The sequence below is a fragment of the Bos taurus genome, chromosome X (genome assembly GCF_002263795.3).
Source record: "Bos taurus isolate L1 Dominette 01449 registration number 42190680 breed Hereford chromosome X, ARS-UCD2.0, whole genome shotgun sequence".
NCBI lineage: Eukaryota > Metazoa > Chordata > Mammalia > Artiodactyla > Bovidae > Bos > Bos taurus.
Genome location: NC_037357.1, coordinates 65564801 through 66134565, shown reverse-complemented (window position 1 = coordinate 66134565; position 569765 = coordinate 65564801). Strand labels below are relative to the sequence as shown.

Sequence of the window (569765 nt, the reverse complement as noted above, 5' to 3'; positions counted from 1 at the left end):
CATGAACATTTTTATGCCTCCATATCTTCATTCAAATAGTTTTCTCTCACTGAAAATAATTTGCTTTTCCTATCTTTGCTGTGAAAGTCACATTTCCTTCAGAATCCCTCTCAGGTGCCATCCATTTTATGCAAGCTTTATTGATCTCCCAAACTGGGTGATACAGCTTTTTATTTTTAAGCCCTGTATTATTCAGGACTATTTTAGTTGCAAGTGACAGAATCCTAACTCAGACTAGTTCAAGCAAAAAGTGAATTTATTTGTTCACGTAAGTGGGATATCCAAGGGATAGAGATGATTTAACCATGACTGGATCCTGAGGCTCAAACAATGTCATAAGCTGTTTCTCTCTCTCTCTCTTCTCTACCTCCATATATAAAAGAAGACTCTGACTGTTCCTATTTACCAGGGTCCCAGCAGGAATTGAGGACACACTCAACCTGTACAATTTGTTGCCAGAGTTTTGGGAAATCTGCAAAGAATTCTGCAGCAATTACAACTGAGAAAAGCTGTTATCCTCTCTGGACCAGAAGAGATAAGGGATGGGCAGAGTTAACTGAGCCCAGAGAGGGGAACTATACAAAGGTCACCTGGCATGTGCTGTGACTTCAGTAGAGGGATGTAGCCAATTGCACAGCAACCTTGCAAAGGAAAAAAATACAGGAACAAATACCTTGGATGGCCTCATTTTCCTCCCTTGTATTAATTTATTAAAGCTCCTCATTGTCTAAACCCAACAAGAAAATAGAGGACAAAGAAGTCCATTAATATATTTGATAAAGGTCAGCCTTCTGGGGTTTAGAGTAGGATATAAAAAGGTAGATAATAGATCTGAAGAGAGGAAGGGAAAATATTTCAGACACCTGACTTTATCATGCCCCCATATATAGGCCTATGGCACAGGTCAGGCTAGTCAGGTTGACCAGCTAGTGTCACATGGTCACCCTGGGGGAAGAGGACTGAGGTGGGGGCAAGGTGACACAATAATGAACAGAATCATCAGAACCATAGATTGGTATGAGGTAGTACCCCAAATGTTATTGGATGAAAAATATGTCTAGTGCAAACCCAATTCTGCTTTAGACTATTTTTGAGGGCAATTAATTTCAGTCTTAAGTTATAGTTAGTTCTGATTTTTCCTATCCTACCAATCAGATTAAAAGTACCTAGAGAACACAGCTTATGTATTTTTATAATCATCTTTGAGTCCACTGCAGTACTCATTGCAATACATGGAACAATTCTTAAATAAAATTAATGAGTAATATTAATGAATATTCAGTTGGAAAATCTTTTGTTTATATGTTTTGAGAACAATTAATGGAAATATAAATAAAGCTTTTATCTTCGTTCTATTTTGAGACATTTCATATGTTCCAAGTTGGCTCGGAGATGTCTTTTATAAATGCCTGGAAATGAATGATTTGTAATTATATCAGAGCTTGCATCATTGGCAAAGATGCCCTTATCTAAGAGTGACATGAGGTTAGGATTTACAATCTGTCAGATTTTCTCAGCTAGAAATCCTGCCCTCAAGGCACATTTCCTGCACAAACATGGATGCTTTGCTCATATATTTATGTCTGTCTGTTTCTGGACATTTAGACCTACTAAAAAGTTGGTTTGACCTTTGCCATAGATGTTAAATAGTAATGAAGTTGGGAGAGATTAAAAGTACTATATGTCATGTGTTATTTCTCCTAATAGAACTCTAAAATGTTTATATTACATAAACTTATGTGAAAAAAAGTATTTGTTAGTGAAATGAAATAGTTATATCTTTATTATCTAAGAGGTACACATTGATTTTAATAAAATGACAGAGCAGTGCAAATTTCATAGAAGTAGCAGGACTTGACTTGCCAAAGTGCAGTGTTGACAAAATTTTTCATATAATCTAATAAATATTAGTTTAATATTGCCAAAAAAGGCATTAATCTTTGAAACTAAAATTGTAAATTTGTCTTCATCTTTTTCTTTACAAACTGCCTGGCTCCATTAGGACCTAGTCTTAGAATAAGAAATGTTGTCAAGGCAGTTGAAGTATGACTAATGTGGGAAATGTTGTGACCACAATAATACATAATACAGTTGTGAAAATATGTGCAAACATGAATATAAAATGATCCTAACTTTGGATTTGCTATAATTTCTTTGCAAAAAGAAATACTTTAGTTTATAAATGCTATCAAAATTATCCTTTCTTCTTATTTATTCTCAATTTCACACATTCACTTACTTGTATTTTCTGTTGTGAGTCTTTTTATCTAAAGAAACCATCAAACAGCTTCTACAAAAATATATTTTTTTGTTTACTTTTTTTGTTTTTTTATTTTTTATTTTTATTTATTTATTTTTAAATTTTATTTTTTAACTTTACAATATTGTATTGGTTTTGCCATAGATCAACATGAATCCGCCACAGGTATACATGTGTTCCTACTTTTGTATGAGAGTATAGCCAACTAACAAGGTTGTAATAGTTTCAGGTGAACAGCAAAGGAATTCAGCCACAGATATACATGTTTCATTGGAAGGACTGATGCTGAAACTGAAGCTCTAGCACTTTGGCCACCTGATGCGAAGAGCCAATGCATTGAAAAAGACCCTGATTCTGGAAAAGATTGAGGGCAAGAGGAGAAGGGGATGATAGAGGATAAGAAGGTTGGATGGCATAACCAACTCAATGGACATGAGTTTGAACAAACTTTGGGAGATAGTGAAGGACATGGGAAATTGGTGTCATGCAGTTTATGGGGTTGCAAAGAGCCAGACACAACTTAGCAACTGAACAAGAACAACAAAATAATATAAGCCTGCCTAATAAAGATCTATTCATTCTACCAAGAAGGATGGGAGAAGACACACAGGAGATGGTAACAGTAAGGTAAGCCTTAAGGAATGAATATAATTTAAATAGATGGAAATGAATTAAAAAGACATTAGAAAGAAGAGAGAACATGATCTGAAATACGGTGGCAGCAAAATCCATGAGGTTTGAGGAAGAGAATAGACCTATTTGGTTGTAGTATGGAACACAGGGAAGAATTGGTTAAAAATGAGGTTTTAAAAGTAGGTTATACTGAGGTCCAACTCTTAGCGACCTCATGGACTGCACTCTACCAGGCTCCTCCATCCATGGGATTTTCCAGCAGCAGCATACTGAGGTCATGATAGACTTTGAATGACAGGGTAAGAATTGTGGACTTTACAGCAAACTGGAAGCACTGTGAGCTTTTCGTACAAGGAAAGGTATAATTATATCCTTAGAAGAAAATTCTGCTTATGGTATGAAGGATATAGTGGAAAATAGGAGGTAGATTACTTAGGAAACTATTGCAACAATTGACAAAAGGAAAATGAGTAATGAAACGAGGGCAATGACAGTGAGAATGGAATGAGAATGAATTTAGGAGACTTATTAGTAACAATGACATACCAGTCAATATGTTGTGGAGTGGATGTGAGGAGAAGCAGTAAGCCAAACTCGACCCTAGATGATTGGAGAATGGCAATGAAACCAAAGAATATTTTATCAAGGCTACCACGTTGCCCAGTTCTAGGAGGAACTTATGACCAACCTAGATAGCATATTGAAAAGCAGAGACATTACTTTGCCAACAAAGGTTCATCTGGTCAAGGCTATGGTTTTTCCAGTGGTCATATATGGATGTGAGAGTTGGACTGTGAAGAAAGCTGAGCACCGAAGAATTGATTCTTTTGAACTGTGGTGTTGGAGAAGACTCTTGAGAGTCCCTTGGACTGCAAGGAAATCCAACCAGTCCATTCTGAAGGAGATCAGCCTTGGGATTTCTTTGGAAGGAATGATGCTAAAGCTGAAACTCCAGTACTTTGGCCACCACATGCGAAGAGTTGACTCATTGGAAAAGACTCTGATGCTGGGAGGGATTGGGGGCAGGAGGAGAAGGGGGTGACAGAGGATGAGATGGCTGGATGGCATCACTGACTTGATGGATGTGAGTCTGAGTGAACTCCGGGAGTTGGTGATGGACAGGGAGGCCTGGTGTGCTGCAATTCATGGGGTCGCAAAGAGTCGGACACAACTGAGCGACTGAACTGACTGAATCACTCCCTCAAAAGTCCATACTCTTTAACTATCACCCTCTTTTCCCTTTTGATACCTTCCTCCACTTCTCAGCTCCTGGCAGCCACTAACCCACTAACCTACTATTTCTATAAATGTTCCTGTTCTGGAAATTTTACATGAATAGAATAATACAATAAGTGGTCTTTTGTGTCTGGCTTCTTTCATAATACATGTTTTCAAGGTTTACTCTTGCTTGAAAACATGCATTCTTTTTTATTGCTGAATAATATTCCATTGTACAAATACACCACAGTTTGTTCACTCATCAGTTGATGGACATTTGGATTGTTTCTACCTTTTGGCTATTATGAGTAATGCTAGAACTAAAGAGCCTCTTGATGAAAGTGAAAGTGGAGAGTGAAAAAGTTGGCTTAAAGCTCAACATTCAGAAAACTAAGATCATGGCATCTGGTCCCATCACTTCATGGCAAATAGATTGGGAAACAGTGAAAATAGTAGCTGACTTCATTTTGGGGGGCTCAAAAATCACTGCAGATGGTGATTGCAGCCATGAAATTAAAAGACACTTACTCCTTGGAAGGAAAATTATGACCAACCTAGACAGCATATTAAAAAGCAGAGACTACTTTGTCAACAAAGGTCTGTCTAGTCAAGGCTATGGTTTTTCCCGTGGTCATGTATGGATGTGAGAGTTGGACTATAAAGAAAGCTGAGCACCAAAGAATTGATGCTTTTGAACTGTGGTGTTGGAGAAGACTCTTGAGAGTCCCTTGGACTGCAAGGAGGTCCAACCAGTCCATCTTAAAGGAGATCAGTCCTGGGTGTTCCTTGGAAGGACTCATGTTGAAGCTGAAACTCCAATACTTTGGCCACCTGATGCGCAGAGCTGACTCATTGGAAAAGACCCTGATGCTGGGAAAGATTGAAGGCAGGAGGAGAAGGGGACGACGGAGGATGAGATGGTTGGATGGCATCACCGACTCAATGGACATGGGTTTGGGTGAACTCCAGGAGTTGGTGATGGACAGGGAGGCCTGGTGTGCTGCAGTTCATGGGATCACAAAAAGTCAATCAGGACTGAGTGACTGAACTGAACCATAAACATTTGTGTATAAGTTTTATTTTATTTATATTTATTTTTGGCTGTGCTGGGTCTTCACTGTGGTGTGCGGGCTTCACATTGCAGTGGCCTCTCTTGTGGAGCACCGGCTCTAGGTGCACAGCCTTTAGTAGCTGTGGTGTGAGGGCTCAGTAGTTGCAGTTCCTGGGCTCTAGAGCAGGCTCAATAGTTGTGGTGCAGGGGCTTAGTTGCTTTGTATCATATGGAATCTTCCTGGATCAGGGATTGAATGCATGTCTCCTGCATTAGCAGGTGGATTCTTTACCACTGAGCTAACGTGTACAAGTTTTTGAATGAACATTTGTTTTTGTTTCTTTTAGGTGTATAGCTAGTAGTGGGATTATTGAATCACGCCTGTGAAGACTGTTTTCCAAAGTGACTGCACCATTTTCCTTTCCCACCTGCATTATATCAGGGTTCTGATTCTCCAAATCTTTGCTAACACTTCTCATTATCTGACTTTTTAATGGTAGCCATGCTAGTAAAAATGAAATAGCATCTCATTATGGTTTTTATTTGCATTTCCCTAATTGTTTGGGAGCTAAGTGCAGACCTTCAAATTAATATCCTCACATTTAGGATAATGAAAAGGTTATTTTAAAATCTTGACAACAGTTTACTTAAGAAGATGTATACCTATGGCTGATTCATGTTTAGGTTTGACATAAAACAACAAAATCACAATTATCCTTCAATCAAATAATAAATAAATTTTTTAAAAAGTATATTTACATCATTTATTTGAGTGTGTAAATTAGAAAGAATTGAAAAATGTTAAAATTAAAAGATATATTGAGTAGACCTACTAGGTATAACATATCAGCAGTATATATAAAAGGTGAATAAGAAGTAGACAGATCCTTCTTTGAGAAAATAGACAAGAAATGGCTTATAATACCAGACATTAGATGATAAGTGCCATTATAAAGGAATAAACAGAATGGCATGTACATGCAAAGGAAGGAATTCTTCTGCTATGGGGACTGGTAGAAATCCTTAATGAGTTTGAAGCATTAAAGTAAAGGTATGTTTGAAGAACTAGGAAGAGGTCTGTCATACTGTAGCTAAATAAACCTGTCAGAACTTATTTTTTCACATAAAGATTTTTTTAGATAATAAAATATGTATTCTGGATGTTTCTATAATTGTTAGGTAAAATAGCCAGTTTCTTCCCGTGATGCAATCAATATATGAATTCTTACATTGTCCATTAAACATTTATGCTGATTAGGACAGTGTGTGGGATCAATCTGACCAGAGATTGAAACCATGCCCCCTGCAGTGGAGGCACAGTTTTTAACCACTGGACTGCCAGGGAAGTCCCATATTACATTTAGTTTTAAAGCTCAATATACATTGTTCAAAATTACACATTACTCTTCCATTTAAAACACTACCAATAGCCCATATATTGTAAAGGAACTCATTTCAAACTATATTTGTCAATGTCCTAATCAGCATAAATGTTTAATGGACAACGTAAGAATTCATATATTGATTGCATCAAGGGAAGAAACTAGCTATAATAAAAATTAATAAATAATGGTTTCAACCTCTGATCAGGAAGCTAAGATTCCGCATGCCATGTGGCATGGCCAAAATACATATATTAAAAAAGCTTCGTGCAATGAGGTAATAATAATACTTGCCGTCATTTATTATGGGGCTGCTGTGCCAGACGCTCTGTTAAGTATTTTAAACACATTATCTCTAATCCTTTGGGCAACTTTACAAGTTAGATATTTTCATCTTCATTTTACAGATTGAATAGCTGAAGTTTGGAGAGATACAAAGACATTTGAGACATAATTCCTATATTGAACTCTCTCATACATAACTAACTTTTCAAACTCTTTTATTGGGCTACATACCCCATTTGTAAAATGTGACTATAATCTGGCCTCGCACAAACCTTGACACAAAACTTGACTCCTTCACTGACTTTCACAAGTATTCCAATCATATTGAACATATCGTTATTTGTCTTTGCTCTTTTGTTTTCAGTTTTACTGAAAATCTGTGGGTACACAGGAACACACTGTATGTTGCATAGAATTTAATGATGAAAATCCTCTTAAGTTTCTCTAGTTGCATCATCAATGTGTGTGTGTGTGTGTGCTGAGCAGGGAGGGAGCAGTGATTCTCCCATTCTCTCCTTCCTTTTTACTTGCCATCTTTCTCCTTACTGTCCAGTCTTTTTGACTTGGATATACTTTGATCTAAGATCTTTCCCCTGGACCTTTAAATCTTGTTCCTTTATTCAGCAGCACTGTTCAAGCTTACCTCAGCTCTTCAAAACTCATGCAGCAGATATAAATTTTCTATCTCAAAAGTCAGATATGAAGCAATAGAACTTCTATTTTACTGTAATTCACAAATCCCATTTTCACAAATGGCAGAAAACTTGAACTTGTGATTGCAGTGTAACTTGGTCACCTCTAGTTGTAAATGTGGTCAGTGTAGGATTTGAAATTATCACTTCCTCTTTCTCCTTTTATCTTCAAAACTGGTTCCATCAGCACTGTCTTTATCTCTTCTTGGGGCTCTGGAGCACATAGTTGCTTTACAGGCACCACGTTGAGGTAGGCATGATGTATGCAGGCTGCCCTGAGGTATATCTACCTAAACACCTCCCACCACTGTTGCTCATCTACTGTAAAGGTACATCCCTAGGAGACTTTTAGTTTTTAGTACACTACACCTTGAGAAGCTGGACAATGGTGTGTCATGGTCTGCTTTCCACAGTCCAAAAAAACAAATGCATAAAAAAAGTCTTGTTTAGTGGCTGATAATAATACAAACTCCATGTTCTCAGCTTTGGTTTTATATATAAATTTTTAAATTCCAGGAACATTTTTATTTACCAACTATACTTAGATCTTACAAATCAAAATAATTTGCCTTTTAAATTATAATGTTTGTTATAACTTTTAAAATCCAATTAGCAATGCAACTGACATTTTTGTTTTAAGACAGGCTCATCCTGCAAGCAAAGGCAGGGCATATTGAAAGCTATCTCTGTTGCCCCATTAGTGGGAAAGGATAATGGATACAAGAAATAGAGGCAATGGAGATAAAATATCTCAAAATATTAGCTCACAATAGTTCACATACACACCCACAGGAGCTCAACAAACAAAGGTCCATAAATTTACCACTATTCACACACCCTAAAAAGCAGTGGAAAATTAGAAAAATATAATAATCATTTCTGTTACATAACAATATAGTATTAATGTACAGACGTAATTTTAATACTTACTTACTAGAGAAGAGGAAGAAAAAATGACATGCTGAAAAATATTACACTTCCATACATGTTCCATTGAAACTGTTTTTGTCAACTTTTGTGAACAAGGACCTAAGAAGCATTACTATAAATTGTGTTGCCTACACTGTTATTTTAGGACAGCAAGCTCCATGAGGTCAGATATATTGTCTGTTTTGTGTATTTATTTTATCCTTGGTGATTAGCATAAGGTCTGGAATATAATAGTAGGAGCTCAATAAATATTTGTCACAGAAATGAATGCTGGAATTTGTTTGGCAAGCACAGTGTTGACAATAAGAGAATATTTGCCAGTATTAAAAAATTGGATTATTTCTTGTGAAAATACAGGTTTTGAGGCTATCTTGAAAATTCAAAGGATATGGCAATACTGGATCTATATTCCCACAGGACAACTGAATTGAATAGCATATTTGGTTTTCCAGTTCACCACAATCTCCACTGGTTCTTTGTCTCAGATAGCCACTTCCTTCATTCAGATTACCTGCCTTATCTGTGTAGATACTTGAGTTTGTGATCCTTAAAGTTATTACTTCAATCTACACACATACACATGCATATGTACCACAAATTAAATAACTATGTTGAGATATCTACTATTTGAATGAAAAAAGTAGCCCATGAGGAAATGTACATTTAATCCATTTTCTGATTTGTTATTTTTGAAATTTTGAGGTATAAAACATTTCAAAAAATTAAATATAAGCTTCTCATATAAGGTTTTTTAAATAAAATTTATTTATTTTTAATTTAAGGATAATGCTTTACATTATTGCATTGGTTTCTGCCAAACATCAACATGAATCAGCCATATCTCATATAAGGTTTTAAAAATACACAGAAACTTTCTCCTTTATTTACCAATAGAACTTCTTAATCATTTGTAACTTCTTAATACACTTCCCAAATAGTGTAGCTTCTGAATTCTTCAAGAAAAAGAACAGGATATCCACTGGTTCCCCTACAGTTTTCCTTGAAGAGTTGTTTTTCACCTGCTCCCAGTTTCTTTTGGTTCCTAAATCTGTCAGCTTATTTGTTCAGCTTGTTCTGTGGAGGCATTTTAAATTGTTCTACATACTTTATTGAGTGCCCTTGAAGTTTTCTTGACTCTTCCTTCAGAACATTATGGTGCATGGGGTAGATACAAACTCACAACTACTCCTCACGGACTTCATGATGATATATTTCTATCAGACAGAAAATCAAATTCAGATTGCCTCAAGTTAAAAGTATTTATTGACTTGTATAACTGAATATCAAGGAGTATGGTCCAAACCATGTCACTAGAACTCCAGTGGACTCCATTTTTCAGCTTTACCTTCTGCTGTATGTCACTCCTTTCTCAGAGTGTGGTGGCCCTCCAGTGGCTTTAGGCTTTCCTTTTCTAGTGGCAAGATCCTCTTAGATAAACACATTTCCGATAGGGAAGATAATTTGCTTTTCTTTTAATTAATTCAGTTAAAATCTCATTAGCTCCAACTTGGCCATGTGCCCATCTCGGACCCAATCATTGTGGAAATATGATGTTCTCCATGGCAAGGATCAAGTGACATAGGTAGATTCCCTTAAAGCTTGGGATGGACTCAGTTCCACCCTAAGCACATAAACTGAATAGAAGAGAGAGAGTTCTGAGGAAATTATGATACATTTTGTCACAAACTGTATAGTGAATATCAGTTCAGTTCAGTTCAGTCGCTCAGTCGTGTCCGACTCTTTGCGACCCCATGAATCGCAGCACGCCAGGCCTCCCTGTCCATCACCAACTCCCGGGTTTCACTCAGACTCACGTCCATCGAGTCAGTGATGCCATCCAGCCATCTCATCCTCTGTCGTCCCCTTCTCCTCCTGCCCCCAATCCTTCCCAGCATCAGAGTCTTTTCCAATGAGTCAACTCTTCGCATGAGGTGGCCAAAGTACTGGAGTTTCAGCTTTAGCATCATTCCTTCCAAAGAAATCCCAGGGCTGATCTTCAGAATGGATTGCAGTCCAAGGGACTCTTAAGAGTCTTCTCCAATACCACAGTTCAAAAGCATCAATTCTTTGGCACTCAGCCTTCTTCACAGTCCAACTCTCACATCCACACATGACCACAGGAAAAACCATAGCCTTGACTAGACGGACCTTTGTTGGCAAAGTAATGTCTCTGCTTTTGAATATGCTGTCTAGGTTAGATATAACTTTCCTTCCAAGGAGGAAGCGTCTTTTAATTTCATGGCTGCAGTCACCATCTACAGTGATTTTGGAGCCCAAAAAAATAAAGTCTGACACTGTTTCCACTGTTTCCCCATCTATTTCCCAGGAAGTGATGGGACTGGATGCCATCATCTTCATTTTCTGAATGTTGAGCTTTAAGCCAACTTTTTCACTCTCCACGTTCACTTTCATCAAGAGGCTTTTTAGTTCCTCTTCACTTTCTGCCATAAGGGTGGTGTTATCTGCATATGTGAGGTTATTGATATAACCAAATAATGAATACCCTCAGGGACAAAAGTAATAGACATCTCCTACAAAAAAAAAACAATGAGTAGGAAAATACACTGGGCTACATTTAAAATTTTTACTGACATTTTATTTTTTTTTAATTTTATTTTATTTTTGAACTTTACATAATTGTATTAGTTTTGCAAATATCAAAATGAATCCATCACAGGTATACATGTGCTCCCCATCCTGAACCCTCCTAACTCCTCCTTCCCCATACCATCCCTCTGGGTCGTCCCAGTGCACTAGCCCCAAGCATCCAGTATCGTGCATTGAACCTGGACTGGCATCTCGTTTCATACATGATATTTTACATGTTTCAATGCCATTCTCCCAAATCTTCCCACCCTCTCCCTCTCCCACAGAGTCCATAAGACTGTTCCATACATCAGCGTCACTTTTGCTGTCTCGTACACAGGGTTATTGTTATCATCTTTCTAAATTCCATATATATGCGTTAGTATACTGTATTGGTGTTTTTCCTTCTGGCTTACTTCACTCTGTATAATAGGCTCCAGTTTCATCCACCTCATTAGAACTGATTCAAATGTATTCTTTTTAATGGCTGAGTAATACTCCATTGTGTATATGTACCACAGCTTGCTTATCCATTCATCTGCTGATGGACATCTAGGTTGCTTCCATGTCCTGGCTATTATAAACAGTGCTGCGATGAACATTGGGGTACACGTGTCTCTTTCCCTTCTGGTTTCCTCAGTGTGTATGCCCAGCAGTGGGATTGCTGGATCATAAGGCAGTTCTATTTCCAGTTTTTTAAGGAATCTCCACACTGTTCTCCATAGTGGCTGTACTAGTTTGCATTCCCACCAACAGTGTAAGAGGGTTCCCTTTTCTCCACACCCTCTCCAACATTTATTATTTGTAGACTTTTGGATCGCAGCCATTCTGACTGGTGTGAAATGGTACCTCATAGTGGTCTTGATTTGCATTTCTCTGATAATGAGTGATGTTGAGCATCTTTTCATGTGTTTGTTAGCCATCTGTATGTCTTCTTTGGAGAAATGTCTATTTAGTTCTTTGGCCCATTTTTTGATTGGGTCATTTATTTTTCTGGAGTTGAGCTGGAGGAGTTGCTTGTATATTTTTGAGATTAGTTGTTTGTCAGTTGCTTCATTTGCTATTATTTTCTCCCATTCTGAAGGCTGCCTTTTCACCTTGCTGATAGTTTCCTTTGATGTGCAGAAGCTTTTAAGGTTAATTAGGTCCCATTTGTTTATTTTTGCTTTTATTTCCAATATTCTGGGAGGTGGGTCATAGAGGATCCTGCTGTGATGTATGTCAGAGAGTGTTTTGCCTATGTTCTCCTCTAGGAGTTTTATAGTTTCTGATCTTATGTTTAGATCTTTAATCCATTTTGAGTTTATTTTTGTGTATGGTGTTAGAAAGTGTTCTAGTTTCATTCTTTTACAAGTGGTTGACCAGTTTTCCCAGCACCACTTGTTAAAGAGATTGTCTTTTCTCCATTGTATATTCTTGCCTCCTTTGTCAAAGATAAGGTGTCCATATGTGTGTGGATTTATCTCTGGGCTTTCTATTTTGTTCCATTGATCTATATTTCTGTCTTTGTGCCAGTACCATACTGTCTTGATAACTGTGGCTTTGTAGTAGAGCCTGAAGTCAGGTAGGTTGATTCCTCCAGTTCCATTCTTCTTTCTCAAGATCACTTTGGCTATTCGAGGTTTTTTGCATTTTCATACAAATTGTGAAATTATTTGTTCTAGCTCTGTGAAGAATACTGAAAAATTGAAAGCATTTCCTCCAAAGTCAGGAACAAGACAAGGGTGCCCACTTTCACCATTACTATTCAACATAGTTTTGGAAATTTTGGCCACAGCAATCAGAGCAGAAAAAGAAATAAAAGGAATCCAAATTGGAAAAGAAGAAGTAAAACTCTCACTATTTGCAGATGACATGATCCTCTACATAGAAAACCCTAAAGACTCCACCAGAAAATTACTAGAACTAATCAATGACTATAGTAAAGTTGCAGGATATAAAATCAACACACAGAAATCCCTTGCATTCCTATACACTAATAATGAGAAAACAGAAAGAGAAATTAAGGAAACAATTCCATTCACCATTGCAACGTAAAGAATAAAATACTTAGGAATATATCTACCTAAAGAAACTAAAGACCTATATATAGAAAACTATAAAACACTGGTGAAAGAAATCAAAGAGGACACTAATAGATGGAGAAATATACCATGTTCATGGATTGGAAGAATCAATATAGTGAAAATGAGTACACTACGCAAAGCAATTTATAGATTCAATGCAATCCCTATCAAGCTACCAACAGTATTCTTCACAGAGCTAGAACAAATAACTTCACAATTTGTATGGAAATGACATTTTAAATGTACATGTAATTCAGTTTCTTTTAGATCCTGTTAATTTCTTTAACATCACAGAATTCAAGTGTGTGTGCATGCTAAGTCAGTTCAGTCATGTTCAACTCTTTGCTACCCTAGGGGCTGTAACCCTCCAGGCTCCTCTGTCCACAGGATTCTCCAGGCAAGAATACTGGAATGGATTGCCATGCTCTCTTCCAGGGGAGCTTCCCAATCCAATGATCAAACTCATGTCTCTTACTGTCTCCTGCCTTGGCAGGTGGGTTCTTTACCACTAGTGCCACCTGGAAAGCCCCAGAATTCAAGGTCTCTACTAATTTACATTATTGTTTGTAGTTCCTGGCTATTTAAAATATAAGGTTTACTTTTTTTAGTGATTTATATTCATACATCCTGCTAGTATACATTCTATATTTCTGTGGTAGACCTGGACAGGATAGAGGAAGAAGCCTCTGGGAAGTGCCTTTTCTGAGAAGTCCTAGGAGTTAATGCTTAAATAATATATATCTTGATGATCCTGTTTGTGATATCAATTGTCTTGCTGTTTACACTATTCACACTGTCCACTGAACCCGGGGTAGGCAAGGCACGAGTTAAGAGGCTGGAAGAAGACTCGAGGTGCTGTAAGAGCAGCAGACATATTTATTCTCTCCTGGCTGGCATGGCAGCCATAACACAGCCTCTCTCCTGGCTGATGCAGCAGCTGTAGGAACAGCCATAACAACCATAAAAGCCATGAAGGAGCCATAATATAATCTTATATAACATAATCTCATATAATAACATAACCATGACGCCGCCCAAGTGTAGCCCCATGCAACAGCAACCAGGGCCTTCATGGTGAAGCTCATACAGGCATACCACACACAACCCCCAGGACTTTTCCAGGTGGAGCTTATATAACAAAAGTAGCCTGTGTCCAAGCAAGTACCCCGTGACGTGCATATGCAGTGCTATAAGTGACCTCAGCTCTTACATAATTATTATTTACAAAACATGGGGCAAGAGTGAGAGGCCATGGGGCAAGAGAGCCTGACAATGCCATCTTGGCTAATTTGCTCTTTCTCTACAATATGACAACTAAGAAAGTAATTATTGGAGAATGTGCATGCATACTAAGTCACTTCAGTTGTGTCTGACTCTTTGTGACCCTATGGACCATAGTCTGCCAGGCTCCTCTGTTCATGGAATTTTCCAGATAAGAATACTGAAGTGGGTTGCCATGCCCTCTTCCAGGGGGTCTTCCCGACCCAGGGATCGAACCTGTGTAGCTTCATTATATTTTAATCTCTCTATAGCTGCCTTAGAGCACAATTTGTAAACCTATATTTTGTTTTAGAGACTCTCAAAACTAAAATCATGCCTAAAATCACCATTTCATATGGTTTTTGAGAAAAGGCTTCCCTGGTGGCTCAGAGGGTAAAGCGTCTGCCTGGATTGCAGGAGACCCAGGTTCAATCCCTGGGTTGGGAAGATCCTCTGGAGGAGGAAATGGCAACCCACTCCAGTATTCTTGCCTGGAGAATCCCATGGACAGAGGAGCCTGGTGGGCTTCAGTCCATAGGGTCACAAAGAGTCAAACACGACTGAGTGACTTCACTTTCACTATATGGAAAGAGCAAATTAACCAAGATGGCAGTGGTCAGGCTCTCTCACCCCACACCCTTTTGCTGTAACTCCACGTTTTGTCAATACATGATTATGTAACAGCTGAGATCACTGACAGCACTGCACATGCAGATCACAATGCATCCATTTGGCCAAGGGCCACTTTTGTTCTGTAAGCATACATAAGCTCCACCTGAAAAGCCCTTGAATCTGTGTCATGACTGCATTATGGCTGTGTATTCTGGGTCAACCACGAGAGAACACAGCATATCTGCTGTGTGGCTGCTGTACCAGCCCTGGGAGAATAAACATGTCTGCAGTTCCTACAGTTCCTCAAGTTTTCTTCTCTGTTCATGCCTTGTGTACCTGGGGTTCAGTGAACAGTGTGGATAGAAAGATAGGTACAAAACCAAAAAAAAAAAAATACTGTCATGTTTGTCACTTTTTCTAGATATTTGAGCAAAGAGATAAAATCTGTGGTGTCTAGGTTAAAAGCTACTAGAAAAAAAGAGCTACAACTGGTATAGGAAGACTAACATTACAGTCCTGGTTATGTGTAACTGGTTCCATTTCAGTTGGCATCTTTGTCTAATTTTTAAAGGTTCTATTTGTAGTTTAGGTCAAGACATTAGTAGTCCCTTCAGAGAAGTGGATTAAGATTCACTGAAAGGGGTAGACACTAAGGTAAACTGATTGAAATTACATGTGGATGTAGGAGAGAAAGGTTGCAGCTGGCTGAAAATGCAGGTGCTTGTGGCGCCTGCCTCAGGACTACAGAATATTGGATTAAGGCAAAAGTTCTCCAGCTTGAGTATCAGAATCACCTGGAAGATTTAAAACACAGATTCTGCCACTCATTACATAAGTTCTTGATTAGATAGATAGGTCTGGAGTGGGGACTGAGAATTTGCCTAGCAATTTTGTAGCAAGCTCTCATGTAATAATAATGCTGCTGCTCTTGGGACTTAGAGAACTACTGGATTATAGCAACAACACTAATTACAGACTTTCATCTTCTGGTAGAAATAGAGCTTCTTGTAAAATTCCAGACCTTCTCATACTGTCCATGGGATGGTGGTGCTGGAGAAGACTCTTGAGAGTCCCTTGGATAGCAAGGAGATCAAACCAGTCAATGCTAAAGGAAATCAACCCTGAATATTCATTGAAACGACTAATGCTAAAGCTCCAATACTTTGGCCACCTGATGCAAAGAGCCGACTCATTGGAAAAACTCTGATGCTGGGAAAGATTGAGGACAGGAGGAGAAGAGGGCGTCAGATGATGAGATGGTTAGATAGCATAACTGACTCAACAGACATGAATCTGAGCAATCTGAGATAGTGAAGGACAGGGAAGCCTAGCATGCTACAGTCCATGGGGTCGCAAAGAGTCAGATGTGACCTAGAAATTGAACAACAACAAAATGCCAGGCTTGTCAAGCATTGTTTTAGGAGATATTGAAACCTTTAAACTGTAGATTTAATATCTAAATTTTGATAGGATAGAGTAAGTGGGGACTGACATCTCCCTGGGAGTGATATGCTGGAGCTGTTCATATCTCTTCCTAGCTCCAAAGCGTGTGTGGCTCAAAATTAGCCTTCTTTGGAAATATACACCACACATATTTAAGAGCTCATCTCTGCCTACAAGTGATATTGCCTGCTGGTATGTGATAAGGTTAGATATTCTATAGACACCAAAACTCCACAGACACTGTTTTTAAGAATTTATATTCCAAATACAATTATAGATATATCATTAAAATTGTGCAGTATTATTCATTCAACAAGCACTTATTGAACTTTTGCCATGTGTCAAAAACTGTGACAAATGCTGAGGATCCAGCAATGAGTCAGAAAAACAAAGTCCTTAACTTCTTGGAGCTTACACAATTCTATGAGAAAAGAAATAATTGTAATGTGAGTGATTTAGCTTAAGTAATTCATTGTTCAGTAACTGCTGAAAGCACGTTAGCAACAAAGAGCAAAAACTGTTCAAAAAACTCAAAATAGTGAAGAAAGTTCCTAATCATTATCTTTACAAGCTCTGAAACCCAGTGGAATATTGTAATTATGAAACTTATTTGTATCTTTTGACATTTACTACATATCCAATATACTTACTGAAAGTGTAGATGTGATTACTGTCTCTCTCCAATACCAAATGTGTTCAAATTTAGAAACACTGTGGGTACTTACTGCTTCTTACGTAAATGTTTCCTCATTTCTGGACACAGAGTTCATTACCTTCACTCTCTGTGTGTCATTTTTTAAAACCATCTGTGAGAAAAGAGTTGAAGGAAAGAGGCTTAAAGATGCTTACAATATTTACATTTTTGCCAAAAGGGTCAATACATGTTAATTTCAAGAAGAAAGTTTTTTTAAACATGGCTTACTTTTATCAGTTCTCTTGGTTTCTATTATACAAAGTGACATTTTAAAGAAGTAATTATTTAATGTGTGTCAGGCATAATAGGTGAATTTCTGGAGTAGGTAATGCAGAACAGGATAGTAGGAATTTAAGAAAGAGCTGAAATGAATATCAATGTTGCCTTCAGGTGTATCCAAGGCACGCCTCAATCTATACTCTCTTGCCTGCTAAAACTTGGCAGGCTCCAACAGGGGTATCAGAATGGGCAAGAACCTGCACTTTTTGGTTGGTAGATGAGTGAGGACATGGAAAAAGTAATACCATTTTACTCCCATCTCATGGTCTCACTTATATTTTTCAATTGCATAATTAACATTACTTTCTCTACAGTCTTGACATTATATTCTGAGGCTACTCAAAGTGAGGTCCTTTGACCAGTACCTGTCCCCAGATTGTCACTGTCCTAGGATAAGTACAGAAATTGAGGGTAAAGATTAAGAAATATTTATAGGAATTAACAGTAATTTTATGTATGTTGAATATAATAATTAGGTTTGTATTTTAGGCCTTTCATTTTTCTGGTAATTGTATTTTACAAGGTATCAGTCTGTAATTGATTTGCAAATTTCCTAAAAAGTTACTTCACAACAGATAGTTTGAGAAACACTGGCCTAACCAAGTTTTAGGTCAATGTATAGTTATTACATTTAAAAATGTTGGTAAGGTGATACTTTGGAGACAGATTTCAAGGGTGAGCAACCACTTTACCCTACTCCTTCTCTAGCCATACCTCTCCTTTGAGGCATTAATAGGGTGGTAAGAGTCCAGAGAGTATGAGGATGGTAATTGCTTACAAATACTTGTTCTCATGCCATTCATCACACACCTCTCATACTGACTGATACCCATGGCCCACTGAATACTCACAGCTAGAATACCTCAGCTATGCTGGTTGTGTAGCAAGGTTCAGTTTATGAAAACTAAGTCCAATATTTCAGACAGACTGAATAAAGTTTAGTTGCTTAAAAAAGAACCTTGTTGAATTGGGGGGAAACTGCCACAGAGTGGGGAAAAAAATAATCTGAAGAACTCTGCACTTAGATTTATTAACACAAAGATCTTTAAGGCTTTTGTCTTATTTTAAAGAAATAAATTGAGATAGTAACTGACTATAAAGAACTTGAATCAGATGTGTGCTCAAAGAAAAAGCCGTGGCTTCTACAACAAAAGACTGTCAAATTAATGAATGTTTATATTATTTACATTTCCACAAAATGTTTTAGTAGGTATGTCATGTCTTTCACTAATTTTTTAATAGTAACCTCAAAAGTATGGTTCCTAATTACCATTTAAGAGGCATCTACACTACTCACTTGTGTTTGACACTTTGCGACCTCATGGACTATACAGTCCTTGGAATTCTCTAGGCCAGAACACTGGAGTGAGTGGCCGTTCTCTTCTGCAGGGGATCTTCCCAATGCAGGGATCGAACCCAGGTCTCCCACATTGCAGGGGAATTTGTTACCGTCTGAGCCACCAGGGCCAAATTTGCCTGTTACTCCAGGTGTTCCTTGACTTCCTACTTTTCCTACAAATTTGGCCTTGGAATACAGAATGAAGCAGGGCAAAGACTAATAGAGTTTTGCCAAGAAAATGCACTGGTCATAGCAAACACCCTCTTCCAACAACACAAGAGAAGACTCTACACATGGACATCACCAGAGGGTCAACACCGAAATCAGACTGGTTATATTCGTTGCAGCCAAAGATGGAGAAGCTCTATACAGTCAACAAAAACAAGACTTGGAGCTCACTGTGGCTCAGATCATGAACTCCTTATTGCCAAATTCAGACTTAAATTGAAGAAAGTAGGGAAAACCACTAGACCATTCAGGTATGACCTAAATCAAATCCCTTATGATTATACAGTGGAAGTGAGAAGTAGATTTAAGGGACTAGATCTGATAGATAGAGTGCCTGATGAACTATGAACGTAGGTTCGTGACATTGTACAGGAGATAGGGATCAAGACCATCCCCATGGAAAAGAAATGCAAAAAAGCAAAATGGCTGTCTGGGGAGGCCTTACTAATGGCTGTGAAAAGAAGAGAAGTGAAAAGCAAAGGAGAAAAGCAAAGATATAAGCATCTGAATGCAGAGTTCCAAAGAATAGCAAGAGATAAGAAAAGCTTCCTTAGCAATCAATGCAAAGAAATAGAGGAAAACAACAGAATGGGAAAGACTCGAGATCTCTTCAAGAAAATTAGAGATACCAAGGGAACATTTCATGCCACGATGGGCTTGATAAAGGACAGAAATGGTATGGACCTAACAGAAGCAGAAGATATTAAGAAGAGATGGCAAGAATACAGAGAAGAACTGTACAAAAAAGATTTTCAAGACCAAGATAATCATGATGGAGTGATCACTCACCTAGAGCCAGACATCCTGGAATGTGAAGTCAAGTGGGCCTTAGAAAGCATCACTATGAACAAAGCTAGTGGAAGTGATGGAATTCCAGTGGAGCTATTTCAAATCCTGAAAGATGATGCTGTGAAAGTGCTGCACTCAATATGCCAGCAAATTTGGAAAACTCAGCAGTGGCCACAGGACTGGAAAAGGTCAGTTTTCATTCCAATCCCAAAGAAAGGCAATGCCAAAGAATGCTTAAACTACCACACAATTGCACTCATCTCACACGCTAGTAAAGTAATGCTCAAAATTCTCCAAGCCAGGCTTGAGCAATATGTGAACTGTGAACTTCCAGATGTTCAAGCTGGTTTTAGAAAAGGCAGAGGAACCAGAGATCAGACTGCCAACATCTGCTGGATCATCGAAAAAGCAAGAGAGTTCTAGAAAAAACATCTATTTCTGCTTTATTGACTATGCCAAAGCCTTTGACTGCGTGGATCCCAAAAAACTGTGGAAAGTTGTTAAAGAGATGGGAATACCAGACCACCTGACCTGCCTCTTGAGAAACCTATACGCAGGTCAGGAAGCAACAGTTAGAACTGGACATGGAACAACAGACTGGTTCCAAATAGGAAAGGAGTACGTCAAGGCTGTATATTGTCACCCTGCTTATTTAACTTATATGCAGAGTACATCATGAGAAACACTGGGCTGGAAGAAGCACAAGCTGGAATCAAGATTGTCAGGAGAAATATCAGTAACCTCAGATATGCAGATGACACCACCCTTATGGCAGAAAGTGAAGAGGAACTAAAAAGCCTCTTGATGAAAGTGAAAGAAGAGAGTGAAAAAGTTGGCTTAAAGCTCAACATTCAGCAAATGAAGATCATGGCATCTGGTCCTATCACTTCATGGGAAATAGATGGGGAGACAGTGGAAACAGTGTCAGACTTTATTTTTCTGGGCTCAAAAATCACTGAAGATGGTGACAGCAGCCATGAAATTGAAAGACACTTACTCCTTGGAAGAAAAGTTATGACGAACCTAGACAGCATATTCAAAAGCAGAGACATTACTTTGCCAACAAAGGTCCGTCTACTCAAGGCTATGGTTTTTCCAGTGGTCATGTATGGATGTGAGAATTGGACTGTGAAGAAAGCTGAACGCTGAGGAATTGATGATTTTGAACTGTGGTGTTGGAGAAGACACTTGAGAGTCCCTTGGACTGCAAGGAGATTCAACCAGTCCATTCTGAAGGAGATCAGCCCTGGGATTTCTTTGGAAGGAATGATGCTAAAGCTGAAACTCCAGTACTTTGGCCACCTCATGTGAAGAGTTGAATCATTGGAAAAGACTCTGATACTAGGAGGGATTGGGGGCAGGAGGAGAAGGGGACGACAGAAGATGAGATGGCTGGATGGCATCACTGACTCAATGGATGTGAGTCTGAGTGAACTCCGGGAGTTGGTGATGGACAGGGAGGCCTGGCGTGCTGTGATTCGTAGGGTCGTAAAGAGTCGGACATGACTGAGCCACTGAACTGAGCTGAACTGAGCCACCAGGGAAGCCCTTTATATTATTTATATTTCCATAAAATGTTTTAGATATGTCACATTTTTCATTAATTTTTTAAATAGTAACCTCAAAAATATGGTTCCTAATTACATCGTTTAAGAGGGCATCTACATTGCTCAGAAGTTACACAAATCAAAACTTTATTGACTGTCTGAAATGCGAAAGCAAAAGATATATGCTCATAAAGTCACATTATCTAACCCATCAAAGATCAAGTAGTAAGGAATCTATATTAAGGCTATCTTTTTAACAGACCAACAATGTCTCAACTAACAACTAAATTGACCTGATTATCTACCATTTCCTAAAAGCTAGTGAAGGGTTCTTTTTTCTTTTTTTTTACTTTAGTGCACCAAAATAATGAAAACCTGTTTTATCAGTTTGGTTCTTGTTGCCTTAACATCTATGTTCAGATTCCAGCATTTAAATTCAGAATGATCTTAATGCTCTATTAAGACCAGTTTCGTAATTTGTTTTGTCATTTCAAAAATAAAAAGAGGGCATCTGCAACATGGACAAAGGTATAATAAAGGGATTATTTTGTACTGGAATATCAGGTATTACATCATAGAGTATTGGAGAGACCTTGAAAGATGGGCAATATTGATAAATAGTTCAGGTAAAACTGTAGGAGAAGAAGGGTAAAGACAGGAAGGCGTGAGCATATTTCTGAAGAGTATAGTGGGGCTGGGTCAAGTTTGGACAATGGTTCAGGATCATAGACTCTTAGATCAGCTAAAATAAATTCTATAACCTCAGAGCAGCCATTCTAGTTGAGGGCTCTCAGTTGTGCTCGGGTTCAGGTGCTTTCAAGCTTTTGGGGGGTCACAACCCAGAGTAAGATTCTATTGAAACTACATATGTAGAAAATTTAAAGAGCATCATCAGGGAGAGAAAGGACCAGTAAACAGGAGAAAGAAAAGCGTATTGACAGGAGTCTGGAGGAATCTTTTAATTCTGATATGAAAGAAAACCAATCGGTTTTTTTTTTTTTTTCCTTCTCTGGCTATGCTGGGTATTTGTTGCCTCATGTGGGCTTTCTTTAGTTGTGTGGAGGCTTCTCTAATTTCGAGCACTGGCTTAGTTGCCCCATGGTTTGTGGGATCTTAGTTCCTGGACCAGGGATTAAATCCAAATCCCCTGCACTGGAATGTGGATTCTTAGCCACTGGACCACCAGGAAACTCTCTCAATCTGGGTTCTTTATCTAAAGTTTAAGAGTTTCTACAATTCCTTTAGAGTTTTCAAACCAAGCATACTACTTTTTTTTCTGAATATTAAAAAGGAGCATTTCATGTCCATCATATTATAGGCATATAAGCATATTTGTGTTTTTGCAGAAAGAAATTGAGGCTGAGGAAAAAGACTTCTACATAGCATCACAGTACACACATGATGTACTAGAGACTATGTGATCTGTTATTTTCTATTCAATTCAATTTCATTAAAAAATGCTGGTTTGGTGTCCACTAAACTGAATTCAGTACGCAGTAACGGATATGCTTCAGCTGAAAAGTGCTGTCTGGGGAACTGGTTCTCAGTGGGAGGTGGTTTTGCTCCCCAGAGAACACTTGGCAATGTTTACAAACACTTTTTGTTCTCACAATTGCAGGCGTTGGTGAAGGTAGGAGAGTAGCTACTAGCATCTGTTTCCCAGTTTCTGTGGGTTAACAATACTTCCTGTGGGGCTCTCACGAGGTTGAAATCAAGCTTTGGTTGTGGCTGCAGCAATCTCAAAGCTTCCCCGAGAAGTGGATGTTTGTCTAGATTCACTCCTGTGACTGCTGACAGGCCTCAGAAGATTCACTTTAAACTTCACTCATGTGGGTAGAGGCCATGGATGCTAAACCTCCTAAAATTCACAGGAAAGTCTCTGCCTCTTCTCCACCAACCAAGAATTACCCAACTCCAATTGTCAATAAGCACAGGTTGAAAAACTCTGCTATAGAGAAATCATTACTAGTATGTGAGAATTTGCTCAAGAGATTTTCATTTTCCCTAAGCAACTGAGACTTGGGTGGTTCCTTTATTGCTTTTGTGATGAGAAGTCACTCTTTTCTTTTCTATTGCTAGACCCCCTTAGCTCTCTTTCAGGGCACAATTATACAGAGACAAGAGGATCCACTCCTTTGGTATACTTTGAAATATATGCTAAGATAGTTAAGATGTCACTACCCAAATTCTAAATTTCATGAACTGACTGTAGAATGGTTAGCTAGGTGCAGTTTATAATATTTCATTCCACACTGGTATTCTATCTAGATGGTTTTGCACATGCCAGTGTGCTTTTCCTGAGGCCATATCATCAAATATACTGGTGGTTTTGTGGTTTAGTTGCTAAATCGTGTCCAACTCTTTCTGACCCCATGGACTGTAGCCTGCCTGGCTCCTCTGTCCATGGGATTTCCCAGTCAGGAATACTGGAGTGGGTTGCCATTTTATTCTCCATGAGATCTTCCTGACCCAGGGATTGGACATGGGCTATAAATGCAGACACCATAGAAACATCAAGTTTACATTGCAGGATCAATAGAGGAGATGTGTTATAAAGAAAGGGCATGATTTCTTACATGAATTTTGAAGGCCAGTGAGGACCTATCTCCTGACAATAGCCACATGAGTGAAGTTTAAAGTGGATCTTCTGAGGCCTGTCAGCAGTCACAGGAGTGAATTTAGACAAACATCCACCTCTCAGGGAAACTTTGAGATGGCTGCAGCCACAACCAAAGCTTGATTTCAACCTTGTGAGAGCCCCACAGAAAGTACTGTCAACCCACAGAAACGGGAAAATAGATGTTTGCTCTTTTAAGTCAATATGCTTTGAGTTTAATATTTGCAAGGTGTATACATCCTTTTGCTTTCAGCCCATGATTTTTAACTGAAGGTATATCTATTTTCCCTACAGAAGTATGGACAGAGGTTTGTGACATTGTACAGATGGCAGTGATCAATACCATACCCAAGACAAAGAAATGTAAAAAGGCAAAATAATTGTCTGAGGAGGATTTAGAAATAGCTGAGAAAAGAAGAGAGGCTAAAAGCAAAGGAGAAAAGGAAAGATATACCCATTTGAATGCAGAGTTCCAAAGAATAGCAAGGAGAGATAAGAAAGCCTTCCTCAGTGATCAGTGCAAAGAAATAGAGGAAAACAATAGAATGGGAAAGACTAGAGCTGTCTTCAAGAATATTAGAAATACAAAGGGAACATTTCATGAAAAGATGGACACAATAAAGAACAGAGATTGTATGGACCTAACAGAAGCAGAAGATATTAAGAAGAGGTAGAAAGAATACACAGAAGAACTACACAAAAAAGATCTTCATTACCCAGATAACCACGATGGTGTGATCACTCACCTAGATCCAGACATCCTAGAATGCGAAGTCAAGTGGGACTTAGGAAGCATCACTATGAATAAAGCTAGTGGAGGTGATGGAATTCCAGTTGAGCTATTTCAAATCCTAAAAGATGATGCTGTGAAAGTGTTACCCTCAATATGCCAACAAATTTGGAAAACTCAGCAGTGGCCACAGGACTGGAAAAGGTCATTTTTAATTCCAATTGCAAAGAAAGGCAATGCCAAAAATGGTTCAAACTACTGCACAATTGCACTCATCTCATGTGCTAGCAAAGTAATGCTCAAAATTCTCCAAGCCAGGCTTCAATAGTATGTGAACCGTGAACTTCCAGATGTTCAAGCTGGTTTTAGAAAAGGCAGAGGAACCAGAGATCAAATTGCCAACATCTGCTGGATCATTGAAAAAGCAAGAGATTTCCAGAAAAACATCTATTTCTGCTTTATGTACTATGCCAAATCCTTTGACTGTGTGGATCACAATAAACTGTGGAAAATTCTTCAAGAGATGGGGATACCAGACCACCTTACCTGCCTCCAGAGAAATCTGTATGCAGCTCAAGAAACAACAGTTAGAACCTGACATGAAACAATGTATTGGCTCCAAATTGGGAAAGGAGTATGTCAAAGCTGTATATTGTCACCCTGCTTATTTAACTTATATGCAGAGTACATCATGAGAAATGCTGGGCTGGATGTAGCACAAACCAGAATCTAGATTTCCAGCAGAAATGTCAATAACCTCAGATGTGCAGAAGATACCACCCTTATGCCAGAAAGCGAAGAAGACTGAAGAGCCTCTTGATGAAAATGAAAAGAGGAGAGTGAAAAAGCTGACTTAAAACTCAACATTCAAAGAGCTAAGATCATGGCATCGGTCCCACCACTTCATGGGAAATAGATGGGGAAACAATGGAAAGAGTGACAGACTTTATTTTCTTGGGCTCCAAAATCACTGCAGATGGTGACTGCAGCCATGAAATTAAAAGATGCTTGCTTTTGGAAGGAAAGTTGACCAACCTAGATAGCATATTCAAAAGCAGAGACATTACTTTGCCAACAAAGGTCTGTCTAATCAAGGCTATGGTTTTTCCAGTAGTGATGTATGGATGTGAGAGTTGGACCATAAAGAAGGACGAGCACCAAAGAATTAATGCTTTTGAACTGTGGTGTTGGAGAAGTCTCTTGCGAGTCCCTTGGACTGCAAGGAGATCCAACCAGTCCATCCTAAAGGAAATCAGTCCTGAATATTCATTGGATGGACTGATGCTGAAACTCCAATACTTTGGCCATCTAATGGGAAGAACTGACTCATTGGAAAAGACCCTGATGCTGGGAAAGATTGAAGGCAGGAGGAGAAGGGGACGACGGAGGATGAGATTGTTGGCATCATCAACTTGATGGACATGAGTTTGAGCAAGCTCTGGGAGTTGGTGATGGACAGGAAGGCTTGGCATGCTGCAGTCCATGGGGTCGCAAGGAGTCGGACATGACTGAGCAACTGAACTGAACTGATATCTCTTTTAGACAACATATAGCTGAGTCTTGTTTTCTTTTTACCATTTTCAGTAATTTCTACCTTTACTAGACATATTTAGTTCAGTAGTTTTTAATGTAATTATTGACACATACGTGATTCTACCAATTGCATTTGTTTTCAACTTACATCCTCTTTTTTTTCCCCCTCCTTTCTTGCCTTTTATCAAATTGATTTTTTTTTTAGAATTCTATTTTTTGATGAATATTTAGCTATAATTATTTGCATTTTATTTTTTTGTGATTTTTTAATCCTTAAATTCTATAGTTCTTTTATAGTTAATAATATCCTTTCTGCTATAGTTGTTATATATACTATATTTATATACATTCTAATGACCAAAAAACAATACTATTTTTCTTTAGTTAAGTGATTTGTAAAGCAATTAAGAACAAAAGGGCAAAAACAAAGTCACATTTTCATTCACCTAGATATTTGCCATTCTAATGCTCTTTATTTTTTTCTAATGGTCTAAGTTTCCATTTGGTATTATTTTCTTTAGCATGTTTTGTCATGCATATACAACAGTGATGGAATTATCTTTGTTTTTCTGAAAATGTCTATATTTCCACTTCATTTTAGAGGAATATTTTTGTTGAATATAAAGTAATGGGTTAACAATTTTCTTTGTTTCACCATTAAATTATTTTCTGCATTCTTTTCTAGCCTCGTTCTTTTCTTATGAAGTCAGGTGTTAATTGAGCTATTGTTCCCCACTACCACTGCTAATATTGTCTTACTCTTGCTGCTTTCAAGATTGGCTATCTTTGTCTTTCAGTACTTTGCCTTGTCTTTGATGTCCCTTGGCATGAGAATCGTTTTGTTTATTTTCCATGATGTTCACTGAATCTTCATATTTCTGACTTTCATCAAGCTTGGGAAAATTTAAGCTATTATCTCTTCAAAATTTTTTCTACCCCATTCTGTTTCTCCTCATCTGCTGGTATTGCATTTTCAAACATGTCAAATCACTTGATATCACCTAATGGTTCCCTGACTCTTGCCTATTATTTTTCCATCTTTTTGCTCTATGGTGTTCAGTTGCTCAGTTGTGTCTGACTTTTTGTGACCCTATGGACTGCAGCACGCCAGGCTTCCCTATCTTTCACCATCTCCTGGAGCTTGCTCAACCTTGTGTCCATAGAGTCAGTGATGCCATTCATCAATTTCATCCTCTGTTGTTCCCTTCTCCTCCTGCCTTCAATCTTTCCCAGATCATGGTCTTTTTCTAATGAGTCAGCTCTTTGCATCAGGTGGCCAAAGTATTGGAGCTTCAGCTTCAGCATCAGAATCAGTCCTTCCAATTAATATTCAGGGTTGATTGCCTTTAGGACTGACTGGTTTGATCTCCTTGCAGTCCAAAGGACTCTCAATAGTCTCCAATACCACAATTCAAATGCATCAATTCTTTGGCACTCAGCCTTCTTTATGGTCCAACTCTCACATCCATACATGTCTACAGGAAAAACCACAGCTTTGACTATACAGGCTTTTGTTGGTGCAATAATGTCTCTGCTTTGTAATATGCTGTCTAGCTTTGTCATAGCTTTTATTCCAAGGAATAAGCATCTTTTAATTTCATGGCTGAGGTCACCATCTGCAGTGATTTTAGAGCCCAAGAAAATCTAATGTACTTCACATTAGATAATTTTAATCAGTCTTCAAATTCACTTACTCATTCCTCTGTCATTTCCATTTGGCTGTTCAGACTACTCTGAACTTTTAATTTCAGAAAGTGTATTTTTCTCAGTTGTAAGATTTCCATTTACTTCTCATTTATTGTTTCTCCTTCCCTGATGAAATTTTTATTTATTCAAACATATTTTGTTTACTTCTTTGAGGATGATTATTATAGCCACTTTAAAATTGTTGTATATTAATCCAACAACTGATTCATCTTGCAGTCAGATCCAATTGATTTATTTTTCCTCTTTCTGATATGTTCCATTTTCTTGGTTCTTCATATGCTTCATAATTTTCTAATATATCCTAGATACTTTGAATTTAAGTTGTGGAGATTTTGGATTCCCTTATTTTCCCATGATGAGTATTGTATTCTTTAAGAAGGTGACTTTTTTTTTTTTTGTAGGTGAGCCTGGGTTGAACTTCTAACTCAGTTGAGACTGGATTTAGATGTGTCAATGTTCAGGAATTACCCATGAGTTATCAGCTTACAATCTCTTGTCTAGCATTACATGGTCTTTAGTTGAGATGCTTTTAATCTGTTTTATACATGCCTAATTCAGAGGTGAGTCAGAAATGTGGATGGACAGAGTTTGGGGGAATCTACTCTTGGGGTCTTTCCTTTGCAGAATTCCTCCATTCTCATCAGCATCCAGAGTTTTCTGAATTCAATGTTCTTATTTCACAGACCAGAGTCAGATTCTGTGCTTCGTTGTTGTTGTTATTGCTGTTTTTCTACATTAATCCCAGCCAGATGTGGACTGCAGTTAGCCTCAGGCTAAAAACTGAAGATAGGGATATATTTGTCTTCCTTCCCTCAAATGAACTTGGCCTGTCAACCTAGTAGACACTTCTGTTCACTCTCCAATATGTTCAGTTATTTTCTTTTTGTTTTATGCACAGGTTTTATAGTTATTTTATGCAGTGGGGTAGGGGTGGAGAGTTGTCACATAGGATTTTAGTCTATCATACCTGGAAGCTGAACTCTATGCAGTTTTAATTTTTTTAATGAAAATTTCAAACAAAAAAAATAGAAAGTAGTAGTACAATGGATCTCCTTATACCTATCACCAGACTTGGTCACTATCAAGATTTACTTCACTTGTTTTTTCTGTCTCTTTTCTACTTTTTCTCATTTTTCTTAAGTACTTAAGGCAAATACTTGATGGCATTATTTTACCTCTATGTAATTCTATATATATATATATATCTAAAAATTATAGATACTATCTTATATAACTACAATGTCATTCCATTCAGTTCAGTCGCTCAGTCGTGTCGGACTCTTTGCGACCCCATGAATTGCAGCATGCCAGGCCTTCCTGTCTGTAACCAACTTCTGGAGTTTACCCAAACTCATGTCCATCGAGTCGATAATGCCATCCAACAATCTGATCCTCTGTAGTCCCCTTCTCCTCCTGCTCCCAATCCCTCCCAGCATCAGAGTCTTTTCCAATGAGTCAACTCTTCACGTGAGGTGGCCAAAGTACTGGAGTTTCACCTTTAGCATCAGTCCTTCCCAGTAACACCCAGGACTGATCTCCTTTAGAATGGACTGGTTGGATCTCATTGCAGTCCAAGGGACTCTCAAGAGTCTTCTCCAACACCACAGTTTAAAAGCATCAATTCTTTGGCACTCAGCCTTCTTCACAGTCCAACTCTCACATACATACATGACTACTGGAAAAACCCATAGTTTTGACTAGACGGACCTTTGTTGGCAAAGTAATGTCTCTGCTTTTGAATATGCTGTCCAGGTTGGTCATAACTTTCCTTCCAAGGAGTAAGTGTCTTTTAATTTCATGGCTGCAGTCACCATCTGCAGTGATTTTGGAGCCCAAAAAGATAAAGTCTGATACTTTCCACTGTTTCCCCATCTATTTCCCAGGAAGTGATGGGACCAGATGCCACGATCTTTGTTTTCTGAATGTTGAGCTTTAAGCCAACTTTTTTCACTCTCCTCTTGCACTTTCATCAAGAGGCTTTATAGTTCCTCTTTACTTTCTGTCATAAGGGTGGTGTCATCTGCATTTCTGAGGTTACTGATATTTCTTCTGGCAATCTTGATTCCAGCTTGTGCTTCTTCCAGCCCAGTGTTTCTCATGATGTACTCTGCATATAAGTTAAATAAGCAGGGTGACAATATATAGCCTTGATGTACTTATTTTCTTTTTTGGAACCAGTCTGTTGTTCCATGTCCAGTTCTAACTGTTGCTTCCTGACCTGCGTATAGGTTTCTCAAGAGGCAGGTCAGGTGGTCTGGTATTCCCATCTTTTTAACAATTTTCCACAGTTTATTGGGATCCACGCAGTCAAAGGCTTTGGCATAGTCAATAAAGCAGAAATAGATGTTTTTCTGGAACTCTCTTGCTTTTTCGATGATCCAGTGTATGTTGGCAATTGATCTCTGGTTCCTCTGCCTTTTCTAAAACCAGCTTGAACATCTAAAAGTTCACGGTTCACATATTGCTCAAGCCTGGCTTGGAGAATTTTGAGCATTACTTTACTAGCGTGTGAGATGAGTGCAATTGTGCACTCTTTGGCATTGCCTTTCTTTGGGATTGGAATGAAAACTGACTTTTTCCAGTCCTGTGGCACTGCTGAGTTTTCGAAATTTGCTGGCATATTGAGTGCAGCACGTTCACAGCATCATCTTTCAGGATTTGAAATAGCTCCACTGGAATTCCATCACCTCCACTAGCTTTGTTCGTAGTGATGCTTTCTAAGGCCCACTTGACTTCACATTCCAGGATGTCTGGCTCTAGGTGAGTGATCACTCCATCGTGATTATCTTGGTCTTGAGGATCATTTTTGTACAGTTTTTCTGTGTATTCTTGCCACCTCTTCTTAATATCTTCTGCTTCTGTTAGGTCCATACCATTTCTGTCCTTTATCGATCCCATCTTTGCATGAAATGTTCCCTTGGTATCTCTAATTTTCTTGAAGAGATCTCTAGTTTTTCCCATTCTGTTGTTTTCCTCTATTTCTTTGCAATGATTGCTGAAGAAGACCCATTATCATGCCTTAAAAAATAACAGTATTTTTAGTATTATTTAATATATAATCCATAAACAAATGTTCCTGCTTGTTTAAGCATTCATATTCAATTTAGAATTCAAATAAGATCCACAATTGCATTTGACTGATATGCCTGTTTGGTCTCCACCTTCATATTCACTGCCATTGAAAGTGAAACTGTTAGTTGCTCAGTCATGTCTGATGCTTTGCGACCCCATGGTTGTTCATATGGAATAGTCCACATTCCAGATTTGTCTGTCTCCTTCCTTGTGGTGTCATTTTACTTGCTCCTCTGTCCTTTATGTTTCTGTAAATGAGAGCTAATTCTAGAGATTTAATTAGGTTCAAGATCAATTTCTTGGCAAGAGTACTTCACACATGGTGCTGTGTGCCTGACATCACAGAAACTGGGTAGCCTAACAATTTTTATATTTTGCTATAAACCAGAAGTCACAAACTAATGACAACACATGGACAAATCTTGCACATTGACATATTTTGAATCCAATTTTTAATTGTTATTTCTTGTTTTGCTTGCATTGTTGTTTTTCCTACAGTAAAAGAAAGGAAAATAAACCAAACAGCTTAGCTATATGTCATGAAATGTAGGATAATGGAAGACCATGATTGATTTCTATTTCAAGACAATTATTCTTGTACCAGAGTACTTCATTCATTTATATTCCTGCCAGGTGCTTGTAAACACATGAGTCTGTGACTGCTGCTATATGTATTCTCCAACCCATCACAGAAGGTACACCAAAACTCTCATCACAAGTGTTGAACCCACTCTCAAGAGTCAACTCACATTTATCAAAATTGCATACAATAATTTTGGGTATACTAAAAGCTCTGTGTCACTGTAGAGCTAGCTAAACTCCAATTTGAAGCTTACATTGTCTGTGCTTTTTAAGAAATGGGAAAATTAGGGAATTTAAAAGAAAATATAACCCTCCTATAACCCTGAAACATAAAATTATACACAACCAAAACATAAAATCCTTCATAATCCCCCAAATTTTGAAACTGACTAAACTCTTTTGAACTTTACTGTACAGTTCATCACAAAATTAAGAGAGTTTAATGTGGTTCTTTGCTGCTGAGTCGCTTCAGTCGTGTCTGACTCTGTGTGACCCCGCAGATGGCAGCCCACCATGCTCTGCTGTCCCTCGGATTCTCCAGGCAAGAACACTGGAGTGGGTTGCCATTTCCTTCTCCAATGCATGAAGGTAAAAAATGAAACTGAAGTCGCTCCGTAAGTGTCCAACTCTTCATGACCCCATGGACTACAGCCTACCAGGCTCCTCCATCCATGGGATTTTCCAGGCAAGAGTACTGTAGTGGGTTGCCCTTGCCTTCTCCGAATGTGGTTCTTTACATCAGCTAAATCACTGATGTCTGTCATATGCAATGTCTTACCTTAAACTCTTAAAAAAAGAAACCATAAACAAAAGGCCATAAAAACATCATATGAAATGAATTCTTACAAACTCAGATTTTTTGAAGACACTTACTTTACACTCACAGGGATATAAACAAATATGAAACTTTAGTATCCACAACATGCAAGCTACAAAGTTGAAAAACACGTTACAAGTTAAGCAGAATGTTTCCAGTTCTTTCAGGAACAATATATTTATATAGTGTATAAATTGAGACAAAGGAAGTCAGAAAGAGGAGGGAATTACCAGTGTGTTATAAGTATTCTCCTTGAGGTTTTTTGAAAGACTTACAAAACTGGGTGTGTAAGTTAAAGCTGCTTTTAGCATTTCCTTGACAACTCACCTTAGATTTTGCTAAACTTGGCAGCCTGATAGGGGTCATATTTTAATATGAATACACTCTTCCTGAACAGGATGTATGAATGACAGAAACAGAACAGAACATAATGACAGAAACAAGTTTTTCTTTCATGCCAGGCATTTGTGTGTCTGCTTTCCATAACAAACAACAAGACAAAACTCATCATTCTGGATTCACTCCCAATATTTCCTTTAGCTATGAAAACAAGATTTTTATTTCATGGTTTGGAAGCATGCCTTTTAAAAGTTAACTCTTTAAGAGAACACAAAATTTTCTCTCAATAATTTTATCTTTTATGATTTGAATTTTGTTCTCATTTCTTTAGATATCCCAAAGTCTATCCTCACATCACCTAAGTAATGGAGATGTTCTCATAACTTAGCCTTTTTTTCTCTCCCACATAATTTAGCTGCTGCTGCTGCTGCTAAATTGCTTCAGTCATGTCTGACTCTGTGCAACCCCATAGACTGCAGCCCACCAGGCTCCTCTGTCCCTGAGATTCTCCAGGCAAGAATACTGGAGTGGGTTGCCATTTCCTTCTCCAACATTATTTAGCATTTTATTGTAATTCTTATTTGCATGATTTTCTGTCTCAGATACCAAGTCTGGGCTCCATAATCAGACTGGGACCAGCATTTGTTTTGTTTCTAGGTTCTTGGACAGAATCTACAAGGGTTCCAAATTGCCAGAGATTTTGTCTAAAATAGGCTGTTTTTCAAGATTTTGGCTGTTTTCATACTCTATCTTTCATGGTAAATAGAATCTGTCTCAAAAAAGGACAAAGAATTATGGTAGGTTAGGAACTTAAGTAAGAAGAAAAACTTGCCAAGCTATAACAAAAATATATGTTCAAATATACCATAAGCCTAACTCCAGTAGTTCCAAAGCCAGCATGCCATGCTGCCAGTATTCTGCCTTCCAAAGAAGTCAAAGCATCCAGTGAAAACTTTGACGCTAAAAGAATGATTTTTCAGTTCTTCATTCTGAAGCAGGTTATTAGAAGGAGACTGGCAAGAAGACCTATTATTATTATTATTTTTTTTTGCTTTTTCCATTATTTATTCCCAATTACTCATTTCTTTATATGTTATATCCATCTTTTCTTTTCTTTTTTTCTTTTAAATTTTATTTTATTTTTAAACTTTACATAATTTTATTAGTTTTGCCAAATATCAAAATGAATCCGCCACAGGCATACATGTGTTCCCCATGCTGAACCCTCCTCCCTCCTCCCTCCCCACACCATCCCTCTGAGTCGTCCCAGTGCACCAGCCCCAAGCATCCAGTATCGCGCATCAAACCTGGACTGGCAACTCGTTTCTTACATGATATTCTACATGTTTCAATGTCATTCTCCCAAATCTTCCCACCCTCTCCCTCTCCCACAGAGTCCATAAGACTGTTCTATACATCAGTGTCTCTTTTGCTATCTCGTACACCAGGTTATTGTTACCATCTTTCTGAATTCCATATATATGTGTTAGTATACTGTATTTATGTTTTTCCTTCTGGCTTACTTCACTCTGTATAATAGGCTCCATTTTCATCCACCTCATTAGAACTGATTCAAATGTATTCTTTTTAATGGCTGAGTAATACTCCATTGTGTATATGTACCACAGCTTGCTTATCCATTCATCTGCTGATGGACATCTAGGTTGCTTCCATGTCCTGGCTATTATAAACAGTGCTGCGATGAACATTGGGGTACACGTGTCTCTTTCCCTTCTGGTTTCCTCAGTGTGTATGCCCAGCAGTGGGATTGCTGGATCATAAGGCAGTTCTATTTCCAGTTCTTTAAGGAATCTCCACACTGTTCTCCATAGTGGCTGTACTAGTTTGCATTCCCACCAAGAGTGTAAGAGGGTTCCCTTTTCTCCACACCCTCTCCAGCATTTATTATTTGTAGACTTTTGGATCTCAGCCATTCTGACTGGTGTGAAATGGTACCTCATAGTGGTTTTGATTTGCATTTCTCTGATAATGAGTGATGTTGAGCATCTTTTCATGTGTTTGTTAGCCATCTGTATGTCTTCTTTGGAGAAATGTCTATTTAGTTCTTTGGCCCATTTTTTGATTGGGTCATTTATTTTTCTGGAGTTGAGCTGGAGGAGTTGCTTGTATATTTTTGAGATTAGTTGTTTGTCAGTTGCTTCATTTGCAATTATTTTCTCCCATTCTGAAGGCTGTCTTTTCACCTTGCTAATAGTTTCCTTTGATGTGCAGAAGCTCTTAAGGTTAATTAGGTCCCATTTGTTTATTTTTGCTTTTATTTCCAATATTCTGGGAGGTGGGTCATAGAGAATCCTGCTGTGATGTATGTCAGAGGGTGTTTTGCCTATGTTCTCCTCTAGGAGTTTTATAGTTTCTGGTCTTATGTTTAGATCTTTAATCCATTTTGAGTTTATTTTTGTGTATGGTGTTAGAAAGTGTTCTAGTTTCATTCTTTTACAAGTGGTTGACCAGATTTCCCAGCACCACTTGTTAAAGAGATTGTCTTTAATCCATTGTATATTCTTGCCTCCTTTGTCAAAGATAAGGTGTCCATATGTGTGTGGATTTATCTCTGGGCTTTCTATTTTGTTCCATTGATCTATATTTCTGTCTTTGTGCCAGTACCATACTCTCTTGATAACTGTGGCTTTGTAGTAGAGCCTGAAGTCAGGTAGGTTGATTCCTCCAGTTCCATTCTTCTTTCTCAAGATCGCTTTGGCTATTCGAGGTTTTTTGTATTTCCATACAAATTGTGAAATTATTTGTTCTAGCTCTGTGAAGAATACTGTTGGTAGCTTGATAGGGATTGCGTTGAATCTATAAATTGCTTTGGGTAGTATACTCATTTTCACTATATTGATTCTTCCAATCCATGAACATGGTATATTTCTCCATCTATTAGTGTCCTCTTTGATATCTTTCACCAGTGTATTATAGTTTTCTATATATAGGTCTTTAGTTTCTTTAGGTAGATATATTCCTAAGTATTTTATTCTTTCCGTTGCAATGGTGAATGGAATTGTTTCCTTAATTTCTCTTTCTGTTTTCTCATTATTAGTGTATAGGAATGCAAGGGATTTCTGTGTGTTGATTTTATATCCTGCAACTTTACTATAGTCATTGATTATTTCTAGTAATTTTCTGGTTGAATCTTTAGGGTTTTCTATGTAGAGGATCATGTCATCTGCAAATAGTGAGAGTTTTACTTCTTCTTTTCCTATTTGGATTCCTTTTATTTCTTTTTCTGCTCTGATTGCTGTGGCCAGAACTTCCAAAACTATGTTGAATAGTAATGGTGTAAGTGGGCACCCTTGTCTTGTTCCTGACTTTAGAGGAAATGCTTCCAGTTTTTCACCATTGAGGATAATGTTTGCTGTGGGTTTGTCATATATAGCTTTTATTATGTTGAGGTATGTTCCTTCTATTCCTGCTTTCTGGAGAATTTTTATCATAAATGAGTGTTGAATTTTGTCAAAGGCTTTCTCTGCATCTATTGAGATAATCATATGGTTTTTATTTTTCAATTTGTTAATGTGGTTTATTACATTGATTGATTTGCGGATATTGAAGAATCCTTGCATCCCTGGGATAAAGCCCACTTGATCATGGTGTATGATCTTTTTAATGTGTTGTTGGATTCTGATTGCTAGAATTTTGTTAAGGATTTTTGCATCTATGTTCATCAGTGATATTGGCCTGTAGTTTTCTTTTTTTGTGGCATCTTTGTCAGGTTTTGGTATTAGGGTGATGGTGGCCTCATAGAATGAGTTTGGAAGTTTACCTTCCTCTGCAATTTTTTGGAAGAGTTTGAGCAGGATAGGTGTCAGCTCTTCTCTAAATTTTTGGTAGAATTCAGCTGTGAAGCCGTCTGGACCGGGGCTTTTGTTTGCTGGAAGATTTTTGATTACAGTTTCAATTTCCTTGCTTGTGATGGGTCTGTTAAGATTTTCTATTTCTTCCTGGTCGAGTTTTGGAAAGTTGTACTGTTCTAAGAATTTGTCCATTTCTTCCACGTTGTCCATTTTATTGGCATATAATTGTTGATAGTAGTCTCTTATGATCCTTTGTATTTCTGTGTTGTCTGTTGTGATCTCTCCATTTTCGTTTCTAATTTTGTTGATTTGATTTTTCTCCCTTTGTTTCTTGATGAGTCTGGCTAATGGTTTGTCAATTTTATTTATCCTTTCAAAGAACCAGCTTTTGGCTTTGTTGATTTTTGCTATGGTCTCTTTTGTTTCTTTTGCATTTATTTCTGCTCTAATTTTTAAGATTTCTTTCCTTCTACTAACCCTGGGGTTCTTCATTTCTTCCTTTTCTAGTTGCTTTAGGTGTAGAGTTAGGTTATTTATTGGACTTTTTTCTTGTTCCTTGAGGTGTGCCTGTATTGCTATGAACTTTCCCCTTAGGACTGCTTTTACCGTGTCCCACAGGTTTTGGGTTGTTGTGTTTTCATTTTCATTCATTTCTATGCAAATTTTGATTTCATTTTTGATTTCTTTTTTGATTTCTTCTGTGATTTGTTGGTTATTCAGCAGCATGTTGTTCAGCCTCCATATGTTGGATTTTTTAATAGTTTTTCTCCTGTAATTGAGATCTAATCTTATTGCATTGTGATCAGAAAAAATGCTTGGGATGATTTCTATTTTTTTGAATTTACCAAGGCTAGCTTTATGGCCCAGGATGTGATCTATCCTGGAGAAGGTTCCATGTGCGCTTGAGAAAAAGGTGAAATTCATTGTTTTGGGATGAAATGTCCTATAGATATCAATTAGGTCTAACTGGTCTATTGTATCGTTTAAAGTTTGTGTTTCCTTGTTAATTTTCTGTTTAGTTGATCTATCCATAGGTGTAAGTGGGGTATTAAAGTCTCCCACTATTATTGTGTTATTGTTAATTTCTCCTTTCATACTTGTTAGCATTTGTCTTACGTACTGTGGTGCTCCCATGTTGGGTGCATATATATTTATAATTGTTATATCTTCTTCTTGGATTGATCCTTTGATCATTATGTAGTGACCTTCTTTGTCTCTTTTCACAGCCTTTGTTTTAAAGTCTATTTTATCTGATATGAGTATTGCTACTCCTGTTTTCTTTTGGTCCCTATTTGCATGGAAAACCTTTTCCCAGCCCTTCACTTTCAGTCTGTATGTGTCCCCTGTTTTGAGGTGGGTCTCCTGTAGACAACATATGTAGGGGTCTTATTTTTGTATCCATTCAGCCAGTCTTTGTCTTTTGGTTGGGGCATTCAACCCATTTACGTTTAAGGTAATTACTGATAAGTATGATCCCGTTGCCATTTACTTTATTGTTTTGGGTTCGAGTTTATACACCGTTTTTGTGTTTCCTGTCTAGAGAATATCCTTTAGTATTTGTTGGAGAGCTGGTTTGGTGGTACAGAATTCTCTCAGCTTTTGCTTGTCTGAAAAGCTTTTGATTTCTCCTTCATACTTGAATGAGATCCTTGCTGGGTACAATAGTCTGGGCTGTACTTTATTTTCTTTCATCATTTTAAGTACGTCTTGCCATTCCCTCCTGGCTTGAAGAGTTTCTATTGAAAGATCAGCTGTTATCCTTATGGGAATTCCCTTGTGTGTTATTTCTTGTTTTTCCCTTGCTGCTTTTAATATTTGTTCTTTGTGTTTGGTCTTTGTTAATTTGATTAATATGTGTCTTGGGGTGTTTCTCCTTGGGTTTATCCTGTTTGGGACTCTCTGGGTTTCTTGGACTTGGGTGATTATTTCCTTCCCCATTTTAGGGAAGTTTTCCACTATTATCTCCTCAAGTATTTTCTCATGGTCTTTCTTTTTGTCTTCTTCTTCTGGAACCCCTATTATTCGAATGTTGTAGCATTTAATATTGTCCTGGACGTCTCTGAGATTGTCCTCATTTCTTTTAATTCGTTTTTCTTTTATCCTCTCTGATTCATTTATTTCTACCATTCTATCTTCTAATTCACTAATCCTATCTTCTGCCTCTGTTATTCTACTATTTGTTGCCTCCTGAGTGTTTTTAATTTCATTTATTGCATTATTCATTATATATTGACTCTTTTTTATTTCTTCTAGGTCCTTGTTAAACCTTTCTTGCATCTTCTCAATCCTTGTCTCCAGGCTATTTATCTGTGATTCCATTTTAGTTTCAAGATTTTGGATCAATTTCACTATCATTATTCGGAATTCTTTATCAGGTAGATTCCCTATCTCTTCCTCTTTTGTTTGGTTTGGTGGGCATTTAACCTGTTCCTTTATCTGCTGGGTATTCCTCTGTCTCTTCATCTTGTTTAAATTGCTGAGTTTGGGGTGTCCTTTCTGTATTCTGGCAGTTTGTGGAGTTCTCTTTATTGTGGCGTTTCCTCGCTGTGTGTGGGTTACAGGTGGCTTGTCAAGGTTTCCTGGTTAGGGAAGCTTGTGTCGGTGTTCTGGTGGTTGGAGCTGTATTTCTTCTCTCTGGAGTGCAATGAAATGTCCAGTAGTGAGTTATGAGATGTCTATAGTTTTGGGGTGACTTTGGGCAGCCTGTATCTTGAAGCTCAGGGCTGTGTTCCTTTGTTGCTGGAGAATTTGCTTGGTATGTCTTGCCCTGGAACTTATTGGCCCTTGTGTGGTGCTTGGTTTCAGTGTCGGTATGGAGGCATTTGATGAGCTCCTGTCAATTAATGTTCCTTGGAGTCAGGAGTTCCCTGGAGTCAGGGTTTGGACTTAAGTCTCCTGCTTCCGGTTATCGGTCTTATTTTTACAGTAGTTTCAAAACTTCTCCTTCTATACAGCACCATTGATAAAACATCTACATTAAAGATGAAAAGTTTCTCTACGATGAGGGTCACTCAGAGAGGTTCACAGGGTTACATGGAGAAGAGAAGAGGGAGGAGGGAGTTAGAGATGACCCAAATGAGATGAGGTGAATCAATAATGGAGAGAGTGGGCTAGCCAGTAGTCACTTCCTTATGTGCACTCCACAACTGGACCACTCAGAGATGTTCACGGAGTTATACAGAGAAGAGAAGGAGGAGGAAGGTGACAGAGGTGGCCAGAAGGATAAAAGGGGGGAATGAAAAGGAGGGAGACAGATCCAGCCAGTTATCAGTTCCCTAAGTGTTCTCCACCGTCTGGAACACACAGAAATTCCCAGAGTTGGGTAGAGTAGAGGGGTTAGGGAGGAGACACAGGTGACCTGGTGGAGAAAAAGGAGCGTCTAAAGGGAGAGAGAGCAGTCAAGCCAGTATTCTTGCTCCCTAGTGAAAAATGGGTCCTGAAGATTGGGTTCTTTAAGGTACAAAATTGGTAACAATTACATAAAAGCAAAAATTAAAAATCTAGAGTAGAGTTTGGAATTTCAAAAATACGATGTTGAAGAAAAGAAGAAGGAAAAGAAAGAGAGAAAAAACGAACAAACAAAAACAAACAAGGTCACGAAAATTGTAAAGAAAGTACAGGTACAAAATTGATAACTAATACCAAAAAGCAAAAATTAAAAATCTAGAGTAGAGTTTGGAATTTCAAAAATACAATGTTAAAAAAAAAAGAAGAAGAAGAAAAATAAAGAGAGAAAACAGACAAACAAAAACAAAAAATGTCACAAAAATTATAAAGAAAATACAGGTACAAAATTGATATTATTCAGATATACAATGTTATATAGAAGAAGAAGAGAAAGAAACAGAGAAGAAGAAAAAAAGAAGTCACAGAAATTATATAAAAAAAAAACTATAGGTACAAAATTGATAACAAATACCAAAAAGCGAAAATTAAAAATCTAGAGTAGAGTTTGGAATTTCAAAAATACAATGTTAAAGAAAAGAAGAAGAAAAAAAAAAAAAAGGTCAAAAAATTATAAAATATATATATATGAAGTTTGCTGAAGAAGAAAAAAATAGGGTCTTTTTTTTGGCAAAGTAATAGGTTATAAAAGTGAAAATTAAAGGAACAATAGAGGACTTAAAAAAATTTTTTTTAATTAAAAAAAGAAAGAATGATCGTAAAAATAATAAAAATATATCTAGGACTTTCTTGGTGTTGTTGTGGGTTCAGTTCATTTTTGGCTCGTTCCTTGGTCAGACTTATATTTCTCAAGATCTATAGGCCCCTTCCTATGTAGTCCGTAGTAACCACAGGGTTTTGGTCTATTGCCTGTAGCTTCCAAGGCATTTCCCTCTGTTATATCTTCTTCTGTTTGCTAGTCTCTTCAGTATCTGGTTTCCGCCCTGACACAAAGGGGAAGGTGGAGGACACTTTTTTTTTTTTTTTAGGCTTACTTGTTCAGTCGCGCTGTGGGGAGGGAGGGAGGAATGCTGCAAACAAATAACACTGGGGTGGGCTCGCAGTGCCTCAGCCACCCTGGGTCTGTCCCCGCTCACGGCACATGTAGCCACCCTGCCCACACTGCTCGGCCTCTAGGTTGTTCCGCTGGGAACAATCCGAGGCCGCCCCTGGGTTGCATGCACCTCCCAGGTCCAAGCCGCTCAGGTTCAGGCACTCGGGTAGTCCTCAGAGGCGCAGGCTCAGTTGGGCCTGCGTTTTGTGCTCTTCCCAGGTCCGAGCAGCTCAGGTGATGAGGTGTTTGGCGAGCGCCAATGCTGCGACTTAACGCCTCCCCGCCACTCGGTTATCTGGGTGTAAAACCGGGGCACCTTCTCAGGCAGATTTTGACCGTCCAGACCCCCAAGAAGTTTTAGTTAGCAAAGAAGCCTGCTTACAGTTTTATAGATAATGTCTCTCTGGGGCTGCGATTGCCCCCTTCCGGCTCTGGCTGCCTGTCACCGGAGGGGGAAGGTCTGCAGCCGGCTATCTCTGTTCAGTCCTTTGTTCCATGCACGGGCCTGGCGGTCTTAGGTTAAGACTGGCTTTTCGCGTGGTAGATATCCCACAGTCTGGTTTGCTAGCCCAAATTATTTCGCTCAGATAACGCTCAGGGTATTCAGGCCAGATTCTTACTCTAAGCGATGCAGCCCGCGCTTCGCCTCCCTGCCCAGCCCCCGCTTGCTAATGGCGCGTGCAGGCGTCTGCGCTGCTTCTCCGCTGGGGGAATTACTGTAGGGCTCTCAATCTGCGAGTTTTAATTGTTAATTTATTTTTTCTCCCTGTTATGTTGCCCTCTGTGCTTCCAAAGCTCGGCACAGATTCGGCAGTGAGAAGGTTTCCTGGTGTTTGGAAACTTCTCTCTTTTTAAGATTCCCTTCCCGGGACAGAGCTCCGTCCCTCCCTCTTTTGTCTCTTTTTTTTTTGTCTTTAATATTTTTTCCTACCTCCTTCCGAAGAGTTGGGTTGCTTTTCTGGGTGCCTGATGTCCTCTGCCGGCATTCAGAAGTTGTTTTGTGGAATTTACTCGATGTTTAAATGCTCTTTTGATGAATTTGTGGGGGAGAAAGTGTTCTCCCCGTCCTACTCCTCCGCCATCTTGGCTCCTCCCCCTCAAGAAGACCTATTATTAAATGATTACATTCCTTCTTGGAAGAGAAAGAAATGTGATTTTTTAAATTTGTAATAGAAAATGAATTAAAATAAATATTTTGGCTGAATATGATTGTGTTATAATAAACATCATTATCTTTGTGAGCCTAAGTTAATTTTCACCTTAATTTTTACAATCATGCTTTTATTTTAAAAATTTGCTTTCTTTAGCTTCCGAACTGTCCAGAGATGTTATTATCATCTTTTTCAATTCATAGGCCTACATTATTCATTATTCAAATACAATATAAAACTAGAAGAGTTATTTTGTGCTGAAATCAATTTTGCCATTTTTTCTAGGAGGAAAAATTAACCTTCTTATAGACAGAAAACTGATATACAGAGATATTAGTTGATTTCATAGTTCATAGGAGTGCTAATTATGCATGAAATGAGATATTAGAAAACATTAATATATGTATTATTCTATGTGACTTCAAATCTCATTACTAAACTTATGAAAGATCATTTAGAGCATTGGTGAACTAGATACAAGTCAGATGCTGAAATCAAGAGAAGGATAAATGAGTTCTTACATAGTGGTTGGTAAAAGCACTGTAAAAAATTTTTATATCAATGCAATATGAGTTGAAATTTATTTTTAGTCTCTTTTTCTTGATGTTCAATATAGTCATTATTAAAAAAAAAAAAAAAAGATTACACTTCATTAACTGGGCTTTGTTGGAGAAGGCAAGGGCATCCCACTCCAGTACTCTTGCCTGGAAAATCCCATGGATGGAGGAGCTTGGTGGGCTGCAGTCCATGGGGTCGTGAAGAGTCGGACATGACTGAGCGACTTCACTTTCACTTTTCACTTTCATGCATTGGAGAAGGAAATGGCAACCCACTCCAGTGTTCTTGCCTGGAGAGTCCTAGGGACGGGGGAGCCTGGTGGGCTGTCATCTATGGGGTTGCACAAAGTCGCACACGACTGAAGAGACTTAGCAGCAGCAGCAGCAGCAGCAGCAACTGGGATTTGTTAGCATTTGGAAATATGCATGCCTGTGTGTGTAGCTTTTAATTTTTAGTTTGAATACAAAACTGAACTTTGCTGCACATCTGTAAAATCCCTGAATTTCCTAGGCCATTCCAGCTGGAGGATGAAAGTTATATCATCAGAAGAACAATAAAACAATTTTTATGACACTTTTCATTTGACTATTGCAAGAGTTTATGAAGAAGAAGGAGTAGTGTATCTTAATTAGCAATGTCCTTCCTCTCAGTTTATGTCTTAGCTAACTCCTGCCCACCATTTTGAATTAGATGACCTGACTCTGTACATCCATAAAATCTCATGCCTAACTTTATCCTGCTTTTCAGTGTTGATTATGAAATTGTAATCACTGATTTACATACATGAAGCCCTATTTCTTTTCTATCATCTCATTCTTCTTCTTTTTCTTCTCCTCTTTTTCTCACTCCCAAATGACCACACATACAGAAGTCTATCAGCTCCTCACTGGTAGGGACTATGCTTTGTTGAGCTTTGTACTTCTAGTACTTAGAATAATATCTGGCACATACAATGACTAAGCAGTATTTATTGAGTGAATGTGTATGAGTGAGTGAATGCTTACAAGCTAGTCATATCAGCTATCACCATTTTCTTTGTTTCCTCCAGTTCGATAGCATAACGTATCCTATTGCTGCTAATGTCTGCTGTATTAGTGATGCTGATGATAAAATGCTACAGACTGGGTGGCTTAGATAACAGAAATATTGTTTTTCATAGTTCTGGAGACTAGAAGTCTGAGATCAAGATGTCATCAGGGTTGGCTCCTTCTGAGGGCCATGGACAAAGGATTTGTTCTAGGTTTCCCTCCTTGGCTTATAAATGGCCATCTTCCTGTGTCCTCACATGTTTTTCCTCTGTACACATCTGTGTCTAAATATACTCTTCTTATAAGATATAATGATAATGGTCATTTTGGATTAAGTTCCAACCTAATGACATCATTTAACTTAATTAGTCCTTTAAAAAACCTTTCTGAAAATAAAATCACATTCTGAGTTGAATTTTGGGACACACACAATTCAGCTCATAAAAGCAATGGTTGCTGCTACTAGTAATAACCATGTTGTTAAGCAGTCATTTTCTGAGCATATATTTTGTGTCAGAAATTGTGCTAAGTAGTTTATATGCACATCTGTGATACATAAGGTTAACCCAGTGCCTACAGCAGGCACCCATACCAACTGAAGCTCATCAATATTTTGTCCATTCTGTGGTTTAGTAGTAAACCCCACTAGAGTAAGTAACCATAACATCTACTAGTGTGATATACTCCTAAGGAGGGTACAGAGAAGCACTGCTCAGCTCTCCAAAGGACTTAAAGAAATAATCCTTTTCCTTTTTATTCTTTTATTGCACTCTCCATATATATCACCTGTGCCATGGATTCCCAGGGGACCATGCAGAATTAGAACCCTGGAGATATACTCAGAATTGTACCTCTCCATCCATTCTTCTGTACTGTCTTTATGTGCTTTGAGTCCCTCTTCTTTTACTTTGAATTTTGCCCCAGGAATTACATGTAATAGATCTGTAGCCACTCCACTTCTCTTATACCTCCAGGTATGCCTGATTCCTAGAAAATACATAAACTAAATTCTCAATTGGATATCCCAACTAAATCTAGCTGAAAATTTAATCTCACAATGAGTCTCTAAAGTGTTTTACCTGTGGAGTTGTTTTTCCACTTTAAATATATTGTGAAAGGTAGTGTAGGCGTAACTTTCTTAAATATGTAAGCATTAGTATTTTGTTATGAGGATTGAGGAAGTTTGGGCAGAACTGGAAACTGAGGGAACTTGAGTGTTTTGGGGAAGAAACAGACTGTAGTGTAAAGAGAACTAACCTTTGGATTTCATGTAACCTGTCATTTTTGAGCTAGATTATACAAATGCCTGACTTCCCTGGTGGCTCAGATGGTAAAGAATCTGCCTAAAATGCAGGAGACCTGGGCTCGATCCCCAGATTGGGAAGATCCCCTGGAGAAGGCAATGGCAACCCACTCCAGTATTCTTGTCTGGAGAATTCCATTGACAGAAGATCCGGGCAGGCTACAGTCAATGGAGCTACAAAGAGTTGGACACAACTGAGCCACTAACACAACACTACACTATACAAATGCCTATATGATAGGCACTAAGAACATAATTAACTTCTACATTTTTCCTTTTCACGAGAAAAAGTTCATATAGAGGTAGTGGGGGAAAAAAAGGAGTTGAGAGAATGTCTCACAAGATGGCAGAATAGAAGGACACTTACCCTTCTTATGAAAACACTAGAAAACGTTGAATGTGCATGCATGCAGGGTAAGTTGCTCCAGTCGTGTCTGACTCTTTGTGACTCTATGGACTGTAGCCTGCCAGGCTCCTTGTCCATAGGATTTTCCAGGCATGAATACTAGAGTGGGGAGTGGTCCTAAGATGGCAGAGGACTAGGATGGGGAAACCACTTTCTTCCCCACAAATTCATTGAAAGATCATTTTAACGCTGAGCAAATACCACAAAACAACCTCTGAACACTAGTGGAGGACACCAGGCACCCAGAAAGGCAGCCCATTGTCTTCAAAAGGAGGTAGGACAAAATATAAAAGATAAAAAGAGAGACAAAAGAGTTAGGGATGGAGACCCAACCCAGGGAAGGAGTTGTAAAAGAGAAGTTTCCAAACACCAGGAAACCCTCTCACAGGCGGGTCTGCAGGGAGTTTTGGAATCTCAGAGTGCAACATAACTGGGAGGAAAAATAAATAAATGAAACCCACAGATTACATGCCTAACTTCAACTCCCAGTGGAGAAGTAGCCCATATTCTCACGTCCTCCAACAGCAAGCGGGGGCTGAACAGGGAGGTGTGGCTTGCATTGCTTAGGGTAAGGACTGGGCCTGAATGCCCTGAGGGCAATCTGAGGGAGCTAATGTGATATAGCAACTCAAACCATGGGATAGCCAAAGGGAGGGAAAAGAGAGAGAGAGAAAAAGAACTTTCCCGTGAAAAGCTCTAACCTAAGGCACCGCCAGGCTGCCATAGAACAAAGGACTGAGTGAATACCAGAGGAGAGCTAGCCGGCTATGGACTGGCCCATCCCCCACCAGAGGCAGGTAGGAGACAGCCAGAACCGGAAGGCAAGGGGCAAACATGGACGCAGAGATGGCATCCTCTACCAAACTGTGAGCAAGCTCCCAGTTGCTAACAAAGACTTCCTGGGATCCTGGACTGTTGACATCCACCAGGAGAGCTGCAGCCGGAGATCAGCTCCCAGGAGGAGACACACTGAACACCTGAGACAGTGCTCCTGCTGTGCACCCAGGAAACCGAGCAGCTGGGACAGATGAGGTGATAAGATGCACTGCCCCACCTGAGGAGTGTGTGCTCACCAAACAACTGGTCGCCTGAGCTGCTCAGACCTGGGAAGGACACAAAACGCCAGCCCAACCGAGTCTGTGCTTTTGTGGAGTACCAAGAACCTGAATCTGAGTGGCTTAGACCTGGGAAGTGCATGCAACCCAGGGCCTGCTTTAGACAGTGCCCCTGCAGAGCAACCTGGAGCCTGAGCACTGTTAACTGGGAAAGCACACATGCCATGAACGGGGGCAAACCCAGTGTGGCCCAGACACTGTGAGCACTCCCCAGGCATGCCAGTGATATTTATTTGCAGTGTTCCTCCATCCCTGCAGTAGAATTGAACAAGTGAGCCTAAATGAATGACCACCTTTGCCCCCTAGTGTCAGGGCAGAAGTTAGATACTGAAGAGACTTGCAAACAGAGGAAGCCAAAATAAAAGAAGAGGGAACCGCTTTGGAAGTGACAGGTGCAACAGATTAAAATCCTGTAGTTAGCATTGGCTAAATTGGAAGGGACCTATAGACCTTGAGAAGAAGTATAAGCTGGAATAAGGAAATATCTGAAAATGAACTGACCCCACACTGCCCTCAACAACTTCAGAGAAATTCTGAGATGTATTTTACTATTATCAATTTTAATTTTTTTAAATTTTAAGTTTTTTATTACTGCTTTAATTTTCACTTTTAAAACCTACTATTACCTTGCAAAAAAGACCCTATTTTTAAAGCAAATTTCATATATATATATTTTTTCATAACTTTTGCAATTTTTTAAAAAAATATTGTATTTTTGAGAGTCTAACCTCTACTCTAGATTTTTAATCTCTGCTTTTTGGTAATTGTTATCAGTTTTGTACCTTTAAGAATCCAATCTTCAGTACCCATTTTTACTTAGGAGTGTGATTGATGGCTTGATTGCTCTCTCCCCTTTTGACTCTCCTTTTTCTCCCCCAGGTCACCTCTATCTCCTCCCTCCCCCTTCTCTTCTCTACTTAACTCTGTGAAACTCTTTGAGTGTTCTGGGCTGTGGAGAACACTTAGGGAACTGATCACAGGCTAGATTGCTCTCTCTCCTTTGAATCCCCCTCCTCTCCTCCTGGTCACCTCTATCTCCTTCCTCCCTGTTCTCTTCTCTATGGAACTCCGTGAACCTCTATGAGTGTCCCAGACAGTGGAGAGCAAATAGGGAATTGATTACTGGGTAGATTGCTCTTTCCTCTTTTTTTTTATTCCCCCTCTTCTCCTCCTGGTCACCTCTATCTCCCTCCTCCCTCTTCTCCGTGTAAATCTTTGAACCTCTCTGGGTGTCCCTGACTGTGGTGAATCTGTTCACCATTAACCTGCATGTTTTATCATCTGTGCTGTATGGATGGAGAAGTCTTGAGGCTACAGTAAGAATAAGACTGAAAACCAGAGGCAGGAGGCTTAAAACCAAAACTTGAGAACACCAGAAAACTCCTGACTCCAGGGAACATTAATCAACAAGAGCTCATCCAAAAGCCTCTATACCTACACTGAAACCAAGCACCACCCAAGAGCCGACAAGTTTAAGAGCAAGACACACCATGAAAATTCTCCAACAACGCAGGAACATAACCCTGAGCACAAAAATACAGGCGGCCAAAAGTCACACCAAACCCATAGACACCTCAAAATTCACTACTGGACACTTCATTGCACTCCAGAGAGAAAAGATCCAGCTCCATCCACCAGAACACCGACACCAGCTTCCCTAATCAGGAAACCTTGACAAGTCACTCGTCCAACCCCACCCATAGAGGGGGAACCTCCACAATAATGAGGAATCACAAACTTTCAGCATACCGAAAGGCCATCCCAAACACAGCAACCTAAACAAGATGAAAAGGCAGAGAAATATTCAGCAGGTAAAGGATCATGATAAAAGCCCACCAAACCAAACAAAAGAGGAGGAGATAGGGAGTCTACTTGAAAAAGAATTCAGAATAATGATAGTGAAAATGATCCAAAATCTTCAAAACAAAATGGAGTTACAGGTAAACAGTCTGGAGACAAGGATTGAGAAGATGCAAGAAAAGCTTAACAAGGACCTAGAAGAAATAATAGAGTCAATCAATAATGAATAATACAATAACTGAGATCAAAAGCATGCTGGAGGGAACCAGCAGTAGAATAACTGAGGTAGAAGAGAGAATAAGTGAGGTGGAACTTAGAATGGTATAAATAAATGAAGCAGAGAGGAAAAAGAAAAAAGAATGAAAAGAAATGAGGAAAACCTCAGAGACCCATGGGACAACATTAAATGCCCCAACATTTGAATCACAGGAGTCCCAGAAGAAGAAGACAAAAAAAAAAAAAAAAAAGGCCATGAGAAAATACCTAAGAAGATAATAGTTAAAAATAGTTAAAAATAGTTAAAAATAGTTAAAAACTTCCCCAAATGTCCAAGAAACCCAGAGAGTCCGAAGGTGAAACAACCCAAGAAACATATTAATCATATTAACAAAGATCAAACACAAAGAACAAATATTAAAAGCAACAAGGGAAAAGTGACAAATAACACACAAGGGGATTCCCATAAGGATAATAGCTGATCTTTCAATAGAAACTCTTCAGGCCAGAAGGGAAAGCCATGGCATAGTTAAATCAATGAAAGAGAAAATCCTACAGCCCAGATTACTGTACCCAGCAAGGATCTCATTCAAATATGAAGGAGATACCAAAAGCTTTACAGACAAGCAAGCTGAGAGAATTCAGCACCACCAAACCAGTTCTTCAACAAATGCTAAAGGATCTTCTCTAGACAGGAAACATAGACAGGGTGTATAAACTCGAACCCAAACAACAAAGTAAAGGGCAATGGGATCACACTTGTCAATAATTACCTTAAATGTAAATGGGTTGAATGCCCCAACCAGAAGACAAAGACTGGCTGAATAGATACAAAAATAAGACCCCTAAATATGCTGCCTACAACAGACCCACCTCAAAACAAGGCACACATACAGACTGAAAGTGAAGGGCTGGAAAAAGATATTTCACACAAATGGAGACCAAAAGAAAGCAGGAGTAGCAATACTCATATCAGATAAAATAGACTTTAAAACAAAGTCTGTGGAAAGAGACAAGGACACTACATAATGAACACAGGATCAATTCAAGAAGAAGATATAACAATTATAAATATATATGCACCCAAAATAGGCGCACCACAATATGTAAGGCAAATGCTAACGACTATGAAAGGGGAAATTAACAGTAACACAATAATATTGGGAGAATTTTATACACCACTCACACCTATGGATAGATCAACTAAACAGAAAATTAGCAAGGAAACACAAATATTAAATGATACAATGGAAAACTTAGACCTAATTGTTATCTATAGGACATTTCACCATAAAACAATGAATTTCACTTTTTTCTCAAGTGCTCACAGAATCTTCTCCAGGATAGATCACATCCTGGGCCATAAATCTAACCTTGGTAAATTCAAAACTGTTGAAATCACCTCAAGTATTTTTTCTTATCGCAATGGGGTGAAATTAGATGTCAACTACAGGAAAAAAAAAAAAACTATTAAAAATACAAACACACGGGGGCTAAAAAACACACTTCTGAATAATCAACAAATCACAAAAGAAATTTAAAAAAAAGAAATCAAAATATGCATAGAAACGAATGGAAATGAAAACACAACAACCCAAAACCTATGGAATTCAGGGAAAGCGGTGCTAAGGGGAAGGTTCAGAGCAACACAAGCTTACCTTAAGAAACATAAGATAAATCAAGTAAATAATCTAACTCTACACCTAAAGCAACTAGAAAAAAGAAGAAATGAAGCACCCCAGGGTTAGTAGAAGGAAAGAAATATTAAAAATTAGGGCAGGAATAAATGCAAAAGAAACAAAGGACACCATTTCCAAAATCAACAAAGCTAAAAGCTCATTCTTTGATAGGACAAATAAAATAGTCAAACCATTAGCCAAACCCATCAAGAAAAAAAGGGAGAAGAATCAAATCAACAAAATTAGAAATGAAAATGGATAAATCACAACAGACACACAGAAATATAAAAGATCAAAGAAAATACTATCAGCAACTATATGCCAATAAAACGGACAACCTGGAAGAAATGGACGAATTCTTAGAAAACTATAACTTTCCAAAAGTGAACCAGGAAGAAATAGAAAATCTTAACAGACTCATCACAAGCACAGAAACTGAAACTATAATCAGAAATCTTCCAACAAACAAAAGCCCAGGACCAGATGGCTTCACAGCAGAAATCCACCAAAAATTTAGAGAAGAGATAACACCTATCCTACTTAAACTCTTCCAGAAAACTGCAGAGGAGGGTAAACTTACAAACTCATTCTATGAGGCCACAATCAACCTAACACCAAAACCAGACAATGATGCCACAAAAAGAAAACTACAGGCCAATATCACTGATGAATATAGATAAAAAATCCTTTACAGGATTCTAGCAAACAGAATCCAACAACATATTAAAAAGATCATACATCATGACCAAGTGGGCTTTATCCCAAGGATGCAAGGATTCTTCAATATCCACAAATCAATCAATGTAATACACCACATTAACAAATTGAAACATAAAAAACATATGATTATCTCAATAGATGCAGAGAAAGCCTTTGACAAAATTTAACATCCATTTATGATAAAAACCCTCCAGAAAGCAGGTATAAGAGGAACATATCTCAACATAATAAAAGCTATATATGACAAACACACAGCAAACATTATGCTCAAAGGTGAAACATTGGAAGCATTTCCCCTAAAGTCAGGAACAAGACAAGGGTGTCCACTCTCACCACTACAATTCAACATAGTTTTGGAAATTTTGGCCACAGTGATCAGAGCAGAAAAAGAAATAAAAAGAATCCAGATCAGAAAAGAAGAAGTAAAATTCTCACTGTTTGCAGATGACATGATCCTCTACACAGAAAACCCTTAAAAATCCACCAGAAAATTACTAGAGCTAATCAATGAATATAGTAAAGTTGCAGGGTATAAAATTAACAGACAGAAATCCCTTGCATTCCCATACACTAACAATGAGAAAACAGAAAGAGAAATTAAGGAAACAATTTCATTCACCACTGCAACAAAAATAATTAAATACTTAAGAATATATCTACCTACAGAAACAAAATACCTATATATAGAAAACTATAAAACACTGATGAAAGAAATCAAAGAAGAGACAAAAATGGAGAAATATACCATGTTCATGGATTGGAAGAATCGATATAGTCAAAATGAGTATGCTACGCAAAGCAATCTATAGATTCAATGCAATCCCTATCAAGCGACCAATGGTATTTTTCACAGAACTAGAATAATTTCACAATTTGTATGGAAATACAAAAAAAAAAAAAAAAAAACCTCCAATAGCCAAAGCAATCTTCAGAAAGAAAAATGGAACTGTATTAATCAACCTGCCTGACTTCAGGCTCCATTACAAAGCCACAATCATCAAGACAGTATGGAACTGGCACAGAAACAGAAATACAGATTGATGGAACAAAATAGAAAGCCCAGAGATAAATCCACGCACCTATGGACACCTTATTTTTGACAAAGGAGGCAAGAATATACAATGGAGAAAAGACAATCTCTTTAACAAGTGGTGCTGGGAAAACTGGTCAACCACTTGTAAAAGAATGAACCTAGAACACTTTCTAACACCATACACAAAAATAAACTCAAAATGAATTAAAGATCTAAACATAAGACCAGAAACTGTAAAATCCTGGAGGAAAACATAGGCAAAACACTCTCCGACATAAATCACAGCAGGATCCTCTATGACCCACCTCCCAGAATATTGGAAATAAAAGCAAAAATAAACAAATGGGACCTAATTAAACTTAAAAGCTTTTGCACAACAAAGGAAGCTATAAGAAAGGTGAAAAGACAGCCTTCAGAATGGGAGAAAATAATATCAAACGAAGCAACTGACAGAGAATTAATCTCACAAATATACAAGCAACTCCTGCAGCTAAATTCCAGAAAAACAAACGTCCCAATCAAAAAATGGGCCAAAGAACTAAACAGACATTTCTCCAAAGAAGACATAGAGATGGCTAACAAACACATGAAAAGATGCTCAGTATCACTCATTATCAGAGAAATGCAAATCAAAACCACAATGAGGTACCATTTCACACAAGTCAGAATAGCAGTGATCCAAAAGTCTACAAGCAATAAGTGCTGGAGAGGATGTGCAGAAAACAGAACCCTTTTGGTTTTGGGAATGCAAACTAGTACAGCCATTTGGGAATGCAAACTAGTACAGCCACTATGGAGAACAGTGTGGGGATTCCTTAAAAAAACTGGAAATAGAACTGCCATATGACCCAGAAATCCCACTGCTGGGCATACACAATGAGGAAACCAGAATCAAAAGAGACACATGTACCCAAATGTTCAATGCAGCACTGTTTACAATAGCCAGGACATGGAAGCAACCTAGTTGTCCATCAGCAGATGAATGGATAAGAAAGCTATGGTGCATATACACAATGGAATATTACTCAGCTATTAAAAAGAATGCAATTGAATCAGTTCTAATGAGGTGAATGAAAGTGGAGCCTATTATACAGAGTTAAGTAAGTCAGAAAAACACCAATACAGTATATTAATGCATATATATGGAATTTAGAAAGATGTTAACAATGACCCTATATGCGAGGCAGCAAAAGAGACACAGATGTAAAGAACAGACTTTTGGACTCTGTGGGAGAAGGTGAAGGTGGGGTGATTTGAAAGAATAGCATTGAAACGTGTATATTATAATATGTGAAATAGATCAGGATAATGATAGTGAAGATTATCCAGGATCTCAGAAAAAGAATGGAGGCAAGGATTAAGAAGACATGTGGAATGTTTAACAAATATCTAAAAGAACTAAAGAACAAATTAACAGAGATGAACAATACAATAACTGAAATGAAAAACAAACTACAAAGGATCAATAGCAGAATAACTGAGGCAGAAGAATGGATAAATGACCTGGAAGATGGAATGGTGAAAGTCACTGCTTTGGAATAGAATAAGGAAAAACAGGATGAAAATAAATGTAAACAGCCTAACAGATCTCTGGGAGACACACCAACATTCACTATATAGGGGTCTCACAGAGAAAGGACATGAGAAAATATTTGAAGAGATAATAACTGAAAACTTCACAAACATGGTAAAAGAAATAGCCACCCAACTCCAGGAAGTACAGTGAATCCCAGGCAGGATAAAAACAGGAAGGAACATGACAAGACACATGGTAATCAAACTGAAAGAAATTAGAGACAAAGAAAAAAATGGAAAAACCAACAAGAGAATAACAACAAATAACATACAAGGGAACTCTGATAAAGTTATTAGCTGATTTTCTTAGCAAAAACTGTGAAGGCAAGAAGGAAGTGGCAAAATATGTTTAAAGTGATAAAGGGAAACAAACTACAACCTAGAATACTGTTCTCAGCAAAGCTGTCATTCAAATTTGAAGGATAAATTAAAGTTTTACAGGCAAATAAAAGTAATGCTTAAAATTCACCAAGCCAGGCTTCAGCAATACGTGAACCGTGAAATTCCAGATGTTCAAGCTGGTTTTAGAAAAGGCAGAGGAACCAGAGATCAAACTGCCAACATCTGCTGGATCATCGAAAAAGCAAGAGAGTTCCAGAAAAACATCTATTTCTGCTTTATTGACTATGCCAAAGCCTTTGACTGTGTGGATCACCATAAACTGTGGAAAATTCTGAAAGAGATGGGAATACCAGACCACCTGACCTGCCTCTTGAGAAATTTGTATGCAGGTCAGGAAGCAACAGTTAGAACTAGACATGGAACAACAGACTGGTTCCAAATAGGAAAATAAGTACATCAAGGCTGCATATTGTCACCCTGCTTATTTAACTTATATGCAGAGTACATCATGAAAAACTCTGGGCTAGAGGAAGCACAGGTTGAAATCAAGATTGCTGGGAGAAATATCAATAACCTCAGATATGCAGATGACACCACCCTTATGGCAGAAAGTAAAGAAGAACTAAAGAGCCTCTTGATGAAAGTGAAAGAGGAGAGTGAAAAAGTTGGCTTAAAGCTCAACATTCAGAAAACGAAAACCATGGCATCCAGTCCCATCACTTCATGGGAAATAGATGGAGAAACAGTGGAAACAGTGTCAGACTTTATTTTGGGGGGCTCCAAAATCACTGCAGATGGTGACTGCAGCCATGAAAATTAAAAGATGCTTACTCATTGGAAGGAAAGTTATGACCAACCTAGATAACATATTGAAAAGCAGAGATATTACTTTGCCAACAAAGGTCCGTCTAGTCAAGGCTATGGTTTTTCCAGTGGTCATGTATGGATGTGAGAGTTGGACTGTGAAGAAAGCTGAGTGTCGAAGAATTGATGCTTTTGAACTGTGGTGTTGTAGAAGACTATTGAGAGTCCCTTGGACTGCAAGGAGATCCAACCAGTCCATCCTAAAGGAGATCAGTCCTGAGTGTTCATTGGAAGGACTGATGTTGAAGCTGAAACTCCAATACTTTGGTCATCTGATGCAAAGAGCTGACTCATTTGAAAAGACCTTGATGCTGGGAAAGAGGATGAGAATGTTGGATGGCATCAGCGACTCAATGGACATGAGTTTGGGTAAACTCCAGGAGTTGGTGATGGACAGGGAGGCCTGGCATGCTGCGGTTCATCGGGTCACAAAGAGTCAGACATGACTGAGTGACTGAACTGAACTGAAACTTCTGAAACCATTACACAAAAATTGTAGAGGAGTAATACTCCTTAACTCATTATTGAGGCCACCATCACTCGGATACTAAAACCAGACAAAGGTATCAGGAAAAAAAAAAATTACCAGCCAATATCACTGATGAACATAGACACAAAAATCCTCAATAAAATGCTAGCAATTGAAATCCAACAATACATTAAAAGTATTATATACCTTGATGAAGTGAAATTTATTCCAGGGATGAAAGAGTTTTTCAGCATCCACAATGTGTACTATACCACATCAAAAAATTGAAGAGCAGAAACAATATGATTATCCCAATAGATACAGAAAAAATTTTGACAAAATTTGGCACACGTTCAAAATTCAGAAAGTGAGCGTGGAAGGAATACATGTCAACATAATAAAAGTCATAGATGACAAACCTACAATTCACATCATGCTCAATGGTGGAAAGCTGGATTTCCTCTAAGATCAAGAACAAGACAAGAATGTCCACTCTTGTCATTTTTAATCAATGTAGTTTTGGAAGTCCTAGCTACAGCAATCAGAGAAGAAAAAGAAATATAAGGAATCCAAATTGGAAGTAAGAAGTAAAATTGCCAGTGTTTGCAGACGAGATGATACTATAGATAGAAAATCTTATAGATGCTGTCAGAAAACTATTTGAGCTCATCAAAGAACTTGGTGAGATGGCAGAATACAAAATTAATACACAAAAATCTTTTGCATTTCTATACACTAGCAATGAAAAATCAGAAAGACAAATTAAAGAAACAATCCCACTTACCATCGCATTAAATACTCTGAAAACTGTAAGATGCTGATAAAAGAGATTGAAACCAACACAAAGAGATGGAAAACTATGCCAAGTTTTTGGGATGGAAAATTCAATACTGTCAAAATACCTATGCTGCCCAATGCAATCTACAGATTCAGTGCAATCCCTAGCAAATTACCAATGGCAGCTTTCATACATTAGAATGAAAAAATCTTGAAATTTTTATTGAGACACAAAGACCCTGGATAGCCAAAGCAATAACTGAGAAAGAAAAATGGAGCTGGAGGAATCAGGTTCCCTGGGAGTGTGGTTCTAAATGGTGGAGGAATAGGATGGGGAGACCACTTTCTCCCCCAAAAATTCACTGAAAGAACATTTGAACGCTGAGCAAATTCCACAAAACAACTTCTGAATGCTGGCAGAGGACATCAGACACCCAGAAAGGCAGCCCATTGTCTTCAAAAGGAGGTAGGACAAAATAGAAAAGATAAAAAGAGAGACAAAAGAGGTAGGAATGGAGATCCATCCCAGGAAGGGAGTTTTAAAAAAGAGAGAAGTTTCCAAACACGAAACACTCTCACTGGCAGGTCTGCAGCGAGCCTTGGAATGTCAGAGGGCAACATAACCAGGAGGAAAACTAACTAACTAAATAAATAAATAATTAAAACCCACAGATTACATGCCTAATGCAACTCCTAACAGGGAAGCAGCCCAGATGCTCGCTTCCACCGCTACCAAGCATGGGCTTGACAGGGAGGCGCAGGCTGCATTGCTTAATGTAAGGACCAGGCCTGAATGCCCTGAGGGCAATCTGAGGGAACTAACTTCAGGTAGCAACCTAGGCTGTGGGATAGCTATACCGCTAAAAGCCCTAACCTAAGACACTGCCAGGCCCGCTCACAGAACAAAGAACTGAGCAGAGCTAGCCCGCTGTGGACTGGCCCATCCCCCACCAGAAACAGGCACACAAGGTGAGCCAGAGCCAGAAGTGGCCAATTGGAGCCCCAGTGAGGCCTCCTCTACCAAACCGCAAGCAGGCTTTGTTGCTAACCAAGACTTCTTGGGATGCTGGATGGTTGACATCTGCTGGGAGGGTTGCAGCCAGAGATCAGCTCCCCAGAAGAGACACATGGCACACCTGAGAAGGTGTGTCCATTGTACAATCAGAAAACTGAGTGGCTGGGATGGGGGAGGTGATAAGATGCACTGCCCACCTGGGGGTGACTCTGCTCACCAAGCACCTGGTCACCTGAGCTGCTCAGACCTGGAAAGGGCACAAAACGCAGGCCCAACCGAGTCTGCCCCTTTGTGGAATACCTGAGAACCTGAACCTGAGTGGTTTAGACCTGGGAAGTGCACGCAACCCAGAGCTCACCTCAAACAGTTCCTGGCAAAGCAACCTAGAGCTTGAGAAGTGTAGACCATGAAAGCACACATGCTGTGAGCAGGGGCAAACCCAGTGGGGCTGAAACACTGTGAGCACTCCCCACACATGCCAGTGATATTTGTTTGCAGTGTTCCTCCCTCCCCACGGCACAACTGAACAAGTGAGTCTAACAAAGTGACCACCACTGCCCCCTGGTATCAGGGCAGAAATTAGAGACTGAAGAGATCAACAAACAGAAGAAGCTAAAATCAACAGAGGGAACTGCTTTGGAAGTGACAGGTGCAATAGATTAAAACCCTGGAGTTAGCACCGACTATATAGGAAGGGGCCTATCTTGAGAAGTATAAGCCTGATCAAGCAACTATCTGAAACTGAACTGATCCTACACTGTCCGCAACAGCTCCAGAGAAAGTCCTAGATGTATTTTTACTATTACCATTTTTTAAATTAAATTTTTTTTAATTTTTACATCCTCTATTACTCCTTTAAGTTTCATTTTTATAATCTACTATTACCTTGCAAAAAAAGGACACTATTTTTAAAACAAACTTCATATATATATATATTTTATAATTTTTGTGACTTTGTTTTGTTTTTTTAATGTTGTATTTTTGAGAATCTAACCTCTACTCTAGATTTTTAATCTTTGTTTTTTGGTATTTGTTATCAATTTTGCACCTTTAAGAACCCAATCTTCAGTACCCATTTTTACTTGGAAGCGAGATTACTGGCTTGATTGCTCTCTCCCCCTTTTGACTTTCCTTTTTCTCCACCAGGTCACCTCTATCTCCTCCCTCCCCCTACTCTCTCTACCCAACTCTGTGAATCTCTTTGTGTGTTCCAGGAGAACACTTAAGGAACTGACTACTGGCTGGATCTGTCTCTCTCCTTTTGATACCCCCTTTTATCCTCCTGGCCATTTCTGTCACCTTCCATCCCCTTCTCTTCTCTGTGTAACTCTGTGAACATCTCTAAGGTGTTCAGACTGCAGAGAGCACATAGGGAATTGATTACTGACTAGCTTGCTCTGGCCCATTTTGATTCCCCCTCTTCTCCTCCTGGACACCTCTATCTCCCTCCTCCCTCTCCTTTTCTCCATGTAACTCAGTGTACCTCTCCAGGAGTCCCTCACTGTGGAGAAACTTCTCATCATTAACCTAGATGTTTTATCATCGGTGCTGTATAGATGGAGAAGTCTTGAGGCTACTGTAAGAATAAGACTGAAAACCAGAGGCAGGAGGCTTAAGTCCAAAACCTGAGAACACCAGAGAACTCCTGACTCCAGGGAACATTAATCAATAAGAGCTGATCACAAGCCTCCATACTTAGACTGAAACCAAGCACCACCCAAGAGCCAACAAGTTGCAAAGCAAGACATACCACAAAAATTGTCCAGAAACACAGGAACATGACCCTCAGCTTCAATATACAGGCTGCTCTAGTCACACCAAAGCCAATGACACCTCAAAACTCACTACTGGACACTTCATTGCACTCAAGAGAGAAGAAATCCATCTCCACCAACCAGAATATGGACACAAGCTTCCCTAACCAGGAAACCTTGACAAGCAATCCACCAAACCCCACCCACAGTGAAGAACTCCCCACAATAAAGAGGAACTACAACTGCCAGAATACAGAAAGTCCACCCCAAACAGAGCAATATAAACAAAATAAAAAGGCAGAGAAATACCCAGCAGGTAATAGAACAGGATAAATGCCCACCAAACCAAACAGAAGAGGAAGAGATAGGGAATCTACCTGATAGAGAATTCTGAATAATGATAGTAAAAAGAATCCAAAATCTTGAAAACAAAATGGAGTTACAGGTAAATAGCCTGGAGACAAGGATTGATAAGATGCAAGAAAGGTTTAACAAGGACTAGAAGAAATAAAGAGTCAATATATAATGAATAATGCAATAAATGAGATAAAAAATACTCTGGGGGGAACCAAAAGTAGGATAATGGAGGGAGAAGATAGGATAAGTGAGGTAGAAGATAGAATGGTAGAAGTAAATGAAGCAGAGAGGAAAAAAGAAAAAAGAATTAAAAGAAATGAGGACAACTACAGAGACCTCTGGGACAATGTTAAACACTGCAACATTCGAATCATAGGAGTCCCAGAAGAAGAAGACAAAAAGAAAGACCATGAGAAAATACTTGAGGACATAATAGTTGAAAACTTCCCTAAAATGGGGAAGGATATAGTCACTCAAGTCCAAGAAATCCAGAGAGTCCCAAACAGGATAAACCCAAGGTGAAACACCCCAAGACACATATTAATCAGGTTAACAAAGATCAAACACAAAGAACAAATATTAAAAGCAGCAAGGGAAAAACAACAAATAACACCATAGGGGATTCCCATAAGGAAAACAGCTGATCTTTCAATAGAAACTTTTCAGGCCAGAAGGGAATGTCAGGACATACTTAAAGTGATGAAAGAGAAAAACCTACAGTCCAGTTTACTGTACCCAGCAAGGATCTCATTTAAATATGAAGGAGAAATCAAAAGCTGTACAGACAAGCAAAAGTTGAGAGAATTCAACACCACCAAAGCAGCTCTCCAACAAATGCTAAAAGATCTTCTCTAGACGGGAAACACAGAAAGGGTTTATAAACTTGAACCCAAAACAATAAAGTAAATGGCAATGGGATCATAATAATTAATCAGTTCGTTTCAGTTGCTCAGTCGTGTCTGACTCTTTGCGACCCCATGAATCACATTATGCCAGGCCTCCCTGTCCATCACCAACTCCCGGAGTTCACTCAGACTCAGTTCCATCGAGTCAGTGACGCTATCCAGCCATCTCATCCTCTGTCGTCCCCTTCTCCTCCTGTCCCCAATCCCTCCCAGCATCAGAATCTTCTCCAATGAGTCAACTCTTCTCATGAGGTGGCCAAAGTACTGGAGTTTCAGCTGTAGCAACATTCCTTCCAAAGAAATCCCAGGGCTGATCTCCTTCAGAATGGACTGGTTGGATCTCCTCGCAGTCCAAGGGACTCTCAAGAGTCTTCTCCAACACCACAGCTCAAAAGCATCAGTACTTCAGAGCTCAGCTTTCTTCACAGTCCAAATTTCACATTCATACATGACCACTGGAAAAACCATAGCTTTGACTAGACGGACCTTTGTTGGCAAAGTAATGTCTCTGCTTTTCAATATGCCATCTAGGTTGGTCATAACTTTCCTTGCAAGGAGTAAGCGTCTTTTAATTTCATGGCTGCAGTCACCATCTGCAGTGATTTTTGAGTCCCCAAAAATAAAGTCTGACACTGTTTTCACTGTTTCCCCATCTATTTCCCATGAAGTGATGGGACCAGATGCCATGATCTTCATTTTCTGAATATTGAGCTTTAAGCCAACGTTTTCACTCTCCTCTTTCACTTTCATCAAGAGGCTTTTGAGTTCCTCTTCACTGTCTGCCATAAGGGTAGTGTCATCTGTATATCTGAGGTTATTGATATTTCTCCTGGCAATCTTGATTCCAGCTTGTGCTTCTTCCAGCCCAGTGTTTCTCATGATGTACTCTGCATTTAAGTTAAATAAGCAGGGTGACAATGTACAGCCTTGATGTACTTATTTTCCTATTTGGAACCAGTCTGTTGTTCCATGTGAGTTCTAACTGTTGCTTCCTGACCTGCATATAGGTTTCTCAAGAGGCAGGTTAGGTGGTCTGGTATTCCCATCTATTTCAGAATTTTCTGCAGTTTATTGTGATCCACACAGTCAAAGGCTCTGGCATAGTCAATAAAGCAGAAATAGATGTTTTTTTCTGGAACTCTCTGGCTTTTTTTGATAATCCAGCAGATGCTGGCATTATCTCTGGTTCCTCTGCCTTTTCTAAAACCAGCCTGAACACCTGGAAGTTCACGTTCACATATTGCTCAAGCCTGGCTTGGAGAATTTTGAGCATTACTTTACTAGCATGTGAGATGAGTGCAATTGTGCAGTAGTTTGAGCATTCTTTGGCATTGCCTTTCTTTGGGATTGGAATGAAAACTGACCTTTTCCAGTCCTGTGGCCACTGCTGCGTTTTCCAAATTTGCTGGCATATTGAGTGCAGGATGTTCACAGCATCATCTTTCAGGATTTGAAATAGCTCAACTGGAATTCTACCACCTCCACTAGTTTTATTCGTAGCCATGTTTTCTAAGGCCCACTTGACTTCACATTCCAGGATGTCTGGCTCTAGGTGAGTGATCACACCATCGTGATTATCTTGGTCATGAAGATCTTTTTTGTGCAGTTTTTCTGTGTATTCCTGCCATCTCTTCTTAATATCTTCTGCTTCTGTTAGGTCCATACCATTTCTGTGCTTTATCGGGCCCATCTTTGCATGAAATGTTCCCTTGGTATCTCTAATTTTCTTGAAGAGATCTCTAGTCTTTCCCATTCTGTTGTTTTCCTCTATTTCTTTGCATTGGTTGCTGGGAAGGCTTTCTTATCTCTTCTTGCTATTCTTTTGAACTCTGCATTCCGATGCTTATATCTTTCCTTTTCTCCTTTGCTTTTCGCTTCTCTTCTTTTCACAGCTATTTGTAAGGCCTCCTCAGTCAGCCATTTTGCTTTTTTGCATTTCTTTTCCATGGGGATGTTCTTGATCCCTGCCTCCTGTACAATGTCACGAACCTCTGTCCATAGTTCATTGGGCACTCTATCTATCAGATCTAGTCCTTTAAATCTATTTCTCACTTCCACTGTATAATCATAAGGGATTTGATTCAGGTCATACCTGAATGGTGTAGTGGTTTTCCCTACTTTTGTTCAATTTAAGTCTTACCTTGACAATAAGGAGTTCATGATTTGAGCCACAGTCAGCTCCTGGTCTTGTTTTTGCTGACTGTATAGAGCTTATCCATCTTTGGTTTCAGAGAATATAATCAGTCTGATATCTGTATTGACCATCTGGTGATGTCCATGTGTAGAGTCTTCTCTTGTGTTGTTGGAAGAGGGTGTTTGCTATGACCAGTGCATTTTCTTGGCAAAACTCTATTATTCTTTGCCCTGCTTCATTCTGCACTCCAAGGCAAAATTTGCCTGTAACTCCAGGTGTTTCTTGCCTTCCTACTTTTGCATTCCAGTCCCTATAATGAAAAGGACATCTTTTTTGGGGGGGTGTTAGTTCTAAAAGGTCTTGTAGAAGCAGTCAACTTCAGCTTCTTCAGCGTTACTGGATTACCCTAGTGTGTTATTTGCTGTTTTTCCCTTGCTGCTTTTAATATTTGTTCTTTGTTTTTTATCTTTGTTAATTTGGTTAATATGTGTCTTGGGGTGTTTTGCCTTGGCTTTATCCAGTTTGGGACTCTCTGGGTTTCTTGGACTTGGATGATTATTTCCTTCCCCATTTTAGGGAAGTTTTCAACTATTAGCTCCTCAAGTATTTTCTCATGGTCTTTCTTTTTGTCTTCTTCTTCTGGGACTCCTATGATTCGAATGTTGGGGCGTTTAACATTGTCCCAGAAGTCTCTGATACTGTCCTCATTTTTAAAATTCTTTTTTCTTTTTTCCTCTCTGCTTCATTTATTTCTACCATTCTATCTTCTACCTCACTTATCCTATCTTCTCCCTCTGTTATTCTACTGTTGGTTCCCTCCAGAGTGTTTTTAATCTCATTTATTGCATTATTCATTATATATTGACTTTATGTTATTTCTTCTAGGTCCTTGTTAAACCTTTCTTGCATATTATCAGTCCTTGTTTCCAGGCTATTTATCTGTGATTCCATTTTGTTTTTAAGATTTTCGATCATTTTCGCTATCATTATTCAGAATTCTTTATCAGGTAGATTCCCTATCTCTTCCTCTTTTGTTTGATTTGATGGACATTTATCCTGTTTCTTTACCTGCTGGGTATTCCTTTGTCTCTTCATCTTGTTTAATGTTGCTGTGTTTGGGGTGGTCTTTCTGTATTCTGGCAGTTTGTGGAGTTCTCTTTATTGTGGAGTTTCCTCGCTGTGTATGGGGTTGTATGGGTGGCTTGTCAAGGTTTCCTGGTTAGGAAAGCTTCCTGGTTAGGGAAGCTTGTGTCTATGTTCTGGTGGGTGGAGCTGGATTCTTCTTTCTGGAGTGCAATGGAGTGTCCAGTAATGAGTTTTGAGATATCAAAGGGTTTGTAGTGACTTTGGGCAGCCAGTATCTTGAAGCTCAGGGCTGTGTTCCTGTGTTGCTGGAGAATTTGCATGGTATGTCTTGCTCTGGAACTTGTTGGCCCTTGGGTGGTGCTTGGTTTCAGTGTAGGTATGGAGGCTTGTGATCAGCTCTTATCTATTAATGTTCCCTGGAGTCAGGAGTTCTCTGGTGTTCTCAGGACTTGGACTTAAGCCTCCTGCATCTGGTTTTCAGTCTTATTCTTACAGTAGCCTCAAGACTTCTCCATCTATACAGCACCGTTGATAAAACGTCTAGGTTAAAGATGAAAAGTTCCTCCACCGTGAGGGACACCCAGAGAGGTTCACAGAGTTATACGGAGAAGAGAAGAGGGAGGAAGGAGACAAAGGTGGTCAGGAGGATAAAGGGGGGAATCAAAAGGAGAGAGACAGATCCAGCCAGTAATCAGTTCCCTGAGTGTTCTCCACCGTCCGGAACACACAAAAAGATTTACAGAGTTGGGTAGAGAAGAGAAGAGGGAAGGAGGAGCTAGAGGCCACCTGGTGGAGAAAAAGGAGAGTCCAAAGTGTGTGTGTGGGGGGGTGGGGGTTGGGGGTGGGGGAGCAGTCAAGCTCCCAAGTAAAAATGGGTAGTGAAGATTCGGTTCTTAAAGGTACAAAATTAATAACAATACCAATAAGCACAGACTAAAAATGTAGAATAGAGGTTGGATTTTCAAAAATACAATATTAAAGAAAAAAAACACAAAAATACAAAGTCACAAAAATTATAAAATATATATACATGAAGTTTGCTTTAAAAAATAGGTATTTTTTTTTGCAAAGTAAGAGTAGGTTATAAAAATGAAAATTTAAGGAGTAATAAATGATTTAAAAATAAAAAAAATGAAATAAAAATTAGAGAATGATAGTAAAAATAGTAAAAATATATCTAGGACTTTCTCTGGTGTTGTTTTGGGCAGTGTGGGGTCAGTTCATTTTCAGATAGTTCCTTGATCTGGCTTATATATCTCAAGATCTATAGGCCCCTTCCTATGTAGTTGGTACTAACTACAGGGATTTAATCTATTGTACCTGTCACTTTCAAGGCGGTTCCCTCTGTTTTAGCTTCTTGTGTTTGCTGGTCTCTTCAGTGTCTAATTTCCGCTCTGGCACAAGGGGGTGGTGGTGGACACTTTTTTAGGCTCACTTTTTCAGTCATGCTATGGGGATGGAGGGACACTGCAAACAAATAACACTGGTGTGTGCTCGCAGTGTCTCAGCCACAGTGGGTTTGCCCCTGCTCATGGCGTGTGTGCTTTCCCTGTCTACACTGCTTAGACTCTAGTTTCCTCTGCCAGGAACTGTCTGAAGCTGGCCCTGGGTTGTATGCACTTCCCAGGTCATAACTGCTCAGTTTCAGATACTCAGGTAGTCCTCAGAGGTGCAGACTTAGTTGGGCCTGCGTTTTGTGCCCTTCTCAGGTCTGAGCAGCTCAGGTGACCAGGTGTTTGGTGAGTACAGTCACTGCAACTTATTGCTTCCCCTGTCCCTGCCGCTCAGTTTTCTGGGTGTACAACTAGCACACCTTCTCAAGCGAATGTTGACTGTCCAGAATCCCAAGAAGTCTTGGTTAGCAATGAAGCCTGCTTGCAGTTTGGTAGATAATGCCTCTCTGGGTCCATGATTGCCCCCTTCCGGCTCTGGCTACCCTCACCTGCCTGTCACCAGAGGGGGATGGCCGGTCTGCAGCTGGCTAGCTCTGCTCAGTCCTTTATTCTGAGAGCAGGCCTGAAGGTGTCTTAGGTTAGGGCTTTTTGCGTAGCTCTAGTCAGTCCTTTGTTCTGTGAGCGGGCCTGGCAGTGTTGTAGGTTAGGGCTTTTGGCTTGGTAGTTATCCCACAGTCTGGTTTGCTATCCCAAGTTAGTTCCCTCAGATTGCCCTCGGGGCATTCAGGCCTGGTCCTTATCCTAAACAATGCAGCCCATGTCTCACTGCCCAGCCCCTGCTTGCTAGTGGCGGATACAGGTGCTGCTTCTCTGCTGGGGGAGTTACCATTGGGCACATAATCTGTGGGTTTTAATTATTTATTTATTTTTCCTCCCGGTTATGTTGCCCTCTGTGGTTCCAAGGCTTGCCACAGACTTGGCAGTGAGAGTGTTTCCTGGTGTTTGGAAACTTCTCTCTTTTTTAAGACTCCCTTCCTGGGACAAAGCTCCATAACTACCTCTTTTGTCTCTATTTTTATCTTTTATATTGTTTCCTACCTCTTTTTGAACACAATGGGCTGCTTTTTTGGGTGCCTGATGTCCTCTGCCAACACTCAGAAGTTGTTTTGTGAAATTTTCTCAGCATTAAAATATTCTTTTGAAGAATTTGTGGGGGAGAAAGTGGTCTCCCTGTCCTATTCCTCTGCCATCTTAGGCCTGCCTCCCCTCATTTCTTTTAATTCTTTTTTTTCTTTTTTCCTCTCTGCTTCATTTATTTCTACCATTCTATCTTCTACCTCACTTATCTTATCTTCTCCCTCTGTTATTCTACTGTTGGTTCCCTCCAGAGTGTTTTTGATCTCATTTATTGCATTATTCATTATATATTGATTCTTTTTTATTTCTTCTAGGTCTTTGTTAAACATTTCTTGCATCTTCTCAATCCTTGTCTCCAGGCAGTTTATCTGTAACTCCATTTGGTTTTCAAGATTTTGGATCATTTTCACTATCATTATCCTGAATTCTTTTTCAGGTAGATTCCCTATCTGTTCCTCCTTTGTTTAGTTTGGTGGGTATTTTCCTGTTCCTTTACCTGCTGAGTATTTCTCTGCCTTTTCGTCTTGTTTATATTTCTATGTTTGGGGTGGCATTTCTGTATTCTGGCATTTTGTGATATCTCTTTATTGTGGATTCTTCACTGTGAGTGGGGATTGATGTGTGGCTTGTCGGGGTTTCCTGGTTAGGAGAGCTTGTGTCGGGGTTCTGATGGGTGGAGCTGGATTTCTTCTCTCTGGAGTGCAATGAAGTGTCCAGTAGTGAGTTTTGAGGTGGGTTTGGTGTGACTTTGGGCAGCCTGTATGTTGAAGCTCAGGGGTATGTTCCTGTATTGCTGGAGAATTTGCAAGATATGTCTTGCTATGGGAGTTGGCTCTTGGGTGGTGCTTGGTTTCAGTTTAGGTATGGAGACTATTGGATGTGCTCTTATCGATTAATGTTCCCTGGAGTCAGGAGTTCTCTGGTGTTCTCTCGTTTTGGACTTAAGCCTTCTGCCTCTGGTTTTCAGTATTAGTCTTAGAGTAACCTAAAGACTTCTCCATCTATATAGCACCAATGATAAAACATCTAGGTTAATGATGAAAAGTTTCTCCACAGTGAGGGACACCCGGAGAGGTTCACAGAGTTACATGGAGAAGAGAAGAGGGAGGAGGGAGATAAAGGTGACCAGGAGGAGAAGAGGGGGAATCAAAAGGGGAGAGAGCAAGCTAGTTAGTAATCAATTCCCTATGTGCTCTCCACAGTCTGGACTCCTCAAAGATGTTCACAGAGTTACATAGAGAAGAGAAGAGGGAGGAAGGAGACAGAGGTGACCAGTAGGATAAAAGGGGGAATCAAAGGAGAGAGACAGATCCAGCCAGTAATCAGTTCCTTAAGTGTTCTCCACAGCCCAGAATACACAAAGAGATTCACAGAGTTGGGTAGAGAAGAGAAGGGGGAGGGAGGAAAATAGAGGTGACTTGGTGGAGAAAAAGGAGAGTCAAAAGGGGGAGAGAGCAGTCAAGACAGTAATCATACCCCCAAGTAAAAATGGGTACTGAAGATTGGGTTCTTAAAGGTACAAAATTGATAACAAATACCAAAAAGCAAAGATTAAAAATCTGGAGTAGAGGTTAGACTCTGAAAAATACAATATTTAAAAAACAAAACAAAAATCACAAAAATTATAAAATATATATATGAAGTTTGCTTTAAAAATATGGTCTTTTTTTGCAAGGTAATAGTAGGTTATAAAAATGAAAATTAAAGGAGTAATAGAGGACTTATAAGTAAAAAAATTGAAAAATTTAAAAAGTGATAATAGTGTAAATATATCTAGGACTTTCTCTGGAGCTGTTGTGGACAGTGTAGGGTCATTTCAGTTTCAGATAGTTCCTTGATCAAGCTTATACTTCTCAAGATCTATAGGCCCTTTCCAATGTAGTCAGTGCTAACTACAGGGTTTTAATTTGTTGCACCTGTCACTTCCAAAGCAGTTCCTCTGTTGATTTTAACTTCTTCTGTTTGCTGGTCTCCTCAGTGTCTAATTTCTGCCCTGACACAAGGGGGAGGTGATGGTCACTTTTTAAGGCTCACTTGTTCAATTTTGTTGTGGGGAGGGAGGAACACTGCAAACAAATATCACTGGCGTGTGTGGGGAGTGCTTGCAGTGTTTCAAATGCATTGGGCTTAGCCCTGCTCACGGCGTATGTGCTTTCATATTCTACACTTCTCAGGCTCTAGGTTGCTATGGCGGGAACTGTCTGAAGCAGACCCTGGGTTGCGTGTACTTCCCAGGTCTAAGCAGCTCAGGTTCATGTTCTCAGGTACTCCACAAAGGTACAGACTTGGTTGGGCCTGCATTTTGTGCCCTTCCCAGGTCCAAGCAGCTCAGGTGACCAGGTGCTTGGTGAGCGCAGTCACCCCCAGGTTGGGGGTGCATCTTATCACCTTCTCCATCCCAGCTGCTCAGTTTTCTGTGTGTACAATGGGCACTCCATTTCAGCTTCTGGGAAGCTGATCTCTGGCTACAACTCTCCTGGCAGATGTCAACCGTCCAGCATCCCAAGAAGTCTTGATTAGCAATGAAGCCTCTTTGCAGTTTGGTGGAAGAGGCCTCTCTGGGGCAGTGATTGTCCCCTTCCATCTCTGGCTGCCCCCCGCCTGCTTGTCTCTGGCTGGAGATGGGCCGGTCCACAGCCTGCTAGCTGTCCCCTGGTATTTTCTCAGTCCTTTGTTCTGTGAGCGGGCCTGGTAGTGTCTCAGGTTAGCGCTTTTTGCGGGATAGTTCTCTCTCTCTCTCTCTCTTCTTTCTCTCTCTCTGGCTTTCCCACAGTTTGGGTTGCTATCTCACCTTGATTCCCTCAGATTGCCCTCAGGGCATTCGGTCCTGGTCCTTACGCTAAGCAATGCCTCCTGGGGACTCTCTGTTCAGCCCCTGCTTACTTGTGGCGGCTGTGAGCACTGGAAGTTGCAGTTAGGCAAGTAATCTGTGGGTTTTAATTATTTATTTATTTATTTATTTTTCCTCCTGGTTATGTGGCCCTCTGAGATTTCAAGACTCCCCATTGATCCGCCAGTGAGAATGTTTCCTTGTGTTTGGAAACTTCTCTTTTAAGACTCCCTTCCCAGGCTGGATGTTTGTCCCTACCTTTTTTGTCTCTCTTTTTATCTTTTATATTTTGTCCTACCTCCTTTCAAAGACACTGGGCTGCCTTTCTGGGTACCTCATGTCCTCTGCCAGCATTCAGAAGTTGTTTTGTGAAATTTGCTCAGCATTCAAATGTCCTTTTAATAAATTTGTAGGGGAGAAAGTGATCTCCCTGTCCTATTCCTCCGCCATCTTAGGGCCACCTTGACTTTTAAAATTATATTCACTTTCTACTTTAAAATAATTATCAGACTCACCTGAGGAGTCAATTAAAGTGCAGATTACTGGAAGCTTAGACTTATTAGTACACAGGGAAGACTCTGCATTTTAAATAAACATCCTAATTCTGAGAAACACATCAGTGTAGCTCTTTTTTGTTTGTTCCAAATATAATTTTTTTTTTAAATTTTATTTTATTTTTAAACTTTACATAATTGTATTAGTTTTGCCAAATATCAAAATGAATCCACCACAGGTATACATGTGTTCCAAATATAAATTTTTAAAAATGCACTTTTGGAGGTTTTACATTTTTCTTCTAGTTTTATAGTTGTTATTCTTTCCTTGGCTTCAGTCTTCCTAATAGTGTATAAATGTGCCATTTAAAAATATTGAGTGTGTTTATTTTTCTATCCTCCTTATTATCCCTCATTTTGTAATCTGAGCTCATCTGAAAGTTCTCTGTAAGGTCACATCATCTTTAGATTCACTCTCCTTTTCTTGTACTTGGGAATTATTTTTAGTTACATAGTGAGATTTTCATTTTTTAGGACTTCCCACTGTCTTGGTACAGTTTTTCTTTTAGGATCTAAGTCAATGAGTTAAGGTCAAAATTTTCTCTGAGCTTAATTGCTTCAGGTTATTTAGACAATCAGAGTTGCCTGAGTTTAAATTTGTTGTCTTTGTCTTAAATTTAAGAAATGCCTCTCTCTAATTCTTGCCTTATGAGGCCACAGGATACAATAATATAAGGTTTTACTGTTTTTCCAGACGCTACAACAAAATTTCCCACTCCAATGTTTACACATGGCAGGTTTCCCTCTGATGGATTACTGTAGCCTAACCCCTGACCTACATGCTGATTTTAAAATAAAAAATGCTCAGTGAATTCAAAACATGTATTTTAAATTGGAAGCAATATATCTAGCTCATAATTGAATAAACTAACATGAATATTTGGAGAAATAAATCTTTTATTTAATGAATGTCCTTTAAATTTCTATTATAACTTTCTCTTGGACGATTTCTGGATCCCTGAAAATAAACTTTTTTTTTATATCGATCTAACTAAAGCAAATGTTGCTTCTTTTGATTCCTATTGCTATATTAATATCTAAGGAAATTTTACCCCCCTTTTTTAAAAATTTGAGATTCCTATAATACAGATGAAGCAATGACCACTTAAGCCATCAAGCTGAGAAAATATGCTTCTTATGTTTGAGATAGTGCTTGTTCAATTTAATCATTTTAGTGCCATATTAATTTTCACATTAATCATAAAAGATTTTGGACTTTTCTAATGTTGAAACCATTGCATAATTCCTATCACATTCTTTATTTGAATATATTAAAGCATAGTTATATAATATCCAGGATATACCACAGGTGCTCATTAACTATTTCTCAACTTAGATTGTGTTTTTGGGGTAAAATCATGAATATGAAAACAGAGAAAGATGAACAGGAATGAAGCCTATTTTATATTGCTTTGAGTATTTTACATGATGCAAGTAGATTGTCTTTTAAGTAAAGAAAATAAATTTTTTAATTCTCATATAACCTAATTTAAATGGCATTGTAATTCAAAATCATTTAAAATATAATCCAACCACAAACCAAATATTCACATTAATTAGTAGATGTCTATTTCTAAGGCATCAACTGATTTTAATCCTTGCATTCCTAATATTAGGACTCAGTTATATTACTATCACTTTTCTTGAATTCAATATTAAATTATGAAAGAACTAAGCCTCAGATATCTACTGTTACTTTTGCTTTCCTTTTTAGCCCAGATGGAGAAATGGTTATATCAAACACATTTAATATGACCTCTATAACTTTTTACAAGATATAGATTAATGAGACTTTGTGCAGTGACTCTGGGAAATGAAAAGTGGTTGCTAACCTAGAGACCCAGAACCTACCCATTCATATTTAAGGGTTTTCCTTACTGTCAGAGACAAAAGAACTGGCCTAAGCACCCCAGCACTTCTTCAACTGGATGAAGTGATTAAATTACCCATTTGGGGTGGTCAGTATGCATGGAAAACATTGTTATCTTGTTTTTATGAAAAAGTGAACTAAATAAAAATATTATATATAATCCTTTGTGTTTTAAAATCAGGTAGGATGATGTTAAAGTAAGCACTATTTGACACTAAATACTAGTTCTTTATAAAATGTGGACATTATCTGGAATTTACCATCTGTAGTTAATAGGGCTGAATTTGATTGTTAAGAGGTCTGAAGAGAAATCCTGCAGTATCTCTGTGTTTCCTAGTTTAAACAATAGGTCACTTTCCAGATTGAGGTTACCATGTGTGTGACTCTGAAAAATAATAGTAGGGCACTGTTTAAAAAAAAAAAAAAAAAAAAACTTTGTTACTCCTACACGGCTAGATTTTACAGATATATTTAGTATAATTTATTTAATAACTTATTTCTTAAAGAATTCTAAAATATTTTGACCAAATGTTAACACTTTTTTTTCCTTCAAGGCAATATTTGTGTAGATATGAATGAGAGGAAATCATCTGGGACAACATCTCAGGAACCTACACACAAAGAAACTTCTCAAGATAAGAGCTACAGATGTAAGCAAGTTCTATAAAAATAGCAAATTATTATTATTGAAAACAACTTATAAGTCAATAAAAAGAAATATTATTTCAGCATAGAATTTCAATAAGTTTAAAATGCAAAGAAATACATATAAGTATAGTTTACATTTTCATCACAAATTAAAATGTTAACATGCTAGAGACATGGGGGAAATCCAATTTATTTGAAAACAAAAATAATTACCTTCATATAGAGTCAAATGATACAGTGGCAGCTATATTGTAGAATGAAGAGTTTTTATATTTAATATATACTTACATATTTAATTTTACATTTATATATACAATATATAGTTATATTTTATATTTATATTTCAGTCTTTATACTTATTTTCTCATTTATTTCCTTTTTCTTTTACTTTTTAAAATCTTAGGCAATTTAGTTTTGAAAAATAAAAGGATTAAATACCCCTACTTGTCACTAGATGGTGGTAACTCCAGGATGGGCCTCTTGCAGTAAAGCAGTGAAATGGAAAGTTTTGTTTGATTGCACCAAAGATAAAGGTATGTGAGGTAGTTATCCATGATTAAGATTTTAGTGGTAGTGGTAGAATGAGTGTCTGTGGGAGAAAGGAAGATGGAGGTGGGGTGTGTGTGTGTGTGTGTGTGAATGTTTTTGTGTTAAAGACATTGCCCATGGCTTATAAGAGAATTGCAACCCTGTTTTAGCTTACTTTCTTGCATATATATGATATGAAAACCAAATAAAGAATTAGAAAAAGATAAAAATTTCATATGATAAAATATAGGACATTTTCATACATTACCTTTTTACATAGACATTTAATATTTATATTCCAAACAGGATGATTTACAAGTCATTGTTAATGTTGATAGCAGGACATCATTTTTATTTATTTTTTTTAATTTTTATTTTATATTGGGACATAGTTGATTAAGAACACTATGTTGTTTTAGATGCACAGCAAAATGATTCAGTCACACACACACATATCTCTTGCTTTTCTGATCCTTTTCCTATTAGGTCACTACAGACTATTGAGCAAGAGTTCCCCTGCTAAACAGTAGGTCCTTGTTGGTCATCTATTTCAAATACAGAAGTGTGTACATGTCAGTCTTAAACTCCCAATCTACCTCCACCTCTCCCACACCCTCCTCACTGGCAAACAAAATCTCCTCAAAGTCTGTGAGTCTGTTTCTGTTTTGCAAGTAAGCTCAACTGTATATTTTCTTAAATTCCACATACAAGTGGCATATGACATTTCTCTTTCTCTGCCTGACTTACTTAGCATGACAATCTCCAGGGTCATCCATGCCACTGTAAACGGCATTATAGGACATCATTTTTATATAAGAGCAGGTCATATCTTCCACTTGACATTTTCTGTCTTTTCAGACATTTTGGACTCAAAATGCATCCATTTGGCTCTATATTTTAGGTAGAGAGTTTAGGTAAATTATTTGAATATACATTTTTAACTCAGTTTTAAATGAATTTTTGAGACTCTTTGTGATAAGTGCTAACAATGCAAATTTATACTTTGTATGAAGAGACACCCCAGGACAATAGAGACAAGTGTGATTTGCCATAGAATGGCCTCATGCTGAGAAATTTTAGTGAGTAGCATGATGAACAACAGTTCATCCTTAGAACAAAACTTTCCAGAAGTCAGTACCCAGATAGGATACAAACATCAGTTTACATTAAAAGGGCATTTGGTTCTTTCATCAACCATCAGTTATCAGTGAAAAATTTCCTTTGGGGGCACTCAAATTTCCTACTCCAGCCATAAAATTACATTGTGACTTGATATCCTGACAGTTGGAAACAGTTGCATAGAATGTGGAATGTGACATGTTCAAAGAAGAGAAGAGATCAAATTCCTTACTGGAGAAAATCAAAGGCTGATTAGCTCTTACAAAGCAAGGTGAAACCTGTTGAAGCTTCCGACAGAAGAAAAAGAATTTCAAACATAGCAGAACTTTGTATTCTTTTAAGCTGTTTTTGCACAACTGTTGCTGTTTTTAAACCTGTCAGACTTGGAGGAAAAGTTTGAAAATTAATGTCGCTTTTATTTTTTATGCTTGTGAAGTTATAGTTTTCTAGATAATCTGAAGGGCTCACCCCTATATTTCATCACTCTCACACACTCCTATCCTCCAGCCATATTTACTCTTATCTTCATGCCTCTGATTAACATGCCTTGCCCCATCCTTTACCTACTTTTTTCAACTAGTTAACTTCAAGTGGTTTTTCATAGTGGCTCAAGTATCAGCTCACCTGAGAAGTCTTCCCTGATTCCCCCTATGTAAGGGTTGCCATATTTAGCAAATAATGATATTGGAAACATAACTAATTTTGAATTTAAAATCAGAAATCAGTGATGAACAATGTTTTTGTATAGGTATGTCCCAAATATTGCTTCCTGTATTTTTCCTTGCTAAATCTGGCAATCTTACTTTAGTTAAGAGATTTTTGTCATTTACAAAATGTGAGGTTTCATTGACTTTGTCAAATAATGCCATATGAGAATTCCTTTATTGTTATTTGCCTTCGATACTAACAAAGTACAAGAGTATGGCTTTTGTGAAAAGACTAATTACAAAGTGTTAAAAAGTGGACTTCAATACAAAATTCTCCATTGTTCATTTCTGGCCTGACTAAACTATGTTTTAAACTGATTAAGCTATGAGAGTTGGACCATAAAGAAAGCTGAGCACCGAAGAATTGATGCTTTTGAACTCTGGTATTGGAGAAGACTCTTGAGAGTTCCTTGGGCTGCAAGGAGATCAAACCTGTCAATCCTAAAGGAAATCAGTCCTGAATATTCATTGGAAGGACTGATGCTGAAGCTGAAGCTCCAATAATTTGGCGGCCTGATGTGAAAAACCGACTCATTGGAAAAGACTCTGATGCTGGAAAACACTGAAGGCAGGAGGAGAAGAGGACGACAGAGGATGAAATAGTTGGATGGCATCACCAACTCAATAAACATGAGTTTGAACAAGCTCCAGGAGTTGGTGATGGACAGGGAAGCCTAGCGTGCTGCAGTCCATGGAGTCGCGAGGAGTCAGACACGACTGAGTGACTGAACTGAACTGAAACTATGTTTATAGTTTGTAGTCTGCACTCAGCAATATCTTAGAAGGGCAGAGGAATAGCCTACCACTGCTAATTGATAAGCTTTCAATGTGATAGAACAACATAACAAGAGTTCCTCAATTTATTTCAACAGAGTTTATGCCTGAGTATTGTTGCTCATAATTGATTAAAATGTAGTTATTGTAGGAAGTATAAATGCCTTTATTAGACCTTTATGAAGATACCACCATAAATGCCAATCATTAAAAACATCTCTGGTAACTCCTTTTACTTAACAAGGGGTATTCTGTCTTTAAAACATTAAAAACAAATGTCAATGAATTACTTCACTGCTGATATATATAATAGAAATGACACACTAATTTAATGAAGGATAAATATACTGATTATTTATTATGGCTGACAATAAAATTATGAAAACATGCAATTGCAATCAGTGATAATCATTATTTATTGATTTTACATTATGCACACATTGAAACAATGCACTTAATTACACAGAAGAAAGGTTCATTTTCCTGTCCATATACAGACATCTGAATTTATCAGTTTTTATTTAAAAACAACAAAAAAAATATTTGAGTAATAAAGGTTGATCTAAACTGAAATAAGAATGTACTTGTGATATTAATATCAAACCAACTCTGTCTCCTTTAAAAGGATGCCTAAGAAATGTGAGGTTTTAAGCAAGATTACATTAATTTTGATATGCTGCTCAATAATATATCTCTGAGATCACCAATGATTCATAACTTCTTAGAACTGTGCAGTTTTCAGCACTTAAACACACACCCTGCACATTGCCTAAAAGAATATCTTGTGTACAGTATAGGACTGCAACAAATATTTGCTGTCTAAATGTTGATCTTGAAAAAAAATGTTAGAAATTTTTATGATGGAAATGTATTCTAAAGCTTTTTGAAGAAAGTAGTATCACCTTTGCCTGTGGCAGTCAGGGAAGACTTTAAAACAGACCAAATATTGATACTTTGCAAGATAGATCTTCATAAGCTGAGATAATTTTAGGCAGAGTAATAGCATACACAAAGGCTTGAAGATATAAAAGAGAAATGTAGGCTTAGAGGATATTGACTACAACAGTTTGACTTGTAGGAGAGTAGTGAGAACAAGTGTGATGATTCACAGGGTCCAGGTTAGGGAGTAGGATAAGGTAAGCAGGGTGTCTGGAAGAGGGGAGTTCATAGTGGAAACAAATTCCATTACTTAGCATTGCTATCCTGATAATTGTTCTTCTCTCTTCCCATAGGCCACAAGTAGTCCCTTGGCTTGGTGTCTTGGCTCAATCTAATATTGTATGTATAAATGAAATATAAAAGCAAATTATTCTATTTGGTGTAGGTCTTCGGAGACAGCAGGGGGATTTATTTATTTATTTATTTTACAGTGTAAGATAGTATTTCTCCTACCTTTAAGATTTATATGAAACTGAGTTTGATTTCAGTAATACTAGTAAAGCCAAAACTATGGTGAAACTGCTCCTAATACCATCACCTGAATTCCACACCACAAACCATAGCTGTCTTTTTAGTTCTGAGAGGAAATTATTTTCATAATCATTTTCAGAAAAAGAAAATGGATGATTCTAAGTGTAAACAAAGGAGAAATCAGCATTCTAGTTGGCAAAAGGGTGTTGGAGAATTACAATCTCTCTTTCCTATATTTGTCTCCACTTCTTTCTGGGGATATAACTCACTTAATTGTAAAGGTGTACTGTTTGGGTTTCCATTACTTGAATAAGCTTCTTTCTGGAAGCCTATTTCCTGTTAGTTTTTCCATATCTCTTATAACCTACATAAATTACTGTTCACAGAAACTTAGAACATGTATGCATTTATAGAAATTTCTAGAGAAGAACATTGAGTATATATGTTCAGGGTCTCCTTGGCTTTCCTGTCCACTGTCAATATTATCAGTTCTGCTTTAGCACAGGACAAGTTGAGACACTGAACAATATTCCATGTTCTACATCTAACTTGAAAATTAACTGAGAATTGAGTTATTTTATGGACCAGGCATATATGTAGCTTTTTTGTTTATACAAAAAGATTTATGCACTTGATGAAGATTATTGCAGTAATGGAAATAGACTAAGAAGAAGCAGGATTATAGGCAAAAGTTCTCTGACAAATATGTCTCCTGTCTCCTTTGCCTGCATCATGGGTGTCCCAAAGTTAGACTTGGATTACTGTGATGCTGAATGGTTTGCCTTGGAAACGAATTGAGATCATTCTGTTGTTTTTGAGACTGCAGTGAGACACTGCATGTCAGATTTTTTTTTTTTTTTATTATGAGGGCTACTTCATTTCTTCTAAGGGATTGTTGCCCACAGTAGTAGACATAATGGTCATCTAAATTAAATTCTCCCATTCCAGTTCATTTCAGTTTGCCTATTTCATAAAATGTTGATGTTCAGTCTTGATCACTTCTAATTTACCTTGGTTCATGGACCTAAATTTACCTTGGTTTATGGCACGGAGAAGGCGATGGCACCCCACTCCAGTACTCTTGCCTGGAAAATCCCACGGACGGAGGAGCCTGGTGGGCTATAGTCCATGGGGTCGTTAAGAGTCGGACATGACTGAGCGACTTCACTTCCACTTTTCACTTTCATGCATTGGAGAAGGAAATGACAACCACTCCAGTGTTCTTGCCTGGAGAATCTCAGGGATGGGGGAGCCTGGTGGGCTGCCATTTATGGGCTCACACAGAGTTGGACACGACTGGAGTGACTTAGACAATGGACCTAAAATTCCAGGTTCCTATACAATATTGTCATTTACAGCATTGGACTTTATTTTCACCACCAGATACACCCACAACTGGGGATCACTTCCGCTTTGCCTTAGCCTCTTCATTCTTTTTGGAGCTATTTCCCTGATCTTCTCTAGGGGCATTCAATTCAATTCAATTCAGTCGCTCAGTCATGTCTGACTCTTTGCGACCCCATGTATCACAACACCCCAGGCCTCCCTGTCCATCACTAACTCCCAGAGTTCACTCAGACTCACATCCATCGAGTCAGTGATGCCATCCAGCCATCTCATCCTCTGTCGTCCCCTTCTCCTCCTGCCCCCAATCCCTCCCAGCATCAGAGTCTTTTCCAATGAGTCAACTCTTCGCATGAGGTGGCCAAAGTACTGGAGTTTCAGCTTTAGCATCATTCCTTCCAAAGAAATCCCAAGGCTGATCTCCTTCAGAATGGACTGGTTGGATCTCCTTGCAGTCAAAGGGACTCTCAATAGTCTTCTCCAACACCACAGTTCAAAAGCATCAATTCTTCGGTGCTCAGCTTTCTTCACAGTCCAACTCTCACATCCATACATGACCACTGGAAAAACCATAGCCTTGACTAGACGGACCTTTGTTGGCAAAGTAATGTCTCTGCTTTTCAATATGCTGTCTAGGTTGGTCATAACTTTTCTTTCAAGGAGTAAGTGTCTTTTAATTTCATAGCTAGGGGCATATTGGACATCTATTGTCCTGGGGGGTTCATCTATCTGTGTCATATCTTTTTGCCTTTTCATACTGTTCATGGGGTTTTCAAGGCAATGCTGAAGTGGTTTGCCATTCCCTTCTCCAGTGGGCGATTGGCATATTGAGTGCAGCACTTTAACAGCATCATCTTTTAGGATTTGAAATAGCTCAGCAGAAGCTCCATCACCTTCACTAGCTTTGTTTATATTACTGCCTGACTTCACACTCCAGGATGTCTGGCTCAGCCAAAAATGATTCAGTCATCTTTGTCTGAATTGTTCTAGCAAAACCTAAGGAAGGCCTTAGCTATATTTTCAATAACACCACACTTAGATTTTTTGCTTTCTTTACTCATCTTTTGCAGAGGAAACATAACAACAACAAAAGGTAGTAATTGCCTTCTGAGGCCTCTGGGAGTATAAACGCCCTCATGTTTACATTTTCCTCACATCAGAGAAAGGTACCTATTTCTATCCTATGCAAGATAAAGAGGGGTAGAGTCTTTCTTTTTATCTCTCAAGCCAGAGCTTGTTATTTTACATACAATAGTACATTTACATTAGCTTTGTATTTCTAACATTTTTCAGCAATGATTAGCAATAGTTATTTCAATGGCATACTTCCTTAGTTTAAGTCGGTACCCTTACATAAAACAAAATATGTAGAATAAAAAATTTAATAAGGTTTCAGAGACTTAAATGTTTTATTACACAAATATGTAAATTAAATATATTTTATTATATTTATTTTGTTTTATATTCATTGCACATGTATAACAGATTCTTTAGGGTTCATAGAAGCAAACATAACACAATGTAAATTTATCATATTTAAAAAAGATTTTGTGATGAAATTAGTGCTTAGATAAATAAAAATTGAAGTAATTCTTAAGAAATCTGAGAACTTAGCCATCACTAAAATGATCCAGAAACTATTGATACTAATAAACAAATCATTTTTTAACAAGAATATATCTTTAATGCACATCAAACTCTTAGACTCTGCTTCAGAATTGGTAAAATTTATGTAATTTAATAGCTTATGGATGATTATCACCTATCATTCATTTAATAAATGTTTGGGCATCTACAATGAGCCAGGCATTGTGATTGGCAGTCCTATGCAATATTCCATTTCAAAAGCCAACCACAATGCCTAGAGGGGAGGTATGGGAGAGAGGAAGTCAGCTTAAGAGGGAGGGGATATATATAATTATGGCTGATTTGTGTTATAGTATGGCAGAAACCAACACAACATTCCAAACCAATTATACTCCAATTAAAAAAGAAATGGCATATTGGTTAGAAACATGTGACCCCTAACCTGACCGAGCCTTATTCTATGAGAGAACCTAATACAAAAGACTGTAATACAAGGCAGCATGTTTTAGCTGCACTAAGAGAGGCACAATGTGATATGCTAGTTCAGAGGGAGCTCATTTCTGGCTGAGAAAAAAAATGGAGCTCTTTATGAAGGTCACTTGGAGTAAAGTCTTAAAGGAGGTGAGGTGGTATGCAGCAACATATTCCATGTGGAAAGAATGACACAAGCATTAGTACCAGGATGGGAGGGTACAAGGGGTTTGAGAATTGTAGAAAGTAATACCCATTTACCAGTGCACAGGCAACATGTCAAGAGTATGAGAGGAAAGTATGTAAAGTAACTCAATAAAGTTAAATGTCACTCTTTAAAGTTTGGAATTTATCTCATGGCCAGAGAGCTAATAATAAAGATATTTGAATAGTAGTTGAAACTGTAGAAAAAAGAACCTGATACACTCACTAGATTGGAGAAGGAAGTACCTGAAAGTACGTAGGTAAGAGGTAATTGTAATGGTAGAAGCAACAAACAATAGACAAAACTAAGTTGGCAACATTGAGAATGGAAAAGAATGGAAAAAGATATTGCTGAAAGGGAAGTCATGAAACATAGTGACTGATTCGGTGAGGGAATAATGGATACAGAGAAATCAAAAGTTTCTTCCAAGTTTCTTTATCAGGTGACTAGCTACATGGAGAAAACATTAAGAAGTACTAGAAGTGAAAAACAAAGAACAGATTTGAAGGAAATAGGTAATTAATCAATTTGAGGTATGCTGAGTTTGAGCTGACCATGGGACATCCAAGTGGAAATGCCCAATTTCCCAGCAGAGTTTTAACAAAGCTGGAAGTAAGACTTGGGGTAATTTGTAAAGTGGTGGTTGTTGAAGCTGTATAAAGTTAATTAAATTGCCACAAATAAGAGTATAGACATTAGGCATTTTAGCATTTAGTGTCAACAGCAAGGACATGAAAAGGAAAAGGAGAGTAAGGAAGAAGAGGAACAGATTATTGGAGAGCCATGAAAGCCAAGGGCTAGGTGTTCGAGAATGATGTCGGTAGTGTAAAAAGCTGTAGAATCTCAAAGGATTAGGATTTTGAAAATGACTTTGAATTTGGCATTTAGGAGATCAATGATTACCTCTGTGAAAGTATTTACTTTCAGTCAAGTAGTGAGCAGAAATCAAATTAAGCATGAAAAAGGTTAAGGCACGAAAGTTTGGTAAGGAAGAAGAGAAACAATTATAGATTTCCAATAAGTGTGTGAAAGGTTGACAACTTCAAGGCAAGTGGATCTCAAACTTTTACAGGCTTTGGAATCATCAGGGTTTCTTACAATGCAGATTACTGGGCCTCACTCCCAGAGTTTCACATTTGATTGGTCTGGGGTCAGGCCAGACAATTAATGCTGATTCTAGTGGTCCAGAGAGTTCCAGAAAAACATCTATTTCTGCTTTATTGACTATGCCAAAGCCTTTGACTGTGTAGATCAAAATGAAATGTGGAAAATTCTGAAAGAGATGGGAATACCAGACCACTTGACCTGCCTCTTGAGAAACCTATATTCAGGTCAGGAAGCAACAGTTAGAACTGGACATGGAACAACAGACTGGTTCCAAATAGGAAAAGGAGTACATCAAGGTTGTATATTGTCTCCCTGCTTATTTAACTTATATGCAGAGTACATCATGAGAAACGCTGGGCTGGAAGAAGCACAATCTGAAATCAAGATTGCCAGGAGAAATATCAGTAATCTCAGATATGCAGATGACACCACCCTTATGATAGAAAGTGAGGAGGAACTAAAAAGCCTCTTGATGAAACTGAAAGAGGAGAGTGAAAAAGTTGGCTTAAAGCTCAACATTCAGAAAACGAAGATCATGGCATCTGGTCCCATCACTTCATGGGACATAGACGGGGAAACAGTGGAAACATTGTCAGACTTTATTTTATGGGGCTCCAAAATCACTGCAGATAGTGATTGCAATCATGAAATTAAAAGACACTTATTCCTTGAAAGGGAAGTTATGACCAACCTAGATAGCATATTCAAAAGCAGAGACATTACTTTGCCAACAAAGGTCCATCTAGTCAAGGCTATGGTTTTTCCAGTGGTCATGTGTGGATGTGACAGTTGGACTGTGAAGAAGGCTGAGCGCTCAAGAATTGATGCTTTTGAACTGTGGTGTTGGAGAAGACTCTTGAGAGTCCTTTGGACTGCAAGGAGGTCCAACCAATCCATCCTAAAGGAGATCAGCCCTGGGATTTCTTTGGAAGGAATGATGCTGAAGCTGAAACTCCAATACTTTGGCCACCTCATGCAACGAGTTGACTCATTGGAAAAGACTCTGATGCTGGGAGGGATTGGGGGCAGGAGGAGAAGGGGACGACAGAGGATGAGATGGCTGGATGGCATTACCGACTCTATGCACATGAGTTTGAGTGAACTCCAGGAGTTGGTGATGGACAGGGAGGCCTGGCATGCTGTGAATCATGGGGTCGCAAAGAGTCGGACACGACTGAGCGACTGAACTGAACTAAACTGAACTGAGTGGTCCAAAGACCACACTCTGAGAGGCACTGGTTGAAGCTGAGGAAAGTTTTACCTGTCTTAAGGATTCCAGCCTTCAACATTTTTAATAATAAAAGGGGAAAGATCAAGTAGAGAGGGAGATATTGGAGATGCCAAAGAGAGTGATGGGGATACATTTGGTAGACTAGTGACTTCGAGGAGAAGGGGGTCATGAAAATCAGTTAAGGTGGTAGAGAAGACTTATTTTCTGAGGAATGAGGGAGGGAGTAGAAGATAAGAGAGAATACAGACAAAGCTTTTTAGAGGAAGAGAGAGGTTGAGGGAGTTCCTTTTGAATAACTTTGTGGTAAAATCATAGAGAAGTAGGAGGCAATAGTTGAAAAGAAGGAGGGAGGAGGGTTATTTGCAGAGTAGAAAAGGGTTGGAGTTGCTGCTGCAGGAAATTGAACAGGGAGGTAACAAAATGAATAAAAGGATACTAAGTAGCAGTGGGAGTCCAGCTGAAGTTAGAATGGCTTGAATTTGAACAGTAAAAAGCAAAAGATTTAAAAATAAACAATACATAGAGAGACAGAGATGGAATTAAAGTCGACATATCTTCTTTCCTAAAAAAGTGCAGGTTGGGGCATGATATGTTGAAAGTTGACAAGTGCTTATACTTTCTGCGGTGCTTTGAGAGTTTCTTTTTATATTTCAGTTAGTAAATGTTCATTTTTTTTTTCCTTTGAGCATCTGATTTTAAGTGTTACTCCTTACGTTTTGACCAGTTTTCTTCTTGCTCCAGTGGTCCCCCTTCTCCATCTTTGCCTCCCTTGGAACTCATATTCAATTTAATTTTGAACTGAGTGAAAAAAAGAATTTATATTGTAGAAGGTCATTTTACAGCTAGTTTCCTAGGAAACCATATATTCCTTTGAGTGGGGTATACCTATAGGCCCTAGCTTGTTAAACTCTTGATTATATGAATGCTTTAATTTCACATTTATTGCCTTGCCCAGTCAACTTCCTTTTATTGTTTGCTTGAAAATGAACCTTAGAGGGCTCCTGAGAGGTTCTGATTAGAGGCCATATTAGAGCCCACAAACCCTCAGTGGGCTGAAGGTTTCAAATAATACCATTCATTACCTTGGGTTTTGTTTGAGTGCCCATTGTAAAAGCCACCCCCTTCAAATGGTTCTGGACATTTCCTAATCCTGCATTAGACTGCCAATGTATTTATTTATTTTTAATCAAAATAGTACCTGCTTTCACTGACAATGTGGAACAAAGTGGAATGTTTTGCTTAAAGTCACAAATGAGCTCCTCCTCCAAACTGAGCATGAATTAGGAGTAAATGTCAATTGCTAATTAAATCTCAGAAGATTACAGCATTTCAGTTTATGAGAAGCTACATTTAGGCCCAAATCATTCCACTAAATAGTGGCATCTAGAACTTTTTGTTCTGATAAGATATGATATCTGTTCATATTAATTTTGTTCTTAGTTGCTGGAGTGTCTGGAATTCACACACTTTGAGTATTTCCATAGTTTTGTTAGTGCCTCTCTCCATAGACGGAGAAGGCAAAGGCACCCCACTCCAGTATTCTTGCCTGGAAAATCCCATGGAAGGAGGAGCCTGATAGGCTGCAGTCCATGGGGTCGCGAAGAGTCAGACACGGCTGAGCAACTTAACTTTCACTTTTCACTTTCATGCATTGGAGAAGGAAATGGCAACCCACTCCAGTGTTCTTGCCTGGAGAATCCCAGGGACGTTGGAGCCTGGTGGGCTGCCGTCTATGGGGTCGCACAGAGTCTGACACTACTGAAGCTACTTAGCAGCAGCAGCAGCAGCAGCAGCTCTCCATAGAGAATCATCTGCCAAGGGTTTTCCATTTACTGGAACCTTTATGATTTTATACTGTTTCATGCAATTCCAGCTTATTGGGTGTTGACATGCAAGGCTTCCTCTGGCCTTGTAGAAACCCAGCCCTAAAAATAAAAGAAACCCAGCCTTATTTAGAAATCTGTTTGGTTTATGGAAGACATTATAGTCAGAAAGGGATGAAAACAAACTCTCCATGTGGAATTTGATTGTCTCAATCTCAAAATCTAGATAATAATAAAAGAAGAAATAGAGTAATCAAAATATTAAGAAAACCCAGAGACAACACATGGCCTATTAGATCTAACTGACTAAATCTTTAAATTACAAGTATCTCTTATGAAAATTACCAAGTTTATTTTCTATAAGGCTGCAGATAGGAGGGGATTCAAATAATGAAGTGAAGTATCTTTTGTGTATTTCAAGCATTCAAGGGACATTAACCCTTCAATGATCAAATGACCAATTTTAGTCTCCAGTATTTCTACTAGAATTTGAACATTAATCTCTGGTCATAATTAAAATACAACTACATATCTGATATATCACATTGAGTATACGACACATTGAGTATATGACATATCTAGTTTGAGCCTGTTCAAAAGTTGTTCACATGTTTGTTTTTCAGCATTACAAATAGTGCTTGCAACCTGACTTCTAATTTTCTTTTTGATATATCATAATTTAAATTTGAAACATCAAAACATCTCTGCAACATCCTATTCCTGAAAACTTCAAACCACTGTGTGAATAAAAAAGATTTGATAATTTAAGTACAGCAATACACAAGAGAGCAGCTTGGCCTTGGGATTTTTAATGCAGTTAGAGAAATTTCTTAAAAAAAACAAAAAACAAACTCAAAACCAAAACCACTTCCCTTTTAAAGTCAAACTTATTCATCTTGAAACTTCAATCACAATCAGTTATCAAAGTTATTTCAGCACACAGCTTAATAGACATTTCTAAATCAAAAAACTTGTTGAACACAATTTGGATTTATCTTTAAAAAAACTTGTAAACACCAACATTTCTGTTAGTGCTTTTCTATTCTTTTTTGAAAACCTCCACTTTTTGTGGAAGTTTTTTCTGCCTGTACTTGTCTTTTTCAATTGTCTCTTTTTGCTCCTTCTTTTCTTTCCACAACAGTAGCAAACTAGCAAGACCAATTCAATGTCTTTTACAAGTATTTTGTGGCTGCACCCATTCCAGCCTATTATGTTAGAGTCACTTTTCACAGTATTCCAAAAAGAATCATCATAACATCTTACCATTTTGACTCCATACAATTAAAAATGAAACTTTAAAGTGACTCAAGGGACAATTCTTATTACTTGGTTGATGAAAAGACAAAAGGAGAAAATGTATTGAAGAGAGAGGCTGATAAATCTAATTTAGGACATTTATGTATTATTAAGAGCTGACTCATTGGAAAACACTCTGATGCTGGGAGGGATTGGGGGCAGGAGGAGAAGGGGACGACAGAGGATGAGATGGCTGGATGGCATCTCTGACTCGATGGACGTGAGTCTCAGTGAACTCTGGGAGTTGGTGATGGACAGGGAGGCCTGGCGTGTTGCGATTCATGGGGTCGCAGGGAGTCGGACACGACTGAGCGACTGAACTGAACTGAACTGAAGGGCGTCCCTGATGGCTCAGTAGACACCGGTTGGATCCCTGGGTGGGAAAGACCCCCTGGGTCGGGAAGATTACTATTTTTTTTTTCCCCCTGGAGAAGGAAATGGCAACCCACTCCAGTATTCTTGCCTGGGAAATCCCATGGACAGAGGAGCTTGGCGGTTTACAGTCCCTGAGGTTGCAAGAGAGTCCAACTTAGCAACTCATTGGGGGAAAGCCCGCTTATTCCAACTCTTTGACACTGTTAAGTACAAGGAGATAGGAATAAAATTCAGTAAGTTCCTAAAATTATTTACATTCTGTAAGAGTATTGGAGAAGTCGTCTTAGTTGTATCATTGATAAGGAAATGAAAGCATTTCCTTTTGTTTTTTAAGTTTTGTAAGGAAAGGAAAGCATGGCTTTCACTTTCCAAATAACAGCCTCTAGAGGAGAGGACTACAGGAGAAGAAATGGCTTGATATCAAAGAACTGAAAGGTCAACAAGGAGTCTTTAAACAACTTTGCTACAGTGATCTAACCACCATGTGACTGTGGAAAAGACCCCTGCCTTTGCCCTGGAACGTACCTTGTCTAGACATTTTGCTCATTATGAGCTCTACAGTGCGTTTAGGGACACTTGACAAGTAGGGGAGGAGAAATTTTGAACTACAGTTCAGGACGTGGAGCTCTAATCACTGAACCATCCAAGCCCACGGACGAAGGAAGAAAATGCAGTATTAAAGAGCACAAACCCTCGCTCTGCTCTCATATTCTGTAGTGACTGTCTTGAGTCATAAAGGAACTTTTCTTATCAGTTTTAGCCGAGAATGGGACGCGACAATCTTGAAATTAAGGGATGGCTACGCAGAAAGCCGAGTCTGTTCAGGACACCGTGGCGGAAGTTCTGTAGAAAGAGGTGTCCGTCCGCCACCCAAATACCAAGTCTGCTGTTTTCCAAAATGTTCACAAGCTCTCTGCGCCTCCTGATTGTCAGAGCGTAGGAGCGTATTAAAAACCCGCAACTGTGATTTGAGTGCGGTATTGGACGCTAGTTTCTTTGTGCACTGGTTGTGGGAGAACTTACACCAAGCGCGCCAGGTGGGCAGGAGAAGGCTGTTTACTTTGGAACTCACTGGATTCTTCCCCTTGCAAGTTGGGCAAAGCCGTTTCTTAGCCCCTGCTGAGTTTAAGAACAATGTGCAAATGAATTGGAGCTGGCATCTCCCTTTCCTTGATTGAACCCGGGTGCGGGGTGGCAGCAGATTGGGGCGAGGAACAGTCTGGAATTCCTCTTTGTGTTCCCACCTCGACACTCTTGGGGCGCCAAGGGGAGCAGTTCGGTGTCCGAGGCCACTTTGGGAGCTCTGCATAACAACTCGATGTTCTCTATCAGACTGCTAGGCTTGAAGCTGAGGAAATACACTGCCCCCTTCTCCGGCTCCATCCTCATTCACCGGCTGGCCCCTAACTGCCTCAGGTAGTCCGGAGGCTGGCCAGGGAGTCTCCACCTACTCACGGGCGTCAGCCATTCGGCGCGCTCGGGAGCCTACGGGTTGGAACCCATTGGCTGGGGGGCGCTGCCAGTCTCGGGAGGGGGTGTGGTGGGGGTGGGGTTTCGGGCCGCAGCAGGTCCAGGCAGCTCACAGTTTGCAGGGTGGTGAGTGAGCTCAAGCGTAGCGTGAGCTCCGCTACCGTAGACTTGCAAACAGTTCGGAGCGAGCGTAAGCGAGCCAGAGAGAGTGAGAGAGAGGGAGAGGGTAGTAGGGGACCTAGAGGAGACTGAGCGAGAAAGCAAAGGCCTGAAGACCAAAGATTTGAGACTGAATGACCATGGCTGTCTCCGCACCTCCAGTAATCTCTGCAACTTCCAGCGGCGCAGGCGTCCCGGGGGGCTTGTTTCGGGCGGAACCTCTGTACTCGACGCCTGGAGAGCCCCCTCGTCTCACCCCCAGTATGATCAACAGTTTCATGGCCAATAACCACGGCGGCAGCGCCGGGGGTGGAGGGGTCGGTAGTACCAGCGCAGGCAGCGGCAATACCAACACCAACGAGTGCCGGATGGTCGACATGCATGGGGTAAAGGTGGCTTCCTTCCTGATGGACGGCCAGGAACTGATTTGCCTGCCTCAAGTCTTTGATCTCTTCCTCAAACACCTGGTGGGAGGGTTGCATACGGTGTACACCAAGCTGAAGAGACTGGACATATCCCCGGTGGTGTGTACTGTTGAGCAGGTCCGGATCCTCCGCGGGCTGGGGGCCATCCAGCCCGGGGTCAACCGCTGCAAACTCATCACCAGGAAAGACTTCGAAACTTTGTTCATCGATTGTACCAATGCCAGGTGAGATTCTCGTTTCTTAGCTTTCTCTTCCCCCTTTGCCCTCTTCTGCGTGTCTCATCCTCTTCCAACTTTGTAGAGTGAGTTTTAACTAGCTTGCTCTACTCTTTAGGCTCTAAGTCGGTGGGAAAAAGAGGACTGGAAAAACTCATTAATTTCCTGTCGCTTCTAGTCCGAGCTCAGGGGCAGGGCTTGGGTCTAAGAAAGTCTCGTACAAACTTCAGTTTGCGGTCCTGTACTGAAAGTTTCCAGCCTTTCGCCCTTATCTTGCATGGCGTTCTGGCTGCTTGTGATTATTTGTTAATTTCTCTATTTGGTTTTCTTTCCTGCTCATTTGTGGCCATACGGGTCTGATAGATTTTTCTCCTGAACACGGACACCAAGGGCTTTCCGGAGTAGAGGGCTGGCTTAGCTGTAAACTGTGCTCCTAAGCTAGCAATCCAGAACACAGCATTTGGGGGATGCAGAGGGTCGGAAGTCTAGAATCCATCCCAGAGGATGATTCGTTCCCCAACCTGTATGTTTGTTGTGAGAATGCGTTGGTGTGTGATGGTGGTAGTGGTGGTGGTGGTGTGTGTGTCTGTCTGTGAAAGAGAGCCAGAACGAGCTCATAAAGATGAGTGCTCATGCCTGCTGCGCAAAGCTTCCCCGTACACGATACAGGAAAGTCGATGGAGCCTTTTTTTTTTTTTTTTTTAAAGAACGATGGCAAGTGTAACTTTCCTGGGATCGACCCTTTGGGTAATCTGCAGAGGGCAATGTGGGGCATGAGTGGCGGGGCCGGGACCGGGTGGGGAGTGCAATAAAAATTGGTAGGTTTTCTGGAGAAGATGCTTTCAGCTCTTCCCCCAGGCAAATAATTGGAAGGATCCCATTCCCCCAAAGAGAGGATTCCCTAAATGATGATGGTCAGCTTCTCTGGTTGTAAATGCACCTCCTTCGTAGCACAGCTTAGAATTACATTGTAGAACAAATATTTATTTGCATATGTCCATAAGCAAATTTTATTCAATGTTTGAGTTTTAAGAAAGTAAAGTATATTCAAGATCATTTAATTTTAGAGGGTGGGATAATTAGGGAAAATGGCATTGAAACATGTATAATATTTTAAAGACTTTTAAATTAGTTTTCTTAGTATTTATTCCATCTCTAGTATAATAATATCTGTTAGGAAAGTGCACATTTGGTAGATGTGATTAGCATATAAACCAAACCACCATCACCAAGCTAAAGGGGGCAAACGGTTTTGTTGTGAAACAGCACTGCTGTTTATCATTTTGCATAAAACATCTGCAGAGGTAGATTTTCTCACAATGCAACTTTAAATCATAAGATCTCTGGGTTTATGAACCAAAACTGACCCAATTGACACATCTGCTGTAAAATCCAAATTACTATGCATAGTCGAAGTATACTGGCAACTTGTAGACAAACTGTTGCTGACTGCTACAATAAGATAATGCTACAGAACTTACAAGGGAACCCTTTGTTTTTCTTCTTTTCTCTTTGAGCAGTGTTCTCCTGGGTTCTAGCAATTAAGCAGAAACCTATTCATATAAGAACTCCTACCTGAATCATATCTGGGGCTTAAAAACCTGGCTTATTAGACCACATTTTCTTAAGGAAGATAGATTGCTTTAAAACACAAAGGATACCTGTTCCCTCAATAAAAGAAGCAATTATAGGTTTTAAGAGTAGAAAGGATATTTTATTTTGACCACAAAGCACTTTATTAATACCTAAACTCAGAGGATTACCAGGGACTTCAGATGAGGGTCATCTAGTTTATTTGTTGTCATTTGAAAAGACTTGAACAATTGTAGACCTGAAAACCTATCTTCTGTCCTCCTCCTTTCTCCTTTCCCTGGTTTCTCTTGCAAATGCCCACTCTTAAAGATAAATGAACAATTATTACACATAGGAAATTATACTTTCTTTAATAAATAATTTACACACCTTTGAGCAAAATCTATAATTTTCATTAAAAAAATAAATAGATTAACACTTTAATGTGATTTTGATGCTTCCCTCTGTAAATAGAAACTTTAATTTTTATTAGAGCTACTTACTAAAGGAAAAAATAATAAATTTCCCTGTATCCAGAGTCAAGTGTTCTTATGCTATTTTTGAACCCTGTTATATGATGTGTTTTAGGTTATTATTTCTATTGTTATGTTTTACTTATTCCTTATCAAGCATTTATAGTGCCAACTTTTTTGAGGGCTTAGATTGCTTTTGTGTATGTGCACATGTAAAAGTGATAGATAAATATTAAAAATATAAGAGGAAACATATCTGGAATATGATGAATGTGCTTCCTACTGCAGTTTTTCTTTATGAGTATTTTATTACATACATATTCTATAAGTGTGTTACAAGTGTTGCAATATGTAATTGAAAAAATTTATGAAATATATTCTATGAATTCAATCTATAAATAAAGATGAGGAAAACTACTAGAAACCCCTATGTTGCAATTTCTAGACAGTAAAAAAAATGCTCAAAATTTCTGGAAAAAATCTAATTAACATTACCACATTTTGTCCTCATAATCATATAGTTAAAAAACTACAAAATATGATAATGCTTATAATGGATGCCTTATGACTTGAGGTAACATTATTTACAGATGTGTGTACCTTAAATCATTCCTTCCATCTGTGAAATTAGTATTTAAGTAAACATTACTTCCATGACTTTTCTATTCAGTGAAAAGAAAGGTGAAGGATGTAAATAAGAATGAGGCCCAAGAGAGACAACATAAAGTAGATGAGATGGAGACAGTAAGAGAAAAGAGATATAGGATATGAGCAGAATGATGTCATAAAATGGAGTGAAAGATGGATCAGAGGAGCTTATAGAGATGCCCAAAGAAGATGAGCAATATACCAGTGGAGACTTGGCTAAAGAGAATTGTCATTTAGGACTCATGATTTCCTAGCACTTTAAGCTAAAAGAGGGGAGAAGTGCAAGGAACACCTACATACTACTGTTCTTATTTGAAAAAAGCGATTCACCTTCATCTCCTAATGGATCAATCTCCAAACTGTATTGTTGAATGGAAGGCCTATCTGTAATGGTGTTGTTGGCAATTTTCTTTTCCTACATAATAAACATTTCTGCCCTTCTTTGTCAGATAACTATGGAAGGATACAAGGCCTAATATAGGATATTTTAATTTGGAATGCTTCCTACACTATTCCAGAACAAACAAAATAGACCACTTTAAAACTGGTCATTTTCAGAGACCTTGAGGTGTTGCCACTGAAAATCAATGAGTAAAATACTTAAATAATTATTTCTTTGATAGTACTGAAAGTCACAAAAATAGCTAAATCAGTGCCTTATATTAACAACTTTTATTAACTAATTATTAAAATATTCACAGTTCTCTTCCCAGAAAAGTCGTTGGAGAATAATACTTGCCTCAGCTACTAGAGAATGGAAAGACTGAAACTCTTGAATATTCATTGTTCTATTAAATGTCAGGCTTTATATCGCTGCATTTGAAAATGGCTATCCAGGTATTTTTCCTTGATGCCCCTTAGCTTCAGAAATTAATTGTAAATAAGATTATTTTGAGGGTTATTAAGAAAATGACGATTAAAAATACCCAAACCAAATAGGAAAACTTGTTATCTTGTTTTAGATCTTTGTTTTTGCAGATGAAGCACTGTGATTATTTTCCATTTCTTGTCCAAGAGAACTTAGAGTTTTAATATTATAGAGTCCGGGCCGATTCAGAAAGCAAATGTCTAAAGTATCTCACTCTTATGCAATGGATTTTCCTTACTGAATTCTTCAAAGTTTAATATAGCAGTAAAATATTAAATTAAAAATTGTTATTCAGTAAATATGAAAAAGCAACCAAAACATTTTATTGTTATCTCTGTTTATCTACCTATCTCTATAAAAGTAACATTGTCAGATTTCATAATCAGCATTTAATTTCATTTGAGGACCAACTGATTAAATGTTATTCAGTTATTTACATATAGTTAAATGGATGCTTAGACCACAATGTATGACTAAGAAAATATTTTAATGCATTTTGAGACATTCAACATATATTCAAATTAATATAATTCAGTTTTTAATTAAAAATTTAATTAAGTCATGGTTTATTGTTATTCTGACTGTGTGTGAACAGAACATAAATGGGCTTCCATGTTAGAATAACTTTTTGTGACTTATAGTGACTTTTACAACAATTTAAAACTACTACTTTCAAATACTACAAATATTTTAAAATAGTCAAAGAGTTTGGCTTTGTATTCACACTTGATGAATATAGTTCATAATCCACAAAGCATAACAACTTTGAAAATAGATGTTTTCATTCATTGTAAAGTTAAGCAAAATCAAATTTTTGAAGAACTTGCATCACTTTCCTAGGCTAATATTTTGTATGACTTACATTTTCAGAAATGATCAAAAGGTTTTAGAAATTAATCTTGGCAATAAATGCAGACATTTTAATTCATGGGATAATGAGGGGGATAGTCATGTCTGTTAACTGACTATAGTCAGTCACATAGTCAACAATGCACTGTCTTTTATTAGAGAATGATGTCAATATTATAAGTAAGGCAGTCTACTCATGTGCCAGTCCACAGAACTTCCACATGTACATTCATTTAAAAAGTACACTTCTGCATAAATAACAACTGTTGTATTTATCTAATACTTTTGCTGGATTTCATATTTGCCCTAAAACTCATTATTAGGTAATGGGTATTACATTAAAGAAATGATGCATGGTATGATAGAGAATATCTTTGGATATTTATGTATGATTTTAATCTCAGTGTGTATAGTACATGAATGCTAATAAGTCATTAGGAAGTGATCGTCTTCAGACATTAATGTTTAGGTGTTTTCATACAGGAATTCTCTAATACTTGTATAAAATAGCAAGTCTGAGTTGTTTGATGCATTATTAAGTAAACTTATTTTGTCTTAATGAAGTCTCTGCTAAGCTGCTAAGTCGCTTCATTCGTGTCCGACTCTTCGCGACCCCATAGACTGCAGCCCACCAGGCTCCTCCGTCCATGGGATTTTCCAGGCAAGAGTACTGGAGTGGGGTGCCATCGCTTTCTCCGAATGAACTCTCTAGATGTTTTAAAAGTGCTTCCAGCAGGCAAATGTAATTGTGAGACACTCTAATCATAATACATTATATTTCAGTTGGTAACCTATATCTACAGTGACGCTTTATCTGATGCATTTCAAGAAAAAAATGATTTAAATTTATCCACTCTATACATTTCAGATATACATTAAAACTGCCCTAATTGACAAAAACTGAAAATATCATGTTTTCAGAGGAAGGACATCAAACCTTTTTCCCAAAAGAAAAACAATTAGGTATTAATGATATTCTTGTTGCATAATCAAAAGGTCTTTGGTAGCATTTTTTTCTTCCCTTTCACCATCTCAACCTGCAAAACTCTTCACTGTCACTTAAGATCACACAATTCTAAAAAGAATAAAACAACATTTAAACACATTTGCTTTGCTAGGGAAATTGAACATTTGCACCCGATAAGCCTGATTGTGGAACTGCATGCAAATTGTGTTTTGATTTATCTCTTTTACACTTTTTTCCATTTGAATTGATCTTGCATTAATTTCACCAAGCAGCTCTGTGAGGCTGCAGATGTTGCCTTGTGTTTAATAAATCAATGAGACAGATCTGAATGAATCACTTTAGATGGATTCTCTGCTCGGTTTGATGTCTAGATGTTATTCTTAGCTTGTTATCATGACAGATGCATTAATGTTCCCATATACTGCCAGCAATGTAAGAGAGATCGAAGCTTTTAAAGTGGTGGCATCCCTTTTTCCATTTTCTACTTTAGAACAACTAAATTTATTTTATTTTATTTAGGAATCAAAGAAAAATATCTAACCAATCATAAGTTTCTTCATGGGAAAGATTCTTAATTTTCATGCTATATTAACTCTTCCAAAATGGTGGAAATCAATATCTTAAAACCTAAATATAGGGTATCTGCTTAATAAATAGTGCCTCCACATTAATATTTAATCATGGTCGGAAAAATGAGAATAAGTAATATATGATTGGAATACATTGAAAGTATCACTATAAATAGAATAATGCAGTATCTAAATTGATTACAGAAGGGTGTTAGCTTTTAAATCCTTACTAATAAGCTTCTTGTTGGCTTAATGCAGCTGTAATATACTCTTACCAAAAGATTTAGAACTTCAGGATTTAATATTTCTCTTTAGTAGTAAGGACACAGCTTGTCCATTGTGTATTCATCATTTCCTCACTTTAGAGTGCTGAAAATCTTAGAAAAGTTTATTTTATTTTAGTATATCGCAGCTGTTTATAGTTTGGGTAATTGTAAATTAAAAATCATTCAGTAACAATAAATGCTACTTTTATAATTTACTTTCTTAAACTATAGAAACACATATGCACACTGAAAGGCTCTTTGTATAACTCTAGTGAACTTTATTACCTACCTGCATTTACTATCATCACTATCATGTTTTATTTCATTTCATCCATGGCATCATTGCCTTGGATTTTGGAGAGAAACAATTGTGTTAATTGTTGGAAATATTTTGAGTTTAATGTTGTCATTGTTACAACTTTTAAAGTTAATCTCTGATGCTTGAAAATACAAATTTTAGAAAGGATATTCAATTTTTTTTCTTCTTCAACTTTCTGAAGAATGTATATTTTTAAAAATCAACTCTCAGAGGTAGTTCTCTTTGCACGCCTTTACAGTATTCTTCCATCAAATTTTTACTGTTAGCTTTATTAGAATAGGAAAACAGGAAACTATTAACTGATACTGTTGAGGTCTCAAATTCTTCAGGATATTTTTATCTGCAGTGTGAGGCTAATCTTGGAAGCTTAGGATACATGTTATGATTTGCAGTATAATTTAAAAAGAAGTTTATAAGTAAGTTGAATAAGTTATGGACAAGAGTTAGCTTTTTTTTTTCTATTTTGCTTAAACTGTGGGAATGTCTTCATTGTGAGGTCTTGCCACATCCTTCTTTAAAGATAAATTTATATATTACAATTGGTAAAATTATTATATTGAAAATGTAAGATGTGGTATACATTGATTTATGCAAAATTGAATATAACATAGCTAAATAGCAAATGGATACATTTATCACTATCTAAAATGATATCCCTAAAATAAAACTGAATTTGTTACATAAAACAAAACCTTGGATTTTTAATAATAATTTCTGAGGAGTTATCTTTAACTTCAGTAATATTTATAGTAAAATTTTAATAAGCCTGATATCATATACATTTAGGCACCTAATTCACATTTGTTTAATGAATACAGTCATGTACACATACACATTTATTCTTCTCATTAGAATTCTTTGCACAAATTGCTGTGCTTAAAAAAAACCTAAGTAGTTACATAAAATGTACAATTATAAAAAGACACTAATCCTAAAAATTTAATTCCATTATAAAACCATTTCTAATCATGGCATAACATTTTCACATGTACATTAAAGCTATACAAATCTATTATATGAAATTAGAATGTTTAAATGAAATGTATCTGTAAAGAAAGTATGACTTCTTGATATTTTCTTTTAGTGAAAACCCATAGGAGATGTTCTAATACTACTATAAAATGATTCTCAACGATTTAGATTTATACTACTTGATACCAGCACTTGAACCAGGCAGTTGACTTTTGATATTTTTTCAAAGTGTTTATAAAAAATGGGTTGGTAAGAAGAGGGTTTTCCTCCATTCTATCTATAGTTTGTGAATAGAAAGAGGAATATAGTGATTTATTTTCTTCTTGAATAATCTCAGGACCCATTCATTGCAATACAAATTTGCATGAAGTGTCTGCCCCCCCCCCACCTCCATTTAAAGGAATAGCTTAACTTTTTCAGGTGTAATTAATTTTGAAGAGTAACATTTCCTTTCATCTAAGACCCCTGAGGTTGAAACTACTCATATGCAGGTACTATTCTAACTCATTACAATTATTTAGTTTATTAGATCAAATCGTGGTGGAAACTTTGTAATTAAACTGCTGGAGTTTAAAAAATAATGAACCATGGTATTTTTATTGCTAAATAACCTTTTTTATTTTTAAACAAGTTGCTTAATAGTGTATGATGTAGTGTGTATATTAAGGTATAAAACATTCAATTGTAACTGTGTCCGATGATCTTATCAGATTGCTGGCAACTGCTAGCTGGTAACAGCATTTAGTCTACATTTAGTCTATCTGCTATTTATGTGATGTTAAAAAGAAAAAAGTAATATTGATCTGTCTCCAGATTAAAGTTTGAAATGGGCAACAGCCTGAATACAAAGGGCTTTTTTTTTTTTTATGATTTCTCAGCTTGCTATTGATCTCCTAGTTTTATTGCATTCATTATTTATTTAAAGAATTTGCAAGCTAAACATAACGTTAAGCTAGTTTGCACACAGGGACCGCACTTAGGAAATTGAATGGAAATTGCATTAGAGATGAACATCTGTGCTATTTTTCCACTCATGTGTTTATGGGTTTGTATAAAAGGTGTATTGGATTAACAGTTATAACCATTATAGCTTACAGCAATATGATTTGGAGCTTTTAGTTATTTTGGAAGAAGTTTGTCTCTTACTTGCTTATTTAAGAAATATAGTAATATCTAAATGATATTTAGATAAATTTATTTTATAGCACATTTGTTAATGCATTATTTACACTATACATCAATTGTGAGGCTCCCTGTTTTATTGCAATAAAAACATTAAAAAAATCAGACTTAATTATCATGTAAGACTATACTATCTCTTAATGGCTTTTGACAGTAGGATACGTAGGTGCTATTTACACAGTACCTATTTTAAGAATGTTGAGTTTAATGCCATATTAAAGCACATCAAATTCACATAAATGGCATAAAAATTGCAATGTGACCATCCATAAAATGTGATTATATATGTATGTTAGGCCTTGATCCTTCTGAAAGGATAATAAACATTCAGACACTGAGGGCTTGCTTTATATAACACTATAGACAATATGGTGGGATGCTTTATGATATGGTTTCCCCCTTGAATTCAATCCAAGGAATTTTAATTACAAAATCTCAAGGGGAATTCACCTGAAATAGTTCTCTGGAGGACATAAGTTAGACCCTAGTGTGAGTATCTTTATTGAAATATTTTCTTTAATCTGTAGACATTTGGAAAACGTATTTTGTCCACTTAATTATTAGAATTTAAATAAATAAAAATATCTTCATGATAATTTTTATCTCTCATGATTAGATTTGTCATAATGGAGTGTGTGTTTGTGTGTGTATACAGTATATTCTTTGGTGCCAGGCAGTGTTCTAGGTGAAGAGAGTGAACACCACAGTCTCTTCTCTCATGGAGCTTATATTCTGGAATCATGCTGTCTTTAGCTTAGGGTATATAAAGTCTATATCCCCCTTTTATATTTGTTAAATTGTGAAATCTTTGAGATTACAAATTTTTGCCTTATCCATTGTTGAATAATCCTTAAATATCTTGTATCTGCCTGTGTGCTATATCAGTAACACTAGAATTTTTTCAGTCTTTAGAATTATACCAGAAAGGTCAAACTAAAAATAGTTATTAATATATGAAATATTTTAGTTTTATGTTTTACTTATGATATAACTATATAAAATACTCATCAAGAGGAACTGGGAATAAAATATGTATTTCCATTTAAGAATGGCTGCAGTTAATTCACTTTAGTATCTTTTCTCTGACATATAGTATTTTTGCAAGGGGTATGAGTCCTTAAAAATTCATAAAATTAGTTATTCTATGAGTTTTTATTTTGGACAATAAAATTTTTACAGTAGTGGACAATACAAGTTTTTATAGTAGAATGTATAACTGTGGATTAGAAAAACATGGTTTTTTTTTTTTCCCATGTAAAAAAGCTTGCCTTCGTTTATGTTAGTTTTAAATAGATTCTCAAGTTTAAAAGTTTAATATGCTTTTACATGTAGTCCTATACAATATTATGTGCCAAAAATTAAAACAGAGATGAGAAAAAATTATTTGTTTTTATTTTTTCAGAGTACATTGACCCTTGCATGTATTACATTTAAACATAAATAACTCTGGAAAATTATAAACATCTATAACTAAATGTCAATATTAAACTTTCTGCCTTGAAAATAGCCTACGATCTGCTAAACTTCTAAATGTATTTTGTAAAAAAGTTTATGAGTACCCTCTGGGTTTTTACTTGAGGAAGACAAAAGGGGAGTTCATTCATACAAAGAAATTTCATGCATAGTACATTTTATGCACAGTACACAAATTTTTGCTCTCATTTTATAACTCAATTAGAATATTCAATTTGAATATACATATACATACAATATATATAGTGTATATATGTATATGTCATATGTATATATTATATATTTCCAGTTCAACCCATTTGTCACTTCACTTCAACAAATATTAAATAAGTTCCTACTATTAGTCTGTACCGGGCTACTTATCAAGGAGAGAGGAGTGATCTTAAGAATTATCCAAATTCTTCATCTCATCTCCAGATTACCTAGGTAGAATTTTATTGTTATATGGTTGACTCTCAGCTAACCTACATTAATGCAAGGAACAGTAAATGATGTATGCAATTCAAAATTGTGGAAAATTAACATAACATTAATTAGGCTTTGTAGTACATTATGCAATGTTTATGGTACCTGTCTAAATTTATCTTGCTTATTCTACTATTAAATTGTATTTACATTTTATAAATATTCGCTGGTGGGAAGGAGAGATAGACCAGAAACATACTAAGGTTGAATCCAATGCTTCATGTAGAAAATACCTGAAATGAACAAAGCATAAACAGACATTGAGCTTATATGTCATAGCTAACAGCTGTGTACTGGATCATGTTAGTGCTTAACTAAATTAGTATATTTTGTTTGAATTTATTCTTATATTCTCTATGTAAACATTTATCCATTTAAAGGATGCAGTACTCATTATAGTTATTAGCAGATCAAAACCTGGAAAACTGCATGAGTTCAGTTGTTGTCTTTAATCTTGTTTCCTGTGCTTAGGACCCCTAAACAACCATCTACCATTTAATAGGGGCTTCCCTTGTGGCTCAGCTGGTAAAGAACCTACCTGCAATGTGGGAGACATGGATTCAATCCCTGGGATAGGAAAATCCCCTGGAGAAGGGAAAGGCTACCCACTTCAGTATTCTGGCCTGGAGAATTCCATGGACTGTATAGTCCATGGGGTCGCAAAGAGTTGGACACGACTGAGTGACTTTCACTATAAGTTAAATAAACATGTGTTGACATCAGAGGAATCATGGCTTTTGAGTTAAAACACACTGATGAGTATAGTGCTAAATCAATTTTTTGTGAAGTGTTTCTACTCTATGATTGGAATAATTAATTGACATTCCACTTGCAGTTTCAAAAATGGAATGCTGATCATGTCCTGCAAGAGTGGCCATTTTGATGATGGGTACAAGTTGAGTACTGTGGTCTCTGAAGAGAGTAGTAACTGTTCCAGAGCTTAACTGATACAAGTACTGTAGGATCACCGCTTTCTTGCATTTGTTTTGGATTGGTCCTTGTCATACTAGAAGACTGACAGATTTTTGTTATTTTAGGGCGATATTCTTTTTCATGAGGTTGTATGTTTACATAATCTCCATTCTGCCCGAGTCTAAAGCTTTTCTTATTCTTTTCAGTTTAGCCCCAGTGAATTGAATAACTGCTCTTCTGTGTATTGTTTCATATTTTTTTTCCCCAAGCGGGCTTTCAGTTTTTAAATGTAAATACAATTCAAGAAATTCAGATTTTTAGGTCTTTTTCTGTATTAGTGGAAAAAATGTAAAAGTGTCCATCAAAGAAGGGGCCATGGAGCTCAAGACTTTCAAGTTTTCTGTCCAATTAGGAGGACTCTTGATTTTAAACATAGGAGAACTATATACTTTGGGTCATGCTAGCATTGATGTTGGAGAAGGTGATGGCACCCCACTCCAGTACTCTTGCCTGGAAAATCCCATGAATGGAGGAGCCTGGTAGGCTGCAGTCCATGGGGTCGCAAAGAGTCAGACACGACTGAGCAACTTCACTTTCACTTTTCACTTTCATGCATTGGAGAAGGAAATGGCAACCCACTCCAGTGTTCTTGCCTGGGGAATCCCAGGGACGGCAGAGTCTGGTGGGCTGCCATCTATGGGGTTGCACAGAGTCAGAGACTACTGAAGTGACTTAGCAGCAGCAGCATTGATGTAGTACCATTTAGGCATGAACAAAGGAATGAAGATAAATAAGAGTGAAGAAAACTTGAGAAAATATTTCTCATGGAAATATTGAATGGATCAGGAATTATTAATATTTAGATGACAGATGAGAAGTAGGTAGCATAATGTGGACTGAGGAAGGCCTTTCCACAGATCTGTTGAATGAATTATTTCCTTTAATTGCATTCATTTTATTCTAGTGGTTAGTTTAAGCAGATTCATGAATAGGAACAGAAAGTATAAAAATATTAGCTGTGAGGAAAAATAAAAATACTAAAGGCAAAATGTGGAAATGTTATTCTATTTGAGGTGAGCTAGTAGTATTTGAAACCATGACAGAATATTTGCATGTGTGTTGACACTAAAATAATATTCCTTTACTATACTAGTAAATGTTACATTAATTTCTAAAATATTTTATGCAGTGTCCAACTATATTTCCTCTGTAAGTTGCCTTACTATTGGTCTATTAACCTGATTCTAGCTTGCCATAGCACATTTTTGAAACACATGTTGAGTATGAATTTATTAAAAAGGGTTACATTTTGCCTTTGGGTATGTGTGTGAAGTTTTTATGGTATTCAATTAAGTTTGCATTTTAGGGAGTAATTTGAACCACTGCATTCAATGTTATTTAATGAACATTAAAATTTGAATTAAAGAACATCAAAGTGGCATTTATATAGTTAATAAGTACAATAAAGTTTAAATATTTCCTTCATGCCTTCTCCCTGAAAATATATCTGGAAGTTTAAAATTACTAGCTAGGTGTAATAGTAAAAACTTTACATGTATGTACTGATTTACAGTTTATATAGTGATTTCATATACATTAGCTCATTTAATCTAATCCTTAATTTATTTTTATAATTTTGTTGTGAAATTTCTAAATTTTTAATAAACAGATGGCTGATCACTGTACAACATGATACTTCTGGGCATCACTTAATGTCATTTAGACTCTTTTTCCTCTCAATGCTAAATCAGCATCATCCATAGTTATAATGAAGCTTATAGTGCTTCTAGGCAATAATAGTGACTTAAATTTGTGCAGTTCACAGGCTGCAAAGCTTAATCATACACTCTCTGCATTTATCCTCACAGCAATTCTACAAAGCATGTCATCTGATTGTGAATTTAGGAGAGAAAATTGAAATATAGGTAAAGAAAATGAATTGCTTAAGGCCATAGAATCTAGTACAGGCAGATACAGTCCTTGAACCTAAGCTTCTGTTTTATCTCCTCTGGTACATTATGCTCTCTATATTGTCTCTGAAGTATTAAGTCTTGAGAGACAAATTTGAAAAAAAAGTTTTGTTTGGGGGTGGATTGTTGCAGATAGTCAGGAAATTATGGAAAAACTAGTGGTGGGAGATAGAGATAAACTAGTAAGAAAGAGAGGCACTAGGAGCTTCCCTAGAATGTCTTCAGGGTGCATGCTTGATGGGACATACTGATTTTTAATGATGATGTTTTCAGAAATGTAGTAACTGAACTCCCTCTGTGGAGATTCAGTTCCATATACATGTACAGAAAGATTTTGGGAATCAACAAAAACTTAACATTTTGAATGGAAAAGTGAAAGGAATAGTAATTCAAGAAAGTGTGTAGGAATGTCAGTAGTTCATCAAAGCATAATATTGAAAGAATATATGATGGTGGGATCTATTAATAGTTACTAAAATACGAATTGTCTCTTGTGTCTGAAATATTATGCTAGCATTGGTTGGTAAGTTCAGAGAGATTTAAATCTTACTGTAGAGACAAGGCATAAACACATAAAAAAGATTACTAGTTGTTCATTCATTCATCAGAAAGCTGTTGAGTGACTATTCTGTCAAGCATTCTTCTAGGTGCTTGGGATATATTTGTTAAAAATAAAGATTCTTGTCCCTGAGAAGAGGATTATATTCTAGGGTATGGTGATATGGATGCGTGTGGGTGGCTCAGTCGCTAAGTTGTGTCTGACTCTTTGCGACTGCATGGACTGTAGCCTTCCAGTCTCCTCTGTCCATGGGATTCTCCAGGCAAGAATACTGGAGTGGGTTGCCATTCCCTTCTCCAGGGGATCTTTTCGACCCAGGGATCGAACCCATGTCTCCTGCATTGGCAGGTGGATTCTTTACACTGAGCCACCTGGTAGTATGGATGAGGAAGACAATAAACAGTATGCATAATAAATAAGTAAATAATACTGTATGTTAGAAGGTGGTAAGTGCTATGGAAACTATAGAGCAAATAGAGCAAAGTAAGGGTATGGCAGGCACTGGAGTTGGTTGCAGTTTTAAATAGAATGGATACTATAGGCCTCATTGAGAACATGAGCTTTGTTCACAGAGGGGTGTTAGCCTAGCCAAATCTGAGGAAAGTGTTTCAGGCTGAGAAAACAGTTTGACCAAAACTTATCCAGCCAAAAGCCCAAAAACATGGCTTTGGCTAGTAGCATAGCTAGTAGGTTTGAGGAATAGTAAGGAGGCTAGTTTGGCTGGAGTGAAGTGATTGAGGGGAATAGTAAGAACAAGATCTAAATGGTAATGTTGGGAGGGGATTATATAGGACCTTTAGGACATTTTAAGGACTTTGAATGAAATAGGGAGTCACTGCAGAGTTTTGAGCATGACTATCACATGATTTGACCTAGGTTTCTAAATGATGACTGGCTACTAGATTGAGAACAGGTTTCAAATGGGGGCAATGTAGAAGCAGTTATGATGCTACTGCGGTGAACAAGGAGAGAGATGGTGGTGGCTTAGACCATTGTGACAGAGTATGCTGCTGCTGCTAAGTCGCTTCAGTCATATCTGATTCTGTGCAACCCCATAGACGGCAGTCCACCAGGCTCCTCCGTCCCTGGGATTCTCCAGTCAAGAACACTGGAGTGGGTTGCCATTTCCTTCTCCAATGCATGAAAGTGAAAAGTGAAAGTGAAGTCATTCAGTTGTGTCTGACTCTTAGCGACCCCATGGACTGCAGCCTACCAGGCTCCTCCAACCATGGGCTTTTCCAGGCAAGAGTACTGGAGTGGTGTGCCATTGCCTTCTCTGGTGATAGAGTATAGATAGTAAGAATTGGTCAGATTCTGGATAAGTTTTGAAAATAAAACCAACAGAATTTTCTGACTGAGCTAGGAACTAGATACTGAGTGTGAGCAAAAGAAGAGTCACAGAAAACTCCCAAGATTTTGGTCTGAGCAACTGGAAAGATGAGTTTTCCATCATTTGTGAAGGAGAAGGCTGTATGTGGAGCAGGTTTGGGGAGAAAGTTTAAGTGTTCAGTTTTATATGTGTTAGTTTTTAGATACATTTTAGCCTTTTCAGCCTTTTATAGTAGTCATTGGATGGTGTTTGAAAGAAATATCTAAACAGGAAATACAAATTTTGGACAGGAGTGACCATACATAGAAAAAAGAAGAGTTTTAAGTACTAAGTTCTGGGTCTCACCAAGATAAAGAGATTAGGGAAAAGAGAAACTAACAAAAGCCTAAGGAACATGCAGTGAAGTAGGAGGAATACCAAGGGAGAATGATGTTCTTGAAAGCTAAGTGCAAAAAATGTATCAAAAAGGAGGCAGTAATCAACCATATCAAATGCTGTTGATAAGCCAAAAGCCATGACTGAACATTGGCCATTAGATATAAAAGTGGAAGTCATTAGTGAGCTTTATGAGAGCAGTTTTAGTAGAATAATAAAAATGAAAAGTCTAAGTGATGTGTTTAAGAGAGATCAAGAGGAGGTGAATTGGAAGCAGAGTGTATAGATAATTGTTTCCAGGTGGGAGGGAGTAGCCTGAGAGTAGGGGAGAATGAAATAAGAGTGGAGTAGGAAATGGCAACCCACCCCAGTATTGTTGCCTGGAAAAGGCTGTGGACAGAGGAGCCTGGCAGGCTACAGCTCATGGGGTCACAAAGAGTCGACACAACTGAGCAGCAGAGCACAAACACAGGCCCACCTTAATCCAGATTGATCTCCTCTCAAAATCCACAATCACGTGTACAAAGATTGTTTTTCCAAATCAGGTCCTCTTTGTAGGTTCTGGGGGTTACAACTTGGGCATACCCTTGGGGCTGCTATTAAACCTGCGAAAAATGATGTTGTAGTATTGCTGAAGTGATATTCTTTTTTAAAAAGGGAATATTTATTAATTTTATTTTTGGCTGCATTGGGTCTTTGTTACTTTGCTTGGGCTTTCTCTAGTTGCCTCGAGTGGGGGCTACTCTGTAATTGTGGTGCAGGCTTCTCATTGAGATAGCTTCTCCTATTGCAGAGCACGGGCTTTAGGGCATGCTGGCTTCAGTAGTTGCGGTGAGTGGGCTCCAGAGCATGAAGGATTCAGTGATGCACGGGCTTGGTTGCCCTGCAGCATGTGAGATTTTCCCAGACCAGGGATCCAACTTGTGTCCCCGGCCTTGGCAGGCAGATTCTTAACCACTGGATCACCAGAGAAGTCCCTGAAGTGATATTCTTGAATAGGAGAGAGCAGATAGGATCTAGTGCACAAGCAGAGGCATTGGGTTTAGGTAGGAGCAAGGTTAGTGTATTTTCATTAACAGATGGTGGAGATTTTGGTTGCTCTGGTTTAAGGACTCCATGCAAGACCTTTTCTGATTGTTTCAACTTTCCCAGTGGAGTGGGTAACAAGTCATTTGTTAAGAATGAGGACTGGAAAGGAAGTTTTGGAGATTTGAGGAGAAAGGCAAAATGTGAAATAGCCATCTATATGAGTAGGAGAGTAAACTACTTAAAAGTTTAGTATGATTGCCAGGCCATATTAAATGCCCACTGAGGTTTTTGATCATAAATTCAAAATGGTCAGTATGGTTGTGTATTTTATTTCCACCATATAGAACTGCATCAGTTTTGCTGCAAAGGCAAATAATTGAATTTAATAAGAACTGTGGTTTTGCTAAGTCCTATGAGTATAGCAAAACCAGAGGGTGCAAGGGAGTTGAGGCTTTATGCAAAAAGTGATTATAATGAGTGAGAACAAGTTTTAAACTGGTAAGGAAAAAAAGGAATTCAAGAAAGTGAGATACAGTAAAAAGCTGGTAATATCAATGAATTGGAGGTTCCAAAAAGAGGTCAAATAATTTTTGGAATTGGAGTACTAGAAGGAGTGAAGCAGAAGTAGTTGTGGTCAGAGGGTAGGATGCCTGAAATTAAGAATACGGAGGAGTTGAAATTCCTGGTAATTACGGAACTTAGGGTTCCGTATGTCATGAGCATGAATGACAGAGTAAAGAGAACAAGATCTTTGAAGGAGAGGAGTGTTGGTCATGTCATCAAAACTGAAAGACTAGAGTGTTGGTCATGTCGTCTATGTATATACATTGTTCACTGAAATTGCTAAGGATTAAGAGAGGAGTCTTGATGTATTTCAAATTTTGTAGTACATATAGTAATGCTATTAGAGTATGCTTTGTTAAAAACTATTTAACTTTCTAAAAAATTTAAAATTAAGTTACTGGAATTAAGAACTCAGGGAGCTCAATTTGACAAATGCATTCTTTAGAAATAACCACATTCACTATATTATGAAGGTACGAATACTTAATAATTCCTGTTTTGCCATGGGTGTGCTATGTTTCAGTTAAGCTTGAAGAATATGGTGAAAAATAATATTTTCTGAATAATTGAAATAATGTTTGGTTTATTTCATTTGTAATTAACATTATTCTATAATAGGTGATATACTTCATTTTATTATGAACTGACTTTATACCAGAAGCATCCTTGGTCCTAGGCTGTGTGTTTGTTGATCTTATTAGTATGTCATATACTCAGAAAGAATGCATTAAGTTCCTACTTTCATTTCAACACACTAGTATTTTCTAAGCAGAGTACTACAAAGCTTCTAGGCATGGTCCAGAACTAGGAAATTGTCATGGTTCTTTACTTATAGAGTGTTTATAATGCTTTCAAAGTGGCAGAAACCCAATCACTGTATGTTTAACACCTGCTGTTCTCTGATTCATGCATTATTAACCTCACATGGAATCTAAATACTTAAACAGCTTCTTCTGTAGTCACTACTTCTCCTCACTACTCTTTGACTACTCTTGGGATTTCTGTGACCTTGGAGGTTTAATGATTAAGAAATAGTTAAGCTTTAAACATGAGGTTCTCATGTGAAATCATAGCAGAGCAAAGCTAAGAAGTTGGTGATCCCAATCTTAATTCCTTATTAATTACCTAGGAAACAAAGTTTCTCTGATGGGGTATGCCCAGACATTCACCTGGTATGTTAATAGAGTGGTTGGGAAGAAGAGTTTGGTCAGCATTTGCAAACTAATAGATTCTGTCACTGATTCTGAGTTTTAATTTCTGCAGCTGGAGAAGAGCAAGGGAAGCCATATGTAGTAACAACTGCTATTAAGACTCTTGTTTAGGGGAAAAATGCAGTTCCATTGTTAAAATTTGATTTTAGCCCATTGGGTTGATTAAAAAAAACTTGTTTCCCTTCTTTATATAGCACTGAAAAGAGACATGTGCATACACTATACTTTGGGTTATCTCAGTCAGAATAGTCTGTGCAAAGTGTTGTGGAAAGACTATTTTAGGCATTAGTACCCTAATATGTATTCGACAAAAGGAACAAGTGATTACTCATCCTGCCCCATATTTCAAATTTGATGAGATTAGAACTTCAAATGAATATTTTATTCAAGCATAAATCATTGGCAGATTTGTTAAAACTGAATGAAAGTGAACTGAAGTATGTAAACTGTCACGGGTGTACACGTGTTCCCAATACTGAACCCCCCTCCCACCTCCCTCACCATACCATCCCTCTGGGTCATCCCAGTACACCAGCCCCAAGCATCCTCTATACTGCATCAAACCTGGACTGGCGATTCATTTCTTATATGATATTATACATGTTTCAATGCCATTCTCCCAAATCATTCCCCCCTCCCTCTCCCACAGAGTCCAAAAGACTGTTCTATACATCTGTGTCTCCTTTGCTGTCTCGCATACAGGGTTATTGTTACCATCTTTTTAAATTCCATATATAGGCATTAGTATACTATATTGGTGTTTTTCTTTCTGGCTTACTTCACTTTGTATAATCGGCTCCAGTTTCATCCACCTCATGAGAACTGATTCAAATGTGTTCTTTTTTTTTTTTTAAACTTTACAATATTGTATTAGTTTTGCCAAATATCGAAATGAATCTGCCACAGGTATACCCGCATTCCCCATCCTGAACCCTCCTCCCTCCTCCCTCCCCTCCCCTCCCTCTGGGTTGTCCCAGTGCACCAGCCCCAAGCATCCAGTACCGTGCATCGAACCTGGACTGGCGACTCGTTTCATACATGATATTATACATGTTTCAATGCTATTCTCCCAAATCTCCCCACCCTCTCCCTCTCCCACAGAGTCCATAAGACTGATCTATACATTGGTGTCTCTTTTGCTGTCTCGTACACAGGGTTATTGTTACCATCTTTCTAAATTCCATATATATGTGTTAGTATACTGTATTGGTGTTTTTCTTTCTGGCTTACTTCACTCTGTATAATAGGTTCCAGTTTCATCCACCTCATTAGAACTGATTCAAATGTATTCTTTTTAATGGCTGAGTAATACTCCATTGTGTATATGTACCATAGCTTTCTTATCCATTCATCTGCTGATGGGCATCTAGGTTGCTTCCATGTCCTGGCTATTATAAACAGTGCTGTGATGAACAGTGGGGTACACGTGTCTCTTTCAATTCTGGTTTCCTCGGTGTGTATGCCCAGCAGTGGGATTGCTGGGTCGTATGGCAGTTCTATTTCCAGTTTTTTAAGGAATCTCCACATTGTTCTCCATAGTGGCTGTACTAGTTTGCATTCCCTCCAATAGTGTAAGAGGGTTCCGTTTTCTACACATCCTCTCCAACATTTATTGCTTTTAGACTGTTGGATAGCAGCCATTCTGACTGGCGTGAAATGGTACCTCATTGTGGTTTTGATTTGCATTTCTCTGATAATGAGTGATGTTGAGCATTTTTTCATGTGTTTTTTAGCCATCTGTATGTCTTCTTTGGAGAAATGTCTATTTAGTTCTTTGGCCCATTTTTTGATTGGGTCTTTTATTTTTCTGGAATTGAGCTGCAGGAGTTGTTTGTATATTTTTGAGATTAGTTGTTTGTCAATTGCTTCATTTGCTATTATTTTCTCCCATTCTGAAGGCTGTCTTTTCACCTTGCTTATAGTTTCTTTTGTTGTGCAGAAGCTTTTAATTTTAATTAGATCCCAATTGTTTATTTTTGCTTTTATTTCCAATATTGTGGAAGGTGGGTCATAGAGGATCCTGCTGTGATTTATGTTGGAGAGTGTTTTGCCTATGTTCTCCTCTAAGAGTTTTATAGTTTCTTGTCTTATGTTTAGATCTTTAATCCATTTTGTGTTTATTTTTGTGTATGGTGTTAGACAGTGTTCCAGTTTCATTCTTTTACAAGTGGTTGACCAGTTTTCCCAGCACCACTTGTTAAAGAGATTGTCTTTTCTCCATTGTATATTCTGGCCTTCTCTGTCAAAGATAAGGTGTCCATAGCTTTTCTTCTTATTTCCTCTCCTCCTCCTTTCTCTTCCCCTTCCCCTTCTCCACCTCCTCCTCCTGCTCTTCCTTCTCATTTTATAAATTGTTTTAAGCTGCATGTGTTTTCTCCCTCCCCAAATAGCTTCCAAATTCCTCAACTTCAAGAATAATCTGATGTGTTGTTTTATCATTCATAGTGCCTAATGTGGTACATGGATGTAAGTACTCAAAATGTATTCAGTTTGTTGCTTTGATAGTGTAACTATGATTTATTATAATTTAATGTATTTACTTAGTGAAACTGTTCATATTTTAAGGAAATTTATTGTTATACCAAAGAGGTGTATTTTTCTGATTCTGATTGATAGCTCCTCTTGAACAACGAAAGCCTAGGGAATTATTATTCTGTCTTAGATAGCCACATTTTTTCTAACACTTTCTAGATGTACGATCATTTAAGCCTCAGCTTTTTCATCTAAAATGGGGATACTATTAGTTACATAACTTATGGGGTTAATAAGTTTAATTAAGATAATGTACACAAAATGCTTAGCATATAATAAGAGCTCAGTAAATATTAGCTTTTATTAGTGAAAGTGGTATCACAGTAATATGTGTGAACATACACATATACATTCATACAGAACACAAGAAAAAGAGCAAATCCCAGAATAATATTAACCAGTTTTCAGAAGCTTTTGCTACTAGTAGTAATTAACTGGTTGACTGCGAGTGACACTGTATGCACTTCATTTTCTAGGAAATTCTTGTCTGTTGGCTTACTAGGCTGATATGGAAGCTGGTAGGCCACTTATTACTAGTTCTATTTTGGTGCAAAATTCAGCCTTGTGTGTCATTTAGAGTTTGTGACACATGTACTCTCCCAAGGCTTAATGAGTTGTCTACAGATGGGCTGTTATTTATTACAGTCATGTAGAATAAAATGGATTGTCTTCTGAAATTAATTTTTCATTTGCCTCTAGCCTTGCTTTAATAGAGGACACACAGTTGCCTGTTTGCAGATATACTGTTTAATCACATTAATGTCTAAGCGCCCCCAGGCTGAGGAAGATAATTGTACAAACGAACAGCAAAATCTGTATCTTTAACTTCAATTTATGATTAAGTTATGCAAATGACTTATCCCCTGCCCTTCCAAGAACTAATCATCTAATTAGGAATGATGTGGTAAAGGGATGTTTTTGAATCAGGAGGATGAATGCTGGAAGCAGAAAATGGGAGCTGACAGCAAAACCATTGAAGGTACAATAATGTGTAGTAGATGAATCTACATATATGGTACAAAAAGAGATGGGAAGGCTCATACATATTATCCATAGATCTGACATGTGTTCTCCTTTGGCAGAAAATATAGTTCCTTATCTATGATGATATCTTTTTTTGAGATTAAACTCTTAGTAAGGCACTTGTTAAATTTCCTGTGTTCTTGAACACTCGAGAGATCTGGGAGTTTTATTATCTCACCCAATGAAGTAATTGACTTGTTCTTTTAATCCACAGAATTTAATCTGCAGCAAAGAAATGGGACTATACATTGATTCTGAACATACACTAGGTTTTTCAGATTGCTACTTTATCAAAATAGTTCCCTTTTCCTTGAAAAATAAAACCAAATCAGGACATACAAACCTAGGAAAAATATGGTCCTCCTATTAGGGAACTTAGGGATAAATTCCAAGTAGCATTCAAGATATACATTTGCAAGATCTTACCTTTTAAGTTTTGTGCTTCTGCTTCTAGACATTGATTGTGAAGAGATTTTAGCACAATCATTCTATTAGTTGTGGCCATAATTATTCTATACAATATAGAGATTATCTCCTTATCAATAATACTTATTATGTTAACAGTTAATAACTATAATAGTAAAAAATAGTATTACTGATGTTGTTTAGTCAATACCATGTCAAATATTATATGTTAACATAGTTCTTATAATAATGTAAAACAAAACATAATAAATCAGACTATACCAATAAAATTACTGTGAGTATTTTAGAGTCTCCTAAAAGTCTTTCTTATAGGTACATTTGTGGGAGTCAGAAATCATAACATTTATGTCCTTTTAATATAGTCTTTTATTGATTTGATTTCTATGCTGGTTATTACAGTGAACTCCAGGGTATTTTATTTATATAATGTAAACCATTTCCCAACATATGTGAGAACAAAATCTCAAGAAGTATATCCTAAATAGAATAAAATTTTTTTGTACCAAATTTGTACCAAATAAATTTTCTCAAGTTCTTGAAATGAGTGCGATCATTCTATTTGTCACTGAGCTTATTCTTTTGCCTGTGCTGGTTCAGTTCACTGAGAAGACCCCATTGATCACCAGGAGCTGCTATTTATTGGAGTGTTGTAGGTCCTTACTATATTGATGCCAAGTGGATACAAGCATTTATTTAACATTTTTTCTTGTTAAGAGTAGGCATCAAACTATAGTTTATCTGCTTTTATTGAGGAAAACTGTTTAAGCTATTTATTTGGACAATTGAAGCCAATGAGTCTAACTTATTGGATCTTCCAAGGTTGACACTTTTGAACTTTGTGATGGAGATTTGACATACATTCCTGTAGAGGACAGACATTTATAGATTTGTACAATGAAGAGACCACTGCCTCCAGGATTGCACTAAATTCAGAAGGGCTAAGTTCTGAATAGGAAAAGGAGTACGTCAAGGCTGTATATTGTCACCCTGCTTATTTAACTTATATGCAGAGTACATCATGAGAAATGCTGGGCTGAAAGAAGCACAAGCAGGAATCAAGATTGCCGGGAGAAATATCAATAACCTCAGATATGCAGATGACACCACCCTATGGCAGAAAGTGAAGAGGAACTCAAAAGCCTCTTGATGAAAGTGAAAGAGGAGAGTGAAAAAGTTGGCTTAAAGCTCAACATTCAGAAAACGAAGATCATGGCATCTGGTCCCATCACTTCATGGGAAATAGATGGGGAAACAGTGGGAAACAATGTCAGACTTTATCTTTTTGGGCTCCAAAATCACTGCAGATGGTGACTGCAGCCATGAAATTAAAAGACGCTTACTCCTTGGAAGAAAAGTTATGACCAACCTAGATAGCATATTGAAAAGCAGAGACATTACTTTGCCAACAAAGGTCCATCTAGTCAAGGCTATGGTTTTTCCTGTGATCATGTATGGATGTGAGAGTTGGACTGTGAAGAAGACTGAGCCCCAAAGAATTGATGCTTTTGAACTGTGGTGTTGGAGCAGATTCTTGAGAGTCCCTTGGACTGCAAGGAGATCCAACCAGTCCATTCTAAAGGAGATCAGCCCTGGGTGTTCTTTGGAAGGAATGATGCTGCAGCTGAAACTCCAGTACTTTGGCCACCTCATGCTAAGAGTTGACTCATTTGAAAAGACTCTGATGCTGGGAGGGATTGGGGGCAGGAGGAGAAGGGGACGACAGAGGATGAGATGGCTGGATGGCATCACCAACTCAATGGACGTGAGTTTGAGTGAACTCCGGGAGATGGTGATGGACAGGGAGGCCTGGCGTGCTGCGATTCATGGGGTCGCAAAGAGTTAGACACGACTGAGCAACTGAACTGAACTGAACTGAAGGTTAGTTTGTGGAAATAAAGAGTGAGTCCTTTATACCACTGCATTTCCATCCTATGATGCTTTATCTCTCTTTTCCCTTCAAAAACTAACATGATTATTACATTTCTCAACTCCCTAACCCCTGGAAAGTTGGGCATTACCATATCATATGATAGAAAACAGTGAACTAAATATGTCCCTATTAATACATTCTTTTTTGAGATTGAGTTAATTCTTAACCACTATTGTGATTTTAAAATGAGTCTAAGTTTAACAGACATTCCCTTGGTTTTAAAGGAGCCAAAAAAGGATGATTTGAACATCAGGAATAGTAGTAAGCAATTTTATAATCCCTGGCTTCTAGTAAGTTTTCTACATGTCATTTGTACATGATGATAGAATTGTGATATTCAATCTCATTTTTGTTGTTATAATAAAAATATATATTTATGACTTATCATTTGGTTCTTTACATAGAAGATTAACAGGAGATCTACTTTAGTTGATTAAGAAACTCAGTCACACTATCAAGTGCTACCCGTATCTCCTGGGCTCTTAAAACACCTTCATAGAACCCTAGAATTATGAGAAACAGATTTTAAAACAGAGTTTGGAGCAATTAAATACTTTTTATGTATTATCAAGAAAGTTGGAAAGCAGTTTGAATCTAAAACTCCACTAATTTTTCTTCATTCAAGGGCTGGAATAAGGAATGCATAAAACAAGCTAACTATCCAAATGAGAGTCTAGTTACCCTCTACAGGAAGCTTATCTTCTCTGAGAATTGAAAAAAAAAAAAAAAAAAAAAAAAACTCAGAGAAGTTTATCATATGCTGTTATATTATAGCCACAATAATGGGATCACTGTCTTAAAATTCCAAACTATAAGTAGTTGGGTTTGTAATATACCTCAGGAGGACTCAAGAAATGGAAGATTAATGTGTTACAACCTTATTTTTCCTCTTCTTCAATTATTGGGAATGGTGAGTGATCTTTGGAAAACCTGAGATGGCCATACATCTGCAGAGACTTGGTTTCAGTCAAACCTTAGAAAAACATCTGGTGGTGAGGAATATATGCCTCTGGTGAACCCTACCTGTAAGAGACAACTTTCTATATTCCCTCAGAATATAGGGAAGCACCATCAATAGTTTTACTCAGTGTTCCTCTCATTCATGTGACTATTTATTTTCTCCTGTTGTTTATACTGTGTAGTGGTAGGGAATCTTAATGAGATGGGACAGGACTTAACTTCAGGCTATAATTTCTAGATAATTAGTTTAAGAGGCTGAGGCAGAGGAAGAACATGTCTTTTAGTTTGCTACAGGGCCTGATTTCTTATCCAGTGCATACTTAACCTTCTGGCATGCCTGATTCTCCAGAATCTTGCCCTTGGTTGATACCAGTTTTGTGGTAGTGATTAATTTCTCTATTTTTTGTAGTTGCTTTTGAAGTTTACTCATTTTCTCAGTTGTAATAAACCATTCAGAGTGATATTTATTCAGTGTAGAACATCATATAGCTTTCTTTCATATCCTCTCTCTCTCTCTCTCTTTCTATATATATATATATATATATATATATATATATATATATATATATATATATGTTGGTGATGGACAAGGAGGCCTGGCGTGCTGTGATTCATGGGGTTGCAAAGAGTTGGACATGACTGAGCGACTGACCTGAACTGATATATATATATATATATATGAGAGAGATTATTAAATAAATTTTGAGTAACTTTTGAGTAACTTCTAACTTCTAATAACATTAGTTTCAAAACATGATTTACTAAATGACATTCATTACCACATATCTGTACCCAAACAGACATGGCTGCTGCACTATAATTTAATGAAAATTTGTAGATTGAAGTTCCTAGAAAAAATAAGCCTGTAATCTTTTTATAGGATTTGAAGTTATAATAATAATTTCCATTTACTGAGCATCATATATGAGGCAGACACAGTGCTTGGGACTTTCCATTCGTTACCCAATTTAATCCTCACAACCACCATACAAGTTTGCCATTGCTAGTCTTTTTTTACAGTTGAGAAAGCTGAAGCTAAGGAAAATTAGGTAAAAGAGCTAGTCAATGCAGAGCCAGGAATTCTCTGACACCAAACCTATGCTCTTTTTGACTGTTCTATTCTGTACTAACTAAAATAATACATTAATTAAACATCGGCAAATTGAGCCACCAACTGGATCAGACTTGAGGAAAAGATACTTGAAATAATGACAGAAAATTGAAATGATTTATATTTGATTGCTTAGAATAGAGAACACATCTTAATCATTGATACATTAGCACATTTTTGAAGGGTATTGGCAAATGCTAGTTTTCTTCAGATATGTTCTCATCAGGCTCTGATTATAAATGGAATAGAGATTGTTATCTTTATAATGAATATCTATTTATTTTGATGTCATTTATTCATTGAACTTATCAGTAAGCATTCCAAATGCTGAAAAATATATTTCAAGAGGAAATAGCGTCATTGAGCCCATCATTGTTCTGTTTCTCTTGTCTACTGCCTTTAAATGATAAAATGTTGTTTAGAAGACAAGTAGCAACAATCCTTAAAAAATAATTCAGTCTGTTGAGTGTTAAGTAGGCTGTTTATAGGGAGCTATAAACTGGAAAAAGTCGTACATTTCTACTGTGCAGGATTTAATTATGCTATTTGTTGAAACTTCAAGGAGAAGGAGAGATAACATTTCATTCGACACAAATAAAGCATATTGGGGAAAAGAATAGTGAGAATCCATACAAATTGGGTTCCAGATGCCAGGTTGGGTTATAGGATATGTAAGTGAATTAACACTTTCTTAATGATAGTGGAGATCTAAATTGTAGGGCATATATGGAATTCCTTCTTCATGCATATATTTTCTTGACACTTTGTCAAGTTAGTACTATCTCATTTTGTGAATAGAAAAACAAAGTCTTAAAGGGACTGTGTCCTATCAAAGCTGGACTGGCAATGGTGATGGTAGAAAATAAATTGCAATGTACTTAGAGTTCTCTAGTCACTGGGCAATATTTTCTATAATATTTTCTTTGCCATATAGCTCAATGTACTTAAGGATTTTGGAATAGCTTATTAACAGTAGTTAGTGAAGTATTACAGTTATATAGGATGACAACAAAATTTAATGAGGGGTATTTCATTAGAGCAGAGTGAGATATCTGACTAGATATTGTGAAAACCTAGTCAGAGGTATCAACTACCTCGAGATTATAATTGATGCCATCAGAGGAAAATGTCTCCTAAATCTTTGGCATGGCATAAACTACTATGGGCTTCCCTGGTGGCTCAGCTGGTAAAGAATCTGCCTGCAATGTGGGAGACCTGGGATAGGAAGATCCCCTGGAGAAGGGAAAGGATACCCACTCCAGTATTTGTGCCTGGAGAATTACATGGACTACGTAGTCCATGAGGTCATGAAGAGTTGGACACGACTGAGAAACTTTCACTTCAAACCACTCTAAGAGTGTATAGACTTTAAATGATATAATGGAACAATTAGACATAATTGATATCTATAGGACATTTCCCCCTAAAATAATGAATTTCACCTTTTTCTCAAGTGCACACAGAACCTTCTCCAGGATAGATTACATCCTGGGCCATAAATCTAGCCTTGGTAAATTCAAAAAAATGGAAATCATTCCAAGCATCTCGTCTGACACAATGCGGTAAGATTAGATGTCAACTACAGGAAAAAAAAACTATTAAAAATACAAACATATAGAGGCTAAAAAACACACTTCTGAATAACCAACAAATTACAGAAGAAATAAAAGAAATAAAAATATGCATAGAAATGAATGAAAATGAAAACACAACAACCCCAAACCTATGGGATTCAGGAAAAGCAGTGCTAAGGGGAAGGCTCATAGCAATACAAGCCTACCTCAAGAAATGGGAGAGAAGTCAAATAAATAACCTAACTCTACACCTAAAGCACCTAGAAAAAGAAGAAATTAAGGACACCAGGATTAGTAGAAGGAAAGAAATCATAAAAATTAGGGCAGAAATAAATGCAAAAGAAACAAAGGAGACCAGAGCCAAAATCAACAAAGTTAAAAGCTGGTTCTTTGAGAAGGTAAATAAAATAGACAAACCATTAGCCAGTCTCATCAAGAAACAAAGGGAGAAGAATAAAATCAACAAAATTAGAAATGAAAATGGAGAAGTCACAACAGACAACACAGAAATACAAAGGATCATAAGAGACTAGTATCAGCAACTATATGCCAATAAAATGGACAACTTGGAAGAAATGGACAAATTCTTAGAAAAGTATAACTTTCAAAAACTGAACCAGGAAGAAGTAGAAAATCTTAACAGACCCATCACAAGCATAGAAATCGAAACTGTAATCAGAAATCTCCCAGCAAACAAAAGCCCAGGAGCAGACGGCTTCACAGCTGAATTCTATCAAAAATTGAGAGAAGAGGTAACATTTATCCTACTCAAACTCTTCCAGAAAATTGCAGAGGAAGGTAAACTGCCAAACTCATTCTATGAGGCCACCATCACCCTAATACCAAAACCTGACAAAGATGCCACAAAAAAAGAAAACGACAGGCCAATATCCCTGATGAACATAGATGCAAAAATCTTCAACAAAATTCTAGCAAACAGAATCCAACAACATATTAAACAGATCATATATCATGACCAAGTGGGCTCTATCCCAGGGATCAAGGATTCTTCAATATCTGAAAATCAATCAATGTGATACACCACATTAATAAATTGAAAGATAAAAACCATATGATTATCTCAATAGATGCAGAGAAAGTCTTTGACAAAATTCAATATCCATTTATGATAAAAACCCTCCAGAAAGCAGGCATAGAAGGAACATACCTCAACATATTAAAAGCTGTATATGATAAACCCACAGCAAACATTATCCTCAATGGTGAAACATTGAAAGAATTTCCCCTAAAGTCAGGAACAGGAAAGGATGTACACTCTCAGCACTACTACTCAACATAGTTTTGGAAGTTTTAGCCATAGCAATCAGAGAAGATACATAAATCAAAGGAATCCAGATTAGAAAAGAAGTAAAACTCTCACTGTTTGCAGATGACATGATCCTCTACATAGAAAACCCTAAAGATACCACCAGAAAATTACTAGAGGTAATCAATGAATATCGTAATGTTGGAGGATATAAAATTAACAGACAGAAATGCCTTGCATTCCTATACACTAACAATGAGAAAACAGAAAGAGAAATTAAGGAAACAATTCCATTCAACATTGCAGTGAAAAGATAAAATACTGAGGAATAAATCTACCTAAAGAAACAAAAGAGCTATGTATAGAAAACTATAAAACATGGATGAAAGACATCAAGATGACACAAATAGATGAAGAAATATTCAATGTTCATGGATCAGAAGAATCAATATAATGAAAATGAGTATGTTACCCAAAGCAATCTATAGATTCAATGCAATCCCTATCAAGATACCAATGGTAGTTTTCACAGAACTAGAACAAATAATTTCACAATTTGTATGAAAATACAAAAAACCTCGAATAGCCAAAACAATCTTGAGAAAGAGGAATGGAACCGAAGGAATCAACCTTCCTGACTTAAGGCTATACTACAAAGCTACAGTCATCAAGACAGTATAGTACTGGCACAAAGACAGAAACATAGATCAATGGAACAAAATTGAAAGCCCAGAGATAAATTCACACACTTATGGACCCATTATCTTTGACAAAGGAGGCAAGAATATACAATGGAGAAAGACAATCTCTTTAACAAGTGGTGCTGGAAAAAATGGTCAACGACTTGTAAAAGAATGAAACTAGAACACTTTCTAACACCATACACAAAAATAAACTCAAAATGGATTAAAGATCTAAACATAAGACCAGAAACTTTAAAACTCCTAGAGGAAAACATAGGCAAAACACTATCTGACATAAATCACAGCAGGATCCTCTATGACTCACTTCCCAGAGTAATGGAAGTAAGAACAAAAGTAAACACATGGGACCTAATTAAACTTAAAAGCTTTTGCACAACAAAGGTAACTATAAGCAAGGTGAAAGGACAGCCTTCAGAATGGGAGAAAATAATAGCAAATAGAGAAATTGACAAAGAATTAATCTCAAAAATATACAAGCAACTCCTACAGCTGAATTCCAGAAAAATAAATGACCCAATCAAAAAATGGGCCAAAGAGCTAAACAGACATTTCTCTAAAGAAGACATACAGATGGCTAACAAATACAAGAAAAGATGCTCAACATCACTCACTATCAGAGAAAGGCAAATCAAATCCATAATGAGGTACCATCTCATGCTGGTCAGAATGGCTGCTATCAAAAAGTCTATAAACAATAAATGCTGGAGAGGGTGTGGAGAAAAAGGAACCCTCTTACACTGTTCGTGGGAATGCAAACTAGTACAGCCACTATGGACAACAGTGTGGAGATTCCTTAAAAGTCTGGAAATAGAACTGCCATCAGATCAGATAAGATCAGATCATTCGCTCAGTCGTGTCCGACTGTTTGCGACCCCATGAATCACAGCACGCCAGGCCTCCCTGTCCATCACCAACTCCCAGAGTTCACTGAGATTCACGTCCATCGAGTCAGTGATGCCATCCAGCCATCTCATCCTCTGTCATCCCCTTCTCCTCTTGCCCCCAATCCCTCCCAGCATCAGAGTCTTTTCCAATGAGTCAACTCTTCACATGAGGTGGCCAAAGTACTGGAATTTCAGCTTCAGCATCATTCCTTCCAAAGAAATCCCAGGGCTGATCTCCTTCAGAATGGACTGGTTGGATCTCCTTGCAGTCCAAGGGACTCTCAAGAGTCTTCTCCAACACCACAGTTCAAAAGCATCTATTCTTCGGCACTCAGCCTTCTTCACAGTCCAACTCTCACATCCATACATGACCACAGGAAAAACCATAGCCTTGACTAGACGAACCTTTGTTGGCAAAGTAATGTCTCTGCTTTTGAATATGCTATCTAGGTTGGTCATAACTTTCCTTCCAAGGAGTAAGCGTCTTTTAATTTCATGGCTGCAGTCACCATCTGTAGTGATTTTGGAGCCCAGAAAAATAAAATCTGACACTGTTTCCACTGTTTCCCCATCTATTTCCCATGAAGTGATGGGACCGGATGCCATGATCTTCGTTTTCTGCCATATGACCCATCAATCCCAGTGCAGGGCATACACACCGAGGAAACCACAATTGAAACAGACACGTGTACCCCAATGTTCATTGCAGCATTGTAAACAATAGGCAGGACATGGAAGCAACCTAGATGTCCATCAGCAGATGAATGAATAAGAAAGCAGTGGTACATATACACGATGGAATATTACTCACTATTAAAAAGAATACATTTGAATCAGTTCTAATGAGGTGGATGAAACTGGAGCTGACAGAGTGAAGTAAGTCAGAAAGAAAAACACCAATACAGTATATTAATGCATATATATGGAATTTAGAAAGATGGTAACGATGACCCTATATGTGAGATAGCAAAAGAGACACAGATGTAAAGAACATACTGTTGGATTCTGTGGGAGAAGGCGAGGTTGGGATGATTTGAGAGAATAGCATTGAAACATGTGTATTATTATATGTGAAATATTTCGTCAGTCCAGGCTCAATGCATGAGACAAGGTACTCAGGGCTGGTGCACTGGGATGACCCTGAGGGATGGGATGGGGAGAGAGGTGGGAGGGAGGGTCAGGATGGGGAACACATGTACACCCATGGCTGATTCATGTGAATATATGGCAAAACCCACCACAATATTGTAAAGTAATTAGCCTCCAATTCAATGAAAAAAAAAAAGAAAAAAGAAAAAGAAAAGATTGTATATGAAAAGTTTTAGCAATGGTCCCTGTTTCAAATCTTACTGTATAAGGGAGAAACTGCAAGATATTTTCGTTGAAATATACTTCCTCTTCAGCAGTACCTAATAAGGTAACTTGCAGTTTGATTTAAATGATTTTGGGGAAAACATTTGATAAAGCTTTTCCAATTTGAGACCAGGAAGGTACCAATATGTATCTACACCTGAGATTCCACTATAAGAAAGAAGGAAATTCTAGGACATAAGATATCAGAAATGTAGTAATAGGGTTAGAGTAGAGAGGACATATATGCCAAGAAGATGGGATAGAATAAATAATAATGGGTTTCTAAGTTTGATTTATTGTCATATACATCTAAAATGGTTTGCATATAATTACTGACCTGTCTTTGGGCAGCCATTAATAAAGAAATGCTATGTTACTAGAGAAGGAGGTTGTTTTATCAGTTTGATAGTCTGTTTAACTTCAGAGAAAGGGAGCTTATAAAATTTTATGTGGTCTGAAGCATTTTAGGTATTTTTATCTGTACAATTGATAACATGAAAGGGATACTCAATAATAATTCCAGATAAGCTAAGTCTGCTGAGAATGTAATTAGCATGAATTGTTAAGTCCATTTTCTTTTCTCTAGTCCCTGTTTTCTTTTTTCTGTTCTACTATATAAACGCTAGAATTCAATAACTAAGGGAAAATAAGATAGTGATTGAAATTCAGGGCAAATCAGTAGTTGAGAAGAGTTGTGTTGTCCTCTACTCCCAACCTTATGTCTAGTTACAGGTAAGGAGATATTCTTTGATGGTGACCACGATAAGAGTATTTCTCTGTGGCTACACCATTGATCTTATCAGATAAGATATTTGACATCAGTTTATATCTTTTAAACCTTGTGGTTGTGTGAATAATGACTCCACAAAGACTTCCACATCCTAATCCCCAGAACCTGTGAATGTTACCTTACATGGGAAAAGGGTTTTGCCGATGCAGTTATGGTTAAGGACCCTAAAATGAGGAAAGTATTCTGGATTATCTGAGTGAACCTGATATGATCAAAAGGGACCTTATAAAACTGGGTGGAGGATCAGTCAGTAGTAGGAGATGTGATGATGGAAGCAAGAGGTGGGAGTGATGTGAGGAAGGAGAATGCAGGTGGCCTCTAGAGACTGAAAAAAAGCAGGAAAATGGATTCTCCTCTGAAGGAACCAAGCATACTGATACCTTGAATTTAGACTTCTGCCCTCCAGAACTATAAGAAAATGCATTTATGCTGTTTCAAATCATTAAGTTTGTGATAACTTATTACAGCAGCAGTAGGAAACTAATACATACCTTAAATACAGTTGTCTCTCCTGCAACATCTATTACATGACTTAGTACATGGTAGATAGTAAAAAAAAAAAAAAAAAATTTGTTTGGCTAGATTTCCAGAAAAGCTAGGTAAAGATTAACTATAAGTGACTTTGAGAATCTTTATATAATTAGTAGACAGTTTTTGAAAAGATTCAGAAAATCTTCAAAATTTTTGTGAAATGCTAGAATTTGCCCTAGACATATTAAAGATTAAGGTAGCTATGCTGCTGCTGCTGCTGCTAAGTCACTTCAGTCGTGTCTGACTCTGTGCGACCCCATAGATGTCAGCCCACCAGGCTACCCCATCCCTGGGATTCTCCAGGCAAGAATACTGGAGTGGGTTGCCATTGCCTTCTCCAATGCATGAAAGTGAAAAGTCAAAGTGAAGTTGCTCAGTCGTGTCCAACTGTTAGCGACCTCATGGACTGCAGCCTACCAGGCTCCTCCATCCATGGGATTTTCCAGGCAAGAGTACTGGAGTGGGGTGCCATCGCCTTCTCCAAGGTAGCTATATTCTATGCTAAATACTACAGGTCTCCATATTCACACAAATATTTAGAAAGTATAGGAAGTTAGTTGTCATTAGATATTTTGACTTAGTTATCATTTAACTGTGGCAGAACAGTCTGAATGCTGTAGGCAATCCACATTGCTATTTTTATCACTGGAATAAAACTCAATTATATTAAATAGGAAGAATGATAACTTGGGGGTGGTTGGGGGGATTGGTTACATTCATTTTCATAAACTATGTCAGTGAGCAAGTGCAATTTATTTAATTGCTTATTAAGACTCCATAATATTGATAGGTTCAAATAATGGACAAGAGCACATCACAGATAGGCATGCTTAAAATATAATAGCCTGTATGGCTCTATAACAGCCTCAGAATGGGTTATATAAACTACTGTGTTTTTCAGTTTAGTCTGAATGCTCTCAGATAGGGCATAATAGTCATTAAGTAAAGTAACTAAACCCAAAGAATAAAAGTCAACCTAAAACTAACCCAAAGGTAAGCCTTTTCTTAGGCCGTGATACCAAAATTGTAAGTAAAAATGTTACTATGTAGGTTATAGCTGCATTAGAAATATAAAATATTAAAATGAAAGTTTTTGATATTCATATTTTAATGTCCCTCTGGCAGTGAAACATCATAAAAACAAAATTTATAATTTTTCTATTGCCACTCCTTCAATACTATATACAATACTAAATAGTCTATATGAGGACCCTTATCATACTATTCATGGGGTTCTCAAGGCAAGAATATTGAAGTAGTTTGCCATTCTCTTCTCCAGTGGACCACGTTTTGTTAGAACTCTTCACTCTAACCCGTCTGTCTTGAATGGCCCTGCACAGCGTGGCTCATAGCTTCATTGAGTTATGCAAGCCCCTTCACCATGACAAGGCTGTGATCAAACCAGTCAATACTAAAGGAAATTCAATGGAAAGCCAATTTAATGGAAAAGACCCTGATGCCAGGGACATTCAGTTCAGTCACTCAGTTGTATCTGACTTTTGGCAACCCCATGGACTGCAGCATGCCAGGATTCCCTGTCCATCACTAACTCACGGAGCTTGCTCAAACTCATGTCCATTGAGTCTGTGATGCCATCCAACCATCTCATTCTCTGTTGTCCCCTTTTCCTCCTGCCTTCAATCTTTCCCAGCATCAGGGTCTTTTCCATTGAGTCAGTTCTTCACATCAGGTGGCCAAACTATTGGAGTTTGAGCTTCAAGACTCAAATTGGATTTCTCTTTATTCTTACTGTAGTTTCCAACATCTATGGATTCTCTGACTTGTGCTTTGTAGGTGAGCCAGTGCTGGCCCATACTCATACTATGACACTATTATTGCTGGGTGCTTGGTTCACCTTACTTCTATCAGTGTCCCAGACATGTCTAGTATCTGTTGAGTGTTCTTGGATGCAATTGCAGATTTATGCAAAGTCAACTTTCATAGAACAATGTCCAAAATATTTTGCCATATTCTCATTATTATGAATAATGTTGAATTAAACAATTTTTGTTTTAGAAAAGGCAGAGGAACCAGAGATCAAATTGCCAACATCCACTGGATCATAGAAAAAGCAAGAGAGTTCCAGAAAAACATCTATTTCTGCTTTATTGACTATGCCAAAGCCTTTGTGTAGATCACAATAAACTGTGGAAAATTCTGAAAGAGATGGGAATACCAGACCACCTGATCTGCCTCTTGAGAAATTTGTATGCAGGTCAGGAAGCAACAGTTAGAACTGGACATGGGGCAACAGACTGGTTCCAAATAGGAAAAGGAGTTCCTCAAGGCTGTATATTGTCACCCTGTTTATTTAACTTATATGCAGAGTACATCATGAGAAATGCTGGACTGGAAGAAACACAAGCTGGAATCAAGATTTCCAGGAGAAATATCAATAACCTCAGATATGCAGATGACACCACCCTATGGCAGAAAGTGAAGAGGAACTCAAAAGCCTCTTGATAAAAGTGAAAGAGGAGAGTGAAAAAGTTGGCTTAAAGCTCAACATTCAGAAAACGAAGATCATGGCATCCGGTCCCATGACTTCATGGAAAATAGATGGGGAAACAGTGGGAAACAATGTCAGACTTTATCTTTTTGGGCTCCAAAATCACTGCAGATGGTGATTGCAGCCATGAAATTAAAAGACGCTTACTCCTTGGAAGGAAAGTTATGACCAACCTAGATAGCATATTCAAAAGCAGAGACATTACTTTGCCAACAAAGGTCCGTCTAGTCAAGGCTATGGTTTTTCCTGTGGTCATGTATGGATGTGAGAGTTGGACTGTGAAGAAGGCTGAACGCCGAAGAATTGATGCTTTTGAACTGTGGTGTTGGAGAAGAGTCTTGAGAGTCCCTTGGACTGCAAGGAGATCCAACCAGTCCATTCTGAAGGAGATCAGCCCTGGGATTTCTTTGGAAGGAATGATGCTAAAGCTGAAATTCCAGTACTTTGGCCACCTCATGCGAAGAGTTGACTCATTGGAAAAGACTCTGATGCTGGAAGGGATTGGGGGCAGGAGGAGAAGGGGATGATAGAGGATGAAATGGCTGGATGGCATCGCTGACTCGAGGGACGTGAGTCTCGGTGAACTCCGGGAGTTGGTGATGGACAGGGAGGCCTGGCATGCTGCGATTCATGGGGTCGCAGAGTCGTACACAACGGAGCGACTGATCTGATCTGTTTTGAAAAAGAATCCAAAAAACCCTAGGCAAAGAAAAGAGTACTTTATACACCTGATTGGTGCTTTCTAGGTTGTTATCACCTTGGAATCAGTAAGAAGCCATGTGTGTTTTGATTTCTCCACAAAACAGTGCCTTACAAACAGGAGGTGCTCAATAAGTATTGAGTTTAATTGAAACATTATAGTGAATATTTTACTAATAATTAAATGATGCAAATAGCTGCTTTGGCTTTTATCATTCAACCTGTTTGTAATCAGCTTGACTTTACCCATAAAAAATACTGTGGAAATCATGATATAGAAAAATTCAATATTTTTTGTAAGTAAGTGTGCATGTATGTGTGTGTTATGTATCTTTGCACAGGACCTGTCACATAATAAATGCTAAATTAATGCTAATTAATAAGAGTAGTATTTGAAAAAAAATCCATTCTTCCTTTATGGGATATGAGATTGGTGTTTGGTAGATTGTTGCTAAAAGTTGTTGTTTTGGTTATCTCCATGTAAACTTTTTTTTTGTTTGTTTTGTTTTTGTGCCATTGGGATAGTTTTATTGTGAACCCAAATCTCCATAGACAAGTCTCATTTTTTATTAGTTGCAGATCCAAAACTTTGTGGGGAAAAAAGTCTCTTAGGGATTTAAAAATTTTAGCTACACGTATTATTACATGTCCCACTTCAAATAACTCCATCTAACCTACTAAAATGAATTTAACAAGTAAGGTTCATTAATATATTTAGCACTAATTTAGAGATGATAGATTCCAAAGATGTGAATGATCTTTTCCTATTTCCTACCTTCAGTGAATTCCATTGGATAAACAATATGTGCACACATGTAACAACAAACACATATAATTATCAAATATGTTATATAGGTTCTGTAGAAGTTTAGAAAAGGATCTTGATATTTTCAGTTCTTTTAAAAACATGTCTGCTTTTTATTTACTTTGTGGTAGTGTAGAGAATCACGGTCTCCTTATCCTTACACATGTAAACTATACACTGTTAGCAAGAATTTGGCTTATCTTTTTTATGCAGTATAGTGCCCTCTGGTGAAATGTGCATTCCAGTGTAAGGATTCTATTTCACTGATTTTTTTTTTTTTTTGGCAAAATCAGCTATTCTATTCAACATTATTGGAAAATAAATTCTATTTACTCACGAGTTTCCAGAAAATAATGACATATTGAATAAGAGAAAGACAATAATTTGATTTATAATAAAAATTTCAAATGATTTTGGCTGAAGCCCACATAAATTTCTTCTAATCAGGACAATAAAAATTTGCCTGCCTTCTTTTTTCCATTACTTTCCTGTGTGAGAAGTAAATTAAACTCCCTGCACTTATTGATAGTGTTGCCAGTCACTACTTTTGCATTTCTTAAAGAGGTTGTACTGTTACTGATACTGCAATAAAATACAACAATGTCAACGAGGGTATTATTCTACAGGGGAAAGCATTTGATCTGCAGGTTCAAATATCACAGGTCAAAATTGGGTTGTAATACTTTCCCCCGTATTTAAGCCATGAATTTTGTTAACCTTTTCTTTACAACATGCTTGCTTAAAGAGGTAGCATCTACTTTTTTAATGGGCTTAACTAGAAGCTATCTGGTGTTTAAAGTGGTTTGTAACAACATAGCAAGTCAGGGAAAATAGACAGATATATTTTAAGAATTTCAGTATAGACTTTTTATGACCTCAGCCCAGTTCTTGAATTTTTTCAAGGAGTAAACCAAACTTCACCAAAACAAACAAAGTGAATATTTTAAAAGAACAGTAAACACCGTTAGCAATTATTTTATCTAGGTACTAAGAACTCCTTTAGACAGTTTATTTACTAACAAGTGTATGCAGTATATAAAAGGCATGTATAGCTAAGAGGTATATAAGAGGTATAAGGGCTTCCATGGTGGCTCAGACAGTAAAGAATCTACCTGCAATGTGGGAGACCTGGATTTGATCCCTAGATCGAATGGATCCCTAGATCCCTGGATTCGGGAAGATCTCCTGGAGAAGGAAATGGCAACCCACTCTAGTATTCTTGCCTGGAGAATTCCATGGACAGAAGAGCCTGACAGACTACAGTCCATGGGGTTGCCAAGAGTTGGACATGACTGAGCTATGCTTTATATGCGTAGTAGTCACAGAACAACTTACTTCAGGGTCTATCTACCATTTGTGAATAACTCTATTGTTTTCTTTAGAGACCTGTATATGACATTAGTATTTCAAAGATCTTCATATCATTTTTTAAGTGAACATAGGTTGAAGGGAATATACTGAAAATTATGATAGTTTTTCATAAGTCAGCTTTGCTGTTTATATCATTGTCATGTGATCTTCCTGCCCTGCTAGTAACCTTTATATATATCACTTGAAATTGACAGATAGATGGAATTGTTTAGGATTCTGTGTGACATAGAAAGAAACCAGACTGCCCCAGTTCAGTTAATTTGACTGAAGGAGACTATTTAGCATTGAGTTTTTTTTTTTTTTTTTTTAATAAAAATCAAAGCCATGGAGAACTTGGTTAAAGTGAAATCCATCTTATGTCAAGTAATTTAGTGCATTTTGGGAAAAACCCTGCATGTTCTTCCTGAAGAAATTTATAAGCTCATTATAGTGTGGTCTCCCTCCAAGATATAACTAAGTAGAAATATTTGACAAATATCATTTGATACACTTAGTTAAAATTATGTATTTCAGTTGGTTGTTCATCCTAACATACTCTGTTATTGTGATTTCTTAAACTGCTCTTCAAGGGAACAAGCATTAAGTATTTTACATGAAAAAATGTTATAGAATGAAAATGAAAAATTATGGGCTAATAAATAATATATAACTTATTCATAGTAATTATTTTTACTGGATTAAAGTATATTTTATTTGAGTATATTTATTATTCATATCATGAATGTGGTATCAATACCATGGATCAATACCATGATCCTTATTAAGTTCAGAAAATCTATTATACTATATTCAACTAAATATTTGGGTTTCTCAAATGAACTCTTTGGGTAATCCAGTATATTTCTATAGAGCTGTGCAATAGAGGCATGTGAAAAATATGAAAGTGGGAAAGTTATTGATCCTGACTTGAGAGATTCAGATAGTTTCTTAAAGATGTCTTTAGAACTGGTTTCTGAGGCATGGGTAGGACTTTTATTTTTCAGGCAGAATTACAAAGAAAGAAAATTGGAAAGAGAAGAGTTTGGAGAAAGGAGAGATTTGTGGAAATACTTTGTATATTCTAGAAAGACTGAGTAACTTGTTTTACTGAGGTGCATTATAGATGCATGGGAACTGACTCAAAATCCTACAGAAGTTGGTTAACTTTAAGTTTTTAAAAGCATGGAAAAATATTCTAAGAAGAATGAATGGAGTGAAGGAAAGGAGATGAGAAACTAGAAAATTAGCTAGGAGACTACTGTAGTGCTCTGGAAAGAGATTTTGAGGACTTGGAAGTGGGAATGGAGAATGGATTTGTTTGAGAGCCGTCTCTGAAGTAACATTGAACAGTACTTGTGAACTGACTGAAAAAATAGTTAGAGCCTTTTTGGGTCTTGTGATCAGAACCATGCAAGTGCCTTGTTCATAGTAAGGGGCCATTAATTTGTTGTCTAATTGGATTGACTGAAGCTCTTGTCTAGAAGATATTAGTATTATCATCATAAAAATGAGACTTTAGTTTCTTGTTTCTACAGGTACCAAACCAACAACTTTTAAGAGTATTAGATTTTCTATTACCTGATTATTAAGGTCTCCAAGGGCAAAAATATGTCTGTTTTTTAAAAAAAAGCATGAACAATTTACTAATTGACTTCTTCATTATTGAGGATAGGAAAGAATAGGTAGAGATATTCAGAAACTTGTTAATTGTTATTGTGTGAACAGAACTGGGTTGATGTTTATCTTTTCAGTATACCTGATAAAAGAACTTCCTGGACAGATTTATAGTATTCTTAATTAAAATATTACATTTGCAAAAATTTAATTACCCTAAAAAGTGTCCGACTCTTTGTGACCCCATGAACTGTAGCCCACTGGACCCCTCTGTCCATGGGATTTCCCAGGCAAGAATACTGGAGTGAAATGTAGAAAGATGGTGCTGATGAACCTATTTGCAGGGCAGCAGTGGAGACACAGACATAGATGTTGACTAAAAAATGATGTACAACTTGAGAATTGTGAGTTAAGTTTTATTTGGGGGCAAAATGAAGACTGCAGCCTGGGAGACAGCACCTCAGATAGCTCTGAGAGACTTCTCCAAAGCAGCCGTGAGGAAAAGTCAATATTTTTGGTTTTGGTGTGTCTCCTGCATTGGCAGGCAAGTTCCTTACCACCAAGCCACCTGGGAAGCCATAGGTAATCCTCATAAAATGCCCTCTGAAGTTGAGAGAAAATATTACATTCATATTATAGCTGAAGATATTGATACTTGAAAAGGTAAAATAACTTCTCTAAGGATGACAGCTAATAAATCTTAGTGTCAGGAATCTCCCTCATTTCTGATTTCAGTTCCTCAGTGAGACCCAGAAATATGTATTTTTATCAAGCTCCTCGAACAATATTTTTTTTAGCAGATGGTGCTTGAAAATCGTTTGTAATCCAGATTAAATTGGGGAAATGACACTGCAGTAGAGGAAGAATTTTATCTAAAAGAGAAGTACAGTCATCCCTCAGTATCCTTGAGGGAGTAGTACACTCCCACCATAGATACTCAAATTCTGAGGTTGTTCAAGACTAACCTACACACATCCTCCACATACTTTAAATAATCTCTAGAGTACTTGTAATGCTTGATACAATATGAATTCTATGTAAATAGTTGTAAATACAGTGTAAATGTCATGTGGATAGACAGAGTGTGGCAAATTCAAGTTTTGCTTTTGGAATTTTCTGGTTTTTTTTTTTTTTTCAAATATTTTTCATTCTCGGTTAGTTGAATCCGTGGATGTAAACCTGGAGACAGGTAGGGCTGATTATACTTGAAAGGAAGTCCTATGTAGCTGACCTTGATAAAAAAACAAGGCTGTTGTGTAGGTATACATGACATGTATTATAGCATAATTTTTATTTAACTCCTTGTTAATAAAGAAGGCAGCCATATATGATTTATGCTTTTACTTATAAAAACAGAACTGTATATTCTAGCCCTTGGATACTTAAAAAATAATTTAAAATGCTTTAAAAGGTACCAGAATGATACCTCTGGGGAATAAATGTTTTCCTTTTTTAGAGTATTTTATTCAATTAACAACTTAATTCAATAAATAGGTTTTTTGAGTAAAGGAAATAAATGCAAGAAAGAATAAATGACAGTTTGTATATATAATGCTCCATATGAATAAGGCATTGTGGAAATTCCCAAGATAGCCAGTATCTGCTTCTTTATGTTCAAAAGTCTGTAGTGGAGTTGTAAGCTCTTAACCTGCTGCCTACTCCAAATCAATAGCTGTTATGCTTTACAAAGTACTTTTGCATTTATTCTTTTGCTGAATCTTCATAATACCCTATGAAAAAATAGAGTTTTCCCTCATTTTATGTGGAAGGAAAAGAAAACTGGCCTGGACTCTACTGCTAATAAATGATAAAAGGACTAGTGTAATCTGTCCTATATGTGTTGGAAGCCAAACTGACCAATCCCTTGCTAGGAATCTGTCCCTGATAAAACCATACCCAATTTATCATTTTGTTTAGTCAGCATAACATATGAATTTGCATTCCTTGGTATATGCATGCAACTTTTTTCTTAAGTTATTTTCACTGGGATATGTTCCAAAAGGAAGAAACTAGGTTTACTTGTTTTTCAAATCCTCTCCTAGTTAGTGTTCTGTTGGCACATGCTAAAGAATGAACTTCACTGGGAATCCTTGGGACCAAGTGATGGTTTGTCTGAATCTGTTTAGTATTGCTTGTCTCTTGCATTGCTTGTCTCAATGAATACTGTTGGCAAGATACATAATGCATTTGTAAAATGTAGACTGATTTGTACATGTCTTCTGAAAGTGAAAATACAAAAAATGCCTTCAACTTACCAGGACGGCATCATGATATAATAGAAAGACACAAGAAGCTAGACAAGAGTCAGGAGGCCTGAGTTCAAGTCATGGTTCCAGAACTTATAAACATGTAGCCATGGCAGAGTTATTTAGCAAGGGTAAATACTCATTTATAAAATGAAAATAATTATAACCATCCTTTATGCCTCATTGAATATAAAGTGTCTTGTTTTCCTCAGTTTACTGTTAGAAAGTCTGTCCTTGAACCTAACCCTACAGCAGTTTTCTAACCTAGAGCACTGCCCAAACACTAAATGAACCAGTGACCTGAAAGGTTAATGCCCTTTTATAACTTGGGATGTTTGTTTTCATATTTTAGAAGGGAAACTTAGGTGCAATATTGGGTAATCCCCTTATAATCTTTATTGTAATTCATTTGAAAACTGGTAATGTCATTCAGCCCACCACCGAGCTTCCAGAACTTACACAAGACTGGGGAAACAGATTCTCGGAGGGACAAACAGAACCTTGTTCCCACTAGGACTCAGGAGAAAGGAGCAGTGACCCCACAAGAGACTGACCTAGACTTGCCTGTGAGTGTTCAGGAGTCTTTGGTGGAGGTGTAGCTTGGCAGTGGACTGCTGCAGGGTTAGGGGCTGTGTGTGCATGGGACCTTCTGAAGGAGGTCCCCATTATTTTCATTACCTCCACCATAGTTTGGCCTCAGGTTAAACAACGGGGAGGGAACACAGCCCCACAAGTCAAGAGAAAATTGGATTAAAGATTTATTGAACATGGGTCTGCCCATCAGAACAGGAAACTGCTGCTGCTAAGTCGCTTCAGTCATGTCTGACTCTCTGTGACCCCATAGACGGGAGCCCACCAGGCTCCCTTGTCCCTGGGATTCTCCAGGCAAGAATTCTGGAGTGGGTTGCCATTTCCTTCTCCAATGCATAAAAGTGAAAAGTGAAAGAGAATTCGCTCAGTCGTGTCCAACTTGTAGCGACCCCTTGGACTGCAGCCCACCAGGCTTCTCCGTCCATGGGATTTTCCAGGCAAGAGTACTGGAGTTGGGGTGCCACTGCCTTCTCCGGAACAGGAAACTAGTCAATCTAATCATACTAGGACCACAGCCTTGTCGAACTCAATGAAACTAAGCCATGCCCGTGGGGCAACCCAAGATGGGCGGGTCATGGTGGAGAGATCTGACAGAATGTGGTCCACTGGAGAAGGGAATGGCAAACCACTTCAGTATTCTTGCCTTGAGAACCCCATGAACAGTATGAAAGGGCAAAATAATAGGATACAGAAAGAGAAACTCCCCAGGTCAGTAGGTGCCCAATATGCTACTGGACATCAGTGGAGAAGTAACTCCAGAAAGAATGAAGGGATGGAGCCAAAGCAAAAGGAATACCCAGCTGTGGATATGACTGGTGATAGAAGCAAGGTCCAATGTGGTAAAGAGCAATATTGCATAGGAACCTGGAATGTCAGGTCCATGAATCAAGGCAAATTGGAAGTGGTCAAACAAGAGATGGTAAGAGAGAATGTCGGCATTCTAGGAATCAGCAAACTGAAATGGACTGGAATGGGTGAATTTAACTAAGATGACCATTATATCTACTACTGTGGGCAGGAATCCCTCAGAAGAAATGCAGTAGCCATCATGGTCAAAAAAGAGTCCAAAATGCAGTACTTGGATGCAATCTCAAAAACGACAGAATGATCTCTGTTTGTTTCCAAGGCAAACCATTCAGTATCACAGTAATCCAAGTCTGTGCCCCAACCAGTAACGCTGAAGAAGCTGAAGTTGAACCGTTCTATGAAGACCTACAAGACCTTTTAGAACTAACACCCAAAAAAGATGTCCTTTTCATTATAGGGGACTGGAATGCAAAAGTAGGAAGTCAAGAATCACCTGAAGTAACAGGCAAATTTGTCCTTGGAATACGGAATGAAGCAGGACAAAGACTAATAGAGTTTTGCCAAGAAAATGCACTGGTCATAACAAACACCCTCTTCCAACAACACAAGAGAAGACTCTATACATGGACATGACCAGATGGTCAACACCGAAATCAGATTGATTATATTCTTTGCAGCCAAAGATGGAGAAGCTCTATACAGTCAGCAAAAACAAGACCAGGAGCTGACTTTGGCTCAGACCATGAACCCCTTATTGTCAAATTCAGACTTAAATTGAAGAAAGTAGGGAAAACCACTAGACCATTCAGGTATGACTTAAATCAAATCCCTTATGATTATACAGTGGAAGTGAGAAATAGATTTAAGGGCCTAGATCTGATAGATAGAGTGCCTGATGAGCTATGGAATGAGGTTCGTGACATTGTACAGGAGACAGGGATCATGACCATCCTCATGGAAGAGAAACGCAAAAAAGCAAAATGGCTGTCTGGGGAGGCCTTACAAATAGCTGTGAAAAGAAGAGAAGTGAACAGCAAAGGAAAAAAGGAAAGATATAAACATCTGAATGCGGAGTTCCAAAGAATAGCAAGAAGAGATAAGAAAGCCTTCCTCAGCAATCAATGCAAAGAAATAGAGGAAAACAAAAGAATGGGAAAGACTAGAGGTCTCTTCAAGAAAATCAGAGATACCAAAGGAACATTTCATGCAAAGAGGGGCTCGATAAAGGACAGAAATGGTATGGACCTAACAGAAGCAGAAGATATTAAGAAGAGGTGGCAAGAATACACAGAAGAATTGTACAAAAAAGATCTTCACGACCCAGATAATCACGGTGGTGTGATCATTGACCTAGAGACAGACATCCTGGAATGTGAAGTCAAGTGGGCCTTAGAAAGCATCACTACGAACAAAGCTAGTGGAGGTGATGGATTTCCAGTTGAGCTATTTCAAATCCTGAAAGATGATGCTGTGAAAGTGCTGCACTCAATATGCCAGCAAATTTGGAAGACTCAGCAGTGGCCACAGGACTGGAAAAGGTCAGTTTTCATTCCAATCCCAAAGAAAGGCAATGCCAAAGAATGCTCAAACTACTGCACAATTGCACTCATCTCACACGCTAGTAAAGTAATGCTCAAAATTCTCCAAGCCAGGCTTCAGCAATATGTGAACCGTGAACTTCCTGATGTTCAAGCTGGTTTTAGAAAAGGCAGAGGAACCAGAGATCAAATTGCCACCATCCGCTGGATCATGGAAAAAGCAAGAGAGTTCCAGAAAAGCATCTATTTCTGCTATATTGACTATGCCAAAGCCTTTGACTGTGTGGATCACAATAAACTGTGGAAAATTCTGAAAGAGATGGGAATACCAGACCACCTGATCTGCCTCTTGAGAAATTTGTATGCAGGTCAGGAAGCAACAGTTAGAACTGGACATGGAACAACAGACTTTTTCCAAATAGGAAAAGGAGTACGTCAAGGCTGTATATTGTCACCCTGTTTATTTAACTTATATGCAGAGTACATCATGAGAAACACTGGGCTGAATGAGGCACAAGCTTGAATCAAGTTTTCCAGGAGAAATATCAATAACCTCAGATATGCAGATGACACGTCCCTTATGGCAGAAAGTGAAGAGGAACTTAAAAGCCTCTTGATGAAGGTGAAAGAAGAGAGGGAAAAGTTGGCTTAAAGCTCAACATTCAGAAAACGAAGATAATGGCATCCGGTCCCATCACTTCATGGGAAGTAGATGGGGAAACAGTGGAAACAGTATCAGCCTTTATTTTTCTGGGCTCCAAAATCACTGCAGATGGTGACTGCAGCCATGAAATTAAAAGACGCTTACTCCTTGGAAGGAAAGTTATGACCAACCTAGATAGCATGTTCAAAAGCAGAGACATTACTTTGCCAACAAAGGTCTGTCTAGTCAAGGCTATGGTTTTTCCTGTGGTCATGTATGGATATAAGAGTTGGACTGAAGAAAGCTGAGCACTGAAGCATTGATGCTTTTGAACTGTGGTGTTGGAGAAGACTCTTGAGAGTCCCTTGGACTGCAAGGAGATCCAATCAGTCCATTCTGAAGGAGATCAGCCCTGGGATTTCTTTGGAAGGAATGATGCTAAAGCTGAAACTCCAGTACTTTGGCTACCTCATGCGAAGATTTGACTCATTGGAAAAGACTCTGATGCTGGGAGGGATTGGGGGCAGCAGGAGAAGGGGATGACAGAGGATGAGATGGTTGGATGGCATCACTGACTCGATGAACGTGAGTCTTAGTGAACTCCGGGAGTTGGTGATGGACAGGGAGGCCTGGCGTGCTGCAATTCAAGGAGTCTCAAAGAGTGGGACATGACTGAGTGACTTATCTGATCTGATATGATCAAAACAGGACCTAGCTTCCCCCCACAGTCAGTCTCTCCCATCATGAAGCTTCCATAAACCTCTTATCCATCATAGAGCAGACATAATGAAAACTACAATCATGGAAAACTAACCAAATTGATCACATGGACCGCAGCCTTGTCTAACTGAATGAAACAATGAGCCATGTCATGTAGGGCCACCCAAACGGACGTGTCATGGTGGAGAGATCTGACAAAATGTGGTCCACTGGAGGAGGAAATGGAAAACCACTTCAGTATTCTTGCCTTGAGAATCCCATGAACAGCATGAAAAGGCAAAAAGATATGACACTGAAACATGAACTCCCCAGGTCAGTAGGTGCCCAATATGCTACAGGAGATCAGAGGACAAACTCCAGAAAGAATGAAGAGATTGAGCCAAACCAAAAACAACATCCAATTGTGGATGTGACCAGTGATAGAAGCAAGGTCCAATGCTATAAAAAGCAATATTGCATAGGAGCCTGGAATGTTAGGTCAGTGAATCAAGGCAAACTGAAAGTGGTCAAACAGAAGATGGCAAGGATGAACACTGACATTTTAGGAATCAGCAAACTGAAATGGACTTGAATGGGTGAATTTAACTCAGATGACCATTATATTGACTACTGTGGGCAAGAATCCCTTCGAAGGAATGGAGTAGCCCTTATAGTTAAAAAAGGAGTCTGAAATGCAGTGCTTGGATGCAGTCTCAAAAACGACAGAATGATCTCTGTTTGTTTCCAAGGTAAACCATCCAATATCATAGTAATCCATGTCTATGCCCTGGCCAGTAATGCTGAAGAAGCTGAAGTTGATTGGTTCTATGAAGACCTACAAGACCTTCTAGAACTAACACTGAAAAAAGATGTTGTTTTCATTATAGGGGGCTGGAATGCAAAAGTAGCAAGTCAAGAGATACTTGGAGTAACAGGCAAATTTGCCCTTGGAGGACCAAATGAAGCAGGGAAAAGGCTAACAGACTTTTGCCAAGAGAATGAACTGGTCATAGCAAAGACCCTCTTCCAACAACACAAGAGAAGACTCTACACATGGACATCAGCAGATGGTCAACACCGAAATCAGATTGACTATATTCTTTGCAGCCGAAGATGGAGAAGTGCTATACAGTCAGCAAAAACAAGACCAGGAGCTGACTATGGCTCAGATCATGAACTCCTTATTGCCAAATTCAGACTGAAATTGAAGAAAGTAGGGAAAACCACTGGATCTTTCAGGTATGACCTAAATCAAATCCCTTATGATTATACAGTGGAAGTGATGAATAAATTCAAGGGATTAGATCAGATAGACAGAATGCCTAAAGAAATGTGGACAGAGGTTCATGACATTTACAAGAGACAGTGATGAAGACCATCCCAAAGAAAAAGACATGAAAAAAGGCAAAATGGCTGTCTGAGGAGGCCTTACAAATAGCTGTGAAAAGAAGAAACATGAAAAGTAAAGGAGAAAAGGAAAGATATACCCATTTTAATGCAGAGTTCCAAAGAATAGAAAGGAGAAATATGAAATCTTTACTCAGTGATCACTGCAAAGAAATAGCAGAAAATAATAGAATGGAAAAGACTAGAGATCTCTTCAAGAAAGTTAGAGATATCAAGGAACATTTTTTCATGCAAAGATGGGCACAATAAAGGACAGAAACGGTATGGACCTAACAGAAGCAGAAGATTCTAAGAAGAGGTGGCAAGAATACACAGAAGAACTATACAAAAAAAGATCTTCATGACCCAGATAACCATTATGATGTGATCACTCACCTAGATCCAGACATCCTGGAATGTGAAGTTAGTGGGCCTTATAAAGCCTCTCTATGAAAAAAGCTAGTGCAGGTGATGAAATTCCAATTACGCTATTTCAAATCCTAAAAGATGATGCTGTGGAAATGCTGCATTCAATATGCCAGCAAATTTGGAAAACTCAGCAGTGGCCGCAGGACTGGAAAAAGTTAGTTTTCATTCCAACCCCAAAGAAAGGCAATGCCAAAGAATGTTCAAACTACCACACAATTGCACTCATCTCACAGGCTAGCAAAGTGATGCTCAAAATATCCAAGCCAGGCTTCAACAGTATGTGAAATGTGAACTTCCAGAGGTTCAAGCTGGTTTTAGAAAAGGCAGAGGAACTAGTTGTCAAATTGCCAACATCTGTTGGATAATAGAAAAAGCCAGAGAGTTCCAGACAAACATCGACTTCTGCTTTATTGACTATCCCAAAGCCTTTGGCTGTGTGGATCACAACAAACTGTGGAAAATTCTTAAAGAGATGGCCATACCTGACCACCTTACCTGCCTCCTGAGAAATCTGTATGCAGGTCAAGAAGCAACAGTTAGAACTGTACATGGACACCAGACTGGTTCCAAATCGGGAAACATGTACATCAAGGCTGTATATTGTCACTCTGCTTATTTAACCTATATACAGAGTACATCATGTGAAATGCTGTGCTGGACGAAGCACAAGCTGGAATCAAGATTGCCATGAGAAATATCAATAACCTCAGATATGCAGATAACACCACCCTTATGGCAGAATGCGAAGAAGAACTAAAGAGCCTCTTGATGAAAGTGAAAGAGGAGATTGAAAAAGTTGACTTAAAGCTCAACATTCAGAAAACTAAGATCATGGCTTCTGGTCCCATTACTTCATGGGAAATAGATGAGGGAAACAATGGAAACAGTGACAGACTTTGTTTTTTTGTGCTCCAAATTCACTGCAGATGGTGATTGCAGCTATGAAATTAAAAGACACTTGCTTCTTGGAAGAAAGGCTACAACAAACCTAGACAGCATATTAAAAAGCAGAGACATTACTTTGCCAACAAAGGTCCATATGTTCAAAGCTATGGTTTTTCCAGTAGTCATGTATGGATGTGAGTTTGACCATAAAGAAAGCTGAGCGCCAAAGAATTAGTGCTTTTGAACTGTGGTGTTGAAGACTCTTGATAGTCCCTGGGACTCTGGTTGGAGATCCAACCAAGGAAATCAGTCCTGAATATTCAATGATGAACTGATGCTGAAGCTGAATCTCCAATATTTTGGCCACCTGATGTGCAGAACTAGATCATTTGCAAAGACCCTGATGCTGGGAATGATTGAGGGCAGGAGGAGAAGAGGACGCCAGAGAATGAGATGGTTGGATGGCATAAGCTCCAGGAATTGGTGATGGACAGAGAAACGTGGTATGCTGTGTTTCGTGGGGTCACAAAGAGTTGGACATGACTGAGTGACTGAACTGAATGTCACTTGTGAATGTTGTAAACCAGTGGTTCTCAAACTTTAGAGAACATCACAGTCTGCAGTAGATCTTGTTAAACATACATTTGTCCCCAAATATTCAGTGGTTTAGAGTGGGAAAGTCACTCTTACAAACTGTGCTTTATGCATGAAGTGATCAAGGAATAAGGAAGTAAAATGATTTAGTCAAACGTGAAGGTTGTGTGTCTGTTGGTCAGTTGTGTCCAACTCTTTGCAACCCCATGGACTATAGCCTACCAGGCTCCTCTGTCCATGGTACTTTCTAGGCAGGAATATTGGGATGGGTTACCATTTCCTTGTCTAGGGGATCATCCCAATCCAGAGATCAAATCTGTGTCTTTTGTGTTTCCTGCTTTAGTGGGTGGACTCTTTACCACTGCACCACCTGAGGGCTTCTGGGTCTATTATTTTATGTTTTGGGCCATATTTCTGTCTCTGTTGTCAAGAGGAGGAAAAATAAATTGGGTGATATTCTCATATGTCCTAGAACACAAGATCCATTTATTCTGGTTCTGTAGATTGTACAATCCAATCAGTCTTTGTGTAATTTTGCATCATGTTGCTTTATACTAGTGCCAGGATCTTTTTAGTGTATGTAGTTCATGCACAAGCTACCAAATTTTTATTAACAAATCTGATGTGGCTGCAGATATGAATAGGCACATGCTAAAACATGCTGCTGTTAAAAATACATTTTCAGGGTGTTTTTTACCAATTATGATTCTGATTGAAGACCATAATGAATCTTGAAACATTAGGTCAATAGCAAACTTATGTGTTTTAAAATAAAACTTTATTTGTGTTGATCTGTAAAAAATTTGAAAAAGAATATGATTTGGCTTTGCCGAGATAAAGGGCCTTAGGAAGAGAGCAGTGATTCTTCCACCGCAAACCACTGACTCTTTTGGTGACAAATGTATGTTTAACATGGTCCACTGCAGACTGATGCTCTCCAATGTTTGAGAATCACTGGTTTATAATGGGTATGAGAGCTGAAACTTTGAATCTAAACATTTTTTTTTAACATCCACATATTTTATTGAAGATGTGATTATTATAGTACTACATATATCTACTGTATATGGTACTGTATATAATATACATATTATTATGTCTGTACAATTTTAGTTTAGTGAATCTTTTTTTTTCTAATTTTATTTTATTTTTAAACTTTACATAATTGTATTAGTTTTGCCAAATATCAAAATGAATCCGCCACAGGTATACATGTGTTCCCCATCCTGAACCCTCCTCCCTCCTCCCTCCCCATACCATCCCTCTGGGTCGTCCCAGTGCACTAGCCCCAAGCATCCAGTATCGTGCATCGAACCTGGACTGGCAACTCGTTTCTTACATGATATTTTACATGTTTCAATGCCATTCTCCCAAATCTTCCCACCCTCTCCCTCTCCCACAGAGTCCATAAGACTGTTCTATACATCAGTGTCTCTTTTGCTGTCTCGTACACAGGGTTATTGTTACCATCTTTCTAAATTCCATATATATGCGTTAGTATACTGTATTTATGTTTTTCCTTCTGGCTTACTTCACTCTGTATAATAGGCTCCAGTTTCATCCACCTCATTAGAACTGATTCAAATGTATTCTTTTTAATGGCTGAGTAATACTCCATTGTGAATTTAAACATTTTAATGAATCATGCCCATAATGATCTTGTTCAGTTCAGTTCAGTTCAGTCGCTCAGTTGTCTCCGACTCTTTGCGATCACATGAATTGCAACACGCCAGGCCTCCCTGTCCATCACCAACTCCCCGAGTTCACTCAAACTCACGTCCATCGAGTTGGTGATGCCATCCAGCCATCTCAACCTCTGTTGTCCCCTTTTCCTCCTGCCCCCAATCTCTCCCAACATCAGAGTCTTTTCCAATGAGTCAAATCTTTGCATGAGGTGGCCAAAGTACTGGAGTTTCAGCTTTAGCATCATTCCGTCCAAAGAACACCCAGGGCTGATCTCCTTTAGAATGGACTGGTTGGATCTCCTTGCAGTCCAAGGGACTCTCAAGACTCTTCTCCAACACCATGGTTCAAAAGCATCAATTCTTTGGTGCTCATCTTTCTTCACAGTCCAACTCTCACATCCATACATGACTACTGGAAAAACCATAGCCTTGACTAGACGGACCTTCGTTGGCAAAGTAATGTCTCTGCTTTTGAATATGCTATCTAGGTTGGTCATAGCTTTCCTTCCAAGGAGGCAGCGTCTTTTAATTTCATGGCTGCAGTAACCATCTGCAGTGATTTTGGAGCCCAGAAAAATAAAGTCTGACACTGTTTCCACTGTTTCCCCATCTATTTTCCATGAAGTGACCAGATGCCATGATCTTCGTTTTCTGAATGTTGAGCTTTAAGCAAACTTTTTCACTCTCCACTTTCACTTTCATCAAGAGGCTTTTTAGTTTTTCTTCACTTTCTGCCATAAGGGTGGTGTCATCTGCACATCTGAGGTTCTTCCAGGCCAGCGTTACACACCCTAAAAAGGAAGAAAAATGCCTGGTCATGTCATAAGTGGTTTTGAGGTAAAAATTTAGACATAAACATTTCAAATACTGTGATACTTATATCAACTATATTTTATTTTACTCTTTGAAAGTAAATTCACCTATTTTTCATTTTGTAAAGATGTTTTATATGGACCATTTTTTAAAAAGTCTTTATTGAATTTGTTACAATATTGTTTCTGTTTTCTGTTTTGATTTTTTTTGGCCCCAAGGTATGTGAGATCTTAGCTCCCCAACCAGGGATCAAACGTACACCCTCTGCATTGAAAGGTGAAGTCTCAACCACTGGACCACCAGGGAAGTCCCTATTTTACTTTTGAATAATTTTCATCTTCATTGCTTGGAAGAAACCCCTGTAACTTAGTATATTTGATTTGAGTTGATGAAAAAAATACGAACAGAAAAACGTAACTCATCCTAGCAAGTTAAGTGTTTCAGCTTGCCCTCCACAGTACTTTTGCAGTGAGGTGAAAATCCCATAGATGGAGGAGCCTGGTAGGCTGCAGTCCATGAGGTCACCAAGAGTCGAACATGACTGAGCGACTTCACTTTGACTTTTCCCTTTCATGCATTGGAGAAGGAAATGGCAACCCACTCCAGTATTGTTGCCTGGAAAATCCCAGGAACAGGGGAACCTGGTGGGCTGCCATCTATGGGGTCGCACAGAGTTGGACACAACTGAAGCGACTTAGCAGCAGCAGCAGCAGCAGCAGCAGCAGCAATGATATAATTTTAAAAAACATATTGGAATACAGTTAGGTAATGATATTTTGTTATTGAAAATTCATATAATTAACAATTAGAAAAACTACAGTTCCTAATGCTGCTGCTGCTGTTTAGTTTCTAAGTTGTGTCTGATTAGTTGCGACCCAATGGACTGAACCCACCAGACTCCTCTGTCCATGGAATTCTCCAGGCAAGTATATTGGAGTGCGTTGCCATTTCCTTCTCCAGGGGGGTCTTCCTGATCCAGGGATCAAACTGTTGTCTCCTGCATTGGCAGGCAGGTTCTTTCCCACTGAGCCACCTGGGAAGCCCATAGTTCCTAATACAAGGTCTGAATATAACAGTGTTTCCTGATCACAAACAATAATAACTTTTTTAAAATTCAGAGCTACCTTAGTGTAGTTTTGGGACTGGGGTTGCTTTTCTTTGTCCATATGTAGATTGGTATTTACAAAACTGTTGGACACACAATGTGTTTGTAGAGGACTTTGAACTCCTAGCAGGAAAAGCATTATAAAAAAATAGAGCTTTTTATTATAATAACATAGCCATTATAGCTGGTACAGTTGGTTTGTTAAGCAATGAAGATCAGGGTTCATGGATTACATTGTCAATTTTGTCATAAACTTCCTATTTGACTGTGAACATCCAACTTCACACCTTTTGTTCCTGAATTTACCTTCTGTAAAATGTGGATAATAATATTTAACTACATCATACAGGATGTTATGAAGCTTAACTTTCCTTTTTTGAGATTCTCAAATATAAAGGCCCATAACAGTTACTATCACGTTTTATTCTCACTGGCATCTTCTTGGACAGTGTTAGCATCAGTTCAGTTCAGTTCAGTTGCTCAGTCACTTAGTTGTGTCTGACTCTTTGCGACCCCATGAACCGCATCATGCCAGGCGTCCCTATCCATCACCAACTGCCAGAGTCTACCTAAACCCATGTTCATTGAGTCAGTGATGCCATCCAAATATCTCATCCTCTGTCATCCCCTTCTCCACCTGCCCTCAATCTTTCCCATCATCAGGGTCCTTTCCAATGAATCAGCTCTTCACATCAAGTGGCCAAAGTATTGGAGTTTCAGCTTCAGCATCAGTCCTTCCAATGAACACCCAGGACTGATCTCCTTTAGGATGGACTGGTTGGATCTCTTTGCAGTCCAAGGGATTCTTCAAGAGTCTTCTCCAACACCACAGTTCAAAAACATCAATTCTTTGGTGCTCAGCTTTCTTCACAGTCCAACTCTCACATCCATACATGACCACAGGAAAAACCATAGCCTTGACTAGATGGACCTTTGTTGGCAAAGTAATGTCTCTGCTTTTGAATATGCTGTCTAGGTTGGTCATAACTTTCCTTCCAAGCAGTAAGTATCTTTTAATTTCATGGCTGCAGTCACCATCTGCAGTGATTTTAGAGACCCCCAAAATAAAGTCAGCCACTGTTTCCACTGTTTCCCCATGTATTTGCCATGAAGTGGTGGGACCAGATGCCATGATCTTCATTTTCTGAATGTTGAGCTTTAGGCCAACTTTTTCATTCTTCTCTTTCACTTTCATCAAGAGGCTCTTTTGTTCTTCTTCACTTTCTGCCATAAGGGTGGTGTCATCTGCATATCTGAGGTTATTAATATTTCTCCCAGCACATATAAATAAATTAGAGAGATAAAATTTTCTCTCTAGTATGTAGTTAGAGAATTTTTCATATGTCTTTCTTCTGTATTCCCTACCCCTACTCATGGGCTTGATAGAGGAATCTTGTATTATTGACTTAAGTTGAAATATTATTCATTTCACTCATTGTACAAATATTTATTGAATACCTACTGTGTGCCAGGAATTGGGCTTAGTACTAGAAGTTCAAAAGTGGTACTTCCCTATCTGTGCTTTTGGAAGACTTAGAGGTATAAGTCACAAGTTTCTTCAGCTGAGTCCTGCTGTTATTCAGGTACATGCAAGAAAGCAGAATGTTGACAGGGCCCAACAAAGCATGCCCAGTTGAAGTTATTAATGATCATGTCTATTATTTCACAGGAGTGAAGCTTGAGGTGCTGGCTCTTATTTTCCAGTTTTTTTCCAGTTTTCATGTATTATCTAGCTGTGTGACTTTGGGTACATTAGCTTAGCTCCTTTGCATCTCAGTTTTCTCATCTGTTATCTTTAAGACTTCATTTAGTTCTGAGTTTCTATGAGTTTCAGTCATCATGCTATAGGTAAGATAGCAGTTCATAAAGGCAAGGGAGTTTCTTTTCATTAGCCTTATTAGACAATCAAGATTGAAGAAGAATATCTATGATGAAAGGTCCCCTATCAACCCTTGAATAAATAACACTTTTCATCATGTGTGTAAAGAGAAATGATGAGCTTAGTGATCCTATCTAGCCCACCATAGACACAAACAATCTTTCAAGCTGAATTTATTGTCTTAGATTACATTTCTTTAATTTAGAGGATCAATAAAAATTGGGCTTTTTGAGATTGTTGCTGTGTGCAGTGTTAAGTGAGGGCAGAAATAAAACATTTTATTTTTCAAACAGACAACTTTGTGTGATTTACTTTATCTTTCTTGTAAGCAGATTTATCTTGCTCAGAATATCCTTATTGTTTGTGCTCCTTGGAGTCCTAAGAAAATCCATGCATAATTTCCATTTCAGTGCAGATAACACAGGCTTCCTAAAAGTTTCAACTTAGAATCTGTATTTTTCTTTCCCTACTTGATGTGGTTAGCAGGAAGGTTATGGGGGAGGGGTAGCATCCTACCACTTGTGTATCATGGCCCAGCAACTCAACTGCTTGCTTTAGGTGATTATTTCAAAATCCAATATATTCAAACTTTGGCCTCTGGGAGCAATCGAATCAGTACACCAGAAGAATAGAGTGATAAATATAGAATTGTCATTAAAGATAAATAAACACTATATTCTGTAATTTTAAATCAATGTTCAGAAGGTGATATCTGCATTTACAACCTCCTATGTGCTTTAGTTTTTTGCTGGTGAAGAAAAGAAAGGAACAGAAAATAAACTTACAGTGTTTCTTTCAAATATTATTGTGGCATAGGAAATAACTTTAACATATGCCAAGAGTGAGTTCCAGTAACATTGTGATATTAATTTAATGCAAATCTCCTTGAGCCCTGTGCTGCCAAGAAAGGTAGTGCAGCTCAGTGAAGAATGGTTTGTGAAGATCTACCCCAGATTTGTCTGGCTGACTAGAATAACACAATGGGTACAATTTCTAGTTTTATTTTTCCTGTACAGTATTGACTCATTTGTGAAGATTAAAAAGGGGGCTCTCTAAAAATGTCCACTTTGTTCAAAAGCATGACTACTATCTCTATTTTCCTTGAATTGCTATTATACAATGTTTACACAATATATATTAAAAAAAAAAGCTAGTTTGTATTAAATGCATGAATGTTTGCTTTTAGGATGTGTATAATTTTTCTGTGTGATTATATCCTTTTAAGAATAAATAATTTAAAAATCACTTTTAATCTTGTGATAGTTTAATTTTTTTTAAAAATCTCAAAAAATAAAGGAATGAATTATCATACCTTTACTGTTGTTAGACTGTGGACTTTGGCTCTGCAAACTTCTGTTCAGGATTCCTTTGATAGAGAATTAAATTAAAAGAAAAAATTTAAAAGAGGGACAAGAAACACTGACATCAACTCAAAAGTTGTTTTTTTTTTTTTGCTGACATTTAGTTAACAAAGCTCTAAATGTTTACTAGTCTTCCATCTGCAATCAAGTATAATAAACCTTCACAGCAGAAGTCAAATTCTAGGGGGAAAAAAGTTGGAAGCTCACACTTATACCATAAAACCTTGTTTATTGCAACCATCAGTCTTCTAAGATATTCCCCACAATGGGATTTGGTAAAGCCATTACAAGGTGCAGTATGAGTTCCATTTGCCTACAGTAAATAGAATGTCAGAAGTGTCAGGGGGAAATAAATATCGGGCTGGTTAAAAGGGAGCAGAGATGGCTCAAAGCATCATTGAGGGGATTGATTTATCTGGCGTGCTGTAATGACTGCAGATGTGGATCTGTTATTCTAGATGAGCAATGAATTTGATGAGCTGATAACACAGGGCCAGAGAGGCCTGGTTTTAATTACTGATGAGGAATTTATTTGTGAAGCACTGTGATTTACCGAGGGTTTGTTCTGTTATTGACGGTTGACCTTGGGGCTTTTCTTTTCTCGTGAATTCCAAAAAAAGGCACCTTTAAAAGAAATAATCAAACAAAAAGTATTTTGTCTCTACTGAGAACACAGTGAAGTCATTTGAGATACATTTTTTGGGTGGAAACTAAATTTTTTCTACACATGAAAAGTTTGCAGTTCTGATTATTTGCTACTTATAAATTATTGCTGATTTTTCCTCATATATATTTTTGTGTTTTTCCTTTTAAGTAAGCCTAAATTCTATGAATAGATATTGGCATTTACTAGTGTGCCTCAATAAATTATTGAGGCTGATTTGGATGGAACCATGGGATGCCTAGCATAGCTACTTCATTAAATTATAGCTAATTAGTATAATTTGAATTGGAAGTCAGAGGGGAGTTTTTGGCTCTGACATAGTTCTCTTGATGACCAGCAGGTTTTTTTGTGTTTATGAATGATTCAGAATATTAAAATTAAAGAAAGGAAGATCAAAACTGCAATGACCATTTGTATTCATTGTATTAACTTCCTTCCTTAAAGTTACCGAATTTGCCTCAAATTAATTGATAAATTTTGGAATTTTTTGTGCTATTTGTATGCCTTTTATCTTGGTAAAGTGGAGTTGAGTATGAAAATTCTATATATTGAAAATAATGTAGCACCTTTAGGTTTTCATCTAAAGTATATATTTAAAACTATGATCTTCAAAGCATCACATACCTGTTTTAACTTTATAGTTCAACCAGCAGTTTACAGAAGCGATTCTGTAGTATTGTGTGCCAAACACACTAATTTCAGTTGTTGGAGCTGATTGCAAGAAACATTGACCCTGTCCAGTTTATAAGTACAGTTAATTGTTTGCAAGCTATTTAAAAAGTTACTAAAGCAGGAAAACATCTGTATCTCAAAGGTTCTTAGAAGAGACCTGACTTGCATTGAATAGTATTTATGTATAGTTTGTTTGGGAGAAAGTCAAGGATCAAGTCAGCTGAGAGACTGTCACCAAATTTTCTGTTGCAGACTATATCTTACTGTATTTCTTTCTTATTTCACTTTTATTTCTGAGGCCTAACAGGCAGTGGCACTGCAATTTCTTTGTCAAGGTTGTAATGTTTTCTCAAAAAATTATTATAAGATCTAGAATATTGAAAATCTACATGTGTAAATAAACTGAGGTTTGTATGTCTCCATTTTTTGCATATGTAGATCAACAGCTTATTATTTTATTTATAGTGAATTTCATTAACTAATATCCTGAATATTTTAGATGGGGGAATTTTATGGGTAAAGAGAAATGAGAATATTTTAGAATGAATTTATAGCTTAAATAGCACCCCACGTTGTGTTATCATAATGTATACCTAATGTACATATGAGCTTCTCTGATGGCTCAGTCTGTAAAGAATCTTTCTGCAGTGCAGGAGTGCTGTGTGCTTTGTCACACAGTCAAGTCTGACTCTGCAACACTGTGGACTGTAGCCCACCAGGCTCCTCTGTCCATGGGGATTCTCCAGGCAAGAATACTGGAGTGGGTTGCCATGCTCTCCTCCAGGGGATCTTCTCAACCCAGGGATAGAACCCAGGACTCCCACATTGCAGGCAAATTCTTTACCATCTGCTGCTGCTGCTACGTCACTTTAGTTGTGTCCGAATCTGTGTGACCCCATAGACGGCAGCCCATCAGGCTCCCCCGTCCCTGGGATTCTCCAGGCAAGAACATTGGAGTGGGTTGCCTTTGCCTTCTCCAATGCATGAAAGTGAAAAGTGAAAGTGAAGTCGCTCAGTCGTGTCTGACTCTCAGCGACCCCATGGACTGCAGCCTTCCAGGCTCCTCCGTCCATGGGATTTTCCAGGCAAGAGTACTGGAGTGGGGTGCCATTGCCTTCTCCGTCTTTACCATCTGAGCCACCAGGAAGTCCAAGAATGCTGGAGTGAATAGCCTATACCTTCTGCAGGGGATCTTCCTGACTGAGGAATAGAACCAGGGTCTCCTGCATTGCACGCAGCTTTTTTGCCAGCTGAGTTAGCAGTTCAGGAGACTTGGACTAAATCCCCAGGTCAGGAAGATCCACTGGAGAAGAAAATGGCAACCTACTCCAGTATTCTTGCCTGGGAAATCCCATGAACAGAGGAGGATGTTGGGCTTGTGACCATGGGGTCACAAGAGTAAGACATGACTTAGCGACTGAACCATAACCATCAATGTACATACTCATGAAACTATGATTTTTTTGATTTATCAAACCAGCTTAGCTTGAATATTTTTAATATTTCTTTTTATGTATTTATTTATTTGGCTGTTCCAGGTTTTAGTTGTGGCATGTGGAATGTCTGATCTGTGGAATCTTTGTTGTTGTTCAGTCACTAAGCTGTATATGACTCTTTGTGACCCCATGGACTGCAGCATGTGAGTCTCCTTTGTCCTTCATTGTCTCCCAGAGTTTGCTCAAATTCATGTCATTTGAGTTGATATTGCCATTTAACCATATCATCCTCTGCTTCCTTCTTCTCCTGTTGCTTTCAATCTTTCCCAGCCTCAGTGGTCTTTTCCAATGAGTCAGTTCTTTGCATCAGATGGCCAAAGTATTGGAGCTCCAGCTTCAGCAGCAGTGCTTCCATTGAATATTCAGAGTTGATTTTCTTGATGATGGACTGGTTTGTTATCTTTGCTTTCCAAAGAACTCTCAAGGGTCTTCTCCAGCACCACAATTCGAAAGCATCAATTCCTCAGTGCTCAGCCTTCTTTATTGTCCAACTCTCACATTCATACATGAAAAACCATAGCTTTGACTATAGAACCTTTGTTGGCAAAGTGATAGTTCTGTTTTCAAGTACACTGTCTAGGTTTGCCATAGATTTCCTTCCAAGGAGCTAGGGTCTTTTAAAAATTTAATGGCTGCAGTCACCATCCACAGTGATTTTGGAGCCCAAGAAAATAAAATCTGTCCCTGCTTCTACTTTTTCCTTTCTATTTGCCATGAAGTGATGGGACTGATGCCATGATCTTAGTTTTTTGAACAACGAGTTTAAAAGCAGCTTTTTCACTCTCCTGTTTCACCATGATCAGGAGGCTCTTTAGTTCCTCTTAATTTTCTGCCATTAGAATGGCATCATCTTCATATGTGTGGTTGTTTATATTTCTCTGGGCAATCTTGATTCCAGCTTGTGATTCATCCAGCCTGGCATTTCCCATGATGTACTCTGCGTATAAGTTAAATAAATAGGGTGACAATATATAGCTTTGTTGTATTCCTTTCCCAATTTTGAACCAGTCCATTATTCCATGTGTAGTTCTAACTGTTTCTTTTTGACCTGCATGCAGGTTTCTCAGGAGGCAGGTACAGTGGTCTGGTATTCCTGTTTCTTTAAGAATTTTCCATAGTTCATTGTAATCCACACAGTCAAAGGCTTTAGCGTAGAAGTAGATGTTTTTCTGGAATTCCCTTGCTTTCTCTATGATACAATGGATGTTGAAAATTTAATCTCTGGTTTCTCTGACTTTTCTAAACACAGCTCTACATCTGGAAGTTCTCAATTCATATACTGCTGAATCCTAACTTCAAGGATTTTGAGCATTACCTTGCTAGAATGTGAAATGAGTGCAGTAATCTCGTAGTTTGAACCTTCTTTGGCATTTTCCTTTTTGGGGATTTGAATGAGAACTGACTTTTTCCAATCCTGTGGACACTGCTGAGTTTTCCAAATTTGCTAACATAGTGTAGCACTTTAACAACATCATCTTTTAGGATTTTAAATAGCTCAGCTGGAATTCCAGTAGTTCACTAGCTCTGTTAGTAGTAATGCTTCCTAAGGCCAACTTGACTTCACACTCCTGGATTTCTGGTCTCGATGAGTAACCACACCATAGTGGTTATCTAGGTGATTAAGACCTTTTTTTGTATAGTTCTTCTGTCTGTTGTTGCCATATTTTCTTAATCTCTTCTGTTTCTGTTAGGTCCATACCATTTCTGTCCTTTATCATCCCCATCCTTGCATGAAGTTTTCCCTTGTTATCTCTAATTTTCCTGAAGAGATCTCCAGTTTTTCCCATTCTGTTGTTTTCCTCTACTTCTTTGCATTGTTCATTGAAGAATGCCTTATTATCCCTCCTTGCTATTCTCTGGAGCTCTGCTTTCAGTTGAGAATATCTTTCCCTTTCTCCCTTGCCTTTCTTTTCTCTTCTCTCTTCAGATATTTGTAAAGCCTCCTTAGAAAACCACTTTGCCTTCTTGCATTTCTTTTTCTTTGGGGTGGTTTTGTTCACTGCCTCCTGTACAGTGTTATGAGTCTCTGGTTCTTCAGGCATTCTGTCTATCAGATCTAATACCCTGAGTCTGTTCCTCTCCACTGTATAATCATAAGGGATTTGATTTAGGTCATATCTGAATGGTCTCATAGTTTTCTCTACTTTCTTCAATTTAAGTCTGAATTTTGCAAAAAGGAACTCATGATCTGAGCCACAGTCAGCTCCAGGTCTATTTTTTGCTAACTGTATAGAGCTTCTCCATCTTCAGCTGCAAAGAATATAGTTAATCTGATTTCAGTATTGACCATCTGGTGATGTTGACGTGTAGAGTCCTCTCTTGAGTTGTTGGAAGAGGGTGTTTGCTATGATCAGTATGTTCTCTTGAGAAAACTCTGTTAGCTTTGCCCTGCTTCATTTTGTACTCTGATACAAACTTGCCTGTTACTCTAGGTATCTCTTTGACTTCCTACTTTTGCATTCTAATCCCCTATGATGAAAAGGATGTTACTTTGGTGTTACTTCTAGAAGGTCTTGTAGGTCTTAATAGAACCATTCAACTTCAACTTTTTTGGCATTAGTGGTTGGGGCATAGATGTGGATACCTGTGATGTTGAATGGTTTGCCTTGGAAATGAACCGAGATCATTGGGTCGTTTTTGAGATTGCACCCAGGTACTGCATTTTGGACTCCTTTGTTGACTATGAGACCATTTAGCCTTCTACTTCTTAGAGGGCTAGTCCCATTCTAAGGGACTCTTGCCCGCAGAAGTAGATATAATGGTCATCTGAATTAAAATTGCCCATTCCTGTCCATTTTAGTTCACTGATTCCTAAGATGTCGATGTTCACTCTTGCCATCTCCTGCTTGACCATATCCAATTTACCTTGATTCATGGACATAACATTCCAGGTTCCTATGCAATATTGTTCTTTATAGCATCAAACTTTACTTTCACCACCAGACACATCTACAACTGAGTGTCGTTTCCACTTTGGCCTAGCCACTTCATTCTTTCTGGAGCTATTTGTAATTGCCCTGCACTCTTTCCCAGTAGTTTATTGAATACTCTCTGTCCCGTGGGGCTCATCTTCTGGTTTCATATCTTTTTGCCCTTTCCAACTGTCCATGGGGTTCTCATGGCAAAAATACTGAAGTGCATTGCCATTCACTCCTCTGGTGGACCATGTTTTGTCAAAACTCTTCACTATGACCTGTCTGTCTTGGGTGGCCTGCACTACATGGCTCATAACTTTATTGAGTTACATAAGCCCCTTCACCATAAGGCTATGGTCCCTGAAGGGACGGGATCTTTAGTTGTGGCATGTGCGATCTAGTTCCCTGACCAGTGATTGAACGCTTGCCCCCTTCATTGAGAGTATGGAATCTTAGCCATTGGACCATCAGGGAAGTTCCGACTTGAATATTTTTAATTGGAGTAGATTATACTGCAACATCATATACAGATGTGAGGGTCGACAATAAAGAAGGCTGAGAGCCAAAGAATTGATGCTTTTGAACTGTGGTGCTGGAAAAGACTCTTGAGAATCCCCTGGAAAGCAAGGAGATCAAACCTGTCAATTGTAAAGGAAATAAGCTCTGAATATTCATTGGAAGGACTGATGCTGAAGCTGAAGCTCCAGTACTTTGGCCATATAATATGAAGAGCTGACTCAGTGGAAAGGACCCTGATGATGGGAAAGATTGAGGGCAGGAGGAGAAGAGGGAAACAGAGGATGAGATGGTTGTATGGCATCATTGATTCAATGGACATGAGTTTGAGAAAACACCAGGAGATAGTGAAGGACAGGGAAACCTAGCATTCTGCAGTCCATGAGGTTGCAAAGAGTTGGAAATGACTGAGTCACAGACCAACAAATACTACAAAGCTACAGTAATCAAAACAGCATGGTACTGGTACAAAAACAGATTAACATAAGTTAATGGAACAGTATAGAGAATCCAGAAATAAACCCATGCCCCTATGGTCAATTAACCCATGACAAATGAGGCAAGAATATACAATGGAGGAAAGACAGTCTCTTCGATAAGTGGTGCTTGGAAAACAGCTACATGTAAGAGAATGAGATTATAACATTTCTATGTACCATATACAAATAGAAACTCAAAATGGATTAAAGATCTAAATGTAAGACCTATAACCATAAAAGCATAAACCTAAAACCATAAAACTCCTAGAAGAGAACATAGGCAGAACACTCTTTGATATACATTTTAGCAAAGTTGTTGTTGTTGTTTTTTTGATCTGTATCCTCAGGCAAAAGAAATAAAAGCAAAAATAAATGAATGGACATGGTTAAACTTACACAATCTCTTTCTTCAGTGCAATTTTCTGATAACATTCTATTAATGTCCATGGCCAAACTCCAACAACAACAACAACAACAACAAAATAGAATTAAATCACTTAAATTCCATTTACTATGGTTAGACTGAGAAACCAGAATTAAATACTTTTGGAAGGTTGATCCAGTAAAGGAATAAACATACTTAAGAGGCTACTGATAGACAAAGGGATAAAGGTGGAGCAGAGACTTGCTTATGAATTGTGTCTATGTTGTGATATATAATGAATAAATCAGAATTTATATATCTAAACTAGTTATTTAGATATAAATATTTCCCACTCATAGTGCTTTTGCTTATAACATTTTTGAGTCACCATTTTTGGGATTATAGTCTAATCATGTATTTTATTTTTCTTAGTGATGTCAGTTCTTTTAGTATGGCTTATCTTTCATTATAAATCAGAAAATGTACATATTAGTGAAAAAATATAAAACTCAATTAATCTTTTTCTGTCTCATTTTACATGTTCTCTTTGCAGCCTTTGTAAAGATTGGAATTCTTTCTTCTTTGCCTTCTGTGACAATTTAATTTTCTGGTTTTCTTTGGCCTCTTTCATCACTCTTCATCGTTTGCTGGTCCCACTTTTAGCCCCATACCTAATGAATAACAAAATTCTGTCCTGTGTTCTCTGCTCTTCTACTTCTGAATTCACTTCTTTGAAGAGTTTGTGAGTTTAACTGTTACCTCTTCAGAAATGATCTGCAAACTCCAGAAACAACAGCTTCTGTTTTCTGTGTTAAAATTCTATCTGCCTTCTATCATGTCCTACTTCACATATCCCAAACTGAACTTTAGAATTTTCATCTATTTCCTCTATTCATAATTTCCTCTATTAATATTGATTGTATATGTAATAATGTATATATTTTTCATAGTTGTGCATAGCATCTCTTGATTTCATTTTAAAATTGATGATTCCCACTCACACTTTTCTGACTTTTGACCCCATTCACCCCTTTTCTCTCCTTTCCTACTTTCTATTTCCAGGCAACCCTAACACACAAAAACTCTAATGTTGAAATAACTTCTGTATAATATCATATAAGAAATGAATCGCCAGTCCAGGTTCAATGCAGGATACAGGAAGCTTGGGGCTGGTGCACTGGGATGACCCAGAGGGATGGTATGGGGAGGGAGGTGGGAGAGGGGTTCAGGATTGGGAACACGTGTACACCCGTGGTGGATTCATGTTTATATATGGCAAAACCAATACAATTTTGTAAAGTAATTAGCCTCTAATTAAAATAAATAAATTCAATTAAAAAAAGAAATAGCTTCTTGGCTTTTTCAGCCTCTTTTTCTGGTTTATCCTTCATATTACTTCCAGAATGATGATTTTTAAAATTTTATGGAATGCTGTTATTTTCTTTAAGAATATTTAGTGAATTTTTAGTGACTTTCTATTTGCCTTTAGCATTAAATTTGAACTCCCAAGCTAATTATTCAGTCCTTTACATATTGATTCTCTCCTACCTGTAAGTAATCAAGTGTGGATGTGAGAGTTGGACCACAAGGAAAGCTGTGCACCAAAGAATTGATGCTTTTGAACTGTGGTGTTGGAGAAGACTTTTGAGAGTCCCTTGGACTACAAGGAGATCAAACCAGTCAATCCTAAAGGAAAATAGTCCTGAATATTCAGAAAAAGCAAGAGAGTTCCAGAAAAACATCTATTTCTGCTTTATTGACTATGCCAAAGCCTTTGACTGTGTGGATCACAATAAACTGTGAAAAATTCTTCAAGAGAAGGGAATACCAGACCACCTGATCTGCCTCTTGAGAAGTAGTGTAAGATAAAAAAAGTTTTCTTTATTTTTTGTGTTTGTTTCTTATGTATCCTTTGTGTGAAAAGTATTATAAATCTATTATGGTGCAGTACTATATATACAGTTGGGTACCTAGGCTAATTTTATTGGACTTACAAACAAATTGGACTTAGAAATGCACTTTTGAAACAGAATTCATTCATATGTAGGGGAATTCCTATATGTATCCTTTTTCAAATTCTTTCCCCATGCATGGTTAATACTTTCTGATTACACTTTGTGCTAAAGTGTGATGATTGATAGTAAAACTGAAGTATATAATTACATGAACTCTAAAAAAGAATAAAGTAAAATTCTTTGGAGGACAGTTTACCTGTGAAACTTTAAAATTTCATGAGGACTTATACCATCTCTCCTCTTTAATTCTTTTTGTGACTTTCCATTAGGATCTGCATGTTGTATGAATTCTGAGATTTGAGTAAATCTCAAAAATTAAAAATAACTTATATTATTTGTATTCCATAAAAGTTAAAATTTTAATTTTATTAAAAAATATGTTTAAAGTGAAATAGTTTCCCAATCACACAAAACCTGAATTCTTATCTCTGGGTTGTAATTACTAGAAATGTGATAGTAGGATATTTAAAGAAATACACATTGGATTGACCTGTTCTGATTTCTTCTTTGATATCCTGAAAGTACTTGGGAAAATAGTCTGATTGTATGACAAATACACATTGATGGAAATAAGATGTATGATCTATCTTTATATTTTAGTAAAAACTGGCACTATGATGAACTACTTAATATCAGTTTTATAACATAACATTTGTACAAACTCAGAATGTAAGTTGAAGCATCAAGATTGTAATATTTGGGTTTCTGCATTATTTTTGATATGGGACACTTCATATGAAATAGATTTCTCCTGTAACAATTGCTGAGAAGAGGGTTTATGATCCCTAGGGAACTTTCCATGGAATCATTTTTTATATTATATTGTTTAGCGCAGAAAGGCTTGTAACCAAACTACTTTTAAGTAAAAATATTTGGTAAGTTGAAACATGAATAGTGAAAATGGTTATCTATTTTAACATAACATTAACTCTTATATAATAGAATTTGTGGACCAAGTTAGGACATAGAATGACATTACATTAAAATAAAAAATTTAAATGAGAATATAGGAATGTAGTGAGTTCTAGTTCTTTTTCCTTGAGGGAAACTTAATTTAGGATCCCTGCCATCCAATAGTTGGTGCATTTATAGTCACATTTTAAACAAGTATTTATTAACATAAATAGCAAACTAGAGAAATACTTAAATCTATGAAGTCAGATGTATGTCTACCCATGCTGCCATAACAAAAATACAACAGACTGGATGAACTAAAGAACAGAAACTTATTTTCTCACAGTTTTGGAGTCTGGACATTCAAGATCAAGGTGTCAGCAAGTTTGGTTTCTCTCGAGGCCTCTCTGCTTGGCTTGCAGTGTTTGCTTTCTCCCTCTGTACTCTGATAGCTTTTCCTCTGTGTATGCACAGTGCTAAAGAGAAAAATCTCTGATGTCTCTTCTTCTTTTTATAGAGACACCAGCCACACTGTATTGGAAGTACACTCTTATGACCTTGTTTAACCTTAATTACCTCTGCAAAAGCCATATATCCACATACAGTAACATTAGGGTTTAGGGTTTCAATAAAAATTGGGGGGCATAATTCAGTCCATAACATTAGGTAAACTTTCTAAGATAACAATTTAATTGGATTAACATATAAGAATAGGAATCTCTCAATTCTCTCAATTATTAGCAGGATGGGTTGGGCCTCTAGAAATTCTTGCTTCAAATTATGACAGACCGGAATATTAGGTCAGTTCTAGTTGATGAACTGTGTTACATAAAAGCATCTGCATATGGTCTATTTAGAATACCATTCTGGAAGTACAGGATGGACAATATCTATTATAGCTTAACAGGAGCACATGAACAAATGACCTAAGAGCCAAGAGTGCAAGAAAGGGATCAAGTTATCAGTTGGTAAAGAGTGGATTTCCTTGGGAGTTGGGTAACAACCATATGGCAGCTAGAGAAAGAGAGCTCTGGGGCATGGGGTCACTTATTGGATGACTGCCTTAAGGTAATCAAGGATAACAAAAAGATACTGGAACTGGTAGGTACTAGGTAGGAGAAGCTTACAGTAAAATGGTAGTTTGAGAGTCCCAAAAGGCAGACTTAATTTCATGATTTTACCCAAGGGTGCTAAAAGAAAGTATAAGGAAGAGAATGCAGCACCTGGGAGTGGGACACAAAGCAGGCTACTTAACCAACGGAGTTGGATCAGTGAGAATGGCTACCAACCAGGAGAGCATGGGAAGGGAGAGAAAAGACTGAGGGCATGACATGAAAGAAGGAAAATTGCAATACTCCTATGTGAAGGGAGTCCAGTTGTTTATTAGCCCACAGTTAAAAATGATCAAGAAAGAAGAAAATACCTTAAATTGTATCCCTTGTAAAAAGGGATATGTGTGGGGGAAGGGAAAAATGTTGAATGTTTAGGAAAGAGAGTACAAACTTTGTGTTATGATGCAATGTGAACTTACCTCAAAAATTACGCTACCAGATAGCTACAACTCCTGCTTACAAAGTGGGGAGTATTAAAAAAAGCATAATATTGAATAGTTATATCATAACTTATAGATGAATTAATAGCTTATTGCTTTGTAAACAATAAGAACTTAATAAATAATATGTAAGTGATATTTAGTGACTGGCCTTTGCTCTATAGCCAATTGTCCTGTCCAAGGTAAGGAACTGAAGTATAATCACATTTTTGAACTTCATATTTTTAATGTATAAGGTAACGTCCTTAACAGAGAACTTTGCTTCCTTTTACATCAAACCTCAAAAAAATGTTCTCTTTCTTACCTCTAGATTTTGGTTTCTGTTGGTGCCTTTAAAAATTTTAGCCTGATACCCTTTTTGTTAAATCTTCTACATTAGCATGATGACATTAGCCATGAAGAATTCCCCTTCCTGAATGCAAGTATATTCTGAATTTTAATGATAATAATTAACCTTACATAGTTATGTATATTATGTAAGTAAATATATATTATTTTTATGTGTACAGTAAAGTACATCTTTTTTTCTCTCTTTTATTAGGCCCTAAATAAAACAAAGCCCTTTTTCTTATACCAGAAAATAGAATTGGGAGATGTGTTTATAATGAGGAGCTCACTGTCAGCTCATAGATCATCCTGACAACTTCTGTTTTCAAGGGAAGATTCAAACAGAAAGGGACATCACAGTTTGTGTCCCTGCCAAAGGAAAAGATAGACTTGAGATTTAAGGAGAAATAACCTTTTTCTGTTCATCTGACTGTTGGGGTTGTAGCTATTTATCTTCTGTTGTGCACACATTCCAATGCATTGAATGCTAGACTGATGTTCCCATTTCTAGATGCTGACCATCTCTTGAGAAGTAGGGCCTTGGTGTATTGCTGTGTAGCTTGTATCTTTTTGTAACATGGAAAGGTGTTTCATCATTTATCAAAAAGGGTTCTCTTTGAAATTCTAGTTTCATAGATTTCCACATCAATCTCTTCTCTATGTTTGGAATGTAGTTTCTGTTTTGTCTTGGGCGATTGACTTGCTCTTTGCCCTTTCCCATAAGAAGGAAATTCGTCATTTAGAAATAATGTGAGTTTCTAAATTTATTGTGTTTTTTTTTTTTTTTTTCACTTAGGAACTGAAAATGGGCTGAAGTATGTACATTTATCTAGAGATGAGTTCAACTTTAAGAAGTTTTTAAAGGACATGTGCATTTTTGGGTAAAGTTGTACTCATCTCTTTTAAAGAATAAAAGCCTTGAGAAGTATCATGGGGATGAATTTGATTCTTGTGTCTGTATTTGCTAGTGTGCTCACTATCTCTTGCCTGATAAACATTCTCCATACATATCTGGTGGTTAACGCTGATGCATGTGTATTCTGAAACTTATTAATCACAAACCACCATCTTCCACATTAAATTGTACAAATATTAGGAGATGACCCAAGTTACCCAGATCTTTCAGAATAAGGTTATTACACATCCTTATTTTTCTATTTGAAATGCATGTTAATTACTTAAAAAGTAGGGTGATGAGACAAGGCTTTTTCTGAAATCAGTATTTTTTTCTTAACATCTTATTGGGAGGTGAAATTTGCAAATATAATGAATAAAATATTTATAAGATGAAAGAATTTTCTCAAATGCTGAGGACAACTGAATTTTTTTTTCAACTAATTCAGCATTCTGTTAATCATACTCTTAAAATAATGATTTAATATGCAGCCATTTTATACAGTTTAAGAATAGGAAAATATGTAGATTTCAAGAAAACCGAAAAGAGTTCTCCTGGTATTGGCATCACAAACAATATACTTTACTCAAAAAAGGGGCTTTGTTGCTTCTAATATAATAGCCAGACATCCTGGAATGTGAAGTCAAGTGGGCCTTAGAAAGCATCACTACGAACAAAGCTAGTGGAGGTGATGGAATTCCAGTGGAGCTATTTCAAATCCTGGAAGATGATGCTGTGAAAGTGCTGCACTCAATATGCCAGCAAATTTGGAAAACTCAGCAGTGGTCACAGGACTGGAAAAGGTCAGTTTTCATTCCAATCCCAAAGAAAGGCAATGCCAAAGAATGTTCAAACTACCACACAATTGCCCTCATCTCACATGCTAGTAAAGTAATGCTCAAAATTCTCCAAGCCAGGCTTCAGCAATACGTGAACCATGAACTTTCAGATGTTCAAGCTGGTTTTAGAAAAGGCAGAGGAACCAGAGATCAAATTGCCAACATCTGCTGGATCATCGAAAAAGCAAGAGAGCTCCAGAAAACATCTATTTCTGCTTTATGTACTATGCCAAAGCCTTTGACTGTGTGGATCACAATAAACTGTGGAAAATTCTGAAAGAAATGGGAATACCAGACCGCCTGACCTGCCTCTTGAGAAATGTATATGCAGGTCAAGAAGCCACAGTTAGAACTGGACATGGAACAACAGACTGATTCCAAGTAGGAAAAGGAGTACGTCAAGGCTGTATACTGTCACCCTGCTTATTTAAATTACATGCAGAGTACATCATGAGAAACGCTGGGCTGGAAGAAGCACAAGCTGGAGTCAAGATTTCTGGGAGAAATATCAATAACCTCAGATATGCAGATGACACCACCCTTATGGCAGAAAGTGAAGAGGAACTAAAAAGCCTTTTGATGAAAGTGAAAGAGGAGAGGGAAAAGTTGGCTTAAAGCTCAACAGTAAGAAAAAGAAGATCATGGCATCTGGTCCCATCACCTCATGGGAAATAGATGGGGAAACAGTGGAAACAGTGTCAGACTTTACTTTTGGGGGGGCTCCAAAATCACTGCAGATGGTGACTGAAACCATGAAATTAAAAGATGCTTCCTCCTTGGAAGGAAAGTTATGACCAACCTAGGTAGCATATTAAAAAGCAGAGACATTACTTTGCCAACAAAGGTCAGTCTAGTCAAAGTTATGGTTTTTCCAGTAGTCATGTATGGATGTGAGAGTTGGACTGTGAAGAAAGGTGAGCACCGAAGAATTAATGCTTTTGAAGTGTGGTGTTGGAAAAGACTCTTGAGAGTCCCTTGGACTGCAAGGAGATCCAACCAGTCCATTCTAAAGGAGATCAGCCCTGGGTGTTCTTTGAAAGGAAGGATGCTAAAGCTGAAACTCCAGTACTTTGGCCACCTCATACGAGGAGTTGACTCATTGCAAGAGACCCTGATGCTGGGATGGATTTGGGGCAGGAGGACAAGGGGACAACAGAGGATGAGATGGCTGGATGCATCACCGACTCGATGGATGTGAGTTTGAGTGAACTCCGGGAGTTGGTGATGGACAGGGAGGCCTGGTGTGCTGCGATTCATGGGGTCACAAAGAGTTGGACATGACTGAGTGACTGAACTGAACTGAATATAACCCCCAGCTCCATGTGCCTCCTACTTGGAGAGTTTAGTTCCTGCATGTGGCAGGAGCCTTCATTGAGGTTCTAAATGACTAGTTAGAGCTGTCAGTACTGACAGGGAATGGAAATGTTCTTTGTTAACAAGGTCAGAGATGCTCTTCACTTCCTTGTGAGCTCTGGTCTTAATATTTCTCCAATAAAATTGTAAATTTTTCATGAACTCTCTTGAAAAATCTATGTGCACTCTAAAATGACAGCTAATTTATATTTCCAAATATGCTAATCACCTGTATCCAGAAGTGTAGTGAACTTAGATATGTCATTCTGGATATAACTTTCAACAACTAGTTTTATTGTTCAAGTTCAATATTGCAAAATATTCATCCTCCCCTAATACCATGTTAGGAGGTTAGTGTTCTTTTAAAACATTCTTTTTAAAAATTTTTATTTACTTTAATCGGGGGCTAATTACTTTAAAATATTGTAGTGGTTTTTGCCATACATTGACGTGAATCAGCCATGGGTGTACATGTGTTCCATCTTTAACTAGCTGATTTTCATGACTCTGGTAATTAGTAGCTGAGATGTTTTTATTTCATATTCAAACTGTGGGTTATCTAGTTTTAGAATATACAAAAGAGATTTTCCTCCTGTTATTATTTTTTGCATAAAGTTGGTCTTGATTTATAAAATGTGACACAAAATTTTTCTCAGTGGATATTATTTTGAAATTTTCAAATCTAGATCTGAAATTTGTCTACCCTTTGCTTCACAAGGTTTCTCCATTCAAAAAAAAGTCTGGGCTACAAAGTAGCTTATTTGCCCCAAAACGTATTAAAAAGAGGGGGATAGAGAATTGAGACCCATCTTGATAACAACAATCATCCTTTGTAAGGTTTCATTCTAGGCTAATGGCTGGTGAAATTGTTCTGAATAGTTAAATGAAATTAATTAAAGAACATGAAGGAAAGCAAGCATAATTGTTTATTGCTCTTCTTTGAAGGCACAATAACTATACTGTCTCTTTTTGTTACTTGTATCTGTGTGGCAGATATTTAAAGCCAGCATTTTGAATACCATGATGTCTAAATGAGGGCTATGAATCCAGAGCTATGGTGCAAAATTCTGCTAGCAGGTACTAGAACAGGATACCAAAGACTCCAGCCCCAAAATTATTTTAACTGATGAATATTCATAGTTAGAAAGGAGCAAGCACAATTCTTCCCCCCTCTGGAGTAAATTCTATATCCTCTAGGGTGGGAGATAGTAGTAAGGATAAACCTAGGGAAATAAAGGGTTGTGCCTCTTAGAGAACTTAAGGTAAGCTAGAAGAGGACATTAGAGGAAACGCATTATAGGAAAATAGTGAGGCAATTTCAATGTAGGTGTTTGTGATTCAAGATATAGATAAACATGTTTGCATTTGACTCATTTGGGAATGTACTTTTCAGGGAAATGAACTTAGAGGACATAAACTTTGTATGAGGAAGATTTTTAAAAGTGGTACAAATTATATCATTTGAACCCTGTGGGCAATGACATGCACAAACAGAATTAGTGGTGACCTAGTCAAGGAAGCTTAGTATAATTTAATGTGTTTTGAGAAATTTCAGGCTTGTCCACCACAATTGGACTTATTTCTCTGATTCTAGCTATTATTATTTTGCAACATGAACTCTGCCTACAAATTAATCTGAAGTACTCCACATTGCCTGAGCACATGTAGCATGCTACCAAATTTTAACCTTGGCTATGATCATCAAAAGACGAAGAGAGTTCCAGAAAAACATCTATTTCTGCTTTATTGACTATGCCAAAGCCTTTAACAGTGTGGACCACAATAAACTGCGGAAAATTCTGAAAGAGATGAGAATACCAGACCACCTGACCTGCCTCTTGAGAAATGTATATGCAGGTCAAGAAGCCACAGTTAGAACTGGACATGGAACAACAGACTGATTCCAAGTAGGAAAAGGAGTACGTCAAGGCTGTATACTGTCACCCTGCTTATTTAAATTACATGCAGAGTACATCATGAAAAACGCTGGGCTGGAAGAAGCACAAGCTGGAATCAAGATTTCCGGGAGAAATATCAATAACCTCAGATATGCAGATGACACCACCCTTATGGCAGAAAGTGAAGAGGAACTAAAAAGCCTCTTGATGAAAGTGAAAGAGGAGAGTGAAAAAGTTGGCTTAAAGCTCAACTTTCAGAAAACGAAGATCATGGCATCTGGTCCCATCACTTCATGGGAAATAGATGGGGGAACAGTGGAAATAGTGTCAGACTTTATTTTTTTGGGCTCCAAAATCACTGCAGATGGTGATTGCAGCCATGAAATTAAAAGACGCTTCCTCCTTGGAAGGAAAGTTATGACCAACCTAGATAGCATATTAAAAAGCAGAGATATTACTTTGCCAACAAAGGTCTGTCTGGTCAAGGCTATGATTTTTCCAGTGGTCATGTATGGATGTAAGAGTTGGACTGTGAAGAAGGCTGAGCACCAAAGAACTGATGCTTTTGAACTGTGGTGTTGGAGAAGACTCTTGTAAGTCCCTTGGACTGCAAGGAAGTCCAGCCCGTCTATCCTAAAGTAGATCAGTCCTGGGTGTTCATTGGAAGGACTGATGCTGAAGCTGAAACTCCAATACTTTGGCCACCTCATGTGAAGAGTTGACTCGTCGGAAAAGACCCTGATGCTGGGAGGGATTGTGGGCAGGAAGAAAAGGGGACGACAGAGGATGAGATGGCTGGATGACATCATTGACTCAATGGATATGAGTTTGAGTAAACTCCAGGTGTTGGTGATGGACAGGGAGGCCTGGCATGCTGCATTTCATGGGGTCACAAAGAGTCGGACATGACTGGGCGACTGAACTGAACTGAGCTGAATCCCCCTTTTAAAAATAGATTTTATTTTTTATAACCGTTTTTTATTTATGAAAAAAAGTGAGTAGATAATACAGAGAGTTATACCCCATACCTGTTATAGGGCCTCCAGGTGGCTCAGTGGTAAAGAATATACCTGCCAGTTCAAGAGATGTGGGTTCAATTCCTGGGTTGGGAAGAGCCCTTAGAGAAGGAAATGGCAACCTGCTTCAGTATTTTTGCCTGGAGAATTGCATGGACAGAGGAGCCTGGTGGGGTATAGTCCATGGGATCACAAAGAGTTGGAAACAACTGAGCTACTTTCATGTCACATACCTTATATACTCTGTACCTAATCTTCCCTTTTGGACATTAGTAAAATACATTTATTAAAATAATTAACCAATATTTATACTTTATTTTATTTATTTTTATTATTTTAATTGGATGCTAATTACTTTACAATATTGTGGTGGTTTTGCCATACATTCACATGAATCAGCCATGGGTGTACATGTGTTCCCCATCTTGACCTCCCTCCCACCTCCCGCCCCATCCCATCCCCCAGGGTCATTCCAGTGCACCAACCCTGAGCACCCTGTCTCATGCATCAAACCTGGACTGGCGATCGACTTCACATATGATAGTATACAAGTTTCAACGCTACCCTCTCAAATCATCCCACCCTTGCCTTCTCCCACAGAGTCCAAGAGACTTTCTTTACATCTGTGTCTCTTTTGCTGTCTTGTATATAGGGTCATTGTTATCATGTTTCTAAATTCCATGTATATGCATTAGTATGTTGAATTGGTGTTTTTCTTTCTGACTTACTTCACTCTATAATAGGCTCCAGTTTCATCCACCTCATTAGAACTGATTCAAATGCCTTCTTTTTAATGGCTGAGTAATATTCTATTGTGTATATCTACCACAGCTTTCTTATCCGTCTATCTGCTGATGGGCATCTAGGTTGCTTCCATGTCCTGGCTATTGTGAACAATGATGTGATGAACATTGAGGTACACGTGTTTCTTTCAGTTGTGGTTTCCTCGGTGTGTATGCCCAGCAGTGGGATTGCTGGGTTGTATGACAGTTCTATTTCCAGTTTTTAAGGAATGTCCACACTGTTCTCCATAGTGGCTATACTAGTTTGCATTCTCACCAACAGTGTAAGAGGGTTCCCTTTTCTCTACACCCTCTCCAGCATTTATTGTTTGTAGACTTTTTGATATCAGCCATTCTTACTGGTGTAAGATGGTACCTCATTGTGGTTTTGATTTTCATTTCTCTAATAATGAGTGATGTTGAGCATCTTTTCATGTGTTTGTTAGCCATCTGTGTCTTCTTTGGAGAGATGTCTGTTTAGTTCTTTGGCCCATTTTTTGATTGGGTCATTTATTTTTCTGCAATTGACCTGCAGGAGCTGTTTGTATGTTTTTGAGCTTAATTCTTTGTAATTTGCTTCATTTGCTATTATTTTCTCCTATTCTGAAGGTTATTTTTTCACCTTGATTATAGTTTCCTTCATTGTGCAAAGGCTTTTAAGTTTAATTAGGTGCCATTTGTTTATTTTTGCTTTTAATTCCATTACTCTTGGAGGTGTGTCATAGAGGATCCTGCTGTGATTTATGTCAGAGGGTGTTTTGCCTATGTTTTCCTCTAGAAGTTTTATAGTTTCTGGTCTTACGTTTATTAATCCATTTTGAGTTTATTATTGTGTATGGTGTTAGAAAGTGTTCTAGTTTCATTGTTTAACAAGTGGTTGACCGGTTTTTTCCAGCACCACTTGTTAAAGAGATTGTCTTTTCTCCATTGTATATTCTTGCCCCCTTTGTCAAAGATAAGGTGTCCATAGGTGCGTGGATTTATCTCTGGGCTTTCTATTTTGTTCCACTGATCTAAATTTCTCTCTGTGTGCCAGTATCATACTGTCTTGATGACTGTAGCTTTGTAGTAGAGCCTGAAGTCAGGCAGGTTAATTCCTCCAGTTCCATTCTTCTTTCTCAAGATTGCTTTGGCTATTCGAGGTTTTTTGTATTTCCATACAAATTGTGAAATTGTTTGTTCTAGTTCTGTGAAAAATACTGTTGGTTGCTTGATAGGGATTGCATTGAATCTATAGATTGCTTTGGGTAGTATGCTCACTTTCACTATATTGATTCTTCTGATCCATGAACATGGTATACTTCTCCATCTACTTGTGTCATCTTTGATTTCTTTCATTGTAGAATATTCTTAATGAGATTTATCTAATTTTTTTTTCATGATAATCTTGGGTTATGAGTTACTTGGAGTAAGACCAAAGAGATAAAGTGCCATTTTCATCACATCATATCAAGAATAGATACTATCAACATGGTTATAACTGTTAACTTTGACTTTTTGTAATAAAATTTTAACTCTTTGGTTTAGCTTCCTGTCTTGTCTCCTTTTCCACCATTTCCTGCTACCGACCTTCAATGAACTTCACATACTTTATGCTGTTTCACCATTTTAGGCATGAAGTTCTTCTGTTTAGTTGTCCCTCTCCACTTAGGTCATGTATTCATGTAGTTCATAACTTCTCTGGGGGTGCCTCTGCTCAGTCACATTTAGATGAGCCTCTTCTCTGTTGACATAGCCATGTCCATATTCCTATAAAGCACTTACTAAGCTGTTCAATAGCTGTTTTTACTAGTTTGACTTTCCCACTGGACCTAATATCCAGGACAAGAATATAAACAGATGGCTAATAAACACATGAAAAGATGCTCAGCGCCTCTCATTATCAGAGAAATGCAAATCAAAACTACAATGAGATATCACCTCACACCAGTCAGAATGGCCATCATTAAAAAAAAAAAAAATCTACAAACAAGTAAACGATGGAGAGGGTATGGAGAAAAGGGAACCTTCTTGCATTGTTGGATGGAATGTAAATTAGCATAGCCATTATAGACTTCTCTGGTGGCTCAGATGGTAAAGTGTCTGCCTACAGTGCAGGAGATGCAGGTTTCATCCCTGGGTCAGGAAGATCTCCTGGAAAAGGAAATGGCAACCCACTCTAGTATTCTTGCCTGGAAGATCCCATGGATGGAGGAGGCTGGTAGGCTACAGTTCACGGGGTCGCAAAGAGTCGGACATGGATGAGCTACTTCACTTTCACTTTATATGGAGAACAGTATGGAGATTCCTTAAAAAAACTAGGAATAAAAATAACATATGATCCAACAGCCCTACTCCTGGGCATATACCCTGAGGAAACTATAATTGAAAAAGGCACATGTACCCCAATGTTTACTGCAGCAGTATTTAAAATTGCCAGAACAAGGAAGCAACCTAGATGTCCATTGACAGATGAATGGATAAAGAAACTGTAGTACATATATACAATGGAATATGACTCAGCCATAAAAAGGGACACAGTTGAGACAGTTCTAATGAGGTGGGTGAACCTAGAGACTATTATACAGAGTGAAGTAAGTCAGCAAAATAAATATTGTATCAGATCAGATCAGTTGCTCAGTCACACATATATGTGGAATCTAAATAGATGGTACTGATGAACCTATTTGCAGGGCAGGAATGAAGACACAGACATAGAAAACAGACTTGTGGACACAATGGTGGAAGGAGAGGGAGAGATGATTGAAAGAGTAACATTGCAACATATACATTACCATATATAAAACAGATAGCTAGTGAGAATTTGCTGTATGACACAGGGAGCTCAAACCTGGTGCTCTCTGACAATCTAGATGGGTGGGATGGGGTAGGAGTTGGGAGGGAGGTTCAAAAAAGAGGGCATATGTCTATACCTATGGCTGGTTCATGTTAATGTATGACAGATACTAACACAATATTGTAAAGCAGTTATCCTCCAGTTAAAAATAAATTAAAAAAAAAAAAAAAGGAACCATGTCTTGAGTTTGTATCCTCAACCATCAAACAATGTCTCATACTTTGTGGGTACATAGTAAATGCTTATTAAAAGAATAAATGAATGAAGGAGTGAGTAAAAGAACTGAAATTTAAAGTTAACATAAACTCATCTATTATGTCTCATATAATTATTTCCCCTATAATTCACTGTTAGAAGGAAGCCTATTTAAAAGGGGAAAAAAGACATGTATCTGATACTTGTGGAAATCTAGAACAGATGACTTTGATGGAGTATCGTTTTGAAGTACATATTTAGTCCTCTCTCTTTTTCGACATTGTATGATCACTGACATGCAGAATTATGATCATGTGCTCTTGTGAGATCTTTAATCATTTTAGATTGATGTTCAAGTTTTTAAACAAAAGCAGTTTTCACCTTAATCCCAAGGTAATCAAAATTTCCTAAATCAGATTAATCCATTTGTGGATCTTTTTGGCTAATTGAGGTTCTGTTAGTTTTACTTGACAGATTTTATAGGGTCATATTCACAGTGCTATAATAAGTATCTTTATAATTCTAATGATTTGCCTGCAATTACTCTTCTTACCTCATTAGCCTCATTTTTTGTGTGATGATCTTTAGATGCCTTTTGGTAGGTTCCCCTTGTCAACATCATCAAGCTTTTCTTAATGATATGGGAAACATTCATAGTGTGTTTCCAGCAATCCAGATTGGGTTAAAAATAAAGGAGGAGGGGACATTAGCCCTGATTTAATATTTTGCTGTAGTGATAAAATTTAAATACAGCTTTATTTCCTTAATTGAAAGCCTTCAAATATCTTTTTTTTTAAATTTTATTTTATTTTTAAACTTTACAATATTGTATTAGTTTTGCCAAATATCGAAATGAATCCACCACAGGTATATCTGTGTTCAAATATCTCTATGGCTATCTGGTAGCACTAGACACATGTGATACATTCCTACAAGGACGTAATCAAGTTCGTCATAACAAAAGACCCCAAATGCCAAAGCAGCAGCTTTTAAGGTTATTAAACCTATTCTTAAACTTTGAAAATAATGTATATGTTGGTAAAAATACAATGTTCCAGCAAAAGTCATTGCCCATTTATTAATCTTCTACAAGAGTAATACTCAATATTTACTTAAAGAAAATTCAACATTTGGATAGTGTTTACTTTAATAAAATTTTCCATTGCTTCTTTCTGATTGTATCTATACTTATATAAATATAAAAGAGCAGTTCAGATACAATAACAGTTTGCATGACATAATGAATGTGTGTCCCTCCCAGTACATAATGCAAGAACATGAAATAATTCAAAATTTAGGTTTTTAAAGTTTCCAATATTGGGTGTATGCTTTTGTCTTGAATTCAGTTGATTCGTGGGGTAACTAAATTTTATATTAAAATTCAAGAAAGAGGGTTTTCATTAAAAACATTTTAACATTGTTATTTAAACAAAGCAAGCAGATATATCATGATATTTATAAATCTTTTACAAATCATATTTATAAATCATTCAACTATGACAGGATGGCTTTAGTGTGTGTATATTTATGACAATTAATAGATAACTCCTTGAAAGTGAGTAGTACTAAAAATCAAAAGAAAACAAAGATCTTTAGGTTTGCATTTTTTGGTGTCAGTGAGTCACTTCTCTGCTAATAGAGAAAATAGTAAGGCCACAATACCAAATCTTATTCATCATAGTTTATATCATAGTTAATGTAGTATTATTACAGGTAAGAGTGATGAGATAAAGCACTCATGGTTACTGGGGTGAACTTTGAGGTAACTAATTCAGATTGTTAATTTTCTTTTTTTCCATTTTAATGAAATATACCTATAGAGGAGTGCACAAATCACAAGTATACAGCTTGATTAATTTTCACAAGTGAAATGTACCTGTGCTTGTAAAGCAAGCACCCTGAATTAGATCATCAGCAGAATCCCAAAACCTCCCCCCTTTTGGCCCTTTTCAGATTCTATCACCCTGCTAAAGGTTAAGCTATATTCTTATATTTATCATTATATATTTTTAAATTATTTTTATAGGTAATACTCCATTTATAGTTATTATGGATATTGGCTGTATTCCCTATATTGTATAATATATGCTTATAGCTTATTTTATATATGATACTTCATATCTCTTAATCCCCTATCCCTACATTGCCTTTCCCTCTTCTCACTGGTAACCACTAGATTGTTCTGTGTATTTGTGAGTCTGCTTCATTCTTCCTATTATTCACTGCTGCTGCTGCTAAGTCTCATCAGTCGTGTCCAACTCTGTGCGACCCCATAGATGGAAGCCCACCAGGCACCTCCATCCCTGAGATTCTCCAGGCAAGAATACTGGAGTGGGTTGCCATTTCCTTCTCCAGTGCATGAAAGTGAAAAGTGAAAATGAAGTTGCTCAGTCTTGTCCGACTCAGAACACTGGAGTGGGTTGCCATTTCCTCCTCCAGAGGGGAACTTCTTGACCCAGGGATTTAGCCTGCATCTCCTGAGGCTCCTGCATTGGCAGGCAAATTCTTTACCACTGAGCCACCTGGGAAGCCCCTTGCCTATTATTGAGCTTCCTCTAAATAGAATCACAATGTATGTAGCCTTTGGTATATGGCTTCTTTTATTCATTGTTGTCTGTGAGATACATTCAAGTTTTTATGTGCAGTGGTAGTTTGTTATTTTTTATCGCTGCAAAATTCTCCCTTGTCCCTGATGCTGGGAAATATTGAGGGCAGAAGAGGCCATCAGAGAATGAGATGGCTGGACGACATCACCAATGCACTGAACATGAATTTGGGAAAACTTCTGGAGATGGTGAGGGACAGGAAGGCTTGGCTTGCTTCAGTCCATTGGGTCACAAAGAGTCAGACACAACTTGGCAAATGAACTACAACAACAACAACAAATTCTCCATTGTATGAATGTGAGTGAAGTCACTCAGTCATGTCCAACTCTTTGCGACCCCATGGACTATAGCCTACCAGGTTTCTCCATCCATGGGATTTTCCAGGCCAGAGTACTGGAGTGGGTTGCCATTTCCTTCTCTAGAGCATCTTCTCAACCCAGGGATTGAACCTGGGTCTCTCGCATTGTAGGCAGACACTTTACCATCTGAGCCACCAGGGAAGTCCACCATTGTATAAATATACCATGGTATTTCACAATTTATTTTTTATTCTAATGCTGATGGAATTTTGGGTTGTTTCAATTTGGGGGGCTATTATGAATAGTGTTTCTATGAACATTTGTGTGTTTGTCCTAATGTCTTTTGGTGGACATATGCCCTCATTCTTGATGTGAAGAATATATATATATGTATATACACACACACACACACACACACACACACACACACACACAAACACACTGTATCATAAGATACTTTTATTCTAAGTTTTATAGATGCTGCCAAATTGTTTTATATTCCCATCATCAAGAAGAGTGTTAGAGTTCTGGTTTCTCTACTTTATTATTTTCTTTTATTTATTTTTATTGGAGTATAGTTGCTTTACAATGTTGTGTTGGTTTCTGCTGTGTAACATATTTATACGTATTTCCCCTCCCTCTGGAGCCTCTCTCCCACTCTCCAGTTAATGCTTGCTATAATCAATCTTCTCTGTTTTAGTATTCTCATTGTATAAAATGAAGACATATAAAATTATCAGAAGGGAAAATATGTGTCTGCATAGATATTTTTAATTAATTTTTGTTGGAATATAGTTGCTATACAATGTTGTGTTAGTTTCTGCTATACAGAAAAGTATCAGTTATACATATATGTATAGCCTCTTTTTTTTTTTTTTTTTTTAAGATTTCCTTCCCATTTAGGTTGCCACAGAGAAGTGAATAGAATTCCTGTACTATACAATAGATACCCATTGTGCTTAGTTGCTCAGTAGTGTCTGATTCTCTGCAGCCCTATGTATTGTAGCCTGACAGGTTGCTCTGTCCATGGGATTTTTCTGGTAAAAATACTGGAATGGATTACCATTTCCTCCTCCAGGGAATCTTCCTGACTCAGGGATTGAACCCGCATCTCCTGTGTCTCCTGCGTTGCTGGCAGATTCTTTACCACTGAGCCACCGGGGAAGCCCAGGTTCATATTAGTAATCTATTTTATACATAGGAAAGTATAGTGTTAGTTGCTAACTGATGTCTGACTCTTTGAAACCCCATGGACTGTAGCCTGCCAGGCTCCTCTGTCCATGGGATTCTCCAGGCAGGAATACTGGAGTGGGTTGCCATTTCTTTCTCCAAGGGATCTTCCCAACCCAGGGACCAAACCTGGGTCTCCTGCATTGTAGATGGATTCACTACCATCTGGACTACCAGTGAAGCCCTATTTCTTACATAGTACTGTACAGATGTCAGTCCAATCTCCAGTCCATTTAACTCCACTTCCCTCCTTGGTATCCATAAGTTTGTTCTCTGCATTTGTGTCTGTATTTCTGCTTTGCAAATATGTTCATTTGTACTATTTTTCTAGATTCCACATATAAGTGATATTATATGATTTAAAAAAATCTTTTTGACTTATGTTACTCTTTATGACAGTCTCCAGGTCTATTCACATCTCTGCTAATGGCACACTTTTGTTACTTTTTATTGCTGCATAATATTCCCTTGTATATATGTACCACACCTTCTGTATCCATTCCTTGTTGATGGACATTTAGGTTGCTTCCCTGTCCTGGCTATTGTAAATAGTGCTGCAATGAACCTTGGGCTGCATGCATCTTTTTGAGTTACATTTTTCTCTTGGTATATGCCCAGTAGTAGGATTGCTGGGTCATATAGTAGTTCTAATTTTAGGTTTTTGAGGTACCTGCATACTTTTCTCCATAGTGGCTGTACCAATTTACACTTCCACCAACAATATATGAATGCACCCTCTCCAGCATGTTTTATTTGTAGATTTTTTTGATGATAGCCATACTGACCAGTGTGAAGTGATACCTCATTGTAGTTTTGACTTGTATTTCTCTAATGATTAGTGATTAGTGGACTGGATAGCTCAGTTGGTAAGGAATCTTTCTGCAGTGCAGGAGACCCTGGTTTGATTCCTGGGTCAGGAAGATCTGCTGGAGAAGGTTTAGGCTACGCACTTCAGTATTCTTGGGTGTCCCTTGTGGCTCAGCTGGTAAAGATTCCACCTGCAATGGGAGAGACCTGGGTTTGATCCCTGGGTTGGGGGGATCCCCTGGAGAAGGGAAAGGTTACGTACTCCAGGTTTTTGCCTAGAGAATTACATGAACTGTATAGTCCATGGGGTTGCAAAGAGTCAGATACAACTGAGTGACCTCCACTTTCACTTTCTTTCTTTCTAATGGTTAGTGATATTGAACATCTTTTCATATGTTTTTTGGCTATCTCTATGTTTTCTTTGGAGAAATGTCTGTTTAGGTGTTCCCACAATTTTTTGAATTTTTTTTTAATTGAGCTGTGTGAACTGTTTGTATATTTTGGAGATTAATCCCATGTCAGTTGCTGCATTTGCGAATATTTTCTCCCATTCTAAGGGTTGTCTTTTTGATTATGGTTTTCTTTGCTGTGCAAAAGCTTTTAAGTTTAATTAGGTCTCTCTCTCTCTTTTTTTTTTTTTTAATTTGTCTTAACTTTCACTACTCTAGGAAGTGAATCTAACAAAGGTCTTGCTGCAATTCATGTCAAGAAGTGTTCTTCATATGTTTTCCTTTAAGAGTTTTGTAGTGTCTGGGCTTTACATTTAGGTCTGTGATTCATTTAAACTTTATTTTTGTGTATGGTGTTAGGGAGTGTTCTAAATTCATTCTTCTATACATAGTTGTTCAGTTTTACCAGCACCACTTAGTGAATAGACTGTCTTTTCTCCATTGTATATTCTTGCCTCCTTTTCATAGATTAGGTGACTATAGGTACATGGGTTTATCACGGGGCTTTCTGTCCTGATCCATTGACCTATATTTCTGTTTTTGTGCCAGTACCATACTGTTTTGATTACTGTAACTTTGTAGTATAGTCTGAGTCAGGGAGCTTGATTCCTCCAGCTCCGTTTTTCTTTCTCTAGTTACTTTGGCAATTTGGGGTCTTTTGTGTTTTTATACAAATTGCAACTTTTTTGTTCTAATTATGTGAAAAATACCATTGGTAATTTGACAGATATTGTGTCACATCTGTAGATTGCTTTGAGTAGTATAGCCATTTCACGATATTGATGGTTCCATTCAAAGAATGGCAAAACTACCCATTTTATGCATTTTTTAAAAAAATTATTTTTATTTTTTTACACCAAAAACATTTTGTATTGGGGTATAGCCGATTAACAAGATTGTGATAATTTCAAGTGAAGAGCGAAGGGACTCAGCCATACATAAACATGTATCCATTCTCCCTCTCATCCAGGCTGGCATATAATATTGAGCAGAGTTCCATGTGCTATAAAATAGGCTTTTGTTGATTATCCATTTTAAATATAGCAGTGTGCACATGACCTTCCCAAAGTCTGTAACTATCCCTTCCCCCCTGGCAACCATGAGTTTTTTCCTATGAGTCTCTTTCTTTTTTGAAAATAAGTCCATTTGTATAATTTCTTTTTGTATTCCACATATAAGGGATATCATATGGTATTTCTCTTAGTCTCTCTGACTTACCTCACTCAGTATGACAATCTCTAGGTCCATGCATGTTGCAGCAAATGGCATTATGTCATTCTTCTTAATGACTGAGTAATATTCCATTGTGTATATGTACCACATCTTCTTTATCCACTCCTCTGTTGATAGACATTTAGGTTGTTTCCATGTCTTGTCTATTGTAAACAGTGCTGCAATGAATATTGGGGTGCATGTATCTTTGGGCCATGTTTTTCTCTGAATATATGCCCAGGAGTGGGATTGCAGGGTCATATGGTAGTTCTGTATTAGTTTTTTAAGGAACATCCATAATGTTCTCTATAGTGGCTGTGCCAATTTACATTCCTGCCAACATTGCAGGAGGGCTCCCTTCTCTCCACATCATCTCCAGTATTTGTCGATTTTTTGATGATAGCCGTTCTAACCAGTGTGAGATGTTATCTCATTGTAGTTTTTTTAAATGAATTAATTTATTTTAATTGGAGGCTAATTACTTTACAATATTGTAGTGGTTTTTGCCATACATTGACATGAATCAGCCATGGGTGTACATGTGTCCCTCATCCTGACCCCCCTTCCCTCTTCCCTCCCCATCCCATCCATCAGGGTTGTCCCTGTGTACCAGCCCTGTCTTATGCATTGAACCTGGACTGGCGATGTATTTCACATGTGATGATATACATGTTTCAATGATATTCTCTCAAATCATCCCACCCTCTCCCTCTCCCACAGACTTGATTTGCATTTCTCTAATTACTATTGGTGTGGAACATCTTTTTGTGTGCCTATTGGCCATCTGGATGTCTTCTTTAGAGAAATGTCTATTCAGGTCTTCTGCCCATTTTTTGAGTGAGTTGTTTATTTTGATGCTATTAAGTGTCATAAGCCATTTGTCATTTTTGGAGACTATTCCTTTATCAGTCACATCATTTGCAAATATTTTCCCCCAGTCTGTGTGTTGTCTCTCGTTTTATTTTTCCTTTGCTGTGCAAAAGCTTTTAGTTTAAGTAGGTCCCATTTGTTTATTTATGCTTTTCTTTCCATTATTCTGGGAGGTAGATTGAAAAAGATATTGCTGTGATTTATGTCAGAGAGTGTTCTGCATATCTTTTCCTCTATGAGTTTTATAGTGTCTGGTCTAACATTCAGGTCTTTAATCCATTTTGAGCTTATTTTTGTGTTTGGAGTTAAGAAATGATCTAATTTCATTTTGTTACATGTGACTGTACCTGTTTTTTAGAAGAGTTTGAAAAGGATAAATGTTAACTCTTCTCTAAATATTTGATACAATTTGCCTATGAAGCCATCTGGTCCTGAACTTTTGCTTGTTGGAAGATTTTAAATCACAGTTTCATTAATTGTAATTGGTCTGTTCATATTTTCATTTCTTCCTAGTCCAGTTTTGGAAGCTCTACCTTTCAAAGAACTTGTCCATTACTTCCAGGTTGTCATTGTTATTGGCATATAGTTTCTTATGGTCCTTTGTATTTCTTTGGTATCAGTTGTAAGTTCTCTTTTTTCATTTATAATTTTATTGATTTGAATTCTCTCTCATTTTTCTTGATGAATATAGTTAAAGATTTATTTATTTTATCTACTCAGAGAACCAGACCAGTTTCATTGGTCTTTGCCATTGTTTTCTTCATTTCTATTTCATTTATTTCTACTCTGATCTTTATGACTCTTTTTCCTTCTACTAGGTTTGAGTTTTGTTTTTTTCTTCTTTCTCTAGTGGTTTGGCTGTTTATTTGAGATTTTTCTTGTTTCTTGAGGTGAGATTGTATTGCTTAGGTATTTTTAAATACATAAAATTTTATTCAGTGAGGATCTATATGTGATAACCTGATATTGACTGCACAGTCCCCAAGGTGGGAAGAACCAGTGTCCTATTCAGGGTCATCATTTCTCCATGAAAAAGCTCAATGTTATTCACTTAATTTCGATCTTTTCATTTCACTAATTACAACTAAAGCAAGCAACTTCCAAAATGACTCTATTTAAACGCATTTGAAACCAGCCTTGTAAGCTGATGCAGTCCTGGAAGTGAAGTATTCAATAATCTTGAAGGATTAATTTGATTAATCTCAATTCTGAATTTTAAAAATATACTCACCAGTCCAGAGTTTTGCTGTATTTTGTCGATCAACAAGTAGGATATGCATTTTGAAAGTCTATGAAATGTCATAATTGGATATTCTCAAACCTCATTCCTTTAAGCTACATGTATTTCTCAATTGGATATAAAAAGAGAATCACTGTGGCTACTGTATCAGGGTATTATTATTTTATTTCTTCTTCTTCATCCTTCCCAAAATGTTTTTTAAAACTAGATGACAGTGAAGAGATAGTTACTCTGTCAGCCTTCATTTTCTGATCATTACCTCTTTAAGAGATATTATTTTTCATCTGCTGATTTTCTTGATGTGATAGGTTGCCCACTACTTGAAATGGATTTTTACAGAGACAGAGAATATTTTCTTTCTTGTTTTTACCACTCAGGGTTTCTTCCAAGAAATATGTGTTCTCCACTGTCTCTGGTTATATTTTTCAGTCTATCTGAATAAATCTAGAATTGTAGTATATAAAGAGGAGATGTTTGAAAAATACCTGATCATTGTTTATGAAGGCTAATGTATAATATTCCATCAGGTCATAAATTAACCATGAGGTGGCATTGTTTTCAGAGTCATGGAATCTATTACATTTTTCTGTCTGGAACCACCAGGTTATTTACATTTTCACCTCATCTCCATAACATTAGGCAATTGGCAGTATTTTTGTAGTATTAGGTTTAATATTTGCTAAAATTTTTGTGTCAATAGTTTAGAATAATTCATTTTTACTTTATCATATGTCAATATCTGACTATCTGGGAAATTCAGTGAGTGTTACAGTATATTATATTTTAAGAATTGATTATCTTGTTTTAATAAAAGGGAGACTATTCCTAAAAGAGTTTAATCTGTTATTAGCTCCTAAGAGAGGTCATATTGCAAAGCCACTCAAGAGCATTGCTTACATCAATGTGAGTTTATTCTATGTCTACATTGAATGTAAAAAGAGAATAGAAGTCTTTCTGTTGTATAATCATCCACTGAGTCAATTAATTATCCTAATACTACTAATACTGAATAAATATCTTAGAAAGATATGGTTATAACTAATTCATGGATTTATCAAGAAAAGATTTGATTAGACTGAGGCTGACGTTGTAGCAGATGGAAGACTGAAATAGCTGGCAGAACATTTCTAGTCTTATTGCTATCTGTGTAACATTATGCAAGTCATTAGCTTCTCTCAATCTTAGCTTCTGCATCTGTAAAAGAAGAAGAAATATTTATTCTTGTCATCTTATATGTCTATCATAAGCATTAAAAAGATTTATAAATTTTAAGCACTTTGTAAACATAGTACAGTTACTAGGATTTTACGTATTTAGGTTATAGAGATTGCTACTAAAATTTTTACAGGAAGAGAAGAAAATTTTATTTCTGTTGAGTACACATTATATATGATAACTGGCAAAACCATAGAACATAAAACAGAAAAATATATTCATACCTTGTGTTATATACTTTATAAAATTTTAATTATTTAATAAAGTTTTGCATTGTCAGTAAGAGTTAGTCTCATAAAGGATTTAAGGCAAGACTATAAGAACAAAATTAATATTATAGAAAATAATATAGGACATAATGTGATAAAACCAGTAAAACAAAAATATTGTTTTAACTGTCTTACTTTGAGGAAATATTGAAAAAAAAAAAACTCACTATGAATTCTCCACCACCAATTCTTCCCATCCATGGCAAAGGAGTTAAAATAAATGTGAAAATTCAAGATAATCAAAGAAAAGCTAATTAAAATGTAATCAGTGGGATCGTGTATATATAGTGGCTAGTTATGTTTGACAACTGATTATCTATTATTTTGGTACTAGTTCAGGAGGAATATCAAATACTTGCGTATCACTTGGACATTTCTAGCTCAGAGTATTGTTTTGTTCTAGGGAAATGGGTTCATGTTGTTATATGGATACATGCAATTAACTGGAGTTATAAAAACAATTATTAAAGATATTACATATTTTATGACTGTACTCTTTCATCATTTTACATCCTTTCTCATTTTGTTCATTTTAGGTTAATATAAATTCTGAACATGTTATCTGAATTCTAAACATTATTATAAACTCCTTGTATAGGTAACTACAAAGTTCTTACAAAGAAATTAGATATACCATTCTGAAAAACATTTATTTGGTTTTTAAATTAATGTCACTGAAAAATCTCTGCAATATAATAATTCAGTGAATCCATGGTAATTTAACACCAAATAAAGAGCTTATAGTATTGATCTCTCTGGGCTATTTCATTTGCTTTTAAAGGTAAACGAAGCATTAACACCTGAGGCTACAATATTGATTATAACAGTGTCATTATAAAAGCCTCACTGCTGTTGGTTTACTTCTAAGATAAAATAAAAGGCAGCCTACCTTTAACTCAGGTGATTAACTTACTAGAGCACCAATGTGAGGTTTCCAGTTAGTTTCAACAAGGCACATTTCCCTGTAAGATTTCTGACTCCTAACTTGTATAGTTACCTTTCCAGTTATGTGATGTATCTTAATTTGCTGTGAATATTAAAAGTATATCATTAGAAGATTTTATATAAAACACAGTTGTCTATTGAAAATAGATATATACTTTAAATGAATCTTGGAGATGATCTGTCTTCACAGTCTCATAGAAGTATCAAAGATGTAAAAGCAGAAAATTTTATCTGTTTCACTAAATGAAGAAATATTTTAGCCTGTTTGAGACTTCTCATTCACTGACCATCTTGTCACCTCTTAAATGACTACTTCCTAAATTCCCTTGTATTAAACTGTTTTTGTCCAGATGATTAATATGTGTTGCTTTTTTTGCATGTTGATATCCAACTCCAAGAATTTCTTACAAAAAAAAAAAGCTTCAAACAAGACTAGCAAGATTAAAATATAACATCTAAATAGCCCTGGAAAATAGGGTTCTAAACCAATTTTGACGTCAGAGGTAAATAATAGTTTTTATGGCATCAGTTTACGAGTTTTAAGGGAACTTAGGATAAATGTGACTCAGAGGAATGTGCTACTCATCAACAAAAAAAATTTAACATTTACCCTCTGTTTGCATTTGTCTTTAGTTTAAGAACCAGATGGACTTTGAAAACCAGGAAACTCTGAGGTGGATGGAAAGATAAAGAAAGGCTAAATTCATAAATACTATACAAGTCATCCAGAAATGTGGTTGGACCTTCATGTTTACTGTGTTAGGGAGGTTATTCTAGTAAGGAGGTGACAGATATTTGCAGAATATGTTATCTGTGCTTTTGACACTCTGGTCAGTATACTTCTCATATTTACAGAGAAATATATTAAATCCTAACAAATATTTTGTGTAATTTATTAGATTTTCAAGTGATCCCTATGAATATTTTAAGTCAAGGGATACTAAGTTGAAAAGAATCAACTGTAAGAGCAATTCCTGGATATAAGGGGGACATTAAAACTTTTTTAGATGATCAGCCTTAATCAAAATATATTTTACTTTGAATATAGTATCTACATTTCAAAACATGGGGAAATTAGAGTTTCTGACAGGTGGCTAATACTTCCTAACACGTTTAAATGAATTTGAGCATGTATTCTAAATGATCCTTGTACAGGTATGTGTAACAGCATCACTTTAATATTCCTCTGTCTACTTCAGAGTAAGGCAGATATAATATTCAGAATTGTTGCTGATTGCCTAAACATAAATGACCATTTATTCATCTTTTCTTTCTCTTATTCATTACCTTCCTAGAAACTTGAGATTCTCATATGATGCTCTCTCCCTTTCTTTGGGGTTCACTCTTCAGTACTTTTTGAAAAGCAATTAAAAGCCTTATTTCAGTATCTAATTTATACCATATGCCAAATTCAAAAAATACAGCCAAGAATAAAACTCAGCTTTAGCAAAGAGGCTTTTAACAAAGAATCCTTGTATCTATTCCAGTGACTTCCCAATAGTAATTAAATAATTTCTTGATTTGCTATTTCTGCAGTTCTCGGCAAATGAAGCTTCTCTACTTAGTTTTTCTTGTATTCCCAAGAAATAAAGCACTTATTAAGGAAAGGAAGGAAGGAAAGCAAGTACAATTTAAGGTACACTGCCAAGTTTGTGGTTTGACATTCAAATATATATGCGAGGGAGGAGGTTTGTAAAAAAAAAACAATTGTGGAAATATATTTTCAGTTTGTTTAAAGAACTCACAGAAGAAGTTTTTTTGTTTTTTTTTTTTTTCTGAGATAAAGATGAAAAATTCACACAGGGACAGGTGATGCCATTAGCCTTACTGTTGGACTGAGAGATCAGTACTGAAGTGGCATCAGGGCAAGGAGGCATCAGCTTCAGTAATGGAGAGACGTCTGGGGGAAAGATTGTTCTATCACAGTGATGGGTTCCTAGCATGTTATAAATCGAAGATTGTTCTTTCCTGCCACTGAAATGAGCAGCTCTTTCTCCTTTCCAGAATGAAATGTCAGACAGAGACAGAAAACAGATGAAAACAAAAAAAGTAGGAGAACATTATGTCTTTAACATAAATCTCCAGGAGGGGCAGAAAGACGGTGCAGTGCCAACCTCCAACTTAAACACGAGGTGAAGAAAATGCTCCCTTTTAGTAATTCCTTCCCATCCTAGCAAGCAGAATAGGTAAATGATGATAAAAATTCTCTACTTGATTTGATGTGGGTTCGAGGCACGATACTGGATGCTTGGGGCTAGTGCACTGGGACGACCCAGAAGGATGGTATGGGGAGCGAGGAGGGAGGAGGGTTCAGGATGGGGAACATACCTGTGGTGGATTCATTTTGATATTTGGCAAAACTAATACAATTATGTAAAGTTTAAAAATAAAATAAAATTAAAAAAAATCAGAAACAAAAATTTTAAAGAATTCACACTTTTGGTTTAGCATGAAAGATATGTTAGGTTGGAATGACATTCAGTTATAAGAAGGTACTGCATGTAGTAAAATGTATAGAGCCCAGGTCTTGATTTCTGGCTAACTGCAATTCTACATCAGTAACTCTGCAATTTTAAGGAGGCTACTTATTACCCTTTTTGAGTATAGATCTCTTCATCAGTAAATTGTGATGATAAATTATTGGGAAAATTCCTGGGATGACATACGAAAAGAACCAAGCACAGTGCTTTGTGCATTATAACTAATTGAAAAATGTTAGTCTCTTTCCCTTTCCACTAGGCTTATAACTTATATAGCCATTATTTTCCTAGAAATGGTTAAATGACAACAGCCACCTTTTTTCTTGTTATTTTTAAAAATTAATATAATGTCATCAATATAATATAATCTAGGAGATATATATATATATATATAAAATCACCAAGTTACCAAAACCGATAGCATTTTTAATAAACAAAATGAAATACACCTAATTTACAGAAGAAAAAATTCTAACAAAGTATTTAGAGTAAATTTGTAATATGAGGAGGATGGTAACTTTATTCATCATCATTTTAGTCACATATTGATTTTAAATGACAATGGAGTATTACTCAGCCATTAAAAAGAATACATTTGAATCAGTTCTAATGAGGTGGATGAAACTGGAGCCTATTATACAGAGTGAAGTAAGCCAGAAAGAAAAACACCAATACAATATACTAATGCATATATATGGAATTTAGAAAGATGGTAACGATAACCCTGTATGTGAGACAGCAAAAGAGACACTGATGTACAGGACAGTCTTTTGGACTCTGTGGGAGAGGGAGAGGGTGGGATGATTTGGGAGAATGGCATTGAAACATGTATAATATCATATATGAAACCAGTTGCCAGCCCAAGTTCTATGCACGATACTGGATGCTTTGGGCTGGTGCACTGGGATGACCCAGAGGGATGGTATGGGGAGGGAGGAGGGGGGAGGGTTCAGGATGGGGAACACATGTATACCTGTGGCAGATTCATGTTGATATATGGCAAAACCAATACAATATTGTAGAGTTAAAAAATAAAAAAATAAAAAAAAATAAAAATAAGTGACCTGCCTAAAACCACAGAGAGAATTATTAGCAGAGTTAGAAATGAGCAGTGAGTTGTTTTTCTTTCCATGCAGCACAATCTTGTTTGATTTATATGATTTGTAACTGGGCATCTAGATTAACATAGGGATTTTCCTTAAAAAAAAAAAAAAAAAGACTCAGGTATCTCTTTTTAGGGAAACAAGAAAAGCATCAGTTCAGTTCAGTTCAGTTCAGTCGCTCAGTCGTGTCCGACTTTTTGTGACCCCATGAATTGCAGCACGCCAGGCCGCCCTGTCCATCACCAACTCGCGGAGTTCACTCAGACTCATGACCATCGAGTCAGTGATGCCATCCAGCCATCTCATCCTCTGTCGTCCCCTTCTTCTCCTGCCCCCAAATCCCTCCCAGCATCAGAGTCTTTTCCAATGAGTCAACTCTTCGCATGAGGTGGCCAAAGTACTGGAGTTTCAGCTTTAGCATCATTCCCTACAAAGAAATCCCAGGGCTGATCTCCTTCAGAATGGACTGGTTGGATCTCCTTGCAGTCCAAGAGACTCTCAAGAGTCTTCTCCAACACCACAGTTCAAAGCAGAAAAGCATCAGGAAATCCTAATTGATCTACATACACATTAATCATCATACTTTTCAGCCAAATTATGCCAAATTTTGGGAGAAGGCAATGGCACCCCACTCTAGTACTCTTGCCTGGAAAATCCCATGGACGGAGGAGCCTGCTGGGCTGCAGTCCATGGGGTCGCTAAGAGTCGGACACAACTGAGTGACTTCACTTTCACTTTTTGCTTTCATGCATTGGAGAAGGAAATGGCAACCCACTCCAGTGTTCTTGCCTGGAGAATCCCAGGGATGGGGGAGCCTGGTAGGCTGCTGTCTATGGGGTCGCACAGAGTCAAACAGGACTGAAGTGACTTAGCAGCAGCAGCAGCATGCCAAATTTTTACTCCTGGAAGAGTAACATGTTGTTCCTTGACCTACTCTATTTTTAGGAAAGTAATAGGTCATAATTTCCTCTCCAAGATGAGAATTATTGTAAAATTATGGGAAAAGATTCTTGTAAAATAACACGTTAAGACAGCAGTTCTCAAAGTATGGTTTAAGATTTGCCTGGGAGCCCCTAAGATACTTCCAGGAGATCCACAAGGTCCCCTGCTTTTCCAATTACACGTTTATAAAGTTGAATTTTCTCCCTGTGTTTCATCCAGAACATCATCATGCATTAGATTGAGTATAGAAGTCGATAGACAATCCATCTGTCTTCTAGATTTACAAAAGTGTAAAAGAAATCATTCTCACAAAATGTTAAAAAAATGCATTTTTTGGTTTGTAAAATAACTTTTTCATAATATGTTATTTTTGTTAATATATATTGGTTTTATTATTGTTATTTTAAATAAATTAATAATTTGGAAAGTGATTCTAAGACTAAAAAACTCTCAGAACTGCTAAAATAAGATACAAGGATTTTTATTTTTGTTTAGAGGTTAGATCATCTCATAATTTACATATATATACATATATAGCCTGATTATAAAAGTAAAATATGTTAGAGAACATTTGAGGATCTACACAAATGCAAATACAAGCCTATATTTCTACCATCCAGAGGTATTGCATGATCTTCCTTCTTTTCTTCTATGTATACTTCTACCTATTTATTTAAGCAAAATTGTAATTACAAGGTATACATATTTCTCCATTCTTTTTTCATTTAACTTCATATAATTAATACTTTTGTAGCATTGTTTTATAATCTTCAGAAAGATGCAATTTACTAATGGTATAATGCTTCCTTATATGTCAGCTTTATCATTCTGTTAATAGAGATGATGGTATTATCATCTTCATCATCATCATCACTCTTGTCATTATATTCAACACTTATTGAATCTTAGTTATGGTCTAGGCACTGTGCTAAACTCTTAACATGCCTTATAGCATTTAATTATTTTTTGAGGTGTTTAGCTATTTCATCTAGCAAATAATCTTACTTTGTGTCCCTTGAAACCTTTCTATCATGAGATCTACTTGACAGATCATATGTAAAAGGGAGTGAAGTATATTGGACCATCTCTTTCTTTTAGTAAATAAGAAGCAAAGGGGAAACTGTCTTATTATTGCACTCTAATTCATTCTAATGAATGCTATCTATATAAAAATATTGTGATTATGTTTTTTTTTCTGCTTCTATTTGATGTGATTAGCTAAGGCCCTCTCTCCCTCCCCGACCCCCTCTTTAGGATTCCTGGGATGGAGGAATTTGCTCTATTTAGTTTGGTTGGAAATGCCACAGATATGGGTCCAGATCTGGTAGGGACCAGGAAGCCTTAAACACAGAGAAATTCCACCTCATAAATATGAAGTGTATTGATAATTCCAGTCAACTGTGTTAAGAATGCATTCCAGTGGTTATAAGGACAATCAGGCAGGAGAATATGGATGGCTCAGGACAAGCTATCCATGAGGGTTGTGGAGTATTAATGACATTTACTACATATTGAACAAAGGAGTATTTTCCAAGATAAGGTGCTAACATAGAAATTATGAGTATTGGTTGCCTCGTTTTTTGTACAGTTCTTTTTGAAATATTTTATCAGAAAGTTATTCATACTTTGTAAACTTGACTTTGGACCTTAGATTTTTTTTTGAGAGTATTTATGCACATTCTAAATGGCTCAGACATGAGGAAACTTAAAGCACGTGTTTATTGAAGGGTAAAACTCTGAGAAACAGATTTCTTTAGCTGAATTTGAAATTTGTTATAATTTGCTTTTTGTCAATGTAACCAGTTAATTTGATTTAACTAGATAAGAAAATTAGACACGAATCAGATTTTGCCTCTCATGTGCATGTGCAAGACCGTTTGAAATAAGTGATTATTTTTCATTGTGATCAAGATTATATATTATAAATATTTTAAATACCATATCCTATAGTTTATGCATTTATTTTTTAATATAACTTCTTAAGAGAAAATCTGATTAGAAATATAGCAGCTAGGAGTAAGAAAGAGTTCTTAAAATCAATGATAAAAATGCATGAGGGAACAAGAATACTTAGTCTAACACATTTTTCTGGGTACATATTTTTGTGCTATGCTTAACTTCAGAGTTGTATTCTTTGAACAGCTTTATAGAACAAAATACTTTTTTTTAGAAAATACCATGTTGGTCATGACAAGACTCATTAAACATTTAAATAATGTTATTCAGTACATCATTAAAATACATATACATATTGTTTATTTTAGGTGGTCTATCCCCATATCAGAAATAAAGTGTTAATGTGCTGAGTTGAGGAAGTTTTGACTAAACTTTGAATGGGTTTATTATCATCTAATCTTTTGAGAATCTTCTTTTCTTTAAGGAGACTGAAGGGAATTTTTTTTCTATGGATGATTGTGACATGCACATTTAAATGTGAAATACTTAATGGAATCATGAATAAATGGGAACAGATTTGTCTGTCAAAAATTAAATAGCAGTATTCTTTGACTAATATAAAAATCTAATCTAAAATAGTTTTAGCCATTTCATACAGGTGACATTTGTGCTTAAATATATTTTTTTTCTCCCTGTTCTGGCATGACCGTTAATTACTTACACAATATAGTTCAACATTTAGTTAATAAATATGTCAAGCTTTTACCATGGTGTTCTTTTTGAAGAACTGTGAATTTGAAATTAGTTTTAGATTTACAACATGATGACAGACAGTGCTGTATAAATAGAGGTTAAACACACAATTTACATATTAATTTCATGATTCATTTATTCAGTGATTTATGTGGGTATAGATTGTATTTAATCTCTGTGCTGTAGTTGTTTCAGGCATGACAAACAGAATCACTATATTAGTAGAGAAGTAATGATGTCTGTATTGAACTACAGAAGTTGAGAGGAAAATGAGAAACATTTGGAAACACAATTCATTATCTTTAATACTCTCTGGGAGGCAAGTGAAAAGCAATAATGGATTTTTAAAAGTCTGACAATACTAAGTGTGGGGGAGGAGGTAATTTAACCAGCTAGCTCAGTGCCTTGCACATAGTAAGTACTGTAACATTTGTTAAATTGCAACGACTTAAAGTTGAAGATCATGATATATTTTTGTCTGGATAAAATTTAAGTTGAACTTTGAGAAGTTTTAAGCAACTTCTTTTAATTGACTTCAGTTAATTAACCTTGTTACCTCACAACAGGTACCCACATTTTTTTAAGATTCTATTTTTTAATTTTTTACTTCTTTCTTTTTTAATTTTAAAAATATGATCTCACATTTATAGGAGACATGGAAAATACAGAACAAAGTTACATATAGTTCCACTATATATTACAATTATTTTTTTTTCATTAAACTCCTTATTTATTATTATTTTTTTTACTTTACAATATTGTATTGGTTTTGCCATACATTTTTAGTTGTAATTTCAATATCAAACTCTCAAAAATTAATAAAAAGAATAGACAGAAAAATAGAGATATAGTAGACCTGAAAAGCACTATGAACCAATTCAACATAATTAAGATTTATACAACTTTCATGTAACAGCAGGATACAAATTCTATTCAAGTTCCCATAGACTATAAACCAGGAGACACTGGAACATATCCAGGGACATAAACAAGGTGCAATAATTTCATGGTCTAAAAGTATTGAAATCATACAGAGTCTGTTCTCTTATCACTATGAAATTAGGTTAGAAATCAATATCAAAAAATATTTGAAAATAACGCACATATTTTCAAGTTCAGTGTGACATTTATCAAGAGAGATCTTTGACTTAGCCATTGAAAGCCTCAATAAAGTTAAAAAATTAACACACACACATACACACAGAGAATGATTGCAGAGAAGAAGGCATTTAAATGATAAATTGATATCAAAATGAGAAATTAATATCAAAATACTTTAAAACACCATGTAATTGGAAATTAAATGTCCACTTTTAAATGATGGATATGTCTAAGAAGTCATAACAAGGAAAATTAGAAAATATCTGTAACAGAATACAAATGGAAAGAGAATTTATCAGAATTTGTTGCATGTAGCTGAAGCTGCTCGATGCAACTAAACACAGTGTGGAATCTTGAATAAGGTATGGAAACCAATAATGAACACTAGCATAAAATTTTGTGAAATTTGAATAAAATCTATACTTCAATTAATAAAATTATATTGCTTGTTAAATTCCTATTTTTTTTTTACAACGTAGTATTTCTTTATATTCTCAGATTGGATTAGATGTTTCAAGCCTCATTCAAAAATTTTTAAGAAAATCACTAAAATAATAAGCTTTCTAGACTTTTTGCAGTAATACTAGAATAAATGGAACTATATCAAAGTTTTGAATGAATATAAATTATAAAATCTAGCATTCTATTCATACTTAGCCAAAGTGTCATATGTTTTTAGCTAAACAAAAATTCCTAAGTTTTCTAATATATATTATACTCTCTCTCTCTATATATATATATACATACACACACACACACACACACAAGAACCTTTTCTGATACATTTGATAAAGGCTTGAGAAAGAACAAGAAAAAAAGTGATGGAGAAATTGGAAAGACTAAATGAAATGGTCGTAACTTTCTTTTCAAGGAGTAAGCGTCTTTTAATTTCATGGCTGCAATCACCATCTGCAGTGATTTTGGAGTCCCCAAAAATGAAGTCAGCCACTGTTTCCCCATCTATTTTCCATGAGGTGATTGGACTGGATGCCATGATCTTAGTTTTCTGAATGTTGAGCTTTAAGCCAACTTTTTCACTCTCCTCTTTCACTTTCATCAACAGGCTCTTTAGTTCTTCTTCACTTTCTGCCATAAGAGTGGTGTCATCTGCATATCTGAGGTTATTGATATTTCTCCCAGCAATCTTAATTCCAGCTTGTGCTTCCTTCAGCCCAGCATTTCTCATGATGTACTCTGCATATAAGTTAAATAAGCAAGGTGACAATATACAGCCTTGATATACTCCTTTTCCTATTTAGAACCAGTCTGTTGTTCCATGTCCAGTTCTAACTGTTGCTTCCTGACCCGTATACAGATTTCTCAGGAAGAAGGTCGGGTGGTCTGGTATTCCCATCTCTTTCAGAATTTTCCACAGTTCATTGTGATCCACATAGTCAAAGGCTTTGGTATAGTCAATAAAGCAGAAATAGATGTTATATTAAAAAGTATAGATATTACTTTGCCAACAAAGGTCCATCTAGTCAAGGCTAGGGTTTTTCCAATGGTCATGTATGGATGTGAGAGTTGGACTGTGAAGAAAGCTGAGCGCCAAAGAATTGATGCTTTTGAACTGTGGTGTTGGAGCAGACTCTTGAGAGTCCCTTGGACTGCAAGGAGATCCAACGAGTCCATCCTAAAGATCAGTCCTGGATGTTCATTGGAAGGTCTGATGTTGAATCTGAAACTGCAATACTTTGGCCACCTGTTGCGAAAAGCTGACTCATTGGAAAAGACCCTGATTCTGGGAAAGATTGAGGGCAGGAGGAGAAGGGGATTACAGAGAAATGGTTGGATGGCATTACCAACTCGATGGACATGGGTTTGAGTGAACTCCGGGAGTTGGTGATGGACAGGGAGGCCTCACGTGCTGTGGTTCATGGTGTCGCAAAGAGTCGGACACGACTGAGCAACTGAACTGAACTGAAATGAAATGGGACCACTGACAATGAAATAGAAAAAGTAAAATAAACTAGATAAAAGATCATCATATAGTCCAGTTTTCTTAAATTTTATCAATTTTTTTCATTTTCATTTTATTTGTTTTTACTGGAGTATAGTTTTCTTTTAACTTATTTATTTTAATTGAAGGCTAATTACTTTATCATATTGTAGTTTCTTTGTTTTTGTTTTCTTGCCATACATTGACATGGATCAGCCATGGGTGTACATGTGTCCCCTATACTGAACCCCCCTCCTACCTCCCTCCCCATCCCATCCCTCAGGGTTTGAGTGCCCTCTTTCATGCACTGAACTTGTACTAGTGATCTATTTCACATATGGTAATACACGTTTCATTTACAATGTAGTGTTAGTTTCTGCTGTGCAACAAAGTGAATCAGCTGTATTTGTACATATTCCGCACCCCCCCCCCCACCCGGAGCCTCCCTCCCACTCTCCAGTTAATTATTAACACTTGGTATAATCAATCTTTTTTTGTTTTAGTTTTCTCATGTGTATATAATGAAGACATTTAAAATTATCAGAAGGGAAATTATGTGTCTGCATAGATATTTTTAATTAATTTTTATTGGAATATAGTTGCTATACAGTGTTGTGTTAGTTTCTGCTATACAGCAAAGTGAATCAGTTATACATATATGTATTGTCTCTATTTTTTAGATTTCCTTCCCATTTAGGTTGCCACAGAGAAGTGAATAGAATTCCCGTACTATACAATAGATACTCATTGTGCTCAGTTGCTCAGTCGTGTCTGACTCTTTGCAACCCTATGTAGGGCTCCTCTGTCCATGGGATTTTTCTGGCAAGAATACTAGAGTGGATTACCATTTCCTCCTGCCGGGAATCTTCCTGACTCAGGGATTGAACCCGCATCTCCTGTGTCTCCTGCACTGCAGGCGGATTCTTTACCACTGAGCCATCAGGGAAGCCAGGTTCATATTAGTAATCTATTTTATACATAGGAAAGGATAGTGTTAGTTGCTAACTGATGTCTGGCTCTTTGCAACCCCATGGACTGTAGCCTGCCAGGCTATCAATTCATATTTCAATTTTTCCTGGGACAGTTATATTTTTCTAGCTTTTGTCCAAGTTTTAAAAATTACTCACAGTATTATCTTACATTTTATTTTTTAAAATTTATTTATTTTAATTGGAGGGCAATTAAAAAGCAGAGACATTACTTTGCCAACAAAGGTCCATCTCATCAAACTCCCAGAGTTTACTAAAACTCATGTCCATCGAGTCGGTGATGACATCCAGCCATCTCATCCTCTGTCATCCCTTTCTCCTCCTGCCCCCAATCCCTCCCAGCATCAGGGTCTTTTCCAATGAGTCAACTCTTCACATCAGGTGGCCAAAGTACTGGAGTTTCAGCTTTAGCATCAGTCCTTCCAAAGAAATCCCAGGGCTGATCTCCTTCAGAATGGACTAGTTGGATCTCCTTGCAGTCCAAGGGACTCTCAAGAGTCTTCTCCAACACCACAGTTCAAAAGCATCAATTCTTGGGCGCTCAGCTTTCTTCACAGTCCAACTCTCACATCCATACATGACCACTGGAAAAACCATAGCCTTGACTAGACGGACCTTTATTGGCAATGTAATATCTCTGCTTTTTAATATTCTGTCTAAACTGGTCATAACTTTCCTAACAAGGAGTAAGCATCTTTCAATTTCATGACTGCAATCACCATCTGCAGTGATTCTGAAGCCCCAAAAAATAAAGTCTGACAATAGTTCCACTGTTTCCCCATCTATTTCCCATGAAGTGATGGGACCAGAGGCCAGGATCTTAGTTTCCTGAATTTTGAGCTTTAAGCTAACCTTTTCACTCTCCTCTTTCACTTTCGACAAGAGGCTCTTTAGTTCCTCTTCCCTTTCTGCCATAAGAGTGGTGTCATCTGCATATCTGAGGTTATTGATATTTCTCCCGGAAATCTTGATTCCAGCTTGTGCTCCTTCCAGCCCAGCGTTTCTCATGATGTACTCTGCGCATAAGTTAAATAATTAGGGTGACAATATACAGCCTTGACGTCCTCCTTTTCCTATTTGAAACCAGTCTGTTGTTCCATGTCTAGTTCTAACTGTTGCTTCCTGACCTGCATATAGGTTTCTCAAGAGGCAGGTCAGGTGGTCCGGTATTCCCATCTCCTTCAGAATTTTCCACAGTTTATTGTGATCCACACAGTCAAAGGCTTTGGCATAGTCAATAGAGCGGAAATAGATGTTTTTCTGGAACTCTCTTGCTTTTCCAATGATCCAGCAGATGTTGGCAATTTGATCTCTGGTTCCTCTGCCTGATTGTTTAGAAAAAGGCAATTTAATGAATGAACAGGTAGGTATTCTTGATTAGATTTCAAATATAATCTCAAAAATAAGCACTTGAAAGCTAAGGGCAGGAAAGTGTGTCAAACCTTAAATATTCTTCTCCCATATAACCCCACAAAACTCGATTGCATTTCGATTTATTTAAATAATTTGCATACTATCAGCAGTGTAATTTTAATCTTGGTTTATAGGTGAGTTTCTTTTTCTCTGAATAGAGATAGAGTTAAGTCTTACTTTTAAATCCCTTGAAATTGTAATGTGATGAGTAGCTGACTATAGGGAACATGTGTCAAAAAATACTTCAATGACTTTCTCAACAAAATAAATATTGAACCAACTTGTCACTTTGGTGAGGGAATAATCTGCTTAAAAAGGTCCCATTCATTGTAAAACACGTCTGACATTTGTTCTTCAGGAATTATTTGCTGTTTATCTTCTGAGCTGGAGCCTTTTATCAACATAGCAGTTGGAGTACAGTGTAAAAAAATGGTAACTGAGTATTTTATCAAGTACTTCTATCAAAACGGACTTCGCAAGTCATAAATGAAGATTAAAACCATTGCTTGCAGGATCAACAAATTGGAATGATTTATTATCTGAAACATCAATATATCATTGTTCAGAAATAAAGTAAAAAGAAACAAAGAACCCCAGCTCCCCTTTACATTAAAACTCCTCTCCACAACGCCACTCTCAGAGATACGCACCAAAATCACCCTTAGTTGCAGCCAAAACAGTGAAGGTAAGTACATTTATTTGTGCTAGCGAAACTGCTAAAGAAAAAGACAGGAGAAAAAGTATGATAATAGTAGGCCAGCTGCTGTGGGATATTATGTAAGGAAAAGAGACAGTAATAAAAAGAACGGTGTCAAAGGAAAGCAACTATGAATGTGTACTTCTGTGCTCCTAATTATAGAAAGAGGATTAAATATAATAAATGGGGCAATTTAGAAAAGTGAATTTACTGCTTATGCTTAACACCTAAGTAGCCAATGCTTTTTAAAATGGGCTTTATCTCACTTATCTAAAATAGCTTTAAACAATGATGTTAGAAGAATATTTATTGCAGAAGTGTTCTGTCTTAATTATTTACCTTTGAAGATGACTGCATTAAATGCAGCAAGTCTGAGTATTCGGATTATAGACACGAAGTAGATTAACAACATGAATATCACTCATAAGGACTTGATATATTTCTCTCACATTTTATTAAAAAATGTTAAGGTTTTTATTTATTTATATTTACGACAAATGGTCAGAATTAAGTTGGGTAAAAGAGAAATCTTTTTATTTGATCAGTTCAGTAGAGTTGCTCAGTCGAGTCCAACAATTAACAACCACATGGACTGCAGTAGGCCAGGCTTCCCTGTCCATCACCATCTCCTAGCCCTTGCTCAAACTTATGTCCATCGAGTTGGTGATGTCATCCAAACATCTTATCCTCTTTAATCCCCTTCTCCTCCAGCCTTCAATCTTGCCCAGCATCAGAGTTTGTTCCAATGAGTCAGTTCTTTGCATCCAGTGGCCAAAGTATTGGAGTTTCAGCTTCAGCATTAGTCCGTCCAATGAATATTTAGGACTCATTTCCTTTAGGATGGACTGACTGGATCTCCTTGCTGTCCTAGGGACTCCCAAGAATCTTCTCTAACACCACAGTTCAAATGCATTAAATGTTTGGTGCTCAGCTTTCTTTTTTTTTAAATATAAATATATTTATTATAATTGGAGGCTAATTTACAATATTGTACTGGTTTTGCCATACACTGACATGAACCTGCCACAGGATTACATGTGTTCCCCATCCTGAGGCCCTCTCCCACTTCCCTCCCCATACCATCGTTCTGGGTCATCCCAGTGCACCAGCCCTGAGCATCCTGTATCATGCATCAAACCTGGACTGGTGATTCATTTCACATGTGATAATATACCTGTTTCAATGCCATTGTCCCAAATCATCCCACACTCACCCTCTCCCACAGAGTCCAAAAGACTGTTCTATACATCTGTGTCTCTTGCTATCTCACATACAGGGTTATTGTTGCCATCTTTCTAAATTCCATATATATGTGTTAGTATACTGTATTGGTGTTTTTCTTTCTGGCTTACTTCACGCTGTATAATAGGCTCCATATTCATCCTCATTAGAACTGATTGAAATGTATTCTTTTTAATAGCTGAGTGATATTCCATTGTGTATATGCACCACAGCTTTCTTATCCATTCATGTGCTGATGGACAGCTAGGTTGCTTATGTCCTGGCTATTATAAACAGTGCTGTGATGAACATTGGGGTACATGTGACTCTTTCAATTCTGGTTTCCTCAGTGTGTATGCCCAGCATTGGGATTGCTGGGTCATAAGGCAGTTCTATTTCCAGTTTTCTTAAGGAAACTCCACACTGTTCTCCATAGTGGCTGTAGTAGTTTGCATTCCCACCAACAGTGTAAGAGGGTTCCCTTTTCTCCACACATTCTCCAGCATTTATTTTTTGTAGATTTTTGGATCGCAGCCATTCTGACTGGTGTGAAATCGTACCTCATTGTGGTTTTGATTTGCATTTCTCTGATAATGAGCTCAAAATTCTCCAAGCCAGTCTTCAGCAATATGTGAACCATGAATTTCCTGATGTTCAAGCTGGTTTTAGAAAAGGCAGAGGAACCAGAGATCAAATTACCAACATCCGTTGGATCATGGAAAAAGCAAGAGAGTTCCAGAAAAACATCTATTTCTGCTGTATTGACTATGCCAAAGCCTTTGACTGTGTGGATCACAATAAACTGTGGAAAATTCTGAAAGAGATGGGAATACTAGACCACCTGACCTGCCTCTTGAGAAATCTGTATGCAGGTCATAAAGCAACAGTTAGAACTGGGCATGTAACAACAGACTGGTTTCAAATAGGAAAAGGAGTATGTCAAGGCTGTATATTGTCACCATGCAGAGTACATCATGAGAAACGTTGGACTGGAAGAAGCACAAGCTGGAATCAAGATTGCCGGGAGAAATATCAAAAACCTCAGATATGCAGATGTCACCAGCCTGATGGCAGAAAGTGAAGAGGAACAAAAAGCCTCTTGATGAAAGTGAAAGTGGAGAGTGAAAAAGTTGGCTTAAAGCTCAACATTCAGTAAACGAAGATCATGGCATCCAGTCCCATCACTTCATGGGAAATAGATGGAGAAACAGTGGAAACAGTGTCAGACTTTTTTTTTTTTTTTGGGGGGGGGGCTCCAAAATCACTGCAGATGGTGACTGCAGCCATGAAATTAAAAGACGCTTCCTCCTTGGCGAAAGTTATGACCAACCTAGATAGCATGTTCAAAAGCAGAGACATTACTTTGGCAGCAAAGGTCTGTCTAGTCAAGGCTATGGTTTTTCCTGTGGTCATGTATGGATGTGAGAGTTGGACGGTGAACAAGGCTGAGTGCTGAAGAATTGATGCTTTTGAATTGTGGTGTTGGAGAAGACTCTTGAGAGTCCTTTGGACTGCAAGGAGATCCAACCAGTCCATTCTGAAGGAGATCAGTCCTGGGATTTCTTTTGAAGGAATGATGCTAAAGCTGAAACTCCAGTACTTTGGCCACCTGGTGTGAAGAGTTGACCCATTGGAAAAGACTCTGATGCTGGGAGGGGTTGGGGGCAGGAGGAGAAGGGGACGACAGAGGATGAGATGGCTGGATGGCATCACTGACACGATGGACGTGAGTCTGAGTGAACTCCAGGAGTTGGTGATGGACAGGGAAGCCTGGTGTGCTTCGATTCATGTGGTCGCAGGGTCGGACACAACTGAGCAACTGAACTGAACTGATAACGAATGATGTTGAGCATCTTTTCATGTGTTTGTTAGCCATCTGTATGTCTTCTTTGAAGAAATGTCTGTTTAGTTATTTGGCCCATTTTTGGTTGGGTCGTTTATATTTCTTGAATTGAGCTGCAGGTGTTTCTTGTATATTTTTCCGCTTAATTCTTTGTCAGTTGCTTCATTTACTATTATTTTCTCCCATTCTGAAGACTGTCTTTTCACCTTGCTTATAGTTTCCTTTGTTGTGAAAAAGCTTTTAATTTTAATTAGGTCCCATTTGTTTATTTTTGCTTTTATTTCCAATATTCTGGGAGGTAAGTCATAGAGGATCCTGCTGTGGTTTATGTCGGAGAGTGTTTTGCCTAATTTCTCCTCTAGGAATTTTATAGTTTCTGGTCTTACATTTAGATATTTAATCCATTTTGAATTTATTTTTGTGTATGGTGTTAGAAAGTGTTCTAGGTTCATTCTTTTACAAGTGGTTGACCAGTTTTCCCAGCACCACTTGTTAAAGAGATTGTCTTTTCTCCGTTGTATATTCTTGCCTCCTTTGTCAAAGATAAGGTGTCCATAGGTACATGGATTTATCTCGGGTCTTTCTATATTGTTCCATTGATCTATATTTCTGTCTTTGTGCCAGTACCATACTATCTTGATGTCTGTGGCTTTGTAGTAGAGCCTGAAGTCAGGCAGGTTGATTCCTCCAGTTCCATTCTTCTTTCTCAAGATTGCTTTGATTATTCGAGGTTTTTTGTATTCCCATACAAATTGTGAAATTGTTTGTTCTAGTTCTGTGAAAAATACCGTTGGTAGCTTGATAGGGATTGCACTGAATCTATAGATTGCTTTGGATAGTATACTCATTTTCACTATATTGATTCTTTCGATCCATGAACACAGTATATTTCTCCATCTATTAGTGTCTTCTTTGATTTCTTTTGCCAATGTTTTATAGTTTTCTACGTATAGGTCTTTTGTTTCTTTAGGTAGATATATTCCTAATTATTTTATTCTTTTCATTTCAATGGTGAATGGAATGTTTCCTTAATTTCCCTTTCTGTTTACTTATTATTAGTGTATAGGACTGCAAGGGATTTCTGTGTGTTGATTTTATATCCTGCAATTTTATTATATTCATTGATTAGCTCTAGTAGTTTTCTGGTGGAGTCTTTAGGGTGTTTTCTGTAGAGGATCATGTCATCTGCAAACAGTGAGAGTTTTACTTCTTTTCCAATCTGGATTCCTTTTATTTCTTTTTCTGCTCTGATTGCTGTGGCCGAAACTTCCAAAACTATGTTGAATAGTAGTGGTGATAGTGGGTACCCTTTTCTTGTTCTTGACTTTCGGGGAAAAGCTTTCAGTTTTTCACCACTGAGGATAATGTTTGCTGTGTGTTTGTCATATAGCTTTTATTATGTTCAAGTATGTTCCTTCTATTCCTGCTTTTTGGAATAGATAAATGGATGTTGTATTTTGTCAAAGGCTTTCTCTGAATCTATTGAGATAAGCATATGGTTTTTATGTTTCAATTTGTTAATCTGGTGTATTACATTGATTGATTTGTGGATATTGAAGAACTGTTGCATCCCTGGGATAAAGCCCATTTTGTCATGATGTATGATGTTTTTAATGTGTTGTTGGATTCTGTTTGCTAGAATTTTGTTAAGGATTTTTGCATCTATGTTCATCAGTGATATTGGCCAGTAGTTTTCTTTCTTTCTTTCTTTCTTTTTTTTTTTTTTTGTGTGACAATTTGTCAGGTTTTGGTATTAGGGTGACGGTGGCCTCATAGAATGAGTTTGGAAGTTTACCTTCCTCTGCCATTTTCTGGAAGAGTTTGAGTAGGATAGGTGTTAGCTCTTCTCTAAAGTTTTGGAAAAAATCTGCTGTGAAGCCGTCTGGACCTCGGCTTTTGTTTGCTGGAAGATTTCTGATTACAGTTTCAATTTCTGTGTTTGGAATGAGTCTGTTAAGATTTCTATTTCTTCATGGTTCAGTTTTGGAAAGTTGTACTTTTCTAAGAATTTGTCTATTTCTTCCAAGTTGTCCATTTTATTGGCATATAGTTGCTGATAGTAGTCTCTTATGATCCTTTGTATTTCTGTGTTGTCGTGATCTCTCCATTTTCATTTCTAATTTTATTGATTTGATTCTTCTCCCTTTGTTTCTTGATGAGTCTGACTAATGGTTTGTCAATTTTTTTTTATCTTCTCAAAGAACCAGCTTTTGGCTTTGTTGATTTTTGCTATGATCTGTTTTGTTTCTTTTGCATTTATTTCTGCCATAATTTTTAAGATTTCTTTCCTTCTACTAACCCTGGTGTTCTTCATTTCTTCCTTTTCTAGTTGCTTTAGGTGTAGAGTTAGGTTATTTAATTGACATTTTTCTTGTTTCTTGAGGTATGCCTGTATTGCTATGAACCTTCCCCATTATCACTGCTTTTTACAGTGTCCCATAGATTTTGGATTGTTGAGTTTTCATTTTCATTCATTTCTATGTATATTTTGATTTCTTTTTTGATTTCTTCTGTGATTTGTTGGTTATTCAGCAGCATGTTGTTCAGCCTCCATATGTTGGCATTTTTAATAGTTTTTCTCCTGTAACTGAGATCTAATCTTACTGTATTGTGGTCAGAAAAGATGCTTGGAATGATTGGATTTTTTTGAATTTACCAAGGCTAGATTTATGGCCCAGGATGTGATGTATCCTGGAGCAGGTTCTGTGTGTGCTTGAGAAAAAGGTGAAATTCATTGTTTTGGGGTGAATTGTCCTATAAATACCGATTAGGTCTAACTGGTCTATTGTATCATTTAAAGTTTGTGTTTCCTTGTTAATTTTCTGTTTAGTTGATCTATCCATAGTTGTGAGTGGGGTATTAAAGTCTCCCACTATTATTGTGTTATTGTTAATTTCCCCTTTCATACTTGTTAGCATTTTTCTTACATATTGCAGTACTCCTATGTTGGGTACATATATATTTATAATTTTTGCATCTTCTTCTCAGATTGATACTTTGATCATACTGTAGTGTCCTTCTTTGTCTCTTTTCACAGCCTTTGTTTTAAAGTCTATTTTATCTAGTATGAATATTGTTATTTGTGCTTTATTTTGGTCTCTATTTGCATGGAATATCTTTTTCCAGCCCTTCACTTTCAGTCTGTTTGTGTCCCTTGTTTCGAGGTGGGTCTCTTGTAGACAACACATATAGGGGTCTTGTTTTTGTATCCATTCAGCTAGTCTGTCTTTTGGTTGAGGCATTAAACCCATTTATATTTAAAGTGATAAGTATGATCCCATTGCCATTTACTTTGTTATTTTAGGTTCGAGTATATACACCCTGTTTTTCCTGTCTAGAGAAGATCCTTTAGCATTTGTTGGAGAGCTGGTTTGGTGGTTCTGAATTCTCTGAGCTTTTGCTTGTCTGTAAAACTTTTGATTTCTCCTTCATATTTGAATGAGATCTTTGCTGGGTACAGTAATCTGGGCTGTAGGTTATTTTCTTTCATCACTTTAAGTATGTCCTGTCATTCCCTCCTGGCCTGAAGAGTTTCTATTGCAAGATCAGTTGTTATCCTTATGGGAATCCCCTTGTATGTTATTTGTTGTTTTTCCCTTGCTGCTTTTAATATTTGTTCTTTGTGTTTGATCTTTGTTAATTTGATTAATATGTGTCTTGCGGTGTTTCGCCTTGGGTTTATCCTGTTTGGGACTCTCTGAGTTTCTTGTACTTGGGTGATTATTTCCTTCCCCATTTTAGGGACGTTTTCAACTATTATCTCCTCAAGTATTTTCTCATGGTCTTTCCTTTTGTCTTCTTCTTCTGGGTCTCCTATGATTCGAATGTTGGGGGCATTTAACATTGTCCCAGAAGTCTCTGAGATTGTCCTCATTTCTTTTAATTTGTTTTTCTTTTTCCTCTCTGTTTCATTTGTTTCTACCATTCTATCTTCTACCTCACTTATCCTAACTTTTCCCTCCATTATTCTACTGTTGGTTCTGTTGGTTCCCTCCAGAGTGTTTTTGATCTCTTTTATTGCATTATTCATTATATATTGACTCTTTTTGATTTCTTCCATGTCCTTGTTAAAGCTTTCGTGCATCTTCTCAGTCCTTGTCTCCAGGCTATTTATCTGTAACTCCATTTTGTTTTCAAGATTTTGGATCATTTTCACTATCATTATTTGAAATTCTTTATCAGGTAGATTCCCTATCTCTTCCTCTTTTGTTTGGTTTCATGGGGATTTATCCTGTTCCATTACCTGCTGGGTATTTCTCTGCCTTTTCATCTTATGTATATTACTGTGTTTGGGGTGGCCTTTCCGTATTCTGACAGTTTGTGGGGTTCTCTTTACTGTAGATTTTCCTCGCTGTGGATTCGGTTGGATGGGTAGCTCGTCAAAGTTTCCTTGTTAGGGAAGCTTGCGTCAGTGTTGTGGTGGGTGGAGCTGGATTTCTGCTTTCTGGAGTGCAATGAAGTGTCCAGTAATGAGTTATGATATGTCATTGGGTGTGGTGTGACTTTGGGCAGCCTGTATATTGTAGCTCAGGGCTATGTTCCTCTGTTGCTGGAGAATTTGTGTGGTATGTCTTACTTTGGAACTTGTTGGCCCTTGGGTGGTGCTTGGTTTCAGTGTAGGTATGGAAGCTTTTGATGAGCTCCTCTCAATTAATATTCCCTGGAGTCAGGAGTTCTCTGGTGTTCTCAGGATTTGGACTAAACCCTCCTGCCTCTGGTTTTCAGTCTTATTCTTACAGTAACCTCAAAACTTCTCCATCTATACAGCACTAGTGTTAAAACATCTAGGTTAAAAATGAAAAGTTTCTCCATAATCAGGGACACCCAGAGAGGTTCACCAAGCTAAATGGAGAAGAGAAGAGGCAGGAGGGAGATAGAGGTGACCAGGAGAAGAGTGGGAATCAAAAGAGGAGAGAGCAAGCTAGCTAGTAATCACTTCCTTATGTGCTCTCTGCAGTCTGGACTGCTCAGAGATGTTCACGGAGTTATACTGAGAAGAGAAAAGGGAAGAAGGATACATAGGTGGCCAGGAAGATAAAGGGGGGAATCAAAAGGAGAGAGACAGATACAGCCAGTAATCAGTTCCCTAAGTGTTCTCCACGCACTAAGATTGCTGGGAGAAATATCAATAACCTCAGATATGCAGACGACACCACCCTTATGGCAGAAAGTGAAGAGGAACTAAAAAGCCTCTTGATGAAAGTGAAAGTGGAGAGTGAAAAAGTTGGCTTAAAGCTCAACATTCAGAAAACGAAGATCATGGCATCCAGTCCCATCACTTCATGGGAAATAGATGGAGAAACAGTGGAAACAGTGTCAGACTTTTTTTTGGGGGGGGGGGCTCCAAAATCACTGCAGATGGTGACTGCAGCCATGAAATTAAAAGACGCTTCCTCCTTGGCGAAAGTTATGACCAACCTAGATAGCATGTTCAAAAGCAGAGACATTACTTTGGCAACAAAGGTCCGTCTAGTCAAGGCTCTGGTTTTTCCTGTGGTCATGTATGGATGTGAGAGTTGGACTGTGAAGAAAGCTGAGTGCCAAAGAATTGATGCTTTTGAACTGTGTTGTTGGAGAAGACTCTTGAGAGTCCCTTGGACTGCAAGGAGATCCAACCAGTCCATTCTGAAGGAGATCAACCCTGGGATTTCTTTGGAGGGAATGATGCTGAAGCTGAAACTCCAGTACTTTGGCCACCTCATGCGAAGTGTTGACTCATTGGAAAAGACTCTGATGCTGGGAGGGATTGGGGGCAGGAGGAGAAGGGGACGACAGAGGATGAGATGGCTGGATGGCATCACTGACTTGATGGACGTGAGTCTGAGTGAACTCCGGGAGTTGGTGATGGATAGGGAGGCCTGGCGTGCTGCGATTCATGTGGTTGCGAAGAGTCGGACATGACTGAGCGACTGAACTTACTTACTTAAGTGTTCTCCACTGTCTGGAACACACAAAGAGATTCACAGATTTGGGTAGAGAAGAGAAGGGGGAGGGAGGAGATAGAGGCGACCTGGTGGAGAAAAAGGAGAGTCCAAAGGGGGAGAGAGCAGTCAAACCAGTAATCTCGCTCACAAAGAAAAATGGGTACTGAATATTTGGTTCTTAAAGGTACAAAATTGAAAACAAATACCAGAAAGCAAAGATTAAAATTCTAGAGTAGAGGTTGGATTCTCAACAATACAATATTAAAGAAAAAAATCAAAGTCACAGAAATTATAAAATATATATAAATATATGAATTTTACTTTAAAAAATAGGGTCTTTTTTTTTTTTTTTTGCAAAGTAATAGGTTATAAAAGTGAAAATTAAAGGAGTAATAGAGGATTTATTTTTTCTTTAATTTAAAAATGATAATAGTAAAAATATATCTAGAACTTTCTCTGGTGTTGTTGTGGACAGTGTGGGGTCAGTTCATTTTCAGATAGTTCCTTGATCCGGCTTACACTTCTCAAGATCTATAGGCCTCTTCCTATGTTGTTGGTGATCACTGCAGGGTTTTAATCTATTGCACCTGTCACTTCCAAGGTGGTTCCCTCTGCTTGTTTTAGCTTTTTCTGTTTGCTGGTCAGTTCAGTGTCTAATTTATGCCCTGACACAAGGGGACGGCAGTGGACACATTAGGCTTACTTGTTCAGTAGTGCTGTGGGGAGGGAGGAACACTGCCAACAAATAACACTGGCTTGTGCTCACAGTGTCTTGGCCAAACTAGGTTTGTCCCTGTTCACAGTGTGTGTGCTTTCCCTGTCTGCACTGCTTAGGCTCTGGGTTGCTCTGCCAGGAACTGTCTGAGGCTGGCCCTGGGTTGTAGGCACTTTCCAGGTCTAAGCCACTCAGGTTCAGGTAGTCGGGTACTCCACAAAAGTGCAGACTCGATTGGGCCTGCATTTTGTGTCCTTCCAAGGTCCGAGCAGTTCATGTGACCAGGTGCTTGGCGAGTGCGGTCGCTGTGAGTTATTGCCTCCGTTATCCCTGCCCCTCAGTTTTCTGGGTGTACAACCGGTGCACCTTCTCAGGTGCGCTGTGTGTCTCTTCTGGGGACCTGATCTCTGGCTGTGACCCTCCCAGCAGATGTTGACCATCCAGAATCCCAGGAAGTCTTGGTTAGCAATGAAGCCTGCTTGCAGTTTGGTAGGTGATGCCTCTCTGGGGCTGTGATTGCCCTCTTCCGTCTCTGGCTGCCCTCGCCTGCCTGTCTCTGGTGAGGGATGGGCCAGTCTGCAGCCGGCTAGCTCTGCTCAGTCCTTTGTTCTGTGAGTGGGCCTGGCGGTGTCTTGAAGTGAAGTTAAAGTTGGTCAGTCATGTCTGACTCTTTGTGACCCCCTGGACTCTATAGTCCATGGAATTCTGCAGACCAGAATACTGGAATGGGTAGCCGTGCCCTTCTCCAGGGGATCTTTCCAACCCAGGGATCGAACCCAGGTCTCCTACATTGCAGGCAGATACTTTACCAGTTGAGCCACCAGGGCTTTTCGTGGGATAGCTATCCCATAGTCTGGTTTTCTATCTCAAGTTATTTCCCTCAGATTGTCCTCGGTGCATTCAGGCCTAGTCCTTACTCTAAAAAATGCAGCCTGCACCTCCCTGCCCAGCCCCCGCTTGCTATTGTTGGATGCTGGCATCTGTTCTGCTTCTCCACTGGGAGTTACTGTTGGGCATGTAATCTGTGGGTTTTAATTATTTATTTATTTTTCCTCCCCATTATGTTGTGCTCTGAGGTTCCAAGGCTCACCACAGACTCGCCAGTAAGAGTGTTTCCTGGTGCTTGGAAACTTCTCTCTTTTTTAAGACTCCCTTCCTGGGATGGATCTCCATCCCTACCTCTTTTGTCTCTCTTTTTATCTTTTATATTTTTTCCTACCTCCTTTTGAAGACAATGGGCTGCTTTTTGGGTGCCTGATGTCCTCTGCCAGCATTCAGAAGTTGTTTTGTGGAATTTACTCAGCATTCAAATATTCTTTTGATGAATTTGTTGGGGAGAAAGTGGTCTCCCTGCCCTATTCCTCTGCCATCTTAAGACCGCCCCCGCCTCAGCTTCCTTTATAGTCCCACTCTCACATCATACATGAATACTGGAAAAACTGTAGCTTTGACTAGGTGGACCTTTGTTGACAAAGTAATGTCTATGCTTTTTAATATGCTATCTAGGTTGGTCATAGCTTTTCTTCCAAGGAGCAAGAATCTTTTCATTTCATTGCTGCAGTCACCATCTGCAGTGATTTTGGAACCCCAAAAAATAAAGTCTGTCACTCTTTCCACTGTTTCCCCATCTATTTGCCATGAAGTGATGGGACCAGATGCCATGATCTTCCTTTTCTGAATGTTGAGTTTTAAGCCAGCTTTTTCATTCTCCTGTTTCACTTTCATCAAGAGGCTCTTCATTTCCTCTTCACTCTCTGCCATAAAGGTGGTGTCATCTGTGTATCTGAGGTTATTGATATTTCTTCCGGCAATCTTGATTCCAGCTTGTGCTTCATCCAGCCCAGCATTTCATATGATGTAGTCTGCATAGGCAACCCACTCCAGTGTTCTTGCCTGGAGAATCCCAGGGACGGGGGAGCCTGGTGGGCTGCCATCTCTGGGGTCTCATAGAGTTGGACATGACTGAAGTGACTTAACAGCAGAAGCAGCATAAGTTAAATAAGCAGGGTGACAATATACAGCCTTTATGTACTCCTTTCCCAATTTGGAGCCAGTCTGATATTCCATGTCTGGTTCTAACTGTTGCTTCTTGACCTTCATACAGATTTCTCTGGAAGCAGGCAAGGTGGTCTAGTATTCCCATCTCTTGAATTTTCCTTAGTTTTCTGTGATCCACACACAGTAGATGTTTTTCTGAAACTCTTGCTTTTTCTATTATCCAACATATGGTGTCAATTTGATCTCTTGTTCCTCTGCCTTTTCTAAATCTAGCTTGAATACCTGGAAGTTCAGGGTTCACATACTGTTGAAGCCTGGCTTGGAGAATTTTGAGAACTACTTTATTAGCATGTGAGATGAGTGCAGTTGTACCGTAGTTTGAGCATTCTTTGGCATTGCCTTTCTTTGAGATTGGAATGAAAACTGACGTTTTCCAGTCCTGTGGCCACTGCTGAGTTTTCCAAATTTGCTGGCATATTGAATGCAGCACTTTCACAGCATCATCTTTTAGGATTTGAAATAGCTCAGCTGGTATTCCATCACCTCCACTAGCTTTGTTCATAGCAGTGCTTCCTAAGGTGCACTTGACTTCACATTCCAGGATGTCTGGCTCTAGGTGAGTGATCACACCATCATGGTTATCTGGGTCATGAAGATCTTTTTTGTATAGTTCTTCTGTGTATTCTTGGCCACCTCTTCTTAATATATTCTGCTTCTATTAGATCCATACCATTTCTGTCCTTTATTGTGCCCATCTTTGCATGAAATCTTCCCTTGACATCTCTGATTTTCTTGAAGAGATCTCTAGTTTTTCTCATTCTATTGTTTTCTTCTATTTTTTTTTTTTTTTGCATTGATCACCAAGGAAGGCTTTCTTATCTCTCCTTGCTTGTGATAGTTCAAGCTACTAAAAATGGTGTCCTGAATTTGGTAATGTCATTGAATGAGAATGTTTAGCTTCATTCCAGGCTGCCAGCAGGATTCTAGTGTCTTATAGTTCATTCTCTTGAGTGACTCTAAGAGCTTGCTAACCATGACTATTCAGTAAGTACAAATCAAATGGCTCACATCAGGTAGAAACCCAGGCTGGGACCTTTAAAGGCATTTGAAGAACAATTAGGTACAGCTTTTTTGGTTAGGATAGAGAGAGCTTTATTCTCTTCCCTGTATAAATGCTCAGTCATGTTCAACTTTTTTGTAACCCTATGGACTGTAGCCTGCCAGACTCCTCTCTCCATGGGATTCTCCAGGCAGGAATTCTGGAGTAGTTTGCCATTTCCTACTCCAGGGAATCTTCCCGACCCAGGGATCCATCCCCTGGGATTGAATGCAGGGTTGAATTAGAGGGGTGGAATCCCTCATTGCCCCCAAACTTATATCTCTTTCAGATTTTTGGATATAAAATTCAAGAGGTAACCGATTGTTAACATGCTAAGTATAGAATAATTTTATAAAGAAGTCATAAATTGTTGAATATTTTCAAAACCTAAAGAATCTCCTTTTCTCTTGCAATCAGTCAGATGGAAAGAAAATTTTTTGAATGTAGTTTTTGCATGTGTTTGTTATTTGCTCAGTCATGTCTGATTCTGTGTGACCCTATGAACTGTAGCCTGCCAGGCTCGTCTGTCCATGGGATTCTCCAGGAAGAATAGTGGAGTGGGTTGCCATTTCTTTCTCCAGAAGATTTTCCCAACCCAGGGATCAAACTGAGGTCTCCTGTATTCACCATATTCATTTGTGACATTGATGCAAAATTTGATCTTTCCAAATTTTGGATATGATTCTTTTACAGACACAGCACTAAGAAATTAGTTCTATTTCTGTTGAGGACAAAATAACTTGAATATATGAATGTTAGCTGGTTAAAATTATTAAGTCTTGGGAATTTCTTGGAGGCCCAGTAGTTAGGATTTTTGCTTTTAGTGCTGTGGCCAGGATTCAAGACACTCAGCACTGCCAGAAAAAAAAAAAAAGTAATTCTTATTATCAAAATTTATTCCAAAAGTATTGGTAATAATGTCAAATATGCTTATTAAATTTGAAATGATATTTTGTATGGACACTGAATATAAGATCATTTATTATAATATTTTTTCAATGCTAAAAAGACAAAAATAAAACCTATCATAGAATACTGAATCAAAAAGCTACAGTTTTTTCATATGCATTCAGTAAGTTGAATTGCTCTTTTCTGGCAGTTATGATAGACTTTTATAAATAGATATTTATGTACATTTGTTGTGGGACTTTGCTTAAGGAGCTTCTTTTCTCAAGTGAGTTAAATCAGCTCATCTGCCATTTTATTTACTAAGTTTTTGCAAATTTAATTTTTATTAGATAGGACAGAAATAGTCAGCATTTTATTGGAGAAACTGCAATATTGAATCCTCTATATTAAAAGGCTCAGTATCTCCAGTAGTTCTTTCCAATCCAGTTTAAATTAAATAGTTCAAGTTGAAGAACTTTTTTTTTTTTTTAATCACTTATTTATTTAAGTTGGAAAATCTGAGGGTGTCACAAACTGTTCTCTTACAATTTAATCAACAGTGAGTTACTATGGTCGTTCATTTGTATAAGACTATAAAAACCTTTCCATAGATATATATTTTTGTAAAAATGGGAATATTGTTGAAAGAGAGACATTATGGTGCTATAAAAGGATTGGTGGGCTGAACATTAGATGTGGTTTCTGCTGCATGTTCACATCATGTGACTAGATTAAACTAATCTCTTTAAGTTTCTGTAAAGATCTATGACCTGCCTGAAAATGGGACCAGAACCTTAATGTCCCATTTTAATAGTTCATGGCACTGTGCTATATAGACTTGTCCCTCACTGTAAAGGTTTATTTTGAACTAGAGAAAAAGAATTCCCAAGTTCTCAGCTCTCTCTGGGAAATATCCTTTATCATGACTTTTGCTGAAGTACAAAACTGGGGATAAGATAATAAGAGGGGTATAACTAATATCTCTAGTCAGATAGGCACATGAGAAGATGAGAAGGGGTGGATAATCTCCATGGTCATTAGATCCAAAGCCATCTGAACCTAAAGTTTTACATGATAAGCTCAGCACTGGAATATGCAGAGATCAGTGCATATTATGGAGAGTGAGTGTTAACAGTTCCTTGTACTTCCATGTTTCAATAGATGCAGTTACTTTTGTAAATGAACACACATAGGCAACACTACTGTGGGAAGAATGAGTGATGAAACAGATTCTCTCAATCTTCCTAGAGAGTAGGGTCTCCTTCTCTTAAGGGAACATTTATATTTACCTCCAATTCAGTTCAGTTCAGTCGCTCAGTCATGTCCGACTCCTTGGGACCCCATGAACTGCAGCACTCCACGCCTCCCTCTCCATCACCAACTCCCGGAGTTGACTCAGACTCATATCCATTGAGTCGGTGATGCCATCCAACCACCTCTTCCTGGTGTTCCCCTTCTCTTCCTGCCTTCAGTCTTTCCCAGCATCAGGGTCTTTTCCAATGCACTGGTTCTTCAAATCAGATGGTCAAAGTATTGGAGTTTCAGCTTCAGCATCAGTCCGTCCAATGAATATTCAGGACTGACTTTCTTTAAGATGGACTGGTTGGATCTCCTTGCAGTCCAAGGGACTCTAAAGAATCTTCTCCAAAACCACAGCTCAAAAGCGTCAATTCTTCAGCACTCAGCTTTCTTTATAGTCCAACTCTCACATCCATACATGACTACTAGACAAACCATAGCCTTGGCTAGATGGACTTTTGTTTACTTCCAATAGGGCACATTATATTAACTTTCTAAAAGACTAGTGTCATTCTGTATTTTAAAAGACTTGTTACCACTTTTTTCTGCCTTTCATTTGCTGACCAAGTTGCCTAGAACAAAGGCAAAATTATCTTTGGTAATTAGAGTTTTTTTTTTTTTTTTTAATTCAGCCTTGAAACAGAATTACAGTAACATTACTGTGTTATCTTTTGAAGAAGGAGTACCTGAATTAAGGTAATTTTATGGACATGTCCTGTCTTTGAACCAATATTTTGAATCAGCACATTTGTACACACTATAAAATCAAAGAATAAACAAAGTATTAATTGTGCATTCTATTTCTTTAGTTAATATATTTCTTAGAGTGATTGGTAGTCTAGTAATTTTACATCTTATGAAAGAAATGGTGAGTGATACAGTGTTATCCACAGATGTTGAGATATGAGAAAAAGAGGAAGCATTATACTTTCTTAATGTGAAACTTTGGTAGAGGAGAAATTTTCTTTATAAAGGTAGATGAGCACGGAGATTAGAATGGAAATGTGTCTGTGTTCTGGCAGAACTATCTATACAGTATACATAAATAACATCATATCTATGTATATTATATAGATATTAATTAGTCATATTTATGCATATGATCATGTTATGTATGTATATAATGTAAATAGCATAATGTAAATCTGTATATGTAAAAATAAAATTTGTGTCTGTATGAGTAGATGAAAGGGATAGCTTATTATTCTGTCTGTAAAACTCATGGGATTTCAACTAACAAAATGAAGTTGTCCAAGGGTATGGATTGAGTTTAGAGGAAAAGCAGGCTTTAGGCCAGTGGTTTTCAAATCATGGATCAGAAACCCCTGGAGGTCTTGTTAAAACACAGATTGCTGAGCCCCATCCTTTCTTTCTTATTTGGTAGGTTTCCCATGGGATCAAGAATTTTTTTTTTTTTTTCTAAGTTTCCAGGAGATGTTGTTGCCACTGGTCTGGGGATAACACTGACTAGGACTGTTCTAGAATAAATCTACTAGATTTTGTTTTCATATCCAATCTATCTTAACTCTGTAGGAAACAAGGATTGATGGTAGGGTAAATTCAACTATAGTTAGTGAGATGATTTTAAGCAATTAAGTTCTAGAAACCTCTAGTTTTCTCATCCATAGGATGAAGCGATAAGACTTGGATGATTTTGAAGGCCACTAGGACACTGAATGGAGAAGGCAATGGCACCCCACTTCAGTACTCTTTCCTGGAAAATCCCATGGGTGGAGGAGCCTGGTGGGCTGCAGTCCATGGGGTCGCTGGGAGTCAGACACCACTGAACGACTTCACTTTCACTTTTCACTTTCATGCATTGGAGAAGGAAATGGCAACCCACTCCAGTGTTCTCGCCTGGAGAATCCCAGGGACGGGGGAGGCTGGTGGGCTGCCGTCTATGGGGTCGCATAGAGTTGGACACAACTGGAGCGACTTAGCAGCAGCAGAAGCAGCAGCAGCAGGACACTGAAATTTTAAAAATAAAAAGGAAAAACACAATTGATAAATCAAAGTATATGATTTTACTCTATTATGCAGCTTCACGCAGTGATTCATGCAATGCATTTCATATAAATTTGCATCATGATCTGGAGGCACCATAGCTTAATAGCAAAAGTGTAGGTTCTGGAACAGACTGCCTGAAGTTGGGTGTTGGTTTTGTTGTTAACTTGCAATATGAGTTTGGGCATGTTGTTTCTCTGTTTCTCAGTTTTTTTCAACACATTCTGTGGTTCCTTCCTCATGGAGTTATAAAGAATAAATTATATTATCCATGTAAAAATAGATAAAACAATTTCCTGACCTTTAATAGTGTCATATAACTATCAGTTACTAATATTATTTGAAAATTATATAAATTTATCTCTAAAATATTTTATGGGATATTGAACTAACTTTTCCTTTTTTATTGGTGATATTCAATATCTTCTTTGGATGAAAAAATAATTTAGATAGTAGTCTGAAATAAGAATAATGATGCAGCTTAGACTACTTTCTAAATTAGATTTTCTAAATATGTAAAGCCAAATTTAAATTAATTCAATTGTTTGATTATCTTTATATTGATAAATGATCATGAATTTATACTAATGATTAGCTTTGTTTTTAATTTGTAAGTTTTGAAAGGAATGTGTCACTGATTACTGTGGATTAGACCTTCTGTGTGTGTGTGTGTGTGTGTGTGTATTAATATTCAGTATCTAAATTTTAGAGTCCAAGAAAATAAAACAGCAGAGACATCACTTTGCTGACAAAGATCTGTATGGTCAAAGCCATGGTTTTTCTAGTAGTCATGTGAGAGTTGCATCATAAAGAAGGCTGAGTACAGAAGAATTGATGCTTTTGAACCATGGTGCTGGTTAAGACTCTTTAGAGCCTCTTGGACAGCAAGGAGATCAAATCAGTCAGTCCTAAAGGAAATAAACTTGAATATTCATTAGAAGGACAGATGCTGAAACAGAAACTCCAATACTTTGGCCACCGGATGCTAAGAGACTACTCATTGGAAAAGACTGTGATGCTGGGAAACCTTGAGGGCAGGAAGAGAAGAGGGCGACACAGGCATCACTGACTCAGTGAACATGAGTTTAAGCAAACTCTGGGAGATAGTGAAGGACAGGGAAACCTGGTGTGCTGCAGTCCATAGGGTTGGAAAGACTCAGACAAAACTTAGTGACTGAACGGCAGCAATAACAAATTTTAGAGAGTATTTCACTACCTTCTAGAAATCAAATTAAGATAAATGAACATTTCACTAGAAATTCCTCTACTGTTGAAGTGCATGTTCATATGAAGGTCCGTGAAGGTAACAATCTATTTATTTAAATATAAGCATCTGAAGACTGTCTTGACTGTTTGACATGGGAATATCTGAAAATTTCAAAAGTTATTGATTCTTTAAAATATTATATTTATTTCTTGAAAATCATTGCCTGAAGTACATAGGAAGCCTTAAGAAGCATCACTATGAACAAAGCTAGTGGAGGTGATGGAATTCCAGTGGAGCTATTTCATATCCTAAAAGATGATGCTGTGAAAGTGCTGCACTCAGTATGCCAGGAAATTTGGAAAACTCAGCAGTGGCCACAGGACTGGTAAAGGTCAGTTTTCATTCCAATCCTAAAGAAGGGAAATGCCAAAGAATGTTCAAACTACTGCACAATTGTACACATCTCACCTGCTAGCAAAGTAATGCTGAAAATTCTCCAAGCAAAGCTTCAAAATTAGGTTAACTAAGAACTTCCAGATGTTCAGGCTGGATTTAGAAAAGGCAGAGGAACCAGAGATCAAATTGCCAACATCCACTGGATCATCAAAAAAGCAAAAGAGTTCCAGAAAAAAAACATCTACTTCTACTTTGTTGACTATACCAAAGGCTTTGACTGTGTACATTACAACAAACTGTGGAAAATTCTTCAAGATATGGGAATACCAGATCACTTTACCTGCCTTCTGCAAAACCTGTGTACAGATCAAGAAGCAATAGTTAGAACCAGATGTAGAACAATGGACTGGTTCCAAATTGGGAAAGGAGTACATCAAGGCAGGCTGTATACTGTCACCCTGTTAACTTATATACAGAGTACATCATGTGAAATGCTAGGCTGGATGAAGCACAAGCTTTAATCAAGATTTCTGGGAGAAATATCAATAAGCTCAGATATACAGATGACACCACCCTTATAGCAGAAAGCAAAGGGGAACTAAAACACCTCTTGATGAAGGTGAACGAGGAGAGTGAAAAAGCTGCCATAAACTCAGCATTTAAAAAATGAAGATCATGGCAGCTAGTCCCATCACTGCATGGCAAATCGATGGGGAAACAATGGAAACAGTGAGAGACTTTATTTTCTTGGGCTGCAAAATCACTGCAGATGGTGACTGCAACCACGAAATTAAAAATGCTTCCTCTTTGCAAGAATAGTTATGACAGACCTAGAATGTATTAAAAAGTAGAGACATTACTTTGCCAACAAAGGTACATATAGTCAAAACTATGGTTTTTCCAGTAGTCATGTATGGATGTGAGTTGGGGAGAAGTTGGAGAGAGTTGGAGAGAGAAGGTTGAATGCTGAAGAATTGATGCTTTTGAACTATGGTGTTGGAGAATACGCTTGAGAGTGCCTTGGACAGCAAGGAGTACAAACCAGTCAATCCTAAAGAAAATCAACCCTTAATGTTCATTGGAAGGACTGATGCTGAAACCGAAGCTCCAATACTGTGGCTATCTGATGCGAATAGCCTAGAAAAGACCCAGATGCTGGGAAAGATTGAAGGCAGAAGAAGAAGGGGATGACAGAGGATGAGATGGTTGGATGGCATCACTGACACAGTGGACATGAGTTTTAGCATGCTCTGGGAGATGGTGAAGGACAGGGAAGCCTGGAATGCTGCAGTCCATGGGGTCGGAAAGAGCTGGACATGAATGAGTGACTGAACAATGTGAAGTGGAGACTAATGATTGAATGCCTGCTCAAAGTTTATTTCATGTTTTTTCATGTCAGTTCTTCCTGTGTGTCATTAGTTCATTCATTTAGTCATTTTAGGCCTCATTTACCTCATTTGTAAAATGTGGTCAGCATCAATGGTTTTAAGATCACTTTCAACCATTATGTTCTGCAATTCTTATACTATTAGTGCTATGAGAAAGTCCTTACAGTAATGTGCCAAATATAGATTGTTCATATTCATTGTATTGATGTTTTAAAACCATTCCTGGCTTAGAATGTTAAGCATCTTCCTCCATTTTTTGGAACTAAATATTATAGTTCAATTCATTATAGACCTAAATTTAGCCATATATTGTCTTCATGGCTAATATAGGTAAAACAAGTGCTTATTACATTCATGTCACAGACCACAGTTTGCCAAGTTAAATTCTGACACCAAAACAATTGAAGTCATTCAGAAGGAGAAAATATTTGAAGAGATAATAATTGAAAACGTCCCTAACACAGGAAAGGAAACAGTCATTCTATTCCAGGAAGTACAGAGTTCCAGGCAGGGTAAACCCAAAGAGGAACAAGCCGAGACATGTAGTAATCAAACTGACAAAAATTAAAAACAACAACAACAAAAAAATCTTAAAAGCAACAAGGAAAAATCACCATATAACATACAGGGGAACTCCCATAAAGTTACCAGTTTGATTTCTCAGCCAAAATGTACTTGGGGAAATAGTAGTAGATGAGAACAATTGGCAGGGAAAAAAGATGACTAGAAAACATAAGAAAACTTTTTTCAAGGAAACTAAGGATTTCAGCTCTGTGAATGAAATGAGCTGGGTTAAGTTCATTTAATCATGTGTGGAAATGTCATAATAGATTTTATTGCTTTATTCATGTAATGGAAATACAATAATCTCAAATTTATTAACTTGCTTGAGAAAAGCTAGTGTGCAAGTTAAATTATTTTACCCTTTCACACTTTTGATACCTTTCACAATTTGAAAATTTTCACAATTTGACCCCTTTCACATGGCAAGTAAAAAGTGAAGCTTAATTGAGGACCTCATAATATACTAGTGATAAGTAATACTCCTTAGTGACTGTTATTACTAGGTGCAAATTTACCTTGTTACTCAAAGCTATCTGAGCCAGATATACAGTAATAGTAGATATATATTTTTTTATTCCCTGATTTCATTTTATTTTTTAACCATTTATCATTTATTTATTATTGTTTTTTTTTTACTTTAAAATATTGTATTGGTTTTGCTATACATATAATCTTTAAGAATAAGTTTACAAAACAAAACAATGATGATTCCTCAAAATTAATACCGATGCTTTATCTAGGATGGAAGTCAAAGTTGTGGTTTCAGTTCAGTTCAGTTGCTCATTCGTGTCTACTCTTTACAACCCCATGGACTGCAGCATGCTAGGCTTCCCTATACATCACCAACTCCTGGAGCTTACTCAAACTCATGTCCGTAGAGTCAGTGATGCCATCCAACCATCTCATCCTCTGTCTTCCCCTTCTCTTCCTGCCTTCAGTCTTTCCCAGCATCAGGGTCTTTTCCAATGCGTCAGTTCTTCGAATCAGGTGGCCAAAGTATTGCAGTTTCAGCTTCCGTATCAGTCCGTCCAGTGAATATTCAGGACTGATTTCCTTTAGGATGGACTGGTTGGATCTCCTTGCACTCCAAGGGACTCTCAAGAGTCTTTTCCAACACCACAGTTCAGGTTAGGCTGTCCTATAGGTTTGTGTCATGTGCTCTGTTACTGCTGTATTTAGAGAAATGAAGTATTATTTGGACTTTGGCTTCTCACCAGATTTGACTTGAAACTATAGCAGCCAAACCCTACATACCACACAATGGGACAATCCACTGCTTTGTATTTTAGTGATTCAGACAGTAGTCTGCCTACTTAAAAAAAAAAAAATGTAAGCTCTGATAATACAGATAATCAAATTTCCCAGTTGAGAGAATATGGTGGTCTCCTGTAAGGTCAAGGAGAAAACATTTCGGCCCTATATAAAGAGCTCAGCAGTTCACTGGATGAATTACCTTTATAAATGCCAATCCATAGAACCTGATACCTTCTTTTATCAATATGCCTGTGCTCAGTCACTTCAGTTGTGCCTGACTCTTTGTGATCCCATGGACTGTAGCCTGCCAGGCTACTCTGGCCATGGAATTCTCCAGGCAAGAATATTGGAGTGGGTTGCCATGCCCTCCTCCAGGGGATCTTCCTAATCCAGGACTGAACCCATGTCTCCTGCATTGCAGGTGGATACATCAGAATGGCTGCGATCCAAAAGTCTACAAGCAATAAATGCTGGAGAGGGTGTGGAGAAAAGGGAACCCTCTTACACTGTTGGTGGGAATGCAAACTAGTACAGCCACTATGGAGAACAGTGTGGAGATTCCTTCAAAAACTGGAAATAGAACTGCCTTATGATCCAGCAATCCCACTGCTGGGCATACACACTGAGGAAACCAGAAGGGAAAGAGACACGTGTACCCCAATGTTCATTGCAGCACTGTTTATAATAGCCAGGACATGGAAGCAACCTAGATGCCCATCAGCAGATGAATGGATAAGAAAGCTATGGTACATATACACATGGAATATTACTCAGCCATTAAAAAGAATACATTTGAATCAGTTCTAATGAGATGGATGAAACTGGAACCTATTATACAGAGTGAAGTAAGCCAGAAAGAAAAACACCAATACAGTATACTAACGCATATATATGGAATTTAGAAAGATGGTAACAATAACCCTGTGTACGAGACTTCAAAAGAGACACCGATGTATAGATCAGTCTTATGGACTCTGTGGGAGAGGGAGAGGGTGGGGAGATTTGGGAGAATAGCATTGAAACATGTATATTATCATGTATGAAACGAGTCGCCAGTCCAGGTTTGATACACGGTACTGGATGCTTGGGCCTGGTACACTGGGAGGACCCAAAGGGAGGGTAGGGGAGGGAGGAGGGAGAAGGGTTCAGGATGGGAAACACGGGTATACCTGTGGCAGATTCATTTCGATATTTGGCAAAACTAATACAATATTGTAAAGTTTAAAAATAAAATAAAATTTAAAAAAAATAAAATAAAATCTAAAAGTATATTATAATGGGACAAAATTTATGTAGAGATGAAATGTTAGAAATCAATCTGCTTAACTGTACAGTAGAATGGACTAAAATTGTAGAACTTAATCATTGCTTTCTAATAGGGTTCTCTGAGATTTGTCATTTTGTGTTAAAGATTACTCTCAGACCTTTAAGGCTTTGCTGTTTGGTTTTATATATGTATGTGCTGTGCTGTGCTGTGCTGTGCAAGTATCTGACTCTTTACAGCTCCAGGGACTGTAGTCCGCCAGGCTCCTCTGTCCATGGGATTCTCTAGGCAAGAATACTGGAGTGGATTTCCATGCCCTCCTCCAGGGGATCTTCCCAACACAGGATTGAACCCAGATCTCCCACATTTCAGGCAGATTCTTTACCATCTGATCCACCAGGGAAGTGCAAGAATACTGGAGTGGGTAGCTGATCGATTCTCCAGGGGAACGTCCCAACCCAGGAATGAAACTGGGGTCTCCTGCATTGCAGGTGAATTCTTTACCAGCTGAGCTACCTGGGAAGTGTATATATATATATATATATATATATATATATATATACACATTATTATTATTGTCTATTAGATTTTAAATTTTTAAGCTAATGGGACAATTTTTTCTAAATATAAAGCTTTCAGATAAGTGAATAGGTAGGTATTGATTCTCTACTCACTTATCTAAGTAGAAAACAACTTAGGATGAAATTCATCTTTCAATTATATTTTTTCTTAAAATTAATGAACCCTCACATATCTTTTCTAATTTATATTCAGAAAATTCTTCAATTGGATAAAATTGGCTTGGGGGTGGGGATGCATGCAGGTTGTAGGAATTCATGTTTTCAAATGAGTGTATTTTGGTTAAAACAAAGTCGAATGACTTGTAGAGCTTGAAGGCTAATATTGGAACTTAATGCTCCTGATTCTTTATCTAAATATTTGTTCCTTAGATTTTGTTACAAAATATCACTTTGGATAGTAAAGCCCTTATTTCTACAATGGTGTTGAATACAGAAAAGAAACAAAACAGATTTCTTTTTGAGAAAGAAAAAGAATGGAGCAAGTTGAAGGGAAAATGAGACAATGATTATTAAATTAATTTCTGCATATATTCACTGTGAAAAATGGTTGAAGTGAAACAACAGACCACCTTACCTGTCTCCTGAGAAAGCTGTGTGCAGGTTAAGAAGCAGCAGTTAGAACCAGACATGGAATAAATGACTGGTTCAAAATTGGGAAAGGAGTATGTCAACTCTGTACACTGTCATCCTGTTCATTTAACTTATATGAAGAATATATCATGTGAAATGCTGGGCTGGATGAATCACAAACTGGTATCAAGAGTTCTGGGAGAAATATCAACAACCTCAGATGTGTAGATGAAAACACTCTAATGGCAGAAAGTGGAGAGGAATTAACAGTCTCTTGATGAGGGTGAAAAAGGAGAGTGAAAAGGTTGGCTTAAACCTCCGCATTCAAAAGACTAAGATCATGGCAAATAGATAGGGAAAAAATGGAAGCAGTGATAGATTTTGTTTTCTTGGGCTCCAAAATCACTGCAGACGGTGACTATAGCCATGAAATTAAAAGACGCTTGCTCCTTGGAAGGAAAGCTAAGACAAATCTAGACAGCATATTGAAAAACAAAGATATCACTTTGCGGACAAAGGTCTGTCTAATCAAAGCTATGGTTTTTCCAGTAGTCATGTATGGATGTGAGAGTTGGACCATAAAGAAGGTTGAGTGTCAGATAATTGATGGCTTTGAATTGTGGTGGTGTAAAGACTCTTAAGAATCCCTTGGATAGCAAGGAGATCAAACCAGTCAATCCTAAAGGAAATCATCCCTGAATATTCATTGGAAGGACTGATGCTGAAGCTGAAACTCTGGTACTTTGACCATATGATGCAAAGAGCCGACTCATTGGCAGGAGGAGTAAGGGATGACAGAGGATGAGATAGACATCAGTTTGAGCAAACTTTGGGAGATTGTGAAGGATAGCGAAGCCTGACTTGCTGTAGTCAGTGGGACTGCAAAGAGTCTGACGTGACTTAGTGAGTGAACAACAGCAACGCTTGTGAATACCTCACTCTATATGGAAGAGTTATGAATCACATGCACTTTGCCAGAACCTGTAAAACTCATTTGGATTACAAGACATGGTTAGTTACAAATTGAATTAGTTTCAGGTCAATTTTTTCTGTAAACTTATAAGGTTATTTCCTCAGTAGTCAATTTATTCTGATGCTTCAAAACATGAGAATGTAAAAATATTTTCACTGTTTACACTTGCACATATTTTAGCAAGTTTTCTTCTAACTTATTGATTATCACTCTTGTCAAATTCATCATTACATTTCGATGATAGGAAGATAAGGTGTAGACTCAACAGTATTTGAAGTATAGTTTTCCATTTGATTTGACTGTGCAGATTTCATCTGTTTCACTTTTAACATGTGAGTGAATACATATATCCTTTTTTGTGTGCTTATAAGTTCACCAAAGAGGGAGATAGCTCTGCTTTGTTTTTAAAGCATCAAGATAAATAAAATAAATATTTAGACAGATGTCTGGGCTTCCTTGGTCTCTCAGTCAGTACAGAATCTGCCTGCAGTGCAGAAGACCTCTTGCAGTGCAGGAGACGTGCATTCAATCCCTGGTTCAGGAAGATTATTTGGAGAAGGAAATGGCAACCCACTCCAGTATTATTGCCTGGGCAATCCCATGGACAGAGGAGCCTGGCAGGCAACAGTCCATGCAGTTGCAAGAGTTGGACATGACTTAGCGACTAAACCACCACCATCACCAGTGCCTATCACATAATAGAACCTCAATATATGTTTGTTCAATGGACTTATAATTGATGGGAATTGCATAGAAGCTGATCTCTGAGAGATGAGTAGGAATTGGTAGGCAGAAGAAAGTAAGGAATACAGTATGAGTGTACAATTGAATTTGGCAATGTTATAAGCAGAAAGAAAAGTACATTCTAAAATGTAGGGGATTTTGAGTATAATAGAGGTATTGTTACAGTTTTCATTATATTCCCCAGAACCAATGAATTTTAATGTATCAAATTTTATCATGCTTTTGTTAAAATAGCTGTATAAAGCTTGGTGTGTTTTGAATTATCCTTCTTAAAATAATACCTAGGATGTTAAATACATTATTTTAATTGAAGAGAGAATTTTGGGGAAAATGGGGGGGAAAGTAAAAAATGATCAAATTTAACTTGGATTAAAGGAGAATTTAAGAATAAATGATAAGAAAGTTAAATTTATTGTAGAGGTCACTCTCTGAAAGTAGCTAGAGTATACAGATAAAACAATAAACAAAGAGAGATAGAGAGAGAGAAACCACCTTATGTGAGCACTGCTAAGATAATTTGGATTGAGAGAGATTGGATGCTTAATTAAAGAATTGGAGTGATCTGCATTTCTGATACAGAGTAAAACTGGCATAATACCTTTGAATAGCAACTAGATTTAGATTTTTGTTGAGTTGAATTGTATGAATCAATTCAGAAGTCAACTCAAGTGAGGTAGTGTACATTAGAGAAAAGTCCCTGCAAAGATTTACTTGATTATTTCATATAAGATTAGTTGAAAACCTTTTTTTTGAATGAACAAAACTTTTCCCTAACATTGTAAATACCACCAGACTCTCAGTAGGATAATATAGCTTTTATCAATATATCAGCAAATCTGTCACTCTCTTGGTTTTGTATCTGTTGCAAACATTTTTTTTCTGGGGTGGGGAAAGGACTGAAGAATTTTAATGCTAAAAGGACCGTAAAGGAGTTTCTCCCCAACTCCAAGTGGTTGTTTCTCTCTGTAACAATGAAGACATCCAAAGAGGGGATGTTCAAATGACCTCATGCCACTCAAAAGGGAAACCAATTATTTGATAATAGAGAGGTTTTAAAAAAACTATATAGTCAGGTCTCTCTTAACACTCATAGACCTGTTTATACTGCTCCAGTTATCTGTATACAGGAGAAGGCAATGGCAACCCACTCCAGTACTCTTGCCTGGACAATACCATGGATGGAGGAGCCTGGTAGGCTGCAGTCCATGGGGTCACACAGAGTCGGACATGACTGAAGCGACTTAACAGCAGTTATCTGTATATGTATTTTAGGAAAACAAAATTGTAGGAAAATAAGTTATATGTTTTTACCAATAATATATAGCTATGTCTGTCTTTCAAAAGGTCTTATTACTTCACTTTTACTTTTAAGTAGCCCTATACATTACTTTTCTATTTGTTTATGAAAGAATAGGTATTTATGTTTTTTGTTTTTTCTAAAATCTCCTACTTTATTTGAGTAGAATGCCCAGCAAACTCTTCTAAGATTTCTATTACTTACTGGTTGTTAGTTACAACTCAGTTCTAATATACTTAGTCAATTTTAATTTACTCTTTTGACCTCTATTTAACACACTTAAATTTTTATATACTAAGTCAGTTTCCTAAAAGAATACACATATTCCCATTTGGTACCTACTGACAATACAGACTATGGTTTATAAGGGGGAAAAGTCTCCTTCAAGACAAATATTCCATTAGATAACACAGAAAATTGCTAACAAAAGTTTCAGCATATCACCATTTAGATTTTCTTGTGATTAAAAACAAAAGCTTGATTTTATATAAAGTTAAGCAATGAGAGTGATGATTTTTTTAGAGAACTATATTGTTAGGATACTGTGGGAAATAGAATTAGTTCTCCTGAAAACAAGCCAAGCTCTTGATATCAGTAACCTTTGGGAAAATCAGAAATATTTAGCATTTCCAAATTCTCTGATTCTGGTTTAATAGGGTTATACCCAGATTCATATTTAAGAGAAACTTGGTAGGTCATAAAAAATAATATGCTTATTGCTTTCATAGTTGATTTTAATGTTTAGAATACTTAATTTTGATCTCTTAACGGAATGTGCATTTTAGATCTAGGCATCCTATTTTGGTATTTTTATATTTTTCTTTAGGGAACTTTATTTGTGTGAATCCTGCACTAAAAGTTTCAAAGTCAGCATTACTTGCACAGTTGTAATAGTCCCGACAGAAAGATAAATATTTATTGACTGAGGCTGGAGCTCCAGTTCTTTCAGTTGCTGAAGGTCAACAGCCCCATAGAGGTACTCTCCAAGCTTCAAATGTCTATAGGTTAAATTACTGATGAATCACTGCACTTTTCTAAATGGAGGAAACCTACACTATACTGGGAAGCAGCCCAATGTATTGTGTCTTTCAACTGATGTAATTTTGAACAAGATGAGAAGCAATTTCAATTGAGGCCCAGTTCCAAAACGTTATGGAAACGATTGTAAAACTGACCAGTCAGGCTGAATGTACTAGCCAAAAAAAGATGTAGTGGCACCATTTCTTTGACAAACCTGAGATGTAACATGTCTTAAGATGGATTTATAGTGAGCTGACACTTTAAATTCTCAATCATGTTAACATTTTAATTTATGTAAATATTGGAGGCATATAGTATTTAAAAGACTGGAGGTGTTGGGCAGAAGAATCAATAAAAGCAAAGGGCATCACAAAAGAGGATAAATATAGAAATCATCTTCAATGAATATACAATTAATTTGAGGCTTAAGGTTATCATGTAGCACAGAGTATTGAAGGTAACACAGTAAGGATGTAATAAAACTAAATGAGACACTTGACTTTGCCCATTTCTATGGGCATGCTTTAGAGAATGTGATCCCTGCAGGTCAGGCTTGAAGGAACTAAATGGACAGAATAAAGAAGAATGCATTGCAGTGATTTTTTTTTCCTCCTCGTTTACATATAATAAAGTAATACACCACAAAATGTTTATACCACAAACTTTATTGGGAAAGTTAGAACTTCCTTGTAGTTTAGTAAACTTTCTGTTATAGAAAGTTGATACCACATCACCATTTTGGTATTTCAAAAATGATTTCATGTTTAATTATTTAAATTTTAATTATAGTTTGATACTAATTTGGAATCATTTAATTAAAATATTGAATAGAATAAAAATTTAAGATAATTTTTGAAAGCAAAACTGCAAAAATCATGTGGAATACCTTAATACATCATACTGATATAATTAGTGACAAATGTAGCATGCCAATTATATGTAGAATTTAATCTTTTTCATTTTTAATTTTTTTATTGTGGTGAAAGTCACATAATATAAAATGTACTATTTTAATCATATTTAACTGTACAGTTCAGTGGTACTAATTACGTTCACATTATTGTGCAACTCTTGCCATTATCCGTTTCCTGATTTTTCACTTTCCTAAACTGATGCCAAAGAATTCTCAAACTAATGCACAATTGCACTCATCTCACACACTAGTAAAGTAATGCTCAAAATTCTCCAAGCCAGGCTTCAACAGTATGTGAACTGTGAACTTCCAGATGTTCAAGCTGGTTTTAGAAAAGGCAGAGGAACCAGAGATCAAATTGCCAACATCCGTTGGATAATCAAAAAAGCAATAGAGTTCCAGAAAAAAACATCTATTTCTGCTTTACTGACTATGCCAAAGCCTTTGACTGTGTGGATCAAAATAAACTGTGAAAAATTCTGAAAGAGATGGCAATACCAGACCACCTGACCTGCCTCCTGAGAAATCGGTATGCAGGTCAGGAAGCAACAGTTAGAACTGGACATAGAACAACAAACTTTTTACAAATCAGCAAAGGAGTACATCAAGGCTGTATATTGTCACCCTGCTTATTTAACTTCTATGCAGAGTACATCATGAGAAACTCTGGGCTGGAAGAAGCACAAGCTGAAATCAAGGTTGCCGGGAGAAATATCAGTAACCTCAGATATGCAGATGACACCACCCTTATGGCAGAAGGTGAAGACGAACTAAAGCCTCCTGATGAAAGTGAAAGAGGAGACTGAAAAAGTTGGCTGAAAGCTCAACATTCAGAAAATTAAGATCATGGCAACTAGTTGCATCACTTCATGACAAATAGATAGGGAAACAATGGAAACTTTGTCAGATTTTATTTTCTTGGGCTCCAAAATCACTGCAGATGGTGACTGCAGCCATGAAATTCAAAAATGCTTGCTCCTTGGAAGAAAAGCTATGACCAACCTAGACAGTATATTAAAAAGCAGAGACATTACTTTGCAACAAAGTTCCATCTAGTCAAGGCTATGGTTTTTCCAGTGGTCATGTATGGATGTGAGAGTTGGACTGTAAAGAAAGGTGAGTGCTGAAGAATTGATGCTTTTGAACTGTGGTGTTGGAGAAGACTCTTGAGAGTCCCTTGGACTGCAAGGAGATCCACCCAGTCCGCCCTAAAGGAAATTAGTCCTGAATATTCATTGGAAGTACTGATGTTGAAGCTGAAACTCCAATACTTTGGCCACCTGATGCAAAGAACTGACTCATTTGAAAAGACCCTGATGCTGTGAATGATTGAAGGCAGGAGGAGAAGGGGATGACAGAGGATGAGATGGCTGGCATCACCAAATCAATGGACATGAGTTTGAGTAAACTCTGGGAGTTGGTGATGAGCATGGAGGCCTGGCATGCTGCAGTCCATGGGGGTTGCAAAAAGTCAGACACGACTGAGCGACTGAACTAAACTGAAACTGAAACTTTGTCCCCCTTTTAAACATTAAGTCCCCATTAAACATTGTCTCCATTTCCCCTTCCCCACCCCACCCCCATGATGGCCCCTGACATCTACTGATGTACTTTCTCTTTATGAATTTGACTATTTTAAGTACCTTGTATAAGTGGAATCAAAATTTGTTTAGGTATTTGTCTGTACCCACTGTATACTGGAATGCACTTTTAAATTTTATTTATTTTTTTTTACTTTACAGTATTGTATTGGTTTTTGCCATACATCAACATGAATCCGCCACAGGTGTACATGTGTTCCCAACCCGAAACCCTCTCCCACCTCGCTCCCCATACCATCCCTCTGGGTCATCCCAGTGCACCAGCCCCAAGCATCCTGTATCCTGCATTGAACCTGGACTGGCGATTTGTTTCTTATATATTATACATGTTTTAATGCCATTCTCCAAAATCATTCCCCCCTCCCTCTCTCACAGAGTCCAAAAGACTGTTCTATACATCTGTGTCTCTTTTGCTGTCTCGCATACAGGGTTGTCGTTACCATCTTTCTAAATTCCATATATGTGCATTAGTATACTGTATTGGTGTTTTTTTTTTTTTTTTCTGGCTTACTTCACTCTGTATAATAGGCTCCAGTTTCATCCACCTCATTAGAACTGATTCAAATGTATTCTTTTTAATGGCTGAGTAATACTCCATTGTGTATATGTACCACAGCTTTCTTATCCATTCATCTGCTGATGGACATCTAGGTTGCTTCCATGTCCTGGCTATTATCAACAGAGCTGCGGTGAACATTGGGGTACACGTGTCTCTTTCAATTCTGGTTTCCTCGCTGTGTGTGCCCAGCAGTGGGATTGCTGGGTCATATGGCAGTTCTATTTCCAGTCTTTTAAGGAATCTCCACACTGTTCTCCATAGTGGCTGTACTAGTTTGCATGGAATGCACTTTTAAGGTTAACTTATATGTGCTAAAAACAGATTTTACCTTCTTTTTTCCTCCCTGTGCCATACAGTAGGTTCTCATTAGTTATCTATTTTATATGTAGTAGTAAACATACGTCAATCCTAATCTCCCAATCTATCCAACTTTCCCCCCTTGATATCCATAAGTTTGTTCTCTATGACTGTGTCTCTGTTTCTGCTTTGGAAATAGATTCATCTGTACTAATTTTTTTTATAGAGTTCACGTATAAGTGGTAGTATATGATATTTCTCTTTCTGACTTCTCTTTGTATGACAATCTCTAGGTCCATCTACATCTCTGAAAATGGCTCAATTTCATTCATTTTTAGGATAAGTATCATTACATTGTATGTGTGTACCACATCTTCTTTATCCTTTTTTCTGTCATGGATATTTTTGTTGCTTCCATGTCTTGGTTATTGTGAATAACTTGGTTATTGAAATGACCATTGAGGTGTATGTCTCTTTGGAAATACAATTTTCTCTGGATATATGCCCAATCCTGGGATTACTGGATCATATGGCAATTCTTTTTAGTTTTCTGAGGGACCTCCATACTATTTTCCATGGTGGCTGTACCAATTTACACTCCCACCAACAGTGTATGAAGGTTCACCGTATCTTTACTATTACTAGACCATGTTCAAATTTACCTATAAAATATAAGAATCAGTGACAGTGTCTTCCATGTATGTATATTAGAAGAATAATCTCATTTTTTTTAACATTAGAATCTCCTTGTTAGTTACTCAGTTGTGTCCAACTCTTTGTGACCCCATGGGCTGTAGCCCACTAGGCTTCTCTGTCCATGGAATTCTGTTGTGCTTTCTTTCAATTTGCCTGTAAGCTGAATAAAAATTAAATCCCTTTGATTTTAAATGCAGATTTTGAGGTTTACAAATATATGTCACGTTGACTATAAAGAGATCTGGTGGAATTGATTATGTATATACTGGTGTAATTACATTTTGCAGCATTTAATAATTTTATTGTATAAGATTATTCTTGAGAATTCAGGTTGTGAGGGACATGTAGAGACTGCACACGGAAGATAAAAAAATAGATGTTACTGGCAGTCTCTTGTTGAAAACAGTGAACCTGGAAACAGGGATGCAGCACATATGTGCACACATTCCATAATACAACTATTCACAAATACACTTTTTCTGGCTTCAGAGTAATATACAGAAATACATACAATTATGTACACAAACATATTATAATCTGAGTACTTAAGGCAATGAAAACTCTCCAGTTCTACCAATACAAGGTGTCAATCTGATAACTTTATAATAGAGTGACAAGTAGCTCAATTTTCAGGTATTATAGGGTTAAAGTGTAAAAAAATAGCTTTGACCTTCTAGATACATTCCTTCCAAAAACCAAGGGACAAATGAGACCAAGTTCACTGTCCAAGATCACATCTGGCTCTCAATATGATTTGATACAACCTGTATCACTGCCCAGTGATAAGAAATACCTTTCTGCTTTTTAGCATGAAAAATTAGTCAGTTGTATTGGTCTGTGAGTAGCTTCCTAAGCAGTAAGGCATACAGCAACCACATCATAGGAGGTTAGTTGTACTAGGAATAGGGGGTCCTGTTGTTATGTGATTTCATTTTATGTAGACCATTTCAGAAGCCTTCTGAATGAAATCTCTTTCTGACAAGAGTAATGAGAAAATAATTTATTGGAATTTAGTCAGATTGTATGAGACTCTTAATTACTTTACAGCAAGGAAATCAGGAGCTAAGTGTGTGAAATTGGTGGTAGCTGAATTGTGAGTAGTAATACTCAGTGGTCCCAACATATTATGTTGGCTTAGAAAATGTTTCATACTCTACTCATACGGCTGTCAGAAGAATACTAGCTGGATAAAAGAGCAAATGAAGCTATTTGCATAGTAGATAATTCTACCTATTTATATATGGTCAATGAGATATTGGCTTTGGGCTTCTCTGGTGACTCAGTGATAAAGAATCCTCCTGCCAATGCAGGAAACACAAGAGATGTGAGTTAAATCCCTGCATTGTGAAGATACCCTAGCAACCCACTCCAGCATTCTTGCCTGGAAAATCCCATGGACAGAGGAGTCTGGTGGGCTACAGTCCACAGGGTCACAAAAATCAGACATGACTTAGTGACTAAAGAACAACAACAATGAAATATTAAGAGGGAGGCCATATAATTTATCTTCCAAACAGCAAGATTTCTGAGGGTGAAACAGGAACCTCTACTAATAATTACATCAATTCAGTGGGCATAAATCAGAAAGGACTATTTTTGAAAAATTGGGTATAAAAGTACCTTAAGAATAAGATGTAAAACTACAAGACAGTCCACAGGTGACTCAGGACTGACTGATAGTGAAACCCATTGTCATCTGCCTGATTCTGAAATCACCAGACATTTGAATTAATGAACCAATTTCCACTTGCTGTATATTCATTTTATAACATGAGGATATAGTACAGTTCCTGAGCAAATTTTGCCTATGGATTTTTCCTTCTGAGCCCTAAAGAAGTTTGAATGTGGTAGGGTGTTGCCGTATCATTGGATGGAAGTGATTCATAACAATGGCTGCCATCAGACATGATATAATTCCATAATTTCTACTAGTGTTTTTACCTTTTCGATCTACTTCCAATTTCTGTTTCCTTCTTAGACTTTTTGTTTGAGGTTGATTTACAGTCTTACAAAATGTAGTATGTTTTATTTACTTCCTTTTTGAACCCTATTTTTTCTGCACATCTGAATAATATGGTCATTGTAGTTAAAAGAGAAGCTTGAGAGAAACACTCTTGGTTCTCTTGTTTGCTCTGATGCTGTTTCACTGTGGCCTCTAAGACAAAGCACCAAGTGGTTTTGTTAACATCTTTATGAAGTCTTATAATAAAATAAACTGTGAGTGCAGCTTCCTTAGATTTTTTCAGTTGAAAGACAATATAGCCATGTGGAGTAGTATTGTCTCAATAGAACCACAAGCTAAGTCCTTTGCAGGTAAAACAGTCAACCACAAGTCATTAATTCTCTGTTCAAAATGCTGTTGAAAAGATTTTTTCCAACTTTGAAAAGATCTAGTTTGATCAGTTGTTCCAGTGCCTCTGAGTTATTTTCATAGAGAAAGGTTTCAAAGTTCAGGTGCAACTTGTAACATGATGGCAAAAGTTATTTTATCTGGGAGCTGCTTGGCTATTTCTTATTTGTTTCTTGTTCTGCACCTTCAATGTATAACCCATAGACTTAATTTCCATAACATTTTGAGGAAAAACACAATTCAGTTTAAAATTTTTGTGACTGTGTAACTGTGCTGTTGAAAGATAAGGCCACTCCACCCTCTTCATTGGCTAATAAGAAATGTAATCATCAATGTTTTCTCTTAGTTCATTCCCACTTTGCATTATTTCTTAATTTGTATCTTTAGATTCTGAGATATGTCAAGTTTGGAAAGTTCCTCTTTACTCTGTCAACATCTTTGTTTCTTTTTAAATAAGTTCCTACTTTGTACCCACATATTTTGGTAGCCTTAAACATTAGTTTTGTAAGCTATACAACCATTTTTCATAAATATGCAGTATAATTCTTTTTGAAAGAGACTAGGTAATGCCAGTTGCATTTTATAATTGTTACCTTAATCAATCTTTCCACAGTAAATAAGAAGCAGTTTTATTATTATTCATATGTTATATGCAGTTAAGGTCACCTCTCTTTACCTCACTCCCCTACCATAAATGAAGATTTTCATTCTATTTCGGCTTTTTTATATCCGGTGACATGTGAAAATAATGGTTGTGTTTAATTATGCAGTGACTGTGAAAGTGCTTAGCACAAATTAGATGCTTCTCTGCTGAATGTGATTTGGTCATAAAATTTATTTTTGTAAGTCACAAAGATTTGTATGCTTAGATATGATTACCTAAGGAATATTCAGGACTACTAGGGGTTGTGAAGGTTGCTTTAGGCTAGGTTTTGCCTGTAGTAAGGGGAAAAGGTGAATACCTCCCCCAAATCTGTTTTATATTCTGATAAGTCAGGTTATTCAATAACTTGAAAAAGGTAATATTGCTCATTCAAATGAAGAAGCAAATGTTTCCAAGTAATGTGCATACACATAGAGCTCAGCTTAAAATCAAAGCCATTTGTAGCGTTTCTCCCCTTTTTGCCTCTTTCATTTGTTGGCATTTTGAGAAGGGTGTGTGTATTTGCATGCAAGTAGTCTCTCCATAAAATTTACAGGTTGCTGACAGTAACAATATAAAACATTTTAGAGATTCTCATTCTATATTTTTTTAGTATATAGTCATTCCAAATAAAACACTTAGTGAAGAAACTTGAAGGAACTACAGTTTGTGAAGAAAAATATCATGGGGATTGAAAAAAGGTGTCTCTAATTCAGTGCTAATAATGTTGGGTTTTAATTTGATTTCACTTTACAAGTAGAATTTCTCAGGTTATGTTACTTCTAACATATTTTAACCATGAAAGATCTTTATTTTTAAAAAAGTTTCCTTTATAAATATGCCAGTTTTTAAAATAAAACTTTTCAAAGCTAGTATAATAATAATAATAAAAAATCCAAGAGGCTTATCTTAATTTAACTTCTCAGTGGCTTTATTCTTGAATACCTGACTATGCAATTTGTAGTAATCTTAAAGTGTGATACATGACAATTCTATTTTTGCTGGCTTTTTGCTTATTCAGTTTCCTACAATTTAAAAATTATTAAAATGCAGCAAATATTTATCCTAACAAAAATTGCCTTTCAATCTGAAATAATACAAATGTTAATGTCAGTATTGTGAGCGATATAATATGAAATGGATTTCTTTAATGGCACATATATTAAGGAAAGCTAACAAGGAAAAGTAGAAGGAATGCAGTATCTGTGTTATATGTGATCTGTCTTGCCCTTAGAATACTGAACTAACACATTGAACTCAAGAATGGTAAGAGGAATAATGATCATAAAACATATACAAGTATACATCATCTGTGGGTTTCAATTATTTCAGTTATGGAGAAAATTGAACATGAGAGAGAAGTGTAATGAGATTATTCTATATTTTCTGTAGTGTTAACAAAGAATACTATAGAAATTCCTTGAAGTTTTCACTGTAATACAATGGATTAGGCAACAGATCAACATAGCAGTATATATTTTTTTGTTTTTACCAGAACCAAACATAGATTAATAAATATATTATTGAAAACATTTAATTTTTAAAACCTTATTTCACTGCATCAGTGATAAAAATTATTATTGACATATGTAGAAAATTATTCTTGAAATATAAAATAACTGCCCTGTGGTCAATGATAGTCTTAACTACTTGTCAATCAAAAGCAGAAGTTTGTTGAGAAATTTAATTACAAGATAATGTAGTCATCAAAATGTTGTTGTGGTAACTGACAGCTCATTTTGGACTAAAAGCATGCAAATACCTCCCCTGAGGTCAGAGATGTTCAGAGGTTAACTTAGTAATGACAAGTCCTTTATTATCACATTATGACATTGAAAAAATTGCAATTATACTAATAAATTAATAACGGTAATAAAATGACAGTCATAATTGCATAATATACAGGTTGTCAACTGAATTGTTGTTACATGGTTGGAATTTTTATCTATATCTGCACCATGTTAAATTGTTCCCAATATGGCATAGACAAAGAAAGATTTCTGAATATTTTTGAAAGACATCTATACTGATGGGAGGCCAGCATACCTGTATTTTTGATCCCACTTATTTTCTTTCCTCTTCTCTCCTCTGCTATTTTATAAAGCCTTAAAATAAGAATTAGTAATTACCGCCTGACCAGTGTTAATATGTAGTTAACATCCTTATTACTTCACCAAATTTCTGTCTTCTTAAGCCTTTTTGGCTTAAGTATCTTCTACTTCAAGAAGTCAGGTAAATGAAGGAAAATGGAGTTGGTTTTACCTTTTTCTCTTTTCTTTTATTCTATAACTCTTCTCACTCTCTGGAATAACACATTGTATTTACCAAATATTTTGAACAAGTGTTTTATAAAGTAGATCCACTTTTTATGTCAAAATGTATGATAATTCAGTAATTACTTCTAAATAGCCAGAGATACACTTTGAGTATTTAGTCTAAATAGCTGTAGACAAAATCTTTCATTTCTTAACTTTGTGTAACTCTAGAATATAGATCTCTTTAGTATCTGATTTCTTTCTGCTGTGAAATCTTCCAGTTAATCTAAGAAAGGATAACTATCTCTATGAGTAGATTAATAATAGATTTATGTGTAAAGTGATCTAGCCATGAGTTTATACTTGGTGGTTGACATTTATTCATTGAGAAAGACCATGAAAAAAGTCTTAGATGGCTACTGTTTCCATTGACTTAAATTACAGATAATTAATTGTATGCTTTTGCAAACTTTCTTCTGGAATTGGAAAGGACATTTTATAATTGTGAGTTGTTCTTTTATAAATATTTTCTTGCAACTTTTCTTTATATCTTCTCTAGAGTGTGCTTTAACACTCCTGGGTGTGCCAAGGAGAAAAGTTTTCCTTTTTGGTACCCCAAATAAGAAAGTTTACCCATGTCGCTGCTCAAGCCAGAAGATTAATAAATTGCTAAAGATAAAATTTCTTTTAAGAGAAATTTGAGTGTAGTGCAATATAGCTATGTATAAACAAAAAAGCTTATATTGTTTTTCTTTCCTCAGTGGAGAGAATGAATGTGCTAGAGTCAAAATACTAATGATAATAATAATAACCATGATGCTTCCTTCCTTATACCTTAATTATATACAACAGGGTGGCTGTAAGTATGTGCCCTGGAGAAACATTGTCTAGATTTAAATGAAGGTTTACCATTACTACCTGTGAAATTTGAGAAATAATTTAATGTTTCAAATCTTACTTTTCTCATTTATAAAATGGGGGTAATAAGAGACATGGCCCTTAGGGTTTCTGTTAGAAAAATTTCCCAACTTGTCAGACTATTCCCTTAAATTTTCCCAGGAATCACCATTTACACAAAATATGATATGAATGGCACAACTTGGAGTTGTCCAATCTTTGGCCATTAGTTACATGTTTAAATTTTCTTTATTAAAGGGTTTTTACTTTGTTTTTTAATTTTTAATATAAATTTATTTATTTTAATTGGAGGCTAATTACTTGGCAATATTGCATTGGTTTTGTCATACATCAACATGGACTTTTACTTTGTAAATAATAAAGACTTAAAGTTCAGATTGGGTGTGTTCATAACATTTCTAATGGCACTGCCTTTTGTGAGTAATGAAGAAGCCAAGTGAAGGAAATAATGATCAATTTGTCCATCTACCCATCTATCCATCCATTCTTCCTTTTAACTGATATTTTCCAAAAGTTGGCTGTGTACCAGACACTATAATAGCCACTCAATTCTAGGTAAGTGGATGAAAATGAAATATGTGTTTGAACTTGAGTAAGTAAACACCTTAAGGGATAAAAATACACAATTACTTTTTTAAAATAAGGGCTCTCTGCTGTTAGATACAAACTAGGTCAGAGACCTGGAAATCTTTTGCTTTCCTTTCTCTCAAGATATCTGTCCAATATTCCTACAGTTGTCACTATGAAATATTGGACATTTTTTAAATGGATGGTGAGACATGAAAGGAAGGAAATGTTAAATATAAATACCCCTTTTCTAATCACTTGCTGGTTCTTGTTTTTTCTCCACCTCTGGCTTTACTTTACACCAAATCTATCTATCTATCTATCTATCTATCTATCTATATATATCTATATCTATCTATCTATCTATATATATATATATATATATATATATATATATATATATATATCATTGTAAACCAGTCTTACACTCTAGGCTTTGAGAGAAAAATAGGTATTAGACTGAGATTCCCATTAGTTTTCCAATTACTGGTGATTCCTGTAAATCAATATTCTTTACTAAATGCCAATATTGAATAGTAGTGAAGTCAACAATAGATTATCTTTCCTCTATTGCCATTAAAAAAATGAAGCTATCATGAATGTAAAAGATAAAAAAAAATCAGTAATGCAAGCATTAATGCATTTTAGTGGTTTCAGTTATCTTAGAACTTTCACTAAGAGACAGAAGGAACATTAAAGATCCTTTAGTTTGATCTCTGATTTTATAGATGAGGAAACTAAACCTAAAAAGAATATGAAATGGCTTGCCTTTTGTAGTTCAGATATTTAGTAATAGTCATTGGAATCTAGTTATTGAGACTCAGCCCAGAGTTCTTTCTGGCACACTCTCAATTTTCCTTTACTATTTCATTTATCTTCATGGCTATAAGGGTTAACTAGAAATCTTAAAAAATTAGGGCAGAAATAAATGCAAAAGAAACAAAACAGATCATAGCAAAAATCAACAAAGCCAAAAGCTGGTTCTTTGAAAGGATAAATAAAATTGACAAGCCATTAGCCAGACTCATCAAGAAACAAAGGGCGAAAAATCAAATCAATAAAATTAGAAATGAAAATGGAGAGATCACAACAGACAACACAGAAATACAAAGGATCATAAGAGACTACTATCAGCAACTATATGCCAATAAAATGGACAACGTGGAAGAAATGGACAAATTCTTAGAAAAGTACAACTTTCCAAAACTGGACCAGGAAGAAATAGAAAATCTTAACAGACCCATCACAAGCATGGAAACTGAAACTGTAATCAGAAATCTTCCAGCAAACAAAAGCCCAGGTCCAGACGGCTTCACAGCTGATTTTTTCCAAAACTTTAGAGAAGAACTAACACCTATCCTACTCAAAGTCTTCCAGAAAATTGCAGAGGAAGGTAAACTTCCAAACTCATTCTATGAGGCCACCATCACCCTAATACCAAAACCTCACAAAGATGCCACACACAAAAAAAGAAAACTACAGGGCAATATCCCCCTGGTGGCTCAGATGGTTAAACGTCTGTCTACAATGTGGGAGAACCGGGTTCTATCTCTGGGTCGGGAAGATACCCTGGAGAAGAAAATGGCAATCAACTCCAGTAATATTGCCTGGAAAATCCCATGGACAGAGGAGCCTGATAGGCTATAGTCGATGGGATTGCAAAGAGTCAGACAGGACTGAGCCACTTCACTTCACTTCACTTCACAGGCCAATAGCACTGATGAACATAGATGCAAAAATCCTTAAAAAAATTCTAGCAATCAGAATCCAACAACACATTAAAAAGATCATACACCATGACCAAGTGGGCTTTATCCCAGGGATGCAAGGATTCTTAAATATTTGCAAATCAATCAATGTAATACACCACATTAACAAATTGAAAATGAAAGCCATATGATTATCTCAATAGATGCAGAAAAAGCCTTTGACAAAATTCAACATCCATTTATGATAAAAACTCTCCAGAAAGCGGGAATAGAAGGAACATACCTCAACATAATAAAAGCTATATATGACAAACCCACAGCAAACATTATCCTCAATGGTGAAAAATTGAAAGCATTTCTCCTAAAGTCGGGAAAAACACAAGGGTGCCCACTTTCACCACTACTATTCAACATAGTTTTGGAAGTTTCGGCCACAGCAATCAGAGTAGAACAAAAAACAAAAGGAATCCAGCTTGGACAATGAGAAGCAAAACTCTCGCTGTTTGCAGATAACATGATCCTCTACAAAGAACACCCTAAAGACTCCACCAGAAAACTACTAGAGCTAATCAATGAATATAGTAAATTTGCAGGATATAAAATCAAGATGCAGAAATCGCTTGCATGCCTATACACTAATAATGAGAAAATAGAAAGGGAATTTAAGGAAACAATTCCATTCACCATTGCAACAAAAATAATAAAATACTTAGGAATATATCTACCTAAATAAACTACAGACCTATATACAGAAAACTATAAAACACTGGTGAAAGAAATCAAAGAGGACACTAATAGATGGAGAAGTATACCATGTTCATGGATCAGAAGAATCAATATGGTGAAAATGAGTATAGTACCCAAAGCAATCTATAGATACAATGCAATCCCTATCAAGAAACCAACGGTATTTTTCACAGAGCTAGAACAAATAATTTCACAATTTGTGTGGAAATACAAAAAACCTCAAATAGCCAAAGCAATCTTGAGAAAGAAGAATGGAACTGGAGGAATCAACCTGCCTGACTTGAGGCTCTACTACAAAGCCACAGTCATCAAGACAGTATGGTACTAGCACAAAGACAGAAATATAGATCAATGGAACAAAATAGAAAGCCCAGAGATAAATCCACGCACATATGGACACCTTATCTTTGACAAAGGAGGCAAGAATATACAATGGATTAAAGACAATCTCTTTAACAAGTGGTGCTGGGAAAACTGGTCAACCACTTGTAAAAGAATGAACCTAGAACACTTTCTAACACCATACACAAAAATAAACTCAAAATGGATTAAAGATCTAAACGTAAGACCAGAAATTATAAAACTCCTAGAGGAGAACATAGGCAAAACACTCTCTGACATTCATCACAGCAGGATCCTCTATGACCCACCTCCCAGAATATTGGAAATAAAAGCAAAAATAAACAAATGGGACCTAATTAAAATTAAAAGCTTCTGCACAACAAAGGAAACTATAAGCAAGGTGAAAAGACAGCATTCAGAATGGGAGAAAATAATAGAAAATGAAGCAACTGACAAACAACTAATCTCAAAAATATACAAGCAACTCCTGCAGCTCAATTCCAGAAAAACAAATGACCCAATCAAAAAATGGGCCAAAGAACTAAACAGATATTTCTCCAAAGAAGACATACAGATGGCTAACAAACACATGAAAACATGCTCAACATCACTGATTATCAGAGAAATGCAAATCAAAACCACAGTGAGGTACCATTTCACGCCAGTCAGAATGGCTGCGATCCAAAAGTATACAAGCAATCAATGCTGGAGAGGGTGTGGAGAAAAGGGAACCCTCTTACACTGTTGGTGGAGAACAGTGTGGAGATTCCTTAAGAAACTGGAAATAGAACTGCCATACGACCCAGCAATTCCACTGCTGGGCATTCACACCGAGGAAACCATAATTGAAAGAGACACGTGTACCCCAATGTTCATCGCAGCACTGTTGATAATAGCTAGGACATGGAAGCAACCTAGATGTCCATCAGCAGATGAATGGATAAGAAAGCTGTGGTACATATACACAATGGAATATTACTCAGCCATTAAAAAGAATACATTTGAATCAGTTCTCATGAGGTGGATAAAACTGAAGCCTATTAAACAGAGTGAAGTAAGCCAGAAAGAAAAACACCAATACAGTATACTAACGCATATATATGGAATTTAGAAAGATGGTAATGATGACTGTGTATGCGAGACAGCAAAAGAGACACCAATATATAGAACAGTCTTTTGGACTCTGGGAGAGGGCGAGGGTGGGATGATTTGGGAGAATGGCATTGAAACATGTATAATATCATATATGAAATGAATCGCCAGTCCAAGTTCGATGCATGATACTGGATGCTTGGGACTGGTGCACCGAGGTGACCCAGAGGGATGGTACAGGGAGGGAGGAAGGAGGGGGATTCAGGATGGGGAACACGTGTATACCCGTGGTGGATTCATGTTGATGTATGGCAAAACCAATAAAATATTGAAAAGTAATTAGCCTCCAATTAAAATGAATAAATTTATATTTAATAAAAAGTTAACCAGAACCTTTATGGTCAAATCACATTAAATTTTTATTTCAGTATTTTTTACGCTGCAGCATTTCCAAAGAAAACCCTCGTTCCCTCTTGGAACTCGAAAGCGTACTTCACACGCTTTATTTTATTTAAATATAAATAAATTTATATTTAAAAAAAGGTTAACTAGAATCTTTATGGTCAAACCACATTAAATTTTTATTTCAGTATTTTTTACTTTGTTTTCTGAATTTATATATTTCCCAATCTTCCTTATAATTTACTACTTTTCCCTGTTTCTTTTTTAAAATAAAATATTTGGGATGATAAATATTTTACAATGGTGTATTGTTTTTGCCATACAATGTGAATCAGCCATATATCCCCTCTCTCTAAAACCTCCCTCCCACCTCCGACCTTGCTGTTTCCCACTCTACACTGCATTTTCCCCCCTCTTTCGTGACTTTATTTCTTAACTGGTTGTCCACTTTTTCTTTCCTCATTGGAAATGCTTACTGTTGTTGTTGTTCAGTCGCTAAGTCATGTCCAACTCTTTGTAACCCAATAGACCACAGTACTCTGGGTTCCTCTGTCCTCCACTGTCTTCCAGAGTTTGCCTAGATTCATGTTTATTGAGTGAGTGATGTTATCTAATCATCTTATACTCTGCTGCCCCCTTCTCCTTTTGTCTTCATTCTTTCCAAGCATCAGGGTCATTTCCAGTGAGTCAGCTCTTTGCTTCAGGTGGCCAAAGTATTGGAGCTTCAGCTTCAACAACAGTTCTTCCAATGAATATTCAGGACTGATTTCCTTTACAGTTGACTGCTTTGATTTCCTTGCAGTCCAAGGGACTCTCAAGAGTCTTCTCCAGCACTGCAGTTTGAAGGCATCAATTCTTTGGCACTCAGCCTTCTTTATGGACCAGCTCTAACATCCATATATGACAACTGGGAATACCATACTTTTGGCTATATGAACTTTTTTGCAGCAAAATGATGTCTTTGCTTTCTAGTATGCTCTCTAGGTTTGACATAGCTTCCCTTCTAAGGAGCAAAGGTCTTTTAATTTCATGGCTGCAGTCACCATCCACAGTGATTTTGGAGCCCAAGAAAATAAAATCTGTCACTGCTTCCACTTTTCCCCCTTCTATTTGAAGTGATTGGACTAGATGCCATGATCTTAGTGTTTTGAATATTGAGTTTCAAGCCAGCTTTCTCACTCTCCTCTTTCATCCTTATCAAGAGGCTCATTAGTTCCTCTTCACTTTCTGCCATAAGAGTGGTATCATCTGCATATCTGAGGTGGTTGATATTTCTCCCAGCAGTCTTGATTCCAGCCTGTGACTCATCCAGCCCAATATTTTGCATGATATACTCTGTATATAAGTTAAATCATCAGGGTGACAATATACAGCCTTGTCACATTCCTTTCTGAATTTTGAACCAGTCAATTGTTCCATGTCTGACTGTAACTGATGCTTCTTGATCTTCATACAGGTTTCTCAGGAGACAGGTAAGGTGTATTCTCATCTCTCTAAGAATTTTCCACAGTTTGTTGTGATGTACACAGTTAAAGGCTTTAGCATAGTCAATGAAGAAGAAGTAGATGTTTTTCTGGAACTCCCTTGTTTTCTCCATGATCCAAGGAATGTTGGCAATTTGATCTCTGGTTCCTCTGCCTCTTTGAAACCCAGCTTGTACATCTGGAGATTTTCAATTCACATACTGCTAAAGTCTAGCTTGAAGGATTTTGAACATAACCTTGGTAGCATGTGAAATGAGTGCAGTTGTCCACTAGTTTGAACACTCTTTGGCATTGCCCTTATTTGGGATTGGAATGAAAACTGATCTTTTCCAGTCTTTTGTCCACTGCTAAGTTTTCCAAATTTGCTGACATATTGAGTGCACCACTTCCACAGCATCATCATTTAGGATTTGAAATAGCTCAGCTGGAATTCCATCACCTCCACCAGCTTAGTTGATAGTAAAGCTTCCTAAGGCCCACTTGACTTCACACTGCAGGATGTCTGGCTCTAGGTGAGTGACCACACGATCCTGGTTATCCTCGTCATTAAGACCTTTTCTTGTATAGTTCTTCTGTATATTCTTGCCACTTCTTAATCTCTTCTGCTTCTCTTAGAAAGTGAAAGTGAAAGTCACTCAGTTGTGTCTGACTCTTTGCTACCCCATGGACTGTAGCCTGCCTGGCTCCTCTGTCCATGAAATTCTCCAGGCCAGATTAGTAGAGTGGATAGGCATTCCCTTCTCTAGGGGATCTTCCTGACCCCGGAATCAAACAGGTGAGTCCTGCATTGCAGGAGGATTCTTTATCAGCTGAGCTACCAGGGAAATTCTCTTAGGTCCTTACCATTTTGGTCCTTTATTGTGCCCATCCTTGGATAAAATGTTCCCTTTGTATTTCCAATTTTTTTTAAAAAGATATCTCTAGTCTTTCCCATTCTATATTTTTCCACTATTTATTTTTGCCTCCTGTACTATGATACAAACCTCTGTGCATAGTTCTTTAGACGCTCTGTCTCCCAGATCTAATCCCTTGAATCTATTTGTCACCTCCACTGTATTATCATAAAGGGTTCGTTTTAGGCCGTACCTGAATGGCCTAGTGGTTTTCCCTACTTTCTTGAATTTAAGCCTGAATTTTGCTGAAAGTAGCTTACGATCTGAGCTATAGTCAGCTCCAGTCTTGTTTTTACTGACTGTACAGAGCTTCTCCATCTTTGGCTGCAAAGAACATAATCGATCTGGTTTCAGTATTGACCATCTGATAATATCCATGTCTCTTGTGTTTTTGGAAAAAGATGTTTGGTATGACCAGTGTGTTATCTTGATAAAACTGTGTTAGCCTTTGCCCTGCTTCATTTTTTCCTCCAAGACCAAACTTGCCTGTTTTTCAAGTATCTCTTTGACTTCCTCCTTTTGCATTCCAATCCCCTATGATGAAAAGGACATCTTGTTTGGTATTAGTTCTAGAAGGTCTTATAGGTCTCCATAGAACCAATCAACTTCAGTTTCTTTGGCATCAGTCATTGGGGCATAGACTTGGATTACTGTGATATTGAATGGTTTGCCTTGGAACGAACCGAGATCATTCTGTTGTTTCTGAGATTGCACCTAAGTACTGTGTTTCAGACTCTTTTGTTGACTATGAGGGCTACTCCATTTCTTCTAAGGAATTCTTGCCCACAGTAGTAGATATAATGGTCATCTGAATTAAATTCGCCTATTCCCATGCATTTTAGTTCACTGCTTCCTAAGATGTCAGTGTTCACTCTTGTCACCTCCCGCTTGACCACGTCCAATTTACCTTGATTCGTGGAACTAACATTCTAGTTTCCTATGCAATATTATTCTTCCCAGCTTCAGACTTTGCTTTCACCACTAGACACATCCTGAACTGAGTGTTATTTCCGCTTTGGCCCAGATGCTTCATTCTTTCTGGAGCTATTCATAATTTCCCTCCACTTTTCCCCAGTAGCATATTGGACACCTTCGAACAGGGGGGCTCATCTTCTGGTGTCATATTTTTTCGCTTTTTCATACTTTCCGTGGGGTTCCTCAAGCAGGAATACTGGAGTGGGTTGCCATTTCCTTCTCTGTATTTACTATAGCCACATATGAAAACACAAAAACAATTTCATTCACACCCACTATGGTAATTTTGTGGTTTTAGTCTCTGTGGATCAAGCAAGTGTACTGTTTTCCTTTTAGTAATGGACATTGTACAAGGACTGAAAGGGCAGAAATCTGAATCCAACTATGTCTTGGGTATTAATTTTCTTGGGAAAGAAGCATGTATTATACTTATAAGATTATTATCAATAATCTATTAAGGTATTAGAAGTATAATTTGGGAGATATTTTAATACCTTTATTTTCATTGTTGACCATTTACCAGAAAGTAATATTGGCAACAAAATAAGGAAAAGTGCTCACTTGAAATTGTATTTTCTAGTAAGAATTATAAAAAAGTTACCAACTTCCTTGAAGCTTTGTTTTTTAATCAGAAAAATCTTTGCATTTTTTTCTCTTTATCTTCCAATATGAATAAAATGGTATGAAATGTTTATTTCATCAGAAGTTGCAGAAAAACAAGAAATTCAGAGAGAAAAACAGCCTCTGATTTTGATGTCTGAGACTCCTGTCTTTCAGTTTTCTCCTCAGTCTCTAAAAATAGTGTATTTTGTAGACTGTTTCCATTTGGGTTTGGGAAGATTCTATTTATACTTAGCTTTTGGGTTGTTTACCTTTAATTCTTGAACTTCAACTAGATACAAACATCTTTTCTTGTCCCCACTTCCCCTTTTGCTTTTTAAGACAGCAAACTGCAAGGGTTGAGTGGGTAGGTTACCATTTTATACATCTGTATTATTCTGACTTATAGAGCTATTAAGTAAAGGCAAACTGTAATTCTTTATTATCTGTCTGCCTCTTTTCTGCTCTTTGTCCAGGAGAAAAGCTGTGTTAAAGATCAGAGTGTTGTTGAAAACTCCTGAAAAATAATAACTTGTTGATCACTCAACCAATGACACAGTTCCTTGGAAAAACAGGTTTCTTGTGTATGTGTGTATGTGTATTCACCTTGAAGTACTGAAGTGATGTGCTGGCAGTGGACAAATTATTCAGAAATGATTACTCTAGAGTAGTTGAATAACAGTGGTTTTCACAAAGAGAAAGCAAGAGCATCTATATGATAAATACCCTTATAATTAGTGAGATCATTAATATGGACAAAGCATACTTTATTTTTTTTTCATCATTTATCTTTATTTTTTTTGTTTTTGTTTTTTTAAATTTTATTTTATTTTTAAACTTTACAATATTGTATTAGTTTTGCCTAATATCGAAATGAATCCGCCACAGGTATACCCGCGTTCCCCATCTTGAACCCTCCACCCTCCTCCCTCCCCTCCCCTCCCTCTGGGTCGTCCCAGTGCACAGCCCCAAGCATCCTGTATCCTGCATTGAACCTGGACTGGCGATTCGTTTCTTATATATTATACATGTGGGTTTGTCATATATAGCTTTTATTATGTTGAGGTATGTTCCTTCTATTCCTGCTTTCTGGAGAGTTCTTATCATAAATGGATGTTGAATTTTGTCAAAGGCTTTCTCTGCATCTATTGAGATAATCATATGGTTTTTGTTTTTCAATTTGTTAATGTGGTGTATAACATTGATTGATTTGCCAATATTTAAGAATCCTTGCATCCCTGGGATAAAGCCCACTTGGTCATGGTGTATGATCTTTTTAATGTGTTGTTGGATTCTGATTGCTAGAATTTTGTTAAGAATTTTTGCATCTATGTTCATCAGTGATATTGGCCTGTAGTTTTCTTTTTTTGTGGGATCTTTGTCAGGTTTTGGTATTAGGGTGATGGTGGCCTCATAGAATGAGTTTGGAAGTTTACCTTCCTCTTCAATTTTCTGGAAGAGTTTGAGCAGGATAGGTGTTAGCTCTTCTCTAAATTTTTGGTAGAATTCAGCTGTGAAGCCGTCTGGACCTGGGCTTTTGTTTGCTGGAAGATTTTTGATTACCATTTCAATTTCCTTGCTTGTGATGGGTCTGTTAAGATTTTCTATTTCTTCCTGGTCCAGTTTTGGAAAGTTGTACTTTTCTAAGAATTTGTCCATTTCTTCCACGTTGTCCATTTTATTGGCATATAATTGTTGATAGTAGGCTCTTATGATCCTTTGTATTTCTGTGTTGTCGGTTGTGATCTCTCCATTTTCGTTTCTGATTTTATTGATTTGATTTTTCTCCCTTTGTTTCTTGATGAATCTGGCTAATGGTTTGTCAATTTTATTTATCCTTTCAAAGAACAAGCTTTTGGCTTTGTTGATTTTTGCTATGGTCTCTTTTGTTTCTTTTGCATTTATTTCTGCCCTAATTTTTAAGATTTCTTTCCTTCTACTAACCCTGGGGTTCTTCATTTCTTCCTTTTCTAGTTGCTTTAGGTGTAGGGTTAGGTTATTTATTTGACTTTTTTTCTTGTTTCTTTAGGTATGCCTGTATTGCTATGAACTTTCCCCTTAGGACTGCTTTTAAAGTGTCCCACAGGTTTTGAGTTGTTGTATTTTCATTTTCATTAGTTTCTATGTAAATTTTGATTTCTTTTTTGATTTCTTCTGTGATTTGTTGGTTATTCAGCAGGGTGTTGTTCATCCTCCATATGTTGGAATTTTTAATAGTTTTTCTCCTGTAATTGAGATCTAATCTTACTGCATTGTGGTCAGAAAAGATGCTTGGAATGATTTCTATTTTTTTGAATTTACCATGGCTAGATTTATGGCCCAGGATGTGATCTGTCCTGGAGAAGGTTCCATGTGCGCTTGAGAAAAAGGTGAAATTCATTGTTTTGGGATGAAATGTCCTATAGATAACGATTAGGTCTCACTGGTCTATTGTATCATTTAAAGTTTGTGTTTCCTTGTTAATTTTCTGTTTAGTTGATCTATCCATAGATGAGAGTGGGGTATTAAAGTCTCCCACTATTATTGTGTTATTGTTAATTTCTCCTTTCATACTTGTTAGCATTTGTCTTACATATTGCGGTGCTCCCGTGTTGGGTGCATATATAATTGTTATATCTTCTTCTTGGATTGATCCTTTGATCATTATGTAGTGACCATCTTTGTCTCTTTTCACAGCCTTTGTTATAAAGTCTATTTTATCTGATATAAGTATTGCTACTCCTGCTTTCTTTTGGTCCCTATTTGCATGAAAAATCTTTTTCCAGCCCTTCACTTTCAGTCTGTATGTGTCCCCTGTTTTGAGGTGGGTCTCTTGTAGACAACATATGTAGGGGTCTTGTTTTTGTATCCATTCAGCCAGTCTTTGTCTTTTGGTTGGGGCATTCAACCCATTTACATTTAAGGTAATTACTGATAAGTATGATCCCGTTGCCATTTACTTTATTGTTTTGGGTTCGAGTTTATACACTGTTTTTGTGTTTCCTGTCTAGAGAATATCCTTTAGTATTTGTTGGAGAGCTGGTTTGGTGGTGCTGAATTCTCTCAACTTTTGCTTGTCTGAGAAGCTTTTGATTTCTCCTTCACATTTGAATGATATCCTTGCTGGGTACAATAATCTGGGCTGTAGGTTATTTTCTTTCATTGCTTTAAGTATGTCTTGCCATTCCCTCCTGGCTTGAAGAGTTTCTATTGAAAGATCAGCTGTTATCCTAATGGGAATTCCCTTGTGTGTTATTTGTTGTTTTTCCCTTGCTGCTTTTAATATTTGTTCTTTGTGTTTTATCTTTGTTAATTTGATTAATATGTGTCTTGGGGTGTTTCGCCTTGGGTTTATCCTGTTTGGGACTCTCTGGGTTTCTTGAACTTGGGTGATTATTTCCTTCCCCATTTTAGGGAAGTTTTCAACTATTATCTCCTCAAGTATTTTCTCATGGTCTTTCTTTTTGTCTTCTTCTTCTGGGACCCCTATGATTCGAATGTTGTAGCGTTTAATATTGTCCTGGAGGTCTCTGAGATTGTCCTCATTTCTTTTAATTCGTTTTTCTTTTATCCTCTCTGATTCATTTATTTCTACCATTCTATCTTCTAATTCACTAATCCTATCTTCTGCCTCTGTTATTCTACTATTTGTTGCCTCCAGAGTGTTTTTAATTTCATTTATTGCATTATTCATTTTATATTGACTCTCTTTTATTTCTTCTAGGTCCTTGTTAAACCTTTCTTGCATCTTCTCAATCTTTGTCTCCAAGCTATTTATCTGTGTTTCCATTTTGATTTCAAGATTGTGGATCAATTTCACTATCATTATTCGGAATTCTTTATCAGGTAGATTCCCTATCTCTTCCTCTTTGGTTTGGTTTGGTGGGCATTTAACCTGTTCCTTTATCTGCTGGGTATTCCTCTGTCTCTTCATCTTGTTTAAATTGCTGAGTTTGGGGTGTCCTTTCTGTATTCTGGCAGTTTGTGGAGTTCTATTTATTGTGGCATTTCCTCGCTCTGTGTGGGTTTTTACAGGTGACTTGTCAAGGTTTCTTGGTTAGGGAAGCTTGTGTCGGTGTTCTGGTGAGTGGAGCTGTATTTCTTCTCTCTGGAGTGCAATAAAATGTCCAGTAATGAGTTATGGGATGTCTATGGTTTTGGGGTGACTTTCGGCTGCCTGTATCTTGGAGCTCAGGGCTGTGTTCCTTGCTGCTGGAGAATTTGCTTGGTATGTCTTTCCCTGAAACTTGTTTCGCCCAGAGAGGTTTACAGCGTTATAAGGAGAAGAGAAGAGTGAGGAGAGAGTTAGAGGTGACCCAAATGAGATGAGGTGGACTCAATAGAGGAGAGAGTGGGCTATTCAGTAATCTCTTCCTTATGTGCACTCCACAACTCAACCACTCAGAGTTGTTCACAGAGTTATACAGAGAAGAGAAGAAGGAAGAAGGTGGCAGAGATGGCCAGGAGGATAAATGGGGGGAATGAAAAGGAGGGAGACAGATCCAGCCAGTAATCAATTCCCTAAGTGTTCTCCACCGTCTGGAACACAAAGAAATTCACAGAGTTGGGTAGAGTAGAGAGGGGTTAAGGAGGAGACACAGGCGACCTAGTGGAGAAAAAGGAGAGTCCAAAGGGAGAGAGAGCAGTTAAGCCAGTAATCTCGCTCCCTAGTGAAAAATGGGTACTGAAGATTGGGTTCTTAAGGTACAAAATTGGTAACAAATACATAAAAACAAAAATTTAAAATCTAGAGTAGAATTTGGAATTTCAAAAATACGATGTTAAAGAAAAGAAGAAGGAAAAGAAAGAGAGAAAAAACGAACAAACAAAAACAAACAAGGTCGCAAAAATTATAAAGAAAATATAGGTACAAAATTGATAACTAATACCAAAAAGCAAAAGTTAAAAATCTAGAGTAGAGTTTGGAATTTCAAAAATACAATGTTAAAAAAAAAAAAGAGGAAGAAAAAGAGAGAGAGAGAGAAAAAAAAAAAAAAAAGAACAAACAAGGTCGCATAAAATATAAAAATAAAGAATACAGGTACAAAATTGATAACAAATACCAAAAAGCATAAATTAAAAATCTAGAATAGCATTTGGAATTTCAGATATACAATGTTATTTAAAAGAAGAAGAGAAAGAAACAGAGAAAAAGAAAAAGAAGAAATAAAAAAGGGTCCCAGAAATTATATAAAAACAAAAACAAAACTATAGGTACAAAATTGGTAACAAATGCTAAAAAGCTAAAATTAAAAATCTAGAGTAGAGTTTGGAATTTCAAAAATACAATGTTAAAGAAAAGAAGGAAAAAGAAAAAAAAGTCAAAAAATTATTAAAAAAATTATATATATATGAAGTTTGCTTTAAAAAAATAGGGTCTTTTTTTTTTTGCAAAGTAATCGGTTATAAAAGTGGAAATTAAAGGATTAATAGAGGAGTTAATTTTTTTTTTTTTTAATAGGCTCACTTATTCAGTCGCACTGAGGGGAGGTAGGGAGGGATGCTGCAAACAAATAACACTGGTGTGTGCTCGCAGTGCCTCAGCCACACTGGGTCTGCCCCCTGTTCACGGCGCGTGTAGCCTCTCTGCCCACGCTGCTCAGGCTCTAGGTTGCTCCGCCGTGAACCATCCGCGGCCGGCCCTGGGCTGCCTGTACTTCCCAGGTCCAAGCCGCTCAGGTTCAGGCACTCGGGTAGTCCTCAGAGGCACAGACTCTCGGTTGGGCCTGCGTTTTGTGCCCTTCCCAGATCCGAGCAGCTCAGGTGATGAGGTGTTTTGTGCGTGCGATTGCTGCGATTTATCGCCTCCCCGCCACTCGGTTATCTAGTTGCGCACCGGCACACCTTCTCAAGCAGATGTTGACCGTCCAGACCCCCAAGAAGTTTTAGTTAGCAAAGAAGCCTGCTTACAGTTTCATAGATAATGTCTCTCTGGGGCTGTGATTGTCCCCTTCCGGCTCTGGCTGCCTATCACCGGAGGGGGATGGTCTGCCGCCGGCTATCTCTGTTCAGTTCTTTGTTCCGTGCGCGGGCCTGGCGGTGTCATAGGTTAGGGCTGGCTTTTTGCGTGGTAGATATCCCACAGTCTGGTTTGCTAGCCCAAATTATTCGCTCAGATAGTGCTCGGGGTATTCAGGCCAGATCCTTGCGATGCAGCCCGCGCCGCGCCTCCCTGCCCAGCCCCCGCTTGCTAATGGCGTATGCAGGTGTCTGTGCTGCTTCTCCACTGGGGGAGTTACCGTAGGGCTCACAATGTGTGGGTTTTAATTATTTATTTTTCCTCCCTGTTATGTTGCCCTCTGTGCTTCCAAGGCTCAGCACAGATTCGGCAGTGAGAAGGTTTCCTGGTGTTTGAAAACTTCTCTCTTTTTAAGACTCCCTTCCCAGGATGGAACTCCGTCCCTCCCTCTTTTGTCCCTTTTTTTGTCTTTTATATTTTTCCCTACCTCCTTTCGAAGACTTGGGTTGCTTTTCTGGGTGCCTGATGTCCTCTGCCGGCATTCAGAAGTCGTTTTGTGGAATTTACTTGGCGTTTAAATGTTCTTTTGATGAATTTGTGGGGGAGAAAGTGTTCTCCCCGTCCTACTCCTCCGCCATCTTAGCTCCTCCTCCCAAAGCATACTTTAGTATCCACAAAGAAGTCTTTAAGTTAAGCAGTTAACTTCACTATGGAGAGGGGGAGAGCTATATACAGCTGAATGGCTTTTCAGAGTCTCCAGGGAAGTGATTTGTCTGTTTATGGCCAGTGTGGGTGCACAAGTGAAATAATTACTTAACAGGATGTAAACAATGATTCCCACTGCCCCCCCCCCCACTCCCTTTTCATTGAGAGAGTTTCTTGTTGTAATGGCTCCACTGGGACAGGCAGCAGAGAAATTTGATTAAATGGATGCCTGGGGTCATGAACCTGTCTAAACATGGTGCACCTCAGCATTAATCAGATAAGTTTTTTTCTTACTTAAAAGAATTCTGACCTTGCTGTATGTGAATACTAGTGAGCTTTGGGTTTGGTTGTGGTTGAGTAAGGGGCTGTGTAAATCTGTGAGCATTCTGTTCACAGAAAATCAATGGAAGAGTAAAATATCTTCAAGAACAATAGAGTAGTATAACATTATTTTAGATCATGTTAGGGGACTTTTGACAATAGTCTTTCAACAGCCAGTGGTATTTGGAGCTCCATTAGAATTCATTAGGACTCATTTATTGAAAACCACTGTTAACATTAATCTGAGTGTTTAGGCGATATTAATACCATGTAGTTGGTATGGGATTCCAGTGTACAGAAATTCTCTGGGAATGCTTTCATTTTGGGCTAGTGTTTGAAAACTCATTGGAAGTGATTTTTCTTGGAAAATAGAGAAATATATGTATTTGATGAGAGAACAACTAGAATTGTGGTCTTTGGTGACTGGTGAGAGCAAGAAAAATGGAAATTTCTTGAGCAGGCCTGTGCCACTGTATTAAGCAGAATATTTGCTTCAGGTAAGAGACTTGTTATTCATTCTTGTTTTAAAAAAGAGAACAAATTTGATACAACTAGATAGCTGTTTCCCTCACAAGAATTCACCTAGCAGGGTGTACAACTGATTGTAGATCATCAAAACTTTATTTGTTCCAAATAAGAATTCTTTTGTGGAATGTAGACTTGTTTACATAAAAAAAATTGATTAACAAGACAAATCGGATAAGTAGGTTCCAGCTAATTGAAGTTAATCAATTATTTGTGTTGCTAATTCTTTTTGAAAATCTTTTAAATAATACTGGTCCATTTTTTTGCCTGTCTTATGTAGCATACTACAGTGAACATATATATAACTTTATTTGGGTGATTAAATTCTTAGAACCTCAGAATCATCATTCTACTCACCATTTTGATTGTGCAGCTATGTGGGTATATAAAAGTTTGGTTTTTACTATATCTTGTGATATGCTTGTCAGTGATGCTTTATAAAACAATTTAAAAATATCACTTCTTATTAATTAAAAATATTTTCTCCTAATGGTAGTATATAATTAAATAGGTGGTGTTAGTTATTCTAGCTAATTGAATTATAGATAATCAAGTTATTTAATTTAGGTCTTCCTTGAATGGAAGTTAATGGAAGATATGTTTACATGTTTTTTTGTGAAATAAGCAGATTTGTTACAGTACTTTTGACAATAAACATATGGGATCTTAAGAAATACAGAGGTATAAAACATCTTTAACACTTTTACCTTCATCCCTTGAGGTAAAAATGTTAATTTAATTAATGAATCATTTAGATTGCTTAGAACATGACTACCTGGATTTTTTCCCTACTTCATGATTTGAATATCTATGGAGAACATGATTTCAAATGTACAGAGATCATTTGAACTTATTATACTATATACATAATTTTTTACTTACAAAACCACAATTTCACATGACTCTGAGAATGAGGGAATGTATTTTTTACTATAGTATTGTGATTCAAACTGATTGTACTGTAAACCAGCTTTGTATTTGAACATGGAAAGCTACTTCAATGCTTGTCCATTTACCCTGGAGTCCGTACATGTCAAAGTGAAGTTTTTGATTCATACATCATTGGATGAAAGGTTTATCAAGTTACTATTGTTGGGGCAATTACAAGATTCAAGGCTGTTGGTGTCAGTAAATATAGGTTCCATCAACAAAAACTAACCAAATACAGTCAATTATACCATTTGAGGGCAGCAGGAGTTTAAAATAGTGTAAGGCCAATTGCATAATATTCCAGACAAGAGCTTTTTTCTAGAAGCTTGGTATTACTTCTAGTTTCAGAATATTAAATAGTCCAAATTACAGTGTAAATCTCTGAAGAAAAACAGAAGCAAGTCTGTCTGGAGTCTAATCATCACTGACTGCTGCCTGTCCTCCAGGTTAACATTGCTATCATATAGGGAATTTTATCTGCCCTCCACTTTACATAGAGGTAAATTGGCAGGAAAAATGTACATATCAGGGAATTATGGAAATTGTCAGCACTTAAATCTATGATTTTTTTTGCTATCAAATGTCCACTTCCTCTCACAATTAAAAAATCATAGATTAATATTAAAATATACTAATATAAATGTCAAATCTTTCAACTTGCAGTGAGTGTAATGGGTGTGGTTTGGAGGAAGAGAGTTAAGAGACATGATACAATTCCATGAGAAGGATTTTACATACAATGTACATACAATTTTACCCTTCTCAAATCTGCAGGTTCTTATGTTAATGATGACACATGTGCAGAGTGAGATCCTGGGAGGTCCTGATCCATTAGGGGAAAAAAAAGGGATTAAATATATTCCCATTCTGAGCTTGTAAGACTATTTGAAAAGATTTTCACCAACTGGGAATTTTCTGAATAACACTCAGTTAACCTGAAAAATAAGCTTAACTGAAAACTCACATTCGTCTGAAGGGTATGGTAACTAAGGTTTCATTGTAAAATGATGGTAAAATGTTTTAAATGTATGACTCTATAGTCACTGAGTGTAATATTGGCAAAACACTCTCTGACATACATCACAGCAGGATCCTCTATGACCCACCTCCCAGAATATTGGAAATAAAAGCAAAAATAAACAAATGGGACCTAATTAACCTTAAAAGCTTCTGCACATCAAAGGAAACTATTAGCAAGGTGAAAATACAGCCTTCAGAATGGGAGAAAATAATAGCAAGTGAAGCAACTGACAAACAACTAATCTCAAAAATATACAAGCAACTCCTACAACTCAACTCCAGAAAAATAAACGACCCAATCAAAAAATGGGCCAAAGAACTAAATAGACATTTCTCCAAAGAAGACATACAGATGGCTAACAAACACATGAAAAGATGCTCAACGTCACTCATTATCAGAGAAATGCAAATCAAAACAACAATGAGGTACCATCTCACACCAGTCAGAATGGCTGCAATCCAAAAGTCTACAAATAATAAATGCTGGAGAGGGTGTGGAGAAAAGGGAACCCTCTTACACTGTTGGTGGGAATGCAAACTACTACAGCCACTATGGAGAACAGTGAGGAGATTCCTTCAAAAACTGGAAATAGAACTGCCTTATGATCCAGCAATCCCACTGCTGGGCATACACACTGAGGAAACCAGAAGGGAAAGAGACACGTGTACCCCAATGTTCATCGCAGCACTGTTTATAATAGCCAGGACATGGAAGCAACCTAGATGCCCATCAGCAGATGAATGGACAAGCAAGCTGTGGTACATATACACAATGGAGTATTACTCAGCCATTAAAAAGAATACATTTGAATCAGTTCTAATGAGGTGGATGAAACTGGAACCTATTATACAGAGTGAAGTAAGCCAGAAAGAAAAACACCAATATAGTATACTAATGCATATATGTGGAATTTAGAAAGATGGTAACAATAACCCTGTGTACGAGACAGCAAAAGAGACACTGATGTATAGAACAGTGTTATGGACTCTGTGGGAGAGGGAGAGAGTGGGAAGATTTGGGAGAATGACATTGAAACATGTAAAATATCATGTATGAAACGAGTTGCCAGTCCAGGTTCGATGCACGATACTGGATGATTGGGGCTAGTGCACTGGGACGACCCAGAGGGAGGGTATGGGGAGGGAGGAGGGAGGAGGGTTCAGGATGGGGAACACAAATATACCTGTGGCGGATTCATTTTGATATTTGGCAAAACTAATACAATTATGTAAAGTTTAAAAATAAAATTAAATTAAAAAAAAAAAGGAAAACTATGCAAGTGGTGGGTAAAATTTTTTATGACATATTAGACTATGTGTCTTACGGCTATGTGCTACTCATTTGTTACCATTGTTTTTGTATTAAATTAAATGATTTTATTTTGAAAACACCTGATTCTTAAAGATCAGTACAGATATATACTATTTTCCAGAATACTAAATTGTCTCTAAGGATCATATTGTTGGTATGGCCTAAGACTGTCAGCTGTTAGTTATATTTGTATATGATCAGATCTAGTAGTAACTGAAGAAGGCGATGGCACCCCACTCCAGTACTCTTGCTTGGAAAATCCCATGGATGGAGGAGCCTGGTAGGCTGCAGTCCATGGGGTCGTGAAGAGTTGGACACGACTCAGTGACTTCACTTTCACTTTTCGCTTTCATGCATTAGAGAAGGAAATGGCAACCCACTCCAGTGTTCTTGCCTGGAGAATCCCAGGGACAGGGGAGCCTGGTGGGCTGCCGTCTATGGGGTCGCACAGAGTCAAACACGACTGAAGTGACTAGCAGAAGCAGCAGCAATAGTAACCAGTATATTTCAATAAGTACTTTAGTCTGTAAAGAGTAAAATGAGGAAATTTTTTACTGCAGTTTCACCTTTACTACAGAACTTAACTTCTTAATAAGAGTTAGTCAATCTGTATATTAATGATTATAATAGTATCTGTCTTCAGATACTATTTTTGATTGAGACAATATATGAAGATCATTTTGAGTTATTTAAGTAAATATTGTTATAGACATAACACTAACATGTCAAAAAACAGGGACCTGAGAAATTGCTGTACTGTTGTTATCAGAGGATTAGCTATGATAGTATTATTAAGCTGAAATGAACAATTTTTAAAAGATAGATTTAAATTCTGACTATTTCTCTATCTTTTGTGTTTGATTAAGATTAGAAGACTGAAATTCCATAATGGCAGACTAAAGAATTTCATCAATGTAACATACTATAACCTATTTCTTTTATCTCATCAAATTTGTAAGGTTATACTAGAGGAAAAATACATTGAGAGTTAGAAAACACGTATATATTTGTGCATGTGTTATATTTTGCTTAATGCTGCCGATTTAAACAAATGTTCAATAATTTGTGCTTATTAGTTTCTCATTGATTTGTTGTTATGAATAGTAATTTATAAATTGATATTATATTAACTCTTTTGCAAAGAAAAGAAAACAACATACGAAAGTACTTTGTGGTTTAGAATAGTCAATACCCAGAGATTACTCTATGATTTAATGCCTCCAGATGTAGACTTCTTATATTTTCAGAATTTTTTTCTCTTATTCTGTTGATTTTCCATTTTTTAGTTTTTCATATTTAGCAATGACCTTTTGATCTCATTTCCTGAATCTTCAAATGAAAGAAAACTTAAAAGATGAAGTAATTACGTATTTAAAAATCATGCACACTTTAAAATAAAGATGAACTTGCTGGATAATTTCAAAAGGCTGTGTCACTGAAAGCCTGCATTTTGTTGGAGGGAAAATGCAATAGAGGCTTACTCCCCATCTTTGTGTGAATTCTCCAGTGAGTCTATGGGGAGGAGCAACCTTTGCCGCCCTTCTCACACTCTTAACAGTAGCAAGCATGGTTATTTAGTCTGAACTGGAAGCAAGGGGATGGTTAAGAGAGCTTGAAAGTGAACAATGAGAATTAATAACTAGTGGGCAAGTCTAAACATAGGCAAAAGGTGCCCTTGTTGACTTAAATCAAAGAAGCTTGACACTCCTTTATGTACCAGCTTTTTCTCAAAAGAGTGGTAGATATTTGAGAAAAAATAATGAGATACAACTCTATAAGGTTAATATTGATTGAAATATTAGTCTTTGATAGTTATTTTAACATTAAAATGAATATTTAACGGCAAAATATGAAACAGAAAATATCTTTTAAGCTGGTATTCTCTCAAACAGCAATTGCAATACCTGGTGGGACAAGAACTTATGCCTTATAACATTGTTTTATAAGAAATACTCACCAGCCAGATTTATACATCTTGTAGTTTCATTTAGTAACTATGGAAAATTTATAGACTTTCTATCTTCATACATCAAATAAGGGCCTTCTTGGTGGCTCAGTGGTAAAAAATCTGCCAGCCAAAGCAGGAGATACAGGTTTAATCCCTGGGTTGGGAATATCCCCTGGAGAAGGGAATGACATCCCACTCTATACTGAGGCACAGAAGGCTGAATTACTTGCTCAACGTCAGACAGTTAAAACGTGGTAGAATTTTTTGAATGAAGTTCCTAATTCTGGCTTCCAATTCCATGCTCTTTATTTCTATACCACTGTGCCTCTTAGGTTTGGTGCAAATTTGCCAAGATATCAGGAAAAGGGAAGGAGTCTGAAGGTCTGCAATAGTTTTAAAAACTTTTTTCTGATGTATAGAACAGTCTTTTGGACTCTTTGGGAGAGGGAGAGGGTGGGATGATTTGGGAGAATGGCATTGAAGTATGTATAATATCATATATGAAATGAGTCACCAGTCCAGGTTCGATGCACGATACTGGATGCTTGGGGCTGGTGCACTGTGACGACACAGAGGGATGGTATGGGGGGGGGGGGAGGAGGGAGGAGGGAGGAGGGTTCAGGATGGGGAACACATGTATACCTGTGGCAGATTCATTTTGATATATGGCAAAACCAATACAATATTGTAAAGTTAAATAAAATAAAATAAAACTTTTTTTCTGAAAGATTCTATAAAAATGCTAATGTGATGTATATTCACTATGTGTACTGTGTTTCTTTCCTTCATGAGGTTAAATGAAACTCTAGAAAATAGGAACTGAAATACCTTGATATTGCAACATTAAGATTTTTTTCAGAAAAACATATAAAAAACTTGTTGACTATATAAAGTACATTAATAACCTTTGTAAATTTTCTTAATAAATAGTTACCAACATTCTTAAAATCCTTTTAAAAAGTATTGGAAATATTTTCATCACCTTATTACCTGCACAGTTAGTAAAAGTCAGTAAAAATAAAAATTATTTTTTACCTTTTACCTGGCAAATGGTTTTGGCCTGACTGATTTTCCTAGAATGCCTTAGCCTATTCTTTATCCAAGAAGATAGATATCAATCAAATATACATTACTGAATAGAAAGAGAGTCTGCTTCTGTTGGAGAGATATTTGAAGGGGAACAATTTGATATCGTTTTTGGTACTTCAGATACTAATTTTATAACAATAGTTCTTGACCCGGAAATTGGAGATTTAATCCTGTCAGCTGCTTATCTGAGTATGTTTATAGCCTCAATTCCAGTTTGCATCATCTTTACCCAAAACTGTAGGGTGATGTGGAGCCTAGCAAATTATAATAATGCAGCCTTATAATCATATCCGATGGAAGAAGTATACTTTTTTTTTTTTTTTTTTTTAAAGACAGGATTCTGCTGTAGTCATGCTCAACATCACTCATTATCAGAGAAATGCAAATCAAAACCACTATGAGGTACCATTTCACACCAGTCAGAATGGCTGCAATCCAAAAGTCTACAAATAATAAATGCTGGAGAGGGTGTGGAGAAAAGGGAACCCTCTTACACTGTTGGTGGGAATGCAAATTAGTACAGCCACTATGGAGAACAGTGTGGAGATTCCTTCAAAAACTGGAAATAGAACTGCCTTATGATCCAGCAATCCCACTGCTGGGCATACACACTGAGGAAACCAGAAGGGAAAGAGACACGTGTACCCCAATGTTCATCGCAGCACTGTTTATAATAGCCAGGACATGGAAGCAACCTAGATGTCCATCAGCAGATGAATGGATAAGCAAGCTGTGGTACATATACACAATGGAGTATTACTCAGCCGTTAAAAAGAATACATTTGAATCAGTTCTAATGAGGTGGATGAAACTGGAGCCTATTATACAGAGTGAAGTAAGCCAGAAGGAAAAACATAAATACAGTATACTAACACATATATATGGAATTTAGAAAGATGGTAACAATAACCCGGTTAACGAGACAGCAAAAGAGACACTGATGTATAGAACAGTGTTATGGACTCTGTGGGAGAGGGAGAGGGTGGGAAGATTTGGGAGAATGACATTGAAACATGTAAAATATCATGTAAGAAACAAGTTGCCAGTCCAGGTTCGATGCACGATACTGGATGCTTGGGGCTAGTGCACTGGGATGACCCAGAGGGATGGTATGGGGAGGGAGGAGGGAGGAGGGTTCAGGATGGGGAACAAATGTATACCTGTGGCGGATTCATTTTGATATTTGGCAAAACTAATACAATTATGTAAAGTTTAAAAATAAAATAAAATTAAAAAAAAAAATAGGCTGTAGAGCAAAAGAGAGAATGTAGCCCAAGTAGAAAAGGTGAAAAATAGCAACTAAAGTGATAATAATACCCTTGGAATTTTAAACATTAGAGTTTGGTCTTAGAGAATTCAAGAATAAGGGTAAGGTCTTCAAGGATTTAGCTGGAGATTGGGAGTACATAATAAAGACTAGCATGTGAAATTATTTTTGAAATAGTGTTCACTACAGTTATGTTCTTGGGAGATATAATTTAAAACATTCTACAATCTATTATATATTGGACAGACAGTAGAGCTTAGATTAGTATTTTCAAAATTCTAGAATCCTAGAATTCTAGAAAGAAGAAACAATTTTCAAGGATTTAATGATATCGGCCCAATCAAAAAGTAACCGTAAGGGTGAATCTATATAGAAATATACATCATGTTGAGAATTGAGATCCTCTTTGGTCCCCTTGCCCATTTCCTCTACATCATTAATTTTTTAGTTCTCTAGACCTGAAACCATGCCTTTAGTTTTTTGTCTTTGGTTTCAGTCATTGTATCAACAACACCTACCAATTTTTTTTTCCACATTGTGTTTTAGAAAAAAACTTATCTTTTAGTTTTATTTTCTTATTTTTTTATACTGACTTAGGCTGTTCTTACTGTACATCTGGAACTTCTTTTACCACCTTCTAGTCATACTTCCTTCTATCCACAGTCATTTTCCCTTTCTAATCCTATTGAAAGGTATTTTTGCATACACTTCATTTCTTCCATATTGTTTCTGTGCTCAGATAACTGTGGTGACACGTCTAAAGATTTCTGCCTGACATTCAGGGCTTTCTTACAGATCTCCTTCCCCTTGTCTCATTGATCCAAGAGAGCACACACATCTGGGCAACTACATCTCTGTTTGGCATTCATTTCTGGACCCATAAATCCTAAATAAACTCAACCACCTTCAATGAGTATTGCATTTAAAATACTTGCAGTTTTATTTGTTTCCTGGATTATATGTTACTGATGATATCCTTTATAGACTGTAATGTAGATATGACCAGAGAATTATGAGCAGTATTACAATGATATTATTTTTCTTTCATTTTAAATCATTAAACATTTCCAACTCTTTCCTATATTTCTATAAAGTTTCTCCCTTCTTTCTGTGAGAGGTAATTCAGAGCAAAATTTAATTTTAATTAACTAATAAGGGTTAAATAAATCAATGTGATCAATGTCCTTCTCCTGATGAAATTGATAGGTCAGCTATAGTTTTTTTATCCTTATGGACTCAGGAAGTTGGAAGTGTTGAAGTTGTGTCAAAATTTATTTTCTATAGCCAATAAAATACATTTTAATAGCATCATGAGCCTACTATTTCACACATGAAATGATGAAAGGTATGACCTAAATAAAACTCCTTGTGGAGGTGATGGTTAGATTCAAGGGATTAGATCTGGTAGACAGAGTGCCTGAAGAACTATGGACAGAGGTTCATGACATCATAGAGGAAGTAGTGATCAAAATCATCTCAAAGAAAAAGAAATGCAAGAAGGCAAAGTGGTTGTCTGAGGAGCCTTTACAAATAGCTGAGGAAAAAGGAGAAGTGAAAAGCAAGGGAGAAAGGGAGAGATATCCCTAACTGAATGCAGAGTTCCAGAGAATAGCATGGAGAGATAATAAGGCCTTCTTCAAAGAATGATGCAAAGAAGAAGAGTAAAAAAAAAAAAAAAATAGAATGGGAAAGACTAAAGATTTCTTCAAGAAAATTGGAGAGATCAAGTGAATATTTCATGCAAGGATGGTCATGCTAAAGGACAGAAATTATAAGGACCTAACAGAAGCAGAATATATTAAGAAGAGGTGGCAAGAATATACAGAAGAACTATACAAAAATGTCTTAATAACCAGGGTAACCACGATGGTGTGGTCACTCACCTAGAGCAGACATCCTGGAGTGTGAAGTCAAGTGCACTTTAGGAAACATTACTCCAGTACTCTTGCCTGGAAAATCTCATGGACGGAGGAGCCTGGAGGGCTGCAGCCCCTGGGGTCGCCAAGAGTCGGACACGACTGAGCGACTTCACTTTCACTTTCATTCATTGGAGAAGGAAATGGCAACCCACTCCAGTGTTCTTGCCTGGAGAATCCCAGGGATGGGGGAGCCTGGTGGGCTGCTGTCTATGGGGTCGCATAGAATCAGACACGACTAAAACGATTTAGCATCAGTAACAGTAGCAGCAACTACCAACAAAGTTAGTGGAGGTGATGGCATTCCAGCTAAGCTACTTATCCTCATCAATCCTAAAAGATGATGCTGTTATGTTAAAGTTTTGCACTAAGTATCTCAAAAAATTTGGAAATCTCAACAGTGGATACAGGACTGGAAAAATCAGTTTTCAACAAAGGAAACTATAAGCAAGGTGAAAAGACAGCCTTCTGAATGGGAGAAAATAATAGAAAATGAAGCAACTGACAAAACAACTAATCTCAAAAATATACAAGCAACTCCTGCAGCTCAATTCCAGAAAAATAAACGACCCAATCAAAAAATGGGTCAAAGAACTAAATAGACATTTCTCCAAAGAAGACATACAGATGGCTAACAAACACATGAAAAGATGCTCAACATCACTCATTATCAGAGAATCGTAAATCAAAACCACAGTGAGGTACCATTTCACGCCAGTCAGAATGGCTGTGATCCAAAAGTCTACAAGCAATCAGTGCTGGAGAGGGTGTAGAGAAAAGGAACCCTCTTACACTGTTGGTGGGAATGCAAACTAGTACAGCCACTATGGAGAACAGTGTGGAGATTCCTTTAAAAACTGGAAATAGAACTGCCTTATGACCCAGAACTTTGGCTACCTCATGTGAAGAGCTGACTCATTGGAAAAGACTCTGATGCTGGGAGGGATTTGGGACAGGAGGAGAAGGGGACGACAGAGGATGAGATGGCTGGATGGCATCACAGACTTGATGGACGTAAGTCTCAGTGAACTCCGGGAGTTGATGATGGACAGGGAGGCCTGGCATGCTGCGATTTATGGGGTCACAAAGAGTCAGACACAACTGAGTGACTGATCTGATCTGATGACCCAGCAATCCCACTGCTGGGCATACACATCGAGGAAACCAGAATTGAAAGAGACACATGTACCCCAATGTTCATCGCAGCACTGTTTATAGTAGCCAGGACATAAGCAACCTAGCTGTCCATCAGCAGATGAATCGATACGAAAGCTGTGGTACATATACACAATGGAATATCACTCAGCCATTGGAGCCTATTATACAGAGTGAAGTAAGCCAGAAAGAAAAACACCAATAGAGCATACTAACGCATATATATGGAATTTAGAAAGATGGTAACGATAACCCTGTATGTGAGACAGCAAAAGAGACACCGATGTATAGAACAGTCTTTTGGACTCTGTGGGAGAGGGAGAGGGTGGGATGAATTGGGAGAATGATATTGAAACATGTATAATACCATATAAGAAACGAATAGCCAGTTCAGGTTCAATGGAGGATTCAGGATGCTTGGGGCTGGTGCACTGGGATGACCCAGAGGGATGGTACAGGGAGGGAGGTGGGAGTGGGTTTCAGGATGGGGAACACGTGTACACCTGTGGCAGATTCATGTTGATGTATGGCAAAACCAATACAATATTGTAAAGTAATTAGCCTCCAATTAAAATAAATTAATTTAAATTAAAAAAAAAGATCAGTTTTCATTCCAATCCCAAATAAGGGCAATGCCAAAAAATGTTCAAACTAGTGGACAATTGTGCTCATTTCACATTCTACCAAGGATATGTTCAAAATCCTTCAAGCTAGACTTTAGCAGTATGTGAATTGAGAACTTCCAGATGTACAAGCTGGGTTTCAAAGAGGCAGCGGAACCAGAGATCAAATTGCCAACATTCCTTGGATCATAGCGAAATAAAAGGAGTTCCAGAAAAATATCTACTTCTTCTTCTTTGACTATGCTAAAGCCTTTAACTGTGTGCATCATAACAAACTGTGTACAATTCTTAAAGTGATAGGAATACCCTTACCTTACCTGTCTCCTGAGAAACTTGTATGCAAGTCAAGAGGCTGCAGTTAGAGCCTTACATGGAGCAATTTATTTGTTCAAAATTCGGAAATGAGTACGACAAGGCTGTATATTGTCACCTATTTATTTAACTTATATGCAGAGTACATCATGCAAAATGCCAGGCTGGATGAATCACAAGCTGGAATCAAGGTTGCTTGGAGAAATATCAACCACCTCAGATATGCAGATGATACTACTCTAATGGCAAAAAGTGAAGAAGAACTAAAGAGCCTTTTGATGAGGTTGAAACAGGAGAATGAAAAAGCTGGCTTAAAACTCAACATTCAAAAATCTAAGTTATGGCATCTGGTCCCATAACTTCATGGCAAATAGAAGGGGAAAAAGTGGAAGCAGTGACATATTTTATTTTGTTGGGCTGCAAAATCACTGTGGATGGTGACTGCAGCCATGAAATGAGAAGACCCTTGCTTCTTGGAAGGAAAGCTATGGCAAATTTAGACAGCATATTAGAAAGCAAAGACATCACTTTGCCCCAAAATCCATATAGTCAAAGGTAATACTGTTTCCAGTAGTCATGTACAGATGTGAGAGTTTGAATATAAAAACTGCTGAGCACTGAAGAGTTGATGCTTTTCTATTGTGGTGCTGGAGAAGACTCTTGAGAGTCCTTTGGACAACAAGGAGATCAAATCAGCCAATCCTCAAGGAACTCAACCCTGAATCCTCACTGGAAGGACCTTTGCTGAAGCTCCAATACTTTGGCAATCTGATGCGAAGAGCTGACTCATTGAAAAAGACCCTGATGCTGGGAAAGAATGAGGGCAGGAGGACAAGGGGTAACAGAAGATGAGATGGTTGGATGGCATCACTGACATGATAGACATGAGTTTGAGCAAACTCTGGGAGATAGTGAAGGACAGGGAAGCCTGGTTTGCTGCATTCCAAGGGGTTGCAAAGAGTTGGACACGACTGACTGACTGAACTGAACAGAAGTGCAATTTGGACTTTTTGAGGCCATAAAATCAGCAATCACTCACAACAGTGTAGCCGAAGTAGTCAGGACAGTTTCATCTCTGTATTCCTGTCCACTCAGCACCTTGGTACACTTGCACACACATACAAACAAGAGTGCACGCACACACACACACACACACACACACACACAATTTCCTTAGTTTTATAGCCTCATTCCAAGAGGTTTCTCTCTTTTTGATTAGATACTCATAATCCATTCAGCCTATTTGTTAAGTTCACAAGTTGATTTCCTCTTGCTCTTTCTCTTGTCTTCTCTGTCCTCAACTAGACAATGAAAACAAAGATACAGTAGAACTCATTTTCTTATTATTGATTTCATGCACCAGCTGCCAGATGTTTTAGCTTGTTTGTTTATATAACACTCTGGGCAACTTTTTAAAAAGTACTTTTCTTTGACCATCTATTAAATACGTTTGCTTTAACAATTAAAGGGTCACCATCATCTTTCAAAGAAACATAAATGCTACTGTTGCAGTTGAGATATCAACATTTTGAATTCAAATACACAGTTTTTATTCCATTAATCAGTATAAAATAAAATGACTTGGGATACTAGTACTGTGTGCTTCCCCTTCTGCCGCCACCCCCAACCGCAGCCCCTGCTCCACCAAACAATTTATGCTAAGGGGAAAAGTTCCTTAATATTTATAACTTAAGCTTTCTGTTTAAGGTCTTATTTTCCCCTCACCTTTTGCTTTCTAATATTAGGGATTGATACTCAAACCTGTTAATATCTCATTTTTATGAATACACAATCTTTAAACATATATTCAAGAAGGCACTTTAGGTAAAGTACTCTTAAGAGCACCCATTGCTATGAATGCAGATATTTTTCTAGAGAGACTCAAGCTCATGAATTCTAATGTGGAGGTATTATTTACAAGTCAGTGTCCCACCATCTGTCTTTTCTTATTTGAAGGCTTTCCATGTACTGACAGAATTTGGGAATAAACCTTCTACTCAGACTCTCATCATCTTGGAATGCTGCTAAAATTGACATGCTTTGCCACTAGGCTTGTGAGTGATGCTGTTTCTTAGATTTCTTAATATGATAGATATCTACACTTTGTGTTGTTGACTCAAGATGTATAGGTTTTGAACCTTTATTATTGGAAGTGTATTTGAGTGATAATCAAAAGACATCCAAGCATGGTTATGAATGGTGACCCCAGAGCTTAATTCAAATTTGAAAATGAGTACAGCCTCAGTTTGAACCCTTCTTGAAAGCTATGATTAGGCTCAAATATTCCAGTAATTTTTTTCAATGCTTAAAATTTTTTTAAAGAAAATTTTGTTTATAAAACCTTTTGTCTTTTGTCTCTAGTATGTACAAGTCCTATAGAGTTAAAAAGATATATCAATTTTTGTGCCACCTTTATACTATTATCAATGCATTTAATTTTTTACAGAATTATTTGTTCAGCCCTTTACCTCATTGCTATAAAATTCACATTTACTAAATTTGATATGAGGAAAATTGTACTATATTTTAGATTTTTGAGGTGGAGGTAAGGTTTTCCTTTTGTGATGTCTAACAAAACAGTTTTCTTCAAAATGGAATAAAGGAAATATTCCCTTAATAGTGAGGACATAATTAGCTGCTGTGAACCTGAGAATTTAGACTTTCTTTTAAAAAGCATTCCCATCTTTCATATTTTTGTCATTACAGACACAGCTTTATTCTGGTCAGCTTTGGACTCTGGCCCCTGTTAATTTTGTTTTGTTTTGTTTTATTTATTTATTTTTAATTTTATTTTATTTTATTTACTTTAATTTAATTTTATTTAACTTTACAATATTGTATTGGTTTTGCCATATATCAAAATGAATCTGCCACAGGTATACATGTATTCCCCATCCTGAACCCTCCTCCCTCTTCCCTCCCCATACCATCCCTCTGGGTCATCCCAGTACACCAGCCCCAAGCATCCAGTATTGTGCATCGAAACTGGACTGGCAACTCATTTCATATATGATATTATAGATGTTTCAATGCCATTCTCCCAAATCATCCCACCCTCTTCCTCTCACACAGAGTCCAAATGACTGTTCTATAAATCAGCTTCTCTTTTGCTGTCTCATATACAGGGTTATTGTTACCATCTTTCTAAATTTCATATATATGCATTAGTATACTGTATTGGTGTTTTCCTTTCTGGCTTATTTCACTCTGTATAATAGGCTCCAGTTTCATCCACCTCATTAGAACTGATTCAAATGTATTCTTTTTAATGGCTGAGTAATACTCCATTGTGTATATGTACCACAGCTTGCTTATCCACTCATCTGCTGATGGACATCTAGGTTGCTTCCATGTCCTGGCTATTATAAACAGTGCTGCAGTGAACATTGGGGTACAGGTGTCTCTTTCAATTCTGGTTTCCTCGGTGTGAATGCCCAGCATGGGATTGCTGGATGATAAGGCAGTTCTATTTCCAGTTTTTGAAGGAATCTCCACACTGTTCTCCATAGTGGCTGTAGTAGTTTGCATTCCCACCAAGAGTGTAAGAGGGTTCCCTTTTCTCCACACCCTCTCCAGCATTTATTATTTGTAGACATTTGGATCGCAGCCATTCTGACTGGCGTGAAATGGTACCTCAGTGTGGTTTTGATTTGCATTTCTCTGATAATGAGTGATGTTGAGCATCTTTTCATGTGTTTGTTAGCCTTCTCTATGTCTTCTTTGGAGAAATGTCTATTTAGTTCTTTGGCCCATTTTTTGATTAGGTCATTTATTTTTCTGGAATTGAGCTGCAGGAGTTGCTTGTATATTTTTGGGATTAGTTGTTTGTCTATTGCTTCATTTTCTATTATTTTCTCCCATTCGGAAGGCTGTCTTTTCACCTTGCTTATAGTTTCCTTTGTTGTGCAGAAGCTTTTAAGTTTAATTAGGTCCCATTTGTTTATTTTTGCTTTTATTTCCAATATTCCAGGCGGTGGGCCATAGAGGATCCTGCTACGATATATGTCGGAGAGTGTTTTGCCTATGTTCTCCTCTAGGAGTTTTATAGTTTCTGGTCTTATGTTTAGATCTTTAATCCATTTTGACTTTATTTTTGTGTATGGTGTTAGAAAGTGCTCTAGTTTCAGTCTTTTACAGGTGGTTGGCCAGTTTTCCCAGCACCACTTGTTAAAGAGATTGTCTTTAATCCATTGTATATTCTTGCCTCCTTTGTCAAAGATAAGGTGTCCATATGTGCGTGGATTTACCTCTGGGCTTTCTACTTTGTTCCATTGATCTATATTTCTGTCTTTGTGCCAGTACCATACTGTCTTGATAACTGTGGCTTTGTAGTAGAGCCTCAAGTCAGGCAGGTTGATTCCTCCAGTTCCATTCTTCTTTCTCAAGATAGTTTTGGCTATTTGAGGTTTTTTGTATTTCCACACAAATTGTGAAATTATTTGTTCTAGCTATGTGAAGAACACCTTTGGTAGCTTGATAGGGATTGCACTGAATCTATAAATTGCTTTGGGTAGTATACTCATTTTCACTGTATTGATTCTTCCAATCCATGAACATGGTATACTTATCCATCTATTAGTGTCCTCTTTGATTTCTTTCACCAGTGTTTTATAGTTTTCTATATATAAGTCTTTAGTTTCTTTAGGTAGATATATTCCTAAGTATTTTATTCTTTTCGTTGCAATGGTGAATGGAATTGTTTCCTTAATTTCTCTTTCTATTTCCTCATTGTTAGTGTATAGGAATGCAAGGGATTTCTGTGTGTTGATTTTATATCCTGCAACTTTACTATATTCAATGATTAGTTCTAGTAATTTTCTGGTGGAGTCTTTAGGGTTTTCTATGTAGAGGATCATGTCATCTGCAAACAGTGAGAGTTTTGCTTCTTCTTTTCCAATTTGGATTCCTTTTATTTCTTTTTCTGCTCTGATTGCTGTGGCCAGAACTTCCAAAGCTATGTTGAATAGTAATGGTGAAAGTGGGCACCCTTGTCTTGTTCCTGACTTTAGAGGAAATGCTTTCAATTTTTCACCATTGAGGATAATGTTTGCTGTGGGTTTGTCATATATAGCTTTTATTATGTTGAGGTATGTTCCTTCTATTCCTGCTTTCTGGAGAGTTTTTATCATAAATGGATGTTGAATTTTGTCAAAGGTTTTCTCTGAATCTATTGAGATAATCATATGGTTTTTACTTTTTAATTTGTTAATGTGGTGTATTACATTGATTGATTTGCAGATATTGAAGAATCCTTGTATCCCTGGGATAAAGCCCACTTGGTCATGGTGTATGATCTTTTTAATGTGTTGTTGGATTCTGATTGCTAGAATTTTGTTAAAGATTTTTGTGTCTATGTTCATCATTGATATTGGCCTGTAGTTTTCTTTTTTTGTGGGATCTTTGTCAGGTTTTGGTATTAGGGTAATGGTGGCCTCATAGAATGAGTTTGGAAGTTTACCTTCCTCTGCAATTTTCTGGAAGACTTTGAGTAGGATAGGTGTTAGCTCTTCTCTACATTTTTGGTAGAATTCAGCTGTGAAGCCGTCTGGACCTGGGCTTTTGTTTGCTGGAAGATTTCTGATTACAGTTTCAATTTCCATGCTTGTGGTTGGTTTGTTAAGATTTTCTATTTCTTCCTGGTCCAGTTTTGGAAAGTTGTACTTTTCTAAGAATTTGTCCATTTCTTCCACGTTGTCCATTTTATTGGCATATAGTTGCTGATAGTAGTCTCTTATGATCCTTTGTATTTCTGTGTTGTCTGTTGTGATCTCTCCATTTCCATTTCTAATTTTATTGATCTGATTCTTCGCCCTTTGTTTCTTGATGAGTCTGGCTAATGGCTTGTCAATTTTATTTATCCTTTCAAAGAACCAGCTTTTGGCTTTGTTGATTTTTGCTATGGTCTCTTTTGTTTCTTTTGCATTTATTTCTGCCCTAATTTTTAAGATTTATTTCCTTCTACTAACCCTGGGGTTCTTCATTTCTTCCTTTTCTAGTTGCTTTAGGTGTAGAGTTAGATTATTATTTGAATTTTTTATTGTTTCTTTAGGTATGCCTGTATTGCTATGAACTTTCCCCTTAGGACTGCTTTTACAGTGTCCCACAGGTTTTGGGTTGTTGTGTTTTCATTTTCATTCGTTTCTATGCAAATTTTGATTTCTTCTGTGATTTGTTGGTTATTTAGCAGCGTGTTGTTCAGCCTCCATATGTTGGAATTTTTAATAGTTTTTCTCCTGTAATTGAGATCTAATCTTACTGCATTTTGGCCAGGAAAGATGCTTGCAATGATTTCAACTTTTCTGAATTTACCAAGGCTAGATATATGGCCCAGGATGTGATCTATCCTGGAGAAGGTTCCATGTGCGCTTGAGAAAAAGGTGAAATTCATTGTTTTGGGATGAAATGTCCTATAGATATCAATTAGGTCTAACTGATATACTGTATCATTTAAAGTTTGTGTTTCCTTGTTAATTTTCTGTTTACTTGATCTATCCATAGTTGTGAGTGGGGTATTAAAGTCTCCCACTATTATTGTGTTATTGTTAATTTCTCCTTTCATACTTGTTAGTATTTGTCTTACATATTGTGGTGCTCCTATGTTGGGTGCTTATATATTTATAATTGTTGTAACTTCTTGGATTGATCCTTTGATCATTATGTAGTGACCTTGTCTCTTTTCACAGCCTTTGTTTTAAAATCTATTTTATCTGATGAGTATTGCTACTCCTGCTTTCTTTTGGTCCCTATTTGCATGGAAAATCTTTTTCCAGCCCTTCACTTTCAGTCTGTATGTGTCCCCTTTTTTGAGGTGGGTCTCTTGTAGACAGCCTATGTAGGGGTCTTGTTTTTGTATCCATTCAGCCAGTCTTTGTCTTTTGGTTGGGGCATTCAACCCATTTACGTTTAAGGTAATTACTGATAAGTATGATTCTGTTGCCCTTTACTTTATTGTTTTGGGTTCGAATTTATACACCGTTTTTGTGTTTCCTGTCTAGAGAATATCCTTTAGTATTTGTTGGAGAGCTGGTTTGGTGGTGCTGAATTCTCTCAGCTTTTACTTGTCTGTAAAGCTTTTGATTTCTCCTTCATATTTGAATGAGATCCTTGCTGGGTACAATAATCTGGGCTGTAGGTTATTTTCTTTCATCACTTTCAGTATGTCTTGCCATTCCCTCCTGGCTTGGAGAGTTTCTATTGAAAGATCAGCTGTTATCCTTATGGGAATTCCCTTGTGTGTTATTTGTTGTTTTTCCCTTGCTGCTTTTAATATTTGTTCTTTGTGTTTGATCTTTGTTAATTTGATTAATATGTGTCTTGGGGTGTTTCTCCTTGGGTTTATCCTGTTTGGGACTCTCTGGGTTTCTTGGACTTGAATGATTATTTCCTTCCCCATTTTAGGGAAGTTTTCAACTATTATCTCCTCAAGTATTTTCTCATGGTCTTTCTTTTTGTCTTCTTCTTCTGGGACCCCTATGATTCGAATGTTGTAGCGTTTTATATTGTCCTGGAGGTCTCTGAGATTGTCCTCATTTCTTTTAATTCGTTTTTCTTTTTTCCTCTCTGATTCATTTATTTCTACCATTCTATCTTCTAATTCACTAATCCTATCTTCTGCCTCTGTTGTTCTACTATTTGTTGCCTCCAGAGTGTTTTTGATCTCATTTATTGCATTATTCATTATATATTGACTCTTTTTTATTTCTTCTAGGTCCTTGTTAAACCTTTCTTGCATCTTCTCAATCCTTGTCTCCCGGCTATTTATCTGTAATTCCATTTTGATTTCAAGATTTTGAATCAATTTCACTATCGTTATTCGGAATTCTTTATCAGGTAGATTCCCTATCTCTTCCTCTTTTGTTTGGTTTGGTGGGCATTTAACCTGTTCCTTTATCTGCTGGGTATTCCTCTGTCTCTTCATCTTGTTTAAATTGCTGAGTTTGGGGTGTCCTTTCTGTATTCTGGCAGTTTGTGGAGTTCTTTATTTTTGCGTTTCCTTACTGTGTGTCGGTTTGTACAGGTGGCTTGTCAAGGTTTCTTGGTTAGTGAAGCTTGTGTCGGTATTCTGGTGGGTGGAGCTGGATTTCTTCTCTCTAGAGTGCAATGAAGTGTCCAGTAATGGGTTATGAGATGTCTATGGTTTTGGGGTGACTTTGGGCAGCCTGTTTTTTTGAGCTCAGGGCTGTGTTCCTGTGTTGCTGGAGAATTTGCTTGGTATGTCTTGCCGTGGAAGTTGTTGGCCCTTGTGTGGTGCTTGGTTTCAGTGTAGGTATGGAGGCATTTGAATAGCTCCTGTCAATTAATGTTCCCTGGAGTCAGGGTTTGGACTTAAGCCTCCTGCTTCCAGTTATCCGTCTTATTTTTACAGTAGTCTCAAAAATTCTCCTTCTGTACAACACCATTGATAAAACATCTAGGTTAAAGATGAAAAGTTTCTCCACCATGAGGGTCACCCAGAGAGGTTCACAGTGTTACATGGAGAAGAGAAGAGGGAGGAGGGAGTTAGAGGTGACCTGAATGAGATGAGGTGGAATCAGTAGAGGAGAGAGTGGGCTAACCAGCAATCACTTCCTTATGTGCACTCCACAACTGGACTGCTCAGAGATGTTCATGGAGTTATACAGAGAAGAGAAGACGGAGGAAGGAGACAGAGGTGGCCAGGAGGATAAAAGGAGGGAATGAAAAGGAGAGAGATAGATCCAGCCAGTAATCAGTTCCCTAAGTGTTCTCCACTGTCTGAAACACACAGAAATTCCCAGAGTTGGGTAGAGTAGAGAAGGGTTAGGAGGAGACACAGGTGACTTCGTGGAAAAAAAGGAGAGTCCAAAGGGGGAGAGAGCAGTCAAGCCAGTAATCTCACTCCCTAGTAAAAAATGGATACTGAAGATTGGGTTCTTAAAGGTACAAAATTGGTAACAAATACCTAAAAGCAAAAATTAAAAATCTAGAGTAGAGTTTGGAATTTCAAAAATACAACGTTAAAGAAAAGAAGAAGGAAAAGAAAGCGAGAAAAAGAAAAAGAAAAAAAAAGTCACAAAAATTATAAAGAAAATATAGGTATAAAATTGATTAAAAACTACCAAAAAGCAAAAGTTAAAAAATGTAGAGTTTGGAATTTCAAAAGTACAATGTTAAAGAAAAGAAGAAGAAAAAAGAAAGAGAAAAAAAAAAAAACAAAAAAAAACACCAAAGTCACAAAAATTATAAAGAAGATCTAGGTACAAAATTGATAACAAATACCAAAAAGCATAAATTAAAAATCTAGAGTAGAGCTTGGAATTTCAGGAATACAATGTTAAAGAAAAGATGAAGAGAAAAAAAGACAGAAAAAAAAGTCACAAAATTATAAAAAGAGTATATAGGTACAAAATTGATAACAAATACCAAAAAGCTAAAATTAAAAATCTAGAGCAGAGTTTGGAATCTCAAAAATACAATGTTAAAGAAAAGAAGAGAAAAAAGAAGAAGAAGGTCACAAAATTTATAAAAAATATATATATGAAGTTTGCTTTTTTTTTTTTTAAAAAAAAAAGGGTTTTTTTTTTTTAAATTTTATTTTATTTTTAAACTTTACAGCACTGTTTATAATATTCAGGACATGGAAGCAACCTAGATGTCCATCAGCAGAGGAATGGATAAGAAAGCTATGGTACATATACACAATGGGGTATTACTCAGCCATTAAAAATAATACATTTTTTTTCCAAAGTAATAGTAGATTATAAAAGTGAAAATTAAAGGTGTAATAGAGGACTTAAAATTTTTTTAAAAATTAAAAAAAAAAAGAATGACAGTAAAAATAGTAAAAATATATATAGGACTTTCTCTGATGTTGTTGTGGGTATTGTGGGTTTAGTTCATTTTCAGCTAGTTCCTTGTTCCGGCTTATATTTCTCAAGATCTGTAGGCCCCTTCCTATGTAGTCGGTACTAACCATGGGGTTTTAATCTATTGCCTTTTGCTTCCAAGGCGGTTCCCTCTGTTATAGCTTCTTCTGTTTGCTGGTCTCTTCACTGTCTGATTTCCACCCTGATACAAAGGGGGAAGTGGTGGACACCTTTTTTTTTTTTTTAAGGCTCAGTTGTTCAGTCGTGCTGTGGGGATGGAGGGATGCTGCAAATAAATAAGACTAGCGTGTGCTTGCAGTGCCTCAGCCACACTGGGCCTGCCCCTGCTAACAGCGCATGTAGCCTCCCTGCCCACACTGCTCAGGCTCTAGATTGCTCTGCCGGGAACCATCCATGGCTGGCCCTGGGCTGCTTGCACCTCCTAGGTCTAAGCCGCTCAGGTTCAGACACTCGGGTAGTCCTCAGATGCACAGACTCGGTTGGGCCTGCGTTTTGTGCCCTTCCCAGATCCGAACGGCTCAGACAAGAAAGACACTTGTCTTTCAATAATGAGGTGTTTGGCGAGCGCAGTTGCTGTGACTTATTGCCTCCCCACCACACGGTTATCTGGGTGTACAACCAGTGCACCTTCTCAGGCGGATGTTGACTGTCCAGAACCCCAACAAGTTTTAGTTAGCAAAGAAGCCTGCTTACAGTTTTGTAGATAATGTCTCTCTGGGGCTGCGATTGCCCCCTTCCAGCTCTGGCTGCCTGTCATTGGAGGGGGACGGTCTGCAGCCGGCTATCTCTGTACAGTCCTTTGTTCCGTGTGTGGGCCTGGCAGTGTCTTAGGTTAGGGCTGGCTTTTCGCGTGGTAGATATCCCACAGTCTGGTTTGCTAGCCCAAATTATTTCGCTCAGGTAGCGCTCGGGTATTCAGGCCAGATCCTTACTCTAAGTGATGCAGCCCACGCCGCACCTCTCTGCCCAGCCCCCGCTTGCTAATGGCAGATGTAGGCATCTGTGCTGCTTCTCTGCTGGGGGAGTTACCGTAGGGCTCGTCATCTGTGGGTTTTAATTGTTTATTTATTTTTCCTCCCTGTTATGTTGCCCTCTGTGCTTCCAAGGCTCGGCACAGACTCGGCAGTGAGAATGTTTCCTGGTGTTTGGAAACTTCTCTTTTTTTAAGACTCCCTTCCCAGGTTGGAACTCCGTCCCTCCCTCTTTGTCTCTTTTTTTGTCTTTTATATTTTTTCCTACCTCCTTTCGAAGACAATGGGTTGCTTTTCTGGGTGCCTGATGTTCTCTGCTGGCATTCAAAAGTTGTTTTGTGGAATTTACTCAGCGTTTAAATGTTCTTTTGATGAATTTTTTGGAAAAAAGTGTTCTCCCCGTCCTATTCCTCCGCCATCTTAGCTCCTCCTGTTAATTTATAAAATGGAAAAAACATAAAATAGAAAAGAGCAAGTTGACTTTTTCAAGGTAATTCGTTAAATATTCTTACACATCAAATTAATCTCATTCAAAGTTTGAATGGGAAGCTTCATTTTTACAGTTATCTTTGTCTTTCTATGAATCTTCTCATCATAGTTCTTTTACATCTCATGGAGCATAATCATTTTTAGAAGCATAACCAGAATCTAATGAATTATGGAAGCTAAGCTGAACAGTAGTGCTCTGAGCTGGTTTTCTCTGTATATTCTTAGTTATATTAACTTGTCTGTATTATATTTAATCAGTATTTTTATTAATACATAGCATTTATTATTTTTATTATGTACAAACAGGATTACAAATCATTTTGCACTTGGTTCTGTGTTTTAGTTTTAAGATATAGGCATGAAAACTATTTCCTGACTTTTAGAGCTTTGAAATGCCTGGGCACACAATGTATTACAAAATAGAAACAATCTGAGCTCTCTATAAGGAAATGTGTATGTAAATGTTCCTCTTATAGAAGCCACTACAATTATAGGGTCAGGCCAAAAAAGTAATGCTTTTATCTTTAGAGTAAAATTCTATGTTGTGACATTCATCATATATTTAAATACATTAGAACAGAATAATATTATTTTTGCTAAACTTTTTCATGGTTTCTCCAAACACCTAGCCTTAATAAGGTAATGCTTGGGTATTACCTCTGTGTTTTTAAATTCATTCTTTATTCACCTGCAAATCAAAGGAAGAAACTGAATTGCTTATACCTGTGTACACTTGATTAAATGGAGTGAACCGATGAACGGATGCCAATAAAGATCCCGTTTATGTATTTCTGTATTTTCTTTTCCTCTGAATACCCATCAGACAAACGTATTGATAGTAATCTTCTCCCTTTTATTCCAAAGCAAAGGTCTTAGAGACAGAGAAAGTGATATCTGAGTGAAGTTTTTAAGTATGGTTAGGAACTTGATGGGCAGACAAAGGGTATGTGTGTGTGCATGTGTGTGTGTATTGGGAGGTGGGTTTTATAGGCAGTGAAGACACTAGACTTATGGGTTGCTCTCTTCTTCACAACCTATTTTATCTTTTCTCATTCTTCCTGTCACCTCCCCTCCTACCTCACCCCTCTGTTTTTCCCCTACAGAGTTTGGTTTCAGATTATGAGTTGAATAAACTCTGGTGTAGTGTATTATTTAATATTTGCTTAACACCAACACATCTATATAGAAATGATTCTACTGACAAGTTGGATAACCTATAAGAAATGTAAATTAATAGAAGCATACAATCTTCTAAGACTGTTTATGAAGAAATAGAAAATTTGAATAGATTGATTACTAATAAGGACATTAATATAGTAGTCAAAAAGCTCCCAGCCAACAAAAGCCAAAGACCAGATAGCCTCACTGGTGAATTCGCCAAAACATTGAAAGAAGATTTAATACCAATCCTTCTCACATTCTTACAAAAAATACTGAAGTGGAAAGAAACCTTCCAAACACATTTTATGAAACATTACCCTGATACCAGAAGCAGACAAGGAGACCACAAAAATAAATAAGTAAATAAAGTTACATCAGTATCCTTGATGAACATGATGCAAAAATCTCCAGCAAAATACTAACAAACCTAATCCAAAAATGCATTAGAATAATCATACACCATGATGAAATGAGTTTTATTCCAGGGATGCAAGGATGGTTTAAAATCTACAAATCAATTAGTGTGACTAAAAAAATGAAGGATACATATATATGATCATCTCAATAGATACATAAAAAGCTTTTGACAAAATTCAACATGCGTTTGTGGTAAGAACGCTCCACAGAGTGGTCATAGAGTCAATATACCTCAACATAATAAAGGCCTTATCTGACATGTCCACAGCTAGCATCATATTCAATGGTGAAAAACTAAAAGCTTTTCCTCTAAGGTCAGGAACAAGACAAAGATGCCTATTCTTGCCACTTTTATTCAACATAGTACTGGAAGTCTTAACCATAGCAGTTAGGCAAGAAAAAAAGAAATTCAAAGGCATTTAAAATAGAAAAGAAGTAAAACTGTCACTTTTTACAGATGAAAGTGAAAGTGAAGTGAAAGTTGCTCAATCATGTCTGATTCTTTGCAACCCCATGGAATATACAGTCCATGGAATTCTCCAGGCCAGAATGCTGGAGTGGGTAGCCTTTCTCTTCTCCATAGGATCTTCCCAACCCAGGGATTGAAGCCAGGTTTCCCACATTGCAGGCGGTTTCTTTACCAGCTGAGCCACAAGAGAAGCCCAAGAATACTGGAGTTGGTAGCCTATCCCTTTTCCAACAGATCTTCCCAACCCAGGGAATCGAGCTGGTGTCTCCTGTATTGCAGGTGGATTCCTTACTAACTGAGCTATGAGGGAAGCCCTTCTTACAGATGAGATGATTGTATATAGAAAACCCTAACGATTACACTAAAAGACTGGTAGAACTAATGAAGAAATTCAGTAAAGTTTCAGAATAGAAAATCCATACACAGAAACCTGTGGCATTTCTATACATTCTTAACAAACTCTCAGAGAAATTAAGGAAATGATTCCATTTGCAATTCCATCAAAAAAGAATAAAATACCTATGAAAAAGTTTAACCAAGGAGATGAAAGACCTATATACTGAAAACTAATGACATTAATGGAAAAAAATGAAGAGACCAAAATGGAAAAACTCTGTGCTCATAGATTGGAAGAATTAATATTATTAAAATATCCATTCTACCAAATCTATAGATAAAATACAATCCTTATCAAAATGTCAATGGCACATTTCACAGAACCAGAACAATCATCATATTTTTATGGAACCACAGAAGACCTTGTATAGCCAAAATATTCTTGAGAAAGAACAAAGCTGGATGCATCATATCGCCTGGTTTCAAAATACACTACAAAGCTACAGTAAGGAAAAACAGTGTGGCACTGGCACAAAAACGACAGTTTAATGAAACCCAATGTGGAGCCCAGAAATAAACCCACACATATATTGACAACTAGTCTATGATACAGGAGCAAAGGACTTATAATAGAGGAAGGACAGTCTCTTAAATGGTGTTGAGAAAACTGTATATTGTAAAAGGACAGCTGTCTTTTTACAACACACACAAAAATTAATTCAAAATGGATTAAAGACTTGAATGTAAGTCCTGAAACCATAAAGTTTTTAGAGGAAAATCTAGGTGATGACCACAATGACTTGAATCTGAGAGATATTTTTGTGAATTTGACTTCAAAGGCAAGGGGAACAAAAGCAAAAATAAGCAAGTGGGACTATATCAGACTAAAAAAAACTTCTGTATAGCCAAGAAAACATCATGAAAATGCAGTCTCCTGAATAGGAGAAGATATTTGCAAATCATAGATCCAAGGGATTAATATCCAAAATAAATAAAGAGCTCATACAACTCAGCAGCAAAGAAAACAATTAAGAATGGGCAAAGAATATCTCAGTAGACACTTTTTCAAAAAATATATACAGATGGCAAACAAGTATATAAATATATTCAACATCACTAATTATTAGTAAAATGCAAGTCAGAACCACGAGATGTCACCTCACACTTGTTAGAGTGGTGATTATTGAAAAGACAAGGAATAGCAAATGATGGAAAAGTTGTGGAGAAAAGGATACATCTGTACACTGTTGGTGGGACTGTAAATTGGTGCAGTCATTATGGAAAACAGTATGGAGATACCTCAAAAAATTAAGACCAGAACTACCAAATGACCCATTTATTTCACTTCTGGGTATTTTTCCAAAGAACATGAAAACACTAATTTGAAAGATACACGAACCCAATGTTTGTGGCAGCATTGTTTACAATAGCCAAGACATGGAAACAACCGAAGTGTTCATTGATGGATGAAATATTAAGGCATATGGAATATATATATATATATATATATATATATATATATATATATATATAAAGATGAACTTATGCCACTTGTGACAACATGGATGGACCTTGAAGGTGTTATGTTAAGTGAAATAAGTCAAATGAAGAAAGAAAAATAGCATATGATTTCACTCATTTGTGGAATATTAAAACAAAACAAACTACAACAAATGAAAATGAACACATAGGTATGGAGAACAGATTGGGGATTGAGGGTGGGTGAATGGGGTCAACTGTATGGTAATGGATGGTAACTAAACTTGTAGTGGTGATCCCTCTGTGGTGTATATAGATGTTGAACTATAATGTTGTATACCTGAAATTGATATAATAATAATAGTAATAATGATAATAATAATTAAACAAAGAACTAACTGAATCTTTCAGCCAAGTTGTAAGAGATAGAAACAATTCTCATTAGAAGATCTGCATTACTAGCTAGGGCTCTCTGAATTTGTGTGTTTCTTCCAGTCACTTTATCCAATGATTAAATAAACTTGTTTACAGTACTAGTCAGAGTACATTTAGTTGAGACAAAAATGTGTTTTCCAAATTATCTCCTCTGAGTCTTCTCAAACACTCATGTGCACAAGCACACACACACACACACACACACACACACACACACATTCCAGATCTGGGTAGTAATTAATGGAATTGTGATAGGGCCCCTCCAACCCTGCTCTGATAATCCTCTTCTTTTTAACCTCTAATATTTGGCCTCCTGCAAACAGTACGGAACAGACTCACCATGAGAATTTCAGCCAGAAGGATTGCCCAGCAGCATGATAACAAAACTGGGTAGGGAAAAAGCCCCTCTTAGGAGCCTATTCTTCCTCTCAACTCATCTTTGATTATTCTTGATTGAAAAAAGAAAAAAATATATATAGTCTCTGTTTTGCTAATGACTGGTGAAAGGATGCTGTGAACTTGGTGTTAAGACTGAAATGTTATGCACTGTCTATAGAAAGCCAGTTTTAACAGTTATATAAGTGTTACTATATAACAATCCTAGTAACAATCTGATGAATGGAGGTTGAATGGAACCTTCAGCTCCTTCGATAAGAAACTAGGCCTGCAGGATATCATTAAAATTTCCATTTTTAAAACTTTCAAATTAGATCCTTGAAAATGATGAGTTAGTGTCATAGAGCCAGGTTGCCTAGCCAGTAGGAAGTGAGATGTTAATGGATGTTATATATCAGTAAAGAATATGCCACAAGAGAAAGGAATAAATAGGACCATCATGGTTTACCTTATGTGCTGTTAACTAAAAAGGATATCTTTAGGTTCTTACAGATAATTTTATTACAATTAAGTTTAATTTCTGTCGGTTCTGATGAAGAATATAAATGCTATTATAAACTTGAAAAATTCAAGGTCAAATGAAGAATTAAGATGAAATATATTGCAATGCAAGTTTCATATGGAAAGATCATCTGTGAGCTGAGCTCAATTTTAATATTATACATTAAAAATGTCCACCCTCGAAAATCTGTGACATCTTGAACACAGGATTTTCTGATATCCTTAGGGCAAGGAAAGGAATCATAAACTTGTGTGGTCGTGTAGAAGACTGATGACCCAGAGGGATGGTACAGGGAGGGTGGAGGGCGGGGGTTCAGGATGGGGAACACGTGTACACCCATGGCAGATTCATGCTGATGTATGGCAAAACAAATACAATATAAACAGTGCTGCGATGAACATTGGGGTACATGTGTCTCTTTCCCTTCTGGTTTCCTCAGTGTGTATGCCCAGCAGTGGGATTGCTGGATCATAAGGCAGTTCTATTTCCAGTTTTTTAAGGAATTAAAAAAAAATACAATATTGTAAAGTAATTAGCCTCCAATTAAAATAGTAAATTTAAATTAAAAAAATAAAGGAAGGTAAAATAAAGTGTTAAATTCTGATTTCAATTGACTAGAATGATTCTCCCTGCACATTTGATTTATCTTTTCATTTTAGATTTGTGGTTCCTTTAAGATTGTTTTTCTATATTTAAATATTCATTGTTTGCATAACATCCATATAATGGTATCCATTTTGTTATATATCTATATGTCTTCTCTTCCTAGAAACATTATAGGCATTTGTAGGATAGTAATATAGAATCAGATGTTTCTATATCAAGATCATTACCACTCTGCAGAATGATCTCTTTCCCAAAGATATTTCCTTCTGAACTTCATATTTCTGTTCTGTTGGCATCTTTATATAAAGCACTGGAGGAGAGATAGATGGAGCATAAGAGTGAAACATTTATCCAGGAACATGGATTAGAATGGACATTTCTAACAATGCATTTTTCTCGTTTTCCCCAAGAAAATAAGATCAACAAATTTTTCATTTTTGAGCACCTTATAAAGATTTAAGGAAAAAGCACACCTTTACATTTTGTAGTATCAACAAAATGCATATTTTCACCCTATTGTTTAATAGTGCAGTAGTGTTATTTATGTAATTGTTATTCTTCCAAAGGCTTGCAGCTAATGTACATTCCTTTTTGATTTGAGTGCATTTCCCTCCCATCCTTTCCTAAGAAGAGATTGAATCTCATTTTATCTTTTGGGTAATGAGAAACTTTAAAAAGCCAATGCTAAATGATTTCCAAGCAAAAAGTTTCAACTCAGATACATGACCAATAAATAAATTTTTCAAAAAACACTTTTACCCCAATGACATTAAAAGAAGCAAACTGGAGGAGCTAAGATGGCGGAGGAGTAGGATGGGGAGAACACTTTCTCCCCCACAAATTCATCAAAAGAACATTTAAACGCCGAGTAAATTCCACAAAACAACTTCTGAATGCCGTCAGAGGACATCAGGCACCCAGAAAAGCAACCCAAGTCTTCGAAAGGAGAGAGAAGAAATGCAGCTCCACTCACCAGAACACCGACACAAGCTTCCCTAACCAAGAAACCTTGACAAGCCACCTGTACAAACCCACACAGAGCAAGGAAACGCTACAATAAAGAGAACTCCACAAACTGCCAGAATACAGAAAGGACACCCCAAACTCAGCAATTTAAACAAGATGAAGAGACAGAGGAATACCTAGCAGACAAAGGAACAGGATAAATGCCCACCAAACCAAACCAAAGAGGAAGAGATAGGGAATCTACCTGATAAAGAATTCCGAATAACGATAGTGAAATTGATCCAAAATCTTGAAATCAAAATGGAATCACAGATAAATAGCTTGGAGACAAAGATTGAGAAGATGCAAGAAAGGTTTAACAAGGACCTAGAAGAAATAAAAGAGAGTCAATATAAAATGAATAATGCAACAAATGAAATTAAAAACACTCTGGAGGCAACAAATAGTAGAATAACAGAGGCAGAAGATAGGATTAGTGAATTAGAAGACAGAATGATAGAAATAAATGAATCAGAGAGGATAAAAGAAAAACGAATTAAAAGAAATGAGGACAATCTCAGAGACCTCCAGGACAATATAAAACGCTACAACATTCGAATCATAGGGGTCCCAGAAGAAGAAGACAAAAAGAAAGACCATGAGAAAATACTTGAGGAGATAATAGTTGAAAACTTCCCTAAAATGGGGAAGGAAATAATCACCCAAGTCCAAGAAACCCAGAGAGTCCCAAACAGGATAAACCCAAAGAGAAACACCCCAAGACACATATTAATCAAATTACCAAAGATCAAACACAAAGAACAAATATTAAAAGCAGCAAGGGAAAAACAACAAATAACACACAAGGGAATTCCCATTAGGATAACAGCTGATCTTTCAATAGAAACTCTTCAAGCCAGGAGGGAATGGCAAGACATACTTAAAGCAATGAAAGAAAATAACCTACAGCCCAGATTATTGTACCCAGCAAGGATCTCATTCAAATATGAAGGAGAAATCAAAAGCTTCTCAGACAAGCAAAAGTTGAGAGAATTCAGCACCACCAAACCAGCTCTCCAACAAATACTAAAGGATATTCTCTAGACAGGAAACACAAAAACAGTGTATAAACTCGAACCCAAAACAATAAAGTAAATGGCAACGGGATCATACTTATCAGTAATTACCTTAAATGTAAATGGGTTGAATGCCCCAACCAAAAGACAAAGACTGGCTGAATGGATACAAAAACAAGACCCCTACATATGTTGTCTACAAGAGACCCACCTCAAAACAGGGGACACATACAGACTGAAAGTGAAGGGCTGGAAAAAGATTTTCCATGCAAATAGGGACCAAAAGAAAGCAGGAGTAGCAATACTTATATCAGATAAAATAGACTTTAAAACAAAGGCTGTGAAAAGAGACAAAGATGGTCACTACCTAATGATCAAAGGATCAATCCAAGAAGAAGATATAACAATTTTAAATATATATGCACCCAACACGGGAGTGCCGCAATATGTAAGACAAATGCTAACAAGTATGAAAGGAGACATTAACAATAACACAATAATAGTGGGAGACTTTAATACCCCACTCACACCTATGGATAGATCAACTAAACAGAAAATTAACAAGGAAATGCAAACGTTAAACGATACAATAGACCAGTTAGACCTAATTGATATCTATAGGACATTTCATCCCAAAACAATGAATTTCACCTTTTTCTCAAGCGCACATGCAACCTTCTCCAGGATAGATCACATCCTGGGCCATAAATCTAGCCTTGGTAAATTAAAAAAAATAGAAATCATTCCAAGCATCTTTTCTGACCACAATGCAGTAAGATTAGATCTCAATTACAGGAGAAAAACTATTAAAAATTCCAACATATGGAGGCTGAACAACACGCTGCTGAATAAACAACAAATCACAGAAGAAATCAAAAAAGAAATCAAAATTTGCATGGAAACGAATGAAAATGAAAACACAACAACTCAAAACCTGTGGGACACTTTAAAAGCAGTCCTAAGGGGAAAGTTCATAGCAATACAGGCATACCTAAAGAAACAAGAAAAAAGTCAAATAAATAACCTAACCCTATACCTAAAGCAACTAGAAAAGGAAGAAATGAAGAACCCCAGGGTTAGTAGAAGGAAAGAAATCTTAAAAATTAGGGCAGAAATAAATGCAAAGGAAACAAAAGAGACCATAGCAAAAATCAACAAAGCCAAAAGCTGGTTCTTTGAAAGGATAAATAAAATTGACAAGCCATTAGCCAGACTCATCAAGAAACAAAGGGAGAAAAATCAAATCAATAAAATTAGAAATGAAAATGGACAGATCACAACAGACAACACAGAAATACAAAGGATCTTAAGAGACTAATATCAACAATTATATGCCAATAAAATGGACAATGTGGAAGAAATGGACAAATTCTTAGAAAAGTACAACTTTCCAACACTCGACCAGGAAGAAATAGAAAACCTTAACAGACCCATCACAAGCATGGAAATTGAAACTGTAATCAGAAATCTTCCAGCAAACAAAAGCCCAGGTCCAGACGGCTTCACAGCTGAATTCTACCAAAAATTTAGAGAAGAGCTAACACCTATCCTGCTCAAACTCTTTCAGAAAATTGCAGAGAAAGGTAAACTTCCAAATTCATTCTATGAGGCCACCATCACCCTTTTACCAAAACGTGACAAAGATGCCACACACAAAAAAAGAAAACTACAGGCCAATATCACTGATGAACATAGATGCAAAAATCCTTAACAAAATCTAGCAATCAGAATCCAACAATACATTAAAAAGATCATACACCATGACCGAGTGGGCTTTATCCCAAGGATGCAAGGATTCTTCAATATCCGCAAATCAATCAATGTTATACACCACGTTAACAAATTGAAAAACAAAAACCATATGATTATTTCAATAGATTCAGAGAAAGCCTTTGACAAAATTCAACATCCATTTATGATAAAAACTCTCCAGAAAGTAGGAATAGAAGGAACATACCTCAACATAATAAAAGCTATATATGACAAACGCACAGCAAACATTATCCTCAATGGTGAAAAATTGAAAGCATTTCCTCTAAAGTCAGGAACAGGACAAGGGTGCCCACTTTCACCATTACTATTCAACATAGTTTTGGAAGTTTTGGCCACAGCAATCAGGGCAGAAAAAGAAATAAAAGAATCCAAATTGGAAAAGAAGAAATAAAACTCTCACTGTTTGCAGATGACATGATCCTTTGCACAGAAAACCCTGAAGACTCCACCAGAAAATTACTAGAACTAATCAATGATTATAGTAAATTTTCAGGATATAAAATCAACACACAGAAATCCCTTGCATTCCTATACACTAATAATGAGAAAAGTGAAAGAGAAATTAAGGAAACAATTCCATTCACCATTGCAACGGAAAAAATAAAATACTTAGGAATATATCTACCTAAAGAAACTAAAGACCTATATATAGAAAACTATAAAACACTGGTGAAAGAAATCAAAGAGGACACTAACAGATGGAGAAATATACCATGTTCATGGATTGGAAGAATCAATATAGTGAAAATGAGTATACTACCCAAAGCAATTTATAGATTCAATGCAATCCCTATCAAGCTACCAACGGTATTCTTCACAGAGCTAGAACAAATAATTTCACAATTTGTATGGAAATACAAAAAACCTCGAATAGCCAAAGCTATCTTGAGAAAGAAGAATGGAACTGGAGGAATCAACCTACCTGACTTTAGGCTCTATTACAAAGCCACACTTATCAAGACAGTATGGTAGTGGCACAAAGACAGAAATATTGATCAATGGAACAAAATAGAAAGCCCAGAGATAAATCCACGCACATATGGACACCTTATCTTTGACAAAGGAGGCAAGAATATGCAATGGATTAAAGACAATCTCTTCAGCAAGTGGTGCTGGGAAAACTGGTCAACCACTTGTAAAAGAATGAAACTAGAACACTTTCTAACACCTTACACAAAAATAAACTCAAAATGGTTTAAAGATCTAAACGTAACACCAGAAACTATAAAACTCCTAGAGGAGAACATAGGCAAATCACTCTCCGACATACATCACAGCAGGATCCTCTATGACCCACCTCCAAGAATATTGGAAATAAAAGCAAAAATAAACAAATGGGACCTAGTTAAACTTAAAAGCTTCTGCACAACAAAGGAAACTATTAGCAAGGTGAAAATACAGCCTTCAGAATGGGAGAAAATAATAGCAAATGAAGCAACAGACAAACAACTAATCTCAAATATATACAAGCAACTCCTACAGCTCAACTCCAGAAAAATAAATGACCCAATCAAAAAATGGGCCAAAGAACTAAATAGACATTTCTCCAAAGAAGACATACAGATGGCTAACAAACACATGAAAAGATGCTCAACATCACTCATTATCAGAGAAATGCAAATCAAAACCACTATGAGGTATCATTTCACGCCAGTCAGAATGGCTGCGATCCAAAAGTCTACAAGCAATAAATGCTGGAGAGTGTGTGGAGAAAAGGGAACTCTCTTACACTGTTGGTGGGAATGCAAACTAGTACAGCCACTATGGAGAACAGTGTGGAGATTCCTTTAAAAACTGGAAATAGAACTGCCTTATGATCCAGCAATCCCACTGCTGGGCATACACACTGAGGAAACCAGAAGGGAAAGAGACACGTGTACCCCACTGTTCATTGCAGCACTGTTTATAATAGCCAGGACATAGAAGCAACCTAGATGCCCATCATCAGATGAATGGATAAGCAAGCTGTGGTACATATACACAATGGAGTATTACTCAGCCATTAAAAAGAATACATTTGAATCAGTTCTAATGAGGTGGATGAAACTGGAGCCTATTATACAGAGTGAAGTAAGCCAGAAAGAAAAACACCAATATAGTATACTAATGCATATATATGGAATTTAGAAAGATGGTAACAATAACCCGGTGTACGAGACAGCAAAAGAGACACGGATGTATAGATCAGTCTTATGGACTCTGTGGGAGAGGAAGAGGGTGGGGAGATTTGGGAGAATAGCATTGAAACATGTATAATATCATGTAGGGAACGAGTCGCCAGTCCAGGTTCAATGCATGGTACTGGATGCTTAGGGCTTGTGCACTGGGACGACCCAGCAGGAGGGGAGGGGAGGGAGGAGGGTTCAATTTGGGGGATGCAGGTATACCTGTGGTGGATTCATTTCGATATTTGGCAAAACTAGTACAATATTGTAAAGTTTAAAAATAAAATTAAAAAAAAATAAAAGAAGCAAAACTTACATGTTAGATAATATTTTAGTGGTAACTTAATATTTGTTTTATTTTTATTAAGCCATTTATTTTGTATTGGGCTATCACCAATTAACAATGTTGTGATAGTTTCAGGTGAACAGCGAAGGGGACTCAGCCATACATATACATGTATCCATTCTCCCCCAGACTTCCCTCTCTTTCAGGCTGCCATATAACATCGAGCAGGGTTCTATGTGCTATACAGTAGGTCCTTGGTGGTTATGCATTTTAAATATGTGTGCAATGTGTACCTATCCATCTCAAATCCCCTAACTATTACTTCCCCCACTAGCAAACAGGAGGTCCTTCTCTTAATTCTGTGAGTCTCTTTCGGTTTTGTAAGTTCTTTTAATGATGATCCAAAATATGCATTTTTTGTAGATGAGTATATTTTGAGGTATAGTATACATTGTTATTCTTTGGGACCCTTGAAAAATCCATTATTAACAACAATGTTATTAATTCAGAACACATATAAAACCTGAAATAACCTTTTGGAAATGAAAGAACAGCTTGTCTTTTTTTCTGCCCCATCTGGCAATTTGCTAAAATTTGAAAAACCCTTTAAAGTGTACCTGCTTCTGAAGCATCTTTCAGTAACAATATAAAATTTATAATATTATACATAATTTTATTATTTTGTGTGTAGACCTTCTGCCTATTTTTTGTCATTATTGTTTTAATTGGAGTGTTTAAAGTCACCAGAGGTAAATTGCGACTATTACTTGATGTTATAGTTTTAAAATACGTGGTTGGTATCTAAGGATGCTGGTTATTGAAATAATGATACCTTTTCAGCTTATATATGATTTTTTCTATTGAATAATTTTTATTGCATTATTTGATCCCAATATTTCAAAATGAGAATTCCAATGATTTTCTTGATATCTTATCACAGGATAAAGAGAGATGTAATGATGTTTCAGTGTGTATAATCATACCAAGATTATTATTCATCTTGTTAACACTTTTTCTCTCTGCAAAATAAAATTGTTTCATAATTAAGTATAGTGTTTAAAGAAGGGCTTTATTTGCAAGGTGTCAAGATACAGTGAACTTAATTGGTGTACAGTGACTTTATAATTTTTTATTCGGTAGATACAAGCATTTTTGTATTATCACAAAAGATATAAACTTAATAAACTATTCATTTTTATAAAATATTCTAAACCCAGTGTACAGCTTGTATCATATGACAGAATGTTGAATATTTTGACATGAAAATGAAGTTGAATAGAAGAATTCAGAGTAAATTATATCCATTTTCTCTATGGAGGTACAGATTCAAAGGATTTCTTTTACAGCATTTAAAAAATAATAAAGACCACCACTCATTTAAAAATTCAGAGATAGAAAATTTACTTACCAGATGTTACCTTGATGGTACCAAAGATGATATAGTAAATGAACATCTGATCCCTATTAGTAAATCTCTTTAATACCTCCAAATGATTATACTTATAGTCAAACATATTGAATTATGTCAGAAAATCCTTGGATTATTTTTGCTTTTCACTGGATAAATATTCATTGTGTATTTAATGAGTGTCGGTCTTTAGAACAATGCTACTGCTGCTGTTGCTAAGTCGCTTCAGTCATGTCCAAACCTGTGTGACCCCATAGACGGCAGCCCACCAGGCTCCCCCTTCCCTGGTATTCTCCAGGCAAGAACACTGGAGTGCGTTGCCATTTCCTTCTCCAATGCAGGAAAGTGAAAAGTGAAAGTGAAGTTGCTCAGTCGTGTCCAACTCTTAGTGACCCCATGAACTGCAACCTACCAGGCTCTTCCATCCATGGGGTTTTCCAGGCAAGAGTACTGGAGTGGGACTTAAATATTAAATTAAGAAAGTGTTGAGAGTTTACATAGTCATTATAGCCCAGGACAAAGATAAATGTAAAATTTAGACTAGTCCATGATTTGAGTTATACTGTGAGGTATAAATCCAGAGAGAGAGAATTTTTAGAGCATTAATTTTAACAATGGAAGTCATTGAAATATAATGTATATAGGTGTGTATATATATGTATATGTATATATGCAGAATGAAGCAGGACAAAGACTAATAGAGTTTGCCAAGAAAATGCACTGGTCATCGCAAACACCCTCTTCTAACAACACAAGAGAAGACTCTACACATGGACATCACCAGATGGTCAACACTGAAATCAGATTGATTATATTATTTGCAGCCAAAGATGGAGAAGCTCTATACAGTCAACAAAAACAAGACAAGGAGCTGACTATGGCTCAGATCATCAATTCCTTATTAACAAATTCATACTTAAATTGAAGAAAGTAGGGAAAATCACTAGACCATTCAGGTATGACCTAAATCAAATCCCTTATGATTATACAGTGGAAGTGAGAATAGATTTAGGGGCCTAGATCTGATAGATAGAGTGCCTGATGAACTATGGACATTGTACAGGAGACAGGGATCAAGACCATCCCCATGGAAAAGAAATGTAAAAAAGCAAAATGGCTGTCTGGGGAGGCTTACAAATAGCTGTGAAAAGAAGAGAAGTGAAAAGCAAAGGAGAAAAGGTAAAATATTAGCATCTGAATGCAGAGTTCCAAAGAATAGCAAGAAGAAATAAGAAAGCATTCCTCAGCGATCAATGCAAAGAAATAGAGGAAAACAACAGAATGGGAAAGACTAGAGATCTCTTGAAGAAAATTAGAGATACCAAGGGAACATTTCATGCAAAGATGGGCTCAATAAAGGACACAAATGGTATGGACCTAAAAGAAGCAGAAGATATTAAGAAGAGATGGCAAGAATACACAGAAGAACTGTACCAAGAAGATCTTCATGACCCACATAATCATGATGGTGTGATCACTCATCTAGAGCCAGACATCCTGGAATGTGAAGTCATGTGGGCCTTAGAAAGCATCACTATGAACAAAGCTAGTGGAGGTGATGGAATTCCAGTTGAGCTATTTCAAATCCTGAAAGATGATGCTATGAAAGCACTGCACTCAATATGCCAGCAAATTTAGAAAACTCAGCAGTGGTCACAGGACTGGAAAAGGTCAGTTTTCATTCCAATCCCAAAGAAGGGCAATTCCAAAGAATGCCCAAACTACCACACAATTGCACTCATCTCACACGCTAGGAAAGTAATGCTCAAAATTCTCCAAGACAGGCTTCAGTAATACGTGAACCGTGAACTTCCAGGTGTTCAAGCTGGTTTTAGAAGTGGCAGAGGAACCAGAGATCAAATTGCCAACATCCACTGGATCATGGAAAAAGCAAGAGAGTCCCAGGAAAACATCTATTTCTGCTTTATTGAATATGCCAAAGCCTTTGACTGTGTGGATCATAATAAACTGTGGAAAATTCTTCAAGTGATGGGAATACCAGACCACCTGACCTGCCTCTTGAGAAATCTGGATGCAGGTCAGGAAGCAACAGTTAGAAATGGACATGGAACAACAGACTTTTTACAAATAGGAAAAGGAGTATGTCCAGACTGTATATTGTCACCCTGCTTATTTAACTTATATGCAGAATACATCATGAGAAATGCTGGACTGGAAGAAACACAAGCTAGAATCAAGTTTGCCGGGAGAAATATCAATAACCTCAGATATGCAGATGTCACCACCCTTATGGCAGTAAGTGAAGAGGAACTAAAAAGCCTCTTGATGAAAGTGAAAGAGGAGAGTGAAAAAGTTGGCTTAAAGCTCAACATTCAGAAAACAAAGATCATGGCATCCAGTCCCATCACTTCATGGGAAATAAATGGGGAAACAGTGGAAACAGTGTCAGACTTCATTTTTGGGGGCTCCAAAATCACTGCAGATGGTGACTGAAGCCATGAAATTAAAAGATGCTTACTCCTTGGAAGGAAAGTTATGACCAACCTAGATAGCATATTCAAAAGCAGAGACATTACTTTGCCAACAAAGGTCTGTCTAGTCAAGGCTATGTTTTTTCCAGTGGTCATGTATGGATGTGAGAGTTGGACTGTGAAGAAGGCTGAGTGCCGCAGAATTGATGCTTTTGAATTGTGGTGTTGGAGAAGACTCTTGAGAGTTCCTCGGACTGCAAGGAGATCCAACCAGTCCATTCTGAAGGAGATCAGCCCTGGGATTTCTTTGGAAGGAATGATGCTAAAGCTGAAACTCCAGTACTTTGGCTACCTCACGCGAAGAGTTGACTCATTGGAAAAGACTCTGATGCTGGAGGGATTGGGGGCAGGAGGAGAAGGGATGAGGAGGAGAGGATGAGATGGGTGAATGGCATCACTGACTCAATGGATGTGAGTCTGAGTGAACTCCGGGAGTTGATGATGGACAGGGAGGCCTGGCGTGCTGCAATTCATGGGGTTGCTAAGAGTTGAACTTGACTGAGCCACTGAACTGAACTGATATGCAGAATTGACAGAAAATGCAGATGGCTAAAAAATAAACTTTAAAAAGAAATTGGGTAAAGTCTATTAAGATAATGAATTTTCACCAACATATTTTAAATAAATTAAAACAAATTTGAGATGGTATACTAAATAAAATGAAGTTTAAAAAGGAGGTTTGTTTTGAAAACAAATATTCTTAAGCAATATACCATTAAAACGTATAATTTGGGGGAATTCATTTGCAAAGGAAAGAAAGGTCTTAATTTCTTGACATTCTCCTACTTCATTCTAATAATTGTTTTAGGTGAAAGAAAAACACACTTTTATGTTTTCTAATTCACTTAATCTTTCCTTTTTATAGAGCCTTTGCAAACAGAACTGCTTATAACTACAATGTGTTACATATTTACTTAACTTTGAAAAGAACATGACTCTAAAATGGTGTAGATAAAATAGTGTATATTTGCCAGTTGCTAATTGATGCTTTTAAAAGAAAGTCAAAGCTTTGAATGTCTTTGAATTTTCTCCATTTCTAAATGCTCTGTGGCAGATTCATGTTGATATATGGCAAAACTGATACAATATTGTAAAGTTAAAAAATAAAACAAAATAAAAAAGGAAAAAAAAATAAAAGTTTGCCACTTGAAGGTTCACATGCAAAAAAAAAAAAAAAAGAAGAAGAAGAAGAATTTAAGACCTGTCTGCTTGTATTGTGACATTGTTATTGATTTTTAAAATTTTGCTTTGCTGTAGGTTGTAATGGGTAAATAGTTAATGTGAGGTGGAAAGGGCATGCTATTTGTGAACAAGGCAAAAAATATATTGTTTCCTACTAGGAATAAACCTTCAGAAATAACGGTGAAAAAAAAGAAATAACTGGGTGGTCTTTCATTGCCACTTGATGTGAGTTTTAGGAGGAAGCATTCACAGATACAAAAACATTCTTTAAGATGTGAGCGTGGTAAGGCCAAGAGCCTTTACAAGTAAACAGAGTAAAAGACTGAAGATCTCATGTAGGATTGCTACATTGGGTAGAAGGAAAAAAAGGGAAGGTCTACCTGCACTGGGGAGATGAGGAGGCAGTCAGAAATCTCTTGATTTTCAGTGTGAAGACAGCTACATGTTCTACAGTGTGGAAGAGAAAGAATGCAATACTAAGGGGTCCTAAATAAGGGGTGACTATAGAGACACTCGGGGAAGGCAATGGCACCCCACTCCAGTACCCTTGCCTGGAAAATCCCATGGATGGAGGAGCCTGATGCGCTGCAGTCCATGGGGTCACTAAAAGTTGGACACGACTGAGCCACTTCATTTTCACTTTTCACTTTGATGCATTGGAGAAGGAAATGGCAACCCACTCCAGTGTTCTTGCCTGGAGAATCCCAGGGACGGGGGAGCCTGGTGGGCTGCTGTCTATGGGGTCGCATAGAATCAGACACAACTGAAGCGACTTAGCAGCAGCAGCAGCACAGAGACACTAGGAGAAGTATGATGTGATGGGTGGAAAGGATCCACAACATATGTACTGAATCATTACTATTAGCCATGATTCATATTTGTATAAATAAGAGAAGAGTGAAGTTCTTTTTTTTCATTTATTCTTTCATTGTTTTTTTTTTTTTCTTTTTCATTTTTTAAAAATTTTGTTTGAATTGAGAGAGAGACAAATTGACAGGAAGAGTTTTTTTCCAAAACCCTGTGACAGTATTGCTGATAAATATTTAGGAAAAAAAATGATGCCTGGTGAAGTTTTAGACTTAAGGGGGCATACCTTCTAACAGATGGAATATGTACATAGCTATGAATGAATAAGGGAGATGCTTATGCATTATTTGAGAAGACGGTTATGGAAGTAACTTCTAGTAAATTTATAAAGTGAAGAGGGTAAATATACAAAAGGAATAATACAGAAACTTCTGAAAAGGAGAGAAAAATGCCACTTAATCACCTAACAGAGAATAGCCAAAAGAAAATATTAGGTAGTGAAATAGCTAACAGCCTTCATTCGTATTCAATTAGTGATAATCATAACCCTAATAAGCTGCCTAGGTATTCATATATTGGAAATTTTGTTTGAAGACTTATTGGTGGGTCTGTTTGATTTTGCTAAAACATGAAAAATGACATCTGAAATATGACAGTGTCAGAATATTGATTTTTCACCAAGGAGAAATAATTATTTTATTGGGATCAAATGATAAAGACAAAAACTTGTATTAAAGAAACCTGAGTGAGATGATATGGAACACTTCTGAGGCAATAGAAAACTAACTTTGGAAAGTATGGAAAGTCCACAACAATAATACTTAGGGAAGAAAATGTCAGTTGGAGGAAACTTTCTATAATTCATAATTCATGGCATTCCAACAAGACAAAAAGTAATAAAATCAGATAATGTAAAAATTTTTGAACTGTGTTCATAAAGATTTTAGTAGTATAAATTAAAATCTGGGGAATAATGAGTATAATACAAAACAAAGAATAGTTTTAAGTTTACATTAAAAATAAAAATTGCATTAAAGATTTTATATAAGACCTGGAAAAATGAACTTGATCTTGACAGTTGCATTTGAAATAAATACTATGACCTCGAATACTTCTTATCAAACATGTGTCTACTAAAGACTTTAATCATATTTTATAATGTTACAGCTGTTTTTGTTATCAAAGTGATGTTAAGTAGCTAGGTTTTGTTGCTTTCAAAGAATCAGAGTTTAGTGATAGAGATGAACATATGACTGAATGTTATAGCAAAGGCAATCACAAAGTGCTATGTGAGCAGAAATGAAGGAGCCATTGTTAGTTTATGTGTTTAAAAAATGCAAAAAAAAAAAAAAAATGAAGCAACCAAGGTTAATGTTAAGACCAGCATATTGTTTGACTCCATTTTGCTGTTAGAAAGGAATAGAGGAACTTACTCACAGCAGAGATAAGGACCAGAAAGTTTCACAGCCCTTTTAAGTGTTCATTTTCACCACTTTGTTTTAGAGGCTTTGTTTACATGGTCTTTTGTTAGACACTATAAGGAAATATTTGATTAAGGTCATACCTGAATGGTCTAGTGATTTTCCCTACTTTCTTCAATTTAAGTCTGAATTTGGTAATAAGGAGATCATGGTCTGAGACACAGTCAGCTCCTGGTCTTGTTTTTGCTGACTGTATAGAGCTTCTCCATCTTTGGCTGCAAAGAATATAATCAATCTGATTTCGGTGTTGACCATCTGGTGATGTCCATTTATAGAGTCTTCTCTTGTGTTGTTGGAAGAGGGTGTTTGTTATGACCAGTGCATTTTCTTGGCAAAACTCTCTTGCCATCTCTTGTTTGATCACTTCCAATTTGCCTTGATTCATGGTCCTGACATTACAGGTTCCTATGCAATATTGCTCTTTACAACATCGGACCTTGCTTCTATCACCAGTCAAATCCACAGCTGGGTATTCTTTTTGCTTTGGCTTCATCCCTTCATTCTTTCTGGAGTTATTTCTCCACTGATCTCCAGTAGCATATTGGGCACCTACTGACCTGGGGAGTTCCTCTTTCAGTAACCTATCATTTTGCCTTTTCATACTGTTCATGGGGTTCTCAAGGCAAGAATACTGAAGTGGTTTGCCATCCCCTTCTCCACTGGACCACATTCTGACATTGTACAGGAGACAGGGATCAAGACCATCCCCATGAAAAAGAAATGCAAAAAAGCAAAATGGCTGTCTGGGGAGGACTTACAAATAGCTGTGAAAAGAAGAGAAGTGAAAAGCAAAGGAGAAAATGAAAGATATAAACATCTGAATGCAGAGTTCCAAAGAATAGCAAGAAGAAATAAGAAAGCATTCCTCAGCGATCAATGCAAAGAAATAGAGGAAAACAACAGAATGGGAAAGACTAGGGATCTCTTCAAGAAAATCAGAGATACCAAAGGAACATTTCATGCAAAGATGGGCTCGATAAAGGACAGAAATGGTATGGACCTAACAGAAGCTGAAGATATTAAGAAGAGATGGCAAGAATACACAGAAGAACTGTACAAAAAAGATCTTCATGACCCAGATAATCATGATGGTGTGATCACTCATCTAGAGCCAGATATCCTGGAATGTGAAGTCAAGTGGGCCTTAGAAAGCCTCACTATGAACAAAGCTAGTGGAGGTGATGGAATTCCAGTTGAGCTATTCCAAATCGTGAAAGATGATGCTGTGAAAGTGCTGCACTCAATATGCCAGCAAATTTGGAAAACTCAGCAGTGGTCACAGGACTGGAAAAGGTCAGTTTTCATTCCAATCCCAAAGAAAGGCAATTCCAAAGAATGCTCAAATTACCACACAATTGCACTCATCTCACATGGTAGTAAAGTAATGCTCAAAATTTTCCAAGCCAGGCTTCAGCAATATGTGAACTGTGAACTTCCTGATGTTCAAGCTGGTTTTAGAAAAGGCAGAGGAACCAGAGATCAAATTGCCAACATCCGCTGGATCATGGAAAAAGCAAGAGAGTTCCAGAAAAACATCTATTTCTGCTTTATTGACTATGCCAAAGCCTTTGACTCTGTGGATCACAATAAACTGTGGAAAATTCTGAAAGAGATTGGAATACCAGACCACCTGATCTGCCTCTTGAGAAATTTGTATGCAGGTCAGGAAGCAACAGTTAGAAATGGACATGGAACAAAAGACTGGTTCCAAATAGGAAAAGGAGTTCGTCAAGGCTGTATATTGTCACCCTGTTTATTTAACTTCCTATGCAGAGTACATCATGAGAAACGCCGGACTGGAAGAAACACAAGCTGGAATCAAGACTGCCGGGAGAAGTTTCAATAACCTCAGATATGCAGATGACACCACCAGGGCAGAAAGTGAAGAGGAACTAAAAAGCCCTGTGATGAAGGTGAAAGAGGAGAGTGAAAAAGTTGGCTTAAAGCTCAACATTCAGAAAACGAAGATCATGGCATCCAGTCCCATCACTTCATGGCAAATAGATGGGGAAATAGTAGAAACAGTGTCAGACTTCATTTTTCTGGGCTCCAAAATCACTGCAGATGGTGACTGCAGCCATGAAATTAAAAGACGCTTGCTCCTTGGAAGGAAAACTATGACCAACCTAGATAGCATATTCAAAAGCATAGACATTACTTTGGCAACAAAGGTCCGTCTAGTCAAGGCTATGGTTTTTCTTGTGGTCATGTATGGATGTGAGAGTTGGACTTTGAAGAAGGCTGAGCACCGAAGAATTGATGCTTTTGAATTGTGGTGTTGGAGAAGACTCTTGAGAGTCCCTTGGACTGCAAGGAGATCCAACCAGTCCATTCTGAAGGAGATCAGCCCTGGGATTTCTTTGGAAGGAATGATGCTAAAGCTGAAACTCCAGTACTTTGGCCACCTCATGTGAAGAGTTGACTCATTGGAAAAACTCTGATGCTGGGAGGGATTGGGGGCAGGAGGAGAAGGGGACGACAGAGGATGAGATGGCTGGATGGCATCACTGACTCGATGGACGTGAGTCTGAGTGAACTCCAGGTGTTGGTGATGGACAGGAAGGCCTGGCGTGCTGCGATTCATAGGGTCTCAGAGTTGGACACGACTGAGTGACTGATCTGATCTGTTAAGGAAATATACATTAGTTATGGTGCTTGCTTTTAGTTTTTTGCATTTTATATAATAAAGTCAGCAGATACACATGGGGTTAGATAGTGTTGAACATATCAATAAATTGATGAAAATGTACATATTGTTAGGTGATTTCACTTTTATCTGAGGGGGATGAAGTGAGCTGGTAGACAGTAGTCAGTGGGAGTGGTGTGTTTTTCTCTGTGTAACTGTTAGGAAAACTATGTCATTCATTTTCTTTATTTCTGGAAATTTTCCAATCAAGAGGTTCCAAATAAAACTAATTTTCTAAAGACGAAATTAAAAAAAAAAAAAAAACCTATGATGTTCTAGATGAATGACAGCTTATTTTTACCTACATTCAGGGTTATCCCTGGTCACTCAGGCGGTAAAAAATCTGCCTACAATACAGGAGACCCAGGTTCAGTCTGTGGGTCAGGAAGACCCCTTGAAGAAGGGAATTGCTACCCTTTCCAGTATTCTTGCCTGGCAAATTCCATGGACAGAGGATCCTGACTGGCTACAGTCCATCAGGACGCAAAACGTTGGATACAACTGAGCAACTAACACTTTCCCTTTTCACTTTCACTTTTTCAGGGTTAAAAGAAAGATCTAAAATTCTGTGGGATAGATGATGAGATTACAACATTCGTATAACCTCACTTAGAGTGTTATGCTTAGTTCTAGTTACCATATTTTTAAAAAAGATATAGCATTGAAAAAATGGAATTAGATTGACTTTAGGGCTACCTGATATTAGCTGTGAAGACAGAATAGAACCCAGAACAGAATAGAATTATGAATTTCTATAATCTTTAAAGAGAACAGTTGAAGAAGATTTAATTGAAAATAAACTCACTTCAACATACATATAATGTTAGCTCTGTTTTTTTTTTTTTTTGGCTCCACTGGGTCTTAGTTGTAGCATGTGGAATCTAGTTTCCTGACTGGGGATAGAACCTGGGCCCCCTGCATTGGGAACATAGAATTTTAGCCACTGGACCAACAATAGAGTCCCAATTCTGTTTTTATTATAGTACAGATAATTGTAAAGAGATGCATAAATTCAGTGGAAATGAAATTTGCTGAAACAAACTATCTGTACTCCTCAGGATTTCAAGTCAATTTTTCTGTAGCATCAAATAGAACAACACTTTCATGATTTACTTTGTGAGGTAAAATGCTTGAAGAATTTTCCTTCAGTACTTTTATGGAACATAGAAAAGATATGTCCCTTAGCTGAATACCACTGACAAGCATCCAATAACTTTTTATGAATTAAGAAAGATGTCTCTGGAGTGGCAACTATGTTGCAATAGCTACTAATTTCTCAGATAAATTTTAATTTAATCTATTTGTATTTTAGGCAGGTAGTTGGCAACTCAAAGATCAGAGGACCACAAAGTTATTTGAGCTTGATTGGCCAGAGATGTCAATTTATCCAACCCCAGTTTTACAAATAAGGATACTGGGATCTAGAAAGGGCAAGTCATTTGCTCATGGTCACACATACAATTGTATCAGTCAGTTCAGTTGCTCAGTTGTGTCCAACTCTTCACGACACCATATGCTGCAGCATCCCAGATTTCCCTGTCCATCAGCGACTCCTGGAGCTTGCTCAAACTCATGTCCATTGACTTGGTAATGCCATCCAGCCATCTCATCCTCTGTCATCTCTTTATCCTGCCTTCAATCTTTCCTAGCATCAGGCTCTTTTCCAATGAGTCAGTTCTTTGCATCAGGTGGCCAAAGTATTGGAATTTCAGACTTGGCATCAGTCCTTCCAATGAATATTCAGGATAGATTTCCTTCAGGATGGACTGGTTTGATCTCCTTGCAGTCTAAGGCACTCTCAAGAGTCTTCTCCAACACAACAGTTCAAAAGCATCAATTCTTCAGTGCTCAGCTTTCTTTATGGTCCAACTCTCACATCCATACATGATTACTGGAAAAACCTAGCTTTGACTAGATGGACTTTGTTGGCAAGGTAGTGTCTCTGCTTTTTAATACATTGGTTTGTCATAGGTTTGTCTAGGTTTGTCATAGCTTTTCTACAAAAGAGCCAGTGTCTTTTGATTTCATGGCTGCAGTCACCATCTGCAGTGATTTTGGAGCCAAGAAAATAAAGACTTTCACAGTTTCTGTTGTTTCCCCATTTGCCTTAAAGTAATGGGACCAGATGCCATGATCTTCATTTTTTGAACGTTGAGTTTTAAGCCAACTTTTTTACTCTCCTCTTTCACTTTCATCAAGAGGCTGTTTAGTTCTTCTTCAATTTCTGCCGTAAGGGTGGTGTCACCTGTATATCTGAGGTTACTGATACTTCTTTGGCAATCTTGATTCCAGCTTGTGCTTCATCCAGACCAGAATTTCGCTTGATGTACTTTGCATGTAAGTTAAATAAGCAGGGTGACAATATACAGCCTTGACATACTCCTTTCCCAGTTTGGAACCAGTCTATTGTTCCATATTCAGTTCTAAGTGTTGCTTCTTGACCTGCAAATAGGTTTCTCAGGAGGCAGGTAAGGTGGTCTGATATTCCCATCTCTTTCAGAATTTTCCACAGTTTATTGTGATCCACACAGTCAAAGGCTTTGGCATAGTCAATAAAGCAGAAGTAGATTTTTTTTTTTTTCTGGAACTCTGTTGCTTTTTCTATGATCCAACGAATTTGACAATCTGATCTCTGGTTCCTCTTCCTTTTCTAAATTCAGCTTGAACATCTGGAAATTCTCAGTTCATGTACTATTGAAGCCTGGCTTGGATAATTTTGAGCATTATTTTGCTAGCATGTGACATGAGTACAATTGTGCAGTAGTTTGAACATTCTTTGGCATTCCCCTTCTTTGGAATTGGAATGAAAACTGACCTTTTCCAGTCCTGTGGCCACTGCTGAATTTTCCAAATTTGCTGGCATATTGAGTGGAGTGCTTTAACAGCATCATCAGTTCATACATACAGCATCATACAGTTGCATAGTTGATACTAGTACCCAAGTCTCCTTATGTCTTGTTCAGTGTTCTTTCTGTTAATACTGTTGCTTACAGAATAGGTTGTTGTTTAAAAATTCATTTATAGCTAAGTTTCATGATTTCATGGAAACAAAGTCATAAGCTAAGAATTCTCCTTTGCTCCATTCTATACTTTGTTTCTATGCTAATTTAAGCTTTAAGTCATATTAATGCTAGCCTTAGACTTTCTATTGCACGTGTCCATTCCTTTTAATTCTCATCTCTATCTGGTCATCTCATGCAGAGGACATTGCAGTTACCTCCTACATGATCTCACCTACAAACACTTGTAGCAGTTCATTCTGCCCATCTTGTCAGTTTCAACTTCTTAAAGCATGTTATCCTCTTTCTTTGTTTTCCAAAATCTATGTATTCTTCAAGGCCGAAATCAAAGATCGTCTCTTTCATCATGACTTTACTTACCACTCTAGGTATAAGTGATGCCTTCATCTAAATTTGTATAGCTCTTAGTTTGTTATAGCTATTAAATTCTTATAGCTATCACTCTAGATATAAGTGATGCCTTCATCTAAATTCATATAGCTTATTGGTTTGTTATAGTTGTTAAATTCTGATAGCTATCACTCTAGATATAAGTGATGCCTTCATCTAAATTCATATAGCTATTAGTTTGTTATAGCTGTTAAATTCTGATAGCTATTACTCTAGATATAAGTGATGCCTTCATCTAAATTCATATAGCTATTAGTTTGTTATAGCTATTAAATTCTTAAGCTATTAGCATTCAACTTTAATTCATCAGATACTTTTGAGTTCCTATTCTATGCTAGGAAATCATGTGGAGTTTACTACTTACAGACTTTAAGTGCAATAATTTGTGACTATAATATATTTCTTTTTTCAGATTATAATATACTTGATAACAGGGACCATGCTTGAAGATTTTTGTATTCTCCATAGCCCCATAGCAAAGAGCCTTTTGTACATAGTTGATGATCTGTAAATATTTGTAGATATATTTTGAGCTAAGAAGGTGCTATCAGGAGATGAAAGTGGCCTCTGTAGGATCAGTACACAAACTGTTAGATATCAATTATAACTATTTGAAGAGCTTCCCTTAACTCTTAAAGAAGTTGATTCTTTACATATCATGAAAGTGATAAAATGATCAAGGAAGAAGTATCAAGGAAAAGGGGGTATTTCATTCATACTCAGATAAATATTGTCAACAATAGGAAGTGGAAGAACACTGAATCGGATTAAAAACACTTCAATCTCAGTTTCTACATATATACAAATGGGACAGTGTTTCAAACCCACTTTTGCATATAGAGTAGTTGTACTGCATTAGTTAATGATGAGAACTGTAAAACTGTGTAACAGTAAGGTGTTTTGTTACTGTAAATCTATGTAACTATAAGGTATTATTATTTAATGGAATTCTGAATTCAAAAAGGGGCTATATCAAAATGTAGTAATGTGTAATGTTAAGTACTTGCCTCTCATATCTTAATTGGTGATAATATGCTTTTAATTTAATCTTATTTTATTTTATGATGGTAGAGTGATCCTTGTCAGAGATTAAATCAAGGGAGGAATGTAAGGGACTTAATAGACTTTCAGATACATACTTTTCTTCATTCCCACTCCTGCCCCTTACCATTACATTGAGAGCATATCCAGATCAAGATTCCTTTGCTCTGACAGTGCTTGTCTTCATCTGCAGCAAGACTAAACCAGATAGGATTACCAGAATGATCAACTGGCAAATGAACTCATTTTGTTAGAAACAGCTTAGCTGAGTTCTGCCTATAGAACTGTCAGTGTTTCACATTTAATTTAAGCTTCACTAAACAAATAAGCCAAATGTTAAAAAAAGTAAAGGTATAATTAAAATAAAATTTAAACTATTCTTTCTCTCCTGAGTAACTTCATAATGATTCTATATTTTTACCTATCAAAAGTTTAGACTATTTGATGCCATCAATTAAATTTGAGCTCATGATATTTCTAATCAACTTTAGCTACTCAGTGAAAGTTTACTAATTCTAAAACACCCTGGCTGTCCTTGTAGAAATTAAGCCCTATCGTGAATGATGTAAATCAGTGTAGCATAGAAGAAATATGTTCTTAAGATATATTTTATTAAAATAAACTTGAAGACTGTACAATGATGGATTTAAATGAGTAAATTGTCCCATTACATAACTAATTTCCTATTCATTTGACAACTTTTTACTGAATGCTTACTTTGTGAACAAGAAACCTAAACTCATTCTTCAATGGAAATTCTATTTCAAAAGAAAAATAGATCTAAAATGCATAAATAAATAAAATATTTACACATTACTATAAATGCTATGAAGGAAACACCATTTAATTCAGTAATTTAGAATTGGAGACTGCCACTAACTTCTTTATGTAGGCAGCATACTATTTATTTATTTATTAATTAATTTATTTTGGAGGCTAATTACTTTACAATATTGTTTTGGTTTTGCCATACATTGACATACTATTTAGATGTAAGTCAATTTACTATTGCCTCAGTGTGTTATCAAATCATCAAAAACAAGTTAACTAAAATCTGATAAAGCTGTGATTGCACCCAGTGTCTCCGGGCTTTAATGTACATCTACCATAAATGTTTGCTTTGGCTTCTAGAGCATTTCCTTAGTGTTTTCTGTGAGTCATTCTAAACATACTATAGAAAGACATAATCATCAACCAGCAGACCTGAAATATAACTAGTGTAAACAAGGTTTAAAAAGTCTCTTATGAAAGGCTGGCTAAAATTCCCAAATGGACCAAGAACAGGATTCAAAGGGTCACTCATGTTTTCTCTAGCCAGACCTACAGTCATGGATAGCAAGATTATAAGGAAAAAATTTTCCAACAGAAATATTGTGGACAAATATGCCACAACAATAAGTGGTTTAAAATTTATGAAGGTTTTGAGAAATTTTGATGTTTAAGCTTGATAAAATAAGAATACTTTCAGATACATTATCTAATAATTAGAATTCATTTATGTTACTATTTACAATATATATGTATCGATGCCCCCTTCTTACAAAAATTTAAAATGTTGTAAGCTCATTTATTAACTACCAATCCATCCCGTATTTAATTTTCCTTTTCTTCCCTTTAGACTGACTTTAAATCCGACTGAGGTTTTAAAGAGTCAAGCTCATGCACCAAAGTATTTCAGAAGAAACATATTTAATATGACCAAAGTTTTTTTTTTTTTAATTTTATTTTATTTTTAAACTTTACATAATTGTATTAGTTTTGCCAAATATCAAAATGAATCCGCCACAGGTATACATGTGTTCCCCAGTTCTAGGAAAAATAAATTTCTGAATTTTATGGAGGAAAAGAGGAAGTTGTTTTATTGTTTGGGTTCTTGAATGAGAAAATCATGCCTTTGGAGACTTAAGTGATCAAGAGGCTGTTTGGATGCCCTCTGGAAACTTAAGTAGGCCTAAAATATCCAGGCCTCTATTTTTATATTTTTAAAATGAAAGATACATTCAGCTCCTTTTTCTTTTGACATACATTCTTGTCCAAGAATTTCCGGGATCCCTAAAGAGATTAAACAGGTTTATAAAAGCTGCTGTGGAGTAAGAGTTGGCATATAAAATGAAGAAAGTTATTAGAGTGAAGAAAGTTTCCTAAAGGCTCCAACAGTGGAAATGTAACAGCTACCCAATATCATGATGTAATCACATCTCCAATGAGAAACTAAAAAAAAATTACCAACACAGATTTACTTGTCATTTATCCCCTACAGATAAAGTTAGAAGTAGAGGCAGGGTAGGACGTATTTATTACATTTGTTGCCCAAATCAGCATTTTGTTTATTGCATTGGGCCAGGAAAACACATTAAATGACTAAATCATCTTGTCTGCAAACAGCTAAAGCCGAATTTAGTAGTCTCTAAAGTATGGCAATATGTGCAAGTTAATCACTGACTCATTTAAAAGCATAGGAAACATTTTTTTCTAGTTTTATTGAGGTAGCTGACAAAATTTGTATGTTTTTTAAATAATCATTTTATTTATCTATTTATTTGGCTGGTCTTTGTTGCTGTGCATGGGCTTTCTCTACTTGTGATGATGAGTGGGGGCTACTCACTAGTTGCAGTGTGCTGGCTTATCATTGCAGTGGCTTCTCTTGTTGCAGAGCTGGGCTGTAGGGCACAGGAGCTTCAGTAGTTGCTGCATGTGGGCTCTGTAGTTACAGTTCCCATTCTCTAGACCACAGGCTCAATATTTGTGGCACACAGGCTTAGTTGCTCTTTGGCATGTAGAATCTTCCTAAACCAGGGATCAAACTCATGTCTCCTGTGGATTCTTCACTACTGAGCCACCATGGAAGTCCAATTTGTATGTTTTTAAGGTGTACAATCATTTTACATATATTAAAACAGAAATGTTTTATTGATCTTTTGGAAATTTGAATATATGGCAACTACTTTGATTGAATGATACTGCTTCTGAACAAATTCAGAAATGTAGAAATAATGTTTTATTTTGAATGTCAAAAATAAAGTATGTGTATTTATCTTGTGGTCCCTAAGGTCCTGGAGTTATAACTAGTGTTAGGCAGTATTGTAAAATACATTCTTAAACAATTGACAAGACAAATGAGAAATTTTCAAAAGTCAAGGTAAACTCCTAATTTTCTAATAAATTTAAAAATCCTTAATAAAAGGACAGTTAGCTCATGGATATTTATATATTTATTGGATAATTCTAACAAGAATGTTTCAGAATTTGGTAATTTCAAAGTCTATTTTAAATAATCTATTAAACTTAAGCTATAGAAGATTTAAATTATTTTTTCTTAACTTAGTATAATTATGTACATATGGTGACAGTCAAAAAAAGTTCTGTTGAGTTTAGAAAGTTGTATAGTTAAAGAAGGAGGATCTCTGGTGAAAGGGAAATAAGTCCTCCAACATAAAGCCCACTAGATTAAGGAAGTATGCATAATCATTGACTTGGTATGTATGAGTATTTTCTACTTTAAGAAAATGTAATTTCAAAACAGGTTGGGTAAGTGAACTATAAAACAAAAACAAATAGTTCTGACAATTAAGTGACAGACACAAGAGTAGGTGAAAAATGCTCTCTTTCCTTCATTGTCACTTCCTTTCCCCAGCAACCTCAGATATATGTTTGCAACTGTGGTTTATTTAAAAAATCTTTCTATAGACCTTTAAGCAGGAAAGCAGTTGCCTTTCAAAAAAAAAGCTATTAGAAGGATAGATTTTGAAGAGGTGATGAACTGACCATATATATTTGTAGTGGGTATTAGAGGGAGATTCCTGTTTCTGTACTACTAAGAAATGGAATAAGGCTCAAAATAGCCAAATTACATTACTTACAGGTTTTGTTTTTCAGCTTATCATTTTAAATTTCATTGTTCTTAAAGGGTATAGGAGCACTGGGAACTATTATACTGTTAGAAATAATGGTTGTTTTGTTAACTAAGATGATTATATGGGTTTTTATCAATCTCTTTTATATATTTAACTTATTTTGTGTGGATGTGTGTATGACTGTGTATGTGTATGTGTCTGAGTGTGTGTGTGTGCACGCGCACATGTGCACATAACTCTTTTGGGGAAGATGTAAGATAGTTCAGTATTGCTTCAGAAAAAGTGTATAGTGAGCTGTGTGATTAATGGCTCCATGTTTAGGAAATTAAGGCATAGTGTTGATACTGGCTTACTTTTATCATCCTGTTGGCCTGATAAAAATGAGAAGAAAATTAGAAAGGATTATTTTCCCTAAAAAGTATTGGCATACCCAATGGGATGGAAAGGAAGGCTCTTGAGAGAAAGGGAAAAGACACAATATTCCTGAATCCTTTTTTGAAATTGTTATGACCCTAGGCCACTTTCTTCAACATAAATCTATAATGATATTTCCTTGCCTTCATACATAGAAAAGCCCTAAACCACATGACATTTCACATTATTCTTTACTCAGTGGGGATTAGACCAGAAATGTAATAACATTATTCATATATTTAAAACACTATCTGATAGCAATTCAGGCTTTCCAACTTTCTTTGTGTTTTCCCTGCTGGTGTTTCATTGTGTGTAACCTGTCTAAAATTTCTGCAGAATTTAAGAAGATTTTTTGTAAAATATAATAAAGCCTTGATTAATTGGAAACTAACTAACCAGAGCTCTCAATTAACCAGTTTTATTTATTTATTTTTTGCTACACTCTCCTTTTAGAAGGAAGAGGCAAATGACAAGAAAACAAGCTGTTAACAGGTATTTATGTATTTATTTTTTAAAAATCAACTTACTGGGAATGTCCTGGAGCCTGTACAGATTCAGCCCAACTTCGATAATTTTGTTCCCTGTGTTATATTTACTAAGGTAGGAAAGTAGAACTGTTTAAAATTTTCAGCAGCAAATATTGAATCTTGCTTAATCCTTAATTAATAATAAAATCCAAATACCTGATTAGAACCTGTCTATCTATTTGAGGGTTTTAGTTAATTGGGGTCTTCACAGTTTCACTATTGCCAGTTAATGATCATTCATATATACTGTATTAACTGAGAGTGGATCCCGGGATCATACAGGTGGGAGATGACTTCCACCATAGAAAGCATCTCCTTTCCTGGGAACTAAAGCAGAAGCTAGAGAAAGGCTACAAAGTTGATGGGGGTTGAGTAAGGTCACTGACATAAAAATAATGTCACCTATGTAAAATCATGGGAAAGTGATTCACCTGCCCTGTGGCTCTGAAATGCTTAGGAAGGTACATTCACTTTTGCAGGGCAGCACAGGCTATTAAGTGTGCTATAGCAATAATGCAAAAACAAACAAACAGGCGGTCTAATCTCCTGGATCTTTCTAAGCATTAGGCACAGATATATATGCTGTAAGCATGATACTAGTTCTAAAATATTTGAAATTATTTTTACTCTAAAAATACCTTTTTAAAGTATTTGAAACTCTTAAGATTTATACTTTATATATGTTTATATATATTTATATATATTTATACTTTATATATGCAATTTCAGCTAAATTGCAACCAGAGATGCCATATTGCTCAAGGCTTCATACCTTTTAGGTTGTAATGGGAACAACGAATGGGCAGTTAACAGAGATTTAAGGGACAAGGAAGGGAACCCATGATTCTAAAGTACATTTTGATATTGCCTGCCAGTAGCACCTCCTCTTCAGGTTAAGTCACCCTTTGTTGACTTTTGCCCCCTTCCTTCAGGGCTGCTCATGATGCATGTTTTATCTGTATTTTTTTTTTTTACAAGGACAATGTCATAGGGTTGTTGGAAAGATGGGGGCCATACCATGTGATTTTCCTGGGTTTTCAACATGGAAAATGAAAATCATCAGGGTGGTGTTTCAAATATCTGGGGTATTTTCTGTACTGAATGTTACTCTTAAATATCATGCACACTAAAGAATATCCAAGTGACCTGAAGCAGTGGATGTGCCTCCTTAAGTGCTAAACTTATTTTTAAACTATAACTTCAATGTTAGGGAGACTAGAACTCACTAGATTTAATTAATGAATGATTTTAACTGAAAAAGTTTAAATGGATTAAGCCTTGAGGTTAGGTTTGGGATATTGAAAATAAGTGTTCTTGATTTTATATAAATGCAATTGAATTCAGGCATTGAAATGGACTTTTTAAAAGTATAATGACATGCGAATTAATGTCAACTTTTTTCTCTAAATTAAACAAAATAGTTAATAACTGTATAGATTTACTTCTAGATTAATCAGAACACACATTATATATGCAGATATATTAATCTGAACACACATTATATATGCAGTTTTTACATTTGCTGTAATCAGAGAAAAACTGCGAAATGTTTTTGAAAGTATATGTACTGACACACAAACTACAGAGAAACAGGAGACTCGCAAATTCTAATACCTACTGAAGCAAGAATAGTAGCATAAACGAAAGGCCATAAACAGTAGGGAGTGGTGGGGACTATGGTGACCAGGAGAACATATATTCTTTCCAAGGTAGGTTTAGTTGCTTAGTTGTGTCTGATTCTTGTAACCCCATGGACTGTAGCCCACTAGGCTCCTCTGTCCATGGGATTCTCCAGACAAGAATACTGGAGTGGGTTGCCATTTCCTTCTCCAAAGGTGGCAGCTATTACTCAACTCAGCTGATTGCTACCAGAATGGGAATTCAGGCTCAGTGTTGTTAATATCTGACTGTTTAAGAGAAGCTGGGAATCCAGAATTTTATATTAAATTCCCCAATTCTTAAATGTTGGTAACAAAGTCAATAACCGCCCTCCCCATCCCACCCCCCCAAAAAAAGAAAAAAAGCAATGCTATTCAGGCAAAGCAAAACTCAACTGTGGTCTGAATTTAGCCTATGGACTTAGTTTGCAACCTTTAGTTTAAATTGTAAGTCCTCTGTGTAAAAAAAAAATCACAGTATGTTATAAATGCACCCAAAGGTCTTGATGATGGAAAATTCATATAAAGTAAATAAATAATAAGTGGAGTGCTTGTAAATAATTCTCCTGATATTAAAAATTGTGGTTATGCACTTTGTGATATTTTTCTTACTATATAGAAATAGACAAGATAGTTTTACCTCAATGTGGTTTGAAAACTAAGATAAAATCATAAATTTTTTGTTTTCATGTTTATCAATGAAATGTGGTATGAAAGATCATTTCGTCTATGTCCAAAAGACAATGTTTAGGTATAGGTTCTGTCATATAATTAAGGCTACTATATAAAGCCCTATTTATGGTGCTTTAATAGGAAGAAAGCCATGTATATTAGCATGTGTTGTTTTATTTTAAATTGGCTTGCCTTTAAACAAATTCCCAATTTTATCTAGTGAAATTCCTTTGTTTTTACAAATGGTTAAAATAAGAAATAAAAGAAATGTAAGTAGTTAACACAACAAAACTTCATTTGAACTTTTGATAGGCATTGGCAAAGATAAAACAAAAGCTGGTCATTTGAGATTTTACTAAGAAGTAGCTTGGACTGATCTGGACTTTGCTTGTTTTTCTGTCTTGCCCTGGACCTTAGCACATAATCCCACTGTGCTACATTGCTTTTGACATCTGTATACCCCTTCATCACTGGCAATCCAAAAGAATATTTGTCTAAAAAGGAAACAATTAAATTCCAATCTCTCTAGGAAAAAAAGGAAAACAAGAAAAAAGAAAACTACCCACTGCTAAACTTGCTTTACGAAGGCAATGGCACCCCACTCCAGTACTCTTGCCTGGAAAATCCCATGGATGGAGGAGCCTGGTAGGCTGCAGTCCATGGGGTCGCTAAGAGTCAGACATGACTGAGCGACTTCACTTTCACTTTTCACTTTCATGCATTGGAGAAGGAAATGGCAACCCACTCCAGTGTTCTTGCCTGGAGAATCCCAAGAATAGGGGAGCCTGGTGGGCTGCCGTCTATGGCGTCACACAGAGTCGGACACGACTGAAGTGACTTAGCAGCAAACTTGCTTTAACAACCCCTATGATATATACCATAAATCCTTAGGATGGTAAATTAATATTGTCATTTTTGATGAGAAACTTAGAGGAATTTTTAAAAGGAGAAAAGTGAAAAAGAAATAAAAGAATGCCAAATGTCAAATCTTAACTAAAAAATCCCCACCTTTCACTTCTTCACATATTATTCTACTTGCAGATTTAATACAGACACATATGAAAGATGAGAAATGGTTGGACAACTGGTCAATACATATGACACCGTGTAAAACAGCTGATGTTTATTTACTTAAATAAAATTTGGGTGGACAGTGCTTCCCTTTCTAGATCAGCAGATAGTTTTGATCACAAGTAATCTGTTGTGTTATACAGATGAACTATGTTTAAATGAAGTAATTAATTAAAACCGCTCCCTGAAAAATTTAACAAATGGAGATTCTTAGTTAATTGGTTAATCCTCAAAGGTAGAGAATCTAAGAAATAAGTGACTTTTTGATGCATTTGACCAATGTAGACATATAAATTGGAGAAGGTGATGGCACCCCACTCCAAAACTCTTGCCTGGAAAATCCCATGGACGGAGGAGCCTGGAAGGCTGCAGTCCATGGGGTCGCTGAGGGTCGGACACGACTGAGTGACTTAACTTTCACTTTTCACTTTCATGCATTGGAGAAGGAAATGGCAACCCACTCCAGTGTTCTTGCCTGGAGAATCCCAGGGACGGGGGAGCCTGGAGGGCTGCCATCTATTGGGTTGCACAGAGTCGTACACGACTGAAGCAACTTAGCAGCAGCAGACATATAAATAAAGTTTTTCAGGATATATTTTGATGAGCTAGCTTTTTTTTTTTTTTTTTGCCAGAACATTATAGTATCTAACAGTTTTCAAACATGATACACCTGGTGATTTTTCATGTATTAGTTCATTTAATCATCATGACAGCCCCATAAAGCAAGGGCTATTATTGTGATCCTTGTTTTGCAGATGATGACATTGAGGTACAATGAAGGTTAGTGATTTATCTAAGGCCACACAGCCTACAAATACTGAGCTAGCATTTGAATCAAGGCTGTTTGATTTCAAAGTTCATATACGTTGGATCAATATATTTTATAACCTGACAACTAGAATCAGACTAGTTACCAAAACATCTAATTTCATTATATGTGTGTATATATGTACATTTTGTTCATTCGCTCAGTCATGTCTGACTCTTTGTGACCCCACAGACTGCAGTACTCCAGGCTTTCCTGTACTTCACTATCTTCTGGAGTTTGCTCAAATGTGTCCATTGAGTCAGTGATGCCATTCAACCATCTTGTCCTCTCTCATCCCCTTCTCCTCCTACCCTCAATCTATCCTAGCATCAGGGTCCTTTCTAATGAGTCAGCTCTTCACATCATATGGCCAAAGTATTGGAGCTTTAGCTTCAGCATCAGTCCTTCCAATGTATATTCAGGATTGATTGCCTTTAGGATTGACTAGTTTGATCTTCTTGATGTTCAAGGAACATTCAGGAGTCTTCTCCAGCACTACAGTTAAAAAACATCAATTCTTCGGTGCTCAGCCTTCTTTATGGTTCATCTCTCACATCCATATATGACTGCTGGAAAAACTCTATGGACCTTTGTTGGCAAAGTAATATCTCTGCTTTTTAATACGCTGTCTAGGTTTGTCATAGCTTTTCTTCCAAGGAGCGAGTATGTTTTAATTGCCTGGCTGCAGTCACCATTTGCAGTGATTTTGCAGCCCAAGAAAATAAAGTCTCTCACTGTTTCCATTGTTTCCCCATCTATTTGCCATGGGGCCGCCCACTTACATACTTAATGTACATTCAGAGGAGGTCATGAAGCTGAAATATATTGTGTATATAACATTAAAAAATATCATAATTATGCTTGAAATTATTGTTTTATTCCACTGTCCTAAAATGAAGAACTACAGTTTTACCATACCAGACTCAGGATAGCCAATCTAGTTTTCTGTTTAGTTGAGTCGCTCCGTTGTGTCCAGCTTTTTGCAACCCCACAGACTGCAGCATGCCAGGCTTCCCTGTCCATCACCAACTCCCAGAGCTTGCTCAAAATCATGTCCATTGAGTTGGTGATGCCATCCAATCATCTCATCCTCTGTCGTCCCCTTCTCCTCCTACCTTCAATCTTTCCCAGCATCAGGGTCTTTCCCAATGAGACAGGTCTTTGGATCAGGTGGCTGAAGTATTGGAGCTTCAGCTTCAGCATCAGTCCTTCCAATGAAAATTCTGGACTGATCTCCTTTAGGATTGATTGGTTTGATCTCCTTGCAGTCCAAGGGACTCTGAAGAGTCTTCTCCAACACCACAGTTCAAAAGCATCAATTCTTTGGCAGTCCACTTTCTTGATGGTCCAACTCTAACATCCATACATGACTACTTTTAGAGGGACCAAAAACATATTTGCTGAACTTAAAATAAATGTTTGTAAAAATAAAATCAGACAGCACCTATAAAAGGAGATTCAAATAGATTGACAGAATTTTCAAAATAAACCTTGGTTAGCTTTTTTCCCTTTAAATACAGTACTGTAATAAACATCATATTTTCTTTTGTCCATGTGGGAGAATTTCTCTGGTGTATACGCCATAAGTGAGATTTTTGAATTGTGGGCTTTAATTTAATAGTTACTGCCAAATTGCTCTTTAAATCTGATCTGGTTTGAGCTCCCACTAGCATTATATAAGAGTTCCTATATCTTAACATTCTTGCAAATGTAGTAGGTATTTTTTAAACAAATATTTCTTTGAAGAAAAAATGATTGTTTTTTTTTAATTGATTCTCTTCCATGATTATACATTACAGATGAAATATTGATTCTGATCACTTAGTGCACATAGCAATGTTTACTGACACTATTTACGTCACTATTTTTCATTTAAAATATATGAAGTTGTGATAAGCATACAAATAGTATGTAAAATTTTGTAAACTATTTTCCAGGTTACAAAGCACTTTCTCATAAAGCCTCATTTGATGAAATAGTGTGGTGTACCAGGAAGAGCTCTGGAAAATCTCAAGTCAGAATTTCATGGCCTTAACAACCCTGAAAATCACTCTGTGGCTTGGGACCTCAATTGCTACATCTGTAAAATTAGGATGTTTGACTAAGCAATCTCTTAGAAACAAACTATAACCTTTGTTCTATGATACATATCACCCCCTTTCCTTGAACCCCAATTTACTTATTGTGCATAAACCATAAAGCCAAAATTGAATTTTATCAATTTGTGAAATCTGTTGTAACACTCTCTCACTTATTTAAGATTATGAGTTTATCCTGTTTATCTTGTGTGTCTCTTAATTCAAGGACAACTGGGGGTGTGGGAGGGATAGAAGATGGAAGCGGGTGTTCAGCATTAGAAGGACTAGACTGTCATAACACACAATCTTGAATTAATCTTCAATGTTGCATACTCTGAAGCATCATATTTCAAATGCTGAAAATGCAATCAAAGTTCCACCACTGTTTGTTGTGGCTTTTTGTTTCTTTTCAAATTCACTTTATGCAGATTTCAGATTCAAAGAAGAGACTATTCAGTATTTTCAGCTCACTTAAGATTTGTTTCTAGCAATGTTTTTATGGTGCTGCACACAACTACTTAAAGTATTGAGAGGACTCAGGTTGACTATTCTGTATATTCTGTATTTCTATTTGGATAGAGGGAGAGTAAGTAATTGGATTTTGCATTTGGAGAGACTTATCATTAGGAAGATTTGGATCTTTAACCTGAGGTTTAACAAAGAGGTTTCAGGATTTCTTAGATTCTATATGTACCAGAAAGAACACTCAGAAGCATAACTATCTAATATTATGAGATTAAAATATAAAATGGAAAGATGTGAAACTGATCTTATTTAAACTCCTGGAATTGCAAATATGCCATAAAACACACTCACAGACACTCACATGTTCAAACACAAGTATATATACTATCTCAAGCACAGAATACCCAGAATACCTATTTCCAATGACTTTTTAAAAGGAAACTTTTTTTGTCTATGAGAATATTGAACATAGTTATGTTTTTAGTGAAGCTTCTACTTATGGAAGTTTTCAGTTCTGGCAAACAGAATCTAAATCAGTTAATCTCTGGTGATGAAGACATTTTTAGAGACCTCTCTTTTTATGAATAGTCCTGAGAAAAATGTTTGACTGTAGCATTCCTAGAAAGTGAATTGGCCTCCTACAGTTTCAATATCAGATATTTCAAGAAAATTGTGGTTCACACACTTTGTTCAAATGACTTCCAGATTAATACAATTCACATGTGCATCCTTCATTGTCCGAATGTGACAATCAGCCTAGAAAATCCCACATAAGTTGCCTTTGAGTGTTTTTACCCATTTTGGTGTATTTGTGAACTGACCCTTGGGCCCATATTTAAGAACTTCCATTGCCAATTTTTGCTAATTGGCATCCTGCTTTACAGTTTAAGCATACTCTGAAAACCGCTATTTTGCTTACTGTATTACTTCCATTAGTTCAGTGAAGAAGAACTTGTGCCAAGTTAATCTAGATTATTTTTTTCCCTGATCATACCTATCCTATGTGGAGATGTAATCAAGTTATCTAACTTTTTCAATAAGCACTAAGTAAATCACTCAAAACAGAGATATCCCAAAACCTTTCAGCTAGTTTCTGTAGGTCAGAGCATTTTCAAGACAGCACATCTTGGGTGTTTAAAAAAAAAAAAAAAGTGACTGAGAAGACTGTTGGGAAATTACCATTCTGCTTTTTTGAGAAAATAAAAATCATGTTTTTTTTTTTTTTTTTAAGTGGGACAGACTTTTTTATTTATTTATTTTTAATATAAATTTATTTATTTTAATTGGAGGCTAATTACTTTACAATATTGTATTGGTTTCGCCATACATCAACATGAATCCACCACGGAAATGGTACTATTATGCCAAAATGGCCGTTCTTTGGTTTGTAGTCCTTGAAGGAATTATGTTCCATGGCAACATGCTCAACAGTCCTGCAGATATGTGTGAAGCACCTTAAAGACATGCCCTGCTTTCTATTTTTGAGAATACCCGAGTTTTCAATACAAAAAAATACACTTGTTCAAAGGATTCACCTCCTCCCAGTATACTAAGACTTCAAAGATCTGCTGTTACTTTGGATTATTATTGGGAGTTTTTTGTTTTTTAACTAATTATAATGTTAAAAAGAGGGCCAGTACAAAATGATTCAGCCATAAAATGTAAAAGATTGTCTTAATATATCCATTAGGAAACTAAGATGTTAAAATTATATGTAGCTCAATCAGTAGATTCATGTAAAGTGATAGCTCATAATTCATGATACAAAGTGATATATCATCTGATATGTAGTGTTATAGATTTTAAAAATATGTAAATAATGTGAAAACATATAAAATATTCAAGCCTATTAATAATAGCAGCCATGCTTTGATTTGTTGCAATTAGAAATATTTAAAACATTTTGAACTGATTTATTACCAGAGATTCTCCCTATAGACAATATTTTTATTTATATATATATGAATTATTCATTGATTTTTATTTGATGGAGGTCAGATGATTTGGACATTTTCATTTAAAATGGCTATTTTAGCCAGGACATGGAAGCAACCTAGATGCCCATCTGCAGATGAATGGATAAGAAAGCTGTGGTACATATTTACAATGGAATATTACTCAGCCATTAAAAAGAATACATTTGAATCAGTTTAATGAGGTGGATGAATCTGGAGCCTATTATACAGAGTGAAGTAAGCCAGAAAGAAAAACACCAATACAGTATACGAACACATATATATGGAATTTAGAAAGATGGTAATGATAACCCTTTATGCAAGACAGCAAAAGAGACACAGATGTATAGAACAGTCTTTTGGACTCTGTGGGAGAGGGAGAGGGTGGGATGATTCAGGAGAATGGCACTGAAACATGCGTATTATCTTATGTGAAACGGATCACCAGTCCAGGTTCGATGCATGAGACAGGGTGTTAGGGGCTGGTGCACTGGGATAACCCAGAGGGATGGGAAGGGGAGGGAGATGGGGGCAGGGTTCAGGATGGGGAACACATATATACCTGTAGCGGATCCATGTCAATATATGGCAAAACCACTACAATATTGTAAAGTAATTACCTCCAATTAAAATAAATAAATGTGTATTAAAAAATAAAATGAAGATAATGTGAAAAGTGAATATACCTCTATACTTCTCAAAACGTGAAAATAATGTGATAATGTGAAAATAATGAAGATAATGTGAAAATAAGTAAATTTATATTAAAAAATAAAATGGCTATTTCTAGCTAAATAGTATGTTTCTGCAATATAATCAACAGAGCTGTATGCTTATGCTACTTTAAATTGAAATTAACCTAAATAACAAAAATAGTCATTTTATATTCTTTATTCTGTAAGCGTTTTACAAAAACGCATTAAATTACATTGGTGTAATTTATAGTGCATCAATATATTGATATTATATTGATATTGATGTATCTAACATATTAAATATAAAAAAGTTAGTAGTTTTTATTGTTTAATCATGGTTTACTTGTGGCAATAAAGCTCCCACTGTATTCAGAACATTACATAAAGGGAATTGGTGACTTCTGTTTGAAGCAGCCTATTAAACAATTGTATATACATATTTTACTTTTCAGTTGCATTATAAACAAATAGTGCTTTCCTTAATTCGTGTTTGTCCAGCCCTCCCTCTTCAAAAATCACTCCTTGTGATTTTGGGGACTAAATTAGAGATTCATGTAGAGACAAAGCAGTTTTTAATAAAGTTGAGCTTGGTACCAAAATGGTTAGAGATGATGGTTTTTCATTTTAATGAAGTTTTTATTTTAAAATAGTTTTAGATTTACAGAAAAATTGTAAAGGGAGTACAAAAGACTTGCCATATACCCTGTACCCAGTTTCCTTATTGTTAATATCTTAAAATTAATGAATCAGTTGTCACAGTTAGTGAACCAGTATTGATATACTATTGTTCAAGTTTATGGTTTATTTAGACTTCTTCAATGTCCCCTAATGTCCTTTTTCTATTCTAGGATGTAAAGTGAAAGTTGCTCACTCGTGTCCGACTCTTTGCCACCCCATGGACTATACAGTCCATGGAATTCTCCAGGCCAGAATACTGGAGTGGGTAGGTAGCCTTTCCCTTCTCCAGGATATCTTCCCAACCCAGGGATCGAACCCAGGTCTCCCGCATTGCAGGTGGATTCTATACCAGCTGAGCCACAAGGGAAGACCAAGATGTAAGATACCACCTTATGCTTAGTCATCATGTCTCCTTAGACTCTTCTTGCCTTCTGCCAGTTTTTCAGACTTTCCTTGTTTTTGATGACCTTAACTGTTTTGAGAAGTATAGGTCAGGTATTTGTGGAATGTCCCTCAATGGGAGTTTTTCTGATGTTTTTCTCATTGTTAAATTATGTCTTTGGAAAGAAGACCTCAGTAGTAATGTGCCATTTTCAACACAACAAAGATACATAAAATCATTATGACTTATCATTATTGGGGTTGACTTAATCACCTGGCTTCTGTAGTGTTTACTAAGTTTCTCCACTATATAAAGTTATTTTTTTCCTTTTCCCTGTCTATACTGTACTCTTCTGAAGTTTTTGGAAGGAGGTCACTATGTGCAGCCCACAGTTTAAGGAGTAGGGAGTTATTTATGCTTCACGTTCATAAAGGCAAAGCATTTGCAGAAATTATTTGGAATTCTTTTGCAAGGAAGATTTGCCTCTTATTATTTATTCACTCATTTTTTTTCACTATGATCTCATAGGTATTTAATTTATATTTTGACTTGTAATCCAGTACAACATTATTCATTTTATTCCTTAAATTTTTCCAGCTTTCGTCATTGGGTGCTGTTTCAGCTGGCTGCTGTGTACTTTCTACATGTCCCTGTCATTGTATATTTTTCTGAGCACTTCTTTACTTTCTAGTACTATAAGATGCCCCAAGCTCATTTTGTATATTTACTGCTCTAGTTCTAGAATCAGCCATGAGGGGAAAGTTTGATTAGGGGAAGATTTGATCTTCTCATTCCTGAGTAAGTGTTGGAAGTGGCTAAAAAAGAAGGTCAGGGGAACTCTTCAGTTCCATTTTCTTGTTTATACCCTAAATTTTCCATCATCCTGGTAATGTACATAGACCTCATTATCTTACCACATATATATCTTCATTTCTTTCATAATATCTAGTAATTTCATACTATATCTATGATATCTAGAATATATCATAGTCTTCTATAGTCACACACATCCATGGTCATGCATAGATTTTAAAAGGTACTGTGCACCTCTCCAGCATACATGTCCTTTCTGTAAAACACCCCCCACCCCCTGTATCCAATATACTAAATTTATCATCAGTTCCTGAGTCACTGTGGATCCCTTTTTTCCTCAGAGAGAGTTTTGGGTCAAATAAGTTTGGGAAATATGGTGTTAAACAAACATAAACAAATTCGTTTATCACAGGTCTTCTCAGGGCTTATAATTCATTAATTTGCTCTATGAATCTATAAGATGTGATATACACAATTTCTCAGTATTTTGACTAAAAGAACCTTTTGTTTAGAAAACTGGTATCCCATGAAATACACTTTTGAAAATACTGTTATAGTGGTAGGAGTCCTTAGTTTGTGGTCAGAAATCTTGTGTTTAATCCGTCACTATAAATAACTAGCTCTCTGATTACAAGCTAACCACTGAAAATCTCTTAAGTCTTTGTTTTCTTATTGATCAGATGGACCTGTGGATGTCTCTCACAAGATTGTCGTGTCTCACAAAATTTAATAATCTCTGTGAAGGTGGGGACCATGCCTTTGTTTTGCTGACCTCTGTTATCTCCATTATCCAGCAAATTTTCCTGACATTCAGTCTTCAAATCCAATAAATATTTATTGAGCAGTTAAATGTTACTATCAATTACATTATTTTCTATTTCTCACATAGCACTGTATAGCACTTACGACATTTTGTAAGTTTTTTCTGAAATGAGGAGTCTATGCAACAAACAAACAAACAAAGACAGGATATAGGCACAGTTGAAGTGGCGAAGAAAACAAACAAATGAACAAACAAACCTTATTTCAGTCTTTGTTTTACTGAGCATATGCTTCCAGCCAATGACTGACTGGGTTCAGATTAGTTTTCATTGCTTCAGGCTGACCAGATTTCCTTTTGAAATAAGGGCACTGGAGCTTTCACTTGAACACTGTGGTGATATAAAATTCCTGCTTCTGAGTCATTGAGCTGGTGCTAGAAGAAGAGGAGCATCTGTGAGCACGGGCTGTCAGATGGCCTTCTGAGCCCTAAAGTGTTGAGGCTACAGCTGCTGGGTTAAGAAGCAGTTGGAAGCACTTTGTCACTCCTTCTTGTACAACCAAAGGAGACCCACTAAAGGATTTTTACTTTCTTTGGACGTATAATCCGTGTTGATTAACAGGAATTATGGGGTGGGTCTGTCATGGGAGTGTCAGGACAGGCCCTGTTAAGCAATAAATTTTGGTAAGAATAGTATTGTTCAGATAGTAACAGGGACAGGGACCTCACGTCATCTGTTTTGCTTAATCCCCCACAAAACAGCACATTCTGTAGGTATTTTCGGAGGCAAACATTTTAAGTTGCAGCTTCTCCTTGTTAGGGAATCAACTGGATCATATGTATTATATTTAATTTTGAAAAAATTATCAGCCTCTCTAGAAATGCTAGGTGATTATTTAAAGTCTAGGAAGAACCCATTTAGCTTTGGAAAGTATTTTAATCAAGTACTAGATTTGTTAATTAGTAAAAAAAATGAACATGAGCAGTGCAGGGTTATTTCCTTTCTTAATATTTAAATCAAAATGATGCACACTAGCAAAGCTTTTTTCATAATGTGATTTATGAATGCTGAAAAAATAACTTTAGTTAAAAAAAGCTCTATATAGGATAACGGTATCCTGTTATTTTCACAAGTGTTAGTCAGACATGGAAATCCTCCAAAGATAGTTTAATAATTTGTAGCACTGCTCTTATGTACTCTCTTAAATAGAAATACTTGCCCCATGTCTCCTTCCCCATGAAAAGATGAAGTATGTACTTTAAAGCCTGTATAAAATGTGTGTGAGTGGAGAAGGGAGGACATAATATTAGATTATACAGTACTATGACTGCATTGCCTAATGGATTTTTAATTTTTCCCCCTAAATCTACTGCTTTCTTTCAAAAGATGAATTTCTCAGAGTTTCAGCTGGTACCTTCACTAAATAAATCATTTCAGATTTTAACCAATTTTACTAGTTATTTAACTGAATAGATTGTTGGACAAGACATTCTTTCACATGTTGTTTTGAAATTTTTGCAACTAGTCTTCTTTATTTATTTTTTTATATTCATTTTTAATTTAATTTTTTAACTTTACAATATTGTATTGGTTTTGCCATATATATAAGCATTTATAGGGAAGAGTTAAAGCAAACATTTCAACCTTAATCAAGAAATTACCTTTCAAAATCTTTCCTTGCACTTTTAAAATTCATTGAGTTTTTTTGAATTTATGGTGGCACAGCTAGATTCCAAAAACTGCAAAAATAGTTAAATAAAGTTGGAGATTTTGTAAACAAGTGAAGTTATTATTCATTCTGAACCACACTACAAATGTGGGAGGACATGTCAAATGATAAATTAGGCGTGAACTGTTTTAATCTGTAAAGTGAACATGTTAGCAAATGGCTTGCAATTGTAATTAGTATTTACGGTCTTTGGAGTGTTTCTTTTAAAACAGTGACAGGAAATTGATCAGCTTTGGTTGTCATAGCAACCAAAAGAATTCCATTGTTTCTGTATTAGTCTATTATGCTATATACCCATGTTTAGATACATTTATGAACTATAAACTACTTAATAATGCAAAAGAGGTTGGGATGCAGACATGCCAAACTGACAAAAGTCCAAATGAATGGTTCAACGGTTGTCATGACATTTCTTTTACAAAGCAAATGATCTCTGGAAAAAAATTCTGAAAAATAGATGAAAATGTGAATCCTTTTATGACAGTATGTGGCTGTCACATTTATAATAACAGACAATAATTGATGATTTATGAGATGACACCATGGCAACAAAGTCTTTCATCACTGGCACCCCTAGGTTACTTTTATATCAGGGCTTGCTGGTACCAGTGAAAAGTGTCCAACATGACATACAAGAAAGTCTACTCCTCTCTTAATCCATTCAGTTCAGTTCAGTTCAGCCGCTCAGTTGTTTCTGACTCTTTGCAACCCCATGAATTGCAGCATGCCAGGCCTCCCTGTCCATCACCAACTCCTGGAGTTTACTCAAACTCATGTCCATCAAGTCCATGATGCCATCAGCCATCTCATCCTCTGTCGTCCCCTTCTCCTCCTGCCCCCAATCCCTCCCAGCATCAGGGTCTTTTCCAATGAGTCAACTCTTCGCATGAAGTGGCCAAAGTATTGGAGTTTCAGCTTCAGCATCAGTCCTTCCAATGAACACCCAGTACTGATCTCCTTTAGGATGGACTGGTTATATCTCCTTGCAGTCCAGGGGACTCTCAAGAGTCTTCTCCAACAACACAGTTCAAAAGCATCAATTCTTCAGCACTCAGCTTTCTTTATAATCCAACTCTCACATCCATACATGACCACTGGAAAAACCATAGTCTTGACTAGACGGACCTTTGTTGGCAAAGTAATGTCTCTGTTTTTGAATATGCTATCTAGGTTGGTCATAACTTTCCTTCCAAGGAGTAAGCCTCTTTTAATTTCATGGCTGCAGTCACCATCTGCAGTGATTTTGGAGCCCAGAAAAATAAAGTCTGACACCATTTCCACTGTTTCCCCATCTATTTCCCATGAAGTAATGGGACTGGATGCCATGATCTTCGTTTTCTGAATGTTGAGCTTTAAGCCAACTTTTTCACTCTCCTCTTGCACTTTCATCAAGAGGCTTTATAGTTCCTCTTCACTTTCTGCCATAAGGGTGGTGTCATCTGCATATCTGAGGTTATTGATATTTCTCCCGGCAATCTTGATTCCAGCTTGTGCTTCTTCGAGCCCAGTGTTTCTCATGATGTACTCTGCAACTGATAATATCCTTATATAGAGAGGTGGGAGAAGGAGGAAGAAAGAGTGGTGTGCATTGAACTTGCTTTGAACTCAAAAGAAAGATATTTTAATTTGATTTTAATGTTGAAGCTTTTCTAAAAGTGGAATAAATATATAATTGTATATTCAAGGATGACTTGAATGTGTTTGGTAGACTTAGGAATAACATGTTACCATTACTTGGATCATCTATAAGATTTTCTATTGTAGGTGATTTAAGATACTGGAAATGTAATGAACCTTTGCCTTGGTTTTATTGTCAATTTATCAAAAGTGAAATTATTCAATATCTGGACCTGTAGAAAGTTTCCTTGATTTTTCTGCCACCTATTTTATTGAAACAAAGGACTAGATAAGATAATCATTTTGAGATCCTTCCAGTGGGATCAGTCAGTCAGATCAGTCACTCAGTCATGCCCGACTCTCTGCGACTCCATGAACTGCAGCACGCCAGGCCTCCCTGTCCATCACCAACTCCCATACTTTGCTCAAACTTATGTCCATTGAATTGGTCCATCCAACCATCTTATCCTCTGTCATACACTTCTCCTCCCACTTTCAGTCTTTCCCAGCATCAGGGTCTTTTCCAATGAGTCAGTTATTTGCATCAGGTGGCCAAAGTATTGGAGTTTCAGCTTCAACATCAGTCCTTCCAATGAATATTCAGGACTGATTTCCCTTAGGATGGACTGCTTGGATCTCCTTGCAGTCCAAGGGACTCTCAAGAGTCTTCTCCAACAACACAGGTTAGAAGCATCACTTCTTCAGTGCTCAGTTTGCTTTATAGTCCAGTTTCCCTGTCAGTCAGTCTTTCCCATAAGGAAGCTTCCATAAGCCTCTTATCCTTCTCAATGAGAGGGCAGACAGACTGAAAACTACAATCATAGAAAAAGAAACAATCTAATCACATGGACCACAGCCTTGTCTAACTCAGTGAAATTATGAGCCATGCCATGTAGGGCCACCCAAGATGGACAGGTCACGGTGGAAAATTCTGACAAAACATGGTCCACTGGAGAAGGGAATGGCAAACCACTTCACTATTCTTTCCTTGAGAACCCCATGAACAGTATGAAAAGGCAAAAAGATAGGGCACTGAAAAATGGACTTTCCAGGTTGGTAGGTGCCCAATATGCTACTGGGGATCAGTGGAGAAATAACTCCAGAAAGAATGAAGAGATGGAGCCAAAGCAAAAACAACACCCAGTTGTGGATATGACTGGTGATGGAAGTAAAGTCCAATGCTGTAAAGAGCAATATTGCATAGGAACCTGGAATGTTAGGTCCATGAATCAAGGCAAATTGGAAGTGGTCAAACAGGAGATGGCAAAAGTGAACACTGACATTTTAGGAATCAGCGAACTAAAATGGACTGGAATGGATAAATTTAACTCAGATGACCATTATATCTACTACTGTGGGCAAGAATCCCTTAGAAGAAATGCAGTAGCCCTCATAGTCAACAAAAGAGTCAGTGGGATCAGTCTATGATTTATAAGGAGTTGTAGAAGCATCAAGAATTGGAGATATTGAATGCAAAATATACTGAAACTATCTAACTTTAAATGACAGGTACATAACAAGCATGCATATCAAAATTAATGAAGCTTTTATACATCAGGCTTTAAAATCATGAATGTAAGGAATTCTCCAAATACTTCTTATATAATTTAAACCTTTCTAAGGATAAAAATCCATAGTACTCATTTCATTCAGAGGATCAGATAAGCCAAGTATATTGAGTAATATCTCTTGTATCTATTCATTAATATGTTTTATTTATACATTTCCTACAAGGCTTTGGAAGGGATATAAAGTCCTTAATTAACTGACTGTTCTCAGAGTTAGTAATTTTGCTCCCTGTTAATTAGTTAAAGTTGAGTTTACCATTTAATGTCATAATGATTTGTCTCAGTTTTTTATAAGAAAATAAGTTAACTTTGATTGTCAGTTTTCTTCTAGATGGTGGAGAAATCTCAAGAGAACATGTTTTTCATTTATCTTTGTTTTCTTTTTAATTTTATTTTATTTTTAAACTTTACATAATTGTATTAGTTTTGCCAAATACCAAAATGAATCCACCACAGGTATACATGTGTTCCCCATCCTGAACCCTCCTCCCTCCTCCCTCCCCATACCATCCCTCTGGGTCGTCCCAGTGCACTAGCCCCAAGCATCCAGTATCGTGCATCGAACCTGGACTGGCAACTCGTTTCTTACATGTTTCAATGCCATTCTCCTAAATCTTCCCACCCTCTCCCTCTCCCACAGAGTCCATAAGACTGTTCTATACATCAGTGTCTCTTTTGCTGTCTCGTACACAGGGTTATTGTTACCATCTTTCTAAATTCCATATATATGCGTTAGTATACTGTATTGGTGTTTTTCCTTCTGGCTTACTTCACTCTGTATAATAGGCTCCAGTTTCATCCACCTCATTAGAACTGATTCAAATGTATTCTTTTTAATGGCTGAGTAATACTCCATTGTGTATATGTACCACAGCTTTCTTATCCATTCATCTGCTGATGGGCATCTAGGTTGCTTCCATGTCCTGGCTATTATAAACAGTGCTGCGATGAACATTGGGGTACACGTGTCTCTTTCCCTTCTGGTTTCCTCAGTGTGTATGCCCAGCAGTGGGATTGCTGGATCATAAGGCAGTTCTATTTCCAGTTTTTGAAGGAATCTCCACACTGTTCTCCATAGTGGCTGTACTAGTTTGCATTCCCACCAACAGTGTAAGAGGGTTCCCTTTTCTCCACACCCTCTCCAGCATTGATTACTTGTAGACTTTTGGATTGCAGCCATTCTGACTGGTGTGAAATGGTACCTCATAGTGGTTTTGATTTGCATTTCTCTGATAATGAGTGACGTTGAGCATCTTTTCATGTGTTTGTTAGCCAACTGTATGTCTTCTTTGGAGAAATGTCTATTTAGTCCTTTGGCCCATTTTTTGATTACCACTGCAACTGGATGTTGCATAAGTAGGGATCATTGCATGGAAAAATATCATTATTTATTGCACCATACATGAACTTGCATCAACAGGCAGTGAGTGACATTTAGCTGATTCAAAGGTAACTGAAAGAGGTAAGGTAATGAGGCAGTATTCCATAAATATCTATCTAAATATCTATCTAAATTTTTGGTTGACTTCCTCAGAATAGGTAAGAGACAAGGGCTACAAATAAATGTAATTTCATAAATGTATAAACACATTATAGACCAGAAAACATTCCATTATTGAACTGTTTATTTAAGCAACTTGAGTGATATTAAACATAGTTAAATTCAACTTCTTGAATTATAAAGGGAAAAGTGCCTTCTATTGTAATTACTCTTAAGTCACTTCCTCCATGTACCCTTCTTGAAGGGAAGGGAACAAAAAAATATATATATATATATACTCCTCCTTCTCTAAAGTCTTCTTATAGTCTTTATAGTGTATCATTCATATTTATTACTTTTTTCAGTTTATTAAAAAACATTTATTGAGAACCTATATGTGTCAGGTACTGTTTTAGGTAGCTGACATACAATTATGAACAAAGTAGAAAAAAGAAAAACCCTGCATACAAGAAACTTATATTTTAGTGGGTGGAGACAGACAGCAAATAAGATAAACTAGTAAAATGTATATTATATTATTTTGCAGTAATAAATGCTAAAGAGAAAAAAGATGAAAAGGGGGATTTGAAATTTGAGAAAGAGAAGAATTGAAATTTTGGATAAGGTGACCAGGGAAATGCTTTCTCAGTTGATTTTTGAGGAAAGATCTGAGGATGTGATGAAACCAGCCATGTGGGTATCTGGGGGAAGAATCCTCTGGGCACAAGGAATAGTAAGCACAAAAGCCCTCAGGCAGGAGCTTTGACTGAGTTCTCCAAAGAACAAGAAGTGCAGTGTGGCTGGAGTGGAGTGAAAGATGGGACCAGTGGTAAGAGATTAGATGAAAGAGGAGACAAGGGAATAGAATATGTAGAGTCTTGCTTTTACTTAAAAAAAAAAAATTATTTATTTTTGGCTGTGTTGGGTCCTCGTTGCAGCACAGACTTTTTCTACTTGTGATTGAGGGGTACAGTGCACAGACTTCTCATTGCGGTGGTTTCTTTTATTGTGGAGCATGGGCTCTAGGGCACATGGGCTTCAGTAGTTGTAGCCTGGGCAAAGGCTCAATACTTGTGGCAAACAGGCTTTGTTGCTCTGAGGCATGTGGGATCTTCTTGGACCAGGGATCGAACCTGTGTCTCCTACATTGGCAGGCAGATCCTTTACTGCTGTGTCACCAGGGAAGCCCCTGCTTTTACAGAAATGAGAAGCCATTGAAAGGTTTTGAAAAGAGGAGTAATATGCTATTGCTGCTGCTGCTAAGTCGCTTCAGTCGTGTCCGACTCTGTGCGACCCCATGGACTGCAGCCTACCAGGCTCCTCTGTCAATGGGATTTTCCAGGCAAGAGTACTTTAGTGGGTTGCCATTGCCTTCTCCAACATGCTATTACTTAAGTTTTAATAGAATTATTCTGTGGAAAGATCTTGTCTACTAGGATATTTAACCAAGAATTATAACAAATATATATATATATATATATATATATATATATATAGTCAGAGAATGATCCAGGTATGTACAATATTCAAGAGATTAAAACAGAATTACCTATAAATCAGTAGATGAGTCTAAAGAGAAGACTATTTGATGAATCTTTTGATAACATGCTACTCAAAGCTGAATGTTTATGGAAAAAGTGGAAATGATCTGGAAGCAATGAGGAACAAGGAAAACACCTACTTCACCTTAGGCCCAATAGTATGAAGTGTGTGAAGAGTAAGCAGCCAAAACTTGAGTAGGTTCATATATTTTAACCACGTAATAAAACCTTTAACTGGTGGTTCTATGTAGGTCTTGTCCAACTCTTTGTGACTCCATGGACTGCAGCACACCAGGCTACTCTGTTCATGGGATTCTTCAGGCAAGAATACTGGAATGGGTGGCTATTCCTTCCCTGTTGGCTCAGATGGTAAAAACATCTGTCTGCCATGCAGGAGACCTAGGTTTGATTCCTGGGTCAGGAAGATCCCTGGGTCAGGAAGATCCCTGGGGAAGGGAATGGTAACCCACTGCAGTATTCTTGCCTGAAAAATCTCATGGACAGAGGAATCCATGGAGTCACAAAGAGTTGGACACACTGAGCAACTAACATACACATACATACACACACACACGTAGGTCTTATACACTCAAACGTACTTCAAGTCCTACAAATATGATTGAATAAAAGTGTGGAAATGCACAGGTCTCCAGATTATATAGTTAAATGTATAATATGTACACTTACCTCACTGTATTTGTAAACTCCTGGGGACAAGGGCAAGGTCATTGTTCAGGAAGTTCTTTGTAAAAGAAACAAAACTTCATGCATAGTTGTCTTTTTTTTTCATTTTTTTATTATTTTCTTATGTTATTTATTTTATTATTATTATTATTTTACTTTACAATATTGTATTGGTTTTGCCATACATTAACATGCATCCACCACGGGTGTACACGTGTTCCCCATCCTGAACCCCCCTCCCACCTCCCTTCTCATACTGTCTTTTAAAATAATGAATCAGGAAATTCCCTGGCAGTCCAGTGGTTAGGACTCCATGCTTCCACTCCTGGGCACCCTGGTTTGATTCTTGGTCAGGGAACTAAGATCTTGCAAGCCACATGATACAGCCAAAAAAAAAAAAAGCAAAAATACAACAAAATGATCAATCATAATATCCTTGGTGTATTTTTCATAGAACAAGGTTGCTTTAACAAAGTATTAGTAGTACAGATCACAATAGATTCTAAAAAAGAGAGAAAATAAAGTTCTTTTATGACAGAATAAAGTCACATAAGCATACAGAGAAACTTGAGAAAGCAAAAAAAAGTAATTTTGCCATGAGTTATTCAAGTCATTAAAAGTAAATGTAAACATATTTTCTGTTACTCATGGCAATATGAGCCTGAAACAAGTTTGAGTAATAAGATATGTCATATGTAAGGTTTATTACTTCTTCTTAAATAGGAAAATGCTTTATCCAAAGAACACTAAGTTTTTATAGCAAGGGAAAATAACAGGAAGCAAAGATGCTCATAGGACTCATTACGAAAAGTAACAATAATATGTGGTATTGACAGTACTGTAAATTTAATTAAGAAGTCTGTTAAAGGTGTTGATAATGAAACTGGCATGATTTTAGTTTGTGTTATGTTGGCCTCATTAAAACATAGACATAATTTATGTTATTTCAGAAATGCTAATATATGTATATAATATATGAGATAATGACTAATCCCTATAATAAACTTTGAGTTGACTGCTAGGAAGAATATATTCCAGATTTCCACCTAAGTTCTTATGTCAGAAGCAGATATACATCCCTAGTTTCGAAGTATCTGCAGAGAACAGTGTGCATATCTGGTTAATGGTCTAAGTTTTTAGATACAAGTTTTGTGTGTTTTTTTTTTTAACTACCTAGACTGATCTGATCTGAGAGTTACTTACTCTGGATTTTTCAAAAATGAAAACTTCCTAAATGAACAACTTTAAAGACCTAAAAGGGAAATGTAGAGGAGGGGAAATGCATATGAATCAACTCATGAAACACAAACTTTATAATTAGTATCAGGCTGGATTAATCTTCTTTTATTGGCATAGAGTAAAGGTCTTTGAACACAGAAAGTTGAATAACATGATTTATTTTGAAAAGTTTTAGTTAATATGATAATGTAATAATAAGTGAACACAGTGCATTCATTTATTCATTTATCAACAGTATTGAGAACTGATAAAAGGTCCGTCTAGTCAAGGCTATGGTTTTTCCAGTGGTCATGTATGGATGTGAGAGTTGGACTGTGAAGAAAGTTGAGCACTGAAGAATTGATGCTTTTGAACTGTGGTGTTGGAGAAGACTCTTGAGAGTCGCTTGGACTGCAAGGAGATCCAACCAGTCCATTCTGAAGGAGATCAGCCCTGGGATTTCTTTGGAGGGAATGATGCTGAAGCTGAAACTCTCGTACTTTGGCCACTTCATGCGAAGAGTTGACTCACTGAAAAAGGCTCTGATGCTGGGAGGGATTGGGGGCAGGAAGAGAAGGGGAAAACAGAATGAGATGGCTGGATGGCATCACTGACTCGATGGACATGAGTCTGAGTGAACTCCGGGAGTTGGTGATGGACAGGGAGGCCTGGCGTGCTGCGATTCATGGGGTCGGAAAGAGTCGGACATGACTGAGCGACTGAACTGAACTGAACGGAATATTGTGCTAGGTTTAGGAAACAAAGCTTGGAACTTTGGAAATCTAATTAGGAAGACAATATAGCAAAATTTAATGAGCATGACCGACCTGAATTTATATCCCCAACTCTGCCGTTTTTTATCCCCTTTTTTCCAGTTACATAATCTTCTTGAGCCTCAATTTTCTTATTTATAGAAAGGATAATAATATTCTCTATGAAACTGCTTTGTTGTGGGAATATATGATGCATGTAAAGTATCTGTCTCTCGGTACTCCACCTACAAAAGTTGTCTTTCTCTTTATATTTCAATTCATTGTCTGTGATTACAAACTTGACATGATTAGTACAGACAAAAGTTTTGAGGAGAGAGAGATCACAGTGGCCTACAGTACTTTGTGACTCCATGGATGAGGGAATGGAATTGAACTTTGTCTGAATGTTGAATTGTATTCAGTTGTTAATGGTTGGGGAAGAGCTTCTAAGTGAAGGTACACTGTACTCAAAAATGCAGAGAAAGGAAGGGAGACAAGTTAATTTTTTTTTTAAATGAAGTATACTTGATTTACAATGTTGTATTAATTTCTGGTGTACAGAAATGTGATTCACTTACATATACATAAATATATACACTATTTCATATTTTCCATTATGGCTTATTACAGGACATTAAATACAGTTTCTTGTGCTATACAGTAGGATCTTGTTGTTTATTTTATATACAGTAGCTTGTATCTGCTAGCCCCAAACCTGCAATTTATACCTCCCCAACACCCTTTCCCATTTTTTTGTAACCATAAATTTGTTTTCTATTTGAGTATGCTTTTGTTTTGTAAATAAACTTATTTGTTTCATATTTTAGATTCAACATATAAGTGATCACATCATATTTGTCTTTCTTTTTCTGACTTACTTCACTTAGTATAATTATCTCATAGTTCATCCATGTTGCTGCAAATGACATTATTTCAGTATTTTTATGGTTAATAATCTATTGTATATATCTACCACATCTTCTTTGTCTGTTCATCTGTTGGTAGACATTCAGGTCGCTTCTATGTCCTGGCTATTGTAAATAGTGCTGCTGTGAACATTGGTGGTACATATATCTTTTCAAATCAGAGTTTTTCCAGATATATGCACAGGAGTGGGATTACTGGATCATATGGCAACTCTATTTAAGAAACTTCCATAATATTTTCCATAGTGGCAGCACCAATTTACATTCCCACCAGTGCAAGAGGGTTCTCTCTTCTCCACACTTTCTCCAGCATTTATTTGTAGACATTTTGATGATGGCCATTCTGACCTGTTTGAGGTGATACCTCATTATAGTTTTGATTTGTATTTCTCTAATAATTAGTGATGTGTTTCATGTTTCATGTGTTTTTTGGTCATCTGTATGTCTTCTTTTGAGTAATGTTTACTTAGGTCTTCTGCCTGTTTTTTGACTGGATTATTTGTTTTGTTTGTTGTTGAGTTGTAGAGCTGTTTATTTATTTTGGAAATTAAGCCCTTGTTGGTTCCATCATTTGCAAATATTTTCTCCCAGTCTGTAGGTTGTCTTTTCATTTTGTTTTGCTTATGGTTTCCTTTGCTATAAAAACTTACAAGTTTGATTAGGTTCCATTTGTTTAGTTTTGCTTTTATTTCTATTGCCTTGGGAAACTGACCTACAAAAACATTGCTACAGTTTTGGGGAGGCAAATTTTCATAAGTAAGTTGACAGATTTTTTTTCTAGATCCTTGAAGCCCAAAGGTTTAAGAGCATGAGTATTACATATGAAAAGGATAGGTATAATATTCAATATCAAGGATGGATAAAGAATTTGCAGCAGATTTAAACAGTTTTTCAGAAAAATTTTCTGAGCAATTGAAAATCATACATCTTTGACTTGTTTTTTTCTATTTCACTAAGCTTTTTTCTACCCCCAACCCATTTGTTTCTCAGGCTATTTATGTGAAGAAGGCAATAATGATAGTTTTTTTTTTTTTCAGGTAAGGAAATAAACACTATGGGTTTCATAATTAGTAACTGGCAGAGTTGGGACTTAAACACATACCATTTGAGTACAGCATAATACCCCTTTCACTGTACTGCACCACCAGCGTTCTATTTAATGTCACATGCTCTGGTTTCAGAACAAAATAGTACTATTGGGACTATATACAATTAAATAGTGATTCATTCTCAACTTCATCCTTTAGATATTATAGAGTCTAGCCTATAATAACATTTGAATACACTATGACCAGATTTGGCAATCTGTGACAGATATTTAATATGCCAGAAATTGTGTTGGATAGAAAGTATACAAAGATGAATATAACTTGTTCTCTATTGTCAAGTAGCTCAACATATTGTGAATGTTGGGTTCATATAGTTGGAAGATAAAGAGAAGTTGTGGGAAACTTTTTTTATATAAGCATGTTAAATTGTATGCTAGTGGTTTATGATTCAAGTGCTATAGGAACACATGAGAAGATTCCTCTCCCTACTTTTAAGTTAGTAAAAGAAACTCAAACACATATTAAGTAGATAACATGACTGCTTCTCTAAAAGTACTGTTCTTTTTTAAATGTGACATTATTTTTTCGTTTTTTAATATTTTTTATTTATTCGGCTGTGTAAAGTCTTAGTCGCAGCATGTGGGATCTTTCATTGCAACATATGGACTCTCTAGTTGTGGCATGTGTGCTCATTAATTGCAGCATGCAGGCTTTCCAGTTGTGGCACTTGGGCTCTGAAACTTGGGCTCAGTAATTGCAATACACAGGCTTAGTTACTCTGCAGCATGAAGGCTCTTACTTCTCCAATCAGGAATCCTCTGCATTGTAAAGTAGTTTTTCAACCACTGGGCCACGAGGGAAGTCCCTAAAAGTACTGTTCCTATATAAAAGTTGTCTTTTACACCCAAAATAGCATATTAGATAATTTTACTAGAATTGATTCATTTAAAAATTTAACACTAACCCCACAGGTAAATCAGGTGCATTTTGTGTGAGGACATTGGGATTTAAGAAGAACTAGTTGAAGAGGAGGCTGGTAAGCTGCAGTCCATGGGGTCACTAAGGGTCAGACACAACTGAGCGACTTCACTTTCGCCTTTCACTTTCATGCATTGGAGAAGGAAATGGCAACTCACTCCAGTGTTCTTGCCTGGAGAATCCCAGGGATGGGGGAGCCTGGTGAGCTGCTGTCTATGGGGTTGCACAGAGTCAGACACGACTGAAGTGACTTAGCAGCCGAATTGAAGTAGAAAGAAAATATCTGGGAGGATTTGTGCTTCCTAGCTATTTCTGTTAGGATCTGGACCCAAGACAACACTTGAATTGCTTTTAGTCACATGTGCCATAGATGTTTTATTTCCCTAACTTCACTATAAACCTCTGGAAAAGAGGTGTCAAGAAACCTGTTTTGATAACCTAGATCCAAAAATGTGCACATTAATAGATGTTTAATAAATAAAAGTAAATGCATCATCAAGTAAATACAAATTTACTAAAAACTGGTTAAACTAGGGCAGAAGGTGACATTGAATTAAAAAGATGTATCCTGAGGCTTTATTCCAGGTCCTTCAAGAGCCTACCTTCTTTTTTCCATCCAGAACAATCCGAGGGATAGGTTTAGTTTTTGAGGTTAGTAAAATGAGAAGAATATTTGGCTAATTATCTATTTAATAGCAAGAACTAACCATCATTCTTCTTTTCTGATGGCTTGTCAAGTTACTCATACAAGGCCAAATGTGTACTCTTCTGTGCTTAGTCACTCAGTCATGTCCAACTCTTTGTGACACCATGGACTGTAGCCCACCAGGCTCCTCTCTCCGTGGGAATTCTCCAGGCAAGAATACTGAAGTGGTTTGCCATTCCCTCCTCCAGGGGATCTTCCCAACCAAGGTCTCCAGTATTGCAGGCAGATTCTTTACTTTCTGAGCCACCAGGGAAGCCAAGTCCAGATACTTTTTAGTTATTTTTATAGACTATCACGTATCCTATCATCCTTCTTAGGTTACATAGATATGGTGTGTGAGGCAAGTGTTTAAAACAAACAACAACAACAACAAAAAACTATTCATAATTAAGTGACAATAACTGAAGCATTTGGAGCAATAACTGGGCAGAGTAGCACTTCATTTTGATATGCAAAGGTAATTTGTAAATATGGAAAAAGAGTAAACATATTTTTCATATAGTTGACCTAAAGTTTCTTTCAAATTGATAAATGCCTCTGTCCAAACAAAAAACTAAACAAAAGCAACTGAAAACTTGCTTTGAAGTAAACAGGTGAACGCAAGACAAAGCAGTTCCCCAAAGCATTCTTAATACATGGTCATTATTTAACCCCTGACTGAAAATAAACAATGCTGACAGAGTGTACTGGGGAGCTATGATATATGAACAGTGTCAATGCTGTAAGGTGATAACCTATAGGTTGACAATCATATCTATAAACTTTGACAGATACATCACTTTGTTATTACCACTTTATTAACTTGCTTCTTTGATAGCAAAATATAATCTTTCCACTGTATAAAACAGCAATACTTTACTGAGTGAAATATTTAGGAAGCTGTCAATGATGTTCAGTTTGTACTAAGGAACAATCTTTTAAACTTGGGTTCCTGTTAAGTAGCTGTTTCACAATATGGGATAAAGTTGTTTACATAGTAACAACAGACAATAAATTGTTTTTTCATATTAAATTATTTTGCCAAAAAATCATGACAGCTTCCTTTTTAAAAACAATACTTTGCTAAAAAATATTGTTCTGATTGCCTAAATTAAACATTGTTGACTAATAACTTAATATTTTGGTCTTGTGAATTTTAATTGGAAAATAACAGCTGTTCCTAGTTGGAACTGACTACTTGCTTTCATAATAGTAATATCTTAATTTTAGACAACAAGATATCATGAATTTTTAATTTTAGTCCAGGACGTTATCTTATTTCTGAGTTTGGATTGGTACAGTTTTATCTTAAAGTTCTTCCTTATTCACTCTCTCTTTTCCCCTCCATTTTTGGTACTGACTTTCAACTTTCTGCATCATATGAGAATACTTTTAAGATTTCCCTCAAGTTTATAAAAGACAAAGTGTTGATTTCCTTCACATTTACAAAGTATAAAATGTTACTAGTGATTTGTACTCAACACAAAATTTCATATGCAGAAAATGTATGGCTCCCACTGTGCCTTGGCTCAAATCCAGAATTTCTAGCAAGAGAGAAATTAGAATATTTTCTTTAACCAGAAAGAAATAGTTAGAGGATATCTGAGAGAGTTATCCATCTAATACATCGAGAAACTCTACCAAAATATTTTCTATGTATAAGAAGATATTACTACCTACCTATCTATAAACAACCAGGTTTCTGAGGGGAAGAAAGAAAATGGGCTCATTAGTTTTATTCCTGTTTTAAAGATTCTCAATCTCTTCCTGTTTATATTCCTGATTTGCAGTCAAACAATGTTTGTTAGTCCTTATTGAGAAGCTGGTGGGCCAAAATGAGAGTCATAACTGGGAAACATAAAAGTCAAGCAAAATGTGGGAGATTGAAGGACATAGATTTAGGAATTTAACAAGATTATATATACAGAAACCTCTTTTTTTTTTTTGTCCCTGAAATGAGATTCCACAGAGATATGAGATAAATGTGACTTTGTACTTATTTGATGAAGTAAATTGTCAGTTTAAGTTCTGAAGAGATTGACTTAGGTAGGGTGGGAGGAGTACAGCCCAGAATATTGACTTGCAATAAGTGGATTCCAGTCACTTATCCTCTGGTTTTAGTATCTTCATTGCCTTAATTTGAATATATATATATATATATGTGTGTGTGTGTGTGTGTGTGTGTGTGTGTGTAGTGTTTTGTGTTGCTGTTTACATGTGATACTTTTAAATATAAAGGTGTGTGTGAAAAAAAAGTGTGTGTGTATACTCATTAACTATAAATGAGCTTTCTATTACTTAACAGAGACTTGGGTCCCTTCAAATTCAATTTCTTTATAATAGCAGAAAAAGATGCAGAAATATCTGTTCATTAGGAAGGTGGGAATGCAGAACTCTATTAAATATACTTAATTATTTAAAAGGCAACTTTCTTATGTTTAGCTTGTGCAATGTTAAGTGGGAATTTCAAGAAAGTGTAGCTGTTGGGGAGTCTCAGAAAATTTTTTCGAACAATAACACCACTAACTAATTGCTTTTGTAAGTGAGCTCCTGATTCTTGGATTGAAGCAAAGCAGCCATAAGATCATACAGGTGTATACTCCTTGATACAGCTTCAAGGAGTTAGCATTGTCTAATAGAAAGGGTATAGATTTTGACATCAGAGAAACGTTGATTCAAACCCATGTACTATTTTTTCTGGCTATTGTGAACTGGTGCAGAATTCTCACATTCTGTAAGCTCAGCTGCAAAATGAAAATAATATTACCCAAAGGGTCATTGTGTGAAGATTGATACCTGACATGTATCAGTGCTCAATAAATGTCAATCTCACCTGCAGTGAACATTCCTAGTTGTAGTTTTCCAATTGGCTTCAGTTCCTGATAAAGAACAAAAACAGGGAATAATGCAGAGTAGCTAGTCAGTCATGGGGGCTTGCCCCCGTGGTTAAGCAGTAAAGAATCTGCCTGCCAGTGCGTGAAACACAGGTCCTATCCCTGGGTCAGGAAGATCCGCTTGAGAAGGAAATGGCAACCCACTCCAGTATTCTTGCCTGGAAAATGCCATGGACAAAGGGGCCTGGTGGGCTACAGTCCTTGGGGTCGCAAAGAGTCAGACACGACTTGGTGACTAAACGGCAAGAACTGGTCAGTCACAGTTACCTCAGTGATAGGAAGCCATGCAAATAAACACATGGTGGCAGGGCCATATGCCAGTTAAATAAGCAATTGCACTTTCTGTGTGTCTTTTATTACTTTTATTATGTTCTAGGTCTCTGAATAATATATTTTTCTTTTGACCAGAAATAAGCATCAGTGATTACTTTATTGTCTCGTGATGCATAAATAATAAATTTTTGTGACAGACACAGACATGCACACTTTCTTTTCCTTACAGAATTATAAATTACTGTCTTTAGAGGGGGCTTCCTTTGGCTTCCCTCATAGCTCAGTTGGTAAAAAATCTGCCTGCAATGCTGGAGACCTCGGTTCGATTCCTGGGTGGGGAAGATCCACTAGAGCAGGAATAGGCTACCCACTCCAGTATTCTTGGAGTTCCCTTATGGCTCAGCTGGTAAAGAATCCGCCTGTAATGTGGGAGACCTGGGTTCGAACCCTGGCTTGGGAAGATCCCCTGGAGAAGGGAAAGGCTACCCACTCCAGTACTCTGGCCTGGAGAATTCCATGGACTATACACTCAGGCACGACTGAGTGACTTTCACTTTCCTTAAAATATTCCATGGAATTATGCCTTGTCTAATAAAATCCCAAGTACTGAACATGTATTTGTGGCCAAGCATTTTTCTTTTTGTAATAGAACACATTTACATGAACACAAACCAGAACGTGTCACAATTTCTCAGCAGCTTATTTTTATTCTATAATTGTGTTACAGAAAATTTACCCTCTATTTAACCCTTAATCATATTCACATGCACCTAAACTGTATTGCTTAATGTCAGAAGTTAATAATAATAATATATCTCATTTATGTTAATGTAAAATTGAAAGAATACAAGAAATTATAAACGTTAAAATTATTTGCTTCATTAAGATACAAATTAATCAAGATTTTGAATTTATGAATTCTGTCTCCTAGACTCCAATACTTTTGATTGCATTTTATTTGTTAACCATACAACACTTTGAATAGTTTTAAAGTTTAGTATATTGTATGCTGCCTTTACATTTTTAATGAATTTTTAAATAATGAATCATATACAAAGAAAATATATGATATAAAAATATAGATAATTATGTAGGACTTTTTAGGAACTGATGGTAGAAACTAATTTTCAGCCACAGGGAGGCCTGACGTGCTGCGATTCATGGGGTCGCAAAGAGTCGGACATGATTGAGCGACTGATCTGATCTGATCTGATCTGATACAACCATAGAGTGAATGTTTTTCCTCTAGACTTTTCCTGTTCTATCCATTTATCATGCACCACAGCACACAAAGCTTTATAATATGCACTTGCACCCTGATTTTCAGTATGTAAATTGTAGATTATGAATGTAAGTTTTATGGTATATCCTTACAAAGCTTAAAGGATTTCCTGATAGCTCATATGGTAAAGAATCCGCCTGCAATGTGGGAGACCTGGGTTCGATCCCTGGATTGGGAAGATCCCCTGGAGAAGGGAAAAGTTTCCTACTCCAGTATTCTGGCCTCAAGAATTCCATGGACTGTATAGTCCATGGGGTCACCAAGAATCAGACAAAACTGAGCAACTTTCACTTCACTATAAAACCTGAAGATTAAAATATTTCATGAGTATGAGCAGATGCTCTCATACATGTACCCAACAAGTATTTTTTAGAGCCCTTGCAACAGTTCACAATTGTATAGTGCTTTATAATTTAGTAAGTTTGGCATACGTTATCTCATGGATCTTTAAAGCAGCCCTAAGAGTTAGGTTGAACCATTTTAGTGTGACAGATTAAGGATGCCAGGATTATTAATGACTGAAAGAAGATTTAAAACATACATCTGTGTCTCTTTTGCTGTCTCACATACAGGGTTATTTTTATCATCTTTCTAAATTCCATATATATGTGTTAGTATACTGTATTGTTGTTTTTCTTTCTGGCTTACTTCACTCTGTATAATAGGCTCCAGTTTCACCCTCCTCATTAGAACTGATTCAAATGTATTCTTTTAAATGGCTGGGTAATATTCCATTGTGTATATGTACCACAGCTTTCGTATCCATTCATCAGCTGATGGACATCTAGATTGCTTCCATCTCCTGGCTATTATAAACAATACTGCAATGAACATTGGGGTACATGTGTCTCTTTCAATTCTGGTTTCTTCGGTGTGTATGCCCAGCAGTGGGATTGCTGGGTCATAAGGCAGTTCTATTTCCAGTTTTTTAATGAATTTGCATACTGTTCTCCATAGTGGCTATACTAGTTTGCATTCCCACCAACAGTGTAAGAAGGTTCCCTATTCTCCACACCCTGTCCAGCATTTATTGCTTGTAGACTTTTGGGTCGCAGCCATTCTGACTGGCATGAAATGGTACCTCATTGTGGTTTTGATTTGCATTTCTCTGATAATGAGTGATGTTGAGCATTTTTTCATGTGTTTGTATAGAAGTCTTTTGGACTCTGTGGGAGAGGGCGAAAGTAGGATGGTTTGGGAGAATGGCATTGAAACATGTATATTATCATATGTGAAACGGATCACCAGTCCAGGTTAAATGCATGAGACAGGATGCTTGGGGCTGGTGCCCTGGGATGACCCAGAGGGATGGGATGGGGAGGGAGGTGGTGGTGGGGTTCAGGATTGGGAACACATGTACAACCGTGGCAGATTCATGTCAATGTATGGCAAAACCAGTACAATATTATAAAGTAATTAGCCTCCAAAAATAAATTTTAAAAAAAGGTAAAAAAAAAAAAAAAAAAAAGCCCACATAATATTTGAGCATTGCCGTAAAGAGTAATTGATTTGAATGGGTGTAGATTAGGAATAAGGATATTCCAGGTGGAGGGAATTGCACAAGTAAGAGTGAAGTGATGAGAAAGCATAGAAATGCAGAACAATTCTGTTTGGCTAAAAAGAGAAAAGGTTTTTGAGTGAAGACCTGGTAAAATAATTTTCTTTGCCTTGTTAATCTCTTTAAAGATAAATCCAAATTCTCAACACCAAAATTTATTGTTTTGAAAAGAAGCTTAGTTAGTGGAAATTTTTTCAGATTATTAATATTTATAACTAATTTCTAAATTAATTTTAAAACCCTTTTGTAGTATAAATGTATAGGTATTACCTTTCTTTGTGAAATCAACTTATATTATAAAAATAATTCAGGTTTTGGAATGCTGCTTAGCTTTTAGTTAGAGGGGGAAAAAATCTTCACTTTGTTTATTCCAGAAGGTAGTTTATTGTTTAAATACTTTTTAAAGTTCTAACTTGAAATAAAACCTGCTTAGTCGTATAGGATAGTGTTTATAATACTTAAATTCTTATACCATTGACATTACAGACATATAAATAGCTTCATATTTTAATAGAAAATGAGGGAAGCCTCCTGGGGAGGGTTGAGGCAATGGGCCAGAATAAAGCTGAAAAAATTTAAACTTGTGCCAGTAATGTGTATGTAGGGGCTACAATGAAAATTGGAGGAAAAACTATCACTGTGTAAGTATAGATCATTATTTGTTAGTGTTTAAGGATATGACATCCTCACAATTAAGAGACTTTTTCTTGTTAGTGTAGTTAGTACAGAACAGAAAAGAACTGACATATATAGTACACATGGCAAAATGAGTCAAGTAAATATTCTACTGGGAAGGAATTTGCATATCCAAGTTTCTGTTTGATATTTATCTTTTCCTTGAATCAACTCTGATAGGATAGTTTTAAAAGACTAATTTGTCTTTGTTTTTGTTTTCTTTTTTAATTTTATTTTATTTTTAAACTTTACAATATTGTATTAGTTTTGCCAAATATCGAAATGAATCCGCCACAGGTATACCTGTGTTCCCCATCCTGAAACCTCCTCCCTCCTCCCTCCCCATACCCTCCCTCTGGGTCGTCCCAGTGCACCAGCCCCAAGCATCCAGTATCGTGTATTGAACCTGGACTGGCGACTCGTTTCATACATGATATTATACATGTTTCAATGCCATTCTCCCAAATCTCCCCACCCTCTCCCTCTCCCACAGAGTCCATAAGACTGATCTATACATCAGTGTCTCTTTTGCTGTCTCGTACACAGGGTCATTGTTACCATCTTTCTAAATTCCATATATATGTGTTAGTATACTGTATTGGTGTTTTTCTTTCTGGCTTACTTCACTCTGTATAATAGGTTCCAGTTTCATCCATCTCATTAGAACTGATTCAAATGTATTCTTTTAAATGGCTGGGTAATATTCCATTGTGTATATGTACCACAGCTTTCTTATCCATTCATCTGCTGATGGGCATCTAGGTTGCTTCCATGTCCTGGCTATTATAAACAGTGCTGCGATGAACATTGGGGTACACATGTCTCTTTCCCTTCTGGTTTCCTCAGTGTGTATGCCCAGCAGTGGGATTGCTGGATCATAAGGCAGTTCTATTTCCAGTTTTTGAAGGAATCTCCACACTGTTCTCCATAGTGGCTGTACTAGTTTGCATTCCCACCAACAGTGTAAGAGGGTTCCCTTTTCTCCACACCCTCTCCAGCATTTATTGCTTGTAGACTTATGGATCACAGCCATTCTGACTGGCGTGAAATGGTACCTCATAGTGGTTTTGGTTTGTTTTATATTATGATTTCATTATTTACCTTCTTTGGCTACAGTTTCTCTTCCTCTTCTGGAGGAAGTTGACAGAATAGCATTGCTGTATTTGGAATCTTTTGTGATATTTATTGGGGAAGGTTATTTCATAATTGATTGTTTCTCATGCATGAAAATCACCCTTTTGAATCTTTCTTTTGATGTTTCTTAAAAAGTTACTTTGTTTTAGCTCAGTCTATGTTATCTCATCTGGGCTACCTCCTTTTTCTCAGTGATGTGCCTTTGCAGAAAACTGACTTAGGAGGCAGTCTGTAATTTTTGGTCCATGTAGGGAACTACAGTTTTGCTTTGGCCTAACCTAGTATTCATCTGTATTCATGATGAGTCAAATGCTAAATTGCAAGTCCTAAGTGAACCGTATTACACTTGAATCATTATTTATTATACTGCCCTACTGGCCTCAAAGAGTTCATACATGCAGCCTTCAGAAATAACTTCATACACTTAAGAATGGTGTATAATGGAAAATAATCATAATGATCAGATTCATCACTTTTATCATACTAAGCAGTAAGCATGTATTTACCATCATTTCATGCAAGGTAGAAACTGTGCAGATTATCTAACCATCTTCCTGAAGGATTTTAAAATCAAAGGCAAATCTGATGTACATCAACACTGAAAGTATATGGCAGGATGAAAACATTGAATAAAAATTCAAATAGTTAAAATGTGTGCATTAGGTACAGGGGACGGCTAAATGTATTTTAGGTATGAAAAGAGTAGATGAATTCATTTGTAAGTAGAAAAAGATACAGTTAATTTTGAGAGTTCATATGTTGATTGTAACTGGATACAGGAAGGTGATCTCTCCTTTAATCATTCTAGAATGTTTCAAGAAGGAGAAAGATTTTTAAGGGTTATTAGTAGGAAGAGCAATGAAAAGATTTTGGAATCTTTGTAATCTTGGTGGAGATTTTCTTATGCTTAGGTGGAGCCCTTAAAGGAGAGGAAATAAATTTGCCATCCTCAAACTAAGTTCCATTTAGGGATATAAGATTAAATGATAAGCTTTACTTGGTGTAGAGAGTTCTGGTGAAGAACTATGAAGCACAAATTAAAGTGAGGTCGTAAACTAGAATTCAATTCAGTTCAGTTCAGTTCAGTTGCTCAGTCGCGTCCGACTCTTTGCAACCCCATGAATTGCAAAACGCCAGGCCTCCCTGTCCATCACCATCTCCCGGAGTTCACTCAAACTCACGTCCATTGAGTCTGTGATGCCATCCAGCCATCTCATCCTCTGTCCTCCCCTCTTCCTCCTGCCCCCAATCCCTCCCAGCCTCAGAGTCTTTTCCAATGAGTCAACTCTTCCCATGAGGTGGCCAAAGTACTGGAGTTTCAGCTTTAGCATCGTTCCTTCAAAGGACACCCAGGGCTGATCTCCTTTAGAATGCACTGGTTGGATCTCCTTGCAGTCCAAGGGACTTTCAAGAGTCTTTTCCAACACCAAACTTCAAAAGCATCAATTCTTTGGTGCTCAGCTTTCTTCACAGTCCAACTCTCACATCCATACATAACCACTGGAAAAACCATAGCCTTGATTAGACGGAGCTTTGTTGGCAAAGTAATGTCTCTGCTTTTCAATATGCTATCTAGGTTGGTCATAACTTTCCTTCCAAGGAGTAAGCGTCTTTTAATTTCATGGCTGCAGTCACCATCTGCAGTGATTTTGGAGCCCCCAAAAATAAAGTCTGACACTGTTTCCCCATCTATTTCCCATGAAGTGATGGGACCAGATGCCATGATCTTCGTTTTCTGAATGTTGAGCTTTAAGCCAACTTTTTCACTCTGTTCTTTCAATTTCATCAAGACGCTTCCTCTTCACTTTCTGCCATAAGGCTGGTGTCATCTACATATCTTAGGTTATTGATATTTCTCCCGGAAATCTTGATTCCAGCTTGTGCTTCTTCCAGCCCAGTGTTTCTCATGATGTACTCTGCATATAAGTTAAATAAGCAGGGTGACAATATACAGCCTTGACGAACTCCTTTTCCTATTTGGAACCAGTCTGTTGTTCCATGTCCAGTTCTAACTGTTGCTTCCTGCATATAGGTTTCTCAAGAGGTAGGTCAGGTGATCTGGTATTCCCATCTCTTTCAGAATTGTCCACAGTTTATTGTGATCCACACAGTCAAAGGCTCTGGCATAGTCAATAAAGCAGAAATAGATGTTTTTCTGGAACTCTCTTGCTTTTTCCATGATCCAGCGGATGTTGGCAATTTGATCTCTGGTTCCTCTGCCTTTTCTAAAACCAGCTTGAACATCTGGAAGTTCATGGTTCACATATTGCTGAAGCCTGGCTTGGAGAATTTTGAGTATTACTTTACTAGCATGTGAGATGAGTGCAATTGTGCGGTAGTTTGAGCATTCTTTGGCATTGCCTTTTTTTGGGATTGGAATGAAAACTGACCTTAGGTAAGGTTTAAGGTATGGTATGATTCAGATAATAGGCTAGGATGATAACTTTCTTGACATTAGCAAATAAGTATACTTTCTGGTGTTAAAGGGAAACGAACAATTTGGAAATTATAGTATTTGGGGTGAGCAGGTGTAGGATCAAAACATAAATTAGTGCAAAGGAATGCTTTTAATATTGAAACTGCATGCTTAGGAGACTGATATATTGGAAAAATTATGTAATAATGTTGTGATTTTAAAATAGCAAATATTTTAGCCATGGAATTGAATGATGAACATGGAGCTCTTTTTTTTCTTCTTCCCTATTTGGACTTGGTGTTTGCATAAAATTAGCTAAACAAAAATATACTTATTAGAGTATTAAAGTTGATGGTATTGCTGAAGTTTCCATCTCTTGGTGGGGATGACATTACTTATGTGCATGTATATGTGGGGTGTGTGCATGAGCACACATACATGTACATCTTGACAGGTTTCTTCCCCTTCCCTGCGTGTAGCCTCTTTCTCCTTTGGGAGCTACAGTTATTTCCTTAAAGTCTGACTTGGTTTCTCACCCTACTTAAAAACAAATCTTACCAGTTCTGAGGGTTGCTTTGGCTATGTCATCTAGGGGGTTTCTCTAGAAACTTTTTTTTTTTTAAACCATCACAAGGAGTTCTTTTTCAAGCTATAATTACTTAAAGAAAAACTTTTTGTAGCAGATTCATTAGATAATTTTGTAATGTAATGTATTCTTAACTCTGAACAGCTTTGCTAAATTTATAGTTATTAAATTTCCCCCCAGTTCTAGATACTTATCTGCAGAATTAAAATAAATTGTGCCTTTATTTCCCCCTCTGCCTTCAGCTTTCTCTTTGAAACAGAGAAAAGCTAATTTCTTGTCATTTTGATTAAAATATTTCAATTCACTATGCTTACTAGAATGCTGGCTTGTAGAACTAGCATTCTCAGTCTAATCCTCATTGTTCAGTCTAACCCCAAAGAGACAAGAGACAGGATTTCCTCAAGGTATTTATGCATTTTGAATATTTTTGTTTGCTTTTATTTATAAAATAGGTAAAAACAAGTGAAAAATAAGCATAAATATGTAAATATGAAATTAAATAAAACATTTAATGAGAATAAATCCAATTTACACCCTCTAGAAAAGCTGATTTTGCTTTTAAAAGTAGATTTCCTTTAGAGAGTTCCTGTCAGCCAAAATACTGAAGCAGCATTAAATATTTAGAGTATATCCCTTTTTGTCAGTTTTATTTTATTATTAATTTTTAAATTAATTTATTTTTTAATTGAAAGATAATTGCTTTACAGAATTTTATTTTTTTCTGTCAAACCTCAATATGAATCAGCCATAGGTATACATATGTCCCTTCCCTTTTGAACTTCCCTCCCATCTCCTTCCCCATCCCACCCCTCTAGGTTTATACAGAGCCCCTGTTTACATTACCATATGCAAAATAGATAGCCCATGGGAACTTGCTATTTCTTTTGCCTGATAACTCCACTTATATCATTCAAAAGAATTCAATCCAGATGATAGGAGCTCTGTTACATTTAATAAGTTACAGGAAGAATTTGCTTTTATGTTAACGAGTCTGCCATTTGTTTTCAAAGACATGCTGATTGAAGTCTAAGGTTGGTTGTGTATTGAACATGGATCATACCTCTTAATTGGTTCACAAAGTATTGTCTTATATTTGATGGTGAGATGTAGGTTTCATATTTTTTTCAGAAATTACACTGGAAATTGGGCAAAATTGTCTATAAATTCAGGAGTTGACACTCTGATCAATAAAAAAATTGTTAAGGATTAGTTCTCCCACTCCAAGGAAAGATTTTTGCAACTTTTTATTATTAGTGATTTATTCCTATGAAGTAAATTTGGTTTCAATATATGATGAATTGTCTAAGGAAAGAAGTCCATTTTGGGACAAAAAATGTTAGGAATGGCAGTTGTTCTACAGTCTCTTGGAAGTATTTCAACAGATTTAGACTATGGGTGACTTGATACTTGGAAATGCTGTAAAGTTTATTTTTTTTTTTTTTGCTGAAGTTGAAGCTGATTCTAGATCCCTAAGAAAAATTTGTGTATACAATGGAGTATTACTCAGCCATTAAAAAGAGTACGTTTGAATCAGTTCTAATGAGGTGAATGAAACTGCAGCCTATTATACAGAGTGAAGTAAACCAGAAATAAAAACACCAATACAGTATATGAACACATATATATGGAATTTAGAAAGATAGTAACAATAACCCTGTATAGGAGACAGCAAAAGAGACACTGATGTATAGAACAGTCTTTTGACTCTGTGGGAGAGGGAGAGGGTGGGATGATTTGGGAGAATGGCATTGAAACATGTATAATATCATATATGAAACGAGTTGCCAGTCCAGGTTCAATGCATGATACTAGATGCTTGGGGCTGGTGCACTGGGATGACCCAGAGGGATGGTACGGGGAGGGAGGAGGGAGGAGGGTTCAGGATGGGGAACACATGTATACCTGTGGCAGATTCATGTTGATATATGGCAAAACCAATACAATATTGTAAAGTTAAAAATAAAATTAAAAAAAAGGAAAAATTTGTGTATAAAACAAAGTGTTCTTCTAGCCACAGTTGTCAAGAAATAAGGTAGATCTTTCAAATATAAATGAAAAATCTTAAATATATAATCTGTAAGAAGTAAATATCATTAAATATTTACTAACTTGATTCAGGAAATGGAAATAGGCCAAGGATAGACAACGGTGGTGGATTAGTTGCTTGTTGTATCTGACTCTTTGAGACCCTATGGACTGTAGCCCACCAGGCTCCTCTGTCCATGGAATTCTCCAGGCAAGAATACTGGAGTGGGTTGCCATTGCCCTTTCCAGGGGATCTTCCCAACGCAGGAATTGAACCCAGGTCTCCTGAATAAAAGGGACATTTTTATGTATATATTTGGACTTAAGTTTCCTTTTTCTACTTCCAGAAAAGATAATGGTTGGAGCTTTATTTTAGAAAGAAAAATATTGATGTAATATAAGTATTTCTTTACCTTCAGAAACTGACCTTGAGATCATTTTAGGTTGAGTAAGAGAAAGAGTTGGGGGGTTCATCAAATAGCAGTTCTAAACAGAAGTTTGTACATTATTTAAAAATTAGAATACTATTTGTTTATTTCAAAACTGCAATGAAATTTATACTAACTACAGTGAGATTTTTAAATTCAGAATATGCTAAAATTTATCAGGAGAGATGAAATAGAACTATTAGCTATTATATTATACAATTTACAAATTACTAAGATAGTAGCATAAATATAATATAACCATGTTGTATAAAATCCCAAATAAAAGCAGAAAATTTAAAGCTAAAAAATAGCCACTGAAACTGATGTCCTACAAATACTCTTCAAGATATGTCAATACAAAATATGAAACAAAATAATGAAGATTATTATTACTAATAATCTTCAGATTACTAACACACATTATTAAATTTGTAATTTATAGATGTGTGTTTTCATAGTGTTACTGAATTTAGTTGTTAAATTGCCATTTGGCTTGTTATTTTTATAAAAGCCACCACTGCTAATGCCTATTTGATTTTTGATCTGCTTGAGATGAATGACTATTATTGATGATATTATGAGTTTATGAACTATTTTAATTCTGCATATAAAATTCCTGCAGCCAACTGAAAATACCTATTTATTAGAACTGGAAAACAGTCAAATGAGTGGCCTAGAGTGAAAGGCTGAGTTGGCACTATCCTCTTTAGTAATTTAAAAACATTTTTGACATCTAATTTAGTTGGTATAGAATTTTCATTACAGATAAAAAATATGATGTATTTTAAAATTCCTTATTCACTTTTTTAAGTAAAAGATATCAAAATCTTTAATAATCTGAACTTGTCTCAAAATTCATTATGAATACTATGGAAGCAGGCACCTAAACTTATTTAATGTATTTTATAATTTTAAGATAATATTGAGTGGTAATTATCCCCTTTTATACAAATGAAAGATAAGTTGGAGACTTAAGAGCCAAATGTGTAGCAACTGAATCCATTAATTTAAGATCAGATCTAGCTTGCTTTTGATTGTACTCTTAGCACCTTGTGTGGTGCATTGTATATACAGGTTGTGGAATATATAAATAAAGGCAAGATTAGGTTCTCTAAATTTGTCCTTTATAGAAGTCTAAATTTTGTGTACTTGGGAAAATGCAAAGGAGACATTTACATTCTTTTCTGGTGAACACAAAAATTGAGATACTAACACAGCTGTATGAATAGAGTAGATAATCTTTCTCTATGAATTCACTTTCACTTGGCCCTATTACTTTTTTTTCTTTTCTCTAGTGAATGTTCCCCATATTTTCTATAAATTGTGTCCACTAAGATTCAAGTAGGCAAACCTTTATTTTGACTTGGGGAAAGAAAAAGACCTAGAGTTTTGAAATAAATACTGATTTCAAATGTAACCTATAGGTTTGGGAGGATTATGTTTTACTTTGTAGTACTGTACTAATGTAACTCAAAAGCTATCCATGTTCCAACCAAGAGTGATAAAATACATGCTTAGAGTCACTTTATGTAATGTTGAAGTCTTATAAAATATGGCTGGGTTTTGCTACCTAGAAACCTTAGCTGGTGGTCCTATTCACTGTCACAGCCTGTGTGCATGCCCCTTCTGTATGATCAACTAATTATGAGTGACTAAACTCTATTGTTTGATACCTTGTTGTTTTTGATCTATAGTCTTGAAGAGATCTCTACTCTAGAGATCTCTTCAGGAAAATTAGAGATATCAAGGGAACTTTTAATGCAAAGATGGGCACAATAAAGGACAGAAATCATATGGATATAAGAGAATGAGAAAATATTAAGAAGAAGTGGCAAGAATACACAGAAGAACTGTACAAAAAATATCATCACAACCCAGATAATCATGATGGTGTGATCACTCACCTAGAGCCAGACATCCTGGAATACGAAGTCAAGTGGACCTTAGGAAGCATCACTATGAACAAAGCTAGTGGAGGCAATGGAATTCCAGTTAAGCTATTTCAAATCCTTAAGGATGATGCTGTGAAAGTGCTGCACTCAATATGCCAGCAAATTTGGAAAACTTATCAGTGGCCACAGGATTGGAAAAGGTCAGTATTCATTCCAATCCCAAAGAAATGCAATCCCAAAGGATGCTCAAACTACTGCACAATTGCACTCATCTTACACGCTACTAAAGTAATACTCAAAATTCTCCAAGCCAGGCTTCAACAGAACATGAAATGTGAACTTCCAGATGTTTATGCTGGATTTAGAAAAGGCAGAGCAACCAGAGATCAAATTGCCAACATTTGTTGGATCATCAAAAAAGCAAGAGAGTTCCAGAAAAACATCTACTTCTGCTTTATTTATTTATTTTTTTTTACTTCTGCTTTATTGACCATGCCAAAGCTTTTGACTGTGTGGATCACAACAAACACACATTGGAAAATTCTTCAAGAGATGGGAATACCAGACCACCTCACCTGTCTCGTGGGAAATCTGTATACAGGTCAAGAAGCAACAGTTAGAACTTTACATGGAAAAACAGACTGGTTCCAAATCGGGAAAGGAGTATGTCAAGGCTGTATATTGTCACCCTTCATATTTAACTTAGATGAAGAGTACATCATGAGAAATGCTGAACTGGATGAAGCACAAACTGGAATAAAGATTGTCGGGAGAAAGGCCAAATGACCTCATATACGCAGATGACACCACCCTTATGGCAGAAAGAAAAAAAGAACTAAAAAGCCTCTTGATGAAAGTGAAAGAGGAGAGTGAAAAAACTGGTTTAAAACTCAACATTCAGAAAATTAAGATAATGACATTTGGTCCCATTACTTCATGGCAAAAAATGGGGAAATAGTGGAAACAATGACAGACTTTATTTTTGGGGGCTCCAAAATCACTGAAGATGGTGACTGCAGCCATGAAATTAAAAGATGCTTGCTCCTTGGAAGAAAAGTTATGATTAACCTAGACAGCATATTAAAAAGCAGAGACATTACTTTGCTAACAAAGGTCCATCTCATCAAAGCTATGGTTTTTCCAGTAGTCATGTATAGATGTGAGAGTTGGATTATAAAGAAAGCTGAGCACCAAAGAATTGATACTTTTGAACTGTGGTGTTGGAGAAGACTCTTGAGAGTTCCTTGGACTGCAAGGAGATCCAACCAGTCCATCCTAAAGGAAATCAACCTTGAATATTCATTGGAAGGACTGATGCTGAAGCTGAAGCTCCAATACTTTGGCCACCTGATGCAAAGAACTGACTCATTGGAAAAGACACTGATGCTGGGAAAGATTGAAGGCAGAAGGAGAAGGGGACAATAGAGGATCAAATGGTTCGATGGCATCACCGACTCAACGGACATGAGTCTGAGTAAACTCTGAGTGTTGGTGATGGACAGAGAAGCCTGGCGTGATGCAGTCCATGGGGTTGTAAAAAGTCAGACATGACTGAGTGACTGAACTGAACTGAGCTATTTTTGTTCAGTTGCTAAGTCATGTCTGACTCTTTGTGACCACATGGACTGCTGCATGCCAGGCTGTCCTTCACTTCTGTCATCACTGTCTCCTGGAGTTTGCTCAAACTCTTGTCCATTTAGTTGGTGATGCCATGCAGCCATCTCATCCTCAGTCACCCCTTCTCCCACCTTCATTCTTTCCCAGCATCAGGGTCTTTTCCAATGAGTTAACTCTTCACATCAGGTAGCCAAAATATTGGAGCTTCAGCATCAATCCTTCCAATGAGTATTCAGGATTGATTTCCTTTAGTATTGACTGATTTGATCTTGCTGTTCAAGGAACTCTCAAGAGTCTTCTCTAACACCACAGTTTGAAAGCATCAATTGATGCTCAGCCTTCTTTATGGTCCAACTCTCACATCCATACATTACTACTGGAAAAACCATAATTTTAACTATACAGACTGGTGGAAAAGTAATGTCTCTGCTTTTAGTATGCCTTGAGATTGTATAAATTTTCATATACATTGGATATATTTCCTCTCTCTCCTCTCTCCTTTTGGGCTTGAGAGTGAACAATTTGGACATAGCAATCATACATAGTGATTTTTTATGGATTTATATTCCTCCAAGGAGAGAACAGAAGCTGCAGAAAGCAAAATATATTTCTTTCATGATGGTTTTCATAAGTTAAAAGTGTGTAGCCACCCTTTTGTAAATTTTGCGTTCTTTTGGAGAACCACTTTAGCCAAATTGGTTTTACTGAATTACTTAAGGATGAAGAAATGGGTTTTGTAATGCCCAGCATAGTTTTTTAGAGCAAATCGAAGAAAATAGGTGAAACAGAAAAATGAAACAAATGGTGTCTTATTTAGAAGGAACGTTCAAATGGATTTAATTACCATGAAAGATTTAATATTATACAGTCAGCAGTTAGAGAGAAGACTAATATGAGCTTTTGAAGACTTGTATCCAACTGAGAATATGAAAGATCAGATAGTGAGTGTGAATGTGATTATTGGCTTGAGTCTGAATATCATACACAGAGTGACTCAGCTCTCCTGTTGTAATATCATTATGTTGCCATAGAATCATAACAATAATAATAAAAACAGCTTAATAATAGTGTAATGAGAATAATTCCAGTGGTCATTTGTACAGTCTCTTAAAATTTAAGGTTATGAATCATTAGATTATTTACTTAAGCCTAGTTTTATAATTTATACCATTTGTAAACAATGATTGTTTTGAATTCCCCACAAGTCTATTAAACTTTACATTCTTCTTTAAACAACTCATAAAAGTTGAACTTGTAAAAATACAATTGATCATTCTATTAATGATAGATCTTCTAAAATGATATTTGGACAAAAGTGCTTGGATTAACAAAGAACTTTCTATGTTTAGTTTGAGTGTTTCTGGTCTTAGTGAGAAAAAGTATTTTTTCTTTCTGGGTTGTCAGGTCTATAATAAAAAGGAACTTTTAAGTTCAGGGAAAACTCACTTAAAAAAATATATCTGCTAGTTTTATTTGGATTGACAAGCATGCCCAAGATACATTGTTGGCTGCTGCTTCATCAGAGAAGTCCACAAAGTCTCAAGTCAGGTGAAATGTTAAATCTTAAAAAAGTTTGAGTGACAGGAAACATACTGGGTATTTGTTTTCCATTTTGTTTGCTTGTAGGTACAAAAAAGAATTTAGTGAGTATTTATATCTTTCCAAGACATTTTGTACTGCTACAGTTTTAAACAGATTAGCGTAGAATATTAAATAAATACCACCAAATGAGCTCAGGGTTCTGTTTCCCCTGATACTGAGTAACAGTAATCCTCTCTGACAAAAGAGGATTTCTGACATTAGTAAAAGTTGTTAGGCAAATCCCTCTGTAGCCTGTAATGCTCAATGAGAATGATAGGAAGAATCAGAAATACCAGACTGAGAAGAAATACAATTTATATGAAGCTTGGAAGAGTCATCAAGTGTTACAAATGTCCCAAGCACATATATATTTTTCAAGCTTTATTGAAATATAGTTCACATGTAACACTGTGTATATTTAAGGTGTACAGTATGATGAAATGATACTCATATGAATTGGGAAATGCTCATCACAATAAGGTTAGTTAATACATCCTTCACTTCACATAATTATTATATTATTGTTGTTGTTATGGTGAGAACATTAAAGCTTATACTCTCATAGCATTTTTCAAATATACAATACAGTATTGCTTACTATAATCACCATGCTTACATTACAGCCCTGGAACTTATCTTATAACTAAATGTTTGTACCCCTTTGACCAACATTTCCCCATTTCTCCAATACCTCTGCTATTGACAACTGCTATTCTACTCTTTGTTTCTATGGGTTCAATATTTTTAGATTCCACATATGAGTGAGATCAATAGTTTACTTTTTCTGGTTCATTTCACTTTGAACAATCTACACAAATACTTGTTTGTAGACTTTATAGTTTCTGTGTATAGCTTGCATAACATATGTAAATTATGTACATACATATGTACATACATTGTTATGTGTCATACTTACATCATTTTTAAAATATATTGTATTTGAGCTTTATGTATTTACCCTAATACATAAAGCTAATGGACCTAATCAGGCAAGATTTTTCTAGATACCACCACAGGAAATAACAACCTATAATCTCATGGATGAAGGCTGATGTAATTTCTTCATACATATGTATGGTATATACATACATAAAAGTATGTACATTATAGTGTACATTGAAGATTCAAAATGATATATCTTATTTATAGACTGGAATTTAGTATAAGATGGGTCTGTTTTTCTCCACCCTGTGGGTTTATTACTGTGAATATCTCTAAAGAACCAAATCTATGAAATTACTTCCATCTGGAGTATTAGTTTTAGATTTATGGAAGTTTGCTCTTGCATGGCCAGATGAGAGTTGTACCCTAATTAAAAGTTGATGCTAGGGGCTGGTGCACTGGGATGACCCAGAGGGATAGTATGGGGAGGGAGGTGGGAGCAGGGTTCAGGATTGGGAACACGTGTACACCCGTGGTGGATTCATGTTGATGTATGGCAAAACCAATACAATATTGTAAAATAATTAGCCTCTAATTAAAATAAATAAATTTAAAAATAAATAAAAAGCATCATTTAAAAAAAAAGTTGCATTTGTGGATTTTGAAACATGTTATGAAAGCAAAATTGTTAAGACAACAAGATACAATTCTATTATTTGAGAATTAAAGACAATCAGTAAAATCATACTTAGATGAAGCATAGTGTGATTGTGGAACACATGGACTCTGGAGCCAGATTGTGGAGACTCTCACCCTAAATTCAGCATTTGCTAGTGATGTGGTCCTGGCCAAGTGGCTTAAACTGTCTCTTTCAGTCTCTGAATTTGTATAACAAGGATGGCGATGATAATAATAAGGCTGTTTTAAGAATTAAATGAGCCATTATTTGTGAAGTCCTTAGAACAGTTTCTTGTACATAGGAAGAGTATATGTGTCTGTTAAATATATACATAGAATTGGGGGGATAAATTACTTCAACCTTAATCCATGAGATTATAGGTTGTTCTTTCCTGTGATGGTATCTAGAAAAACCTTGCTTGATTAGGTCCAAATGGTTAAATACATAAAGCTCAGTTCCGTTCAGTTCAGTCGCTCAGTCGTGTCCGACTCTTTGCGACCCCATGAATTGCAGCACGCCAGGCCTCCCTGTCCATCACCAACTCCCGGAGTTCACGCAAACGTGAGTCCATCGAATCGGTGATGCCATCCAGCCATCTCATCCTCTGTCGTCCCCTTCTCCTCCTGCCCCCAATCCCTCCCAGCATAAAGCTCAAATACAGTAATTTTTTCTTTTAAATTATGAAAGTATGAAACATATTTACAGACAACTTGGAAAATACAGAAGAAAGTTACCTATAGTTCCACTATACATTGCAATTATTTTTAAAGTAGATAAATTAAGATTTTTAGTTGGAATTTCAATATCAAATTCTCAAAAATTAATAGAATGAATATATAGAAAAGTAGAAGAATATAGTAGACCTGAAAATCACTGTGAACCAATTGAACTTAATTAAGATTTACACAGTTTCACACAGCAGCAGAATGTAAATTATTTTCATGTTCCCATAGACTATGAACCAGGAGACACTAGAACACATCCAGTGATGTAAAATAATGTGCAAAAATTTCATAGTCTTAAAGGTGTCATATAGAATCTGTTCTCTTACCACTGTGAAATTAAGTTAGAAATCAATATCAGAAGATATTTGAAAACAACCCCTATATTTTCAAGTGCAATGGGACATTTACCAAGAGAGATCTTTGATTAACCATTAAGTGAAACTAAATTTAGCCTCAATGAAACTAAAAGACTAAAAAAACACAGAGGGTGATTGCAGAGAAGAAAGCATTTAAATGAGAAATCAGTATCAAAATAGGAAACTAATATCAAAGATACTTTTAAAACCCTATATATTTGGAAATTAAATTTCCACTTTTAAATGAAGGGTGTATCTAAGATATGTGAGTGAGTGAAGTTGCTCAGTCATGTCCAACTCTTTGCGACCCTGTGGACTGTAGCCTACCAGGCTTCTTCGTCCATAGGATTCTCCAGGCAAGAATACTGGAGTGGGTTACCATTTCCTTCTCCAGGGGATCTTCCCGACCCAGGGATTGAACACGGGTCTCCCACATTGGAGGAAGACGCTTTAACCTCTGAGCCACCAGTGAAGCCCATCTAAGACATAGCAAGGAAAATTAGAAAATGTCTATAACAGAATAATGGAGAAGGCAATGGCACCCCACTCCAGTACTCTTGCCTGGAAAATGCCATGGACGGAGGAGCCTGGTGGGCTGCAGTCCATGGGTCGCTAAGAGTCAGACAGACTGACTGACTTCACTTTCACTTTTCACTTTCATGCATTGGAGAAGGAAATGGCAACCCACTCCAGTGTTCTTGCCTGGAGAATCCCAGGGACGGGAGAGCCTGGTGGACTGCCGTCTATGGGGTTGCACAGAGTCAGACACGACTGAAGTGACTTAGCAGCAGTAGCAGCAGCAGCATAACAGAATACAAATGAAAAGAGAATTTATCAGATTTTGTAAATGCAGCTGAAGCTGCTCAATGCAGTGAAATGCAATTTGGAATCTTGAATAAGGTTTGAAAATGAATAATAGACACTAGCATGAAATTTTGTGAAATTTGAACAAAATCTGTACTTTAGTTAATAATACTGTATCACTAGGTGAATCATAAACTGGAATCAAGATTACCAGGAGAAATATAAAAAACCCCTCAGATATGCAGATGATAACCACTCTAATGGCAGAAAGTGAAGAGGAACTAAAAAGCCTCTTGATAAGGGTGAAAGAGGAGAGTGAAAAAGCGAGCTTGATACTCAACATTCAAAAAACTAAGATCATGGCATTTAATCCCATCAGTTCATGGCAAATGGAAAGGGAAAAGTGGAAGTGGTGACAGATTTTATTTTCTTGTGCTCCTAAATCACTGTGGATGGTAACTACAGCCATGAAATTAGAAAACTCTTGCTCCTTGGAAGGAAAGCTATGACAAACCTAGACAGTGTATTAAAAAGAAGGCAAGGGTGGGATGATTTGAGAGAATAGCATTGAAATAATGTATATTACCACATGTGAAATAGATTGCCAGTCCAGGTTCGATGCACGAGACAGGGTACTCAGGGCCGGTGCACTGGGACAACCCTGAGGGATGGGATGGGGAGGGAGTGGGAGGGAGGTTCAGAATGGTGGACACATACACACCTATGGATGATTCATGTCAATATGTGGCAAAAACCACTACAGTATGGTAAAGTAATTAGCCTCCAATTAAAATATATACATTAAAAACCCAGAGACATCACTTTGTTTATAATGGTCTGTATAGTCAAAGCTATAGTTTTTCCAGTAGTCATGTACAGATGTGAGAGTTGGACCATAAGAAGTCTGAGACCAAAGAACTGATGTTTTCGAATTGTCATGCTGGAGAAGATTCTTGAGAGTCCCTTGGACTACAAGGAGATCAAACCAGTCAATCCTAAAGGAAATCAACCCTGAATATTCATTGGAGAGATAGTTGCTGAAGTCGAAGTTCCAACACTTTGGCCACCTGATGCCAAGAGACCATTGGAAAAGATCCTAATGCTGGAAAAGATTGAACACAAAAGGAGAAGGGGATGGTAGATGATGAGATAGGTAGATAGCAGCACTGACTCAATGGGCATAAATCTGAGTAATTCCAGATGACAGTGAAGGATAGGGGAGCCTGGCATGCTGTAGTCCACGGGTCTCAAAGAGTCGGACACAACTTAGAGACGGAACAACAACAGCTATATTACATGCTAATTCCCTGTTTTTTAAAAACATAATATTTCTTTATATTCTCAGATTTGGATTAGAAGTTTCAAGCATCATTCAAGTTCTTTTTTTTTTTTAATTTTTAATCACTAAACTAATAAGCTTCCTAGACGTTTAACAGTAATACTAGATGCCAGAATAAATGGAAGTGTATCAAAATTTTGAGTAAATATAAATTAGAAATCTAGCATTCTATTCATGCTTAACCAAAACAGTTTAACCAAAATGTCATAAATTTTTAGCAAATCAAAAATTCATAACTTTTCTAATATATATATTTTACATGATATATATTTGTGTGTGTATATGTGTATATACACACACACACAAAAGCTATTCTGCTACACTTGATAAAGGCTTGAGAAAGAACAACAGCAAGAAGAGATGGAGAAATTGTAAAACATAAACTAAATGAAATAGCATGGAATGTGAAGTAGAAAAAGTGAAACAAATTACATAAAAGTAAAAGACCATCATATGGTCCAGTTTTTTTTATTTTTTTATTGAAGGATAGATAATTGCTTTACAGAACTTTGATGTTTTCTGTCAAACCTCAACATGAATCAGCCATTGGTATACATATATCCCCTCATTTTTGAAGCTCCCGCCTGCCTCCCTCCCCATCCCACCCCTCTGGGTTGATACAGAGACACTGTTTCGAGTTTACTGAGCCATGTAGCAAATTCCTGTTGGCAATCTATTTTACATATGGTAATGTAAGTTTCCATGTTACTCTTTCCACACATCTCACCCTCTCTTCCCCTCTCCCCATGTCCATAAGTCCATTCTGTATGTATGTTCCTCCATTGCTGCCCTGTAAATATATTCTTTAGTACCATTTTTCTAGATTATATATATATATATGCATTAGAATATATTTATTTCGTTCTTTCTGACTCACTTCACTCTATAAAATAGGTTCTAGGTTCATCCACCTCATCAGAACTGACTCAAATGTGTTCATTTTTATGGCTAAGTAATATTCCATTGTGTATGTGTACCACTACTTCTTGATCCATCTGTTGATGAACAAGTAGGTTGCTTCTATGTTCTAGCTATTGTAAATAGTGCTGCAATGAACAATGGGATACATGTGTCTTTTTCAATTTTGGTTTCCTCAGGGTATATACCTAGGAGTGGGATTTCTGGGTCGTACAGTGGTTTTATTCCTAGTTTTTAAAGGAATCTCCATACCGTCTTCCATAGTGGCTGTATCAATTTACATTCCCACCAACAGTGCAAGAGTGTTCCCTTTTCTCCACATCCTCTCCAGCATTTATTGTTTGTAGACTTTTTGATGATGGCCATTCTGACCGGTGTGAGGTGATATTTCATTGTAGTTTTAATGTGCATTTCTCTAATAATGAGTAGTATTGAACATTTTTTCATGTGTTTGTGAGCCATCTGTATGTCTTCTTTGGAGAAATGTCTGTTTAGGGCTTTTCCCCACTTTTCAATTGGGTTGTGTGTTTTTCTGGTATTGAGTTGTATGCACTGCTTGAATATTTTGAAAATTAATCCTTTGTCAGTTGTTTCAATTGCTATTATTTTCACCCATTCTGAGGGTGGTCTTTTCACCTTGCTACTAGTTTCCTTTGCCGTGCAAAAGCGTTTGAGTTTAATCAGGTCCTACTTGTTTACTTTTGTTTTTATTTCTGTTACTCTAGGCGGTGAGTCATACAGGATCTTGCTTTGATTTATGTCATCAAGAGTTCTGTCTATGTTTTCCCCTAAGAGTTTTATAGTTTCTGGTCTTACATTTAGGTATTTAATCCATTTTGAGTTTATCTTTGTGTATGGTGTTAGGAAGTGTTCTAATTTCATTTCTTTTACACGTAGCTGTCCAGTTTTCCCAGCACCATTTATTGAAGGGGCTGTCTTTTCCCCATTGTATATTCTTGCCTCCTTTATAAAAAATAAGGTACCCATAGGTGCACAGGTTTATTTCTGGGCTTTCTGTCTTGTTCCATTGGTATATATTTCTTTTTTGTGTGTGCCAGGACCATACTGTCCTTTTGACTGTAGTTTTGTAGTATAATCTGGACAGAAAGGTTGATTCCTCCAGCTTCGTTCTTCTTTCTCAAGACTACTTTGGCAATTTGGGATCTTTTGTGTTTCCATGTGAATTGTGAAAAATTTTTTATAGTTCTGTGGAAAATGCCATTGGCAATTTGATTGCAATCACGTTGAATCTGTGGATTGCATTTGGTGGTATAGACATTTTTACAATATCGATTCTTCCTACCCAGCAACATGAATTATCTCTCCATCTGTTTATGTCATTTTTTATTTCTTTCGTCAGTGTCTTATAATTTTCTTTATACAGTTCTTTGTCTCCTTAGTTTAGTTTATTACTAGATATTTAATTCTTTTGGGGATTTAATTCTTTTTGGAATGGGATTGATTCCTTAATTTTTCTTTCTGATTTTTCATTGTTACTATTTAGAAATGCAAGTTATGACTGTGTACTGATTTTGTAACTGAAATTTTGCTAAATTCACTGATTAGCTGTAGTAATTTTCTGATACTATCTTTAGGGTTTTCTATGTACATTATCATATCATCTCCAAACAGTGAGAGCTTTACTTCTTTTATTATCTGGATTCCTTTTATTTCTTTTTCTTCTCTGATTGCTGTAGCTAGGACTTCCAGAACTATGTTGAATAATAGTGGTGACAATGGAAACCCTTGTCTTGTTCCTGATCTTAGGGGGAATGCTTTCAGTTTCTCACCATTGAGAATAATGTTTGCTGTAGGCATATCATATACGGCCTTTATTATGTTGAGGTAGGTTCCTTCTGTGCTCATTTCTTGAAGAGTTTAAATCATAAATGAATGCTAAATTTTGTCAAAGGGTTTTTCTGAATATGTTGAGATTATCATATGGTTTTTATCTTTTAATGTGTTAATATGGTGTATCACATTGAATAATTTGCATATATTGAAGAATCCTTACATTCCTGGAGTAAACCCAGCTTGATCATGGTGTATGAGCTTTTTGATGTGTTGATGAAATGTTTGCTAAAATTTTGTTGAGGATTTTTGCATCTATGTTCATAGTGATATTGGCCCATAGTTTTCTTTTTTGTGTGTTGTCTTCGTCTGGCTTTGGTATCAGGGTGACGGTGGCCTTGTAGAATGAGTTTGGAAGTATTCCATCCTCTGCCATTTTTTGAAAGAGTTTTAGAAGGATAGGCATTAGCTCTTCTCTAAATATTTGATAGAGTTCTCCTGTGAAGCCATCTGGTTCTGGGCTTTTGTTTTTTGGGGAGATTTTTATCATGGCTTCAATTTCAGTGCTCGTAATTGGGTTTCATAATTTCTACTTCTTCCTGGATCAGTCTTGGAAGATTGAACTTTTATAAGAATCTGTCCAATTCTTCCAGGTTATCCACTGTATTGCCATATAGTTGTTCATAATAGTCTCTTATAATCTTTTGTATTTCTGCATTGTCTGTTGTAACCTCCTTTTTCATTTCTAATTTTGGTGATTTGATTCTTTTCCCTTTTTTTTGATGAGTCTGGCTAAAGGCTTGTCAATTTTATCTTCTCAAAGAACCAGCTTTTAGTTTTATTAATCTTTACTATTGTTTTTTTCATTTCTTTTTCATTTATTTCTGCTTGGATCTTTATGATTTCTTTCTTTGTACAAACTTTGAGTTTTTGTTGTTGTTGTTCTTCTTCTTCCAGTTGTTTTAAATGTAAAGTTAGGTTGTCTATTCTATGTTTTTCTTGTTTCTTGAGGTAGGATTGTATTGCTGTAAACTTCCCTCTTAGAACTGCTTTTGTTGTGTCCCATAAGGTTTGAGTTGTCATGATTTCATTGTCATTTTTTTCTAGAATTTTTTTTTACTTCTTCAGTAACCTGTTGGGTATTTAGAAAAGTGTTGTTTAATCTCCATGTGTTCGTGTTTATTACAGTTTTTTTTTTTTTTGTAATTCATATCTAGTCTCATAGCATTGTGATCAGAGAAGATGCTTGGTATGATTTCAGTTTTCTTAGATTTACTGAGGTTTCATTTATGACCAAAGATGTGGTCTATCCTGGAGAATCTTCCATATGCACTTGAGAAAATTTATTCTTCTGCATTTGGGTGGAATGTCCTGAAGATATCAGTGAGATCCATCTCATCTAATGTATCATTTAAGACTTGTGTTTCCTTATTAATTTTCTGTTTTGATGATCAGTCCATTGTTGTGAGTGGGGTGTTAAAATGTTCTACTATTGTTGTGTTACTGTCAATTTCTCCTTTTATGTCTGTTAGTGTTTTCCTTATGTATTGAGGTGCTATTACGTTGAGTGCATAGATATTTACAATTATTATGTCTTCCTCTTGTAGTATCCTTCCTTATCTTTTGTAATAATCTTTATTTTATGCTCTATTTTGTCTTATATGAGAATTGCTACTCCAGCTTTATTTTGCTTCCCATTTGCATGGAATGTATGTTTCCATCCTCTCATTTTCAGTCTATATGTGTCTTTAGGCCTGAAATGGGTTTCTTGTAGACAGCATATACATGTGTCTTGTTTTTTTATCCATTCAGTTAGTCTGTGTCTTTTGGTTGGAGCATTTAATCCATTTACATTTAAAGTAATTATTGTGTATATGTACCACAGCTTGCTTATCCATTCATCTGCTGATGGACATCTAGGTTGCTTCCATGTCCTGGCTATTATAAACAGTGCTGCGATGAATATTGGGGTACACGTGTCTCTTTCCCTTCTGGTTTCCTCAGTGTGTATGCCCAGCAGTGGGATTAAGCTGTGGTACATATACACAATGGAGTATTACTCAGCCATTAAAAAGAATACATTTGAATCAGTTCTAATGAGGTGGATGAAACTGGAGCCTATTATACAGAGTGAAGTAAGCCAGAAGGAAAAACATCAATACAGTATACTAACGCATATATATGGAATTTAGAAAGATGGTAACGATAACCCTGTGTACGAGACAGCAAAAGAGACACTGATGTATAGAACAGTCTTATGGACTCTGTGGGAGAGGGAGAGGGTGGGAAGATTTGGGAGAATGACATTGAAACATGTAAAATATCATGTAAGAAACGAGATGCCAGTCCAGGTTCGATGCACGATACTGGATGCTTGGGGCTAGAGCACTGGGATGACCCAGAGGGATGGTATGGGGAGGGAGGAGGGAGGAGGGTCCAGGATGGGGAACACATGTATACCTGTGGCAGATTCACTTTGATATTTGGCAAAACTAATACAATTATATAAAGTTTAAAAATAAATAAATAAATAAATAAAAATAATAAGGTAATTATTGATATGTATGCTCCTATTGTCATGTTCTTAATTGCTTTCAGTTGATTTTGTAGATCCTTTTTCTTCTCTTGTATTTCTTGACTATATAAGTACCTTTAACATTTTTTGTAAAGCTGGTTTGGTGGTATTGAATTCTCTTAACTTTTGCTTGTCTGAAAAGCTTTTGATTTCTCCATCAATTTTGAATGAGATCCTTGCCAAGTACAGTAATCTTGGTTGTAGATTTTTCCCTTTCAGTACTTTCAATTTTCAACTATAATCTCTTCAAAAATTTTCTCATACTCTTTTTTTATTTGCTCTTTTTCTTCTGAGACCCCTATAATTCGAATATTTGATATTGTCACAGAGTTTTCTGAGACTATCCTCAGTTCTTCTCACTCTTTTTACTTTATTCTGCTCTTCAGAAGTTATTTCCACCATTTTATCTTCCAGTTCACTGATGCATTCTTCTACTTCACATATTTTGCTATTAATTCCTTATAGAGAATTTTTAAATTCAGTAATTGCATTGTTTGTCTCTGTATTTCTGTTCCTTAATTCATCCAGTTCCATTTTGTTTTCAAGGTCACTGATGATCTTTACTACCATTATTCTGATTTCTTTTTCAGGGAGTTTGCCTATTTCCTCTTCATTTATTTGGACTTCAATTTTTCTAGTATGTTCCTTGATTTGTGTAGTATTTCTTTGCCTTTTCATTATTATTATTTTTTTGACTTATTGTGGTTGAGGTCTCCTGTTCCCAGGCTTCAAGGTTGAATACTTTAAAAAAAAATAATTTATTTATTTCCATTCGAGGTAATTACTTTACAGTATTGTAGTGGTTTTCGCCTTACACTGGCATGAATCAGCCATAGGTGTACATGTGTACCCCATGGTGAAACCCCCTCCCACCTTCCTTGCCTCCCTTCCCTCAGGGTTGTTTCAGTGCACTGGCCTTGAGGGCCCAGCCTCATGCATTGCACCTGACCTGGCAATCAATTTCATATATGGTAATATACATGGTTCAGTGTTATTCTCCCAAATCATCCCACCCTCGCCTTTTCCCACAGAGTCCAAAAGTCTGTTCTTTATATCTGTGTCTCTTTTGCTACTCGAGTGTAGGGTCGTCATTACCATGTTTCTAAATTCCGTATATATGCATTAATATACTGTATTGTTTTTCTTTCTGACTTACTTCACTCTGTATAATAGGCTCCAGTTTCATCCACCTCATTAGACCTGATTCAAATGCATTCTTTTAAATAGCTGAGTAATATTCCATTGTGTATATGTACCACAGCTTTCTTATCCATTCGTCTGCCGATGAATATCTAGGTTGCTTCCATGTCCTAGGTATTGTAGACAGTGCTGCGATGAACACTGGGGTACATGTGTCTCTTTCAATTGTGGTTTCCTTGGTGTGTATGCCCAGCAGTGCAGTTGCTGGGTCTTATGGCAGTTCTGTTTCCAGTTTTTTAAGGAATCTCCACACTGCTCTCCATAATGGCTGTACAGCTTGCATTCCCACCAACAGTGTAAGATGGTTCCCTTTTCTCCACACCATCTCCAGCATTTATTGTTTGTGGACTTTTTGATAGCAGCCATTCTGACTGGTGTGAAATGGTACATCACTGTGGTTCGATTTGCCACCCTTATGGCAGAAAGTGAAGAAGAACTAAAGAGCCTCTTGATGAAAGTGAAAGAGGAGAGTGGAAAAGTTGGCTTAAAGCTCAACATTCAGAAAACGAAGATCATGGCATCCAGTCCCATCACTTCATGGCAAATAGATGGGGAAACAGTGAAAGCAGTGGCTGACTTAATTTTTCTGGGCTCCAAAATCACTGCAGATGGTGACTGCAGCCATGAAATTAAAAGACGCTTACTCCTTGCAAGGAAACTTATGACCAACCTAGACAGCATATTAAAAAGAAGAGACATTACTTTTCCAGCAAAGGTCTGTCTAGTCAAGGTTGTGGTTTTTCAAGTGGTCATGTATGGATGTGAGAGTTGGACTATAAAGAAAGCTGAGTGCCGAAGTATTGATGCTTTTGAACTGTGGTGTTAGAGAAGACTCTTGAGAATCCCTTGGACTGCAAGGAGATCCAGCCAGTCCATCCTAAAGCAGATCAGTCCTGAGTGTTCATTGGAAGCACTGATGTTGAAGCTGAAACTCCAATACTTTGGCCACCTGATGCGAAGAGCTGACTCATTTGAAAAAACTCTGATGCTGGGAAATATTGAGGGCAGGAGGAGAAGGGGACAACAAAGGATGAGATGGTTGGATGGCATCACCGACTCGATGGACGTGGGTTTGGGTGGACTCCGGGAGTTGATGATGGACAGGTAGGCCTGGTGTGCTGCAGTTCATGGGGTTGCAAAGAGTCGGACACGACTGAATGAACTGAACTGAATTGAACTGATAATGAGTGATGTTGAGCATCTTTTCATGTGTCTGTTAGCCATGTGTATGTCTTCTTTAGAGAAATGTCAGTTCAGTTCTTTGACCAATTTTTTGATTGGGTCATTTACTTTTCTGGTATTGAGCTGCATGAGCTACTTGTATATTTTTGATATTAATTCTTGGTCAGTTGCATCATTTGCATTTGTTTTCTCCCATTATGAAGGCTGTTTTTTCACTTTGCTTATAATTTCCTTAGTTGTGCAAAAGCTTTTAAGTTTAGTTAGGTCCCACTTGTTTATTTTTGCTTTTATTTCCATTACTCTGAGAGGTGGGTCCTAGAGGATACTGCTGTGATTTATGTCAGAGAGTGTTTTGCCTATGTTTTCCTCTAGGAGTTTTATAGTTTCTGTTCTTACATTTAGATCTTTAATCCATTTTGAGTTGATTTTTGTGTATGGTGTTATAAAGTGTTCTAGTTTCATTCTTTTAAAAGTGGTTGACCAGTTTTCCAGCTCCACTTTTTATTTTTTAAATTAATTTATTAATTTTAACTGGGAGCTAATTACTTTACATTATTGTAGTGGTTTTTCCCATACATTGACATGAATCAGCCATGGGTGTACCTGTGTCTCCCATCCTGTACCCCCCTCCCCCCTACCTCCCCACCCCATGCGTCAGGGTCATCCCATTGCACTATCTCTGAGCGCCCTGTCTCATCCATGGAACCTAGACTAGCAATCCATTTCACATATGTTAATATACATATTTCAATGCTATTTTCTGAAATCATACCACTCTCATCTTCTCCCACAAAGTCCTAGTGTCTGTTTTCTACATCTGTGTCTGTTGTTGTCTTGCATATAGGATCATCGTTGTCATCCTTCTAAATTCTATATATATGCATTAATAAACTGTATTGGTATTTTCCTTTTGACTTACTTCATTCTGTATAACAGGCTCCATTTTCATCCACCTCTTTAGAACTGATTGAAAGGCATTCTTTTTAATAACTGTGTAATATTCCCTTGCCAGCACCACTTTTAAAAGAGATTGTCTTTTCTCCATTGTATATTCTTCCCTCCTTTGTCAAAGATATATCTGTAGGTGTGTGGATTTATCTCTGGGCTTTCTATTTTGTTCCATTGATCTATATTTCTGTCTTGGCACCAGTACCATATGGTCTTGATGACTGTAGCTTTGTAGTATAGTCTGTAGTCAGGCAGGTTGATTCCTCCAGTTCCATTCTTTCTCAAGACTGATTTGGCTATTCAAGTTGCTTTGTATTTCCATACAAAGTGTGAAATTATTTGTTCTAGTTCGGTGAAAAATAACGTTGGTTGCTTGATAGGGATTTCATTGAATGTATCGATTGTTTTGGGTAGTATTCTCATTTTCACTATATTGATTCTTCCGATCCCTGAACATGGTATATTTCTCCATCTGTTTGTGTCATCTTTGATTCTTTCATCAGTGTTTTATAGTTTTATATATATAGGGTTTTGTTACTTTAGGTAGATTTATTCCTAGGTAGTTTATTCTTTTTGTTGCAATGGTAAATGGAATTGTTTCCTTAATTTTTCTTCCTGTTTTCTCATTGTTAGTGTTTAGGAATGCAAGGGATTTCTGTGTGTTAGTCTTCTATCCTGCAACTTTGCTATATTCATTGATTAGCTCTAGTAATTTTCTGGTTGAATCTTTAGGGTTTTCTATGTAGAGGATCATTTTATCTGCTAACAGTGAGAGTTTTACTATTTCTTTTCCAATCTGGATTCTTTTCATTTCTTTTTTGCTTTGATTGCTATGGCTAAAAGTTCCAAAACTATGTTGAGTAGTAGTGGTGAGCATGGGCACCCTTATCTTGTTCTTGACTTTAGGGGAAATGCTTTCAATTTTTCACCATTGAGGATAGTGTTTGCTGTGGGTTTATCATATATGGCTTTTATTTTGTTGAGAGGTATGTTTCTTCTATGCCTGCTGTCGCACTTTCTGTTTTTCACCATTGAGGATGTTTGCTGTGGATTTATTATATACGGTTTTTATTATGTTGAGGTATGCTCACTGTCTGGAGGGTCTTTAGCATAAATGGATGTTGAATTTTATCAAAGGCTTTCTCTTCATCTGTTGAGGTAATCATATGGTTTCTATATTTCAATCTGTTAATGTGGTGTATTTCATTGATTTGTGAGTACTGAAGAATCCTTGCATCCCTGGGGTAAAGCACACTTGGTCATGATGTATGATGTTTTAATGTGTTGTTGGATTCTGTTTGCTAGGATTTTGTTGAGGATTTGGGGCATCTGTGTCTGGTTTGGTATTATGGTGATGGTGGCCTCATTTAATGAGTTTGGCAGTTTACCTTCCTCTGTAATTTTCTGGAAGAATTTGAGTAGGATAGGTGTTAGCTCTTCTCTAAATTTTTGGTAGAATTCAGCTGTGAAGTCATCTGGTCCTGGGCTTTTGTTTGTTGGAAGATTTTTTTTTATTACAGTTTCGATTTCTGTGCTTGATATGGGTCTGTGAATATTTTCTATTACTTCCTGGTTCACTTTTGGAAGGTTATACTTTTCTAAGTATTTTTCCATTTAGTAGTCTCTTATGATCCTTTGTATTTCTGTATTGTCTGTTGTGATCTCTCCATTTTCATTTCTAATTTTGTTGATTTGATTCTTCTCCCTTTTTCCCTTGATGAGTCTGGCTAATGGTTTGTCTCTTTTGTTTATCTTCTCAAAGAATCAACTTTTAGCTTTGTTGGTTTTTGCTATAGTCTCCTTTGTTTCTTTTTCATTTATTTATGCCCTAATTTTTATAATTTCTTTCCTTCCACTAACCATGGGGTTCTTCATTTCTTCTTTTTCTAGTTGTGTTAGGTATAGAATTACATTATTTATTTCATTTTTCTCTTGTTACTTGAGGTAAGCTAACTGCTATGAACCTTCCCCTTAGCACTGCTTTTACTGAATCCCATAGATTTTGGGTTGTTGTGTTTTCATTTTAATTTGTTTCTACACATATTTTTATTTCTTCTGTGCTTTGCTGCTTATTCAGAAGCATGTTATTTATCCTCCAGATGTTTGTATTTTTAATAGTTTTTGTCCTGCAGTTGACATTAATCTTACTGCATTGCGAGCAGAAAAGATGCTTGAAATGATTTTAATATTTTTGAATTTATCAAGGCCAGTGTTATGACCCAGGATGTGATTTATCCTGAAGAATGTTCCTTGTGCACTTGAGAAAGAGTTGAAATTCATTATTTTGGGGTGAAATGTCCTATAGATATCAATTAGGGCTAACTGGCCCATTGTATCATTAAAAGTTTGTGTTTCCTTGCTAATTTTCTGTTCTGTTGATCTATCCATAGGTGGGAGTGGGGTATTAATGTCTCCCATGATGATTGTGTTACTGGTAATTTCCCCTTTCATTCTCAATAGCATTTGCCTTACATATTGCAGTGCTCCTATGTTGGGTGCATCAGTTCAGTTCAGTTCGGTTGCTCAGTCATGTCCAACTCTTTGAGACCCCAGGAATCGCATCATGCCAGGCCTCCCTGTCCATCACCATCTCCCAGAGTTCACTTAAACTCACGTCCATCGAGTCAGTGATGCCATTCAGCCATCTCATTCTCTGTCATCCCCTTTTCCTCCTGCCCCCAATGCCTCCCAGCATCAGAGTCTTTTCCAGTGAGTCAACTCTTCGCATGAGGTGGCCAAAGTACTGGAGTTTCAGCTTTAGCATCATTTCTTACAAAGAACACCCAGGGCTGATCTCCTTTAGAATGCACTGGTTGGATCTCCATGCAGTCCAAGGAACTCTCAAGAGTCTTCTCCAACACCACAGTTCAAAAGCATCAATTCTTCGGTGCTGAGCTTTCTTCACAGTCCAACTCTCACATCCATACGTGACCACAGGAATAACCATTGTCTTGACTAGACAGACCTTTGTTGGCAAAGTAATGTCTCTGCTTTTCAATATGCTATCTAGGTTGGTCATAACTTTTCTTCCAAGGAGTAAGCGTCCTTTAATTTCATGGCTGCAATCACCATCTGCAGTGATTTTGGAGCCCCCAAAAATAAAGTCTGACACTGTTTCCACATCTATTTCCCATGAAGTGATGTGACCAGATGCCATGATCTTCGTTTTCTGAATGTTGAGTTTTAAGCCAACTTTTTCACTCTTTCACTTTCATCAAGAGGCTTTTTAGTTCCTCTTCACTTTCTGCCATAAGGGTGGTGTCATCTGCATATCTGAGGTTATTGATATGTCTCCCGGCAATCTTGATTCCAGCTTGTGCTTCTTCCAGCCCAGCATTTCTCATGATATACTCTGCATAGAATTTAAATAAGTAGCGTGACAATATACAGCCTTGAAGTACTCCTTTTCCTATTTGGAACCAGTCTGTTGTTCCATGTCCAGTTCTAACTGTTGCTTTCTGACCTGCATACAGGTTTCTCAAGAGGCAGGTCAAGTTGTCTAGTATTCCCATCACTTTCAGAATTTTCCACAGTTTATTGTGATTCACACAGTCAAAGGCTTTGGCATAGTCAATAAAGCAGAAATAGATGTTTCTCTGGAACTTACAGCAGATACCTGGAGCCAACTGAGTGAGAAATCTATATTTTAGGATCATTTCTCCCTCTGCACTTTAAAGATCAACATCAGTAAACTTTTGGAGAGCCTCCCAGAGTCTGTCTAGAAGTTTACCAGGAGTTTTCTTCTCTCCCTGTTCTATGTTCGCCAACTTAGCATAGTTTAAAGTCTTAGCATGCACTTGCTTAAGTCCTACAAGAATATATCTGGCAAAGTGGGTCTGTTATGGGAACCATTTGGCTCCTAGTAGGAAGGAGGACTAGTTCATGTTCCCTCTTTCTCCTTGTCTCATGTTCAAGCCATTCATCTCCAAAAGTAGGAGCTTCCCCCAAAATTTGGGTTTTTGAGTCAGGAGTCAGCATCTGTCCCAAGACATATATTACATCTTTCCAAGTAAGGTTATAAAGTAAAGTTGGCTTCCCATAAAGGCGTCTATGTACTTTTCTGGATTCTCTAGATAGTCTCGACCACAATTGGTACTGTTTTAATTTCTACCGAGACTGAGGCAACCCCTCCTGAAAGGGTGCCCTAATGTTCAGCCTGTTCAGTTGGGAGTCCCAGATATAGGAGCAAAGTAGAGGACAGGAGGAATCTGAAGGTTCCAGATACAAACCTGCCCCCTTAGGACATAAATCTGGCATGTCTTGTAGAGAGATAAAGAGCAACACATGTAGCACTTCTAACCATTTCTCTTGTTTTCTACAGAACCGGTCTAGTTTTAAATTCTTGGATTGAGCTTGTCCCATTTTTTTAAGTACATTTTAAAGAAGTGGTTCTAAAAAAATAAAAAAAAATAAAAATAATAAAGAAGTGGTTCTAGAACTGTTATCTCCCATCTGTAAGAGAGAAAAAAGCAGCATCCATAGCCATGGCTTCCCCCCCCCCCCACCCCGCACCGGAAGCATCTTTTCCTGCTCTAGGTAGGGGTGTAGACAGATTCTCCACCAAAGCTTTCCTTCCCTGGTCAGACTTAGTCTGTCCCTTACCGATGCAGTTGCCTAACTCATCCCTCCCAGTTCTACCACTGAGGTGGGGTGGAGATGCACCAGGGGTAGACCTGATGGCATCTCAGATTGACTTAGTGCCATACCACCAAGACCTTTGTTTGATTTGCCAGAGTAGTTTCCCAGAATGTTTCCCAAGCTGGGACTACTAGCTTACATGTACCCATGCACATTCCTGAGTACAGTCCTGACTGCAGTAGAAGCAGTGAGTCATAAAAGGATGAACAACAACCAAGATGTCCCTTCTCTGAGTATCACAATACCAATATAGCAAAAGAGGTGTTGGAGGGTTGGCCAATGAGGAAAAAGTGATTTTTTTTGTCCTTGAGCTACTAGGACCAATCCTTCCAGTTAATTTACACAGATTACACAGAAAGAAATATCTAAGGAGTTGAGACAAAAGCCATCAGACAGCCTCCTCTGGCCCACTAAGAGCTAGCACTACCAAAGGAAGAAGCCCATTGCATTTCCAATCTGACCAGATCCTGCTATTCCCAGTCTGTGTCCTCAAAAACCTCATGGTCACTAGCAGTGATTCTATCCACAAAGACACAGCCGTGACAAAGACTCAACTTTTAGGACTCTGTCTCCTGAGGCAGGTTGTCAAGAGAGTGATCTCTAGCCTGAGAGACATTCCTAGAGTTAGAGTTCCACCTTGCTCCCAAATGTGCTCCTGTAACTTTCAACTCCTAGCAAGGCTGCTGCTGCTGCTGCAAAACTGCTTCAGTTGTGTCCAGTTCTGTGCAATCCCATAGATGGCATCTAACCAGGCTCCCCCATCCCTGGGATTCTCCAGGCAAGAACACTGGAGTGGGTTGCCATTTCCTTCTCCAATGCATGAAAGTGAAAAGTGAAAGTGAGGTTGCTCAGTCGTGTCTGACTCTTAGCGAACCCATGGACTGCAGCCTACTAGGCTCCTCCGTCCATGGGATTTTCCAGGCAAGAATACTGGAGTGGGATGCCTTTGCCTTCTCTGCCCAGCAAGGCTAGGCACTTCCATACTTGGGGTCTAAGTAAAAGTACATAGTGTTGACTAAAAAAAAAAAAAGTACGACTTGAGAGTTTTAAGTTTTATTTGGGGTAAAATGAGGACTGCAGCCTGGGAGGCAGCATCTCAGATAGCTCTGAGAGACTGCTCCCAAGTGGCAGTGGGGGAAAGACAATATATAAGGCTTTGGTGAAGGGGAAGTTGAATACCACGAAGCACTCATTTTATAAAAGGATTTTTGTTAGTCATGAGGATCTGATATCACCATGAAGGGATTTAGTGCTTCTCTAGATATGAGGAGATGTAAGGACTGAGATCATAAAATCTGTTCCTAGAAACATCCAACTATCTAAAAACCTATCCCACAGGATTCCCTGGAACACAGAGTGCCTGACTCCACCCTGAACTCCCTCAGGGGCTGTTGAATGTCAACAGCTATAGCGGAAAGTGAAATCACTCAGTCCTGTCTGACTCTTTGTGACCCCACGGACTGTAGCCCACCAGGCTCCTCCATCCATGGGATTTTACAGGCAAGAATACCAGAGTGGGTTGCCATTTCTTCTCCAGAGGATCTTCCCGACCCAGGGATTTAACCCAGGTCTCCCACACTACAGGCAGATGCTTTGCCCTCTGAGCCACGAGGGAAGTCCTCAGTCTCCATAGAGGCAGATGGCAAACGCCTTTGTTGTTCAGTCATTGGCAATGCTCTTGGTAAGTGCCAATTTGTAGTTGACAATAGTAACAGCATGTATCACAATTCCCTTGAAAGTCTATGATCCGACAGATTAGGTTAGTAGTGCTAATTCCCCAAACAGTTACAAAATGGCCAAAGAGACCAGGAAAAGGTGACCAAGAAAGGAAAGGTTGGTCCACGCGCTTTGCCCATCTCTGGCAACTCCCCTAGCAGAGACTTGGGTGTCCCTTGGCATTGGCAGGTTGGTATAAACCCCCCCAAAGGCTCCCCTTTTGGGGGCTGGCTTCAGTAATTACGAGGTACAAAACTGCAGAGTAGGACTTATCACTCGCTTCATGCAGGGTGTGTCATTTATTCACACAAGTTACAAAAAAGTAAAGCAGAAAATGTGTATACTGAGAAATCAGAGAGGCTAGAGCTCTGAGTGTTCTTACCTTGTCCTGAAGATCCTGGAAAGGCCCCAAGACGATAGCTTACAGTTTATGATGTCAGATTCATGATCTTTGAAGATTTACCTTTAGGACAAGGGACCAGGTTTGATCCCTCAAGAGATTTTGTATAGCAGATTTTATTAAAGTAAGAAAAGGGATAGAGAAAGCTTCTTACATAAACATCAGAAGGGGGGCAAAGAGTGCCCCCCTCGCTACTGTTAGCAAGGGAGTTATATACTTTAATTAGTTTGAGTACTATATATTTTAATTAGATTCAGTTCAGTTCAGTTCAGTCACTCAGTCGTGTCTGACTCTTTGCGACCCCAAGAACTGCAGCACGCCAGGTCTCCCTGTCCATCACCAACTCCCGGAGTTCAGACTCCCGTCCATCGCATCAGTGATACCATCCAGCCATCTCATCCTCTGTCGTCCCCTTCTGCTCCTGCCCCCAATCCCTGCCAGGATCAGAGTCTTTTCCAATGAGTCAACTCTTCGCATGAGGTGGCCAAAGTACTGGAGTTTCAGCTTTAGTATCATTCCTTCCAAAGAAATCCCAAGGCTGATCTCCTTCAGAATGGACTGCCTGGATCTCCTTGCAGTCCAGGGACTCGCAAGAGTCTTCTCCATTACCACAGTTCAAAAGCATCAATTCTTCAGTGCTCAGCCTTCTTCACAGTCCGACTCTCACATCCGTACATGACCCCAGGAAAAACCATAGCCTTGACTAGATGGACCTTTTTTGGCACAGTAATGTCTCTGCTTTTGAATATGCTATCTAGATTGGTCATAACTTTCCTTCCAAGGAGGAAGCGTCTTTTAATTTCATGGCTGCAGTCACCATCTACAGTGATTTTGGAGCCCAAAAAAATAAAGTCTGACACTGTTTCCACTGTTTCCCCATCTATTTCCCATGAAGTGATGGGACCAGATGCCATGATCTTCGTTTTCTGAATGTTGAGCTTTAAGCCAACTTTTTCATTCTCCACTTTCACTTTCATCAAGAGGCTTTTTAGTTCCTCTTCACTTTCTGCCATAAGGGTGGTGTCATCTGCATATCTGAGGTTATTGATATTCCTCCCGGCAATCTTGATTCCAGCTTGTGCTTCTTCCAGCCCAGCGTTTCTCATGATGTATTCTGCAGATAAGTTAAATAAACAGAGTGACAATATCCAGGCTTGATGTATTTCTTTTCCTATTTGGAACCAGTCTGTTGACCCGTGTACAGTTCTAACTGTTGCTTCCTGACCTGCATACAAATTTTTCAAGAGGCAGGTCAGGTGGTCTGGTATTCCCATCTCTTTCAGAATTTTCCACAGTTTATTGTGATCCACACAGTCAAAGGCTTTGGCATAGTCAATAAAGCAGAAATAGATGTTTTTCTGGAACTGTCTTGATTTTTCCATGATCCAGCGGATGTTCGCAATTTGATCTCCGGTTCCTCTGCCTTTTCTAAATCCAGCTTGAACATCTGGAAGTTCACGGTTCATGTATTGCTGAAGCCTGGCTTGGAGAATTTTGAGCATTATCTTACTAGCATGTGAGATGAGTGCAATTGTGCGGTAGTTTGAGCATTTTTTGGTGTTGCCTTTCTTCGGGATTGGAATGAAAACTGACCTTTTCCAGTCCTGTGGCCACTGCTGAGTTTTCCAAATTTGCTGGCATATTGAGTGCAGCACTTTCACAGCATCATCTTTCAGGATTTGAAATAGCTCAACTGGAATTCCATCACCTCCACTAGCTTTGTTTGTAGTGATGCTTTCTAAGGCCCACTTGACTTCACATTCCCAGATGTCTGGCTCTAGGTGAGTGGTCACACCATTGTGATTATCTGGGTCGTGAAGAACTTTTTGGAATGTTCTTCTGTGTATTCTTGCCACCTCTTCTTAATATCTTCTTCTATTAGGTCCATACCATTTCTGTCCTTTATCGAGCCCATCTTTGCATGAAATGTTCCCTTGGTGTCTCTAATTTTCTTGAAGAGATCTCTAGTCTTTCCCATTCTGTTGTTTTCCTCTATTTCTTTGCATTGATTGCTGAAGAAGGCTTTCTTATCTCTTCTTGCTATTCTTTGGAACTCTGCATTCAGATGCTTATATCTTTCCTTTTCTCCTTTGCTTTTCGCTTCTCTTTTTTCACAGCTATTTGTAAGGTGTCCCCAGACAGCCATTTTGCTTTTTTACATTTCTTTTCTATGGGAATGGTCTTGATCCCTGTCTCCTGTACAATGTCACAAACCTCAGTCCATAGTTCATCAAGCACTCTATCTATCAGATGTAGGCCCTTAAATCTATTTCTCACTTCCACTGTATAATCATAAGGAATTTGGTTTAGTTCATACCTGAATGTTCTAGTGGTTTTCCTTACTTTCTTCAATTTAAGTCTGAATTTGGTAATAAGGAATTCATGATCTGAGCCACTGTCAGCTCCTGGTCTTATTTTTGTTGACTGTATAGAGCTTCTCCATCTTTCTCTGCAAAGAATATAATCAATCTGATATCCATGTGTAGAGTCTTCTCTGTTGTTGTTGGAAGACGGTGTTTATTATGACCAGTGCATTTTCTTGGCAAAACTCTATTAGTCTTTGCCCTGCTTCATTCCGTATTCCAAGGCCAAATTTGCCTGTTACTCCAGGTGTTTCTTGACTTCCTACTTTTGCATTCCAGTCCCCTATAATGAAAAGGACATCTTTTTTGGGTGTTAGTTCTAAAAGGTTTTGTAGATCTTCATAGAACCGTTCAACTTCAGCTTGTTCAATGTTACTGGTTGGGGCATAGACTTGGATTACTGTGATATTGAATGGTTTGCCTTGGAAATGAACAGAGATCATTCTGTCGTTTTTGAGATTGCATCCAAGTACTGCATTTCGGACTCTTGTTGACCATGATGGCTATTCCATTTCTTCTGAGAGATTCCTGCCCGCAGTAGTAGATATAATGGTCATCTGAGTTAAATTCACTCACTCCAGTCCATTTCAGTTCGCTGATTCCTAGAATGTCAGCATTCACTCTTACCATCTCTTGGTTGACCACTTCCAATTTGCCATGGAGCTGATATTCCAGGTTCCTATGCAATATTGCTCTTTACAGCATCGGACCTTGCTTCTATCACCAGTCACATCCACAGCTGGGTATTGCTTTTGCTTTGGCTCCATCCCTTCATTCTTTCTGGAGTTATTTCTCCACTGATCTCCAGTAGCATATTGGGCACCTACTGACCTGGGGAGTTCCTCTTTCAGTAACCTATCATTTTGCATTTTAATATTGTTCATGGGATTCTCGAGGAATAATACTGAAGTGGTTTGCCATTCCCTTCTCCAGTGGACCACATTCTGTCAGCCCTCTCCACCATGACCCGCTCGTCTTGGGTTGCCCCATGGGCATGGCTTACTTTCATTGAGTTAAACAAGGCTGTGATCCTAGTGTGATTAGATTGACTAGTTCTATGTGAGTATGGTTTCAGTTTGTCTGCCCTCTGATGCCCTCTTGCAACACCTACTGTCTTACCTGGGTTTCTCTTAGCTTGGGCCTGGGATATCTCTTCACAGCAGCTCCAGCAAAGTGCGACTGCTGCTCCTTACCTTGGACAAAGGGTATCTCCTCACTGCCACCCCTTCTGACCTTCAACGTGGGATAGCTCCTCTTGGCCTGCCTGCGCCCATGCAGCAATCAAAAGAATGTCTCAAGGTTGTAAAGATCTTACTAGATCCACTCCCATAAATTACATTTGAAGATAACAGGATTAGCCAGAAGGTTTTCAAGAAGGAGAAACTGTACTCAAGCAGGGTACATTGTTGTTGTATAATACCTACCTTTGACTGGGTGGATCACAATAAACTGTGGAAAATTCTGAAAGAAATAGGAATACCAGACCACCTGAACAGTCTCTTGAGAAACCTATATGCAGGTCAGGGAGCAACAGTTAGAACTGGACATGGAACAACAGACTGGTTCCAAATAGGAAAAGGAGTACGTCAAGGCTGTATATTGTCACCCTGCTTATTTAATTTATATGCAGAATAAATCATGAGAAACACTGGGCTGGAAGAAGCACAAGCTGGAATCAAGATTGCTGGGAGGAATATCAATAACCTCAGATATGCAGATGACACCACCCTTATGGCAGAAAGTGAAGAGGAACTAAAAAGCCTCTTGATGAAAGTGAAAGAGGAGAGTGAAAAAGGGCTTAAAGCTCAACATTCAGAAAACGAAGATCATGGCATCTGGCCCCATCACTTCATGGGAAATAGATGGGGTAACAGTGGAAACAGTGTCAAACTTTACTTTTTGGGCTCCAAAATCACTGCAGATGGTGACTGCAGCCATGAAATTAAAAGACGCTTCCTCCTTGGAAGGAAAGTTATGACCAACCTAAATAGCATATTGAAAATCAGAGACATTACTTTGCCAACAAAGGTTCGTCTAGTCAAGGCTATGGTTTTTCCTGGGGTCATGTATGGATGTGAGAGTTGGACTGTGAAGAAAACTGAGCACCAAAGAATTGATGCTTTTGAACTGTGGTGTTGGAGAAGACTCTTGAGAGTCCCTTGGACTGCAAGGAGATCCAACCAGCGCATTCTAAAGGAGATCAGCCCCGGGATTTCTTTGGAAAGAATGATGGTAAAGCTGAAACTCCAGTACTTTGGCCAATTCATGTGAAGAGTTGACTCATTGGAGAAGACTCTGATGCTGGGAGGGATTGGGGGCAGGAGGAGAAGGGGACGACAGAGGATGAGATGGCTGGATGGCATCACCGACTCAATGGATGTGAGTTTGAGTGAATTCTAGGAGTTCATGATAGACAGGGAGGCCTGGCGTGCTGCAGTTCATGGGGTCGCAAAGAGTCGGACTGGACTGAGTGACTGAACTGAACTGAGTACAGAGTTTAAGCTGAGTTGTTTGTTGTGTAATCATCAATTCTGGGCTTAAAGAAAAAAAAAAGTTTCATGTGACTAAGAGTAAGGAATGTAGGTAAAAAAAGATGTTTGTCCTTTCATCGTCCTTTAGAATTTCAGACCCCCATCTCCCCTTCAAGAGCCCCAGATCCCTTTCTCCTCCTTAGGGACCCTGGACTTCTTATCAATCTGCCTAGGAATTGACTCTCACTTTCTTTAGGCTGGAAGTTTGTAATTCCTCTTTATTGTGGAGGTTGCTCCCTGTGGGTGGGGTTAGACTAGTGACTTGTCAAAGTTTCCTGCTTAGGGAAGCTCGTGTCTGTGTTCTGCTGGGTGGAGCTGGATCTGTTCTCTCTGGAGAGCAATGAAGTGTCCAGTAGTGAGTTTTGAGGTGTCTATGGTTGTGCCATGACTTTGGCCGCCTGTATTTTTATACTCAGGGCTATGTTCCTGAGTTGCTGGAGAATTAGTGTGGTATGTCTTGCTTTGGAACTTGTTCGCTCTTGTGTGGAGCATGGTTCCAGTGTAGGTATGGAGGCTTTTGGATGAGCTCTTGTGGATTAATCTTTCCTGGAATCAGGAGTTTTCTGGTGTTTTCACGTTTTGGATTTAAGCCTCCTGCCTCTGGCTTTCAGTGTTATCCTTACAGTAACCTCAAGACTTCTCCATCCATACAGCACAGATTATAAAACATCTAGGTTAATCATGAAAAAATTCTCCACAGTGAGGGACACCCAGAGAGGTTCACAGAGTTACTTGGAGAAGAGAAGAGGGAGGAGGGAGATAGAGGTGACCAGGAGAAGAGGGGGAGTCAAAAGGAGAGAGACCAATTTAGCCTGTAATCAGTTCCCTAAGTGTTCTCCCAGAATACCCAGAGAGATTCGCAGAGTTAAGTAGAGAAGAAAATGGGGAGGTAGGAGATAGAGGTGACCTGTGGGAGTAAAGGGAGAGTCAAAAGGGGAAAGAACAATCATGCCAGTAATCACACCCCAAAATGAAAATGGATACTGAAGATTAGATTCTTAAATGTACAAAATTGATAACAAATACCAAAAAGCAAAGATTAAAAATGTAGAGGTTAGACTCTGAAAAATACATTATTAAAAATACAAAACAAAGTCAATCACAAAAATTATAATATATATATATATATATATATATATATATATATATATATATGAAATTTGCTTTAAAAATAGGGACTTTTTTGCAAGGTAATAGTAGGTTATAAAAACGAAAATTAAAGGAGTAATAAAGAACTTAAAAATAAAAAAAATAAAAAAAATGATAATAGTAAAAATACATCTAGGAATTTCTCTAGAGCTGTTGTGGGCAGTATGGGGTCAGTTCAGTTTTAGATAGTTCCTTGTTCCACCTTGTACTTCTTCTCAAGGTCTATAGGCCCCTTCCAATGCTTATTCAATGTTAACTACATGGTTTTAATCTGTAGCACCTGTCACTTCCAGAGCAGTTCCCTGTTCTTTGTTTATTTTGGCTTCCTCTGTTTGCAAGTCTCTTCAGTGTCTAATTTCCACCCTGACACAAGGGGGTGAAGATGATCACATATTTAGGCTCACCTGTTCAATTGTGTTGTCAGGAGGGAGGAACATGCAAACAAATATCACTGGCGTGTGTGGGGAGTACCCATAGTTTATGGACTACACTGGGTTTGCCTCAGCTCATGGTGCATGTGCTTTCTCATTCTACATTGCTCAGGCTCCAGGTTGCTCTGCAGGGGTACTGTCCAAAGCAGGCCTTGCGTTTCATGCACTTCCCAGGTCTAAGCTGCTCAGGTTCTGGTTCTTGGGTACTCTGCAAAGGCACAGACTTGGTTGGGCGTGCATTTTATGCCCTTCCCAGGTCCAAGGAGCTAAGGCCACCAGGTGCTTGGCAAGCACACTGTCCTAAGTGGGCTGTGCATCTTAATCACCTCCCCAGTCCTGGCCCCTCAGTTTTCCAGTTGCACCTGGAGAGTACCACCTCAGGTGTGCCATATGTCTCCTCTGGGGAGCTGATCTCAGGCTGTGACTCTCCTGGCAGATGTCAACCGTCTGCTAGGAAGATTTGTTTAGCAACTGGGCACCTGCTCACAGTTTGGTGGAGGATGCAGGTCTCTGGGGTCGAGATTGCCCCTTGCCTTCTGGCTCTTGCTGTTGCATACCTGCCTCTCTGCCTCCAGTGGCACGGGAGGGGCCTGTATGCAGCCGGCTAATTCTCCTTTGGTATTCTCTCAATCCTTTGTTCTGTGAGCAGGCCAGGCTGTGCCTTAGGTTAGAGCCTTTTGTGGGAAATTCCCCTCCCCCCCCCCACCTCCCCCGCCAGCTGACTTCCCTGGTGGCTCAGACAGTAAAGCGTCTGCCTACAATGGGGGAGACCTGGGTTGGATCTCTGGATTGGGAAGATCCTCTGAAGAAGGAAATAGCAACCCACTACAGTACTCTTGCCTGGAAAATCCCACGGACAGGGGAGCATGGTAGGCTAAAATCCATGGGGTCGCAAAGAGTCAGACATGACTGAGCGACTTCACTTTCACTTTCTTTCATCCCACAGTTTGGGTTGCTGTATCAAGTTATCTCCCTCAGATTGTCCTCAGTGCATTGAGGCCTGGTCCTTACCCTAAACATGCAACCTGTGCCTCCCTGGTCCAGCCTCTGCTTGCTGGTGGCAGATGAGAGTGTCTGGGCTACTTCTCCACTGGGAGTTGCGGTTAGGCATGTTTTCTGTTTTTGTTTTTTTGGTTTTTTCCTCCTGGTTATGTTGCCTTCTGAGATTCCAAAACACCAGACAGACCTGACAGTGAGAGAGTTTCCTGCTGTTTGGAAATTGTTCCTCCTTCATGACTCCCTCCCCAGGACAGGTCTCCATCCCTAAGTCTTTTGTCTCTCTTTTTGTCTTTTTGGGGCTTCTCCAGTATCTCAGTTGGTAAAGACTCTGCCTGCAATGCAGGAGACCCAGGATTGAAGATTCCCTGGAGAAGGGAATGGCAACCCACTCCAGTACTCTTGCCTGGAGAATTCCATGGACAGAGGACTTGCCAGGCTACAGTCCATGGGATTGCAAAGAGTCAGACACCACTGTGAGACTAACTTTCCTTTCCTTCCTTTGTCTTTTATATTTTGTCCTACCTCCTTTCAAAGAGAATGGACTGCCTTTCTAGGTGCCTGGTATCCTACACCAGTGTTCAGAAGTTGTTTTGTGGAAGTTGCTCAGAATTCAAACGATCTTTTGATGAATTTGTTGGGGAGAAAGTGGTCTCCCTGTCCTACTCCTCCACCATCTTGGGACCACCCAGGACTTCTGATAGTGATGATGTGGTCATGAAATAATACAGCATTTTAGTTTTCAATGAATACTCAGTATGCATAAATAAGATACGCTTATAATGGATTTTTAAAGTTGGTTTCATGTTCAAGTCTGTACCAAAGAATTTGTAAGAGTCAGATATAGTATAATTGGACACATTTTAGAATTTTCCATAGATAAAGGGTTAAGAATTGTGAGGTAAAATTTACTGTACAGAAGAATTACTTATCATATAAGGACTTAAACTATTTTAAAATATAGAAATGAGGTATCATTTAATTATAAATACTTGCTTTCAAATCATGTAAGCATTCCAAATATAAACTTTTTTTTCACATCAGACATGAAAATAACATGCTATTTTGTTCTTTATTTGTTTTATAACACATGTTTTGCCCTGTAAAACTTGTTTCCAGAAGTTAACACTGTAGATCAGGAGAGATATTTATAGATGCTGTTTAAACTCTTAAAGACAATTAAAAGGCATCTGGATGCATCTCAAAAATTTAATGAAAAATTAATTGTACTTTTTGCTTGAGTTTTAGCTGTTTCTTTCAAATGTTTTCTGAGAGAATCCTTTTAGTTATTTAAAATCAACCTTTGAGCACTCACTGTGTACCTGACACCATGCTGTAGGCTTTATATATTTGCTCATTTGGATTCATGAGGATTCAAACATATTTTATTAACCTCTAAGTTTGTGTGACAATCTAATATAGGATGCAAATATATTACACTGAACTTCAACTTAGCAACCTTAACTTGTAAATATTAAAGATAATTAAAATGCCATGTTTCATTTTTTGTAGTCTCTACTTTCATAGATAATGCTTAGTTTTACTTAGAATAAGAATCTTTTAAATATCAGTTTACCAAAGCTAATGATTGAATTGTAATAGTTTTGTAATGAAAACAACTGAGACAAGATAGTAAGGGTACAGATATGGTGCTATTAAGTAGAGTGCTTATTTAGCTTTTTCTATTTTGAAAGCTAAGTTCTCTTACTCAAAATTCTTATGATAAGCCATGAACAGGATAGTGAATGTCTTTTTATATATAGGAGTGTAATAATAAGCTGCCTTTGTATTATATTAATAATGCCCTTATTACTTACTAACTACTATAAAATTGTCCATGTTCAGTCTCTCAGTTGTGCCCAACTCTTTTGTGACCCCATGAACTTTAGCCCACCAGGCTCCACTGTCCATGGAATTTTCCAGGCAAGAATACTGGAGTGGGTTGGCATTTCCTACTCCAGGGGATCTTCCTGATCTAGGGATTGAACCTGCTTCTCCTTCACTGGCAGGCATGTTCTTTACCACTGTGCCACCTGGGAAGCAAAAAATTGCCCAGTGATTCTCAAAATGTATTTCTACTACTGAAATGCTAAGTCAAGACTTAATTTAAAAATCAAGTGTGCTCCTCCTTCAACCTTACCAATTCAGAAACTTCTCCCTTAATTTCATAATAAGTAAAGAGTTCTTTACTTAAGAATAAAAGAACCAAAAGTTAAAAACAGCCTACTCTCACATGAGTAAAACATGTTAGGCATTATTGTGGTTTCATAAAGAAAGATGCTTAAGAGAAAGATATTTTGACATTAAAATGTGTAAGAAAAATTTAGTAACTCTTATCAGAGGAGAAATGTAGCCTTTGAAATAGAAAAATATATTTTACATATTATATCTATCTATTATATTATCTTATTATTATAAGATTCAGTTCAGTAGATCAGTTGTGTCTGACTTTCTGTGACCCCATGGCCTGCAGCACACCAGGCTTCTCTGTCCATAACCAACTCCTGGAGTTTACTCAAACTCATGGCCATCGAGCTGGTGATGCCATGCAACCATCTCATCCTCTGTCGTCCCCTTCTCCTCCTGCCCTCAATTTTTTCCAGCATCATGGTCTTTTCAAATGAGTCAGTTCTTCACATCAGGTGGCCAAATATTGGAGTTTCAGCCTCAGCATCAGTCCTTCCAATGAATATTCAGGACTGATTTCCTTTAGGATGGACTGGTTGGATCTCCTTGCTGTCCAAGGGTCTCTCAAGAGTCTTCTCCAACACCACAGTTCAAAAGCATCAATTATTCAGCACTTAGCTTTCTTTATAATCCAACTCTCACATCCATACATGACTATTGGAAAAACCATAGCTTTGACCAGACAGACCTTTATTGGCAAAGTAATGTCTCTGCTTTTTAATGTGATTAGTAAATTTCAAACTGCTGTGTGTAAATGAGGGCCTTCCCTGATTGCTAAGTTGGTAAAGAATCCCCCTCCAGTGCAGGAGACCCTGATTTGATTCCTTGGTCGGGAAGATCCGCTGGAGAAGGGAAAGGCTACTCATTCCAGTATTCTGACCTGGAGAATTCCATGGGCTGTATAGTCCATTGGGTCACAAAGAGACGGAGATGACTAAGTTACTTTCACTTTCTTGTGTAAATGGATTATGAATGCTGTGTTTCAAAGGTACACTGTCTCGAGGCTTTTGTTTTATAAAGTATGCTTAGTGTACTTCAACCAAAAGCTAGTGGAGGTGGTGGAATTCCAGTTGAGCTATTTCAAATCCTGAAAGATGATGCTGTGAATGTGCTGCACTCAATATGCCAGCAAATTTGGAAAACTCAGCAGTGGCCACAGGACTGGAAAAGGTCAGTTTTCATTCCAATCCCAAAGAAAGGCAATGCCAAAGAATGCTCAAAGTACTGCACAATTGCACTCATCTCACATGCTAGTAAAGTCATGCTCAAAATTCTCTAAGCCAGGCTTCAGCAATACGTGAACCGTGAACTTCCTGATGTTCAAGCTGGTTTTACAAAAGGCAGAGGAACTGGAGATCAAATTGCCAACATCCGCTGGATCATGGAAAAAGCAAGAGAGTTCCAGGAAAACATCTATTTCTGCTTTATTGATTATGCCAAAGCCTCTGACTGTGTGGATCACAATAAACTGTGGACAATTCTGAAAGAGATGGGAATACCAGACCACCTGACTTGCCTCTTGAGAAACCTATATGCAGGTCAGAAAGCAACAGTTAGAACTGGACATGGAACAACAGACTGATTCCAAATAGGAAAAGGAGTTCGACAAGGCTGTATATTGTCATCCTGCTTATTTAACTTATATGCCGAGTACATCATGAGAAACTCTGGACTGGAAGAAATACAAGCTGGAATCAAGATTGCTGGGAGAAATATCAATAACCTCAGATATGCAGATGACACCACCCTTATGGCAGAAAGTGAAGAGGAACTAAAAAGCCTCTTCATGAAAGTAAAGTGGAGAGTGAAAAAGTTGGCTTAAAGCTCAACTTTCAGAAAACGAAGATCATGGCATCCGGTCCCATCACTTCATGGGAAATAGATGGAGAAACAGTGTCAGACTATTTTTTTGGGCTCCAAAATCACTGTAGATGGTGAATGCAGCCATGAAATTAAAGGACGCTTACTCCTTGGAAGGAAAGTTATGACCAACCTAGATAGCATATTACAGAGAAGGCAATGGCACAGCACCCCACTCTAATACTCTTGCCTGGAAAATCCCATGGTTGGAGGAGCCTGGTGGGCTGCAGTCAATGGGCTCGCTAAGAGTCGGACACAACCGAGTGACTTCACTTTCTCTTTTCACTTCCATGCATTGGAGAAGGAAATGGCAACCCACTCCAGTGTTCTTGCCTGGAGAATCCCAGGGACGGGGGAGCCTGGTAGGCTGCCGTCTATGGGGTCGCACAGAGTCGGACACGACTGAAGTGACTTAGCAGCAGCAGCATCAGATAGCATATTGAAAAGCAGAGACATTACTTTGCCAACAAAGGTCTGTCTAGTCAAGGCTATGGTTTTTCCTGTGGTCATGTATGGATGTGAGAGTTGGACTGTGAAGAAGGCTGAGCACTGAAGAATTGATGCTTTTGAACTGTGGTGTTGGATAAGACTCTTGCGAGTCCCTTGGACTGCAAGGAGATCCAACCAGTCCATTCTGAAGAAGATGAGCCCTGGGATTTTTTTGGAAGGAATGATGCTAAAGCTGAAACTCCAGTACTTTGGCCACCTCATGCGAAGTGTTGACTCACTGGAAAAGACTCTGATGCTGGGAGGGATTGGGGGCAGGAGGAGAAGGGGACGACAGAGGATGAGATGGCTTGATGGACGTGAGTCTGAGTGAACTCCGGGAGTTGGTGATGGACAGGGAGGCCTGGCGTGCTGTGATTCATGGGGTCGCAAAGAGTCGGACATGACTGAGCGACTGAACTGAACTGAACTATAGTAGAACTTATTTTTTAAAAACATATTTGATCACACAACAGGTCTATACTCATCTTTAGATACATAACCAGTAAATGCCTTAATATTTAATACATCATGTGCATTTGACATATGTAAAATATTGTACTAAGCATTTATATTTTTTAGTTCTAGCATATATAGTTTAGCATCTTAAATATAAGCATCTGAAATTTTTAGTCTATAAATTATTCTTTATCAGATTATATCCTTGTTTTTCAGGCAACAAAATTCAGTTATCTGAAAGATTTTAAAATTTTCCTGAGACTTGGTAGAAAAGGAAATATCTCAGCAAGTATATCATTAGGCAAGGAGTCTTACATAAGAGTCTAGAACGGTGCCACAATTTGGAATTATATTCTAAATAGTATTGATTCTTTTCAACAAATTCATGTGTAAAGTGAAAAAAGAAATGATATCCATGATGTTAACAACATCTTTATTGCCTAATCTGCTGCCACAATGTGATATATAATTGTGAACATTATTGTATCATGACTTCATTATTGCTTGTCTGCTAGAGGCTGAGTGACTTGACAAGTCAAAGTCAAAATAACCTGTTTTTAATTTCATGAGAAAACAATGAAACTATCCACATGTCTAAGGCAGCTGGTAGCTTAAGGTTCAATTAAATGGTTGCATTTTGTAATTATTCATGCTAAAAAAATCTATGAATTCCATTGTAACCCTTTTTCACTTGAATACCTCAATAATGTGTTAGGAATAATTTGTGTCATTTTTGTCATCATATAGCATCCAATTCAGAATACAAGTATTCAGGTATTTGAAGGAAGCACTTGTTTGCTTCCTTCATGTTAACTTACATGTAATGTTTCTTAAAATGGGATCAATGCACAACCATTAAACCTAAGGAGCATTAAATTGGGATGGTTCTTTCCCCCTTCCCACCTCCTATGTTTGGAAGAGGAATGTTATGCAAATACAAGTATGGGGGAAAGGGGTTTTTATTTTTTTCTTTCTGTATTTATTGCTAGAAAACCTTACTGGTATGTTAGAAATGATATTACCCTTCAGAAAAGGGATAATGCAGCTTTAAAAGCTAAACTACATCTTCTTTACTTTTATCAAATTCTCTATAAATCTTTCATGAGAGTTTATTTAACAAAGTGTCATTGAAACTGTAGAGATGATTGATGTGACCCATGTAAGATCAACATGAAATGTTTGTAAATGTCAGCAAAATGTAACCATCTAAAAGCATATAAGGATGGAGTTTCTGTGAAAGTGAAAAAAAAACAGAAAAATGTTTATCTTATATTTTACTTTCTGGTATGCAATTACAAATTCATAGAAGAAATATTGTATTTGATTTTCCTTGGAGTTTGTGTCATCAGAGGTCTAATTTGCTTTTGAGATTTACCCTTTCAAAGTTTCGGCCTCTTATTTATTGGATAAGTTTCCTCTTTCACATATGGAAAAGTAATATACACTCAGAACTTCTTGGCAGAAAGGTAATTATTTTGGAAAGTATTTGCAAGACCTTGACCAAAAAACATTATGTAAAAATTATGGAAGGCTATCCATATAGAAATGTCATTGAGAGGTTTCCATCTCTATATTTAGAGAAGAAAGCATTGTTGATTTTCCATTTAATTGAAAATATTTGTGATGTTAAAAACACATGTAATAAGATAGAGATAATAAGGAAGGAAAATAACAGATTAAACTATAAATATGTAAGGGTAATTCAGTAGCTCACTCTGAATTGAATAGTTTCTTTATATTTCTCTTAGATATATTTTTGTATAAAATGAACATTATCCTTGTTGGTGGTTTAGTCACTAAGTCACATCCGACTCATGTGACCCAATAGCCTTCCAGGCTCCTTTGTCCATGGGATTCTCCAGGCAAGCTTAGAATACTGTAAAATCCTTTCTTGGGAATGATGTTTTGGTTGTTATATTTTTGCATTATATTGACATGAAAGCAGAATGAATAGAGTGAAATTAATTAAGATGATGAGTGGGAAATGAATAGCAGAGAATACAAAACTAAAAGTTGAAAATCAGTTGGCATCATTAGATTTTACCATTCAAATAAGAGCATTTTTGCAGAAAAGGGATTGTACATGTATTGTTCACCTAATTAATATATTCTTTGCTCCTTTTTGCAAATTCACAAGTCCACAGTAACATGAAGAACTGCAAAATGCCTATTCATTGTGATAAGTTGTTTGTTATCATAAGAGTTTTGAATTATTTTGTATCTATGTATTTATATAATCTTTTATATTTTTGTATTTACACATTTGTAACTTTTGTATATATTTATTTATACATTTACAATTTATACATTATGCATATATATGGGTTTTCCCCCATGGCTCAGTGGTAAAGAATCTGCCTGCAATGCAGAAGATGTAGGTTTGATCCCTGGGTTGGGAAGATTTCCCTGGAGGAAGGCATGGAAACCCACTCCAGTATTCTTGCCTGGAGAATCCCATGGGCAGAGGAACCTGGTGAGCTATAGTCCATAGGGTCGCAAAGAGTCAAACACGACTGAATAAACTGAACGTGCATGCATATATATACATATATACTTGCATAGTATATTTTTAATAGAACATGGATGTCTGGCTCATTCTGTAGAGCTGGTAGGAAATGCTATTCTTGGTGATGTTACAGAAAAACAACTACTTGAAATACTCAGTTAAGCAAATTTCTCTGGGGAGTTTTACTTAACTTTGAGGAGAATATGGTAAGATAAGGCAATTCAAGAATTATCTTGGGATCAATTGTTGTTGTTGTTCAGTCACTAAGGACTGCAGCCTGTCAGGCTTCTCTGTCCCTCACTGTCTCCTGGAGTTTGCTCAAACTCATGTTCATTGAGTCGGTAATGCTATCCAACCATCTCATCCTCTGTTTCTCCTTTCTCCTCCTGCCCTCAGTCTTTCCCAGCATCAGGGTTTTTTGCAATGAGTCAGCTCTTCACATCAGGTGGCCAAAGTATTGGAGCTTCAGCTTCAGCATCAGTTCTTCCAATGAAAATTCAAGGTTGATTTCCTTTTAGATTGACTGATTTGACCTCCTTGAAGTCCAAGGGACTCTCAAGAGTGTTCTCCAGCACCACAATTGAAAGGCGTCAATTCTTTGGCGCTCAGCCTTCTTTACAGTCCAACTCTCACATCCGTACATGACTACTGGAAAAACCATAGCTTTGACTAGATGGACCTTTGTTGGCAAAATGATGCTTCTACTTTTTAATATCCTCTCTGTTTATCATTGCTTTTGTCCAAAGGCTACAGTAACTGTCCACAGTGATTTTGGAGCCAAAGAAAATAAAATCTATTTTTTCCCATTTCAACTTTGTTTTCTCTCTGCATTGCTATTATGGCACAGTGGTTGCTTATATTCACAATGATGAAACGAAGTTATAGCAAGATCTCTGGTCATCTGAAAAATATCCCAATTTATAAAATTGTTTTTACAAAAGTAGAAATTTTTTCAAACATATGTCTAAAGATATTAAACTACAGGTCTTTAAACATTCTTTCAATAGTCATTTTGAGCAGATTTAGCAAAGTTCTAAAATGTGCTAACCATAATATTCCATTCTCTGAACAATTCTGCTAATTATTTAACTTTGAAAAACATGTTAGTTATCGTTAAGTGTATTATATGTGTATAATTCTATTTTCATGCATATGATAATATTCAAATAACTATACTGGGCATTATAGGAGTATCAGTTGAGTTCAGTTCAGTCACTCAGTTGTGTCCAACTCTTTGTGACGCCATGAATTGCAGCATGCCAGGCCTCCCTGTCCATCACCAACTCCTGGAGTTCACTCAGACTCACGTCTATCAAGTCAGTGATGCCATCCAGCCATCTCATCCTCTGTCGTCCCCTTCTCCTCCTGCCCCCAATCCCTCCCAGCATCAGAATCTTCTCCAATGAGTCAATTCTTCACATGAGGTGGCCAAAGTACTGGAGTTTCAGCTTTAGCATCATTCCTTCCAAAGAAATCCCAGGGCTGATCTTCAGAATGGACTGGTTGGATCTCCTTGCAGTCCAAGGGACTCTCAAGAGTCTTCTCCAACACCACAGTTCAAAAGCATCGATTCTTCGGTGCTCAGCCTTCTTCACAGTCCAACTCTCACAACCATACATGACCACAGGAAAAACCATAACCTTGACTGACGAACCTTTGTTGGCAAAGTAATGTCTCTGATTTTCAATATGCTATTTAGGTTGGTCATAACTTTTCTTCCAAGGAGTAAGCGTCTTTTAATTTCATGGCTGCAGTCACCATCTGCAGTGATTTTGGAGCCCAAAAAAATAAAGTCTGACACTGTTTCCACTGTTTCTCCATCTATTTCCCATGAAGTGATGGGACCAGATGCCACCATCTTTGTTTTCTGAATGTTGAGTTTTAAGCCAACTTTTTCACTCTCCACTTTCACTTTCATCAAGAGGCTTTTTAGTTCCTCTTCACTTTCTGCCATAAGGGTGGTGTCATCTGCATATCTGATGTTATTGATATTCCTCCCGGCAATCTTGATTCCAGCTTGTGCTTCTTCCTGCCCAGCGTTTCTCATGATGTACCCTGCATATAAGTTAAATAAGCAGAGTGACAATATACAGCCTTGACGAACTCCTTTTCCTATTTGGAACCAGTCTGTTGTTCCATGTCCAGTTCTAACTGTTGCTTCCTGACCTGTATATATGTTTCTTTTTTTTTTTTGATTTTGTAAACTTCTATGTGGTTTATTTATTTATTTTTTTAATTTTTATATGGTTACATTTTATTTTCTTTTTATTTTCTTTTTTTTAATTAATTTTATTTTTAAACTTTGTATAATTGTATTAGTTTTGCCAAATATCAAAATAAATCCACCACAGGTATACATGTGTTCCCCATCCTGAACCCTCCTCCCTCCTCCCTCCCCATACCATCCCTCTGGGTCGTCCCAGTGCACCAGCCCCAAGCATCCAGTATCGTGCATCGAACCTGGACTGGCATCTCATTTCATACATGATATTTTACATGTTTCAATGCCATTCTCCCAAATCTTCCCACCCTCTCCCTCTCCCACAGAGTCCATAAGACTGTTCTATACATAAGTGTCTCTTTTGCTGTCTCGTACACAGGGTTATTGTTACCATCTTTCTAAATTCCATATATATGCGTTAGTATACTGTATTGGTGTTTTTCCTTCTGGCTTACTTAACTCTGTATAATAGGCTTCAGTTTCATCCACCTCATTAGAATTGATTCAAATGTATTCTTTTTAATGGCTGAGTAATACTCCATTGTGTATATGTACCACAGCTTTCTTATCCATTCATCTGCTGACAGACATCTAGGTTGCTTCCATGTCCTGGCTATTATAAACAGTGCTGCGATGAACATTGGGGTACACGTGTCTCTTTCCCTTCTGGTTTCCTCAGTGTGTATGCCCAGCAGTGGGATTGCTGGATCATAAGGCAGTTCTATTTCCAGTTTTTTAAGGAATCTCCACACTGTTCTCCATAGTGGCTGTAGTCGTTTGCATTCCCACCAACAGTGTAAGAGGATTCCCTTTTCTCCACACCCTCTCCAGCATTGATTACTTGTAGACTTTTTTTTTTTTTTTTATTCTTCCAATTTTATTTTATTTTTAAACTTTACATAATTGTATTAGTTTTGCCAAATATCAAAATGAATCCACCACAGGTATACATGTGTTCCCCATCCCGAACCCTCCTCCCTCCTCCCTCCCCATACCATCCCTCTGGGCCGTCCCAGTGCACCAGCCCCAAGCATCCAGCATCGTGCATCGAACCTGGACTGGCAACTCGTTTCCTACATGATATTTTACATGTTTCATTGCCATTCTCCCAAATCTTCCCACCCTCTCCCTCTCCCACAGAGTCCATAAGACTGTTCTATACATCAGTGTCTCTTTTGCTGTCTCGTACACCGGGTTATTGTTACCATCTTTCTAAATTCCATATATATGCGTTAGTATACTGTATTTATGTTTTTCCTTCTGGCTTACTTCACTCTGTATAATAGGCTCCAGTTTCATCCACCTCATTAGAACTGATTCAAATGTATTCTTTTTAATGGCTGAGTAATACTCCATTGTGTATATGTACCACAGCTTGCTTATCCATTCATCTGCTGATGGGCATCTAGGTTGCTTCCATGTCCTGGCTATTATAAACAGTGCTGCGATGAACATTGGGGTACACATGTCTCTTTCCCTTCTGGTTTCCTCAGTGTGTATGCCCAGCAGTGGGATTGCTGGATCATAAGGCAGTTTTATTTCCAGTTTTTGAAGGAATCTCCACACTGTTCTCCATAGTGGCTGTACTAGTTTGCATTCCCACCAACAGTGTAAGAGGGTTCCCTTTTCTCCACACCCTCTCCAGCATTTATTATTTGTAGACTTTTGGATCGCAGCCATTCTGACTGGTGTGAAATGGTACTTCATAGTGGTTTTGATTTGCATTTCTCTGATAATGAGTGATGTTGAGCATCTTTTCATGTGTTTGTTGGCCATCTGTATGTCTTCTTTGGAGAAATGTCTATTTAGATCTTTGGCCCATTTTTTGATTGGGTCATTTATTTTTCTGGAGTTGAGCTGTAGGAGTTGCTTGTATATTTTTGAGATTAGTTGTTTGTCGGTTGCTTCATTTGCTATTATTTTCTCCCATTCTGAACGCTGTCTTTTCACCTTGCTAATAGTTTCCTTTGATGTGCAGAAGCTCTTAAGGTTAATTAGGTCCCATTTGTTTATTTTTGCTTTTATTTCCAATATTCTGGGAGGTGGGTCATAGAGGATCCTGCTGTGATGAGTGTCAGAGAGTGTTTTGCCTATGTGCTCCTGTAGGAGTTTTATAGTTTCTGGTCTTACGTTGAGATCTTTAATCCATTTTGAGTTTATTTTTGTGTATGGTGTTAGAAAGTGTTCTAGTTTCATTCTTTTACAAGTGGTTGACCAGATTTCCCAGCACCACTTGTTAAAGAGATTGTCTTTAATCCATTGTATATTCTTGCCTCCTTTGTCAAAGATAAGGTGTCCATAAGTGCATGGATTTATCTCTGGGCTTTCTGTTTTGTTCCATTGATCTATATTTCTGTCTTGTGCCAGTACTATACTGTTTGATAACTGCGGCTTTGTAGTAGAGCCTGAATTCAGGTAGGTTGATTCCTCCAGTTCCATTGTTCTTTCTCAAGATCGCTTTGGCTATTCGAGGTTTTTTGTATTTCCATACAAATTGTGAAATTATTTGTTCTAGCTCTGTGAAGAATACTGTTGGTAGCTTGATAGGGATTGGCTTGAATCTATAAATTGCTTTGGGTAGTGTACTCATTTTCACTATATTGATTCTTCCAATCCATGAACATGGTATATTTCTCCATCTATTAGTGTCCTCTTTGATTTCTTTCACCAGTGTTTTATAGTTTTCTATATATAGGTCTTTAGTTTCTTTAGGTAGATATATTCCTAAGTATTTTATTCTTTCCGTTGCAATGGTGAATGGAATTGTTTCCTTAATTTCTCTTTCACTTTTCTCATTATTAGTGTATAGGAATGCAAGGGATTTGTGTGTTGATTTTATATCCTGCAACTTTACTATAGTCATTGATTAGTTCTAGTAATTTTCTGGTGGAGTGTTTAGGGTTTTCTATGTAGAGGATCATGTCATCTGCAAATAGTGAGAGTTTTACTTCTTCTTTTCCAATTTGGATTCCTTTTATTTCTTTTTCTGCTCTGATTGCTGTGGCCAAAACTTCCAAAACTATGTTGAATAGTAATGGTGAAAGTAGGCACCCTTGTCTTGTTCCTGACTTTAGAGGAAATGCTTTCAATTTTTCTCCATTGAGGATAATGTTTGCTGTGGGTTTGTCATATATAGCTTTTATTATGTTGAGGTATGTTCCTTCTATTCCTACTTTCTGGAGAGTTTTTATCATAAATGGGTGTTGAATTTTGTCAAAGGCTTTCTCTGCATCTATTGAGATAATCATATGGTTTTTGTTTTTCAATTTGTTAATGTGGTGCATTACATTGATTGATTTGCGGATATTGAAGAATCCTTGCATCCCTGGGATAAAGCCCACTTGGTCATGGTGTATGATCTTTTTAATGTATTGTTGGATTCTGATTGCTAGAATTTTGTTTAGGATTTTTGCATCTATGTTCATTAGTGATATTGGCCTGTAGTTTTCTTTTTTTTGTGGGATCTTTGTCAGGTTTTGGTATTAGGGTGATGGTGGCCTCATAGAATGAGTTTGGAAGTTTACCTTCCTCTGCAATTTTCTGGAAGAGTTTGAGCAGGATAGGTGTTAGCTCTTCTCTAAATTTTTGGTAGAATTCAGCTGTGAAGCTGTCTGGACCTGGGCTTTTGTTTGCTGGAAGATTTTTGATTACAGTTTCAATTTCCATGCTTGTGATGGGTTTGTTAAGGTTTTCTATTTCTTCCTGGTCGAGTTTTGGAAAGTTGTACTTTTCTAAGAATTTGTCCATTTCTTCCACGTTGTCCATTTTATTGGCATATAATTGTTGATAGTAGTCTCTTATGATCCTTTGTATTTCTGTGTTGTCTGTTGTGATCTCTCCATTTTCATTTCTAATTTTATTGATTTGATTTTTCTCCCTTTGTTTCTTGATGAGTCTGGCTAATGGTTTGTCAATTTAATTTATCCTTTCAAAGAACCAGCTTTTGGCTTTGTTGATTTTTGCTATGGTTTCTTTTGTTTCTTTTGCATTTATTTCTGCTCTAATTTTTAAGATTTCTTTCCTTCTACTAAACCTGGGGTTCTTCATTTCTTCCTTTTCTAGTTGCTTTAGTTGTAGAGTTAGGTTATTTATTTGACTTTTTTTCTTGTTTCTTGAGGTGTGCCTGTATTGCTATGAACTTTCCCCTTAGGACTGCTTTTATCGTGTCCCACAGGTTTTGGGTTGTTGTGTTTTCATTTTCATTCGTTTCTATGCAAATTTTGATTTCTTTTTTGATTTCTTCTGTTATTTGTTGGTTATTCAGCAGCGTGTTGTTCAGCCTCCATATGTTGGAATTTTTAATAGTTTTTATCCTGTAATTAAGATCTAATCTTACTGCATTGTGGTCAGAAAAGATGCTGGAATGATTTCTATTTTTTTTGAATTTACCAAGGCTAGCTTTATGGCCCAGGATGTGATCTATCCTGGAGAAGGTTCCATGAGCGCTTGAGAAAAAGGTGAAATTCATTGTTTTGGGATGAAATGTCCTATAGATAACAATTAGGTCTAACTGGTCTATTGTATCATTTAAAGTTTGTGTTTCCTTGTTAATTTTCTGTTTAGTTGATCTATCCATAGGTGTGAGTGGGGTATTAAAGTCTCCCACTATTATTGTGTTATCGTTAATTTCTCCTTTCATACTTGTTAGCATTTGTCTTACATACTGCGGTGCTCCCGTGTTGGGTGCATATATATTTATAACTGTTATATCTTCTTCTTGGATTGATCCTTTGATCGTTATGTAGTGACCTTCTTTGTCTCTTTTCACAGCCTTTGTTTTAAAGTCTATTTTATCTGATATGAGTATTGCTACTCCTGCTTTCTTTTGGTCCCTATTTGCATGGAAAATCTTTTTCCAGCCCTTCACTTTTAGTCTGTATGTGTCCCCTGTTTTGAGCTGGGTCTCCTGTAGACAACATATGTTGGGGTCTTTTTTTTGTATCCATTCAGCCAGTCTTTGTCTTTTGGTTGGGGCATTCAACCCATTTACGTTTAAGGTAATTACTGATAAGTATGATCACGTTGCCATTTACTTTATTGTTTTGGGTTCGAATTTATACACTGTTTTTGTGTTTCCTGTCTAGGAATATCCCTTAGTATTTGTTGGAGAGCTGGTTTGGTGGTGCTGAATTCTCTCAGCTTTTGCTTGTCTGAGAAGCTTTTGATTTCTCCTTCATACTTGAATGAAATCCTTGCTGGGTACAATAATCTGGGCTGTAGTTTATTTTCTTTCATCATTTTAAGTATGTCTTGCCATTCCCTCCTGGCTTGAAGAGTTTTATTGAAAGATCAGCTGTTATCCTTATGGGAATTCCCTTGTGTGTTATTTGTTGTTTTTCCCTTGCTGCTTTTAATATTTGTTCTTTGTGTTTGATCTTTGTTAATTTGATTAATATGTGTCTTGGGGTGTTTCGCCTTGGGTTTCTCCTGTTTGGGACTCTCTGGGTTTCTTGGACTTGGGTGATTATTTCCTTCCCCATTTTAGGGAAGTTTTCAACTATTATCTCCTCAAGTATTTTCTCATGGTCTTTCTTTTTGTCTTCTTCTGGAACCCCTATGATTCGAATGTTGTAGTGTTTAATATTGTCCTGGAGGTCTCTGAGATTGTCCTCATTTCTTTTAATTCGTTTTTCTTTTATCCTCTCTGATTCATTTATTTCTAGCATTCTATCTTCTAATTCACTAATCCTATCTTCTGCCTCTGTTATTCTACTATTTGTTGCCTCCAGAGTGTTTTTAATTTCATTTATTGCATTATTCATTATATATTGACTCTTTTTTATTTCTTCTAGGTCCTTGTTAAACCTTTCTTGCATCTTCTCAATCCTTGTCTCCAGGCTATTTATCTGTGATTCCATTTTAATTTCAAGATTTTGGATCAATTTCACTATCATTATTCAGAATTCTTTATCAGGTAGATTCCCTATCTCTTCCTCTTTTGTTTGGTTTGGTGGGCATGTATCCTGTTCCTTTATCTGCTGGATATTCCTCTGTCTCTTCATCTTGTTTAAATTCCTGAGTTTGGGGTGTCCTTTCTGTATTCTGGCAGTTTGTGGAGTTCTCTTTATTGTGGCTTTTCCTCGCTGTGTGTGGGTTTGTACAGGTGGCTTGTCAAGGTTTCCTGGTTAGGGAAGCTTGTGTCGGTGTTCTGATGGGTGGAGCTGTATTTCTTCTCTCTGAAGTGCAATGAAATGTCCAGTAATGAGTTATGAGATGTCTATGGTATTGGGGTGACTTTGGGCAGCTTGTATTTTGAAGCTCAGGGCTGTGTTCCTTTGTTGCTGGAGAATTTGCTTGGTATGTCTTGTCCTGGAACTCGTTGGCCCTTGTGTGGTGCTTGGTTTCAGTGTCGGTATGGAGACGTTTGATGAGCTCCTGTCAATTAATGTTCCTTGGAGTCAGGAGTTCCCTGGAGTCAGGGTTTGGACTTAAGCCTCCTGCTTCCAGTTATCGGTCTTATTTTTACAGAAGTTTCAAAACTTCTCCTTCTATACAGCACCATTGGTAAAACATCTACATTAAAGATGAAACGTTTCTCTACTGTGAGGGTCACTCAGAGAGGTTCACAGAGTTACATGGAGAAGAGGAATGGGAGGAGGGAGTTAGAGGTGACCCCAATGAGATGAGGTGGAATCAGTAGTGGAGAGAGTGGGGTAGCAGTAGTCACTTCCTTATGTGCACTTCACAACTGGACCACTCAGAGATGTTCATGGAGTTATACAGGACAGAGAAGAAGGAGGAAGGAGACAGAGGTGGCCAGAAGGATAAAAGGGGGGAATGAAAAGGAGGGAGACAGATCCAGCCAGTAATCAGTTCCCTAAGTGTTCTCCACCGTCTGGAACACACAGAAATTCACAGAGTTGGGTAGAGTATAGAGGGGTTAGGGAGGAGATACAGGCGACCTGGTGGAGAAAAACGAGAGTCCAAAGGGAGAGAAAGCAGTCAAGCCAGTAATCTCGCTCCCTAGTGAAAAATGGGTCCTGAAGATTGGGTTCTTAAAGGTACAAAATTGGTAACAAATACATAAAAGCAAAAATTAAAAATCTAGAGTAGAGTTTGGAATTTCAAAAATATGATGTTAAAGAAAAGAAGAAGGAAAAGAAAGAGAGAAAAAACCAACAAAGAAAAACAAACAAGGTCACGAAAATTATAAAGAAAATATAGGTACAAAATTGATAACTAATACCAAAAAGCAAAAATTAAAAATCTAGAGTAGAGTTTGGAATTTCAAAAATACAATGTTAAAAAAAAAGAAGAAGAAACATAAAGAGAGAAAACAAACAGACAAACAAAAACAATGTCATAAAAATCATAAAATACAGGTACAAAATTGATATCAAATACCAAAAAGCATAAATTAAAAAACTAAAGTAGGGTTTGGAATTTCAAAAATACAATGTTAAAAAAAAGGAAGAAGAAACATAAAGAGAGAAAACAAACAAACAAACAAAAACATTGTCATAAAAATCATAAAATACAGGTACAAAATTGATATCAAATACCAAAAAGCAAAAATTAAAAATCTAGAGTAGAGTTTGGAATTTCAAAAATACAATGTTAAAAAAAAGGAAGAAGAAACATAAAGAGAGAAAACAAACAAACAAACAAAAACAATGTCATAAAAATCATAAAATACAGGTTCAAAATTGATATCAAATACCAAAAAGCATAAATTAAAAAACTAAAGTAGAGTTTGGAATTTCAGATATGCAATGTTATATAAAAGAAGAAGAGAAAGAAACAGAAAAAATAAAAGTCACAGAAATTATAAAAAAAACTATAGGTACAAAATTGATAACATATACCAAAAAGCTAGAATTGAAAAACTAGAGTAGAGTTTGAAATTTCAAAAATACAATGTTAAAGAAAAGAAGAAGAAAAAAAAAAACCAAGGTCAAAAAATTATAATATATATATATATATATATATATATATATGAAGTTTGCTGAAGAAGAAAAAAAATCGGGTCTTTTTTTTTTTTTTTTTTTTGCAAAGTGATAGGTTATAAAAGTGAAAATTAAAGGAACAATAGAGGACTTAATTTTTTTTTAATTAAAAAAAAAAGAAAGAAAGAAAGAGTGATCGTAAAAATATATCTAGGACTTTTTTCTAATTTTGTTGTGAGTATTTGGGGTTCAGTTCATTTTTGGCTAGTTCCTTGGTCCGACTTATATTTCTGAAGATCTATAGGCCCCTTCCTATGTAGTCCATAGTAACCACAGGGTTTTCATCTATTGCCTGTAGCTTCCAGGGCGTTTCCCTCTGTCATAGCTTCTTCTGTTTGCTGGTCTCTTGAGTGTCTGGTTTCCGCCCTGACATAAAGGGGACAGTGGAGGAAAAATTTTTTTTTTTTTTTAGGCTCACTTGTTCAGTCGTGCTGTGGGGAGGGAGGGAGGGATGCTGCAAACAAATAACACTGGCGTGCGCTCGCAGTGCCTCAGCCACACTGGGTCTGCCCCCGCTCACGGCGCGTGTAGCCTCCCTGCCCACACTGCTCGGGCTCTAGGTTGTTCCGCTGGGAACAATCCGAGGCCGGCCCTGGGCTGCATGCACCTCCCAGGTCCAAGCCACTCAGGTTCAGGCACTCGGGTAGTCCTCAGAGGCGCAGACTCAGTTGGGCCTGTGTTTTGTGCTCTTCCCAGGTCTGAGCAGCTCAGGTGATGAGGTGTTTGGCGAGCGCCAATGCTGCGACTTATCGCCTCCCCGCCACTCGGTTATCTGGGTGTAAAACCGGCACACCTTCTCAGGCAGATGTTAACCGTCCAGACCCCCAAGAAGTTTTAGTTAGCAAAGAAGCCTGCTTACAGTTTTATAGATAATGTCTCTCTGGGGCTGCGATTGCCCCCTTCTGGCTCTGGCTGCCTGTCACTGGAGGGGGAAGGTCTGTAGCCAGCTATGTCTGTTCAGTTCTTTGTTCTGTGCACGGGCCTGGCAGTGTCTTAGGTTGGGGCTGGCTTTTCGCGTGGTAGATATCCCACAGTCTGGTTTGCTAGCCCAAATTATTTTGCTCAGATAGCGCTCAGGGTATTCAGGCCAGATTCTTACTCTGAGCGATGCAGCCCGCGCCGCACCTCTCTGCCGAGCCCCCGCTTGCTAATGGCGCGTGCAGGCGTCTGCGCTGCTTCTCCGCTGGGGGAGTTACCGTAGGACTCACAATCTGTAAGTTTTAGTTGTTTATTTATTTTTTCTCCCTGTTATGTTGCCCTCTGTGCTTCCAAAGCTCAGCACAGATTCGGCAGTGAGAAGGTTTCCTGGTGTTTGGAAACTTCTCTCTTTTTAAGACTCCCTTCCAGGGACGGAACTCCGTCCCTCCCTCTTTTGTCTCTTTTTTTGTCTTTTATATTTTTTCCTACCTCCTTTCAAAGAGTTGGGTTGCTTTTCTGGGTGCCTGATGTCCTCTGCTGGCATTCAGAAATTGTTTTGTGGAATTTACTCGACGTTTAAATGCTCTTTTGATGAATTTGTGGGGGAGAAAGTGTTCTCCCCGTCCTACTCCTCTGCCATCTTGGCTCCTCCTCCTCTGTATATATGTTTCTAAGAGGCCGGTCAGGTGTTCTGGTATTCCCATCTCTTTCAGAATTTTCCACAGTTTATTGTGATCCACACAGTCAAAGGCTTTGGCATAGTCAATAAAGCAGAAATAGATGTTTTTCTGGAACTCTCTTGCTTTTTCAATAATCCACTGGATGTTGGAAATTGGATCTCTGGTTTCTCTGCCTTTTCTAAAACCAGCTTGAACATCTGGAAGTTCACGGTTCACGTATTTCTGAAGCCTGGCTTGGAGAATTTTGAGCATTATTTTACTAGCATGTGAGATGAGTGCAACTGTGCGGTAGTTTGAGCATTCTTTGTCATTGCCTTTCTTTGGGACTGTAATGAAAACTGACCTTTTCCAGTCCTGTGGCCTCTGCTGAGCTTTCCAAATTTGCTGGCATATTGAGTGCAGCACTTTCAGAGCATCATCTTTCAGGATTTGAAATAGCTCAACTGGAATTCCATCACCTCCACTAGCTTTGTTCGTAGTAATGCTTTCTAAGGCCCACTTGACTTCACATTCCAGGGTGTCTGGTTCTAGGTGAGTGATCACACCATCGTGATTATCTGGGTCATGAAGATCTTTTTTGTACAGTTCTTCTGTGTATTCTTGCCACCTCTTCTTAGTATCTTCTGCTTTTGTTAGGTCCATACCATTTCTGTCGTTTATCAGCCCATCTTTGCATTCCCTTGGTATCTCTAATTTTCTTGAAAAGATCTCTAGTCTTTCCCATTCTGTTGTTTTCCTCTATTTCTTTGCATTGATCGCTGAAGAAGGCTTTCTTATCTCTTCTTGCTATTCTTTGGAACTCTGCATTCAGATGCTTATATCTTTCCTTTTCTCCTTTGCTTTTTGCTTCTCTTTTTCCACAGCTATTTGTAAGGCCTCCCCAGACAGCCATTTTTCTTTTTTGCATTTCTTTTCCATGGGGATGGTCTTGATCCCTGTCTCCTGTCCAGTGTCACGAACCTCAGTCCATAGTTCATCAGGCACTCTATCTATCAGATCTAGGCCCTTAAATCTATTTCTCACTTCCACTGTATAATCATAAGGGATTTGATTTAGGTCATACCTATCATAGGTATATGATATCATAGGAGTATATAAAGGCATGTATTTTTCCTGCCTGTCCCTTGATGAATCTAGTAGGAAAAATAATTCATATATTTCTGTATTAATTATTAAATAAAAGATAGAAGTATAAATACTTAAGATAGATATAGAAAAAGATAGAAAACTTCAGGTAAAGAAGTTTTAGAAGGATGAACAGCTTTTAGTTGCTAAGAATAGAAAGGCTTACAATGAATAAAAATGACTGAAAGTCAGTGTCACTAAGACAGGAAATATATATTATTATATTAAGCAAAGAATAGAGCTGAACTCAGTATTATACTTTTTCTTGACTCCTAAACTTCTAAAAATCACAATTTAAAGCTAAACAATTTTTATAAATTTACATTGCTGCATTTCCTTGTAAGAAAATATATGGATAGATTTTTCAGGGATCTTCCATGGCAATATTTGTTTTTTTACTCTAGTGGAAGTATAAAACTTGAAATATAGTACAGCTTTAAATTCAGAGAAAGAGAGACAAAGTGCAAAATATTAGTAATGTCTTAAATTTTAACTAAAGTCAAAGTACACAAATGGGAATTTTTGGTATATTTGGAACTCTTCCATCCTTTCAGAATAGAGGTATGGATAGAGATTTGCATGGATGCCCATGTCCAAAAAAGAGGTGACCTCTATTTGCCTCCTTTGCAAACTCTATGTCTTTATACTGTCAAGGGACACTTGCATGTTCCTAGCAGCTCCATTTTGAAAGGAGCCTATGGTGTCCATCAGATCATGCTTAAATGCTTAGAGCACCCAAGATTATGGCTCTGAATTTGTGATATTCTTTTTTTTGTGTGTGTGATATTCTTGACTAGCAGAATACACATTCACATGCCATAGATTAGGACAGATATCTGTAGGTTCTTTGAAGTAAGAGGCACCAGATCCAATGAAACTGACCATAACTTTGAGTATATAGAAGAAATGTGTACCTGATGTTATAGGATATCACTTTGATGTCTTAAGTCTTCTGTGCCCTGACTTGATTCCTATTAGCTTTAAAAAGATGGTTTAGAGTATTTGTTACTTCAAAAAGAATTACTTACTGATAATCTCAATACATAGAAAAATTGCTTTAATATATTCATTTTCAATGATTTTTTCAGAATGAATGATCTGAAGAGCTTTGAGTTGGGGCTCCAAGAGCTCAAAGAGTTGGGGATCTCTTTATAGTATTACAAAAATTGAATAATGCATTTGTTTTGCCTATATGTTACTGATTTCCTATACTATGACCTTTGAAGGTAACCTTAAAGACCTTAAGAGAGTCATTTTATTTTGCCAATTTGGGGCAAGGAGGCTGGAGGAGTTCAAGACTGTGCTATATGGTTCCCCATGGATGCACAATCTAAATGCATATCTAACATTGATAAACTAGATAAAACTAGTAGGCTAAATGGATAAGTTTTTGAATGGTAGAAGTGGGGTTGGTACTTTACAGTGATTGAATGTGGTTGGTGAGGCTTCTTCAAGTTCATACAACTGTTGTCATATGTTACTTTTTATATGTTGGGGTAACTGGTTTCAAATACCTAACCTTTTAATGTAGAAATGGTTTTAAGGGTGCAATCATGGCGGCAGCAGAAATGATGCCTAACTCTCCTTTTCTTTTTCTTTTCCTAAGTAACTGACTGCTTCTTGTTATCAATAACTAGAAATGATCAGAAAGTTCCAATTCTGCTTAAGAATGAAAGATGTAAAAGAACTGCCAGAGCAAGCCTTGTTTACTGCATTCTTATTTGGACAGTATTTCAATCTAGAATGACTTCCCTGGTGGCTCAGATGGCAAAGCGTCTGCCTACAATGTGGGAGACCCGAGTTCAATCTCTGGGTCAGAAAGATCCTCTGGAGAAGGAAATGGCAACCCACTCCAGTAGTCTTGCCTGGAAAATCCCATGGACGGAGAAGCCTGGTAGGCTACAGTCCATGGGGTCGCAAAGAGTTGGACATGACTGAGTGAAATATATAGAAACTATCAATCTAGAAATATATAGTAACTATCAATGGTCATGAGTCAAGTTCATTTGTGCTTGGATAATAGAATATAAGCAAAATACCATGAAATAGATAATGGCACATGTTTACATTTTGATGTTGGAGTATTGACTAAAATAATGTTCTGAATATTTGGATACCATTTACAGAATTCTCCTCTTCATTTGGTTATATTTGTAACTTTGCAAACTATTGCCCATTTTATTTATCTTACTATTTTCTTGTTATTATTTATTAGTATGACATCTACCACTTGTCCTTATTCCACTTTCTCATTGAGCATGTCTTCACTTGCTGATTTAATTCTAACTCCTTCTCTTAAGGTGTCAGGGACTCTCTTAATTTTGATTTTAGTTTAAAGCTAGTGGGCATATTCCTAATTATTTTTTGAGCTTTTTTCTGAAGATGTAAACTCATCTCATTTCTAGTTAAAGCATCTGTAAATTACCACTCTTTTTGTTGATTCCAAGCTTGTTACTCCTGGAAATTAATGCACACACCAAACAAGTTTAGGAAGTGTATCTTGTCAGCATGTTAAAGACTTGTATTCAAAGTCCAACAAAACCCCAAAGACAGTTATAATGTGATATTATCTAATATGTTGAAAATTAAAGACTTAGCTCTTTAGTTTAGCCTGTATGGCTTATGAGGAGTAAGGACAAAGCAATAAAGCCCAGCAGTTATTTTACATCCTCCATTTTAACCCATAGTCTGCAATAAGCCTCACAAAGATAACATTATTGGTAGAAGAGATGTGACGATACATTTTTAGGATGTTTTCTGTAGAAAACTAAAATTGATTAAATCATTAAGTCATTCAATAAACCTTTATTAAGTGCTTACCACGTGCCATTCATTCTACTAGGCTCTGGTGATGTTAATACACACGTACTTTATGCATGCACCTATGTTTGTGTGTAAAGTTTCCAAATTCTACTAGATCTATAAAGTGCTAATCAGTGCTAAGTATTAATAATTCAGTAAACATTTGCTATATCACATTGAATGAATTGAAATTGTTATTGCCTTATCCTCCAACTTTGAGAGTTAACAGTGTCTGTTTTCTGCCTAAACTCTGTCTCATTCTGTCCTGACAGGTGCTCTCAGTAAGTTAGAGATTTCTTTGATATTCTGCTGTGGCACTGTTAATCTTATTTTGATTGAAACAGCATTATGGACAGCAAAATTGATGGGTGATCATGGAGAGACTTGCAAAAAAGTAGTAAGAAGGTTTCACATTCAGATATGCTTGGGGAAAGAATTATCACCTTCCTTAAGTTTATAGTATAGAAAATGCTCTACTTATTGAGCTTCTTTTAGCACAGTATGGATATCAATCTATGTATTTAAACATTTTTAATAGCTGTCATTTTCAATGATTTTCTTGCTTGAACAACATACATATAATAGAGTTTCACAGTGGACAGGACATTTATCTCTCCTGTTAGGTGCTGCCTTATCCAGCACAGAAGTTGTATAACCTGTTGTACGTCATATAATAACATCATTAGACTCTTGAAGACAACTATTATGTAACATATTTTTTGCATAAGTTAATTTAAGACAGTTTTGTTAGACATAAAATATAAAGAGGAAGTAAAATGAAAATTAACACAGTGTGGAAGGATATTATGCTTACACATTATATATCAAAAGACTAAAGGTATTTTTGAACACTGCTGTAATTTAGTCATGAGTCTAGCTCTTTGCTATTATCTAAAATAAGGATTTGAATTAAACTAAATGATGATCAAAAAATGCAGTAAGCCTTACTAACTCTCCAAATTATTATCATTATAATTTTTACTCAATCAAAAACTGAGCAAAAATTTTTTTTAATCCAATGATGCAGCTAGAACTGGAATTGAATTTATAGATTTTCTATAACTATTGGACTAGAACAAAACCAGTGTATCAGAATAGCCTCTAAACGGAGCATATATCATTCATTTCACACATCTGTAGCATAAAATATTTTTATAGTGTACCTATCATTGTAAGAGTGAAGTGAAAGTCGCTTAGTTGTATCCGACTCTTTGCAACCCCATGGGCTTTACGGTTCATGGAATTTTCTAGGTCAGAATACTGGAGTGGGTAGGCTTTCCCTTCTCCAGGGGATCTTCCCAATCCAGGGATTGAATCCAGGTCTCCTGCATTGCAGGTGGATTCTTTCGCAGCTGAGCCACAATGAAAGCCCAAGAACACTGGAGTGGGTAGCCTATCCCTTATCCAGCAGATCTTTCCGACCCAGGAATCCAACTGGGGTCTCCTGCATTGCAGGTGGATTCTATACCAACTGAGTTACCAGGGAATCCCCTTAAACCTATCATTAAGATACATTTTAAAATAAGCATAGAACACTAACAACTTTGTAAATTTTGTCACTTCAATATATTTTATAGGGATTAAGTGCCGGAGTCCAGCTCCGGCAGCCAGGGAATCAGCCTGAAGGGGTGAGCGGTGTCCATGGACAATGATATAGCCTCTGACTCATAGTACGGAACTACATGTCTATTTCAAGCTTCAGGTTCTCTTTTATACTTTGACAAAAGCATTTGGTCAGAGGTTTGACATTTTTAGTTTCCCCCACCCAGATTTACTGTACTTGACTTGTGATTACATTGTAACTCATGCTACATTCCTCAGTTTATTTCTTATCTTTCTAAATCCTGTGTGCCCCTAGCATCTTAAGATCACTGTCTCCTCAAAAGGCTTCTGCTGCTAAGTCACTCAGTCGTGTCCGACTCTGTGTGACCCCATAGACGGCAGCCCACCCAGGCTCCCCTGTCCCTGGGATTCTCCAGGCAAGAACACTGGAGTGGATTGCCATTTCCTTCTCCAATGCATGAAGGTGAAAAGTGAAAGGGAAGTCACTCAGTCGTGTCCGACCCTCAGTGACCCCATGGACTGCAGCCTTCCAGGCTCCTCCGTCCATGGGATTTTCCAGGCAGGAATACTGGAGTGGGGTGCCATTGCCTTCTCCAAAAAGGCTTCTAGCTATTCTTAATTATTCCTAAACCCTAAACTCAGCAATCTTCTTTTGCTATACATATTTCCCTCACAAACAGGTTGCAGATAACAATCCTCCCCATAGCCTCAAGCTGTGGCCTATGTGCTCATCCTGGGACATTCTTTGTAAAGATCCTTGAACAAATATCAATGGTTATTTTATAGATTATTTTCTGGGCACAACTGTAGAAGACTTTGTGCTTTCTTATGCTTCTCTCAATCACCTTAACATTCTTTCCAGCCAACTCAACCGAAGAAAGGAAAGAACAAGTCAGAATCACAAGGCCTAACTCCTTCATCCTTGGGCCATGCTTGTGAGATGAGGAGGGGAGATGGGGCCATGCCTCCATTTTGTCAGTAATGCCTAACACCACGGATCCTGACAATTAAGAGGCTTTTTTCCTCTTTATTCTGGCTTACAATAACTTTTAATTCACTAGTTAGTTTAACAATATTTTGAACTGTGGAGTTGGAGAAGACTCCTGAGAGTCCCTTGGACTGCAAGGAGATCCAACCAGTCCATTCTAAAGGAAATCAGTCCTGGGTGTTCTTTGGAAGCAGTGATGCTAAAGCTGAAACTCCAGTCCTTTGGCCACCTTATGCAAAGAGTTGACTCATTGGAAAAGACTCTGATGCTGGGAGGGATTGGGTGCAGGAGGAAAAGGGGATGACAGAGAATGAGATGACTGGATGGCATCACCCACTCGATGGACGTGAGTTTGAGTGAACTCCGGGAGTTGGTGATGGACAGGGAGGACTGATATGCTGTGATTCATGGGGTCGCAAAGAGTCGGACATGACTGAGTGACTGAACTGAACTGAATATTTAGAATAGTGAGTAACTTAGGATAGATTGTTCTTTAATATATCTGGTAAATGTCAGCCTTGTTATTTGGCTTTATGGAAGTTTTATTTATTAACAGAACTTGAATTCCCTTTGGTTTGAATTCTGCTATGATTTTTCACCTAGGAAATATTTTCCTCCCTTTATGAAAATAGGAACTTCCCACAGTAAGCATAAGAAATGAAGAACTATTTTCTAATCATTCAATAAGACATTATTCAAGATTAGGGTACATGCATCTGAAGAAATAAAATTGTGAGGTTATAGTGTGTAAAGATTTTTTTCCTGAAAGAATAGAGAAATATTTCTTGAAGAGAGACAGATGGCAGTTATAATACATTGCTCTTCATTTTGGAAAAGATATTGTAATAAGACAACATTCAGTTGTAAATAGCAGTTATGATTTAAGTCAAGACCTTTTTTTAGCCCTGTAATACAAAACATTATGATGGTAAATTATCACTAACTGTCCAGATATAATCACCTTATATTGTACATATCCCTACTACACTGCAATATTTAAAAATAACACATTTCAAACATTATTTAATTAATTGAATTGTTACAATGAATAATTAATTATTCTAAAATCTGTCCATATAGGTTTTTTCTTACAGTTAGCTTTTTTTTTTTTTTTAAGCTTCTTGATCATAATTAAAACCCACATAGGTTTTATAGGGTTTAGAGGTGGAGGATTTGAAGAAGGCCTGAAAACTAAAGCTGAATGCTAGAGCACTGGACACATCGAATATCAGTTGTTTTGCTAACATTGTTAACTGAATCTGATAACTCATGAGAGATATTTTTTTTCATACAGAACCAAACTCAAATGCTTTTCCTCAGGGTTAAATTACAGCTAGAGAGAGTGACATCACACACACACATACATATACACAAACATTTAATCTTCTATTCTACAGTTCCCTTACTCCCATTACAGACAGTAAATGTACTGTCGCTTATAGAAATGTATTACATTAAAATTATATGACAAAAGTAATATACACTATTACTATCACCTGTTGGGGAAAATCAGTATTTTGAAAATTGAAGAGGATGATAGGAATAAAAGGCAAATATTGTCTTCTGATAGAATAAATCCACTATTATTTCTGTCATTATATTCCAGCTAATGTTCAACAACAAGTTAATACCCAATGACAATTGACTTTAAGACTGTCTAACGGTCAATATTCCATATATGTAAAACCACAGTTTATACTAAACCAGCTGAAAGTACCATAGAAAATAGGAAATAAATAGAAGACACAATGTTTATCTCCTGTATTCCTATGTTCTTTTCCTTCTTTGAACGTGGGCCAGATTCTCAAGCTAGTTTTGATTATGTTTTTCTATCAACATATGCTAGAATTTGGAATGGTACAGGGAAGGATTAGCGTGGCCTCTTGACAGAGCATGTACATTTATGAAAGAGTCTTTACATTTATCCTACTTATCTTTAAGGACCAGATCAAATGCTACTTTATGATGAATATTTCCTTTTGTTCTCAAAATGCATTGTTTATGTTAGCATTTTAGTCATTAATGTACGTGTGTGTTTCCCCCCCTTTTTTTAAATTTCTGATCATGTATAATTCATCTTTATACTCCCCACAACATCTAGCACAGTGCCTTGTGCATAGTGGGCACTTGAAACATCTTTATAGAGTTAAATTTTTATGAGTCATTTGCTGAACATTAGCTACAGTATGCACTTGTGCAAATACATAGACTTATGAATTACATAAAATGAATGAGAGACAATAATTTAAATTTACCAGGTGCTTTAATTTTGGGAGATTTCTGAATATCTAAATGATAAAGGAATTGGTGACAAATTTTAGGGAAGGGAAGACATAATGTATGAAAGAAGAAATGTCCCTGGTTCAGGCCTCACTTTTTAAAGCAAGCATGTGTTTGGAATTCTAAAATACTTATCCTGACTATCAAGAAATAGATTCAAGTAAAATGTAGCAGTTGCTCAACTTACCCCATTATGTTTGTGTCATTCTTTTTGTTATGTGTGGTGACTTGTAAGCATACCATTTTCCCTTTGGGTCTACTGGAGTGACCTCTTTTCTCAGTATGTATGAAAGATTAAAGGTATCTTGTAACAGCTTATAGCTCATGGGGGAAAATATGTCTTTGCATCTATTTGCTTGTAGACATTGTGCTATGAAAGAGTTTTCCATTTTCCACCCAAAAAGTATTTAGGAAAAAATGCATTCTGGAAATGCTATGGGCATTTTGTTTTTGCCACATCTGAAACTTTCCAAGTGTTCTCAATGGTCGATTCCTCAATTTGATATTTTCACCTTCATCTCTCTCTCTCTCTTTGTGTATGTATATCTATGTATAATGTATGTATGTAGACACAAAGGTGTGTATCTGTTACTTTTTTACCTTACTCAAATATGTCATGTTAAACAAATGGTTGCCTTCTATCAACTTGAAGAGAATATTTTTAGCTTAACTGGTTTGGCTGGTGATGCTGAAGCTCAGCAACGATTCTGTATCTTTCCTGTAATCTTAAAACTTTCCATAAGTGGAATAAAGATTGTTTGAATTGCCATCACTATACAATTTCACCAAGATTAAGTGAAATTTTCATCTCTGTTAAATTTAGCTGAATAGAATCCATCAAACAGTAGTAGTAGTTTTCTAAGTGTGTTTGGAGCTCTATGGATGTGCAAACAAAGGGACATATGGAGGTAGCTTTCTCCAAGTTATGAGCAGGTATGGTTTTGTGAGTTGCATGTGCCTGTTGGCACTGTTGGCAGTTCAGCACCCTGGGAAAGGCATTGCTTTCAAACATGAGTAATTGATGAATTGTATGTAATATGCAAATATGAATGCATAAATCTCCTGAATGACAGCTTAATTTATGTGAGCTTTTAAGAATGTGGGATTAGATTTTAATTAAATATCTTGAAAGGCACCCTGACTTATTCAGTTTCTTGGCTGATGTCTTTAGAAAGAAGTGGGAGACGGTTTAAATCAAAATTTTACACATATTATCCACATTTTTCAACTATGTGGTCATTGTTTCATAGAAAAATCAAGGCATTTAAAGAAAAAAGGAATTTGCCTTTAATTATAAGAACACTGCTATTATATTACAATGGTTGCAGTTTGTCGTATATGATAGATATGAAAAATATTTGGTTTGAATGTTAATGGCTTAAAACTTAAATGTAATTTTAAATGTATTTCAGATACTACCATATATTTTAGTATGCCAAATTGGACAAGAGTAATTACAGATGACATTTCTTAATATAGACTGTTGGAATATTAATACTGTACATGACTTCCTATATGCTACTATCTTAAAAATACTTAAAATAGTCAATAGAGACAGAGCTGACTATCTGCCTTTGCTCTTAGATATGTAGTGTGTATAGATGTAGCTTTGTGCATGTATAGTTTTAACCTTTGTTTGATCATAGTATTTCTAACATCATGTAATATAAAGATTAGTATAAAGAGGCAAATTAAAAATCTTTGAAATTTTCCACTTAATTTTTCTATGTTATCACATTTTGAATTAAAAGGATGTAAATTTAATAGACCCACTTAAAGTTTACTGTAAATGTTGTTCTTTCTTTTAAAATATGTTTCAACTTATTTATAGTTTATAGTAAATCACATTGCCCATAAGTAATTTATAAATCTTGAACAGTTATGGGCTATATCTAGTTCTTACTTATTTTTCCCATATATTTGCTTTCTCTTAATTTACATTGAAAAGTTTAATTGTTGACTTTATTTTTTTTTCTAATTTTATTTTATTTTTAAGCTTTACATAATTGTATTAGTTTTGCCAAATATCAAAATGAATCCGCCACAGGTATACATGTGTTCCCCATCCCGAACCCTCCTCCCTCCTCCCTCCCCATACCATCCCTCTGGGCCGTCCCAGTGCACCAGCCCCAAGCATCCAGCATCGTGCATCGAACCTGGACTGGCAACCCGTTTCCTACATGATATTTTACATGTTTCATTGCCATTCTCCCAAATCTTCCCACCCTCTCCCTCTCCCACAGAGTCCATAAGACTGTTCTATACATCAGTGTCTCTTTTGCTGTCTCGTACACCGGGTTATTGTTACCATCTTTCTAAATTCCATATATATGCGTTAGTATACTGTATTTATGTTTTTCCTTCTGGCTTACTTCACTCTGTATAATAGGCTCCAGTTTCATCCACCTCATTAGAACTGAGTCAAATGTATTCTTTTTAATGGCTGACTAATACTCCATTGTGTATATGTACCACAGCTTGCTTATCCATTCATCTGCTGATGGACATCTAGGTTGCTTCCATGTCTTGGCTATTATAAACAGTGCTGTGATGAACATTGGGGTACACGTGTCTCTTTCCCTTCTGGTTTCCTCAGTGTGTATGCCCAGCAGTGGGGTTGCTGGATCATAAGGCAGTTCTATTTCCAGTTTTTGAAGGAATCTCCACACTGTTCTCCATAGTGGCTGTACTAGTTTGCATTCCCACCAACAGTGTAAGAGGGTTCCCTTTTCTCCACACCCTCTCCAGCATTTATTATTTGTAGACTTTTGGATGGCAGCCATTCTGACTGGTGTGAAATGGTACCTCATAGTGGTTTTGATTTGCATTTCTCTGATAATGAGTGATGTTGAGCATCTTTTCATGTGTTTGTTAGCCATCTGTATGTCTTCTTTGGAGAAATGTCTATTTAGATCTTTGGCCCATTTTTTGATTGGGTCATTTATTTTTCTGGAGTTGAGCTGTAGGAATTGCTTGTATATTTTTGAGATTAGTTGTTTGTCGGTTGCTTCATTTGCTATTATTTTCTCCCATTCTGAAGGCTGTCTTTTCACCTTGCTAATAGTTTCCTTTGTTGTGCAGAAGCTTTTAAGTTTAACTAGGTCCCATTTGTTTATTTTTGCTTTTATTTCCAATATTCTTGGAGGTGGGTCATAGAGGATCCTGCTGTGATGAGTGTCAGAGAGTGTTTTGCCTATGTTCTCCTGTAGGAGTTTTATAGTTTCTGGTCTTACGTTGAGATCTTTAATCCATTTTGAGTTTATTTTTGTGTATGGTGTTAGAAAGTGGTCCAGTTTCATTCTTTTACAAGTGGTTGACTTTAGAAAAATGGTACCTATATGTCTTTGCTTGAATATGTTTTTCCTCTAATATATCATTGTAGTAGTTAATTGTACAAACTCTGGAATCATATGTCAGAGGTTCCAAATCCCAGCTTTGACACTACCTGTTGTGTGACTTTGGGCAGATCATTTAACTGTGGATTTCAGGATTTCTGCCAGAATGAGGTGACAATATAAATCACTTAGAAATGTCCCCAGTACTTGGTAAGCTCTATGCAACTTATGTTGTTATTTGTTTCCACTCTTTCTGTCATACTCTCATTTTTTGCCATTCAGGCCTATCTCCTCTCTGGTCCCAATTCAGCTTCATTCTTATCTCTATGATTTAGTCTGGAATGGATCTACAATGTATCCTCTTCTTCTCCAGGACCCATCCAAACTTGAGACCTGACTAAGGGCTTCTTTCCTCCGTAAAATCTTCATTGACTCTTTCCTCTTAACTATCTCCACTTTCTCTTAGTTTTCGTCTATCACAGTCTTTGTTGTTTAATCATTTACGTATCTCCCTTGTTTGCACCAAGCTTACAGTTGTGAAACCTAGGGTCTTCTTATTTGGTTTCTGCTGCTGCTGCTACTAAGTCGCTTCAGTTGTGTCTGACTCTGTGTGACCCCATAGACAGCAGCCCAGGAGGCTCCCCCATCCCTGGGATTCTCCAGGCAAGAACACTGGCGTGGGTTGCCATTTCCTTCTCCAATGCAAGAAAGTGAAAAGTGAGAGTGAAGTCACTCAGTCGTGTCCGACTCTTTGCGACCCCACAGACTGCAGCCCACCAGGCTCCTCTGTCCATGGGATTTTCCAGGCAAGAGTACTGGAATGGGTTGTCATTGCCTTCTCCAGTTTGGTTTCTGCAATGTAACTTAAAAATTACTCCTAGTGTGAAATACTAGCCCTCTTTATCTGTTTGGCCTTTATGCAAGTTTGGAGCTGCAACATATTTCAAGCCTCAAGTGAGATGAGATGACCATACACAACTCCCCACTTTCAGGCCCCTGCTTTTTCTGTTCCATCATTGTTGAGTTTGTTTCTTCCACTTTGAGGAAGTGCTCTTCTGTCTTCCACTATGTTTAGAAATGGGTTTCCCTGTTGGCTCAGCAGTAAAGAATCTGCCTGTCTATGCTGGAGACACAGGTTTGATCCCTGGGTTAGGAAGATCCCCTGGAGAAGGGGATGGCTACATACTCCAGTATTCTTGCCTGAGAAATCCCATAGACAGAGGAGCCTCACAAGCTATAGTCCATAGGGTTGCAAAGAGTCAGGCATGACTTAAAGACTAAACAACAACAACAGGTTGAGAAATACACTCATATGATATAGTGGATTCAGAGTCAGACAGATGTTAGGTACAGGGTGTATTTATTTGCTCATCTTCAGCAACTTAGCCTTTCTGAGGATTAGCTTCTCATCTTAAAATAGGGACAATAGTACCCATCATATGGAATTATTTAGAGAATTAAAAATGCCTCCATTAAGTTGTGATTCTCTTCCTGGGGCTTTCTGGTGTCTCAGATGGTAAAGAATCCACCAGCAATGCAGGAGACCTGGGTTTGATCCCTGGGTTGGGAAGATTCCCTGGAGGAGGGCATGGCAACACACCCCAGTATCCTTGCCTGGAGAATCCCAATGGACAGAGAAGCCTAGTGGGATACAGTCCATGGGGTCACAAAGTGTCAGACATGACTGAGCGACTAAGTACACACATTAAGTTGATGTAAACCTTAGCATAATGCTCAGCACATACCCCAGTGGCTCAGCAGTAAATAATCTGCCTACAACTGACTGTGAACAATCAATTGAGATAACTCACTGCTGCTGCTGCTGCTGCTGCTAAGTCACTTCAGTTGTGTCTGACTTTGTGCGACCCCATAGATGGAAGCCCACCAGGCTCCCCCGTCCCTGAGATTCTCCAGGCAAGAACACTGGCGTGGGTTGCCATTTCCTTCTCCCATGCATGAAAGTGAAAAGTGAAAGGGAAGTTGCTCAGTCATGTCCGACTCCTAGCGACCCCATGGACTGCAGCCTACCAGGCTCCTCCATCCATGGGATTTTCCAGGCAAGAGTACTGGAGTGGGGTGCCATTGCCTTCTCCGAGATAACTCACTACCTTCCAGCAAACAGGGGCTCTGTATCAACCTAGAGGGGTGGGATGGGGAGGGAGGTAAGAGGGAGGGGACATGTATATACCTATGGGTGATTCATGATGATGTTTGACAGAAAACAAGAAAATTCTGTAAAGCAATTAACCTTCAATTAAAAAATAAATGATAATAAAAAGGAAGCTGCCTGCAATGCAGGAGCTAAAGGAGACATGGGTTCGATCCCTGGGTCATGAAGATCCCCTGGTGGAGGGCACAGCAACCGTCTCCAGTATTCTTGCCTGGAGAATCCTGTGGAGAGAGGACTTTGGTGGGCTACAGTCCATAGGGTTGCAAATAGTTGGACACAACTAAAGCGATTTATCACGCACACACAATACATAGTAGGTGTTCATTTGTCCTTTCCCTTCCTTTTAATCACCCAACAACAGTAACAAAACTCATAATAATGGGTGTACAATGGAATTAAAACTCTTCTTTAACTGAAATCTGGGGAAGGACAGAGAGTTTGTCCAAGAGCACTGTGTGACTGAATTTTCAAATTTTTTCTTCTGGAACCAGAATGTATAAGTGCCTAATTTTAACACATACATTTTTTTAAAGAAAATAAAAAGAATCACAATCAGGATGCATCTATTTGAGGCTTTTTCCAGTTAGAATATGAAAGCTGGCTAAGCATAAACACTTAGGTATTTCCAGGTCTCAAAGAAGATAAGCTCTTCTCCACTGTGGCTCATTGGAATTGGACTCACTTCCAAGTGTAATTTCTCTGACTGTAATCATTTCAACTCTTTAAAATAGCCTATTATATACTCTTTTCTGTTTGATTTTGTGACTTTAGTATATTTTTTTCTGTAATCTAACTCAGCCTACATTTATTTGCATGTAAGATACTATGTCAGAAACTGTGGTGGTCCCAATGATGAAAATGGTAAGCTTCACACAAAACTGGCCATGTAAACCTAATGTGGTGAGGAGATCTTAAAGAGCACTTCGCACTATCTAGGGTCTCACTAAATCTATTCAGTTTGATATTTCAGTTCCTAAAGAATAGATCTCTTTCACAGAGCATGCATATAAGAGTGTTTGCCTGTATTTATTTTTCAAGCTCACCTTTCTTGTACATGACAATTCTTTATTGAAAATATTCAATGAAAGTTTTGTTTAAAATTTTCTCTTCCTCATCATAACATACATTTAGTAAAAAATAATAACATTTAGAAATAATAAAATGTCTAATTATAAATTATCTCTAAACTAAAACCATTCTTATCAACTACATATAATAGGAAATAAATTATGATCTTTGTCATAGCACAACAGTGCACAAAGTTTTTTCTCCATGGAGTAAAAGTTGTGAAATATTTTCCTATTGCAACCACTACTCAGGTAGTACAAATGACCTAAGAGTTTAAAGTCAAGCAGACTTGATTTTGAATTTATTTACTAGCTGTGTGACATAAGGCTGATTATCTAATCTCTATGTTCTTTAGATTCCTAATCTGTAAATTGAAGATAATAGTATCTGCTAGCAGAGTTTTGCCAGTTTATATATATATATATATATATATATATATATATATATATATATCTCCATATATTGTCTATATCTCTATCCATGTATCTCTCATTTATCATACTTTATATATCACACTTTATATCTCTATGTTTCCATTTATTTTTGCTTTTATACAATCAAATTCAACTCAGATGATTTTAGACATGCATCATTTTTAATAGTCCAGATTGGAAAAATGAAGCAAAGGAGAAATGCTTATAATGATTGTTATGGAAAGACCCATAGGCTGGAAATCAGTAAACAGTTTGCTATCATGGTCTCTAACTAGCTAAGTGATTACAGATAGGCAAGCCATTTCACCTCTTTGAGCTTTAGCTTCCCTATGTGTATGAGGAATAATTTGCACTGTCCCCTAAGATTCTTACAGCTTTAAATTTTAGTATTCTTAGATTCTTTGAGTCTTGAGTTCTTATAGCATAGCAAGTCAATATGCTGGAGATTCAGTATGCGTGGGCTCTAATCTGTCTCCCAACATAATAGCCGTATGACTTGGGAAAGACACTTATATCCCTTGAGCCACAGTTTCCTGATCTTTAAAATGAGCAGGATAATAATTATATACACTTCATAATGTTGTTAAGAGTATTAAATGATTCGACATACATAAAGAACTTCAAAGAATTCCTGATATATAATAAGTACCTGGTAAAAAAAATTACATGTTATTATTATGCAAAATTGCAGAGGACACATACTAATGAAATATGTTCCTGCTTATTTTACATCCTGATGATACAAACATATATCCATAAGGCAGTGGGTCTGTGAGTATAGCCAGTAATCCAGCATGATACTTCATCTATATATTTTGATATTGGGATATTAATTTGAATCTGCACAAAACTAAATGACCTGTATTTAGGCCTAATGTTATATTTTCCTATATTGTTAGATATCCTTTCATGAATTCATATCTTACATTTTGAAATTACTTGAGGACAACATTCACGTCTTATACGTCCTATTGTCCCTCATTCGGATCACCTGACATTAGACCTTGCCCAAATAGCTGCTTAGGAATAGTTGATTGATGATACAGATTTTAATCCTTTCTGGAGTAGCTGCATTAAAAAAAATCCAAAGTTCTCATTTTTAAGTTTAATATGACTCTAGATACATGTGTATGGAAGAATGCACCCTGAATCATGATGAGCAAATAACAATATTGGGCAATATGGATGATAAAGATTATAGATGACCTCACTTCATAAATTACATTTTAGCCTAGACTACTTTCACTATCACATTTCTGATTAATTTTTCCCCAAATAACTTATCCTTGCATATAGGAATATATTCCTATATGCTAAATGCTCATTGTTGTGCTATAAGGTTGGAAAAATATTGTCTTATTGTTAGAAGAGGAAAATTATCTGCTGATGGAATTAGAAAGTCTCTCTAAATCTATTCTTTATTATTATTTAGAATGTTTACTTAGTATTATGTATGAGGCCTTAAAACGAATAGTCTAGAAAATTACTTGAAATTAGCCTCTTTGAAAGACAAGAATACTTACTCTGTCATTAATGTTTACTTAAGGAAAAGCTATATAATCAAAGTCAGGAAGTCACAGTTTACTTTAGAAAGAATCTTAAGCTCTTTTTGCTTGCTGCCATTTGGACATAGTTGCAGAGCACATCCATGTGTTTTCTTATTCATTTTGCTACTTATTTCCTCTCCATTTGTTTTAATTTTCAGAATATTCATTGTAAAATGGAGGCTAGTTATTGTGTATTCTTTTTTTCCTAAGTAGAAAAAATAATAAGTGCAGACATCTCCTTAAAATATTGTAGGTCTCATTCTAAAAACAAACAGCCCAGGCTAACTTTAAAGAATGTAACAGTGAATGAAAAAAGGTAAACTTCCATTACTAATCCCTGTGCTGGGGGCAGTTGTGGATCCTAGAGCAATGTGATATCTCTGATCTCATGATATGAAGCAATACATAATATGAAAACCATTTTTTTTCTTTTTTTTAAAATTTTATTCAATTTTAATTAAAAAAAAATTATACATGTGTTCCCCATCCTGAACCCTCCTCCCTCCTCCCTCCCCATACCATCCCTCTGGGTCGTCCCAGTGCACCAGCCCCAAGCATCCAGCATCGTGCATTGAACCTGGACTGGCATCTCGTTTCATACATGACATTTCACATGTTTCAATGCCATTCTCCCAAATCTTCCTACCCTCTCCCTCTCCCACAGAGTCCATAAGCCTGTTCTATACATCAGTGTCTTTTTAGCTGTCTCATATACAGGGTTATCGTTACCATCTTTCTAAATTCCATATATATGCGTTAGTATACTGTATTGGTGTTTGTCCTTCTGGCTTACTTAACTCTGTATAATAGGCTCCAGTTTAATCCACCTCATTAGAACTGATTCAAATGTATTCGTTTTAATGGCTGAGTAATACTCCATTGTGTATATGTACCACAGCTTTCTTATCCATTCATCTGCTGATGGACATCTAGGTTGTTTCCATGTCCTGGCTATTATAAACAGTGCTGCGATGAACATTGGGGTACACGTGTCTCTTTCCCTTCTGGTTTCCTCAGTGTGTATGCCCAGCAGTGGGATTGATGGATCATAAGGCAGTTCTATTTCCAGTTTTTGAAGGAATCTCCACACTGTTCTCCATAGTGGCTGTACTAGTTTGCATTCCCACCAACAGTGTAAGAGGGTTCCCTTTTCTCCACACCCTCTCCAGCATTTATTATTTGTAGACTTTTGGATCACAGCCATTCTGACTGGTGTGAAATGGTATCTCATAGTGGTTTTGATTTGCATTTCTCTGATAATGAGTGATGTTGAGCATCTTTTCATGTGTTTGTTAGCCATCTGTATGTCTTCTTTGGAGAAATGTCTATTTAGATCTTTGGCCCATTTTTTGATTGGGTCATTTATTTTTCTGGAGTTGAGCTGTAGGAGTTGCTTGTATATTTTTGAGATTAGTTGTTTGTCGGTTGCTTCATTTGCTATTATTTTCTCCCATTCTGAAGGCTGTCTTTTCACCTTGCTAATAGTTTCCTTTGATGTACAGAAGCTTTTAAGTTTAATTAGGTCCCATTTGTTTATATTTGCTTTTATTTCCAATATTCTTGGAGGTGGGTCATAGAGGATCCTGCTGTGATTTATGTCAGAGAGTGTTTTGCCTAAGTTCTCCTCTAGGAGTTTTATAGTTTCTGGTCTTACATTGAGATCTTTAATCCATTTTGAGTTTATTTTTGTATATGGTGTTAGAAAGTGTTCTAGTTTCATTCTTTTACAAGTGGTTGACCAGATTTCCCAGCACCACTTGTTAAAGAGATTGTCTTTAATCCATTGTATATTCTTGCCTCCTTTGTCAAAGATAAGGTGTCCATATGTGCGTGGATTTATCTCTGGGCTTTCTATTTTGTTCCATTGATCTATATTTCTGTCTTTGTGCCAGTACCATACTGTCTTGATAACTGTGGCTTTGTAGTAGAGCCTGAAGTCAGGTAGGTTGATTCCTCCAGTTCCATTTTTCTTTCTCAAGATCGCTTTGGCTATTCGAGGTTTTTTGTATTTCCATACAAATTGTGAAATTATTTGTTCTAGCTCTGTGAAGAATACTGTTGGTAGCTTGATAGGGATTGCATTGAATCTATAAATTGCTTTGGGTAGTATACTCATTTTCACTATACTGATTCTTCCAATCCATGAACATGGTATGTTTCTCCATCTATTAGTGTTCTTTGATTTCTTTCACCAGTGTTTTATAGTTTTCTATATATAGGTCTTTAGTTTCTTTAGGTAGATATATTCCTAAGTATTTTATTCTTTTCGTTGCAATGGTGAATGGAATTGTTTCCTTAATTTCTCTTTCTGTTTTCTCATTATTAGTGTATAGGAATGCAAGGGATTTCTGTGTGTTGATTTTATATCCTGAAAATTTACTATAATCATTGATTAGTTCTAGTAATTTTCTGGTGGAAAACCATTTTTTTGATGGCTCTCAGAAATATAAATGTAATGTCAGTCTGATTATGTCTGAATAATAATGCCAAGAAATGTAATGCTGGTTACCATCAATTGACTTAGGTCAAGTTTGTTTATTTCTAGTAGAATAAGACCAAACCTAGATACTTCAATCTCATTAGTTATCCAAGTTTGAGGTGGCTATGTGCTGGTTAGGTTCTATAATGATTTCCTGTGGCTTAAAACTCACCCTTAAAAGAGATTCAGTAGGTCTGTAGTAAGACCTAGGCAGTTGTAATTTTTAAAAGCCTCACATGTAATTCTGATGCATTTCTTGAATTGAGAATCACCAGGTTATTCATTTCTATGATAAAAATTGTCTCCCTTTTCCATTTTCTTCAGGGTGAACTACTTTAACTGTGAAACTATAAATTAAGTGAGTAATGGTTTGCTGTAAGCCTCAAAGTCTTAACATTGGTATGTTTTTTAAAGTAGTGGGTTGTAGTACATCTCTTATAGAAGTAGTGGGTCCTTTCAATTAATGCCTGCATAGATTCATGAATGTAACTGTAGGTGACTTTATTTGGAGGATTAGAGCTGAAGACCACTAACCAAAATTATAACATATGTAAAATACATTGAAATCAGCCTAGATATCAGAAATAACCTCCAGGTAGAAGCAAATTAAGTTTCTTAATATGTATTATTCACTCAATATAGAATAATTCCCCCCCCAAAAAAATACAACTATAGCCTAAAGTGTGAAAAGTTTAGTCTGTCAGTCTGTCTTCTGGCTATTTGATGTACACAGTGCATTTTATTCCAGATGTTTTATTTATATGAACATAACCATTGTACAGGACAAACTTCTTTAACAGGATGACTGAATTTTTCATTACTCATGTAGGTATTTTGCTGCACTACAGTTGCCATTTCAGAATGTTAAATCTTTTTTGAAATACAAGGGTCCCTAATTTCTTTATAAAACAAACTCTATGCACAGTGATGCCACTAAGAGTGGTCATAATCAATATTCAAATAATGTATACAATAACACAAAATATTTCATTTAATACAATGTTTGCTTCTATATGAAAACAGAAACAAATCTTTATTTTGGCAGCAAGCATTTCCAAAGGAAGCAAATGTTTTAGTCACTGTGGCCAAAATAAATGTTTTCTTTAAGTCTGTTAAGGCAGCCATATGTTTTCAGAGCATTTTCAAAATGTTTCCACCCTTTATTTTCACAAAGAGAGCCTCTCTCCTTCCCAACAATTACCCTATGGAAATATTTTGAGAATATATTTTGACCATGAAAACAGCAAAAACATTTTTGAAAATGTTGTCTTTATAAGTGTCAGAAGGATGCTCTCAAAATTTAAGGAAGATTAAAGAAACATGATTGGTGCAGTTGAAAGAATACTACAAGTGATGAAACTAGATATCAGCTTTGACTCAGTAGCTTACTTGTTCAGAGATCAGATCAGATCAGTCGCTCAGTCGTGTCTGACTCTTTGCGACCCCATGAATCGCAGCACACCAGGCCTCCCTGTCCATCACCAACTCCCGGAGTTCACTGAGACTCACGTCCATTGAGTCAGTGATGCCATCCAGCCATCTCATGCTCTGTCATCCCCTTCTCCTCCTGCCCCCAATCCCTCCCAGCATCAAGGTCTTTTCCGATGAATCAACTCTTTGCACGAGGTGGCCAAAGTACTGGAGTTTCAGCTTTAGCATCATTCTTTCCAAAGAAATCCCAGGGCTGATCTTCAGAATGGACTGGTTGGATCTCCTTGCAGTCCAAGGGACTCTCAAGAGTCTTCTCCAACACCACAGTTCAAAAGCATCAATTCTTCGGCGCTCAGCCTTCTTCACAGTCCAACTCTCACATCCATACATGACCACAGGAAAAACCATAGCTTTGACTAGACAAGCCTTTGTCGGCAAAGTAATGTCTCTGCTTTTGAATATGCTATCTAGGTTGGTCATAACTTTCCTTCCAAGGAGTAAGCGTCTTTTATTTTTTTTTTTTTTCCTTAAAAAAAAAATACTCATTTATTTATTTTTGGCTGTGCTGGGTCTTCATTGCTGCACTGGCTTTTCTCTAGTTGTGGTGAGCTGGGGCTACTCTGTGGTTGTGGTCCTTGGGCTTCTCATTGTGGTGGCTTCTCTGTTGAAGAGGATGGGCTCTAGAGCATCTGGGCTCAGTAATTGTGATTCCTGGGTTCTAGAGCACAGGCTCATTAGTTGTGGTGCATGGGCTTAGTTGCTCCTCTGCATGTAGATCTTCCTGGACTAGGGGTCAAACTCATGTTTCTTACATTGGCAGGCAGATTCTTTTCTACTGAGCCACCAGGGAAGCCCCACGATTGCATTTTTTTTCTTTTAATTTTATTTTATTTTTAAAATTTAAACGATTGTATTAGTTTTGCCAAATATCGAAATGAATCCGCCACAGGTATACATGTGTTCCCCATCCTGAACCCTCTGCAGTCACCATCTGTAGTGATTTTGGAGCCCAGAAAAATAAAGTCTGCCACTGTTTGCCCATCTATTTCCCATGAAGTGGTGGGACCGGATGCCATGATCTTCGTTTTCTGAATGTTGAGCTTTAAGCCAACTTTTTTTTCACTCTCCACTTTCACTTTCATCAAGAGGCTTTTTAGTTCCTCTTCACTTTCTGCCATAAGGGTGGTGTCATCTGCATAGCTGAGGTTATTGATATTTCTCCCAGCAATCTTGATTTCAGCTTGTGTTTCTTCCCGTCCAGCGTTTCTCACTTGTTAGATGATCTTTAACTGATCAGCTCACCTCTCTTCAGCTTTAAGTTTGTTAATCATCAAGATGACGGAGTTTTACTAAATGCCATATAATCTACATTTTGCATTTCAGTAAAATATCTATCGAATACATGAGTCTTCAAAGATCTAGGAGAACATAGGAAAAACACTCTCCGACATAAATCACAGCAGGATCCTCTATGACCCACCTCCCATAATATTGGAAATAAAAGCAAAAATAAACAAATGGGACCTAATTAAAATTAAAAGCTTCTTCACAACAAAGGAAACTATAAGAAAGGTGAAAAGACCGTCTTCAGAATGGGAGAAAATAATAGCAAATGAAGCAACTGACAAAGAATTAATCTCAAAAATATACAAGTAACTCCTGAAGCTCAATTCCAGAAAAATAAATGACCTAATCAAAAAATGGGCAAAGAACTAAACAGACATTTCTCCAAAGAAGATATACAGATGGCTAACAAACACACAAAAAGATGCTAAACATCACTCATTATCCAAGAAATGCAATACAAAACCACAATGAGGTACCATTTCACGCCAGTCAGAACGGCTGCTATCCAAAAGTCTACAAGTAATCAATGCTGGAGAGGGTGTGGAGAAAAGGGAACCCTCTTACACTGTTGGTGGGAATGCAAACTAGTATAGCCATTATGGAGAACAGTGTGGAGATTCCTTAAAAAACTGGAAATAGAACTTCCTTATGACCCAGCAATCCCACTGCTGGGCATACACACTGAGGAAACCAGAATTGAAAGAGACATGTGTACCCCAATGTTCATTGCAGCACTGTTTATAATAGCCAGGACATGGAAGCAACCTAGATGTCTGTCAGCAGACGAATGGATAAGAAAGCTGTGGTACATATACACAATGGAGTATTACTCAGCCATTAAAAAGAATACATTTGAATCAGTTCTAATGAGGTGGATGAAACTGGAGCCTATTATACAGAGTTAAGTAAGCCAGAAAGAAAAACACCAATACAGTATACTAATGCATATATATGGATTTTAGAAAGATGACAATGATAGCCCTGTATGCAAGACAGCAAAAAAGACAGAGATGTATAGAATAGTGTTTTGGACTTGGTGGAAGAGGGCGAGGGTGGGATGATTTGGGAGAATGGCATTTAAACATGTATAATATCATATGTGAAATGAATCACCAGTCCAGGTTCGATGCAGGATACAGCATGCTTGGGGCTGGTGCACTGGGATGACCCAGAGGGATGGTATGGGGAGGGAGGTTTGAGGGGGGTTCAGGATGGGGAACACGTGAACACCCATGGCAAATTCATGTTGATGTATGGCAAAACCAGTACAATATTGTAAAGTAATTAGCCTCCAATTAAAATAAATAAATTTATATATTTTTAAAAAAGCAAAACAAAGATCTAAGTATCATCTTTATTTTAAATAAAACATGGCCCATATCATAAATTTTTCCCTAATGGTGAATTCTCTTGCCCTTGTGTTTTATTTAAATAAATAAAAATAAGGAAATAAAACAAGCATATTTTTCTGAAACAGGAATTAATTATTTCCAGTTATTTGTATGTGCTATTTACCATAGCAGGTATGGATGGATTCAAATGTTTTCTGCTATAACACAACTGTCTCTAAAACCAGTTTAAATGATTTTCCTCATTGTCTCAGACCTGCATCTATCTTGAGTTAAGTCTAATGAAAAGGAAAAAGGTGAATATAAACCCTCAATGAAACATGAGTAGTAGTTTTTCTTTATGTTATCATTTGTGGTTTAAAACGTTAGACTGCTTATGGAGTTCTAATGAGGTTTACTAGACAATGTGGATAAGAAGTTTGAGAAAAGCAAAATAAGATACTCATTATGTTCTATCCTACAGTGAAAGCAAAATGTTATACCAATTAAATAAACTATATTAATTTAACAATCTAAGATTCTTAATTACAACACTACTACCAGTAATAGCTGTCAAATTATTAAGCACAATTATTAAAGACAATGTACCAGGTTGTATGTGTGTGTGTGTGTATCTTTTATAAAACTCTGAAAGGTAGGTGTTAATACTGACAATTTGCAAATTAAGAATCGGAGACCCATAGGTTAAATGACTTGCTTAGTATCAAATTACTTGCCCAGGTACAGCTGGAAATAGGCTGAAAACCTGGTCTATATAATATTAAAGGAATTTAAAACATCTTTGGTTCTTTGTTACACAACTGCTTCAAGTAACAGCCTTTATAATAATAATTCAATCTTTTCACTTGGATTTTAGAATGAAACTAAGACAGAAGCAATCTTGTTTGTCATGAAAAATGATCTGTCCAAAGCAAGGCCCCAAAGTCAAACTCTGGCCATAATTCTTGGAGGTCTATTTCATGCCTTTGACTTAGAAGGCAACAAGATGCTTTCAGCCCATTAGTGTGGCCTAAATGGAGACCATGGGTGTTATCTCTGCCTAATTCTGAATGGCAGTGAAATCCACATGGCTGCAAGTGAGAAAATAGTATAGCAAACTTACACGAAGATGTAGCTGTGACATTTTGCATAAATGGAACAAGGCTTTAGCAACTGAAGAAGGGTATAACGAGGTGCATTTAAAAAATTATTTGTTTCATATATGATATTATACATGGATGCTTGGGGCTGGTGCACTGGGATGACCCAGAGGGATGGTACAGGGAGGGAGGAGGGAGTATGGTTCAGGATGGGGAACATGTGTATACCTGTGGTGGATTCATGTTGATATATGGCAAAACCAATACAATATTGTAAAGTTAAAAAATAAATAAAAATCAACAACAACAACAACAAAAATTATTTGTAAGGACTGTTCAATCTGATTTGAAACTTTCTAAATTAGAAAATTTATTTTCTGGCTCAACTTTTAAAACTCACAAATAGTGAGTGATTGCTAATACCCTAACATTTTTTTTAGCATCAATAATATATGTAAGTAAGTAGAAAGAAAGACATGGAAATAAAACGTTAATTAAATTTTAAATTGGAGAGTTACATGAAGATATCTGACTAGGATATAAGAAATGTCACAATAAAGATGAGTGTAATGAATGAATGAAGTGTTCAATACAAATAAATGGTTAAAATTCAGAGCTGTCATTGGGCACCTATCTCCCAACTTTGACATCTTCCAATCAATATACTTAATCTTGTATTTTTTTCTGGAATAAGCCACTATACATATTTCTTTTCTTCCTCTAAATCACCAACACTTTTATTGCTCTTTATCTTGTCTTTCTCAGACTTTTAAAAAATATCAGTTAAATGAGGTTAAGAAACAAGAGCATCATTTGATGCACTAATATTTACAGATGAATATATATATATATATATTCTAAACCAGTGTTGTCCAGTAGAAATACGATATGAGCCACCAAATGTGATGTGTAGCGTAATTTTAAGTTATCTAATTTCCACATTTAATAAGTAAAAAGAAATAAGTAAAATTAATTGTAATACATTCTATTAACCCCAATATATCCAAAGTGATATCATTGTGACATGTAATAATATAAAATTATTAATGATACATTTTGCATTATTAATTTTTTATACCAAGATTTTAAAATCCAGTCGGTATTTTTATTTCACATCATCTCGATTTGTACTCACCACATTTCAATTGCTCAATAGCCAAATGGGGCTACATAAAATAAGAAGTATTTTGATGTGTAAATTTCTGTATTTAAGCTGTAACTATTATAGTAAAAGTATAGTTTAAATGAAAGAAGTGAATTACTTATAAAAGCTAGAACTATGATAAACTATTTCTTTGATACCAAATCCATTATTATTAAACAGGTAAGTGAGTAATCACAGTTTTAGCATATGTCTGAATAATGACTGTGCAAATATAGTTTGTATTTACAGTCAGATGATTTACCAAAAGATTAATAGCTATGTCCCTGGCATAGACATAATATTAGCATACTATTAGCTTTAAATGTTGTGGAAATGCTTTTAATTGCTGCACATCACATTATCTGTACATTCCACAATATACATACTGTGAAACATTCCTCAGAACTGTCCCTGTTTAGGACACTGGCAGTTATTGTATTCAGTAGTCAACCTCGACCTTTTTTATTTTGGATTTTTTTTTGTACTTTGGATTTTAATGAAAGTAAGAATCATACCTGTTTCATAGTTATGACTTGCTGGTTTTATAGTTATGATTATAGAAATCATACCAGGCATAAACCAATTCATTCATATGCTGATATTTTCTCTTAGCACTTGGATGTTTACATTTTTGCCTGCCTGTTGAATAGAATTTCTCTCAAAAGCATATAATCTCAGAGTCTGAAATATGAAATCAATTCATTATTGTCCTTATCACTCTCAGTCAGTTTTAATTTATATATTACTTATAAGTAATTGTGGTTAAAAGTTGATAACTCACTTGCTTTGTATTTCTTTGCTGACATATCAGTTCAGTTTAGTTGCTCACTCGTGTCTGACTCTTTGTGACCCCAAGGACTGCAGCATGCTAGGCTTCCCTGTCCATCACTAAATCCCGGAGCTTGCTCAAACTCATGTCCATTGAGTCAGTGATGCCATCCAACCATCTCATCCTCTGTCGTCCCCTTCTCTTTGTGCCTTCTATCTTTCCTAGCATTAGGATCTTTCCCAATGAGTCAGTTCTTCACACCAGGTGGCCAAGGTATTGGAGTTTCAGCCTCAGCATCAGTCCTTCCAATGAATATTCAAGACTGATTTCCTTTAGGATGGACTGGTTTGCTCTCCTTGCAGTCTAAAGGACTCTCAAGAGTCTTCTACAACACCACAGTTCAAAACATAAATTTTTTGGTGCTCAGCTTTCTTTATAGTCCAACTCTCACATCCATACATGACGACTAGAAAAACCATAGCTTTGACTAGATGGACCTTTGTCGGCAAAGTGATGTCTGTGGTTTTAAACATGCTATCTAGGTTGGTCATAACTTTTCTTCCAAGGAGCAAGCATCTTTTTATTTCATGGCTGCAGTCACCATCTGCAATGACTTTGGAGCCCAAGAAAATAAAGTCTGTCACTGTTTCCATTGTTTCCCTAGCTGTTTGCCATGAAGTGATGGAACTGGATGTCATGATCTTAGTTTTTTGAATGTTGAGCTTTAAGCCAGCTTTTGCACTCTCCTCTTTCACTTTCATTAAGAGGCTCTTCAGTTCCTCTTCACTCTCTGACATAAGGGTGGTATCATCTGTGTATCTGAGGTTATTGATACTTCTCCTGGCAATCTTGATTCCAGGAACATTAGCATTAAATGTTTTGGAAATGCTAGCATTTCCACTTCATCATCCAGCCCAGCATTTCACATGATGTATTCTGTTGACATATACTTAGCTTTAAAAAATGATCAGTACTCTGAATGTTTGCATCATATCTAAAATTTAATCTAATAACATTAACTAGAGTGTATACATAGGCAGCTTATTTATTAACTACGAGTGTATACTTAGGCAGCTTATTTCTTTTGAAATATCCTACTCAGATTATAAAAAACAAGTTTGAATTTGAAAAAGTTAATGTTTACTGTAAGTAAGGACATTATTGAGCAGAATGCAGTTGGTTTAGTGTGCTACCCATCTACCTTTGTGGATAGTTAATATACAAAAAAGATGAATTATTGAAAATGTAGGAAGATCAAACAAAAAAGCCCCTGATACTCCAAAGGGTGGGAGTTGCTATCAAAGTCTCCATAAGCCACCCTGACTGCTATTTTCCCCATAAAAAGACAGGAAAAATTATCTGTATGGAGGCAAATGAAGGCTTCTTGGTATTATCACAAAGATCCTTATAGTGTTAAATAGAAGGAACAGAAGAAGTTATTTAAGCTGGTATATTCAGCTTACAAATATAGAGGAATAATGTACAAGTGGCTCTCCCAAGATTGTGGAGATTATAATGGTGGTTCCAAGTTTGTTGTAACACTCTCATGCTTCTAAATATGCTTATTTTCACTACTGCTAAATATTTAGGAAAACAGCTTTCCATATCTTTTCGTATATGAATATGTTACTCACAGTTAAGTTTTACTAAAATCGGACAATTTACATTGTATTTCTTCATGATATTTCATTGTAGGTAGAATAGTTTTATCTTCAGTTATATAAAATATGAAAATTACCTGGTCAAATAAACAATTACTTGGTTTAGAAGACATGACCACCATGCTTTCCTTTCAGACAGTTATGTGCTAGTAAATGTTTAATAACTGGGTAGAGGTTAGGGTGGGAATGGAGCCCTGATTTGTAGTGTTTGCTGACTTCTGTGGTGTTAACACTCCCATCACAGCCTATTTCAAGCTACCAACATGATATCCTCAATGTAAAGTTAGGAGTTGATGCAACTGGCACTTGAAAGCTGGTAAAAGTTGGTTTTAGCATATCAATGCTTTGAGAGCACAAATGACAGACTGGGGATCAGAGTCAAGGTCTTTTTTTCCTCACTTGTGTTCTGAGTTTCAGTTTAGTGTACATACATACACACAGATACATACATTTGACTTGTGAATTTCATGATTTTGTCTATATTCTATTTAACACAATATCCGTCACTTTGGTAATGTATTACTAATTCTTGTATATATTAAAAATATTACTTTGAGTAATAGATGCTGGCTCATAGGAGGATGTAAACCTTAACATTAATCAGGACATTTCCTGGTTAAAAAACAAAACAAAACAAACAAACAAAAAAAACAACAACAACAAAAAAAAAAAAACAAAGAATTTCCCAACTCTACAAGTAGGAATATTTGAGCAAAATCCCCATGTTTTTGACTCACGTTCCTCTAAGAACATCCTTTATTCATATCCCACACTACTGTTCACTCCTTCAAGGAATGGAGTTGTAAAAATGAAAACAATGCCATTTAAAGTAGAAATCTTGAAAACTAAGCTATGAACTTCCAGTGTAGTGCTTTAAAGGACGGATGGTAAATGCAATTCATTGCAATTTATCTGGAACACAACTTGCTTAGACCTTCTGTAGTACTCTTAGTCAGAGGTGATTAACCACCAATTTTAGAACACTGAGAATTGCACAATGTTATGCTTAATTAGCTAAAGGGAAGCACCTGTAGTGTAAAGGAAGTGACTTCAAGATTAGACTATATGCATTCAGATTATAACAAAAGACCATTTAAATAAACATGCTATTTATCTTTAGGGAAATATAGTTGCTAAGTTGTTGGACAGCCCCAGCTCATGGAAGTACAAGCAGTAAGTATCCTTTTGCATGTATATTTTATTGCTGGTTTTTTACCAGTAGATTCCAATGAACAATGTTTGTGAGCTTTCCTGTCCTTCCAGCACAAAGGCAGGTTGGGTGTGTTTGGGACAATTAGATTTATCACACCTTCAGTTTAATATATGATGCCTTGCATTTGACATGTTACCTCTCACCAAAAAATTCATTTGGTGAATTTTTTCACCTCCTAATTCTTTATTTTATCAGCTTTCCTGTATTCAAATGGAAGAGATTATTCTAAATACTTTCTTAACATCTTTCCTTTGCTGCTTTTTTCACATTTATAATTATCCTTTTAAGAAAGGATTAAAAGATTTAAAATGATTATGCTTGGCAACAGACCTAAGGTGAAGCACTGTTGTAGTTAATGTGTAAATGATAATGTGTATGGTTGTGAAGATGGGTTTGTGAAATGCTCCTCTAAATGCAAGAATTTAAAGGAAGCTTTACAGAGAGTTTGTACTTTTTAGCTGCTAATAGTCATTGAACGGCATCTCATAATATGTTATATCTAAAGGGTAAATGACTACTTAAACACAACCAATAACTTTCTGGAAGACAGGGAGATAAATTACACAATAACTTCTCAGCAAGAGTTTGTGATTAGGCACTCAGTCGTGTCTAACTCTTTACAATCCCATGGACTGTAGCCCACCAGGCTCCTCTGGCAATGGGGATTCTCCAGGTAAGAATACTGGAGTGGATTGCTATGCCCTCTTCCAGGGGATCTTCCCAACCCAGGGACTGAACACAGGTCTCCTGAATTGCGGGTAGATTCATTACCAAATGAACCACCAGGGAAGCCCCAAAATACTGGAGTGGGTAGCCTGTCCTTTCTCCAGGGAATCTTCCCAACTCAGGAGTGAAACTGGGGTCTCCTGCATTGCAGGTGGATTCTTTACCAGTTGAGCTACCAGGGAAGCCCTCAGCAAGGGTTTAGGAGAATGCAAAACCCCTTCCTTCCTCACTGTTACTTTGAAGTTTAATTGGAATTATTAATTTTCCTGTGGCTTAATGTAAATTGAGAATTAAATAGAAACTGTGTTGCTTCACTGGCATTGCTTCCCCAGTTTTCAAACTAAACTTGTAGATGGCTTTTCTAACCAAGTGCATTTGAAATAGAATCAATCCCTTTATTTAAATATTACATGAAAACTAAAGGAAAAATACTTTTCGGTTTTTGTATTCTGCAAATTTTCAAAAAAGGTTTTCTTTCAAAAGTTTAGATTGCAAAAATATTCAGTGTAATTATCTCTTGGTCCACTAATTGATAATCCTGCCACCTGTTAATTTTGGTATTTTAAACCAGTTCTGGGAGAGTTCAGGAGAAAATCAATGTATTTGGCTCTTGCTTGTACCTCCAAAACTCCAAACAAATCTCACAAAAGTGCTTACATAGCACAATACAAAGCATCCTGATAAAACATGAAAAATAATTCTCCCTCCATCCCTTCCTTCCTTCCTACATGATGTTTACTTTGTACCAAGGATTTTGTTAGGCACAATCAAGCACTACATGTTCAGTAAGGGATAGTCCCTATCGACAAGAAATTTAGAGTTAGACAAGTAGCTATAGTCTATTATTTACATCTAATTTTTTTTTTTCCAACAGACAGGTTGGGACAAGATGCTAACTTTTCCATGGTACTGAGATAAATTTAATTTACATTCATGTGATGCCTGGGAATATTAAAGTGTTGTACACGTGCAGAAAATGCCCTGCTATTCTGAAAATGGAAAGAGGGTTAGAGTGAGATCATCACCAGCTCTTTCATGAGGTGGATACTAACATTACTCTCAGTATACCCCACTGATGGGGTTAAATTGCCAGAACTGTTTAAGAATTTTAAATCTTCTGTGGTTCTGACCTTGATAAATGTAATTTTTTTCTTCTCAAAAAGTAGAAACAACAGGTTTTTACTGCTTAGAGCAGGTTTTGAATTATATTTGGCAATTATGTTTTAGAAACAAGTTAGTTGAATTTGTCTTGGGAAAATTATCATTGATGAAATACTTTTAATTTTAATATATAAAAGTTTATTTCTATCTATATTCTTCTGCCTTAAGAGGGAATGTTATTTAACTGCATGTGTGTTATTGTCTACCCTGCTGTGCCGGAAAATAGCATTCTCTGAGTTGGGAAGATCCCTTGGAGAAGGGAAAGGCTACCCACTCCAGTATTCTGGCCTGGAGAATTCCATGGACTGTATAGTCCATGGAGTCACAAAGAGTCAGAGAGGACTGAGTGACTTTCTGTTTCACTTTCAAAGCAAAAAACAAATAACCTCCAGAAAGAGAAAGTTCAAAGACAGTGAATATATAAACTGTGAGATTCTGTCACAAATAATATTAATATAAGAGTAATGATTAGGGCTTCCCTCTTAGCTCAGTCAGTAAAGAATCTGCCCAAATACAGGAGACACGGGTTTGATTCCTGGGTCAGGAAGATCCCCTGGAGAAGGAAATGGCAACCACTCCAGAATTCTTGCCTGGAGAATCCCATGGACAGAAGATCCTGGTGGGCTACAGTGCAAGGGGTTGCAAGCATCAGACACAACTTAGTGACTAAACCATCAGCACCACCAAGAATAATGGTCTAGGTAATGATATGAAACAAAAAACAAAAGCAAAACCACACCAAATAAATGCATACTCTCATTTCTCATTTATAATCACAGTTCCCTCACGTAAACTGAAAAGTTTTCTAATTTATTTTTACACCCTTTCCCTCCCTATATTGGGAAAAATTTTGTCATTTTAAGTGGTATATGTGCACAACACAACTATTATAATAAAGTAAGAATCTATTTAAATCAGAAAACTCTGCTCAAATGTGCTCACACATTAGCTGTTTTTCTTCTTGCACATTCTTTTATTGTGGAGGAACTTAGGGGAGATTCCAATTCTTCATAATTCCTTGAATCAAATAATTTTGATTTATTTATTTATTTATTTATTTATTTAGCAGATGATGAAACTGAAGTATGGGGGAGTTGCTTCTCAGGGTCACAATCTGAATCAATGGCAAAGATAAATCCAGTTTCTGGGTTCAGTTTCTTGCTGGCCTATTGAATTGTGTTGCTTCATGGGAATCTTGACTTAGGAAGAAAAATGTCTTTTTAGAAAAATGTGTTAATCTGTATCCAGGCTGCACTGTGTCAAGATTTATTTGTGATGGCTAAATCTACCCAAATTTGAAAGCTCAAGTGTTAGACTGTCATCCATGTCTGACTGCAACCTCATAGACTGTAGCCTGCCAGGCTCCTCTGTCCATGGAATTCTCCAGGTAAGAATACTAGAGTGGGTTGCCATTCCCTCTTTCTCCAGGGGATTTTCCTGACCCAGGGATTGAACCCAGGTCTCCTGCATTGTAGGCAGATTCTTTACTATCTGAGCCACCAGGGAAGCCCAAATTTACCTGACTTGAAAATGAAAATGATGTGTGCAGGGAACCTTATAAATTAACGTTGACTGCCATGGTAACCTTGAAGATCTTCATGCCTATTTACTAAAATTTAGTAACTTATCCATGATTATGTCACAATCAGTGACAGAGTAAATTAAAATTTAGTTCTTTATTTCCTAGTCAACTGCTATGACCTATTCTCTCATTGATGACAATTTTAATTTCAAAGCAGGAAAGTGATGGAGGGGAAAAGTTTTGAGGGGGAGGAATGCCTTAAAAGTTTTCCTGTCAAAGTAAGGAATGGGGTAGGAAAATGAGGAAGAAATCTGTATAGTTACATTAAGAAAAATCAGAGTTATGAAATTAAAATGTAAATGTTGAACTCTTGAATTTTGCCTTACAAGTAAGGATATCTCAGGATGTAAAGTATGTAGTAGGAGATAGTTGAGCGAGTTGGTAATTCTTTCAGTACTAGCATTCAGATGAGACTACTTTTCTAATATGTAATGCAGGATATATCTCTCTGGCTAGACATCTCTGGTATTCAAAATGATTTCATTGGAGATTTTAACTGTAAACAGAAGATTGCTGGAGAAGGGATAGGCTACTCACTCCAGTATTCTTGGGCTTCCCTTGTGGCTCAGCTGGTAAAGAATTCACTTGTAATGTGGGAGACCTGGGTTTTATCCCTGGGTTGGGAAGATCCCCTGGAGAAGAGAGAGACTACCCACTCCAATATTCTGGCCTGGAGAATTCCATGGGCTATGTAGTTCATGGGGTCGCAAAGAGTCGGGCACAAGTGAGCAACTTTCACTCACATAGTAATATTACTGTTTCATTTATATAGTACTTCTAAAAATTGTGGTAAAATATGTATAACAAAGTATATCATAAAGTATATTATCTTAACCATTTTATTTATTTATTTAAGATTTTTTTGTAAAATATGTGTAATATGCAGTTTATCCTGTATACCATTTTAAATGTACAGTTCAATAATGTTAAGGCTTTCCTGGTGGCTCAGTGGTAAAGAATCTGCCTGCCAATGCAGGAGATTTGGGTTCAATCCCTGGGTTGAGAATATCTTCTGGAGAAGGAAATGGCAACCCACTCCAGTATTCTTGCCTTGGAAATCCCATGGACAGAGGAGCCTGGTGGGCTACAGTTTGTGGGGTCACAAAAGAGTCTCACATGACAGCGACTAACCAACCAACAAACTATCAGGAATTTTAACTATAATCACATAGTTGTGAAACAGATCTCAGCTTCTTAAAATTGTTTTCCTATTTTTTATAATTTTTATTTAGGTATAGTTCATTTACAATGTTGTGTTATTTTTGGGTTTGCAGCAAAGTTAATCTATTATACATATATCCACCCTCTCTCTCTCTCTCTCTCTTTTTTTTTTTTTAAGATTCTTTCTCCACATAAACAGAGAAACCTGGTGGACTATAGTCCATGGGGTCGCAAAGAGTCAGGGACGACTGAGCAACTAACATTTCCACTTTTTACTATATAGGCCATTACAGAGATAGGGTTAGGGTTAGGTTTACAGAATACTGAGATGAGTTCTTAGTGTGTGTGTGTCAATCCTGAACTTTTTGATCTAGCAAAACTGAAATTCTATGCCCATTGGACAACAACTCTCATTTCCCCTGCTTCCCAGAGCCTGGAAAACATACTTCTGCTTTTTGCTTCCATGAGTATTTAATTCTTCTAGATGTTGTTGTTTAATCACTAAAGTCATGTCCCTCTCTTTTGTGACCCCATGGACTGTGGCCTGCCAGGCTTGTCTGTCCATGAAATTTTCCCAGGCAAGAAGACTGGGGTAGGTTGTCATTTCCTTCTCTGGGCAGTGGGGGTGGGGGGTGGGGCAGGGAGAATCCTGATTCAGGGATCAAACCCAAGTCTCCTGCATTGCAGGTGGATTCTTTACCCCTGAGTACCAGGGAAGCCCCAGTTATTCTAAATACCTTGTATATAACTGGAATCATAGCATTTGTATTTTTGTGACTTCCTTATTTCACTTAGCATAATGTCCTCAAGTTTCATCCATGTTATTGCATGTGTCATAATTTCCTTCTTTTAAGTCATATAGAACTTTTAGCCTTTAAACTGGTGTTCATATATATTGATGAATTTTCTGCACACAACAATAAGGTGAAGACAATGCTATTGTTTTTTGTACACATTTTTCCCATTTTCGGAGTAATTTTACATATAAGCAACCCAGCAGCTTTACTTAAAATATGAACTAAAATAGATGTATGAGAAGATAGAGAACTACATATACTTAGAATTTAATGAATTATCTGCTTTTGACCAGAAATGTAACATGGTTCTAGTGATCAGACTCATGGATTATTTAGTTTACATTTCCAACTGTCAAAAGAAATAACACCCATCAGCAGATGAATGGATAAGAAAGCTGTGGTACATATACACAATGGAGTATTACTCAGTCATTAAAAAGAATACATTTGAATCAGTTCTAATGAGGTGGATTAAACTGGAGCCTATTATACAGAGTGAAGTAAGCCAGAAGGAAAAACACCAATACAGTATACTAACACATATATATGGAATTTAGAAAGATGGTAACAATAACCCTGTGTACGAGACAGCAAAAGAGACACTGATGTATAGAACAGTCTTATGGACTCTGTGGGAGAGGGAGAGGGTGGGAAGATTTGAGAGAATGGCATTGAAACATGTAAAATATCATGTATGAAACGAGATGCCAGTCCAGGTTTGATGCATGATACTGGATGCTTGGGGCTAGTGCACTGGGACGACCCAGAGGGATGGTATGGGGAGGGAGGAGGGAGGAGGGTTCAGGATGGGGAACACATGTATACCTGTGGTGGATTCATTTTGATATTTGGCAAAACTAATACAATATGTAAAGTTTAAAAATTAAATAAAATTAAAAAAAATAAAATAGAGAAAGAATAAGAGAAGAAAAAGAAGTAAAAGAAGAAAAAAGTTTTGTGTGACTACAGTTTTCAAAATGTACAGAAAATGGTGCAAAACACAATGTTTATTATTTGGGATGGTATTGGTTCGCTTTTAATATTTTTAATAAAAGTTTGTCATTATTGAAAAAAAAAAAAAAAGAAATAACACATTTAGAATAGTCATGTAATTTACCAGAGGGCACACAGCTCAATAATGTCAAAACTAGTATATTAGTTTTCTGTTGTGCAAGCAATTGCCTCAAATTTAGGAACTTAAAACAACACCATTTGTTGACTCACAGTTCTATTTGTCAGGAGTCTGGAGAAACTTGACTGTATTCACAGTCTTACAAGGCTGAAATTGAGGTGCTGTTCAGGGTGGGCTCTTATCTGGAAGCTCTGGGGTAGAATGTGCTCATGGGCTCATTGACCTTGTTGATAGAACCTAGTTCATTTCAATTGTAAGACTTGTGTATCTATTTCCTAGCTGGGTGTCAGTCCAGGGTTGCTCTTGGCTTCTAGAAGCTACCCACATTCCTTGACACAGCCCTCGCCATTTTCAAACCAGTAATGATATGTTCTGTGATTTTCTTTGTTTTTAAAGGGTTCATGCAATTATATTGGGTTCACCTAGATAATCTTGAAAGTGAAAGTGAAGTCTCTCAGTCATGTCCGACTCTTTGGGACCCCATGAACTGTAGCCTGCAAGGATCCTCTGTCCATGGGATTTTCCAGGCAAGAGTACTGGAGTGGGTTGACATTTCCTTCTCCAGGGGATCCTCCTGACCCAGGGATCAAACCCGAGCCTCCTGCATTGTAGGCAGACATTTTACCGTCTGAGCCATGATCTTCTTTCCTATTAATTCAGAGTCATCTGATTAGTTACTTTAATCACATATGGAAAATCCCCTTTGCCATGTAACATAACGTAATATCTCATTACTTTCATAGTTTTAGCAATTAGAACTGGAAATCTTGGGATGGAGGAGAATTTTGGAATTCTGCCTACCAATCTCAGGTTTAAGTCTTAGTGCTTTCCACTGCACCACACTGAATATCTAAGACTGTTTAAAGTAGTTTTATTTTAATACTGGTTGCTAATATTTATCCACGTTAAGCAAAATTTTAAGAAGATTTTAAATCAGAAAGAAAGTTGGCTTCTGTATTTATCATTTGAATGTATGCTTCTGAGTGCTATTCCTAATCATAGATTGATGTTAATAGTGATCAGCTTCCTAAAAATTTTATTACTAATCTCTTCAGAATTGTGATATTAACAGCATATTTATGAATTTTCTGATTGACAAACATGAAATGTAAATTCTTGAAATCATCATGGGATTATGCACATACTAATAGTTACCAATTTGATTTCTCTTGCCAGACATGAAAAATATTATTTTGGCTAGCTGTAACACACACAAAAAGTAGGAACACACAAAGTAGGAAGTCAAGAAACACCTGGAGTAACAGGCAAATTTGGCCTTGGAATATGGAATGAAGGAGGGCAAAGGCTAATAGAGTTTTGCCAAGAGAACGCACTGGTCATAGCAAACACCCTCTTCCAACAACACAAGAGAAGACTCTACACATGGACATCACCAGATGGTCAACACCGAAATCAGATTGATTATATTATTTGCAGCCGAAGATGGAGAAGCTCTATACAGTCAACAAAAAACAAGACCAGGAGCTGACTGTGGCTCAGATCATGAGCTCATTATTGCCAAATTCAGACTTAAATTGAAGAAAGTGGGGAAAACCACTAGACCATTCAGTTATGACCTAAATCAAATCCCTTATGATTATACAGTGGAAGTGAGAAATAGACTTAAGGGACTAGATCTGATAGATAGAGTGCCTGATGAACTATGGACTGAGGTTCATGACATTGTACAGGAGACAGGGATCAAGACCATCCCCATGGAAAAGAAACGCAAAAAAGCAAAATGGCTGTCTGGGGAGACCTTACAAATAGCTGTGAAAAGAAGAAAAGCAAAAAGCAAAGGAGAAAAGGAAATATATAAGCATCAGAATGCAAAGTTCCAAAGAATAGCAAGAAGAGATTAAAAAAAAAAAAAGCCTTCCTCAGTGAATAATACAAAGAAATAGAGGAAAACAACAGAATGGGAAAGACTAGAGATCTCTTCAAGAAAATTAGAGATACCAAGGGAACATTTCATGCAAAGATGGGCTCGATAAAGGACAGAAATGGTATGGACCTAACAGAAGCAGAAGATATTAAGAAGAGGTGGCAAGAATACACAGAAGAACTGTACAAAAAAGATCTTCACGATCCAAATAATCACGATGGTGTGATCACTGACCTAGAGCTAGACATCCTGGAATGTGAAGTCAAGTGGGCCTTAGAAAGCATCACTACAAATAAAACTCCTGGAGGTGATGGAATTCCAGTTGAGCTATTTCAAATCCTGAAAGATGATGCTGTGAAAGTGCTGCACTCAATATGCCAGCAAATTTGGAAAACTCAGCAGTGGCCACAGGACTGGAAAAGGTCAGTTTTCATCCCAATCCCAAAGAAAGGCAATGCCAAAGAATGCTCAAACTACCACACAATTGCACTCATCTCACACACTAGTAAAGTAATGCTCAAAATTCTCCAAGCCAGGCTTCAGCAATACGTGAACTGTGAACTTCCAGATGTTCAAGCTGGTTTTAGAAGTGGCAGAGGAACCAAAGATCAAATTGCCAACATCCGCTGGATCATGGAAAAAGCAAGAGAGTTTCAGAAAAAAACATCTATGTCTGCTTTATTGACTATGCCAAAGCCTTTGACTGTGTGGATCACAATAAACTGTGGAAAATTCTTCAAGAGATAGGAATACCAGACCACCTGACCTGCCTCTTGAGACACCTATATGCAGGTCAGGAAGCAACAGTTAGAACTGGACATGGAACAACAGACTGGTTCCAAATAGGAAAAGGAGTACATCAAGGTTGTATATTGTCTCCCTGCTTATTTAACTTATATGCAGAGTACATCATGAGAAACGCTGGGCTCGAAGAAGCACAAGCTGGAATCAAGATTGCTGGGAGAAATATCATTAACCTGAGATATGCAGATGACACCACCCTTATGGCAGAAAGTGAAGAGGAACTAAAAAGCCTCTTGATGAAAGTGAAAGAGGAGAGTGAAAAAGTTGGCTTAAAGCTCAACATTCAGAAAACGAAGACCATGGCATCTGGTCCCATCACTTTATGGGAAATAGATGGGGAAACAGTGGAAACAGTGTCAGACTTTATTTTTCTGGGCTCCAAAATCACTGCAGATTGTGACTACAGCCATGAAATTAAAAGACACTTACTCCTTGGAAGAAAAGTTATGACCAACCTAGATATCATATTGAAAAGCAGAGACATTACTTTGCCAACAAAGGTCTGTCTAGCCAAGGCTATGGTTTTTCCAGTGGTCAGGTATGGATGTGAGAGTTGAACTGTGAAGAAAGCTGAGCACTGAAGAATTGATGCTTTTGAACTGTGGCGTTGGAGAAGAGTCTTGAAAGTCCTTTGGACTGCAAGGAGATCCAACCAGTCAATTCTGAAGGAGATAAGACTTTGGATTTCTTTGGAAGGAATGATGCTAAACCTGAAACTCCAGTACTTTGGCTACCTCATGCAAAGAGTTGACTCATTGGGAAAGACTCTGATGCTGGGAGGGATTGGGGGCAGGAGGAGAAGGGGACGACAGAGGATGAGATGGCTGGATGGCATCACCGACTCAATGGACATGAGTCTGTGTGAACTCCGGGAGTTGGGGATGGACATGGAGGCCTGGCTTGCTGCAGTTCATGGGGTCACAAAGATTCGGACATGACTGAGCGACTGCACTGAGCAGAACTAAACACACACACTTAATGCTGGTGCTAATGTTCCCATTGTGATCATCATTAAAGATAGCCTGTATGATGACACAAAGTTAAAGACAGTAGTCTTTCAGAAAAACAGCAGTATTTGCAGCAGATTATAATGAAATCTTCCCAGGACAGTGGAGCTTAATAAAATTTGTCCCCAGGAATCCTAATACTTTGAAGATGTTTCCTAATGGAAGGATTCTAAGATCAAGTACTATACTTAGCACATAGTGAATCTACTCATCCAGCTAGCTGGAGTAAAACATTCATTTAATAAGTACTTCAATAAAAAGGAATAAATGTATATTGGGGCAGATTGAGAGACTACAGTATTTAGATTTTATTTTCTTTGCAATCAGGAAGTATTGAAGAGCAAAGGATGACATGATGAAAGGGATGTTTCACCAATATTCAGAGTACAGTTTATGTAGAATAGATTGGAGCTGAGAACCTGTTGAACATAACCTGGGCATGAAGTGATAAGGGCCTGAAGTAGGGTGTTAAAAACAGGAATGGATAGAGATGGAAATTTGCAACACATATTACAATGGAATAAAAATATAGGAGACTGAAAATGAAGGGAGAAGTGGAGGGAGAATCAAAATTACCCTCAACTTTATAATTCTGGCAACCAAAAGCATGCTTATGTTATTGGAATGTATCCAAATGTGAGTATTAACTTACCATTCTCTTCATCAGACTTTTGAACAGTGACATATTCTTTGAGTTCAAGAAAGCCTATATTAAATTGTGTTAGGAAGTGTACTAATTTAATTTTTTTAATACAATGCTCTCTAGCTTTTCCAGCACCATTTATTGAAGAGACTGTCTTTTCTCCATTGTATATTCTTGCCTCCTTTGTCAAAGATAAAGTGTCCATAGGTGTGTGGGTTTATCTATGGGCTTTCTTTCTTATTCCATTGGTCTATATTTCTGTTTTTGTGCTGGAGAAAACTTCTGAAAGTCCCTTGGGCAGCAAGGAAGTCAAACTACTCAATCTTATTGGAGATCAACCTTGAATATTCACTGGAAGGACTGATGCTGAAGCTGAAGCTCCAATATTTTAGTTTTCTGATGAAAACAGATGACTCATTGGAAAAACTCCTGATACTGAGAAAGATTAAGGGCAGGAGAAGAGGATGTCAGAGGTTGGCATGTCTGGATGGCATCATCAGTGCAATGAAAATGAACTTGGATAAACTGCGGGGTGGGGGGGTGAGGGACAAGGAGACCTGCATGCTGCAGTCCACAGGGTTGCAAAGACTCAGACATTACTGGGCAACTGAACACCACCACCACCATACTGTCTCATGACTATAGCTTTGTAGTATAGCCTGAAGTCAGGAAGAGTGGTTCCTTTAGCTCCATTCTTTCTTAAGATTGCTTTGGCTATTCAGGGTATTTTGTGTTTCCATATGAATTGTGGATTTTTTTTTTTATTCTAGTTCTGTGGAAAATGCCATTGGTAATTTGATAAGAGCTGCACTGAATCTGTATTTTGGTTTGGGTAATATAGTCATTTTCACAATGTTGATTCTTCCAATTAAAGAACATGATATATCTCTCCATCTGTTTATGTCATCTTTGCTTCTTACATTAGTGTCTTATAGTTTTATATATACAGATCTTTTGTCTCCTTAGGTAGATTTATTCCTGGGTATTTTATTCTTTTTGTTGCAAAGGTGAATGGGATTGATTCCTTAATTTCTCTTTCTGATTTTTCATTTTTAGTGTATAGGAATGCAAGTGATTTCTGTGTATTGATTTTGTATCCTGCAACTTTACTATATTCAGTGATTAGCTCTAGTATTTTTTTTGTTAGTATCTTTAGTACTTTCTCTATATAGTATCATATCATCTGCAAACTGCTACATGTAAAAGAATGAAATTAGAACACTTCCTAACACCATATACAAAAGTAAACTCAAAATGGATTAAAAATCTAAATGTAAGGCCAGAGACTATAAAATTCTTGGAGGAAAACATAGGCACATCATTCTTTGACATAAATCATAGCAAGATCCTCTATGACCCACCTCCTAGAGTAATGGAAATAAAAACAAAAATAAATAAATGGGACCTAATTGAATTTAAAAGCTTTTGAACAGCAAAGGAAACCAAAAATAAGATGAAAAGACAACACTCAGAATAGGGAAAAATTAATTGTAAGTGAAGCAACTGACAAAGGATTAATCTCCAAAATATATAAACAGCACATGGACCTCAATATTAGAAAAACAAACAACCCAATCAAAAAATGGACAGAAGACCTAAATAGATATTTCTCCCAACGCGTACTGGAGTGGGTTGCCATTTCCTTCAGTGCAGGAAAGTGAAAAGTGAAAGTGAAGTTGCTCAGTCGTGTCTGACTCTCCACAACCCCATGGACTGTAGCCTACCAGGCTCCTCCATCCATGGGATTTGCCAGGCAAGAGTACTGGAGTGGGTTGACATTGCCTTCTCTGAAAGAAGACATACAGATGGCTAATAAACATATGAAGAAATATTCAACATTGTCCATTATTCAGTTCAATTCAGTTCAGTCGCTCAGTCGTGTCCGACTCTTTGCGACCCCATGAATTGCAGCACGCCAGGCCTCCCTGTCCATCACCAACTCCCGGAGTTCACTGAGACTCACGTCCATCGAGTCAGTGATGCCATCCAGCCATCTCATCCTCTGTCGTTCCCTTCTCCTCCTGCCCCCAATCCCTCCCAGCATCAGAGTCTTTTCCAATGAGTCAACTCTTCGCATGTGGTGGCCAAAGTACTGGAGTTTCAGCTTTAGTATCATTCCTTCCAAAGAAATCCCAGGGCTGATCTCCTTCAGAATGGACTGGCTGGATCTCCTTGCAGTCCAGGGGACTCGCAAGAGTCTTCTCCAACACCACACTTCAAAAGCATCAATTCTTCAGTGCTCAGCCTTCTTCATACTCCAACTCTCACATCCATACATTACCACAGGAAAAACCATAGCCTTGACTAGACGGACCTTTGTTGTCAAAGTAATGTCTCTGCTTTTCAATATGCTGTCTAGATTGGTCATAACTTTCCTTCCAAGGAGTAAGCGTCTTTTAATTTCATGGCTGCAGTCACCATCTGTAGTGATTTTGGAGCCCCAAAAAATAAAGTCTGACACTGTTTCCACTGTTTCCCCATCTATTTCCCATGAAGTGATGGGACCAGATGCCATGATCTTCGTTTTCTGAATGTTGAGCTTTAAGCCAACTTTTTCCCTCTCCACTTTCACTTTCATCAAGAGGCTTTTTAGTTCCTCTTCGCTTTCTGCCATAAGGGTGGTGTCATTTGCGTATCTGAGGTTATTGATATTTCTCCTGGCAATCTTGATTCCAGCTTGTGCTTCTTCCAGTCCGGCGTTTCTCATGATGTACTCTGCATATGCAAATCAAAACTAGAATGATGTATCACCCCACACTGATTAGAATGGCCATCATCAGAAAATCTACAAACAATAAATGCTGGAAAGGATATGGAGAAAAGGAAACCTTGTTGCACTGTGATGGTAATGTAAATTGAAACAGCCACTATGGAGAACAGTATGGAAATTTCTTTAAAAAGTAGGACTAAAATTTGCATATGACCCAGCAATCTCACTACTGGGCATATACTCTGAGGATCCATAATTGAAAAAGACACATGTACCCCATTGTTCATTTCAGCACTCTTTACAATAGCTAGGACATGGAAGCAACCTAGATTTCCATTGACAGATGAGGGGATGAAGGAGTTATAGTACATATATACAATAGAATATTTCTCAGCAACAAAAAGAATGAATTCAAGTCAGTTCTAGTGAGGTGGATGAACCTAGAGCCTTTTCTAGAGTGAAATGTCAGAAAATGAAAAAAACAAATATTGTATATTAACAAATACATATGGAATACAGAAAAATGGTACTGATGAACTATTTGTAGGGCAGTAATAGAGACGCAGACATAGAGAACAGACTTGTGGACACAGCGGCAGAAGGAGAGGGTGGGATGAATAGAAAGGTAGCATAGAAACATACATTACCATTTGTAAAACACATAGCCAGTGGGAATTTGCTGTATGATGCAGGAAGCTCAATGGGTGCCATGTGACAATCTAGAGAAGTGGGATGGTGTGGGACATGGGAGGGAGGTTCTGGAGGGAGGGAGACATATGTATACCTATGGCTGATTCATGTTGATACATGGCAGAAATCAACACATCATTGTAAAGCAATCATTCTCCAATTAAAAATAAACTTAAAACCAAACAAAATTGTGTCAGACTGTGAAAAGATACACTTTAGAAGGGGGAATATTTAATTTAGTTTACTCTAAAATTTACTAAGATTCAGTGAGACTATCAGTGTTATCAATGTTCTGTTAATCAGAAAGGAAAGAAGCTGCTAAGAATTCATCATATACCAGCATTTCTGTTTTACAGTCTTTGTTATTTACACTAAGACATGTATTAGAATTTAGTCAGTTTATGACAAAAAGTAAATGTGTTTAAAAGTGTTAACAGCAGGCCTAGAGCACATTTAATTTAAATAGGGAGCAGATCAAGCAAATGAAGTATAAAAATAGCTTCACATTTATACAATCAAGTGAGTAGTCAACCCCAAAATTGTCTGTCACATAAGATTTCTATTTTTATTGAAGGAAAAATAGAAATTTAGCATTAGCAAATGAATTAAACATCCCTATTTAAAATGATTGGCTCAGGAAGTTCCCCTGGACGGAAAATGGCAACACACTTCAGTATTCTTGCCTGGAAAATTCCTTGGAGAGAGGAGCTTGATGGGCTGTAGTCCTTGGGGTCACAAAGAGTCAGACATGACTGAGCATACACACAATCATAAGATTAATGCTAAATATGAATTATTTTATATGATCCTTGATATAATATGTGACCCTAGCAAGGGGTATTTTCCCTCGTCCCATGAACACCCTTATGTTAAAGAAAATTTCCTAAACTTTACTAACTCTAATGGAATGATGGTATTGATGCTTTTAATATATTCAAATTTAAGTTTTGGTTATGCTTATAAGAAATGAAAAAAGGAGTAAATGGTAATGGAATATATATGATCTTGACTCTAGTATTTTTTGTGTGTGTGTTGAAATCTTCTGGAGACTTGATGAGCCACACTTTAAATTCCCATAAACCAAGAGCTGATTGATGCACAGTTTAACATAAGCACCATTTTATGAGAGTTGCCATAGTGACCAGTTTCCAGTTATCAACTTGAACAGTTTCATATATGATTAATGTTAACCACCGATTTTTCATGTATAGCTTTTTCCCGGGTGCTGAATTGGTAGCTGCTGCCTTTGATCTGGTTGGGAATACAATCCAATGCAATAGTTAGACAAGTGATCAGTTTGCCAACACTGAAAGAAGATGGATTTAGGTTGCTGTGAGATCAGAGTTTGTTTCTCCTCATCAACACTGAAAGGTCAGGTAGAGTTTAACTACTGTTGGCATCCTTGAAATGTTGTAATAAACGTGAGACCTTATAGATTATTATTAATCCATGATGCAGTTAAAAGTCCTATTGTTCTGAAAGAAAGATTCTTATTTAATTTAATAAGCATATTGAAAAAAAGCACTTTACAGTCAGGTAAACAACACCTTCAAAGCTAATGTCATCCTTGGCTTTCTTGGCTTCTAACATAGTTGAAAAAAAAAAAAGACACATTTAGGACTATACAAGGGGATTTTAAATATCAGTGATGGCTCTGAAAAGTGAATCCCAGGTCATGGCTGACAACTCCCACTTTGGGAATCCAACTGTAGCAATCTTTACAAGTTGCTGCTAATACCACACTTAACTGCCACTATAACTTCAGCAATTTTCTCAGTTTGTCCCAAAATGTTATGAGTGTTTCTTTAAAGAGTAGTAAGCCAAACTTTCATTGAAGAGGATGATATGATCTTGTGACTCCTTGCTAAATCATGTGCTAACTATATGGTTTATATTAAATATATTGAAGGCTCATGAAATCACTAATTAATTCATTAACAAGATTTTTTCTTTGAAATAAAATTACCTTTCTAAATTCTTAGTCCTTGATTCATATACAAATAGCTGATCATACAAAATGAAAACAGCTTCAAGTGAAATTTAATAATCTTAATGAGCAAAGTATCAGTTATGTTACTACAACTTGGAATGGATATCTTACAGACTGTTGACACCAGAAGACCTATGGAATTTCTTTCTTAGGGACCTGTCAACTCTACAGAGTTTGTAATCCACTTTAACTGCAGAAAAATGAAATACTCTTGATACATATTTCAATTTGGTTTATTCTTTAATCTCAGGAAGCTTCGTTACTATTTCATTTCTCCTGAAGAAGTTTACAGAATGAATGGTAAAATACATAACAGGATAAATTGTGTTACAGAATGAACTGAACCCAGAGAAAATCATGGTTCTTTGGTATAATTTCCCTCCAAACCACCTATAAATGTTGATTTTAGAAAAATGATGCTCTCAAAGATTTAGCTGAGCTGTTTAATAGGAGCTTTGCTCTTTGGGGGATTGTTGGCCAAGGTCCATAAACTTTTGTTAATAGTGTTCTTGGGTGACATAGCCACTGAGTCATTTGGGTGGAAACTTTAAAAAAGGCCTGTTTTATTTTACAGAGTACAAATAACCTTGTAATTAAACTGAAAACAAATAATTGCCAACAAGCAATTATCGTTCAGTTAAAGAGTAATTACATGGTTATTTGTGCCCTTTGAAATAAATCATTACAGAAATTAGTAATCCAATTAATATTTTAGCAGAAACAAGGTGCTGGACCTTTCAACCTATTTGTCATCTGAATAACAATTTTCTGGTTAAACCACCACATGTTTATTTTTTCTTGATTTATATGTAAACATCTGCCTGATGCTAATAAAGCTCTTAAAGATAAGTATGGCAAGATCATCTATCAAGAATAATCTTTTCCAACTTTCTACAGTGTCCTCCATAGTCTTTTCTCATGTTGTAAGGCTTGTGTTCTTTGAAAAGTAGTGCAGGAACTTTAGTGCTAGGGATATTTTACTACTGAGGATTATTTGTTCTAAAAGTTAGAATAAATCTATCTTTTAGAATGCTATTGATTATAAAGCGTCTTCACAATCTTGATTCTAATTAATTTACTCTGGGGGCACAAGTCTTCTTTCCACTAATATAAACAAAGGAATCTGGATATGATTTTGTTCACTGATAAGTTTAATCAAGTTTGGAAGTATTCATCACACAATCATACTCACTAAAGAATTAATCATAAATTTTAAGTAGCAGGTCAAATACACATCTCTATCACTGTACCTTAAGCTCTTCAAAAGCAGAAGAAACTATATTCTAGTTTCTCACAATATATCACTGAACAAATAGACCAAAAACCATTGCCATTGTCAAGCTTACATTTTAACCTCTGTAACCCTGATAGCTAGTTTCGATGCCGGACACAAACTGAATGGGCACTTAGTGGATGTTTGTTTATTGGATGTTTGAATAAGCGATGAGGTCATTGCTACATCAAATCATGAGACTGACCAAGAAATTTGGAAAAGAACTGTTTAAATCTCATAGATTCCAAAATATACTGTCAACAACTGGCTCCGAGACATAGAGAGAGCATCAGAAAGAAAGCATAAAGCTCAGTGATTGTAAGCATAAAGACAGCACTGAAACTTTTATGCTGGGTGAGTACAAAGAGTTATCAGGTGGGCTTTAATAAAGTTAGTAGGCTTGAATTCTGATAAATAGAAAGACATAGAGAAGCACTTAGAAAGTATAGACTTCTCTGTAGTTAATTGCTTAACTAGGCAAACAATTTTGAAATTTTCCTTCCAACACAGTAAAACGTGGTGTGAGACTCTATAGCCAGATCTGATGTTGTCTCCCCTGTGACTATTAACATAAGACTGAAACGTTATAAAGGATTTCCCTGAAAGACAGTAAATATTATAACAGAAGAAAATGACTGACTATATAGGAGTAGAGTGTCCTTAAAATGATGAACCTATTTGTAAAAGCAGATATAAAGACACAGATGTAGAGAATAAATGCATGGATACCAATGGAGGAAAGGCGGGGTGGGATGAGTTGGGAGAGTGGGATTGACATATATATGCTACTATGTATAAAACAGATAACTAATGAGAACCTACTTAATAGCACAGGAAACTTTATTCAATGCTCTGTGGTGATCTAAATGGGAAGGAAATCCAAAAAAGAGGGTGTATGTAGAGATGTGTATATGTAGAGATGATTCACTTTGCTGTTCAGTTGAAACTAAAGAAACTATATTCCAATTTAAAAAAAAAAAAGAAGAAAGTACAGACTTGAAGATTACTCAACAAAATAACATGCCTTCTTCTAATGACTGGATATAACCTGACTAATATTGTTTAGTGATCTTGAAATCCTTTAGGACATTTAAAGTAAATAGGATATCTTTCTTATCAGTATTAGGAAGAGTTAGGAAGCCATAAACAGGGCAAGGACAAACAGAATAACAACACTGAATTAAATAAAATAAATCATGACCCAAACTTGAGTAGAAAGAAGAAGAGATTCAGTTTACAAAATTGAAACATTAAATGAGAAAAATGAATATTTCATACTAGATTGATATACAATATTGATGTATAATAAAAAGAAATAGCATCAGCATGGTAAGTGAAAAATGAACTGAGTAATAGTGCCTCTGTGTAAGGTCAAGGTTGTTAAAAGTTGTCTTCATTTAAAAGCAGTTTGTCTTACATTGATGGAGCACTTTATTACTGCAAAGTTGATAGAGTGAGATTTAACTTAAATTTCTTTGTGAACAAAAGTCATTTTTTGGAAATGTTCTCTATCAGAACCTTATAAATTTTTGTGGCTTGGGTTATTTAATGTAGTATTTTACAGTATTTTATGAAAATCCCTATTATTCAGATTTATAAACTACATTTCTACCAAGAAACAGCAGCAATATTTTAGGCAGCATTAAAAATGTTGAAAATATTTGAAATATATTTCATGACTTGAGAATAACTTAGTCCTAATGTTCAATGACTTATAAGTCTCCTTATTGTAGTGACAGCTTTCAAATAATGTATTGCGTACACTGACTGTGTTAGAGTACAAGATGGAAGCCTGATACTGACTTTCTATTTCAATATTTTATGGATTAGCATTTATAACTGCAATTCCTGAACTACTCACACCGGGGTAAAGAATGCAAATATAATAGGTTAGTGTTTTAAGTTTAACGTCAACTCCCTTAAAAATACCAAGCAATCTGTGAAAAAATACACCGATTACAAAGGTGGTAGGTTTCCATACTAAAGTCATTCCAAGTGAGTACACTGCCAGTTATACAGCTTGGTTTAAATACTAGGTAGGAAAAAAACCTACTGAGGATAGGGGATCTTTATTCCTTGTGGGCTGTGGAAGCTGTGGAAATGTTAATAAACATCAGGTCTTATTCTACATTTCAGCTTTCTACCCCTCACCTCTGGCATGCTGAGCAGAGAGTTAATCACTTCACATTCTGTACCATCTTAATTCTGTGAGTCCGTATCTCAGTTGCATGTATTAATACCAGGGATGAAGTGTAGCTTTAAGAGCAGAAGGTAACTTTGGGTTTCTCACAACAGGTAAGCTGCAATGCAAAGTGCTGGTGTCTAAATAGATCTAAGCTAGAAATTAATCTCTTATGGTTTTAAAGCTTGCCTTAACTATATTGTAAAGAATCTGCCTGCCAGTGCAGGAGACACAAGAAATGCGGGTTTGATCCCTGGGTTGAGAAGGTTCCCTGGCATTGGAAATGGCAACCCACTCCAATATTCTTGCCTGGGAAATCCCATGGACAGAGAAGCCTGGAGGGCTACAGTCCATGAGGTTGCAGAGAGTCTTGACAGAACTGAGCACACATACAACCATAAGTATGTTGGGAAGCTTAGTAGAAAGAAAAGTATTGATCTTTTAGTAATAAATGAAAATAGTCTTTAATATAAAATTCTATCATTTTTGACAATTAAACAAGGTTTAGGTGAATGTAGCAAGTGATGGCATTTCCAAAGAGTGTATTTTAACCTGATCTTTGTCTTTTTCTCCAACAGTTCAAGGCCTGGCAGGCCTCCTAAGCGTTCTTTGGGAGTGTTGCAAGACAGTGCTCGCCTTCTGCCCCATTCAATCCCAGGACTTTTATCACCAGGACTTATCACCCCAACAGGTAATAAAATCCATCCAATGATCAGCCTTGTCTCTTCATATTGCCCAACATTTGAAATAAACTAATATTGAACTAACTGCCTTGTCCTTCAGAGTTTTTCAAGCTCTACTAGAGGTTACATTATTGGATTTTTGAATATTCATGAAAACAGTTTTGTTACTCCAATGATGCAAATCAAATGGACATGACTTAAAAATTAATTGTCACTTCCTTGTAGGAAATATCTTTCATGGCCTTATTGTGTGTATGTATGTGTGTTTTTGTATGTTGAGGGCAGAGATTGGGGGAGGGTGTCACTGGCCAAACTAGTATTTTCTCAAAACCTCTGACGGGATGTACTGTACCTGCTTATTGATATGTCTCAATAATATTCTTTTTGTTTTTAAAAGTTCTGGACATCTTTTCTATGTTAATATTCTAGGATAAAATGTAAAAATAATATGTATCATCCCTGGTAACACATTACAATTAGACAAGAAAGTGGAAATAGTCATTGTCTTAAATGATTCACTGTTTTTCATCAAACACTGTGGTAAACACTACTTCCCTAAAAATACCAGTCTTACAAATTAGCACTGACCATTTTTTGTTTTCTAAAAAAAGAAAAGCACACAAAACACTTAAACTTGCTTGCTATTTCTGTAACTGAAGCTTTGAAAATCATTAAAGCTACTATATGAAAGAAAATGTATTTAATGATAATATTATCTTTATACCTTCAATGATACAAAAAATTAAACAAACAAACAAACAAACACCTACTGTGTTTTGGGTATTAGGTCCTAGGTGATGCAAAATTATATGAATAGCAGTCCTTGTCACATAAGTTCATGTAAACTAATAATTTCATTGAAGTATGATAGAGACTACAATACAAGTATATATAAGGTGCTATAATATCACAGAATGGTAGCAACTAAAACAATTTGTTAAGTTGGGTAATGCTCACAGAGATTTGAGCTATGCCTTATAGGCTGAATGTTTAGCAGATGGATAATAGGAGGGAAAACATCTTCTGAATGTAGAATGTAGATGTACAATGATGAGAAAAAGCCTAGTATCCTAGGGGCAATAGCAATTAAGTGGCAGAGACCAAAGGAGAGATTTAAAATGAGAGACTTACAGACAATACAGTTAAAGTGGGGGGAAAAAAAGTTTGTGAACCTATCATGTTCAGCAGTTTAGGATTGTCCCTGGCAGTAGTTTTCCAAAGTGTCTTTCAAGCACTTTCCTTACTGGCTTACACAGAATTGCAGAAGTACTTCTAGGTTTCCCACTTCTGTCTCAGAATTTTACATGTTCTATTTCATGTAGGATTTTGTTCAGATTAAAAAAAAAAAAAAAAAAAAAACCAGCTCTTATAGGTTAAAGGACCACTGATAAGTAAATGAGTAAATGCTCTAAAAACAATTGCTGTTGAAGGAAAGTAGCAATGAAGGGAGAAATACCGAGGACCTGAACTAAGGAAAATTCAATAGAGTAAAAAAGAGATTCAGAGTTGCTTCATAATTAGAATTAATCACGGTTGATACTTGATCAAAATAGAGAGTGAGACGATGAAGTCTAGGATGATTCATGTTATCAGTTGGATGATAATGTCATTAGCTAAAATAGAAAATTTAGGAAGAGTCTTTGGGGATTAGATGATAATTTTTTAGACTTTAAATATTTATAAACAAATTCTGATACAAGAAGAAAGCAGCCCTTCACATATAAATGAATATAGAAGGGATAACATATTATCCCCTGAAATATATTGTCATGGATGCTCAATAAATGATAATCTATTTCTTGATTTAAAACACATTCAGTTCAGTTTACTTCAGTCACTCAGTCATGTCTGACTCTTTGTGACTCCGTGGACTGAAGCATGCCAGGCTTCCCTGTCCATCACCAACTCCCAGAATTTACTCAAACTCATGTCCATTGAGTCGGTGATGCCATCCAACCATCTCATCCTCTGTTGTCCCCTTCTCCTCCTACCTTGAATCTTGCCCAGCATCAGGGTCTTTTCCAATGAGTCAGTTCTTTGCATCAGGTGGCTAAAGTATTGGAGTTTCAGCTTCAGCATCATTCCTTCCAATGAATATTCAGGACTGATTTCCTTTAGGATTGATTGGTTTGATCTCCTTGCGGTCCAAGGGACTCTCAAGAGTCTTCCAACACCACAATTTAAAAGCATCAATTCTTCAGTGCTCAGCTTTCTTTATAGTCCAACTTTCCCATCCATACGTGACTATTGGAAAAACCATAACTTTGACTAATGGATCTTTGTGCTAAGTAATATCTCTGCTTTTTAAAACACATTGACAGAGCCTAAAATCATTACCATATAATCAGATCTATGTCCTGATCAAAGATGTGTCCTATGTAGATAAAAGAAGAGAAAGGATTTTATAATTGCCTTGAAGCTAATGTACTCAAGTAAACTTTGGTACCTTATCTGTTGAGGAAAACCTGTAATATATATTAAGTTTCTATTATGCACCAGACATGGGTGTTTTATATGTACTTCATTTAATCTTCACAGTAGGTTTATGAATATTGTCTTCATTTTTCAAGTAAATAATACATGGCTCAGTGTATTTACATTAATTGCTTAAGATTACAAAGCAATTGAGTAACAGAACTGGGTTTCAAACTCAGGTCTTTTAAAGTCCAGGGCCAATACTTTTCCCTCCTCATCATGATGTCTTATAGTACATGTTAAAATCCAGGTTGAGGTATTCATCTGCTCCTAATTTACTTGGCACGTATGCTTCAGCTCCTCCAAGATAATGGAGGCTCCTTCCTTGGGTTAAAACCTTGGCCTTCCTTCCTACAACTTGAATTTACCACAGTGAGAAACATTGGGGGAAAAAAAAGACTCCTCAATTCAAAACCCTTTGCTTGTACCTAGAAAGAGATGATAGAGATAGATAAGGGATTGAGTAGGAAAAGGCATGAATACTTATGTCTAAATGGCAGACAGAAAATCATTTAATAGGGGGAGGAAAAGGAGTCTGCACAGCTCTGTAGTAATTTATTTTCTTAGAATACATTAATTTATTTTACATGCCTAAGGCTATCCTACTCAACTATAGACATATAAGAATAAAAAAGGCTCTGTGAACCAAGTAGAGATAATTCTGGGATTATACATTATTTTGCATTAGATACACCATTTCACCCCTCCATTAGCAAAGATAATTGAGATAAAATCAATTCTCAATTTAGCTATCAGCAAGTTTCATATTTGATATTATACTTACTATTCATTGCCAGCTTAATTTTCATTAATTTATTTAAATATAATTTAGAAGAATTCAATTGATATTAATATGGTGTGTTATGGGTTGAGAATTATCTTTTTTCTCAAATGATTATTAAAATTATTTCCAATAAAGTTTCAGGTCTTAAGTCTCAACATTTTATGTAAAGAAAGAGATAATATTTTACAACTGTGTATAATTTTACATAAAACTGAATAATTGTTGGTGAGTGTGCTGCTACCTTCTGTTTCAAGGTCATATGTCTGGTGAGCCTACTTTGAATCCTGCTGAATTTGCCTAAGTAAATGAAACTTGTTTTCCATTTGTTTATATTGTTTATTTGCATTTGTAATTTGAAAATGGGGTCTAAGGGTAATAAAATGCAATGATCACAATGTTCCTTTTTAAATATAGTGATTTTTTGTATATTATTTTGCTTTTAAATCCCCACCAACAGTTGCAAGCAAAAACATGCAAGTGAAAAGGTTTAGAAATGGTTAAGTCATCATGCTTAGATTTAAGAAGAGTTCTCTATTCACATAGCTTGACATGTAAATTCTTAACAATGCAGAATAATATTGAATAATGTCAGGTATGCCATGTTGTTTTTATCTGCTTAGCATATAGGTAATTTTTAAAATTTCTATTTTATATGACTTTATTCCTTTTTGATTTGTTTTATTTTCATTTCAAATGTGTTTATTTTCTTCTTGGTCATATTTCCCCTATATAATAGAAACCAATTCATTCAACCCCACTAATTAAAATTTTGAGATAATTCAGGGTCACTATGCTAAAGTCTATGATATCAAATGTATCTTATTTAGCCAGTTAAAAGTATAAATAAAAATGTCTGTGTATATATTGGTATTGAGTTATTAAAATACTTGGCTCTCTGGGTAACTCCAGTGATAAAGGATCCGCATGCCAATGCAGGAGACATAAGAAATGCGGGCTCTATTCCTGGGTCAAGAAGATCCCCTGGAGTAGGAAAATAGCAATGTGCTCCAGTATTCTTGCCTGGAAAATTCCATGGACAGAGGAGCCTGGTGGGCTACAGTCCATGAGGTCACAAGGAGTCGGACACAACTGAATACTGTCTGCATTCCATATTCCATACTAAAATACTTGGGAAATTTAAATGTACTTAGGTATCTAACAATTAGTTCAAATAATTTATTTCTATACAAAATAATCAACTTACTAATTACTGATGATAATACTTTTTTCACTGAGATAGGATCCTTAGGAAGTATTCTTGACAATGTTGTCTGATATTCATTTAGAGACTATCTATGTAACTATAGACCCAGAGATATAGGATCTATTAATATCTATCTATTGATTAATATCTATCTTTAGATAAATATATATATGAATTTATGGTTTTCATTTAACATATAATGTTTCTTGAACATCCATTCTGCACCAAACAATATGAAAAAATATTAGAACACATTAAAATTTATTTTGTGAGTCAGAGTTTTCTCAAATTCCATCCAACCTTTTACTGAGTAATTACAAAATGATGAAATTTAATTGTATTTTGCCTTCATATATTGCACTGCTGATATTCTCATCTCATGTCTCTGTCTCTATTTCTTTTTTTTTTATTTTTTAATTTTTTTAAAATTTTACAATATTGTATTGTTTTTGCCATGTATTGTAGAATCTGTACAATAGAAACAATCTTAATTCCTTGTTAGGTCATTAATATATAATAATCCTATTATCTAGTATTTTTTTAAAAAATGTTTTGTGTTATAGAGGGGAAAACGAAGGACTTTTATCCCCATCTTTCTCAGCAAAACTGCAAAAGTGCTAATATCCCTGAATCATACTCAAAGGATGGATTTGTCATATGTGTCTTTGAACTTTACAAAAGATGACTACTCCCTTTTCCTTGGCTTATGAACTGGTTCAGACAGACAAATGTGGAATTTGGCCTGAGAGAGATGTAAACTGACACCTTACAAGGAAGTAATAAAGTGCTTCAAATAAAATTTCTATAGTGTTCATTTCTTAAAAGGTAGAAGATTCTTCAGCTGTTTTCTTTTTTCTTTGAGTTCTGTTGTGGTAAAATATTTTTAGGAATTTCAGCTGCCATCTATGTTCCTGGGAAACTGAGCCTATGAATATCCAATCCAGTAATAGTAGCTTCAAAAATCAACTCAGGATTGGCAGAGCTATAAGTAGAATCCTGCCAAATCTTCATAGTGATATGTCAATTTTATGACATGATATAATGTCAATTAGCCTGATAGCATGATTGGAATCAGCTTCCCTTTACAAGACATGTTTTGTATAATTACTCAGTTTGATTGCTAAGAAGTGGTCATAAGTAGGACAGAGTGGTCCTAAGCCTTTCTTCTGTGAGTGTAACACAGGAGAAATCTATCTAGAAAGAAACAAACCAACCTTTTTAATGGTTGACTTAAAACATTTTTTTCCTGTGACTATTTTTGACTTTTTCAATGATTAATATTGTAAAGCATTCTTCATGTCACACAAATGGAGATTGCTTTTATGTCAAAAATGGTAGTAACAATTATCTCTATTTCTCATGTGCCCAGGAAGAATCATTGGCCTGAATGGAGCCAGAGCTGAATGACTAATATTTTCTAATAGTTAGTTTAGATTACATACACTTACTGTTTCTCTACTAACCAAAAAGGTTAATTTTATCAGTTTAATAACAGGAACTCCATCCATTATTTTAGCTAAATGTGGGTTTCCAAATATTTTTATTTTAATATCTTTCAATGCTTTTTTCCCTCTGTATAAATATCCTAACCTAAAAAGTGTTCCCACCCACCTTTTTAGACTCCTACCAATTTTTGTACTGCCTTGAAGACTTATAGAGGAAAACCCATTGCTTATTTCCAATGTAGGTGGAGGGGAAAACTTGGAATTTAAGCAAACCTTGCAGGATTATGGTGATGATGATGATGATGATGGTGATAAAAACGTATAGTGCTTTATAAACCACTCTCACATCTTTAAGGTGTGTCAATGTGTATTGTTGTTGTTGGTTAGTCGCTAAGTCCTGTCCAACTCTTTTTGCAACCCCATGGACTGTAGCCTGCTGGGTTCCTCTCTTCATGGAATGCTCCATGCAAGAATACTGGAGTGGGTTGCCATTTCCTTCTCCAGGGGATCTTCCCAACCCAGGGATTGAACCCATGTCTCCTGCATTAGCAGGTGGATTCTTTACCACTGAACCATTGAGGAAGCCTGTCTATGTGTATGTATGTAGCTAAACTTTAAGTTTTAAAAAGAACAATTTTCAAGGTCCATCCATGTTGTCCCAATGGCAGGTTTTTATTCTTTTCTATGGCTGAGTAGTATTCTATTTTATATGTATAACATTTCTTCATTAATCATTCATCTATTGATAGGAACTTAGGTTGCTTCCATATCTTCGCTATTGTAAATAATGCTGCAATGAGCATAGGTGTGTAAATATATATTCAAATTAGTGCTTTTGTTTTGTTTGGATAAATATCCAGGAGTGGAATTACTGGATCTTATGGTGGTTCTATTTTTAATTTTTTGAGGAAATGTCATATTTTTTCCAATTAATTCCCACCAACAGTGCACGGGGGTTTACTTTCTCCACATCTTTGCCAATGCTTGTTATTTGTTGCCTTTTTCGAAATAGCCATCCTGAGAGCTGTGAGCTGATACTTCATTGTGTTTTTTTTTTTTTAAATAAATTTATTTTAATTGGAGGATAATTACTTTACAATATTGTAAAAATATGGAATGTTTCACGAATTTATGTGTCATCCTTTGGCAGGGGCCATGCTAATCTTCTCTGTATTATTCAAATTTTAGTATATGTGCTGCCGAAGCGAGCACTTAATTTTGGTTTTGATTTGATTAGTCATCATTAGTGATGTTGAGCATCTTTTCACATGCCTATTGGCAATGTGTAAGTCTTCTTTTGGAAAAATGTCTACACAGATTTAATTGGATTGTTTGCTCTTTTGATGTGGAATTGTATGCAGTTTTTTTTGTGTGTGTGGATATTAACTCCTTATCAGATATATCCTTTGAAAATATGTTCTCCCACTCAGTAGGTGGCCTTTATGATTTGTTGATAGTTCCCTTCACTGTCCAAAAGATTTTTGCTTTGATGTACTCCCATGTGTTTATTTTTACTTTTATTTCCTTTGCCCAAAAAGACATATCCAGAAAAGTATTATTAAACCCAGGGTCAAGATCTTATTGCCTATGTTTTCTTCTATGAATTTTATGGTTTCAGGTCCTACACTTAAGATGTCAATCCATTATGACTTTACTTTTGTGCATGGTTTGAGATAGTAATCCAGTTTATTTTGCAAGTAACTGTTCAGTTTCAAAACAGTATTTATTGAAGAGGTTGTCTTTTCCCTATTGTATATTCATACTGTCTCTGTTAGATTAATTGATCATAAGTGTGTGAGCTTATATCTGGGCTCACTATTCTGTACATTGATCTATGTGGCTGTATTTGTGCCAGTACCCTACAGTTTAGATTACCCTACAGTATCATAGTATAGTTTGAAATCAGGAGTGTGAATATCTCTAGATTTTTACTTTTTCCTCATATTGTTTTAGCTCTTTGGGGTCATTTGTGCTTCTACACAAATTTTAGAATTTGTGTTCTAATTCAAGTTGTAGAATTATTTTTTCTACTTCTATGAAAATGCCATTGGTATTTTTATAGAGATTGCATTGAATCTGTAGATTGTCTTGGGTAGTATCGTCATTTTAACAATATTAATTCTTCCAGTCCATGAACATGGTATATCTTACCTCGTGTGTGTGTGTGTGTGTGTGTGTGTGTGTGTGTGTGTGTGTGATCTTCAGTTTTATCAGTGTCTTATAGTTTTCAGTAAACAGGTCTTTTCCTTTTTAGATTTATTCCGTAGAATTTTATTCTTTTTGAAGTGATTGTAAATGGGATTGTTTTCTTAATTTCTCTTTCTGAGAGTTCATTTTCAGTGTCTAAAAAGGCAACATAATTATATATATTAATTTTATATCCTGCAAATTTACTAAATCTTTGATGAATTCCAGTGCTATTCTGTTGTCTTTAGGATTTTCTGTGTATAATATCATGCCTTTATGGTCTTTAGGATTTTCTATGTATGTATAGTATCATGCTGTATGCATAGTAATGATGACAATTTTATTTCTTCCTTTTCAATTTGTATTCCTTCTATTTTTTTTTTCTGGTTGCTCTGGCTAGGACTTCCAATACTATGTTGAATAAAAGTGGTGAGAGTTGGCATCCTTGTCTTGTTCCTGATTTTAGAGGAAATATTTTCAGCTTTTCACAGTGGAGTATGATGTTGACACAGTTGACAAGCTGTGAGCTTGTCATATAAGGCTTTTATTATGTCAAATTGTTTCCTCTATACTCACTCTGTATAATTCTTATCATAAATGGATGTTGAATTTTTTAAAAATTATTTTATTGAAATGTAGTGGTTTTACAATGTTTTGTGTGTTTCTACTGTTTATAAAAGTGGTTTCGTTATACATGCATATATATCACACATTCCTTTTCATATTATTTTCCATTATGATTAATCATAGAATATTGAATATAGTTCCTTGCACTATACAATAGGACCTTGTTATTTGGATGTTGAATTGTGTCAAAAGCTTTTTCTTCATCGATTGAGATGATTATATGATTTTTATTTTTCAGTTTGTTAATATAGTGTATGTTATTGAGTGATTTGCAGATATTGACCCATCCTTGTATCCCTGGGATAAATCCCACTTGAGCAGAGTATGTGATCCTCTTGCTGTTTTGTTGAATTTGGTTTGCTAGTATTTTGTTGAAGATATTTGCATCTATGTTCATGAGTGGTATCGGCCTGTAATTTCCTTTTTTGTGTGATATCTTTGTTAGATTTTGGTATCACTGTAATGCTGGTCTCATAGAATGAGATTTTAAGCATTCCTGCCTCAACAATGTTTTGGAATAGTTTGAGAAGGATAAGTGGTAAACCTTCTTTATGTTATGTTTTTTTCTTTATTTTTATTTTTATTTTCATTACTCTAGGAGGTGGATCAAAAAATATCTTGCTGTGATTTATGTCAGAATGTTCTGCCTGTTTTTCCCTCTGAGAGTTTTATAGTACCTGGTCTTATATTTAAGTATTTAATCCATTTTGAGTTTACTTTTGTTTATGGTTTTAGACAATGTTCTAACTTCATTCTTTTACATGTAGCTGTCCTTCATTGCCAGCATCACTTATTAAAGAGACTGTCTGCAAAAGAGACACTGATGTATAGAACAGTCTTGTGGACTCTGTGGGACAGGGAGAGGGTGGGAAGATTTGGGAGAATGGCATTGAAACATGTAAAATATCATGTATGAAATGAGATGCCAGTCCAGGTTCGATGCACGATCCTGGATGCTTGGGGCTAGCGCACTGGGACGACCCAGAGGGATGGTATGGGGAGGGAGGAAGGAGGAGGGTTCAGGATGGGGAACACATGTATACCTGTGGTGGATTCATTTTGATATTTGGCAAAACTAATGCAATTATGTAAAGTTTAAAAATAAAATAAAATTAAAAAAAATAAAGAGACTGTCTTTTCTTCATTGTCTATTCTTGCTTCCTTTGCCATATATTAGGTGACCATAGGTGCCTGTGTTTATCTCTGGACTTTCTATCCTGTTCCATTGATATATATTTCTGTTTTTGTGCCAGTAACATATTATCTTGATTACTGTAACTTTGTGGTATAGTCTGAAGTCAGGGGACCTGAATCCTCTAGCTCCTTTTCTCTTTCTCAAGATAGCTTTGGCTATTCAGGGTCTTTTGTGTTTCCATAAAAATTGTACAATTATTTTGTTCTAATTCTGTGAAAAATGCTATTGATAATTTGATAGAGATTGCATTGAATCTGTACATTGCTTTGGGTAGTATAGTCATTTTGACAATATCTATCCTTCCAATCCAAAAACATGGTATATCTCTCCAGAGATTTTAGTGTCATCTTTAATTTATTTCATTAGCATCTTACAGTTTTCCAACTACAGATCTTTTGCCTCCTTATGTAGATTTATTTTTATTTCTTTTCTTCTATTTTGATGTAACAGTAAGTGGGATTGTTTCCTGTATTTCTCATTCTGATCATTCATTCTTAGTGTATAGGAATGAAAGCTGCTGTTGCTGCTAAGTCGCTTCAGTCGTGTCCGACTCTCTGTGACCCCATAGACGGCAGTCCACCAGGCTCCCCTGTCCCTGGGATTCTCCAGGCAAGAACACTGGAGTGGGTTGCCATTTCCTTCTCCAATGCGTGAAAGAGAAAAGTGAAAGTGAAGTCGCTCAGTTGTGTCCGACTCTTAGCAACCCCATTGACTGCAGCCTACTAGGCTCCTCCGTCCATGGGATTTTCCAGGCAAGAATACTGGAGTGGTCTGCCATTGCCTTCTCTGATAGGAATGCAAGAGATTTCTGCATATTAATTTTGTATCCCACAACCATACAAAATTCATTGATAAGCTCTAGTAGTTTTCTGGGAGCATCTTTAGGATATTCTACGTATAATATCATGTCATCTGAAAACAGTGATCATTTTAATCCCTTTCTAATTTAGTTTCATTTTAATCCTTTTCCTTCTATCATTGCCATGGCTAGGACTTCCAAAACTGTGTTGAATACTGGTGAGAGTGGACATCATCCTCTTGTTCCTAATTTTAGAGAAAATGCTTTCAAGTAGTACATTGTTTGGGAATGACATTTGCTGTGGGTTTTTTGTATATGGCCTTTATTATGTTGAGGTATGTTCCCTCTATGGCCACTTTATGGAGTGTTTTTCTTTTTTTAATTGTAAATGGATGTTGAATTTTGGCTAAAGCTTTTTCTGCATCTGTTGAGCTGATCATATGGTTTTTATTCTTTGATTTGTTAATATGGTCTATCACATTGATTGATTTAAGTATGTTGAATCCTTCCATCCCAGGGTTAAATCCCATTTGATCACAGTGTATAATCCTTTTAATGTGTTCTTGGATTTGATTAGCTAATATTTTGTTAAGAATTTTTGTGTCTATGTTCATCAGTGATATTGGCCTATAATTTTCTCTTTTTATTTTGTTGACATCTTTGTCGCGTTTTGGTATACTACTACTAATAAACAGCTTCAATCAAGTGAGACTCTGTAAGACCCTATGGACTGTAGCCTGCCAGCCTCCTCTGTCCAATGGATTCTCCAGGCAAAAATACTGGAGTGGGTTTCCATGTCCTCCTCCATGAGACCCTCCTGACCCAGGGACTGAACCCAAGTCTCCTGCATTGCAGGCAAATTCTTTACCATCTGAACTACCTGGGAAACTTTCCACATGAAAGGTTTTGGTATAATTCTTCCTTAAATGTTTGTTAGAATTCACTTGTGAAGACATCTGGCCCTGGAATTTTGTTTGTTTTTTGTTACTATCAGATTCTCTTTTATTACTTTTAATTGATTTATTGGTATTTTCTGTTTCTTCCTGGTTTACTCTTGGGGGATTGTACATTTCTGGGAATTTTCTATGAACTTATTTCTTATAGGTTTTCCACTTTATTTGTATATAATTTTATAGTAATCTTACATTATCCTTTGTATTTCCGTGGTGTCAGTTGTATCTTCTCTTTCATTTGTAATTTTATTGATATCAGCTCTCTTTTTTCTTGATGAGTATGTCTAAAAGTTTATCAGTTCTGTTTATATTTTCAGACTTATCTCTAACTTTCATTGATATTTATTTAGCCTCTATTTCATTTATTTCTGCTCCGATCTTTATGATTTCTTTCCTTTGTTTAACTTTGAGTTATGTTTGTTCTTCTTTTCTTGTTACTTTATGTGTAAGTTTGGGATGTTTGATATGTTTCATGTTTCTTGAGTTAGGCTGGTTTGTTATATAGTTCCTTTATGAACTGCTTTTACCTGCTTCTGCTTTTGTCCATGCTTTTTATATTGTTGTGTTATCATTTCTATTTGTCCCCAGGTATTTAATTTTTTTTCTTTGATTCCTTCAGTAATGGTTGTTTAGTAGCATATTGTGTAACCTCTTCATGTTTGCGTTTTCTGTAGTCTTTTTTCCTTGAAGATAATTTCTAGTCTTGTAGTATTGTGGCCAGAAAAGATATTTGATGTATTTTCAGAGTTTTTGAATTTAATGAGACATTTTGTGGACTAACACATAATCTGACCTGGAGAATATTCCATGTGTATGTGAAAAAAATGGGTAGAATAGTCTCTATATATATTTGTTAAGTCCATCTGGTCTAATGTGTCTTTTAAGACATGTGTTCCACCTTTAAGACCAGTGTTTCCTTATTGATTTACTTTCTGGATGTGTCTATTGATGAAGTAGGGGTATTAAAGGCTCCTACTTTTACTGTACTTTCAGTTTCTCACATTGTGTCTGTTAATATTTGCTTTATGTGTTTACATGTTCCTTTGCTGGTTACAGATATACTTAAAAATTGTATCATCAATGCTTTGATCATTATGTAATGTCCATCTTGTTTCTCATTACAATCTTTGTTTTAAAGCCTATTTTGATTCATATAAGTAATGCTACCTTGGCTTTCTTTTAACTCCCATTTGCTGTAATAACTTTTTCTATTCCCTTATTTTCAGTGTGTGTGTGTTTGTAGATCTGAAGTAAATCTCTTATACACAGCATACATATGAATCTTCTTTTGTATACATATAGCTACTTTGTGGGGGAAATCAACAAATTAATCTGAAATGCAGTACTAGGGTGCAATCTCAAAAACTATAGAATAATCTTGGATCATTTCCAAGAAAAAGCATTCAATGTCACAGTCATCTGAGTCTATGCCCCAACAACTGATGCAGAAGAAACTGAAGTTGTTTGGGTCTATGAAGACCTATAAGACCTTCTAGAACTAACAACCAAAAAGATGTCCTTTTCAACATAGGGGATTGGAATGCAAAAGTAGGGAGTCAAGAGATACCTGAAATAACAGGCAAGTTTGGCCATGGAGAATAAAATTAAGCAGGGTATGGTCTAATAGAGTTTTGTGAAGAGAACTCACTGGTCATAGTAAACACCCTCTTCCAACAAGAGATGACTCTACACATGGAAATCACCAGATGGTCAATATTGAAATCCGATAAATAATGTTCTTTGAAGACAAAGATGGAGAAGCTTGGAGAAGCTTTATACAGTCAGCAAAAAAAAAAAAAAAAAAGACTTTGAACTGACTGGTTCAGATCATGAGATCCTTATTGCAAAATTCAGGCCTAAGTTGAAGAAAATATGGAAAGCAGTAGGCCATTCAGGTATGACCTAAATCAAATCCCTTATGATTATAAGTAGAGGAGATGAATAGAATCAAGGGATAAGATCTGACAGACAGAGTGCCTGAAGAACTATGGACAGCAGTTTGTAACATTTTGTAGGAGGCAGTGACCAAAACCATCACAAGGTAAAAGATATGCAAGAAAGCAAAGTGGTCATCTGAGGAGACTTTACTAATAGGTGAGGAATGAAGCAAGGCAAAAGGCAAGGGAGAAAGGGAAAGATATACCCAAATGAATGCATAGTTACAGAGATTAATAAGGTAAATAAGAAGTCCTTCTTAAATGAATAATGCAAAGAAATAGAGAGAAAGAAGGAAAGGAAAGACTAGAGGTCTCTTCAAGAAAATTTGAGACATCAAGGGAACATTTCATACAAGCATGGGCATGAAAAAGGACAGAAACATTAAAGACCTAACAAAAAACAGAAAAGATTGAGGAAAGGTGGCAAGAATACATAAAAGAACTATACAGAAAGGTCTTAATGAGCTGGATAACCATGATGGTGTGGTCACTCAACTGGAGCCGGACATCCTGGCATGTGAGCTCAAGTGGACCTTAAGAAGCATTACTACCAAGCTAGTGGTGGTGATGGAATTCAGCTGAGCTATTTAAAATCCTAACAGATTATGCTGTTAAAGCACTTCACTCAATATGTCAGCAAATTGGAAAACTTAGCAGTGGCTACAGGACTGGAAAAGTTCAGATTACATTCCAATCCCTCAAAAAGGCAATGCCAAAGAGTGTTCAAACTATAGTACAATTGTGCTCATTTCATATGTTAGCAAGGTTATGCTCAAAATCCTTCAGGTTAGGCTTCAGCATTACATGAACTAAGAACTTTCAGATGTCCAAGTTGAGTCAGAGGAAGAGACAGAGGAACCAGAGATCAAATTGCCAACATTTGTTGGCTCATGGAGAAAGCAGGGGAGTTCCAGAAAAATACATTGATTTCTGCTTCATTGACTATGCTAAAGCCTTTGACTTTGGGGATCACAGCAAATTGGAAAATTCTTAATGAGATGGGAATACCAGACCAACTTACCTGTCTCCTGAGTAACCTACATGTGGGTCAAAAAGCAACAGAACCAGACATAGAACAACTGACTGGTTCAAAACTGAGAAAGGAGTACAACAGGCTGTGTATTGTCTCCCTTCTTATGTAGCTTATATGCAGAGTACCTCATCCGAAATGCCAGTCTGAATGAATCACAAGCTGGAATCAAGATTTCCAGTAGGAATATAAACCACCTCAGATATGCAGATGATACCACTCTAATGGAAGAAAGTAAAGAGTAACTAAAGAGCCTCTTGAAGAGCATGAAAGAAGAGACTGAAAAAGCTGGCTTGAAGCTCAACATTAAAAAAAACTAAGATCTTGGCATGTGGTCTCATCAGTTCATCACAAACAGAAGGTAAAAAAGTGGAAGCAGTGACTGATTTTTCTTTCTTGGGCTCCAAAATCACTGGAGCCATGAAATAAAAAAGACACTTGCTCCTTGGTAGGGAAGATATGATAAACCTAGAAAACATATTAAGAAGAGACATCACCTTACCAACAAAGAGCTGCATAGTCAAAGCTATGGTTTTTTATTTGGTAGTCGTGTATGAAAGTGAGAGTTGTACCATAAAGTAATATAAGCACCAAAAAAATAATGTTTCCAAATTGTGGTGCTGGAGAAATTCTTCACAGTCCCTTGGACTGCAGGGAGATCAAACCAGTCAATCTTAAAGGAAGTCAACCCTGAATATTAATTGAAAGAACTGATGCTGAGGTGAGGCTTCAGTTCTTTGGCCACCCTATAGAAAAAGCTGATTCATTGAAAATGTTCCTGATGCTGGGAAAGATTGAAGGCAAAAGACGAGGGGGCGGCAGAGGATGAAATGGTTAGACAGTATGCTGCTGCTGCTGCTAAGTCGCTTCAGTTGTGTCTGACTCTGTGTGACCCCATAGACGGCCTTCCACCAGGCTCCTCTGTCCCTAGGATTCTCCAGGCAAGAACACTGGAGTGGGTTGCCATGCCCTTCTCCAATGCATGAAAGTGAAAGTGAAGTCGCTCAGTTGTGTCTGACTCTTAGCAACCTCATGGACTGCAGCCTACCAGGCTCCTCCATCCATGGGATTTTCTAGGCAAGAGTATTGGAGTGGGGTGCCATTGCCTTCACCAATGCAATAAACATGAATTTGAAAAAATTTCAGGAGATAGTGAAAAAAGAGGAGCCTGCATGCTGCAGTCCGTGCCTGTGTGATAAACTGCTTCAGTTGTGTCTGACTCTTTGCCTCCCTATGGACTTAGCCCACCAGGCTCCTCTATGCATGGATTTCTGTAGGCAAGAATACTGGAGTGGGGTGTCATGCCTTCCTCCAGAGGATTTTCCCAACCCAGGGATTGAACCTGCTTCTCCTGTGACTTCTGCATTTCAGGCAGATTCTTTACTGCTGAGCCACCCAGAAAACCCATGCTGCAGTCCATGGGGCTGCAAAGATTGGACACAACTTAGTGACTAAACAGTAACAACAACTGCATATTGCCTATACTTGTGATATTTTTCCTTTATTAATTGTCATATTTCTATCTATGTCCTTTTGTTTTTAACTTAGAGAGGTCTGTTTATTTCTTGCAAAGCTACTGTAAACCTTTTATTCTCTCCATCAAATCTGAATAAAATCTTTGTTGTATAGATGCCCAAAATCTTTCAAGCTAGGCTCAACAGTATGTGACCCTAAAACTTCCACATGTATAACTTTAGAAAAGACAGATGAACCAGAAATCACATTGCCAATATCAGTTGGAAGGGAATTCTACAAAAATATATACTTCTGCCTTATTGACTATGCTAAAAGCCTTTGCCTGGGTGGATCATAACAAAATATGGAAAATTCTTAAAGATTGGAATATCAGTCCATCTTACCTGCCTCCTGAGAAATCTGTATGCAGGTCAAGAAGTAACAGTTAGAACCAGACATGAAAAAACAGACTGATTCCAAATTAAGAAAGGAGTATGTTAAGACTGTATATTGTCACCCTGCTTATTTAACTTATATGCAGAGTACATCACGTGAAATGCCAGGCTGGATGAAGTACAAGCTGGAATCAATATTGCCATGAGAAATATCAATAACCTCAGATATTCAGATGACACCACCCTTATGGCAGAAAGCAAAGAGGAACTAAAGAGCCTCTTGATGAAGCTGGAAGAGGAGACTGAAAAAGCTGGCTTAAAATTCAACATTCAAAAAACTAAGATCATGGCATCCAGTCCCATCACTTCATGGTAAATAGATGGGAAACAGTGACATACTTTATTTTCTTGGGCTCTAAAATTGGTGACTGCAGCCATGAAATTAAAAGACACATGATCCTTGGAAGAAAAATTATGACAAACCTAGACAGTGTATTAAAAAGCAGAGACATTACTTTGCCAACAAAGGTCCATATAATCAAAGCTATGGTCTTTCCAGTAGTCATATACAGTTGTGAGAGTTGGACCCTAAAGAAGGTTGACTACTGAAGAATTGATGCTTTCAAACTGTGAAGCTGGAGAAAACTATTGAGAGTCCCTTGGGCTGCCAGGAGATCAAACCAGTCAATCCTAAGGGAAATCAGTCCTGGATATTCATTGGAAGGACTGATGCTGAGTCTGAAACTCCAATACTTTGGCCACTTGATGCGAAGAGCCATTTCACTGGAAAAGACGCTGATGCTGGGGAAGATTGAAGGCAGGAAGAGAAGGGCACAATACAGGATGAGATGGTTGGATTCCATTACCGATTCAATGGACAAGTGTGAGCAAACTCTGGGAGATTGTGAAGGACAGGGAAGACTGGTGTGCTGCTCTCCATGGGGTTGCAGAGTCAGTTATGACTTAGTGACTGAACAACAATTCTTTTTTTGTAGGTTTTCCTTTTTATATGTTCAAATATCATGCCACTCCCTCTGGTCTTTAGATTTCCTATTATGGTCACTTTCTTGTATATAACTTCCTGGTTTTCCTTTGCTTCCATTTAGTATTCTCTTTATTTTTGTACTATTTTAATTACAAAATGTCTTGGTGTTGTGTGATTTCACTCATATTTGGATATAGGAATAATACTTGAAAATTTTATAGGCTGAAAAGGAGAGATAGATTGATATTCTGGTTTAGAAGTTTGTCTCAATTATAGTCCAGTGAATGGTCTGTTAGAACTTATCCATATAAAAAAGTCATGGAGAATGATTAAGAAATTTTAGGACTGTTCATGATAAGCCCATTCCCATCCCCCACAAAGGTGACATTTGTTGGAGTAAATGATCACAATTTACCACAAATCATCCTTGCATGTCCTGTTAGAGATATAACAAAAGAAATGTGCCCCTATGAAACTACCAACGGTATTTTTCACAGAACTAGAACAAGCAATTTCACAATTTGTATGGAAATACAAAAAATCTCAAGTAGCCAAAGCAATCTTGAGAAAGAAGAATGGAACTGGAAGAATCAATCTGCCTGACTTTAGGCTCAGTCATAGCCTGAAGCTTTACCTCAGACAAAGCTACAGTCATCAAAACAGTATGGTACTGGCACAAAGACAGAAATATAGACCAATGGAATAAAACAGAAAGCCCAGAGATAAATTCATGCACCTATGGACACCTTATCTTCGACAAAGGAGGCAAGAATATACAGTGGAGAAAAGATAATCTCTTTAACAAGTGGTTCTGGGAAAACTGGTCAACCACTTGTAAAAGAATGAAACTAAAACACTTTCTAACACCATACACAAAAATAAACTCAAAATGGATTAAAGATCTAAACATAAGACTGGAAACTATAAAACTCCTAGAGGAAAACATAGGCAAAACACTCTCTGACATAAATCACAGCAGGACCCTCTATAACCCACCTCCCAGAATATTGGAAATAAAAGCAAAAATAAACAAATGGGACCTAGTTAAACTAAAAAACTTTTGCACAGCAAAGGAAACTATAAGCATAGTGAAAAGACAGCCTTCAGAATGGGAGAAACTAATAGCAAATGAAGCAACTAACAAAGAATTAATCTCAAAAATATACAAGCAACTCCTGAAGCTCAATTCCAGAAAAGTAAATGACCCAATCAAAAAGTGGACCAAAGAACTAAACAGACATTTCTCCAAAGAAGACATACAGATGGCTAACAAACACATGAAAAGATGCTCTACATCCCTCATTATTGAGATTCCCTGGTTATTAGAGAAATGCAAATCAAAACTACAATGAGATATCACCTCACACCAGTCAGAATGGCCCTCATCAAAAAGACCACAAACAATAAATGCTGGAATGGATATGGAGAAAGAACACTCTTGCACTGTTGGTGGGAATGTAAATTGATAGTCATTATGGAAGATGGTATAGAGATTCCATAAAAACCTAGGAATAAAACCACCATATGACCCAGCAATCCCACTCCTAGGCATATACCCCGAGGAAACCAAAATTGAAAGAGACACATGTATCCCATTGTTCATTGCAGCATTACTTACAATAGCTAGAACATGGATGTAACCTAGATGTCCATCAACAGATGAATGGATAAAGAAGTAGTGGTATATATACACAATGGAATATTACTCAGCCATAAAAAGAAATGCATTTGAGTCAGTTCTGATGAGGTAGATGAACCTAGACCCTATTATACAGAGTGAAGTGAGTCAGAAAGAGAAAGAAAAATACCGTATTCTAACACATATACATGGAATTTAGAAAAATGGTACTGAAGAATTTAGTTACAGGGAAGAAATGAAGAACAAACATAGAGAATAGACTTATGGACATGAGGAGAGGGGAGGATAGGGTGAGATGTATGGAAAGAGTAACATGGAAACTTACATTACCATATAAAAAATAAATTGCCAACAGGAATTTGCCGTATGGCTCAGGAAACTCAAAGAGGGGCTCTCTATCAACCTAGAGGGATGGGATGGGGAGGGAGATGGGAGGGAGTTTCAAAAGGGAGAGGATAGATGTATCCCTAAGGCTAATTCATGCTGAAGTTTGACAGAATACAGCAAAATTCTGTAAAGCAGTTATCCTTCAATAACAAATAAATTAATTTTTAAAAATATTATATATTAGCACATATATATGGAATCTATAAAGGTGGTATGGATGAACCTATTTGCAGGGCAGCAATAGAGATGCAGACATAGAGAACAGACTTGTGGAGACAGTGGCAGAAGGAGAGGGTTGGATGAATTGAGAGCATAGCATTGAAACATACACATTACCATATGTAAAACAGATAGCCAGTGGCAATTTGCTGTATGCCACAGGAAGCTCAAACCCAGTGTTCTCTGACAACCTAGAGGAGTGGGGTTGGGAGGGAGGTTCAGGAGGGAAGGGACATATGTATACCTATGGCTCATTCATGTTGATGTATGGCAGAAACCAGCACAGTATTATAAAGCAATAAAAATATAAAAATAGCACTTTTGAAAAGTTATATAAAATAAAATTATTTTTTTCCTTTTGTTTTTGAGGAGTTCCAAATAAAACTATGTTTGCCTAAATGTTAGTTTTGTTCAGTTGAACAGCAATGAACACTCCTTTAATGTTACATATTCAAATTTATTTTATATTGATTTTATATTAGTAATTTCCAACTAATAGTAACTGATATATTGTGGTTTTCCAAAAATTAAACATAAGCATTAACTGAAGATAACATGCATAGCTTCCATAGTTTTGTCCATGTTTAAAATCCCAAAAGGACAGTACTTTAACATTAGTCCTAGTTGTAGTTGACAGATCAACCCTCTGTAGTGAAAAATTGTTGCTGAGACATGAATGATGCCAGGATTCTTGGCCTCCAGAGGAAAGGAACTCAGTCTGGGGCCAGTGAGAAGGCTTTATTGCTCAGAAATTTTGTGTAATAAAGTTTTATTAAAGTATAAAAGAGATAGAGAAAACTACTGACAAAGACATCAGTAGGGATCAGAAAGAGTGCCCTCCTGTTAGTCTTTAGCAGGAAGTTATATACCTACTAGCAGGCTGCTAATTAGAGAAAGGAAATGTCTCAAAACTCAGACAGTGGCACCAGGCCCCTCACCCACAACATGAATTTTGAGACAGCATTGGCACAAAGTGAGTATTCCCGAGCCATAAAATGATTGACATGACTCTTGAAGAGAGGCAGGTTTCCAAGCAAATACATAGTCTTATTAACATAGATTAGGAGAACAATTGTATGAGTAAAACATATTGGTTTGTTGAGCCATTATTGGTTCTAAGTCTTAGGCAGAACCGACTTGAAGAAAGACAGAGTCTAAGATAAATACATAGTTCATTAGGATAGCTTAAGAAAAAATTTTCTGTAAGAAAAATGCATTGGTTAGCTCAAGGTTTGAGAAAAGTTAAGTTCTGGTGGAACCAGGTGTTGTCATGCCAACACAGACTTTTAAAAGTAACATCCTTTTAATTTTGTATGGAGAAGGGAAAAGAAATCTGACACTTGTAGTTTGTTTCCTCCTGCTGCTTAAGAGAGAGAGAAAAAAAAAAAAAATGTCTGACACTTGCAGCCTATTTCCTCCATTTGGAGACCCCTAGCCTTCCTGCCAGAGAAGGAGATGGCAACCCACTCCAGTATTCTTGCCTGGAGAATCTCAGGGACAGAGGAGCCTGGTGGGCTTCTGTCTATGGGGTTGCACAGAGTCACATATGACTGAAGCGACTTAGCAGCAGCAGCAGCAGCCTTCCTGCCTACTACCTTCTGAGTAGCACTTCAGATCTTTCAGAAATACCCATCTCTTATTATCCTTTGCTTGAATTTTTTCTATGCTTTGTTATTGACAGTAAAGTTTAAGTCCCTTAACACGGAGAAAGAGTCTTTCTGATCCTGCCTCAGCATGACTTTTTATCATCATCTCCTACAACTTCTTCCTCAAATACTGTGTATTGTATAATCTTATTAAACTTCTCTCTGTTCTTCAACTATTCCATGCTCTTCCCCACATCCTTGGCTTTGAGTATGCTCTGCCCTCTGGTCTGCTTTACTTACAAATGTGAGCAAAGACTATTATGGTCAAAACAGAATCACTTTTGACATCAGATCAGATCAGATCAGTCACTCAGTTGTGACTGACTCTTTGCGACCCCATGAATTGCAGCATGCCAGGCCTCCCTGTCCATCACCAACTCCCGGAGTTCACTCAGACTCACATCCATTGAGTCAGTGATGCCATCCAGCCATCTTATCCTCTGTTGTCCCCTTCTCCTCTTGCCCCCAATCCCACCCAGCATCAGAGTCTTTTCCAATGAGTCAACTTCGCATGAGGTGGCCAAAGTACTGGAGTTTCAGTTTTAGCATCATTCCTTCCAAGGAACACCCAGGGCTGATCTCCTTTAGAATGGACTGGTTGGATCTCCTTGCAGTCCAAGGGATTCTCAAGAGTCTTCTCCAACACCACAGTTCAAAAACATCAATTCTTCAGCACTCAGCTTTCTTTACAGTCCAACTCTCACATCCATACATGACCACAGGAAAAACCATAGCCTTGACTAGACGAATCTTTGTTGGCAAAGTAATGTCTCTGCTTTTGAATATGCTATCTATGTTGGTCATAACTTTCTTTCCAAGGAGTAAGCGTCTTTTAATTTGATGGCTGCAGTCACCATCTGCAGTGATTTTGGGGCCCAGAAAAATAAAGTCTGACACTGTTTCCACTGTTTCCCCATCTATTTCCCATGAAGTGATGGGACTGGATGCCATGATCTTCATTTTCTGAATGTTGAGCTTTAAGCCAACTTTTTCCCTCTCCACTTTCACTTTCATCAAGAGGCTTTTTAGTTCCTCTTCACTTTCTGCCATAAGGGTGGTGTCATCTGCATATCTGAGGTTATTGATATTTCTCCCAGCAGTCTTGATTCCAGCTTGTGTTTCTTCCATAGGAATGTCTAAATTAGCACAGCAAGATAGTAATTACATACAACTATTTTATTCTCTTTAAAATGAAAATAAAATACTTGAATAGTGTGATAAATTTTGTCAATTTGCTTTTAGTATCAAGTTCTTTTAACAGAAGTATTTATCATTCATTCATGACATCAAAATATTTTATCTACTATAAATATAGAGAAAACAAAGATTGGTTTGATCACTGAGGGGCTGATACTCTGGTGAGAATACAAAATAATATGTTACTTGATTGTACAATAAAATAATAAGACAAAAAATGTCATTTCATATAATTCCAGTCTTGATTCTAAGTATGATTTATCCTAATATTTAATTCATTCAAGGCCAGTTTAAGATTCTGAAAATGAGGATATTAGAATAAATGCTTGCTTAGAGCTCTCTTTACAAAAAAGTACTTAATGAATACATACAAGGCTTCAATTACATTTTTCACTCTAATAACCTCTTTGATGTCACTAATCACATGCCATTTTAAGGCTTTGGTTCCAGAATGTCAGGATTAAGGATTAAACATAAGCCAGATGATATCTCTTTTGTGTCACATGTGTGCAAAAGAAGCAACTTCTATGATCAATTTCCATTGATCTGATTACTTGAAAAAAGGTACTGCCAACCTTTGTGAACTGCTAGGAGTTACTTAGTGAACATGCCCTGCTACCCTGAAAAATGAACTGACAACTTGAGACTAGTAAAATTACTCTGGAACATTGATTTATCTGCTAGCAGATTCCCTGTAGCCTGATTACTTTAAAATATTTTAATCTATTAATTTGAAACCACAGCCATTTGTATGCAGTATTGCATGATGGAGTTGGGGAGCACCTGGAAGGAAAGTAGAAATCAAAGATGGTAGTGGGAAAGTACTTAAAGATGAAATTTCAACACAGTGTGGCTATCATTGCATGGAGTTATAGAAAGGGAAGGAAGAAGTTAATTGGCCAGTTGTATTTGTCTAGCTAGTAAACATTGTGGGTTGTATGCTGTATTTTCATTTACAGGATAGGAAACTGAAGAACTTAATTTTATCACCTGTGATGGGTACAGTAGAATGGCAAAAAAATAAGGGATTAAATTATTTGAAAGGTATAATATGTTTCCCGTTTCATTAGTTGTTCCATATTAATCAAACAAAAATAAAAACCCATGTGCACTGAAGACTGTATGCCCAACATTTTGTATTTGAGTTCTACTGGCCAAACTGTATTCAGCTTGGTATAAATCATGCATTTGATTACACTTAGCCTTCTTTCTAGACTTAATAGTGTTCCTCTTTCTATGGTTGATCCATCTAAGAATGAACTAGAATTCTATTTTATGTAGCCCCGTGATTTTAATAAAATGCTTTCTCTTTTTTAATTGTATATTTTTATTTATGGATCTCCAGTATTTGACAGTCTCTTTCTTCTTGAAAATCTTATATGCTTTATGATTGTACATTATTCCTAATTTTTCTTTTATTTTTAAAATTTTCTTTTATTTTAAAATTTTTTAATTTAAATTTATTTATTTTAATTGGAGAATAATTACTTTACAATATTGTATTTGTTTTGCCATACATCAACATGAATCCACCACGGGTGTACACGTGTTCCCCATCCTGAACGCCCCTCCCACCTCCCTGCCCATACCATCCCTCTGGGTCATCCCAGTGCACCAGCCCCATGCATTCTGTATTCTGCATCGAACCTGGACTGGCGATTCATTTCTTATATGATATTATACATGTTTCAATGCCATTCTCGCAAATCATCCCACCCTCTCCCTCTCCCACAGAGTCCAAAAGACTGTTCGATACATCTGTGTCTCTTTTGCTCTCTCTCATACAGGGTTATCGTTACCATCTTTCTAAACTCCATATATATGCATTAGTATACTGTATTGGTGTTTTTCTTTTTGGCTTACTTCACTCTGTATAATAGGCTCCAGTTTCATCCACCTCATTAAAACTGATTCAAATGTATTCTTTTTAATGGCTGAGTAATACTCCATTGTGTATATGTACCACAGCTTTCTTATCCATTCATCTGCTGATGAACATCTAGGTTGCTTCCATGTCCTGGCTATTATAAACAGTGCTGCAATGAACATCGGGGTACACGTGTCTCTTTCAATTCTGGTTTCCTTGGTGTGTATGCCCAGCAGTGGGATTGCTGGGTCATAAGGAAGTTCTATTTCCAGTTTTTTAAGGAATCTCCACACTCTTCTCCATAGTGGCTGTACTAGCTTGCATTCCCACCAACAGTGTAAGAGGGTTCCAGTTTCTCCATACCCTCTCCAGCATTTACTGCTTGTAGACTTTTGGATAGCAGCCATTCTGACTGGCGTGAAATGGTACCTCATTGTGGTTTTGATTTGCATTTCTCTGATAATGAGTGATGTTGAGCATCTTTTCATGTGTTTGTTAGCCATCTGTATGTTTTATTTAAAGAAATGTCTGTTTAGTTCTTTGTCCCATTTTTAAATTGGGTCACTTATTTTTCTGGAATTGAGCTGCAGGAGTTGCTTGTATATTTTTGAGATTACTTCTTTGTCAGTTGCTTCATTTGCTAATATTTTCTCCCATTCTGAAGGCTATCTTTTCACCTTGCTTATAGTTTGCTTTGTTGTGCAGAAGCTTTTAATTTTAATTAGGTCCCATTTGCTTATTTTTGCTTTTATTTCAAATATTATGGGAGGTGGGTTATAGAGGATCCTCCTGTGATTTATGTCAGAGAGTGTTTTACCTATGTTCTCCTCTAGGAGTTTTATAGTTTCTGGTCTTCCGTTTAGATCTTTAATTCATTTTGAGTTTATTTTTGTGTATGGTGTTAGAAAGTGTTTTAGTTTCATTCTTTTACAAGTAGTTGACCAGTTTCCCCAGCACCACTTGTTAAAGAGATTGTCTTTTCTCCATTGTATATTCTTGCCTCCTTTGTCAAAGATAAGGTGTCCATAGGTGCGTGGATTTATCTCTGGGTTTTCCATTTTGTTCCATTGGTCTATATTTCTGTCTTTCTGCCAGTACCATACTGTCTTTATGACTGTGGCTTGACTGTGGCTTTGTAGTAGAGCCTGAAGTCAGGCAGGTTGATTCTTCCATTTCCATTCTTCTTTCTCAAGATTGCTTTGGCTATTCTAGGTTTTTTGGATTTCCATACAAATTGTGAAATTATTTGTTCTAGCTCTGTGAAAAATATCATTGGTAGCTTGATAGGGATTGCTTTGAATCTATAGACTGCTTTGGGTAGTATATTCATTTCACTATAATTATTCTTCCGATCCATGAACACGGTATATTTCTCCATCTGTTAGTGTCCTCTTTGATTTGTTTCACCAGTGTTTTATAATTTTCTATGTATAGATCTTTATTTTCTTTAGGTAGATATATTCCTAAGTATTTTATTCTTTTCTTTGCAATGGTGAATGGAATTGTTTCTTTTATTTCTCTTTCTATTTTCTCATTATTAGTGTATAGGAATGCAAGGGATTTCTGTGTGTTGATCTTATATCCTGCAAATTTACTATATTCATTGATTAGTTCTAGTAAATTTCCGGTGACATCTTTAGGGTTTTCTACGTAGAGGATCATGTCATCTGCAAACAGTGAGAGTTTTACTTCTTTTCCAATTTGGATTCTTTTTATTTCTTTTTCTGCTCTGATTGCTGTGGCTGAAACTTCCAAAACTGTGTTGAATAGTAGTGGTGAGAGTGGGCACCCTTGTCTTGTTCCTGACTTTAGGGGAAATACTTTCAATTTTTCACCATTGAGGATAATGTTTGTTGTGGGTTTGTCATATATAACTTTTATTATGTTGAGGTATGTTCCTTCTATTCCTGCTTTCTGGAGAGTTTTTATCATAAATGGATGTTGAATTTTGTCAAAGGCTTTCTCTGCATCAGCTGAGATAATCATATGGCTTTTATTTTTCAATTTGTTAATGTGGTGTAAGTTATGAGCAACCTAGATAGCATATTCTGGCATGATTTGGGAGAATGATATTGAAACATGTATAATATGTATGAAACCAGTCGCCAGTCCAGGTTCGATGTACAATACTGGATGCTTGGGGCTGGTGCACTGGGACGACCCAGAGGGATGGTATGGGGAGGGAGGAGGGAGGAGGGTTCAGGATGGGGAACACGTGTATACCTGTTGCGGGTTCATTTCAATGTTTGGCAGAACCAATACAATATTGTAAAGTTTAAAAATAAAATAAAATAAAAAACAAAAAGGCAGAGGCATTACTTCGCCAACAAAGGTTCGTCTAGTCAAGGCTATGGTTTTTCCTGTGGTCATGTATGGATGTGAGAGTTGGACTGTGAAGAAGGCTGAGTGCCGAAGAATTGATGTTTTTGAACTGTGGTGTTAGAGAAGACTTGAGAGTCCCTTGGACTGCAAGAAGATCCAACCAGTGCATTCTGAAGGAGATAAACCCTGAGATTTCTTTGGAAAGAATGATGCTAAAGCTGAAACTCCAGTACTTTGGCCACCTCATGCGAAGAGTTGACTCATTGGAAAAGACTCTGATGCTGGGAGGGATTGGGGGCAGGAGGAGAAGGGGACGACAGAGGATGAGATGGCTGGATGGCATCACTGACTCGATGGACGTGAGTCTGAGTGAACTCCGGGAGTTGGTGATGGGTAGGGAGGCCTGGCATGCTGCGATTCATGGGGTCACAAAGAGTCGGACACGACTGAGCGACTGATCTGATCTGATTACACTGATTGATTTGTGGATATTGAAGAATCCTTGCATCCCTGGAATAAAGCCCACTTGGTCATGGTGTATGATCTTTATAGTGTGCTGTTGGATTGTGATTGCTAGAATTTTGTTAAGCATTTTTGCATCTGTGTTCATCAGTGATATTGCCCTGAAGTTTTTGTGTGTGGGTGTGTGTGTGTGTGTGTGTGTGTTTGTGTGTGGCATCTTTGTCAGGTTTTGCTATTAAGGTGATGGTAGCCTCATAGAATAAGTTTGGGAGTTTACCTTCCTCTGCAATTTTCTGGAAGAATTTGAGTAGGATAGGTGTTAGCTCTTCTCTAAATTTTTGGTAGAATTCACCTGTGAAGCCATCTGGACCCAGGATTTTGTTTGCTGAAAGATTTCTGATTACAGTTTCAATTTCTTTGCTTGTGATGGATCTGTTAAGATTTTCTATTTCTTCATGCTTCAGTTTTGGAAAGTTGCACTTTTCTAATAATTTGTCCATTTCTTCCAAGTTGTCCATTTTATTGGCATATAATTGCTGATAGTAGTCTCTTATGATCCTTTGCATTTCTGTGTTGTCTGTTGTGATCTCTCCATTTTCATTTCTAATTTTATTGATTTGATTTTTCTCCCTTTGTTTCTTGATGAGTCTGGCTAATGATTTTGTCAATTTTACTTATCCTTTCAAAGAACCAGCTTTTGGCTTTGTTCATTTTTTCTATGGTCTCTTTTCTTTCTTTTGCATTTATTTATGCCCTAATTTTTAAGATTTCTTTCCTTCTACTAACCCTGGGATTCTTCATATCTTCGTTTTCTAGTTGCTTTAGGTGTAGAGTTAGGTTATTTATTTGACTTTTTTCTTATTTCTTGAGGTATGCCTGTATTGCTATGAACCTTCCCCTTAGCACTGCTTTTACAGTGTCCCACAGGTTTTGGAGAAGGAAATGGCAGCCCACTCCAGTATTTGTGCCTGGGGAATCCTGGGGATGGTGGAGCCTGGTGGGCTGCTGTCTATGGGGTCGCACAGAGTCGGACAAAACTGTAGCGACTTAGCAGTAGCACAGGTTTTGGGTTGTGTGTTTTCATTTTCATTCATTTCTATGCATTTTTTGATTTCTTTTTTGAGTTCTTCTGTGATTTGTTGGTTATTCAGCAGCATGTTGTTCAGCCTCCATATGTTGGAATTTTTAATAATTTTTCTCCTGTATTTGAGATGTAATCTTACTGCATTGTGGTCACAAAAGATGCTTGGAATGATTTCAATTTTTTTGAATGTACCAAGGCTAGATTTATGGCCCAGGATGTGATCTGTCCTGGAAAAAGTTCCGTGTGCACTTGAGAAAAAGGTGAAATTCATTGTTTTGGAGTGAAATGTCCTGTAGATAACAATTACGTCTAACTGGTCTATTACATCATTTAAAGTTTGTGTTTCCTTGTTAATTTTCTGTAGATGTGAGTGGGGTATTAAAGTCTCCCACTATTATTGTGTTATGTTAATTTCCCTTTTCATACTTGTTAGCATTTGTCTTACATATTGTGGTGCTCCTATGTTGGGTGCATATATATTTATAATTGTTATTTCTTCTTCTTGGATTGATCCTTTGAGCATTATGTAGTGTCCTTCTTTTTCGCTTTTCACAGCATCTGTTTTAAAATCTATTTTATCTGATATGAGTACTGCTACTCCTGCTTTCTTTTGGTCTCTATTTGCATGGAACATCTTTTTCTAGCCCTTCACTTTCAGTCTGTATGTGTCCCCTGTTTTGAGGTGGGTCTCTTGTAGACAACATATATAGGGGTCTTGTTTTTGTATCCATTCAGCCAGTCTTTGTCTTTTGGTTGGGGCATTCAACCCATTTACGTTTAAGGTAATTATTGATAAGTATGATCCCATTGTCATTTACTTTATTGTTTTGGGTTTAGGTTTATACACCCTTTTTGTGTTTCCTGTATAGAGAAGATCCTTTAGCATTTTCTGAATAGCTGGTTTGGTGGTGGTGAATTCTCTCATCTTTTGCTTGTCTGTAAACCTTTTTATTTCTCCTTCATATTTGAATGAGATCCTTGCTGGGTACAGTAATCTGGGCTGTAGGTTATTTTCTTTCATCACTTTAAATATTTCTTGCCATTCCTTTCTGGCATGAAGAGTTTCTATTGAAAGATCAGCTGTTATCTTTATGGGAATCCCCTTGTGTGTTATTTGTTGTTTTCCCCTTGCTGCTTTTAATATTTGTTCTTTGTGTTTGATCTTTGTTAATTTGATTAATATGTATCTTGGGGTGTTTTGCCTTGGGTTTATCCTGTTTAGGACTCTCTGGGTTTCTAGGACTTGGGTGATTATTTCCTTCCCCATTTTAGGGAAGTTCTCAACTATTATCTCCTTCCCCATTTTAGGGAAGTTTTCAACTATTATCTCCTCAAGTGTTTTCTCATGGTCTTTTTTTGTTTGTTTGTTTCCTTCTTCTGGGATTCCTGTGATTCGAATGTTGGGACATTTAATATTGTCCTGGAGGTCTCTGAGATTTGTCCTAATTTCTTTTCATTCATTTTACTTTTTTCCTCTCTGATTCATTTATTTCTACCATTCTATCTTCTACTTCACTAATCCTATCTTCTGCCTCCATTATTCTACTATTTGTTGTCTCCAGAGTGTTTTTGATCTCACTTGTTGCATTATTCATTATATATTGACTCTTTTTTATTTCTTTTAGGTCCTTGTTAAACCTTTCTTGCATCTTCTCAATCCTAGTCTCCAGGTTATTTATCTGTGATTCCATTTTGATTTCAAGATTTTGTATCATTTTCTCTATCATTTTTCAGAATTCTTTATCAGGTAGATTCCCTATCTCTTCCTCTTTTGTTTGGTTTGGTGGGCATTTATCCTGTTCCTTTACCTGCTGGGTATTCCTCTGTCTCTTCATCTTGTTTATATTGCTGAGTTTGGTGTGGCCTTTCTGTATTCTGGCAGTTTGTGGAGTTCTGTTTATTGTGGAGCTTCCTTACTGTGTGTGGGGTTGTACGGGTGGCTTCTCAAGTTTTCCTGGTTAAGGAAGCTTGTGTCAGTGTTCTGGTGGGTGGAGCTGAATTTTTTCTCTCTGGAGTGCAATGAAGTGTCCAGTAATAAGTTATGAGATGTCAAAGCGTTTGTAGTAACTTTGGGCAGCGTGTATATTGAAGCTCAGGGCTGTGTTGCTGGAGGATTTGGATAGTATGTCTTGCTCTGGAACTTGTTGGCCCTTGGGTGGTGCTTGGCCTTAGTGTAGGTATGGAGGTGTTTGATGAGCTCCTATCGATTAATGTTCCCTGAAGTCAGGAGTTCTCTGGTGTTCTCAGGATTTTGACTTAAGCCTCCTGCTTCTGGTTTTCAGTCTTATTTTTACAGTATTCTCTATACTTCTCTATCTATACAGCACCAATGATAAAATATCTAGGTTAAAGATGAAAAGTCTCTCCACAATGAGGGACACCCAGAGAGGTTCACAGAGTTACATCAAAAAGAGAAGAGGGAGGAGGGGGATTGAGGTGACCTGAATGAGATGAGGTGGAATCAAAAGAGGAGAGACCAAGCTAGCCAGTAATCACTTCCTTATGTGTGCTCCACAGTCTGAATCTCTCAGAGATGTTCATGGAGTTTTACAGAGAAGAGGGAGGAAGGAGACAGAGGTGGCCAGGAGGATAAAGGGGGGAATCAAAAGGAGAGAGACAGATCCAGCCAGTAATCAGTTCCCTGAGTGTTCTCCACTATCTGGAACACACAAAGAGATTCACAGAGTTGGGTAGAGAAGAGAAGGGGGAGGGAGGAGATAGAGTTGACCTGTTGGAGAAAAAGGAGAGTCCAAAGGGGGAGAGAGCAGTCAAGCCAGCAATCTCACTCCCAAGTAAAAATGGGTACTGAAGATTGGGTTCTTAAAGTACAAAATTGATAACAAATACCATAAAGAAAATATTAAAAATCTAGAGGAGAGGTTGGATTTTCAAAAATACAATATTAAAGAAAAGAAAAAAAAGAAACAAAGTCACAAATATATATATATATGAATTTTGCTTTTAAAAAATAGGGTCTCTTTTTTTTTTGCAAAGTAATAGGTTATAAAAATGAAAATTAAAGGAGTAATAGAGGACTTAAAATTAAAAAAAAAAAAGAATGATAGTAAAAGTAGTAAAAATATATCTAGGACTTTCTCTGGTGTTGTTGTGGGCAGTGTGGCTTCAGTTCATTTTTGGATAGTTCCTTGATCCAGCTTATATTTCTTAAGATCTATAGGCCCCTTCCTATGTAGTCAGTACTGACTACAGGGTTTTAATCTATTGCACCTGTCACTTCCAATGCAATTCCCTCTGTTTTAGCTTCTTCTGTTTGCTGGTCTCTTCAGTGTCTGATTTCTGCCCTGACACAAGGGAGCTGTGGTGGACACTTTTTTAGGCTCACTTGTTCAGTCGCGCTTTGGGGAGGGAGGGACCCTGCAAACAAATAACACTGCCTTTTGCTCCTAGTGTCTCAGCCACACTGGGCCTGCCCCTGCTCACGGTGCGTGTGCCCTCCCTGCCCACACTGCTCAGGCTGTATGTTGCTCCACCGGGAACTCTCCCAGGCCAGCCATGGGCTGCATGCACCTCCCAGTTCTAAGCCTCTCAGGTTCAAGCACTCGTGTAGTCCTCATACGTGCAGACTTGGTTGGGTCTGCGTTTTGTGCCCTTCCCAGGTCTGAGCAGCTCAGGTGATGAGGTGTTTGGCAAGCGTGGTTGCTGCGACTTATCGCCTCCCTCGTTCTTGCCTCTCGGTTTTCTGGGATTACAACCAGTGTGCCTTCTCAGGCGGATGTTGACCATCCAGAACCCCAAGAAGTCTTAGTTAGCAAAGAAGCCTGCTTGCAGTTTGGTAGATAATGCCTCTCTGGGGCTGAAATTGCCTCCTTCAGGCTCTGGCTGCCTGTCACCAGAGGGGGATGATCTGCAGCCGGCTAGCTTTGTTCAGTCCTTTGTTCTGTGAGCAGGCCTGACAGTGTCTTAGGTTAGGGCTTTTTGCGTGGTAGCTATCCCACAGTCTGGTTTGCTAGCCCAAGTTAGTTCCCTCAGATTGCCCTCAGGGCATTTAGGCCTGGTCCTTACTCTAAGTAATGCAGCCCACGCCTCCCTGCCCAGCCCCCGCTTGCTAGTGGCGGGTGCAGGCGTGTGTGCTGCTCTCCACTGGGGGAGTTACTGTTGGACATGTAATCTGTGGGTTTTAATTATTTATTTATTTTTCATAACAGTTATGTTGCCCTGTGTGGTTCCAAGGCTCGCCACAGACTTGACAGTGAGAATGTTTCCTGGTGTTTGGAAACTTCTCTCTTTTTAAGACACCGTTCCCGGGACAGAGGTCTGTCCCTACCTCTTTTGTGTCTTTTTTTGTCTATTTTTTTCCTACCTCCTTTCAAACACAATGGGCTGCTTTTCTGGGTGTCTGATGTCCTCTGCTGGCATTTAGAAGTTGTTTCATGGAATTTACTCAGCGTTTAAATGTTCGTTTGATGAATTTGTGGGGGAGAAAGTGGTCTCCCCATCCTATTCCTCCATCATCTTAGGACCCCCCTAATTTTTATTTTAATGCATCTCATTTTGTGTTTATTTCATTTTGTACCTTTTAAATATCATTTCAGGCAACTTACTATTTGTTATTTTAAATTGAGTTTATCTTTTTTTTTTTCAGAATAATCCCTAATTTTCAATTTGTCTTGTCAACTTTACACTGATCCTCACCTAAATATAAAGGAAATCCAGTTATCTGACTATATTCAACATGCTTATAATTTTCCTGTCACACACAAATTTCCTTAGTAAAAGCATAGATGTAAAAGACAGCCAATATGTAGAAATTTTTCAATTAATTGTGACGTGCCAAACCACACATAATTATAAATTATTCATAGCTCTTTTTACAAAACATTATTTTCTGTTTCTTTTTTTAAAAGAAAAGTTGTGTATTTTGAGGTGGAAGTAGTGACTTTATTTATGTAATGTCTCATTTCACTCAACTCATTTATTTAGCATTTGGTAGTGGGGATTCAGAAATGGCAACCCAGTTCGGTGTTCTTGCCTGGAGAATCCCAGGGACAGGGGAGCCTGGTAGGCTGCCGTCTATGGGGTCACACAGAGTTGGACACAACTGAAGCAACTTAGCAGCAGCAGCAGCAATGGGGATTCACATGACACCTGCCTTCAAATAACTCACCCTGCAAGTTGGGAGAGTATCTCAATAAACTTGAAGATATTAGATAATTTTATTTAGGCCTCTTTGTTTATTAAAGAAAGGACACTATAAAAGAGAGATTCAGAATGTTTCAGACCAAAGAAACAATTTTGTGATAGTTTTGAATGTGTAGGGAGACAAAGGAATTTACCATAAGAAGGGCAGGTGGCATGTTTTTTTTTTTTTTGGTAGAATGAGTAAAAATCAGAGAGTTGTGGCATACCTTCCAAAGAAAGATATTGGTATTCGTCATAAGTATGGGTTCTTTAAAGGACAGCTCCAGAAAAAAAAACACCTTGAGTGTATCACTTTCCTACATTTATTTTACAATAACTTGAAACAGTTTATTTTATTGTTTTTCAAAATTTATTTAATTGGAGGCTAATTACTTTAAAATATTGTAGTATTTTTTGCCATACATTCACATGAATCAGCCATGGGTGTACATGTGTTCCCCATCCTGAACCCCTTCCCACCTGCCTCCACATCCCATCCCTCAGGGTCATCCCAGTGCACCAGCCCTGAGCACCTTGTCTTATGGATCAAACCTGGACTGGTGATCTATTTCATATATGATAGTATACATGTTTCAGCTATTCTCTCAAATCGTCCCACCCTTGCCTTATCCCACAGAGTCCAAAAGTCTGGTCTTTACATCTGTGTCTCTTTTGCTGTCTCACATACAGGGTCATTGTTACCATCTTTCTAAATTCCATATATATGTGTTAATATACTGTATTGGTGTTTTCCTTCTGGCTGACTTCAGTCTGTATAATAGGCTCCAGTTTCATCCACCTTATTAGAATTGATTCAAATGCTTTTATTTTAATAGCTGAGTAATATTTCCACAGCTTTCTTATCCATTCATGTGCTGATGGACATCTAGGTTGCTTCCATGTCCTGGCTATTGTAAATAGCCAGCACCACTTGTTAAAGAGATTAGCTTTTCTCCATTGTATATTCTTGTCTCCTTTGTCAAAGACAAGGTGTCCATAGGTGTGTGGATTTATCTCTGGGCTTTCTGTTTTGTTTTGTTAATCTATTTTTCTATCTTTGTGCCTGTACCATACTGTCTTGATGACTGTAGCTTTGTAGTATCGTCTGAAGTTAGGCAGGTTGATTCCTCCAGTTCCATTCTTCTTTCTCAAAATTGCTTTAGATATTTGAGGTTTTTTGTATTTCCATACAAATTGTGAAATTAATAGTTCTAGTACTCTGAAGTATACCATTGGTAGCTTGATAGAGATTTCATTGACTGTCTTGATTGCTTTGGGGAATATATTCATTTTCACTATATTGATTCTTCCAATCCATGAACATGGTATATTTCTCCATCTATTTGTGTCATATTTGATTTCTTTCATCAGTGTTTTGGTTTTCTATCTATAGGTCTTTTGTTCTTTAGGTAGATTTATTCCTTAGTATTTTATTCTTTTCGTCACAGTGTTGAAAGTAATTGTTTCCTTAATTCCTCTTTCTGTTCTCTGATTGTTAGTGTATAGGAATGCAAGGGATTTCTCTGTTTTAATTTTATATCCTGCAACTTTACTATATTCATTGATTAGCTCCAGTAATTTTCTGGTGGTGTCTTTAGGGTTTTCTATGTAGAGGATCATGTCATCTGCAAACAGTGAGAGTCTTCTTTTCCAGTCTGTATTCCTTTTATTTCTTTTTCTTCTCTGATTATTGTGACTAACACTTCCAAAACTTTGCTGAATAGTAGTGGTGAAAGTGGGCACCCTTGTCTTTTTCCTGACTTTAGGGGAAATGCTTTCAATTTTTCACCATTGAGGAAAATGTTTGCTGTGTGTTTATCATATATGTCTTTTATTATGCTGAGGTATGTTCCTTATATGCCTGCTGTCTAGAGGCAGAAAGCCCATTCATTTTTATCATAAATGGATGTTGAATTTTAACAAAAGCTTTCTCTGCATCTATTGAGATAATCCTATGGTTTTGTCTTTTAATTTGTTAATATGGAGTATCACATTGATTGATTTATAAATGTTGAAGAATCCTTGCATACCTGGGGTAAAGTCCACTTGGTCATGATGTATGATCTTTTTAATATGTTGTTGGATTCTGTTTCTAGAATTTTTAAAGGACTTTTGTATCTATGTTCATCAGTGATATGGGCCTGTAGTTTTCTTTGTGTGTGTGTGTGTGGCATCTTTGTCTGGTTTTGGTATGAGGGTGATGGTGGACTCATAGAATGAGTTGGGAAGTTTACCTTGCTCTGTAGTTTTCTGGATGAATTTGAGCAGGATAGTTGTTAGCTCTTCTTTAATTTTTGGTAGAATTCTCTTGTGAAGCCACCTGGTCCTGGGCTTTTATTTGTTGGATGATTTCTGATTACAGTTTTGATTTCTGTGCTTTTGATGGGTCTGTTAAGATTTTCTACTTATTTCTGGTTCAGTTTTGGAAAGTTATACTTTTCTAAGAATTTGTCCATGTCTTCTAAGTTATCCATTTTATTGGCATATAGTTGCTGCTGGTAGTCTCTTATGATCCTTTGTATTTCTCTGTTTTCTGTTATGATTTCTCCATTTTCATTTTTTTAAATTTGTTGATTTGATTTCTTTTTCTAAAATTTTTGCAAATTTTGATTTTTTTTCTTGATGAATCTGGATAATGTTTTATCTGTTTTATTTATCGACTCAAAGAACCAGCTTTTAGCTTTGTTGATTTTTGCTATGGTCTCCGTTGTTTCTTTTTTATTTCTGCCTTAACTTTTATGATTTCTTTCTTTCTACTAACCTTGGAGTTTTCCATTTCTTATTTTTCTAGTTGCTTTAGGTGTGGTTTATTTATTTGATTTTTCTCTTGTTTCTTGATGTAAACTTGTATTGCTATGAACCTTTCCATTAGCACTGCTTTTACTAATCCCATAGGTTTTGGGTTGTTGTGGTTTCATTTTCATTCATTTCTATGCATATTTTGATTTTCTTTTTGATTTCTTCTGTTATTTGTTGGTTATTCAGAAGTGTGTTGCTTAGCCTCTATACGTTTGTATTTTTAATAATTTTTTCCTGTAGTTGACATCTAATCTTACTGCATTGTGATCAGAAAAGATGCTTGGAATGATTTCAATTTTGTTGAATTTACCAAGGCTAGACTTATGGCCCAGGATGTGATCTATCCTGAAGAAGGTTTCATGTTCACTTGAGTAAAAGGTGAAATTCATTGTTTTGGGGTGATTGTCCTATAGATATCAATTAGGTCTAACTGGTACATTGTATCATTTAAAGTTTGTGTTTCCTTGTTAATTTTCTGTTTAGTTGATCTATCCATAGGCAAGAGTGGGGAATTAAAATCTCCCACTATTATCACATTACTGTTAATTTCCCCTTTCATGCTCGTTAGCTTTTGCCTTACACATTGTGGTGCTCCTATGTTGGGTACATATATATTTATAACTGTTGTATCTCCTTAGATTGATCCTTTGATCATTATGTAGTGTCCTTCTTTGTCTCTCTTTATGGCCTTTATTTCAAAGTCTATTCTATCTGAAATCAGTATTGCTACTCCTGCTTTCTTTTTGTCTCCATTTGCCTGAAATATCTTATTCCAGCCCTTGATTTTCAGTCTGTATGTGTCCCTTGTTTTGAGGTGGGTCTCTTGTAGACAGCATATATAGCAGCCTTGTTTTTGTATCCATTCAGCCAGTCTTTGTCTTTTGGTTGGGACATTCATCCCATTTCCATTTAAGGTAGTTATTGATAAATATGATCCTGTTGCCAATTACTTTGTTGTTTTGGGTTCGAGTTTATACACCTTTTCTGTGTTTCCTGTCTAGAGAAGATCCTTTAGCATTTGTTGAAGAGCTGGTTTGGTGGTGCTCAATTCTCTCAGCTTTTGCTTATCTGTAAAGCTTTTGATTTCTCTTTCATATTTGAATGACATCCTTGCTGGGTACAGTAATCTGGATTTTAGGTTTTTCTCTTTCATCACTTAAAGTATGTCCTGCCATTCCCTTCTGGCCTGAAGAGTTTCTGTTGAAATATCAGCTGTTATCCTTATGGGAATCCCCTTGTGTGCTATTTGTTGTTTTTCCCTTTCTGCTTTTAATATTTGCTGTTTGTGTTTGATCTTCATTAATTTGATAAACTTGTGTCTTGGGGTGTTTTGCCTTGGCTTTATCATGTTTTGGACTCTCTGGGTTTCTTCGACTTAGGTGGCTATTTCCTTCCACACTTTAGGGAAATTTTCAACTATTATCTCCTCAAGTATTTTCTCGTGGCCTTTCTTTTTGTCTTCTTCTTCTGGGACTCCTATGATTTGAATGTTGGGGCGTTTAACATTGTCCCAGAGGTGTCTGAGGTTGTCCTCATTTCTTTCAGTTCTTTCTTTCTTTTGTCATCTATGCTTCATTTATTCCACCATTCTATATTCCCCCTCGCTTATCCTATCTTCTGCCTCAGTTTTTCTACTGTTGGTTCACTCTAGAGTGGCTTTGATCTCTGATATTGCATTATTCATTATTGATTGGCTCTTATTTATTTCTTCTTGGTCCATGTTAAACATTTATTGCATATTCTCAATCCTTGTCTCCAGACTATTTATCTGTAACTCAATTTTGTTTTCAAGATTTTGGATTATTTTTACCCTCATTATTCTGAATTCTTTTTCATGTAGACTCCCTATCTCCTCCTCTTTGGTTTGGTTTGGTGGGCATTTATCACGGTCCTTTACCTGCTGAATATTTCTCTGCCTTTTCATCTTGTTTAGATTGTTGTGTTTGGGGTGGCCTTTCTGTATGTTGGTAGTTTGTGGTTCTTCTTTACTGTGGAAGTTGCTCCCTCTGAGTGGGGTTGGACAAGTGGCTTGTCAAAGTTTCCTGGTTAGGGAAGCTTGTGTCAGTCTTCTGGTGGATGGAGCTGGTATCTTCTGTCTGGAGTGCAATGAAGTGTCCAGTAGTGAGTTTTGAGCTTTCTATGCGTTTGGTATGACTTTTGGCCGCCTGTATTTTAATGCTCGGGGTTACGTTCTGGTGTTGTGGGATAATTAGTTTGGTATGTTTTGCTCTGAAACTTGTTGGCTCTTGGGTGGAGCTTGGTTTTAGTGTAGGTAAGGAGGCTTTTGGATGAGCTCTTGTCAGTTAATGTTCCCTGGAGTCAGGAGTTTTCTGAGCTCTCAAGTTTTGGATTTAAGCCTCCTGCCTCTGGCTTTCAGTCTTATTCTTACAGTAACCTCAAGACTTCTACATCCATACAGCATTGACGATAAAACATCTAGATTAATGGTGAAAAAATATTCTGCACAGCAAGGGACACCCATAGAGGTTCACGGAGTTACATGGAGAAGAGAATAATGAGGAGGGAGATAGGGGTAACCAGGAGGAGAAGAGGGGGAATCAAAAGGGAAGAGAGCAATCTAGCCAGTAATCAATTCCCTATGTGCTCTCCACAGTCTTGAACACTCAGAGAAGTTCACAGAGTTACATAGAGAAGAGAAGAGGGAGGAAGGAGATAGAGGTGACCAGCAGGAGAAGAGGGGGAGTCAAAAGGAGAGAGACAGATCTAGCCAGAAATCAGTTCCCTAAGTGTTCTCCACAGCTCAGAACACCCAAAAAGATTCACAGAGTTGGGTAGAGAAGGGAATGGAGAAGGAGGAGATAGAGGTGACCTGGGGGAGAAAAAGGAGAGTCAGAAGGGGGAGAGAGCAATAAAGCCAGTAATAACACTCCTAAATAAAAATGGGTACTGAAGATTAGATTCTTAAAGGTACAAAATTAATTACAAAAACCAAAAAGCAAAACATTAAAAATCTATAGTAGAGGTCGCTATGTCGCTTCAGTCATGTCCGACTCTGTGCGACCCAATGGACGGCAGCCCACCAGGCTTCCCCATCCCTGGGATTCTCCAGGCAAGAACGCTGGCGTGGGTTGCCATTTCCTTCTCCAATGCATGAATGTGAAAAGTGAAAGTGAAGTCGCTCAGCCGTGTCCGACTCTTCACGACCCCATGGACTGTAGCCTATCAGACTCCTCTGTCCATGGATTTTCCAGGCAAGAGTACTGGAGTGGGGTGCCATTGCCTTCTCCATAGTAGAGGTTAGACTCTCAAAAATACAAGATTAAAAAAAAAAAGTCCAGGTTCGATGCACGATACTGGATGCTTGGGGCTGGTGCACTGGGACGACCCAGAGGGATGGTATGGGGAGGGAGGAAGGAGGAGGGTTCAGGATGGGGAACACATGTATACCTGTGGCAGATTCATTTCAATTTTTGGCAAAACCAATACAATATTGTAAATTTTAAAAATAAAATTAAATTAAAAAAATAAAAAAGTCACAAAAATTATAAAATATATATATATGACATTTGCTTTTTTTGGAAGGCAATATTATGTTATAAAAATGAAAATTAAAAAGTAGTAAATAACTTAAAAATTAAGCAAAATAAAAATTAAAGAATTATAATAGTAAGATGTATCTAGGAATTTCTCTGGAGCTGTTAAAGACAGTGTGAGGTCAGTTCAGTTTCAGATAGGTCCTTGTTCCAGCTTATATTTCTTCTCAAGGTCTATAGGCCCCTTCCAATGTAGTCAATGGTAACTACCGGGTTTTAATCTGTTGCACCTGTCACTTCCAGAGCAGTTCCCTCTTCTTTGTTTATTTTGGCTTCTTCCATTTGCAAGTCTCTTCAGTGTCTAATTTCTGTCCTGACACAAGGGGGTGTAGGAGGTCACTTATTTGGGCTCACTTGTTCAGCTGTGCTGTGGGAAGGGAGGAACACTGCAAACAAATATCACTGGCATGTGTGGGTAGTGCTCATAGTGTCTGGGCCACTCTGGGTTTGCCCCCACTCATGGCTTGTGTGCTTTCCCATTCTACACTGCTCAGGCTCCAGGTTGCTCTGCAAGGGAAATGTCTAAAGCGGGCCCTGGGTTGCATGCTCTTCCCAGGTCTAAGCTGCTCAGGTTCATTTTCTCGGGTACACCACAAAGGCAATAACTCGGGTGGGTCTGCATTTTGTGCCCTTCCCAGGTCTGAGGAGCTCAGATGACCACGTGCTTGGCAAGCACAATCTCCCAGGTGTGCGGTGGGTCTTATCACCTCCCCGGTCCCAGTCCCTCGGTTTTCTGGGTGCAGTGCAGGAGCGCTGTCTCAGATGTGCCATGTGTCTCCTGTGGGGACCTGATCTCTGACTGTGACCCTCCTGGTGGATGTCAACCATCCAGGATCCCAGAAAGACTTGGTTAGTAACTGGGAGCCTGCTCACAGTTTGGTGGAGGATGTCATCTCTAGGGTTGAGATGACCATCACCTTCTGGCTCCTCCAGCAGGAGGAGGGGCCGTCTGCAGCCAGCTAGCTCTCCTTTGATATTCGCTCAGTCCTTTGTTCTGTAAGCAGACCAGGCTGTAACTCAGAGCTTTTTGCAGAAGGTTCTCTCTCTCTTTTTCTCTCTCTGGCTATTCCACAGTTTTGATTGCTATTTCACTTTAGCTACCTCAGATTTTCCTCAGGGCATTCAGGCCCAGTCTGCACCCTAAGCTTGCAACTTGAATCTCCCTGTTTTACCCCTGCTCGCTGCTGGTGGATGCAAGTGTCCTGGCCACCTCTCCACTGGGAGTCGTGTCTAGGCGTGTAATGTGTGGGTTCTCTTTTTTTTTCCTCCCAGTTATCTTGCCCTCCGAGATTCCAAAACTCCCCACAGACCCGCTTGTGAGAGGGTTTCCTGGTGTTTGGAAACTTTTCCTCCTTCACAACTCCCTCCCCAGGATAGGGCTCTGTACCTAACTCTTTTGTCTCTCTTTTTGCCTTTTATATTTTGTCCTACCTCCTTTCAAAGAGAATGGGCTGCCTTTCTGGTTGCCTGGTGTCCTTTGCCAGCATTCATAAGTTGTTTTGACATATTTGCTCAGCGTTCAAATGATCTTTCGATGAATTTGTGGGGGAGAAAGTGGTCTCCCCATCCTATTCCTCTGCCATCTTAGGACCAGCCCCCCCTCTTTTCCTTATTGATGATGATTAGTCTTTTAAGCATACATAGTACCATAGAAATTTAAAAGAATTTTGATGACTATTAAGATATTAAATCCTTTGAGGTAGACAGAGTGGAGTATTTATCTTAACATTTTTGTTGATAATGCAACTGACTCATAGACTATAAAATTGTATGCTTGAGTATGGAGGGCTTCCCAGGTGGTGCTATTGGTAAAGAACCGGCCTGCCAATGCAAGAAAGAGATGAGAGTTCAATCCCTGGGTTGGAAAGATACCCTGGAGGAGGGCATGGCAACCCATTCCAGTATTCTTGCCTGGAGAATCCCATGGACAGAGGAGCCAGATGGGCTGCAGTCCATAGGGTTGCAAAGAGTTGGGCATGGCTGAAGTGACTTAGCATGTATACAAGTGTATGGAATTAGCAGTAGAATCAGAATAGAAATATAACGTTTCTGAGTCCATATTTAGTGCTTTCACAATGGCAGAAAGGTGAAAACTGCTATATTGAATACTGAGTGAATGCATTTAGATGTGAGGCACACAAAGATGTTATATAACTATTTCTATGACTGTGAGCTTATTTTATTTTCTTTTCTGTACATGACTTTCCTTACCTGTAAAAAGAAGGTAACAATATTATTGGCCTAATAAGTGTGATGTAAGAGTTACATGACATTATGCATATAAATAACTTAGCATGGTGTCTGATATAATAAACATTCAATAATAGTTAGCCATTACTATTATTATTATTGTGTGGGAAATCTGACTTAAAATTATGTGGCCATGACATAAAGACAGTTGATCCATCTGAAAAGAAGGCTTTCCATTTACAACTTGACTTGGGAAGTTTAAGAAACAGCAAAATGGTTTATTAAAAAATAATTTATTGTAAAATTATAGTCATAAAGCAGTCCCATTTTTATCAATCTAAGAAATTATAAAATAACATTGTATTTAGCTGTAATATACTCAATAAATCTTTTTAAAAATTATCTGTTTGAATATAACATTATTTGATATTTTTTGTTATAATATTTTAGAGAATGCATTTGATTCCTCATTTTCCCACTGTTGGATATTTGCTGCCTGCCAATTTCCAGATAGTCCTAAATACATCTCAATTGACCTTTTTCTACATTTGAGGCAAATCAAGGGTAGGTAGCATATGTAAATATTCAGCAGTCTATATCTGAAATAAGCGCCAGGAAGACCACAAACTAAGAAACAGTATATAGAATGTGAAAGATCCTGAGGGCAAAGGCTACAATCATAATAGAAAGAAAAAGTGAATCATATAAATTGTGTTGAAAACATTACCAGCTTCACATCCATTTCTGTAACCACATTTGTATGCATAAGAAGTAGCCCAATCAGCAGAGTCATTGTCAAGTATGAAGAATTACAACATGTGTCTTGATCTATTCTGCTGGCACATTCAGTACAGTGACATCTTTTGGGGAATATCCAAATTGTGGCTGCTGATCTGGAAATTAAATTGCTGGACTGGTATTCATTTATTCATTCATTCACTCACTTTATGTAGCATAGAGCTGATTCACTTAGTTTCAAAATTACAAACTCCAAATTAGATAAATATTTATGTTATGCTGTAATTTTTAGCGTTATGATTGCTATCATTTGTTGCTGTTCTGACAGGCTATGAAAGAGATGTTTGGTCTTTACTACATAAAAGTATAATAAATTAATGGAAACTACTGTGCTACAGAAGTAATAGTGCATATATTTATGAATGCTGATAGGATGCCTGGTTGCCATCCAGGAATGGCAACTAAAAAATGTTAGGACTAAACAATGTTTTCACCCAAAATGAATTTCATCTTTCACTCTGTAGTCCTAATGAGCCAAGGGACTGAAATATTCAGGACCAAATGCTTACCTGTGAAAAAGCAATGTACTGCAAAAATATGGGTGCTAAGGTAATCAGTCCTGGGTGTTCTTTGGAAGGAATGATGCTAAAGCTGAAACTCCAGTACTGTGGCCACATAATGTGAAGAGTTGACTCATTGGAAAAGACTCTGATGCTGGGAGGGATTGGGGGCAGGAGGAGAAGGGGACAACAGAGGATGTGATGGCTGGACGGCATCACCGACTCGATGGACATTAGTTTGAGTGAACTCCTGGGGTTGGTGATGGACAGGGAGGCCTGGCGTGCTGAAATTCATGGGATCACAAAGAATCAGACATGACTGAGCGACTGAGCTGAACTGAACTGAATATAATGATTACAATGTTTGGTTAGCCCTATAAATCAGAAACACATTGGTATGTAAAGCAGACTTCCTTTCTTGCTCTCATTACTTTTTGAGGGCATACCAGGTCATTCTTACTGTACTGAATTTACAAAATGCAAGAAAATACAATTGTTACTTGATTATATTAGAATATGTTCTCCATACCATTCAATTTTTGCCTCTGTGATAATGATTCTTTGCAGCTATACTTAACAATGTAGTAATTGCTTCCTTCTCACCCAAGTTTATGGGCTGTTTGTGATCCAAGTCTCTTTTATTCCCTTCCATCTCCCCTCCCTGCCAGTGTCTAACATTATATATCACCTTTAACAGTTGTTCAATATGTGTTTGTTAAATGGAAATATGCATGTAAAGACACATGATTAAATAGGCAAAATTCAAAAAAAGAAGTGAAACTTGGTCACATATTAACTTGGTCATTTATTAGAACCCAGGTTTCCTTGAGTTAACATTTATACCCCTTAGTTTATAAAATAGAAAAAAGGAAATGTCTGATTTTAGTTCAAGAATTATTATTAAAATAATAGATCAATAATACTAAATTTATTTGAGATTATATTTATAAAATAATAGATAACACATTGAATAATTTGAATGTCCAATACTGTACTATACACACATACCATCTTATTTAATTTGTATAACTATGTGAGATGGCTACTGTTATTATTCTGATGTTATAGATCAAGATATTATACTACTAGTATGGGGGATGGTAATGTGATTTTCCCAAGAAAAAATCTGCTATATACACTGGCTATAAGATTTCAGCCAAGAAGTCCTGACCCTGGTGCTTACACTCTTAATGCTTGCATTTTGGGGGAAAAAAAGGAATTTTTGAGTGTTAGGAGATGATTAATCACTATAAAGAATTTGGTACATTTTAAAAGAAATGCCCCATCTCCCAGATAGGTCAGTTGGTAAATAATCTGTCTATTGTGCAGGAGACCCTGGTTTGATTTCTGGGTTGGGAAGATCCTCTGGAGAAGAGATAGGCTACTCACTCCAGTATTCTGGCCTAGAGAATTCCATGGGTTATATAGTCCATGGGGTTGCAAAGAGTCAGACATGACTGAGCGACTCTCAGTTCAGTTTAGTCACTCAGTTATGTCTGACTCTTTGCAACCCCATGGACTGCAGCCCACCAAGCCTCCCTGTCCATCACCAACTCCTGCAGTTTACTCAAATTGACATCCATTGAGTTGGTGATGCCATCCAACTATCTCATCCTCTGCTGTCCCCTTCTCCTCCCACCTTCAACATTTCCCAGCATCAGGGTCTTTTCAAATGACTCAGTTCTTCCCATCGGGTGGCCAAAGTATTGGAGTTTCAGCTTCAACATCAGTCCTTCCAATGAATATTCAGGACTAATTTCCTTTAGGATGGACTGGTTGAATCTCCTTGCTGTCCAAGGGGCTCTTGAGAGTTTTCTCCAACACCACAGTTCAAGAGCATTAATTCTTTGGTGCTCAGCTTTTTTTTTTTTTTGAGGGGGGGGGGCGGGGGAGGGCTTCCCTGGTGGCTCAGACTGTAAAGCATCTGCCTGCAATGCGGGAGACCCAGGTTCGATTCCTGGGTTGGGAAGATCCCCTGGAGAAGGAAATGGCAATCCACTCCAGCACTCTTGCCTGGAAAATCCCATGGATGGAGGAGCCTGATAGGCTACAGTCCATGGGGTCACAAAGAGTCAGACACAACTGATCGACTTCACTTTCACTTTCACTTTCAGCTTTTTTTTTTATAGTCCAACTCTCACATCCTTACATGACTGCTGGACAAACCATAGCTTTGACTAGACAGATATTTGTCAGCAAAGTAATGTCTGCCTTTTTTGTAAGCTGTCTAGGTTGGTAATAGCTTTTCTTCCAAGGAGCAAGTGTCCTTTAATTTCATGGCTGCAGTCACCATCTGCAGTGATTTTGGAGCCCCCCAAAATAAAGTCTGTCACTGTTTCCCCATCTATTTGCTGTGAAGTAATGGGACTCGATGCCATGATCTTTGTTTTCTGAATGTTGAGCTTTAAGCCAACTTTTTCACTCTCCTCTTTCACTTTCATCAAGAGGCTCTTTAGTTCTTCTTCGCTTTCTGCCATAGGGTGGTGTCATCTTCATATCTGAGGTTTTTAATATTTCTCTGGGCAATCTTGATTCCAGCTTGTGCTTCATCCAGTCCAGCATTTCTCATGATGTAATATAATTTTTCATATACACAATACCCCATCTCCAGACAGTACTTGCCCTGTTATTTTATTATGAACAAGTTGTTTGTTTCATTGCAGAGGTAGTGCTATAAAGATATGGGATAATCTCTCATACTATCTTCCATCTTACTTGTTTGCCTTTTGTCTGTTTCTCTGTTTGCTTCTCCACTAGACAGATAAGGGTAGGAAAAGAAAAAAAAATCCCTGGAGAAAGACTAAAATATCAGATTTAACTTTGCATTTCAGTCACTCTTCCACTCAATAACACAGATAATCTAGAATTTAATATAATCCCTCCAGGCTGATAAACATAACTAAGGGGAAGACTTTTAAAGTTATTTAGAGCTCATGGTCTTTTTTGTAAACATCGAAAATTTCTTCCAATTCTTAAGTCCATTTTGGCAAATTTAATACATAATGTTACTGCTATTTTCATACCTGTAACTTAAATTAGAAATGAAATATATTTTCAGAAAAATTTAGTAAAGGCAGATCACATTCCATAATATTTTTTGTATCTGAGAAATATGGGTAGATTAAAAAGTGAATCCTGAAGGGCAAGAATAACCTCAAGAAATGAAAGATGCAATTGTTCATAAGTCTTAGCATATTGAAAGAATATTTCTACACTTTCTTATTAAATTTAAAAAGGTCACCTTTTCATTTTACTAATATAAATGGTTTGCAAGGTTGTGTATTTTATTCCTAAGGAAAAAAGTGGATGAATCATATCACAGAATAAGAAATAAAATATGGGCTAAAATAGTAACAATTTAGATGGAATAATATACATTATTTTTCAATTATTTTTGTAGCAGGTTTTTCCCTTGAATGACTCAATTAATGTGGGAGCAATTCATGTGCTGATTGATTGACTATGCCTTTCAAATGAAGTATTTGCAAAATTTTGGTATCAGATGGATTCAACCTAAAGTGGTCAGTGTTCAGTGATTGGCTTGCTGAGCTGATTGTCTTGCATCTGAAGCATCTGTAACACCTCCCTTTCAAACTGTGGATAATGGAGGGGGGCTAGAAGCCTCTGGGCCATTGTTTGGCAGCACTTATCTATTTTTTGCTGATATAAATCAATTGAACTATGTCCTCTTTTATTTCCTTAATATTAGCACTGTGGAACTTGACTCTCTCCTCCCTTGCCTTGATATTGTCAACCTTAACCTCACTCCTGAGGCCCCTTTATCTAGATATTGGATCTACTGAGTGTAGAAAAATTTGGGCCACATTCCTGGGGATTAGAGGCCTCTGTTTTTAGTGAAGGAGTGAAAGTAATGAAAATTCTCCAATGCCCTAATCTAGTTGTTTGCCTGATGCCTTTTGACATACCAGAGAGAATATCTATTATGTAAAATAAAGAGGTTAACTTGTAAACAGAAATATAAATGCATTCAGTGAAATGTTAATGAACACTTACTAAGTGAGTAGCAATTAAAGTAAACCCTTGGAGTTTCCTAAGATAGCATTTATAAATTTGTTGGCAAGTGGGAATGTCTGTTATGCATTGGTAATGAATGGAAATACATTTTGTAACGGTCACATTTATGAATTGAAGTTTGTATTTATAACTCATTCTTATTGTTTTAATTGTTTCTATGATCAAATCTTGTCATTTGATATATATTTTTTGTTTTGTGTTGAGATGGTACTGCCTCAGTCAGCTTTTAGAAGAAATGAAGCCTAAAATGTTGCAGCAAACACACACCACTGCCACCACTGCCGCCACACATACCCCATAGCTGCCTACAGTAATATACATTATTGACATGATTCAGTTTAGACGGAAAGATGGTGTCACAGTGTTTTCCTTTGTACCTTTTTAGGTTGATTTTTTAAATGTATTTTAAAATCTATTAGTAAAGGAAGCAAACCTACCATTCGCACTGTTTGGAATGGGTGGTAACTTGAGGATATAAGGTGGCTACCTCTTTTTCACATTACGTATTACATGGAAAGGAAAGCACAACAATGCATTAGGAAGAGTTAATTCCCACTATTATTAACTCTCAGTGTTTCTGCACATATATGCAAAAAGCTGTTCTTGTTACTCCCTGCAAACACTCAGTGCTCATTGGAGTACTATTGACTTGGCCCTAGCAACCACTGAGCAGGTGACTTGATTACCTGAAGAACTAGGCTAACCACTGCTACAAATAGCTAGTGTACATGAAATGGTAATCATTGCTTTCCAGTCTATTATTAGATTAACTTCATAGGGATAGCTTTTTTCTTCTGTGAGTTGATGCATAAATGATATGCTTTACCCTCTAATAAATTGAACAGCAGAGTGGCTATGACATGATGTTCATAGCCCTTGTTCCCATGACAGATTATTTTTGATTGCTACAGGAGTTTGAAGCAGCTTGAAACCATTAGAATTCAAAGGCATCACTGAAATGTTACAGCATACCTGCCTCATACAGAATATTTCTGATTATAAATTATGTTCACAGCTTTTTGCTACATGATCTCCAACATCACTCAGTAACCAATGTAGGAAACTGATTACAAATCATCAATTGAGTTGAAAAAAAATTTTACACCAAGGTATAATAGAAGATTGATGCCTCTTCCCCTTGAAGATTTCTAGCATTGTTAAATGTCACCAAGGAGATTTTCTATCAGTACTTTGTATCTAACTACATTAAAACTTCCTTTCCTTCTTATGAGTTACATTAGGAAGGCATGATGTTGGATGTGAAGCCTCTTACATAGGTAATTCTAAGTACATTCTTTCTGTAGCTGAACGATTTTATTTTTTCAGCAAATCAGTAACTTGTTTCATGTTGTTGTTTTTCCTTTTTACCTCAATATATGAAGTTTCTCTTCCTGATGACACAAATCCAATCTGTATCCTTTCTTATCTTGTGAAAATGGCTTAAGTGGTTAGTAGAAAATATGATCTGAGCATGCTTTTTCAAAGTTGTGGGACCTTGAAGCTTTCGGCTTTTGCAGGCCTGATTCCAAGTGCTTCTTGATTCCATCTCAATTTAATTTTAGGAAGAGATCTATGGGTTAAAATAAAGATAATTTATTTTCCTGGGATATTCTTGGTCTATGATTGTTCTGATTCCCTGTCTTCTTCTGTGTTTTATTACTCTCAAAAGTGCCTTTATTTGAAAGATAAATTATGTAGTTATTAAGCCATGTAATCTTTATATAAATAAATTTATCTTAGTGTCTTTTGAAGTTTAACATGTATAGAAGTGAATTCCATTATTATTTATTGTTCCTCTCACTTCCATAGCCAATACCTATCAATTAACACTTTTCTGACTGGAAGAAAAAAAGAGGCATATTATGCATAGCAGGCACCTCATTTTAGATACTCATATGGAGACAATTGGAATGCTAAAATGGGTCTTAAAATTTTTTGTACCCACCATTGATCCTCACCCTTTCCAGTGGCTAAACTAGCTGTAATGTAGCACTTAAAGTTCTCCCAATTTTCTCTAGATCATCATACTGTGAAGTGCTAAGACACAATTAATGATATGTTTCTATTCATTGTATTAAGCATTTGGCATTATTGCAAAACACCCCAGGCAGCAAAACTAATGAGGGAGCTAAAGATGGGTCTATTCTTAGGAAAATTAAAATGCAAAGAAAGTATGAATTGCTTTAAACAGAAATTTTGAACATTTAAAAATTTAAAGGTAACAATACAATCCATACCATGCAAATGCATGGTATGCTTGACTATAGCTACATATGAAGTAAAACGTGCTATAATTTGGTTGAAAATGTCTTTATTAAATTTATAGCTGGATTTGTTACAGAGAAGGTAAAGTTACTGTGAATCTAATCTAATCCGATGGTTGTTAATTCTCCACCCCAATTTAAAAAATAAATGGACTTTCCTGTATTCTATATTTAGTGTATAGTAGCAGCTTGACAGCATTGAAAGTCCCATAGGAATACAAAAATGTTCCTAACATAATGTTTATTGTTACTTATGTAGTATATTATAATAACTAAATATACATCAGATAATATACTGTGTAGTATATAATCAGGATCCAAGCAACAGATACATTTAGGGGACAGAGTTTATTTCAAAGAAAGAAAAAAATGTACATAGCAATAATAGATAAGTAAGTGAGTTTAGATGTTTAGTAGATAGGTAGAAAAGTTAAGTAAGTAGTTAGATAAGTTTAGAAGTCAAATGTACTGGATATAACTTATTTCATCGAGTTGGTTGTAAGTCTAAATGCAATGAACAGTTGATTCTTATTTCCAGATTGCTTAGATCTTCTTGGTAGCAAATAGCCTTTCTTGACCATCAGTTAAAAAAACACTCTTTAACTGTATATATAAAGTTATAAGGGTTTCCTTGGTGACTCAGATGGTAAAGAATCTGCCTGCAATGCGGGAGACCTAGGTCAATCCCTGGGCTGGGAGGATTTCCTGGAAAAAGGAATGACTACCAACTCCTGTAGAATTGCCTGGAGCATTCCATGGACAGAGGATACTGGTAGGCTACAGTCCATGGACAGAGGATGCTGGCAAGCTGTAGTCCATGGGGGGTCACAAAGAATCTGACACACCTGAGTGATTTTCACTCACTCACCAAGTATAAATCATTCATGGATAACAATAGGAAGAAAAAACATGTCTGACTACTGAGGTCAGAGCACCACATTCAGTAACTATTCAGGACAAATTTTGTGTTTGCCAATGTGCTTTAAAACAGGTTTCTTGTGTGTGTGTGTGTGTGTGTGTGCGCACGTACATGGTAATATTTGATTTCCCTAATGTAGCTAATTTAGAAACATTTGATGACTGATATATTTATTATATAAAGGTTGTACAGACTTTAATGAGAAGTAATACAATTGTTTTTATGCTTTAGTTGGGTTTGTTATTATTTTCATAAGTATCAAAAGGAAAGGTGTAATCATATCATCCAGAGGAAGTCTGTATAAAATAATAACATAATAATATATTATACAAAGTATAAAACATTTTCTTATTGGAAATGTATGTTTTGGTTTACTGTCAGTTCACTTTATTATTAATATTTTTTTCCATGTACATATACAAAATGAAACACTGTATTACATGAAGAGTTCTCCTGAACAGATTTTTTTACAGGGGCATTATTAGCCTGTATTAATATGTCTTTATGATAGAAATGAGGGCATATATTATTTTACTCATAAATTATAAATTGGGATGGAGCTGGATAAGAGAAAGTAGTTATCCTAGCTTCTGTTGTTATTTAGAGAGTATCATGATATTTCTTTTCTTCTGACTCTGTTATGGCAGCATGATGCTATAGAATGAGACCGGATTGGGTCCTAGCTAACAACCAATTAAGTGTCATTTCTGGTAAGTCATATTTATCTTCTCCAAGGAATATGTTTCTCATCTGTAAGATATACATGATCACCCTTGCCTTGTTTAAGTACAAATGAATGAATGGTGTTTGAAAATACATTGAATGATACAAAATACTTTATTCAGTACTATTCTTATATACTTTGATTTTTTTTTTACTCTTTGTCAATATTTTAATATGAATGTATGCTATATTGCAGAATTAGGATGTAGATTCCTTGTAATGTGAAGGAAAATATATTGATTTTGTGGCTGTCATACACTAACTCATGAGTTGAATGATTTTTTCCCCTGACCTATGAAATGCATTTCATTACTACCAAAAACATATCACTCATCCCACTATTTATAACCCAGATGGCTAATAACATATGGAATAAATCTTATACACACATGTCATGTAACAGGTTCCTCATGCCATAGCATAATACCTTAAGTAATACCAAAGCATACTTCTAATGACTCCAAACCTATCCAAAATCACATGCATGCTGAAAACATTTTGTTATTTGTAATTTTGTGTATTTTCTATATTAAATGTAAAAGAGATGAGTTTTGTAGAAAGATATTCCTTTCCATATATGAGAAATATATTTTGAAGCTCACGCATGCTCTCAAGAGTTAATGTTTTCAATATTTACAAGAGCAAATCATTCTGGAAACCATAAATGCTATAAATGCCATCAGCTGGGTGGTCAGCCACCATTTGGAAAAAGTCTTCTTCATGTTTCTATCATCCTATAATTTACTCCAGTAGAAATTAAAGCAAAATTTGTATCATTGAGAAGAAAAATGCTAATTGAAACCATGTAATAAAAATGCAATTTAGCAGAACTATTAGTTTTGTTTTTTTACTATTTGAAGCCTATTATTTTTAAAATTACTTCAGTATTAAAAAAGCTATAAAATTGTGCTGGGTGTCAGCACATCATGTCTTCAAACACATTTTTAATTCTCATTTTCCTTTGATTAAATAAGAAAAACTTTATTAATTAGAAGCTATAATTAATTAAACTCCAATTGAATGTTTTTTATTTTTATGTTTTTGTATCCATTTTCAAAAGTGCATTGTAGACTTTTCAGAACTAGTGACAGTGGCTAATATGTTCATCCCACCCAAATTTAATGCAGTGCAAGGGAAAATAGTGCCGATGTTGTGTGAAGCACCATTTATTTTCAGTTTTTAAACCCAGTGTGTTTACTAAGTTAATATACACTTTAACTCCAGCATCTACAATATCTAAATTAGATTTGATCAGCATAATTTTCCAACCAATACAGAAATTATGATTTGTGCAGTAGTTATTTCAACCCACAGGCTCTCAAAATACCTTAAATGATAATGAGTAAAAGTAAGACATCCAATTTAAAGGCATCACTTCTCTATGTGAATGATGCTTGTATTTATTTTGATAATAGATCTTTTATAGAATCCTAGAGAGCTAGAGTTTGCAATCACTCGTGTAGTACACAGTGCCAAACTCCAGTACTGGAGAATGGGAGTGATGGAAGTTTACAATAGGGAAAACTCTTCTCTTTTTCACATGGGTAAATTACTCAATAGAAGCATGGAGATGACACTAATTCATAGCCTAAAAGAAAATTGTTGAGCACTGTATAGTCAGAATAGGCAATTCTTTTTAATTTAAAAAGTATGTTAACATAATCATTCTCTTAATCAGTTTGGGCTATAAAAAGTACCCATAGATTGGGTGGCTTAAACAACAAGTATTTAAATCTCATAGTTCTGGGATGTCTAAGATCAAGGTGCTAACAGATTCAGTTCTTAGCGAGGGCTGCCTTTCTGCTTTATAGACAAGTGCCTTTTCATTGTATCGTCACATGGCCAAAGGAGGTAGAGAGAGAAATAAAAAGAGAGAGAATGAAAGGAGTGCTTTTTCTCTTGTTATAAAGATATTAATCCCATCATGGCGCTCCCCCCCTGCATGACCTAATTAACTGCTGAAGGCCTCACATTCAACATTAGGGATTCAACATATGAATCTGGGGGGACACAAACATTCAGTCCATAGCAATCAAGTAAGAACAATAGAAACAGCTTCACAAGTGCTTACTATAAGTTAGGAACTGTGCTGGGTGATTTCTATCCATTATCTCACTTAACTTTCACAAAAAACTTATGAGAGAGTCATCATTATCATTGTTTTATAGATGAAGAAACCAATTCAGAGACGTCACAGTGCTAGTGAATCAATGTTAAATCTATCTGAATTTTCCAAGATCCTTCCCTTAACTACTGAGCCACATTACCTTTCTTAAGTTCTAAATTCCAGGTGTAGTATCTGCCAGTCACTGTGGGATACTGGGATAGCAAAAAGAACAAGTACCTTTTTCCTTCTGTGCCTATAGCCCATTTTAAACTGGGACAGATTGCTTAATTAACTTCATTGTGTCTCATTTCTTCATCTACCTAATGGGGATGATATCTCTGTCTGTAGGTCATTGGGAGAACAAAATTTGGCGAGAGACCAGCTGGCGCTAGAGGTAAAAAACTGCCTGCCGATGAAGGGGACACGAGATGTGGGTTCGATCCCTGGTTTGTGAAGATCCCCTGGAGAAGGGCATGGCAACCCACTCCAGTATTGCCTGGAGAATCCCATGGACAGAGGAGCCTGGCAGGCTATAATCCATAGGGTCTCAAAGAGTCAGACACCACTGAAGCAACTTAGCATGCATGCACATGAGTGGGCTCTGAAAAAATACATTTATATCCAGAAGTCAGTGGCCTTGTAAATGAATTTATAAACTAAGACAAAACACCCCAATAATACATGCTTCTCTTATTTTCCTCATTTTTCAATATTTAAGAGTGAGATGGTATTTTATTATTTTATTGTTCATGGGGATGAATACTATTATACTGCTGCCTGTCTGGAAGGTTGAATTTTCAAGGATAAGGTGCATTATTTTTTGCCTGTAAGATTTGTGTTGGTTGTTCTTTTTTTCCTCTCAATTAATCTGTGACAGTGAGATTGTCTGTTTCACTGTGAAGAGACAACACAACCTCATTTTGTTGGAAATGACTTAGGGTGGTTTCCCAGTTACATGATTCATATAAATGGTTCATAGCTTTAAAGAAGAGTTAGGAAGGTTTGAGCAATGAAGAGCTCTTCTTTTTTGCATTATAACGAGAAATGGTATACCTAATCACATCAAGGTTTTCTGAAACCTCTTAACATAAATGACCTACATTTCATATTTGAGCCACCTGCTTAATGTTACTTAAAATTATGTATACATATAATACAGATACATTAATAGCAAATTAATGGAAAACATGGAAACTTCTTATTAGTTTGGAATGGAGATATATATATATATATATATATATATATATATATATCTCTTATTTCCTAACTAAACTTTTTCAGAGCAGTAATATTGTTTTATGACATATAACTTTCAAAAATCAAAACAAATTATTTTATAGTTTTAATCAAAGATTAAATTTTAAATCTTATAATTTTAATCCAAAGAAAACCATTAAGATGGTTTTCAAAAATTAATCCTAAATTTGAATGGTAACCCAGGAGGTTTGTGTTTGAATGAAGTTAATTGATATGCAGCTATAAAAGGGCACAGAGTTTCCCAGGCACTCCTTTTATAAGTTATTATTCTTAACAACTACAGGATTTCTTGGTAATGTCTGTATTGTATCATTAATGCATTTTTATCATCTTAATTTCCTCATTCAAAATCCAACATGTATTGGGAAGTAAGGAGATGAAAATAATTCAATAGCAAAAATATGATTGTATTCCCATTTCTTTAAATATTCAAAGATATAAATGATAAATAGCCAATTTTAACTTGACAGGCATATGCAGAGGATTTGGACATTATGAGTATATTTTGTTGCACAAGGTTTTAGACTGATCTGGGTTTCTTTAAAGAATAAAGGAAATCTATTTTCTTATTAGCCTTATGCAGGGAAATTTATCTTATTTTCTGAAATAGAATAGTATAATATATAATATGGATATTCAGAAGATACTGAAAATTAATTTTATGTAGAGTAGTAGGTGGTTTTTATGGAGTCAAAGCTGCTGACCTAATTTTAAGGAAATTTTATTATTTCATGAATGCTTACTGCAATAATATAGAAACATCAATTATGTTTGGATTAGAAATGAACACTAAAGAAATAATATTAATTTTATAGTACTTGTAATTTAAACGTTTATTGCCATCTTGGAACTCCTACTGCTTTTTTTTTTTAAATTCATTTAATTTTATTTTTTTTCCTTTTCAATATTGTATTGGTTTTGCCATACATTGACATGAATCCACCATGGGTGTACATGTGTTCCCCACTCTAACCTCCCTCCCATCTCCCTCCCCATCACATCCCTCTGGGTCATCCAAGTGCACCAGCCCCAAACATTCTGTATCTTGCATTGAACCTGGACTGGCGATTCATTGCACATATGATACTTTACATGTTTCAATGCCATTCTCCCAAATCATCCCACCCTCGCGCTCTCCCACAGAGTCCAAAAGACTGTTCTATACATCTGTGTCTCTTTTGCTGTCTCGCATACATGGTTATCATTACCATCTTTCTGAATTCCATATATATGCATTAGTATATTGTATTGTTGTTTTTCTTTCTGGTTTACTTCACTCTGTATAATAGGCTCAGTTTCATCCACCTCATTAGAACTGATTCAAATGTATTCTTTTTAATGGCTGAGTAATATTCCACTGTGTATATGAACCACAGCTTTCTTATGCATTCGTCTGCTGATGGACATCTAGGTTGCTTCCATGTCCTGGCTATTATAAACAGTGCTGCGATGAACATTGGGGTACACATGTCTCTTTCCCTTCTGGTTTCCTCGGTGTGTATGCCCAGGAGTGGGATTTCTGGGTCATATGGCAGTTATATTTCCAGTTTTTTAAAAATTCTCCACACTTTTCTCCGTAGTGGCTGTACTAGTTTGCATTCCCACCAACAGTGTAAGAGGGTTCCCTTTTCTTCACACCCTCTCCAGCATTCATTGCTTGTAGACTTTTGGATAACAGCCATTCTGACTGATGTGAAATGGTACCTCATAGTGGTTTTGATTTGCATTTCTCTGATAATGAGTGATGTTGAGCATCTTTTCATGTGTTTGTTAGCCATCTGTATCTCTTCTTTGGAAAAATGTCTGTTTAGTTGTTTGGCCCATTTTTTGATTGGGTCGTTTACTTTTCTGTAATTGAGCTGCAGGACTTGCTTGTATATTTTTGATATTAATTCTTTGTCAGTTGCTTCATTTGCTATTGTTTTCTCCCATTCTGAAGGCTGTCTTTTCACCTTGCTAATAGTTTCCTTTGTTGTGCAGAAGCTTTTAAGTTTAATTAGGTCCCATTTGTTTATTTTTGCTTTTATTTCCAATATTCTGGGAGGTGGGTCATAGAGGATCCTGCTGTGGTTTATGTCTAAGAGTGTTTTGCGTATGTTTTCCTCTAGGTGTTTTATAGTTTCTGGTCTTATGTTTAGATCTTTAATCCATTTTGAGTTTATTTTTGTGTATGGTGTTAGAAAGTGTTCTAGTTTCATTATTTTACAAGTGTTTGACCAGTTTTCCCAGAACCACTTGTTAAAGAGATTGTCTTTTCTCCATTGTATGTTATTGCCTCCTTTATCAAAGATAAGATGTCCATAGGCATGTGGATTTATCAGGTTTTCTATATTGTTCCATTGATCTATATTTCTGTCTTTGTTCCAGTACCATACTGTCTTGATGACTGTGGCTTTGTAGTAGAGCCTGAAGTCAGGCAGGTTGATTCCTCCAGTTCCATTCTTCTTTCTCAAGATTGCTTTGGCTATTCGAGTTTGTTTTTTGTATTTCCATACAAAATGTAAAATTATTTGTTCTAGCTCTGTGAAAAATACCGCTGGTAGCTTGATAGGGATTGCATTGAATATAGATTGCTTTGGGTGGTCTACTCATTTTCACTATATTAATTCTTCTGACCCATGAACATGGTATATTTCTCCATCTATTTGTGTCCTCTTTGATTTCTTTCACCAGTGTTTTATAGTTTTCTATATATAGTTCTTTTGTTTCTTTAGGTAGATATATTCCTAAGTATTTTATTCTTTTTGTTTCAGTGGTGAATGGAATTGTTTCCTTAATTTCTCTTTCTGTTTTATCATTGTTAGTATATAGGAATGCAAGGGTTTTCTGTGTTTTGATTTATATCCTGCAACTTCACTCTATTCACTGATTAGTTCTAGTCATTTTCTGGTGGAGTCTTTCGGGTTTGCTATGTAGAGGATCATGTCATCTGCAAACAGTGAGAATTTTATTTCTTTTCCAATCCGGATTCATTTAATTTCTTTTTTGGCTCTGGTTGCTGTGGCAGAAACTTCCAAAACTGTGTTGCATAGTAGTGGTGACAGTGGGAACCCTTGTCTTGTTCCTGACTTTAGGAGAAATGCTTTCAATTTTTCACCATTGAGGAAAATGTTTGCTGTGGGTTTGTCATATATAGCTTTTATTATGTTGTGGTATGTTACTTCTATTCCCATTTTCTGGACGGTTTTTATCATAATGGATGTTGAACTTTGTCAAAGGTTTTCTCTTGGTCTATTGAGATAATCATATGGTTTTTATTTTTCAATTTGTTAATGTGGTGTATTACATTGGTTTATTTGCGGATATTGAAGAATCCTTGCAGCCCTGGGATAAAGCTCACCTGGTCATGATGTATGATCTTTTTAATATGTTGTTGGATTATGTTTACTAGAATTTTGCTAAGGATTTTTGCATCTATGTTCCTCAGTGATATTAGTCTGTAATTTTCTTTCTTTTTTTTTTTTTTTTTTAATTTTGGATTTTTTTTTTATTTTATTTTATTTTTAACTTTACATAATTGTATTAGTTTTGCCAAATATCAAAATGAATCCGCCACAGGTATACATGTGTTCCCCATCCCGAACCCTCCTCCCTCCTCCCTCCCCATACCATCCCTCTGGGCCGTCCCAGTGTACCAGCCCCAAGCATCCAGCATCATGCATCGAACCTGGACTGGCAACTCGTTTCCTACATGATATTTTACATGTTTCATTGCCATTCTCCCAAATCTTCCCACCCTCTCCCTCTCCCACAGAGTCCATAAGACTGTTCAATACATCAGTGTCTCTTTTGCTGTCTCGTACACAGGGTTATTGTTACCATCTTTCTAAATTCCATATATATGCGTTAGTATACTGTATTTATGTTTTTCCTTCTGGCTTACTTAACTCTGTATAATAGGCTCCAGTTTCATCCACCTCATTAGAACTGATTCAAATGTATTCTTTTTAATGGCTGAGTAATACTCCATTGTGTATATGTACCACAGCTTTCTTATCCATTCATCTGCTGAAGGACATCCAGGTTGCTTCCATGTCTTGGCTATTATAAACAGTGCTGCGATGAACATTGGGGTACACGTGTCTCTTTCCCTTCTGGTTTTCTCAGTATGTATGCCCAGCAGTGGGGTTGCTGGATCATAAGGCAGTTCTATTTCCAGTTTTTGAAGGAATCTCCACACTGTTCTCCATAGTGGCTGTACTAGTTTGCATTCCCACCAACAGTGTAAGAGGGTTCCCTTTTCTCCACACCCTCTCCAGCATTTATTGCTTGTAGACTTTTGGATCGCAGCCATTCTGACTGGTGTGAAATGGTACCTCATAGTGGTTTTGATTTGCATTTCTCTGATAATGAGTGATATTGAGCATCTTTTCATGTGTTTGTTAGCCATCTGTATGTCTTTTTTGGAGAAATGTCTATTTAGTTCTTTGGCCCATTTTTTGATTGGGTCGTTTATTTTTCTGGAGTTGAGCTGTAGGAGTTGCTTGTATATTTTTGAGATTAGTTGTTTGTCGGTTGCTTCATTTGCTATTATTTTCTCCCACTCTGAAGGCTGTCTTTTCACCTTGCTAATAGTTTCCTTTGATGTGTGTACACCACATTAACAAATTGAAAAATAAAAACCATATGATTATCTCAATAGATGCAGAGAAAGCCTTTGACAAAATTCAACATCCATTTATGATAAAAACTCTCCAAAAAGCAGGAATAGAAGGAACATACCTCAACATAATAAAAGCTATATATGACAAACCCACAGCAAACATTATCCTCAATGGTGAAAAATTGAAAGCATTTCCTCTAAAGTCAGGAGCAAGACAAGGGTGCCCACTTTCACCATTACTATTCAACATAGTTTTGGAAGTTTTGGCCACAGCAATCAGAACAGAAAAAGAAATAAAAGGAATCCAAATTGGAAAAGAAGAAGTAAAACTCTCACTATTTGCAGATGACATGATCCTACATAGAAAACCCTAAAGACTCCACCAGAAAATTACTAGAACTAAGCAATGACTACAGTAAAGTTGCAGGACATAAAATCAACACACAGAAATCCCTTGCATTCCTATACACTAATAATGAGAAAACAGAAAGAGAAATTAAGGAAACAATTCCATTCACCATTGCAACGGAAAGAATAAAATACTTAGGAATATATCTACCTAAAGAAACTAAAGACCTATATATAGAAAACTATAAAACACTGGTGAAAGAAATCAAAGAGGACACTAATAGATGGAGAAATATACCATGTTCATGGATTGGAAGAATCAATATACTGAAAATGAGTATACTACCCAAAGCAATTTATAGATTCAACGCAATCCCTATCAAGCTACCAACAGTATTCTTCACAGAGCTAGAACAAATAATTTCACAATTTGTATGGAAATACAAAAAACCTCGAATAGCCAAAGCGATCTTGAGAAAGAAGAATGGAACTGGAGGAATCAACCTACCTGACTTCAGGCTCTACTACAAAGCCACAGTTATCAAGACAGTATGGTACTGGCACAAAGACAGAAATATTGATCAATGGAATAAAATAGAAAGCCCAGAGATAAATCCACGCACATATGGACACCTTATCTTCGACAAAGGAGGCAAGAATATACAATGGATTAAAGACAATCTCTTTAACAAGTGGTGCTGGGAAAACTGGTCAACCACTTGTAAAAGAATGAAACTGGACCTCTTTCTAACACCATACACAAAAATAAACTCAAAATGGATTAAAGATCTAAACGTAAGACCAGAAACTATAAAACTCCTAGAGGAGAACATAGGCAAAACACTCTCCGACATACATCACAGCAGGATCCTCTATGACCCACCTCCCAGAATATTGTAATTTTCTTTTTTATTGTGGTATCTTTGTGAGGTTTTCGTATTAGGGTGATGGTGGCCTCATAGAATGAGTTTGGAAGTTTAGGTTCCTTTGCAGTTTTCTGGAAGAGGTTGAGTAGGATAGGTGTTAGCTCTTCTCTAATTTTTTGGTAGATTTCAGCTGTGAAGCAGTCTGGTCCTGGGCTTTTGTTTGCTGGAAGATTTATGATTACAGTTTCAATTACTTTGCTTGTGATGGGTCTGTTAAGATTTTATATTTCTTCCTGGTTCAGTTTTGGAAAGTTGTACTTTTCTAAGAATTTGTCCCTTTCTTCCAAGTTGTCCATTTTATTGGCATATAGGTGCTGATCAGATCAGATCAGATCAGATCAGTCGCTCAGTCATATCCGACTTTTTGCAACCCCATGAATTACACCACACCAGACCTGCCTGTCCATCACCAACTCCCGGAGTTCACTGAGACTCACATCCATCGAGTCAGTGATGCCATCCAGCCATCTCATCCTCTGTCGTCCCCTTCTCCTCCTGCCCCCAATCCCTCCCAGCATCAGAATCTTTTCCAATGAGTCAACTCTTCCCATGAAATGGCCAAAGTACTGGAGTTTCAGCTTTAGCATCATTCCTTCCAAAGAAATCCCAGGGCTGATCTCCTTCAGAATGGACTGGTTGGATCTCCTTGCAGTCCAAGGGACTCTCAAGACTCTTCTCCAACACCACAGTTCAAAAGCATCAATTCTTCGGTGCTCAGCCTTCTTCACAGTCCAACTCTCACATCCATACATGATTACAGGAAAAACCATAGCCTTGACTAGATGAACCTTTGTTGGCAAAGAAATGTCTCAGCTTTTGAATATGCTATCTATGTTGGTCATAACTTTCCTTCCAAGGAGTAAGCATCTTTTAATTTCATGGCTGCAGTCACCATCTGCAGTGATTTTGGAGCCCAGACAAATAAAGTCTCTTATGATCCTTTGTATTTCTGTGTTGTCTGTTGTGATCTCTCCATTTTAATTTCTGATTTTATTGATTTGATTCTTCTCCCTTTATTTCTTGATGAGTCTGGCTAATGGTTTGTCAGTTTTATTTATCTTCTCAATGAACCAGCTTTTGGCTTTGTTGATTTTTGCTCTGGTCTCTTTTGTTTATTTTGCATTTATTTCTGCCCTAATTTTTAAGATTTCTTTCCTTCTACTAACCCTGGGGTTCTTCATTTCTTCCTTTTCTAGTTGCTTTAGGTGTAGAGTTAGGTTATTTATTTGACTTTTTCGTGTTTCTTGAGGTATTCCTGTATTGCCATGAACCTTCCCCTTAGCACTACTTTTACATTGTATCACAGGTTTTGGGTTGTTGTGTTTTCATTTTCATTCGTTTCTATGCATATTTTGATTTCCTTTTTGATTTCTTCTGTAATTTCTTGGTTACTCAGCAGCATGTTGCTCAGCCTCCATATGTTGGAATTTTTAATAGTTTTTCTCCTGTAAATGAGATCTAATCTTACTGCATTGTGGTCAGAAAAGATGGTTGGAATGATTTCAATTTTTTTGAATTTACCAAGGCTAGATTTATGGCTCAGGATGTGGTCTGTCCTGGAGAAGGTTCCATGTGCGCTTGAGATAAAGGTGAAATTCATTGTTTTGGGGTGAAATATCCTATAGATACCAATTAGGTCTAACTGGTCTATTGTATCACTTAAAGTTTGTGTTTCCTTTTTAATTTTCTGTTTAGTTGATCTATCCATAGGTGTGAGTGAGGTATTAAAGTCTCCCACTATTATTGTGTTATTGTTAATTTCCCCTTTCATACTTGTTAGCATTTGTCTTACATAATGTGGTGCTCCTATGTTGGGTGCATATTATTTGTAATTTTTGTATCTTCTTCTTGGATTGATCCTTGTATCATTATGTAGTGTCCATCTTTGTCTCTTTTCACAGCCTTTCTTTTAAAGTCTATTTAATCTGATATGAGCAATGCTACTCCTGCTTTCTTTTGGTCTCTATTTGCCTAGAATGCCTTTTTTCAGCCCTTCACTTTCAGTGTATGTGTCCTTTGTTTCAAGGTGGGTCTCTTGTAGACAACATATATAGGGGTCATGTTTTTGTATCCATTCTGCCAGTCTTTGTCTTTTGGTTGGGGCATTCAACTCATTTACATTTAAGGTAATTATTGATAAGTATGATACCTTTGCTATTTACTTTATTGTTTTGGGTTCGAGTTTATACACCCTTTTTGTGTTTCCTGTCTAGAGAAGATCTTTTAGCATTTGTTGGAGAGCTGGTTTGGTGGTACTGAATTCTCCGATTTTTTGCTTGTCTGTAAAACTTTTGATTTCTCCTTCATATTTGAATGAGATCCTTGCTGGGTACAGTAATCTGGGCTGTAGGTTATTCTCTTTCATCACTTTAAGTATGTCCTGCCATTCCTTTCTGACCTGAAGAGTTTCTAGTGAAAGATCAGCTGTTATCCTTATGGGAATCCCCTTGTGTGTTATTTGTTATTTTTCCCTTGCTGCTTTTAATATTTATTCTTTGTGTTTGATCTTTGTTAATTTGATTAATATGTGTCTTGGGGTGTTTTGCCTTGGGTTTATCCTGTTTGGAACTCTCTGGGTTTGTAGGACTTGAGTGATTATTTCCTTTCCCATTTTAGGGAAGTTTTCAACTATTATGTCCTCAAGTATTTTCTCATGGTCTTTTTGTTGTTGTTGTTGTCTTCTTCTGGGACTCCTGGACTTCGAATGTTGTTGTGTTTAACATTGTCCCAGAGGTCTCTGTGGAGAAGGCAATGGCCCCCCACTCCAGTACTTTGCCTGGAAAATCCCATGGATGGAGGAGCCTGGTAGGCTGCAGTCCATGGGGTCGCTAAGAGTCGGGCATGCCTGAGCGACTTCACTTTCACTTTTCACTTTCATGCATTGGAGAAGGAAATGGCAACCCACTCCAGTATTCTTGCCTGGAGAATCCCAGGGATGGGGAATCCTGGTGGCTGCTGTCTGTGGGATCACACAGAGTTGGACACGACTGAAATGACTTAGTAGCAGCAGCAGCAGAGTTCTCTGAGATTGTCTTCATTTCTTTTAATTCTTTTTTCTTTTTTCATCTCTGTTTCATTTATTTCTACCATTCAATCTTATACCTCACTTATCCTATCTTCTGCCTCCATTATTCTACTCTTGGTTCCCTCCAAAGTGTTTTTGATCTATTTATTGCATTATTCATTATATATTGACTCTTTTTTATTTCTTCTAGGTCCTTGTTAAACCTTTATTGCATCTTCTCAATCCTTGTCTCCAGTCTATTTATCTGTAACTACAATTTTTTTTAAAGATTTTGGATCATTTTCACTATCTTTATTCAGAATTCTCTAACAGGTAGACTCTGTATCTCTTTCTATTTTTTTTTTTTTTTTTTTTGGCATTTATCCTGTTCCTTTACCTGTGGGGTATTTTTCTGCCTTTTCATCTTGTTTATATTTCTGTGTTAGGGCTGGCCTTTCTGTATTTTGGAACTTTGTTCTTTCTCTTTATTGTGGAGGTTTCTCACTGTGGGTGGGTTTTGACGGGTGGCTTGTCAAGGTTTCCTGGTTAGAGAAACTTGTGTCTGTGTTCTGTTGGGTGCAGCTGGATTTCTTCTCTCTGGAGTGCAATAAAGTGTCCAGTAATGAGTTATGAGATGTCAGTGGGTTTGGAGTGACTTTGGGCAGCCTGTATATCGAAGCTCAGGGCTATGTTCCTGTGTTGCTGGAGAATTTTCGTGGTATATCTGGCATGCACTCCCCAGGCCTAAGCCACTCAGGTTCAGTTTCAGGTTCTTGGGTAGTCCACAAGGCACAGACTTGGTTGGGCCAGCGTTTTGTGCCCGTCACAGGTCCAATAATCTCAGGTAACCAGGTTCTTGGCAAGCACAGTAGCCCCGAGTTGAAGGCTGTGTCTTATCCCCTCCCCTGTCTCAGCTGCTCGGTTTTCTATGTGTACAATGGGCGTGCCTTCTCAGGTGTGCCGTGTGTCTCTTCTGCGGAGCTGATCCCTAGCTGCAACCCTGCCGGTGGATGTCAACCATCCAGAATTCCAAGAAGTCTTGGTTAGCAATGAAGTCTGTTTGCGGTTTGTTATAGGATGCCTCTCTGGGGCTGCAATTGCCCTCTTCTGGCTCTGGCTGCCCTCACCTGCCTTTCTCTGGCAGGGGATGGGCCGGTCTGAAGCCGGCTAGCTCTTCTCAGTCCTTTGTTCTTTGAATGGGCTTGGCAGTGTCTTAGGTTAGGGCTTTTCGGGAGATAGCTATCCCACAGTCTGGGTTGCTATCTCAAGTTAGTTCCCTCAGATTGCCCTTGGGGCATTTTTGCCTGGTCCTCACCCTAAGCAATGCAGCCTGTGCCTCCCTGTCCAGCCCCTGCTTGCTAGTGGGCAATGCGAGTGTCTGAGCTGCTGCTCCACTGGGAGTTGCTGTTAGGCACGTAATCTGTGAGTTTCAATTATTTATTTATTTTTCCTCCAGGTTATTTTGCCCTCTGAGATTCCAAGGCTCATCAGAGACCCGCCAAAAAGAGTGTTTCCTGGTGTCGGAAACTTCTCTCTTTTTTGAAGAATCCCTTCCTGGGATGGATCTCCATCCCTACCTCTTTTGTCTCTGTTTTTGTCTTTTATATTTTGTCCTACCTCCTTTTGAAGACAATGGGCTGCCTTTCTAGGTGCCTGATGTCCTCTACCAGCATTCAGAAGTTGGTTTGTGGAATTTGCTTGGTGTTCGAATGTTCTTTCGATGAATTTGTGGGGGGAAAAAGTGGTCTCCCCATCCTATTCCTCCACCATCTTAGGACCGCCCTCCCCCCAAGACTGCTTATTATAAAGAGTTTGGCTACAAAATAATTTTGTATGAATCAGGCAATTGTATCATTGAAAACAACAAGTATAATATTAATTTGAAGGTGTAATATTGAAAGTGACAGAGGGAAAGATTTTAGACTTCTATGGGACATAAAATTCTACTTGTTATTTACAATGAAAGCCAACTCTAATTTGGGGAAGGAATGGAGCCTAAATGTTGGACTGAGATATTATTTGTTGTCATGCAAATAGCCCCATGTTTTGTTTTACTTCAGTCACTAGCTTTATATCCTGGGGAAGATCTTTTTATTCTCTTTAGACCTCAGTTTTCAATGTGCACTGTTATCTCTCAACTTCCTCCTAAGTTCTTTATCCATTAGTTCACTTCTGTAAAACACCATACTAACATAATGCATGATTATTGTTGGTATTATAAGACAAATAGTAATGCCAGCATTATAACCAATAATAGAGCACAAAAAGTTTATTGATCATCTAAAAAAAAATTCCTGATTTCTACATTTGTTTTACCTTAAAAGAAACTGTACCTTTTAATTAAAAAAAAAATTTTTTTTTTTGTTAACCCTTCATATGTACTATTTCTTATATACCTGTCACAGTGGACAGTGATATTCAGGAGCAGCCAATAAATCTTAAGGTAATTGAAGGAAGAACACTTAGATACTTTCCCATAATCCTTCCTGAACTATGGTACAAAATCCAAGTCAATGTCACATTGACATAGTTTTTCTATTTGCTATAAGTTATAAATGCTGGGATCACCTGAGTGTTTTCTCAGAAAGCCATAATGTAATCTCGAACCTAATATTCCAACAACCATGCACTAATTAAAACTGCAATTATATTTTTGCTCAAACAAAATGACTTAATAAACATTATCACAAACTATTTACCCTTCCCCAAAACAATTTATACTCACTAATGCAATTTCCCATTAAAACTGCTGCCAGTTAAATTAAAAACTCTTGAAATAGTAAGAGGGAAATTAATTCAACAGTTTAATCTGGGCTTAATAACAGTTGCAAGCTCAGAAAAAGATTGCTACAGCAGGGAGTTAATTAACAGTTTATTCCCCATTTGATAAAAGTAATCCACTCTAATTCCAGTGTAATTTACCTCAATGTAATATAAAACCACAAGCTATTTCTGGTGCTGGTAATTATTAGCTTTGTCCTGTGGCCACATTGACAATAAAAGTCAGCAGTATCTTAATAATAAGAGGCTGTCTGCTAAATGCCCATAATGAAAGACGTAATGTGAAATCTTCCAACAGCAGCAACCATATATATTCCCACACAACCAGGGGTTGCACTTTAGATTTAAATTTCATTTAATTGTTCCTCTAGTTTTAGAAAACAGGTGTGCCATGTTAAAAGTAATCATTTTATTGACTTTATATAGGGAAGAATAGGGAAAACAGGTGATAAATCCATCCCATTCTTTCCATCTCTAATGCCACTGACTTAGTATAACTATTATCTCTTTTTACTTATCTGCCCAACCCCAACACCAACCCACCCTCAGTGTACACACAATCATATCTTGTAGCCATTTTCGATGTAAACTTTCATTGCTACCTATTGTCCAGAAGATAAAGTTGAAATTTCCTAGCATGACATAAGAATTCTCTCACAATCTGGCCCTTAATCTACTGTTTATTTTTTTTTCTTTAATAGAAAATTATTTAATTAGTATACATGTGTTCCCCATCCTGAACCCTCCTCCCTCCTCCCTCCCCACACCATCCCTCTGGGTTGTCCCAGTGCACCAGCCCCAAGCATCCAGCATCGTGCATTGAACCTGGACTGGCATCTCGTTTCATACATGACGTTTCACATGTTTCAATGCCATTCTCCCAAATCTTCCTACCCTCTCCCTCTCCCACAGAGTCCATAAGACTGTTCTATACATCAGTGTCTCTTTTGCTGTCTCGTATACAGGGTTATCGTTACCATCTTTCTAAATTCCATATATATGCGTTAGTATACTGTATTGGTGTTTTTCCTTCTGGCTTACTTCACTCTGTATAATAGGCTCCAGTTTCATCCACCTCATTAGAACTGATTCAATTGTATTCTTTTTAATGGCTGAGTAATACTCCATTGTGTATATGTACCACAGCTTTCTTATCCATTCATCTGCTGATGGACATCTAGGTTGTTTCCATGTCCTGGCTATTATAAACAGTGCTGCGATGAACATTGGGGTACACGTGTCTCTTTCCCTTCTGGTTTCCTCAGTGTGTATGCCCAGCAGTGGGATTGCTGGATCATAAGGCAGTTCTATTTCCAGTTTTTGAAGGAATCTCCACACTGTTCTCCATAGTGGCTGTACTAGTTTGCATTCCCACCAACAGTGTAAGAGGGTTCCCTTTTCTCCACACCCTCTCCAGCATTTATTATTTGTAGACTTTTGGATTGCAGCCATTCTGACTGGTGTGAAATGGTATCTCATAGTGGTTTTGATTTGCATTTCTCTGATAATGAGTGATGTTGAGCATCTTTTCATGTGTTTGTTAGCCATCTGTATGTCTTCTTTGGAGAAATGTCTATTTAGATCTTTGGCCCATTTTTTGATTGGGTCATTTATTTTTCTGGAGTTGAGCTGTAGGAGTTGCTTGTATATTTTTGAGATTAGTTGTTTGTTGGTTGCTTCATTTACTAATAATGAGAAAACAGAAAGAGAAATTTAAGGAAACAATTCCATTCACCATTGAAACAAAAAGAATAAAATACTTAGGAATATATCTACCTAAAGAAACTAAAGACCTATATATAGAAAACTATAAAACACTGGTGAAAGAAATCAAAGAGGACACTAATAGATGGAGAAATATACCATGTTCATGGATTGGAAGAATCAATATACTGAAAATGAGTATACTACCCAAAGCAATTTAATCTACTGTTTAAAACTTAATTATCAACTTGGAAGATAAAATCTGCTGCCTACAGTTAATTTTCCTGATTTATCAATGGTTTCCTTGCTTATCTATCATCACCTCTATGAGGTTTTCTTTGACACTCCTCAAATTTCATCACCTTTTTTTTTTTTTTTTCCTATTGTACTTCAAAACTTTAGACTCTTCTATTATTTCACTTACTTCACTGCCTTTTGTTCCTGTTAGCATGTTTGCCTCCAACCACTGAACTAACAGTTTATAAAGTGTGGTTTTGGGACCAGCCGTATCTGCATCATCTGGAAACTTGTTAGTAATACAAATTCTCAGCCTTCATCCCATAGTTACTGCATCAGAAACTCCAGGGATGGGGTTTTGCAAACTGTTTTAACAAGCCATGCAGGTGATTCTGATGGATTTTGAGAAGCATTTAGATTGTGAGCACCTTGCAAGCATAGTGAAAACTTACTCATTTGAAAAATCTTCATTGCATGACCAATAATAGCACATAGTAAGTAAGAATATTTTTTTCAATGAATGTGTTATGGGAAGATATAATAAATGGTATGCAAAAATGGCAAATCTTAGAGAAGCTATGAAAAAATCAAGTGACTTCCAAATTGCCCCTTTATCTAAATAAAGTGAAAAATCTGTCTCCCTATTTGTGTAGATTCTGTATTTTAAATAGTGAAATCAAGGTCATAAATGATCAATATGTCAATTCTTTTTGTGCAACAAAAATGAATCCCACAAAAATATGTTTGTTTGTATGATTACTGATATTCTCAGAAGTTTTATATTGTTTATCTTTGGAATAAATGTTTTGGGTAAAACAAAAACATTGACCATGTAATGCAGCCAAGATAGTCTATTTTAAATGTTAAAATTAACATTCTTTAGTTAAACTCATAACTTTCTGCTAACACCTGGGCATTGCATGGTATAATGTATGTTGTATGTTCCTGGTATTTTGACTGTGGATATTAAGGTTCTATAAAATCTATTTGTTATCAAGTGAATACATTAATACAGATAAGTAATATATAGGTAACTGGGACCAGAAAAAATTATAGACAATATCAAACTACACTGAAGTCATTGAAAAGTTCATTTTATCTCTTAAATTACATTAATCTCAACTATAAAATAAATAATGTATGTTAACAATGGTTAAGTGCTCTTTATTCCTCTCTATTAGCTTTAAATTTTGTTTATATCAATAACATGAATCTACTTGATTCATGTTCTTCTAGTCCTTCTAGACTTTTAAAACATTTCTTAGGAATATAATGTATTTTGGGAGGAGCTTTTTCAGATAGAAAAGTCAAACTCAAATGATATTATAATATAACCTTTTCGTCATTCCATTTGGAGAATGTATGTGCTTTCAGAAGCAAAAAATAAGCCTTGGAAGATTAAACAGTATTAGCAATTGTGTAGGAACATCATAAATCATATTCATCATGTACATGCAGATAAAAGCAGTTATTTGTGGGATATGAATTTATGTGTATGCCCATACCATGTGGTTATATTTATTGTGGCTTTTAAAAATAGACAACTTTTTATATATACATGAATATCTTCATCATCATACTGTCATAACAAAACCTTTATGTGTTTCAAAATACTTTGATATTCAATTTCTTATTTCATCCTCCCTGTATCCTATAAGGTAGTTGAAACAGGTATGATTCTTATTTCATAGATGAAGAAATCCAGACTCAGATAACTAAAATGACAAAACTAGCCATAGAAACTAAGTTGCCTGAATGCTAGCCAAGTGCTTCTTCCACTTTATTATACTTCTCCCATACTTGTACAGATTCAGTTCCATTCACCTAAAATGCATAGACTGACTATTGTCTGTCAGACATTATGCTTGGTATATTTGTATGATACATTCCAGTGTCTTGTAGGGTATTAAGTAAAAAGCAAACCAGTCTAGGTTGGAGTTATAATAAAAAGAAATGTAGTTTAAGCCAAGTAATACTGATGAATGTGTTATTAATGAAATGCACTTTGGAGAGAGAGAAGTGGGAGATGGGAAAGATAGATTAAGTTTCGTTATGATAAGTGTCCTGTTCCAAAGTGATGCTTGAACTTTATAGGAAGCAAATGAATCTCTTATGAATAGAGAATGGTAGAATAAAAATTTTATGGAGATTTACCTGGCAGTTATAAGTAATTCTATTGAAAAAGAGAGGTAGGTGGGAAGAGTGTCTAGACTTTGGGCTCAATTAGAGGTTGCCATGATCCCAACTGACACCACCATTATGGCAGAAAGTGAAGAGGAACTAAAAAGCCTCTTGATGAAAGTGAAAGAGGAGAGTGAAAAAGTTGGCTTAAAGCTCAACATTCAGAAAACGAAGATTGTGGCATCTGGTCCCATCACTTCATGGGAAATAGATGGGGAAACAGTGGAAACAATGTCAGGCTTTATTTATTTATTTTTTTTTGGGGGGGGGTGGGTCCAAAATCACTGCAGATGGTGACTGCAGCCATGAAGTTAAAAGACGCTTACTCCTTGTAAGGAAAGTTATGACCAACCTAGATAGCATATTCAAAAGCAGAGACATTACTTTACCAACAAAGGTCCGTCTAGTCAAGGCTGTGGTTTTTCCAGTGGTCATATATGGATGTGAGAGTTGGACTGTGAAGAAAGCTGAGCACTGAAGAATTGATACTTTTGAACTGTGGTGTTGGAGAAGACTCTTGAGAGTCCCTTGGACTGCAAGGAGATCCAACCAGTGCATTCTGAAGGAGATCAGCCCTGGGATTTCTTTGGAAGGAATGATGCTAAAGCTGAAACTCCAGTACTTTGGCCATTTCATGGGAAGAGTTGACTCATTGGAAAAGATTCTGATGCTGGGAGGTATTGGGGGCAGGAGGAGAAGGGGACGACAGAGGATGAGATGGCTGGATGGCATCACTGACTCGATAGACGTGAGTCTGAGTGAACTCCATGAGTTGGTGATGGACAGGGAGTTCTGGCGTGCTGCGATTCATGGGGTCGCAAAGAGTCGGACACGACTGAGTGACTGAACTGAACTGAACTGAACTGATGATTCCAATTTGAGATGAGGCCTGAGCTAGAACCTCAGTAGTGACAAAAGAAAAGAGTGGTATGTACATTCTTTATCTGTACATGTGTGGAGTGTGCTGCCTTTTTTCCTTGTTTATAAGATCCTGATGATTTCTGTTATTCAGCCATTAAAAAGAATACATTTGAATCCGTTCTAATGAGGTGGATGAAACTGGAGCCTATTATACAGAGTGAAGTAAGCCAGAAAGAAAAATACCAATATAGTATACTAATACATATATATGGAATTTAGAAAGATGGTCATGATAACCCTGTATGTGAGACAGCAAAAGAGACACAGATGTATAAAACAGTCTTTTGGACTCTGTGGGAGAACAAGAGGGTGGGATGATTTTGGAGAATGGCATTGAAACGTGTATAATATCATATAAGAAATGAATCACCAGTCCAGGTTCGATGCAGGATACAGATTGCTTGGGGCTGGTGTACTGGGATGACCCAGAGGGATGGTATGGGGAGGGAGGTGGGAGGGGCATTCAGGATGGGGAACACGTGTACACCCGTGGTGGATTCATGTTGATGTATGGCAAAACCAATACAATATTGTAAAGTAAATAGCCTCCAATTAAAAAAATAAATTTAAATTAAAATAATGAAAAAATTATACATGTTTCCCATAGAGCTTGTCAAACAAAGTGCTTTGCTTATTGTAGATGAGTAACAAATATTGTTGACTAGCTAGCTGCATGAAATGTTCATTGTGTTTAAAGTAGAGGTAATAATCGTATTTATTTTTGTAAATTTGGGGTTGGACTTTGTAGTTGAGATTTTTTAAAATTTCATTTGTTACTGAAACTTTAGTTTTAGTTTACATATGGATAAAGGGACATTAAGGTTAGAGTGGAAGTTTACACTGAATGTTTGAGTTACCTCTTTTTAGAAAAGGTTATACCAAAACTTCCTAGATATACCATGATAGCTACTTAATAAATATGAGACCCTGGTTCGATCCCTGGGTTTGGAAGATCCCCTGGAGAAGGAGATGACAGCCCACTCCAGTATTGTTGCCTGGAGAATCCCATGGACAGAGGAGCCTGGCAGGCTACAGTCCATGGGGTGGCAAAGAATCGGACACAACTGAGCACCTAACACACACACTAATAAATATGATGATTTTGTCATTAACAAAGGTTGATATGTGGGAAGGAAAATAAGTAGGTAAATAGAATATAAAAAAAAAAAAATCTAAAGTTATTGAGAAATGGATTTGGGAAGAAGTTAGTTATGTTAGTCATGATCACTCCCTGTTTCACCTTTAGATTTTTCCCTATAGAGTATTACTTTTCCCTTATTTTCAGTATAGAATCTCGTATATATCTGAACAGATTTAAAGCTCAAAAGGTTTAAAATACATGCGTTTATTTTTAAGTCCAATGTGACAGAGAGGATTTAGCTGAATTTTTGGATGTATTACTACCAAATGGTACTCTGAGTTGTTTCTTCAGAGCTTTGATTTGGCAATTTTTTTTTTTTATTCCTGGTTGATATTCATTACATCAAGCACATTATCTCCACAGAAGATTAGGTTTGGTTTATGATGACAATATGCTAAGGCAAATATTTCTCATTTTTGATGAGCTCCACAATTATCCTAAGGAACCCCTTGGCAGCTCACTTTAATGTTATACAAATCTTATAGGCTCTGAAATTAAATAATCATCCATGGTTTGTGACAAAAGTATAATTGTCATTATGCTTGCTCTTTAAGCTTTCAGTCAATTGCACTATCCAAAACAAACTAACCAAAATAAAATGAAAATTAACCATTCCTAAAAAAGTAACAGGAAGTGACTGAACACCATTCTAGACCTCTCTCACCTAAGCTCCAGACTATATGTTCATTACCTTTCTGGATACCTATGTGACTGCGGCTCAGACCATGAACTCCTTATTGCCAAATTCAGACTTAAATTGAAGAAAGTAGGGAAAACCACTAGACCATTCAGGTATGACCTAAATCAAATCCCTTATGATTATACAGTGGAAGAGAGAAATAGATTTAAGGGTCTAGATCTGATAGATAAGAGTGCCTGATGAACTATGGAATGAGGTTCGTGACATTGTACAGGAGACAGGGATCAAGACCATTCCATTAGAAAAGAAATGCAAAAAAGCAAAATGGCTGTCTGGGGAGGCCTTACAAATAGCTGTGAAAAGAGGAAAAGTGAAAAGCAAAGTAGAAAAGGAAAGATACAAACATCTGAATGCAGAGTTCCAAAGAATAGCAAGAAGAGATAAGAAAGCCTTCTTCAGTGATCAGTGGAAAGTAATAGAGGAAAACAACATAATGGGAAAGACTAGAGATCTCTTCAAGAAAATCAGAGATACCAAAGGAACATTTCATGCAAAGATGGGCTCGATAAAGAACAGAAATGGTATGGACCTAACAGAAGCAGAAGATATTAAGGAGAAGTGACAAGAATACACAGAAGAACTGTACAAAAAAGATCTTCACGACCCAGATAATCACCATGGTGTGATCACTGACCTAGAGCCAGACATCCTGGAATGTGAAGTCAAGTGGGCCTTAGAAAGCATCACTATGAACAAAGCTAGTGAAGGTGATGGAATGCCAGTTGAGCTATTCCAAATCCTGAAAGATGATGCTGTGAAAGTGCTGCACTCAATATGCCAGCAAATTTGGAAAACTTAGCAGTGGCCACAGGACTGCAAAAGGTCAGTTTTCATTCCAATACCAAAGAAAGTCAATGCCAAAGAATGCTCAACTACTGCACAATTGCACTCATCTCACACACTAGTAAGTTAATGCTCAAAATTCTCCAAGCCAGGCTTCAGCAATATGTGAACCATGAAATTCCTGATGTTCAAGCTGGTTTTAGAAAAGGCAGAGGAATCAGAGGTCAAATTGCCAACATCCGCTGGATCATGGAAAAAGCAAGAGAGTTCCAGAAAAACATCTATTTCGGCTTTATTGACTATGCCAAAGCCTTTGACTGTGTGGATCACAATAAACTGTGGAAAATTCTGAAAGAGACGGGAATACCAGACCACCTGCCTGCCTCTTGAGAAATTTGTATGCAGGTCAGGAAGCAACAGTTAGAACTGAACATGGAACAACAGACTGGTTCCAAATAGGAAAAGGAGTTCGTGAAGGCTGTATATTGTCACCCTGATTTTTTAACTTACATGCAGAGTACATCATGAGAAATTTTGGACTGGAAGAAACACAAGCTGATTGTCGGGAGAAATATCATTAACCTCAGATATGCAGATGACACCACCCTTATGGCAGAAAATGCAGAGGAACTAAAAAGCCTCTTGATGAAAATGAAAGTGGAGAGTGAAAAAGTTGGCTTAAAGCTCAACATTCAGAAAACGAAGATCACGGCATCCAGTCCCAGCACTTCATGGGAAATAGATGGGGAAACAGTGGAAACAGTGCCAGACTTTATTTTTCTGGGCTGCAAAATCACTACAGATGGTGACTGCAGCCATGAAATTAAAAGACGCTTACTCCTTGGAAGGAAAGTTATGGCCAACCTAGATAGCATATTCAAAAGCTGAGACATTACTTTGCCAACAAAGGTTCGTCTAGTCAAGGCTATGGTTTTTCCTGTGGTCATGTATGGATGCAAGTGTTGGACTGTGAAGAAGGCTGAGCACCGAAGAATTGATGCTTTTGAACTGTGGTGTTGGATAAGACTCTTGAGAATCCCTTGGACTGCAAGGAGATCCAACCAGTCCATTCTCAAGATCAGCCCTGGGATTTCTTTGGAAGGAATGATGCTAAAGCTAAAACCCAGTACTTTGGCCACCTCATGCGAAGAGTTGGCTCATTGCAAAATATTCTGATGCTGGGAGGGATTGGGGGCAGGAAGAAAGGGGGACGACAGAGGATGAGATGGCTGGATGGCATCACTGACTCGATGGATGTGAGTCTGAGTGAACTCCGGGATGGTGATGGATAGGGAAGCCTGGTGTGCTGCAATTCATGGGGTCGCAAAGAGTCGGACATGCCTGAGTGACTGATCTGATCTGATCTGATGTTTCTAAAATGCCACTTAAATCCAACGTATACAAAACCAAATCCATTGTCTTTGCCTTCAATATTTTATCATATACCCTTCGTTTTTTTTCTCAAAGAAGGTGATACAATTCTGGCCAAGCCAGAAATCTGTAAGTCATCATTAACTTCTCACTCAAGTGAACAATCAACTTATACTATACATTTTCTTTTAGCCCTCTTATGTCTAGTTCTTCCCTTCTGTTCTCACTGCCAATACCCTAAAAATGCTCTTCATTGTTTCCATAGGCAACAACTTAAAGCCCCTTTAATGGACCTCTATAGAAGTCCCCCCACTTTTACTGAGGTATCATTTACAAACGATAAATATTGCCAATTTATATGTACCACATAATGAGTTTCACAATTGTATGTAGTAAGTAATAAGTACCAAAATCAAGATTCAGAATACTTCTTACCCTCTTTGCAGTTCAGTTCCCTCCCATGATCTCAGCCTAATGATTGCTTTCCATTGAAAGCATACACTTTGTAGTCTTTTGCTTCTAGCTTCATTTACTCAACATAGTCTTTCTGAGATTTATGTATGACACTGCCTGCATTAGTAATTCATTAAATTTTCTTTTATGGACACACCAAAATTTGTTTATCCATTCATCAATTGATGATGATTGGCTTGCTACCAGTTTTGCTATTATGATTAATGGTACTCTGATCTTGCAGGATTATACTTACAATCTTTTAGGCATATGTTTTCATTTCTATTGGAGTGTAAAACTAGGAATAGAATTGCTCAGTCATATGGTAAGTTTATGTAACTTTAGAAGAAAACTGCCAAATCTCTCAAGTGGCTCAACTAACTTGCATTCCTACCAGCAGCATGGGAGATCCAGTTGCTCTTTTGGATTGTTATTATTTCTGTTTAAATGTTTAATCAGATTCACCAGTGAAGCTATTCTGGGCAGGAATTTTGATTTTGGAAATGTTTTAATTCAGATTTAATTTACTTAATCTAAAGCTCTTTTTGTTTTTTCTTTCTTCTTAGGTTAGTTTTAGTCATTGTAAGGCCCTTCTTCAGAGAAGGCAATGGCAAGCCACTCCAGTACTCTTGCCTAGAAAATCTCATGGATGGAGGAGCTTAGTAGGCTGTAGTCCATGTGGTCACTACTAGTCGGGCACGACTGAGCAACTTCACTTTCACTTTTCACTTTCAGGCATTGGAGAAGGAAATGGCAACCCACTCCAACGTTCTTGCCTGGAGAATCCCAGGGACGGTGGAGCCTGATGGACTGCCGACTATGGGGTCGCACAGAGTCGGACATGACTGACGTTACTTAGCAGCAGCAGCAGCAGCAAGACCCTTCTTAATCTGACTTCTGCATGACTCTTCATTCTCATCCTCCACACAATTTTTTCATTGTTATATATATCATTTAGTAATTCTGAACACACCATAGTGCTTCAAACTTCCTTTACATAAATTTGTTGATTTGTTTTTTGGAATGTTGTGCCCTTAGCATTACACAGATAATTATAAATTCTTTATTGTGCACCTCAGTATGCTCCCCTTTTCAGGGAAAACTTTAGTGATTTCGCTTATTGTTACATCAATATGAAAAATAGGTGAGAAAAATATTTGTTTAATAGAAGGAAGGGATTTATTTTTTATTTGAATGTGGAACATTTGTTTGCTGATGTGTCATGTTGGGTACTTGTTGGTAAGGAACTGTGTTTCCATTATAAACATCATTTTCAGTTCAGTTCAGTTCAGTTCAGTCGCTCAGTCATGTCTGACTCTTTGCAACCCCATGAACTGCAGCACTCCAGGCCTCCCTGTCCATCACCAGCTGTTGGAGTCCAACCAAACCCATGTCCATCGAGTCAGTGATGCCATCCAACCATCTCATCCTCTTTCAGCCACTTCTCCTCCTGCCCTCAATCTTTTCCAGCATCAGGGTCTTTTCCAATGAGTCAACTCTTCGCATCAGGTGGCCAAAGTATTGGAGTTTCAGCTTCAACATCAGTCCTTCCAATGAAGACCCAGGACTGATCTCCTTTAGGATGGACTAGTTGGATTACCTTGCTGTCCAAGGGACTCTCAAGAGGCTTCTCCAACACCACAGTTAAAAAGCATCAATTCTTCAGTGCTCAGTTTTGTTTATAGTCCAACTCTCACATCCATACATGACTACTGGAAAAACTATAGCCTTGACTAGACGGACCTTTGTTGGCAAAGTAATGTCTCTGCTTTTGAATATGCTGTCTAGGTTGGTCATAACTTTGGTTCCAAGGAGTAAGCGTCTTTTAATTTCATGGTTGCGATCTCCATCTGCAGTGATTTTGGAGCCCAGAAAAATAAAAGTCTGGCACTTTTTCCACTGTTTCCCCATCTATTTCCCATGAAGTGGTGGGACAAGATGCCATGATCTTCATTTTCTGAATGTTGAGCTTTATACCAAATTTTTCACTCTCCTCTTTCACTTTCATCAACAGGCTCTTTAGTTCCTCTTCACTTTCTGCCATAGGGGTGGTGTCATCTGCATATCTGAGATTATTGATATTTCTCCTGGCATTCTTGATTCCAGCTTGTGCTTCTTCCAGCCCAGCATTTCTCATGATGTACTCTGCATATAAGTTAAATAAGCAGGGTGACAATATACAGCCTTGATGTACTCCTTTTCCTATTTGGAACCAGTTTGTTGTTCCATGTCCAATTCTAACTGTTTCTTCCTGACCTGCATATAGGTTTCTCAAGAGGCAGCTCAGGTGGTCTGGTATTCCCATCTCTTTCAGAATGTTCCACAGTTTACTGTGATCCACACAGTCAGTGGCTTTGGCATAGTCAATAAAGCAGAAGTAGATGTTTTTTCCGGAACTCTCTTGCTTTTTTGACTATCCAGCAGATGTTGGCAATCTGATCCCTGGTTCCTCTGCCTTTTCTAAAACCAGCTTGAACATCTGGAAGTTCACGGTTCAAGTATTGCTGAAGCCTGGCTTGGAGAATTTTGAGAATTACTTTACTAGCGTGTGAGATGAGTGCAATTGTGCAGTTGTTTGAGCATTCTTTGGCATGGTCTTTCTTTAGTGATGCACTAATTTACATTCCCCCCCAACAGTGTAATAGAATTTCCTATTCTCCACATCCTCTCCAATATTTATTACTTGTAGTCTTTTTAATAATAACCATTTTGACATGTATGAGGTGATATTTGTTGGTTCAATTTGCATTTCTCTGATGATTAGTAATGTTGAGCATCTCTTCATGTACCTATTGATCATCTATAGTTCTTCTCTGGGAAAACATATTTTCAGGTCTTCTAGCCACTTATTAATTGGATTGTTTGGTCTTTTGGTATTGAGTTGCATGAGATGTTTATGTATTTTGGAAGTAAACCCATTATCCGTCAAAGCATTTGCAAATATTTTTCCCATTCTTAGTTTGACTTTTTGTTTTGTCAGTGGTTTCCTATGCTGTTGAAAAGGCTTTAAAGTTTAACTAGTTATCATTTGTTTAGTTTTTCTTTTCTTTCCTTTGCCTTAGGAAATAGATCCAAAAAAATTATTGGTAAGGTTTATGTCAAAGGGTGTTCTGCCTATGTTTTCATGTAAGAGTTTTATGTTTTCCAGTATTGAACCCATTTTAAGGGGTTGTTTTGTGCATAGTGTAAAAAAAATTCCAATTACATTTCTTTAAATGTAGCTGTCTAGTTTCTGCAGCATCACTTGTTGAAGAGAGTGTCTTTCCCCATTGTATATTCTTGACTCCTTTGTTACTGACTAATTGACCATACATGCATGGTTTTATTTTTAGCTCTTTTATTTTCCCATTGATCTAAGTGCCAGCTTTTGTGCTAGTACCATGATGTTTTGGTTACTGGAGCTTTGTAATAAAGTTTGAACTCAGGGAGAATGATACCCCTAGATCTGTTCTTCTTCTGAAGATTACTTTCTCTATTTGAAGTCTTTATTTCCACATAAATTTTAGGATTTTTTTTTTCTGGTTCTGTGATAAATGTCATTGGTACTTTGAAAAGGATTGTACTGAATCTATAGATTACATTTGGTAGTATGATTATTTTATTTATTTATTTTTAATTAATTTATTTATTTTAATTGGAGAATAATGACTTTAGAATACTGTGATGGCTTTTTACCATACGTTTATGGATTTGCCACAGAGATACATGTATCCCCCCTATCCTCAACCCCTCTCCCACCTCCTTCTCCACTCAATCCCTCTGGGTTGTCCCAGAGCACCTCCTTTGGGTGCCATTCTACATGCATCAAATTTGCACTGGTCATCTATTTTACATAAGTATATGTACATGTTTCAATGCTATTCTCTCAAATCATCCCAACCTCACCTTCTCCCACTGAGAGCAAAAGTCTGTTCTTTACCTCTGTGTCTCCTTTCCTGCCCTGCATGTAGGATCATAAGTACTGTCTTTCTAAATTCCATTTATATGCATTAATATATAGTATTTGTCTTTCTCTTTCTGACTTCTTTCACTCTGTATAATAGGCTCCAGGTTCATGCCCCGCATTAGAACTGACTCAAATGCATTCCTTTTTTATAGATGAGTAAGATTCCATTATTTATATGTATTACAACTTCGTTATCCATTCATCTGCTGATGGACATCTATGTTGCTTCCGTGTCCTAGCTATTGTAAACAGTGCTGCAATGAACATTGGGGTACATGTGTCTCTTTCAATTCTGGTTTCCTCAGGGTATATGCCCAGCAGTGGGATTTCTGGGTCCTATGACAATTCTATTCCAAGCTTCTTAAGGAATCTCCACCCTGTTCTCCATAGTGGCTGTACCAGCTTGTATTCCCACCAAAAGTGTAAGAGGGTTCCCTTTTCTCCACACCTTCTCCAGCATTTATTGCTTGTAGACTTTTTGATGATGGACATACTAATGGGCATGAGATAATACCTTATTGTGGTTTTGATTTGTATTTCTCTAATAATGAGTGATGTTGAGCAAATTTTCATGTGTTTATTAGCTATCTATATATCTTCTTTGGAAAAAATATCTGTTTAGAGCTTTTGCCCACCTTTTGATTGGATTGTTCACTTTTCTGGTATTGAGCTGCATGAACTGCTTATATATTTTTGAGATTAGTTCTTTGTCAGTTGTTTCATTTGCTATTATTTTCTCCCATTCTGAAGGCTGTCTCTTCACCTTGCTTATAGTTTCCTTCATTGTGCAAAAAATTTTAAGTTTAATTAGGTCCCATTTGTTTATTTTGTTTTTATTTCCATTACTCTTGGAGGACGGTCATAGAGATTCTTGCTGTGATTTATGTCAGGGAATGGTCTGCCTGTTTCCTTCTAAGAGTTTTATGCTTTCTGGCCTCACATTTAGGTCTTTAATTCATTTTGAGTTTATTTTTTTATATAGAATTAGAAAGTATTCTAGTTTCATTCTTTTACATGTAGTTAACCAGTTTTCCAGATGTTTAAGCTGGTTTTAGAAAAAGCAGAGGAACCAGAGATCAAATTGCCAACATCCGCTGGATCATGGAAAAAGTAAGAGAGTTCCAAAAAGACATCTATTTCTGCTTTATTGACTTTGCCAAAGCCTTGACGGTGTGGATCACAATAAACTGTGGAAAATTCTGAAAGAGATGGGAATACCAGACCACCTGACCTGCCTCTTGAGAAACCTATATTCAGGTCAGGAAGCAACAGTTAGAACTGGACATGAAACAACAGACTGGTTCCAAATAGGAAAAGGAGTACGTCAAGGTCGTATATTGTCACCCTGCTTATTTAACTTATATGCAGAGTACATCATGAGAAATGCTGGGCTAGAAGAAGCACAAGCTGGAATCAAGAATGCCAGGAGAAATCTCAATAACCTCAGATATGCAGATGACACCACCCTTATGGCAGAAAGTGAAGAGGAACTAAAGAGCCTGTTGATGAAAGTGAAAGTGGAGAGTGAAAATTTTGGCTTCAAGCTCAACATTCAGAAAACGAAGATCATGACTTCTGGTCCCATCAGTTCATGGCAAATAGATGGGGTAAAAGAGTGGAAACAGTATCAGACTTTATTTTTCTGGGCTCCAAAATCACTGCAGATGGTGACTGCAGCCATGAAGTTAAAAGACGCTTACTCCTTGGAAGGAACGTTATGACCGACCTATATAGAACATTAAAAAGCAGAGACATAACTTTGCCAACAAAGGTCCATCTAGTCAAGGCTATGGTTTTTCCAGTGGTCATCTATGGATGTGAGAGTTGGACTGTGAAGAAAGCTGAGCACCAAAGAATTGATGTTTTTGAACTGTGTTGTTGGAAAAGACTCTTGAGAGTCCCTTGGACTGCAAGGAGATCCAACTAATTCATCCTAAGAAGACCAGTCCTGGGTGTTCACTGGAAAGACTGATGTTAAAGCTGAAACTCCAATACTTTGGCCACCTCACGAGAAGAGTTGACTCATTGGAAAATACTTTGATGCTGGGAGGGATTGGGGGAAGGAAGATAACGGGATGACAGAGGATGAGATGGCTGGATGGCATCACTGACTTGATGGACATGATTTTGAGTGAACTCTGGGAGTTGGTGATGGACAGGGAGGCCTGGCATGCTGCGATTCATGTGATTTCAAAGAGTCAGACATGACTAAGTGACTGAACTGAACTGAAGTGAACCAGTTTTCACAGCACCACTTATTGAAGAGACTGCCTTTTCTTGATTCTGTATTTTTGCCTCTGTTGTCAAAGATAAGGTGTCCACAGGTGCATGGATTTATCTCTGGACTTTCTATTTTGTTCCACTGATATATATTTTTGTCTTTGTGCCAGTACCAATACTGTCTGATCACTGGAGCTTTGTAATATAGTCTGAAGTCAGGAGGGTTGATTCCCCCAGTTCTGTTCTTCTTTCTAAAAATTTCTTTGGCCATTTTGGGTCTTTTGTGATTCCATACAAATTTTGAAATTATTTGTTCTACTTCTGTGAAAAATGCCACTAGTAGTTTGATAGTCATTGCATTGAATCTGTAGATTGCTTTGGGTTGTATACTCATTTTCACTATATTGATTCTTCCAATCCAAGAACATGGTATATTTCTCCATGTGTGTCATCTTTGATTTCTTTCATCAGTGTTGTATAGTTTTCTGTATACAGGTCTTTCTTATGCCTCAGTTACTCTACTGTTGGTTCCTTCCAGAGTGTTTTTACTCTCAGTTATTGCATTGTTCATTATTGATTGACTATTTTTATTTCTTCTAAGTCCTTGGTAAACATTTCTTGCATCTCCTCAATATATGTCTCTAACCTTTTTATCTGTTGATACATTTTGTTTTCCAGATTTTGGATCATCTTTACTATCATCATTCTGAATTCTTTTTCAGGTAGATTCCCTATTCCCTCCTCTTTTGTTTGGTTTGATATGTTTTTATCATGTTCTTTCACCTGCTGGATATTTCTCTGTCTTTTTATTTTGTTTAGTTTGCTGTGTTTGAGGGTCTCCTTTCTGCATGCTGGAAGGTTGTAGTTCCTCTTAATTGTGGAGTCTGTTCCCTGTGAGTGTGGTTAGATCAGTGGCTTGTGAAGTTTTCCTGGTTGGGGGAACTTGTGTCTGTGTTCTGGTAGATGGAGCTTGATCTTGTCCTTCTGGAGGGCAATGCAGAGTCCAGTAATGAGTTTTGGGGTATCCATGGTTTTTGTATGGTTTTGGGCATCTTGCCTTTTAATATTCAGGGTTGTATTCCTGTTTTGCTTGAGGATTAGCATGGGTCGTCATGCATTGGAGCTTGCTGGCTCTTGAGTAGAGCTTGACCTCAGTGTAGGTATTAATGCTTTTGGGTGGGCTCTCGTCTATTGATGTTCCCCGGGGTCAGGAGTTCTGTGATTGTTCAAAGTTCTGGAGTTGAGGCTTCTGCCTCTCGGTTTTGTTGTCCCTCTTACAGTAGCATTAAGACTTTTCTGTCTACACAACACAGAAGACAACCCCCTAGGTTAATGGTGAAACAATTCTCCACAGCCAGGAACACCCAAAGAGATTAGCAGAGTTATGTAGAAAAGAGGTAGGAGGGAGATAGAGGTAACCAAGAGAAGAAAAGGGAGAGTCAGAAGGGAGGAGAGCAATCAAGTTAATAATCAAATCCCTAAGTGAAAATGAATACTAAAAATTAGATTCTTAAAGATACAAAATTAATAACAGACATCAAAAAGTAAAAATTAAAAACCTAGAATAGAGATTGGACTTTCAAAAGTACAATATTTAAAAAACCAAACACCACAATTAAGACAAATATTGTGGGGTCTGTTCTGTGTCAGATAATCCCTTGTTCTGGTTAATACTTGATCTCATAGTCTACAGCTGCCCCTCAAATGCACAGTCTCAGCTTAACTTCAGGATTTGAATCTGTTGCATCTGTCACTTGCAGGGCAATTCTCCTTTCTTTTCTTTGCTTAGATTGACCTCTTCTGATTGCAGATCTCTTCAGGGTCCAATCTCTGCTCTGACATGAGAGGGCAAAAGTTGACACTTATTCAGGCTCACTTGCTTAGTTGTGTTGTGGAGAGGGAAGAACATTGCAAGCAAACAACAGAGAGCTGTGATGATTTTACTTCTTCCTTTCCAATTTGGATTCCTTTCCTTTATTTCTTTTGTTTGATTACTCTGATTAGGGCTTTCAATACTATACTGAGTAAAATTATTGAGAGTGGGCATCCTTGTCTTGTCTCTAATCTTGGAGGAAATGCTTTTAACTTTTTATTTTTAAGATGACGTTAGCTGTGACCCTATCATATATGGCCTTTATTATGTCGAGGCGTTTTGTTTCTGTATCTTCATTGTGGAGTTTTTATCATAAATGGACGTTGGATTGTCAGAAAGCTTGTTTTGCATCTTTTGACATGATCATATCATTTTTATTCTTTTGTTATGGTGGTGTCTCACTTTGATAGATTTGTAGATATTGTATACATTCTTGCATTCCTTCAATAAATTCCACTTGTTCATGGTGTATAATCCTTTTCATGGATTGTTGAATTTGGTAGGCTATTATTTTTGGTGGATTTTGCATATATATTCACCAGTGATATTGGCCTATAATTTTCTTTTTTGTGTGTTAAGTTTGGTTTTGGTGTCAGGATGATTCTGGCCTTGTAGAATGTTTGCAGGCCTTATTTTCTTTACAGTTTTTTGGAATAGTTTGAAAAGAATAGCTGTTAACTCTTCTCAAACTGAATAGATGTTAACTCTTCACCTATGAGGCCATCCTGGACCTTCTTTGTTGAAATATTTTTATTAGTTTCATTACTGGTAATTGTTCTGTTCATGTTCTTTATTTCTTCTTGGTTTAGTGTTGGGAAGTTGTACATTTCTAGGAATTTGTCTATTTTATTGGTATATAGTTGTTCATAGTGACTGCATTTTTGTGATGTTGCTTGTAAATTCTTTTTCATTTTATTGACTTGAGCTCTTTTTGCTTAATGAGTCTGGTTAAAGGTTTATTGATTCTGTTTATCTTTTCAAAGAACCAACTCTTAATTCTATTGATCTTTTCTGTTATTTATTTATTTTGGTCTTTACTTCATTTATTTCTACTCTGGTCTTTATGTGATTTCCTTCCTTCTACAAACTTTAGGCTTTGTTTTTTCCTTCCATTTCTTGTCTTTTGGGTGGAAAGTTAGGTTGTTTGAGTTTTTTCTTCTTTCCTAAGGAGGCCTGTATCACTCTACACTTTCCTCTTAAAACTGCTTTTGCTGGTTCTCATAGATTTTGGATTGTTGTGTTTTCATTTTCATTTGTCTCTAGGTAGTTTTTTAACTTCTTTTTTATCTTTTTGATTTCTTAAGTGATTCATTGGTTGTTTTGAAACATATAATTTAGCTTTCATCTTTATTTGTGTGTGTGTGTGTGTGTGTTTTCCTCTTTTAGTTGATTTCCAGTCTCATAAATATTTTGGACAGAAAATATGGTTGATATGATTTAAATTCTCTTTTTTTACTATTTTGTGTTGGAGTATAGCCAATTACCAATACTGTATTACTTTCAGGTGAACAGTGAAGGGATTCAGCCATACAAATATATGTGACCATTCTCCCCCAAACTCCCTTCCCATTCAGGCTGCCCTACAGTATGCCCTTGTTGTTTATTCATTGTTTTTTTCTGTTTATTTATTTTACTTTACATTATTGTATTGGTTTTGCCATACACTGACTTGGATCCTCCATGGGTGTACATGTGTTCCCCATCCTGAACCCGCCTCCCACCTCCCTCCCCATCCCATCCCTCTGGGTCATCCCAATGCACTAACCCCAAGCACCCTGTATCATGCGTCAAACCTGGACTGGTGATTCATTTCACATATGATAACTTACATGTTTCAATGCCTTTCTCCCTTAAAATCCGACCCTCACCCTCTCCCACAGAGTCCAAAACACCGTTCAATACCTCTGTGTCTCTTTTGCTGTCTCGCATACAGGGTTATGGTTACCATCTTTCTAAATTCCGTATATATGCGTTAGTATACTGTATTGGTATTTTTCTTTATGGCTTACTTCACTCTGTATAATAGGCTCCAGTTTCATCCACCTCATTAGAACTGATTCCAATGTATTATTTTTAATGGCTGAGTAATACTCCATTGTGTATATGTACCAGAGTTTTCTTATCCATTTGTCTCCTGATGGACATCTAGGTTGTTTCCATGTCCTGGCTATTATAAACAGTGCTGCGATGAACAATGGGGTACACATGTCTCTTTCAATTCTGGTTTCCTCAGTGTGTATGCCCAGCAGTGGGATTGTTGGATCATATGGCAGTTCTGATTTTGGTGTTGACCATCTGGTGATATCCGTGTGTAGTCTTCTCTTGTGTTGTTTGAAGAGGGTGTTTGTTATGACCAGTGTGTTCTCTTGGCAAAACACTTTTAGCTTTTGCCATGCTTCATTCCGTTTTCCAAAGCCAAATTTGCCTGTTATTACAGGTGTTTCTTGACTTCATACTTTTGCATTCCAGTCCCCTATAATGAAAAGGACATCTCTTTAGGGTGTTAGTTCTAAAAAGTCTTGTAGGTCTTATTCAACTTCAGCTTCTTCAGTGTTACTGTTTGGGGCATAGACTTGGATTACTGTGATATTGAATAGGTTGCCTTGGAAGCGAACAGAGATCATTCTGTCATTTTTGAGATTGCATCTAAGTACTGCATTTTGGACTCTTCTGTTGACCATGATGGCTACTCCATTTCTTCTAAGGGATTCCTGCCTGCAGTAGTAGATATAATGGTCATCTGAGTTAAATTCACCCATTCCAGTCCATTTTAGTTTGCTAATTCCTAGAATGTCAACATTCACTCTTGCCATCTCCTGTTTGACCACTTCCAATTTGCCTTGATTCATGGACCTAACATTCCACGTTCCTGTGCAATATTGCTCTTTACAGCATTGGACCTTGCTTCTATCACCAGTCACATCCACAGCTGGGTATTCTTTTTGCTTTGGCTCCATTCCTTCATTCTTTCTGGAAATATTTCTCCGCTGATCTCCAGTAGAATACTGGGTACCTCCTGACCTGGGGAGCTCCTCTTTCAGTATCCTATCATTTTGCTGAAAGTGAAAGAAGAGAGTGAAAAAGTTGGCTTAAAGCTCAACATTCAGAAAACGAAGATCATGGCATCTGGTCCCATGACTTCATGGGAAATAGATGGGGAAACAGTGGAAACAGTGTCAGAATTTATTTTTGGGGGCTCAAAAATCACTGCAGATGGTGAATGCAACCATGAAATTTAAAAGACGCTTACTCCTTGGAAGGAAAGTTATGATCAACCTAGATAGCATATTGGGAAGCAGAGACATTACTTTGCCAACAAAGTTTCATCTAGTCAAGGCTATGGTTTTTCCAGTAGTCATGTATGGATACAAGTGTTGGACTGTGAAGAAGGCTGAGCAAGGAAGAATTGATGCTTTTGAAGTGTGGTGTTGGAGAAGACTCTTGAGAGTCCCTTGGACTGCACGGAGATACAACCAGTCCATTCTAGAGGAGATCAGCCCTGAGTGTTCTTTGGAAGGAATGATGCTGAAGCTGAAACTCCAGTACTTTGGCCACCTCATGCAAAGAGTTGACTCACTGGAAAAGACTCTGATGCTGGGAGGGATTGGGGGCAGGGAAGAAGGGGATGACAGAGGATGAGATGGCTTGATGGCATCATCGACTAGATGGACATGAGTCTCAGTGCACTCTGGGAGATGGTGATGGACAGGGATGCCTGGTATGCTGTGATTCATGGGGTCACAAAAAGTTGGACAGGCCTGAGCAACTGAACTGAACTGAACTGATGGTGGTTCTATTTCCAGTTTTTAAAGGAATCTCCACACTGTTCTCCATCGTGGCTGTGCTAGTTCACACTCCCACCAACAGTGTAAGAGGGTTCCCTTTTCTCCACACCCTCTCCAAAATTGCTTGTAGTCTTATGGATAGCAGCCATTCTGACTGGCATGAAATGGTACCTCATTGTGGTTTTGATTTGCATTTCTCTGATAATGAGTGATGTTGAGCATCTTTTCATGTGTTTGTTAGCCATCTGTATGTCTTCTTTGGAGAAATGTCTGTTTAGTTCTTTGGCCTATTTTTGACTGGGTCATTTATTTTTCTGGAATTGACCTTCAGGAGTTGTTTGTATATTTTTGAGATTAATTCTTTGTCACTTGCTTCATTTCTGTTATTTTCTCCCATTCTGAAGGCTGTCTTTTCACCTTGCTTATAGTTTTCTTTGTTTTGCAGAAGCACTTAATTTTAGTTAGGTCCCATTTATTTATTTTTGCTTTTATTTCCAATATTCTGGGAGGTGGGTCATAGAGGATCCTGATATGATGTATGTCGGAGAGTGTTTTGCCTATATTCTCCTCTAGGATTTTTATAGTTTCTGGTCTTACATTTAGATCTTTAATCCATTTTGAGTTTAATTTTGTGTGTGATGTTAGAAAGTGTTCTAGTCTCATTCTTCTATAAGTGTTTGACCAGTTTTCCCAGTACCACTTCTTAAAGAGACTGGTTTTCCTCCATTGTATATTCTTTCCTCCTTTGTTGAAGATAAGGTGTCCATAGGTGCATGGATTTATCTCTGGGCTTTCTATTTTGTTCCATTGATCTATATTTCTGGCCTTGTGCCAGTACCATACTGTCTTGATGACTGTGGCTTTGTAGTAGAGCCTGAAGTCAGGCAGGTTGATTCCTCCAGTTCCATTCTTCTTTCTCAAGATTGCTTTCACTATTTGAGTTTTTTTGTATTTCCATACAAATTGTAAAATTATTTGTTCTAGCTCTGTGAAAAAAACTGTTGGTAGCTTGATAGGTTTTGCATTGAATCTATAGATTGCTTTGGATGGTATAGTCATTTTCACTATACTGATTCTTCTGATCCATGAACACGGTATATTTCTCCATCTATTAGTGTCCTCTTTGATTTCTTTCACCAGTGTTTTATAGTTTTCTATATATAGGGCTTTAGTTTCTTTAGGTAGATATATTCCTAAGTACTTTATTCTTTTCTTTGCAACGGTGAATGGAATTGTTTCCTTAATTTCTCTTTCTGTTTTCTCATTATTAGTGTATAGGAATGCAAGGAATTTCTGTGTGTTGATTTTATATCCTGCAACTTTAATATATTCATTGAATAGCTCTAGTAATTTTCTGGTGGAGTGTTTAGTGTTTTCTCTGTAGAAGATCATGTCATCTGCAAACAGTGAGAGTTTTACTTCTTCTTTTCCAATTTGGATTCCTTTTATTTCTTTTTCTGCTCTGATTGCTGTGGCCAAAACTATGTTGAATAGTAGTAGTGAGAGTGGGCACCCTTGTCTTGTTCCTGACTTTAGGGGAAATGCTTTTAATTTTTCACCATTGAGGATAATGTTTGCTCTGGGTTTGTCATATATAGCTCGTATTATGTTGAGGTATGTACCTTCTATTCCTGTTTTCTGGAGGATTTTTTATCATAAATGGATGTTGAATTTTGTCAAAGGCTTTCTCTGCATCTATTGAGATAATCATATGGCTTTTATTTTTCAATTTGTTAATGTGGTGTATTACATTGATTGATTTGCAGATATTGAAGAATCCTTTCATGCCTGGGATAAAGCCCAATTGGTCATGATGTATGATATTTTTTGTATGTTGTTGGATTCTGTTTGCTAGAATTTTATTAAGGATTTTGCATCTATGTTCATCAGTGATATTGGCATGTAGTTTTCTTTCTTTCTTTTTTTTTTTTTTTGTGGCATCTTTGTGAGGTTTGGGTGATGGTAACCTCATAGAATGAGTTTGGAACTTTACCTTCCTCTGCAATTTTCTGGAAGAGTTTGAGTAGCATAGGTGTTAGCTCTTCTCTAAATTTTTGGTAGAATTCAGCTGTGAAACCGTTTGGTCCTGGGCTTTTGTTTGCTGGAAGATTTCTGATTACAGTTTCAATTTCTGTGCTTGTGACGGGTCTGTTAAGTTTTTCTAGTTCTTTCTGGTTCAGTTTTAGAAAGTTGTACTTTTCTAAGAATTTGTCCATTTTTTCCAAGTTGTCCATATTATTGGCATATAGTTGCTGATATTAGTCTCTTATGATCCTTTGTATTTCTGTATTGTCTGTTGTGATCTCTCCATTTTCATTTGTAATTTTGTTAATTTGATTTTCCCCCCTTTGTTTCTTGATGAGTCTGGCTAATGGTTTGCCAGTTTTTTTATCTTTTCAAAGAACCAGCTTTTGGCTTTGTTGATTTTTGCTCTGGTCCCTTTTTGTTTACTTTGCATTTATTTCTGCCCTAATTTTTAAGATTTCTTTTCTTCTATTAACCCTAGAGTTCATCATTTCTTCATTTTCTAGTTGCTTTAGGTGTAGATTTAGGTTATTTATTTGACTTTTTTCCTGTTTCTTGAGGTATTCCGGTATTGCTATGAACCTTCCCCTTAGCACTGCTTTTACAGTGTCTCACAGGTTTTGGATTGTTGTGTTTTCTTTTTTCTTTTTTTTTTCTATGCATATTTTGATTTTTTTTCATTTCTTCTGTGATCTGTTAGTTATTCAGCAGTGTTTTTTCAGTCTCCATATGTTGGGATTTTTAGTAGTTTTTCTCCTTTAATTGATATCCACTCTTACTGCCTTGTGGTCAGAAAAGATGCTTGGAGTGATTTCAACTTTTTTGAATTTACCAAGGCTAGATTTATGGCCCAGGATGTGATCTATCCAGGAAAAGCTTCTGTGTGCACTTGAGAAAAAGGTGAAATTCATTGTTTTGGAGTGAAATGTCCTTTAAATATCAATTAGGTCTAACTGGTCGATTGTATCACTTAAAGTTTGTGTTTCCTTGCTAATTTTCTGTTTAGTTATTCTATCCATAGGTGTGAGTGGGGTATTAAAGTCTCCCACTATTATTATGTTTTTGTTAATTTCCCATTTCATACTTGTTAACATTTGTTTTACATGTTGCGGTGCTCCTATGTTGGTTGCATATTTATTTATTATTATTATATCTTCTTCTTGGATTGATCTTTTGATCATTATGTAGTGTCTTTCTTTGTCTCTTTTCACAGCCTTTGTTTTAAAGTCTATTTTATCTGATATAAGTATTGCCACTCCTGCTTTCTTTTGGTCTCTTTTTGCATGGAATATCTTTTTCTAGCCCTTCACTTTCAGTCTGTTTGTGTCCCTTTTTTCGAGGTGTGTCTCTTGTAGACGATATATATAGGGGTCTTGTTTTTGTATCCATTCAACCTGTCTTTGTTTTTTGATTGGGGCACTCAACTCATTTACATTTAAGGTAATTATTTATAAGTATGATCCCATTGCCATTTACTTTATTGTTTTGGTTTCGAGTTTATACATCTTTCTGTGTTTCCTGTCTAGAGAAAATCTTTTAGCATTTGTTGGAGAGCTGGTTTGGTGGTGCTGAATTCTCTCACCTTTTGCTTGTCTCGAAAGCTTTTGATTTATCCTTCATATTTGAGTGAGATCCTTGCTGGGTACAGTAATCTGGACTGTAGGTTTTTCTCTTTCATCACTTTAAGTATGTCCTGCCATTCCCTCCTGGCCTGAAAAGTTTCTATAGAAAGATCAGCTGTTATCCTTATGGCAATACCCTTGTGTGTTATTTTTTTTTTTCCCCCTTGCTGCTTTTAATATTTGTTCTTTGTGTTTGATCTTTGTTAATTTGATTAGTATGTGTCTTGGGGTGTTTTGCCTTGGGTTAATCCTGTTTGGGACTCTGGGTTTCTAGGACTTGGGTGATTATTTCCTTCCCCATTTTAGGGAAGTTTTCAACTATTATGTCCTCAAGTATTTTCTCATGGTCTTTCTTTTTGTCTTGTTCTTTCTGGGACTCCTATGAATCAAATGTTGGGGCATTTAACAGTATCCCAGAGGTCTGTGAGTTTGTCCTCATTTCTTTTAATTTTTTTTTTCTTTTTTCCTCTCTGTTTCATTTATTTCTACCATTCTATCTTCTACCTCACTTATTCTATCTTCTGCCTCCGTTATGTTTTCCTTGATTTTATTAGTTGTTTTCTAGTCTCTTTTTCACTATAAACTTTAGCATTTTCTCTCTTCTACTTTCTTTGATTTTTGTTTGCTCTTCTTTTATCTGGTTGCATAAGTTGGAAGGTTAGGTAGTTGTTTTGAGTTTTTCTCTTTTTATTTTTTGTGGCAGAACATACATAACATAAAGTTTAGAAGAAAGAACAATCCATGTTTTTCTTTATTCTCAACCTCAATTATTGAATTTTTCTATATATTTATTTATTTTGTGTGTGTGTGTAATAAAGTTTTATTAAAGTATAAAGGAGATAGAGAAAGCTTCTGACATAGGCATCAGAAGGGGGTAGAAAGAGTACCCCTGAATTTTTCTATATATTTAAATATGTAATTTATATTTCTGTGCAGTTCAGTCTCTCAGTCATATCTAACTCTTTGTGACCCCATGGACCACCGCATGCCAGGCTTCCCTGTACATGACCAACTCCCAGAGCTTGCTCAAACTCACGTCCATCAAGTCAGTGATACCATCCAACCATCTCATCCTCTGTTGTCCCCTTATCCTCCTGCCTTCAGTCTTTCTCAGCATCAGGGTCTTTTCCAATGAGTCAGTTCTTCACATGAGATGGCCAACATTCTGGAGCTTCAGCTTCAGCATCAGCCCTTTCAATGAGTATTCAGGACTGATTTCCTTTAGGATTGGCTGGTTTGATCTCATGGCAGACTCTTAAGGCTCTCAAGAGTCTTCTCCAGCACAACTTTTCAAAAGCATCAATTTTTTTCTGCTCAGCTAGAAAAGCAAAAAGGAAAAATGGTTGTCTGAGGAGGCCTTACAAATAGCTGAGAAAAGAAGAGGTGCTAAAGACAAAGGAGAAAAGGAAAGATATGCCCATTTGAATGCAGAGTTCCGAAGAATAGCAAGGAGAGATAGAAAGCCTTCCTAAGTGATCAGTGCAAATAAATAGAGAAAAATAATAGAATGGGAAAACTATGAGATCTCTTCAAGAAAATTAGAGTTACCCAGGGAATATTTCATGCAAAGACGAGCACAATAAAGCACAGAAGTTGTATGGTCGTAACAGAAGCAGAAGATATTAAGAGGTGGCAAGAATACAAAGAATTATACAAAAAAGATCTTCATGACCCAGATAACCATCATGGTGTTATCACTCACCTATACCCAAACATCCTGGAGTGTGAAATCAAGTGGGCCTTAGGAAGCATCACTAGAAGCAAACCTAGTGGAGGTAATGGAATTCCATCTAAGCTATTTCAAATCCTAAAAGATCATGCTGTTAAAGTGTTGTACTCAACATGCCAGCAAATTTGGAAAAGTCAGCAGTGACTGCAGGATTGGAAAAGGTCAGTTTTCATTCCAATCCCACAGAAAGGCAATGCCAAAGAATGCTCAAACTATTGCACAATTTCACTCATGTCACACGCTAGTAAAGTAATGCTCAAAATTCTCCAAGCAAGGCTTGAGCAGTACGTGAAGCATTATTTATATATACCTACTGCTAAATACAATTTAAGATTACAATAGAGGACACATTTACTATAATACTATGAACATAGTAATATAAAATTAGTGTATGAAATTGATTAAAAAAAAAGCCTACTAAAATCTGAGGTTAATAGCATTGCAATATTTATTCTGAAGCATGGAATCTAGTCATTCTTTTCAAATTTAGTGAATTCATGCATGTAAGGCCTAGGTCTACACTATATTAATAAAATGAATGTTTTAGTTAAAGCTTTCGGGGAATCCATATAAATGAAAATATGTTTTAAAAGTCAAAGTTTACCGTTTTAGCCATTGTGAAGTTTACAATTCAGGAACACTTATTGGAGTCACAGCATTGTACAATCACTGTGTTGCTACACAATTTTTTCATCATCCCAATGTTGTATCTCCTACCCACTAAGCAGTCACTTTTCATACTCCCTCTTCCAGCCGCTGGCCACCACTATTATACTTTCTTATCTGTTGAATTGTCTGTTCATGATAGTTTATGTGAAAAGAACATGTGGCCTTTTGCATCTGGCTTCTTTCATTAGCATGTTTTCAAGGTTCATCTATGGTATAGCATGTATCAGTTTTCATTATTTTCTATGTCTGAGTAATATTCTATTTTATAGACATACAATATTTTGTTTATCCATTTATCAACTGATGACCATTTGGTTTATTCCTTTCTTATGACTACTGTGAATAGGGCTGCTATGAACATTAGTGTATAAACTTTTGCTTTATAATATGTTTTCATTGATGATATCTAGGAGTGTAATTGTCTGCTATATCATAGTTTCATGTTTAACTTTTTCAGAAACCATAAAATTGTTTTCTACAGGGATTACACCATATTACAATCCAACCAGCATTGCATATGGGTTAGGATTTCTCCGTATCCTCACCAAAATTTACTTATTTTTTTCCCATGTGGTCATGCTCATGGATGTGAAGTGGCATCTCTTTTGGTTTTGAGTTGCATCTCACAAATGACTAATGACATTGAACAACTTTTCATGTCCTTGTTGTGTGTGTGTATCCTCTTTGGAGAAATGTCTATTCATCTCCTTTGCCCATTATTTAATGGTTTTTCTGTTTTTTTTGGCTGTAAAAATTCTTTACATATTCTGGATACAATAATTGTATCCAGTATATGATTTTCTCCTATTTATGGGTTGTCTTTTCACTATTTTGATAGTGTTTAATGCACAAAAATTAGAATTTAGTAAATTCCAATTTATCTAGCTTTTCCTTTTGTTCTTTGTGCTTTTGGTGTTACAACTATGAAATCATTGCCAAATCCAAGATTATCAAGATGTACCTTTATAATTTCTTCTGAAATTTTTAGAGTTAGCTCCTGTTGTCCTAGCATAACTTGTTGAACAGACTATCCTTTCCCCATTGAATGGTCTCTTGACCCTTGGGATCATAGATGTATGGGTTATGTCTGGACACTCAATTCTATTCCATTGTTCTAGGTATTTATCCTTAAGGAAGTTCCATCCTATCATGATTATTACAGTGTTGTAGTAAGTTTTGAAATTGGGAAGTTTGAGTTCTTCAACTTTGTTATTGTTCTTCAAGATTTTTTTTTCCCATTTGGAGCCTTTTGCAATTCCATATGAATTTTAAGATTATATATTTTTCTTTTCTGCAGAAATAAAGAACTGTTAGCACATTGATAGGGTTTGCATTCAATCTATAGATTTCTTTGGGGAGTATTGCAATCTTAACAATATTAAGTCTTTTAATTCATGAACATGGGGTGTATGTCCATTTTCATATTTAACATAGTCATTTAAATCTACAAATTTCCTTTAAGCACATTTTTAGCTACATTCTCAGTTTTGATTTGTTGTGTCCACATTTCATTCATCTGAAACTACTGTCTAATTTCCCTTATGATATTCTCTTTCAACCATTGGTAATGTAGGCTTATGTGTTTTAGTTTCCTCACATTTTGAATTCCCCAAATTTCTTCCTTTTATTGATTTCTAATTTAATGCCATAGTGTAGATAGAGAATATACTTTGCAAGTTTTCAATTCTTTTTAAATTTATTAATGTTTGTTTTATTGCCTAGTGTATGCTCTATCTTGGAGAATGTTCTGTGTACTTGAGGAGAATGTTTTCTGCTGGGTTTGGGTGGAGTATTCTGTAGATTTCATTAAGGTTTATTTTCTTTGAAGTGTTGTTCAGTTTCTTATATTTCCTTGTTGACATTCTGCCTAGTTGTTCTGTTATTGTTAAGTGGATTGCTTAAGCCTCCAACTATGATTTGAATTATCTATTTTTACATTTACTATTTCAGGCTTTGCATTATACATTTTAGAGCTCTGTTATAGATGCATATATATCTATAATCATTATATCTTTGTGATGTATTGACCATTATTATTATAAAATGTCACTCTTTATCACTAGTAACATTTTTTAAATGTCTATTTTGTCCCTCCTCAGAGGGTACAGCCTTTAGTATAAGTACAGCCACTATAGGATGACAGTGTTTTAGTATGGTTCTCTTTGGCTGTCATTTTCTCTGATATTTCTGTCAAGCTGATATCACACTCAGCCCTTAGCCCTGAGTCATAGCCAGCTGATTTTTATCTTATTTTTGACAATTCGCTGGGTGTATAAATACTATATATAGTCTGATCCAATTATATTTTGATCCTTTGGCAGGAATTGTTTTTATAGGCTATTCTTTGTGGTTTGTTCTGACCCCAGAAGTGGTATAGTGGTGGTTTAGTCACTGAGCTGTTTGACTCTTGTGATACTATGAACTATAGCCTGCTAGGTTCCTCTGTCCATAGGATTCTCCAGGAAATAATACTGGAGTAGGTTGCCATTTCCTTCTCCAAGGGATCTTCCCAACTCGGGAATTGAACCCAGGTCTCCTGCCTTAACAGGAAGGGTCTTTACCAACTGAGCTATGAGGTAAGCCCCCAGGAGGAGGAATCATCTTGACTGTCTCCATGGTTTTCTCTGCTCAGCCAGCTGGCCTGTGGTTTATCTGGTTGCTCTCTTGGAGTTTTTAGTCTCCTCTTTATCACTTACATCTAAAATATCCATTACATTCAACAGAACCATTAAGTTTAAATTTTCCAAAACTCTTAGAAATAAAGTCAGTTCCCTTGGAAAGACCATCTTAGTTTTCTGTTATGATGGCCCACCTCTGTCTCTCTAGTGAAAAACTATACCACTGATCTGAATTTGGGGACCGGGAGGTGGCTCACTTCTCTCAGAATGATACTCCTGCTTTATATGGGAGTAACTTTTCTCTTCTTGACTTGCCTTTTCCAAGATGAAACCTTCATTCTTTGAATGAGCTGGGGAAAAGGTGATCTGGGCTGCACTGTTTTTTTGTTTTTTTTTGGTTTTTTTTTCCCCCCGCTGTACTCTCTTTTAGAGCTTCTGCCTTGTGAATTGTGGCTAGGTGGAGGAAGAGAGCCCTGCAGCACTCAGAATGTAATAGAGCTTTTGCAACATGGAACTGGGGAAGGTATGAAATGACCTGTCCCCCCTCAGAGAGATTGCATTCCTTTAACGGGGATCTGGAGGAAGAGATGCCCATGTGTTTTTTGGTCACTTCTCCTCATAATGGAGATTCTGTTTATTGAATGGAAGCAGAGGGGAGAGGGAGAGGGTTTCCTGGCTCAAATGTCACTTTTCCTGTTGTTGGGATTTAGTATATTCAAGTGGGGATAAATGTTTCTTCTTTTGCTGTATTTAATTAGGATTGTTTCCAGAGACTTAAAATTTTTGGTTTTAAATAATTCTTATCAATTATGTTTTCCCTCTAGAAGCAATTCTGCAGAGGTCCTAACATCACTGTTCTTGAAGTCATCTCATAACGATTACTATTTCTTCCATGTAAGCTCGGTTTTTCCTGGTTCATTGTATATCTAATAATTTTGAATTCTATTCTGTACATTATGAATATTATGTTAGATTTTAGGACTTATTTACAGTCTATCCAGAATGTTGCCTATGCAGAATGTTGCCTGTGTAGAATGTTTATATTTTATTTTATCAAGGAAATCACCTTTTTTTTTCAGGCCACAACTTCTCATTCACATTGTGTATGTTGTGTTTTCGATGTAATTTTTGTTAAAAGTCTTTGCAGTAGTTTTCAAATCCATCCTTTGTGTACATAATCTAGGACATTCTGTAACATGACAGTGGTTTCATTTAGTTTATTTCTCAAAGTCTTTGATTTACAGACCAATATTAGATCCCCATGTATGCACAGTTCAGAACTGATACCAGGATTTCATAAATTATTTTATAGGCTCACTGCCTTGAGTGCCTCCCTCTTCCTGATTTCTCCTGTGGTTTCCAGTTCTTTGGCTTTCCTTTTGTGAGACCTTTGGAAGATATTTGAGACTTAGCTACTCTACTATATTTGTACACTTCCATTCCTGTGCCTGTGTTCATTTTCAAGTAGTGGAGAATCAGAAAGAAAAAAAAAATATCAGTGGGTCTGGCCCCACCTTCTTGGTATCAGATCTCCTTTTATCAGAAGGAAAAATTCCTGTACTCTTGTTTCTGTACTATAAATTGAGACATAGGACATTAAGTACTAGAGAAAGGAAAACAAAGAAATGAAAACAAGCAAAAAATTGAGGGTTTCCAGTATCTGAATATTAGGAGTTCCCTTTCTTACTCCTTAAGCCAGAAGCAGAGGACTTCTATTTCCCTCTCTGTCTGCACCAGTGCCCATTTATATATTTCAAGCTATGTTGAGTTCAAGCTAGAAGATACTGGAGAGAAAATTGTATAAACCTACTACCAGATTGGTAGTCTTTGAATTCTGAGCTTCTGACTCTATCCTTCTGCTGACATACTTTTCAGAATTCTCAATGAGCTATACTATGCATTCCATCTACATATCATTGTGTTGTGTGAGAGGAAAAGGGTGGTATATATTTACCTCCTTTACATAGAGGCACAGTCAACCTTGTTAAAGCATGTATTTTGGTCTTTCCCTGAATGTCAAGGTACACCATTTCTGTACCACCAATCACACACGTAAATTATGGCCTATGATTTTAGTAGTCCTTGCTGTACTTGTAACAAAGACCCTGAGTTTTTATAAACTTCGGTTATGATTACCTATTAATCTACTGATTTCCCCTTGTGGTCCTAACGGAAAGAGGAAATTCATATTACTGACATGACATAACATGCTCAGGTACTCAGCATGCTCGACTCTGCAACTCCATGGACTGTAGCCCACTAGGCTCCTTTGTCCATGGGATTTTTAAGTCAAGGATACTGGAATGGGCTGCAATTTCCTTCTTCAGGGGGTCTTCCTAACCCAAGAATTGAAACTGTGTCTCCTGCATTGGCAGGTGGAATCTTTACCACTGAGCCACCTGGGAAGCCCTGTTTATAGTACTATGAAGTACAATTCAACTCACATCTTTTCCTCTGCAGTTTAAAATCTTGAAATTTATTGCATTTGCTTCTAGTAATGTGTTCAAACACTTGTTTATAAATAAAATGTTTATTATATTGAAAACTATTATTTAACTTGACACCATTATTACTGCATTAAATTAAAGCAAAAATGTGTTAATACTGCATATCTTCTGTTATATGTCTTTAATTTAATAAACAGCTGAAATGTGACTTTAATATTGTTTACATTTTAATGTCATAGAAAAATACTCTGGAGGTTCCCCTTTTGGTCCACTGGATAAGAGTTCACCTTCCAATGCAGGTAGTATAGGTTTGATCCCTGGTTGAGGAGTTGAAGGACTGATGCTGAAGCTGAAACTCCAATACTTTGGCCACCTCATGTGAAGAGCTGACTCATTGGAAAATACCCTGTTGCTGGGAGGGATTGGGGGCAGGAGGAGAAGGGGATGACAGAGGATGAGATGGCTGGATGGCATCACCGACTCGATGGACATGAGTTTGAGTGAACTCCAGGAGTTGGTGATGCACAGGAAGGCCTGGCATGCTGTGATTCATGGGGTCACAAAGAGTGGAACATGACTGAGTGACTGAACTGAACTGAACAGAGGAGCTAAGATTCCACATGCCTTATGGACAAAAACCAAAACAGAAACAATATTGTAACAAATTCAATAAAATAGTCCACATCAAAAAAAAAAAAATTTTAAAGAAGGGAACTAAATTTCCTTAACAAAACAAAACAAAAAAAGGAAAGTCATATCCAAAATAAGAAATAAATTTAAAAAAAAAGAAAGAAAAGTACTCTGAAGATGAAATAGTTCTTATTTACTTTTCACTGCAATGAATAGTATATCAAAGGACAACAGACATATTTTCTGTCTGTTCTGACTGGCCAAAAGAAAATTCAGGAATAGAAGACAATATGTAGTCATCTGTGAATAAATGTAGTTGGAAATTATGACTGAGGCCAATAGCAACCCAGGCATACAAACTTCCTTTCTCAGTTAAAATAAAAATCCTGACAAAAAAATTAAGAGCAGACAGTAAATTGTCCAATTTCCATGACTTCTGTTTAGAGATCTTCATTATAGATTTATTATTTTTACTTCATTATACAGTGCAGTTTCCTTTCATTATTGAGGATCATAATATTAAGTTCTTTCAAATGGAACAGAGCTATTTCCTTGGGACAGTATATGTACTGCTGTTACTTTTGTAATTGTTGTTTTTAATCTCAAGGACAGAATTATATTTTTGTCTTTTGAACAAGTATTTAATATGGAGGAAACATTGGCAAAAGGGGAATAAATATTAGTATCTAGACACTTGGTGCTTATTTCAAAATGAAGGGTGGAATAAAATGAACCTTGGTTCTTTTGTGTCTATAAAATTATTGAACTCTACTCTCTTATTGTTGTGAACACCCTTAGTTTCCACTTGTCTTGCTTTAATGCTTTTCCATCCTCTTCCTCCTCTTCATTTATTCCTTAACTACTTATTACATGTATTTTGTTGTTGTTGTTGTTATTCTATAACAGTTTTGGTAATGATACCTAAGGGATCTTATTGAGAATATATATAAATTAAAATCTGATGCAAAGAAGAAGCAGTGTGAAGAGTTGGTTGAGCACCAAGGCTTATTAAAATGGGCTGCCATGGCCCTGTGCAACCTGTAGTATATTTGGGGAATTTTAGCCCTGATGAATTAAATCAGTTCTTTGTGACTCAGTGCTCTTCAGTTGAGTTTCTTCCATACAGTGGAACAGTTCTGTGTGCACAAGTTGTTGATAGAGAAATTATCAGATAATTAAATTTGGCATTAATGAAGTAATTGAACCCAGTGACATTTTGCCAAGAACTCCCAACTACAGCATTTCAAGCACATTGAATCCATAGGCCCCTGAATTTGTCCTTAGTTGCACAACTTCCAGCAAGATTCCTGATGACATAGATAAAGAAGTGAATTGTAGCTTTATCAGCTACCAGTACTGAGGCTCTGCCCTTCCTCCATATGGCAGCTCTAATGTGGAGGTGAAAGTTTTAGACAACAGTGGCATCTTAGGTGTTAGAACAAATGAAGCATAAAAAGGAAGGAAAATGTCCACCTGGGTATTAGAGTTACTCAAATGATGGTGGAGAGAGTAGTACTTCCACAGAAGCCCTGGTCAATGGCCATGCTAATCCAGCAGTCTCGAACAGTGTAGGTGTAGAGGTTGTGGAGTTCATAGATAATGTGCCCCTGTTGGGGACACCCAAGACTTATGGCAGCCCTGAGAATGCCATGGACTTCATCAGTGACACTGTGCCTGGTAGTTCTTTCCCCAGAACCCTTGAAAATGGGGCCAGGACTGCAGGGCAGCCTGAGGGCTGCCATGGGGTTGACTTTGAACAACCATGCCTCACTGCAGAGGCTGGCAGGAACATCCTGTTGAAGATAGCTGTGGCTCAGCCTTATGTTAGGGCTGGTATTACTGAGAACCCCAGAGTTCCCAACAGACAAATACTTGAATCCTTGAGTGAGGGCACAGCTGCCAACAGGGTGGTGTTGCATACTGTGAAAAGCTTAGACATGGAAAGCCAAGATTGCCTCCCCTCCCGTGGGAAGCCCAGGCTCTGTGGCAGGCACTGCACCTGCTAGTCAACTCGTGAAGTTGTGTGCCAGTCTTTTTCATGATTCTAAACCCTCTTCTTCCTCCTTCTTCCCCTCCCCTCCCCCTGCCCCTGACCCCTCCTATTCCTCCTCTTCCCTGTGGTGTCTGTGGAAACTAAGTGTTCCCTTCCTGTAACGTCTCCCCTGGTCTCTGAAAAGCTGGCCAAAGTCAAGAAAGGGCTGCTTCCAGTTTTGGAGAATCTTGTAGCCATAAAAATTGTAGAGTAATTGGAAAACAAAACCCTGGTTCATAAACTAGTGCCATTGCAAGTTTGTGGGCTGATTAATAAAGGAAACTGGTGCTACATTAACACTATACTGCAGTCATTGGTTGCTTGCCTTCCAATGTATCACCTCCATTTTTTCAGCTGAAGTTCATTCCCCTATATTCAAAAGTGCAAAGGCCTTGTAAGTTCACACTTATCATAGATAACTTTGTTTAGCTAATGTATGAGTTTACTCTTATGTAAGTACCTCTAAAACCTATACAAGCTTTATGGGATAAAATCATAAGTGATATGTACCCCCTAGGAGAAATATTAACAACCTCAGATATGCAGATGATACCACTCTAATGGTAGAAAGTGAAGAGAAATTAAAGAGATTCTTGATGAAAGTGAAAGTGGAGAGTAAAAAAGCTGGCTTAAAACTCAACATTAAAAAAGCCCCTAAGATTATGGCATCCAGTCCCATTAGTTCATGGCAAATAGAAGGGGGAAAAGTGGATTTAGTGGCAGATTTTATTTTCTTGGGCTCCAAAATCACTGCAGACAGTGACTGCAGCCATAAAATTAAAAGACACTTGCTGCATGGAAGAAAAGCTATGGCAAACCTAGAAAGCATATTAAAAAGCAGAAACATCACTTTGCCAACAAATGTCTGTATATTGAAACTATGGTTTTTCCAGTAGTCATGGATGGATGTGAGAGTTGAAACATAAAGAAGGCTGAGTGCAGAAAAAATGATGCTTTTGAATTGTGGTGTTGGAGAAGACTGTTGAGAGTCCCTTGAACTTCAAGGAGATCAAACCAGTCAATCTTAAAGAAAAGTCCTTCCAAGGACTGATACTGGAGTTGAAGCTCCAATACTTTGGGCAGGTGATGGGAAGAGCTGATTCATTTGAAAAGAACCTGATGCTGGGACAAGTTGAAGGTAAAAAGAGAAGGGGATGACAGAGAATGAGATGGTTAAAGAGCATCACGAACCCAATGGACATGAATTTGAGGAAACTCCGGGAGATAATGTAGGATGGGAAGCCTGGTGTGCTGCAGTCCATGGGGTTGGACATGATTTAGCAACTGAACAATAACAACAAAATCCCCTCTGTAGCTGCTGTTGGACCCATGTGTGTTTATAGACTTCAAAGATTTATCAAGTCAAACCTGTCTGAAAAAGGTCTAAAAGAAGATACTGCGGAGTCAGTTCAGTTCAGTTGCTCAGTCATGTCTGACTCTTTGTGATCCCATGAGCTGCAGCATGCCAGGCCTCCCTGTCCATCACCAACTCCCAGAGTCCACTCAAACTCATATCCATTGACTCGGTGATGCCATCTAACCATCTCATCCTCTGTCATCCCCTTCTCCTCCTGCCCTCAGTCTTTCTCAGCAACAGGGCCTTTTTAAATGAGTCAGCCCTTCACATCAGGTGGCCAGAGTATTGGAGTTACAGATTCAACATCAGACCTTCCAATGAACACCCAGGACTGATCTCCTTTAGGATGGACTGGCTGGATCTCCTTGCAGTCCAAGGGACTCTCAAGAGTCTTCTCTAACACCACCGTTCAAAAGCATCAATTCTTCAGCACTCAGCTTTCTTTATAGTCCAACTCTCACATCCACATGTGACTAATGGAAAAACCATAGCCTTGACTAGATGGACCTTTGTCAGCAAAGTAGTGTCTCTGGTTTTTAATATGCTGTCTAGATTGGTCATAACTTTCCTTCCAAGGAGTAAGCGTCTTTAATTTCATGGCTGCAATCACCATCTGCAGTGATTTTGGAGCCCCCCCAAAATAAAGTCTCTCCCTGTTTCCACTGTTTCCTCATCTATTTGCCATGAGGTGATACATAGGCTTTATCCTAGATGGACTTCACGAGATATGCTGAACTCAAAGAAACTTCTGTCACCAAATAATGAAAAACTTACTATTTCTAATGGGCCCAAAAGCCATTCAGTGAATGAAGACAAGCAGGAAGAACCAGGTGAAGGAAATAAGCACCAATGGGAGAAAATGGGCCCCTGAAATAAGACTTAGGTCATTTGCCAGGTAGATTTTGTTTAGATTCCAATCACTTGCATTTTTGGTGGACACATCAGATCTGTGGTTTCCCAGCAAAATTCAAGAGTCTACCACCCTGCAGCCTTTCTTTATGTTGTAGTTAGTATATTCAGTTCCACATGATACACACTGTCCAGGAAATTCTGGTGGCAAGATTGTATGTCTAGGATTACACATCATCAAAACCAAACAAGAAGTTGAGATCAGTCAAAGAGTCACTCTGGAAAAACTCCCTCCTGTTCTCGTGTTGCACCTGAAACATTTTGTTTACCAGAAGACTGATGAATGTCAGAAGCTTATCAAAAATATTGAATATCCTGTGGACTTGGAAATTAATAAAGAACTGCTTTATTCAGGCGTTAAAAATAAGAATTTAAAATGCCACAGAATATAGAAGCTATTTTCAGTGGTCTACCACCATGAATGCAGCACCACAGGTGACCACTATACCACGGATGTCTCAGATAGATCTGAATGGCTGGCTGTGCATCAAGGGCCAGTAGGCTGAAGTGATTAATCAGTACAAGGTGGTGAAAGCCACTCCTGAGTACACTGCCCTCGTTCTGTATTACCACTCTGTGGACCTGCTGTAGCCATCACTATGTGCACTCGATGCTCCTTGTAGAGAACCAAGTTTCACCAAATATCCTCCTCTCTTTAGTGGCTCTTTAGAGAGAAACATTTTGTTGCAAAAATGGACTAAAATGAAAGAGATGCCTTGGGGTTTGCACCCAACACAGTTTATTTTGACTTCTAATTTCCAAATGAAAATCATTTGGTTAAAAAAGACTGTGGCTGTACTTAAGAAAATGCACACAATAAACATATTGCTGAAATAAAGATGATTCCTGAAATAATACTGATTCCCAGTGTAATTACATAGTAGAATAAATGCCGCACCAACAACATATACCAGTAAATTTGTGAAAATGAATTTTATTTTTCTTAAAAAGTAATTTTTCTAATCCATCACATTTCTTTCTCTACCCTTTAGGTTTTGATAAATGATTAAAATGAGCCACCAATCAGAGAGAAATAATTCTTACTTTAGAAGATAAATAAACACAAAAAATAATTTACTGGTTCTTAACAGGAAAAAAAGGGCATTTTAATAATTTCAAGAGAAGCTTCTTGAAAGTGAAGTGAAAGTGAAACTCGGTCGTGTCCGACTGTTTGCGACCCCATGGACTACACAGTCCTTGGAATTCTCCAGGCCAGAATAATGGAATGGATAGCCATTCCCTTCTCCAGGGGATCTTCCTGACCCAAGGATGGAACCCAGGTCTTCCACATTGCAGGTGGATTCTTTATCAGCTGAGCCACTAGGGAAGCCCAAGAATACTGGAGTGGATACTGATTATATATACATTGCAGATCAAATGTTTGAAATTAAGATGTTACATAGATGTGTGATTGTAACTTCATTGCCATTAAAGGATTTCAAATTACATTCATGTTTATGTGTATACATAGTGAAAAATAGGCAAAATAATGATGATCGACATTTTCTTGCCTCTACTGTGTAATTCTGCTATCTGCTCCTCTATAATGCTGCACCTCTAATTATACACAGTTAGTGCTACCTAGGAGTATAAAGTTGTCACCCATCAATAAAAAAACAAGTTGATCTTTTTAAAAAAAGTTTATCCTCATTTTAAAATAAGTTTTTTTTTTCTATTTTAAGATTGTCATCTTATCAGCAGACGAATGGATAAGGAAGTTGTTGTACATACACACAATGGAATATTATTCACTATAAAAAAGAGCACTTTGAGTCAGTTCTAATGAGGTGGATGAAACTGGAGCCTATTATACAGGGTGAAGTAAGCCAGAAAGAGAAACACCAATACAGTATATTAATGCATATACATGGAATTTAGAAAGATGGTAACAATGACCCTCTATGCAAGGCAACAAAAGAGACACAGATGTAAAGAACAGGCTTTAGGACTATGTGGGAGGAGGTGAGGGTGGGACGATATGAAAGAATAGCATAGGAAACATGTATATTACCATATGTAAAATAGATGACCAGTGCAAATTCAATGCAAAAAACAGGGCACCCAAAGCTGGTGCTCTGGGACAATCCAGAGGGATGGGAAGGGGAGGGAGGTGGGAGGGGATTTCAGGGTGGAGGGGACACATGTACACCCATGGCTGATTCATGTCAATGTATGTCAAAAACCACCACAAAATATTAAAGTAGCCTCCATCTTATTTTTTTTTAATTTATTTATAAATAAATAAAATTTTACTTTATTTTTATTTACTTATTTATAACTAACATAAGTAAATAAATAAAAAATGATTGTCATCTTCCCAGTTTGGAATTATAGCCCTCTGCATCTAGAATAAGAAGAAAGTAAGTTACTGCCTTGAATCACATTTGTAAAATGGTAGTTACAGATTGATAGATAAAAATATGCCTTAATGAGAAAATGAAATGGTGGTATTTTTAATGCAGTTTTAAAAGCCATATCAATGGATATAAATGCACCCAAACATATTTTTTGAAATTTAAGGAAAGTATTAGCTATTACAGAAAAGTTCTTGGCTTTCTGTTGAGAGAAATATTGGTTTAAGAAATATGAAAATAACTAGTATATAATGAAATATATTAAATCATGTGAGCTGTCTATATATTCTGGATATTATATCTTATTGGATATTATCATTTACAAATATTTTCTCCTATCCCATAGGTTGTCTTTTCATTTTGTTGAAAATTCCCTTTGCTGTGTAAAAGCTTTTAATTTTAACTAGTTCTCCTTTGTTTATTTTTGCTTTCATTTCTTATGCTTTAGGAGAGAGATTCAAAAAATATATTGTTATGATTTATATTAAATAATGTTCTGTATGTGTTCTCTTCTAGAAGCTTTATGATTTCAGATTTTATATTTAGGTCTTTAATCCATTTTAAGTTTATTTTTGTATTTGGTGTGAGTAAGTGTCCTAATTTCATTGTTTTATATGTAGCTGTCCAATTTTCCCAGCACCACTTTTTGAAGAGGCTGTCCTTTCTCTATTGTATATCCTTGCCTCCATTGTCATATATAAATTGAGCATAAGTGCATTGTTATCTTGGGGCTCCCTATTCTGTTCAATTGATCTATGTGTCTAGTTTTGTGCCAGTATCATACTATTTTGATTGCTGTAGCTATGTAGTATAGTCTGAAGTTAGGGAGGAGGATAGCTCCAGCTTTGTTCTTTTTCTTCAAGATTACTTTGGTAATTCAGAGTGTTTTGTGGTTCCATATGAAATTTAGGATTATTCATTCTAGTTTTGTGAAAAATACCATGGAGTGGTTTGACAGGAACTGCATTAAGTCTATAGATTTCTTTGGGTAGTAGGGTCATTTTAAAAATATTAATTCTTCCAATTCTTCCTGTGCTATTGCATAGGATGTCTTTCCTTTTCTTTGCATAATTCTTTCCTCATTATTTCATAGTTTTCAGAGTATAGACCTTTTACCTTCTTGGTTAGATTTGCTGGTAGGTATTTTATTCTTTTTGGTGTGATTTCAAATTGGATATTTAAAAATTCTCTCTTCCTTGTAGTTCATTGTTAGTGTATAGAAAAGCAACATATTTCTACATATTACTCTTATATCCCTTAACTTTTCTGAAATTATTTATTAGTTCTGCTAGTTTTGCAGTGGAGACCTCAGTGGGTTCTGTGTATAGTATTGAGTTGGCCAAAAGCTTTCTTTTTTTTTTTTCCATAAAATGGCTCTAGTAGCACTTAGGTGTCTTTAACTTCATTAGAAACAATTTTCTTAGATTGTATAGTGACAGATGTCAGATCAGTGTGCAATTTAAAAAGGCATCGAAATTGGTAAACTTTTGTATAGTCATTTTAATATTGAAGATGGAAGGGAAAAGCAATATTTTGTTATATTATGCTTTATTATTTCAAAAAAGGTGAAAATGCAACTGAAATGCAATTTTTTTGTTGTTGTTCAGTTCAGTGTATGGAGAACTGAACATTTCAAAAGTGGTTTGTGAAATTCTGTGCTGGATATTTCTCTCTGGATGATGCTCCATGTTCAAGTAGACCAGTTGAAGATGATAACAATAAAATCAAGACTTTGAGACCAATCAATGTTATGTTACACAGGAGATAGCTGACATACTCAAAACCTCCAAATCAAATTTTAAAAATCATTTACAGCAAGTTGGTTATGTTCATCACTTTGATGTTTGGGTTCCATATAAGTGAAATGAAAAAAAATCTTCTTAACCATATTTCCATATGTGACTCTCTTCCGAAACATAATTAAAATGTTCCAGTTTTAAAACAAATTGTTATAAGCAATAGAAACTGGTTACTTTACTATAATGCAGAATGGAAGAGATCATGGGGCAAGTGAAATGAACCACCACCAACCACACCAAAGGCCAATTTTCATCCAAAGAAGGGGATGTTGTATATATGATGGAATTGGAGGGGAGTACTCTATTATGAACTCTTTGTAAAAAACCAAAGTATTAATTCCAATAAGTACTGCTGCCAATTAGACCAACTAAAGGCAGTACTCAAGAAAAAGATTCAGGAGTTACTCAACAGAAAATGCATAATCTGTCAAGATAACACAAGACAACCTGTTTGTTTGATGGTCAGGGGAAAACTTTTATAGCTTGGCTGGGAAGTTCTGATTCACCTGAACTTTTATTCACAAGATATTGCACCTTCAGATTTCCATTAATTTTTTTATTTACAAAATTCTCTTAATGGAAAAAAATTCAATTCCATGGAAAACTGTAAAGACACTTGGAACAGTTCTTTGCTCAAAAAGATAAAAAATTTGGGGAAGATGAAATTATTAAGTTGGCTGAAATATGGAAGAAGATAGTAGAACAAAATGGTGGCTACAATGCTCAATAAAGTTCTTGGTGAAAGTGAAAAATATGGTTTTTCAATCTTGAGAAAGAAGAATGGAACTGGAGGAATCAACCTGCCTGACTTCAGGCTATACTACAAAGGTACATTCATCAAGACAGTATGGTACTGGTACAAAGACAGAAATATAGATCAATGGAACAAAATAGAAAACCCAGAGAAAAATCCACACACCTGTGGGCACCTTATCTTTGACAAAGGAGGCAAGAATATACAACGGAAAAAAGAGAATCTCGTTAACAAGTGGTGCTGGGAAAACTGGCCAACCACTTGTAAAAGAATAAACTAGAACACTTTCTAACACCATACACAAAAATAAACTCAAAATGGATTAAAGATATAAATAAGACCAGAAACTATAAAATTCCTAGAGGATAACATAGGAAAAATACTCTCTGACATAAATCACAGCAGGACCCTCTATGACCCACCTCCCAGAGTAATGGAAATAAAAGCAAACATAAACACATGGGACCTAATTAAACTTAAAAGCTTTTGCACAACGAAGGAAAGTATAGCAAAGTGAAAAGACAGTCTTCAGAATGGGAGAAAATAATAGCAAATGAAGCAACTGAAAAAGAATTAAGCTCAAAAACATACAAGCAGCTCTTGCAGCTCAATTCCAGAAAATTAAATGAGCCAGTCAACAAATGGGCCAGAGAACTAAACAAACATTTCTCCAAAGACAACATACAGATGACTAACAAACACATGAAAAGATGCTCAACATTGGGTCACAAAGAGTCGGGCATGACTGAGCGACTAACACTTACTTATCCATTATCAGAGAAATGCAAATCAAAACCACAATTAGGTACCATCTCACTGCAGTCAAAATGGCTGCTGTCAAAAAGTCTACAAACAATACATGTTGGAGAGGGTGTGGAGAAAAGGAAACCATCTTACATTGTTGGTGGGAATGCAAACTAGTACAGCCACAATGGAGAATGGTGCAGAGATTCCTTAAAAACCTGGAAGTAGAACTGCCATATGACCCAGCAATCCCACTGCTAGGCATACACACCACGGAAACCAAAATTAAAAGAGACATGTGTACCTCAGTGTTCATCAGAGCACTGTTTACAATAGCCAGGAAATGGAAGCAACCTAGATGTCCATCGGCAGATGAATGGATAAGAAAGTTGTGGTACATATACACAATGGAATGTTGCTCAGCCATTAAAAATACTACATTGGAATCAGTTCTAATGAGGCGGATGAAACTGGAGCGAAGTAAGTCAGAATGAAGAACAGCAAGGCAGTATACTAATACATTTATATGGAATTTAGAAAGATGGTAATGATGACCCAATATGTGAGACAGCAAAAGAGACACAGATGTAAAGAACAGTCTTTTGGACTTTGTGGGAGAAGACGAGGGTGGGATATTTCAGAGGATAACGTTGAAATGTGTATATTATGTGAAATAGATCACTAGTCCAGGTTCAATGCATGAGGCAGGGTGCTCAGGGCTGATGTACTAGGATGACCCTGGGGGATGGGATGGGGAAGGAGGTGGGAGGGGGTTCTGGATGGGGAACACATGTGTGGCCATGGCTGATTCATGTCGATATATGGCAAAACACACTACAATATTGTAAAGTAATTAGCCTCCAATTAAAATAAATAAATTAATTTAAAAAAAAGAAAAAGGAAAAAATATATAGCTTTTATTTTTACTTAAAAGCTGCAGTAATTTTTTTGCCAACCCAATTTAATGTCATCTTCAAAGTGTAACAATTTTACTTCTTCACATCCAGTTTAGATTGCTATTATATCCTTTTCTTCTCTAATTGCTGTGGCTAAGATATCCAATACTATGTTAAATAGAAGTGATGAGAATACCACTTATCACCTGGTTTTGCTCCTGAATTCAAAGGAACTGATTTCAGGTTTTCATCACTGAAAATGATATTAGCTGTGATTTTTCATAAATTACTGTTATTGTGTTATGTTATCTATATATTTACTTTGATGAAAGTTTTTATAATGAATTAGTATTCAATTTTGTCAAATGCTTTTTCTGTGTCTATGGAGATGATCATGTGATTTCATCTTTTCTTTTATTAATATGGTCTGTCACATTTATTTGTGAATGTTGAATCATCTTCATGATCTATGAAAATACTAAACATTGATCCTGTTTAATAATCATTTTATATAATGTTGAATTCAGTTTGCTAATATTTTGGTTAGAATTTTGCATCTATATTCATCAAAGACATTGGCTTGTAGTTTTTTTTTTTTTAATTGTAGTGTTTTTCTCTGTTTTTGAATCAAGGTAATGGTGGCTTCATATGATGTATTTAGGAATATTACTTTCTCTTAAATTTTTTTGAAATACTTTGAGAAAGACAGGTATTATCTCTCCTTTATATATTTGGTAGAATTCCCCTGTGAAGCTGTGTTTGGTACTAGTATTTTTATTACATATTCAATTTCACTACTAATAATAAGCCTTATCAAACTGTCTATTTTTTCTTCATTCAGTCTTGGGCATTTTGTATATTTCTATAACTTTCTATTTTTATGTTGTCTGATTTTTGGTATATAACTATTTATAGATTTCACTTGTGATTTTTGTATCTCTGTGATGTTGGTAGTTATTTCTCCCCTTTCATTTATCATTTTATTTAGGTTATTTCTCTAATTTCTTCTTGGTGACCCTGGGTAAAAGTTTAACTATTTTGTTTTTCTTAAAAAAAAAAAAAAACAACACTCTTTTTAGTCTCTATTTTATATAATTCCTCTCTGATCTTGATTATTGTCTTCCTTCTGCTGATGTTGAAATTTGCTAGAGTTTTATAATTCTTTCAGGTGGTAGGTGACGTTTATTATATGAGATTTTTCTTATTTTGATCAAAGCCTGTATAGCTATAAATTTGCCTCTTAGAAGTGCTTTTGCTGCATCCCAGAGGTTTTGGAATGTTCTGTTTAACTTTTAATTTGTCTCCTGTTATTTTCGAATTTCCTCTTTGGTGTCTTCTTTGACACATTGGTTTTTTATAGAATATTGTTCAGTGGCACTTATCCTTTTCTCATTTTTCTTTCTGCAAGTGTTTTCCAGTTTCATAGTGTTGTGTTTATGAAAAAAAATGCTTGATATAATTTCTATCCTATTAAATTAGTTGAGACTTTTTATGGTCTTACCTATGATCTCTTTGGAGAGTGGTCCATATACACTGGAAAAGAATAAATACTCTGCTGTTTTTGACTAGAATATCCTGTTCAGTTCAGTTCAACTGCTCAGTTGTGTCCGATTCTTTCAACCCCATGGACTGCAGCATGCCAGGCTTCTCTGTCCATTGCCAACTCTCAGAGCTTGTTCAGACTCATGTCCATTGAGTCGGTGATGCCATCCAATCATCTCATCCTCTGTCATCCCCTTCTCCTCCTGCCGTCAATCATTCCGAGCATCAAGGTCTTTCGAATGAGTCAGTTCTTTGCATCAGGTAGCCAATGTATTGGAATTTCAGCTTCAGCATCACTCCTTCCAATGACTATTCAGGACTGATTTCCTTTAGGATTGACTAATTTGATCTCCTTGCAGCCCAAGGGACTCTCAAGAGGCTCCTTCAACACCACAGTTCAAAAGCATCAATTGTTAGGCTCTCAGCTTTCCTTCTTTTTTTTTTGTCTTTCTCTTTTATTTTTTTTTTTAATTTTTTTTTCTAATTTTATTTTACTTTTAAACTTAACATAATTGTATTAGTTTTGCCAAATATCAAAATGAATCCGCCACAGGTATACATGTTTTCCCCATCCTGAACCCTCCTCCCTCCTCCCTCCCCATACCATCCCTCTGGGTCGTCCCAGTGCACTAGCCCCAAGCATCCAGTATCGTGCATCGAACCTGGACTGGCAACTCGTTTCTTACATAATATTTTACATGTCTCAATGACATTCTTCCAAATCTTCCCACCCTCTCCCTCTCCCACAGAGTCCATAAGACTGTTCTATACATCAGTGTCTCTTTTGCTGTCTTGTACACCGGGTTATTGTTACCATTTTTCTAAATTCCATATATATGCATTAGTATACTGTATTTATGTTTTTCCTTCTGGCTTACTCCACTCTGTAGAATAGGCTCCAGTTTCATCCACCTCATTAGAACTGATTCAAATGTATTCTTTTTAATGGCTGAGTAATACTCCATTGTGTATATGTACCACAGCTTTCTTATCCATTCATCTGCTGATGGACATCTAGGTTGCTTCCATGTCCTGGCTATTATAAACAGTGCTGCGATGAACATTGGGGTACACATGTCTCTTTCCCTTCTGGTTTCCTCAGTGTGTATGCCCAGCAGTGGGATTGCTGGATCATAAGGCAGTTCTATTTCCAGTTTTTTAAGGAATTTCCACACTGTTCTCCATAGTGGCTGTACTAGTTTGCATTCCCACCAACAGTGTAAGAGGGTTCCCTTTTCTCCACACCCTCTCCAGCATTAATTATTTGTAGGCTTTTGGATCGCAGCCATTCTGACTGGTGTGAAATGGTACCTCATAGTGGTTTTGATTTGCATTTCTCTGATAATGAGTGATGTTGAGCATCTTTTCATGTGTTTGTTAGCCACCTGTATGTCTTCTTTGGAGAAATGTCTATTTAGTTCTTTGGCCCATTTTTTAATTGGGTCGTTTATTTTTCTGGAGTTGAGCTGTAGGAGTTGCTTGTATATTTTTGAGATTAGTTGTTTGTCGGTTGTTTCATTTGCTATTATTTTCTCCCATTCTGAAGGCTGTCTTTTCACCTTGCTAATAGTTTCCTTTGATGTGCAGAAGCTTTTAAGGTTAATTAGGTCCCATTTGTTTATTTTTGCTTTTATTTCCAATATTCTGGGAGGTGGGTCATAGAGGATCCTGCTGTGATGTATGTCAGAGAGTGTTTTGCCTACGTTCTCCTCTAGGAGTTTTATAGTTTATTGTCTTACATTTAGATCTTTAATCCATTTTGAGTTCATTTTTGTGTATGGTGTTAGAAAGTGTTCTAGTTTCATTCTTTTACAAGTGGTTGACCAGATTTCCCAGCACCACTTGTTAAAGAGATTGTCTTTAATCCATTGTATACTCTTGCCTCCTTTGTCAAAGATAAGGTGTCCATATGTGTGTGGATTTATCTCTGGGCTTTCTATTTTATTCCATTGATCAATATTTCTGTCTTTGTGCCAGTACCATACTGTCTTGAAAACTGTGGCTTTGTAGTAGAGCCTGAAGTCAGGTAGGTTGATTCCTCCAGTTCCATTCTTCTTTCTCAAGATCGCTTTGGCTATTCGAGGTTTTTTGTATTTCCATATAAATTGTGAAATTATTTGTTCTAGCTCTGTGAAGAATACTGTTGGTAGCTTGATAGGGATTGCATTGAATCTATAAATTGCTTTGGGTAGTATACTCATTTTCACTATATTGATTCTTCCAATCCATGAACATGGTATATTTCTCCATCTATTAGTGTCCTCTTTGATTTCTTTCACCAGTGTTTTATAGTTTTCTATATATAGGGCTTTAGTTTCTTTAGGTAGATATATTCCTAAGTATTTTATTCTTTTCGTTGCAATGGTGAATGGAATTGTTTCCTTAATTTCTCTTTCTGTTTTCTCATTATTAGTGTATAGGAATGCAAGGGATTTCTGTGTGTTGATTTTATATCCTGCAACTTTACTATAGTCATTGATTATTTCTAGTAATTTTCTGGTGGAATCTTTAGGGTTTTCTATGTAGAGGATCATGTCATCTGCAAATAGTGAGAGTTTTACTTCTTCTTTTCCTATTTGGATTCCTTTTATTTCTTTTTCTGTTCTGATTGCTGTGGCCAAAACTTCCAAAACTATGTTGAATAGTAATGGTGAAAGTGGGCACCCTTGTCTTGTTCCTGACTTTAGAGGAAATGCTTTCAATTTTTCACCATTGAGGATAATGTTTGCTGTGGGTTTGTCATATATAGCTTTTATTATGTTGAGGTATGTTCCTTCTATTCCTGCTTTCTGGAGAGTTTTTATCATAAATGGATGTTGAATTTTGTCAAAGGCTTTCTCTGCATCTATTGAGATAATCATATGGTTTTTATTTTTCAATTTGTTAATGTGGTGTATTACATTGATTGGTTTGCGGATATTGAAGAATCCTTGCATCCCTGGGATAAAGCCCACTTGGTCATGGTGTATGATCTTTTTAATGTGTTGTTGGATTCTGATTGCTTGAATTTTGTTAAGGATTTTTGCATCTATGTTCATCAGTGATATTGGCCTGTAGTTTTCTTTTTTTGTGGGATCTTTGTCAGGTTTTGGTATTAGGGTGATGGTGGCTTCATAGAATGAGTTTGGAAGTTTACCTTCCTCTGCAATTTTCTGGAAGAGTTTGAGCAGGATAGGTGTTAGCTCTTCTCTAAATTTTTGGTAGAATTCAGCTGTGAAGCCGTCTGGACCGGGGCTTTTGTTTGCTGGAAGATTTTTGATTACAGTTTCAATTTCCGTGCTTGTGATGGGTCTGTTAAAATTTTCTATTTCTTCCTGGTCCAGTTTTGGAAAGTTGTACTTTTCTAAGAATTTGTCGATTTCTTCCACGTTGTCCATTTTATTGGCATATAATTGTTGATAGTAGTCTCTTATGATCCTTTGTATTTCTGTGTTGTCTGTTGTGATCTCTCCATTTTCGTTTCTAATTTTGTTGATTTGATTTTTCTCCCTTTGTTTCTTGATGAGTCTGGCTAATGGTTTGTCAATTTTATTTATCCTTTCAAAGAACCAGCTTTTGGTTTTGTTGATTTTTGCTATGGTCTCTTTTGTTTCTTTTGCATTTATTTCTGCTCTAATTTTTAAGATTTCTTTCCTTCTACTAACCCTGGGGTTCTTCATTTCTTCCTTTTCTAGTTGCTTTAGGTGTAGAGTTAGGTTATTTATTTGACTTTTTTCTTGTTTCTTGAGGTGTGCCTGTATTGCTATGAACTTTCCCTTTAGGACTGCTTTTACCGTGTCCCACAGGTTTTGGGTTGTTGTGTTTTCATTTTCATTCGTTTCTATGAAAATTTTGATTTCTTTTTTGATTTCTTCTGTGATTTGTCGGTTATTCAGCAGCGTGTTGTTCAGCCTCCATATGTTGGCATTTTTAATAGTTTTTCTCCTGTAAATGAGATCTAATCTTACTGCATTGTGGTCAGAAAAAATGCCTGGAATGATTTCTATTTTTTTGAATTTACCAAGGCTAGCTTTATGGCCCAGGATGTGATCTATCCTGGAGAAGGTTCCATGTGCGCTTGAGAAAAAGGTGAAATTCATTGTTTTGGGATGAAATGTCCTATAGATATCCTTTAGGTCTAATTGGTCTATTGTATCGTTTAAAGTTTGTGTTTCCTTGTTAATTTTCTGTTTAGTTGATCTATCCATAGGTGTGCGTGGGGTATTAAAGTCTCCCACTATTATTGTGTTATTGTTAATTTATCCTTTCATACTTGTTAGCATTTGTCTTACATACTGTGGTGCTCCCGTGTTGGGTGCATATATATTTATAATTGTTATATCTTCTTCTTGGATTGATCCTTTGATCATTATGTAGTGACCTTCTTTGTCTCTTTTCACAGCCTTTGTTTTAAAGTCTATTTTATCTGATATAAGTATTGCTACTCCTGCTTTCTTTTGGTCCCTATTTGCATGGAAAATCTTTTTCCAGCCCTTCACTTTCAGTCTGTATGTGTCCCCTGTTTTGAGGTGGGTGTCCTGTAGACAACATATGTAGGGGTCTTGTTTTTGTATCCATTCAGCCAGTCTTTGTCTTTTGGTTGGGGCATTCAACCCATTTACGTTTAAGGTAATTACTGATAAGTATGATCCCGTTGCCATTTACTTTATTGTTTGGGGTTCGAATTTATACACCATTTTTGTGTTTCCTGTCTAGAGAATATCCTTTAGTATTTGTTGGAGAGCTGGTTTGGTGGTGCAGAATTCTCTCAGCTTTTGCTTGTCTGAAAAGCTTTTGATTTCTCCTTCATACTTGAATGAGATCCTTGCTGGGTACAATAATCTGGGCTGTAGGTTATTTTCTTTCATCATTTTAAGTATGTCTTGCCATTCCCTCCTGGCTTGAAGAGTTTCTATTGAAAGATCAGCTGTTATCCTTATGGGAATTCCCTTGTGTGTTATTTGTTGTTTTTCCCTTGCTGCTTTTTATATTTGTTCTTTGTGTTTGATCTTTGTTAATTTGATTAATATGTGTCTTGGGGTGTTTCGCCTTGGGTTTCTCCTGTTTGGGACTCTCTGGGTTTCTTGGACTTGGGTGATTATTTCCTTCCCCATTTTAGGGAAGTTTTCCACTATTATCTCCTCAAGTATTTTCTCATGGTCATTCTTTTTGTCTTCTTCTTTTGGAACCCCTATGATTCGAATGTTGTAGCATTTAATATTGTCCTGGAGGTCTCTGAGATTGTCCTCATTTCTTTTAATTCGTTTTTCTTTTATCCTCTCTGATTTATTTATTTCTACCATTCTATCTTCTAATTCACTAATCCTATCTTCTGCCTCTGTTAATCTACTATTTGTTGCCTCCAGAGTGTTTTTAATTTCATTTATTGCATTATTCATTATATATTGACTCTTTTTTATTTCTTCTAGCCCCTTGTTAAACCTTTCTTGCATCTTCTCAATCCTTGTCTCCAGGCTATTTATCTGTGATTCCATTTTAGTTTCAAGATTTTGCATCAATTTCACTATCATTATTCGGAATTCTTTATCAGGTAGATTCCCTATCTCTTCCTGTTTGGTTTGGTTTGGTGGGCATTTATCCTGTTCCTTTATCTGCTGGCTATTCCTCTGTCTCTTCATCTTGTTTAAATTGCTGAGTTTGGGGTGTCCTTTCTGTATTCTGGCAGTTTGTGGAGTTCTCTTTATTGTGGCGTTTCCTCACTGTGTGTGGGTTTGTACAGGTGGCTTGTCAAGGTTTCCTGGTTAGGGAAGCTTGTGTCTGTGTTCTGGTGGGTGGAGCTGTATTTCTTCTTTCTGGAGTGCAATGAAATGTCCAGTAATGAGTTATGAGATGTCTATAGTTTTGGGGTAACTTTGGGCAGCCTGTATCTTGAAGCTCAGGACTGTGTTCCTTTGTTGCTGGAGAATTTGCTTGGTATGTCTTGCCCTGGAGCTTATTGGCCCTTGTGTGGTGCTTGGTTTCAGTGTCGGTATGGAGGCATTTGATGAGCTCCTGTCAATTAATGTTCCTTGGAGTCAGGAGTTCCCTGGAGTCAGGGTTTGGACTTAAGTCTCCTGCTTCCGGTTATCTGTGTTATTTTTACAGTAGTTTCAAAACTTCTCCTTCTATACAGCACCATTGATAAAACATCTACATTAAAGATGAAAAGTTTCTCTATTGTGTGGGTCACTCAGAGAGGTTCACAGGGTTACATGGAGAAGAGAAGAGGGAGGAGGGAGTTAGAGGTGACCCAAATGAGATGAGGTGAATCAAGAGTGGAGAGAGTGGGCTAGCCAGTAGTCACTTCCTTATGTGCACTCCACAACTGGACCACTCAGAGATGTTCACGGAGTTATACAGAGAAGAGAAGAAGGAGGAAGGTGACAGAGGTGGCCAGAAGGATAAAAGGGGGGAATGAAAAGGAGGGAGACAGATCCAGCCAGTAATCAGTTCCCTAAGTGTTCTCCACCGTCTGGAACACACAGAAATTCACAGAGTTGGGTAGAGTAGAGAGGGGTTAGGGAGGAAACACAGGCGACCTGGTGGAGAAAAAGGAGAGTCCAAAGGGAGAGAGAGCAGTCAAGCCAGTAATCTCGCTCCCTAGTGAAAAATGGGTCCTGAAGATTGGGTCCTTAAAGGTACAAAATTGGTAACAAATACATAAAAGCAAAAATTAAAAATCTAGAGTAGAGTTTGGAATTTCAAAAATACGATGATAAAGAAAAGAAGAGGGAAAAGAAAGAGAGAAAACAAACAAACAAATACAAACAATGTGGATTCATTTTGATATTTGGCAAAACTAATACAATTATGTAAAGTTTAAAAATAAAATAAAATTGGAAGAATAAAAAAAAAAAATTATAAAGAAAATACAGGTACAAAATTGATATCAAATACCAAAAAGCATAAATTAAAAATCTAGAATAGAGTTTGGAATTTCAGATATACAATGTTATATAAAAGAAGAAGAGAAAGAAACAGAGAAGAAGAAAAGAAGAAAAGAAAAAAAAAAAGTCACAGAAATTATATAAAAAAAACCTATAGGTACAAAATTGTAACATATACCAAAAAGCGAAAATTAAAAATCTAGAGTAGAGTTTGGAATTTCAAAAATACAATGTTAAAGAAAAGAAGAAAAAAACAAAAACAAACAAAAAAAAAAACAAACAAAAAAACAAGGTCAAAAATTATAAAATATATATATATGAAGTTTGCTGAAGAAAAAAATAGGGTCTTTTTTTTTTTTGCAAAGTAATAGGTTATAAAAGTGAAAATTAAAGGAACAATAGAGGACTTAAAATTTTTTTTTTAATTAAAAAAAAAAAAGAATGATCGTAAAAAAAATAAAAATATATCTAGGACTTTCTTGGTTTTTTTGTGGGTATTGTGGGTTCAGTTCATTTTTGGCTAGCTCCTTGGTCAGACTTATATTTCTCAAGATCTATAGGCCCCTTCCTATGTAGTCCGTAGTAACCACAGGGTTTTGATCTATTGCCTGTAGCTTCCAAGGCGTTTCCCTCTGTTGTATCTTCTTCTGTTTGCTGGTCTCTTCAGTATCTGGTTTCCGCCCCGACACAAAGGGCACGGTGGAGGACACTTTTTTTTTTGTTTGCAGCATCCCTCCCTCCCTCCCCTCAGCTTTCTTTATAGTCCAACTCTCTCATCCACACATGACTACTGGGAAAACCATAGCTTTGACTGGATGGACGTTTGTCGGCCAAGTAAAGAATGTGCTTTTTAATATGCTGTCTATCTTGGTCATAGGTTTTCTTTCAAAGATAAGTGTCTTTCAATCCATGACTGCAATCATCATCTGCAGCGATTTTGGAGCCCCCAAAAATAAAGTCTCTCAGTTTTTCCATTGTTTCCCCATTTGTTTGCAATGAAGTGATGGGACAAAATGCCATGATCTTTGATTTTTGAATGCTGAGTTTTAAGCCAGCTTTTTCATTGTCCTCTTTCACTTTCATCAAGAGGCTATTTAGTTCTTCTTCCTTTCTGCCATAAGGATTGTGTCATCTGTATATCTGAGGCTATTTATATTTTTCCCATCAATCTTGATTCCAGCTTGTGCTTCATCCAGCCTGGTATTTCACATCATGTACTCTGCATATAAATTAAATAAGCAGGGTGACAATATACAGCCTTGGCATACTCCTTTCCCAATTGTGAACCAGTCCATTGTTTCCTGTCCAGTTTTAACTGTTACTTCTTGGCCTGCATACAGATTTCTGAAGAGGCAGGTAAGGTGTTTTGGTATTCCCATCTCTTGAAGGATTTTCCACGGTTTGGTGTGATCCACACAGTCAAAGGATTTGGCATAGTCAATAAAGCAGAAGTAGATGTTTTTCTGCAACTTTCTTGGTTTTTCAGTGATCCAGTGGATGTTGGCAATTTGATCTCTGGTTCCTCTACCTTTTCTAAGTCCAGCTTGAACAATCTGGAAGTTCTCAGTTCGCATACTGTTGAAGCCTCACTTGGAGAATTTTGAGCTTTACTTTACTAGTGTGTGAGATGAGTGCAATAGTGTGGCAGTTTGAAGATTCTTTGGCATTGCCTTTCTTTGGGATTGGAATGAAAACTGACTTTTTCCAATCCTGTGACCATTGCTGAGTTTTCCAAGTTCGCTGGCATATTGAGTGAAGCACTTTCACAGCATCATCTTTTAGGATTTGAAATAGCTGAACTGGAATTCCATCACCCCCACTAGCTTTATTCTTAGTTCTGTAGATATCTGTATGTCCACCTTCTCCATAGTGTCATTTAAGGTCACTATGGCCCTATTGATTTTTTTTCTGGATGACCTGGCCATTGAGGGCAGTGAGATGCCCTGTAATTTTTGTTTCTTTTTTTATTGTCAGCTTATCTTCTAATGTCTGTTAGTATTTATTTGTATATTTAGGAGATCCTGTATTGGGTACATTTGTGTTAAGGAGTGTGAAATTATTTTCTTGTACTAATCTCTTTATCATTATATAATGCCTTTCTTTGTCTTTTCATATAGCATTTAGGTTTAAGTTTGTTTTATTTGGTATAATATTGCTACCTCCACCCCCTTGTCATTTTATTTTATTTTATTTTTTCCCCCTTGTCATTTTAGTTTGTATGAAATATTTTCCATCCTATTATTTTTCAGTTTGTGTATGTTTTTAGTTCTGAAATGATTCTGTTGTAGGCAGCATATAGGTGGGTCTTGTGTTTTTAATCCAATCAGCCACGATATGTCTTTTGATTGGTGCATTTAGTTCATTGTCATTTGAAAGTAATTGCTGACAAGTATGTCTTTATTGCCATTTTGTTGCTTTTATTTGGGCTATTCTTGAAATTCTTCTTTGTTTAATTTGTCTTTTTATTTCATTTCCTGTGGCTTGATGATTTTCTTTGTAGTATGTGTTTTTGTGTTCTTTTTGTATCTATTGTGTGTTTTTGATTTGTGGTTGCCACCTGATACAAAGAACTGACTCTTTGGAAAAGACCCTGATGCTGGGAAAGGTTGAAGGCAGGAGGAGAGGGGATGACAGAGGATGAGATGGTTGGACAGCATCACTAACTCAATGGACATGAGTTTGAGTAAACTCCTGGAATTGGTGATGCACAGGGAAGCCTGGCATGATGTGGTCCACGGGGTCACAAAGAGTAGGACAGAACTGAGTGAATGAACTGAACTTGATTCCATATATATTGACTCATAATTATATTGACTTGTTCTTAATTGATAGACATTAAGTTCACACACATTCTAAAGGATCTCCATTTATTATTCCCCTAACATGGAACAACAGACTGGTTCCAAATAGGAAAAGAAGTACATCAAGGCTGTATATTGTCACCCTGCTTATTTAACTTATATGCAGAGTACATCATGAGAAACACTGGATGGGAAGAAACACAAGAAGGAATCAAGATTGCTGGGAGAACTATCAATAACCTCAGATATGCAGATGATACCACCCTTATGGCAGAAAGTGAACAGGAACTAAAAAGCCTCTTGATGAAAGTGAAAGTGGAGAGTGAAAAAAAAGTTGGCTTAAAGCTCAATATTCAGAAAGCGAAGATCATGGCATCTGGTCCCATCACTTCATGGGAAATAGATGGGGAAACAGTGGAAACAGTGTCAGACTTATTTTTCTGGGCTCCAAAATCACTGCAGATGGTGACTGCAGCCATGAAATTAAAAGACGCTTACTCCTTGGAAGGAAAGTTATGACCAACCTAGATAGCATATTCAAAAGCAGAGACATTACTTTGCTACCTCTAGTCCGTCTAGTCAAGGTCCGTCTCGTCAAGGTCCGTCTAGTCAAGGCTATGTTTTATCCTGTGGTCATGTATGGACATGAGAGTTGGAATGTGAAGAAAGCTGAGTGCTGAAGAATTGATGCTTTTGAACTGTGGTGTTGGAGAAGACTCTTGAGAGTCCCTTGGACTGCAAGGAGATCCAACCAGTCCATTCTGAAGGAGATCAGCCCTGGGATTTCTTTGGAAGGACTGATGCTAAAGCTGAAACTCCAGTACTTTGCCCACCTCATGCGAAGAGCTGACTCATTGGAAAAGACTCTGATACTGGGAGGGATTGGGGGCAGGAGGAGAAGGGGACGACAGAGGATGAGATGGCTGGATGGAATCACTGACTTGATGGACGTGAGTCCCAGTGAACTCCGGGAGTTGGTGATGGACATGGAGGCCTGGCGTGCTGCGATTCATGGGGTTGCAAAGATTGGGACACGACTGAGTGACTGAACTGACCTAATAATTTGTGTTTATGATGTCATATATTACATCTTCATGCTTAGTCCTTCACTGTTTATTGTAGTTATAGTTGATTTTACAATTTTTTGCCCTTTAATCTCCATACTATTTTATCTAAGTATTTGATCCTCAGTCCTTTCGATATACTTTCATTTCCTAGTGGAATTTTCCCTTCCTTATATATTATTTCTTTAGTTGGAGGAGACCTTTCATTTTTTATTTTTTTATTCAATTTTAATTAAAAAAAAATTATACATGTGTTCCCCATCCTGAACCCTCCTCCCTCCTCCCTCCCCATACCATCCCTCTGGGTCGTCCCAGTGCACCAGCCCCAAGCATCCAGCATCGTGCATTGAACCTGGACTGGCATCTCGTTTCATACATGACATTTCACATGTTTCAATGCCATTCTCCCAAATCTTCCCACCCTCTCCCTCTCCCACAGAGTCCATAAGCCTGTTCTATACATCAGTGTCTCTTTTGCTGTCTCGTACACAGGGTTATCGTTACCATCTTTCTAAATTCCATATATATGCGTTAGTATACTGTATTGGTGTTTGTCCTTCTGGCTTACTTCACTCTGTAGAATAGGCTCCAGTTTCATCCACCTCATTAGAACTGATTCAAATGTATTTGTTTTAATGGCTGAGTAATACTCCATTGTGTATATGTACCACAGCTTTCTTATCCATTCATCTGCTGATGGACATCTAGGTTGTTTCCATGTCCTGGCTATTATAAACAGTGCTGCGATGAACATTGGGGTACACATGTCTCTTTCCCTTCTGGTTTCCTCAGTGTGTATGCCCAGCAGTGGGATTGCTGGATCATAAGGCAGTTCTATTTCCAGTTTTTGAAGGAATCTCCACACTGTTCTCCATAGTGGCTGTACTAGTTTGCATTCCCACCAACAGTGTAAGAGGGTTCCCTTTTCTCCACACCCTCTCCAGCATTTATTATTTGTAGACTTTTGGATCGCAGCCGTTCTGACTGGTGTGAAATGGTATCTCATAGTAGTTTTGATTTGCATTTCTCTGATAATGAGTGATGTTGAGCATCTTTTCATGTGTTTGTTAGCCATCTGTATGTCTTCTTTGGAGAAATGTCTATTTAGATCTTTGGCCCATTTTTTGATTGGGTCATTTATTTTTCTAGAGTTGAGCTCTAGGAGTTGCTTGTATATTTTTGAGATTAGTTGTTTGTCGGTTGCTTCATTTGCTATTATTTCCTCCCATTCTGAAGGCTGTCTTTTCACCTTGCTAATAGTTTCCTTTGATGTACAGAAGCTTTTAAGTTTAATTAGGTCCCATTTGTTTATTTTTGCTTTTATTTCCAATATTCTGGGAGGTGGGTCATAGAGGATCCTGCTGTGATGTATGTCAGAGAGTGTTTTGCCTATGTTCTCCTCTAGGAGTTTTATAGTTTCTGGTCTTATGTTTAGATCTTTAATCCATTTTGAGTTTATTTTTGTATATGGTGTTAGAAAGTGTTCTAGTTTCATTCTTTTACAAGTGGTTGACCAGATTTCCCAGCACCACTTGTTAAAGAGATTGTCTTTAATCCATTGTATACTCTTGCCTCCTTTGTCAAAGATAAAGTGTCCATATGTGTGTGGATTTATCTCTGGGCTTTCTATTTTGTTCCATTGATCTTTATTTCTGTCTTTGTGCCAGTACCATACTGTCTTGATAACTGTGGCTTTGTAGTAGAGCCTGAAGTCAGGTAGGTTGATTCCTCCAGTTCCATTTTTCTTTCTCAAGATTGCTTTGGCTATTCGAGGTTTTTTGTATTTCCATATAATTTGTGAAATTATTTGTTCTAGCTCTGTGAAGAATACTGTTGGTAGCTTGATAGGGATTGCATTGAATCTATAAATTGCTTTGGGTAGTATACTCATTTTCACTATATTGATTCTTCCAATCCATGAACATGGTATATTTCTCCATCTATTAGTGTCCTCTTTGATTTCTTTCACCAGTGTTTTATAGTTTTCTATATATAGGGCTTTAGTTTCTTTAGGTAGATATATTCCTAAGTATTTTATTCTTTTCGTTGCAATGGTGAATGGAATTGTTTCCTTAATTTCTCTTTCTGTTTTCTCATTATTAGTGTATAGGAATGCAAGGGATTTCTGTGTGTTGATTTTATATCCTGCAACTTTACTATAATCATTGATTAGTTCTTGTAATTTTCTGGTGGAGTCTTTAGGGTTTTCTATGTAGAGGATCATGTCATCTGCAAATAGTGAGAGTTTTACTTCTTCTTTTCCAATTTGGATTCCTTTTATTTCTTTTTCTGTTCTGATTGCTGTGGCCAAAACTTCCAAAACTATGTTGAATAGTAATGGTGAAAGTGGGCACCCTTGTCTTGTTCCTGACTTTAGAGGAAATGCTTTCAATTTTTCACCATTGAGGATAATGTTTGCTGTGGGTTTGTCATATATAGCTTTTATTATGTTGAGGTATGTTCCTTCTATTCCTGCTTTCTGGAGAGTTTTTATCATAAATGGATGTTGAATTTTGTCAAAGGCTTTCTCTTCATCTATTGAGAGAATCATATGGTTTTTGTTTTTCAATTTGTTAATGTGGTGTATTACATCGATTGATTTGTGGATATTGAAGAATCCTTGCATCCCTGGGATAAAGCCCACTTGGTCATGGTGTATGATCTTTTTAATGTGTTGTTGGATTCTGATTGCTAGAATTTTGTTTAGGATTTTTGCATCTATGTTCATCAGTGATATTGGCCTGTAGTTTTCTTTTTTTGTGGGATCTTTGTCACGTTTTGGTATTAGGGTGATGGTGGCTTCATAGAATGAGTTTGGAAGTTTACCTTCCTCTGCAATTTTCTGGAAGAGTTTGAGCAGGATAGGTGTTAGCTCTTCTCTAAATTTTTGGTAGAATTCAGCTGTGAAGCCGTCTGGACCTGGGCTTTTGTTTGCTGGAAGACTTTTGATTACAGTTTCAATTTCCGTGCTTGTGATGGGTCTGTTAAGGTTTTCTATTTCTTCCTGGTCGAGTTTTGGAAAGTTGTACTTTTCTAAGAATTTGTCCATTTCTTCCTCGTTGTCCATTTTATTGGCATATAATTGTTGATAGTAGTCTCTTATGATCCTTTGTATTTCTGTGTTGTCTGTTGTGATCTCTCCATTTTCGTTTCTAATTTTATTGATTTGATTTTTCTCCCTTTGTTTCTTGATGAGTCTGGCTAATGGTTTATCAATTTTATTTATCCTTTCAAAGAACCAGCTTTTGGCTTTGTTGATTTTTGCTATGGTCTCTTTTGTTTGTTTTGCATTTATTTCTGCTCTAATTTTTAAGATTTCTTTCCTTCTACTAACCCTGGGGTTCTTCATTTCTTCCTTTTCTAGTTGCTTTAGGTGTAGAGTTAGGTTATTTATTTGACTTTTTTCTTGTTTCTTGAGGTGTGCCTGTATTGCTATGGACTTTCCCCTTAGGACTGCTTTTACTGTGTCCCACAGGTTTTGGGTTGTTGTGTTTTCATTTTCATTCGTTTCTATGCAAATTTTGATTTCTTTTTTGATTTCTTCTGTGATTTGTTGGTTATTCAGCAGGGTGTTGTTCATCCTTCATATGTTGGAATTTTTAATAGTTTTTCTCCTGTAATTGAGATCTAATCTTACTGCATTGTGGTCAGAAAAGATGCTTGGAATGATTTCTATTTTTTTGAATTTACCAAGGCTAGCTTTATGGCCCAGGATGCGATCTATCCTGGAGAAGGGTCCATGTGCGCTTGAGAAAAAGGTGAAGTTCATTGTTTTGGGATGAAATGTCCTATACATATCAATTAGGTCTAACTGGTCTATTGTATTGTTTAAAGTTTGTGTTTCCTTGTTAATTTTCTGTTTAGTTGATCTATCCATAGGTGTGAGTGGGGTATTAAAGTCTCCCACTCTTATTGTGTTATTGTTAATTTATCCTTTCATACTTGTTAGCATTTGTCTTACATACTGTGGTGCTCCCGTGTTGGGTGCATATATATTTATAATTGTTATATCTTCTTCTTGGATTGATCCTTTGATCATTATGTAGTGACCTTCTTTGTCTCTTTTCACAGCCTTTGTTTTAAAGTCTATTTTATCTGATATGAGTATTGCTACTCCTGCTTTCTTTTGGTCCCTATTTGCATGGAAAATCTTTTTCCAGCCCTTCACTTTCAGTCTGTATGTGTCCCCTGTTTTGAGGTGGGTGTCCTGTAGACAACATATGTAGGGGTCTTGTTTTTGTATCCATTCAGCCAGTCTTTGTCTTTTGGTTGGGGCATTCAACCCATTTACGTTTAAGGTAATTACTGATAAGTATGATCCCGTTGCCATTTACTTTATTGTTTGGGGTTCGAATTTATACACCATTTTTGTGTTTCCTGTCTAGAGAATATCCTTTAGTATTTGTTGGAGAGCTGGTTTGGTGGTGCAGAATTCTCTCAGCTTTTGCTTGTCTGAAAAGCTTTTGATTTCTCCTTCATACTTGAATGAGATCCTTGCTGGGTACAATAATCTGGGCTGTAGGTTATTTTCTTTCATCATTTTAAGTATGTCTTGCCATTCCCTCCTGGCTTGAAGAGTTTCTATTGAAAGATCAGCTGTTATCCTTATGGGAATTCCCTTGTGTGTTATTTGTTGTTTTTCCCTTGCTGCTTTTAATATTTGTTCTTTGTGTTTGATCTTTGTTAATTTGATTAATATGTGTCTTGGGGTGTTTCGCCTTGGGTTTCTCCTGTTTAGGATTCTCTGAGTTTCTTGGACTTGGGTGATTATTTCCTTCCCCATTTTAGGGAAGTTTTCCACTATTATCTCCTCAAGTATTTTCTCATGGTCTTTCTTTTTGTCTTCTTCTTTTGGAACCCCTATGATTCGAATGTTGTAGCGTTTAATATTGTCCTGGAGGTCTCTGAGATTGTCCTCATTTCTTTTAATTCGTTTTTCTTTTATCCTCTCTGATTCATTTATTTCTACCATTCTATCTTCTAATTCACTAATCCTATCTTCTGCCTCTGTTATTCTACTCTTTGTTGCCTCCAGAGTGTTTTTAATTTCATTTATTGCATTATTCATTATATATTGACTCTTTTTTATTTCTTCTAGGTCCTTGTTAAACCTTTCTTGCATCTTCTCAATCCTTGTCTCCAGGCTATTTATCTGTGATTCCATTTTAGTTTCAAGATTTTGGATCAATTTCACTATCA

At 37.0% G+C, this 569765-nt stretch overlaps 1 protein-coding gene, 2 non-coding genes and 1 pseudogene across 3 annotated transcripts; 3 read left to right on the top strand and 1 right to left on the bottom strand.

Moving 5' to 3' along the window:
* The first annotated feature begins 14738 nt into the window (after positions 1 to 14738).
* TRNAS-GGA (transfer RNA serine (anticodon GGA)) lies at positions 14739 to 14810 on the top strand. Its single transcript has one exon. It is a non-coding gene; the product is annotated as a tRNA-Ser (tRNA).
* A 72457-nt stretch (positions 14811 to 87267) lies between these two features.
* On the top strand, positions 87268 to 448385 carry LOC132344341 (dachshund homolog 2-like). The gene is made up of 4 exons (XM_059883832.1): positions 87268 to 87976; positions 300359 to 300397; positions 442048 to 442160; positions 448303 to 448385. The coding sequence occupies exons 1-4, from the start codon at positions 87462 to 87464 to the stop codon at positions 448383 to 448385; spliced, it is 750 nt and encodes a 249-aa protein (XP_059739815.1). The 5' UTR covers positions 87268 to 87461.
* A 780-nt stretch (positions 448386 to 449165) lies between these two features.
* LOC112445293 (U6 spliceosomal RNA) lies at positions 449166 to 449272 on the bottom strand. Its single transcript, XR_003033650.1, has one exon. It is a non-coding gene; the product is annotated as a U6 spliceosomal RNA (small nuclear RNA).
* Positions 449273 to 542444: 93172 nt separating this feature from the next.
* On the top strand, positions 542445 to 546337 carry LOC112445149 (ubiquitin carboxyl-terminal hydrolase 10-like; annotated as a pseudogene).
* Positions 546338 to 569765: the final 23428 nt, after the last annotated feature.

Excerpts from the sequence above, each read along its gene's own strand:
- LOC132344341 (XM_059883832.1), top strand. The coding sequence starts at position 87,462 with ATGACCATGGCTGTCTCCGCACCTCCAGTAATCTCTGCAACTTCCAGC. Across the intron at positions 87,977-300,358 it reads ATCGATTGTACCAATGCCAG|AAGGAAGAGGCAAATGACAA; the intron begins GTGAGATTCTCG and ends CTCTCCTTTTAG. Across the intron at positions 300,398-442,047 it reads AGAAAACAAGCTGTTAACAG|TTCAAGGCCTGGCAGGCCTC; the intron begins GTATTTATGTAT and ends TTTCTCCAACAG.